The 532,456-nt window shown below is 33.3% G+C and overlaps 1 protein-coding gene across 3 annotated transcripts; it reads right to left on the bottom strand.

The window, feature by feature from the left end:
• Positions 1-45,543: 45,543 nt before the first annotated feature.
• LOC118195372 (proteasome activator complex subunit 4-like) lies at positions 45,544-289,358 on the bottom strand. Of its 3 annotated transcripts, XM_085822048.1 has the most exons (46): positions 289,024-289,356; positions 279,041-279,181; positions 255,430-255,546; positions 255,289-255,333; positions 231,482-231,631; positions 226,511-226,574; positions 223,760-223,837; positions 204,575-204,649; positions 204,238-204,357; positions 203,999-204,088; positions 202,829-202,887; positions 191,868-192,074; positions 189,734-189,920; positions 187,100-187,189; positions 185,071-185,135; positions 184,770-184,923; positions 181,671-181,769; positions 181,449-181,586; positions 177,616-177,837; positions 177,150-177,307; positions 176,738-176,830; positions 167,081-167,136; positions 165,477-165,539; positions 164,283-164,338; positions 162,202-162,300; positions 159,832-159,894; positions 159,644-159,739; positions 157,609-157,737; positions 155,685-155,876; positions 152,630-152,766; positions 148,969-149,022; positions 148,748-148,877; positions 133,796-134,046; positions 128,974-129,043; positions 114,314-114,439; positions 112,434-112,586; positions 107,563-107,667; positions 105,835-105,926; positions 104,206-104,337; positions 102,010-102,212; positions 98,642-98,718; positions 63,642-63,770; positions 49,321-49,476; positions 49,171-49,245; positions 48,111-48,326; positions 45,544-46,715 (listed from the first exon to the last, which is right to left on the bottom strand). In XM_085822048.1, the coding sequence occupies exons 1-46, from the start codon at positions 289,212-289,214 to the stop codon at positions 46,581-46,583; spliced, it is 5,538 nt and encodes a 1,845-aa protein (XP_085678174.1). In that variant the 5' UTR covers positions 289,215-289,356; the 3' UTR covers positions 45,544-46,580. The 3 variants fall into 3 exon arrangements, with proteins under 3 accessions (XP_085678174.1, XP_085678179.1, XP_085678182.1); XM_085822053.1 differs by lacking the exon at positions 49,171-49,245 and having other exon boundaries at positions 289,024-289,358; XM_085822056.1 differs by lacking the exon at positions 223,760-223,837 and having other exon boundaries at positions 289,024-289,355.
• Positions 289,359-532,456: the final 243,098 nt, after the last annotated feature.

Genomic DNA, 532,456 nt, shown 5'->3' with positions numbered 1-532,456 from the left:
ACTGATTAGCCAGTTGAAATTATCATTTCACATCTGCAATAAGGTGTCATTTGAATTTTTTAAATATTAATAATGGAACATTATTATTGCAGACTCTGATGCGAGGTCCACAAAAATAAACTTCATAAACTTGAATAAGTTTCTACGACTCACTGATATTACAATATATCATCTATATCATTCTATATACCAAAATGGATATAGTTTACAGATGCTTAGTATTCAATTAATTTAGACATTCTTTTTTTTTTCTTTTAAAAATATTTAAACTCTTTATACACCACATACTACTACATTAATTTGTATTGCTTAAATTAATTAGATTGATTTATACTGCTTAAATATTAAAAAGATATGTGATATTTCATAACAAAATTCATAAACATATTAATTTAAATAAAAGTTTGATTTACATTTATGATTTTACATGCAATTCTATTGAAGCAAAAGCCATTTTTTTTTCTCATAAAAACATTTCAACATTTAATCCAATATCTTAAAGTACTTTTTAATTATAAACATACAAGTGAACATTTTGGGAAATATATGACAAAAAAAGTTTTATTTTAAAGATGTTTTAAAGCATGAACATTATCCGAGAAATCTTGTAGCATATCCAAAAATATATTATAAAATTCCCTGAAAACAAAGTGAGATCATAACTATGCAATCTACCCCAATGAGCACCATATCATGCTATAAAAAATTCTTATGAAAGAACATCTGATTAAATATACACTGTAAATTTATTTAATAATAGACAAATAGTAAAAAATGCATGTAGTATGAAAGCAATGAAAAATCCAGCATATCATTACAATGTTATAAGATATTAATTATTAAGTTAAACGTCATTAATTCACATCAACAAAAAGTTTGCCATTCAAATTTTTGAAATATGAATGCCAAAACAGGCTTATCATTGTAGCCCCTGATTTGAGGTCTACAAAAATAAACATGATTTAGCTAGTTGATTTGGCTTACTTCAAAGGATTTCGATTAATGTGCCTTGAACTACTACTTTGTTTTGTTTTTTTAATCCAATCTATTAATGCTTGACAGTCTGAATCTGATTTAAATCCAGGTGGTTGTTCATATAAATTGGTTTATTCAAGTATCCATTTAAATATGCAGTTTTTACATCAAAAATCTTATTTTGTAGTTTTCGTAAACATCGTAATTTTCTTATTGATAGATCTTTCAACTAATTTCCAGACTTCATGAGCCTCCATTGAACTTAGTTCTTCTATCATTTTATACATCATACTACATAATCTTTTTTCGGTTGATCTTTACAATATGGTAACTGGTAGTTTGGCGACATTTTGGAGGCGATAAAGGTTACTACCTGGGACTTTGGTAATAATGTGAGCAGTACTCAGTTCCGATTACGCATTATTTTGCGTGAGGGAAATGAGAGATCATGGGATATGTCATGTGATATTAATGGACGGTTGCGGTATGAATTCGTTGGTGACGTTTATAATATAATAGATGATTTAGAGGTAAAAGTTTTTGGATATTTTATTTATTTTATATGTGGAAATGTTCATATTTGGAAAGGGTAAATACTTTTCCGCGATCAGGTAATTTCATATATGTTCTTTTTACCGGGTTTAAAGATTGAGAAAATTGTCATGTATTTTCGTGAAATTTTTCTAATTTATGAGAAAAAAGTAGTGTACATGGATATAGTGAAGAGTGTGCGCAATGCCATTTTTGTGCAATTCTGGGATGTTTTTTTAAGTAAAAATAAGTCGGCGTGTACATGGTTTATGTGTATGTGTTATTTTGAAAAACGCGTAAGGAGTATTGTATTGTGCACTTTTTCCCAATTTTGCAGTGAATATTTGTCATGATTAAGCAGTTTTGTTTGATAAAATTTCTAGCATAAGTGTAATTCGGCTAGTAGATTGTTGGAAGAAGTGTTCAGTAGATAAAAAGAAAAGAAACATGTCTTTACTTCGTGAAGACAAAATGGCGGCGGGGGAAAAAAAACAGAGGGTTGCTGTAGGAGAGTTGGTTGCCAAATTTTCGCCAAAAAATCACCAAGTTACCATAATGTAAAGATCAACCCTTTTTTCATTGTTCTCGCTCGTCTTTTCTTCTGCTTTAGTTTTGGTAAAAATTGCTTTTAAATCATGATCTACAATTTGTTTATCTTAAAGCTTGTATAATTGAAGCTATATCTTTCTCTTTATTACTTTTGATAATTTTAACAACAATCAACTTTAACGTCCTTCTAGTATGAGGTAAATTAATTTTTTATCTCTTATTTCATCCCAACTTGAATGCTTTTACTTTTCAGAATTACAGCTGTATTCATGTAAGCATCTACAGATTCGTTTTGACTCATTTTCAGTTGACCTAATTCTTTCTACATTTGATATGAATATCTTCTGTTCTTGCCGCCATTTCATTTTTTATTTTCTCCCATCATTTCTTTGTATTCTGTTCATTCACATATTTTAACGCTTATGGAGCTGTCACAGTCCAATTCATTAGATTTCTTGCTATCGCATTATCATCCCATATTTCCCAAGTTTTTATTTCACTTTTAAAATTAACATCTTCCTTTTTGTTGGTTCATCAGCTTCTATCACACTTGTCAATATTTTCAAACTTAATTAACTTTTGATTCTATTTGATCATATAAGGTAATTATCAATTCTATTTGCCCGTATAAGGTAATTATCAGCCAGCCCGTTCGCCGAGATTGGAACTCCAGACCAAACTATCAGTTTTCAGCTATTTTACCACTCAGCCACTAATAGGCAGCAGCAAGTTTCTATGGCTCAGTTATGCACAGTTTGCAAATACTAATTATTTAACTTTAAAATTACATAAAAAATTCACCTAAATTCCAGAATTATTTACTTAATTTACCCATTTTTCTTTTTTGGTCATTGGTTTCCTTTAAATTGTTATTTTTAACAGTAAATATTCTGCAATATATTGGAAATGCGTGTGACACAACTTTTCAACAAATCATGCAATGATTTGCCACATTCACAAATACTATCATTCCAAATAATCCTGTTTTCAACTTTTTTAATGTGATGAGACTTATTAATATAGAATGTTGATTTTTTGATGAAATATATAATTTCTCATACATTTCAGATATTAGGATTGAAAATATTTTAAATGCAGAGGAATGAAAAGCACGAATTCTGTTGGTCAAAATAAACCACCTCGATCAATAGCAGCTAAGTACGCAAAATCTTCCCAATGTTCAATTATCATTTCTTCGTCAAGAATTAATTTTTTCCTGGAGAGATTACGATTTATATGCTTCAATACAGATCTACAAACATATCCAGAAATGTAAATTAGACACATTGTATCTTTTTCTGTAACATTAACATCGTTGGATTGATGCAAAACATCACCAAATTCCTTATCAATAAGTTGATCATCATTAAAATCTTCAATATCATTACAAGAAAAATGTTGTAAAATAAATGAACCTTTCTCAGAAATTGCATTTTAAGCAAACTAATTAATTTTAGTTTTCTTTCCGACTTTATAATCTGCTTTAAGGATACATTATAATTACAGCCACTCATTTGTTGAAATTGACCAAAACGTACCTCAAGGTTATCTGTCTGAAATTTTCCTGAAGGAATAAAAGGTAATTTAAATTCTTTTAACAAATACTTTGAAAGTTCATTCAATGTTGCTGTTGTATGGAGAAGAGCAACTTGGGCTTCTTTTGATAGTTTCCCCAATTTGTGACTTACAATTTTTTGTTGTTGGGCAAAAATCGTTCCATGATATAAGCCACGAACAAAACTGTGATAAACATTCTAAGCTTTTATCTTCTGTTGTCCTTATAAGCTGCATAAATACATCTCGAAACTGTAAGGCCTTTTTAGAGTGTTTAACATTCACAATTTTCCACCACTTTAAAATTACATCAATAAAATGTTTAGTTCTTAAGACATCTTTTCCATACCGAATTCTATTATTCTGCGATTCAATTTGCAGAGCAGCTAAAGTCTTTTCATCAAAAAGTTTAATAGCAGTACTTACATTCTGTTCCTCTATAGAAGACGGAAATAAAACTTTCCTTGATAAAGTTGGAGCCATTTTAATATTATCGTTTTTTTCTATTTTATATAATTTTTTTAAATGTAGAACACTGGAATTGTAAACAATATTTGAGTTTTCAAATGACGGTATAAAAAATGTTTGGTTTGAATCGTTCTGATTGAACCAGTTGTTTCGTATAGATTTCGATAAATGAACTGGCTTTAGTGTAGAATTGGGTGCCCCTTCGATTGGCGACATTTTAAAAAAAATTTTGGAGATGAAACCTCACTTCTGGTTACCACAATAGTTTTAAATTTGTTTTAGCTTCCCGATTTTATTTAAATGAAAATAGATTGATGTGTACATGGACATATTTAAGGCGCAATGCCTAGTTTGTGCAATTCTAGGATGTTTTTTTAAGTAAAAACAGATTGATGTGTACATGGACACAGATCTTATGCAATTCTTCGACTTCTTATTTTGGTTTTGTGTAGCGGCCATCTTGAAATTGTGACTTCCTGGCGCCGATCTTGGCGTCAAGAAAGAATCGCCAATGAACGAGGGGCACCCAATTGTAAACTTTTACCAATGAACTGTATCAAATAATGTAAATATAGGAAGATTATGCATGGTAAGGTTTATAAATGAGGATTTTAATGCACCACCACAAAGCATTTTGAACATATTTCTGTTAATTCTATTGTTGTCTTATATTAGAGTTATGATTCGATAACCACAAGACTGTACATGGTCAATTACTTGTTTTGTAAATATTAATAATTGATGTGATGATAAGTTTTTTACGGGAAACATTGCTACAATATTTCTGTTTTTTGCTAATATAGCTTATCATAAATGTTTGCAGAGTTGTGGCCTCCATCTGCGAATTATCCGAAAAACTTAAACACGACCACTTTTATACGAAACTTGTGGTTTTATATATATCACATCTAATAACAAATTGACAATTTTTTCAAAATCATTTAAAATTTCACATTTTTTTTTTTTTTTTTTCAAATACATCCAGTGACTTGTTTGTAATCCAGAATCTGCTCGGCCAATTTTCAGAGATAACTTTCTTAAGTATGACGGATGAGGCAATATAAAATACTTACTGTTACGTATAATATTGTAGCTGTTTGGATTACAATAAAATATATAACAAGACCAGGCAAAGAATTCTGCACTATACGAATGCTGTTTCATTTGCATTAATTGAATCTGTTCATACAAAAACTTAAATTTCTCAGAATGTGGATTATTTTCTGTTTCTGCACATTTCAACAGTAGTTCTGATATTTTATCTAAATTTAAATTGCAGTCATCATGAATATCAGAAGCAGAAAAACCATCCAAATGGCTAATCACTGTCTCAAGTTTAAACCATTTATCACATAGTTTTTCTTCTCCAAATATCCATTTGAACTTTTCAATGGGAATTTCATTTTCATTGAAAAAAACTCTTACATTTAAATCGTCCAATATTTTTAAAGATACAAGCACTTTTGAACAGTTTAAAAATTCTAATTTCGATAGCCAAAAGATCTTACCTTTGGTTATGAATATCCATGAAGAGGGAAGATCCATTTTTCTTGCAAAACCATTACTAATGCCGTTCCATCATCACGAACAGCTTTATCTTCTCGAACGACAAATTTTTTCTTCAAAATGCTTAATGCATATACTACTGTGTTTGCCAGCTACAAAATCTTTGCAATTAATATTTTTTATCCATTTCTGAGAGAGTACAGGATACGAAGGAAATTTGAAAGTCGACACATGTTCATTACTGCTATCGTAATTTGATCGGCATTTAGGTACACTACACGTTCTTGGCATTCTAAAACACATTTTTTCTTATAAATTCGAACTCACAATATAATATTTTACTTTCCGGTAAAATACAAAATTTTTCAGAAGAAAAAACACATGTAAACAATTATCTCACTAGCACTAGTCCTACGGCGAAGCAATGTCAACTTACAAAATTGAAGGACTAAGATTATGATGTCAGATCATGTGATCATCAGATTGGAGCAGGCCTGTAGATATCTAGTTGGCCTTGGTCAAAATGACCCCTTACTACCATTACAGTAGGTAAGATTTTCCCGCCGTTTTAGTGTTAAGTATCAACATTCACCACCTTTTAGTTTGGGCGCCACTGTAGAGGCATTAGGTTATTTTTAAAGCAGAAGACATGAAAAATGAACAATGCCTTTCCGTTATTCGACCTGGACCCAGAACTGTTGAATACGCGCCAAGTGTACTAACGTTACACCACGATGGCATGAATAAATGAGGGAGAAAATACCTGGTAATGTAATGTAATCATTTAATCTGCAGATATTTCGTTACTGGCTCGGTATATTGAAATATTTTCAAATATATGCGAGAAGACAAAACTATTCTAAAAATTGATATTTTTCCTAGAATAGATTTTGCCTTTTGTCATATCCAGGAATTTTGTATATTATTGCAAGCAATGCTTTTGAGTGCAAGTATTAATTCTAATCTCTTATTCTTCCATTAACAAAAATCGTTTCGTTAGAGCTGTCGAAATAAAGTAAACAAATGCAGCACAATAATCTGTTTGGCTCTTTATAGAAACTCAACCATTTTCTATTACTTCCGTTAGGATAATAGAACACTAGATGAGGAAGAAAAGGCAAATATTTTGAAGGTGAAGGTTACCAGGGATGTTTGCTAATAAAATCCTGTCGATCTTGAGCTGCTGTTGGTCATGCAAAATAAGAAGCCAACAAAATATTTAAAAGACGATGAAGATGTGCCTGTTGTTGCCACAGTAATATTTTGTAAATTTATTGTGTCCATCGTTAGCAGCATCAAATTGTCCTCACATTTGTTTAATATTTCAGCTTCAAATGTTTTTGAAATGGTGACCTCTTCTTGTGCTCGCACAGTAATTGTCGTGAGAGAAGGTGCTGGTTTTGAAAATCTAGGGAAAACGATCCGTGATTTCTGAGCAATGTTTTGTAGAATCCTTCATAACTGTTTGTCCCTTTTCTTGAAGTTTTTTGCACCTCCTTTGAGTTTTTGTTTATTCGCTCTACGTAAAGCATAATGAGAAATAATTCAACTACAATTTTTTGTTATCATCTACTTGCATTATTCAGTGACACAGTATAATTCGCTAGAGTCTTTTTTAATTATAGTTATAATGCAATATTTTCAATTTCACTATTAAATTAGAATGCGACTGTACTGTATTTTCATAAATCTACTTTACGACTGTTGACGCTAGTGACTATAGGCTCTACTCTACAGCTACCGTATTGAGTGCAGTATGCGGCGCACGCAGGGCTGTCTTGCCGAGTCATGTGTGTTGCTTCGATCGTTCGATCAGCCCGAAATTGCTCCGGCCCTATCCGCCACAGCTTACCTACTACAGAAGAACATGTTGTCGAATATTTCCAAAGTTATGGAATCTTACCGGCCTCAAAAAACTGTGTTAATGGCTACGAAATGACAATTTATATAAAAACTGAGAAGCAATAAAAAAATAATAATAATAAAAATTTTTAATGAAAAATTAAATACGAGGGTTGGAACTTTAATAGTGGCAACTATTTATTTTCAAGGAATACGAAAGTGATTCATGTCACCATGTTTTACAGTCCTTCAATATAGTCACCAGCATTGTGTACAACCCGTTTTCAACGATGTGGAAGTCGCAGAATACCTGTAGCAGCGCCTGTTTTGTTGAGAGTTTGAATGGACCGGTCTACTGCCGCAAGAATCTCAGGAACAGTTTGGAAGCGAGTGCCACGAAGTGGTTCCTTCATCTTAGGAATTAAGTCATAGTCACAAGGGCTTAGATCTGGGGAGTATGGTGGATGGTAAAGCACTTCCCAGCCCCATCGCTTGAACAAATCAGTCACAACTTGCGCTGCATGCGGCCGAGCATTGTCATGCAAAATAAGAGGAGCATTCTGCAGAAAGGGTCGCCGTTTTTTTCTCAAAGCTGGTCGGAGATTGTGCTCCAAAAATGAGCAGTAATACTGCGCAGTGACGGTCTGCTGTGGGGAGGGGGAGCGGTATGCGTTAGGATGACAGCATCACAGTCGTACACGAGAATCACCATAACTTTCACATTGCTGGGGTTCTGACGAAATTTCGAACGTCGTGGTGACCTGTGATGACGCCATTCGTTTGATTGGCGTTTCAGTTCTGGTTGGTACGATCGGGCCCAAGTCTCATCCAGCGTAATGATACGGCGTAAAAAATCATCTCCTTCGCGTTCATAGCACTCCAGGTGGGTTCGGGCAGCATTGTATCGTAGCCATTTCTGCATTTCCGTCAATTGATGTGGAACCCATCGTGAAGCAATTTTTCTCGTGGACAGGCGTTCCTCCAGAATGTGCAGCACAGTCGTATGCGCTAATCCTGTTTGTCCTGCCAGCTGACGAATCGTTTGGCGGCGATCACTGTCCATTAGTGCGGCAACAGCTTGCACGTCTGCATTGCTGACACTCGGACGACCTGGCCGCAGCATGTCTGCCACGTTTTGGCGTCCTTCATTGAATGCTTTCACCCATCTTGCTGGTTCTGTAAGGCAATGCAGATTCCCCGCAAGCTTCTTGAAGCCCTGATGACACTGTCGTGCTGCACGACCTCTGGCACATTCAAATTTTATCCAACATCGTTGTTCTTGTTTTGAAAACATCCTGACAACACTTACTTTAGACCTCGAGCTAATACAAGGATTCGTTCTTCGCGTCATTCCGCCAAAGAATCTCTAAGGATCCTTAGAGATTCTTTGATTCCGCATGCGCGTGACGTAGGCAGGACGAGTCTTTTTGCTGAGAGGTAAGATAGGTATGTAGTTTACGTGTGGTATACACGCAAGGTTCTTTAATATACTAAGGTTAGGACAGGAACGGAAAAAGCGTGCCATTGGTTGCTGGTAGTGACGTCACCCGGGAGACAAGACGCATCGGCCGACGCGTCTGCTACATGATTTTGGTAATGGAAAAAATGTAAACTAAAGCAAAATGATCATTTTATATGTGATAGATACACCAGAAATACCGGGTATATACTTTCCGATTAAGTATTTTGTTAAAGAAAATGTTTATTTTATGCACAGAATTCGTACGAATGCTGAAAATAATTGTAAACATTAAATTCTTTTCGTAAAGGAAAGCATTAGAAAATGAAAAACGATATTTAAGTTAATTAAGGGAAATAAATATTGTAAAACAAGGTATTTTTCAATATTTTTTCGTAGTATTGTTTGCACTAAATAAATCTTGTTGAAAACAGAACACATGATGGCATAACTGCTAAGACCATGGTAAAAACATAATCAAAAAGTATTATTCTATTTATTTTCATTGCTCATGCACTTTTTTTAACACAAATGAACTTTGACATTCCATGAGAAATATATGATCGTGATTTTAAGTTTACATATCTAAAGCAAAAATATATATAAAAAGATTTGACTTAACAAATTCATATTTAAATACCATAAAATTCTACAAATTTCTTAATATCCGTCATTATACTTTTAAATAGTATACTTATCACATTCTTTTTAAAGCGAAAAGTCACTTCATACTGATTCACTTCAGATTTTAGCAGAAGTGCATATATTTTCAGTATAATCTCAAAGTACTCTTATAATCCCTTACACTCCCAAGATTTCTATATAACATTTATCCTGACGTGATTATTTGCTATAGTAAATAATCTTCGATATTGGCATCCTATTCTTCCTTCCATACATTAAAAATGGAACAATTAAAATACATTTTCTTACACATATACGCACAATAATAATAATAATAAATTTGCCCTACATCTTAGTTTCGGCCCACCAGCGGCTGAGCGGTAAAGTCGCTGAACACTGGTAGTTCGGTTCGAATCCCGCGAACGGACTGGCTGCATGGGCGTTTTCGTGGTTTTCCTCATGTGTAACGTGTATACGAGCCAGTTTCCCTGAGAAAGTCCTCCACGAAGGCATCACACCTATTGCGCAGATAGCCCTAGTGTGCTTTGCCATAATTAAATACACCACCACATCTTAATTTCAATTCAGCCTGTACACAAATTAAATATTTTTAATTACTAATGTATTTTTATCAGGTTGTTTCTTAAAATACTTTTGTTATACTCGAAGTATGTGTTCAATATTGAATTATTTTTCTTTCTCTTATAATTAAAAACAAGTTATATGAAATCAAAATTAAAACATATGCAGCAGTTAAATAACACTGAACAGAATATCTTACTTACACTTTCGCTATTTTTTCGCTAGCATTATACACAGATTTGTTTTCCTTCAGATTCAAGCATGTGTAAGTTATATCAATTAAATTACATCACACATACCTGTATGCATCAGTTAAATAACACTGAAGGAAATATGTCACTCACTCATTCGATGTTTGCATCATAGTGTGGTCGAGAAATTGTTCTTTCCTCACGGTGAGGCATGTATCAGTTTACTTAGTTCGCAAAGCTTAACCCAGACGCTGCTTCAATACATAGAATTACGTTTGGGATGTAAAGAAAGTAACCAAAACATGTGAATGAAGTTGGATACTCGAATTTATTAACTAATCATTCAGGTACTCAGTATTGGTAAACATGACACTGAGTTTAAATATCTCACTACGATGTCTCATACACAAAATGAAGATTATGATAAAAAATTATTTAAAATGAGAAATTTTTCAATTTAAAGGTAAAATAGCAGTAAAATGAAAAATAAATGTAAAATTACATCACAGTTATGCATGAAAACTACATAAATTCATTAAAAAAATAGTTATTTTATCTGGTTGTAAAGAGTGTTTTCCGCCAAGAAACGTATTAACGTGTATAATTCTGACACAACGCTATAGCACAATTTGACACTTCCGCCTAGGTATAATAGCAAATTAACAACACAAATCAAATCAAACTGTTGATGCAACGAAAGTAAACAAACGCCAAGAACTAACGCTGTCACCCACATGACGTCATGCGTATGTGGCATAACTTTCTCCCTGCACTGCGCATCGCTCTTGCCCCCCCCCTGGTATACACGATATTCTTTGGTTTTGTTGCGTAGCGTTTTTTCAGCTGTGTTGCCACTATTAAAGTTTCAACCTTCGTATAAATAAATGATAATATAATAAATTTGGAAGAAAAATAAGAATAGAAAATTTTTTCTTGTATTTAGTAAATGTTTTTTTTTTTTTTTTTTTGTTGTTTGTTTGTTTGTTTGGTGCGACTGGCACCGTCTCTTGTGGTTGACGGGATTTTCCGTAACAACAAACAGTACTCTTCTGTTATTGGGACCAGATTCAGAAATGCATGTACATATGCATGTATAAGGAACATTGTAACCCAGAAATGTCAGGGGTAAGTGGTAGCAGAGGTAGAAGATGGGAAAAGAAGCAAGAGTGATTAATTTGAAACATTTATTGGACATGAATACAAATGGTGTACAACAGCTTGAAGGTGTACAAAAACAGATGCTCAAAGTTTGCACTATCAGACCCCAAACATGCCTGACACGATGCACCATTTAAATGCTGTGAATTATTTTATCTTTCTGGAACAGGTTCCTCCCTATTTGCTTAACGATGTTCCACCAAATGTTACGCTCCTGCTCTTTTTGGACTGGATGTTCATAGCCATTTCAACAGATAATTTCCACATCGATGGATTGGGCGTGGTGGACTAGTTCCCTGGCCCCCATGCTCATTGGATTTATCGAGCCTTGATTTTTTTTTTTGTGGGAAGCCATCAAAAGTGTCGTGTATCACGATCCTATTGTGTGTAAAATGAATCTCATGGCAAGACTCGCCTGCACCGCTGCTACAATCAAAGAAACTCCCGGTATGTTTGAACATGTGAGGCAATAAATGGTCCGTCGGTGTTAGCCATGTTTGGCGTCTGATGGTGTAAACTTCGAGCATCTGTTGTAGCATTCAAGCTGTTGTACACCATTTGTATTCATGTCCAATAAATGTTTCAAATTAATCAATCTTGTTTCTTTCCCCATCTTCTACCTTTGTCATCACTTACCCTTGACATTTCTGGGCATGGGTTCCTATGAAATTCTTAATCCTTAAAATGTGCCCTACCTCCCCTTGAAGTTTTTCGCAACATTTACGGTTCACCCTGTATATGTGTATGTATACTGCGAAAAAAAATGGGACAGTTCTATATTTCCGGTTCTACTGGGTCAATTGACGAAATTCAACTTATGTTCTCCATGTCTCGAAAGCGTGTCTTAGTATGTATACAGTACAAAGTCCGAAATCCGGATTCATCAGGACTTCGATGATTCCGGATATTAAATCATCAGTTTAAATCTAGTAAGATGACATGTAGAGATTATAAAATTAAAATTATGAAATCGTGATGATCTAAAGGGTATCAAAATTTACAAAAAAAAAAAAAAAAAAAAAAAAAAAAAAAAAGCTTAATGTTTATTTGTTTACTTTATTAACATTTCTTTCAACGTGAGTTGTTTAAATTGCTTCGTTTTTTGTGCTAATACTTTCTCTTTAATTCTGGAGACAGACATAATCTCTTGTTGAGTTACATTGTTGAAAACCTATAACTGCTGTTTCGAGAATTCCGACTAACTTGGCAATCGAAATTTTCTCGTTTTCAATAACTTCTCTGTCACTTTCTGCACTATCGGTAGTGGTATTTTCTGGATCTAGAACCATACTTCAGATTTCGGCATTCATTAATTGATTGACGATGGAGAAGCATTGTCATCACAATGAAAAACTTCTTTTACATCATCTTCATTTATTACCACTTCTCCCACATGTCTTTACAAAATTCGTTAATTGGAAAATTTCACCTTTCATTTGTTTTGCAATATCCGAATCAAAATTCATTTGTTTTGCAATATCCGAAAACCTTTAAAATTAGCGGCTATTGTTGCGCCTGCGCGCGCATTTCATTACTAGCGTCGGCGCATGCGTCTTGAGCTCTTGGAGTTTGTCACATGAGATTGTGAGCTAAGAGCGTGTGAGAGAATTCGTGGCTTCGAGTGGCCATGAACTATGTAAATTAATGAGAATTAAAGTGAAATATAATACAGTCCATTGTTCCTGAGTTTATTGAATTATAGTGTAGTGCCTGTGCAAAACAACGTGGTCCGTCATGGGCCAGAGATCTATGGATTATGAGTTATATACAAGTAACAAGTAAGTCAGCAGTTTCGATTTAAGAATAAAGTGCCATTTTGTTATTTTGAGATACTGTGTAAGAGTTTTGAGAAAATTTATAGTATTTATATACTGTGTTACTGTGTTTAAGTAATTGAGAAGAATTACTTATTATCTTGTGTTATTTCATTAAGAGTATAATGTTGATAATAGGTGCACTTAAAGAGGATTTAAAGCTATTGGCTTTAGAACTGAATATAGAGTTAAGTGAAAAGATAACTGTTACAGATTTAAATTTAGCGATTAAAAGTAGTGAAGCTTTTAAATCCGATCCAAATTCGGTAATAGAGTTGGGTAATTCCATAGTAGAGCATCGTAAATCTGAAGAAGCTAAAGTATTACAGTTAGAACAAATTAAATTAGAGAGATCTAAAACAGAACTGGAAATTGCTCGATTGCGAGCTGAAACCAAAAGTGTTAATAACGATCAAAACGAAAATAAAGGAGAAAGTTCCGATTCCTTAGATTCTCTTATTAAAAGTATAAGAACACTAACATTGAAAGTTCCGAGTAAACCTGAAAACTGGAGTTATTTTTTCTCGTCTTTAGAAAGAGCTTTCGCGACAAAAAATGTGTCTGAGAAATCTAAAGCGGAAATATTGTTAAACTTGTTAGGGGAACGGGCTTCGAACATTATCGTGTATATTAGAGATGAGGAGCTAAGTGACTATGAAAAAGTAAAAGCTATTATTTTAAAAGAATTCGAACCTACACCACAAATTGTTTTAGAAAATTTTAAAAAGGCTCAACGCCTAAATGAGTCCCATGTGCAGTTCGTGTCGCGATTAACCACAAATTTCGAATATTACTTAAAATTGAGGAAAGTGTCTGATTTTGAAACTCTGAAGCAGTTAATAATATCAGACAAATTGTTTGAAACATTAGATCTAGAAACGTCAGCCCATATTTCTATAAGGCAAGCTGAAAGTTGGTTTCCGCCTCAGCAAATGGCTAAGGAAGCAGATTTATTTTTCACATCTCGCGGAAGGTCCCTTGCCGCAAGTGTGGACAGTTTTCAAAAATCTCGCAACAATTACAAAACGTCGAAAAATGTTTCAAAGGTATTCCTTGCCAATGCAAAAGGTTTAAAGTGTGTTCTTTGTGAGAAAAATCATTTTTTGGCAAAATGCCCAAATTTCTTGAGACAACCGGTGAATGATCGGGTTGAAATCATCAAAAGTCATAAATTATGCTTTAATTGCCTAGCATTAAACCATTCCGTCAAAAACTGCAAATCAAAGTTTTCGTGTTCCGTTTGTGGGAAAAGACACCACATGACATTGCATTTTCCAGTAGAAAATAAATCATCGAAAGAGAAGGAAAAAAATAAAAACGAAACAGCGAGTAGTTCCAGTGTGCTTTCCCCCCCCTAGCGCCAGACTTTCTGCCTAACAGCGGTAATACTCTACTTACAGCGACTAGTGTAAACAGATCCAAAAAAAGTGTTCTTCTGAGCACGGCTATTTGCTTTATTAGTGATGGTATGGATAAGCTACATCCAGTCAAAACATTACTTGATGGCGGCAGTACTTAATCGTTTATAAGCAGAGACTGCGCGAATAAATTCAACTTTGATTATGAGAAGGTAAACATTGCGATTTCCGGATTAAATGATTCCTTGTTTACAATTCGAAAAAGAGTTTCGGCATGCATTAGCAATAAAGATAAAAGTTACATGAGACATTTAGACTTATTAGTAGTACCAAAAATCACGCAAGATTTGATTCCTTCGAGGAAAATTGATATTAAAATGCAGGATTTTTGTAACATAAAATTAGCTGATGAGAATTTTAATGTTCCAGAATGTATAGAGATGCTTTTAGGAGCTGAGGTTTTCTTTGAGATATTAAAATCTGAACAAATTCGCTATGAAAACACGGGTCTTATTTTACAAAACAGCGTGTTCGGGTTTATAGTGTCGGGAAGCGTTACATCAGAAGAACAGAGCCGCATACATTGTGGGTTAATGAAAACGTCTAATGACTTAGAACAAACAATGAGAAAATTTTGGGAAATAGAGAATGTTGAAATAGCCATTCCAAAAAATAAAGAAACAGCAATATGTGAAGAACATTATGTGCAAACTCATAAGCGGGATGAAAAAGGGAGATACATTGTAACAATGCCATTAAAGGAAGATCCTATTTGCTTAGGAAATTCAAAGGATGTTGCCCTTGAGAGATTAAATTCCCTATGGAAAAGATTAGTTAAAGACCCTGAATATTTGAGTCTGTATCAGGATTTTTTAAAGGAATATGAAGAGCTAGGGCATATGACTGAGGTTGAAGAGAAAAATGAGCCTAGGGTAGTGTACTATATGCCACATCATGGGATATACCGACCTCAAAAAACAACAACTAAATTGAGAACAGTGTTTAATGCATCGTGTTTAACATCAAATGGAATTTCGCTAAATTCTTTACAACGTAATGGAGGGGTTATTCAAGATGATCTCTTTTCAATCATGCTTAGATTTAGAAAGTACCCATTCGCATTTACGGCGGATATTAGAAGAATGTATAGAATGATTAAAATTAACCCTGAACAGAGATGCTTGCAGCGAATCCTGTGGAAAAAAGAAAATGATGCACCTGTGAAAATCTACGAGCTTAATACTGTGACTTACGGTACAGTTAGTGCGCCATACTTAGCTATGAGAACTCTTAAACAATTGTCGATTGATGAAGGTCCAAAATTTCCATTAGCTGCGCCAGTCTTACTTAAAAATTTTTATATGGATGATGTGCTTAGTGGAGCGGAATCTTTGAGTACAGCTAAGGAAGTTAAATCTCAGTTAACTGCAATACTGAAGAGTGCAGGAATGACACTGCACAAGTGGTGCAGTAATCATGCTGAACTTGCGGAAGAAGATCACTCCTATTCCTTTCCTAATGAAGCAGAATCTACAACACTTGGAGTGTCTTGGAGGTCTAGAAGAGACTGTTTCTGTTTTAGAGTGAAACTCGATAATGACATAGTTGTTACCAAACGACAAATATTGTCCACAATTGCAAGATTGTTTGACCCGATTGGTTTACTAGGGCCAATCATAAGTAAAGCCAAAATATTCCTCCAACGGTTGTGGTTGTTAAAGCTGAATTGGGATGAACCACTACCAAAAAGGGAAGCTGATGAGTGGAAGAAGTTCTCTACTGAACTGGAAGTTTTAAGTAAAATAGAAATTGAAAGGTTTATTCTTATTGCAGAAGTAGACTATGTGGAACTTCATGGATTTGCAGATGTCTCTGAGGTAGCATACGGAACAACCATATATTGCAAGTGCCGTTCGAGAGATGGAGAAGTGAAGACAAGGCTAGTGACGAGTAAATCCAGAGTCTCGCCTATTAAACGAGTTACTATTCCGAGACTGGAGCTTTGTGCGGCAGTCCTACTTGCAAGGTTGATGGTTAGAGTAATATCTGCATTAGAGATTCCTGTGAACAACGTTTATCTGTGGAGTGACTCCATGATCGTGCTTTCATGGATACAAAAGGAGCCTTACCAGTTGAAGACATTTGTTGCAAATCGAGTGGCAACAATTCAAGAGTTGACTAATGGTCATCAATGGCGTCATGTGTCATCAAAGGAGAATCCGAGTGACCTTATATCCCGAGGTTTGGATCCCAGTAAACTTCTACAAAATGATATGTGGTGGAAAGGCCCTCTGTTCCTGAGATACGACGACTACCCAAATAGAGAGATTCCGGTGGAAGTCATTGTGAAGGGCTTTCCAGACGAACTTAAAATCCTTAGTGACTCTAATATTTTTCTTAATGTGAAAGCTAACCCTTTCATTGAGGATTTCTTAAATTTAAGTAACAATTACACTAAAATTATTCGTGTTTTAAGTTTTATTTTTAGGTTTGTAAATAACTGCAAGGAGAAGGACAAGGTTTCAGGTCCTCTTCAGAGCTCAAAATTAAAATTAGCTGAACTTAAACTGATTAAGCTAATTCAAGATAGTGAATTTAAAAAAGAAATTTCAAGCCTTGAAAAGGAGGGTAAGGTACCTCCAGATAGCAAGGTAAGAAGTGTTTTTCCATTTTTAGATCAATATGGAATTTTAAGAGTTTGAGGCAGATTAGCTAATTGTAAGTTGAATTTTGATAGAAAATTTCCTATAATCTTACCAAAGAATCATAAGTTGACTAATCTAATTATTGTGATGTTTCATAAGAAATACATGCATATTGGTCCACAAGGCTTACTGTTTATTGTTAGACAAGGGTTTTGGCCCTTAAACGGGCGCAACACTTGTAGAAAAATAGTACATGAGTGTGTCGTATGTTTCAAAGCAAAACCAGTGCCCTGTCAACAACTTATGGGTCAACTCCCTCAAGAAAGAGTCAGCCCGAATTTTCCATTCAATTGTGTTGGAGTTGATATTTTTGGTCCTTATTTTATAAAATACCCACATCAGAGAAAAGGTCGCCTTAACAAGGTGTATGTGTGCATTTTCGTTTGTTTTGTTACCAAAGCTTGTCATCTTGAGTTGGTAACAGACCTGTCTAGTCAAGCATTTATTGCAACCTTAAAGCGTTTTTTCAGCAGGAGAGGCAAGTGTGCACGCATATTTTCAGATAACGCAACCAATTTTGTTGGTAGTAATGCAGAATTAAAGAAATTGAATAGGCTAGTCAGCAAACCAGATGATGAATTAGGTAATTATTTATCGAGTGAGAGTATTGATTGGTCGTTCATTCCCCCTAGAGCTCCCAATCATGGAGGTCTTTGGGAGGCAGGTGTCAAATCTGTTAAGTTTCATTTGAAACGCGTAGTAGGCAATTCGAAACTAACCTATGAGGAGTTTCTTACAGTAATTACTCAAATTGAAGGCATTTTGAATTCTAGGCCCTTGCAACCTTTATCATCCGAACCAGAGGATTTTGATATCTTGACACCAGGCCACTTCCTGATAGGCAGACCTATCACGGCTATTGCAGAACCTAATATTTTAAACGTTAACGATAATAGATTAAAGAGCTGGCAAAAATTGACTAAAATAGTGCAAACAATTTGGAAGTATTGGAGAAATAACTATTTGAGTGCAATGCAAGAAAGAACTAAATGGTTCTTTGAAAAAGACAATGTCAAGGTTGGAACTATGGTAATTTTAAAGACTGATAATGTTCCTGTATGTAACTGGCCTCTTGGCAGAATCGTACAGATATTCTTAGGTAAAGACAATAAGGTTAGAGTAGTTTCAGTGAAAACGAAAGGAGGTATTTTTAAGAGATCAATTAATAAAATTTGTCTTTTACCTATGCCAAATTAAACAAAAGGTATGTTTGTAATTAATTATTGTATTTTCTTATTATAGTAGTTTGATTTTTTTTATGTTATTATTTGATATTTACAATTATTTACCTGTATTTCGTATTGTCACTCTGTGTAATTTTTTATTGTAAGATTTAATTTTGAATGATTACATCATGTCAAGGCGGGCGGTATGTTGCGCCTGCGCGCGCATTTCATTACTAGCGTCGGCGCATGCGTCTTGAGCTCTTGGAGTTTGTGACATGAGATTGTGAGCTAAGAGCGTGTGAGAGAATTCGTGGCTTCGAGTGGCCATGAACTATGTAAATTAATGAGAATTAAAGTGAAATATAATACAGTCCATTGTTCCTGAGTTTATTGAATTATAGTGTAGTGCCTGTGCAAAACAGCTATCATCATCAAATTTAACTATCGTTCACTATACTATTTAGCTATGCAATCATGAGTTTGGCGACTAACGACAAGTTGTTTCATTAAATTGTATGTTGCTTCTATCGTGCACTGAGTTAAGCCTGAATTGTATTACTTTAGTTATTTATTATACTTATGTCTATTTCTTGCACATGCTTAAGGCTTATCAGAGTCCTAAATAAATAAATTCCCACATATACTTTAGCCTTATTGAGGGCTGATATTCTACTGCCTGATGCAGTTTTTGTGGGTCCTAAATTCTGCGACTCGGTGCAGCCATACGAGCCCTGGCGCTGGTTTTGGGTTTATGTGAATAACAAATCGGTTATTCTTAATTTAAATAGCCCTAAACGTAATCTTTGGGTCTATGAGTATCATCAACAAAATCTATTTTTAGCATATGGAAAGAAATTTTTTGTACGTTCTTCCTCAACATTTTTAGCGCATTTAACTTAAATCTGTAATCATGGCCAAGCGTAATGTCAACATAAAAGGTTACCATACTCCTCTATTATTCAAATACTAACGTTTAAAAAAAAAAAAAAAAAAAAAAAAAAAAAGGTTTAGGTATCGCTACATGAGGCATTACATAAAAGGCATATATATACAAATATCCTGAGATGAATGTTTAAAAATAAAAAATTTCTAAACAGTCACACATAATAGAGCAAAATATATTTAACACATATTACAGCAAAACACATATTATAGCTTGGCTGTGTGATTTAGTAGATCTGCATGAAAGAATCATATGTGCTGTCAATACCATTGATAGTACCATACTGAATAGTCTGGCAAGAATTAGACTATCACATCTATATGTTTGCCGTGTGACCAAGGGTTCATGCATAAAACACCTTCAGAGCTGTAAATAAAACTTGAATTGCTTCTGTATTTAGTGCAATGTTATTTTTTGCTATATTCGTATTAGATTTTTACTTCCTTGTACGAAGTAAAAAGGAAGTATTGTAAACGCGAAAAGCTTCAGGCAGCATATTTCAACGAAAATATCCACTTTGACCGCTTTCGAAAGCAATTTAACGATGCTTTTGCGTGATATCTGTAAGTAAGGACAGAATAAAAGACTCTTTTCCTCCTAAAAACTGCTTTAAAATGAATTCTGAAGAGAATTTTTCGTGGCGTCTGTACGAAGGTATGTACGTACATATCTCGCATAACTCAAAAACGAATAGCCTCAGAACGTTGAAATTTTGTATATTGGGCTACTATAACATGTAGATGTGCACCTCGTATTTTAGTTTCAATCGGCCGCACCAAACGTATATAAATATATATATAAATATATCCACTCTGTTACCCGGCTCAGTGATCTCAGTTTCTTTACTCTTATATGTAATTTGTGCCTTTTTTGCTTTAAAAATGATTGAATTATGTTGTTTTCATCTTCCTGTTAAGGGTTTTATGCCTTTAGTAAATCTGTATGCAATATTTGTAGAATTATCAACAATTTTAAAATTGTTTAAGTGCCGCTAAGCCTAATTTGATGGTGGCCATTGCTCTTGTTTACATTTGAAACAGCTGAGTAGCGCATTTGTTGCCAATCTAGAGAAACTTAGCTTCGCAACAACAAAGATAGCGCCTTGATTTATTATTTAAATCACGCTTAATCCTTTCTGGAATTTTTTCGAGGAAATAAGCGTTTAAGATTTACTTCGTAATTTTTAATACAGATATTTTGAGTTTTTATGTATTTTTGCCTTGTCGCGAAGTGAAAACTGAATTAATTGAATGAGAAATACTCAATCGTCTGTGGAAAACTGTTTCTTTTTTGTTTTGTTTGCTTAATTTCTTTTATACATAGTTCTAGCTTTATTATAGTATTTGAATAGAACATGTGGCAACGATTAGATAATTCTTTAAATGATATAAATTTTGTGCATTCTGAGTTATAATATGAACGAAATATAATACTGTTAAGTAAACCTAGCGCCAGAGTGTCGCTATGGTAAACAAAGTGAATTTTAAAGAATGCATTTATTCTATTGTGATTTATGCGCTGTCGGCGAAGTAATCTAATAATCTAATAAGTTTAAATAAAATGCAAGAAAAAATGCGTATAATTTAATATTCCGTACAAGGAAGTCATGTGGTGTACACATCAGATTTTTACTATAGCCTTCTGAAACCCTGAAGGGAATTACGAATAACAGTGTTATTAGGTTGGAGTACATAGATCGCATAAACTGAAATTGTCAGTTGAAAAAGCTGCAACATTGTGTACCACCATTAAATCAGAAGTTTGTCAGATCCAGCAGTAAGAAGGATATAGCGATTTATATGGATATGTGAAATCAGTAGTCCAGAGAGTATGTAACGCATAAAGAACGTTTTATTTTTCAAAACAAATATTTTATTTATATTTTTATGTATTTAGTTATTTTATCTAAATACAAAATGCTACGAAAAAAGTAAACTTATTTCTTTTAATAATAGAATATGTATAAATAAAAATTTAAAAAAAAAAGTACTTTCTGATTATCTGCCCCCTATAAAAAGTTGCAAAAAAATATTGATAAGGCATGCTGCGGAAAGTATTTATGTGGCAAACCCATGATGTTGCTGAAAATGATTTTTGTGGTAAGCCAGGTATGCATATAGCATTCCCAAGATGGCTTTCCAATTCTCTGGGCACTTTTGCCAGTGTGACTGTAAATTGATTCCTCCTACTGAAATTTCACTGTTTTAACATAGTCATGGACCACATGCTGAGATTTTCATTATCTTTGACAAAATCTCAGACTTAGTTTTCAGCGTGCATAGGGCTTAATGTGATTAACTTAAAGGCATCATCACCTCTTTTTACTTTTCCATTTTAGGATTTTAGAGCTGAGTTTATAGAATTCTCTGATGTTTTCTTTAGCGAAAAGAGATCACTTATACTGACGGAAGAACAATAGCAAAAAAAACCGAGAGAGATGCGTGTTGTATGAAAAAAGGAAAGAAATTGTAAAAATAATAAATTTTGGGGGGTATCTTTGTCTGTTTCAGTGGATATATACTGAACTGAATCTGTGAACTGATATATAACTGAAATAAAGACCCAAACAGATGCTTTTCTTCAAAGTTGGCAACAGTTTATGACCTTGTTGGTCAAGATGCATGTAATCAAAAAGAAGTACAATAATCCCCCACCATATTCAATACATGCATGTCAGAGCTCCAATAGCTGCTGGATTTCAAAAGAAGAAGAAAATAACTTTTCTAACTGCTGATGCACTGCCTGTGCTGAACTACTCGCCAATGAAAGCTTTTTTGAAGAATCTAATTACATGCTGAAATGATACACACAACTCCTTAGCACTGCCTTTTCTTTCTGTAGTGAATATCTGCAAAATTCTAATATTCAGTGTCCAAAAGATATTCTAATCTGCTTTTAGTACATCTTAATAAGTCAGCAGCCACGTTTCTTCTCGTATATTGATGCCATATTTCCCATTATCTTGACAAGTTTTACACCTTAATTGTACATAAACTGGAGGCATTATATTACGGTTATATATATAGTATATATATTACTCTTTCTGGTGTCCATTATCTGTATCTTAATTGGTGAGCTCAAAATTTTCATCTTGAACCTGTAAATACTTTTGTTATTGTCATATAATTTCGAAACTATTGGAATGTTTCTTGCAAATGTATAGCATTAAAAATTGTTTATATTTACCAATATTTATAAGATATATATGATACATAACACACCTTAAATAACCTTAGTGACAGATATCTAAAGGTATAAGATCCACCAACATGAGAAGGGGCAGCATTTAATAGTACTGGTTCAAATGATTACAATCAATTATGGTAGGGACTTCAAAGTCATTCCTCTTTCGGCTTACTTTATAACTATGCTAATGACTACTACAGGAATTGGTCAAGTTCTCTAATTTGCTATAATCTTCTACATCCAGTGACATTACGATCATAAATGAGGGGATCATTACGATCTTGAAATGCCTGTCTTAAAGAAACAAACTATAATGTACAGTATGCTAACAAATCACCTTAAATCCCTGTGGTGCAAAATTCTTAACTCACTTTATATATGCATATTTATTAATTATATGCAAGCATTCAAAAGCTATTTAATTAGAAAAGATAAGGAAAGTTAAGGTTTCTAAGGTTAGGTAAGGTTATTTAATTACGGCAAAGCCTCGAGGGCTATTTGCCTAAGGGAAGGGATGCCTTCTTGGAGGATTTTCTAAGGGAAACTGGCTCGTAAACACGTTACACATGGGGAAAACCACGAAAACACCCATGCAGCCAGCCCGTTCGGGCTGAATCTTAAGTTAGATATTGAAAAAGGTATCCAAAGGCCAACTGACTTTATAGGTATCCAAAGGACAACTGACAACTATATATCCAAAGGCCAACTGACTTTACCTTTGGATCCAAACTATGATTCTTTTGCAATTGAGCTATTTAGCTTGTAAATTTCATAGGAAAATTTTATTAATTTTTAGTCCAAAAGGGCTTTTTGTCTCTGAAGGACTATTGTTTCGTTTTGTGATTTTGCGTTGAATCACTATAAGTGTCCGTTTCACTTTTCAAACTGTTGCCACGAAATGTTCGAGTCCTGCATTATATTTGAAGAAATTAAATAATGAAAAATTTGCATAAATGTATGTATATTTCTTGCATTGTGATAAGATAATGGTACATAGAGCCATCGAATTTTGAATGACATAATCCTCCTACGAATATGGGCATGTGGAAGACCAAATTTGACATTTATTTTATTATCGATTTCATATTTTGTAAAACGAATTTTTGAATAACAAACTCAACGATTTAAAAGCGAGCTATGGCAACACTCTACACGGGGAAAAACTTTTTATTTCCAGCACCCGGAACTGCGTATCGGAAATTCTAAAGATATGCTCATTTTAAAATTATTTTGCGACATTGCTATTAAACTGAATTTTTATGGTTTAAGTGCAAACATGATATTTAATAAATAAGGCAACACACACACACACACACACACACACACAAAAAAAAAAAAAAAAAAAAAAAAAAAAAAAAAAAAACCTCTTTGGACGTAATTTAAAATCAGAAAACTTTCATATTTTTTAAAAAATATTTTCATTGATTACATAGAGAATAATTAACCTTTTTAATAGTCCTATAGCTTAATGGGGAAAATAATTAAGTTTTATATTTTAATATTGATATTTTTCCATTATGCACCTGCCATACATTGCATGCTTAATTGACATCATTAAATTATTCTTAAAACTAATCTGTTTGAAATTTCTTATCATAATATTAGGTCAATAATCTGTTACCTTAAAATAGGAATTTCAGGAGCATTTTTTGTCACTTGGCTTGCTTCATAAACCATGGGAATGACAGTTGCAGCAGACAATTCATATTGCCAAATTTTGTTCCCTCAATTTCCATATAGCTTGTTTTCCTTCATGAAAAGTGTGTAAATAAAGGCTGACTTGAACTACTGTCTCAAATGGTTGAAGAAAATAAGTGCTATGCAGTGATGATGATACATGTTACTATCACAAATGGGAAGGTCTAGCAACAGCCTTAAGTGCCTATATATATTAATAATATAGGCAGTTGGATGGATTGGCATTTTGTGTACCATACATAGAGAATAATTAACCTTTTTAATAGTCCTATAGCTTAATGGGGAAAATAATTAAGTTTTATATTTTAATATTGATATTTTTCCATTATGCACCTGCCATACAATGCATGCTTAATTGACATCATTAAATTATTCTTAAAACTAATCTGTTTGAAATTTCTTATCATAATATTAGGTCAATAATCTGTTACCTTAAAATAGGAATTTCAGGAGCATTTTTTGTCACTTGGCTTGCTTCATAAACCATGGGAATGACAGTTGCAGCAGACAATTCATATTGCCAAATTTTGTTCCCTCAATTTCCATATAGCTTGTTTTCCTTCATGAAAAGTGTGTAAATAAAGGCTGACTTGAACTACTGTCTCAAATGGTTGAAGAAAATAAGTGTTATGCAGTGATGATGATACATGTTACTATCACAAATGGGAAGGTCTAGCAACAGCCTTAAGTGCCTATATATATTAATAATATAGGCAGTTGGATGGATTGGCATTTTGTGTACCATACGTACAGACAAATTTTCCTCAGGAAGTCTGTCCTTAATTCTGCTATATTTGACAAATCCAATCCAGTCCAATCTCCTTATGTACAAGACAAGCAAGCCAATGTAAAATTAAGCACCACAACAACAGCAACCACCAACAACAAAACAAACAAAACAAAAAAACAAAAAAAAAAAAAAAAAAAAAACCCTCTTTGGACGTAATTTAAAATCAGAAACCTTTCATATTTTTTAAAAAATATTTTCATTGATTACATAGAGAATAATTAACCTTTTTAATAGTCCTATAGCTTAATGGGGAAAATAATTAAGTTTTATATTTTAATATTGATATTTTTCCATTATGCACTGCCATACAATGCATGCTTAATTGACATCATTAAATTATTCTTAAAACTAATCTGTTTGAAATTTCTTATCATAATATTAGGTCAATAATCTGTTACCTTAAAATAGGAATTTCAGGAGCATTTTTTGTCACTTGGCTTGCTTCATAAACCATGGGAATGACAGTTGCAGCAGACAATTCATATTGCCAAATTTTGTTCCCTCAATTTCCATATAGCTTGTTTTCCTTCATGAAAAGTGTGTAAATAAAGGCTGACTTGAACTACTGTCTCAAATGGTTGAAGAAAATAAGTGCTATGCAGTGATGATGATACATGTTACTATCACAAATGGGAAGGTCTAGCAACAGCCTTAAGTGCCTATATATATTAATAATATAGGCAGTTGGATGGATTGGCATTTTGTGTACCATACGTACAGACAAATTTTCCTCAGGAAGTCTGTCCTTAATTCTGCTATATTTGACAAATCCAATCCAGTCCAATCTCCTTATGTACAAGACAAGCAAGCCAATGTAAAATTAAGCACCACAACAACAGCAACCACCAACAACAAAACAAAGAGAAAAAAAAAAAAACTGCATATTGGCATAATTTTATAATAAAAGTTGTCCTAATTCAGAACTGCTTTTTTTCTTAAATCTAGTTTTACATTTTCTACCAAGCATTACTGAATGCGACTTCGAGGAAATAGTCAAAAGTCGTTAATTCGGACACCCATAATCCGGAATGATCTATAATCCGGACCTCAAAGCTACAAACTTTCTGCGCATGCGTCGCGTTGACGCATTCGCGTAAGACCTTTATGTCTGCGAATATGCGTGTGCGCAAAATACGTTTAGGAATGCGCGTTTAATGTATAACGGACGGTATAAGCTAAGCTAAAATTATCTAATTCAGTTAATGTTGCAGATTGCGTTGTTCCTTAATCTTCGAATTGGATTCGGCTTATTATTTTTTGCAGACTGTTAGAGCAATTTTATAAAAGTAAGCTTGAACTTTCGATTATGTCAAATAGAATTTCTGATATATATTTACTAATATGTAAAGGATCTACAAAGCGAAAGTATGTTTCGATGTCCATTAAACAAAAAGTGGAATTGCTGCAAAAAATGGATAAAGGCATATATTTTGTTTATCTAAACTTTAACGTTTGTTTATCTAAACTTTGTTTATCTTTAACGCGGCGGCGGCGTGCAATGAATTCACTATCCTTATCTTAAGGGCAGATGTTTTTATTTTATTTGGCTTATAATTGCTTACTCAATGTAGTATTTCATGTCGATGTACTCCGTCTTTGATATGATTTAAACCAAATTCCTCGTCATTATAATTCGCTTCCGATAGCGAAGAAAGTGACAGAGGCTATTGAAGACGAAATAATTTCCATTGACAAATTAGTCGGTATTCTCGACACAGCAATTATAGGACTTGAACAGCGGAACTTTGTAACTGAACAAGAAATTATGTCTGTTTATAGAATTAAAGAGAATGTATTATCACATAAAAAACAAAGCAACTTATTACATTGAAAGAAATGTTTAATAAAGTAAATAAATAAATATTAAGCTTTTTTTTTTTTTTTTTTGGTAAATTTTGATACCCTTTAGATCATAATTGTTCTTTATTTCATAAATTACGGTTTCATATTTTTAATTTTATAATTTCTGCATGCCATCTTACCAGATTTAAACTGATGATCTGTAATCTGGAAAAATCGATAATCCGGAATCGCTGAAGTCCGGATTAACGACTTTTGACTGTATATACAAGATGCGTCTTTAATGTTCAATACATGTTACTAAAGAGATTTTCCATCAAACATTTTTAAAGCATATGATTAAATTTCATTCCGTTGGATTCACTGAGGTGCACTAAAAAAACTATACTTATTATGAATTCTGGATTTTTAATACAAAACGTGTAAAAAATGCACCTATTCTCTCTATTTATACTATATGTGTAGAATATCTGAACTGACATCGAATATGTGAATTTAAAAATACTATGCGATACTCATTTTTTCAGACGGAAAAAAAAAAAAAAAAAAAAAAAAAAAAAAACCCTCATATTCATCTCCTCTCCTTCCTTTAACTCATATTCATTTGTTTTACACTCTATAAAGAATAAACTAAAGGACACCAGACAGCATACGTTAAAAAAAACTGTTATCAAGAAATAAAAATTATTTTAAAATAAGGTGTCAACTTTTCGACGCTTTTATGTAAAAAATAGTTACAGGGTTCGTACACCTTTCCTTACATGAAAATTAAGGACTTTTAAGGACCATCAAAGAAAAAATTAAGGACCTATCAGCAAACAAACAAAACAAACAAACAAAAAAACGAATATATTAAAGCAATTATCCATTTAAAAAACTAACAGAAGTGTGTATTATGCACTACTATTAAATTTAATTTAATACTTAACATAAAACAATTTTGAAAATTAAACTAACACTTAACATAAAACAATTTTGAAAATTAAACTAACTCCCTATAAGTTATGAAGTAGATAACATTAAATTAAGAACATAATTTCTTGAAAAACTTGTATAAGTGTATTTCACACTAATAACAGCCACAGATATTTTAGATATTTACATGATTATTATTTAACTTTTTTGATATTTATTTAAACACAGTCAACTACTATTATAATTACAATGTAAAAATATTTTGCAGATTAAAATAACAGATTTGTAAACATACAATTTATTTCTTTGGTTTTTTGAAAGATACTAGAATAATAAACTATGCAATAAAAGATACGAAACATTTATGCTTTTTTAAAATCTGAAATTTTTTCAGATATTTTAACATCTAATTTATTTATGTCTATTTCCTTTTCTTTAACTATTCTTCTAAGTTCATTTGTTTTGATAAACAAATCAATGTCCCTGCTGGTCTCGGCTTCATCTGTTAAAAGCATCTATCGAAGCTGCTGCTGATCTTATTTCTTTATTAATTTCGATATTAAGAATACCTCCAGAAAATTTTATGTAATCAAATACTGTGCGTTGAGAAATGTATGATGAGTCACTTAAATTTTCAATTTCAACTGCTTTATTTACAGAGAAGCCCCTTTCCACAAAGGCCTGTCCATGTGACAAGATAAGAATCATTTTCACTATTTTCCATACTTTAGAATAGTGAAAATCATGAAAATAAGAAGTGAGAAATGTGTCAAGAGAAAGATTTTGAGGATCAAAAGTAGAAAACTCATGTAAATTTGTCTTAACTACTTTGTCTAGAATCTCTCCAAACTGCAGCAGAATTGCATCACAATTATCTTGTAAAACATGTTTATTCCGCTTTAATACGGTTAGAACTATTTTCATTTTGTTCTGGGCTTTTTCTGGACTTTTAGCCATCAACTGTGGGTCTATACAAGATTCATTTCGAATAAGAGAATAATTTATTGGATATTTAGCCATTAAGTGTTGTACCATTGTTAAGACACATTGTTAACCTTCTTGTTTCAATACAAAACTTGCAGCTTGTGAAATGTCCTTCTTGCGGCATTTATCATTCATTAACTGCTCAGCAATGAATCCCAAATAAACTTTACTTTTATCATTATAACAATTTGGATCATTAAAATTAAATTTATAAAGATTTTCGGTACTATTCGGTTTCGAGGGCCGTAAAAAAATTGCACGCGCAAAAGCGCCAAATCTAGCAAACGCGCCCATTTAACAGCACGCCAAATCGCGCTGATTTCAGATTGCGCAAGTTTATATAGTTCTATATTTCTTAAGACGCCATTGAAATACTAGTTTAATTTTTAAATTATTTTTTGATTTTAAATCCTTTTTTGATATCCTATGGATTTGTGGTGATAGCGATAAGGAGCGTGCCTTGCGCCCTCCGATAAGTGTGGCAACCCTAGAGGAGAAGTTTCTTACGAGTAGCGAGCAGAGCGAAACAACCACCAATCCTCGGATTCCATATCACAGATTATGTTCTTACTGCATTAATATAAATATTAACAAGACATACTGCACAATAAAAATTAAGCTTTATTTCGGAACTTCGCGCACACTCCCCGACAGCCGGCCTGTTTCGCTCTGCTCGCTACTCCTAAGAAACTTCTCCTCTAGGGGTTGGGCCCACCAGCGGCCGAGCGGTAAAGTCACTGAACACTGGTAGTTCGGTCCGAGGTTCGAATCCCACGAACGGGCTGGCTGCATGGGTGTTTTCGTGGTTTTCCCCATGTGTAACGTGTATACGAGCCAGTTTCCCTTAGAAAGTCCTCCACGAAGGCATCCCTCCCCTTAGGCAGATAGCCCTAGTGAGCTTTGCCATAATTAAATACACCACCACCCCTAGGGGTTGCCACACTTATCGGAGGGCGCAAGGCGCGCTCCTTATCGCTGGAATTGCCATGACGAAAAGTTGGCAATAGAATTTTGGGTAAAGTGCAGAATCACCCACTGCTTGACGCGTTTTTAAGAATTGCAAATACTCGGTATCCATATGCACATCGATCTATTTTTACTTTAAAAAAATCCTAGAATTGCACAAAAATGGCACTGCGCACACCCTTGACTTTATCTATGTACACATCGACCTAATTTCACTTAAAAAGTAAAAAGAAAATTGACAAAAATCTAATTGTTTTTAACCCTTGTAAAAAGCGGCAAACAAATAAGTGAGCGATTCTGCACTTTACCAAGAATATTTTCAAAGGAAAGGCATCATTCATTATAGAAAATTACTTTTGAACAACCAACGAGATGAAATTATGCTTTAGCGATAAGTTGGTAACGAAATAGCGATGCAGGCATCCATTCAGTTATGTTTAGCAATTTTTATATAAATTATAATAATGATCTGAAATAGTTATTTACTCTTATGCTTCCATTCAGTCATGTTTAGCCTTTTTCATATAAATTATAATAATAAAAAGTATTATATGAAATTAACCTTTCATCTAAATTAAAACATCAATCTTAAATAGCCATTTACTATTATAGTACTTCCTTTCTTGCGGCAATTATTAGGGTTGCTGCAATTATTTTTGGCAGCATTGGCATCAACAATAGTTTGGCGATATTTTACGGCCCTCGAAACCGAATAGTACCAGATTTTCTGCTTTAGTTATTTTTGAATATTCTAGTTTCAAAATTTTAAAGTGCTAAAAGCAATCATTTACAAGTTTTAAGATATCTTCAGCAAAAAAGGGGATAAGTGGTTTATCGCTTTGATAATATTCAAGGAAAGGCAATAATATTTTCGACAGAGAAAGAAAAAATTTAATTTTATAAGAAATGTTTTATCCTTAGTTGCTTCCAAAATATTTGAGAAGGATTTCAATGAATTTTTTTTAAACTGCCCCATTTCAACTTTTTTAACATATAGTAGCAAGTCATCCCATATTTCAATGGCTCTTTCAACTGCTGGGACATTTTGCAACCATCGGTAACAGCAGAAAATTTGAATTAAAACATTATTTCTTTATCTATCAGATGATGGAGCAAAGATAAAAATTCTGCAATAATTGGTTTTATTGTTAAACAAAAATGTATGAATTTTTCTTACGCATTATATTTTAACACTTAAAAAATGTACTATATCGATAAAAAAATTGCGACATCGCGAAATATTCTAGGCAAGCATTCCTGCAGAGATTCCGTTACATCGCTAAAATTGCCATAAGAATGCTATATTGGCAATACCATGAACACGTTTCCTCCGTGTAGCGGTGGCTTGGCAAATGCGGTCAAGAGCAGGAGACTGACGTTAATTACGGAAGGGGAAAGTAAACGGCTGTGTCAGGGATCATAAGGGGAGATATATTTTTTTTTAAAAAAGTGTTTTTTGGCTAGTTTATACATTCAAAGGAAAATACAAGTTACTCACTGAACTTCGCACATTAGTCTGAATAACCTTTAAACTCGATGAACAGTACATTTGTGTGACAAAGCGAGCTTTCTGACTGTTTTACATTCTGACTGACAATCTGTTTTACATTTAGCGAGCTTGTGCCGAATAAGTTTATTCGCTATTTTATGTAATTTCTGCAATATTTTGTAATTCTTTTTCATTTAAATTTTATTTTTTTAAAGATAATTTCTTTTTATTCACAAATATTTATATTTTCTATTTTTCTAATAAGTGAAACATTTAATTAGATTCTGATATTTTGTTTTCATAAGATAAAGTACGAAACCTTTGTTAAAATTTTCATAGCTCAGTGACCGTATTTTTAATGTGCCATTTTATTCGCGAGTCCATTCATCCGATTTGAAACTTAGAAATGAATTAACAAATCGATCTTTCCATTCAATTGGTCCTATCGACTTGAATACAGTGAGCCTGAGTAAACGGGAAGTATGTTTCGTAAATATAAAAACCATTATAAGCGCATTTCTAAATAATAATTTTAAAATATAATTTTCACAGCTGTTTGACGCTGCTTTCATTTCTTAATTATAAATATAAATATATGTACTGAAAATCACGAAGAGAATAACACATAGGTATCTGTTATTACGAGACTAAGTATTGCTAATGTATGCAATAGGGCTTGAAAACTCATTTTGATTCACCTTTCTTTTCTTTATGAATGACGAATATCTGTTTGCCATACACGTGATCAAATAGGGAATAAGTGTTTAATCCGTAAGATTATAAGTATTGATTAACATTTCATATAACTACTTCTAATTGAGGCTTTCTAAGAGCAACCCCCTGAATGTTGACTCGCAGCTTTTAATTTTAGACTAGGATATGAGCATAGAATCTACCTTTAAACAATGGGATTTTTTTTTAAACACTGTGGCATGACAGTGCCTAGTAATAATAGTTTTAGCGTCACTAAGAATCATTTTCTGGATTCTCATATTGATTTTTTTCCAAAAGATATTAAAAGCTGCAATTGACGAGTATGAGCAATGCATAATACATACATATATAACGTAAGCATACCCATAAAGAAAAATGAACCCCAACAAAAGCTGATCGACTGCTATTAAACTCTAAAGAGGGGTTTATCGGAGGGAAAATGGTAATTAAAATCAATTAAAATTCCATTTATTTTAATTATTTATTTACTGTATCGATTTATTACTAATTGTAATGGATTGGAATATTTGAATATGAATTAGCTGAATATTTAAGAAAAATATTATGATTGCGAGAATAGGAAAAAAAAACATTTTTTGAATATTTACTTTCTTATAGAATGCAGATGAATTCATTTTTACTCAATGAAAATCAAAATTTAGTAGCTAATTAATCTGTCCTGTATCGAGCACTTTAGTACTGTGATCCGTATTAATGTGCGCTTTTTAAAAAAAAATTTAAATGCTTCAAGAATAATTAGAAAAGGGCATAACTCTCTTCTTACCCTTAAATTCTTCAATAAAAAAACTGCATTTTCAGCTATAATCAAGTGAAATAATTTTCTAAATATAATTCAAAGCATGAAAAATAAGGTACATAAACAGCTTGGAAATGGAACTAGCATTGAGATTCTCTTTAAGAAATATGGTGAAGCTTAACAAAAAGTCTACGAAGTGAAGTAATTCCGTAGAATATTTTCTAACTCTTTATGATTAAATTGCAATCAATTATAGTTTATAAACGACATGTATATACTATTTAATGTATATGTGTGTGTGTGTGGCTCACTAGCGGCTAAGCTGTAAAGTCGTTGAACTCTGGCAGGTCGATCCGGGGTTCGAATCCGGATCGATGGGGATGGCTGTTTTCGAGGTTTTCCCCACGTGTAACGTGCATAAGAGTCAGTTTTGCTTCGAAAGTTCTCCACGAGGCACCCTTACCCTTAGGCAAATAACCGTCGAATGCTTTGCTATAATCAAACAAACAAGACCAAACAATAGATATATAAATAAGTAGCTTAAAAAACTGCTATATTTTATGTATACTTATCAAGTAGTATTTAAATATATATAATGATTAAAAGAAAGGAAAAGTCGGATCCTAACTGATTGTATATAATGTAATCCCTATGACGGCCCTAACAATTCTTTCTCACTTAAAGTCGTAACCCAAAAAGAGAACAAGTAAAATTAAACTTCAGATACGTATACAATACTGAATCTAATACAAAAAATACAAAATATAAAAATAAATTATATATGTACGAAACCTAACTAACTATTTATATTGATATTACGTAAATATAGGTATGGTAATGAACACTGTATAATAAAGATATTTTATACCTTGTTCTATATTTGGTTCCATTTATATAGTATACCTATACATAGATATATATAATTTAAGGAATATAGTAGTAGTTAATACTACTACATAAAAAACCCAAAAAAGTGCATCAATAATGTATTTTTCAGTATTATTAAACTTCATTCTTAAGAATTTTCTGCAGTCTAGTTTGCGTTATTTTATTCATAAGTCTCAAATAAAAACAATTATTGGTTATACGTCATTAGAAAATTAACCAAAAAGCAGCGACCACAATGTAATTGAGAAACAGTCCTTTATCAGGTTCAATGTTCCTTCTAACCTTCTTCGGGAACACACAAGGACCTGACTCGGAACAGAGAGCTTACTAAAGCTATGTTCACTAATTGTGGTAAGTAGACAGGATACAGACGAAGGGTATACAAAACCCTTTATTTTTCTCTATATACAATAACTTCCGTACTTCGGAATACAATGACCCGCCACTCGGGGTCTAACGTAAAAGTATAAAAATAAAACTAAACTCTAATTTAACTTTAGAATAATACACGTGGAAGATTGGCCTTATAATAACAGGAAGCGTATGTAGCACAGAGACTGTGAACACTACAATACGTTTAATTTATCAAGAGGATTAAAACCTCTGGCCTGGAAGGCAAACAGCAACTGCGTAACTTCTAAGGTAAGCGGCCTGCGTTGACTCACTGCTTCCTCTCTCTCGCTTGGCAAAAAGGCCACACTTAAATACTTGGCGTTCGCCAGACAAACTTTGCATAAAATCCTTAACGCTTATAATTCTGGCCGGAAGTAGAAAATAAGAAGTGATAGTAAAGATTCAAAATAAAAATAAACGTTAGTAAAACTTAAGATCCTTACATACTTCCCGCCAGAGTTAATTAGTTTGAAACTGAGGTCTAAAACGACCTTGTTGAAAACTTTTAGCTCTAGAATCTAACGCGAGGCCAATCTTTTACAAACATAACTTCGCTAGAAACTAAAAATTTAAAAGAAAGAAATTTGTTACAATAGCAGCTCCCAGGATATACAACAATCTTTTTTTCATCTGTACTGCATCTAAACAGGAGCTTTTATTCAATTCTGGTTCCTTCCAGAGATCTGGAAGGAAAACTAGTTTAATGAAATGTTACACAATGACATGGCAAGTAACATATACAATTATACTGCTCTTTAACATTCTTATTTCATTCATGACTATTTTAATTATCTCTCCCCGTGCTCTCTGACATGTGTTGTAAAAGAACACCAAACACGAATGTGTTTCTGTCTACGTGTGCCACTCCTACAATCAAAACACTAACGTGTTAAAATTCAACATAACGAGACCTCTTAACACACCCTAATTTCAACTCTAAACCCTGAGGTACTATTCTAAAAGTGGCTAACTCTAAAGTGTAGCGTCAGAGAGCCTAACTACATCATCCAACCTTTAACACATATTCGCCATGATTTAGTCTTTACAGTCACACGAATAATAAATTTTTAACATTACTTTCACTTTTACCATATCACGGTATTTCTTAACATTTAAAATAACAGTTCACATTGTATATAAGAACATATCAACATGCTGTTAATTTTTACACATTTGAAAACATACATTAGTAGTACATTGTTAACTTCTATTCTTTTCAAAGCAAGTGCCAATTCTTTCTACATTGAAATACTACATTTCAAAAAAAGTCTTTCAGACTAAAACTTCTCTCTTGCTAGAATGTTTTAAATAAAATTTATACAATAACTTTTTACAATATTTAAGTCTTTACACAACGCTATTATACATCAACTTTAGTTTTACGCGCGAGTAATTGAAAACATAATAAGAAAATCGGTCACAACTCATTTCTCGCCCTTTTGGCGATAAAGGTAGACCTCGCATGAGGTAAAACTTCTTGAAATCTGCCACTTGCAGTAAGAATGAAAGATTAACTTAAGTTTGCAAAGTAACATAAAATTTTACTTACCTTTGTAATATTCGGACATCCTTTTCTGGGCCCAGTCTTTAAAGGTACTGCAGATAGTAGCTTGATTTATCCTCCTTCTTGTACGGGCTCGCCCTTCAGTGCTTTCCTCTGGAAGCTTCCGTTTTTCACCAGTTCGGCCACCCTTGAACACCTTCCTTTTCTCCTCTGCTTGTGGTCTTGGCGGAACCGGGAAACTTCTTTCGTGTGCCTGCTTGGACCTCGTTGCTGGCCGTTCAAATTTTCCTTGTAACTTTTCCTCCGCCGTTGATGGCCCTTCCGCAGTTCGGCAACATTTGCTGCGGAGAGTCCTGTCGGATGAGTAGATCTTCCGTTTTAGAGTCGGGTTATAGTTGCCGTCATTTCTCCTGGTTCTCTTCACATACGTCGTCCTTCTCCCTTCTTCATTCTGGGGGTGTTCGTGAACTCTCTTTTCTGGACAGTGAAACGGCTTCTTTTTCTTGTTACCTTCAATTTTTTCGCGGGGCAATTTTCTTTTCACTTGCTTCTGTCTCTCATTGGCTTGCCCTTGTACTTGTTGTTTTTCCACCTCTGGAGCTTGTGCCTGCGGTGTCTGCCGTGCCGGATCCTGCAAAAGATCTGAAAATATTTGTATTTTATTATGATCAAAGTAGGGTTTGATTTGATCAATGTTTGCGGAGCAGGTTTCACCATTTCTGGCTTTTAACACTACAACAGCGTGAGTTATTTTTTCTATAACATATGGTCCTTCAAATCGTGGAAAAAATTTGGCAGTTTTATCTTCTGGTGCTGAAGAAAGTGAATGCTTAATTTTTAAAACTTCATCCCCTACTTTATAAGTTACTCCCCGTCGTTTCAAATCATAATATAGCTTCTGTTTTCTTTGTCCTACTTCCGTATTCTTTTTTGCTTCTTTTATTAGTTTTTCTATATCACCCATTTTAAATTCTGGGGCTCTTTGTTGCACATAAAATAATTTATCTAACGGTGTTATAATCTTTCTGCCTAGAAATAACTCAGCAGGAGTTTTGCCCGTTGTATCATGTTTTGCGGTCCTAAGGGCGAAAGCAAATTCATTGACATAGTTATCCCAGCTTTTATGAAAATTTTTAACATAACTACGGATAATTTTCACTATATTTCTGTTGACCCGTTCCGCTATATTTGATTGCGGCCGATACGGGACCATTTTTAAATGACGTATGCCCAGTTTTTGGCACATGTCTTCAAATATATTACTTACAAATTGAGGACCATTATCCGATATAACTTTTAGGGGCGCCCCGTATTTTAAAATATATTTATTTAAAATAGAATCAGTAACTAATTTCGCGGAGGCTCGTTTTAAGGGAACAATTTCGGTCCATTTACTAAAATGATCAACCATAACAAGGAGATAGCGACTTTTATTTAACTGACTTTTTGGGAAAGGGCCCAATAAATCGATGCCAATTATTTCATTTGGAAATTCGGATTTAATACTATTTAGAAACCCGGCCGGGCGGAAATTAATATAATTAACTGCTTGACATGTTGGGCAGGACTGGACATACGCCCTTGTTAACTTTTGCAGTTCAGGAAAGTAGACTGCCTCGCGTACGCGTTGGATAGTTTTTCGAATACCAGCATGAGAAGCTAAAGGGCTGTCATGGAGCTCCTGCAGGATATTTAATCTAAGACTAGCTGGGATAACAGGTCGAAATTCGTTGTTGGAATTCGTAGTTTTTGTATAGAATAATAGACCATCTATTAGTTCGTAATGGGCCGCCCTATTTCTTATCGCCACAATATCTTGGTGGCTAAAATTTTCAGGATCCTTCAAATACTCATAAATACTTCCAAACTCAGGATCCTTACCCAGTTCGGTTATTACAGTTTCTCGGGAATTTATTGTACACGCTGTAAGCATTGCCATCTTTACGGTATTGCCTTGTTCTTCTATTTTAATCCTTGATAGGGCATCTGCTACGATATTTTCCTTTCCAGGGGTATGCTTGATTACCAGATTATATTCTTGCAGCTTGAGTGCCCATCTTATTAACCTTGGGGATAAATTTTTCCCTGAGTACAATCTAGTTACCGCCGCATGATCAGAGTATACTGTTATCGGCGCCTTTCCAAAATAGACTCGGAACTTTTGCACTGCTAACAGAACTGCAAGTGCCTCTCTCTCAGTCGCAGAATAGTTTCTTTGTGTTTGATTTAAAGTTCGGCTAAAAAATGCCACGGGCTGCTGATTTTGCGAAAGTACCGCTCCTACCGCATAATCCGAAGCATCCGCTGAAATTTCTAAATTTTCATCCTTTTCAGGAAATTTCAACACAGGGGCTTGCATTAATGCTAGTTTTAATTTTTCGAAAGCACTATTGGCTTCGGCCGTCCACGAGAATCTTGCCTTTTTCCTTTTTAATTTTAACAATGGCTCAGCGATAGCCGCAAAATCTTTTATAAAGGACCTATAATATGAACAAAGTCCTAGAAAAGAAGAGAGCTTCTTTGCCGTGTTTGGAGTCGGATACTTTTGTACAGCGAATATTTTTGATTCATCTGTCTCGATCCCTTTTTGAGATATTTTGTAACCTAAATATTTTAATTCAGGGGCTGCAAATTTGCACTTTTCGACATTAACTTTTAGACCGGCCTCATTTAATAAAGAAAACACATGTCTTAAATCCTGTACATGTTGGTCTAGATTATCACTAGTAATAATGATATCGTCTAAATAGATAAATGTGGACTTTCCAAGAATAGGTCTTAACACAATGTCCATGCATCGCTGAAATGTTGCTGGGGCCCCTGAAAGGCCAAACGGCATACGCAAAAATGCATAAGTGCCAGACTTGGTTATAAAAGCAGTCTTAGGCACGTCCTCAGGCCTCACCCCTATTTGAAAATAACCAGTCGTTAAGTCTAAAGTCGTCATAAATTTGGTTGATTTTATGTTCCTTAAAATTTCTTCTATGATCGGTAACGGATATACCGGATATTTCGTTATGGAATTTAATTTACGGTAATCAATAGCGAATCTCCACCTTTTTGGATGCTCCAAAGGATAGTCATTATTTTTCTTACATAAAACCACCGGGCTAGCATAACTACTTGAGATGGGCGTTATGATCTTTTTACGTAGCATATCGGTAATATGCCATTCTATAATTTTTTCCTTATTCTTATCATACCGGTATGGTTTTTGACGAACTGGCAATGCATCTCCGGTGTCAATACTATGGTTAGTAACCTGAGTAAATCCTGGAATATCACTAAATAACGAAGCGAATTCACTTACCACTTGTCGGATTCTATCTTGCTCGTCATTAGGCAGGTGGTCAAGATTTAACCTTGGCGGTTCAGCCTTTTCTACACGCACTGGTTTCATTGTCAGCTTAAGGGACGCTTCATTAAAATCCAGTGTAGCTTGTGCGTCTGAAAGAAAATCTATCCCCAAGATTAAATGTGCTTGCAGATTCTTTACTATAAAAAACATCACCTTTATTTGTTCGTCCTTGATACGGATATACAAAGGTACTTTACCTACGCACTTACATTTTTCTCCTTGCGCCGCTAATACTGTCGTATTATCCGCATTATATATGCGGTATTTGCGAAAATACTTCCTAAAAAACTGTTCTGCCACACAGGAACACTGCGCGCCGGTATCCAGGAGTGCGGTGGCTGGGATATTATTCACCAAGACTTCAATCTTCGGAAGAGTCAAATTTTTTACCATTACTGTATTTAACTTGTAGGAAGAGGGGTTTTCGTGGCCTTCGGATTTCCGCACCCTCTCGTCCGCAGAAATCCGTTTTAGTTTAAATTATTTTTCCTTTCCGTGCTTTCCTTCTTTTTCTACTGGCCTTGAGACTTTTTTCCTGGGTTGCTATTGAACTGTCGACGTTCGCCGGCTGTTTTTGAATGCTCGGGTTTCCTTGCCCACTGATTCGCTTTTTCTCCGTAGCCATGTGCTTGAGTTTGTTGTAGTCTTGGCGTACCAAATTGGTTTCGCTGTTGATATTGGCGTCTTCTTTCGACGTCCGCCGTTCTTCTACTTTCAAACTGGATTGCTAGCTCAAATAACTTTTCCAGTGTAGTCGGATTTCTTAATTCAATAAAGTCTTGCACTTGGGGCAGTAACCTCGGCAAAATCACTTGAATTATTTCAGGATCCGGACGGTTTCCATACAAGAGCTTGAAAACGTGAATTTTTCTTAAAATAAAGCTCGAGAGGTTTTCGATTCTTTGTTGATATATGCTGAAAAGTTCCGTTTCTAATTTTGCACGATCCCTTACAACAGGGAAGGCTTTTAGTAGGGCAATCTTGAAATTTTCGTAAGTATAGGTGGGACTTCCTGCTTGACCCAAGAGACTTCTGCCTATACATTTGAACCAGTTAAGCGCTTGGCCCCTCAAAGCGCTGGTAGCTAAGGTAACTTTTTGAAACTCGTGCACGGGGTAGAGCATGAAGTGGTCATCCAATTTTTCCAAAAAACTGGTTACCGGTGAGTTTCCGTTAAACGTTGCTTCTGGTTTCATCGAAGCGCGCATGGTCTGGACGATGTAACCGAATCCTTCCAGGGCGGCAGCTGGCATTTCTGGATTCTGAGCCGTTTCTGCAGGCAGCACAGGTTCTTCTTGAAACTCGGCCACGGTTATTCTTCTTCGTTGGGCGCCACTATCAGGGTCTATGTTCCTTCTAACCTTCTTCGGGAACACACAAGGACCTGACTCGGAACATTGAGCTTACTAAAGCTATGTTCACTAATTGTGGTAAGTAGACAGGATGCAGACGAAGGGTATACAAAACCCTTTATTTTTCTCTATATACAATAACTTCCGTACTTCGGAATACAATGACCCGCCACTCGGGGTCTAACGTAAAAGTATAAAAATAAAACTAAACTCTAATTTAACTTTAGAATAATACACGTGGAAGATTGGCCTTATAATAACAGGAAGTGTATGTAGCACAGAGACTGTGAACACTACAATACGTTTAATTTATCAAGAGGATTAAAACCTCTGGCCTGGAAGGCAAACAGCAACTGCGTAACTTCTAAGGTAAGCGGCCTGCGTTGACTCACTGCTTCCTCTCTCTCGCTTGGCAAAAAGGCCACACTTAAATACTTGGCGTTCGCCAGACAAACTTTGCATAAAATCCTTAACGCTTATAATTCTGCCCGGAAGTAGAAAATAAGAAGTGATAGTAAAGATTCAAAATAAAAATAAACGTTAGTAAAACTTAAGATCCTTACACCTTAGCCGTGAAAAGGTTGAAAGCCATTCGGTCATGACTATTATCTCACATACTCAGTTACTTCGCATACATGGAACATAGCATTCGAAATGAAAAACTCAATATTTACAACAAATTCATTCGTGTAACAAATATCTGTCTTTCTACACCTATGGCTTTAAAAAAAGATGTTACATTTTATCGTCAAGTAATACATTTTCATTGTACAAAATTGCATTCATTCGAAGAATTCAATTTGTATTTTCCTCTGTATAAAACTGAATGTAGAGAAGTTAGATGTTTAAACAACCCCTACATTTTCAAAAGATCTGGAGCAAGATTGTCCCCTCCTTGTCAGCTCTCCTCCTGAAAAAAGGGATTGTAAATTTATGACCTGACCACATATGGGGGTATTTCCGTGTAGCAACCATTCCGCTTATAGGTCATTTTTCTTTTAATTTATTAATTCTTCCGTTTCTTTTATTTTTTCCTTATCATTTCAACAGACTTTTTATTCAGGATTTAGCCTTTATTTTAATTTCTAGTTATAAATAGGTGAAATTAGCTTAATAACAAAAGATAATTTCAATCATTATCACAATGAAATTTTATATCGACCAACTATTTGAATAAATGATGCGATATCAAAATTCAATAACATTCTTCTGAAAGCAGTATTCCTTTTATAAAAATACTTAATAAATTTCTAGTATACGGTGCAGCCTTGGTGCAATTTTGAAAATTATCGCCAACACCAAAATGACCCGTTTAACTGCTCATCGTGTATGTCCCGTTTACTGCTCATCATAAAGTTGCCAAATCCCTTATGCAACGGATACCTTGTGCATAGGATTAAACCAAATACTTAATTGTCTATTGAAGCTTCAAAACGTATTTCCGAACTTCACTTTTTTTTGGCTAGCGTTACCGAATTTGCCTTTGGCAACCTAAAATCGAAATGGACCCAATAGATTTCCCGCGAAATCGATAACAGACCCTCTGCAGAAATAAACTCATAATCCCGATATCCCATACATATATGTTCAAAAGAGAATAAACTCCGTAGAAGGTGATCAAAAATTAATTTATGGCTTAATTCAAACAAACACAGAAATTAAGGTAAGCAAAACCGTGTAAAAACAAATTGAAATGATAAAACGAAACTTAGCTTTCATGTGAATTTTCAGCGCTGACTCTCCCATTCTAGAAATTTCAATTTGTTTCACAAAGACCACATTTAGATTTATAAGGATTGTCATCCATCAATATCCAGTCTTTGTAGTCAGCTTGATGAAGCCACGGTTTATTGAAAATGCACTTTCCAGGCATCTCGTTCCTATTGGCGTCGGAGGGGCTGCGGCCTTCCAGGTTGGAATTGTTCTAATTTTGGCAAATACTTTAAGAATCCCCCTCTTTTTTTTCCTCGAGCACCTTCATCATCACTTTCGCCTTTAAAGAACTTCCGGCTTCACGCTTTCATCACAATCTGCATAAATTTATAATTAACACCTGTTTTGAAAGATTGGGTGAATAGCCAATCAGACACCCGATACTTTCGTCCTAGGGTAGCTAATTGTTTTTTTTATCGTTTGCAACGCAAATCCGCCAACAGATTGGTTAAGAGCCGTGTAATTTTAATTCCATATTCATGAGAAATCGCTTTTCACACTTATAATGGCAATCATTAGAAATGATAAGAAATGTCAAATGAGCAAAATTAAGGACCGTTTATTCATTTTGACCAAAATTAAGGACTTTTAAGGACAAAAATCATTTTTGAAAAATTTAAGGACCGTAGTAGTAGCTTAACTTTTTTCTTCATTGTTAACATGAAGGCAAACATAGTGATACTAAACCTAGCCTTAAATATCTGAATTGCTTTATTAAAAGGAAAATAATAATCAATTATATACATTATAACTGCCAACCTTGAAAACTTAATATAACTAATATTTAATTGCATATTCTAAATTTTTTGTTCTTTGACTCATTTCATTTTTTGATTTTCTTACACTTTTATACCACGAAAATCACACACAATTTTATACCAAGAAAGCTTGCTTTTATTTATCAAAGCATTTTTAGATACGATGAAAATAAAATTAATAATCAATGTGGATAAATTTAGTTATATACCATATCAGCAAAATTAAATACAAGTATTAACTAATTAAACACTGATTGAATTTTCATATAAAAATCTAAAAATGGCTGCAGTAAATTAAGATAACTTAGATCAAATGAAATTTAATAAAACAAAAGTCAATAAAGTGTAATAAGAAAAAAAAATACAATTGAGATGAAATAAAATTTAATAATAAGAATTTCTTTGAAAGTCATTAGATATGAGAGTACCGAGTTTGCCTAATTTACGTTTCACTGAAAAATTTTATTTAATCCTGAGAAACATTTTTCTTAGGAAAGGCTAAAAATTAAAAACCGAGAGATGTGATGAAAAAGTGGGAGTCTTTCAGTGAAACTGGGGAAGTTGGCAGCTATGATATATATTCTACGGATGGGATATTCAGATGCTGTAAATCTTAAGAAAGCTTTATTCCAAATCTTGAATCTTGGCACTTTTTCACCATACTAATTTTTCACTATCTTATTTCACTGCTACACTTTCTTGAATCCCCAGTAACTCTGAACATAAACAACCCACCATTATATGTCAAATCATGCTGGGGTTTATCTGAGCCAATGGAGTCTGTCCATGTTTTCACTAGCTTCCGTTACACGTGAAGTCCTGATTTTTCAACTGAACAACAACTTTTGAGCGTTCCCCGTTCCGTGAACCAAATCACACTATGGGTCCACCCTCCTCTTTGGCACGACGTGGAGGTTCAACGTCCACTATTACCCTTCCAAAGGGTGGCGCACCACCTGAAAATATTGATCTCCAGGCAGCACTGGTCATCAATTGCTACCTGCCAGTCGCATGGGTGAGCCCATTGCAGAAGGCCGTCGGGAAACAAGCCCCCCAGCTGCGGATCCAACCGCTCACAACATGCCAGACCCTGAGGCCGGGCAATAAGTGACCTTTCTCAGGGCCTTCAGAACCACCAAGTTCATAAATTTTATACCTCCATGGCCGAGACTGCCTAGGTACAGATCCTAGCCAGTAGCTTCGCAGAGTTCTCTACGTTGGACCCCAAGGGGAAACTGAACAAAAACTGATTAGTTAATGCTCATCTCTTATTCATTTCATTTTGATGATGTGGAGGTTATTGTAATGTTTCACAAAGGTAGTCGTTAATCAATAAGCTTTGATCCTTGGAGCAATGTTGGGTGTGCAGATGTTTCTGTTAGCTGCGATAAACCTCAGTGCAAATGGTCTTTAAAATTTCTGGCTATTCCTAGCAAATTATGCCATGATATATAAATACATCATGCAAAACTCTCATTGTCTTCCACTTGAACTATTCAGGACATGGCTACTGAATTTTGAGCTTTTAATTTAAATTTGAACTCTTATACAAATATGCTGCAATTAATTTCATTAAACGAAATTTCAAATTTTGCTTTCTTTATAAACTTTTAATGTTTCAAGTAATCTTCATTTTTCCTTTTTATTTGAAAGATTTGGTTATCATTAAGATTCAGGTCTGAGAAAATTTATGACCTACTTCTAGTCCACCCCCCCCCCAATACAAGTTAAAAACTATATATCCATCGTTTGTTTAGATTTGATATATCAATAGCACATCTTAATGGTTATGGACAAGTAAACCATCACAAAGTTGGTGATGCAATCAAATTTAAATCTGCATCCAATATCAACTTCATCTCCAAAACAATGATGAGAACACTTAAAATAAAGTTTCAAGAGCAAAGTATAACTGAATGGTAGAATTAATGGGATGATGAGCCATGCAAGAAATATTCACATCTATATTCCTACCAAACTTTGTTACAGATTATGTATTTTAATCATGGACATCTTCTAACATATTATGGAAGAATGAATATATATTGTACGAAGATATATTGTACTGTCGATGTTATACATATCAGATGCTGATGTTAGTTATATTACACTTGAATTCATTCTGTTCAAAGGACATGAAGAAATTATCTTTATGTGTTAATATCATCTAAAGGTCACAACAAGTGTTCAAGTACAGACTACTCAAGAACTATACTAGTATGATTAAACATGTCAGTAATACTAGTATAATACTAGTATTACTAAATAACTGTTATTCTTGAATGTTACATATAAGTTGAAGAATGAATATATTTACTGTTAATAATATGCATAATACATGCAATTTGTTTTCCCTCTTATACAGTATCATAAGTTATGTCACAGCTTTTAATTATAGACTTTATAAGGTATTTCTCCCGCTTCTTAGCGAGCCTTCGTGGTGTAGTGGTCTGCACGCTCAACATGTAGTTGAGAGGTCCGCAATTCGATTCCCGACGAAGGCGTTGCTAATTTTTCATCTTGCCTGCTTTTTCCCCTAAAAAAATACCTAATGTCTTTACAACTTGAATTCTGCTGAACCCCACTAGGTTCAGGTATGATGATGCCATCACAAAGACCTCCAATCAGTTTTGATAGATACATTTTATATTTTCTACAAGAAGTCCCATATTAACCCTTGGTGATCTTTAACAACTGGATAAGATGTATGCAAGTGTACTCTTGAATTCTCTCGAATACAGCACTTTTAATTAATGGCAATGAGCATTTAAAATAGAATCTGCAGATGTCTGGCTTACCATTGATTGTAGATAATAAAACAATTATACTTCAAATTGATACAAACCACGAAAATAATTTTTGAAAAAAGTTTAATATCAAAATTGAAGATCAGATATAACATTATTTACATAAGAAACAGATGATCAGAATGAAAAGTCAGCCAGTTATACATAAATGAACATTAGCCATGCTTTACAATATCGCATACAGTTTACTACATGTAAATTTCATCATGAACAATCACCTACCCATGTTTGCAATATCGTATAAAGGAATTTAAATATTTAACAACAAACTGTGAAATGAACGTAAACAGTCACAGGATATAAAATTTAAAATTATAGAATTTTATGAAAATTAAGTGTTAAATTTAAAAAAAAAAAAAAAAAAAAAAAAAAAAAAAAAAAAAAACTATAAGCAAAAATAACAAAATGAAAAAATATTACACATGCATGTTTCAAAACTTTCTTACACAACCATTTTATATTGTCCATTATTATTTGAATTTCCCATATGTGAAGTGGATTTTATGCAATTCCGAACTTTGAAGTGATTTTATAATTCTTCCATTTTCTGTGCTACATGAAAAGGTGTACTGTATTGTAATATGATCACATCAGTTGAATCCATAAATTGTATGACATTAAAAAAATTATTTCCTAACAATAATTCTTCAGATGATGTTATCTTCAGATTATATTAACATAAAATAGTTAAAAATTCCATCTCACTTTTTATTTATATCAATGAAGCATTACAATATAATAAGGATTATTTGTTTTATAATCCTACATGATTTACCCCTTTCATATGTATTGAGAATATTAAAGTGTAACTTAAAACCACAATAGAAAAGAATATAAAAGTTTGATTCTACAGTTATTTTCATACTCAGAAATAATCTTATAAAACATATTTCTATGAAAAATTAAAACATATCATGCATAATGAAATGTTTAAAAAAACACACTTGAACTATAAAATTTTTACTTCTAAAGTGCTTGTATAAATAAATATAAACATAAAAAACTCTCCTTTTTTTTATTTGATTGGATTGGAATAATGGGTATGATGATGATGATGGTGAAGATGAAGCAATTAAAAAAATCTCATGCATAATAGCTTGGAGAAACTAATAAATCAGTTATCACAGCTAGTTGATCATCGGTAAATTTAAGCTTATGATCTCTCCAGTTATCATGATGTGTCCGCCGGAAGCTGGAGAGAGTCTTCTTGATTGTAGCCTGGGAAAAAAATAAATAAAAATTTAAGAAAAAAAATGCATGAAACAAGTATTAGCTTTCTAACGTAAAAAAAAAAAAAAAAAAAAAAAAAAAAAACTTTATTTTAAAACTTAGGTTTATTAGCTTTTAGCTGGATTTTGCTTAAGCTTTGAAGATAAAAATAGAAGCATTTGGAATACATATGAAGCTATTCAATAAATTGATACAGGATTTTATTTGCTACCATTAAAGTATGAAATCAGTTATTTCATAAAATACCAGTTATTTTATGAAATAACTGAGTCTTAAAATGTGTAATAAATTATAATTCCTCACTTAAATTAGTTATTTCCCAGAACAGTACCCTACATCACATTAAAGTGTAAAATAACAAACATGATTCACCCTGCTTTTTAGTATCTCTTACTGAATTTAATATATACAGATTACAGTAACTGAATATTTTTTCTCTTTAGACTTTTAGAATAATCATTAATCATATCAGAACATAATAATAAGGTGCAAAGAGTTGTTTCTAATTGTAAAATACTATATTGAAGTCTTCAGACCGTATTAGACTGACAAGCAAGTTGCACTTTAACTGCCTACCATTAATTGATATAATAACTCGTAATGTGTGGAATTATTATTTTATTACATTTTAACTCGACAAGTTATTTCATGAAATGGCTAGGTATTCTATGAAATAACTGAATTATATACTTACATATACATAATGTAATATTTTTGTTAAGAAATCCTACTGATTTAAGACAGTTCAAGCTGCCTCTTGTATACATGAGAAAATATTTTTGCAGAATATGATAGTTTCAGCACAGTACTGTAGATGCAATAACAGCAGGATCAGAATTTTTTATCTTGACTACTAGGTATCTTTCCTTGACAGCAACTATTTCTCCATTGTAGAGTCATTAGTTTCAACGCATGAAACATGAGAAGGCCACAGTATTTTTACGGGATTCCAATTTCTAGTGCTAGTCAGACATGCTTCCCATGAAGGCATAGGGTGGGTAAGAAAGAAAAAAATCCTTACATGTTTTAAAATATTTTCAACGAGTTATTTTAGAACTCATTTTGCTAGGAATGCATATTTATATTCTTCTAAAGTAAAATATCAACTACTTCTCCAATTATCTATTATTTACATGAATAGAAACTTAAAACTCAAGGAATACATGTGTAACTCTTTAAGCTTAATAATGTAATTCATATTTTATTTTCAATTTATATTTAAAACATTTTTTGAAGAATAGAAATATATATTCAAAATATTTTACCCAGCTCTGGATAAAGCTAAAATTTACCTCACTGTTTGGTTACAAATTATATAAGGAAACAGGCACACATAAAATTCACTATGCTTAAAGAAACAAGATGAATAATAATAATATGTACTTCAATTGGCTGAGGATCATGCAGGTGATCTCCAAGTAGAACTAAAATGTCTGGAAGAAATTCAGGAACATCATATGGAAAAGCACTGACACAAGCACACAGTCCTAAAATACCAGCATGTCGTTCTCTTAATTCTTCAGGTTCTATCATATTTAGTCCATTTGCAGCAAGTCTCTTACGCTTAATCTTCTTCTGGCATTTACTTTTAAAAGTACCCTGAGCAAAAACATAAAAATAAATCAGATTAATATACATGAACATTAATATAAAAGTGCCATTTTTAATTGAGAAATTATGCAAAGGCCATTTATGAATATATTGGTTTAGCAGATTAGCTGAATACCTGTAAGAACACTTAAATTTCAGTAACTTATTATGGTGCTTTCTGATTATCCACAACCCCAATGAAAAGCCTCAAACTTGTGGTCAACTTAAGAGAGAAAAGTTTTTTTTGAGTATATTTACATTTATTTCAAACACTACCCTATTTTTTCAGTTTCTTTTTTTTTGGGGGGGGGCACACAAGACATTTCTTTTTCTTTTGTGCTGTTCTTTTTTAAATATATAGTGATCTGTTTCTAGTAAAATAATAATAAAGAAAAATAAACAGATAATTGCACAAATCTGACAATGCACACAACCTGAGCACCCAAATCTTAAAATGAGAATGGAAAAAAAAAAAAAAAAAAGAGACACATGATACCTTTCAGTTAAGACACAATGTGCTGTATGTATGCAGAAAGCAAGTATGAGATTTTGCCAAGATGAAGAAAATTACAGTATGTCGTCCACTGCCATTGTAAAACACCAAAAGTCTCACAGAAAGGCTCATAATCAGCAGTCACACTTCCAAAGGTGTCAGAAGTGAAAAGCTGTGTGAGGGCATGAAACATGCCTATCTGGGTTGCCACATAAATACCTTTTGGTGACATTGCGAGTTGCCACATAAAGATTTTATAGCAACACATATTTTTTTGAAACAGTGCACTGCGTCATCAATCGTTTTTTGTGGCTTTTTCAATGGAGATGCTGATAATCAGAAAGCATTCTTATTACTTACTACTAGAGCATCTGTTATTTTGAAGTATTCACAATGTAGAAATCCACATAAAGTTTCTGCTGCAGATTCTCGTACCTAAAAAATTACATAAAGCTTACAGAAAATATTTGAGGGAATGTGTAAATTAAAAATAATAAAATCTACACCTACCTCAACTCTTTCATCTTGTAAAAGAGTTAACACTATCTCATTAATTTCATTAGTCCACTGTTCATTCTGCATGATTGTAAAAAGATTTGAAAATACCATTGTTTGTAAATAAGCAGCTGCAGATGCACGTGAATGCCAAGAACTTCCAGATGCAATCTGTTATATATATAATGAGCTCAGCTTAGCAGAAAAACAAACAACTACAATTTATATTTAAATATTTTACTAGAATAAGAAAATTTCCACTTCTAAAAGAATAAAAACTGCAGCAGTATGTATTAAAAGTTTGTATAAGTTAATACATACACACAATACTGCAAATGGGACTAGATTGCGCAGTATATAATAATAGACTCTCCTACATGCAGATTGACAAAAGTCAACCATAAATGTACTACAACCGTTCAGAATTTTTTTATGTCTATCATACCCACAGGCTTCCTTATCCAGACCAAAAAATTAAAAAATTTACTACATTCTTACTTTTTCAATACCTATCATACCTGGACTCATACTCATCTAGATTAATTAAGCCTAATTTAAAATTTACCACGCTCTTAATTTTTCATGATGTTTGTGACCTCCTGATTATCCGACAACCTTACTCAACTCAATATACCTCCGGCAAGTATGTGAACATTTTGTTGGTTAATGCACATGCATATATTTTTGAAACACCATGCTTTTCTTTGGTGCGTAACAATTTAAAACAGTGTTGTAGTTTTCATGTGTTAAAATGCTGACAAACCATGCAGCAAAATTTGTGTTTTGCAGCAAGAATAAACAATGGCATGTTTATGCGTCTTTTTAACTCGAAAATTTTTAGTTTACGTAATTTACATAAATTTCCTTCGCTTTAGCACCTTTTCTAAGGTTATTTGCTTCAATAAACAAATCAATGTTCCTACTAGTCTCTGCTGTATGTTTTAATTTGTTGATATTTCAACAATGTACCTTTGAAGAATAATTTTTTCTTCATTTTAGAATTTTCAGAGTTAATTAAGTATTTTTATTATTTTAAAGAAGTGCCTGCACTTAGAATCTAGAGAACAAACTGCGAATTTTTTTTTTTTTTTTGATAATATGAGTATTAAAAATAAAATATGGTCAAGACTGGTGCCGAAGCTAGTGTTGCAGAATTTTTAGAATTTAGTGAAGGATCAAGCAACAAAATTTAGGACAGGCACTAGGGTATGTATGATGCAATGAGATATATACACTGATCACCAAAATTAAAGGATAATGAGAAAAAATATGCTTACTAAGTTAATGTTGTAGACAATGCCCAATGCTCTAATTATTTATGTTAATTAAATACAACTGAATAAAAAATTGCACTTCTGCACATATGTTCGTGCCGGAAATATGCGAATTCAGTGATCGACAATGGAAGCATGTTCGAATTCCGGTCTGTAGTGTTGTTTAAAGTGAATGTGGTTTCTGAGAGTAATCAGTATTCAGTAGTTATGGCTCAAAGGCATCATTTAAAGTCAGGGGTAGTCAACGTTTTTATACTCACTGTCCACTTTGTAGGTAGTAAAGTTCCCTTAACACCCACTGGTTTCGCAGTAACTTAGTTTAGCATAAATACAAATTTTCGAGTGGAGGCTTAGTAAAAATATATATAGTTAAATTTATCCATTTATTTACAATTTGCTTATATTTATATGAGACGGGATCTCGGAAAAATATCTCGTAGTCTAATGCTTTGATAAGACGTGATAATTCCATTATGTGCATTCTATTTACACAACAACAATAAGAGAAGTGGCAAATAAGAGAAGTGGCAATAAAGATATAGAAACAGGAGAGAGCTGAGTGCAGAACAATGGGCTTTCATCATCAGTGGTAGAATCAAGGGAGATCAACCATAAAATAAAGGTCGCCCAAGATTTGAATATCCATCAAAGTGTCATATCAAGAGTTTTGAGCTGCTTTTTAAGCACTATATCAGTTGATACACAGCCTGGTCAAGCGCAAACGAGAGCGGCAACTGCATCAGAAGACAATTTTCTGTCATTGTTGGCATGAAGAAACTATAAGAGATTGGTTTTAGACCTCGAGGCTGACACATGAACTCAAATTAGCCATTCTATTGCTTCACGAAGGCTTAACAAGGATGGACTGTATGCGAGAATAAGAGATGGTTTGTGTCCCACTCACTCTAGCTTCCACAGGGGCTAAATTAAACTGGTGCTGTCACCATGTTCAATGTAGCCAAGATGGCTGAGCCTAAGTATTGTTTACTGATGAGTGCAGATATAGTATGACAGGAAGGAACATGCAACTGTAGACAGGAAGGAACATGCAACTTGCCTTCCCTTGCCCATAAAATATACCATTTTTGGGACTGAGCTTTAATGGTTTGGGAAGCAATCATGAAAATGGCCGCACCGATCTGCATATCTTTCGAGGAGGCTCTGTAACTGTTCAAAGGTTGGGAACCAGTTATTGGAACCCAAAGTTAGACTGTTTAATAATGCTGTTGGCCCAAAATTTTTGCTAATGGATGACAATGTTCAGTCTCATTGAGGACATATGGTGTCAGAATATTCGCAAACAAATGGATTGGCCATCTTACTCAGCCGATATGAACTCGATTCAGCATTTGTGAGATGTTTAAAGGTCGCTGAATTTCAGCATACCTAATTCCTTCCTGGACCATCCAGGAGCTAAAAAGTGCACTTTTAGAAGAGTGGTATGCAATTCACAAGACGTGACCAACAGTTTGGAAATTAAGATGAGATGTATGCATATCTGTCTGATGTGATCACACACCATATTGAAGAAAACATTTTCCCACAAGAGGCAACTTAATTTTTCCGTCATTTTCCAATCTCCATAAATTTCATTTTAATTTTAATATTTTGAAAATAACCAACTGCTAAACATTGTAATTTATGCTGACTAATGCTTTTGTACAAATTTCTATTAATTCTTCATAAGTATGAGTTATGTTTTATTTCCATCATTAGTCTTTAATTTTGATGAATCTTTTAACTCACTGTCTGTTTTCAATTTCTTTGCTTCCTCTGACTGATTTGATGCTTGCATCTAGCAGAAAGATAAGAAAATAAAGGGGAGATAACCATCTTAAGAGAAAGATATTACAAATTTCCTATAAAACACATCCATTATGTGTTAATAACCATGAAAACTACTTTCGTCACATTTTACTGAAAATTGTAGGTCTATAAGTCTTGCCTTCAAAATATTAATCTATAAATTTTGCCTTTAGACCTTCCGAGGTGCAAGGTCTAAAATGAGAAAGAAAAATTATCCCTACCACATTCCATAAGAGCAAAAAAGGAGAAAATTTTTAGGGGGGGGGGAATCAAAAACTTCAGAGAAGTGTTGATTGAATTTTCACCGAAAAACTGATAGACATTCAAATATTCAGAAACTATCACATGGGAAAAAATTCTTATGATGAAAAAATGTAAAAGAAGACAAAATAAATTATATTTTAAAGAATTACAGTAGCATTTTTGTTTCTTCTAAGAAGTGTTCTGAAAACTTAACTTTATGGCATTTATCATCTTGTTTATTTTTCAGAATGAATACATTCCTAAGTCATCAAAATGGAAAGTAATGTCACTTTAAAATATGGCAAGAGAAAATAAAAATGTTTTATTTTAATGAGAGGAGAAAATAAAAATGTTTCTTAAATATAATTTAAATTTATTATCATTACTTTTATAATATTTGTCAGTGCTGTTACGTTCGTAAAAAAAAAAAAAAAAAAAAAAAAGGCAAAGTGAGATCTCTGAATAAACTGATTTTAAACCACCATAATGTTGCTAAGTCACCAAATTATCCATACACATTCTATTATTAATCCATATCTCAAAAAAGGAAAAAGTTGTTTTTGATGTAATATTTTATGAGTTCTTCACTCACACACGTGCACCCCCCCAAAAAAAAAACTATTTTGAAATATTTGTTTTAATTGAAGCAGGTCTTTATGAGTGATCTATTTTTAGTCAAGGTCACTGTTTATCAGAACATTACATCAGTCAGATGTTTATATTTGTGTTGGGAAGGGATGGAAAACAGGCGTTGCTTTGATGCAACTTCAGCAGGAAACGAGTATACTTTTTCACTCATTCCTTTCGGGTATCTTGCATTAGAAGAAGCCCTTCAAAGATGTTTTGATGAAGAAACAGATGATGATGATGTTAATAATGACCAGAAGGAAACTGATATTGTTGTTGTTCCCCCAGAAATTGCAGAGTCTAGTGATGAAGAAGAAAGGAATGGCAATGTTTTAAATAATGATAATGATATTTTACGAAATGATACTGCTGAGGAAGTTGAAATTCACGTAAAAAGTAAGTTTCAGCCTTCTAAAAGCAGTTATAGTTATACTAAAAATTTTAAAAAGCAGAAGACTGAGATCTTGAAGTGGATAAAAAAGGAACTGTTAGTTATGTCTCAGGAAGAACATGAAGAAAGAGATAGAAGAGAAATTATAAAAGACAAAACACAAGGTAAAACTAGTGCACAGATTTTCGATTTTCTTTTTGGTTTAGACATTTACTCTCTTCTCACTGAACAGACAAATATATACGCTCAGTAAAAAAAAAAAAAAAAAAAAAACAGAATTTATTGCATTTGAAGCTTATATGAGAAGATTTATTGGAATATTATTGCTTACAGGATATCATTCTTTACCTCAAGAAAAAATGTCTTTGTCTTTTGATAAGAACATTTCTGTTCCTGTTGTACGAGAATTGATATCACGTTTGCAGTACAGGAATATGAAGCAGAATTTGCATTTGACAATAGTCAAATTGACAATACTGATAAATTATATGAGGTGAGACCGCATCTAAACTTACTAAATATCACCACTTTTTACTACTGGAAATATAAAGTCTCTTTTAGATTTCAGATGTGAGAACGCATTATTTCTTTTGCAAACTCCTATTGAGAATGTAGAATTAGCCAGAAATAGATCAGCAACAGGAAGACCTAGTAAATTCAGCATTCAAAAACCATTGCATGGAGATGTCAGACATTTTATCGTAAAGTCTGTTGATAACAAAAGACTTTGTTGTAAAGAGTACCATAGCCAGACTGTTTATAGATGCAAAGTATGTAATGTAGCTTTGCATCATGATTGTGATCAAGCTTTTCATGCTTGAATCTTTCAAATGAAATAATCTGTATTTGTAAAAGAAAAATACAATGTATATTTTCATATTAAATTAATTACAAGTAAAGTGATTTGCAGATTTATAAAATGTTATAGAGCTAAAAAGTAATCCTGCGCTCCACTCAAAAGAAAAGAAACATCACACGAATACAATCCTACTCACTAAACATCCATAGTCTTATTCCGCTGACGTTGCGCAAACGCAACACTTGCTTTTTCCACAGGTAAGAGCATTTTTTTTTATTTTCAATGTAAATTTATGTTATAAATGCTTAATTTAATATTTGTTATTATTTTCATGAGAAAAGAAAATGTTTCTTCTTTTCTACTTTTCATTAGAAAAGTAGAAAAGAAGTAACATTTTCAAAAAAACCTAACGACTTTCAAGTACTTTTAAGGACTGCACGAAATGAGATCAAAGTAGGCTTTAGAGTGAATGATATGGTCTTCAGCAGAGACAACCAATTGCCTAGAAATATGTGGAAATGGTATAAATGCATACTGGACATGGCGGCAGGATACTATTGTGAAATGTGAAACTTCAATCTGATATAGTGGAAAGACCAATACAGCTTTTGTAGCTAATAGAACTTTCAGAATAGACTATATGCTGATAAAGTAAGACAATCTGAGCTTGAAAATTTCATTTAGAATTTCATATATTATTCTTATTAATTATTATTGTTAATCATAGTATTGTATATTAATCATTATCATTAATAAGTAATTATTGTATGATATTGATTAACTACATTTAACTGATGAACTTGCAGTTCATGGGGGGGGGGCAGGATGTTAGGAATAGCTCCCGCCATTAGATGGCGTTCTGAATGTCCTGTCTCCGAAGTTATTCCGTAATTTTAACTTTAGTTTTGGATAAATGAAAGTGTTAAAAAGCTAACAATACTGAAGGTATGTACCTAATAATTATGCTTGTAACCATTGTATTATATGTAAATAAATTTATGTGTGTTAAATAAGAGCAGAATTATCACATGCCTCTGCATCTCATTTTCAAATAGAAATAAAATGAAGGTTATTAAAATAGTTCACACTCTCAAAGCTAATAGATATTTAAAATTAAAAAGACTGACTGACTGCTTTCAGAAGTAATTCTTATTTTGGATAATTCAGTATCTCATCCTGATATTGAAACAATGAAGAATAGTGACATTACTATTCAATTTTAGTCTTTAAATGAACCTATCACTTTGCAACCACTACATCAAAGTGCAATTTAAACATTCATAACATACTATTGTATGTTTATAATTCAGTTAACTTTTGGGAACTGACTCCTATGCTCTGAAAACTTTTAAATCGATTAAAATAAGTGAATAAGTCTGCAATATTTTGATTTGCTAAAGCATGGGATGAAAAGTAAAAGCTCTACACTAAAACTGTTAGAACAGATTTGAAAAGTATTACATGAAATGTTGTCTATGAAACTGCTGAAGTAAAAACCGCAGTACGAGTAAACAGTGATGCAAGTCAAAGATAAAAAAAAAATGTTAAAACTTGTAATTAAAGAGGGAAGAGAATCTGTTCAAGAGAAACACATTTCTTCATATAAAGTAATTTCAAGCATTAGAAGAAAATGTTTAATTTTTACTAAACGCTTCCAAAATTTGTAACTCATTAAATACATTTTTATTTTACTTAATATTTTGTTAAAGTTACCTTAAAATTCATCAAGTGGCCAGCCTCAACCCCTGCTTATGTATAAATGATACGACAAATGTATGATATGGCTGTTAGTCACATCACATCCGTATTAAGAGAACAAAACAATTTTATTATTAAAAGAGAACAAAATGCCTTAAGATTTAAAAAAGAGAGAGAAACCTACTCAAATAGCCTTTTTGAAAAAATAATAATAATAATAATAATAATAATAATAATAATAAATAAATAAATAAATATAGTGTATCATGTTATACTCAATGCCATTGACTGTATTTAAACTCTGTACATAATTCAGTATTAATACCTTCTAATTTGATTACTTGTTTATCAACTGCCCATATGTTTAAATGATATGTTCTGCAGTAGTTTGTGGCCAGCAGCAATTTAACTTTGTATATGCAACATCGTTACAGTTTTGCCTCTCCCTCATTGCTCAAAGTGATTCGTGTGCTCAAAACTAACATTCATGAAACTACACTGAGAAAAAAAAGTGTACTTTCATTGTTTAGTAAATTCCAAGCTACATTTGGTCAGTTGATCAGTACCCATCTCGCTGTCATAACCCTAGTATGCTTCCGATGGCATATACAGTCATTGTTAGCCATAAGCTAACATCGCAGTTGGAGGAAAACTCGAGTGGCGACCAGTGTATCGTATTAAATTCAACAAAGATGAGACAGACAGCATTTCTAAAAATTCTAAAAAAAGACATCACCGTAGACTTTAAAGATAGTTACTCTAAGCAAGAATACATTTTCAATAAAATTTGCTCTGAAAATGATCATTATTGAGTCATTACAAGGAAGTAGGAAATAAAGCATAAATTAAGTATTATTAATAAATAAGCATATTATTAAGTCACTACAAGGAAGCAGAAAATAAAGCATATATATATATATTTTTCTAATGAAAAACAAATTTCCATCATATGTTCTTACGATGAGCTATTTTCAGGAAAAACAGTAAAAATGATCATCCTAATGCTACAACTACTCTAATGTTTAAAAATTATGCAAAAGGAGAGAAGGATGAACTAATAATAATGAATTAATTAGTTTATGAATAAGAAAACACAAATGGATCACAACACTGAATGAAATCTAAAAACTGGAATAATTAATCAGGTTCCATAACTTTTCAAACCAAATTTTAATGCAAGTTCTTAGCAAGACTTAGCAAGACTGATGACATTATACTTTGGAATTTTCAGAAATGACCATAGATTATTCTTTTTATTCAGAATACTTAAATAACGTATTTGACGGCATATAAGGCACACCCTTATTTAGAAGGCCACACACAAGGGAAAAATTTTCGATAGTCCGCGCAACAGCACAATACCACAATAACTTAAAATGTGGTTTCTTTTAGTTCTCACGTTTCGTAAAAGCCAAATACACAATCATTGAATGCAATTACCAAACATATATTTATTAAGGAAAATTAACAAACAGCAAGCTATTTTGAACATATATAAATTTCAATGATGAATAAATGAATGAACAGCAAGCAATCAAACATAATACAAAATAAATCAGAAACAACAAAAAACACAGATTCAAGGAAAACGTTGCCTATCATGAAATTAGTCTTTAATCACTTTCAAACCCATAAAAATCCTTTTCACTATCATCATCATCGAAAACGAGAATATCGTCATTTCTACTGTTTCTGTCATCGCTAGTATCACCTTCTTCGAATAATGCGTCGTCTTCTGTTCCATCAAGAGCAGTACTGATTCCGCACTTCTTAAAGATCTTAACAATTACTTCAGCTAATTCAGAAGTCAAACAACAAAAATCAGGGTTAATTTTTAAAATTTTGCACAGGACTAGTTTCGATGGTTTTACCGAACCACCATACTCAGGTGCAAAACTGCAAATGAACAAGATAGGAAATAATGATTAGGTAAGATAAGAAAGTCTGGACAAGAATAAGCAAGTGGCACCATCTGTTGGTGAAACCAGAACTAAAATATAATTTCTTTAAAGGACAAAGGCAAAGATGGATTGGAATAAGATCATTAACAAGAACAGAAAGATTTTTTTGAATGTGAAATGCCTCTAGAAAATCCAGTTCTCCAATGGAAGATGTTTTTTGAATAATTTTGGGAGGAGAAAAATTGAAAGTGTGATTTTCGGACCAACAATATTGAGCAAAAGAAGACTTCTGTGTTTCCATTTTTCTAACATATGCCTCATGTTCCTTGACGTGAAATTTTAAGGCTCTCTTAGTTTGGCCAATGTAAATTAAACCACACTGGCAAGGAATCCTATAAATAACCCAAGAATTCATAACCGGAATGGGGTCCTTGAGTATGAAACTCGGAATTTTATTGATGGAAGAATAAACAACCCGAAAGATAAATTTCTGGAAAATATGTGCAAATTTATAGCTAATTGATGGAAAGAAGGGAATGACAACAGAATTTTTATAATCTCCTAAAATAAGAGCGTGCCTTTTAGTGTGTTGAGAATTTTTTAACTGCTTGATTAATAATGTTGGGCAAAAAGCCCCTGTCAATAGCTACTGCTTTTAAATAATTTAGTTCTTCATCAAGGGCTAGCTTGGAGAAGCAAACTTGAAGAGCACGGAAAACATAGGAATAAAATGAAGCTAACTTTTGTTTAGTCGGATGACATGATTTAAAGTGTGGTGGAAGGTAAACCGTAGTACTGAAGTTGGATGTGTTACGTGTAACCAGAATGTCGAGAAACAGAAGAGAATTGCAAGTCTCAAGTTCAAAAGTGAACTGAATAGCAGGATCAATAGAATTCATTGTTGAAAGAACTTTTTTTAAATCATCTTTATTACCTTCAAACTGGGTAAAAGTATCATCTATGTAGCGGAACTGTGCCGGGAAGTTTAAAGTTTCAAACACTTTTCATTCATAATAATGCATGTAGATATCAACCAGGATGGGTCTGAGGGGGCTTCCCATGGCTAATCCCTCAGTTTGCTTGTAATATTTATTTTGGAGAACAAAATGTGTTTGTTTCAAACAGAGTTGAGTGAGAGGAATTAGCTCATCAATTTCGATGCAAGAGAAATGAAATTCGCGAAGTCTGGTTTCTAGACTTTTTTGCAATTTTGAAGTTCTGTTTATGTTTCGTATATTTAGATATTGTGCTTTGCTTGTCTGATTTCATGTATTTTAGTTACAAACATTTTGTTTTTTATTTGTTACAGTGAGGGATTTTTCTGCTGTTTTGTGTGTGCTTTATTATTGCTTAGTTAAATTAGTTTGATTTTCTGCATTGTTTATCATGCTTTCATCCATTAATCGTTTCACTAAATTACGCCTGAAACGACAAAAATTCCTAAATCATCTTGACTTTTTACTTAAATGTAAATGTAAAAAATTGATCCCAATTTTATTCAAATCAAATCTAATCAAAAACCTTCCAGTCGCGTTTCAAGAATTCTGTTAAATTGCAAGCTTGCCTTACTTCAGTCCATCATAAGGAATACACGCCAACAATTGTCCAAAATTGAACATGAACTCTATAAGCTTCATCTGGAACTCGCTAATTCATATCCAAAATTCACTGCCCTTGAAGAAAAGTCTTGGTCTAGACCGAGAATGCAGTTAATCGTCATAAAAACATCCTTGCAGGTAAATTCGAAAAACTTCTTTTACTGTCTTCCAGTTCAAGTAGTTCAAAAAATCTTCCCACTGTAAACATCAAACCAATAGTTAATATTTCTAATGTTAGTCTTTCAGAACAACAAGAGAGAATTCTAAAATATAATTTTAACTTCTCACAAAATTGTAAACCCTCGATTCCAAAGATCCTATCAAAAAAGCTTTCAAGTTCAGTAAAGTTTCCGATTCACAGAAAGAAATGATTAGGCATCTTATCGCTCATAATGTGAAATCCGATGAAAAACCTTTGAAACCAAATCTAACCGCAAGAGAAAAAGCTACAATGCGCGAAATGCATTCTAACCTGGATATTATCATTTCAAAGGCCGACAAAGGTGGCCAGATAGTCGTCATGGATAAGAACACTTACATCGATGGTGTCACTAAACTCTTAACCGAAGGACCATATAATCCGATTTCTAAAGATCCTTCATCTTCGGACTTGCCAAAAATAAAAACTGCGATCAAATCTTCACAAACCATTTCAAGGAACTTAAAACATTCGCTTATCCCATCTTTTGCGAATTGTGCCAGATTATATGCTCTTCCGAAAATTCATAAAAGTGGTATTCCTTTCTGCCCTACTGTATCAAATTTAGATACTGCCTCGTATCCCTTAGCTAAATATTTAGTTTCTTGGCTAGAATAAAGATTTAGTTTCTTGATTTTCAACTCTATTAGACAATAACATTTATACTATAAAAAATTCAATAGAGTTTGTAAAAGAGGTTAAAAAATTTCTCCTAGAAATTTACTCATGGTTTCTTTTGACGTAAAATCATTATTCGCAAATGTTCGAGTCCGAGGGTGCATTAAGATGTCTAGAAACCAGACTTCGCGAATTTCATTTCTCTTGCATCGAAATTGATGAGCTAATTTCTCTCACTCAACTCTGTTTGAAACAAACTCATTTTGTTTCCCAAAACAAATATTACAAGCACTCTGAGGGATTAGCCATGGGAAGCCCTCTCAGTCCCATCCTGGCTGATATCTACATGCATTATTATGAATCAAAATTGTTTGAAACTTTAAACTTCCCGGCACGGTTCTGCTACGTAGACGATACTTTTACCCTGTTTGAAGGTAATAAAGATGTTGTAAATAGAGTTCTTTCAACAACGAATTCTATTGATCCTGTTATTCAGTTCACTTTTGAACTTGAGACTTGCAATTCTCTTCTGTTTCTCGACATTCTGGTTACACGTAACACATCCAACTTCAGTACTACGGTTTACCATAAACCTTCATCGGTTTGCCTTCCACCACACTTTAAATCATGTCATCCGACTAAACAAAAGTTAGCTTCATTTTATTCCTATGTTTTCCGTGCTCTTCAATTTTGCTCCTCCAAGCTAGCCCTTGATGAAGAACTAAATTATTTAAAAGCAATAGCTATTGACAGGGGCTTTTCACCCAACATTATTAATCAAGCAGTTAAAAAATTCTCATCTCAACATACTAAAATGCACACTCTTGTTTTAGGAGATTATAAAAATTCTGTTGTCATTCCCTTCTTTCCATCAATTAGCTATAAAATTGCACATATTTTGCAGAAATTTAACTTTCGGGTTGTTTATTCTTCCATCAATAAAATTCCGAGTTCCATGCTCAAGGACCCCATTCCGGATATGAATTCTTGGGGTATTTATAGGATTCCTTGCCAGTGTAGTTTTATTTACATTGGCCAAACTGGGAGAGCCTTAAAATTTCACGTCAAAGAACATGAGGCATATGTTAGAAAAAAGGAAACGCAGAAGTCTTCTGTTGCTCAACATTGTTGGTCCGAAAATCACACTTTCAATTTTTCTGCTGCCAAAATTTTTCAAAAAACATCTTTCATTGGAGAACTGGATTTTCTAGAGGCATTTCACACTCAAAAAAATCTTTCTGTTCTTGTTAACGATCCTAATTCCAATCCATCTTTGCCTTTGGCCTTTAAAGAAATTATGTTTTAGTTCTCGTTTCACCAACTGATGGCGCCACTTGCTTATTGTTTTCCAGGCTTTCTTATCTAATCATTATTTCCTATCTTGTTCATTTGCGGTTTTGCAGCTAAAGATGGTGGTTTGGTAAAACCATCTAAACTAGTCCTGTGAAAATTTAAAAAATTAACGCTGATTTTTGTTGTTTGACTTCTGAATTAGTATTTATTTGGCATGTTATTGTGTCTTAATTACTTCAGCCTTTATGTCCTCCCAAGATCTTTTTACCCACTCGAACACTTTTGAAATAGAGGTCCGCTTCATTCTACCTGAGGGTGTGGCTCTCCTATCCACTTGTTCCATCTTTCTTGCACTTTTTCCTGAATTTCTTATTCACCGATACATCTAAAGGCTGCAATTGGCTAGTCAGTCCACTAGGAATGACAGCTATCTGGGTTTTTAATTCTCTCGCCTTACTCTTTATGGTTTCAGTTCTATGGGCGCGAAACTGATCCAAAACCAAAGGAGAGGGTTTTCTTAAGAGTCCACCAGGTCGCCTCGTCCCTACGTTCTGTAACCACAGTTTCATTCCAACTTCGTCCATCCAGGCTTTCGGATGAACATGAACAATTACACCCGTTGGAAGTTTTTCTTTCGGATGAGTTTTTCTTTTGAATATGGAAAATGGCGGTAGTTTTGTGCCATCAGCCCAACATGTTAGAACTACCGTATATTGGGTTTTTTCATTACCTGTGGTTTTAATGGTTATTGATTTACACCCTTTAATACTCACAGTCTTGTTGGATGGTACATCAAATGTGAGTGGAATTTCATCCATATTTCCTATTTGACCGAGCTCAAAAGAAGTCTTCTTGCGTGCATTTATAACAAACCTATGAAATGCTAGTATTTTTTCTTCATAATCTGCTGGCATTTTCTGTGCAATAGTTGATTTTGAGCAATAGACACTGAAAAGTTCCGATTCCCATGTTTTTCTGCAAATCGTTTGCCCTCATTGATTATTATTTTGGTTGAAACACTTATCCCAGATTTCCTCTTATCTATCACCCACATTTTTACAGCATTTTCAAGTTCAGGCCAAGATGGAGCTGGGCATCGAAGGTTATGTTTTTGTATTTTAGCAGTCTTCAGTTGATCTTCCTGCAGTCGCCAAGTACATACAATTTTTTCAGTAGGTGGTGGACCGAAATGCCTTGCGGCTGCTCTGTTTCCATGCACTTTGGTGTAGTTTAACACTCCTAGTTTATACTGAATTGTATAGCTTAATCTCTTATTTCCTGTAGTCATAATTTCTAGGGTAGTTTTTTAAAACAAATAGCTTTAAGCACCAATACCGACACCTTATACAGAGTAGCACCGATACCGACAGTGTCGGCTGAGTCAAAGAAAGTCTACGTAAAGAAGGAAAGGCTCCACAGACGTAATGTGACCATCGAACCTGTTCGAACTTCGACATCAGCTTCGAGCTTTGGCGCTTTTTGGCGACAGATATTTCACGCATGTGCAAAATAATTATGGCAGATGTAGAAAAGACGTTGTCATATGTATGTCTAGACCTTTATCCGGGCTAAAAATAGCATTCAGTATTGAAGTTAACCCGTATCCTTCACGTATAAGATGCAGGTAACTTTTTTAAGACCAAATGTAGGAAAAAAAAGTGCGTCTTATATGCCGTCAAAAACGGTATTGCTTAATAAATGTGTTTGGGTATTAAAAAAATGACCCCAAAAAATCATTATTTTTTTTAATGTAATGATAAAAAAGATTTATATATATATATTATAGTTTAGTACAAAGAGAAACTCGTGTTTAAAGCAACAGTACACAGCACCCTTATTTTATGGAGTATTTTGAAATACAAAATATAAAAATGTTCACCATATCATACATTTTTAAGTGTTGCAATCACAGCCTCGATGCTTGCAGGAATTAGCAATGTCTGTCCTAAAATTGCTATTGTCACAGCACATTCCTGCCAGAAGCTCTCATCTGTTGTATCATGCTGCATGTGACATAACTGAAATAAAATGAAGTTTTAGTTTTATCCTATAAATTTTTAAAGATACATATTACAAATAAATAAAGTAGCATGTAGCAAATTTTTTTTAAAAAAATTAATAATGATTCACATCAGACACTAAAGCAGAGGAGATTTTTTACAGTCAGAAGATTATAATATAGAATAAAAGAAACAAAATGTAATTATAATAAAAACTTGACAATAACATTCAGTATTGAAGTTAACCCGTTCAATACTGAATACTGAATACCGTTCAGTACTGAATACTGAATGCTACCATGGATATAATTGGATAATAGCTATAATCATCATGAATAATGGTCTTAACAGTGCCCATCATAATCAAGTTTGATTACATTTCAATTCCAAATACTTGAATTGCTGATATCATTGATTTATCAATTCATTATGTTTTATACTTGAATATTTAAACATAAACTTCACTGCTGACCCACACTGCTTTAAATTGGTTAGCATATTATTGGCAAATTCTCTAACACTAGGAAAACTGCAATATAGATGGCATCCCAAGCCACTAGTTTCTGCTCTTTTTGAAGTCAGATTTTTCAAAATTGCAAATTTTGTGAGATATTGGTTATACCATAACTAATTTGTATTCTAGAACTGAAAATAAGATGTACCTGACAATGGGAATTAAACCGAGGGAAAAAAAAAGCCTTGTTTACAAATTACATTTTAAAACAATGCTCTTTTTAATACCTTTCTGTTTTTCCAGGCAGGGATCACAAAATTAGATATAGAATTCAATACCATTAGATGTAATGTTTTTGTATTTAGGTTAAAAGTTCTTTCAACATTCTGTCCTGCATCCAACAGCCAAATGAGTTTCATTGAGTATGTGAAATGCGATTCAGCAATCAATAGTCCCGTGGTTTCTTCTCAGTAGGCATTTTGATTTTTAGATCATTCTCACCTTTTTACAAATTCTGGCAAGTAATTTTGATTAAGAACAAACTGTTTCTTTGCAACATTGGCTGGAGCTTAGACAGTTCATCTTCCAATCATCATTGCATGTCTACTGACTATGACAAACTTCTCCAACACTATAACCAGCACAGTATATAACTAATTTTTTGCTGAACAAATTCAAGAAAAAGAGTATTTTGACACTCCCCCCAAAAAAAAGAGCATAACACAAACGGAAAATTCTGAACTGGAGCAAAGGAATAAAAATTCCATGCCTTGCATCACAACATTTGAAACAAATCGGAGATGTATTTCAGACTTTGCTGGTTTGTCATTTGACCTTCTATCAGGGTTACACACTTGCCAACCTATGACACTCAAAACTCATTTCCTCAATGACAAAGTGATTTTTTAAATGATTAAAAAAAATTTTAATAATGAATTAACTTTAAACAATTAAGTTCAATTACTAATTCATAAATGCAAACAGTACAAAAAAATTACATGTAATTTATTTATTTATTTATTTATATCTTTTAAGAAAAATATAAGACTTTAACCAGTTTTCGTACACATGCGTTTCATATCTTAAATGCATTTTGTATCATTCGTATAAATATGTAGCATTTGTATAAATGAGTTTCGTATCTTAGTTTTCACATCTTAAAAGAAAAATGAGACCTGACTTGTAATGTAAAATATGAGAAATTCAGTACTTATTAAGACAGAATTAGCATTACTAAACCACGGAAAACATTTACTATTATTTTTAAATAACAGTTCAATTCACAGAACTAATTTACAATAAGAAAAAAAAAAAAAAAAAAAACTATGCGAAACTAAACTATATTACAATATTTCATTATGAAATTTCAGTTAAAAATAGAGAAAATAAATAATAATAGCCATATTTACTATATTTATACAAAGTACTTAACAGCATAAGAAAATAAACAAGAATAAGGATTTATGCTTATTAATGAATAATATTTTTATTTTTTATTTTTCTTTGGTATCTTTTCATTAATGTCTGAATCCAGTTTTCTTAACAAAGTTTGATTTTCACAAATAGTTTTTAATATTTCATTAGATTTACTTAAAAAATTAAAGTCTTGTAAATTCAGTCTTTTCAGAAATACATTTGCTTTATTTTCAAGCACTTCTTTTTCTAAGAGAGTTTTTTTTCTTTAACACTAGAATTACGGTGGTCTTCGTACACCTAAAAGTACAGTGGATGTCATTTTGACCCCTTGATAAGATATCTGCATATTTCTCTATATGATACAATATATTTGTGAAAAAGAAATTAAAATAATGCAAATTATGACAACTACAGTTTATTTTAAAGAATATAGACACTTTGCATGTATGTAGTCAAATAATGAACAAGCATTTAAATATTTCCATCGGAAAATGTAATTTTTTTTTCATTTTCGATAGCTTACATTTCAGAAACACAGAAAATAAAATGCATAAATTAAAAAAAAGGTATAAAAATTGTATAAAATAGTATAATTAAAGTATAAAAATTGTATAATTTGTATAAAATGTATAAAAAAGTGGTTTTTAATTAAATTATTAAAGTTTTTTAAAACAAACTTTTTGCTATAAAGAGTACATAGAAATAGAAATATATAGCAATATTTTATTTACAGTAATATATTAGTCAGTGCAGCAATTAGCACACACACTTATCTTTCTGATTTTTTGTGTACAATATTCGCATACATATTTATTACAGTTGTCGCAAATATTAGAAGTTTTGCTACCTTTGCATTTCCTTACTTGACATTTCTTCCTTTTTTTTTTTTTTTTTTTTTTTTTTGATTCTATTGAATCTTGTCCATCCACAAAGCCACTTGAAGAGAGAACAAATTTGTTTTTACTAGATATATATTCTTCTCTTAGTTCTTCTGCCAAACGCAACAGAAAATCACTTCTGCTGATATTTTCTTTTGTAACTTCCTTATACAGAATCCCCGCATTATGCCTGCTAAGTCCAAAATATTGTAGAATACATGTACTGGCCAACGTCGTGATGGTGCTTTCACGGAGTACTTTCTTGCCATTTGATCCAAAATATCTACCCCAAAATTTGTAGAATTGTAAAACTGTATTACATCAGGAACCTTCTTTTCATTAGATTCAAATTCAACTGATGAATAGAGTGTACTTAACAAAATTACGTTTTTGTTCCTTTTACCTTGATATGATGTAAGTGTTATATAGTCGTATTTCATCACAACTGAAGAAAAAAGTTCGTTTCTTACATTTTTGAAACTAGAGAAAATTTCTCTTTTTGCCTGATTTACTGTTCCAACATGACTCAATCCTTTAGGGATTTTGCAAGCTTTACTGACGTAAAGAAACTGTCTGTAGTTATATTTGGCCAGTATTTTTGTAAGGATCAACTAAACGATTTACTACGTTCTCTCCTAAACTTTGATCACTTGGTCTCATTTCATCTTTTCCTAAATATGGAAATTCGTTTAATAAGTATTTTGTCCTAACGTCTACTGCTAGCCAAAATTTTATTCTGAATTTATCGGGCTTGTTAGGCGTATACTGCAAAAAACAGCATTTTGCTTTTGTAGGGAATAACTGTTCATCAATTGTAATGTTTTCATTTGATTTGTAGCAAAGCTTACAGTTTTCTATATAAGTATTCCATACCTCGGATATTAGTGCAAATTTATCACACTGCAAACGTGATGACCTTGTTAGTTTATTATCAAAACGAAGAAATTTCATAATTTCCAGAAATCTATCTCTACTCATAGTTTCATGAAAAAAACTTTGGTCCGCAAGTCTTGGTCCACAAACTAAGAACTGGTAAGCCCTAATGCCCCCCTTACGTACAACAACTCTATAAATGCTTATAGTTCTGCTAATAAAATAGTGAAAGAGTCATTATGAAGTTTACGCTTGGATTTCAACATCAGTACACTATTTTATGACGCGTAAAATTTCTCCATTTATTATTAACTTCCATGCACTAACAGCTTTACCAGAACAAATGTGACATTTAGCATAGAATGTCGGTCTTGCATTTTCTCGCAAGATATTTTGCAAGGGTCGCCGACCAGAAGTATTTTCTACTTTCCATACAGTTCCATCGCTAGCAATATCTTTACAAGTGTTAGTCTGAATTACATTGAATTTCATATTCCCTTTTGAGCGTCTACTAGTTCCCGCTTTAGCATTCTTAGGTACGGCAGAATTTGAACTCTTAGAAACAAATCCATTTGTACTTTCACTTAAGCTAGAGGATGATATTGCCTAATTACTCTCGATAATAAATTCAGAATCACAAGGTGTTTCCCCTCCATCTTTATCTGTAGAATTGTTTTCGATTTCAGAACTGGAATCGGCATCAGATAGTCCTTGCATCAGTTTCCCGATTTCTTCATGCGTTAGTCCTTTTCTACGCGCCATTAGTACGTCAATATAATAAATTCATGTAAATAGTATTCCACTAAAACTTTTTATGAATAATAAGCAAATTATCTATGAAAAATCTACAAACGTTCAGCTCGTAATAATTTCTTTTATCTATTTTCTTTCCACAAAGAAAAGTACTGCACATATTTTAAATCATGTGACTGGCAGATGTGAAACTACGCAGACCCACCATATTCTTTTCCTTTGTTTGTATTTTGTTCAGCACGTGCAAATAAAAATAGCTTACAGGAGTAACAGTGCTCAGATAATACAATGGAATGTATTCACATTTCTTTTTCCTCAAAGGGGTCAAAATGACACCTGCCGTATTTCTAGGTATAATCATTTGTAAGGGCTAAAATAAAAATACGATTTTCTTGAAATCTTTATTATTTCGATTTAGGAAAAGTCGAGAAAAGGTTAAGATATCTGTGAAAAAAAGAAGAGCTCTCAGAGATAAAAGTTCGCTAGGTGTCAAAATAACCCGTTCCGTAATTCTAGTGTTAAGAGAAAGCAATTCATTAAGTTGATTCTGCTTTTCTTTTTTTATCTTGAATAATTTCATTTTTTTTACCCCCCTGCTCTTCCAAATATAACCGATAATGTGAATGAGCTCATGAAGCTGTCGCTCTCATCTCTTTCAGAACTGATACATTGTAGATCCCACCAACACGTTTCACATAATCACAAACTACATGCTGAGCATTGCATGAATTTTACCCCAGATTTTCTGTTTTTATATTTTTATTGATACTAAATCCTTGTTCAACAGAGGCTTGCCCATGGGGAAGAATAAAGATCACTTTAAATGTTTTCCATAACTTGAAATATTTTTCATAAATGAATGTGTGCAAAAAAAGTATTTAATTTCATTTTTTTTTTCACATCATAGGTTTTGAATTCTGTAACACATAGCTGCACAGCATTTTCGATGAAATCAGGATATCCCATAAGAAGGTTATCGCATTCTTTTTCTGCAGCATGATTTTTCTGGGAAAAATACACCAATATAATCTTCATTTTCTCATATGCTTTTTTGCGCCATATACTTTGGATTCAGAGAAACAGCTTTTCTAATAAGTAAATAATTAACTGGACTTTTGTCCATGAGCTTTTCAAGTAGCTGTAAAATAAACGTTTGTGAGACACATTTAAGAGAAAGGTAAACTTTATCCATGATTTCTTTTTCAGCATATAGTTCTTGGAAGAGATTATCAGCCCTAAATCATGAACTAATTTTGCTTATTTCATAAACAATACCCTTCTCAGAAAAATAAAAGTTACACAAATATTTCAGTGATGAACTGATTTTTAGCATGTGCTCTTCTTTTATAACTTTGAAATGCTGCAAAAGTTGCTTTACTAATTTGTGTTAATAAAAAAAAAAAAAAAAAAAAAAAAAAAAAGGTGGTTCATTACTTTGGTACAGTTCTAAAAAGGCTTTGACCAATTTAGCCACACAAATCGGGGAAAGGGGGAATTCTACAGGATTATTTTATCTTTAATTGCATCTCTTATTATTTCATATGATTTCCAAGTTCCTCCCCTGCTTTTTTTCTATTCTCAATTAGCTTGACATAACCTTTTATACCTTGCCAAATTTTAAAAGCACACAAACAGACTTCTACATTCTCTAGCCATCCACGGTTACGAAATTTCAATGGCAAAGTCTTATGCACACTCGCTGTTAAAATACCTTCTCGACATGCTAGAGAATCTTTAAATAGATGGTACAGTGCTCCTAAAATAGAAGGTATATCCCAACTTGTAGTGGATGCTCCTATATGGAAAGCCATGTTCAAAACATGCAGACTGCAACTAGCAATAGATATACATCCAATTTTACATTACTTTTTCAATTCATGTTGGAGGGTTTCATAAAATTTCCAATTTGCGACTGGCCCATCCATACTTATTTATAAAAGCTTTTGTATATCTAGTTTTTTAGCTGTCATTTGAAAACTTTCAAAAATAATAACAGCTGTTCCATGTGCTATGAAAACAGATGTCAAAAATCAAATTAGAACTTTATTTTGCCAATATCTCACATGCAAACCCAATTGTTTTTTTTTATTTGTTTTATCAAAGTCTTCTTAAATAACAAGGTAAAGTAGTATAGCTTCTTAAATTTGTCATACATAAGACTGAAAATAAGATGTCAATCCAAAATAGCAGACATAAGCCAGCTTTCTCTCACTAAAAAAAGCATCTTGCTATAACACCGTCAAGGAACATACTTGAAAAAACGTTTGTCCATGTCACTGCTAGGTCTATAAGAGTAATGACTTGTCACTACTTTCAAACATCCCAAAATTTCACCATCCAAAACATCTTTTGAAGTCTGTGTACACGCACTAGGTATTAAACAGAATGTGGAATGTAGTGGAAGTTTTTAACCCATTCACAATTCTTTGACCAATAAAACGACGTGCACCGGTCTCTACTTGTGCAGATCAAAGGTTACGCCAATAAAAAGAAAGGGGAGAAAAGCTATTTCCTGAAGTATGATTCACCATCTGATTCTCCACACAAGGAAGAACAAGTTTTTTATTTAGTTTAATCTTTGATATGGGGGGGGGGAATGCACATTTGTTTAAAAAAAAGCACTAAAAAACAAAAACTAAGTGCTTTAGAGAAAAAGTAAGCACCTATAAGGGTGGGTCTTTATAATTTATTTTCAAATATAAGGACTTATAAGCATTTGCAAGGACAGCTATAAACCTTGTCTATAGAATGCTGGGGCAAAGAGTGAAATGTTTGATCATTTCATGCAATGCCAGCCAATTTTCGGCAAACTACAAAATGCCTGGGTTTTCTATCGAATGCTGGATTTCATACTTTGTCAGTACCATATACATGTAAAAAATCCCCCTAACCCTAAAATGACTGAAAACAGGTAAAAGCAAAACATTCACTACAGCTTTTCAGTCTTCACTATAGCACTTTAAACATACTTACACTTACACTTTTTACATACTTATACCATAGCTGAAATCACTTTTAACAATGGAAGCACTGGTTTTGTCAGCTGCTTCTCAGAATTTAAAAGCTGGGTCAGGGTCAAGCATATATAATATGGAACTGTTACTTTTCAGATGCAGAAAATTCAAAGTTCTTACAGTTCTATGAATAAGTGTATTATAATAGTGCAAATGCAGCTCTCAATGACCAATTTCTGGATCTTATTTGCCTACTATCAGCTGAGTAGTATGTACTATTGACCACTAGCAGTTTGACTTGGGTTCTATAGCAAAAAGGCTAGCTACATGGAAGTTTTTATGGTTTTCCTTATGTGTAATGTGAATACAAAACACTTTTAAAAAGCCTGCTTTAAAGACATGCCAACTTTTAACTTTCCTTCTAAGTTAGAACCAAAATAACTCAATCCTGGATCTCATTCCAGAACTTTTACAAAACCCTGCTGGTCAGCAAATGCATACCATTTTATTAAAAATGCAGTTTATGGTGTGAGTTACAAGTTGAGCACTTTTAGAACCAAATATTTTAATTATTCAAATTATTCATTGTTTTGTTGGTTCTATTTTTTTCTCATGATTGTGTCTAAAATTAACAAAGTTCCAAAGCACCTGTTTCATTAATATAACCTATAAAATTTTTACCATCATCTTAAAGTAGGTGTATTTTTAAGCATATCTGCAAAAAATTAGACTTTTTTATTCAAAATTTTCTAAGATATACACGAATTTACATATTTTCACGTTTTGAAATTTGGCATCTTTTTTTTAGCGATAATAACGCCAAATGTGGTTTATGGATTTTTGTTACAGTGAATTGCCACAGCTATTTTTAACCTTAAATTTCAAGTAAAATTTTACGGAGAATTAATTATATGAAATTTTCCCCTCAATGATGCGTAATAAATATTTATTAATACTATATGAAAAGCTATTTTTTTTAAAATTACAGATGATAATATTCAAATTTTTAACTATTTTTTTTTTATTTCTCTCTTTCTTCCTTATTTTTAAAAAAATAAGAGTAAATTTTTAACTTCAGCGTTTTATTGCCTGCTGCTTTAATTTAACTTTGTTTAAATCGAATTGTCTATAACTGGGAGTTTTCGCTTGATGTTTATTTGAATTATATGAAAATATTTTATGACATTAACTGCATAATTTATTTCTAAAGAAACTGTTGCTTATGAAGTAGCTGAAAGAGCGGCTGATACTATCATCCATATTTTTAAAGCACAGTATATTTTTATAGAAGCCAAATTATGATATAAACATACAACCCTCTAGAGACTGAATTAACCCCTTAACTGCCGCGAGCGTATATATACGCCTTGCTCAGCCGATGCGTTAACTGCCCCGGGCATATATATACGCCCTTCCAAACTACTATCATTTGCTTTGCACTGCTACCCGTATCGCAAAGCATTTTAGGGATCTTTTTTATTATACTTAAATTTTTTTCATTATACTTTTACTCAAAACATTAAATTTTGTGCATTTATTTTTTTTATTCTTTATTTTGTGAACGTAAAACTTGCACTTATTTTCCTCCTAATACATCGTATAACTACGCGTGCCTGTGTGAAAAACCGTGGCACTGGGAAATGAATCTTGTACGTTTTCAGCGGCAGTTAAGGGGTTAATGGAAGTTCAATGGTTATGTAGAAATGATCTGCGATCTGCAGCTAATTAATGGCTGGATAAGTCAGCAGGTTCTGTGGACAAGTAAGAATAATTATATAAACGACACCCAACATTCTAGATTCAATTAACAACGAGGATACAATGTTTATTAAATGAATTTAAGAAGTTTTAAAACATAAAAAATAAACTAATTTTTTAACCTAAAATGTATTTTTGTGAGTAGCGTATTTTCATTATATCCTTAAAATTCTAATTTAGAATGTAATTGTCAAGAAATGAATCCTAATCATCAGTAATATAATAAGTAATTATTACGGTTATTAAGAAATCCTTCTTATAAAGTAATTGCAAATATTTCAAAAAATTTTCTGTTTGAATAAAAATATTTTTAATTTTATATTAATCAAGATTGCACACGATATTATTTATTTACACTTTGATTCTTACCGTCAGCTCTAGTACAAGTTACAAATCAATTATATTTAATTAAGGATTGGATTGGATTGGATTGTTTAATTATGGCAAAGCACACGAGGGTTACCTGCCTAAAGGGAAGGATTCCTTCGTGGAGGACTTTCTAAGGGAAACTGGCTCGTATACACGTTCCACATGGGCAAAACCACAAAAACGCCCATGCACCCAGCCCGTTCGCGGGATTCGAAACTCAGACTGAACTACCAGTGTTCAGCGTCTTTACCACTTGGCCGCTGGTGGGCTATTTAATTAAGGAATGACCATTTAAGTTTAGAAACAGCGTACCATAACAGCAATTCAATTATTGGCACCGTATCTTTCATGTTACTCCCGATTGGCAAGCTACATGATTTTTAATGAGTATTCGGGTTTTGCTAGTAACTTCACTTGGAAATCGTGCTTAAATTAGGTTAGTTGGTTATTTAAACATAGAAAGAACATGGGAGCTATTTGATTAAGATGCTTTCATAGAGAACCTAGAAAACTATGAAAAACCATGCAGCCTGTGTTAGACTTCGCAACAATTAGTATTTAACAATCTTCAAATGCTAGGCAACTGGTGAGGCTCCAATTAAATATCCAATATATTTTATTTGTAAATATTTAAAATATTGTTGTATTCTTAGACACAAAAAGCAGAATTTAAGTTTTGTTAACTCGTTAGTAAAATACGAAGCCGTAGTGCAAATGAATATTCAATTTCTTTGGCAATAATTGTATTCACTTAATATTCTTGGAATATGAGCTAAAGAAGGAACATTCTCGGAAGATTAAAGAAGTGTTTAAATCCAGTGATATTAAGTTTTTCTTACAAGCTCAGGATCAAAACGATTCTGCAATTGCCTGAGCAGTTGACTTGTAAATGTCTGTGAATTAAGCAGATGACTTTTAATCTTACGTTTTCAGTCAGAAAACGTATTCCAAATGTTTTGTATTGCATGACAATGCATGTTTTCATTATTCAATAACCAGTCGAAGAACTGCTTGTGTTCCGAAAATAAGTATATGTATTCGATCGTCCTGCACGTTCTTCAAATTTGTCTTCTTGTGATTTTTTTTCTTTTCCAAAAACTAAAGTTGCCTCTCAAAGGAAAGTTTTTTGACATTGAAGAGACAAAAGGAGTATGACATCTACTTTTAGAGGCATGTCAAAAACAGATCTCTACAAGCATTCTCTTCCATTACATGTTGTGCAGTCAGAAAAAAAGTAGCATCAGCGTAAATTCTATAATCTATTTTTATTATACTCTGATTACTTTATTATCATACTGTGAATATATACTAAATCTTTTACTTCAGCTTAAGTAATTCAGAATTGTTGTCGCAGCTAGGACTTAGAAGATAAGTCAAATTAAATATTTCGGTAAGCCAATAAATTCAAGGTCGAAGTTTCAATATTTGATTTTCGGAGGGGGGGATTTTTTCAGTTTTGGTCCATTATCCTAAGTATATTTGCTTTGATTCTTTATTTTTCCATAAAAGCAAAAAATTTACGCATGGTATACATATAATGCATAGCTTCAAATTAAAATTTAATAATATACAGAGTGGTTATAATTAAAGTTCCACATTGAAACGGTCATAAAAGGAAAACTACTGGATCAAATGTTAACAAACTTGGTAATCGTGTAAAGGAGGTCATCGGAATTTATTTTACGCAAGAAAAGTTCGAAACCTCACCACCAGGGGGGAAATGGCGCTGTATGCAATATTGTTAAACGAAATATGGGTCGGAATCTAACTTAACCTTTTGTTACACAGGTTTAATACGTTGTATACCCTTAAGAAACTTTGAAGTAAGCAAATTACCATTTAAAGGCGTTAAATTCAATAAAAGTCGAGTGCGCCATCCGTGTAAGTGAGAAATTCGTCTGTGAAAACAATGAATTAGCGATTAGAAAATGTGAGATCGCAAATCACTCGCACAAGTGCCTACAATCTGGAAAACGTTTTCTTACAGATCGCCAATTTGTAATTTTTTAAGCCTGAATTCGGCCCTAAAACATGAACATACTGATTGAAAATTCTTTTAATCGATTTGGGCCAAAGAAATCCCTCATGTTATCTGTCTAGTTCCATTGCATTCTCCTACTGCATTCGATTGCATAGCAGTCATTCCACACCGTTTGGTGTTGAATAACAGTTAGTTTTATAACTGAACCATTTTTCTCTGAAGAGCAGTCGACGGCTGGACCACTGTGATTGCAGCTCACTTAGAGTCAATATTAAAATGTTTCGTTATACATGAACTGCAGTAACGTGGCATTCTAGATACTACGATTTTTATGCAGGGCTGCGCCCCACCTCACGTGTGTCGCACAGTTACTTAGGCAACATTTCACGAATGAACGTGTTATAGGCTGACAATTCCCCTCTTCTCAACAGACCTCAATCTCTGTGACTTTTGGCTATGGGATTATCTGAAAAGCACTGTTTATGGTGATAATCTAAACAATTTGGCAGAAATGAAAAATGTGATACACTGACATGTCAGTAACATTCCTCCTGATATGCTAAGAGCTGCTGTTGAGAATGCAGTAACAGGATTTAACTTGCTTTCGGAAAATGCTGGACGCTACATTGAACATGCTTTGTAACACGTTTCGGAAACTATTAAACACATTTTAAACAAATGTTTTCATGTCTTATTTCATTTACCAATATTGTATACAGCACCATTTTTCCACTGGTGGTGAGTTTCTAAACTCGTTTTTTTCCACGGAAAATAAATTCCCATAACCTCCTTTATACAATTTCCAAGTTTGATAATATTTGGTCCGGTAGTTTTCCTTTTATGACCACTTCAAATTGGAACTTTAATTATAACCACCATGTAAATTAAACTTTAAAAGTCTGACAGTTTGGTTCAAGTCCCAGCTTTTAAAAAAATATATTTAAATATAATATTTTATATTAATCTTCTTAGAAAGAATGTTTTAAGTAGCTAATTTTTCTCTCATGTTATAGATAGTATAAAAAAAACATGATCTTTAACATGATTTAGATTGCTTCAGCCGATATAAGATTCGGGTCACTCAGTGGTACAAAATAAACCCTGCTGGACTGTTTTATTTCTTTTTCATTTAGCAAAAAATCTTTTAATAAAAATATTTATATTAATATCCTTTGGACTTCTCTTTAAACTTTATTTATAGTTAAAATGACTAGAAAATGAAAAGCTGTCTTCAGCTGAAATGCAATTTATGTAATTGATATTTTAAAAAAATTGACAAGAATGCAAAATTTATGGACGTCTGGCAATCGAAAAATCTTAATTTTCTTGCATGAGCACTGAAAATAACTGTAGAAGGAAAGAAGAAAATTAGGGAGAAAAGTAAGCAGGGAAATTTGGCTGTGTAACAGCTTTACATATTGTAAGGATCTTAAGTTTTAATAACGTTTATTTTATTTTAAATCTTTACTATCACTTCTTATTTTCTACTTCCGGCCAGAATTATAAGCGTTAAGGTTTTTATGCAAAGTTTGTCTGGCGAACGCCAAGTATTTAAGTTGTGGTTTTTTGCCAAGCGAGAGAGAGGAAGCAGTGAGTCGAAGCAGGCCGCTTACCTTAGAAGTTACGCAGTTGCTTGTTGCCTTCCAGGCCAGAGGTTTTAATCCTCTTGATAAATTTTAAATGTATTGTAGTGTTCACAGTTCTCTGTACTACATACGCTTCCTGTTATTATAAGGCCAATCTTCCACGTTTATTATTTTAAAGTTAAATTAGAGTTTAGTTCTATTTTTATATTTTTACGTTAGACCCCAAGTAGTTGGTCTCTGTATTCCGAAGTACGGAAATTATTGTAAAGAGTGAAAAATAAAGGGTTTCGTATACCCTTCTTGTGTATCCTGTCTAATTCCCACAGTTATTGAACATAGCTTTAGTAAGCTCTCTGTTCCGAGTCAGGTCCTTGCATGTTCCCGAAGAAGGTAAGAAGGAACATTGACCCTGATAGTGGCGCCCAACGAAGAAGAATAACCATGGCCGAGTTTCAAGAAGAACCTGTGCTGCCTGCAGAAACGGCTCAGAATCCAGAAATGCCAGCTGCCGCCCTGGAAGGATTTGGTTACATCGTCCAGACCATGCGCGCTTCGATGAAACCAGAAGCAACATTTAATGGAAACTCACCGGTAACCAGTTTTTTGGAAAAATTGGATGACCACTTCATGCTCTACCCCGTGCACGAACTTCAAAAAGTTACCTTAGCTACCAGCGCTTTGAGAGGCCAAGCGCTTAACTGGTTCAAATGTATAGGCAGAAGTCTCTTGGGTCAAGCAGGAAGTCCCACCTATACTTACGAGAATTTCAAGACTGCCCTACTAAAAGCCTTCCCTGTTGTAAGGGATCGTGCGAAATTAGAAACGGAACTTTTCAGTATATATCAGCAAAGAATCGAAAATCTCTCAAGCTTTATTTTAAGAAAAATTCACGTCTTCAAACTCTCGTATGGAAACCGTCCGGATCCTGAAATAATTCAAGTGATTTTGCAGCGGTTACTGCCCCAAGTGCAAGACTTTATTGAATTAAGAAATCCGACTACACTGGAAAAGTTATTTGAGCTAGCAATCCAGTTTGAAAGTAGAAGAACGGCAGACGTCGAAAGAAGACGCCAATATCAACAGCGAAACCAATTTGGTGCGCCTAGACTACAGCAAACTCAAGCACACGGCTACGGAAGCAAAGCGAATCAGTGGGCAAGGAAACCCGAGCATTCAAAAACAGCCGGCGAACGTCGACAGTTCAATAGCAATCCAGGAAAAAAGTCTCAAGGCCAGGGAAAAAAGAAGGAAAGCACGGAAATGAAAAATAATTTAAACTAAAATGGATTTCTGCTGACGGGAGGGTGCGGAAATCCGAAGGCCACGAAAACCCCTTGTTGTGTAATTTGAAGAAAAAGGCTAGAGGGCGCTGTTGCTCGCTTAGTTGTAAGAGAATAAAGTTTGTTCATGTTGAAGACGGCGGCCTAAGAATACGCTCTGTATATAGTAATTAAAATATTGTTTAAAATGTAAAAGTGTTAAAATTAGTAAACCCACTGAACCACCATCATCTGATTTGGAGATGCACAAAATTATTAGATGGTGCATCGGCGTAAGGAATTAAGGCTTTGTGAAGATTTTAGGTGTTCGATCCAAGTGTTTCGATTTCAATGGATATTTCATACTCGAGGGACAATGGAATTCCAAATAAAGGTAGGGAAATCTTAAATTAATTATTTAGTGATTATTTGTAGTACATTAGTAAGTATTTATTATTGCTGTCGTGGGTGTATTTAAATTAAATAAAATGGAAGAGAAGTTAGATAGATTGAAACGTAAACGTTCCACATTGAGATTGTCTGTTACTAGGTTAATTAAAGTGATTGAAGATAAATTAAAAATTGAAGGAGAGGAAAATTTGATTAAAGAATTACGAGAATTCTTTGAATTATTAACCGAAAAGAAAAATAATTTGAGAACGCTTGATGATGAAATACAAGAGTTAATTGATGTTAACTTAATTGAAGAAGATTGTAATATAAGCGAAGAATACAATGACAAATGTATAATTGCTTGTAGTCAAATTAAGCAGTTTCTAGGTGCAGTTACCGCAGTACCGCCAGCGAGGAATCCCCAAAGTTTTGATTTAAACCAGTCTAGTGGTAATGGAATTTTGCATGTAAGTTACAGTTCTAGTGGGAGTAGTACGTTGAAATTACCAAAATTAATGATTGATAAATTTTGGGGAGACCCCAAACAATGGAATGAATTTTGGAATAGTTTCGAAAATTCGATACATAAAAACGAAACGCTTTCAAAAATACAAAAATTTGTATACTTAAAAACATTCTTAACGGGACAAGCTTCGAATGTTGTGTCAGGCTTTGAGTTAACAGAAAGTAATTATGATAGACGTGTAGCATTACTAAAGGACAGATATGGTCGAAAAGACCTGATCATTAATTCATTCATGAATAAAATTCTCAATTTAGAAGCTGTTAAAAATTCTGCTAACGTAAAGGCTTTACGTAAATTATATGACGAATTAGAAGTTTCGATTCGTAATTTGGAAACTTTAGAAGTAACTTCTGGCTGATATGGACATTTATTAATTCCAATATTATTAAAATTAATTCCGGACGATTTAGTTTTGGAATTTAATCGGCAAAGACGATCGAAAGATAAAGTTGAAGTTTCGGAATTAACACAATTTTTTAAAATGGAAATAGAATGCAGGGAAGTTTCAAATCTAGTATTAAGCGAAAGGAAAAATCCTGTGCCTCCGCGAGTCGATCAATCAAAATATGAAACTAGAAAATATGTAAAAAATACACCCACGGCTGCATTTCATACTGCAGTTAACCGAAAATGCATCTTTTGTGATAATTTGCACGAGTCATTTAAATGCGAAGTGAATGTTTCTGATAAATTAAAGAAACTAAGATCCGAAAACCACTGCTTTTCTTGTTTTAAAAAATTCCATAGATCAGAAAGGTGCAGAAATAAAACTAAATGTAATAAATGTGGCGGTATGTATCACAATGAATCGATTTGTACTAATAAATCCCTTGTAAACAAAAATTCGGAACAAGGTTATTCCGAAAATGCAACTGAATCTCTGACTTTGAATTCTGAGGAAAGAAATAAAGTTCAAAACTTAAAATTGATTGCTTCTGTTCCTCAAGGTGATAATAATAATGACTGTAATGCCAGGGAAATATTATTACAAACTTGTACAGTTTATGCTTTATGCTTGTTCTAAGTATAAATCAAAATTAACTAGATTAATTCTTGATCAAGGCAGTCACAGATCCTTTATAACGAAAAAGTTGGCCGACCATTTAAAACTTACTCCAATCCGTTATGAAAGACTTTCTGTTTATTCATTTGGTGCGACGAAGGCAATGAATCATTCCTATCCGGTCGTTGAAATCGAAATTCAGAATTGGAAACAAAATAATAAAATAAAAATTGAATGTTTGATCTCGGATGTTATTTCCTCGGCGTCCATCAGTGTGCCTAGTAAACAAATTGCAGACTTCATGGAGCATATGAGGTTGCAGATCGCCGATTGCGCAAGAAAAAATAACATAGATGTTGAGATATTAATTGGAGGGGATGAATTCTGGAATGTAGTTTATTCTGAAAGAATTAAAATATCTGAAGGGTTGTATGTAGTCAGTTCTGTGTTTGGTTGGGTTGCCGCAGGAATCGAGAAAAATAAAACAAACAAAAATTGTTCTGAAAATTTAGCGGTAATGACAAACACTGTTGTGTTGAAAGATTTAAAAGGTTTTTGGGAATTAGAACATATGGGAATTAATGATTCTGATGATTATTCCGATATTGACTGCGAAATAGTAGACCAGTTTGAAAGAAATTTGCAGTTTAAAAACGGAAGATATGAGGCAAATTTAATCTGGAAATACAGTCCGAATAATTTAGGAAATAATTTTGAGGTAGCTAAGAAACGATTCGCAAACCTTCACAATAAACTAAGTAAAACTCCGGAGATTTTTCAGGAATATAAAAATATAATTGAGAACCAGATATTAGAAGGAATTGTGGAGGAATGTCCAAATAATGATACAAATTTGGGATATTTTATGCCTCACCGAGCAGTGACACGACCTAGTGAAACTACTAAGGTAAGAATTGTGTACGATGCTAGCTCAAGGACAGAGGACACGAATTCGTTAAATGACTGCCTTGAATCGGGACCTAATCTAAATCCAAATATACTAGACATTATGTTAAATTTTCGTAAGTTTAAGATAGCGTTTTGTGGAGACGTTGAAAAAGCCTTTTTGATGATAGGAATTGCTGAAGGTGATAGAAAATTTCTAAAATTTCTTTGGTTTAATGAAAATAATGACTCCTTTAAGATTATGCAAATGTGTCGCGTAGCTTTCGGTTTGACTATATCTCCTTTCATTTTGGCCGCCACTATAAAATATCACATTCGAAAATATAAAGATAAAATGCCGGACAGTTTCCAAATGTTAAATTCTTCTGTCTATGTCGATGACCTATATTTTGGAGCAGGAACGGTTGAAGATGCATATCGGTTATCTGTAGATGCGGTTAATATATTTAAGGATGCTGGGATGAATTTCAGAAAATTAAGAACTAATTCTAAAGCATTAAACGATTTATGGGTCTCAGATGGGATTAAGGAATCAGACAACAAATTAACTAGTGAATCGAATTTCTTAGGCATGATTTGGAATTCCATTGAAGACGATATAAAGTTAAATTTAAAAAAAATTAATTGACTTTTCTACTGGAAACGATTTTGCTACAAAAAGGAAACTTTTGCAAAGCATTGCCCAAATATACGATCCATTTGGATTTATTGCACCCTTTGTTATTCGGGCAAAAATTATTATGCAAGAAATCTGGTGTTCCGGTTCTGACTGGGATGAGGTCCTTCCTGCAAAGATTAAGGACAAATTCAACATTTGGCGGGAGGAACTTAATGATTTAACTGAAATATCGATACAGAGAAATTTCTTTGATGACGATCCAATGAATATAAGCCTTCACCTATTTTCGGACGCTAGTCCTAAAGCATATGGAGCCATCGCATATTTCAGATATTGTACGAGTGATTCTAAAATTAAAACTTCCTTTATCATGTCGAAATGCAGAGTTGCACCTTTAAGAGCAATCACGCTTCCTCGTTTAGAGTTAATGGGAGCACTCATGGCTGCTCGAATGTATAAATATTTGAAAAAATTGTTTGGTGATTTAATTGAGGATGTTTATTTTTGGAGTGATTCCGAAATCGCCATTACTTGGATTAAAGGTTCGCCAAATAATTGGAAACCATTTATCGCCAATCGTGTTACAGAAATACACAGTATATGCAACAAAAATTTGTGGAACCATTGCGAAGGGAAACAAAATCCTTCCGATTTACTAACTCGAGGAATTAGTGCTCAGTCACTAATTAAGAATGATTTGTGGTGGCATGGGCCACACTGGTTACGTTTTCCTATTGAAAACTTTCCAAAACAAAAGAAATTAAAACCAAATTCAGAATCGTTGGAGTTAAGAAAAAGTATTATTTTGACTACACCTGTAATTAACAATGAATCCCCAATTTTGCATATAGAAAAATTCAGTTCTTTAGGAAAATTACTTCGAATTACTGCCTATGTATTTAGATTTATTGGGAGGCTTCAGAAAAGGTCTACAGGGAATGGACCTTTAAGTGCTTTTGAGATTAAAGCAGCTGAACATTATTGGCTAAAAAATTACGCAACGAGAATCGTATCAAGCAGAAATAATTAAGTTATCAAATAAAAAATCAATTCTTGATTCTTCCATCTACTCCCTTAATCCAAGGCTTGATGAGGAGGGAATTCTTCGGTTGAAAGGTCGCATTCAATTCGCAGACTGTCACGAGAATTTAAAACATCCTATTCTATTACCCTCAAAATGCAAGTTTACCGAATTGATCATCACGGACTCGCATGAAAGGGTATTCCATGCTGGAGTTAATTCGACAGTAACTCAGATCAGAGACAAATATTGGATCATTAAGGGAAGACAGCGTGTTAAGACTATCATCAGCAAATGTGTGATATGCAAACGATATAGTGCTCGTCCTGGGGTACAGGACATCGCTCCACTTCCTCCAGACAGAATCCAAGAGTCGCCTCCATTTGCTGTGACCGGGTTGGACTTCGCCGGTCCATTTTTTACGAAAGACAGGCAAGGTAAAGTTTACATGCTGTTGTTAACGTGTGCGGTCACTCGTGCCTTACATATAGAGATAGTAACTGATCTCAGCACTGAAAGTTTTTTGCTAGCTTTCCGAAGATTTTTAGCTCGCCGAGGACTGTGTACCACCGTGTACTCCGATAATGCCAAGACTTTTAAAAGAGCTGATAAAGAACTAAAACATATTTTTAAAACTTTGAGTGATTCATCTGTGAAAGAATTATTTTCTGCTAGAGGCATAAATTGGAAATTTATTATTGAGAGGGGTCCATGGTGAGGAGGGTTTTGGGAGCGTATGGTACGAACCATAAAATCCAGCTTATGCAAAATTATTGGTCGAGCATCCCTTACTGTGAAAGAGCTTGAAATCCAGGCAATGATTAATTGTAGACCAATTACCTACGTGTTTACCGATCCCAATGAACCTTCTTCACTAACGCCCTCTTAATTTCTGGTTGGTAGACGATTACTATCTCTGCCCTGCTAATCAATTAACATCCCAGAAATCTCTGGACAATAGGGCAAATTTTGGAATTAATGCCAGGCAGAGATGGTAAAATAAGATCTTGCATAATTAAAACACCTACTGGTACCTTAAAAAGGCCTATACAATTGTTATATAATATGGAACTTAACTAATGTTTGTATTTTGTATTTTTAGGTTTGATTCTCCTGACCTTGCTGATAGGTATTATTTAATGTTTTGTAAAATTCTATGTGCTTATAATTATGTATGCATGTTTGTTATATTTAACCATTTCTCCAGGATTTATTGTTGAAATATTAATTGTATATTCTAGAATATATTATTGAAAGATGAACTCTCCACCGAGTTCAGGTGGGGAGTGTTGTGTAATTTGAAGAAAAAGGCTAGAGGGCGCTGTTGCTCGCTTAGTTGTAAGAGAATAAAGTTTGTTCATGTTGAAGGCGGCGGCCTAAGAATACGCTCTGTATATAGTAATTAAAATATTGTTTAAAATGTAAAAGTGTTAAAATTAGTAAACCCACTGAACCACCATCATCTGATTTGGAGATGCACAAAATTATTAGACCCCTCTTCCTACAAGTTAAATACAGTAATGGTGAAAAATATGACTCTTCCGAAGATTGAAGTCTTGGTGAATAATATCCCAGCCACCGCACTCCTGGATACCGGCGCGCAGTGTTCCTGTGTGGCAGAAGATTTTTTTAGGAAGTATTTTCGGAAATACCACATATATAATTCGGATAATACGACAGTGTTAGCGGCACAAGGAGAACTATGTAAGTGTATAGGTAAAGTACCGCTATATGTCCGTATCAAGGACGAACAAGTAAAGGTGATGTTTTTTATAGTAAAGAATCTGCAAGCACATATAATCTTGGGAATATATTTTCTTTCAGACGCACAAGCAACGCTTGATTTTAATGAAGCGTCCCTTAAGCTGACAATGAAACCAGTTCGTGCAGAAAAGGCTGAACCGCCGATGTTAAAACTTGACCACCTGCCTAATGACGAGCAAGGAAGAATTCGACAAGTGGTAAGTGAATTTGCTTTCTTATTTAGTGATATTCCAGGATTTACTCAGGTTACTAACCATAGTATTGACATCGGACATGCAATGCCAGTTCGTCAAAAACCATACAGGTATGATAAGAATAAGCAAAAAATTATAGAATGGCATATTACCGATATGCTACGTAAAAAGATCATAACGCCCATCTCAAGTAGTTATGCTAGCCCGGTGGTTTTATGTAAGAAAAATAATGACTATCCTTTGACGCATCCAAAAAGGTGGAGATTCGCTATTGATTACCGTAAATTAAACTCCATAACTAAATATCCGGTATATCCGTTACCGATCATAGAAGAAATTTTAAGGAACATAAAATCAACCAAATTTATGACGACTTTAGACTTAATGACTGGTTATTTTCAAATAGGGGTGAGGCCTGAGGATGTGCCTAAGACTGCTTTTATAACCAAGTCTGGCACTTATGCATTTTTGCATATGCCGTTTGGCCTTTCAGGGGCCCCGGCAACATTTCAGCGATGCATGGACATTGTGTTAAGACCTGTTCTTGGAAAGTCCACATTTATCTATTTAGACGATATCATTATTACTAGTGATAATCTCGACCAACATGTACAGGATTTAAGACAGGTATTTTCTTTATTAAATGAGGCCGGTCTAAAAGTTAATGTCGAAAAGTGCAAATTTGCAGCCCCTGAATTGAAATATTTAGGTTACAAGATATCTCAGAAAGGAATAGAGACAGATGAATCAAAAATAATCGCTGTACAAAAGTATCGGACTCCAAACACGGCAAAGAAGCTCTCTTCTTTTCTAGGACTTTGTTCATATTATAGGTCCTTTATAAAAGATTTTGCAGCTATCGCTGAGCCATTGTTAAAATTAAAAAGGAAAAAGGCAAGATTCTCGTGGACAGCCGAAGCCAATAGTGCTTTCGAAAAATTAACACAAGCATTAACGCAAGCCCCTGTGTTGAAATTTCCTGAAAAGGATGAGAATTTAGAAATTTCAGCGGATGCTTCGGATTATGCGGTAGGAGCGGTACTTTCGCAAAATCAGCAGTCCGTGGCATTTTTTAGCCGAACTTTAAATCAAACACAAAGAAACTATTCTGCGACTGAGAGAGAGGCACTTGCAGTTCTATTAGCAGTGCAAAAGTTCCGAGTCTATTTTGGAAAGGCGCCAATAACAGTGTACTCTGATCATGCAGCGGTAACTAGATAGTACTCAGGGAAAAATTTATCCCCAAGGTTAATAAGATGGGCACTCAAGCTGCAAGAATATAATCTGGTAATCAAGCATACCCCCGGAAAGGAAAATATCGTACCAGATGCCCTATCAAGAATTAAAATAGATGAACAAGGTAATACCGTAAAGGTGGCAATGCTCACAGCATGTACAATAAATTCCCGAAAAACTGTAATAACCGAACTGGGTAAGGATCCTGAGTTTGGAAGCATTTATGAGTATTTAAAGGATCCTGAAAATTTTAGCCACCAAGATATTGTGGCGATAAGAAATAGGGCGGCCCATTACGAACTAATAGATGGTCTATTATTCTATACAAAAACTACGAATTCCAACAACGAATTTCGACCTGTTATCCCAGCTAGTCTTAGATTAAATATCCTGCAGGAGCTCCATGACAGCCCTTTAGCTTCTCATGCTGGTATACGAAAAACTATCCAACGCGTACGCGAGGCAGTCTACTTTCCTGAACTGCAAAAAAAAACAAGGGCGTATGTCCAGTCCTGCCCAACATGTCAAGCAGTTAATTATATTAATTTCCGCCCGGCCGGGTTTCTAAATAGTATTAAATCCGAATTTCCAAATGAAAAAATTGGCATCGATTTATTGGGCCCTTTCCCAAAAAGTCAGTTAAATAAAAGTCGCTATCTCCTTGTTATGGCTGATCATTTTAGTAAATGGACCGACCCTCCGCGAAATTAGTTACTGATTCTATTTTAAATAAATATATTTTAAAATACGGGGCGCCCCTAAAAGTTATATCGGATAATGGTCCTCAATTTGTAAGTAATATATTTGAAGACATGTGCCAAAAACTGGGCATACGTCATTTAAAAATGGTCCCGTATCGGCCGCAATCAAATATAGCGGAACGGGTCAACAGAAATATAGTGAAAATTATCCGTAGTTATGTTAAAAATTTTCATAAAAGCTGGGATAACTATGTCAATGAATTTGCTTTCGCCCTTAGGACCGCAAAACATGATACAACGGGCAAAACTCCTGCTGAGTTATTTCTAGGCAGAAAGATTATAACACCGTTAGATAAATTATTTTATGTGCAACAAAGAGCCCCAGAATTTAAAATGGGTGATATAGAAAAACTAATAAAAGAAGCAAAAAAGAATACGGAAGTAGGACAAAGAAAACAGAAGCTATATTATGATTTGAAACGACGGGGAGTAACTTATAAAGTAGGGGATGAAGTTTTAAAAATTAAGCATTCACTTTCTTCAGCACCAGAAGATAAAACTGCCAAATTTTTTCCACGATTTGAAGGACCATATGTTATAGAAAAAATAACTCACGCTGTTGTAGTGTTAAAAGCCAGAAATGGTGAAACCTGCTCCGCAAACATTGATCAAATCAAACCCTACTTTGATCATAATAAAATACAAATATTTTCAGATCTTTTGCAGGATCCGGCACGGCAGACACCGCAGGCACAAGCTCCAGAGGTGGAAAAACAACAAGTACAAGGGCAAGCCAATGAGAGACAGAAGCAAGTGAAAAGAAAATTGCCCCGCGAAAAAATTGAAGGTAACAAGAAAAAGAAGCCGTTTCACTGTCCAGAAAAGAGAGTTCACGAACACCCCCAGAATGAAGAAGGGAGAAGGACGACGTATGTGAAGAGAACCAGGAGAAATGACGGCAACTATAACCCGACTCTAAAACGGAAGATCTACTCATCCGACAGGACTCTCCGCAGCAAATGTTGCCGAACTGCGGAAGGGCCATCAACGGCGGAGGAAAAGTTACAAGGAAAATTTGAACGGCCAGCAACGAGGTCCAAGCAGGCACACGAAAGAAGTTTCCCGGTTCCGCCAAGACCACAAGCAGAGGAGAAAAAGAAGGTATTCAAGGGTGACCGAACTGGTGAAAAAAGGAAGCTTCCAGAGGAAGGCACTGAAGGGCGAGCCCATACAAGAAGGAGGATAAATCAAACAACTATCTGCAATACCTTTAAGGACTGGGCCCAGAAAAGGATGTCCGAATATCACAAAGATAAGTAAAATTTTATGTTACTTTGCAAACATTAAGTTAATCTTTCATTCTTACTGCAAGTGGCAGATTTCAAGAAGTTTTACCTCATGCGAGGTCTACCTTTATCGCCAAAAGGGCGAGAAATGAGTTGTTACCGATTGTGGTATTATGTTTTTCAATTACTCGCGCGTAAAACTAAAGTTGATGTATAATAGCGTTGTGTAAAGACTTAAATATTGTAAAAAGTTATTGTATAAATTTTATTTAAAACATTCTAGCAAGAAAGAAGTTTTAGTCTGAAAGACTTTTTGAAATGTATTATTTCAATGTAGAAAGAATTGGCACTTGCTTTGAAAAGAATAGAAGTTAACAATGTACTACTAATGTATGTTTTCAAATGTGTAAAATTAACAGCATGTTGATATGTTCTTATATACATGTGAACTGTTATTTTAAATGTTAAGAAATAACCGTGATATGGTAAAAGTGAATGTTAAAATTTTTTTTATTCGTGTGACTGTAAAAAGACTAAAGCATGGCGAATATGTGTTAAACGTTGAATGATGTAGTTAGGCTCTCTGACGCTACACTTTAGAGTTAGAAACTTTTAGAATAGTTCCTCAGGGTTTAGAGTTGAAATTAGGGTGTGTTAAGAGGTCTTGTTATGTTGAATTTTAACACGTTAGTGTTTTGATTGTAGGAGGCAGTGTGGAACAGGTAGACAGAAACACATTCGTGTTTGGTGTTCTTTTACAACACATGTCAGAGAGCACGGGGAGAGATAATTAAAATAGTCATGAATGAAATAAGAATGTTAAGAGAAGTATAATTATACATGTTACTTGCCATTTCATTGTGTAACATTTCATTAAACTAGTTCTCCTTCCAGATCTCTGGAAGGAACCAGATTTGAATAAGAGCTCCTGTTTGGATGCAGTACAGATGAAAAAAATTTGTGTATCCTGGGAGCTGCTGTTGTAAAAACAAATTTCTTTCTTTTAAATTTCTAGTTTCTAGCAAAAAAATATTTGTAAAAGATTGGCCTCGCGTTAGATTCTAGAGCTAAAAGTTTTCAACAAGGTCGTTTTAGACCTCAGTTTCAAACTAATTAACTCTGGCGGGAAGTATGTAAGGATCTTAAGTTTTACTAACGTTTATTTTATTTTGAATCTTTACTATCACTTCTTATTTTCTACTTCCGGCCAGAATTATAAGCGTTAAGGTTTTTATGCAAAGTTTGTCTGGTGAACGCCATGTATTTAAGTGTGGTTTTTTGTCAAGCGAGAGAGAGGAAGCAGTGAGTCGAAGCAGGCCGCTTACCTTAGAAGTTACGCAGTTGCTTGTTGCCTTCCAGGCCAGAGGTTTTAATCCTCTTGATAAATTTTAAACGTATTGTAGTGTTCACAGTTCTCTGTACTACATACGCTTCCTGTTATTATAAGGCCAATCTTCCACGTTTATTATTTTAAAGTTAAATTAGAGTTTAGTTCTATTTTTATATTTTTACGTTAGACCCCAAGTAGCAGGTCGGTGTATTCAGAAGTACGGAAGTTTTTGGAAATAGAGAAAAATAAAGCGTTTGTATACCCTTCTTGTGTATCCTGTCTACTTCCCACAGTTTTGAACATAGCTTTAGTAAGCTCTCTGTTCCGAGTCAGGTCCTTGCATGTTCCCGAAGAAGGTAAGAAGGAACATTGACCCTGATAATATTATTAAAATCTTGTAGTTTAAATAATTTAAATAGTTGAACATTAAGGTATTTGTGAATGGCAATTTTTGAAACCAGACTCGAGTGCCACGTGCGACTCTCGCACGAAGAATGTAATTTATTTTTAAATGTTAGAATATGTTTTTTTTTTGTTTGTATGTCACCATTTTTTTGAGTGTTAAATAAAAGTTATTGCTGTGTTCCATCATTGGAGTTGCTTCATATCGCCAAAGAAGTATCACAGTCTTAATTATTTTGGAGGCACCGACCGAGATCGAATAATTGTGCGTATTTTTATTTTATTAGTTTATCACTGAACATAATATTAGTGATACCAGATTATTACTTCCTGTTCATATAGAATTGCTTTATTTTATTAGTTCATCACTGAACGCAATATTAGTGATACCAGATTATTACTTCCTGTTAATAATAAATTGTCCTATTTTATTACCGTATTTGATATTATATTTAATATTCATTTTAGTTGTCCAGACGGTAGATATATATATTGCTCTATGTTATTATTCTTATTTTAATCACAATTAATGTGGTAGAGAGAATGAACTTCATATAATTTAAATGTTTCATTTTTGAGGTATACGTACTTAAGAAAGTGCATTTAATTTCGTGATTCCTGACTGCATTAATTAATTAAAGTAATTGAATTGAGCTATTTTGAGAAAATATAAAGAACACAGTGTTTGTTAATTTTAAACATAGAAACAATGTCCTACTTAGAAAGAGCACCTAAGGAAGATTTGCAAAATCTCGCGGCTGAACTGGGAGTTCATGTAACTGCAGATTTGAAAATAGTCGATTTAAAACAGAAAATTGTTGAAAGTAGAGATTACAATGAAGTCTTCGTCAAAGGAGTCTTAGACACAATAATAGAAGAACGGAAAGAGAGGGAGAAAAGAGAAGAACGGAAAGAGATGGAGGAAAGGGAAAGAGAAGAACGTAGGAGACGGGAAGAAGCAGAAGAACGGAGAAGGAACGAACAGTATGAATTAGAGAGATTAAGACTTGAAGCACAGACAAAGTCTCAAAATACCGGACAGATCCGACCGAAAATGGAGCTGCCTCACCTTATGCAGAAATTCGATGACAAGAAAGGAGATATCAGTCTATACTTGCTATTGTTTGAAAGGCAAGCAGAATGGGCTAAAATTGATAAAGAAGAATTTGTATCTCATTTACTAGGACTACTTCCTTACGAAGTAACACAGTTAATAGCTAGAGAACCCTCCGATAAAGCTAAAGACTATGAGCACGTGAAGAATTTATTGTTAAGACGGTTTAAACTAAGCCCGGAAAAGTTTAGGCAGAAATTTATGAAACATCAAAAGAGTACCGAATCCACATGGGTGGATTTCAATTATGAAATAGAAAATTATTGCAAAGAATGGGTGACTGGTCTAGGAGTTAAGACTTTAGATCAGTTGCTAGATTTGATGGTGATTGACCAACTTAAACGTCGAGTTCCTCCTGAAATTCGAGATCTTTTTCTTGATGAGTGGGTAGAGATGATTTCATCTAAAAAGTTAGCTGAAAAACTTGATGCCTATGAAAACGTTTCCGGAAACTTTCAAAAAAGACCTGTAGTGGATAGGCAGAAAGAAAGATACAATGCACTAACTCAAGGTAAATTGAGTTTAGATAATAAAAATAAAACTGAAAAAAAATTGTCATCAGGATTTAATTCGCAAAGCTGGTTTCATAGACCTAGAAGTCCACGTCTGGATGATAAATATGAAAAACGCCACAATGCTATCAGTGTGGGTCCTATCAACATTTAAGACCCCAATGTCCAAAACTTAAGAATAGTACTGAATCTCCTGCTAATCTTAACAGAATTAGTGCAAAACCAGAGGATAAATTTCTATTACTTTATACTAGTATGGGTTACGTAAATGGTCATAAAATTCCTATATTAAGGGATTCAGGTGCTAGTATTGATATAGTTTGTCGCAAATACATCACGTTGGAAATGCTGACAGGTGAAAATGTGTGGGTGCAACAACCATTAGATTTGAATCCAACCTGTTTACCATTGGCTGAGATCGAACTAAATTGCGATCTTGGGCGAGTAATAACTAAGGCTGCCTTTATTAGAAATGAACTCGACAAAGGAAGGTATTTATTAGGCAATCAAACTTTTGCACTGTTGAATAAACAAGGAAAGGAACCTGATAGTTGTCCTCACCAGGTTAATGCTGTCTCTACTAGAGCTCAAAAGAAAAGAGAAATAGCTGAAGAGAAGATCTTAGAACCGATGAAGGAAGAAAATAAAGCATCCAGAGATGTTTTTGAAGAAGAAGATAATTTACCGGAGCTAAATTTGGAAGATAAAACTCTCATGAAACTGGTTAACATTGACTCAGAAGAAATTGCACAACTTCATCTTGCTGATGAGGAACTGTCTAAAATCATCCAAGAAGTTAAAGAAGGTACATGCAAAAATGAGAACTATAGTCTGACAAGAAAAGAGCTTTTAGTTAAAAAAACGATGGATAAAATGGGCTTTGAAAGACAGCTTGTTGTTATACCAGAAAAACTCAAGCCGTCAATTATAAAGATGTGCCACGAAGGAACTTCTGGTCATTTGGGTGTCAAAAAGACCAAAGACAGACTTGCTAGATATTTTTACTGGACGAGGTGTTACAAAGAAACTGAAGATTTTGTAAGAACCTGTGATGCTTGTCAGCGAGCTGGAAAAGAAAATGACAAAAAGAATGCTCCAATGACATTAGTACCAGTAATTTCCGAAATATTCACTAAAATAAATGTCGATGCCGTTGGTCCGCTACCTACTTCAAAGACTGGAAAAAAATATATTATTACAGCTCTGTGTATGTCGTCCAAATATCCAGATGCTGTTGCGGTGACAGACATTTCTTCGCCATCTGTGATTGATGCTTTCTTACAGATTTTCAGTCGTATGGGTTTCCCAAAAGTGATCCAAACAGATCAGGGGACCTCTTTCGTCAGTGCTTTGACAGAGGAATCTTTGGAGCGTTTCGGCATTAAACATGTAAGAAGCTCTGTGTATCATCCGCAGAGTAATCCCGTTGAGCGATTCCATAGAACGCTAAAAAGGGTGTTAAGAGTCGTATGTATAGGAGCGACTTCGGATTGGGAGAATTATCTACCATCAGTTCTTTTTGCTCTCAGAACAGTCATACACGAAAGCACTGGTTTTACACCAGCAGAATTAGTTCATGGCAAAAACCTATGAACGCCAGTCACTTTACTTTATGAGCAGTGGCTAGAACCAATTGAAGAAAGTAATAATGTTGTCAGTTACGTTTTCGAAATTATTAATCGAATGAAGAAATGCCAAGAACTTGCCGTGGAAAACATGAAAGAAGCTCAACAACGGAGGAAAACATGGTACGATCGAAACAAAGTGAAAAGAGAATTTGCTAGAGGAGATTTAGTTCTTGTTTAATCAATGAATCGTCAAAATAAACTAGAAGTACAGTGGAAAGGACCTGGAAAAATAGAGCAAAAAATTTCAGAGACCAATTATATTGTAAGTTTCGAGGAACAAAATGAGCCAAATCAAGTATATCACATTAACATGCTTAAACCATATTACAAAAGACCAGAAATGATTAATATGATAACTGAACTGGAAGGAGACTTAGAAATGGACATTCTTCATTTACCTTCCAATCCAAGTATATTAAATTTCTCGGACATCATAGAGGAGAATGAACTCATGAAAAGGTTGAAATCCTAGCAAACAGAAGATTTACGAAAGATTTTATGGAAATATTCTGGTTGTTTTTCAAATAATCCTGGACTAACAAACTTAGTTTGTCACGATATTGAGCTATTAAATAACGAACCAATACAAATGAAGCCATACAGACTGTCACCCCGACAGACTGAAATTCTCAAAAGGGAAATCCAGAAAATGCTCGATCTTAAAATTATAGAGCCGGGAGAATCGGAATATACATCTTCCATGATTTTGATAGAATCTTCATCAAAGGATCCTCGGCCTTGTATTGATTATTGTAAACTCAATGCTGTTACTAAAACTGAATACTATCCTTTGCCTAATATTGAACAACGTATCGAAACTGTAGCAAAAGCAAAATATATTACCGTATTAGATTTAACTAGAGGCTACTGGTCAATTCCGTTAATAGAAAGAGCACAAAGATATGCAACATTTGTAACTAGTTTTGGAAGTTACAGGCCTCTACATTTACCCTTTGGATTAAAAAAATTCCCCATATTTTTTTAGCAAAGTTATCACTAAAGTCCTGGCTGGATGCGAAGGCTTCGCTGTACCATACCCGGATGACATTGCCATTTACTCAGAAAACTGGGAAGAGCACCTTAAAAACTTAACTTCTGTTCTAGAGAGAATACAGAAAGCAAATTTACGACTAAAACCATCAAAATGTAAATTTGCACAAGATCAAGTGAGATACCTAGGCCATGTTCTGGGACACGGACAACGAACCCCGGATGAAGTAAAGATCCTGGCTGTAAAGGAGTATCCTACACCTAAAACCAAAACAGAAGTACGTGCTTTCTTAGGACTGGTAGGGTATTATCGCCAGTACATACCGAGATTTTTGGAAATTGCTTCGACCTTCACGGACGCTTTGAAGGGAATAACAAAAAAAAAAAAAAAAAAAAGGAAATACAATGGTCTGAAATATGTGACAAAGCTTTTAAAAATTTAAAAGAGTTGCTATGCAAGAAACCAATTCTGTATGCTCCCGACTTTGATAAAAGGTTTATTATACAAACCGATGCCTCAGACAATGGCATGGGTATAGTACTATGCCAATTAGATGATGAACAACGTAAACATCCTATCTTGTATATAAGCAACAAATTTACTAAGTTTGAAAAGAATTGTTGTACTACTGTAAAGGAGTGCGCTGCTATCATCTACGCTATCAAGAAAGTGCATTTTTATCTGGATGGTCAGCAAGAATTCTTGATTCAAACTGATCATAATCCTTTGGTCTGGCTACAATCCAACGCCAAATGTAACTCTAGATTGATGCGCTGGGCACTCTCATTACAACCTTATAATTTTAAGGTCATTCATCGCAAAGGATCTTTGCACAAGAACGTAGATGTTCTGAGTAGAATTAAGTAATGTAATAACTCTTAGTGTATGTAACCACGTTCAGAATTTATTTTATTACTTAATGTATGCTCAACTGATGTATTTGAACGCTTTCCATTTTTTCTTTCTATTTAAATATGGTGTAAAAGTATTTGTTTAAAACTTAAAATTTTTGCCCTGAAATTTGAAAATTTATAAGAGAAATTACCTTTTCTCTTTAAGCATTTGAGCAAGCTGAGCTTATAAACTTTCGAATTTTACAGAACTTTTCCCTTTGGTGAAAGTCTCTACGTTGGGGGAGAAGTTGTAACAGCTTTACATATTATTAAAATCTTGTAGTTTATATAATTTAAATAGTTGAACATTAAGGTATTTGTGAATGGCAATGTTTGAGACCAGACTCGAGTGCCACGTGCGAGTCTCGCACGAAGAATGTAATTTATTTTTAAATGTTAGAATATGTTTTTTTTTTTCTTGTTTGTATGTCGCCATTTTTTTGAGTGTCAAATAAAAGTTATTGCTGTGTTCCATCATTGGAGTTGCTTCATATCGCCAAAGAAGTATCACAGCTGTCAGACATACCAAGATGTTTAAAAAAGTTGGACACTTTTGAATATATTTTCAGGCTACTTCAAAGAATTTAGATGTTTAAAGAGAAAACACTTGGACGTGTACACCAGCAAATACCATCAATTGAGCTTGTGTTAACATAAAAGACAAAAACGATATCATTACAGATTAAAGTGAAGAGCGACTGGTTTTAGACTATATGATTGTATAAATTTAATTACGTTATAAAACATCATATCGTATCATACATGGAGAATCCCATGATTTTCTCAGTCGAATTATTTGAAGATTCAGGAGTTTATCCAGTGATGTAGTGGATGTCACCTAAAGATGTTTCCCCCCCTGATGAAACAGCGGCCGAGCGGTAAATCGCTGACCACTGGTAGTTCGGTCCGAGGTTTGAATCCCGCGAACGGGCTGGCTGCATGGGCGTTTTCGTGGTTTTCCCCATGTGCAACGTGTATGCGAGCCAGTTTCCCTTAGAAAGTCCTCCACGAAGGCATCCCTCCCCTTAGGCAGATAGCCCTAGTGTGCTTTATCATAATTAAATAAACCAAAACCTCCTAATCAAATCTGTCTTTACTTTCATCTCATACCTTCAAAATGTTTAGCCTCTAAAGACCGATAAAGGCTCTGACCAAATACTTTTGTGAAGAACTTTCTAAGGAAAACCAGCTGGCATACACGGTACACATGAAAAAATCCACTATAACGCCCATGCAACCAGCCCGTTTACCGGGATTCGAACCCCAGAGTGAACGACCAGTGTTCAGTGACTTTACCGCTCGGACATTCGTGGGCTTTTATGGAATAGAAGGCAATAACTTTATTTAAAATGATTGTCAGAAATACCAAGACATTTCGAAAAGTTGGATGGTTTTTAATATAATTGTAGAATGCCTAAAGAAAAAGAGCAAGCATAAAGTGGACTGCCTGAAGAAAAAGAGAAGAAAACATAAATTTTTGCGTAAAATTTAGTATTTTATTTTTTTTAATTTAAAACCTTTTAATCTTATGATATTTGATTCTTGCGATTTCAAAAATAAAATATTTGACTAAAATATTAGTAACATTTTAAGAAACCAAATGTAGGATAAAATTGTATAAAGCAATGGGCACAATGATAAAATTGTTTAAAGCAGTGTAAGTAAGTCATCCTAAGTTAAAATGTTGGTTATACATCTCTCTTATTTATATATATATCTTTTCTGAACAGAACATTGAAAGACGTGTTAACTGTGCTTTACTGTACTTTTTCTTTTAATATATGCAGTTTTCAAATGCATCGTAGTCTGAGTTACAAAGTATTCTTCTGAAAGAAACGCAATTCAAATATATAAAATCAAATTCTGGAAAATTTATATTAATAAATATATTTAAAATGCTCAGTTCAAAGGAATAAATATAAAATTTTAAAACAATTATCTGAAGAGACAATGCAACACAAACAATTAAAATAAAAGTATAAAAATTTAAAAATTACCTAAAATAATAACTATGACGAAAAATATATATAAAGAAAACTATTTGAAAAAAAATAAATGCTGCAGCTTTACTTACGCAGTTCGAATAGGTAAATAGAAATTTTTAAAACAGTTATTCGGGAAAAAAAAAAAAAAAAAAAAAAAAAAAAAACATGCAACTTAAACAATTAAAATGAAATTCGAAAAAGAAAAAATTACTTAAAAGTAATAACAGTTGTAATTCAAAATATAATATAAAGAATATTATTTGGAAAAAAGGAACGATGCTGACTTTTTCCCCTCTCACGGGAAAGGAAACTAGGTTGCCATATATTAAGAAGTTCGCCAAGTGAACTATTCTTGGCGCAAACTGAAAAAAAAAGTGCCGACATAAATTTGTGAATTTCTCCATAAATTTCGCTCCAAATTTTACAAAATTTCATATGGAGGCGTAATTTGAGTTGAAGAATCGAAATATGTACAAAAATTGGTATGTTATTTCAGAAAAAGTCCGATTTTGTGTCAAAATAACTATGTTAGAATAGTGCTATATATAAATCTAATATATATCATAAGTTGTGCTTTCGAGACATGAAGAACGCAATTTGAATTTTGTCAATCGGCCCAGTAAAACGGGAGATATAGCACTGTCCCATTTCTTTTTTTTTCTTTTTTCTTTTTTTTTTTTTAGCAGTGTACCTAACCAATATGAAGACTAATTACCTTATATTCGACAATATTTCTATGTTCTACAAATTTCAACAATGTTTCTAGTTACTTAATTTTGAATAGTTGTTGATATTCCTTTTGGCAAAGAAGTAGTTCAGAGAAACATATTTTTCATTATTATTTGCCAATCCAAGTGTTCATTCAAATGGCACAATAAAAGACATTATGAAACGGTGCAACACCAAGGAGATTCGTACTTAAGTGAATTTATGTGACATTGAAAGAAAGGACATTTTTGCTATTGTTTTGTATTTTAGTATGTATTTCTAATGGCCAGAATAACTGGTGCAAATTTTAATGAATTTTTTAGCCAGATAATCTCAGAAGTTTGAGCTTGTAGTAATTTAGGTTTTAGTTGTGTTTTTTTAGTTGTATCTGTTGATTATCTAGTTACAGCAAGATTGATCTAAATAAAATAAAGAGCAAGAATCTAAATAAAGAGCAAGCTGTTTCTTCAAATTTCTACCAGAATCACTGTTGCAGCTTTGGCTAGCTCTGAATATCACCACATTGTTTGAATGCCATCATCACATCTTCAAAAATTCATATTTTGAAACATTTTAATGCAATCTTTCAAGCATAAAAACACTTCTGAGTTTTCTCACATGTAATAATGCAGACCTCTGCTTCGCAGAGGTCTGCATTATTATATGGCAGCCCATATGACATCAAGCTAGTATTCAGTTTCTTGCTGTGCTTGTTCTAAAAACTTGTACCAACTGTTTCAATTACTTTAGATTTCATGCATATTAATTATTACATGTGTTTAATACATTAGGTTTTTAACATCTTAGATTTTGTGGTTTATTTTGAATGGTGCAACTGGTTGCCCCCTTTCATATTTCATTTTGAAGTTCTGCTGCAGCTGGATATCTGATTTTGTTCTGCCTTGCCATGCAAGGCAAAGTTCATTTTCATAAATGCCAACTGATTTGATAGACTAATAATTATATTAAACAAAATTTTCTTTTATATAAAAATTAATTTATGATAAGATTTTAAATATGAAGTTATGTAAAATGTTCGAATTTTGTAAAATTTATGACATCAAACCATAAAATTTTCTAGATGATATAAAAAAATATTTAAGTTGCACCCAAACTGCTCATATATATATTTCTGTACAACTGAAAAAATAAAATTTACATAAATTAATTTATACATCAAAATTGAGCAAACTATCATTCAGAGTACACACTTTAAAATATGTATTGCTAAAACCTGCTTTTAGTTGCACTTTAAATTTAGCACTAGTGAAGCAGGATTCAAATTATTAACTAGTCTAACAACATTTAATGATTTACACATACTACACAGAGAAGTATGGCAAATTAACTTTTCTATTAAAATGCTTGTTAACATATAAAAATAAAATTCACGAACCAAAGGCAAAAGCTGAAAGATATCTGCAGGAGCTGTGTGTAGAGTTCTCGATCCATTAAGTGAAAGCCAACGACAAACTGCAAGGGAAAACATTTTAACTTACTACACTGAAAATAGAAACAGTCTTTTGACAGAATGGAACTGGCCCATATGTATATTATAACAGGGAAAGGTGTAAAAATCCAAACAAAACGAGTGTCATTATCTAACTGTAGGTGCTTTTTGTAACTCAAGACATAAAATCATTGGTGATCGAACTAGCCGTGTAAAGCAGTTATCATAAAAAAGAAAATATATATAGGGTGGGCCAAATAAGACCTACCAATGTTAAACACCCATAACTTTTGATACAATTATTTTTTTCTTTTTGCAGGTTATAACTGAATTCTTGGAAATTTATTATGGAACCATACAGTACAATGCAATGCATTAAAATCAAATTTTTCTATTCTTGTCAACGATCAATTGTTATGACACAGCGTAAATATCAGCAATATTTTAATTCAAGTTTACTGTTTGGTGCGATGTTATGGCCAATAGAGTTATCGGCCCATTGGAAAGCCGGAAACGATTTCTGGAGTTTCTTACAGAACAATGATTGAAAGCTTTTTGCGCCCAATGGTGGAGCAGAATCCCTTTTTATGGGGATATTTAAAAGACAAAGTGTATGTAATTAAACCAGAGACTATTACATGGATAAAACAGAATATCCGAGACAAAATACTGAGCCTCAAACCAGAAACATTACGTGGTGTAATGGAAAATGTACACCACATGTATGGCTGCATTTTTCTCAATACAGCCAATCTCTGAATTGAGAAAAATGGTGGGCATTTGTTTGATGTCATATTTCATACATAATTTCCATAAAATACATTTAATGTATTGAAAAATTAATCAAAATAAATTATTATTACAAGAGTTATCTGTGTTTAACATTAGTAGATGTTATTTGGCCCACCCTATATAAAGATTTTAATGAGTCCAACTAACACAGTTTCATGTGTTCAACTAATAATTAATAATAACAGAAATAAAGAGCAGTGTTTATTGCTTTTAAATCGCTTAATTTACTAGTCAATAACACATTAAATTTCGAAGAAGAATTAAATACCTTATGCTTCGCCAAATGGCAACACATTAATGCATGAAAAATAAACATTTTATTTCAGGCAACACTTCTTTTAAACTGCAAAGTTTCTTGATTAAATTTCAAATACAAATATCTTATTCTTTGCCGAGTGGCAACACACTGCTTTCAAATCTCTGAATTTGTTAATCAAAATTCATTAAAATCAAACAAAACATAAAATAAATAAATAAATTCAAAATTTAAGCTTCAAGATGGACAAGTTCAGGTGAAGATTAATGTGTTCAAAATTTGGTGGCTCTAAGATGGCAATGTTTTTTCATAATACAATGAACATACACATATATGTGAAGATGATTCATTATTTAATAGAGATGTAAGAGCATTATACTTCAGATATTTAATGATTTTTCTGCTTTACAAATATCCTTAAATTGTATGTATATGTTTTAATAACTTTCACAATGATCTCATATCATCAAAATTTTTATGATTTGGTAAAGGGTTACAAATCATGACCATGATTAAATTACTTAAATTTCACAAATTTAATTTTTTCCCCTTTAGTCTTGTTCAGAATTGTACAACGTGATCATAAACTTAACAGAAACCAGATCAAAGGTTTTTAATATTGCATATATCTTTTCTGTAGTATTTAATATTTAACAATCAACCATTTTTCAACAATGCTGCCAAACTAAGCAATTAATCACAAATAATGGATAACAATGACATCATAACACACTCATAAGAACTTCACTCAGGTTTAATGTTATCCAATTTCAGTGAGTCAGGTTAGGTTTTATAAGTTAGTTGTTATTGCTTTGTTTTGCTCTTGCATTTTCGGGGGGTGGGGATAAAATGTAAGATTTGCCTTTTACAGAACAGCAAGCAATGGAGTATTTTCAAAGGTATGGAAATGGTTACACTAATTTGCATGCTTAAAACAAAGACACCCAAGTGTTCACCCAAATGGCACAATAAAAGATATTGTGGAACAGCGCAACACCACCCAGATCCGTACTTAAGTGAATTAATGTGATGCTGAGTTTGTAACGAAAGGACATTTATGCTATTGTTTCGTACGAGTTTCTGATGGTCAGAATTACTGGTACTCATTTTAATGATTTGATTAGTCAGATAATCTCAGAAGTTTGAGCTTGTAGTAATTAAGTTTTTATATGCCATATTTTTTAGTTCTATTTGTTGATTATCTAGTTAACACAAGAAATAAATAAGCCATGTATATATCTTTTTTTTTTAACCCATTTGTATGTGTTCTCAAAATAAACATGTAATTTGATTTAGTTTGGAAATATTTTTTTAGTATCTCTTCTGTATACTTTTGAGAGTGTATTCTATAAATTTTATATGGAATTTTGATTACACCTAAAGTTCAATATTTATTCCTCCACCATTTACATACATTACCAGGCCTTTTTTCCCCCCTTTCCTTTTTTGTGTATGTAAGCCCGTTTTCCCAATTTTTTAAATATTTTTTGGGGTTACGGTTTATGTTAAGATTTAAATATTTCATGGTTTTTGCTTATTATTTACTCATTATTACTCATGTACCGCTTAGAGGCTTTGTTTTGTTCATGTAAAATATACACACACACACACTTAGAACTTTAACAAATCACTTATCACTAAATTTATAAGAAACTTTTTTAATACAACAAAGAGGCAGTTTGTTTAATTTTTCCTTTTATATTTTAATATATATATATAATTCCGTTTTGTTTGCTTTAGGAGGATGGAATAATTTAATGATCTTTTGTAATTTAATAAAAGCCATAACCGCACACCTAAAAAACAATTGAAACATAGCAGTTTCTAAATATAATGCTTGGGAGGGGGTAAGAATATGGTAATCAGTTAGTTGAAAAATCTGTCACAGAAATATATTAAGATCTCTTCATGACCTAGCAGCATCTACCTATACTACAGACAAAAATAATTTTTCTGTAGTAAAGTAGTTCTGTAAAAATTATTTTCTGTAGTATATTAATTACTTGTAAAAATAAACTATTTATTACAATGCTAGAATATTAAATGTTTCAAGAAGTTAAAAAAAACTGTCAAATATAAGCTACAAAGGAGAATATGTAATGAATAGATCAAGGTTTTTATAGCTTAGTGGCTAAGGTGCATCAACACAGGCAACAACAAAATATAAATATTTGCAAGGTCTTTAAAATCAGCAGCAATATTAACTGTATTATAAAAGCTAACAAAATTTATAGACTATACTGAAAAATTAGAGAGACATACTTACTGGTTCTAAACAAATTTTTAGCACTCTTCTTCTCAGCAGACTCTTCAATACAATTGTTCGTTTCGTTTTTATTGTCCTCTTCTTTCAACTTGAGAATTTCCAATTTGGGTAATATGGAAGTTAGAAAAGGCACTCGTTTTGGAACATAAGCCAAAGTTTTGACATTCATTGGAATGTCATACATAAAAATATATACTAACAAACTGAAAAATAAAAAAGAAGTTTTTTTCATTTAGAAAAAATTTGTAAGTTAATTTCACAAGATAAAAAAAATCTCAATACACTATTGCATTTCATATACCAATAAAATTATAAAGACAGAAAATGCACATTACTCTGCTTTGCTTTACCTTTAAATTCATAAGTTTACACAATTTGAATAAACTAGGAATCATTACATGTATCTTAAGGCAACGCAATCTAAATTTCAAAATTTTAAATTTGAATTTTATGTATTCTCTCTAAAAACCTTTTTTTTTTTTTTTTTTCTTTTTAAATACATGAGATTTACCACTTAGGAGATTTGTCCATATATAATATGGGCATCTGTTTTTCCAAGCTTGCATTTTTTATAAACATATTTGTTTATTCTAGCTTGCTTTTTGACTCACAGATGTTGTTAATCAATTACAGAATGAACTTCTTTGTGATTTTTTAAGAAATTTTCCAAATACTTTTATTTATTTGTTATTGAATGCAAATACAGACTTGAGTTCTATTAACGTTCATAAATTTAATTCTGAACATTAGAAATAGATGATTCACACAGTCACTGTGAGATTTGACTTCAGTGTGCATGAAAATTCACTTAAAATAGAAAGCTCTAAGATTTTTACATACTTTCTCATTAGCAAATTAGATGAGATGATAATTTACAGAAGACTTGCATTTTTGGCAAAAGTTATGTAAAATAAAAGTATTTCACAAAGGTTTCCATTTCTTGGAACTCCATCCATGCACATGAATGCTGATATTGTGAGAATTCTTGAAGCATTTTTAATGACAAAATTAGAAATACTGTAGTGTAAGAAACTAATTGTGATACTGAACAATCACATTAATAAAATGGCTTGCACATGTTTTTATGAAGAAAATATTACAGGGCCTCAACACGAAATAAAATTGCTTATTTTGCACACTGGCCGTGCTTTAAGACATTGAAAAAAATTTGAGTTTTATTGTTAAGAAGAAAATAATTATGAAGAGTTTTACTGCAGAGAAATATTAGTCATTTACTGAAAGTATCTGCTTAGGCATTTTTATAGAATCAAAGTAAAAACAGTACATTTTTTTACTGAATTAAAATGTCTGTAATGGAAAAAAAAGTTATATGTTAAAATGATGTAGAAAATTGTTTGTATACAGAATTTGAATTTATGTTCTTTTTTTGTAGGCATCGTTTGAAAATAGAAGACTGAGTTATAAGTCGCTCTACTTTTGAAAAACATAATAGTCCTCCTTAATAATGAAAGGTTTAGTAAAATGTTTTGAAATATTTAGTTCTGCTCATTCCTTATGTACCAGTAAATCTGCATATGCATACCTCTTCACAGGAGTTGAAATATTTTTAGTGGTTTAATACCATGAAAGTAATTTTTAATATTAAAATAATGCTGTATATTAAAATTTTCTCTTTAAGAGATTAATACAAAAGAGGGGTTTTTTTTTTAACCATAAGATTAAAAAAGTGTGATTAAATGATTGTCACAGTTTTATACACAAAAACTTCGATGGTTCTAGTCTTCAATCCAGTGGCCTTCTAAGCTATGAGCTCTACTGGCTTAACACAATCTCATTATGTCAATTATAAGTTAAATGAAGGATTCTCTTTAGTCTCACAGCTTAAATAGTTTTTCCCTGACTGCCAAGAAATCTCTAGTACTTTTGGAATATACTGGAAGGCATATGGAGACCAGATATGGTTACAGCTACATACAGCATCAATTACAATGCCCATTACAGTTACACAGAGACTGGACCAAAGACTTTTGGCCTCAAAAATTAATTGCCAAAACTGTCATCAAGTAAACAAGACAGCCATTTACTCATCAGTCTTAAGTAAACTTGCTCTTGTATTTTTAAGGCAAGCTTCGCTTCTTTAAACTTTCATGTTAAATTATATTTAAAAAAAAATACAATTATACATACAATTTCCCTAAAATTTACATATGTATGAAATTCGTAACAATATATTACCTTCCCATTTTCTCTCTCACATTCTGGTATGAGTGATCTAACTTAGGTTCAATATAAGCTAAAGCCCTATGCAATAATTCACAAACTCTCCATTCTTGTTGAGCTATGAGTCCAATAAGAATGTACAGCCAACTGAAACAAAAACAGGAATTTAGAATTTAAAACAATTCATAATAAAAAAATATAATAAAATGTCTGTGAATACACTTCACATTAGGGCACTTATATTTAGTGGATACCATCTCTGATAAAAGACAAATATTGGATCAATGCAGACAAATCCCTAAGTGACCAGACATTTTACCCCCAGTAAGACAGTACCCACATTCCAATATATTGCCCATTTCAAGATATCTCAAAAATATGTTCCAGATTTAGTACATATAGTTGACAAATTCTCTGTTGACACTCCATACGTTTGTGAAGTTGTTTTAATTGAATCATAAGCTTATTCAATAATCAAATAATTGCACATCCTACATGCAAATTTTAGAACTTGTGAGATCCACAAAAGGACTGGTTTGCAAAAGAATGTCTATTCTAACTATGTTTCATAATTGGAGAATGGAAAGTAAAATAAATCTGAAGAATCTTAAACTAGATCACCTTTTGAATATACTGCAGAACATAAACATGTAAGGGAACCTTTTGACTCCCAAAAAGGTAATATTTTGATAAAAGTATAAAAAATCCAGAAAATAAAATAATTGTTTGATTAAAAAACTGAAACAGAATGAAATTTTTTTCCGGCATTAGAAAAAATTGTGTTTCTTCCAAATGTACAACTAAGGTTACTAAGAACAATTGTAGCAAAAGAAAGCATAATTAAATAATGAGTACAATGACTCCTCCCATGGATCACCTCTTTAACTACACAGTATTTTGACAGCACATAGAAACAGTTGTAATGAAAATCACCAGCAGTCATATGCTCTAAGGTGACCTTCACAGAAGGTAGAAATCTTTGCAATTATAGGATGAGTTCATTGGTAATTCCTGAACAATTGAAAAACAAAGAAATCTTTCTTTGAAATAATAAAATTAAGTTTTAAATCCCCACCATTTAAAAGCTACCAAAATTAACTTATTTTGCATTAACTTTCAATATCTGATCACTTCAATGTACTCACATACAACACAACAAACATCATAGTCTTAAATAAAAAAAAACATGCACATGAGCAGTTTAGTTTACACATACATTTCAGAAAACTTTGTCATAAAAATTTCACTTTCACCGCACAGGAAGGTTTGCGAAACATAGGCATAAAATTTGTTAAATAAATTTTTCAAATTAATATCTATGTTTTTAATAAATTTATTTATGAACAAAATATTTTTTAAAATTTAATAACTATATTATTTTGGATTGAATGCTTTATTAAGGAAATTGTGGATAAATTGCTGTTTTCAAACTTTTCAGATTATCATTCAATTTTTACAATTCTTTAATTTTATTTAAAAATATTTTAAGCTTTTTATAAGCAGTTTGTTCCTTTTCATGCATTAATGGGCAACATATTGTGTTGCTTGACTTGGAAAAATTTTCTCGTATTCCTGTTGTGATGCTTCTTCATAGGTAAACCAAATTGCAAAGCTTTACAATGGTTTTGCAGATTTATTTCTTACCTTGATTCAATGAAAGATCCATTTTCTACACTTCTAGGTTCTCTCATTAGGAGCTCAAAAACCCAATAATATTTATTAGGATCTCTACTTTCCTAAAATAAATAAAAAATTAAAAAATTCTAAAAATGATGTTTAAAGAATTTCCTTCATATATAATCTAGTATCTGTTTGCAATCAGGGTTAAAATTAATGATCAAGTTAGTTATCAATTATCATTATGAGTACAGTGATATAAATTAAAATGAAAAAAGCATTGCTTAAGAGCTGCTTGGAAAATGTTTCTCTGTATAGGTTTTCTAAAAAGAATGTTTCATATTTACACACAAAGGGTAAAAAAAAAAAAAAAAAAAAAAGAGAGAGAGGGGCAGCAGTACATTAAATCATTTCACTACTAATTGCATTTATATGAAATTACTCACTTCTGTGCACAAACATCTATCTGGCCACTAGTTACTTTAATTAAATATGTAAATATAGTAACTTAATTACTTTAATTAAATATGTAAATATAGGCAAAACAGGTTCCTCCCTTTTCAAAATGTTTATTCTGGGTATAACATATAGTCCAATTGCAATTAATTAAATACAGTCAAAAGTCGTTAATTCGGACACCCATAATCCGGACCTCAAAGCTACAAACTTTCTGCGCATGCGTCGTGTTCACGCATGCGCACAGGCGTTTACGAGAGCGCGTAAGACCCTTACGGCTGCGAATATGTTTGTGCGCATGCGCGTTTAAATTGTAACGGAGTTATACGCTAAGCTAAAGTTATCTAATTCAGTTAATGTTGCCGATTGCATTGTTCCTTAATCTTCGAATTGGATCCGGCTTATTATTTTTTGCAGACTGTCAGAGCAATTTTATAAAAGTAAGCTTGAATGTTCGATTATGTCAAATAGAATTTCCGATATATATTTACTACAAAGCGAAAGTATGTTTTGAAATCCGAAATCTGTTTATCAATTTCACGCTGCTCTGCAGCAGGGGGGGGGCAGAAACGTCATTATTAGATTATGATAGATTAGAAAGATTATGTCAAATAGAATTTCCGATATATATTTACTAATATGTAATTTGTATCTACAAAGCAAAAGTATGTTTTGAGATCCGAAATCTGTTTATCAATTTCACACCCCGGATTGGGAGTTGATCTGTCAACACTATCCTTATCTTCAGGGCAGATGTTTTTATTTTATTTGGTTTATAATTCCATACTAAGTGTAGTATTTCATTCTGTCTTTGATATGATTTAAATCAAGTTCCTCGTCATTATAATTCGCTTCCGATAGTGAAGAAAGTGACCCAGAGGTTATTGAAAACGAAAACATTTCGATTGACAAATTAGTCCGTATTCTCAACACAGCAATTATAGGACTTGAACAGCGGAACTTTGTAACTAAACAAGAAATTATGTCTGTTTAATAGAATTAAAGAGAAAGTATTATCACATGAAACGAAGCAACTTACATTGAAGGAAATGTTAAATAAAGTAAACAAATAAATATTAAGCTTTTTTTTTTTTTTTTTTTGGTAAATTTTGATACCCTTTAGATCATAATTGTTCTTTATTTCATAAATTACGGTTTCATATTTTTAATTTTGTAATTTCTGCATGCCATCTTACCAGATTTAAACTGATGATCTATAATCCGGAAAAATCGATAATCCGGAATCGCTGAAGTCCCGACGAGTCCGGATTAACGACTTTTGACTGTACTATTACTTACTGAAACAGATGCAAAACATGTTGCCCAATCATTCAGTGTTTCAGGTGTGATACTATTGATGGCATTTTCTAAAACTGGTGTTAAGCTTTCCTTTAAATTATGCATCTGGAAAAAAAGTAAAACTGATAATATTCATAAAGATAATCTTTCAAAAGCCAAATATTAAATGTTTTCAAAACATGATGAAATTATATAATACAGCATTTAGTAAAAGTAGGAATTATGTAATTCAGACAGTATGAAAGATTTTAAAAAAATTTCAAGCATGGTATGAAAATTATAATTTTCACATAAAATAAATTATTTACAAGAAGGAGAATGAGGAAAAATTTATTTTTTATATATCATAGTTATTTGCATATTTTGGATCTCACACTTTTCTCCTTAGTTTTTACACAATATTATTTACAAGTTTACTTTCAGTAAAATGACTTGTATAACCAAAAAAAAGTTTACACAAATAGAACAGTGCACAAGCAAAAAAGGTCATTATTAAAATTAATACATCTTTAAAATAGACTACATAATAGTACACTTATTCACATCCTTCTTAGATGTGATGTTTCTTTATTTTTGCCTTGGAAATGAAGGGCACCACATAATTTTCCTCTTTTAATTTTCAGGAGGTAAAATTGGTGAAAATAGGGAGAAAATACATCAGTAAATATGCTACATATAAAAAACAAAATAAAGAAAGCCAATGAGTTAAAGAAACAACCAAAAAGTTAACCTAAACTCAAGCAATGCATTACAAAATTGACAATTTACATAAAAACAACTAATTTACTAACCATCACCAATCTAAAGACAAATAACACTATAAATAAACTTTTAAAACACCAGAAAATATTTTAAATCTCATCAATTATGGGAAATAGTAAAATTTAGAAACTTTACATTAGAAACGTACATTTAGAAACTTTTAGTAATTTTTTTATCAAAAGAATTAAGGCAATGCCATTGAGTATTACTTCCTATCTGTGGTAACTGATATTGATGCCTCAGTACTAATATAACATTCAAAAAGTAATCTCACAAATCAAAGGCAAACATTGGATTGAATTTCAGCTCAATATAGATGCAGAATTAGATTTTTTTAATATCATTTCTTTCTTTCTTTATTTTTTTTAAGTACTTTTATTTGCAACACTAGTACCATAATACTGCCTTTCCTTCACAACTTCTTATCAATCTTCGGATTTCCCATGAAGCAAAATAAATTTTGAGTTATAGTACATATCCCCAATTCCATAAAATGCCTCAAAGTACAGTCAAAAGTCGTTAATCCGGACTCGTCGGGACTTCGGCGATTCTGGATTATAGATCATCAGTTTAAATGTGGTAAGATGGCATTCAGAAATTATAAAATTAAAAATATCAAACCGTAATTTATGAAATAAAGAACAATTATGATCTAAAGGGTATCAAAATTTGCAAAAAGAAAAAGCTTAATATTTATTTGTTTACTTTATTAAACATTTCTTTCAATGTAAGTTGTTTAAGTTGCTTCGTTTTTTATGTGATAATACATTCTCTTTAATTCCATAAACAGACATAATTTCTTGTTCAGTTACGAAGTTCCGCTGTTCAAGTCCTATAATTGCTGTGTCGAGAATACCGACTAATTTGTCAATCGAAATTTTTTCGTTTTCAATAACCTCTGTCACTTTCTTCGCTATCGGAAGCGAATTATAATGACGAGGCATTTGATTTAAATCATATCAAAGATGGAGTACATCAAGAGGAAATACCACATTTAGTAAGCAATTATAAGCCAAATAAAATAAAAACATCTGCCCTTAAGATAAGGATAGTGTTGACAGATCAACTTCCAATTTATTGCGCTCCGCACGTTAAAGATAAACAAAGTTTAGATAAACTAATGTTAAAGTTTAGATAAAAAAAGGATATGCCTTTATCCATTTTTTGCAGCAATTCCACTTTTTGTTTAATTGACTTCGAAAGATACTTTTGCTTTGTATATCCTTTACATATTAGTAAATATATATCGGAAATTCTATTTGAAATAATCGAAAGTTCAAGCTTACTTTTGTAAAATTGCTCTAACAGTCTGCAAAAAATAATAAGCCGGTTCCAATTCGAAGATTAAGGAACAACGCAATCTGCAACATTAACTGAAATAGATAATTTTAGCTTAGTTTATCCCGTCCGTTATACAATAAATGCGCATTCGTAAACGTAATTTGTGCACATGCAAATTCGCAGCTGTAAAGGTCCTGTGCGTCAATGCGACGCATGCGCAGAAAGTTTGTAGCTTTGAGGTCCGGATTATAGATCATTCCAGATTATGGGTGTCCGAATTAACGACTTTTGACTGTATAAACATTTCTCCAATAAGCATTTACTTTTTAAAATAATAATATTTGAATAAAATATATCTTTTCACGCAATTTCTAACATGCACAGTGTTGCCTGCTTTTGACAAACCTGTGCTATTCTAATTTATGTCTCTGATTTTGTGATTATTCCATCATTTCCTTACGTTGCTTATTTTTTTTTAAAAAAAAAATTCAAAATTTGTATACATTTATATATTACAATTAATTCATAATTAAAAATAATAATTTATTTAGGTATAAATAAAAGTTAGTAACTAGCAATCCTATGACTGTAACCCATGATTGAAAGTACACTCAATACCAGCATTAGTAAAAGTTATTTTCATGTGTTCCATAGATTACTTTGATATTCTGGTGACTTATTTTAAGTCAGATTATAACTACAATGTGATTATGATGTGAATTACGAGTAACATGAAACTACAATGTAAATTATGAGCAACATGAAAAATTGAGCACTATCTTTCAAAATGCTTTGATTAAAATACCCATGCTTGAAAATTGGCAAGAAAAAATGAAAGACAAGACAAAAGCTTACTGTAAGTTATGTAAATGTGAACTAAGGCCACATCCCTACATCATATTTTTTTAATGAAAAATTTATCAGTGTTCGTACACATTTTTGCACTTCGAAATAAGTACTTTTAAGAGCTTAATTCATAATCTGAGTTTTTTTTACAGTGCTGTAGGATGGTGCTTTATCGCTGTATAAAGAATTTAAGTTCACCGAAGCACTCTTGATAATCCATGTCGAAAGTTACGAAACATAATCGCACAAAAATGTTCATGAGTCAATTCCATTTTTTGAGCCGAGATGAATTTTTCAATTTACTGTAAACAACACAAACCAAGCTAAAATGGAAAAACATTCTGAAGAAGCTGTGGTTAAAAATATCAAACTTTTGATTAGAATCATCTGCGATCGCCTATCACCACTTACTGTTTGCCAAGGCCAGAAATATAAGTAGCAACCTTTGCATAAAGTTTACCTTACCAAATGATGCCCAGGGTTTACTTTCTAATGAAAACTTTGTTCCACGAACTACACATAAAACAAATAACTGATCACGAGAAATACAGGAAATTATTTTTCACAAATAAATTTGAGATTCAATTTCTAAATAGGTTTCTTACCCAGTTAACTAGAAATCCATAATGAATTCTCTAATGTTTCAAAATGTGCTTAATCTGGATACGTGATCCACACAGGGAAAATCTTAAGGTTAAAAACGCACAGGAATCAAGAATACTTGATTCTTAGTTCTCTTACTCTGAAGAGCGATTTCTAAAGAGCAAAATATCACAAACATAAAATGGCTAACCAAATCTTCATTAATGAACCCTACTCAACATGACTTGACAGTATGATAGAGTGCACCTTCTCCATCTTTATCCAGAGGCCCCTGTGAGCTTGAACAAACCTTGAAAGAGAATTCAATTCCTTAAATGAAGGTGACATCAAAGCTATTGCCATAGCAGTTAAAAGATCGACATTTGTAAAAAGAACAAAAGTGTAATTAATAGCTTATGATAACTAGACATTATGAATAGAAATGTCATACATCAATTTGCATATCTGCTTATATGGCACTTTTTGAATGCAAAGTACTAACTATCCATTTTCAGAGATTTTCGGAAATATCTGCTATATATATATATATCAGAGCCAATCTGATTGGTACAGTGATCTGATTGGTGATGCTGACTGCCATATCATTGAGCCTGGCCTCAAATCCTAGAGAACTGCTACTGAACTTAGATGTTTAACTGCTTTAGTGGTATGGGGGCACTTAAAATACTGAAGCCAAAAGTTCTCTTAAATAGGTTGGTGATAGGGAAAGAGGGGCAAGGAGACTCTTAGACCCAGCTTCTAGGATTTTTTCCATCGAAAATGAGGCACAGTTGCACCTGGGGACCCATCCATTTCTACCTGTACTTGTAAACAGAGATATACAAGTTGTTTTGGCAATTAAAACTTAAATTACATTTATGAGTATGTGCCACAGTATCCAATTTTTTTTAATATTTAGCAAGTCATTTTTCTACCACAATGCTTATAATTTCAAGCAAAAGCATTATGTAAATACATCTAATCTCAAAATAGTCATATAGAGTAAAAATAAAACCACTGAACAGACCCTATTTCAACTGATTTCATATTTGAGAAACAAAGTACACTTTCCATTAGTACTTTCCTTATTTCAGAGCCAAAAGCATGCGAGTTAGGATTTCTAAAAAGCATTAAATATTTTTTTAAAATAAACTGAAGCCTGTAAATAACCATCTACTTTCATACCTAATAGCTAACAGTACTTTTCTTCAGCTTATTAAGAAAAGTCTTATTAAAGCTTATTGTTAATACTTTAAAGTATGCAATATACACAAATACAGACATCTATCTGTAAAAAAGACATAATTTGTATATTTCTTACATTACTATAAACAATGAAAACCTGTTTACAGTAATACAGAATTATACAGATTACATATAACAAACAAACAAAAACTTACCTTATTAAAGTCCCAATGTTTGGAACCACTGAGTATACCAGAAATTATTTCAGATGCACAACGTTGTACACTTTCTTGTTTGTCAGCCACCATAGTTTGTATATGGCCAAGGAAATTAGATAAGAAAGTATCACCATAGTTACAAAATATTCCCTAAAACCAGAAATTATAAAAAAAGAGATTATAGCAATTCTTTATATTAGATCCGTCAAAAATATTTTACACTTCTGTCGAAATTCATTAGTGCATTCAAAACACAAATAAACCACAAAGAATAAATTAGCCTAGCCAACTAGATCAACTAGCCTTTATATTACTAGTTTAAAATATTTAATGACATATTTTAGCGCAATACAAATATAATTTAACAGAAGAACTTATTATTTTCCCTTCTGCAAAGATATAATAACAAGAAAATTCAAAATTTCTCATATATACAAAGGTTTAAATAGAAACACAAAGTTTATAGAAAGTGTTTCAAGAATTAAAAATATCCCCACTGGGAGGGAGGAGGAAGAGTTTACAGGAATAAGTTTTTTTTTTTTTAAATTTGTATCCCCAAAACTTCTTATTTGCTTCCAAATATAATTTACCAACCAATTGGAGCAATCATCTCGTTTTGATAAAGTTCGACAACTATTTGAATATTATGATCGTTCTGTATATTGAAATGTTAGCCAAGTAGTATCTTCCTACAAGGTAAATCTAGCGAGGAGTGTAAATGAGAATGTCAAGATACTCTACTATTTCTCCCAATCTCCATCAAATGAGAAAGAGAGCTAGAGAATAAATTCCTAAGATAATATATTTTAATTTTAAAGCACATCATAAAATATTTGCATGTTCACCAGCAATCTTTTCTAAATAATAAGTTTAATTCCTCAAAGCAACAAATTCTATTTTTACTTTTCCTCATTTGTGCAGTTTCAGAGACCCTTGTGCTATGCTTCCTTCCCACATCAGGAATCACTTGATGGTCTTTACCATCAAATGATTCTAAATAATATCATAAGACTGCTCAAATTGTATAATTAAAAATAAATAAATGAAATCTGAAAGCTTTCAGATTTTATATTACATCCAAATGGCTGCATTTTTCACTTATAGAAACAAACACGTTTTGAGAAGATTTGGACTAATGCCACTTTGGGCTCAAAACATTTAAAAACAACTTATCTTTAGAATTTCTGATACACAATCTCATGCATATTTTATTCCCTACAGTACTGCCCCCGCTCGTTTTGAAATCGTATCATTTTTCACAATGCAAGAAACATACAGATATTCATGCAGATCCTTCATTATTTAATTTCTTTAAATATAATAGATGGGATAATATTTGGCAACAACAATATGAAAAGTGGTACAGCTGTTTATAGTCATTCAATGCAAAATGCTGTTTCGAGAATAGCCCTTCTGGGCTAAAGCCCCTTTCGGCTTTTAAAAACATAAAAAAACTAAAATTTTAAAAACATAAAATAACTAAAAAAACTAAATTTTTAAATTTGAGGTAGCGAGTGAAATAGAATAAGTGCATCAGTATGAATAATAAATCATTGCCTCCAATAACATAATTCTGGAGAGCGTATCCCACTTTATATATTGGAAACAGCCCAAATAAGCTCTTTATTAGTATGGGCTGTTCTTAATTACTTGAATTCTATAAATTATGACTCAATTCCCAAATTATATTTTTTGTTACTTTGCATCACATTAAAGTTTCAAACTTTTTATATTTAAAAATATGGCCCTGTTAATAATGTAAAGGAGATGTGTATTCATTAACATAAGATGATAATTTTTAAAACTTCACAGTCTTATATTACAACTTAGAAGTACAAATGCAAGAAAAGAATCAAAAGAATATATATTATGCATACTTTGAAAAGGCAAAATTTCTTGCAATCAAATTTATCATGACCCTTTCTTTCTTCAAGTGAAAAATAGGAAACAACACTATCAACAAATTTTTGTTGGCAAAATGCATCATAAATTGGCTTTTCTTCCTAAAGATATAAATCATAGTACCATTAAAGCAACAAAAAATACATTAAAATTTTGTAATAATTCCATACATATAAAATAATTAAAATTTTAAAGCAGATTTAAAAAGTCCTGCATTATGTAACGAAAACAAATTGATGAATCTTTATAAATCTCCCTCCTAAAGACCAATACACCTTTCTACAAAATTGTCACCACTCATTGATTTCAGCATTTAAACCTATCAAAAACTTTAGTTAGACTGCTAAAAAATGAATTATATAGTTATGTTATTCTTTTTAACAGTTTACCACCATATTTTAATAATCCTCTTGCACTATACAGTATGTTATTTTCATTTCAGTTAACTAAACATTATAGCAGTAATGCTGAAAAATTGTGTCACTATATTATGATTTAGAAACCTTTTAAAAATATTAAAGTTTATCCTACGTATGTTTTAATTAATGATCAAATAAATGAGGTCCAGCACAAAAATGCATATATATATATATATATGGGGGGATTTTACACGATGAACAAATTAATTAACGAAAGACATTTTAATTACACAAACGATTATTACATAAATTTAAGAGAATTAAACAAGTAATGATTCGTCAAAGTTCTTTTTGAACAGAAGCAGCGTCTCTGCTCCCACGTCAATCGTCTATCATTTCAAAACGGTAATTCCCCTAATTTTGCTTGGCGCTTTCGCAGCTCGTAGTATGAATGAGAGAATGACGTCATGGCATCTGTTTCACGGTGTGGTTTTCTGCACAGTTCCAAGCGATCGGCACTACATTTTCGGCCATCCGAGGGTGGACTGGCCCTCCAGGACACTGCAAAATACAAAAAAGCCCAAAGCAACAAGCAAGGATATACAGTATCAGAAATACGTGTTTGTGAAAAATTTTAAGGCGCCGTCCATTTCTTGAGAAATTCGGCACATGTGGTGGTGCATATGGGCCCCTCATGGCACCCTTCCTTTACTATGTCATAGGTGTTGCCACCCTCAACTTTCGTGATCTTATAAGGTCCGAAATACTTCACTCTTAATTTTAAGTGTGGTCCGAACTGAGTCCTTTTGATTGCCACTAAGTCACCAACTTTGTACGGCTGTGCTTGTCTTCTTTTGGCATTATATGTCTTTTTATTTTCCTGTTGGACTTGGAAAATTTGCCTCTTGGCTTGCTTTCGTAATTCTTCTCTTTGAGACTCGAACTGAGATTGAAACTCACTTTCTATCAGTTCTTTGAGCTGATCAGTGCCCTTACTGTTCATTTTAGTACCGAAGAGTAATTCGAACGGAGTGGTGTTAATGCTTCTTTGATATGTTGAGTTCAGCGTTCTCCGAACTTCCTGTGTATGTTTATACGATTCGGTTGGTTTTTTTAAGAACAGTTTTGCTAATACTGATATAATGACTTGGTTGATTCGTTCGACTCGTCCATTTGCTCTCGGCAAGACTGTGGTGATTAGATGATGTTTAATATCTTCTTTAGCACAGTAGTCAGAAAACTCACTGGATGTTAAAGCCGTTCCTCTATCAGAAATAATCTGACAAGGGCTTCTAAAAATGGCCTTTTGATTCTCTAACTTCGCTATCACCTTGGCTGAGGTTGTAGATTTTGTTGGATAAATCCAAGTAAATTTAGTAAAGGCGTCGACCACTACTAATATGTGCTCGTAGTTTTTATGGGTACTTTCCAGAGGACCCAAGGGATCTATATGATAGGTATGCAACAGAATGTCCTCCTTGAATTGCGGATGTTAAAATCCTTCCTTTTTCCCTGCTTTGCGATTTATTAAGATGCAATGAACGCAATTGGCGATAATGTTTTCTATCTTCTGCCGAAGTTTGGGAATGAAATAGTATTGATTCAGGTGTTTCTCTGTATGTTTGATACCGGTGTGCCTTTTCTCGTGAGCATCTTTTATGATTTCAGTCGGCATACTTTCCGGTACGACTATCAATTCTTTACCGTCAATAAACTTGTATAGTACGTCATTTCTATTACAATAATTTTCATAACTTGAGGTTTTCAATAAATCCTTAATGGTTTTTATTTCAGTGTCATTTTCTTCGGCAAGTTTTAATTTAGGTAAGATATTTTCAACAGAAATACATAAGACGTTTACAGGAGCTCTACTTAGAGCATCTACATGTGGCATTCTAACACCTTTACGATGCTCTATAACATAATCAATTTCCTGTAACAACAAAGCCCAACGAGCAACATGCATCGCTAAATCTCTTTTTTCCATCGTCCGTTGAAAAGTTGAACAGTCCATCACTATCTTAAATGAAATTCCCAAAAGGTAACCACAGAACCTTTTCAGTGCTTCTACGATCGCGAGGATGTCCAACTCGTAACTTGAGTACTTTTTCTCTGCATCAGAGGTTTTCCTACTCATAAAATAAGTGGGGTGAAAACTGCTATCACCTGGGGGTTTCTGCATTAGAATCGCCCCATATCCTTCTATGCTGGCATCTGTGTGTAGTTTGGTTTCATAATGAGGGTTATAAATTGCAAGTAAAGGCTTCTCAGCTAGCGCTGATTTCAAACGATTGAATGCGATCTTTTGTTCTTCACCGAATTCGAACTTATTACCCTTTTTTAGCAGGTCGCTAAGTGGCTTGGCAATTCTAGAGTATTTATGAACAAATTTTCTGAAATATCCTGCCAGCCCAAGAAAACTTTGGATCTGTTTTAAATTAGATGGTTCGGGGAAATTTATAACAGCTTGCGTCTTCAAGGTGGATGGGAAAATTTTACCCTCTTCTATGACATGGCCTAAAAAGTCAATTCATTTCTTTAAGAATTGGGATTTTTTAAATTTATTTCCAACTTGTATTCACTCGCTAGATTTAAAACTTGACTCAGCCTCTCAATTCCCACTTCGTATGAGGCGGACAAAATGATGATATCGTCCATGTACAGCAAAACGATGCCATCGTTAACTAACGGTCGGAAAATGGTATTTATGAATCTCTGGAATACAGCTGGTGAGTTACAGAGTCCAAACGACACCTTCAAAAACTGGTACTGTCCTTCATGCGTAACAAATGATGTATATTTCTGACTTTCCTTTTCGACATCCACATGAAGAAAGCCATTTTTGAGATCAATAGTGCTGAAAACACGTGCTTCTTGAAGGCGGTCTAGGATATCCTCGATCAGGGGAAGAGGAAATCTATCCTTTACGACAACTTTGTTTATACGACGATAATCAACGCAGCCTCTTGTTGTCTCGTCTTTCTTTTTAACGATGACCAATGGGCTGGAATATTCCAAAGAACTCTGTTCTATAATTCCTGACTTTAGCCATTCGGATATTTGGGTTTCAACAATTTTCTTTTCCGCAAACGGTAATCTACGCGGTTGATGCGATACTGGTTAATGCAAATTTTTAACTGTATGTCCGTAGATTTGGTCTTACGTGGCATATAGTTCGAAACTAACTGTTGAACAGTCTCTTTAAAGTAGTTTGGAATACTAGGTGCAATGTTTATTTTGTCTTTGTTACTAGCTAGGCCAACAGGGAAAATAGATACAATATTTACTTCCTCTACACTCTGTGACTTAATTTTTATGGTAACCCCATTTTCGTTTATTAATATTTCACCTTTTAATATTATGCTTAAGCCTAAAATGGCTTCATGTGTCATCACATTGTTGTCTACAACACAAATATCTGCAGTACACTGGAAATTATTAATTTTAATATTACCTTTAAAGAAACCTAGAGGTTTTACTTGACATTTACCGAACCCACTCAGCGTTGAACTTACGAGCACGAGGCCTTCGATATTGAGTTTATCAAAAGTCGATCTACGTAACAAAGTAGTTTGACTTCCTGTGTCTATTAACGCGGTTATACATACATCATTAATTTTTACTTCTTTGGTCAACTTCGAGGCTACATCAATATTCACGGTTGATACTTCTGGTTTCGAATCCGTATTTGAGCATCAATTGACTCCCTTATCTTTATGAACACATTGTTTGGAAATATGACAGCTTTCACCGCAGTTGAAACAGGTTGTATTACGTTTAATTTCAGGAATTGTTCCTCAACTATTGGTTACGTTATGCTTTGTTTGGTTAACGGAATTTTTTGAGTCATATTTATGTCTAGATTCAATTTTTTGTTTACTTTCAGATTTTGTTTTTGACGTTCGCGACTTTTCTTCATCATCACATACCTGTTAACAAAGCTTCAATTTGTTCTTAAAATCAGTTAATATTTGTGACCCACACAAGCAAGATTTTTTAAATGCGGAGCCTGGTATACCATCTATAACATATCGTATTAAAGCAACATCTTCAATTTGATCATTTTTAGCAATTCTTTTCATATTTAAAAAAACTCATCAAATGTTTCATTGCTTTGCATTTTTTGTTTTGATAATAACTCATGCAGTTCGGCCGAATTGCAGCTGGACCGGAATTCGTCAACAATTCTTAAAAATTTGCCATGAGTTCAACTTTGGTTCACTAAGAACAAATAGTTTTGCTTTGCCTGTCATCAGGCATTTAGCAAAAATCAATTTTTGTAAAACATTTAATTGAAGAATGGTAGCTGCATTTTCAAAACTTTCGACCCAACTACTGACATTTTCGTGGCTTTGGCCATCAAATTGAGCAACAAAAGATTGGATGTCTTCAATAGTAACATTTATACTACAGTTATGAAATACATTCGACTTGTTTTCAATTGTATTCAGAATATTATCATTAGCACATTGGGAAGGAAGTTGTCTCACTGTGGCACCAGAATTGTTTCTTAGTTTCGTTTCATCTTGAACATTATCATCTAATTCATTTTTATCCCCAGCATCCACACCCTCTAAATAACTTTCGTTTTCACTTTCTTCTAAAATTACATTATTTTTAAGCAATTCTAAATTATTCAGATAATAAACAATTTGGCTTGCTAAGTCATCTTGTGTGCCAGAGCTATCAATGCATAAAACATTGGCAATGGAAATTAATTCATAAGCCTGAAAATCTTGTTTGATTTTTTCTAGTTTTTCATTAAGTTCTTTACTATTCTCTGCTAAAGAGAAACCACTAAATTGTCTTAAACTTTTTCGAGTATTTCTGTCGCCCACATCGTTAAATATTATTTTGTGTAATAATTTTATATTATGTGCTTTTTCACTTTTCAGGACATCTTCTATTCCCGGCACATCAGTTAGAAACATAGTTAATATAATTGAGAAAATCACTCACTTCATATAATGGTAATTCACGATGTTCCTGGCTCTATAATCGGGAAACAGAAACGAAACAAAGTACTTCCATACCATCCAATAGATCATGAATGTTGTCGGTTAGTCCAATGGATTTTTGGCCACAATTCACGTCTTGACACATGACATCCAGTATTATTGAAATTTATTCCACAGTCTTTAATAGAACTGCACACTATTTACTCACTATTATGCAGTTTAAGTTCAGGTAAATCAGCATACATTCCTATAAGTTTGACGAGGGTTTTGTTCGAATGTAAAACAGTCCAGCACATCAACAGTAAATCTTCAAAACCAGTAGTAATCCAGGAAAGCAGGTAAAATTACAGTTCATTCGAGGGCTGAAGTGTTATCCCACTTCTGAGAAAATTTTTGTGGGGATTTTAAACGATGAACAAATTAATTAACGAAAGACATTTTAATTACACAAATGATTATTACATAAATTTAACATTTAAGAGAATTAAACAAGTAATGATTCGTCAAAGTTCTTTTTGAACAGAAGCAGCGTCTCTGCTCCCACGTCAATCGCCTATCATCTCAAAACGGTAATTCCCCTAATTTTGCTTGGCGCTTTCGGAGCTGGTAGTATGAATGAGAGAATGACGTCATGGCATCTGTTTCATGGTCTGGTTTTCTTCACAGCTCCAAGTGATCAGCACTACATATATATATTTTTATCTTTTTAATATGGTACAACTCTTCCATATTTAAACAAGATTAAAGGTACCTTTAGTTATTTCACCGAAAATATACATTAGACACCAAAAAGATGAAAAAAATCATTTCATTTCCTATCCATACTCAAACTTGAGTAATTATGACTTCCTAGACTGCCATAATTTTTCAGTACTGCATTTTAATAATCAGGTTAAATTCCTTCAATAAACATCAATTTCCTATATTATTCTCAACCTCAGACTACTCTTCTGAAATTTCCAAAGTCATGATCTCGAACTCCACAACTGAACTAGGATACAGATTTTCATTATTTAAGTTTCATACTTCTTTCTTATCATTATCTAAAGCTTTATACATCCAAACCAATTTCACTGGAAGATTTTACCTGCAATGCATGTTTAGCAAAATCTTGCTTTTAAGGCTGGAATAATTTTAAAGCTACTTCAAAGACTGGAATAATCACTATCTACAGTCAGTACTCTACAAATCTTGTTATCTGACAAAACATATAAAATCATAATCACATAGTATTTTATATAAAGAATGCTTTTATTTTGTTTACTGCTTGATAGTTTTTTTATATTGATCTAATTCATGATTTCCGTTACGCAGTCTTCCGATTAAGTGACTAAAAAACCTGAAATGTATGTTTCTTTTTTTTTTTCTTTTTTTCTTTTTTTAAATTTGATTTCTTATATTTTCTGAGCAAAAATCATAATTTCTTAAAACACTCATCTTTTGCATCGAGTGATTAACAGAAGCCATGTTTGAGTGGCGGGTTCATGCAGAAGATGGATTGAATCTATTATCAAGAAGTGTTCAAAACCATTTATGCCATAATATATTGCTCTTTTACACAGCAACCTATATGGTAATGTGTTGCAGCCATATCTAGCTATCTACATGTTGTGTGGCCTACTGTCTCCTATTAAAATACTTTTATGATTATGGGCAGTATTACATTTTGTGTTCAAATCTCTTATCTTTTAAAATCTTCATAAGGAAAAATAAGTTGCACTTCTGTTTTATTATAATCTTTATCTCTTTATTAATTATTTAAGATCCTGTAAACCAGTGTTAATATCTTAAAAGGCTCCTTGTACTGTTTTCCGATTTGCAACATACATACATACATCACAAAAATCCAGAAATTCAGAATTTGGTCTAACATTATAATTTTAGAATTTTTCAAACCTTTTGCATATTTCTGAATTTTGCAATATCTAAAAGAAAAAGTGCTGCGATTTTTCATTCTTATAATGCATGTAAAGTTAAGGGGTATCAGAAACCCCTATACCGACAATGTTAAATTGGCCATTTTCAATGTACCTTTTCTCAAAGTCTGCTGTAGATACAAGCTTGAAATTGTTTCTGTAATTAAAGTATACCTATCTGATTATACTGAAATGAGCTTTTGAAACATTTTGAATTTTAGAGTAAATTACAGGATATTTTGTTAGGATATTAAAATTTAGCACTTTTCTCACACAAAAAAAATTAAAAAAAAACATTTTTTATAAGTTTATTACAAAAAGCTCATTTCAGTAAATATTAGGGAACCTAATAAATAAGCCATAAAAAGTTTAGATACCTGTGAGCAGTAGTTCCGGAGAAAAGGTACAATGCTAAAAATAAAATAAAATAAAATAAAAAGAGGACAGTGCTATATCTCTCGTTCTACTGGGCCGATTGACAAAATTCAAATTGCGTTCTTCATGTCTCGAAAGCACAACTTAGGATATATATTAAATTTATAAATAGCACTATTCTAACATAGCTATTTTGACCCCAAATCAGACTTTTTCTGAAATAATGTACCAATTTCTTTACATATTTCGATTCTACAACTCAAATTACGCCTAAAAATGAAATCTTGTAAAATTTGGAGCGAAATTTACGGAGAAATTCACAAATTTATCTTCGCATCTTTTTTTCAGTTTGCGCCAAGAATAGTTCACTTGGCGAACTTCTTTCCCATGAGAGGAAAAAAAGTCACCATCGTTTCTTTTTTCAAAATAAATTATTTTAAGTAATTTTTTCTTTTTCGAATTTCATTTTAATTGCTAAAGTTGCATGTTTTTTTTTTTTTTTTTTTTTTTTTTTCGAATAACTGTTTTAAAAATTTCTATTTACCTATTCGAACTGCGTAAGTAAAGGTGCAGCATTTATTTTTTTTCAAATAGTTTTCTTTATATATATTTTTTGTCAGTTATTATTTTAGGTAATTTTTAAATTTTTATACTTTTATTTTAATTGTTTGTGTTGCATTGTCTCTTCAGATAATTGTTTTAAAATTTTCTATTTATTCCTTCGAACTCAGCATTTAAAATACATTTATTAATATAAATTTTTCAGAATTTGATTTCATTTATTTGAATTGCGTTTCTTTCGGAAGAATACTTTGTAACCCAGGCTACGATGCGTTTGAAAACTGCATATATTAAAAGAGAAAATACACTAAAGCACAGTTAACACGCTTTTCAATGTTTCATTCAGAAAAGATATATATAAATAAGAGAGATGTATAACCGAAATTTTAACTTAGGATGACTTGCATACACTGCTTTAAACAGTTTTATCATTCTGCCCATTGCTTTACACAATTTTATACTACATTTGATTTCTTACGATGCTATTCATATTTTAGTCAAATATTTTATTTTTTAAATCGCAAGAATCAAATATCATAAAAGGTTTTAAATTAAAAAAAAAAATACAAATACTAAATTTTACAGAAAAATGTATTTTTTCTTCTCTTTTTCTTCAGGCATTCTGCTTCATTCTTCCTCTTTTTCTTTAAGCATTCTGCAAGTATATTAAAAAGCATCCAACTTTTCGAAATATCTTGATAATTCTGACAATCATTTTAAATAAAGTTATCGCCTCCATTTCATAAAGGCCCACAAACGGCCGAGCGGTAAAGTCGCTGAACAGTGGTAATTAACTCCGGGGTTCGAATCCCGGTAAACGGGCTGGTTGCATGGGAGTTTTCGTGGATTTTCTCATGTGTACTGTGTATGCATAAATTTTGCATTCTTGTCAATTTTTTAAAATATCAATTACATGAATTGTGTTTCAGCTGAAGACAGCTTTTCATTTTCTAGTCATTTTAAATAAAGTTTAAAGAGAAGTCCAAAGGATAAATATTTTAATTAAAGGATTTTTTGCTAAATGACAAAGAAATAAAACAGTCCAGCAGGGTTTATTCTCTACCACCAAGTGACCCGATTCTTATATTGGCTGAAACTATCTAAATCATATTAAGGTTCATGTTTTTTTATACAATCTATAACGTGAGAGAAGAATTAAGAGGTTTAATATAAAAGATTATATTTATATATATATTTTTAAAGCTGGGACATGAACCAAACTGTCAAACTTTTAAATTTACATGGTGGTTATAATTAAAGTTCCAATTTGAAATGGTCATAAAAGGAAAACTACCGGACTACATGTTATCAAACTTGGGAATCGTGTAAAGGAGGTTATGTGAATTTATTTTCCGCGGGGAAAAAAAAAAAAAAAAAAAAGAGTTAAAAAAACTCACCACCAGGGGAAAAGAGCCGCTGTATACAATATTGTTAAATGAAATAAAACACGAAAACATCTGTTTAAAATGTGTTTAATATTTTCTGAAACGTGTTACAAAGCATGTTCAATGTAGCGTCCAGCATTTTTCAAAAGCGAGTTAAATCCTGTTACTGCATTCTACACAGTAGCTCTTAGCATATCAGGAGGAATGTTACGGACATGTCAGTGTATCACATTTTTCATTTTTGCCAAATTGTTTAGATTATCACCATAAACAGTGCTTTTCAGATAACCCCATAGCTAAAAGTAACAGAGGTTGAGGTCTAGTGGGAAGAGGGGAAGTGTTGGCCTATAACACATTCATTCGTGAAATGTTGCCTAAGTAACTGTGCGACACACATGAGGTTAGGCCCAGTCCTGCATAAAAATTGTAGTATCTAAAATACCACGTTACTGCAGTTCATCATGCATCCCGAAACATTTTAACATTGACTCTAAGTGAGCTGCAATCACAGTCGTCCAGCTCTCGACTGCTCTTCAGAGAAAAATGGTTCAGTTATAAAACTAGCTGTCATATTCAACACTAAACAGTGTGAAATTACTGCTATGCAATCGAATGCAGTAGGAGAATGCAATGGAATTAGGTAGATAACATGAGGGATTTCTTTGGCCCAAATCGATTAAAAGCATTTTGAATCAGTATGTTCATGTTTTAGGGCCGAATTCAGGTTTAAAAAATTACAAATTAGCGATCTGTCAGAAAACGATTTCCAGATTGTACGTACTTGTGTGAGTGATATGTGATCTCACATTTTCTAATCGCTAATTCGTGTTTTTCACGGACGAATTTCTCACTTACACGGATGGCGCGCTTGACATTTATCGAATTTAATGCCTTTAAAGGGTATACTGTTTACTTCAAAGTTTCTTAAGGGTATACAATATATTAAATTTGTGTAACAAAAGGTTAAGTTAGATTCCAACCCATATTTCCTTTAACAATATTGCATACAGCGCCATTTCCCCCAGGTGATGAGGTTTCGAACTTCGTTTTTTCCACGGAAAATAAATTCCCATGACCTCCTTTACATGATTACCAAATTTGATAATATTTGATCCAGTAGTTTTCCTTTTATGACCGTTTCAATGTGGAACTTTTATTATAACCACTCTGTGTATTATTAAATTTTAATTTGAAGCTATGCGTTATATGTATACCATACGTAAATTTCTCGCTTGTATGGAAAAATAGAGAATCAAAGCAAATATACTTAGAATAATGGACCAAAACTGAAAAGATTTCCCCTCCCTCCGAAAATAAAATATTGAAACATCGACCTTGAATTTATTGGGTTATCGAAAGATTTAATTTGACCTATCTTCTAAGTCCTAGTTCCGACAACAATTCCATCAAAAATTCCGAATTACTTAAGCTGAAGTAAAAGATTTAGTATATATTCACTTTATGTTAACAAAGTAATCAGAGTGTAATAAAAACAGATTATAGAATTTACGCTGATGCAACTTTTTGTCTGCCTGCACAACATGTAATGGAAGAGAAGGCTTGTAGAGATCTGTTTTTGAAATGCCTCTAAAAGTAGATGTCATACTCCTTTTGTCTCTTCAATGTCAAAAAACTTTCCTTTGAGAGGCAACTTCAGTTTTTAGGAAAGAAAAAAAATCACAAGAAGACAAATTTGAAGAACATGCAGGACGATTGAGTACACATACTTATTTTCGGAACAGAAGCGGTTTTTCAACTGGTTACTGAATAATGAAAAGATGCATTGATATGCAAAACAAAACATTTGGAATACGTTTTCTGACTGAGAACGTAAAAGTCATCTGCTTAATTCACAGCCATTTACAAGTCAACTACTCAGGCAATAGCAGAATCGTTTTAATCCTGAGCTTGTAAGACAAACCTAATATCACTGGATTTAATCACTTCTTTAATCTTCCGAGAACGTTCCTTCTTTAGCTCATATTCCAAGAATATTAAGTGAATACAATTATTGCAAAAGAAATTGAATATTCATTTGCACTACAGCTTGCTAGTTTACTAACGAGTTAACAAAACATAAATTCTGCTTTTTGTGTCTAAGAATACAACAATATTTTAAATATTTACAAATAAAATATTAAATTGGAGATTTAACTGGAGCCTCATTAGTTGCCTAGCATTTGAAGATAGTTAAATACTAATTGTTTTTTGCAAAGTCTAACACAGGCTGCATAGTTGGTTTTCGTAGTTTTCTAGGTTTTCTTTACATAGGTTCTCTATGAAAGCATCTTAATCAAATAGCTCCCATGTTCTTTCTATGTTCAAATAATCAACTAACCTAGTTCAAGCGCGATTTCCAAATGAAGTTACTAGCAAAACCCGAATACTCATTAAAAATCATGTAGCTTGCCAATCGGGAAGAACATGAAAGATACGGCGCTAATAAATGAATTGCTGTTACGGTACGCTGTTTCTAAACTTAGATGGTCATTCCTTAATTAAATAACCCACCAGCGGCCGAGCGGTAAAGACGCTGAACACTGGTAGTTCGGCCTGAGGTTCGAATCTTGAGAACGGGCTGGCTGCATGGGCATTTTTGTGGTTTTTCCCATGTGTAACATGTATACGAGCCAGTTTCCCTTAGAAAGTCCTCTACGAAGGCATCCCTTCCTTTTGGCAGATAGCCTTCGTGTGCTTTGCCATAATTAAATAATCCAGTCCAATTCTTAATTAAATATAATTGGTTTGTAACTTCTACTAGAGCTGACGGCAAGAATTGAAGGGCAAATAAATAATATCGTGTGCAATCTTGATTAATATAAAATTAAAAATATTTGCATTCAGACAAAGTTTTTTGAAATATTTGCAATTACTTTATAACAAGGATTTATTAATAACTGTAATAATTACTTATTATATTACTGATGATTAGGATTCAGTTCTTGACAATTACATTCTAAATTAGAATTTTAAGGATGCAATGAAAATACACTACCCACAAAAATACATTTTAGGATAAAAAATGAGTTGATTTTTTATGTTTTAAAACTTCTTAAATTTATTTAATAAACATCGTATCCTCGTTGTTAATTGAATCCAGAATGTTGGGTGTCGTTTATATAATTATTCTTACTTGTCCACAGAACCTGCTGACTTATCCAGCCATTAAGTAGCTGCAGATCATTTCTACATAACCATTGAACTTCTATTAATTCAGTCTCTAGAGGGTTGTATGTTTATATCATAATTTGACTTTTATAAAAATGATTATTCTAAATCTTATGTTTCTATAAAAATATACTGTGCTTTAAAAATATGGATGATAGTATCAGCTGCTCTTTCAGCCACTTCATAGGCAACAGTTTCTTTAGAAGTAAACTATGCAGTTAATGTCAAAAAATATTTTCATAAAATTCAAATAAACATCAAACGAAAATTCTCAGTTATAGACAATTCGATTTAAACTAAGTTAAGGTAAATAAGCAGACGATAAAATGCTGAAGGTAAAAATTTACTCTTATTTTTTTTAAAAAAAAAGGAAGAAAGAGAGAAATTAAAAAAAAAATAGTTAAAAATTTGAATATTATCATCTGTAATTTTTTAAAAAATAGCTTTTCATATAGTATTAATAAATATTTATTACACATCATTGAGGGAAAAAATTTCATATAATTAATTCTCCGTAAAATTTTACTTGAAATTTAAGGTTAAAAATAGCTGTGGCAATTCACTGTAACAAAAATCCATAAACCACATTTGGCGTTATTATCGCTAAAAAAAAAAGATGCCAAATTTCAAAATGCGAAAATTTGTAAATTCGTGTATATCTTAGAAAATTTCGAACAAAAAAGTATAATTTTTTGCAGATATGCTTTAAAACACACCTACTTTAAAGATGATGGTAAAAATTTTATAGGTTATAATTCAAAATTTTTTTTGAAAAATTTATAAAAATTATTTAAAAATAGAAATTTAAAAAATAAAACACAAGAAATGGGTAAATTTTATTTGGAATGAAACTAAATTTCGAAATGTGAAATAAAAAATAATAAAAGTTTAATAAAAAAAAGAGATATTAATAAATATTTACCAAATTCAATTAACATTGAGGAGCTAAAATTTTGAGAGCTAATATTTTAAAAACTACTCGTACGATTTTTACAAACTTGGTATTCTGGCATAATTTGAGTCGTAGAACCAAAATATGGAAAAATATTGATATGTTATTTCAGAAAAAGTCTGATTTCGTGTCAAAATATCTATGTTAGAATAGTGCTTTATATAAATCTAATATATATCCTAAGTCGCGCTTTCGAGACATGAAAAACGCAGTTTGAATTTTGTCAATCGGCCCAGTAGAATGGGAGATATAGCACTGTCCCATTTTTTTTTGGGGGGGGGAAGCAGTGTACATCGAGTATAAAAAAATCATGTTTGGAGAAAAACGCGTTTTTATGTAAAAATCCTCATTGATCAAAGCAGTAGATGACAAATTAAAACTAGATTTTTTTACAGTTCTAATTTTCATAGAGATTAAAGAATGGTATTTTTAGAAAGATAAAAGTGTAGAGCATTTGAAAATGCAAAAATCCGAAATCACAATTTTTTGAAGATTTTGGGGTTCCAACTCCCCTTAAAGAGAGTTAATAAAAGATATGTGCATTCTAAAATTAATCTTTCAATACAATGATTACAGAGAAGCATTTATCAAAAGAAATTAAAAAAATACTGACAATTAAAAAATTAGCGATGAATAATTCAGTGCATTTGTACATTAAGTTAAAAAAACTACAAACAAAATGCTGGAAGTATTAAAAAAACAGGAATAATCAAAATAAGGATATAAATGGCAATTGTGAGCATTACATTTACTTTAGGGATCAAGATGTTCTTGGTATGCATTTTACATTTATAAATTAACACCTTTTTAAAAACTACATTTTATTTAGAATAAAAGCTAATAATAATAATAAATTTAGAATAAAAGATGCATTTAGCATGAATTTGCATCCTTATTTATTTAGCACATAAATATCAAACATTCAAAGATCATTATTAGGAATACTAAAAATAGTTTATACCTCAGATAGCTCATCATGTTCTCTGTCTAATTTAGGTTGTTCTGAATCAGGTGCATAGACTTCAAAATGCCTTTAAATAACAGAAATATATTAGCAATTATGCAACTGTACTATAACAAAATAAACATTTTCCCCTTCATCGGAACATTCATTCATGTACTAGAAAAACTCATACTAGCAGCTTGTGCAACCAGTCAAATAACACGGAAAAAAAAAAATTAATGAGTACAACTAGTGTTTTGGGGTCCAGCTAGTACTTATATTAATAAAGATAAAAAAATTTTGTTCAATAATTTTAAATTAGTTTGTTCATCAGTAATAAAAAGATTCAATTTTAAGCAAAAATTATTTTGTGCCTTTTCAGAATGTCAGCACACCAGTGTATGGAAGAAATCATGAAATGTTTTTACTTCAGGAAGTGGCAGCACATTTCTGTTAAATAGCTCAACTTTCTGTTTAAATTTGAAACAGAGGTTCGAATCCCGCGAACGGGCTGGCTGCATGGGCGTTTTCGTGGTTTTCCCCATATGTAACGTGTATACGAGTCGGTTTTCCTTAGAAAGTCTCCCCGTAGGCATCCCTCCCGTTAGGCAGATAGCTCTAGTGTGCTTTGCCATAATTAAATATGCCACACACCACACCAAATTTTAAACACAAATATGTTACGCTTTGTGGAGTGGCAAAGCGTAACAAATTGAATACAGAACCCAGCAGGTTGTTTGTTGTTTTACTAGCAAAAGCTGTGCATTTTATCAAAGCTATTAATATGTTATAATTAATATATTAAAATGTTCTGCCTGTAAGCTATTAATATGAAAACAGATCTAACTAACTGAGGTTCCAGCTGTTTAGAGCAAAAAATATTTATATGTAGGGATAATTATAAGTTCTGGGACTTGAGCTCTAGTCCAATTTATAGAACTTAATGCAATATTAATGGCTCAGACAGTCTTGACATAATGCTTTATCTGATTCAGTTGATTGATACAGGTGCATTTCTGTAGCACTGGTTTTCCAAACTATGGAAGATGCAAAGAACAATCATTCTCTTTGAGTGGAAAGAGGGTATGGAAACTGCAGAAACTGTTCAAGATCAGCAAATATTCTGTTCCCATATTTGATGTTGAAAAACTGCATAGTAATACTGAAGGAAATTGATGAAATAAAAAACAATTCTACCTAAATTCGTTAAAAGTTAAAAACATCCTACACATATATGTCAACTAAAATATAATTTATGGTGAGAGCAAAATGCACTTCAAAAATAAGTAATTGTCTCGGCTTTTCTGAGACACAGAAACATGAGCAATCATTTTATCGTTATTAAAAGGAAAGAAATCTAGAAAAGCAAATCAATATAATTTTGCTTACCTAAAAGCATCAATTAAAAATTATCACTTATAAAACTGTTAATTAAAAGAGTTTATTTGTCCTCAAATCAAATGATCAGTTTTCTAAGAAGGACAAAGCTATTTTGCATGACTGAAACTCATGTTTCTTTCGTTCTCTTAAAATTTTCCAAATATAATCTGAACCTACTACTAGAATTTTATTACACGTACTAATATATGCTAATTCTATTCCCTTATCAAAGACAGCCTTTTGTATTCACTGAGAAAGAACATGCCCCAGTGTTATTAATCAATGACTAATACATTCATTTTTATCCTTTTGTTGGGATTGTTTATATTCTGCAATACTATTTCTATAATATTAGCAAATGCCACTACAAATATAAGGAAATGACCTTTCTATTACACCATTATTTTGACAGGATAAACAATTTTACATGAGAATTCACATCCAGAATTTTTTTCAAACAGAAGAAAACTTCATAGTTTATAAAATAATTCAAATAAAAATGAGCAGACCTAAAAGATTTTACAGTTTCACTGCTTTCAAGATTGAATTTTTTTGGATTAAAAATACAAACTATTAATTAACTGTTCTTTTCATTCAAGCATATACATCTTTCTTCAGGAAATGTTATTTATGATAATTATGCACACTTAAAATCAGACTTTTATCAACAATAACATTAAATTAATATCATTATTCAAATTTTCTCAATAAAAATTTAATAGAAAACATATATCTATGGTCTGAATATTCAATAATGTTTAGAAATACAAAACTCTCAAAAACACATGTTACTTAAACTCGACATTTAGAATAAACACACAAGAGCATACAAGTTATCAATAGACACATAAATATATATAAGGCACAAAACAAAAGCAAGCTCCCAGTGAACTTCACAAGCCATTCACCAAATGCATATGAAATGCAATTCTCAATTCTGATTATTAAGATAATAATTTACAAGCATAAATAAATGTTATTTCAGTTTCACAGTTGATAAATTTACACTAGCACTTAAAATACAATTCAAATCAGAAATTTAAATTTGCACCTCCAAACTATAAATTTTTAAGAATATCTAGATTAGTTAATAAAATATGAAAAATAATTTCTCAAAATTTCATTATTTACCTATGATAAGTTACTTATATTTTGCATAAAGCTGCTAAATATCTTGTATGATCTTACTAAAAATGAACAGAAGTCAATGACATTCCATAAAGTACAAATATATCAAATACCAGTACAACAAAAAATTACTAACTAATTATTGCTCTGCTAAGTGAATACAAATAAGTAAGTAATACTGTATTGGAGTTGAATGCAATCTCAAAGCATACATGCATGGTATGATAAAAATAGACTGAAACTTCCAGTATTAAATCTACCACATTATAATGAATTACTATTTATGGTAAAATAAATAGAAGATTTATTTTACTACAATAAAGTCCAAAATCCGGATGTCCATCATCCAGAATGATCTAAAATCCAGACCTCAAAACCACCAACAATGTTTTTCTGGTAGGCTTTATGCATGTGCATTTGATTCCCCCCTCCAAGAATAATAAAAGATCTGGAGAGTCCCGATTCTTAATTTCACTTCGACACTAAATAAAATACCTTGTTATTGAAGAAACAATCATTTTAGCATAAATTTGTACAATCAGTAATTTGGTTCCGTTGCTGCATTATCTGCTTGGCGCACATCTCAAACTGAAATATTCCACACAGATACATCGTTGATCTGACACCAACCTGGCGAATCATTATTATATTTTCCTTCTTGAGTAATGACTCATTTAGCGATGCCTAAACAATTTTTTTTTATGTTAGTAATTGAATAATAAAGGAGTATGGTAATCTTTTATATTGACATTACTCTTGGCGATAATTACAGATTTAAGTTGAATGCGCTAAAAAATGGTCACGAGGGAAAATTTGTTGACTTTAGTTTTATGCAAATTTTGATCAGAGGTCAATCAGTGGAAAGCTAACATGGTTGCCGCTGATTGGCCGATGACGTCAAGATCGGCAGGTTGGCCGAGTATGTATATATGTTGGCGAACGTGTATGTTCTGAGTTAGCATTATACTAGTTTTCTTTCCCTCAAATGGTTTAAACGTAAAGGCTATAGTGTTAGCTTATTTTATTTTAATTCATGGAATAAAGCATGAATTTTATTTAGATTAATCTTAGCTTTATTTAAGGGAAACACTCTCAAGAAAATTTCTTTCCATATGCTAAAAATAGATTTTGTTATTGATACTCATAAACCCAATGATTACATTTAGGGCTACTTGAATTAAGAATAACTGATTTGTTATTCACATACACACAGAACTAGCATCAGGGCTCATATGGCCACACTGAGTCCAGAATTTAAGACCAACAGAGACTGCATCAGGCAGTAAGATAGCTAGCGTCGGTCCTCAGTAAGGTTTAAGTATATGAGGGAATTTATTTATTCAGAAGTCTGATAAGCCTAAAGTATTTGCAAGAAATAGACATAAGTAAAATAAATACCTAAGCTAATACAATTCAGGCTTAATTGTCTCAGTGCACGATAGAAGCGAGATAAAATTTAATGGAACAACTTATCATTAGTCGCCAAGTTCATTATGCAGAACCAAATATGTATAGTGAAGGATAGCTAAATTTGATGATGACAGCCGCTAATTTTAAAGGTTTTTGGATATCGCAAAACAGAGGTGAAATTTTCCAACTAACGGATTTTGTAAAGAAATTTGGAGAAGTGGTAATAAATGAAGATGATATAAAAGAGGTTTTTTATTGTGATGACAATGCTTCTCAATCACCAATCAATTAATAAATGGCGAAATTTGTAGTATGTTTCTAGATCCAGAAAATACCGCTACCTATAGTGAAAGTGACAGAGAAGTTACTGAAAACGAGAAAATTTCGATTGACAAGTTAGTCGGAATTCTCGAAATAGCAGTTACAGGACTTTGACAGTGTAACTAAACAAGAGATTATGTCTGTCTACAGAATTAAAGAGAAAGTATTAGCACAAAAAACGAAACAACTAAGTTACATTGGACGAAATAAATATTAAGTTTTTTTTTTGGAAATTTTTATACCCTTTAGATCATAAATACTTCATTATTTCATAAATTGCGATTTCATATTTTTAATTTTATAATTTCTACATGCCATCTTACTGGATTGAAATTGATGATCTAATATCCGGAAAAATCCCAAATCCAGAATCGCCAAAGTCCTGACGAGTCTGAATTTCGGACTTTGTACTGTACTTACTACAATGAGGGGAAAAGTTCATTTGATATTGAAAATGCCTACAAGCATTTATTGCTCCTATCATTTATTTTGAATATGATTATTGTTAAGAGGGGTTAAATTTTGGATGAATGATCCAGGACGAAAATAAATAAAATTGAATTTTTAATCAATCTAGAAGAAGAGGAGAAATTTAACATACTTTGGCCATGTATAAAATCCCAAATGAGTTTTATGGACAAAGTGTCTTGAATTCCAATCTTCCTGTGTATTTGGGGGAAGAAGACTGTTGTACTGTAACCAGTAATTATCAGGTGTTTCTTTTACTTCTAACTGTGCCAACAATGGATGTAACACACGTGAATTACTATTTTGCATAGTTGGATCAATTGTAATTTTAGGATGACGTCTTTTCTGCTGTTTCAATATACATGTCACAGCTTGCATTGCAATCTACAAAAACAATACATGCAGAATATAACACAAAAGCAGGTAGATTTAATTCAATATGTACATTCATAAAACACTGCACTATATTAAATTATTAATACAAGAGATATAAAAAACTAACATTACATAAAATAATCTATAAACTAATATTAGATAGTACATGATGAAATATCAAAACAAAGAATGATATGTTATGACGACTGTTTGGTTTATATGATTACGGTAAAGCTTCGAGGGCTATCTGCCTTAGGGGAAGGCTGCCTTCGTAGAGGATTTTCTAAGGGAAACTGGCTCATATACATGTTACACATGTGAAAAACTATGAAAAAAACCTCATGCAGCTAGCCTGTTTCTGAGATTCGAATCTTAGACCGAATTACCAGTGTTCTGCGACTTTTCCACTCGGCTGCTGGTGGGCTGTAAGTTATGATGAAATGTTGAAAGGAATTTAATTAAAGCAAGAAATCATTCTCCATAAATTTTTTTCCAAAATCCAATTTATAATAACATAAAACAAAAATTAAATATGAGATTTTAGCTGATAATGCATAAAAATTTCAGTAAATAATGTTAAGAAAATGTCATCCTTATATATTACCTGTAATTTTTATATAACCTCAATAACACTTTAATCTTTCATGAAGAAGGATATAAGTTAACTGCTATTAATTTGTTGTTCCCTTATATTTTGAAAAAACGGATCCGACTTGGAACATGCTGTGGAATATTTACAAAAATCACAGGTTGTTGGCATCAATAAAAGCATGCATTTACGAGCTTGATATGTGACTTTGTTTAAAACAGATGCATAATCATGATGCAACAAGAAAAATTATGACAAGCAATTAAAGTTTTCCATATGCTACATTCATAATTTGCATTTCTTGATTATCAAATGATTGATGCAAGTTTGCCCACATGTCCACCAACTTTTGTGATGGACAGGATTTTATGACTGAACAAAATATTTTACTTTTAAAATTTTATAGACCTATGGAAATAACTCAGCTTTTATGCCTGAAGGTTAGGTTATTTAATTACGACAAAGCCTCGAGGGCTATCTGCCTAAGGGGAGGGATGCCTTCGTGGAGGACTTTCTAAGAGAAACTGGCTCGTATACACTTTCATGCCTGAAACTGACTTTTTTTTTTTTAAATCTTACATTAAATGCAGGCTTTTGATAGTCAAGATGATAAATAAAATGACTGTTTTTATAATTTTAGACAGTAAATAATTTCTTTCATTCATTTGGCATTTTATGATAAACTACATATTTTTCTGTGCTCAACTATCCAGAATTTTCCAATAATCCAACATCTACTACATCTCAATAACTGAACTTTTACTCTACTTGGATAAAATGAATGCTTTTATTTCAATAACTATTATAAAAAATCTAAAATAATTATGAAAAATTCATACTGCTGAGAGAGAATAAAAGAATGCTTTATGAAATTAGGATATATGGTTGTGTTCCAGCAAGTTCCTAATTGGAAGGTCTGAAAATAATTACTCAACCTTGCAGAAACTCAACCTCACTCTAAGCCAATTCTCAATATTAAACTGAAATTTATGGCCAGATAGTTTCTTAAGTTATTAGCTCTAATAAAAATATGTATCAATTTTCCTATTTTTATTGAAAAACAGCTCTACCCAGTAAAAACAGAATTATTTAATTTTCATATGTATTTTACTAAGTTGTTTTTAAATGCCGTACATTAAAAATATTGATGATTATTTATTCTTGTTATTTTGTTATTAATTTTAACTGCAATTTTTTCTGACGTTTTTAAAAATTTACTTAGTCATGGAAAAGATTTTTTTTTACAATGGATTAGCATTTTTTAGAATATTTGCTAAATTCCAAATAACATATATTTTTTTATAAAAAATGTATAAATTACATGTATAACTACAGATTACAAACCCTACTATAAATATAGGTAAAATTAGATTTTTTTTAAATTACGGAAAATAATTTTTTTTAATTAGGGTGTAGAGACATTAAGTATTTTTTTTTGGAAGCACGAAAGATGAAAAATTAGCAACTGCCTTCGCCGGGAATTGAACCACGAACCTCTGGAATACCGGCCCAGTGTGCAGAACCACTACACCATGAAGGCACGCTAGGAAAGCAGGAGAAATACCTTATATTACTCCCCTTTTTAAAGGGGGGACTTTTTTTTTTTTTTTTTTTTTTTTTTTTTTTTTTTTAAAGGGGAAATAATTGCTAAATCCTGGGTGTGGATATACCTCATCCAACACCCTTTTAGTTTTGGCGGCACTGTAGAGATATAGGATTTTTTGGGAGAGCCGGAGAGATGAAAAATTAGCAACCGCTTTCGCTGAAAATCGAACCACGGACCTCTGAAATACCGGCCCAGCGTGCAGAACCACACCACGAAGGCACGCTAGGAAAGCGGGAGAAATACCTTATAAGGGGGAAAAACTTTTTCCCTAATTACAGGTCGGAAAATGTTTTTCAATTGCACGACCTGTTATTGATTTTGAATTACAGTCGTGCAATAATTTCGCAGTAAAAATAATTCTCTGGTGACTATCCAAGATTCTAGAAACTTTGGTCTTATATAGAGATGGTCATCTTATAGAAATAATGCTTAATATCAATATTTATTTATAATCTCAGAACTATTGGTCACTTTCAGAACTGGTCGTTTGAGAGGCGATATTCTATATATTTATTTACTGATACTCTCAGATTCCAAAATTTGTTTATATTCTCAGAAATATTGGATGGAAGGTGGTCATCCCATACATGCAAAATTTTACATTTCATTAAAAATGAATTCGGCATTATTTAACTATTTCCCTATTAATTAATTAATTAGATAAAGAAAAAATTAGGAAATAGTACTGTTTATTACGGAATAATGTAGGAAGTTCTACGGAACTATATTCTTTCGCGTCATTGCACATTGTATCCGGCAAACTACTAGTTTCTCGTATTCTTCCGCAAATCCGTAAACATCTGTCTGATTTGAAACGAAATCCAAAATGGCTGCGCCATGAGGTTAACTTGTATGGATATTTTTTGTTGCATGAAAGGTAAGTTCAGTTGCAATACTTGTATGTTTACTTTTTTTGCTTTTTGAATTTATGTTATTTATGTCATTTTGACAGTTAAATGTTTCACAGCTTTATGAATTGTTCCCATTCTGTCATGAATTACGTGTATCTCAATGGCTGGCTGTCTTTTCAAATATCTAATTTGCCCTGCTATCCAAATGTTTATGACTGAATTTTTTTTAGTCTAGTTTATGCATTCAGTTTCAAAATAATATGTGTGATCAGATTGTTTATTATTTTATTGCAGCAATAAATTTATGTTAAATAGTTTGAACAATTGTATAAAAATAAGAGTTTGCATTGTTTTGTCCAAAATATGTATGGTTGAAACATTATCTTAATCTAGTTTGTAATTCAAGTTTTTTTGGGGGTACTGTTCTGTTATTGGGACCAGAATCGGAAATGTATGAACCTGTGTTCGTAAGTATGTGCATAGATGTGTATATGTAGACACACAAATATACAAGCATACATAAATACAATTCTGAACCCAGTCCTGATAACAGAACAGTACCTTTTTTTAATCTTTTTTGAATATTTTATAAAAGGATTAAGCATTTTTCAAACTGCATATCATTTTAAGATTCGACTTGCAGGAAGACAAAATATGGTCATTCAATCAAATGTTTATGATTGCTTTTAACATTTTCTCATAAATATTGTTTGCATTTTTATTGTATTTTAGATACTTTAGTTATGTAAAGTGAACATGAGAATATTAGGAAAGCTGAAGAATATGAATAGCTACCATAATACATGTATTTTTTCATCGAGCCCATTGTTTTAGAAACCAATGCACCATTATTATATGCTGGCTTATTTTATAGTTATATGCAGTTTAATTTTATGTTAATGTTACTGTAGTATTGTCATTATAATAAAAGTATTGATAATTTTTGTTGAATCTTGCAAGTTGCCTAACATTCAGAATTATTACTACCGAATTTTACTGATAGGTTTTTTTGAGTTGACATAATCTGTCTGATAAATAAAATAAACTGGTGTTTAAATTATATGCATTTCTCTTAATGTTTCATTGAAAGTGAGATGGAAATATAAATGCTATCCAGAAAAGTGAATTCTTCTTGCCTGAAATAACAAACAGTACTAAATGATTAATGTTTATATCATTTTAGAAATGTCAATATTAAAGTTTCTCCCCCTTCTCTTCTTTGATTTTGAAATAATTTATAATAAAATAATATATGCATAAGTGTAATTAATGTAAAGTGTCATTCAATAATATAATTTATTTTTACTGATATTTTTATATTTCTTATCTGTGTTTTCTTTTGGTGTTAGAAGGAGGAAAAGACTGTAATGTTTTAATTAAGGAAATAATTAAAACATTACAGTCTTTTAAAAAACACAGTTACAGTAATGTTTATTGAAGCAATCAGTACTGTGTGATTGCCAGTGATTGAATAATGTTAAAATGCATTGTTCATAAGGAAATTTGCTTAGCTTTGTGTTATAGATTTTATTTTGACACAAGCTGAAATTTGAATTATTGGAAGCACTTTGAAAACCTGAATTATTTCCTGAATCATTAATCAGGCCAATATATAACATACAAATTTTCATACAAAATTATTTCTTTGAGCATATTATAAAGAGCTCATTTAATTTTATTATTTGTACAAATTTTAGACAAAAGTAGCATGTAACAGTTAAAGATTTATTGAAGCCTACTTGTTACTTGTGGTAACAAAGAAGTGTGAAAGATATTGCCACATTAGCGAACATGACGATCATTGATGCTTAGTTTAGTAATTTAATAATATATTGAGAAATGCTGGGAACTTTCAGAAGTAGACATTTCGGAAATGATGGGCTTGATAAGAAATTTACATGGTTTTATTATTTATTCTTTAGTTAAGAATGGATTTTAGATGTTCATGTGAAAGAATTCTGTTTAATTATATGTGAAAGAATTGTTAAAGTTTGGCATTTAAAAAAATGAATTAATAATATGCAATTATCTTTTTATTATACATATATTACTATATATTTCTAATGCGCTATGTAAATGTCAGTGCTAAACAAATGAGATACTATTTTCAGGGCAATCTTTTCTTATACATGAAAAATTCTGATACTTTCTTATCATCTGCCCTCACAGCTTCAACTTATGCTAAAACAGCAAGAGTATGCACACGATAATAGCAAACTATGAATATGCATACCACACACATGTATTTACATGCTTTATATTTAATCTTTATTTCTGAATAGTATTCCATTGGATGAAAAATATGTGAATATTTTTGTGTGTGTGCATCCTAAAATTTCTTGTTTCTTATAAAGTGCTTATTTGAATTACTACTTGTGAACAAAGCAGTAGATATGAACCATAAACTAACCATTTTGCCAATTTTCACAGCTTTGCAGATAGTCAGAAAGCACCAAAATTTGTAATAATGTTAAGTTTAAATGATGTTCTATACTTTTGTGTTAATTTTTCTATTCTATTAATTCTATTATTGTGTTATCAAACTTTCTGCAGGAATTTCAACTGGTTAAGATGTTATTACCATGTGGAGAAGAATTTGGTTTTCAAGCTAGAAAAAATTGCAGCTGAAGGATTTTGTAGAAGGTCAGTCAAACTGGTTTTAGTTAATTATAATTTAATTTTGGGTGAAGAATTCTCAAATTTATTTATCATAAGTGTCTAAAGGTCTTCTAAATTAAATTCTGCTTGTTATTGAAATTTTTCATGACATTCATTCTTTGATTATTATTATTATTATTATTTAATTTACTAACTTATATCCAGGCACATAATGTTGCATTTAATGCCATACCTTAAATATTGTAAAATGTTAAATTAATACATTTCACTTAAAAATGTGGTTGTGACAGTAAATTTTCTGTTACATTTAATCATATCTATAAACATTGGTATACATCATTTTTCAATAATCTGTATATTATTTTGTGCATTTCTTTTACATCCAAGATCTGGCATATGACTTGCTTTTCAAACTGATAACATGGTGTAATAATGTAATCTAATGGTTAAAGTTTACAATGAATGGGCCAAATTTAATAAATTATTCTTTTGATAGAAATTTATTCATGTGTTCAGTGTGTCTCATCTCTTTAAATTGCTAAAGTAAATTTTATGTACTTGCATTTAGGAATTTTGACTGTATCAGAGTAATTTTGTTTCAGTTATTATAACATGCAAGGGAAAAAATTCATTCATAGCTCCGTATTTAAAATTAGTTAATTAAAGTCCTTAATAAAGAGGGACGTTTTGTTGTTTTTAATGTTGATAGAATTTAATTAAAAAATATGCCACATTAAGGGTTACTTTTTAACCTAATTTAAAATTTTCATTACTTTAACATGTCCAATAATTGTTATTTTAACTCCGATATTGTAATAATATCAAAATTCCTTACTTTTTGATAGGTAATCCAAATGTAAAACAAGAAAAGAAAAAATTAAAATCTAAGTATATTTATTTCATACCTCTAACAAATAAAAACAACACAAGCACTTTTTACTGTCTATCTGCATAGTGTGGCATGTCCCGTAAGACTGAGATTTGTATGATCAAATCCATGTTTCAGTTAAAGGAAAATGCATGCACAGTCTTCTGATTTTCCCTTCGATTAAGGATTCTGTATATACTAGCATAAGAAATATATTAGTTAATGCAGTGTTATACATCAATATTTATAAACAATTATTGTGGCTATATTTATTATAATTTTGTTCACTGTAATGGCTGGAGTGCCTAAACCATCATGCTGTGTAAACAAAACTCAAATCTTCATCTCTACATACTGCTCCACTAGTGTTTAAACCACTGAAATGGTGATTATGGTAGAACATCTTTGGTAAAAATTTACTCTACTGTAACGCTTGGCGAATCGTTTCTTTTTTTTATATCAAGATCGTCACCTGAGAGGATCGGCACCAATTTCAAGGTGGCCGCTACACAAAACCAAAATAAGAAGTCAAAGACATACACAAACTCTGTGTCCATGTACACATCGACGTATTAAAACAGAGAACTGCACAAACTGGACATTGTGCACTGCCTTAACTTTGTCCATGTACACATTGATCTATTTTCACTTTAAGAAAATCAGAAAGTTAAAAATATCATAGTTACCAGAAAAAATTCACCACTGTCTTAACACACAAACAACCAAAAATACACAAACAGAGAGGAATAAGTTACCAAAAATAGTTTAATGTTTTCCTAACATAAAAACATTAAACAACAAATCTTCTAACAAAAATTAACACACAGAGACAAAAAAATAAATGAAACGTCATTTTTTTAACATACCTTTTTTTTTCACATGCATATGTTTAGGCTTCCCACCACCATCCTCCAGGTAAGCAATTCAATTAAATTTTTCGTCTCTTAGTCACCTCAGACATACTCAAACGATAGTACCCACACCAAAATAATAAATAGCATGTTCAAAATACAAGACCATACCACTTCCGTGCAACCAAACACAGCAATTGAAAAGAATGGTAAGAACCAAAAACCTGGGACCGTACAAAAGGTTTACTATTAAAAAAAGTAGCCCAAAACTAAATTTATCACAGCACGTTGACAATATTTGCAGAAATAACTCCTTTTTATTGACAAAAAAAAAAAAAAAAAAAAAAGTCCCCCCCCCTGCAAAGGCTACTTTCGCCAACATTATCAACATTAGGGTTACCGAAAAGCTTATTTGACGCAATGGGCTTCCACATTTCACAAACAACCAATACCACTTTGCGATTTTTTTTTCAGACAGAAACCAAGGTGTACCATACAGTAAAGATTAGCCACATCTTCATTTACTACTGTTACAAGTACTTCTTTGGTAAATTTCTGCTGTTAAATTCAAAAGTTTAAAATTGCATTTACATGATCAGATTCAGAGTCATAGCTAGGGTTTTCAGCACTCAGGGACAACTGAAGATTTCGCACCCCCTACTGCTTACCAAGGATGGAAAACATTTAATTCTAAAATGTTCTAACATCAGTTTGGCGCCCCTTGGATTCTACACCCGGGGACAGATGCCCCCCCTCTAGCTACGCCCCTGATCAGATTTTATTTTCTGCACGTAGCTAACAATTACTTATGTGTTGTCAGATAAATGTTACCAGATGCAGTTAATTATTTTTTACTTGCAAATCTCATGAGAAGTTTTTTTTTTTTTTTTTTTTTTTTTTTTTTTTTTTTTTTGCTCCTGCAAGAGTTTACTTTGTGTTGCAAAATAAATTCATTCTCACTCTTTTTGGACTTGCCTACACATTAAATTTAAAATAGTTTTATGAATAGGTAAGATGTGGTTATCATAATTTTGTTTCTCTCTTTATCTTGGCAACTTTATATGTTGATTCAGTATCCAGGTTACCTACCAGTGGCTGATTGATAAAACTGCTCATATGTTCAGCTGGTGGTTTGAGTTTATTTTCTGACATAAAAAATTTTAAAAGGCATCCCCCATGTTTATTTTACTATAATTGAATAATCAACCAATTGCTACTCTGTTTATAGGTACTAAATGTTAAAATATTTTAAATGCTTCCTTTAATTTGCATTCTAATAGTCATTTGTTTAAATTTAATTCTGAATTATATTCACATATAGTAATTAATTGTGAGTGGTTTTTTTTTTTTTTTTTTTTATATATATATATATTTTTCGTGCTGTGAAAGGCAATGGCAGAGGTCCAGTTTATCAAGAGTTCTTATATGCATAAGAATACATATTCCTCTTTTACATGGATATAAGATTATTTTTCAGGAATTTAAAGAAAATGTGATAAATTGGATTAATAAAAACTGTTTTGAAAAGTGTTTTTCTATGTTAATCATAATATAGTGCCATAAATTTCTGAATGTGTTTATTTTTCATCCAAATAAATAGGTTTACAAAATTTGTCATATTAATAGTTATTGCAGGATTTAGCATTATCATAAATATTTATTATAACAGATTTAGCTGAACTACTTTTTTAGTCTCTCTGCAGATGAAGTCACAAAGGTAAGCGGTTATATATTTTTTCTGTATTCCCCATTAAGCAATTTTATCTTGTAAATTACTATTACTTATATCTAAAGGAGAAAGAATAAGTGTTCCTTGAAAATACAAAAATTGTTTAGATATTTTAAAAAATTGGTATACGTAAAAAATTCGAAAACTGCCACATATACAAAACTGAAACTGTTACATATGAAATATTTCAGAAATATAAATATTTTCACTATTTGTTAACTATAATTCACTGTATTTGTTATATATAATCACAGATTAAAGTAGCAGTGCTTTTCTCACTGTGGTTTCTAATGTATTTTGATTCATAAGTACACATATTTATAACATGTACATAAATCCACGTATTTTGATTCCTCTTTTGAGACCAAATAAAAAATGAACTAAACATTCTTGTTGACATTGAGAGTTGAATAACAGCTTACCTCAAAATAAAATGAATTAATAAATTTATGGAAAATTTTACACAGCATATATTAAGCAGAAAAAGGAAACTGAATATACTTAGAAGTATTAACAATTGGTAGAGTTGATTGCAGAATAAAATGCCTTAATTACATGGTAAGCAGTAGATCTTCTTTTGGAGTTTTTCTGTGTTGTGTAAAATGCAGATTTAAATTTTTGATATTGATTGTCATATAAATGTCAGTTACTGTGTTATTTTGCTCTGAAATGAATGGTTAGTAATGAAATTTTGGATGAGATAACCTTTAACATGTGCTAGAATTTGCAAAGCTTAATTTGGTGCTGATTTCAACTGGTAAATTTCATTTTATTGAATTTTGCATAAACTAATACCAATGAACCAGTGCAAATTATTTTCAAACTTTTTTTTTTTTTTTTAAATCTAAAAGGGCTATTAGTCTTGAAACGTAACTTCATATCGTCAAACGTAAACTTGTTTCGCTTTTCATTCAAGTCTTGCCATTTGGCAAAATTTAACATATTTACCTTTAAAATCTAATCTCTTATCGATTAATAAGCCAAGCTATTTAAAAGCAATACACACAGTTCTTAACAATGTATTTTTTTACTTTTTAATCCGATTTGATTTAAAATGCATTTAATTCATGATATATCTAATTGAAAACATTTAATATTTTTATACAATTACATGATATATTTCTTTTCAAATATATAGAAGATATATAACTTTCTGGAATCAGTATTTTATAAAATGTTTTGCTATTTCCACTGCCCTATCTGTATTGGTAATCTATGCACTCATAAACTTTGAGCCCTTTTAAGTGACTGCTAAAATCTGAGGCCTTTCAGTTTTTTTTTTTTTTTTTTTTAATTGTTTGAGCAGAAAGATAGAATTTTAGAAGAGCTTCTAGAGTTACCTTTTGAATGATGTAAAGAATTGTTAACAATGTCAAGAACATAATTTTTACAACTAAATATTAAATATATAAACAAAGCCTGCAGCATTTTCATGTTACGAAAACATGTTTATTTATTCTGTGGCTAGGAATTTAGTTTTAAAAATACAATTTATTCCTTTTAACAATTTTTCAGTCACAAAGCACTAAAAATTCTTTACAAGTTTTAAAGAAAGATTATTAAATGGCTAATTCTATTATTGAATTTTTAATACAATTTTAACTGAAATTAGAAACTGATTTTGTAAAATAATTTAATTATGAATACTTCAATTTGGCAGCTATTGGATGTTTAAAAATGATCAAAAGATTTTTAATATCTTAAAAATAAAAGCAAAATTTTCTTTTACAATATTTTGTATTTATTAATTCATTTTAATTTCCTTGCTCAGTTTTAATACATTCACAAATTCAGTTTTAAAAACAAAATAAGTTGTATAAATATTCTCAACATTTCTGATTTTTCCATAGTAACCATAGGAGAAGGATTCGAGACTATTTGTGTAAAATAAGTAGGTTTTAGACAATCACAGCACCTTCAGTGGAAGTTTCTTTGTATATATACTGGGTATTAAGCAGTTGAGAGTATATATTTAAGAGGTTAAAGGGATATTGTAACTAGTATTTCAAATCCTGATAACATCTCATACGCTGTCAGTGGGACCTAGATAGGATGTCCTAAGGATATACTGGGATGTGACATTAAAATCCAAAGAAAACTCATTATTTTTTTTATCCCAAAGAAAACTCATTATTTTTTAAAGCTATCATCAAAAAACTTTTTTGGTACCTTCTTGATCATCTATTTATCACATGGTAAAATCTAATTGAACACTCCCTAACAATTTTTTCAAATGTTGGAACAGAAGAATACTCCTCACTGATGTTGAAGAAATTCTGAAGTTTTCACACTCTTTTTCACACACACACACACACAAAGGAAAAAAAAAAAAAAAAAGAAAAAAAGAAAACTATTGCTCCTTGCATCTTCCATGGTTGCAAAAACAGCACCACAAAAATACTTCTATATCAATTAAACAATTGAAACAGATGAAATGACATTGCATGGAACAGCTGTATAAACATGTCAAGACCTGTCTCTGGCCAATAGTGTTGAATATAAATTCTAGGAATTTAACTAGAATTCAATTTCTAGAACTCTGGAAACACAGTACATAAATAATAAAATTGCTGTGTCCAAATTTCCAACACTCAGCCAATACTACTCTCATTTATATATCTGAGCTGTTCTTATTCTCCACATCTGGGTTATAAAAAGCTTCAATGAATAATCAGAAACAGGATTAATGATTGTGTCTGTGGTTTGTCAAAGGCCTTGAGTATCAATGATGACAGAATGATTTTATGCATGGCTTCCCTGTCCTACTTTAAATGAGAACAACCAGAGGACGGGATCTTAAGATCTCATATGTTCTCCCACCACCAGTCTCTCTAGAAAATATCCTTATCAATGGATTTTAAGTTTCTACATTTTCACAGAAACACAATATAATTCAACATCATGCTTAACCTTTTCACGATGGCGCACCTTTGTTTAAGACGCTCGTGCAGGACGAGAGAGAATCAAAGGCAGTCACCGTACAAGACGGAGGTTTTGCATCGCTAAGCCTAATTTTATAACAAAAACCAGAAAAACAAAAGTTTCGCTTCCAGCATCGTAATTTTGGGTATCATTTTAGATTATTACTTGAGTTCTTATATATGTTAAAATTAGCCCTTAAAACATTTTTTTCTTTATTTTACATGAAAATATACTTAAAAAATTACTTATCTTATAACATAATTTTCGGAAGCGCTATTCAAATTATTCCAAAGTTTTAATTGATAAAATCAATCCATCAATAAAGTTTAAAATTAATAAAAAGAACACAATAAAGACTATTTACAGTAATAAGTAACAAAATTTTAAATGAAAACAAGTGTGGTATATCTCGAAGCACAGAGAAGTATCACTTTGTAACTCTTAGAAAAAGTATCACTTTTTAACTCCTTAGAAAATGAATCAGTACTCTCATTTGCATTAGTAAATGGTTCACTAACCACACTAGGGTATTCTTCCTCTGATAAATAGCACCTTCCCGCCATAGAAGACTGGAGGTGAGGCTTTCCGAAATAAAAAGAGAAGAAACGGAAATATATCTGAAGGCAATGCAAAACGTAACAATACTCCACATACTAACCCTAAAAGACCGTGCATAGTAAAGGAAAAAATAAAATAAAAAAAAAAGGAATTGGATATAAATCAGATACGAGAATGTTTACATTAGCACGCAGCGATTTAAAAAGCCCACCTCTGTTTACGCTTTCCCTCAGCCCCCCCCCAACTCTCGAACAGCTGATGAGTAAAATACCAATCAAGTCAAGCAGAATATATCAAACTCAAGGCCAGGAACCTAAAACTGTGTTCATTTCAAAAGTAATGGGCACAGGATGCCATCTAGTGGCCTTCAGAAAAACGTTCCACCTTAAAATGCATATACGCATCACCCGTCTTCTGAATGCGATCTTTACTGATGCATGGATGGGATGCCCGGCTGTAAGAGATGTTCTTAGGGAATGCGTATATCGGCCGCCCGTCCTGAAAGGGTTAATAGAGATCTGAATACGAGGCCGTATGTTTGACAGCTAATTTTAATAACTAATATAATATCTATGCAAGTTACATAAAAGTAAACATGATATTTAACTTGGAATCGCAGCTTATACCAGGTTAAGTTAATATTAGGTAGTCCAGAAAATAATGCAGGTTTTTAACCTAAATCTTTAAAGTATCATAACTCAACTCAAAAGCAATTTTATTAATCAAAATAAGCACCAGCTGAATGAATGCATTTTGACAATGAAATATTAGTTTATTTATGCTGGTAGAATAAAATTCTGGAGCTCTGGACGCAATAAAGTTGTCAAAGGCGTTTTTGATCTCCTCTTGGTTTCTGAAGCATTTCTTCTGAATAATGTTATCAAGATGTTTGAAAAAGTGGTAATCGGTCGGCGAGAGGTCAAGCGAATATGGAGGAAGAGGGGAATCTCATATCGCAATTCATTCAATTTCTATAGGGTCAGTTGCCCAACGTGCGGCCGAGCATCGTCATGGAGAAGAACTGGCAGCTTTCTGTTGACCAATGCCGAGCCCATGCATAGCAAGTTTTGGTTCATTTCGTTGATTTGCTGACAGTACTTATCTGCCATAATCGTTTCGCCCAGACTTAAGAAGCTGTGATGGATGAGACCGGGCGCAGGCCAGCAAATAGTCACCATAATTTTCTTTTGGTACAAATTTGGCTTTGGAAAGTGTTGTGGTGTCGCGGTCCAACCACAAAGCTGAATGTCACCAGTTGTTAGAGAGAATCTACTTTTCATCGCACGTAACAATTCAATCAAGAAAAGGATCGGTTTTGTTGCGAAGAAGAGAAGACGACTATTCAAAATAGCGATTTTTTATTTTTTATTTTGGCTCAATTTGTGAGGCACTCACTTATCGAGCTTCTTTGACTTTTCTATTCGATTTAAATGATTAGAAATCGTTGTTTTGCTTGTGCCAAGCTCCTCCGTAAGCTCTCGAACAGTTGTGCAAAGGGTTTGTTTCAACAGTATTCAAATCGTCGTCATCAATAGCTGAAGAGTGTCCACTACGCTCTTGATCTTCCAGATCAAATTCCCCACGACGAAACTTTTGGTATCTTCGTTAAACTGTAGATTCATTAACACATTTCTTGCCCCATACTTTGTTGACATTTTCGAGCTGTTTGTGCTGCGCTGCGGCCTAGTTTGTACTCATAAATGTAAATTTGCTGAAAATCCCGTTTTGACATCAAAACAAAAATACCTAGTAAATATTTTTTTTAAATAATTTGGGAACAAAATGATTATTATAGAAATATAGAGCGACAATAGAGCTTCGAAATGATATATAAACCAGTGCAATTCAAAATACATTGTTGCTAAAAATGTACAGGAAAGATAAACAATTGCAGAAACCTGCATTATTTTCCAGACAACCTGATAAAACCATAACAAATTAAATTAAAAATTAGATTTTTCATAAAATAATTAAGCATTTAAACTACATGTATAATGGCTTCAGAACAAAAGATTTCACACTCATAATACTATGTTTAAAAATAATTTCAAATGTTGTCATACATAAAATGGATCAAGCATGATCTTAAAACATATGTTATTAAACTAATCCATTACCTTTCTAACTGCAAGAGTATCATGAATAAGATGAGCTACAAACAATTCAACTCCTTCCTTAGGGAAACGAATATCATGCCTAACTAAAATGGCTAGCATCGATAAAGCCAAATGGTAATGCCTCCAATGCCTAAACATTAAAACAATACCGATTATAAAAAGTGTACGCAGTAATAAAGTAAATCTTCCTTTGCATTACAAATAAATGATATAGTACTTACAAATTGCCATTTTTCAAAAGATCTGTTAAATTATGGATCGATTTGAAATAATTGCTAGAAATAAAAAAGAAAATTATAAATCCAAACAGTATTTTAACATATTTCACTTTAAAAAGCAGTAACTCAACTGCAGAATGTTTTTCTGGATAGACTTGAAATTATTAACAGATAACTTTAATGAAACAATTTTGTATTTTGGAAGGCTATGAAAGAGAAAAATATTATGGGAAAAATTAACAGAAATGGTTTTATTTAAGATAAAAACTGCACACAAGAATAATAAAAAATAATAAAAACTATTTTTTGGAGTGGGATATTTATTTATGTGCTTAATGTCTATGTTATGTTTTTGGTCCAAATATTCAACAGAGAGCATAAATTAGAGTCCAACACATTTTTACCGTGATATCTGCCTGTCTATGTGACTTTTTTCATCCACCATAACTTTTGCAACTTCCAAAAATTTCTATTTTTTGAATTTAAGCAGTTTGCATTCATATACAGAATTAATTAGATTTTGAGTAACACTGGACAAGCAGAGGTGACAGCTGAAAATAGATAATCTGAAGTAGTCATAGATCTATAACAGTTTTGCAGTAATCAACAAAATATATTGTTGCTTATATAAATCATAACATAATGCTGCAGTTTAATAATTATTGTTTATTTGATGCCTGAATATCAAGGGGATTCATGTGCAGATCAAAATCAATTTAGATCTATCAATCCAATGAAAATTACACACAAAATTAAATTATGGCATTTGTTTCAAAGAGTTTATTTCAAATATATCATAAACATGTACTAATTTTCTTTAATTAAGATGTAACTAAATTAATTAGATGCTATTTACTTACCTAATAAAAGACAATTTTTAATTAAAAAAAAAGAGTAGACATTTGATTTTGTATTGGTATAAAATCAGAAAAACCTGTTTTTATATGTGGCCAATTATACTCAATAAAACATAATCAAAAATTTTGCATTACAGATATCTGTTATCTTTCTTATTGGAACAAATATGCTTAATTTGTGTTGCTATTTAAAACATGGAATTGGCAGAAGGTCATCTGCTGGCCACGAGATATATATTTTTTTAAAATTATTTACCAACCAGACATTTTTTTACATTCATATACCAAATTTTTTAAGCATCTAAGTTTATACAACATTTGCCTTTCTCCTCTTCTTGTTTGCATCTTGTATTTCCTGTCAAAATATCGGTACATGCATTTTGAATTATTCTCTTTTTTATTTTATTCATTATGAAAAAATTCAACAATACATCAATTATCATACTTTTTTTTTTCTCATTTTATTTTAGACTCCAGTTTACTACATATTTTTATAGCTGCGGATATACAGTGGTGGCCAAAATTGTGGATACTTTTAGAAATTTTTATGTTTTTGGACTTTGTATGCTTATAGAAAATGTTACGTTTCACAAAATGGAAACTTGTATATATCATTTTAAAGAGAACTTATTACAGAATTCAATACAAAACACAAAATTCAATTATTTGCAATACAAAAAAGTTAAACAACAATAGTTATTGATATACATTAGATAGTGATGATTGCAGCGAGTTATCAGTACTTAGTAGGGTACCCTTTATTTTTGATTACAGCTTCATATCGACGTTTCATTGAGCTGACAAGAGTTTTAAGCTCTTCTTTCGTTATTACATGATGCCAGAAAACAATTATAGCCTCACTTAGTTCCCTTTTATTTGATGGGCACCTCATTCGAACAAGAGTTTTCAAATGGTGCTCCAAATTTTAGATAGCATTGAGGGCAGGACTGTTTCCTGGCCATGACAACAATTTAATGCTCTTTGTACGAAACCACTCTTTCGATATTTTGGCCGTGTGGCAAGGAGCAAAATCCTGCTGAAAAATAAACGAAGCATTGTTGGGAAAGAGATCTCTGATGGAAGGTAGAAGTTTTGGTTCTAGAATAGTGTCAATGTATTTTCTGGCATTCAGTGTCCCATCGTTGACATGAAGGCGACCAATACCATCTGCTGACATGCATGACCAAATCATAACACTAACTGGGGTTCTTCACAGTTGCTTGAATGCAGTCAGGATGTAGCTCTTCTCCTATTCTACATCTTACATATTTTCGCCCATCACTACCGAATAACGATATCTTAGTTTCATCACTCCATATAACTTGTGACCACTGACCATCTGTACAATTAATGTGTTCCTTTGCCCATTGTAGTCTTTGTTTTCGTTGCAGAAAATTAAGGCTTTTTTCGTGGAATTCTACCTCTCAGTGCAACATCTGTTAATCTTGTCCTGATTGTTCTTGAACTGAGAGAAACACCAGCATCATCCAAATCACTTCTGATGGCCGCTGATGACATTTTTCTATCTTGGAGACATAGTCCTTTTATTCTTCCGTCATCAATAGATGTGGTGCAACTTTTTCAGCCTTTTCCTTCTTTGTTTTTTATTGAATTTGTCTCCTGATATCATAAACAAAACTTTCGGACTCCAGATGTAGTCACTGAACCACTCACCTGTCTTGCAATTTCAGCATAGGAAAGACCACTTTCTCGTAACACAATAATATTACATCTCTTTCTAGGTGTCCAATCTTTTCTCTTATTTGATGTCATTGCTTCTTGACTAAATATTAAAAATTTTTACAAAAATTCCTACTTGTAATTGCAGTGTATAAGAAACAGGTCCTCCTTCTACAGAACAAAGCAAAATAATGAACTGTTTCAAGTGTAAACATGATGTCAGCTTCTACTGGCAGTTACTAACATTTGATTGGTTCTCAGAACAAGAACAGTGATTGGCCAGGAAAGCTAGACATTACAAACCACTTCATAACTGTGTTTTTTATTTATATTAAAGTACATATAACTTTTTTTATATTGCAAATAATTGAATTTTGTGTTTTGTATTGAATTCAGTAATAAATTCGCTTTAAAATGATATATACAAATTTGCATTTTGCAAAATGTAATATTTTCTATAAGCATATAAAGTTCAAAAACTTAAAAATTTCCAAAAGTGTCCACAATTTTGGCCACCACTGTCTGTGTCATTACCATAAATTTTGTGTGTACAATTTGAACTGTTCAAATGCAAAAATGCCCCTAGTCCTAAGTTTGTTATTTTTACAGGAATATATTACTAGAGTTATTTCCTCAAGTGTTATTTTCAGACAATTAAAAACTTCAAGTTATAGCATTGCATTAAAAAGATAGCGTAATATGCCTTGCTTATTCAATTTTTGTGTTACATGAATCTAATTTAACACACAAAAATAAGACTTCTCAACCACCCTAAAAAGGGGGTTAAGAAGAGCACATGGTTAGTTAAATAACTTCACAAAATAATTCTGATAAATTTTGCTTTTAAAATTAAATATCCAATAATACAATAAATTACACTTCTGGAACATTTTTACACAGAAAAGTACTGGTATTCAAGCTGCAAATTATTTATTGATTTATCTTTTAACTGAGGTTACTGATCTGAGAAACTAAACCACACATAATCCATTCATATGTTAGACAGCATTCCAGATAAATTAAATTACCATTTTTTAAAAAAATAAATTAAAAAAAAAAAAAGCAATTCTATGCATACGCAAAACATTATACACAAGTTTTTATGAAAAGTTTTAATATCAACATACCATTCATTTTTTTCACCTCGTATGGCTAATTCTACAGATGCTTGACGAATTTCTTCTTCTGAAAGGTATGGGGCAGTTGGATAAGGTACAGTACTATTCCAAAAACACTTGACTAGTTCAATGCAACTGCTAGGTACCTATAAGAAATAATAATTTTTATCACTATTGACAACATAATTTCATATTTGTAATTTTCTCCAAGTAAAATGCACTTTCCTTATATAAAAGCGGTTACACATAATACATTACTTTTTATATACAGTGGATTTAAAATAATTATTACAACATATTTCTTGGGATTCTTATCAACTATAAAACTGAACACCATCTGACATAAAAATAGCTACATCCAACAAGAAACATTAGTGTATGGTAATAGTTTACCACAAATCAGATCTTAAACTGTGCAGAACTTTTACAGAACGTATTAGCAGATATGCAATACACAGGTGAGATCCAAAAACTATTGAATGAAATAATATGTTAAATTGTGTGATATTAGATAATGAAGCCACATCACACAACTGTTTGCTGATTCTAAGAGTATTCTGATCATTTGTGAAAGAAATGAATGGATCACAGCTTCAGGTACAACCAGAATTTAAATATGCTTGTGAATATGATTAAAACAACAAAGACCTGATTTGCATACGGTTAGATAGGACACTTGCTCCAAGCTTTCATTTTCATGAGAGCTTCCAAGTCCTCCTACAGCACTGTTTCCCGACATCAGCAATGTTGCTCATCAGTGAGCACCAAGGAGAACTGGGGGGAGTGGAAAGCAAGAGGGTAATGAGAGCATGCTTGGAAAATTTGTTAGCTTTCTGTATGCATTTTTTAAAAATTTGTAAAAATTGTTTTTAAAAATTTAAAAAGTAATGTATTCTGCATTTAAACAGCCATTTGATTATAAAAAAATTAAAGTCCTGCCCCTTAACAAGAATTACGTTCTTTATATCAGTGAATCCCTCCTCTATATATGATGGTTGTTGCATACAGGTTAATTCTTTTTTTTTTTTTTTTTAATCCAAGGGAACAAAGTTATAAAGTATTAATCTAATATTTTAAAAACATAACCACAAATGTGATATCCAATGATATCCACTGCATACAAGTAACCATGTTCTCCAAATATGTACCGCTGTGCATGCTGCGATAGGAATGTTTGTTAGATCTATGAATGCTCTCAGATGCTTAATCATTACTTTGTTTCCAAACTGCACAATGGATTTTTAGTTCACAATTTGATGAAGAGCAAATACAAAAAATACCTGAAAATTTTTAAGCATTTTCATTTACTACTGCTACAGACTATATTCATAAAGCTCCTAACACATCACTGTTAGAAGGGGAGAGGTATGTTGAACAAACACAGAGTCGACAATCAGCAGAAAAAAAGTCTCTATTTTTGTTTTGGGAAATGAACCAAAAAAGATAAAGGAACTATGCATTTGACAAAACCATAGGTACTGGTTAGTAAGTGAGAATTAAACTGAGATATTATTATAAATTTCAAAAATTTTAAATCATTTCATTGCATGGATATTATACTGTTGTTTAAACATGTCTTTGCATTCCTTTACTATTGATCTCCTCATCCTCCTCCTAACAATATTAACTTGTAAGATATACAGTAGGCCTTAAGGGGATCCATCAAAGCCAGACTGATTCCAAAAAGAGCTCCCTGAGCCAAAAAATTTAGGAACCCTTGTTCTATAGTATTTAAAATATGTAAAATTTTATATACTTTTTCACTTCCTAGGTTTTATAGAACTAGAAGTAGCACAGAATTTTTTAAGTTTACTTCTTTCTAATTTCTATCAAAAAAATGAGTAGAGATCAATTAACCTAACTTCCAAAGAAAAAATAGAGATGTGCTTTAAGTGCATGAACTTATGCTTTATGTAACAACAAACAATGAAGCATGAAAACCACACACATAAAGAGGTAAGAGTTTAAAAAATAAATAAATATAACTTTAAATGAAAAAGTATTAAATTATTTGATCATTTAATGTAACAGCAGCGATATCTGTCATACTGGGGGGAAAATAATCAGAGAGGAAGGAGCCTTCCATAACATAATTGTCTTAGCTTCCAGTTTCTGTTAATTGGTCTCTGAAGACAGTTGTCTTTCAATGAACAAATAAGTATAAAGAAATCCCATTGCCAACAAATGTTGAAAAAAAGCCAACATCAATATAGAAGTCAGCTAATGATAAAAATTCTTTGCAAAAACAAGCCCTACTTTACACTCCAAATGGTACTTAAAAATCCGGTTTTTTTTAAAGTATACAGAGTACAGTTTGGAGAAACAGTTAACACTAGTAAGATACAAGTCGTATTGAAACTCTAATGCAAAATAAAAGTTTAAAATTTTCTCCAGGCACAAAGTGAGGCACATCACCAAAACAGGAATGAATGACTAATTCCAGTCACAGAACAAGCCAGGTAATAAAAGATTTGAGGAAATGGAATGAAAGAGCCCACAAGCCTTCTTGGAAACAGAATCAGTTCTTTCATTTCCAGGGATATAACAATAAGTTAGAATTTGGTAATGTTTTAAAAAACCAATAAAGAATTTTGTACCCTGAAAGGATAACATTACTACCCAATGATTTCATTTCCAGAAAAGTTGTTTTCATTTATAAGAACAAAAAACCAGAATTGGTATTTGGCAATCATGAAAAACACCTCTTTGGCTTTGAAGTATGGATTGCAAAAATAATGTCCTCAATTTCCATTAGCACTGAAAAATGAAATGCTTTCATAACTTCAATATGCTCTTTTCTGACTTCCAACATTCTTTTCATGTTAAACACACTTTTGTAAAGATAGGCATAACCAGCAGAAGATAAAATGAAAGTAACACTTTTTACAACAGCAGACACAAAAAAGCCTAAAGCAGTCTATATTGCATGGTAGTTGAAGAAACAGAATTTTTTTTTTTTTAATTAAACTGTTCTACAGTTATTTCATTCAACATTTAATGCAGTTTATAAAGTTTCAAGTACATATTTTATATTACAGATTTAAAACAATCCAAATCTACATACTTTAAGTTTTATTTGTGCAGTTGGAAAGTATTTTTGTATACTAGCAGAAATAGAATCTAGAAGTTTAATGATAGATGGTTTCTCTGAGTGTTTTGACGCAACAATTGCTGGCCATAACTGACTCAGTCTTTCCCAATTACAGACAGTCAAAAGAGAATTCTGTTTCTGTCCAAGGATTACATATAACACACCCTAAAAAGAAAAATCACACATTAAATAAAACAAAAACTGAGTAAAAAAGTTAAAAAAGCAATTACGTAAACATGAGTAAAAGCAATTTATTAAATTTAGTATATTTTTCTAGAATTAGTTCCTGAATATTTATTAACCCAAATTTTATTCGATTATTCTATTAATGTACAATTATCTGCTTTTCATCTGTTATTTTGCCAATAGTGAAATAATTAAATACATCATATGAAACTTTTTTCAAGACATACATTGTTTCCAATGAGCAGATATGATGTTCTGACGAAAGGTGTTGTCACTTCACAGGAATATATTCATTGCAAGACTCTCACAGAAGAGATCCACTGGAATATATGCACAACTATGTCTCGAATAATTAAATTTCCTTATTAAAGAAATGCACTAGTCTTCACATGGCATTAAATAGCAATCAAATATAACATTAAATCAAATACTAAATGCTATTAAATGTTTTCCCTACCATTTGTTTCGTTATTTTGAAGAGTTCATAAAGATTTTATTTATTTATTTTTTTTTAATTTCTGGAAGATGAATTTGTAACATGCATATCATAGATGCTTAGCTTAAAACTGCTTCAGATGTGAAACTGGAATCAGCATATATGTTTCAAATTTCTTTTTAATCTCATTCTCTATATATGTAATAGATTCTGCAGTAGAACGCAGGTGGTTCAATCTGTAACGAACAGAGAGAATTTTGATGTCGTAGAATGCTAAAATGACAAACCACAATGAATAAGAAATTTAGCATTCAAGGTATATTTAATTCAACTTTTATTTCAATAAACATGTTGTGGCTACAATCAAGTTAGCGCATTAATTGTGCCTATTTAAAAAAGATTACATTTTAGATAAATTTGCACTATGATAGAAGGAGCAGACAGACTGCAGTCCAGCTAGGCCAAAGCGTAAAAAAGCAAGTACATTATGTTCATGGTGAAATCTTAATTCAGACTGAGTTAGTTTTGGTTCTCAATGCATTTTGATTGGATAATTAATACTGCTGTAAAATTACTATTGGCTGTTTGAATTTCTGTTCCATTTACATCATCAGAATTATGTAAGAGTCATATGACATGGATTAATCTTGAAATGACACAGCACAGAGAGATTACCATTTTTAGAATAGGGAAGGAAAATTAATTTACACTGCTAATTTAATCTTTTACATATTCTTTATTTTTCTTACATATATATACTTGTATATATCTTCTTGAAACTCTTCAAGATGTTAGATTGTACTCTATTTTCAGATTACAATTCTCCCCCACTTACTACTTAATTTTATTTTGTGACAGTACTACAGAAAGAACAATAATTCCAACACTGAAATTGCTACAAACAAATGGGTTGAATAATATTAATTTTTTCTTTGGGGGGGGGGTGGAAGTTACTCCACTTTTTATGAAAAGAGACTACATTTAATTTCATTTGTCCATCTCTACTAGATATTGTCAATTAATCTGAATGAAAAAAAAAAAAAAAACTGTTAAGTTTAAAAGAATTTTAATTCTATTTTTAAAGGGGAAATTTTTCCCCATGTGAAGTTTAAGACAAACTGGAAGAAAAATATGAAGGGCATACTTAAACAAAGAAAAAGGAAAATAAACACATGAAATCATCAATATCACTCAAGAAATTAAAGAAATAACACACAAAATTTATACACACTTCAAAATATATAAAAAAAATTAAATAAATTAAATATAACAAACCTTAAACTCTTCATGACAAACCGTTGGGTCTTTCTGTAGCAAATCTAAAACATCTGAGAAAATAACACTACACGAAGAATGAAAACAAGTCAAACAATTTTGCAAAGCAGTTTGAGCACGACTGCGTACCTAAAACAAGAAAACATGAATCAGAAACAAGGAATACATTTTCCTTAACAAATATCATAAGATTCATTAATACATACTAATTTAATGAATCTACATCAGGGCTTCCTAAACTTTTTTCAGTCGCGTCTCCTTTTTATCACTGAGATTTTTTTCACAAGCCCAGGACCCCAAATTTATGAAAATTTTGTGGGACACTTAAGCATTGCGCAAATCCGACACACGCTTGAGTAAAACCATTAATTTTTTTCACTTGTACTGTAATATACTATTGCAGTTTTAGGTCATTAACCTTAATTTCTAATTTTAAGACATAGAACAATGTGAAAATTTTAAATAAGTAACAGACGAAATGACAACACCACATGCAAAGCAAGTAAAATGAACATTTATATCATAAAAAGAATGCGCCGAAGTGGTTTTTTTTTTTTTTTTTTTTTTTTTTTTTTTTTTGTCTATATTGTCTTATTTTTATCTATTTTCCTATACATTGTGTAAAAATATTTGGTAATTGTAAAATTATTATTATAATTCAAAGAAATATCAAAATTGCTAAAATTTTTGCCGACCCCCTGCTGCAGTTCCCATGACCCTCATGAAGGTCGCGACCCACAGTTTAAGGTTAGGTTATTTAATTACGGCAAAGCCTCGAGGCCTAACTGCTTAAGGGGAGGGATGCCTTCACGGAGGACTAAGGGAAACTGGCTCGTATACACGTTACACATGGGGAAAACCACGAAAACACCCATGCAGCCAGTCCCCATTCGTGGGATTCAAACCTCGGACCGAACTACCAGTGTTCAGCGACTTTACCGCTCGGCCGCTGGTGGGCTCCACAGTTTAAGAAACTCTGATCTAAATAATCATATATTAACTAGTGAAAGAAAAATGAAATTCATAAAAGTCTGTAGCTTCCAATAAATTTACAAAATTCCTGCACACACATATTAAATTTTAAAAAATCATTATAAAAGGTTCTGCAGATGTTTTCCAAAATTCTCCCTAAATATCATTAGGATTACATTATTTATTTATAGATGCCTAGCTTTTGACATTCAGTTCCTTGTTTCTCAAAAGTTCTGAGTTACAGAACAAGTAAATATACAGCATGTGTTTAAATGTTGCATTGTTGTTAACGTGACTTATCTCACTTGTCTGACAGTACCATCAGATCAAGTCCATAAATTTTATCACGCAGAGGAGCACAGGAATGTATTTGTCATTGGTATGAGCCTTAAGTATCTTGTAAATAACAGTTATGCTTTGCCCAGTTTCATCCCAATTTTGATCTATGGGAAAATGAATCCAAGGATCTCCTATCCCTCTTTCCTTACCACCAAACTAGACTTTCCACTTGCTGTGTGCCCCATGTCATAAAGATGATATATACTTAATAAAATTCAAGTCTTTTTTTTAGGATTTGAACCCAGGTCCAACCATATGACAGCCAGCAGTGCTAACCACTATACCAATCATTGTGGCATGGTTAAATGTTCTTTGCCTGTGGATTGTTCACAATCACAAAGAATTCTGAAAACATTAACTTACATACTCAATCAAAGTTCTTTTCCAGATTAAATTATTTAAAAATGGAACAAACTGTTAATAGCATGTTTCTGTTAATTATAATATGGGTTGCCCCTTCCCGTGTTTCTTTAACTCCTTTCAGATCACTTTTTTTTTAGTTAACCATAATGATATAGTACTAGTATTATGGCTAATTGGGAATCTACTTTATTTATCAACTTGCAAAGGGAGAAAAAAAAAATCAATGTAGAATGTCATATAAATGATATGAATAAAAATAATATAACACATACACTTTTGATTATAATATAATTAAATCACATATATTTAATACTTAAAAATTTTTTTGTTTTTCAGAGATAGGAAAAAAATCAAAACACACTTCACTGTAATGGCTGGTGGAAAGTTGTAGCAAGTCTCTCATTATCATCTTATGAGTTTCAGTAAAATATATTTTGTACCTTTCTGTGATTCGTAGCTGTAAAATAAAACATGACATTGCAATTACATTCAATTCAGATAAAGAAGAAATAAAACATTTCATTAAAATGATAATAATGAAAAACTTACCTCGTGTTGTAAATGAGTTCGATCAATTAGCAAAGAGCGAATATGTTTCTTTTCTCCAAATAACTAAGGAATGAAACATTTACATTAATCAATAAAAACTACATAAAACATAAACATTAATCAACAAAAGCTTTTTAATATCCCAGAGTTTAAAATCTACATACAACTAACTGTCTTATAAAAAGAATAAATATTCCAATTACTAAACCAGATAACAAAAAATGTAATTCAAAATGAATACATTTAAATAATATTATAATTTTATTTTAAATTCCTATTCTTTCAAAAGATTTAAATTTTTAGTTCTTTAAACAGAAAATGATTATTCATCACTCACTTATATTCTAATTGGCCCACTGTAATCGATGTTCAGAGAAGAACATGTGAAAATGACACAATGCCATTTAATGTGACTACATTTGGTGGTGATGGCTGTGTTCATAACATTGAATGATGTGAAAAAATATCTTACAAAATAGCAATGGAATTTAACTAATTTGACAGAAATACAACTAGAAGGTACTTTTATAGCATTTTAATTAGGAAAAAAGTTTATTTATGAACTGTCCCTGAAGATTCTAGAATTTATTTAACTGATGCTGTGCCACTAATCTTAATACTCCGAAGGCATCCTTGACTGGAAGAGAACATGTAAAATTTAAAATTAGGCAAAAAAGTTACTTTAATTTGATGTAGATGTTTTCAGAGGAAAAAATATTGTACAAAAAAATTTTTTGCCACTGTAGACGAGAGTCAAATGCCTGATCATCCTCTAAATTGATAGAGGTAAAAATCTACGTCAAACAGAGTTTTTAGTCCAAAGGGCATTGGCCCAGAAGGGTTATTAATTTCGTTCTGGCATTTTGTGTCGGTTTACTATAAAAGGCATTTCACTTTTCAAATTATTGCCGCTAAATATTAGAGCCACTGCATCATATTTAAAGAAATTAAATAATGAAGTAATAATTGTATGTATGTTTCCTGCACTGTGAAAAAAAAACAATGGCACTTAAGAACAGACATCAAGAATAATGTAGTCCTCTACTTGAATATAGGCAAATGGAAGCCCAAATTTGGAATTTGTTTTATTATCTATTTAATATTTTTTTTCTAAAACTTTAATGAATTTTTGATGAACAAACTCAATGATTTCAAAGCGAGCAATGGCAACACTGTACAGGGAAAGAAAATTTTTTATCTCCAGCTCACGATACTGTGAATCGGAAATTCTAAAGATATGCTTTTTTTAAGTTATCTTGTGATATTGTTGTTGAACTGAATTTTATGGTTTTCAAAGAACACAATATTTAATAAATAAAGGTAACATAACACACAAAACATTTAAAAAAAAAGGCCGCTTTGGGTGTAATATAAAATAGGAAAGCTTTCAGACTTTTTATTTATTGTCTTATTTTAAAATGGTTAACTAAAATATATTGAATTATAATAACAATAATATGATTACTGAATTATTATAACTAAAATATGTTATTTAATATTAATATATTAAATTTATTATTAGACACTTTTTATTGACTTTACTTCAGTTAAAAAAAATGTATAACATTTTGATCAAATTAACTGAATAGTCAATCATATATTTTTTCCATGTCTTCATATACAAACGAGTGGTACTTTCTATACCAGATAATAGATAGTAAACTTTATTTGTTGTTCCATTTCCTTCTTTACCAGACATGAGAATATCATTTCACCATCATCATTTTCTTTTTTAAGATGCTACATTTCAAATAATAAACAAAACTGAAAAGTTGCATTTTAATATGCTATAAACATTAGTATGAATTTAAGACTCATTATAAATAATAAATATTATTTATATGTTTACCAATGTATTGATTATATTATGATATTTAAAGATAACAGGCATAACTAAAACATTTTTATTAATTTCACCGCACTTAACATAATACGTAAGTTTTGTTTTCAAACCTTCCGGATTCTCATGATTTTATCAATACCTTAGCTGATCAATACCTTAGCTTACCTTAGCCATTAACTTTTTCACACAAAAATTATAAATATAAGGTTTAAAAAGATTCCACCTTAAGACCATGAAAAGTATCCCTTGGATGGAGGAATCTCTCAGTGACTGATAATCACTGAGATAGTACATGTCTCGCATCATATTAAAATTTTCATCACTATGTCAAAAATAACTATTTCTGTACATTCATTTCCTGCCTTCAAAACATTTAAAGATACAAGCATGTACCTTAAGCTTTGAGTGTGTGTGTGCATATATATAAACAGTTTAAAATAATATTCAATGTATCCCCCCCAAAAAAAATACTGTAAATTATTACTGAATACATCTGCAAAGAAAACTTTAAAGTAAAAGGTTCTTACTTTATTTTCAAGAGCATTTTTAACAACTCGAAAAGCTTTCCTCCTGGTGTCGAGTTCATCTTTTTCTATTCCCCAGTTGAACATCAAGGTATTGAACAACTAGAAATAAAAATAAAACATAAACAGATGCTTAAGACATTTCACCTAAACATATTCAGATATACACATTCATAAGATTACAATAACTTAAATAAAGGCCTTCAGTATTCAACTCATTCCAAAGAAATCTGAATACATATTTGACTTTTTTTAACAATACCGAGATATAATTCTATAACAAAATAATTTTGCCTCAGAAAAAACTGCAATATGAAAGAAATCTGCATTGAAATATACTGCTGACAAAATTTCTCTAGTAGTTTACCGACACAGTTCAGCTGATAGGTAAAAGTTCTCAAAATACAGAATGGGCTCAAATTTATGAGAGATCGCTCTTAGTAATTATGTTAACAGATTTTGTTGCTGTGTTGTGATTTATCTCACTAGTCTGACATCAGATAACATATAAGTAACATCAGATATGCAATGATTTGCAATGGATGCTTGGGTTAGTTCCGACCAAAAACACAGGTTTATGCCTTTTACTGGATTAGATATTGGGCACCTTACAGGTGATAACACAAAATTGTTCAACTTTGTGGCAATACTGAAGGAGAATCCCTCAAGAGACAGATCTGAGGGTCTCCCACCCTTCTTCTCTTTCTATCAACGCTGAAGAGGACTTCTGGCTCGACAGTATTTCAAGTATCCTATGCTACAAAAATAATATACACTTACAAATATCCATGCCTTCCATTATAATTTTAAGATGACTTTTGGCTTGATAGTATTTCAAGTGTTCCATTCCACAAAAACACTACAATCTTACAAACATCCATGTTTTCTATTAACTCCTTGAAAGAACATTTGGTTTGACCCATTCCACTACTGCACTTACAAACAATCATGCCTTCTCCAGAAACGGAATTTAAGGCTATTCACAGTCTGTTTCCTTACCTTCATGCCATCAGGGCAGCAAATTTTTGCTGTAATCCCATAAATATGTAAAACATTTTGTAACCACCTTTCTTCTCAATGTTTCAAACTACATAAACTAAAAATCCAGGAATTAAAGATGGAAAAAAATCATAACTGTACAACGAACAGAAACAGATTAACTTTATTCTGAGACACAGATTTTGATTATCTTGTCATGTATGGTGTTGCCACTCAGTTACAAAATGCAAACCAAAGAATAAGATATCTAACCACAAATTACATACTCCATTAGTTGAAAACATTCATGAAGAAATTTAAGAAATGGCATGAGCAACGCTGACATGTGTCATGATGAATGTCATTCTTTAGATACAGAAGAAAGAAATTCCACTTATGTAATATACATAATATCAGGAACTAGATCCATATCACAATCATATGCCAAATTTAAACTATACTAAAACTCCTTTATAACTTTAATGTCGGCCCATAACTTTTTCATTAAACAGCAATATGTACCAATTTTCTCTGAAAAGATATATGCACAACTTCATACTTTAAAAAAAAAAAAAAAAAAAAAAACATACTTTTGTTACCGGTTCATTTTGATTGTGGTAGAAGTTTTTTAAACATAAGAAATAATTCTTGTATGTTAGTTATTTGAATAAAGAGAGCTCATTTAAAAAACAATTTACTGAAAGATCCTTACTTTGAAAACTAGAATGCTGTTACAACAGACAAATTAACAGCGCTATTATAAGAGAATAGCATATTTGATTTAATGACAGCCAATAAGCAATGTTTGTGATATTTGTTTATTGTATGTTATACAGCAAGGAAAATTTTATAGATTATTTTGAAAAATATTAAGTTATAATTTTTTTTGCATTTAAAATTCCTTTAAAAATGATCAAAATAGGCATGGGAAGCTGGTAATTAAAAAAAAAAAAAAAAAAACTTCGAAATTTTGGAAAAGAAAGGGAAAATGTGCATGATCAAAATGTATGATAATGTACAGCTTTGATACTTCATAACTGAGAAATATGTTCCTCTTTTCTGCATGCATACTATATATAACAATAAGAGAGGAAAAAATTACTTACTTTAATAACTAAAAATAAAGCTTTAGTATCATCTTCACAACATTCTGTTATATGCCCTGCAAAAGTTAAATAATATAATAAATCATATTAATGAATGGGCAAAATAACAGAAATTCAAAAACACAAAAAAAATTAAGCAATATTTCTCTTAAGATTTTAAGAGTAAAAAAAAGGTCAACTTTCACAGAAGGATAACAGATACACTAATTATTACTTTGCTCATAATTCTTTTTATACATTGAATTCAATATACTTAAAACAAAATTGATCTTATAAAACATTTTAAACCTTTTCAGGAAATAAATCTTTATTATCAGAAGCTTCAAGATAGTGATTACACATATATTTAATATCAACAATAAATTATATAAAAGTAGAAATTTACATATTTCTTGTTTACAGGTTTCAAAACTATCTTTTCCAGTATAAAACTGTTCGACATATTTCAAGAAAGAAACCTTCCTCCAGAAGTACCATAAATAAAATATGCAATGTTAACAAAAATATTATAATTATTTGAAGATTGCAAAAGTTAGTGTCATTTTAAAAAACTGCATATCTGTATCTTAAATAAATCATGTTTCTTCATCTATCATATAGTCACCATCATTTCTCACAATTTCTTTTCATGTTATAAACTGGCAAATTTATCTATAATAATTTATATTTGGGGGAGAGGCCTCCCCAAAAATACTACTTCTCTCCAATACTGATATCTGAAAGAAGATGTGATTAAAAGACTTCATTCCAAGCTTATTATAATACAAAGCTATGAAATTAACTTTTTTGCCATTCAAACTATTCTGCAGTGAATACAACAGACGAAAATCTGTGAAAGGTAGGAGTAGAAAATATAATGGATACCATATCTATATATGTAATGGATTTCCCATTTTAAATACTTAAAATATTATGCAGCAAATTTAATGTATGTATGCATTTTTGCTGCAATTAACTACATATATACTATGCAAAGTAAAAATAATTACTCTGCTGTGAAATATATCACTCTTTAAGCCAATAAAAATTAGGATTAGGGTACCCACACTTGAAACAAAAGCTTACATTACTAACACAACAAATTAAATTTTTTAAGAATTACAGTCCCAAAATTTTAAAATTTAACTTTTTACCAACATTACAACTTTTGAAATTATTTAAGAAAACCTGAAAAATGTTTCGTATTAAACATACCTAGAACCTGCCTAGTAACATCACATATATACTGACGTATGTTCTTCTCTCCAATACTGATATCTGAAACAAAAAGTGATTAAAAAACTTCATTCCTAGCTTATTATAATACAAATACCTAAATTAACAATTTTCAACAGAAACATTAACTTTAATACCCCCAAAAATATGTTATCATACGAAGAAAATTATGAAAATAACACTTTTTTAGGCTGTTAAATGATCAGGTGCTTTTTGCATTCTATCAAATAAAAAAAAAGGAATAAAATATTTTATAAAAATTAATATCAAGGATATGGCCATGTCACACACAATGCCCTTGACAATGATATTTTTTAAAATCAATATACAATGATCTAAAGTTAAATTGCAATCAAAATAATATTTATTTTAATTAAAAAAAAAGATAATGCTCAGCCTCAAATGGTTAGGTTATTCAAATCTGCCTAAAGAGAGGGATGTCTTTCTAGACGACTTTCTAACAGAAACTGGCTCTTATTCAAGCTACACGAAACCATATGGAAACCACTCATACAGCCAGCCTGTTTGCTTGGGATCATTCAATGATCTTATGACTGTGTGGCACTCAGGCACTCAGCCTCAAATGGAAAGCAAATGGAAAAGAAAAAAAAAAAAAAAAAAAAAAAAACCTCTCTATTCATTTTTTGTTTTTCACATGTTTAAATATGACAACATTCAAATTACAATAAAAAAGAAAAATGCAAATCCTACTAACTGGCATCATTAATATGATCAAATTAACCAAATAACATTTAACTTGAAGCAGCAATGCATATCTTAGGGAAGGGAAGAACAACAGAATAATTTTTTTTTTTTTAAATCTCTTGAAAATTAAGTTGCCAATTTACCATTGGTGAGTATAATAAAAGGAAATACGAATTATGGAGTTTTCAGAATAATGCACATAAGCATTAACCTCTTAACCATATATTTCAGAATGCAATAACTACAATACAAGTTGAGGCACAATACATGCTTTAAGGTCCCAACTGTTGCACCCACTTGTGTTGGTCACCTTCCCTCTGCCCCTCCAAGGTTTATATTTTGATCCCCGACTTTTCAGGTTTATTACACATATCCTAAAGCAAAAACAAACTCAGTTCAGGCTTCACAAAATAGAAACACTAATTTTTCTTCTGCCCGAAATCAATTTGAGCTTTACAAATTCTACACATAGCAGTTGCCCAAACTGGACTAGAGCGACACTGGCATGAGGTTAAACTCTGCCTAAGCTTTTTACAAGGAAGTGAATCTTCATAACGAAATATTTATCCACACACTTCCTACAGTTTAAAAAGCGCCTACAGAAAATGATTTGATATAATTATTTAATAAGATGGCAATTTTATCTGCAAGATAATTTAATATTTAAACTAAGCAAATACACAAAAGATGAGAAATCTATTGATAACCAAAAAATGCAGAAAAACAATAATATTAATTAAAAAAACAAGAAACTTTCATGCAAAAATAAGGAACCTTCTTTAATTCTATGGTTAAAATCTATACAATTTTGTTTATTTTATAAACTTTAATACAAAGAATTGAGTGCAGTTTAAAATGAAAAGTTTATTTGAAACTACCTGTTGATCCACAATTTAGAAATAATGATTGGTACACAGGAAGTGAAGATTCTCTTCTGAAAATGAAATTTGTAAAATTTAGTTCCCTGTAAAAATAACCAAAACTAAAATACTAAAGCACTACAACATCAACATATACACAGGGTTGCTACGCAACAGGAGAATGAAATTCCCCGACTTTTCAGAGTTTCGCCATGTGTTTCAAGAAAATCCAGGCTATCTGTATAGTGTGCATTGGCTGTGTTGAGGGTAAATTAATTATGGTACCACTTACAAACACAAAAATTTTCCAATTATATATGACTAGATATATATATCCCCAAAGCATTACTTTTATAACTATATCAGAAGTTGTTTTCTCCACTGATGATTGAGAACAAAATCTGCCCAATCGGAATTTAAAAAAAGTCTTTTCTGCAGCTAAAGGAAGAAAGAAATGTATTTAATGATATTTTTTAATTAATTTAACTAATAAGATCATCATAAGTAAAAAATATGTGCACTAAATTTCATGATGGCATATCATCATACTGCTAAAATTAGTTTCACAAGTAAGCAAGAAAAAATTGCCTGAAATTTGAAAGTATTATTAACTAATAAAGGTAAATTTTGAAGGAAGAGGAGACATTAAATGATATGAATAACATTAAAATAAAGTTAATTACTTAAGGATTAAAAACTGAATTACAAAAATCAACGGTATTTTATTTTGGAGAATTATTATATTATTATTTTATTAATATTATTATTTTATTTTGGAGAATATAGGAAGAGGAGACATTAAATGATATGAATAACATTAAAATAAAGTTAATTACTTAAGGATTAAAAACTGAATTACAAAAATCAACGGTATTTTATTTTGGAGAATATAGATATACGTTGTAGGATTCAAAAGTTCCCGAATCTACAGCGTAAAACTTTTTTGCAGTAGTGTGACTATAAGAACATTTTTGTGTTACTACATTCTCCCCCTTTTCTAAAAGTGGTTTATCCCAAATCATGTGTTCGAAAGCTTGTGGTGACAGCATTTTTTGTAGGCAGGTGCATTTAGTAACCGGCGATAGTCTAATTACACATAAAAAACTATTATACACAACTATCTAATTACATTATACACAACTGCATGATCTTAAAAGAAAAATTAAACTTGTAATTTAAAATATGAGAAATTCGGTATTAATTAAGAAAGAATGAGCATTACTCAACCATGCAAAACAATTACATTCCTCTTTTTTAAATTTTAAATAACAGTTTAATTCACAGAACTAGTTTACAATGAGAGAAAAAAAATTACGCAGAACTAAATCATATTACAAGATTTAATGACGAAATTTCTGTTCAAAATAGAGAAAATAAATAAAAATAAACCATATTTATTATAATTGTTTGGCACTTAAAATAAATACAATTTATTTTTCCAATATTATTAATATTTAAATAACTTAAATCAAAATTCTGAACATTTTCTAAATTTTCATTGTATAACAGTTTTCCTTTAACAGATATTGCAGGCAAAGTAATTTAAGCAAAAATAGGTAAAAAAAAAAAAAAAAAAAGGAGCTTTTCTGAAATCAGAAGATGGAAAATTTCTTCATGCAGCCATCCTTTAACAGTAAAAGCTTAACTAACCGGCATACTCGGAAATTTCCGCATATCTGAAAATTCCGAGTAGTCGAGCATAACTGGTAAAAGTGGAAAGGGGGTTGGTTGTAGCCATTCTTTAAAGATTTTTCAGCTAAATAATGCTCTTGACATTTCGATATGTGCATCGTATAAAAAATAGTCCAATGAAACTGAAAATTAATCTGCTTAGTAACTCTTTTATCTCTGTGAAATATCGCAAATGTTATTGCGCAATATGTGCGCCTTAATTCTTCCGCACGTGATATTACGCAATTGGAATCAACAGCTGCCGGTATTCGGAGAATAAATAACTAAATAAAGGAAAACGCCCCTTTGCTTCGTCCGGTTTTCACCATCATGCGCCCATGTGGCATATTTATTATTGAGCAGGACACGTTGCGCTGGCTCATATTGATTAATAAAGAGATTTACCAATCTTGGGTGTTTGTCATTCTAATTTTGAACAGACTGCGTTAAATTTCCAGAATAGAATCATTCTTCGCTTGGAATGGTACACTACAGAACTTTGTCCTATTCAATCCAGATGGGAAAGTGACCCAAAAAAAAAAAAAAAAAAAAGTCCATTGTTTGCTTTGCTGCAAACTGTAACGGTTTCAATATTCGAGATTTTGCAGAAAAAGGGGATAACCCCAACTTCTGTACTGTATAATGCATTGGGGAAAAAAAAAAAAAAATTACTATTTGATTACTTTCACTTTATTTATGCCATTCCGAATATTATTCCTTTGAAAACTAATTTGTGCTAAAACACACTTACCCATTTTTGAAGTTTATACTTCAGCAGTTACTGCAAATATAATATTATAAATATTCATACATATGTTCATAACTAAAACGCCCGGCTGACATACGAAATGACCGCTGTACTAGATAGTATAAATTGTAATTAAAATGATTTGTGCAAAAGTGTCTGGTAATTTAAATTGAATTACCCAGGGCAGGCGGCGAGGATGCCCTTTTGCTTACTGCCCCCACAGGGTTTCCCCCTTCTACTTGCTTAAAGTAGAGTGCATTGAAGGAAACCACTGGCGGTATATTTCTTAAGAGCCACTGCTAGCTCATTCAATAAAGGTGATTTAAATAATGAAATGTTAATTCACATGTCAAAGATCTCTTTGTACACAACATTTCTTGTGTAGATCTTTCCATCATTTTTAAACTTGCCTTGCAGAAGACCATCCATTATTTTTAATTTTACGTCCGTTCTTTCATGAACTCTTGAACAGGCAACATAAAGTTGACTGTGTTCAAATGCAGGCTCAGATAAAAAAATGCCAACACGCTTAAGCGTTTGGCCCTGAGACTTATGGATGGTCATAGCAAAGGCAAGTTTTACAGGAAATTGTCTATGCCTTAATTGAAACGGCAAACCTGTGCTGTGGCAACTTCACCCCATTGGCTAGTACAGTTACGCAAGCAACCAATAAACTATCGGTGACAAACAGACACTTAAGCTGCATATATATATATATATGGGGTGAAGTAACATCATCTCCTCTGAAACGGCTGGCTCCCGGGCTTAGTGAAGTACACCGTTGGATTCCGCAGGTCCGTGGCACGCCATTTTAAGAATTCCCGTCTTCTTGGGACATTAATTCGCTGAGATATTAATTAAAAACTAATTTTCCCCTACGTTTTCCACTTTCTTTCTTGGGTTTTTCCTATTACAGGGATTTGGCTACGTACCCAATTCTTTTTTCTCGAATATCTATGGAAAGGCGCCGAGTTGAAATTAGACACGCATATCCTCGGATTCCAAAAAATTCTCCGAATCCATCAATACCGTTCTGATCTTCGTATGACTTTAATCGGCCGAGACATTAATTAAAAACTGCGTAAACGTTAATTTCCGAGCTCATTATTCCGAATGGCAACAATAAACTATTGGCGAAACACACTTATATATATAAAGATATAAGCATACTGATCATAATAAACGCGAATATGAACTTACCACGCGGAACGAGAATGTAAATTATTAAAATCTTGATAGAAATTCAAACGTGTGTGGTATTGGGTGGGAGCAAAAGAATACGGAATGTAATTCTTTGACCAATAGAGTTACATGCATGTTATGTTAATGCAGAGAAAGGGGCGGAAAGCTATTTCTGGGATTATCATTCACCATCTGACGTTCCATATAAGTAAGAAAAGTTGTTTATTCGCTGTTTCAGCTTTGGTACGGAGAAAAAATGTACGTTCGTTAAAAAAAAATAACACTAAAAGCAAAAAATAAGCACTAAAAACAAAAAATAAGTGCTTTAAAGAAAAAATAAGCACCTATAAGGGCTTTTATACTTTATTTTCAAACATAAGAACTTATAAGCACTTGCAAAGACCGCTACGAACCCTGTAAGGATCTTAACATGCATAGGGTGTGTCAACACATCATTCCTTACATGTTAAATGTAGACCAAAAGCGAATTCGAATGGAAATGGCACGAGACTTAATCTTGGCCGTTGACAAAGATCCTTCCTTACTTGGCAGAATTCTTACTGGAGACGAGAAATGGTGTTTTTTATACGACCCGCAAACCAAGAGAGCATCGGCAACATGGAAATCACCACAATTTCCACAGAAGCGGAAATTCCATCAAGATCACCCTAAAAGAAAGGTCATTCTAGAAGTATTCTTCGATATGCAGGGCATTGTGCATTTGGAATTTATCCTGTGAACAAAGAAGCGGAAATTCCGTCAAGATCGCTCTAAAAGAAAGGTCATTCTAGAAGTATTCTTCGATATGCAGGGCATTGTGCATTTGGAATTTATCCCTGAAGGATGCACTGTGAACAAAGAACTCTATGTCGAAATCCTGCATCATTTACATGAGACAATCCGGAACAGACCAAAAATGCGAGCAATCATAGGTGCTCTTACATGACAACGATCCTGCTCACCGATCCCTACTCATCAATGACTTTCTTAAAAAACAAAAACTGCTTTGTCTCGTCCTCCTTACTTGCATGATCTTGCACCATAGGTTTCTTCCTAATTCCTGAAATTGCAGGATGCTTGCAGGGTCATTGATTTCAATTTTCAGATGAAATTAACTGGCATCACAGGCTGAATTAAAGGACATGGCCAAAAATGGATTCCAGACATGCTTTGATGAAATTTACAGATGCTGGCAAAAGTGTGTTGTTGTACAAGGGTTTTATTTCGAAGGAGGATGTGTTTCTGCAATTTAATTCATAATATTTTTTTTTACATTATAGACTCAGTCCGAGAACTTTTGAATACCTCATAATATTTACCTCATATTAAATGATACTCATAATATTTACCTCATATTAAATGGTTAGCCTAGACGACATTATTTTTTTTTTAAATTTGTTTATTTTACCGCAAAATGAGAATGGGGGGAATTTACTTAAACACCTATCATGACGTTTTCTGCAGCTAATGGTACTCCTATTCCAGTTTACGGACAAAAATCTCCAAGTATTGACCTTGGATTTTGTCGCAATTTCAATTTTACCTTTTATGAGTCAACAAATATTACTGAATCAGATTTTTTGCATGACTTTGATTTATTACCTGATTTAAGGAACAAAAAGCTTGTTGACTTAAAAACACATTTAAAAATTAATTGCAGTGTAATTAACTCACATTTGTATTCTGTTAAAATAATTATTACAAATTGTGTTTATGATAAATTACTGTCTAAGCTTCCTGATCTTAATAAGACTGTTAAGTATAATACTATGCATTTCATTGAAACTATTGGTCCTCACATTTCATGTAAGCCAAGGAGACTAACTCCAGATAGATTAAAAATTGCTATGCATGAAATTCAAAAAATTATCAATTTAGGTCACATGCGACCCTCCAAAAGCAATTACACCTCTCCTCTTCACATGGTGTCAAAGAAAGGCACTAACGAATGGAGACCTGTGGAAGATTTTCGGAGGTTAAACACTGAGACAGTGAAGAATAAGTATCCTATTCCCAACATTTGTGATTTTGAGCAGAATTGCATGGAGCAAAGGTGTTTTCTCGATTAGGCTTGGTAAAAGCCTATCATCAAATACCAAGTAATCCCTCTGATATCAATAAAATGGCTATTGCCACTTCTTTCGGACTTTTTGAGAGTACAAGGGGTTATGCAAAACAGCTGCAACCTTTCAACGCTTTATTGATGAAGTAACTCGTGAGCTGCCAGGAGTATTTGCTTTTGTCGACGATATATTGATTGCGTCAAGGGACGAAACTGAGCACTTGATACACTTGAAAGCTCTTTTGGAAAGATTAAGTAATTATGGGTTAAGAATTAATATATCTAAATGCAGTTTTGGTTTAACTTCTTTGGAATTTTTGGGTTTTCATGTATCGGAACAGGGTTTAAAACCTTTACTCCGACAGGGTAGAAGCCACTCAAAAATTTCCAAAACCAAACACATTAACTCAGTTAAGAAAATTTCTTTTCATATATCATTTTTACAGACATTTTGTCCCAAGAGCTTCTCGTTTTAGCTTCCTTGAATAGGTTATTGGAAGGCCGCATTAATAAAACTTTACAATCAAGCAAAAGATAACCTCTCGAACGGTACTACAAAGATCAGAAAGCATTCGGAAAAAAAAAATTGCTGAGGCAACCCTTCTTAGACACCCGATTCCTGGTGAAACTTTGTACTGATGCATCGGACGTTATAACTGGTAGCTCATTAATGCAATTGCATAATTCAGTTTGGGAACCCATTGCGTTTCTATCCGTTAAACTCAGCAAAAGTCAAAAGAAATGGTCCACTTATGATCGAGAACTATTGGGTATTTATTTGTATATTAGGAAGTTTCGCCACATGCTTAAAGGCAGGGCTTTTACAATCTACACTGACTAAAAGCCCTTAATATATGCTTTTAAGCAGAAGCCCAAAAAATGTTCTTTACGACAACTTCGTCGTCTTGATTTTATAGACCAATTTTCCACTAACATACTATACAGTGGTGGCCAAAATTGTGGACACTTTTGGAAATATTTATGTTTTTGAACTTTGTATGCTTATAGAAAACGTTTCGTTTCACAAAATGCAAACTTGTATATATCATTTTAAAGAGAATTTATTACTGAATTCAATACAAAACACAAAATTCAATTATTTGCAATACAAAAAAGTTAAACGATAATAGTTATCGATATACATTAGATAGTAATGATTGCAGCGAGTTATCAGTAATTAGTAGGGTACCCTTTATTTTTGATTACAGCTACATATCGACGTTTCATTGAGCTGAGAAGAGTTTTAAGCTCTTCTTTCGTTATTACACTATGCCAGAAAACAATTATAGCCTCAATTAGTTCCCTTTTATTTGATGGGCGCCTCATTCGGACAAGAGTTTTTAAACGGTGCCCCAAATTTTAGATAGCATTGAGGGCAGGACTGTTTCCTGGCCATGACAACAATTTAATGCTCTTTGTACGAAACCACTCTTTCGATATTTTGGCCGTGTGGCAAGGAGCAAAATCCTGCTGAAAAATAAACAAAGCATTGTTGGGAAAGAGATCTCTGATGGAAGGTAGAAGTTTTGGTTCTAGAATAGTGTCAATGTATTTTCTGGCATTCAGTGTCCCATCGTTGACATGAAGGCGACCAATACCATCTGCTGACATGCATGACCAAATCATAACACTAACTGGGGTTCTTCACAGTTGCTTGAATGCAGTCAGGATGTAGCTCTTCTCCTATTCTACATCTTACATATTTTCGCCCATCACTACCGAATAACGATATCTTAGTTTCATCACTCCATATAACTTGTGACCACTGATCATCTGTACAATTAATGTGTTCCTTTGCCCATTGTAGTCTTTGTTTTCGTTGCGGAAAATTAAGGCTTTTTTCGTGGAATTCTACCTCTCAGTGCAACATCTGTTAATCTTGTCCTGATTGTTCTTGAACTGAGAGAAACACCAGCATCATCCAAATCACTTCTGATGGCCGCTGATGACATTTTTCTATCTTGGAGACATAGTCCTTTTATTCTTCCGTCATCAATAGATGTGGTGCAACTTTTTCAGCCTTTTCCTTCTTTGTTTTTTTATTGAATTTGTCTCCTGATATCATAAACAAAACTTTCGGACTCCAGATGTAGTCACTGAACCACTCACCTGTCTTGCAATTTCAGCATAGGAAAGACCACTTTCTCGTAACACAATAATATTACATCTCTTTCTAGGTGTCCAATCTTTTCTTTTATTTGATGTCATTGCTTCTTGACTAAATATTAAAAATTTTTACAAAAATTCCTACTTGTAATTGCAGTGTATAAGAAACAGGTCCTCCTTCTACAGAACAAAGCAAAATAATGAACTGTTTCAAGTGTAAACATGATGTCAGCTTCTACTGGCAGTTACTAACATTTGATTGGTTCTCAGAACAAGAACAGTGATTGGCCAGGAAAGCTAGACATTACAAACCACTTCATAACTGTGTTTTTTATTTATATTAAAGTACATATAACTTTTTTATATTGCAAATAATTGAATTTTGTGTTTTGTATTGAATTCAGTAATAAATTCGCTTTAAAATGATATATACAAGTTTGCATTTTGCAAAACGTAACATTTTCTATAAGCATACAAAATTTCAAAAACATAAAAACTTCTAAAAGTGTCCACAATTTTGGCCACCACTATACATCAAAGGCCATGACAATATTGTTCCTAATGCCTTATTTAGGGTTGAAATAAATGCAGTATATGTTCTCATGTGTTCACTTCTCATGTATTCTCTCATGTGTCAGCACTTCAAACCTGTTCTGTATTTCTGCGTATCAACTCTGTTAAACTGCCTCTAACTCCACCTTTAACTGGTTCTCATACCGTGGTTAAACGAATGGACAAAAATTTTATTATTGAGGTAAATAACAAAAAGATTACAGTCTCAATCAATTGTTTGAAACCAGCATGTATGTTGTCAGAACGCATAGATTCATCTGTAATCCCTCAGTTTCCACAGGAAGTCTGTGAAGACTAAAAAATTGTTCCAAAACAAGTAGTTACCCGCAGCGGATGTTGTGTTCATTTTTATGAAGAACTAATCACTGTAATATGATTAAAGTTTTTCACTGTGGTTTGTTGCAAAAAGTCATAGTGTATAAATACTTGATTTTTTTTTCATATGTATTATGAGTTTCTTATTAACTTTTCATTATTTCTGTTTAACTAAATTATGCATTGTATGGTATATATTTCAATCAGAATTTAAGTGTATTATTACTATTCATATATTTTGTATTTTTTTTTTTTTTTTTTTTTTTTGGTACGTGCATATCTTAAATTGGAATTTTACAGCCAACTCCTTTTGTGTCGTGACTGTGTCACTGGGGGGATACCGTGTGGCAGTCTGATGTTTGGCTGCGTGCGCTGCTAGACCAAGTAATGTTGTGTTTGTAAAAACTGCCTGTGTGGCAGTGAACTTGCCGACTTCGCCCTTAGCTCGAGCATAGGATGTACAAATTTTAGTTTAATAGTTTTCTGTTCTGTTATGATAGTTGTGATTAAAATTATAATGCGAATGAATAAAGTTATGTTTAATGAAATGGAGTCATGTTTTTTAAGGATATACCTTTTAAGGATACCAAGCCATAACCACCACGCATCATATCTGTATTCTCGAGATTACTAGAAACCAAAGACGCTAGAACCTTGCTTTGCCTTTCTAAAAGACAATCTGATTGCTGCTGCAAAATTAGCTAAGACAATCTGATTGCTGCTGCAAAATTAGCTCTAAATGTTGCTTCCACGATACATGATTCACAAAGAAAGTGATCGCTTCCAATGGTGCGAAAATCGCTTTTTTTGAATCGCAGTAAAAAATTCTGATTTTCCTAGATTTTGACTAAAATATTTAAATTTCCTGAATTTTCGATCAATTTTTGAATTTCCTGACTTTTCCTGGTTTTTCAGGTTTTCCAGGTAGCGTGGCAACATTGTATACACATACATTTAAAAAAAACTAAGGAATTGTTTTATGTAATATAGTTAATGTTCCTTATTCAACAAGTCTTACAACAGCAGCTGCTCTCCAGGCCACATGGGGAGTGACACAGAAGCACCAAGTAGACTGTGTAATACAATGTTCAGTGATCGATGAACAATATCTCTGGAACGGAGAAAAAAGTACATATTACAACCCAATAAGCTAATTGAAATTGATTTGAAAAACAAATTGCAGTTAGAAAAGGATATTTATTATATATTACTGATTTGAGAAAAAAAAACATTTTACAAAACAATTATTTTTCAACTCAGTATTTAAAACACATCAAGAAATTATTCCATCAAGATAATTTTCATTACCTGTATAAGCAAAAGCTTTAACTTATTTTTCAGCAACTTTGAAAAACGAAATCTGAACACTATGCATTGTTAAATTCAATTAAAATTATCGAGAGTTTAAAATACAAATGAAACAAACATACCTTGATAATACAATTTTCTTTGAAGCCCATTCTTGCAATTTTATAAGTTCTGGAATTAAAAACTTTTCAAGGAGTGATCTGGCAGCAGCTAATTCTTCATTTGACGGAATATGACACTTCATATCTAAATTATTTATATCTCCTGGAACGCCCCAATCCTAAGAAATTAAAACTCATTAAAACAATTTTGCAAAATCATAGGTTGGATATTGATTAATTATTATTATTTGGATAACTAGCAGAGAAAACCAAATCGAAAACAGTTTGAGCAATATTTCCTCAGTTTCTAATTAATTAAAAGAATATAGTTACACAAATAAATAAACAGTTACAAATCGTATTCAATTCATACATTTTCATTTTAGAAGGTAAAAATATGTTTACAAACTCAGGTATGCTTATTGCAAAGTATTTTTTCTATTTGTCAACATTAAAAAATAAATGATGTATATAATTAATATCTCACATCTAAATAACGATGAAGCTCTTCAGAACCATAGCGTGACCATGGATTTGAAATACTGCAAGTTTCTAGAGGGTAACACTGCACATAAGTCTTTAATGTCCAATTTAATATACAACAAGCCAAACGATATCCATCCTTGCACTTAAGATGCAATGTCCTTTCTAGCAACCTTTCAATATTGCTTTGATATTTAAGCAGGTAACGACCATCGCAGCGTATGACCTGAAATTGGATGTTTCAGAATAAAAGATACTTCAAATTTATAATAAAATTATACACACATCTAAAAAGAAACAAACAATACAACTGAATCACTCAATTCTGAGAAAGTTCATTACAAAAGAAAACCATTGGGTCAAATATACTATATATATTCTTTAAATAATATCACAAACATGCTCAAAAATACATGCACGATAAAAATATACAAATCAAAATTCTAATTTAATTAGTCTCTGAACTCTCCATTTTAATTTAGCTATTGTTCATTGAATCCCTTTTGTTCAAAAAATAGTAACAGCTTTATAATAAATCTCTCAAAACTGTATAATTTCAAAATTAATTCCTGTATATGTTTAATGTTAAGTGAGCTACATTAGACTCTTACGTATGCAGAAATCCAAGCCCAAGATTTTGGTGACCACAATGATAAAAACTACAGCACACAATTCACCATATGCTAAAACAATGTAATTCACATAACAGTGATCATAATCTGCAGTAATACTATCTGTAGAAGTGGAAAGCTGTCTCAGAGGGATGCTATACACATACCTGGATTGCCCCATTGGTGACATCATGGGTTCCTACATATATACTTTTGGCGACGTCAGTTGTCTCATCAATACTTTTCTGCAACTTTTTAGTAAAGGAGCAAATAATCAGAAAGTACAAGTTTTTTATTACATTTAATGCATGTACCTATATGTGTTTATATACAGTATATTCTGGCATGTGCATATGTAATCTCAAACCACCTTTTTTTTAATTTATAGGTAAATTCGCCATTTAAGACGCACCTTTTTCTTTATGAAGAAACCTGAAAGATACATGTGTGATGCTGTTATCTTCTGAAGTCATTCAATCGAAGATTTTTTTCCACAGGCTTTTGAACAATGGCACACTGAATTGACAAACTATAAGAGAAATAATATGTATGTAGACTAAATCTGCAAAAAGGGTTAGTTGTATTCTACGCATATGCATACAAGAAAGTTATTCTAAGGTTTCAAGAAAAGCGGGACATAATTTGGGATACGAATGTACTTCCAACCTGAATGAATTCACAGAATAGGGAGTCAGAATTTTTCTCTTCATGTAGTTATTTGAAGCCATGATTTTGAAGAACATAGTGCTGGTTTCAAATGCAAAGTCATTCAGTTGGCGAAAGAAAATGGAAATCGTGTTGGAGCAAGGATGTTTGACATTGGTAAAAAGCTGCATTCGTGAGTGGAAGAAAAATGATATCACAATTAATATGCCAAACAATGAATATGATTTGCCGAAAAATATAATGAAATTCTTTCCTTAAATAAAGACCAAGTGGGTCCTAGAAAATCACCAAAATAGCTACTAACAGCATTTAGATACATGTAGGAATAAAATTTTTTTATGCTCATCTTTTCTTTATTTTTAAACCTACCATTTTTATATCCGACGTATAATGCGCATCCGTAAATTTCGATGTCATTTTTTTTGTATTAGAAGTGCGCGTTATACACCGGAATATATGGTAATTATACAAAATTGTTTAGAAACTGAACAAGAGGAAAATGTATATTTGGGGATCAAATTTTTAAATCACAGCTATAAATCTTTACCCCAGAACTTTTGCTTTCTCAAATTTCATGCAGAAAAATCTTTCAAAATAAAAGTAAACTTTGCAACAAATTAAGAGTTTTTTTCACTTCATATATGAAAGAGTAAAAAAAAAAAAAAAAATTATGATCACAAATAACTGGAAAAAGCTAAGCGAATTTATATTGAAGCACAATAGGTAAATAATATAACAGATATTATTAACCTTTTCGCGATGGCGCACCTTTGTTTAAGACGCTCGTGCGGGACGGAAAGGAATCGACCGTACAGGACGGAGATTTTGCACCACTAAGCCTAATTTTCAGAGGGAAAAAAAAAAGAAAAAAAAAAAAAAAGTTTTGCTTCTAGCATTGTAATTTTTGGTATCATTTTCGATTATTACTTGAGCTCTTATATACATAAAATTTAGCACTTAATAAAGTTTTTTTCTTTATTTTACATGAAAATATACTTAAAAAATTGCTTATCTTGTAAAATAATTTTCGGAAGTGCTATTCAAATTACGCCAAAGTTTTAATTGATAAAATCCATCAATAAAGTTTAAAATTAATAAAACAACACAATAAAGACCATTTACAGTAAGAAGTAACAAAATTTAAAATGAAGACTGAGTGTGGCAAATCTCGAAGCATGGAGAAGTATCACTTCTAACTCTTAGAAAAAGTATCACTTTCTAACTCTTTAAAAAATGAATCATCACCCTCATGTGTGTTAATAAATGGTTCATTGACCATACGAGGGTATTCTTCCTCTAAAAAATGGCACCTTCCCACCGTAATAGACTGGAGGTGAGGCTTTCCGATATAAAAAGAGAAGAAACGGAAATATATCTGAGGGCAATGCAAAAAAACTTAACAATACTCCACATACTAACCCTAAAAGACCTTGCATAGTAAAGGAAAAAATAAAATAAAAAAAGGAATTGAATATAAATCAGACATGCGAATGTTTTCATTAGCACGCAGCGATTTAATGAGCTCCCCTCTGTTTACGCTTTCCCTCCCACCCCCACCCTCGCAAGAGCTGATGAGTAAAATACCAAATTCAAGCAGAATATATCTAACTCAAGGTCAGGAACATAAAACTGTGTTCATTTCAAAAGTAATGGACATAGGATGCCATCCAGTGGCCTTCCGAAAAACGTTCCAGCTTAAAATGCGTATACGCATCACCCGTCCTCTAAATGCGACCTCTAGCAATGAGTGGATGGGACACCCAGCTGTAAGAGACGTTCTTAGGGAATGCATATATGGGACGCCTGAAAGGGTTAAAGAAAGGGCTATATATGTTTTCAAGAATGCATAAAAAGTATACTGGCTTTTATTTACGACTGACTAAATCACACAAACATTATTTTGACCTATATATGTTTTCAAGAATGCATAAAAAGTATACTGGCTTTTATTTATGACTGACTAAATCACACAAACATTATTTTGACATTTTTACTATTAAACATTACTATCTTGCTTTTAGATCTGATTTTTAGAGTTTTCTAAAAAGTCCAAAAATGAAACAGAAAATTGTTTAGCCACTAATTTGATACTTCCATAGAGAAAACATACTTTCATCATCAACTCATTTCACCTGTCGTAAAATTTTTACAAGAAATATATTTAAAAAAAAAAAAAAAAAGAATGCAATAGAATGAACATGCTTTAAAAACTGTTTATTTTGAAAACAAGAACCCTTTAATAAGATATAAGAATAATGTATTTAACTTCAGCCAACAAGCAATATCTTTCTATAGGAAACTTTTTGGCACAGTCCTCTTATGCAAAAAACCCTGATCTTTTCTTCTTTTCCAATTTTAACTAGTACTTTTTAATGAATTAAATTTTACCCATTAACTAGTTAGGTTATTAATAACAACTTTAAAATCTTTCCATATATGTAAATTAAAACGGGCTTCATGAACATAACCAAGTACAGCTTCTATCAGAAAGTTTTAAGAGTTTCCATGCAGTTATTCATAGCAGATTACTAAAAAATACAACAAAAAAACGTAAATATACCTCCGACAATATTAATAAACTGAATAACAATTCATCATCAAGTTTTTCTTCATTGACAAGATCCTCACTTTCTGTTAAAGCTAGTACTAATTTTGAGAAATGAGGCACAAATGCTTGGAGACCCAACTCAGGATTAACCTGCAAATAATTATAATGCAAATTAAAATAAAAAGGTTAATATACATTTTTTTTTAAGTGAAGCAAATTATAAATTTACCTTACCCTAGAAGCAACGCGACACATGTTAGCAGCATATTTCCCAGATACATTTATTTCCAATATATGACTAGTTACAAATGTCTGTAGCTTGCTTAGGGCAACCTGCAATAGATAAATATAAAATATTAGCCATAAATATGCATGAAACTTCGATACTGCACAGATTTTTATGAAAATATTTTGGATTTACTAATTATAATTAAAGACAGCTGAGCAAATATAAGAAAACTACTGGATTGACGCACAAGTTCTTTGTCAATTATTTCACTGTTTGTAATTCTGTGTTCATAAAACACAGTGCTCTAAGTTAAACATTTCTGGCACATTCTGCTTTTTGAGTTTAGCTAAGTGTATATTAAGTCCTGAAGTAGCTGCTTTTAAAAGTCAGCTAACTGATTTCTTCAATTCAAAAAATATAGAGGAAGTGTTACTCTCCTTCCCTAGCATTGGAAGATGAATACTAACAATGGAAGCAACTACACCATTTACAGAGGAATATTGCTATGAAAGTGAACTATTAAACTACAGTAAAAACATTCAAATTATCACTCACATACTTGTGTTTATTAATTACCACATTCTTGCTAATGTAATTAATAAAAATTTGTAATGTTTTATAAAATTATGGACTTAAGCACCAATCTAAGAGATACAAAAAAGCAATACCACATCTTGCACATTGAAGATGTCACATTATCACATGGTTATCACAAGGCATAGAAATATCTTTTTAGTATCACTGTTGGAACTATATTTTCATAATTCATTAATACATACCCCAAAAATAATAAAAATTAGCCATTAATTACTTGAAATATCACATAAACCATATTATCAAAAAACACCAAACTCCTATGGTCTCATCCATAACAGATATACAGATGACCAAAACTAGCTGCATTATGGAAAATAAATAAAACAATTGTAGCCACTCTACTCTACCACAAGCTCTGTTATTCAGCATGGGCTGGGTTAGGCAATAAGAATATGGCAAATCACATGAGAGCTATATGCCTATGTTTGAATGTGGATCGAACTTCTAGTATTCAGTAGTCTCACTCAGTCAATTAACATGGGACTTCAGGACAACTGAATGATTCCTGGTATATTACAATAGATAACTATAAAATGCAAATATCATGAAAGCATCAAACCCAACCACTGGAATGACAGCCAGAAAAAACTAATGAAGATCAGATAATTAACCCTTTGCACTTGAAGAGTCGTGATAACTTGAGAGGTGATTCTCAATCACCACTTGATTTAATGCAATAATTCGGGCAGTAATGATATTTATTTAGGTTTGGTTTGGGCAATATCGCTTCATGAATGTATTCAACAATACATGCGTATAAAACAACTGTCAATCTTTACTCTTAAATAGGTTTTTTAGGTTTATTGTTATACATACGTCTTCGACGTTGGTTCGAACTCGAAAGTCGTGGCAATAGGAAAATTATTTTCAAAGTTACAGAGCCCAATAAGCATGGAATATGATGAAGAAATCATTTTAAGTGAACATGAATTCGCTTTTTCATTGATGAAGAACGAAATTACCTATATGCACAGACGACTTGATAATAGAGAGTAAGTAAGCAGTGATGAAGTAAAAAGTGTAAGAAGGCAAAAATTCGATGTAATATAATAGTGAAAATGAAATGACAGTGATTCAGAAGAAAAGAGAGAAAATTCAGAATGGATAACGTGCACAGAAATCGAAGAAATACCATTTGTATCCTGCGAAATAAAAAGATCACAAGTATATTCAGACATAAAAGAACCATCATATTTCTCTCAATTGTGTGTGAAATAACTTTAAATCAGCTGTAAGAAATTCCCGAAACATGTGGAAAATCATCTTGAGTCACTCATTCACCCAAGCGAAAAAGACCTTGAGTGCAAAGGGTTAAGATCAGATATGTTTGAAATATGCCATCTAATAAAATTGTCAAAAGGTTTGGTTTAATTTACTGCAAATTAAATTAAAATGGGGATAGAAATCTTAAGTCTTGAATATCATGGGTCCATAATGATATTCAAGATAATAATGTGCGTCTCATGCGTGGCAGTTACTTATATTAGATCATTTCTTATTTCAAGATGATGAGGTATAATATTCAAATATGACAACGGCTGCTGCTTTACAAAGCACTACCAAGACATGATGCTGCGTGCTCTTGGATAAGTACATTTAACTCTTGCATATATTAGGATTTTTTCAATCACATCTGGCAATTTCAAAAGTGATGAGTGAAAAACAGGTGCCTCAGAGTGTGAAACAAGGCAAGGTGATCAAATTTCTAGTTCGAGACTAGGTAATGACATCAGAAATTGGGCAGACTCCAAGAACAGTACTGGTAGACTGTCTCTCTGGGACCCAGATGTTTGACTGGCTTCAGAAAAAGACGAGAAAACATAGAAAATGAACCATGTTTATAATTTAGCACATCAGTATCCCGAGTGATTTAGCAGTTAACTGAGATCTCCTATGTAAAAGGCACGAAAATGCTTCCAGAACATTGGTAAAAATACACTGACTTTGGTGAGAAGTACAGTGAAGGGTGACACATTCAACTCAGTTACATTTCATTCACAACGAGTGTTTCAGTTATTTACAAAAAAAGTCAGTCCTGGTCATTTTTTAAGAACCTTGTACTTGTTTGCTAAGCAATATTTCAAGCTCTGTGATTCAAAGACCTGCACAAGGAACAGTTTACTGACTTTATTTTGAAATACAGAGAAATCTCTATCTTCACAATGAAACAGAATAATGGTTGTTAAATCAAGCATATTTGATAAATAGCTCTGAAGTCTGTAAGACTGAGGAAAGGGAATAAATTTACAATTTATTCTGCTGTTTATGAATGTAAAGGATGATTTATCTTAAAGAAGAATAAATACAATAACAACAAATGGTGATCTAATTTATTGTAATAACACAACTGTAGTTTTATGAACCATCAACAAAAGGTGTCTACTGACTTTTCAGCCATACATATTTCATAAAAATTACACGTTAGACATTGTATTTAAAAATATGTAACATTAATAAACAGTATTTATGATACAAGATTTTAATTTATTATAATTTAGTGTACTTACTTCATATATAGCTGGTGAGCTCTGAGTGATAATAATGCCAAATGTACTGTATAAGCCCACTTCCAGGAAATTTTCTTCAGGGTTGGTTCGCTCGGAATCTCGATCTAACCTACTTGGATTATCTAAGCAGCTATTTTCAATGAGCACAAAGCACCTGACAATGGAGTAAAATACACATTTTTTCACATTTCATTTAATACTAAGCAATTAAATTCATAATTATACACAAAACATGATAGAAAGATTAGGTATGCATTTTCAAGCTTTAACGGACAAATTTACAAATTGTGAAAAAACATACCTGTCCATAAACTGAAGTACAAAATCTTCAAATGCAGCAGTTGCTAAGCATACTTCTTGAACTTGCTGAAAATAGAAATTTTTTATTTTTCTATAAATGGGAAAAGCAAATATTTAATGAATTAATTAAAAAATAAGATAAAGTGAATAAAGAGTTTTGACCACATAGCTAAAAAATTTTAGAAGACAGTAATACTTTTAAGTTTTCTATTCTGTATCTTAAATTTAGATAAAATTTTTCAACAAGTTATTTAACTAAATTCTGAAGTAATTTTTATCCTACCAAGATTCACGAGAACTTCCGAATACCAATATAATGTAAGTTTGCAAAAAAACTAAAGGATCAAGTGCAGGGTTCTGGTACCATAACAATAATATGATGAGATGGGAGTAAAACTAATCACCTTAAAAATTACATCAGAAAGTTGATCTCCATTTATCTTGTATTCAAGTACTGAAAGTTTTAAAATACTGAAAGCATAAAGATTTAACATAGCACATGCATGTGAAAAATATCAAAAACTTGATGTTGCACCATACATAGCAAAGGTAAGCAGAAATGGTTTTTCAATCAACAAGAAGAAGGGCTACTATTTTGTGATTAGTTTCCACTGCTCATTGGTGACAGACTTAAACTGAATGTGGATATATCAAATCAAAAGTGTATGCTACTCAGCACTGTCGTATTCATTAGATTACATGTGAAGTTAGTCATACTAATGTTATGATGCAGTGTGTAGTGAATGTTTTTTTTTTTTTTTTTTTTTTTTTTTTTTATGCCCAAACGCAAAGTTGCATTAACTTTAACAAATACCATCTTCATAATGTAACTTTTAAGGTGCATGTATGTATGTCTCAATAAAATGTAATATATCATCTTCCTATTTTTGATGGTGATTACATATATTCTGGCCGACAGAATGGGACCAAAATATATTTAATTATCATACAATCTATAAAAAAAACGTCAGATTTTACGTTCCCCAACTTATAGATATCAAATTCTTTGCCATTTTAACGATTTCTTTTAATTTGTTTCATCTTTCCAATTGATTACTTTTTATTATTATTAATTATTATGCTAAAATATACGTGACTTTAAAAACTGTCTGTAAAATCAGAGGTTCTGTAGGTACACTGACAAAAATATCAGAAACATTCCTACCATGAACTTTTGTGGTGCAGTGACCAGAATATCAACTCAAGATTTGGTTTTAATTTTTAATATTGTTAGTTTTAAAAAAATAAGAGTTCTCCAATAATGGACAATAATTCATCCCTAGCTCGAAATGATAAAGCAATGGAAGCTGCCTATTAATATATGATATTAAAACATTCTTCTAATGTGGTCTGGTGGACAATGCATCAGTGAATTAGATAAAAGGCCCTAGGACAATTCCTAGATGGACACTATAAATTTATGAAATAATATTTTCTCCAAAGATCTTTGCCTCAACAGATTGCTTTTGATTCTGCTATCCTCATATCCTCAAAATATCTTCCTCATCCGAATCAGTGTCCCTTCGGATACACTCATTCGGATTACACAGTTACAGTTTTATAAGTTCATAGGTTATATCATTAATGGAATCACATTCTTGAGCAAAAATACACAAAGTTGAAAAAGTTCATAACAAATGTCTTACATCGAACTGCTTGATAGATGGTTTTCAACCTTTTTTTTTTGTTCCATACACCCCTTTCACCACTTCTATGAGATCATCTTACCCCCCTGCTTTCCAAAACTTAATAAATACATATAGAGTACAAAGTCTGATATTGGAACGTGTCAGGACTTTGTTAATTCTGATTTTTTCCAGATATTCATTTATGACTTTAAAGGAACCAAAATTTTTTTTAAAAAGTGGGAGGGCTCGATATTCTTTTACTTTGCACAAGGAAGTAAAAATGCAGACTATCAGGTCACTATTAGAGGAAGGTTTCAGGTGTCCTTGAATAGGAAGATTTAGATACAAAACTATAGCAATTAAAGCACAACACCTATAAATTCTATAATATAAACAACTCACTTCTGGAAGTTCTGTAGTTGTGCTGACAGCACTTGAACAATCAACTAATAACACAAGGCTGATAAGAGTAGATATAAATTGAAATGTTACCTAATAAGAAAAAGAAGGGAAGATGAACAAAAAATAATAAATTAAACAATGTGAACACTTTCAACAACAAAATTTTACACTTATTTATATCTATCTAATATCTACACTAATAAAGGATACAAATAACTAAAATTTATTGATATAGGTTAGAAATGTAATTTCCAATAGTAAAAATTTTTGTTCCATATAACTCTTTTTATTCTAGAGACAAGCCAAAAAATATATGTATATATGTTCATTTATAGTCCACTCATCAAGTGAATAGCTGTGAACAGGCCAGATTATTGTATTTTATCATATTTTTACATTTTTTCAAAAAATGTAAATTTTTGATTTGCACAGAAGTGAGGAAGATGTTATACCATTCTTCCCAGAAAATCACATTTACCTCACATTTAAGTAAGCAAAAATCTCATGAAATAAAATGATATATCAATGAAAATATCTGGAAGGGCAACATGAAAAGTTGTAAGTGTAACTGAACTGTAGTTTATTTGCTACTCGGCAGAGGCAATGATATTGAATTAAAACCTGGTGATATAATCTTGATACCATTTAAATAGTGGGAGATATAACCACAAGGAAATCTCGAACTCTTTACAACATTTTTTACAAACTTACATTTTTTTTTTTTTTTTTTAATTGTGAAAGTCAGAATGATTAACATATACAGCACAAAGTCCGTAATCCGGACTCGTCGGGACTTCAGCGATTATCGATTAGGGATTTTTCTGGATTATAGATCATCAATTTAAATCTGGTAAGATGGCATGCAGAAATTATACAACTAAAAATATGAAACCATAATTTATGAAATAAAGAGCAATTATGATCTAAAGGGTATCAAATTTCACAAAAAAAGCTTAATATTTATTTGTTTACTTTATTAAACATTTCTTTCAGCGCATGCATGCATAAAGCATACATCATGCGCATTCTTTATGCACATGCGTAATGTATGCACATTATTTACGTGCATGCATAAAGTTTGTGGCTTTGAGGTCTGGCTTATAGATAATTCCAGATAATGTACGTCCAGATTACGGACTTTGAACTGTAATATAATTTCAAAAAGATTTTTCCTTACTTATAAAAGAATATTTTTATATTGATGGTACTATACATTTAGATATATGTATATACATAAAAAAAAAGATGAAGATGCAGCATGATTAAAAACATCTTTACAGGGAGAATAATACTGATAACTCTTTGGCATCGAAGTCGTCCCAAACGTCCAAACATTCAGACATCGGCTGGACGCCCGAAACGCCTGAATAATTTCCTACCCAGTGCTTTCCCCCATCACGTTACTGCATTACTCATTGCTTTCAGGTGTTGTTAAATCACATGTCAATCATTCTTTTGAAGCTACTAAAAGTAGCTTCCTTGTTTCCTTTGTTCCTTCCTTTCCTTTGTTTACTGTCAGTGTTTAGCTTTTGATGCCCGAAGTTGCAATCTCGTCCCAAGGGGGAACTTCACACAGTGTCAAAGCGTCGAAGAAAGAAGTTCTCGCTTTACTTAAGTAAGGCTATTGTTAGCACTGTAGTATTCAACTTGCCACGGGGAAAGGAAAAGCATTCCAGGAGAAATTCTTAGATACGGGCGTTTTCGATGTTTGGGGAATTGAGATTTTGCCCTCTCTCGATTCGAAAGAGTTAAAAGACCTAGAACGATTCACCACAACTCATGCTGGTGGTAGTATATCTGCACATATGTAAATAGAAATTTTCCTTCTACTTTTCTCATGACAAAGCAGGAAATGGACTTTGAGTGACTTTATAAAGCAGGTTAAGGACATTACTTATCAACTATTATTTACTTCATTTATTTAATCATCATTATTATTCAATGTTTTAGTGTATCTGTAAAAAATTACTGCCAAAGTTTGAGAGTGAACATTCACCATTAGCCAAATCACACTATGTGACTTTACTTACATTCATTTCCTATACATCAGCCTCCAATATGTGACTTCAATCATAAAAATTATTTTTCAAGATTATTTCTTCATTTACGCAAATTAGGAAAGTGAAAACTTTCCCATTAGCTGGTTCACGTTACGTGATCAAGAAACTGCAAGTTTCAATATTCTGCATATCTAAAAGACTGTCTAAATAGTGTATATATGAATTAGAGACTGAATTTCAAGACTTTAAGGCCACAGTGCTTAATTTCCTCGATGATTAAAACTTTGCAAATTCACAAAGTTTTGAACTCTTGACTTTGCCAAAATAACAGCATCACCTCCAGGTATAAGGTGTGATAGGACCATAATTTTTTTTTTTTTTTTTTTTTTTTTTTTTTAAATTCTGTGATTGGCCTTATGGCAGTAAACTAAATTGACTAGTAAAAAATTACAATAGCTGAATGTAGTAGAAAGTGATGATCCATGATACAGAGAGAAAAATATTCTGGTTTAAGCAATTAAGAACTTTATTTGAAAAATCTAAAGACAAATACTGAAGATATAATTCTTACAATTTAAAAGCATTAAGGAAAAGTGCCGACATAGAGAAAGAAAATAAGTAAAATTCATCTTACCATACACTTTTTGATGTCATTTGGATCAATCCCTGGTAATGCACCCATTAACAATGGTATGACATGACTAGGACCGTCAGGAAAATACTTATTACTTTGAACTAGGAAACGTGAAACAGGAACCAGACAATGCATTGCAGCCGTTAAACGATGAGGCTCAGTCAAGGTTTCAAGAGAAGAATACAATCTAAAAATGTGGTACAGAACATTTCTCACAATATACAACTTTTATTTGTTACATTTAAAACTTTTCTGCTTTAGAAATGCCACAAATCTCTTAGCACAGATGTTAATAATCGTAACTTTTAAACCTCAGAATAGCACGGGTTTTTGGATCTACTCATTATAACTTGTATTAAAAGTGCATGAAATAGCTAAATTTGTATAATTATTTATTTTAGTCTTTTCCTTTTCATGAACTTCTATTCATTTAGATGAGTATTTACATAGTTAAAGATACTAAGAAAGCAAAATATTTTAAATTATAAACTAATATATAAAGAGATAAAAAAAATTTCACAACCGGATAAAAGTGGTCATGGCACTGAGGGAATTAAAGAGAATTCAAACTGTAATACAACAAATCAAGAATTGGTATAATAACAGCTTCAATAAGAGAAGTAAAATCCACATTTCTAAAACTATTATTTAATTACCATCCTTAGCTGGTGAATTCTCCAAAAATAACCTCTCCTATTTTTTCTAAAGGCAATTTTTTATTTTTTCGACTGTAATAGAAGTTGGATTTTTAGTCTTAAAATTTTTATTTTATGCTCAGCGAGTGCCCGGTATTTTACAAATAAAATACAAATAAACGAAATATTTTACAGTAAAGCAATATGGGAAAATGGAAACTTCTGCAAGCAAAATACTGAAGATCATGATCTAAAAATAAGGCTGGTGGACTTATACGGTACCTCAAACTATATTACTTATCACTACCAGATCTGTGATTAATACATATAATCATATAATGGCAATAAAATGCTTTAAGCTTTAATGCCTTATTGCTAACCAATCTGCTACTAATAATCTTTGTTATGCAAAAATATTCTTACAGATTTGGTATTCAAATAGCTACCCGTAAGTTGAATCCGTTAAGTTTTCGAACTCTAAACTTAAAGTCGTTCATTACGACAGGTTAGCTCATTACTATGGCCATAGTACGTAGTGTAAATAATTATAAATAGTGCAAGACCATGGTCTTTTTTGTTTCTAAATGTGTATTTGATTTGATTTGCATTTAGTATTTGATAACATTTGATTTGTTTAAGTTAGTTATTGCATTTATTGTTCATGTTGTTTGTTATTGTAATGTAATGTTTATTATTGCATTTCTGCCATAGTTGTAAGTTTGGCTTCCTGTCCAGGGATTGTACTGCCCAGGACGTGCAGTCCATGGGAAGGGGGCAGTGTTATGGATTTGGTATTTAAATAGCTAATGTTCCTAGAATTGTAAATAAAACTGTTTTATTCCCCGTGCTCACAGCACGGGGTGGATATTAAAAAAAAGCTAAGCCGGAAAATTAAAAATACAAGAATATGTACATTTAATATTTAATAAATACATATCTCTTTTTGATTTTGAAAATACCAGAAAATTCACACACATTTAAAAAGCTTATATAAGCGGCATGACAACCTCTCAATTTGTTAGTTAATTGGTTATTGTTTTTAAGAGTTTGTTTAGAGAACTGCTCTTGTTGACTGTAGCAAATTCACGGATTAGCTTTCTTTAGCTGTTATGAATTAAGTTCTGTTGAACGTTTGAGTAGTTAAAGGATAACTACTGTGAGATATTGTAATTCTGTATGAATATCTGAGGAAATTTAGGCATTTTTATTTGTTGTGATAATAATAAATTTTGCTCATTTTTTCATTGGACTTGTGCGTTCAATTCATAACGAACCCGCACGCATGCGCACAATAATATACAGCTGTTAGTCAGAAAAACAAACAAAAAATTCTGAGTCAGATTTTTTAATTTACACACATTTAAATATATTTCAGTTTCTAAAATACTGTCTGATAAAATTATCACTTTTACTATATTTAATTATTTCTTTGCATTTTAAATTCAGAATTTTAAATATTAATTAATAAGACACGTACATAAAATGAAACTTATGCATACCTTTCCAATAAAGGAGGAATAACAATTTCTGGACGCAAAGCACCTAAATTCTGAAGGGCTATAGCTGAATCTAAACACCCACGTTTGCTAAACATGGAAAGTAGAGCAGCTGGAACAATACTTTTAACAAATTCTGTAATATCGTCATTTGATAATTTATATTCTTGTGGGATTGGTGTCAGCCATGAGGATTTGCAATATCTTTCCCTATAAAAAAAGGGGGGAAAGGAACAATATTCAAGAAAGACACATTAAGCACAAAAATTTTTAATTCTGTACAAAAAATAATAAACAAACAAAATATTATTAAATACACCAAATTTGCATACAGCAAAAACAATTATTAGTCTATGAAATAAGTAAACTTTAAAAAGGGGGAATGTAGAAGCATTAGCTAAAAAAAATTTTTTAACAAATTCATTTCATTCATATATTTAAAAAAAATTCTTTCCAAATATTGGACTAAAATTCTCTTTCCACAGTTACAGATCTAGCTTATAGATTTCCCATAAGTTCTGTTATTAGAACACAATACAAATGTTTCTGAATTTCTGACTATAATTAAATGGATGTTAAATTCAAAACTTTAAACAAAATAGAAACAAATTAACAATTAATAACTTTAAACAATTCTTTGTATATGAGCCCAGAAGGGACTATTAACCCTGCACTGCTTGCGGGGGGTCCAACAGACACCAGGGATGTTTCTTTTTTAATTGCTTTAAAAACGGATGTGCGAGCAAGCTTATGCTGCTGTCTACCTTTCTGTCAACTATACACAAATAAGTAGAAATCATCGAAACAACGCTATTTTCTTTAGTGCCGAGAGGAAGAGGTTATAAGCCGATGAGCACTGATGGAGTCTAGAAGACGCCACGCGACCGTTTTTGATTCTAAAAGTAAGTATTTTAAAATTTATGTATTCTAGTATTTTTAATTTATATTATCAACAGCTGTCCCTAGTAGTGTTTTTTTTTTAAATTTAGTGATAAGTGAAAGAAATTGTTTGTGAATACATTTAATTTTAAATGTAAAAAGAATGTATTTCTTTTGTTATTTATAATTTTTACGGGTAACATTTGTTTTTATTATTTATTTCTTACCTTTAGAGTCAGGATGACTTCTCAGAAAAAATTCAGTATGGCATATGAACGTGACAGAAAAATAGTACTACGTATGCTGATGGAAGAATATGAATCAGATGATGAGTTTGATGATTATAGTGATGCAGAAAAAAATTTTAAACAAGAGAAGAAAACAGACACCGAACAAGAAAGACTCCAATGATAGCAATAATGATGATTATATTGCCGATAATTATTTCCTAGGCCGGAATAAATCATCAAAATTATCAAAAGTTTGCCCACCTAAAAATAAAAAATATACAAACTCGGCGACTTAACATTACCACACATTTGCCAAGGGTGAAATGTGTCGCAAAAAATGCTCGAAAGCCGGAGCAATGTTGGGCATGATTTTTCGACAATGGTATGCTATCTAATATAGTTAAGTTCACAAATGAAAAGATGTCCACAGGACAGGAAAATTATTCTCGGGAAAGGGATGCCCATTTGACTGACATAATTGAAATAAAAGCGCTTCTAGACGTATTACACATTTGTGCTTCTAGAAAGGACAATCATGCAAATACCACGTAGATATGGTCCTCTGACAAAATGGGTATTGAGTTATGCCAGGTAATAATGTCTGAAAAACGATTTAGGTTCCTTTCATATTGTTTGAGTTTCGACAATAGCGATTTTTTGCTTCAAAATAATATTACTTTGGTTGGGACTATGAAAAATGTAAGAGTGAAATTCCTCCAGAGTTTACACATACAAACAATCTGAAAGTAGGAACATCATTGTTTGGGTTTCAGAATCACATTAATGTCTTACGTAACTAAGGAAAACAAAGTGGTTCTGATTCTTTCCACTATGTTCATGATGATGTAATTGATGAATCATGTGAAGAAAAACAAGCCATAGATGATAACCATTTATAACGCAACTAAATCAGGAGTTGATACTGTTGACCAGTTATGTAGCACTTACAATATCGCCAGGTAAAGGAACAGATGTTCTATGGTCATATTTTATACTATGATGAATTTACACTATGATGAATGTAGCAGTTATAAATGCTCAAATAATATATTATGCAAATAACTTATCAATCAGCACCAGGCGCAGTGAGTTTTTAAAACTTTTGGGTAGCTTATGATTCCTTGCGTAGAAGTTCTCAATGTTCATCATTACCTAAAAACCTCAAGCAGGATATTCAGAGCATTTTCCTAGATGAGGATACAGTTCAACTTACAGTAGAGGCTTGAACTACTAAAAGGCAGAGATGTCATGAATGTGGCCGCTCCAAGAACACGTACACCAAGTATAAATACCGCAGTTGTAAACATTTTTATGTTTAGAAAACACTCAGCAAATATGCGTTGATTGCTACTTTGTGCAACTAACTAAATGAGACAGTTTCACTTGTATTTTTTATTTGTATTTGAGTTAAGTTGAATAAAATTATGTCTTACTGTAAACTGAAGTTTTGTTATTTGATTTTGTAATAGGATACCACAAATATATGTATGTTATTTCAATAATCCTTTTTCATTCATAAATTTGAGTTGAATAACCTAAATATATATTAGTACAGCAAAAATATACCTGGCGTCTTTTAGACGGCGCGCGACCTTTATCGTAACAATATGGCACGCGACCACTGCAGGGTTAATCACGAAATTTAATTTTGTGTCAAATCACTATAAATCTGCCATTTTGATTTTGATTAGGATCTGTTGCCATTCTACAAAATGTAAGATATTTATCTTTCAAATTGAATCTTTATAATAGGGGTTATCAAATTAAGCTTTCTGAAAGCAATAGGATGCAGTTCTTTCATTTTCATTTTTTACTTTTGAATTGAATTGATTTAAATAATAAAAATGCATTTAATTCATTATCTACCTAATAAAAAATATTCAATATTTTCATAGAATGGCATTATACTTTTTATTATTTATTTCTTACTTTGTAAAAATTTAATGAATTTTTTATTAACAAACTCAATGATTTAAAAGTGAGCAGTGGCAACATTTTATCTCCTATGAGTGAGACCATCTATCAGAAATTCTAAAGATATGCTGTTTTTAAATATTTTATGATTTTGCTGAATTGAATTTGATGCAGTGTAAGAGTATAATTTATTTATTATTATTGTTTTGTGTGTTAACATATTTAATAAAGTTAACACATAAAACAATAATAATAAAAAGACAAAAAGAAAGTTCTGTAACTGCACAATGGTAACAAATCAGGAGATTTTTCACAAAATGATAAAAATATAGTTTTTAATTATGAATTAACTTTAAATAGTTACTAATTCTTGAATGCAACCAACACAATACCTTACACATAAAAAACATTTTTATTACTTGCATCATTTAAGAAAACAAAACCCAAGAAAAAAGACACTTTAATCAGTTTTTGTACAAATCTTATGAGCAGTTGCAGATTTTGTATTCGTATTCAGAATGTTATGAAGAGTGGCAGATTCGTGTTCGTGCTTAGCTAAACTTACAGTAATCAGAAAATGTTTCATGTCTTGAGCAATTTTTTTTTATTTTGAGAGAAATTTGTATCAATTTATGCTTATATTTTGCAGTATTATTTTGAGAACTGCCAGTTGAATTGCTGAATGGTGCAGAAATTATTTTTCTCAAACCTATTTTTAACAAGTAGTAACTACACCTCCACTTACTTTAGGTATTTTATAACTTTCAATAGTGCCTTTTATCTTAACTCTTGAAGTATTTACTTCTTCTTTAAAAATAGCAAAAAGGTTCCATTGATCGAGGATTCTAGATAAACATTTCTTTAAAGACAGCCAGCGTGTACACACATATTTCAAAATTTTTCTCATTTCAGTATTATGCAGCTGTTGGAACTGTTTCAATTTTTCCTTCCTTTTAGAACTCCTTTCAAGATAGTAATAAATATCAACAATGTGTTCATCCACATTTATTGGTAAAGAAGCTGCCCTTTTTCAGCTGCTAAATTTAAGAGGTGACAGGTGCACCTCATAATCTGCAAATCTGAATTTTCTGTTCTTAAGATGCCTACAACAACAGTCTTCAAGCCTACCATTACTTGTGCATTATCGGCACCAAGTGCTAAGTAAATTATCCAGAGGGACTGCATTTTTTTAAAAAATTTTAATAATTAGCTGTGCTATATTAAAGCTGTCGAATATCCTTCTAAAGTGGGGACAGAAAGTAAACTTCACTCAATTTCTGAAGACTCTGAATTAAAAAAAAAAAAGAAACAACAATTCGATACAGTTTTGAATTGGTATTATTGCTTCCATCCATAGAGAGGCAGAACGGAGCTGTTTTAATGCAATCAATAACTGAAGATTTACTTTCAAACCCATTTCTTTAACAATTGCACCTGTTTTGGTCCTTGTAATTGAGTATTTCTTAGTGATTTCTCTATAGGGAAACATTTTTCTAAATAAAGCTGCAGCGAGATCCTATGCATTCAGTGGCAGGTTGTGCTCCAGTAAAAAGGCAGAGAACAGACATTATGCATTAATAACTTTTTGGTCCTTTGTTTCCAAAGAAAAATAATTTTTCGTTTTTTTCAAAACAACTCACGTCCTTGTGTTTTTGTGTACAGACATGATTGAGAACATCCGCCCTTCCACCATGCAAAATCGAAAAATTGCAATGACAGATGGTACACATCGCAAATTTATTACATTTCCTTGAGGAAATAATGGAAGGCAAGTCAACTGTGTACACGTACAGGAGTAGTTCACCTTTCTCGCAGACATAACAAAAAAAGATAATTTCTAAAACTATTTCCTGAAGGCACGTGTACTCACACAACTCAGAACAAGATGAACAAAATAACTACATCCAAATAACAGCCTTGAGCTTGCTTTGTGCTTATTGGCTAATATATGCCAGATGCCACACAGCGGAACTCAATGCCCATTGAAGAACGACATTTCTGGATACGTATGCTCTCGCTCACAAAGCAGAAATTCTCATCTGATTTGTAAGGTTTTGTTTTAGATATAATCTAGAGAAAATTCAATTGCTTTCAGACCTCCAAAACCACTTTTTTTTTTTTTTTTTTTTTTGGTTCATATAACAAAGTATTAAGCCAAGTTCCATAAAAATGGTAAGAAATTTTAATAAGAAAAGCCAGGAAAAATATACTGTAAATCGGGTTGGCGGGAGAGCGGTCGAAAATCGGGAGTCTCCTGCCTAAATCGGGAGAGTTGGCAACTCTGCATTCACAATCTTCATTTTGGTTTTACTCTGATCTTCGGTAAGTCAGGTCTTGTTTTGTAAGCAAATTAACTGTTATGTCTTTTCCTTTTATTGGAAAAAGGATTAATATTTGAGATCTGCCTTCTAAAGATATATGGAATATTTTCAAAAGCTGGAAGTCTAATTACACTCATGCACACACTCAAAATAATAAAAGATTACAGAGTTCGTCCAAACAGAGAATACGAGAAATTATGCAACAGAGCAACTTCTGATACCCAGAAAGAAATGCACTTCAACGTTACCCGAACAGAGCAATTGCCAACATATATGCCCAAATTGGCATGAGGAATGTTGGATACAAACCTCATAGACGACTAGCACTTCTAATTACACTAAAGATCAATGGCTCCAATGTAAAATTCAAGAACAGTTAGTGAAGATTTCCTCAATTTCGAGTCTTTGTATTGAGATTAATGCAAACACCAAAATTCAGTGGGAAGGTATAGCAGTGTCCCGCAAAAACGAGGAAGAAGTAAAAAAACTTCACGAATCTCTAGACTAAATTCAAGACATTCACGAAAAATTTAATATGAAAATTCCCCAGAGAAGAACACCAAAGTGCGTATTTAGTAACATCCCTCACAGGACAACTGCAGAGGAAATGCATAATATTATAACAGCAAACTTTTCCATAACAAACAATGAGTAATATTTAAAGTAAACGATAAATGAAACAATGCAATAAAATGGATCATAGAATGCTCCTCATTAATATTCAAGTTGATAATGGAAAGAAAACAAATGTTCAGTGGCTACAGAGCGCACCAAATTCAGACTTAGCACTGTACCTTCTGTGGGGGACAGCATGATATTAAAAATTGTAAAGTAGAGATACTAACTTGAATTAAGTGCAAACTTTTCAATAATGTGAATGACAGCGATTTCACAAATAATAATCGATATAAATCATGCTGCATTTGCTTCAACCTGCCCGATGTACCATCGTGAAATACAAAAGATCAAGGAAAGAATGGACTACAGTACATCCAACCAAGGAAGGAAAAAATAGCGAGTTAGCAAATCAATGACTCCTCTCCCTTCAACCCCACTAATAAAATGAAACAACACACCTAAAATCAAGATTCTCCAAATTAATTTGCAAAGAGCCCAAGCATCATCATCTGCAAAGTTTGAACTTTTCTTGGCAGAACACCATTATGATATAGTGCTCGTTCAAGAGCCTTATTGCATAAGATGAAAAGTTGACGGTATCCCGTCAAGCTGGAATTTAAACAAACATCAAGACAAAAACGGAAATCAAATGAAATCAGCTATCATATGCTACAACAAGAATTGGTCCTCATCAACAATGTTTACCTCTAAAGATTTAGTAACAATAGCCTTAAACACTTCAAAGGAACAACTGCTCATCATCTCCTTCTATAGTTCTCCAGCAGAGGAACTATTTACAAACCTCAACCAACTAGGTAACATCATCAGCAGATTCCCAAATTCCCTCCACATCATTGGAGGGGATTTTAATGCCCATAACCAATTATGGGGATACTCTCATACTAACCAAAGATGAATGGAAGTTGAAGATTTTATTAATAGTTACAATCTAGCATTAATAAATGGAGACTCTGCCCCACCGACATTCGAAACAAATCCTGGAAAAGGGTGGCCTGACCTAACACTTGTAAATAATGCTCTGGCCCGCTGGATCATGAACTGGACGGTCATGCAGGATGAAGTAATTTCAGACCACAAATTAATATCATATGAATTTGATGCGCAGACTGTAGCAATAACAACAAAGTGCTTCAAAACCACAATTAACAGGATCAAAAGATTTGTACATTCAATCTGAATGGAAGTTCCTTTAATAATAAATGAACTCAAAAATTAAACTAATGAAGTCCAGTTAGATGACTTAACTATGAAATGGCCAAATTCAAGCCCACTGTGAAAAATCCTTTGATATTAAAAATCCTAGTGATATCAAGAAAGTTAATTGGTGGATAACCTAACTTCGATCTAAATGCAATAAAAAAACCAGAGTTTTAAAGAGAAGAATGAAGTAGGCAAAAACAGAAGCAGTTAGAACAGCAGCATACATAATCTTCACCAAACAGAGAGCTTTCTATAAAAAAGAAATTCGATCAGCAAAAATAAACTGCTGGAAAATATACATATCAAACAGTAAAGACCCCTATGGTCCGATTTACAAAATCTGCGCAAAGTTTTCAAACCTTCCCAAATAATAATTATCCATTCAGTTTCACATACCTCAGGATCAGAGGATGCTACCACAACTGCAATAGAAAAAAAATTATGGACACTGTATTTCTAAAAAGATGATGCTGAAGGTGGTACAACAGCACAAAGATTGAGAAGAGAAAATACCCGGCCTCCTTGCACACAAGAGGCCGATCGGTAAAGTCGCTGAACACTGGTAGTTCGGTCCAAGGTTCGAATCCCGCGAATGGGCTGGCTGCATGGGCGTTTTCGTGGTTTTCCCCATGTGTAACGTGTATACGAGCCAGTTTCCCTTAGAAAGTCCTCCACGAAGGCATTCCCCCCTTAGGCAGATAGCCCTCGAGTAATTAAATAACCTAACCTAACCTTGCACACAAGATGACACTCCCTTCACAGAATTCGAATTATTATTAAAAATCTGCCAAAGAAAAAAGCTTCAGGCCCAGATGGAATAGATAATGTAATAATAAAAATAATAAACAAACACTTCTCTTCTTTTATCTTGGTACTAATAAACAAAAATGCCTACAATACAGTATTTTCCCCTCCTGCTTTAAGATAGGACAGATAATACTGTTCAATAAGAAAGGTCACGATGCATCCCATCCAAGCTCATATAGGCCATTAAGCCTTCTTCCAGCGCTGGGAAAAGTTTTTGAAAGGGCCCTTGCAAATCGCCTCAGACAAAACATGAGAAAAATCAAATAGCATCAGTAACTTGCAATTTGGATTCACACCCAACATAAGCACAATACATGCAATCAACAAAATAATAATCCAAATTTCTAACAACAAAGGCCAAAATCTACATTCCACTCTACTATGCCTAGACCTTAAAAAGGCCTTCGACTCACTCTAGTGGCGTGAGGTATTAAGCACACTTAAAGAAATCAAATACTTGAAGAACCTATTTAAAGTATTCAAGGACTATTTCTCCAACAGAAAGAACATAATAATAACCAACAGCAGAACCATCGAGAGAGACCAAAAAAGAGGCTGTCCACAAGGGTCTCGTCTTAGAGCTGATTTCTGGAATCTAGCATTTAATAAAATAGTGCAACATCAATGGCCAGACACACAAATGGCATTGCATTTGCTGATGATGCAGCCTTTGTAATCAGTGGACACTCTAGAGAAGTATTGGAGGCCAATGTTAATACCACTCTGGAAAAATTTAACAAACTTTGCAAGCATCAAAAACCAACAATATCACATAAAAAATCCTAAGCCATGATATTTCATAAGCCATATATATATATATATATATATATATATATATATATATATATATAAAAACAGATAACCGAAAATCCACGTTGACAACAACAAAATCAAAATAGTCAAATCCTTAAGATATCTTGGGATTACAACAGATAATAAACTTAACTTTATTGAGCACCTACAGCAAATTTAGAAGAAAACCTCCAGTACAGCTAATAAACTGAAAAGAATGCGAGGTGTCAGATGGGGCTTGAACTCCCACATACGAAAGCTGTTATAAAACACTGTTATAGAAAAGATAGCACTGTATGGTGCAGCGATATGGGAGTCACCAATGATAGTATGAAAACAAAAGCAACTCCAATCCCTCCAAAGGACCTTCTTTTTAAATTATTCTTGAGCTTACAGAACAACCTCAAATGCTATTCTGTTTCAGCTCACCAGCAGCCTCCCTCTGTTCTTAGTTGCAGAGCAGGAACATGCAAAGGCTTCAGTTCTTCAGCTAAGAAAAGACTGCAAAATAAAAAATAAGATAGTAGCTGCCAGCTCCTACACCTCACCGACCCATCCATACAAGAGAGACCCAGCTAGTCGAAATAATATCACAACTTTGCATGAGGCAGAATAGATACCAAACATTATTTCCGAAGATCTACACTGATGGTTCTGGCATAAACAAAGGAAAATGATGTGCTATAAAAATCTACCTCAATAGTCATGACACAAAAGATTTCAAGTTCCAACTTGACAAAGAGAATAGCATTTTTCATCAGAAATGTTTGTGATTCTGCAGGCAATCAACGTAAGCATACATCATCATTTTCTACACTTTTTTCCTTCTGTTTTCAAACTTATTTATTTATGCCCTTTTTATTATTACTTTATATTCTAATTTTGACTGCTGATTGTAAATAATGATGTAAACAAGTCATGACTGTAGACATGATCTATAAACTAGAAATAAGTTGCTTCTAGCCACCACAATTTATAATGTCATGACCAATCTTTACATGTACATAGCAATGTACTGCTAGATAATAATGCAATTTCTGAAAATCAGTTATCACAAAAACATATGTTACAGCACATAATGAATCATCAAAATTTAGCTGCTAAAGTTTCAGCACAACTTTACAACAGTACTTAAATGTAAGCTTTGTAAACAATTTTTTTTATCTCTTACTTAATTCTGATAGTAAACACTGATGTAAACAGATCATGTTTACAAAAATCTGTAACGTGGGAACATCCTGCCTGTTTCTACTGCAATATATAATGTCCTGAAACATGTTGCCCGTACCCACTGCAATAGATAACATCTTAAAATAGGCACCTGCACAACATTATATGTACATCGCAATGTATAATATGTAACAATCATTTTACTTGAGCTAATTTAACGCTGAAAGGAACGAGTGCCGAATATTAGGTGGCCTCCTCACTTCTACATAACATAACAGAGCAACTTGCGTGCACAAAATAGGTGACAATTTTGCTGCTATTTTATACTGCATTAGGAAATTTTGACCATCGGAATGAAGGGTACTTACCAGTTATAACGATTTTCTTTGTTGGATAATTTCAAAGTTTCAGCTTATAATTATTTAAAATTTTATATGCCATATTTGTAACTTGCATCCATTAATTATCTAAATACATAGTGATCTAACTAAATAAAGAATTATTACTGCAGTAATCTAATAAAATAAAGAGCAATCTGCTCTTCAAACTTCCATCAGAATTGTTGATGCAGTTTTGGACAGATTTGTCAACTTTCACAGTCGATGGGAAAATATGTAAGTACCAAAAAATCAAAACAAAATATGTATCCAAATTAGAATTAAATCCAAAATAAAGATTTTTAAGACATTAATCAGCTTTAAAATAATAACGTAAGCAATAGCTTAACATAAAATCAGTGACCTACACTAGTTTTATAATCTATTCAAATCCTTTTTTTAAACTTCAAACTAAAATCAAATTTTTAGGAAATTTGAAGACATTTTTATTTAGCTTCCTACTGTCTTTAAGCTGAAGAAAAAGCTAATATAATGAAAATTTTGTAAAGGGAAAAGTAATTCTCAATTGCTTCTTATATAAATTAATATATTACTATTACAAAAAAAATTAAATTCTTTCATTATATTTAAAAGCTAAAACTAATAATATTTTAAGAATTTAAAAAGGATAATACCTGTGTAAACGTTTAATCACAGCAAGTGGAAGCTTATGTAGAAGTTTCTGCAATTTTGGCTGAAAGATTCCACAATTTGGTATTATAAAACAAAATATTTTTACATGCATAAGGGTTAAAAAACTATAAGAAATAAATAAACATAAATAAACATGTCTGTTACTGTAATTTTAAACAAAGTAAATTAAACTTTTTTATAGCACATTAGCCAATTGTATCACAAGCCTTCGATTTGGTATGCAGAACTCTTAAATTACACAGTAAAGAAAAATGAGATTAATAAAATGAGCACTAAATGAAAAAATTTAGCCTAAAAGTTTAAAAAAAAAAAATACTTATAAAAGGCAAAGGTCCTATTGTAGTAAGACTAATTTCCTTGCAAGAATGGGGGGGGGAGAGAATGAATAAATAAATAAAATCAGTATTTAAAGGAGAACAATTAGTATGAGCAAAATGACACACGGGAAAAAAGTGTGACATATGACAATGTCAAAACTAGCCTCAAATAAAATATCAATTTTGTGATCACTTGATCAATGAACATCATAAAGAATGGAAATGTCTGCTGCTCAAAGCTGTACTCCAGCATATTATTAAAAAATTCTAGAAGACTGTTTAATTAATATTTTACAATTGTTTTAAAAGAATAATATCGTTATAATATATGGAAATCTCAAGATGATATGAAACCTACATTTTACAAGATGCAACAATTTAAATCTAATAGATGTATTATAATTACATTTCCCACCAAGAAACAGCTATTTTAGAAAAATTACCAAATATTAGTAAATTAAAAGATTCAAAATAAATTTAATTTGAAAGTTGCCCCCCCCTGCTCTGCCAGATACTGCAAATTTCAACATTCTAGAAGTATTACTCATTTGAGCAAAAAATTCTGAATTTTTTTTTTTTTTTTTTTTTTTTTTTTTTTTTGGTTCATAAAATGAAGATACATGATTTGATTTGGTTGCTCATGAAGCGAAGATAAAAAATTTAACTCATCCCCCAAAAAATTAAATTAAAAACAAAAATCTAAATTTGGAAAAATCATTTTGAAGGTATTGAAGTATGTACTAATTTTTACACATCTCTGTCTCTACGCTATGTGATGAATTCACAGACTCATTTTACAATAATAAAAATAAATCTAAAACACATAATGCTTACCAGCCACCTGCCAAGATTAGAAGGATGAAAAAATGATTCCAATGTTTTGAAAAGTCGACCAATATATATCTGACAACTGCTTCCTCCTCCCTGCATGAATGTAAGATACGTAGATACAGTCTTCATCAAAAATAAATTTATTAAACTAAATTTTCTATCAGATTAAGAATGGAAATTTCACCCTAAAAATATCAGAAAGAAATGCGACAGATAAAGCATTGAATTAGCACTTCTCTTACCAACATAGATGCTATTAAGTTGACTACAGCTGTGGTATGAAAGGAGGAACCATATCGATACACTTGAACTTGGTTAGACCGTCCTGGCAGATTAAAGCTACGTAGAAGCCTAGTAAATATCTAGCAAAATCAACAGCAGATTAATATAGTTTTAACATACATAAAAAAGAAGAAAGCAATATAAAACTTTAAATAAATAAAACTAGGAAAGAGAAAATTAAAAACAGATTTTACAAGAAAATATTATTTTATTGTTGAGACTAAAATTTATACAAAACAACTAGTTACAATATATCAAATTGTGGAGAATTATAATGAGCAGGAGATATATATTTACTGTTGGTATGTAAGGATTCCAATTAATGTATCCAATATTGTCCTTAGCCACACGAGAAAATAACCACAAAATCGCCTATAAAGTAAAAATAAATTCACATATTTCAAAATTAAACTATAATCAATATCAAAAGATAAAAAATAAAAACTATTTTAGAGGAGTTTGTAATACACTAATTGTAATGCCATATAATTAGAAAGAGATAGCCTTAACATCATAAATTAAGACCCTTTTTTAAATTCATGTGATTCATTAAAAACACTCAAACCTTACATATATAAACCATAAATAAAAAAAATATTAGAAAATCTAAAGAATGTAAACAGTTTAGAACTTTACACTCAGAAAAGTAATATATTTGCTCTTAATTTCCTTATTTGAGAGTAAAAAAATAAACATTATTGACAATTAAACAAACCTAAGATAACATAGTAACTTAATTATTTAATTGCTGATTCAAATAAATTGATAAATAAAATTCAAATACAAATGATACAAGCACGCACAGTTGCCACCATTTTCAGTACTTGCTTTTAATATATGTGCAAGTAACTACCTTGAAGTCTGCCGTCACATAATTTCTTTTTATTTGAACTTGAAGACAACATATTATATAGAATACAGTGCAGATTCCTATTAGCTATATTCATTCTACATTTATGTTATACCATAGGCAAATACTAGAAAACTGGCGTAAGATATTCAAGATAGATGGAAACAAAATCTATACAAAAACTTATTCAGAATACTTGCAGCTTGTGCTTCATCATGCCATTGTAATAATTCACAATGAAGATGGTCACTTATCAAGATAAAAACAATGAAGAGGTTCGATAACAGTTGATAAAGTAACAGATCATTCCACTACTTTCATTCATAGCCATTTAAAATGCATGTTATGATTATATCACAATATTAGTGATAACATCAAGAAGCTAACTAGCATGCTGTAAGTAGGATTCAGTGCAGGAGTCACATCTTATATCAACATTCTGGAGCATATAACTCCCCTCCCTTCATGGAGCACACAGCCCTTTCAATATCTAGAGCAGAGTCGTAGCTAGGGTTTTCAGCGCCCAGGGACAACTGAAGATTTCACGCCCCCTACTGCTTGCCAAGAATAGAAAACATTTAATTCTAAAATGTCGTATCATCAGTTTGGCACCCCTTGGATCCTGCGCCCGGGGACAGATGCCCCCTCTAGCTACGCCCCTGATCTAGAGGCTGTCCGCACATTTTTTAGACGATTTTGGTAAGCAGTAAAAAAAAATTTTTTGCTGCAAAAGAAGTATTTGCAATTGTACTATGTTTTTAAAAGACAAAATTATTGTCTGTGGCTTGAAAGTTTTGTTGTTATTCAAAATGGTGAATTTAACAAAGCAGTGGTTCGAAGGGTACATTTACGCTCTTTCCGAAGAGAAATATGCATACTCCGTTATCTGAAAACGATGTGAGAGTCATGGTTTTGTGATATCTAAAGCGTCGATAGGTAATATCATCAACAAGAAAGGAAAAATACGTCAAATTGGAGCCTCAAATGGGACAAAAATTGCAAACAAGTATACAAGGAAAAAAACGGACATCTTCGAATATTGCAAAGATACGTTGTTTAATGTTAAAAGAAAATCCCCCCTCCCCCAGTCAAAGGACAGTTGCAAAATCATTAAAATGCTCGGTGTCCACTGTAAACAAAATGATAAACGTTGATTTAAATCTTAAGAAATCGAAAAAACGCAATGTGCATCGTCTTCTTCCAAAGCATATCGCTCAACGCAGGACACGCTGCAGAATTCTATATGAGAAACACTTATCCGTCACAATAGATGAAGTATGGGTGTATTTAAATGATTGTAACAAAAAAAAAAGCCATTTATTATCATAAAAGGGGAGAAAAAAAATTAAGTACATGGTTCAAAGAATCAAAAGAAAGTTTTTCTAAGGGATTCATGATTGTTGCTGGTTTTTCTTATAATGGCAAGTTAAAAATAAAGAGAGTGCAAAAAAATGTCAAGATTAACTCCAAATACTATCAGGAACATACTTTATCGCCGACTTTTCTGAATAAAATACCATCGCCTTTATCTCACATCAATCTGTGAGACTCCATCAGGACAAAGCTAGCAGTCACACATCAAAATCCACTGTAAATTTCCTAAAAGAAATGGAACAAAAAACTGGTATCAAGGCCATACACTTCACTGATATCCCTATTAAATCTCCCGATGTGTCACCTATGGATTTTTGTGCTTTCGGACTTTTAAAAACTGCATTATCCAAATGTTGTCCCAAAACCCTAACAGGACTTCGGAAAGCTGTTCGGGAGGAATGGGATAGAATATCTCTTCTGCCACTTCAAAAGGCATTATTATCCTGGAAATTGCAGTGTCGAAAGATAGTTCAGAATAAGGGATGTCAAATAAAACATTTAAAACACAAGAATTTTATGTAATTTAGTTTTATTCATACAATATACATCGTCTAAAAAATGGTAAGAACAGCCTCTGAATTCTTCATGGATATTTTAAGAATTTCTTAAAACTTGCACCTGTCACTTCTGCTTCACGTTAATGGTTAATCTAGTAACAGAGAGTTCTAGCAACAGAAACTTGAAAAGTAGGTTTTTTCTGTGTGGGGTAATATGTCTGCATCAACTTTAAGCACTGCATATGCTGACGATCTGCAATCATTTTACATTGCGATACTGAAGAGGTATAAATGAGAGCTACAGAGACTGCAAGATATTCTCGTAGATGTTTCATATGACAGACACCCAAAAAAAAAAATAAATAAATAAATTATGGAAGCTCAGATTAACTGAAGCCAGTGGGCCTTCTGAAGGTTAACAAGAAGAAGATTCAGACTTGAGTGAACAAGATAATAATGAATATTATCTTGGCAAAGATGGAACTAAATGGATAAAGACCTCCTTTGAAAAATATGTGTCATGTAATACTATGTCTCGTTTACCTGGTGTAAAGCCCAATTACAAATCTCTTAAAAGTGTGGAAGAAACTTTTTTTAATCACTTCAGATGATACTGTAAACGTTACTGTCGAATGCACAAATGTTGATGTTGAATCCATTAAAGCCAAAATTAATGATTAAAAAAGTGCACTGACAACCTACAAAGCAGAAATTAAAGCTCTGTTTGGTTTACTTTATTATGCTGGCATTATAAGAGCTGCACACTTAAATGTGAAAGATCTTTAGTCAGTAGATGAAACAACAATGCAAATGTTTTCAGCTGCAGTGTCTTTCATACTTCAAGCATAGGTTTCACATTAAAGGCTAAAAACAATTTAATTATATGAAAACCTATACATCTTTCTGACTACATCTGGTAAGAAATTACATCCCTAATTCAGAAGTCAAACAACAAAAATCAGCGTTAATTTGCAAAATTTTCACAGGACTAGTTTTGATGGTTTTACCGAACCATCATCTTCAGCTGCAAAACCGCAAAATGCGTTTTGCGGTTTTGCAGCTGAAGATGATGGTTCGGTAAAACCATCGAAACTAGTCCTGTGAAAATTTTGCAAATTAACGCTGATTTTTGTTGTTTGACTTCTGAATTAGTATTTATTCGGCGTGTTATTGTGTCTTAAATTACATCCCGTTGCTATATTCTAAAGATCTGAAACGAAACAGTTCATCACATGATCAGTTGGTCTTTGACTCGTGCAGGCTGACGTGTGAAATGACACTATTAGCAACATATCCTTCCCCCCCTTTGGAGTTACTGGATAACCATTAAAACAGTCACTTAAAATTCAGTCTCTTCGGTTTCTTGACAGCACGACTAGATCGAGACACAATCTTTGGAAATTTTCTGGAATCATCATCTGGATCTGGCAACTGTGCTGATCAGTCATATGAAGAAGAAACTTCTCTTGGAACAGGCTCCATGGGCAAGTCTTGACAGCAAATCTCTAGAGCAAAAATTCTTTGAATTGGACAAACTAATATGTGTAATAAGACAAATTAATATTTTTAGTTTCATAGTTACCAACATTAATTCATAGTTCACTTCATCATCTTTACTTGGAAATAATTCAATGATTCTGGCCAAAGGCCAGTTTAAACACTTTTTTAAATCATCTTCCACTAGTACGATGTCATTGACTTGAATACAATTTATTTGAGGATTTTGTCAATGCCTTTGGATAAGTTGGAATAAAGATTCCTTTCTAACTTCGATTAACTCAGAACAATACTTTATTCTTTTCCTCAAAATGTTATCATCAGCCTTGTCAATATCTTCAACTTCTGAATTCAATCTGTCAATTAAAAGAACATGGCTAGAGTTAATGGAATCAGATCTATGTCTTCTGATAAATATTTTAAAGGCTGAGAATTTGACTCTTTCACAATCGCATATTACTGTCACTAGAGACCTTTGTAGGTTATAACAGCTTTTCTGAAAGATCTTTTACAGAGCACTTTAACAACTCTAAAAAGTCTATGCCACCAAACTGCTGTGACAAAAAGAAATTTCCAAATAATATGTTGACCCTAACTAATAGATTTATTTTCCCCCAAACTATTTCTTCTAGGTAATGGTAGGCACATGTAAAATTTGTACTGTTGACGCAAACATGATTCTAGGTCATCCTCATCTAACTATAAAGCCTTTAAACGAAAAGTAGGAATGCCTCTGTAAACAGGGATGAAACTACCAGGTGTACACCTCCGTATAAGGCACATGTAAACAAAACAAGCCATACTTTGTCATCATGCTTTACATATAAGGGTCCTGCTTATTTCGTTCACGACGGGCATCTCTGTTACAAAAGCGTTGTCTTGGGATGGTGCGTTAACCGGATGCGTGTCTTGTGGGGACGGGCAATTCGCGCTGCTAAGCCTAACTTTGGAAAAAAATTCATATAAATTACATTTTTCATCCAATTGTTCCAATTTTTGGTACATTATGAGAAGAATACTCAGGTAATTGTCAGAATAAATTTTAAAGCTTTATTATTATATTTTCCAAATTTCATATTTGAAAATTTCATAAAATACACATTCTAGAATAATACAGTCAAAAGTCTTTAATCCGGACGTCCATAATCCGGAGGGCCCACCAGCGGCCGAGCGGTAACGTCGCTGAACACTGGCAGTTCGGTCCGAGATTGGAATCCCGCAAACGGGCTCGCTGCATGGGTGTTTACGTGACTTTCCCCATGTGTAACGTGTATATCGCAGAATAGGCTGCATCAGTCGATGCTGTGTTTACTTCTCTTATGCTTGGACACGCCTTTTTATGACGTAATATTGGTTACGCCTCTTCTTAAAAACAAGTTGTAAGTATGCTGTAGTTTCGTATTTAAAGAAAACTTAAATTATATTTTAACTGAGTTGAAATGGTAGGTTTATAATGTTCTGCGCGAGATTTTTTTAATTATAAATCTACTTTTGTGTGGTAGTGTTAGCATTTAACGCAACGAATTATCTCTGACAAATGTATTATTAAGATACCAAACGATTGAAAATATTGAATGCATGAGTTAAAAATTATAACTGTAACTTCTGAAAATACAGAAAAGAATTCTTTTGCTTAAAGAATGTTTTGATTATTGATGAGTATGTCAAAATCGGTGCTTACTGCAGAATGGATGAGTATCTGAATCTGGATTTTTTTAATCAGTTGGAGCGAAGAGGCAAAAAGAGCGTTATTGAGTGGTGTATGGAGAAAAGTTTGATTGCAATATCGTATAAGTGTCCAATTTGTGGAACAAATATGAAACTAGCAGAGAGACGGTTTTGAGATGTATAGACGATTTTAAGTGCTGCGCAATGCCGAGTTTGTGCAACTCTGAGATGTTTTTTTAAGTGAAAATTGATCGATGTGCACATGGGCAAAGCCAATGCTGTGCGCGATGCCGAGTTTGTGCAATTCTGGGATATTTTTTTTGAGTGAAAATAGATCGATGTGCACATGGGCAAAGCCAGTGTGGAGCACAATGCCGAGTTTGTGCAATTCTGGGATTTTTTAAGTGAAAATAGATCGATGTGTACATGGGCAAAGCCAATGTGGTGCACATTGCCGAGGTTGTGCGCGATGCCGAGTTTGTGCAATTCTGAGATTTTTTTAAGTGAAAATAGATCGATGTGTACATGGGCAAAGCCAATGTGGTGCGTAATGCCGAGTTTGAGCAATTCTCCGATTTTCCTTTTAAGTGAAAATACATGGATGAGCACATGGACACCGAGTTTGTGGAATTCTTTGATGTTTTTCGAGCGAATACTGATCGTTGTGTAGAAGAGAAAACGAGGTTGTGTGTGATGCCGAGCAGTAATGTAACTTTATTTACGTGCAATGTTTAACATATCGTTAGTGTATTTTAAATTTGTATTGTTGTTTTAATTGTGAATTATATTTAAGACATCATTTTTCATTTAAATTGTATTTTAAATTTTTTGGCTTTGATATGCTTATAACGCTTTCCGACTTACGACATATATCGATAGCCCAACGATCTACTCAACAGTGGCAAAACTGTAAACTTTAACCCTTTAAGTAACGTTTTACCTCATATTTTAATATGTAGTGTTTGGTATCGTAATTCCACTTGATAATATGAGCTCATTGATAATATGTGTGCGTGTGCTTATGTGAAGTATTGCTTAGTGTTCCAAGTTTGTAGTATTTATTTTATTATATTATTTTCTTTCATTCTGAGAAATTAGATTTTTTTATTTATTAATGTGTAGAATTCTAGTATGCCTACACAGAACATGGCGTGATTTAGGAATTTTAGTAACCGATATGAAAGCTGTGTAATGATGTTCATATGCAATAAAAATATTCTTCTTTTTTAATTAATACAAAGTTTAAAATTTTTAGAAAATAATGAAAATTGTCTAATTATTGGTATTTCAGGAATTATGTCGTTGAAATGTTCCACAATATGAATTGAAATTATTTTTTTATTTGTATAAATGCTTTAACAAAAATCTCTGAAAATATTGAAGCTCTACAAGTATTAGAGACTGCGACGTTGTTTATCATTTTAATAATTGGTAGAATTCACTCACTGTATCATGGTAATTTTAAATATAAACAATTTATTATACTTATTATCAGTAACGCCTAAGCTTAAATGTTATAAATGTAAATTAAAAGTAATGAATTTGATATTAATTTACAATAATAAACAATTTATTATTATTGTTTTTAAGAAAAAATAGAAAGTAGGCGTAGTGTAAATGCGAGACTTACATTGTGACGTCATAAGCTTAGTCCCACCCATTTATGGACGTCACACAGCTCCTCATACTAAACTTTGTTGATTTGACAGCCTATTATGCGCTTTTACCATTAAAAGTATTCCAGAGAATGGAGAACATGTTCATTTGTTTATATAAAATGATTCAGTAAGAGCCATTACATTACTCAACACTAACAAATTAGCATTTGTGTATATTTTCCGTTTAGATACTGCTTTCGTTTGCCATTAAAAAAAAAAAAAAAATGTTTCGCTGACGATAAAAAATGTTCATCTCAAAGGCCGAAAAATCTAAAAAAAAATAAAAAAAAAGGAAAATCTAAGAGTAATAAAAAAAATCTCTAATGATACAACGTGTATCCCACTATATAGAAAATAAAAAAATAAAAATAAAAAGTACCTCAAATGCAGGGAGAACACCTGCATTTGTTTATATCAAATGACGCAATTAAAGAGACATTACATTGCTGAACACCCACCCACGAATCTCACTCTCGTTCCGAAACAAAATACCAAAAATAAAAAACATTGGGTAGGAATGGAGGTAAACATATGTAACTTTTGATATATTTCACCATAACAGACATGCAGCTACATCTAGTGGCAATAAAAAATACTAATTAAATGCTCTATTTAAAAAGTCAAATTTGTAACGTCATAGAGTTAACAAAATGGCGATTCATATATGACACACCCGGCCGTGAGGTAACATTTGCTGCTGATGCATATACTATGACACGCCCATACTAAACGGGTTAATATATTCCCACAATCTCAAATTTGCAATTGCAATTCTGTCTGCAGGCAATGCAGCTATCACCATTATGGTGATTTCCTATATGTTTTACCACCAATCCTTGAATTCCATATCACAGATTATGTTCTTACTGCATTAATATAAATATTAACAAGACATAGTGCACAATAAAAATTAAAGCTTCATTTCGGAACATCGCGCACACTCCCCGACAGTCGGCCGTTTCGCTCTGCTCGCTACTCGTAAGAAACTTCTCCTCTAGGGTTGCCACACTTATCGGAGGGCGCAAGGCGCGTTCTTTATCGCCATCACCACAGATCTGCCATTAATGATTTAGACTTAAATCTTTTACACTTGATACAATATTTCAAAACATTTTAAACTGTTCTTGGATGATAATTTTGAGTTCTTGGATGACAATTCTCACAGTGAAAATGCTCAATAAGTCTTCATGTGGATACAGAATTCTTTTGATTCTTAGGATTGGGAATATAAACTCTGGTTTATTAGTTCCTTTTGTTATATGAGTTTTAAATAAATAATTCCTTCTCATCTTTGAATGTACATATGTGTGCTGCGATGACCTTACGGATGAATAAGGCACCATAAGGAAAACGACACAAACATTTATTAAAAATTAACGTTCAAAGAATAGTGGTAAAAAAAATTAACGTTCAAAGAATAATGGTAAATTCGGAGCACTACCTCGCTCCTACAACATAGTTAATCTACCACCTGCCTCCTCTGAGGCTAACATGCAACTGTCCTCTCTCCCACTTACTGGGCTCTGCCAGGCAGCTGATTGGCTCACCGCTGCCAGATACATGACACCCCCCTGGTAAGATTGTGCTACACCAAAGCGAAGCAGAATCTGAAAACTGAACCAGCAAATACAAACTTAAATTGTATACTCCACATACCAAATTAATTCAAAATATATGGAACATGTATACATGATGTAATAACATACTTTGAAATAAATGCAATAAACATTCATCTCACAACAGATGAACAGACGCTTTGATACAATACCGGAGTTCTGTAATAAAACGTATATGCAATACTATTTCAAAACACACTATTATAATGCAATATTAAATGGAAACCAGTAATTTGATTTTCAAAACAGATGGAAAGTAGCTCTCGTACAATTCCGGAACAAAAGAAAGATAACTAATGCAAAGTTTTAAAACATATTAGTTCATACTTAGTCCACACCTATTTCATTCATCAACTAGTCTTGAAAGACTATCTGCATTTTTTAATTGTGCACCAGGGCAATGAGAAATATGAATATTATAGCACTGAAGTGCCATTGCCCACATCTGTAATTTGGCTGAATGCGGTGCCAACTTATACAAATATAATAATGGATTATGGTCTGTGATCAGCTCGATATTCGATCCAAACACCCAACACTCGAACTTTTTTAATGACCACACCACGGCATAAGCCTCGCGTTCAATTGTTGATCAGTTCTGCCGAGTCTTCGAAAGTTTTTGACTGACAAAGCTGATAGGATGCAAACTGCCTTTGCTGTCTCGTTGTGACAAGCAAGCACCAACACCATATGAACCAGCATCACACTGTATGGGGTAAGGTTTTTCTGGTTCTGGAGTGTACAGTTTTGGTGCTTCACACAGTCGACGTTTCAGTTCTTGAAATGCTGATTCCTCAACATCGCGCAACAACGCAAGGCGCGCTCCTTATTGCCATCACCACAGATCTGCCGTTAATGATTTAGACTTAAATCTTTGACACTTGATACAATATTTCAAAACATTTTAAACTGTTCTTGGATGATAATTTTGAGTTCTTGGATGACAATTCTCACAGTGAAAATGCTCAATAAATCTTCATGTGGATACAGAATTCTTTTGATTCTTAGGACTGGGGATATAAACTCTGGTTTATTAGTTCCTTTTGTTATACGAGTTTTAAATAAATAATTCCTTCTCATCTTTGAATGTACATATGTGTGCAATTTCTCTTTCTAGAGGAAAACATTTCTTCTACACTTCTCATATTATTACAACCTCTGCATCCTTAACCTTTTATAATGCTAAATCTCCCTTTCTTCTGTTCTTCTGATTTGATATTACCAAAAAAAAAAAAAAAAAAAATCTTGATATCCAAACTATTAATCTCAAAATCGAATGAAAATTGGAAAACTTTTCTGCATGCCATACATCTGATCTTTTGATAAATTTACCTGACAAAGTTTGACTTTTTCCCTTTCAAAAGGTATTTCAAGAGTTTAATTACTTATTATTTCAGCCAATGGCCAATACTCAGATGATTCTCTCGGCCAAGACAGTCTCCCCTCCCCCCCAGTGTGAATCAAATGTTTAGGAGAACATCCGCAAGAAATCAAATCAATGGGATTCATTTGTCCTGGCTTGTGATGCAGAAAATAGGGTGTGAATTTCTTTCACTCTATTTAAAACAAAAAATGACCATTCTCCACACTTATCTAAGTAGTACAGGTCTGCCACAGAGCCGATCCAAAATATAGTTTTTTATATCAATAATGCTACATGCTTCTTGTACAAAATATGTCAACTTGGACTAAAGTGACCACACGTCCCAATTTTGGCAGGACAGTCCTGCTTTTTGGAGGACTGTCCCGTGTCCCGCCAATTTTTAAAAATGTCCCCTTTTTAGAAAACATCTTCATTTCTTATTTTAAATGTACTGTAAACATATATTACCTATTATTTATTAATTATTATAGTAAATATAAAGAAATAAAAATGCATAAAAAAAAAACACATAAAATGCATGCAGAGTAAACTGTAACGAGTTAGATATATTTGGTGGTATTCGATTATTGCCGTTACGTTTCATCAAGGAATATGTATTGTTAACGGAGAATCAGCTAGCATTAGCTGAAAGGTTATTTGCTTTCCACACCATAAACCACAATCAAAGTTTCAGATCAATTGATTGTACATTGCAAATGATCAAACGTACAGCAAAAAATTTGCACGTGCAAGGACAAAAACCAAAGCAATTATTTGTAATGTTTTTCACTATATTCGTTTTCACAATTGCAGAAAGAATTAGATAAATGCACATTTATATCCATATATTACGATGCTTCCAACCACAAATATTTAAAATTATCTCTCACAATTGTTAAGACTTTTTGATCCAGAAACAGGAATTAAAATTAGAATATTAGATTTTATTTCATTGCCGGGTGAAACTTCATAAATAATTTTTGATTCAATAAGTACTATTTAAAAAAATAATTTGAACAATAAAATTATTGCCTATTGTGAGGCTAACACTAATGAAAATTTTGGTGGAAAAGTTAGAAGAGGCATCAATAACGTTTTTACGAAACTTACCGAACATTTGAACGAAAAAGTATTGGAGTAGGTTGTGCAGTGCACATTCTATACAAAGCTATTCAAACAGCATCAGACTTACTTGCAGTGGATCTTGAAAATATTATTGCAAAAATTTATTAGTATTTTTATATACATACTGGACGTGTTGAAAGTTTGAAAGATTTATGTGAAAGTGCAGAAATCAAATATAAAAGAATAGGGTGACATTAAAAAAGGAGATTTTATGGGAATATCTGGAAAAATCTTTTTAATATATTAGTAACCATTTTCTGAAAAATAATATTTGCGAAAATGTTCTTTTTGATAAGGTGTCATTGATAAAAATATATGTTACTGAAGAAAAAGTTAAATGTTGGTTGTCTGCAAATATGGAAGGAGACAAAAAAATGGATGGAGTTATTCCTCCATTTTAAACAGAATATTCCTTATGAAAACATTTTTGAAAATTGTAGAACTCGCTCTCTCCCTTCAAGGAACAAATGCAGCGACAAGACGGGTTTCTTCTAGTATCAATAAAATATGGACAATTGAAAAACGCAGTTGAACATTAAAAGCAAAAATCTGTATTAAGGGTAAAATATAATTTGATCAATTCATGTGAGAAATTTCATGACAGTTTAATAAATGATCTGAATCTATTGCAAAGTATTCACTCGAATAAAAAATATAAATGTGAAAAAATCATAATTTTTTTTAATAAAATTTTCAATTAATTAAAAAGCATAATATTCAAATTATAGTTTTTTTACAAATATTTTTATAGTTTATATTTTATATTTTTACAGTTAATAATATTGTTTAATAATAAATATATTTTTGTATATTTATAGACAAGTATATGAATGTATACAATAAAATACAGTCAAAAGTCGTTAATTCGGACACCCATAATCCGGAATGATCTATAATCCGGACCTCAAAGCTACAAACTTTCTGCGCATGCGTCGCGTTCACGCATGCGCACAGGCGTTTACGAGAGCGCATAAGACCCTTACAGCTGCGAATATGTTTGTGCGCATGCGCGTTTAATGTGTAACGGAGTTATACGCTAAGCTAAAGTTATCTAATTCAGTTAATGTTACAGGCTGCGTAGTTCCTTAATCTTCGAACTGGATCCGGCTTATTATTTTTTGCAGACTGTTAGAGCAATTTTATAAAAGTAAGCTTGAACTTTCGATTATGTCAAATAGAATTTCCGATATATATTTACTACAAAGCGAAAGTATGTTTTGAAATCCGAAATCTGTTTATCAATTTCACTCTGCTTTGCCGCAGAGGGGGGGGGGGGCAGAAACGTCATTATTAGATTATGATAGATTAGAAAGATTATGTCAAATAGAATTTCCGATATATATTTACTAATATGTAATTTGTATCAACAAAGCGAAAGTACGTTTTGAAATCCGAAATCTGTTTATCAATTTCAGGCTGCGGAGTTGATCTGTCAGCACTATCCTTATCTTCAGAGCAGATGTTTTTATTTTATTTGGTTTATAATTCTGTACTAAGTGTAGTATTTCATCTCGATATACTCTCTTTGATATGATTTAAATCAAGTTCCTCCTCATTATAATTCGCTTCCGATAGTGAAGAAAGTGACCCAGAGGTTATTGAAAACGAAAACATTTTGATTGAGAAATTAGTTGGTATTCTCAACACAGCATTTATAGGACTTGAACAGCGGAACTTTGTAACTAAACAAGTAATTATGTCTGTTTAATAGAATTAAAGAGAAAGTATTATCACATGAAACGAAGCAACTTACATTGAAGGAAATGTTTAATAAAGTAAACAAATATTAAGCTTTTTCTTTTTGTAAATTTTGATACCCTTTAGATCATAATTGTTCTTTATTTCATAAATTACGGTTTCATATTTTTAATTTTGTAATTTCTGCATGCCATCTTACCAGATTTAAACTGATGATCTATAATCCGGAAAAATCGATAAGCCGGAATCGCCGAAGTCCCGATGAGTCCGGATTAACGACTTTTGACTGTATATTCTTTTTTGAATTAGTTGTCTGCTTTCATAACTAAATTACAATTCTCATTTCATTCCATTTGTCCCGCTTTGTCTCAATGAAAATGTGGTCACTTTAACCTGGACCCAATAGTACATCCCATCAATTCAGGTTTAGTTATAGACATTTGCTTTATAGGAGCAACTCTTGGTTTTGCTATAACTGACTGACTTCTTATTTCATAATTTGTGACCATCCTAATATACATGCAGCATACGCCTCTCTGCATGCATTTACAGAAACAAGCATTTCATTAGATTCATTTAGGTCTATAAAACACAGTATTTCAGCATCCTCTATTACAGATATTTTATTAAGCCGAGCTTTGAAAGCCTTTACAAGGTTTATCCACCAAAAGAGCATCCCAACTTTGTTTTAACTTCCAAGGTTCCTGTTAAATATTAGGGGCTGTTCCCACATTTTTCATTGTACTTACAGAACTATTTTATCTAAAATTTTTGTGTTCTAAATGCTCCATTTGATAACCCTTATTCTTCACTGTAATTTCCAAGACAAAGCTTTTTTTCAGTAGCGAAGAGGTATTTTACCCTATTCCTCTTGAACAGCTTTCAAGTCCAAGAAACAGTCCAAGAAAGGTTGTAGATCGACGTCTGGATAATCCGCTTTTTAAAAGTCCAAAAGCGCAAAAATCTGTGGATTGATACAGCAGGAGATTTAGTAGGGATATGAGTGAAGAATATGGCCTTGATACCCGTTTTTTGTTCTATTTTTTGACACAGCAGATTTTACCGTGTCATTCCTTGCTCTGTCTTGACTGATCACACTGTATGCACAGAGAAGGCATTTCATACTTGAAAATTTGGTATAAAATGTGTTTTTTCATAATACGTGGAGTTGATCTTAACATTTTTCTCCACTGTCTTTATTTTTAATTTCCCCTTACATGAAAAATCATCAACAATCATAAAACCCTTAGAAAAATTTCTTCAGATTCTTTGAAGCATGTTTTAAGAATTTTTTCTCCGCTTTGATGATAATAAATGCATCTCTTTTCATTGCAGTAACTCAAATACACCCAAGATCTGTCTATTGTGACAACATTTTTCCATTTTTGTCCACATAAATGTTTCTCCGTGATATGTCATGGAGAAAGATGATGCACAATATGTTTTTTCACCTTTTTACGATTCAAATCCGAATTACTCACTTTGTTTGCAGTTGACATTGAGCATTTGAATGATTTTGCAACTGTACTTGGCATACTTTCTTTTAATGTTGAAGATCTTACTTTTGCAACATTCATAACATTCCATTTTTTCTTGGCTATGAGTTTTGAAAAATTTCTCTCCATGAAGCCAAACTTCGATGGGTTTGTTTTCTCTTTCTTTTTGACAACACTACCTATCGTTGCTTTAGATATAAAAAATTATGACCTTCAAAGCATTTTTTAATAACTAAATATCAATAATTTTCTTCGGAAAGACCATAAACATAGCCTTTAGTCAACTACATTTTTAAAAGTGCCATTTTGCATGAAAACAAAATTATCAAATAGCAGATTATAATTTACTTTCAAAACTATAGTATAAAAAATTATGGCCTTCAAAGCAATTTTTAATAACTAAATATCAATAATTTTCTTCGGAAAGACCACAAACATAGCCTTTAGTCAACTACTTTTTTAAAAGTGCCATTTTGCATGAAAACAAAATTATCAAATAGCAGATGATAATTTACTTTCAAAACTATAGTTGCAATTAAAAACATTTTTTCCAAGCCAGTGATTTTTTATATAGCAAAGATGTCTAAAAAATGTGAGAAAAACCTCTGTAATTTTTTGGAAGCAAAGTCACACTCAAAAAACCAATGGGATAAAATATCGTCTAAATCAAAAATAGTATAATTCTTTTTGTAAATATTTGCCCATCACTAAAGTTTCCATCTACCTAGTAATTTTGTCACACCTTTATTTTTAGATACAAATTTACAATTCCACACTGCTTTCCCAGCTTCTTAAATTAAAACACCCTTGAGACATAATCTGCTGAGCCTTTTCAATAAATATTTCTTGTTCTCCCACACCTGAAACACCTCTGACATAACTGTGACACACAACATCATGAATGAGCTCCATTAAATTAGGCCTTTTATATAAAAGAGCAAGAAAATTTTCCCACTCTGTCTAGCAGATGCACCAAATATGATTTTAATTTTTTTTATTATGCTATCACTTTTAATGACAGGCAATGAAATAAAAAATGACCACTTTTGGTATAATATGTAACCCTTTTGATTATACAGAATTTCTCCCACTGCTGAAACATGTTTATATTCATCCAAAAGTAGTTTACCTTTTGTGCACTGGTATATTCTCTGGTGATGCTTCCAAGTTATTTCTTTATTAGAAGATAATTTCCGATTTAAAAGGGAAGCACATTTCATATATACCATCTGGTAGGACTTTTAGACTATGTTTACCACATAGTCGAATACCACAGCACACTCCATGGTCTGCTTTTTATTTTCAACAGGGTCAGAATTCCCAATAGTTTCTAACCTCCATAATTCATTAACTAATAAATTGTTCACTTGCAAAGCTACAGCATTACAAAACAGGCCTCTACTTTTCTCACTTTGAGATGTATTGCATTTTCCTATCAAAAATTTCTATAGTGTTTTTTTACATTTAGCAAATACAAGCCACAGTTCAATTTCATAGACTGTTTCTGTAGCAACAAGTCAATTTCTGCCTAAAGGAGTCTCAGACCTGATAAACTCCTTCCTCTTTCAATTCATTCAAGTGACCCTGCAAACGGCGTTGTAAATTTTTTGTTCTGAAAACGCTTCTATTTGAAAGCAGGATAATTCTTCATTTAAAAAGCACATCAAAAAATTATAAGCACCATGTTCTGTTTGTTTCATTTCCCTCCTCCCAAACAAGTTATGCAACATCTTGACTTTTCTCTGTGGCTATAAGTTAAAGTATCTTTTGCAAATTTGCTAACATAAGAATGTTGAGATCTGATATCAAGAATGCCCCTTAAACTTCCTTTTCTATTACTTGATTTAGCTTCAACATTAAAAATATTAAATGTTAAAAAGTAAATTAAACACTTAATGACATTAAAGTTATTAAATATAAAATTTCATTTTTACAGTTATTAGTTAATGCATTAGTCTAAATTGATTCACACTTTTCTTCACTTTCAAGCACTTCTGGCTCATTTTTTCCATATTATATTTATGGTGAATAAGACATTATATTTATGGTAACACATAAGACTGTTACAAGTTTTGAAGTTATAATAGGAACAAATATTTTTCACTTTCAAAACTTTGCTAAATAGCCTACATGAAAACATATAAAGCAAGCCTTTTCTTGCATCAAAATTTTCCTTTTAGCATCTGAATTCATAATTCTAGGAGTACAATAATCTTTAGTAGGATGTATTTTCTCACAAAAAAGACAGCTGAAATTTCGCTTACCTGAACTATTTAAGAAGTGCTTACCAAAGCTGCTGCAATAAACGGTTTATCAACATGCATTGTTTTTTTACTAACTAAATTAACAGGAAAACTTGAATGTGCAAGTTAAATCATTTCTACGTTTTTAATTTCTTGTCTCATGAAATACAAAATTTTTAAATTTTTTTTTAATGTTCTTTGAATTCACTTCTTTCACTTAAATTTCTTCTCATTTCCCAAGCAATCAGAATTTCTTTGGGCAAGCATCATTCTACTAGAGGGGTTAAAAAATCACGACATTTTCTCTACGTTCTTCCCAGACTGTCTAGCACTCGTTTTTTTTGTCTTCTAATTCATCATACAACGCTGACAGGTCTACTTTTAAACATACAGAAACAGCATTCTTCATGACCATACTCAAAAGATCTCGCACGTAAATTTGAACAAATAAATCTCCTTGTCCAAAACCTTCCCAGAGCTTACTTATCATTTTTGGATAATTCATGGCCACAGCTGGGAAGCTTTTGACCACTCTTGCTGCTTATGAAATTAGTATTACTGCTTTTTAAGTACTGCTTTAAGCAAAGACTGGAAGTTATCCTCTTTAAGAATACTCTCATTTTCATTGATCTTGGAATATTGACTCTAAAACGTCAAACATTCTTTCACATCATCTTATATTTTTCTAGACATTCTTTGGTAACTTGAATTTCCTTTTTTAGAAATAATTTCTCTGGGTGATTTAACAGTTGACATGGCTTCTTGCTTGATAATTGCTCAATTCTGGAACACTATTCTGAAAATTTATCACAATATGTTTCAGCAGATTAAAAATCTTCAAATTTTTTTCATTATCTTTGCCTTTTAAAATAGATGCAGAAGATCTTTTTGGCATTCTTCTATTAACGTGTAGACTTAACTTTTGGCTGAGACTCCCAAAGTGCTTTCAAATTGAGAGCTTTTTGAAGTAATGCCAATTTTCTTCACACATGTTGTAAACAACAGTTTCTGCTGGGTTTTAAAATATGGTATATTTATTATCTCCAATTAATTTCTATCACTAGTTACCAAGATTGTTTCATCCTAAATTATTTATGTTGCACATCTTGCAATGAAGGCTAACTCTGAAACAGTAATGCAATAATATCTGCCCAATGTTCAGCAACTCCTAAAATGAAGAGATAGTATGACACATAACAAAACACTATTTAATTAAATGAAAACTTACATTGAACATAACAAAATTTTTTCTGATTATATCTGGTTGCTATGGAAATTACATCTTATTGGTATATTCTAAAGACTTCAAACACAACAGTTCACGCGACAATAGTCTTTGACTCATGCAAGTTGGTGAGTCAAATCGTGCCATTCGCTACAATCTCAATCAACCATTTCATTTCCTCCTTTGATGTTTGAAATTCGATGAAATACACATATGCAATCATCAAGCAAGAAAATTATCTGATAACTAGTCTCAATAAGAAACGTTTTTGAAGAAAGAATGATTTTCAAAAAGTGTATTGCATTTTTGAGTGTTGTGCTATTAATCAGGAACTAGAAACACCTCATGAAAGATACCCGTTTTGCCAATACATTAAGAGGAAACCAGCGAAATATGGTTAAAAATTTTTTGCACAGTAAGATGACAGAAATTATTATACACATAATCTGGATTTTTATATTGGACAGAATCCTAATGGACCTTTCAAAGTAAGCAATAAACCAAGTGATGTCATAAAGAGGGCTATTACTCCAATTATTCAAACTGGTTGCAAATATAATTATGAATAACTAGCTTCATGAACTTCCCTTTATTATTAGAATTGCTGGAGAAAAACAAACTTACAGCTCATGATACAAGTAGAAAGAACAAAAAAGAAGTTCTTAAAAAATTTTTACCTTGTATGTCAAGGACTGCACATTTTGGATTTTATGTGGAGAAATAATGAAAAATGTGATACGAAATTATGAAAGCTCCTAAAAGAGGAAAATCTGTTCTAGTGTTATCTTCAATTTTATTTTGGACGATTTTATCGTCCAAAATCAGACTATGGGTCTGATTTCGATCACACTATCGATCAGACTATGCATGATTTATGTAAAACTGAAATCATTGTATTTTACAACTTGATCAAAGGAGGAGTAGATATAGTGGATGAGATGTGTAAAACGTATTCGGTGTCAAGAAAAAGTTGATCTTTAACAATTTTTTTAAACAAATATCACAGGCATAAACTCTTATATTATATACAAATTCAGCAATGAAACAAATCATTTGTCACGATGAAATTATTTGAAGGAACTCGCCGTTGACTTAGTGAAGGAGCATCTTCTTGATAGATCACAGAACACAAATATACCACAGAACTAACTCTAAAAGAATCCTAAATTTACCAGATGAGACAGCCGCAAAACTTCTGAAGAAAACTCCAGTTCTTCGTCGATGAGATGATTGTCCTGATCTGGCTTCATCTGTTTGTGAAGAATGCGATAAATCATTGTGTAAAACCCATTCATTCATTACATATTCGAATTGTTTTACATAAAAAATTGATAAAAATTACTTCTGTGAATAAACAAAAATATTTTGAGCATAACCAAGAATACTAAATAAATTTGCCAACTGAATATGAACACTCAGTACTGAAAGTTTAAGTCTTTTTCACTCAAAAATTTTCAATAAAAACATGATTCAAAATATTCATTTTATTGCTATTTAAACACACTTTTGCAGGGAAAATATTCATTGTATGTATTAAATGTTTAAATGCTTCAAAATGGCCATGGTAACATCATAGAAAAAAAGGCATCTGCTGAAGGTTTAATTTCAACATCATGAACACTCAATTCTGAGTTCCTTATTTCATACTTCAAAATTTACTAAAATTGATTTCACCTCAGAATTGCATAAAATTCCTTTCAGTTTATAAGAAATGGATTTAACATGCTCACAAAGTTTGAATATTCACATGTTGATCGCCATGTCACCCATGTCTGGCTGACGGGTATGTTTCCGTGGAGATGATGCCTGTCACCCAAGTATGGATGATGCTCTTGTTCAAATTAAATATGATTTTCAGTTGGATTTTTAAAAGGAATTTAATGGAATAAGCACTGAAATATAAATACAGGATATACAACATAAAAATATTAAAAACATACACATTATAATACACTTTTTATTAATTTATATTTAGGATAAAATATCACAACATACTGTGTCGCATGGTATTCATTAAAACAGTCTAAACACATTTGAGGTGATTTTGGACAATCTGAATAATAGGTCATAGTTTTTTTCACATTTTCTTTACTTCTTGGCATTCGGCATTTTGCCTCTTCTTCTGGTAATATAGGGAGCACATCCTTCTTATAGACTTGTCCTGTTGATTCTTAAGAATCTCTAAACAGTGAGACACTTTCTTCATTTTCTTATTATTATTGTCAGGCATAGTATTTTCTAGGGACAACAATTCGGTACCAAGAAGTTCTGAATTTTTCTTTTTTTAAATTTGTGGTCTCTGGTACATGACTTGAGCCTTTATTATAGTTACTCCTAAGAGTAAATATAGTGCTAATTTCTGATACTACTTAATGCTTTTCTGCATTGTTGTGGCATATGATATATCGATGTCATATGATATATATGCCATTATTGCCAAAGATTTCTGTTTCAGAGGATGAAAGCAATAGTAAAATCTGAGCTTGAATTCATAATGGTTGCATGCATTGATAAGATTCTAACATTGCGAACATCCCTCCATTTTAGCACCACAATACTGCTGTCATCTTCTCGTGAAATCATTTCGTCCGTCTTGAATGGGCATTACGAATGTCTTGAATGGGCATTATGAATGTCTTGAATGAAGTGAATGTCATTACAAAACTTGGCATACATTTTTTGCTGTTTCATACAGTCAAATTTAAAATTCTGACTGCTAATTCATAGCTCGTGTAAAAGCTTGTCCTTCGTTTAGTAATTTATCTACAAAGTCAATGAAGACGTCTTCGACTATGCCAACTTGCTCTCGCTTGCTGGTATCTTGTCCAAAATATATTTTCACAAACCATGTGTATCCTTTGCAGGAGCACAGTTTGAACAGTTTTATACCATATTTATGTAATTTTGTTGGCATGTATTACGTAAATCTTAGTCATTCCCTCCAAGGAACGGACAGTGGGATTTTGACCTCGCGAGAAACTCAACTGAATCATACTGGGCAAAGAATATGTTAAAAGGAAGGAAAAATCAACTCCTCATATGCTGTACAGAATCTTTACATTTACAGGTTCATCATGGTAACATACAGTGAGTGCTGAACATAGTATGACTTCTGTATTGAAAATAAAATATTCCTCCTCCTCCCAAAAAGGTAGAGAAACTAAACTTCTGCTATCAAAAGATATGTTTTTGATGCTAATGCAGCCTCTACCTCGTCACTCTGAGCAGAATTTTATTTCTTTACACTTTTCTGTCTTCTGCTGCTTCAAATTTGTTTGACTATGACTCAAAGAATATCTACGGCTTGAATTTTTCATTCATTTACTTATTTTCCCCCCCTAATGTCCATTTATCACTCCATTTCACTTCAAATTTTTAGAGATTGATTTACAATCCTAATATCCTTTCTCTTTGGATTTACCATCATTTTCTGATATGTTGGTCTAAGTCACAGATGACTGTTCTATGATTTAATGTTATTCAGAGGAAACTTCCCTGCTTGTTCATTAAACTTTACTACTCTTTATTAACAGTATTAGTAATTTAACAGTAACAGTCTGTGTCAAATGCACTTTTCTGGAAGATGTACAGCTCATTATGTTCTTGTAAAAAAAAGGTAATGATTTTGAGTGTCTGTATTATTTTACAAATATTTAATTATAATTCAGATGTTTCGGTCAAGCCTAGAAGCATATTACTAGTTTAAGATTCTTTTCAGATATTTATTACCAGACTTAATAATGATTTAAATTAGTTAACTGATTGCATTTTATGTAATTGATGTGTACTTCTAAATTATGACACAGTAGTTAATAATTTAAGAATTTTGTAATCATATTAAAGAAATCTCAAATATATGTAGACCTTGTTCTAACACATTTCATAATTATAAAAAGTAAGATTAAAATTTATACTTTACTCACATTTTCCCATGTTGGTACACTATGCCAATTTTGCCAAATTTCCATGAATTCATCAAACCACAATCTAAAATAAATTCATATTACAATGCTTAAAAAATTTTAAAAAGTATAAAATTTGATTGCATATCAATAATTTAAAACCAATACATGCATACCTCATACAACACAGCATTTTAACATAAAAGATTTATTAATGAAACCCTACTTACACATTTTAATTTCTCAGATTCAATAATAATATTATTCAGCAAAATTAATTTCCATTTCAGAAATTTGAAATAAGCTAGATTATAATAATATTAGTTTATTAATCTTCAATATATAATTTGTGAATCTACAGTCTTAATATCAGCAATGATTTTCTATTTATATTATAAACTGCCTATGATGTTTGAATTCAAATGAAGGTTTCAAATTTAGCAAATATGTATGTTTGTGTACATATGTGTGATAAATTTGTGTACATATGTGTGTAACATATGTGTGATAAAAAATATGCAAATTAAAGCAATAGCCTCTTAATCCCCCTATCTATTCTAAAAATAGTGATGTCTTTAACTGCACTGCGTCATTTCTAGATCAATCCATATCATATGACTTGTGTAATGCTGATGATGTAGCAAATTCGGAGCTTAAACCAAAGCTTTCTCTAAATAAGCTGCCATACTGGATAACTGCGCATTTCGGCTTCTACCTCTTAATGGGAGTTAAGATACTGCCTTGCTGCTCTCTTCCTATTGCAACAGCATCAAAAATTAATTATTCTTGAATAGGCACGATTAGAGTGGCAAGAGAATTGTGGCCTCAAATGTCAATTGAAATATGAATATTTAATCAGCCTTGACTGCCAAGTTTGCTTTTCAAAATGGATCAACATTCTACACCACCAATATTGTAAAGTCTTTTTCATGACATATAGATGTGCGCGTGTCAGCAAAACATAAAAATATGAAGAAAAATTTATTACCAAATTAAATTTGGAAGAAATTGACAACATACCTTTAAATTACTAATTTGTAATTTAAATGCAACCCCTTCGAGGCATTTGCGCTTTCTTGCAGCATCAGCATTGCTGTAAACTTTTGCCAAGTTATAGAGCTTGTTTTAGTTCTGGATAGCAATCTAGAACTAAAAAAAGACTTTCCAAGATTTATAAAAGTAATGCAACCAACTACGCATCCTCTTCCACTTCGCTTGCCTGGTGGCAACGCGTCACTTAGCACCTGCTAGCTATTCTTTGCTATTTGAGATATAATTACATATCAAAAATTTCACAGGCATTTAGCACCCCTAGTATTTTTCTAAATAAAAAGAAAATGTACTAAGAAATTTGTCATCTAGAAGTAAATGATTTTTAACTATCATATGGTAATAAATATATTAAAATTGTAAATAAGTCAACTAGAATAATATCTCAAACAGTCAACTGTTTGGATGACACACATGCATATACTCCATTACAAAATTCAGGCTTTCAGCATTCAGCACTCATTCTTTGAACTATTTAAGCTATGTTTTTAAGTTGCTTATAAATACTAAATTACTTTTTAATATTTAATATTTTCTACAACCATATTTTTAAACCCCTTTTATCAAAAAAATCTGAATACCTGGCTGAACAATGATATTGCTGAATCTTTATTTAGTCAAATTAAAAGAGAAGAACACCAGTGCAAATTTAAAATTAATATAATAAAACAACCACCTTAATTAAAAAATTAATGTAATTAAAACAACAACCTTACTTTTGCATAGATTCTGAATAAAACTTTGTAAATTATTCAAAAACAGACACAGATCCCTTTTCTTCAAGAGGAAAGGAAAAAAAGATGATTAAAAAAAAAAAAAAACCCTCCAAAAAATGGAATTTTTTTTCTATGGTACTCCATTAGCAAATTCTGGTTTTTTTTTTCCTCCCCCCCCCCCCCCCTGCTGCTGAAGAAAAGGGGCCTGTGTATGATTGCACTTGAAATTTCTAAGAATTTTATTCAAAATCTATGCCAAAATAAATTTTCTGTTTTGCCCAATTTTAAACTGTTATTTTTTTAATCTCAGTAAAGTTTATGATTATTTTTATTATGAAAGCGTAAACTACTGAATTCAGGCATTCCAAAGCTAAGACATTTGGCTTGCTCAGATAACATGAAAAGCAAGAAACATACCCCCCACTCAAAAAATGCTTCAAATAAACATCAGCTTAATTCTGATGAAAAGTAACACCGAAATTATACATTATTTTCGGCATCCAGATATGGCTTTCTGTGCCTGAAATGCCAGCAAAGTGGTGATACTCCACTCAGCCATTCCTTGTATTGCTAGTCCCAACTATCACAAAAAGGACTTTTGTGCAATTCAGAAACATTTGGAAGGAATCTTTTAGGTGAATCAGGAACAGGAAGTCATATTTTATGACTATCTGTTTTCAGAATCAAAGCATCCTCTTAAAAGTTGAAAAAGCTATTAAAAAAAAAACCTATGATTTAAAATGCTAACATAATTTCCTTACATCTTTTTGTCTCTTAAAAGTCTAACTTAGGTGAAATTTACAGTATCATGCAGTTCAGGATGGACATCTTTGATGACATTGATTTAGGCAGATAACAAGAGCAATAAGAAGCCTTTTGGTGCCTCTGTGGGATAAATAAGTTCAGTGTCAATCTAGACTTCAGTAAGAGACTCCCCTCAACCTTCAAAGACTATCTCATCCCTATAAGATTAACAAAATTTCCTTACTATTATATGAAATGCATGATTTGCAAGTATGACATTCAGCTGTGATGAATTTTAATTGTATTCACATCAAAATTTTCATTAGGCACACATAGTTGTTTATTAAATTATTGGTGAAAATTTATTGTTTGGTTTAAACTCCTCTTATTTTAATTTGAGAAAATGTTTGTCTCAATTTGTCTTCGATATAAAAATAAATTAGACGTTTTAAAAAATTCTTTAAATTTTAAAAATAAAGCTATTTTTATAAATCGTAATATTTTTCAGTATTGAAATAAAAACCAAATACATCTAAGTATACATTACAATACGATTCATTCTTAAGGAAATTTAAAAACCCTTTCATTTATAATCAATGTGATTTATTCGAAAGGTAACTTTTCTCTTAAAATATTAGCAGGTGAATTCGAATAAAGAAAAATTATGCAGTTTTTGAATCAAGTTTGTTTAATATTAGGGACCATATAAAAAAATAATATTCTATGCATACTAATATTCTTTGTGTAGTGACATATATACTATGATACATTATGCTGAAAATGTAATCTAATTTAGTAATAGTCAATAACAGATTATTAAAGTTACCATCAAAGGACTAGATTTTTTGTAATTAGTTCCTAGAATACAAACTAGAAACACTATTACTTTACAAAAAACTTATTTAAATTCAGTACTAATCGTCAGATTTGGAATCATTGGGTCTGCAGTGGTTCTGAATTTTAGATCATCAGTTTAACATTAGTAAGAAATGTACACATGGCAACTTTGGGACTTCACTTACTGTTTAGATCAGAGAAAAAAATCCTAACCCCTCTCCAACTATTCTAGTGCCAAAGTGTGAGTAAATAATCTGTGGCCAACATCCTGTCAACTTTCACTGGCCACAGTGCAATACCCTAACCTGCAGGTGTTTGAAAGTGGCAAGCAGATTTCCACTAGTAGTAAAAAAAAAAAAAAAAAAAAAAAACATTTACAACAAACCTGCTTCCTTTTGTTGAGTATTTTATCCTTTATCACTAGATTTTCTAAGGGAAGGGAAGATATTTTATTTATTTTCTTGCTAGTGGTTCAGAGATCCGGCTATTAGATCATTCTGGATATTGAACATCCAGATTTTAAACTTCGTATTGCATCAATGATTATCCTTAATTTGTGATAATATAATTATTTTAATAAAATAATTCTGCATGTCATTTAAAAAGAAAACTGGTATTTGGTGAAACTTTTTATCAAGGGCTTAAAGTTTAATTCTGTTTTTCAAATATTAATTTTCTCATATTATAAACCTCAGATTATCTGGTAATGTTAAATAAATTAATATGATAGATTTGGATTTTTAATAAATTTCATAGTAGAAAAAAAAATTTTTCTCATAGGTATAATCCACCTATCAGTCTTAAGACTCTGGTTGAAAGTAAATAAGAAAAACCCCATTCTAATTTTAGGGCAGAGAGGAATGTTCGTTAGATTTCCCCACCTATGTAAACATTGACATTCTTTACATAATATTTATGAGGAACATTCTGAGCCCTCCCTTTTGTGCTTTCTAGATGGATGTGTCACATGCAGTTTCCCTGAACTCTTAACCGCAGCTCAGACAGTTAACACTTCATGTTGCATTTGAATGGGTTGTTATAAAATCCAGTTTTCGGAGAGAACACTTGTAAATTTCAAAATTTGAGCTTTTCAATGTAATCTGTTAATGTTATGGAGTTTACAACCTTAAAAAAAATAATTAAATTAAATTGTACAAAACAGGAAAAAATACTCTCGAAAAGTTCTAAAATATCTATTTCTGCAATATAAATCAAAGTGAACAGAGCTCTTTAATGCAATCTGCATACATTACGATGTTCACAATCTTTCTTCGCGAAAAATGATAAAATTGAAGAAAACTGAGTAAAATTCTTTTGAAAAGTTGTACAAGTGTCCCTTATTTCAGCAATACAAATCATTAAATGAACTGAAATGGAATAATATGAAGGCTGTAATTAATAAATTGGCAGGCAAAGCAATGAACAGCAGGCCAACAATAAGCCAGCATTGATTTAACTTATCAAAATAACTGTAACAAATTTTAGAGATTTATTTATTTATTGTATTACTTAGAATCAACTGAAAGAGAGGGGGAAAAGACATTACACATGTATGCATTTTTACACAAGATGTACAAAAGTGACAAGCTATAAAACCAAAAATCAAAAATAAAACAAATATTTAAAATATATAACAGAAACTCACTTAAATCCTCTGTGATGCTCGCTAGGTGGCAATGTAGTACATAAAAACAGTTCAAAATAATTCATAGCTTTTGCCATTTCACTATCAAATGGACACATGTAAGGCCTTAACTCATCAAGGATTTCCTGAGTTGATTCCAGAGAAAAATATCTAAATTTTAAAAAGTAGAAACCTTAAAAAAAGAAAACACATCCTTTTTCTCATGAATTTAAATATTACAATTTCCTTTTACAAAATTTTTCTAATACACATCAATTTTAATTTATCAGACAATTTTGTTACCTATACTTATATCAAATAATAGAATCTTGAACAGATACAGAATCTCTTACGTTTTAGAAATTAAAAATACTTTAAACTCCCCCTTAACACAATTTTTAACATTATAAGATAAATAAAATATTCTTCCTTTATTTATATATGCATAGCTACCAGTGTGAAAAACTGGTAGTTTCCAGATGTTTGCAGTAAATGGTAACATCATTTTAAAAGAACTACAAACTGACTTAAAATTGCAAGATTCTTGTTTCTGAACTATATACAACATGATTCTGCTGTCAATGTATTAAATTATATATCCTAAATGTTATTTTTTTAATCATTTCATTTTATAATTTTCTTACAATTTTACCCTGAGAAAATCACGAGTAGGAAAGAAAACATGAGGAAATGCTCCAGATTTGTGTTTTAATTTTCCTATGTACAGATTGGAAGTGGAGCTGTGGTTTTAGGAACTCCAGTTTCTATTCAGTTTGCATCCTCTTTAGATAGCAGACTAAGTTTTTTGGACTGGGTAATAGAGTTAAATTAATAGTGCAATGTCTAAGAGAAAGAAGTTTTTAATAAAAGAGGATATTTGAATTATAAGGCCCATGAGCGACTATTTTGACAATGAAAACTCTAGATTTAAGCGAGAAAGGTGATTTTGATACCGAAATTTTCTGACACTGAATTAGAAGTTTGTTTTACTTTCACCTCACAATCCAGCAGAACAGTGGGTAATTCATCATGAACTTGATCTGTTAATTAATTGAAGACTTATGAATTTAAGGGAATTACAGACGTAAACTTAATTCAAAGTTATGAAAATGATTTTTTTTTAATCTATCTTCAACCAAAATTAACATACTCCATTAATGTGTCTAAAATTAGAGGAATCCTAGGATTAATTATTCTGCTGGGATAGAAAAATTAAAAAGTCTGACCTGAAAATGTGTTTAATAACTAATGAAAGATAGAAACTACATTATCACGCACTATTTTTAATCTCCTTCTAAGAATTATTTATGCTATAATATTTAATCACATATTTTATTATATTTTATGTATTTTTAGATAAAGATTTAAGTAAGATTTTACAACATTTTATCAAGATGAGTCAAATATTTTATTTTTTATTAAGATTTTAATTAAATTTTTTTTTTCAGAATCCCTTGGTATTCTGTATTTATGATTATATTAGTGTTAGATACCATTACAGAAAAAAATCAAAACAATTGATAAAAAATACTTTTAATGATTTTTTAAAAAAAAGTTAGGCTTAGCAACGTGAATAATCCCATCTTGTGACATCATACTACTGCAACAATACACCGTCTCCAAGGTAAGTTGAGCTAAGCGGCATGCCTCTCATAAGAGGATTAACTGTTGATTCATATATGATACACCCATCTGAAGGAGTTAATAAGAAAAATTATGCTGAAAATCACTAAGGATGGGGGAACAGACTTCATTTAAATAATTCAACAAATTTAATTTGTTGTGAGGAAGCATTTTTCATGGCAGTTTTTCTTATTAGCAAAGCCTAAAACAATTAAAAGGCTGGCAATTCAGTAATCTATTGGGCTATATGTTGAAAAGTGGAAGAATCTGAAGTTATGTATAATAATAACGTCAATAAATTGATTTTTATAATAATTTTATTTTGCATTAAAATGTTTGGCAATGCATAAAACTGTAAGAAATTCAATTTTCCTCTTTCACAATCAAAATTTTGTTCCCAATTATCCAGCCATTGAATTTGTCGATAATTCCTCACTTATACAAATTCATGACAAATCAAAAGTCAAGTAACAAAATCATCGGAATTTTCAAATGTCTTCCTTTAAGAAAATCAGCTTACCATATATCATAATCATAAGGGCACAACCCCGGTCCTCCTAGCCAGCACAAGCCAGATATATGATGAAAAAGTGGGACTGGTCAGAAAGAAAATATATATATATATAAGAAAAAATGTATAAATTCTAAAATCTGAGTCTCAGTGATGAATTCTAATTTTATCTTTGTTCCTATTTATAATCTTCATTTTTGTCTCTGCAAAATTTTTCAAATTTGAATAGTTCCTTCCAAAATCGTCCTTAAAATTCTTTCTATATTTCTCTCTTGCACTCCGAGTAAGCGTACATTCATCGAAGAAGTGCCTGGTGTCCCCAAACTTATCACATATTAAGCATTTATCATTAATTATTCTGTAGATGGAACCGATGAAATAAGCCGGAAAATGCCTATTAGTCAGTATCTGATTTATATCAACAGTATTTATAATATTCATCTTCTTGTTTAGCTTTATATTTTTCATTAACTCCTTTTTTTTTTTTTTTTTTAATTCTTGCCTTTAATTTATTCCTTTTACAATTGAAACTTTGTTATTCATGATTTAATTCCAGTCCCCGTTAAAACATTTTTAACAATTAACTTTCAAGTTACTTCAAAACATCTTTCAAAATATAACTTACTAGTATGGATTTACTCTTTTAAGATAATCCTACGATAATTAAACTTAGGAGATAATATAATCAATTAACCAATATTATTTAATAAATAATATATATATATATATATGTATTAATAAAATTCCATAGTCAAGAACACACTTAAAATTCTAACTGTATGTTCTTTTCATTTTTTAATGGCGACGGTCTCTTATTTGAAAGTACGTGGAATTAAATCCACAGCCCCGTAGTCAAGTTGTTTTTCCGGCCTTTTCTACACGTACAGTTATAGAATGTTCTGGAAATATTTAAAGCGAACTGGATTGGCTAACGTCATTTCTTCGAAGTTCTGCCTTTCCAGAGGCTATAAAAGGACTCCAAAGGAATATAGAGGGCTTTTCTTAAATGTCACGATGCAGTAAACTTCATACAAAAAGTTATTAGTAATTATTTTTATTTACTCCGGATATCTGATTTTGTAACTGCTATTTCTCCTGAATAATAATAAATGGTTCCTGTTTTTTAAACTTATTGTCTGATAATTTAAGCTACGACTACATTTATGATTCTTCACCAATCTATTTATTCCGGACAAAAGCTGGTACATCACAAGGAGTCGGCAGGATAGGTGTACCCAAAGATCCAATGGAAGAGAAAGAACTTTTTAAGTGCAAGTTGTGTCTGTTTTTTTTTTTTTACAACTGAAGAACTGTGAATTGTGATACAGCTTTACCTTTGCATTTTGAGCGCGTCTCATAGTTAGAACCGCATGATTTGGATATCGTCTGCTGAAAAGAAGCTGAAGAATTTCAATCATTTAATCTGTGTCTTTTTTTTTTTTTTAACAGCACACAAACGAGCAGGATTAAATAGTGTACTCAACAGCCAAGCAAGAACATATTTTAAGAAATTATTTTTTCTCAGTGTGTGAACTAAGTTGCTACGACAATAGTTTGTTTTAAATATATTATGTTAAAGTAATTACGAGTTTATTTAAATTTCAAGTCTTATTCTAATTAGTATTCTAAGTAAGATTTGATATTATCCTGAAATGTGTAGTGATAATCATAAAATTTTGAGAATACAAAATTTAAGTCTATTATTCTATGAAGTGTTGATAATACTCTGAAGAATTTTTGGTTTAAAAAAATATTTTAACTATTGTAAAAATATTTTGAGAAAAGTGCACATTTTTTGTTCTCAAGAAAATTTTAAAGTTTAAGTTACAATGTCAACAAATCAGGAACCCGTTAATCTTGACGATTCACTGAACATGAATCAAGATACAATAGATTTAAATATTATTCCATTTGAAGATTCTAAGGACAGTGACATAATTTCTTGGTTAGGTTATTTTAACAAAGTCTGCCAAAATAAGGACGAAAATTGGAAACTTCAAAATATTTCTCGTTACATTAAGGGAAAAGCACTCTGGCTCTATATTAAAAATTGCCATGAGCTAAAAACTTACTCAGAATTTGAACAAACATTAAAAGAAAACTTTATAGATCACACCTTAACTACTTTCGGCGACTTCACTAATTTAAAATATAACACCAGAGAAGACATCACAAATTACTTTCGAAAGAAAATTGAAGTGGGTAAGCGGCTTAATTTGGATAAATCAATTATTTTAGAAGGTTTGACAGATGGTTTGCCAACGAATTTAAAGTCTTTGATGATTGTTCAAAGTCCCGCTGATCTGATAACTTGGCTAGAACAAGCCCACAAACTTTGACAAATTCATGAATTTAAAGATGAAAATTCACAAAATTATAACAGAGATAGGAATAGTCAACAATTCAGACAAGCTAATTTCCGAAATAATAATCGTCAGTTTGTTAATAATCGACCCAATGCATCTAATTACAAACCTCAAAGTTTTGAACAAGTTGGAAATAAATCTAACAGCATTATCAACAATGGAAAGAAAGTTGTAAGCCACCATACCAATAGTAATTTTGACTGTATAGCGCCATCACCTTGTAGGATATGTACCAAAAAAGGGATACCAAATTGTTATCACTGGGCTCAAATCTGACCATTCCGAAATGAGAACAACAAAACTGAAACTAATTCTAATGTGGAAAACAAAAATTTGGGGTCTGATTCTTCAGGAATTTGACAACTAAGAATTAACCCCTTAACTGCCGTGGGCGTATATATACGCCTTGCTCAGCCGATGCGTTAACTGCCCCGGGCGTATATATACGCCCTTACAAAATACTATCAGTTGCTTTGCGCTGCTACCCGTTAAACTATTTGCAAACTTTTGGAATGCAACACCAGAATGACCTTGACGAAGTATGTGAAGGAGGATATTATTTCAGAGAAGTGTGGGGAGAAATTGGAGAGAGGGACGTGTCTAAAGTGCTGAAAGTAATGACTGCGTGGTATTGGCTAGTGTTGTTTGAGTAAAACGTATTTTTTTTTTTTTTTTTTTTTTTTATTCTGTGTCCTCCGTTTTCGTTTATTTTTTGTAGTAGGTTCCAGGAATAAAGAAAGATATAATGGATGTTTCAAACCCATTTATCTTTCTTGAATTATTTTTTGATGAACTGCTCGTGCTTTATATTACTACTGAAACTAACCGTTTTGTAGACGAGTACATGAACCAACAACACCTTGCAAACGAAAAATCAAGAACAATATCGTGGCATTCAACCAATTCAGAACAAATATATATTTTTATAGGCATACTGATTTCACAAGGTATATAACACTGAAACATGATATTACACTTTACTGGTCTAAAAATGAATTGATCAAAACCCCATTATAGGGACCTTTTTTATTATAAAAACATCATTTTTATTATACTTACATCTTTTTATTATATTTTTACTCAAAATATTAAATTTTGTGCATGCATTTTTTTTTACTGTTTATTTTGTGAAACTAAACAATTTTTAGAAAGTAAAACTTGCTCTTATTTTCCCCCTAATAAATCGCATAACTACGCGCGGATATGTGAAAAACCGTGGCACTGGGGAATGAATCTTGTACGTTTTCTGCGGCAGTTAAGGGGTTAAGGGATTTTTATCCCATGGCAGATCAGTCAACTGTGTCATGGACACTGGCACGACATTGTCTATCATCTCAGAAAAATCTGCAAACAATTTACAGTTCAAAAGGTAAAAGGTATTAAAATTAGGCAAACTAAAGGGAATTTTTCTATTGATAAAATGTGTAGATTACAAATGAAAATTGGAAATATCATTAAACTAATTAACTTGTTAGTGTTAGATACTACTTTAGATTATGTTCTTTTGGGTTTAAATGAATGTAAATTATTTGAATTAAAAAATGATTGTACAGTCAAAAGTCGTTAATCCGGACTCGTCGGGACTTCGGCGATTCCGGATTATCGATTTTTCCGGATTATAGATCATCAGTTTAAATCTCGTAAGATGGCATGCAGAAATTCTAAAATTAAAAATATGAAACCGTAATTTATGAAATAAAGAACAATTATGATCTAAAGGGTATCAAAATTTGCAAAAAGAAAAAGCTTAATATTTATTTGTTTACTTTATTAAACATTTCTTTCAATGTAAGTTGTTTAAGTTTTGCTTCGTTTCATGTGATAATACTTTCTCTTTAATTCTATTAAACAGACATAATTTCTTGTTCAGTTACAAAGTTACGCTGTTCAAGTCCTATAATTGCTGTGTCGAGAACACCGACTAATTTGTCAATCGAAATTTTTTCGTTTTCAATAACCTCTGTTACTTTCTTCGCTATCGAAAGCGAATTATAATGACGAGGAACTTGTTTTAAATCATATCAAAGACGGAGCATATCGAGATGAAATACTACATTTGGTAAGGAATTATAAGCCAAATAAAATAAAAACATCTGCGCTGAAGATAAAGATAGTGTTGACAGATCAACTTCCAATTCATTACGCGCCCGCCGCGCGGCGATCCCCCCGCCGAGCAGCGTGAAATTGATAAACAGATTTCGGATTTCAAAACATACTTTCGTTTTAGATCCTTTACATATTAACAAATATATATCGGAAATTCTATTTGATATAATCGAAAGTTTAAGCTTACTTTTATAAAATTGCTCTTACAGTCTGCAAAAAATAATAAGCCGGATCCAATTCGAAAATTAAGGAACAACGCAATCATCAACATTAACTGAAATAGATAATTAGATAATTTTAGCTTATACGTCCATTATAATAAAACGCGCACGCGAAAACGTATTCTGCACTTGCGCACACTCATATGCGCAGTCGTAAAGGGTCTTACGCGCACGCGTAAACGCCTATGCGCATGTGTCAACGCGGCGCATGCGCAGAAAGTTTTTAGTTTTGAGGTCCGGATTATAGATTATTCCGAATTATGGGTGTCCGAATTAACGACTTTTGACTGTAGTAATTTAGTGGTAACTCAAAGAAATGAAAACATTTCAAATTCTGTGAATGTAAGTAACAGAGTTTCTTTGCATGTACAACTTGATCAAGTACTTGAAGAATACAGTAAGGTAATGCCATCAGTTAAGATAAAACCTAGAAGTAATATCTGTGAAGTAATAAGTGTTGATGAAAATAATATATCTAAAATATATCTAATGAAAATAGTGCGTTTAACGGTATAATAGTTTTTGAAGATTATTATGAAGTTTAATGATGATAAGATGTCTAAGGTAACAAGAGTTAATGTAAATAATGAAAGTAATGTAAAACTAAAAATTCAAAAAAGTGATGTGAAAAAAAAAAGTAGTGAAATAACAACAGATTCAGAGAGTATGGGGGAAGAAAACCATGAATTAATTAAATTGTTAAATAAATATAAGAATGTGTTTTCCAAAAATAAATATAATGTAGGTCAAATTAACATTGAACCACAACGAACTGATTTGCCTGTCACTTTAAGACCTTATCGAACTTCCCCTAAGGAAGAAGAAGAAATTAGACGACAAATTGATCAATTATTAAAAAATGGAATTATTAGAGAAAGTAGTAGTCTTATGCATCCCCAGTAACTTTAGTATTAAAACGCGATGAGGGCAAAAAAACCAGAATGTGTATTGATTATTGTAAGTTGAATGCTTTAGCAAAGACTGATGCTCATCCCCTGTCCCAGATAGACTTTTTATTAGACAAATTAAGTAATGCAAATGTTTTTTTCTATAATAGATCTAAGATCAGGGTTTTGGCACATTCCTATTCACCCTGATGACACCGAAAAATTGGCTTTTATTACAAATTTTGGACTGTATGAATGGCTAAGACTCCCTTTTGGCTTCAAAAATGCATCGGCTATCTTTAACAGAGTTATTAAATGCATCCTTACTAAAAATAAAATCCAATTTGCTTGTAGTTATTTTGATGACATAATTGTTTACTCTTCTTCCAAAGAACAACATCTAAAGCATTTGAGTGAATTATTTGAAATATTTATTCACGAAGGTATTAAATTGAACCAGAGTAAATGTGTCTTTGCCAAAGATAAAATCAATTTTCTAGGTTATGAACTTAGAAAGGGTAAAGTTACCCCAGATAACCAAAATATTGAAAGTATTAAAAATTTGAAATATCCAAGTAATGTAAAAGAACTACAAAGAGTGTTAGGTAGTGTAAATGTTTATCATAGATTCATACCTAATTATGCTAAATTAAGATCTCCTCTAAATAAATTATTAAAAAAAGATGTACCATGGCATTGGGATGATCAATGTCAAACTGCTTTTGACGAACTGAAAAATATTCTTATTTCAAAACCAGTCTTACAAGTATATGATCCAAATAAACCTTGTCATGTTTTTGTTGATGCATCACAGATCGCTGTGGGAGCTGTTTTGAAGCAGCCAGATGAAAGTAATGTATTACACCCAGTTTCCTACCATTCTAGAGCTTTAAAAGATTACGAAAAAAATTATGCAATTACAGAACTTGAATGTTTAGCTATTGTTGATGCATTAGATAAATTTTATTACTATCTTCACGGTCAAAAATTTATAATCCATACCGATCATGCAGCCCTTGTTTGGCTTAAAAATGTTAAGAATTTACGAAGCAGATTATTCCGTTGGTCACTCCGACTCAGTATGTTTGATTACGAAGTTAAATATCAAAAAGGCCCTACAAACGTTGAAGCTGATATGCTTTCTAGACAACCTGTTTCTCACCAGCTCCAACATTCTGTGTATTTACTTAATCGTGATGAAATTATACAACAGCAAAAACGTGACAATGTGTGTGATAAAAAATATGTAGAACTAAATGATTTGATGGTAATTAAGAAGAAAAAAAGGTTATAAAATTGTGGTACCAAAATCTTTAAGATTAAAATTATTAACTGAAACTCTTGAAAAATTCGGACACTCAGGTATTCATGCTATGTTAAATTTAATCACCCCACAATATTATTGGCCCTACATTAGTTAAAGATATTGGAAATTTCGTGAAACATTGCCATGTTTGTCAAATTAATAAAAAGAAAAAAAAAACCAAAAAATTTGGACCTATGCAAAAAGTACCCCCCAACTGATAAACCTTTTGAATGTCTTTCTATTGATACAGTCGGCAGTTTTAATTATTATAATTCTACAAAAAAATATTTACATCTTGTGATCGATCATGCTACAAGATATGTCTGGGCCTTTCCATCTAAAAGTGCAACTACAGAAACTTATGCTAATATTTTGAAACAAATTTTCCAAATTCAAGTCCCTGAAAAAATCCTTAGTGATCGCAATACCGCATTCACCTGCAATAGATTAAAAAAAATTCTTAGAAATTATAATGTAAAACAACTTCTAACTACTGCCCATCACCCCCAGACAAATGGTAAAGTAGAGCATGTGAACCAAACCCTAGTAACCCATTTAAGATGTAAAGTAAATTCTACATCATCGAAAATTCCTTGGACAAAAATTTTGGATCAAGTTATTAGTGAATATAATAATTCCCCTCATTCGGTAACTAAACTCACCCCTGCATATCTTTTACTCGGAAAACTTCCTTTCGATTCTCTCCTAGATCAAAATACTTACCCTCCGGTTGACATAGCAAGAAAATTAGCTAAAGAGAGAACTATTGAATATAATAAAAGGAATAAAAGTCGTTATGACACAAAATTTGCAGATGTAGATTTTCAACCTGGTAATCTAGTTTTATTTGATGAATTTGTCAAAAAATTATCTGAGGTTAATTATGAAATTGATAAAAAGAATTACCACACAAAGAAACCTACTGATATTGTCCATGTTTCCAGACTACGACACTACCAAGACCCAGAAAATTTTTAACTACATCCCCAATAGGTAGACACACCTTCCTTTTGATAAATGCTCAACTGGGGTTGCTACTAAAGGTAATTAGAGCATCTCTAATTATTTAATATCTAATTTTCTGTGTTGTAAATTTTTGATGTGTTGTTTTGTATCTTTGTATTTATTTTGTATTTATGTGTCAATTTTTTGGCAACGACATTAATGGTAATTATAAAATACTATTGAAGTTGAAAGTTGTGTTGAACGACAATGCAGTATATGACATAATTGGCAATGTTGATAGTAAAAGGTAAAATACGAGTAAAATTATTATGTAAAATGATTATTATCAAAATAAGTGTTTTATATGAATAAGTAGTCAAAATAAAATACTGTAAACAAACTAAAAGTCAAAAGGAAATGTTAAGAAATTAGTCAAGTATTGCAATTGTCAATGATATGAAGAAAAAAATACAGGAATACCTCACCTCAAATAGAAATTTTTAATATTAAAGCCATGGCGAACTGGAAATGAAAGATTTGTAAAATAAGAACTGCTCTAATGTTTTGCAGCAATCTCTAAAGACCTGGATCCTGAAACTGTTCTCGAGAAATATTTTCCCAATACTGCATGCATAATGTTATTTTTCTTTATTTTCTATAAATGTCAATATATTATTTACAATTTATATATTGATATTATTATTGACTGTGTTATAGTGAGAGTGTCTATTTAAGATTAATATTATTGTAACTCGAATTCTGGATGCAAGTTCTTCAAACAAATTAAGCAATTATTTTAAAATAATTTTCTAGCTGTTGTCGCATTTTTTTTTCCCCCACTATCTGGAATGTCTTGTGGTTGAGGCGCCCGGCTTCAAGCCTTTTCAGATGGAGGGGGGGGGAATATTTTGTAATAATAAAATTCCATAGTCAAGAACACACTTAAAATTCTAACTGTATGTTCTTTTCATTTTTTAATGGCGACGGTCTCTTATTTGAAAGTACATGGAATTAAATCCACAGCCCCATAGTCAAGTTGTTTTTCCCGCCTTTTCTACACATACAGTTAGAGAATGTTCTGGAAATATTTAAAGCGAACTGGATTGGCTGACGAGGCTGACACCATTTCTTTGAAGCTCCGCCTTTCCAGAGGCTATAAAAGGACTCGCAAAGGAATATCAAGGGCTTTTCTTAAATATCACGATGCAGTAAACTTCATACAAAAAGTTATTAGTAATTCTTTTTATTTACTCCGGATATCTGATTTTGTAACTGCTATTTCTTTTCAATAATAATAAATGGATCCTGGTTTTTAAACTTATCGTCTGATAATTTAGGCTACGACTACATTTATGATTCTTCACTAATCTATTTATTCTGGACAAAAGCTGGTACTTCACATATATATATATATATTAGAAATTCACCCAGAAAAAATTCAATTCTGTATAAATGCAGTTTTCCGTTTCGGCAATGGTCTTTTTTCTTGAATCTTGGATATCAAAATTATTGGTCCCATCCCCAAGTGCTGCAATTTAGCAAAGGGCATCCACCCTTTCAATTCTGACAATTCCACTGCGTGCTTTTACCCAGTGTAATTTAACAATATGTCTTTATATAATATAAAGTCTTTTATTTGATTAATCAGTTGATTTTTATGATCTGGTTGGGAAAGTGCCTGGAGCACAGATAGAGCATCAGTATAAATATTCATAAAAAAATCAAACTGTTAATTTTGTATTAATCCAATTCAAAGCCTCTGTCAATGCATATAGTTCTGCTTGATAAACCAAATTCAGTGGTTTAAGTTTTATTCTCACACTATCTCTACTCCATGAAAATAAATTACCACGGCACTACCCACTCTCCCATCAATTCCAGAACCGAACCATCTATTTCGCCACCAGAAGGAAAATCAAATTCATAAAATAATCCAAATCATGTTATTGGGTGAATAATATCCTCATTCTCTAGTTGAAAGGCATTACTCGTGAGTATTTTTTGTCCAATTTCAGTATCTATAATAATTTTATTAGCTAATAGAAACTTTTTGTAGTATAATTTGTATAAAATCGAGAGGGGCGGAACAGCCAAAAGGACGCAGCCAACTTCAGTCGAAACGGTTCTGAAGGCTCTTGTAATGCAAGCATCCAGTCTCTCTGCAGGGTGTCCATTTTCATTCTAATCCTAAGTACCCTCCTCTGCCCGCCAGCCCCAAGCTCCAACTCCATATAATATTTTTGGGATGACCACATTTACAAATATCTCTCTCAGGGTGGGACTCTTTCTATTCAAAGTATCAACATTAAAATTATACTTATAATATTTTAAAATGTTATCTGTGATCCTATGTGTATGCTTAAAACGTTGCACAAAATTTAATTTGCTATCAATAATAATTCCTACATATTTTATATTTTCACCAAATCTGATAAGATTACCCTTAAATTTCTATTGTGTAGGGGTCTAGTCTTTCTCCCAGCCCGAAGGAAAAAACATCCACAAGCTTCTTCATTCTTAAAATATATTTTCTCACTGTCACTCCATTTTTTCAAATCATTTTCTACTTTTTTAAAAACTCTCTATTTTTTCAAGAGAGTCTCCCTCCACCATGGCAAATATATCATCGGCACAACAGATAATTTCGCAATTCGAAATATTGACTTACTGCAGTAAATGATTAACAATGAGACTCCAGAACAGAGGAGTGCTACAAGAGCCTTGGGGGCATCCTTTGTAAATGTCAAAAACCAGGTTCACATTATCAGATGGACCCTTAAAAACCATCTTTCGCCTTTTAATGTAATCTTTTATAATTTCATACATATTCTTAGTAATTTCAATATTCTTCAAGTGTCACATGAAGGAGCGCCACCTTACATTGTCGAAGGCACCCTTGGCGTCAAATAAAACCAGAGCTTACCACATATATACATTTTTAGTAATTTCCTCACTGTAATGTTAATAAATAATCATTTGTCTAAGACTACCAAGAAACCATTATCAGACTGACAATCCTTGAAAACACTGTAAAAATAAAAACTATAAACCTGTTAATCTATATTTACAATTTAAATTATTTACATTATAGCAAAATAGTTGAGGGCTACCTGTCTAAGGAGACAATGTCTTCTTAGAAAACATTTGATGGAAAGTGGCTCATATTCATATAACAAATGGGGAAAGCTAAGAGAACAATCAGGCAGCCAGTCTGTTTGTCATGCTTTGAATCCAAATTGAACAACCTATACTTTATGGTATATAAATTAAGTAAAATTTGAAACTTTGCATTATTAACCTTACCTTTCTTCCCCATCATAATTTAAAATTAACAATATAGCTCTAATGCGATACACATAATATCTGCATTAAAAGCTCTGCTTATCTGGTTTTAGTGACCATATGCAGCATTATTTATATAGTTGCCTTCTAAAATCTAATTTTTGGTTCATGAACAGATATATAATCACATGGTTTAACCCTCTCAGTATTATAGACGGAAAATTCTGTATAGAAGGCTGGTTCTCGTATTGATTACACATGAAAATTTCTGCCAGCTTTTAATGTATCCGATTTCGGGCTGGATATTCATTGGAAGAAAAGAAATCAAAGTATAAAGTAAGAAAGTCGTTTTTTAATTATAATAAAAAAAACAGCATTCATTAATGACATTTTAGGAATTTTGAAATTCCAGGGCTAAACCCGTAATGCTCGGAGGGTTTTTAAAATAATTCAGAATCTTTATTTTCAGAAAAAAGGCTCTATTTTTCTTAAACATCTGAACCTGGGATCGCTCCCCCCCTTTTTTTTTTCCTATCAGATATATTAAAATAATATTCACTTTTCAAAAGTCTATTTCTACTTCTGAAAAGTCTTTCTCTAAGTCTACGTTCAAAAGTCTATCTCTAAGCCTCAATTTCTTCATAATTTCATTACCAGGTATGAGATTCTGAAACCATTAATAATTTATTCTTGTTAAGCACATAAAGCTAAAAAATCAAAAGATTAATATAAAAGCCCATATCTCATTCATGTACCATACAAGTGCTTAATTTGTATCATCAGCACCATATTTTTTTTTTTTTTTTTTTTTTTTTTTTCCTCACAAAATTTAGCATATTTATTTGTGTTCTCGTTCACTAATTCACAGTATTTCTCCAACATAACAATTTAAAATAATTTTAAGCAGATATCCAGAAAAACAAGACAAGGACCACATGAAAGTAGTGGTATATTTCCTGACACAGAATTTAAAAAGTCATATGCACTAAACATATGGTATATATATCCCCTCTTGAGTGCAGTATAAAACATCTGAAACAGCTAAAATAACATGAAGACGACAATTTATTAATGATATGATAAAATCTGAAAAAATATAGCTAAAACAAACCAATAAAATTTGAATACATATAAATATTTAAAATCATTTCAGATTAAACAATAAAATAATGCTATTCTTCAAATATTTACAAAACAAATAAAAATTCACAACTTTCTCAATTAAGTAGTCAAGATTTACATCAGGACCATTAAAATGACTTCACACAAAGACTACTAAAATAATGACACTCAACCAAAATATGTCGCACTGACAATGCAGCATTATAATTAGAACATGCAGGTCCACTCTTAGCTTTTAACAAGTAATTGTTCATTACTCAAGAAAGACCAATTCTTTGGTGAATTAACAGGACCTCCTCCTTCCGATTTTTATTTGTCTCAAAATACGCCCCCCCCCCAATTTTTTATTTGCATGTCCCAGATTCATTACCACTTGCTCAGAACTTTACCTTTAATATCACTCAAAGGAAAAAGGTAAATAGAAACTGTGGACTTTACTGTAATGTCTGTCAACTCATTCCCTTTTATTTCAACATTTCCAGGAACCCTACAGTAAAGAATTTGGAAACCATAACTTCTCAAGTATAGATGTAATCACAAAACTTCTCTAACTACAGGATTCTGGGTATCAGAAGAGCTTCCTAAAGCTTTTAGTCTACTAAAAGAATCAATATATCATATTTTCTGGCATAGCTAGATATAAATTTAAGAGTAAATCTGCAGGGCCTGATGGTAAACAGGATCTACTTTTAATAAAACAGAAGATTATGCAGATACATATGGAACATAACATAGTCCAATTAAGAGTGGATGAGCGCCGTATAAAGATAAAGCAACTGTCCACACTCGACACCCCATAAATTGTTCACCAAGACGTTGAGATTAAGAGTTTTGAAATATTTCTTTCTCAATTTTAAGACACATGGAGGATAGTCAGCTTTTGTTCAAAAATCACTCCTTCACTTCAGATGGTATCAATGTCTTTTCAAGGCTCAGGATGGAGATTTTGCTTTCAGCGAAAGTGCATACAAACAGTCTTCTGTTTCAAAAACAACAAATCCATGTCTGGATCATATTAAAAGTGATCATCTCTCCATCTACCTTATATTTGACACTTTGACAACTAATCTGCACATCATCAACATACAATGAACCCAAAACAGGAGTTTACTTTTTAAGCTGAATAAAGTAACACTTAAAACGTAACCTTGAGGCATAACCTTTTCTTGTTCCAAATTATCTGACAAAGCAATGTCAAACCTTACTTGAAAAGCTCTAGTCTTAAAAAATTTATGAATAAAAACTGGTAGGTTGCCATGCAAGCCATTGGTCTGATGATCCTGTAAAATGTAGTATCTCCATGTCTTATTGCAAACCTTTTAAACCAAGAAAACAGACACCATGTGGTTTCTTTTGATAAAGGCATTATGGATGGAAGCTTCCATGAGCAACATATTATCAATGGTTGATCTACATTTACAGAAACCACTCTGATATGGAGAGATTATTTTGTTCTTTTCTAGGTAATAGACTGAGAGATTACCACTTTTTCAAACACTTACAAATACAACTAGTTAGCATGATGGGCCAATAAGAGGGATTCTTTGGATCTTTGGTTGACTTAACTAAGGGAATCACAATAACTTTTTTCTTAAGTTAAGAAAAATATGCTTCTTCCATACTCTACTGTAAAGAGAGAGAAGAGCAGCCAAAGACTTACAGGAAAGATGCTTCAGCATTTCATAACTCACACCATCTGAACCCAAATAGACCTATTTTGTCAGCAACAAAGCTCTCTTTACCTCAAGCATAATCAAATCACTGTTACTCAGAACTACTGTTATTCGCTCAGAGTATAGCCTGGCAAAAAGAAATGCTGGTGGGTAATTGCTTCTGAAAGAAATGTCAGCAAATGTCTCACCAATGGTGTTCAAAATTTCTTCTGTGGTGCTTGCTAATCACCCAGTCATCTTTTTTCATAAAGAAACCTAAACAGTTTTTGTACATTAAGCACGCTTTTTTAACATTTTCTAAACTCTTCATTTATATTCTAAACTTTTCATTCTTCTAACATTTTCTAAAACTTCTTTTAACTTAATAATTTACTTGGTGTGGTATGTGGTATTCCATGACATTCATGAATCCCTCTGGCTCTGGCATCTTACTTTTCTTGCATTTGCTTTGGCTTTTTTGAAGGTTATAAGGTGTAAGTGGGTTATGACAAAAGGCTTCCCAAACTTTTCTTTGTTCTTTCAGCTTTTCTTGGTATTCATGGTTCCACTATGGTATGGAATATTTTGGCTTTGTAGATGTTAGAGAGTATAGAGAGGGCAGCTGTCTAAATAAAAATATCAAAAATGGTTTTCACTGCATTATCAATATGCACATCTTTTCCCATTTCTTCTGCGAGCTCCGCAAAAGATGAGTAGAATTCCCAATCTGAATTATCATATAGGAAACAAGGGGATCTTAACGTGGGATTCATACCTTCTCTTGCGAGACAAACAAAAATGGGAAAATGATAGCTATTATGAAGATCATTCCCAACCCTAAATGTATAAAAAGGCAAAAGAGATCTTCAGTCATTTGTTCAATTTGTCTGCATCAAGAATTTGTTTTCTTACAACCCAAAGTGGACTATGTCCGTTAAAATCCCCTGTGATGATATAGGGTTCAGGCAGCTGCTCAATATGGTTATCTAAATATTGTTGATTGATGTGATGCTTCAAAGGCAAGTAAAAGGAACAAACAGAAACTAAAATGTGTATTAATGTGAAACTAAACTTCAAACAGAAACTAAAATGGGAAACTAAAATTTGTAAGGCGACATTTTCAGGGTTCGTACACATTTCCTTACATGAAAATTAAGGACTTTTAAGAAGCATCAAAGAAAAAATTAAGGACCTATCAACAAACAAAAAAACGAATAGAATAAAGCCATACAACCGACTTCATGCTTGTATATGAGTTGTATGAATATATCCATACAACCGACTTCATGCTTGTAATTTCACTTTAAGAAACTAACAGAAGTTTGTATTATGCACTATTATTAAATTCAATTTAATACTTACCATAAAACAATTTTGAAAATTAAACTAACTCCCTACAAGTTATGAAGTAGATAACATTAAATTAGGAACATAATTTCCTGAAAAACATGTATAAGTGTATTTTACACTAATAACAGTCACTATTTTAGAGATTTAATGATTATTATTTAACTTATTTGATATTTATTTAAACACAGTCAACTATTATTATAATCACAATGTAAGAATATTTTGCAGATTAAAATAACTGATTTGTAAACATACAATTTATTTCCTTGGTTTTTTGAAAGATTCTAGAATAATAAACTGTACAATAAAAGATACAAAACATTTGTACTTTTTTTAAATCTGAAATCTTTTCAGCTATTTTAACATCTAATTTATTTATGTCTATTTCTTTAACTATTCTTCTAAGTTCAGTTGCTTTGATAAACAAATCAATGTTCCTGCTGGTCTCAGCTTCATCTGCTAAAGCATCTACTTTTTCATTAATATCTTTAATGTCCCTTTGAAGAAATTTTTTCTTCTGCTTCATATAATCAATTTCTTCCTCAATGATATTTCTTTTCCTCTTTGAATTTGCAGATTTAGTTATAAAGATTTTTGTTCTTCTAAATACTGCATATATTTAGACCTTGCAGAAGCTGCTGCTGATCTCATTTCTTTATTAATTTCGATATTAAGAACACCTCCAGAAAATTTTATGTAATCAAATATTGTGCGTTAAAAAATGTATGATGAGTCACTTAAAATTTCAATTTTAATTGGTTTATTTACAGAGAAGCCCCTTTCCACAGAGGCCTATCCATGTGACAAGATAAGAATCATTTTCACTATTTTCCATACTTTTGAATAGTGAAAATCATGAAAATAAGAAGTGAGAAATGTGTCAAGAGAAAGATTTTGAGGATCAAAAGTAGAAAACTCATGTAAATTTGTCTTAACTACTTTGTCTAGAAACTCTCCAAACTGCAGCAGAATTTCATCACAAACAACTTGTAAAACACGTTTATTCCGCATTAATACCGTTAGAACTATTTTCATTTTGTTCTGGGCTTTTTCTGGACTTTTAACCATCAATCGCGGGGCTATACATGATGCATTTCGAATAAGAGAATAATTTATTGGACATTAAGTGTTGTACCATTGTTAAGACACATTGTTAACCTTCTTGTTTCAATACAAAACTTGCAGCTTGTGAAATGTCCTTCTTGCGGCATTTATCATTCATTAACTGCTCAGCAATGAATCCCAAATAAACTTTACTTTTATCATTATAACAATTTGGATCATTAAAATTAAATTTATAAAGATTTTCTGCTTTAGTTATTTTTGAATATTCTAGTTTCAAAATTTTAAAGTGCTGAAGGCAATCATTTACAAGTTTTAAGATATCTTCAGCAAAAAAGGGAATAAGTGGTTAATCACTTTGATAATATTCAAGGAAAGGCAATAATATTTTCGATAGAGAGAGAAAAAAATTTAATTTTATAAGAAATGTTTTATCTTTAGTTGCCTCCAAAATATTTGAGAAGGATTTCGATGAATTTTTTTTAAACTTCCCCATTTCAACTTTTTAATGTACAGTAGCAAGTCATCCCATCCCATATTTCAATGGCTCTTTCAACTGCTGGGACATTTTGCAACCATCGGTAAAAGCAGAACTTCACAGGTAGCTTTTTTAAGCCAGATATACTTAAAAAATCTTCACGTCTTGCAGGAGAATCTTTAAAAATCCAATATAAGAAGGATAAGAATGCTGGAATGTCCCAGCCAGTGGATGACATCCCATGCTTGAAAGCATTGTTAAGAATGTGTAAACCGCATGTCCCTAATGTCAAGCATTGAATGTTATATTCCTTTGTCAAGTCCTGTTGCAGTAAATCATAAAATTTCAGGTTTACTGCAGGACCATCTATGGATATTTGTAAGAGTTATGACAAGTCTAGTTTTTCAACACATTCATAATATTTGGATAAAATAATTTCACTTGTTGCATGCCCTATAAATGCAGAAGTAAGGTACTGAGTTCTGACCTTATTTTCGTGATGCCAGTACCTCACATGAATATCTAGTTGCTTCTTTTGATTTGTCAGATTAAGAGTCTCATCAAATAGTAATGTAAAAAACTCAGCATTTTTACAATGCTTTAGTAATAAAGTTTTAAAATAAGGGCCAAGGCCAAAATAACAGATATAAGCACATTTCTTTTCACCACATGAAAACTGTTTTGCAATGGAATTATCCGGGAAAATTTTAGTGAATTACGGCCCAATATCATCGCACGATTTAAAAGAATAGTGGCTTTTGATGCACTTAAAAGCCCACAATATTTCTGCATCTGTAACTTCAGATTTGAAAAGACACTTATTGATGTTGAATTAGCAGTTACATCTTTTCCTAAAGTAGATGGTTCTTCTAACTTGACAAAATTCATGATACTGTTAGAAAAAACTCTGCAGTTGAGAAGGGAAAGATGTTTTGCACCTAAAAGGGGCATTACATGCAAGGCATTAGTAAAATTAAGTATCGCATATATATGTATATAATGTATGTATGTATGTAATATCTGAAATGATCTAAAATCCGGACCTCAAAGCCACCACCAACCAATTTTTTAGGGCTTTTTTTGGAGGGAAGGGGTATGCTTTACGCATGCGCATTAGATTTTTTTCCTCATCATAAAAAAACATGCCGGAAATCCCGATTCTTAATCTCAGTTTGGCGCTAAATAAAATATCTCATTATTGAAGAAATAATTATTTTAGCGCAAATTTGTGTGATTAGTAACTTGACTCCATAGCTGCATATCTGCTTGGCATAATCTCAAACTGAAACATTTGTTAATTTTACACCAACTAATATTTTATATCCTTGATGCCGAAATCGCGAATCATTATTTATTGTATTTTGCTTTCATCACCGCATGTTTATCAACGGATGACAACTTGAGTGATGACTCATGCAGCATCGCCAAATAACAGAGTATTACCCGATTACAGATTTAAGTTTAATGCGCTAAAATATTGACAAGGGGAGATTTAACAGAAATTTCTTTCCTTATGCTAAAAATAGATTTTGTTAATGATACTCATAGGACAAACGATTATATTTAGTGCTATTAGAGTTAAGAATAACTGATTTGTTATTCGGAGAATTTAGGGAAGTTAAACAGAAGTTTTTCATTGCGATGACAATGCCCCAATCATCAATCAATTAACAGAGGGCAAAATCTGTAGTATGGTTCTAAATCCAGAAAATACAGCTACCGATAGTGAAGAAAGTAACAGAGAGGTCACTGAACGAGAAAAAATTTTGATTGATAAGTTATTTGGAATTCTCGACACAGCAATTACAGGACTTGAACAATGGAACTTAATAACTGAACAAGAAATTATATGTCTATAGTATTAGTCTAAAGTATTAGCACAGAAAACAAATCAAACAACTCACATTGAAAGAAATGTTTAATAAAGTAAACATATAAATATTAAGCTCTTTTCTTTTGTAAATTTTGATACCCTTTAAATCATAAATGCTTCATTATTTCATAAATCCACATTTCATATTTTCAATTTTATAATTTCTACGTGCCATCTTAGTAGATTTAAAATGATCTAATACCCGGAAAAATCTCAAATCTGGGATCGCTGAAGTCCCGACGAGTCCAGACCTCGGACTTTGTACTGTATGTATATATATATATATATATATTTCGTATTATATATATATATATTATATGGAATGTATATTTTCAGTTAAACTTCTACCCAATAACTTTAGTAATTCATGAAAGTTAATTTTGCATCTAGTTAATTCAGGAAAATTAATTTTAATTAGTTGTTTTCAGCTTTAAAAATATTAAAAAATTTTTAATTAGTTAGTTGTTTTCAACTAATAATTGTATCGCCATTAGCAAAAATAATGCATTACTATTAACAGCATAGGATTAAACCAAATACTTAATTGTCTATTGAAGCTTCAAAACGTATTTCCGAACTTCACTTTTTCTCGGCTAGCGTTACCGAATTTGCCCTTGGCGACCTAAAATCGAAATGGAGCCAACAGATTTCCCGCGAAATCGATAACAGACCATCTGCAGAAATAAACTCATAATCCCGATATCCCATACATATAGTATGTGCAAAAGAGAATAAACTCCGTAGAAGGTGATAAAAATTAATTTATGGCTTAATTGAAACAAACACAGAAATTAAGCTAAGCAAAACCGTGTAAAAACAAATTGAAATGATAAAACGAAACTTAATTTTCATGTGAATTTTCAGCGCTGACTATCCCATTCTAAAAATTGCAATTTGTTTCAGACAAAGACCACATTTAGCTTTATAAGGATTGTCATCCATCAATATCCAGTCTTTGTAGTCAGCTTGATGAGGCCACAGTTTATTGAAAATGCACTTTCCAGGCATCTCGTTCCTATTGGCGTCGTAAGGGTTGTGGCCTTCCAGGTTGGGACTGCTCTAATTTTGGCAAATATTTTCAGAATCCCCTCCCTTTTTTTTTCTCGAGCACCTTCGTCATCACTTTCGCCTCTTAAAGAACTTCTCGTCACAATCTGCTAAATTTATGGATAACACCTGTTTCGAAAGATTGGGTGAATAGCCAATCAGACACCGATACTTTCGTTCGGGTAGCTAATTTTTTTTTTTTTTTTTTTTTTTTTTTTTATCGTTTTTAATGCAAATCCGCCAACAGATTGGTTAAGAGCCATGTAATTTTAATTCCATATTCATGAGAAATCGCAATTCACACTGAGAATGGCAATCATTAGAAATGATAAGAAATGTCAAATGAGCAAAATTAAGGACCGTTTATTCATTATTTCCAAAATTAAGGACTTTTAAGGACCAAAAATCATTTTTGAAAAAATTAAGGACTTTTAAGGACCGTACGAACCCTGCATTTTTTATAAATCACCTGTTGAATTATTAATAATGAAAATCAAGTCCCCTCCCCATTTGCATTTGCATTTGTTTTTATCTTTTTTTGATTGACGAAGGATTTTCAGTAGAGCTAGGTAAATTTAAATTTTCCTTTTGAGAAGAAAAGCTATATTTGGAGTCCATTTATCAAAGTCCAACAAGGAAATACACATTCCTACACCAAATGAAACATATATATGCCCTACAGTTGGCTTTCCTGAAGGCTTATCCTCAAAATACTAGAAAAAAAAAAAAAAAAAAAGGATATAACAGCATTTCAGTTTGAGCCCCAAACTCCAAAAAGGAATGCTCCAAGGGTGGGGAAAATGGAAAAAGAATAGCTAAGGACAGTTGAAAAAGAAAGGAGAAAAGATACTACCAGGAAATGTGATCCCCCCCCCAAATCTTACCAAGACAGTGATCCCTTGAAGGGCTACGGTATCTTGAGATTGCCACACACTTACTCATAAAGAGTGAGCTCCTGACGGGCACATAATGATGAAAAAGTTCTAAACTTCATATTTTCATTGTTAACAGTCATGCTGTTTTCATAATTCAAAGATTCTCCATCATATTGATACTGTAAATTCCAAATTTTCTTATATTTCAAAAATAATTTTTCAGAAGGAAAGCTAAGCTTACATTCATTCTGATTATCAGTCAACTCTTTACTTTTTGTTTTAATCACTTTAGTCATATTGGTCTGTCTTATCAAATAATACAGTATTTATTTTTTCTCGAGTCAAATTCTCACCATGCCATTTAAATACTTCCCAACTGTATAACAAAACAGCAGCAAGACTTTTACACTGAAAAGAGGTAAAATAGTCATTTAGGTGAAGTTTACAAATTGGAAGCTCTCTAACTCAACAAAAGTCAGAAAATGGACCACTTAGGCACTCAAGCAGCTTGACATAACTGACAACTCATTCAGAAACTCCCTAAACCAATTGGCCATGTATTAACACAATAAGTGATCGAGTTGTACATTTAGGCATCTTCCTGGTGTTTGCTCGTATAAGCATCTTAACACTTTCCGTTATGAAAGACTCAATGCTTATGTTAAAGTTCATTCATAAGAAGAAATCATATGCAGAGATCTAGAGCTAAAACTCAGACTGCGAAACTATATAATTAAATTTTTTCAAAAAGTTTGAATTTTTAAAAAATCTGTTTGGCTTGAGCAAAAAAATTTTCAAAAAGTTTAAATTTTTTTTAAAAAAATCTGTCTTGAATGAAGAAATTTAAAAAATGAATTAAATGAATCTTAATCACAGCAAGATTTTCAAGTGCTTAATAAAAATGTTAATGTGAGCACTGATATATATAACTTTTTTATTTTACCACATGTAATATAATTTGTTAACATCCCAAGTAATCTTTCATAATTAGAGTTGGATGTCCATTCACTTTCTATTTAAACTTCATAATAGCATAACAAGAAATTTTACTATGATGATTTTTGTAAAATTTAAACAAAAACTAGATTTTGCGAAAAATCTTAGAATGAAAATATAACTTACGGTCTGCAGGCTCGAATGACTGCTTTCAGATGATTTTCTAAATTACTGGAGAGGAAAAAATAGGAAATATTTCAATCAGAAGCTCACATATTATGAATTATATTAAAAAATATTAAAACATGCAAGTTAAAACTTACTTACCAAGGAATTAAAAGCATTCCAAGTGATTCATAAGGAGAAAAGAATGTTCTCTCATATAATTCATATAATGGACGCCATGGCAGTACAAGATCATCACGGGAGATCAATTCTACTTTCCTACAGAATATGTATAATTAGTATATCTTTTCCTTTATTATATTTTATCAAAATACACATATATAGCTGCCAACCTTAAAATATGAAAAAACATGCAATTTTTTGCATGAAAACTGGAAGGAAAAAGTGAAAGTATGAAATGTGGGAGCTTTTTCATGCTGTTACAACCAGGGCTGTGGAGTCGGTAGGAAAAATGACAGACTCCGACTCCTGTAATTTTAGTCACTCCGACTCCCTTATATACATATATATATGTAAACCTATACACATGGGTTACAGCTTATTGTTTTAATATAATAGAAGTAATAGATGCTACAGGAAAAAAATTGATGGCATAGCAGATTATTTATATTAATTAGCATTTATTATGAAATGGAAAAACTGGCATTAGTTATTTCTAAGAAACAGTATAGCTTCGACAAGATTTTCTTTGTTGGATGGCCATAGATCCGATTTGATAAACTTCAGAGCTGAGAAGAGTCTTTCCACACTAACTTGAGTAGGAGGAAGAGCTGTTACTGTTACGGCTACTTCTTTTAACTTTTAAGGATAGATTTTTAGAAGTTCTAAAAGAAGTGTCTTGCAAGTGCAATCATATTTCTCTATTTTTTCAAAGGCTGTGTAGAAATCTTGTTTGTATTTTTTCATTTTTATACCTAAAGGCACTTTTTTTTTTATTTTTTTTTATTTTTTTTTATTTTCATTCGCTTTGCCTTATCAATATTATCCAAAAATATTTCTCAAAATCTAATTCAACAATGGAAAAGGATGATGGAGACTCAACTGCAATGTCTACAGTTTGACTGTCCTGATTCGAATTCTGAGAATAACTTTATTCTTAATGAAAGTTCATAAATGACTTTCTTTGCCTTTTAATTTGTTCGCCATCCAAGAAAATTCTGTGTTTCGGATCTCCATATATTGAATCCAGCAAGATATCATTGTCTAGAAAACTAGTTTCTCTTTTTCCTCATTGAAGAAATGATTCCATCTGCAATAAACCCTCCTTTTCAGAAAAAACAAACATCCCATTCCCGCCTCCTGTCAATTCTTCAGATTGCAGCTTTTTTGTCGCTATATACAGTATAGAAAGAAAAGTTTCCAATTTTGCAAGATCAAGTCTTTCTCTTAGTGAAACATTAGGGTTATCTACATCTCCTAAAAAATTCTTAATTCTAAAAACCATCAAATATGTACATATCATAAAATATGTACTTCCTTACCGCATTATTTGATTAATAATTGCTCCTTTTCCTGCTCGCTTCCTAAGAATGGCATCAAATTTGGAGTTCTTGCTGCTATTGCTGCTTACTTAAATTTATCAGCGAGATTTGTAACTAAATGAAACAGTTTAATCACTAAGGGCAAATATCACATTCATCCTCCTCCCTTATATTTATTTATTAATAGGTCAATAAAATAAAAATATCTATTTATTAATGTATACGGTTCATAGATAAAAATAATAACTCAGCTTGTCAATTTTTTCAATTCATTTTAATTTCATTTCAAATTCATACTGTCCAATGAAAACTGAAAAAAAATTCATACTGTTCAAACTAGTCAGAGTTGACCTATTTTTAGTGACTCCAGCTCTGACTCCTTTTACCCCAAAATCTGCCCGACTCCAATTCCGACTCCACAGCCCTGGTTACGAAACCATTACAAAAGAATTCCAAAAGTACTGAAATTCATTTTTAAATGCATAATTCGGGTTATTGAACTATTAATAGTACGATTCTGATTGTTAAGTATATTAACATAAATCAGATATTCTAAATTTTATGCTCTCTGAAAAATTTCAATTTTTAATATTCTTATACTTTTATGCCAAGAAAATCCTGAATAGGGAAGGAAAGCCTTTACTTATCAAAGCACTTTTAAAATAATGACAATAAAATTAATAATTAATGTAACTATACTATTGTGGATAAACTTTACAATGTATCACAAATTAATAGGGAAAATTATTCTGAAATTCACTAGTGGTGCGGGAATGCAATTTGAACAGTTTCAGGTTTCATTAATTCTGGGAAAACATTTTACTTCATAGCTTTCTTTAGTAAAAGCTAAAAAATTAAAAACTGGAAGATTTGATGAACTACCAGGAGATGTGTTGAAAAACCAGGAAGAGTTAGCAAGCTATGCCTATACCACAAGAACATTAAATACCTTCAATGATACATATTTGCAGTTTAACAACAACTAGAAATATAATTAAGTTAAGGTTTGTAACAATCAAAACCATAAACAGGATTTTAGTTGAATGCCGAATAGTCAAGCCGAAAGCCTAACTAATCGGCATTCAACTAATTGAAAAATCAAGGAACCAGAATAATTTTGAATTTTATAAAACATTCTCCCTCAAAAATTAAGTTAATGCGAGATTTGTAATGCCATTACAGAAATTTTTACACTATTAGTATGCATACATTGATGCAAAACATTGTGATTTAGCATCAATAATGGATACACGACATCATGATACAATCATACGAACTTTGCCTTGGGTTTATGTAAACCTGATTAATTTTCAATATTGCCAGTGTAGGTTTTTTAAAAAAGTATACAAGTTCTGTTTTCTCCCTCGTATTTTGAAAAAATAATTAATCTTTGAGAACCTGCCTTCTATGAAACATCATGCAGTGAAGTAATTTTAAAGTTACAGAATCCAAGCATGAAACAAAAAGAACAATGTGTGATTTGATTTGGAAATGGATAAACAGTGATGACGTAGTGTAAAAAATTATGAAAAGCAATTTTAGTTTTTCTATGCTATGTCTTTAATTTGTATCTATTTATTATCCTAACTAAATATAACAAACAATCTGTTCCTTTAAACTTCTGGTAGAATGACAGATACAAATTTGGCGACATCTCCCCAAAATTCTATGTCTTGAATGCCTGACCTAATAACACTTGATAAGCATTCCTTGCCTCTGATGAAGGTAATCTTTACTTGCAGTTGTAACAGAAACTTTTGATGCAAAATCAGTTTCCTCTCACCTGTCCTCAAAAATGATGAAAGGCACTTTCTCGGTCACAATCCCATTGTACCTAAACAACATATTTTTGACATGGAAGTGTTAACAGGGTTCATACACATTTCTGCAGATGGAAATTAAGTACTTTTAATGACCTCTAAAGAGAATCACTGAAACAAATTAAGGACCTATCAAGCAAACAGAAACTGAATGAACTACAGCAATTATCTACATTTGAACTTCAGTTTTGTAATATCACTTTTGTTATTTTAAGAATAAAATAAATCTGAAAAAGATGCATTATTATTAACCATAATCTAATATTTAACTTAATTGTAATACAACTTCAATAATAAAATAAAATTTTTTCAAGTACACTACTGGCCATTAAAATTGATATTCCATGAAGGAAAGTAAATACACTGCTGACAACCGTAAATGCAACACCCTGAAGGAAGCATGCAAATAACATGAAATTTATAACATGCATGAGCGGCGGCGAGATTTGCAAATGATTAGAATTTCAGCTCAGACGCATGTTACGTGCGCCTGTGGTTCGACTTCAAAGCACTGTTTAAGTCTTGGAGTTTTTGACGATTTCAAGTTCGGCAATTGTGGTTTTTCTTGTGGTTTTTTTCAAAAAAAAAAAAAAAAGATCAACTATGCCTCGTAGTAAACAGCAATCATTGTTTGATCAAGTATCCCAGTTCGACAGAGGAAGGATAGTGGCCTACCAAGAGTGTGGATTATTTTTCAGGGAAATCGGTAGTCGTGTTGGACGAAACCAAACAACTGTAATGCAGGTATGTGACCGTTGGATGCAGGAGGGTACAACGGACCGGCGTGTTTGATCGCATCCACCTCAGTGCACCACTTCATGTGATGACAGGAACATTGTGCGCATGGCAGTGACGGATCGCTCAGTCACATCACGAACTAAAGCACAGCACATTCAGTCTCTAACGCATCATCCAGTGTCTGCACATACCGTTCGATGCCGTTTACAGCAGAGTGGTCTGTCCACAAGACGTCCATTGCTTCATCTACGCTTGACGCAGAACCACAGACATCTCCGTGCACAGACATCCACAGACATCCACAGACTCAACCAATGGTGCGATGAAAGAAGGATGTGGAAGGCAGAATGGAATGAAATTGTCTTTACTAATGAGTCACGCTTTCCTCTGCAACACCACAATGGTCGAATTCGAGTCTGGAGACACCATGGAGAGAGGATGCTGAACAGCTGCGTTATGCACTCCCACACTGGTCCTGCACCGGGTATTATGGTATGGGACGGTATTGGATATCACTTTCGCACTCATCTAATATGCATTGCCGGTAACTTTAAACAACCAGTGCTACATCTCCGAGGTGTTGCAGCCAGTTGTCCTTCACGGCTTGCCCACAGCCATATTTCAACAGGATAATGTGTGACCACATGTGACACGCATTGTCCAAGGGTTCTTCGTCAATCGCCAGATTTAATTGCTTCCCTGGCTGTCTCGCTCTCCAGATCTTTTGCCAATAGAAAACATGTGGTCCATGGTTGCTGAACGATTGACCCAGATTACATCCTAAGCTGCCACAGCAGATCAACTTTGGCAGCGTGTGGAAGCTGCTTTGTCGGCTGTACCCCAAGAACACATACAAAGTCTCTCTGAATCAAAGCCGAGGCACGTGAGAGTGGTGCTGCTCAGTCGTTCTCGGAACTTCACGTAATCTCGAGACTCTCCACGCTACAACTCAAGATGCACAAAAGTAAAGCTCTTGACTCAGCACAGTCTAAGACAAAACTCGAAGATGTACTATCTCGCGATACACTAAAAGACTCTCTCGATGCACTCGACGACCAACTTGGCGCTAGACTTCAAGACACTCGTTCAATGAATGACTATCAGCTCGCTAGATGAGGCACACACTCAATACTAAGTAACTCTCCGTGTGCCAGCACGGTTTCTATCAGCTCGCTAGATGAGGCACACACTCAATAATAAGTAACTCTCCGTGTACCAGCACGGTTTCTATAGCTTTTGGCTGGTGTTCAAGAACATTCTGGACTAAACCGGTAAGAATTCGTTAAAGAAGGTTCTCCATCCGTCCATCGCATATCGCCAATTTTGTCGCCAATTGGGCAATTTCTTGCCAAATGTGGCAACCCTGCCTTTCCTTGCCACTTTATGATAACCCTAAAACTGCTTTGCAGGGAAGCTAATTTTAACGCCCGGATATTTCGTAACGATATTTATTAAATGTAAATAGTATGGCATGAAAACAAAATGATTAAATTTGTAAGTAGTTTGGGGGTTTAAGAGGATGTGAAATTACAGTCAAAAGTCGTTAATCCGGACTCGTCGGGACTTCAGCGATTTCGGATTATCGCTTTTTCTGGATTATAGATAATCAGTTTAAATCTGGTAAGATGGCATGCAGAAATTATAAAATTAATATGAAACCGTAATTTATGAAATAAAGAACAATTATGATCTAAAGGGTATCAAAATTTACAAAAAAAAAAAAAGCCTAATATTTAGTTTACTTTATTAAACATTTCTTTCAATGTAAGTTGTTTAAGTTGCTTCGTTTTTTATGTGATAATACGTTCTCTTTAATTCTATTAAACAGACATAATTTCTTGTTCATTTACAAAGTTCCGCTGTTCAAGTCCTATAATTGCTGTGTCGAGAATACCAACTAATTTGTCAATCGAAATTTTTTCGTTTTCAATAACCTCTGTCACTTTTTTCGCTATCGGAAGCGAATTATAATGACGAGGAATTTGATGTAAATCATATCAAAGACGGAGTACATCGAGATGAAATACTACATTTAGTAAGGAATTATAAGCCAAATAAAATAAAAACATCTGCCCTGAAGATAAGGATAGTGCTGACTGATCAACTTGATGACAGCGCGGCTCGGCGTTAAAGATAAACAAAGTTTAGATAAACAAAGGATATGCCTTCATCCATTTTTTGCAGCAATTCCACTTTTTGCTTAATGGACTTCGAAACATACTTTCGCTTTGTAGATCCTTTACATATTAGTAAATATATATCAGAAATTCTATTTGACCTAATCGAAATTTCAAGCTTACTTTTATAAAATTGCTCTGTCTGCAAAAAATAATAAGCCGAATCCAATTCGAAGATTAAGGAAAAACGCAATCTGCAACATTAACTGAATTTGATTATTTTAACTTAGTTTATACCATCCGTTATACATTAAACGTGCATTCGTAAACATATTTTGCGCACGTGCACACGCATATTCGCAGCCGTAAATGTCTTATGCGCTGACACATGCACAGAAATTTTGTAGCTTTGAGGTCCGGATTATAGATCATTCTGGATTATGGGTGTCCGAATTAACGACTTTTGAGTGTAGTAGAAACAGCTGCCACCTCTGGCACATAAAACGGCCATTACATGGTTAGGCATGGAGTCGAATGGAGTTTGGATCACAGAAATGGGCAATTCATTCCATGCTGCTTCTATGCCCCACTTCATCAACCACATTAGCTGGAGACTCTGAGTCTCCCAGCAACCCATGACCAGATGTTTTCAATGGTTGACAGATCTGGAGACCATGCAGGCAAGAGCAGCAATTGAATACCCTGTGTATCAAGGAAGGTCAGAACACGACACACAACATGTGATCTTGCATTATCTCATTGAAGATGGCATTTGCCAGGGCTCGAATATAGGGCACAACCGCTGCATGTAAAATGTCAGAAATGTACCGATCTGCATTCAAATTAGCGTTGATCCAAACTAGATATGTGCATGTCGTGTACCCATTGGCTGCCCAAACCAACACACCAGGTGCAGGGCCTCCTAGGCAAAGATCGAATGCAAAGAGGCAATGTGCAGTCCAATCAGAGCCTCCAGACATGTATACGGACAGCCATCAGAATACTACACGCAGAACCGGGATTCGTCTGAAAACACGATATTGTGCCACTCATGTATTCAACTTTGTCACTGAGCACACCAGAGTCGCCGTCTCTCATTGTGTTGCATTGTCAAAGGAAGCCGAAGAAATGGTCACCTTGCTGACAATCCACGCTGCTACATGCAAATATGCCCATTTCCTGATAAATGGTCAGTGATATGATAGTGTGGTTTTGCAGGGCTGACCTCACACTACGTCTGTCCTCTCAAGCATTAGTCACAGAGGGTATTGAGACCTTGCATGCAGCTCTGTATGACCCTCAGCAATCCATCGATTCCATATTCACATGACAGTGGTTGGATGTCGAGCAGTGCGACAGGCAATATCATGGAACGATAATCCACTCTCAATAGACAACCATTCTGCCTCTATCAAATTCCAACAGTAAGCATTTCTATTAATTATTTGAAACATAACACAATATTCTGAGCAAACTCCAACCTCACAAAGTGCTTTCCGAATGAGAAATTTACTACACAACTTTTCTTTTATGCAGTGCTTCAGATATCATTTCTTTCCCCTGCATCGTCTAAACATGCTGAAATTCTAAACATTTGCATGTCCCAAACTTTACTTCCTTTCATGTGATTTTAACATTCATAAGATCATTCCTTCCTGGTGTTGCAATTTTAATGGGCAGCAGTGTAATTAGCATTAAATTAGAATTTCTTGAAACATTTATATTTTAAGCTTAAAATAGTCCTACATATTTTAAAGAAGGTTTGTGACTTTTTATTTAAATTTTACTAATAGTTAGTTTTATAATGACTCTTTTATGCCTCATTTCTTCATGTATTCACTCAGTCCAGAGTTCTGTGGAAATTTTATGTTAAATGGAATATCTACAATAAAGATTAAGGAAAGGCAATAAGTCATCTTAACATGTAGAAATAATTTCTAAAGGTGACCAGTTAGTTACATATAAATTACGTAATTAATCAATAGGTATCAGTAACATTGATTAATTACATGGTATCAGTAATTTTTTTTTATTCTAAAAAATATCCATTGCAGAACAACTAAGAACATTTTACAGCAGTTATTATATTGCAACAACAAATAAAATATTTATGCACCTTTTTTATTTGAAAATTTTCTAGATATTTTAGCTAATTTACATCAATTTCCTCCTTTTTAGAATTTTTTCTACATCTATTTATTTCAATAAACAAATTGCAATGTCCCACTAGTTTCTGCATCATCTCCTAATTTATAAATGTTTTTATAATATACCTTTGACGAATAATTTTTCTCTCTCTTTATCTGTTATCAGGATCGTGTCCAGAAACGTATGCATGTATGGATGAATGGATGTATTCATGTATGTATATATATATATATATATAAATACACATGTAGCTGTGTGTGTGTATATATATACATACACATATATACATACAGATGTGCATAAACTTCTGAATACGGTCCTGATAACAGAAAAGTACCGAATGTAAAGAAGAAACTGCTAATCTTATTTTTTTAATACTATGATTATTGAAAATAAATATAAAATGCTACTTGGTCAGAGCTGGAGCTAGACCCAGGGTGACAAAATTTTTAAAATTTAGTGAAGCCCAAAGCAATACAACTTAGAGATGGCAAAATTTTTAGAATTTAAGGCAGGCATATAACTCTTTGAAATCCAGACCCTACACTAACTTATACCCTCAAAATACCGAACCGCTCGAAATAGTTTTCCAGTTTCACAGTTATTTCCTCCCCTCCCCCTCCATTAACTCAGAAAATAGGTGTGAAGATTTCCAATGACATCCTTTGTACTTTCTAACAAAGATTCCATTAGCCTTTGACCCTGTTCTTTATAAAACTATTCTTAAGGTCAGACCAACAAGCCTTTCTGGCTTTGTTTATGATCACGACTGAGATTTTGTTTTTTATTTCCGTTATTTTTATGGGAAGGAATAAATTGTTTAAAAATAAATAAAATTCCTTAAATTTTTAAACTGCTCTTTTATTGCTGTTTAAAGCTTAAAAGCACACTGTACCACAAAAGAATCAACAACAAAATGCCACGGTCAATCAAAAGATAAGAAACATCTTAGGACAAGCTGTCTACAGTAAACTGATACAATGCATTTGGGAAAACTGCACCTGCTACTGCATATCTTAGAAGGAGGGAAGAAAACAAGTTTACAATCTCGGCCGTTTTCAGGCAGTTCTGGTTGTTTCAATGTAGGGCCGTGTCGGGCGGATTGGATGTGAAAGAGTTAATGCTTACAAGACAGATGACCGAAATAAAAGAAAAACGCTGCAGAGTCTCAAAAAGACGACTGTGATCTACGGGTGACGCCAACCAACGAGATATATAGAGGGCGCTGACACTCAATCTGAAAGACGTTGAAAGTTTAGTTTCCAGGAAAGAGATCGGCAGAGGTCAGGACAGAGAAGGCTCATGAGAGCCATTAATGAAATGGTATCAACTCTGTATTAACTAATGTACATATTTTTGTTACTAGTAGTGTGTATTTTTGTACAGTTAATAAATGTTTAAAATACCAAGATGGGTGGTTCATTTCCCTATGAGGCACATGAACATGGATGACATTATGACGACTGTGGCCGAAATTTTAGCCAGAGAATTTTTCCCATCCACTTGTATACCATGTGACCTTTGCATCTCCCAACTGTGAGGTTTCTTAAATTCCCTTTCATTTCCCTTTGGTAGTATAATCTTGGCTCGGGGAAGGGGATATTTCAGTTGTCTCAAAGAATATCTATTCTTGATACATGTTCTTTGGTAGCGTTTCATATGTTTCACTTGCTCTCTAAAATTCTATACTTACACTTGGCTGTACTTTATTGTCACTATGTACAGAAGAAAAAATGCTTAAGAAGAAATTGAGAAATTCTTCAAAATCTTGATAATGAAGCTTTTGATGACAGCAATTCCGAATGTGAAACTCGTAATGATCAAGGAAAAGAGGTGTGATCGAAAGAAAAAATAAAAAAATTTGCATATCTCCAACTAAAAAATGTTTAATATGAACCGATCTTGAAATAGACAAAATGTCGATAAGTCGCCAAATTTAGCAGTGCATAATAAAAGATTCCATTAACCCAAAAAGGAATAATAATTACAAAATTGTTTGTAATATTTTATGAAATCTTTATTCGCAAAAAAGAACTTATTTCAAAACGTTTATGTGTTAATTGAACCAGAGGTTTGTGTCTAATACAGTACAAAGTCCGTAATCCGGACTCATCGGGACTTTGGGGATTTTGGATTAGGGGTTTTCCCAGATTATAGATCATCAATTTAAATTTGGTAAGATGGCATGCAGAAATTATACAATTAAAAATATGAAATCGTAATTTATGAAATAAAGAACAATTATGATCTAAAGGTTATCAAAATTTACAAAAACAAGCTCAATATTTATTTGTTTACTTTATTAAACATTTCTTTCAATGTAAGTTGCTCAAGATGCTTCCACAAAAAATTCAAAAAGTTCCTTTTTCTTGTGTCATATATAGTAGACTTTCCAATGCCATACTTCTCGCATAATTTTGAGACGGATAAGCCTTTATATATTTTTTGCAGCAATTCCACTTACATGAGGTTTAGTTTAATGGACACTGAACATGCTTTCACTTTGTAGATCCTTTGGCAGCTCCAGAATTGGAATCTCTTTTTGACATAATCAAAAGTACAAGCTTAATTTTTATAAAATTGTTCTAATAGTCTGCAAAAAATAATAAGCTGAAACAAATTAGAAGATTAAGGTACAGTGCAATCTGCAACATTAACTGAAATGCCTTAGATAATATTAGCCTAGCTTATACCGTCTGTTATACATTAAACGCATTACGGGTATGCGTAAACGCATTTGTTGAAAATATGACCTATTGTTACCCTTTATCTGCATCATCTCTCCTCCTTGAAATAATTCTAATTTTTACATGATGTTTAGTTTTTATTTTAAAGGGATATAGCAATTAATTACTTCTACTTCTTTTTCACTGCCACTGTTTGTATTAAGAACGGACTGTTCCAGCCTAATTAAGATGCAAAAACGAAACTCGAGGTTATGTCATCTGGAAAGCCGAGTCATGCCGACAGCTAATGGGCTGCCATGAGATGACGTCATGTCTACTTCATGTATAAGTATCTTGCTTCGCTCTGGCTTAGTCCTTCTTGCTTCTGTTTCCATTGCTCCTGGTGTGTTGTTCCAGCGCTCATTGGAATACGTTATTGCGATGCGTGTCGTCCAGTGATAAGTTCCGTGGTTCTGCGCCATATTGGCTTTTCCATGGTTCAGCGGCGTTAAATCTCAAGTTGTGGCTCCCGGTGATCAACTACCGTGGGCAGCATCCTGTTCAATGGTTAAGCAGCGTCAAATCTCAAGTTGTGGTTGTTGTGAAATAGATGATCCTCTAGTTTCATAGGATATGCTTGAAACAATTTTTCCAGCCAGATTATCGAGCTAGACATATGTCCTTGTTTTCAAAGTTCTTAAATTGCAAAATTAAGCCAAATGAAAGCATTAGTCTCTTTTCATCCAGATTAAAATGCCTTACTGAACAATTGGCTGATATTAATCAAGCTATAAGAGATGTCTATATATGTTTTCAATTTCTTAGGTTTCTTCCAGAAAAATATGATCAGGTAGTTCAGAACGTTTTGAGGTGGCCAGATGAAAAATTCATATTTAAAAATGTTGAGCTCAAAATTATTGCAGAGGAAACATGTCTTAATTTAAGGGATGTAGATGGGGAAAATTCTAACAAGACTATAGAAAATCAAAGTACTCACTTTGAACCTAAATTTAAGCAGAATAAAGGGTTCAAGTGTTATAAATGTGGCCGTCCAGGTCATATTCAAAAGTACTGTAGAATGACAGGTAATTTTTCCAGATCACCCTCCTCCGCTTCTTCTGTTTCCTCAGCTGTATCTAGTAGTAATAAAGCATCCCCTAAACGCAAGTCTAAACGCATCCCCCTAAACGCAAGGCGGCAGTACTTCATCGTTTATAAGCAGAGACTGTGCGAATAAATTCAACTTTGATTATGAGAAGGTAAACATTGCGATTTCCGGATTAAATGATTCCTTGTTTACAATTCGAAAAAGAGTTTCGGCATGCATTAGCAATAAAGATAAAAGTTACATGAGACATTTAGACTTATTAGTAGTACCAAAAATCACGCAAGATTTGATTCCTTCAAAGAAAATTGATATTAAAATGCAGGATATTTGTAACATAAAATTAGCTGATGAGAATTTTAATGTTCCAGAACGTATAGAGATGCTTTTAGGAGCTGAGGTTTTCTTTGAGATATTAAAATCTGAACAAATTCGATATGAAAACTCGAGTCTTATTTTACAAAACAGCGTGTTCGGGTTTATAGTGTCGGGAAGCGTTACATCAGAAGAACAGAGCCGCGTACATTGTGGGTTAATGAAACCATCTAATGACTTAGAACAAACAATGAGAAAATTTTGGGAAATAGAGAATGTTGAAATAGCCATTCCAAAAAATAAAGAAACAGCAATATGTGAAGAACATTATGTGCAAACATAATCTTCCTTTAGTGGCATTGTAACAATGCCACTAAAGGAAGATCCTATTGCTTAGGAAATTCAAAGGATGTTGCCCTTGAGAGATTAAATTCCCTATGGAAAAGATTAGTTAAAGACCCTAAATGTTTGAGTCTGTATCAGGATTTTTTAAAGGAATATGAAGAGCTAGGGCATATGACTGAGGTTGAAGAGAAAAATGAGCCTAGGGTAGTGTACTACATGCCACATCATGGGATATACCGACCTCAAAAAACAACAACTAAATTGAGAACAGTGTTTAATGCATCGTGTTTAACATCAAATGGAATTTCGCTAAATTCTTTACAACGTAATGGAGGGGTTATTCAAGATGATCTCTTTTCAATCATGCTTAGATTTAGAAAATACCAATTCGCATTTACGGCGGATATTAGAAGAATGTATAGAATGATTAAAATTAACCCTGAACGGAGATGCTTGCAGCGAATGCTGTGGAAAAAAGAAAATGATGCACCTGTGAAAATCTACGAGCTTAATACTGTGACTTACGGTACAGTTAGTGCGCCATACTTAGCTATGAGAACTCTTAAACAATTGTCGATTGATGAAGGTCCAAAATTTCCATTAGCTGCGCCAGTCTTACTTAAAAATTTTTATATGGATTTTTATATGGCTTAGTGGAGCGGAATCTTTGAGTACAGCTAAGGAGCTTAAATCTCAGTTAACTGCAATACTGAAGAGTGCAGGAATGACACTGCACAAGTGGTGCAGTAATCATGCTGAACTTGCGGAAGAAGATCACTCCTATTCCTTTCCTAATGAAGTAGAATCTACAACACTTGGAGTGTCTTGGAGATCTAGAAGAGACTGTTTCCGTTTTAGAGTGAAACTCGATAATGACATAGTTGTTACCAAACAACAAATATTGTCCACAATTGCAAGATTGTTTGACCCGATTGGTTACTAGGGCCAATCATAAGTAAAGCCAAAATATTCCTCCAACGGTTGTGGTTGTTAAAGCTGAATTGGGATGAACCACTACCAAAAAAGGAAGCTGATGAGTGGAAGAAGTTCTCTACTGAACTGGAAGTTTTAAGTAAAATAGAAATTGAAAGGTTTATTCTTATTGCAGAAGTAGACTATGTGGAACTTCATGGATTTGCAGATGCCTCTGAGGTAGCATACGGAGTAACCATATATAGCAAGTGCCGTTCGAGAGATGGAGAAGTGAAGACAAGGCTACTGACGAGTAAATCCAGAGTATCGCCTATTAAACGAGTTACTATTCCGAGACTGGAGCTTTGTGCGGCAGTCCTACTTGCAAGGTTGATGGTTAGAGTAATATTTGCATTAGAAATTCCTGTGAACAAAGTTTATCTGTGGAGTGACTCCATGATCGTGCTTTCATGGATACAAAAGGAGCCTTACCAGTTGAAGACATTTGTTGCAAATCGAGTGGCAACAATTCAAGAGTTGACTAATGGTCATCAATGGCGTCATGTGTCATCAAAGGAGAATCCGAGTGACCTTATATCCCGAGGTTTGGATCCCAGTAAACTTCTACAAAATGATATGTGGTGGAAAGGCCCTCTGTTCCTGAGATACGACAACTACCCAAATAGAGAGATTCCAGTGGAAGTCATTGTGAAGGACTTTCCAGACGAACTTAAAATCCTTAGTGACTCTAATATTTTTCTTAATGTGAAAGCTAACCCTTTCATTGAGGATTTCTTAAATTTAAATAACAATTACACTAAAATTATTCGTGTTTTAAGTTTTATTTTTAGGTTTGTAAACAACTGCAAGGGGAAGGATAAGGTTTCAGGTCCTCTTCAGAGCTCAGAATTAAAATTAGCTGAACTTAAACTGATTAAGCTAATTCAAGATAGTGAATTTAAAAAAGAAATCTCAAGCCTTGAAAAGGAGGGTAAGGTACCTCCAGATAGCAAGGTAAGAAGTGTTTTTCCATTTTTAGATCAATATGGAATTTTAAGAGTTGGAGGCTGATTAGCTAATTGTAAATTGAATTTTGATAGAAAATTTCCTATAATCTTACCAAAGAATCATAAGTTGACTAATCTAATTATTGTGATGTTTCATAAGAAATACATGCATATTGGTCCACAATGCTTACTGTCTATTGTTAGACAAGGGTTTTGGCCCTTAAACGGGCGCAACACTTGTAGAAAAATAGTACATGAGTGTGTCGTATGTTTCAAAGCAAAACCAGTGCCCTGTCAACTTATGGGTCAACTCCCACAAGAAAGAGTCAGCCCGAATTTTCCATTCAATTGTCTTGGAGTTGATTTTTTTGGTCCTTATTTTATAAAATACCCACATCAGAGAAAAGGTCACCTTAACAAGGTGTATGTGTGCATTTTCGTTTGTTTTGTTACCAAAGCTTGCCATCTTGAGTTGGTAACAGACCTGTCTAGTCAAGCATTTATTGCAACCTTAAAGCGTTTTTTCAGCAGGAGAGGCAAGTGTGCACGCATATTTTCAGATAACGCAACCAATTTTGTTGGTAGTAACGCAGAATTAAAGAAATTGAATAGGCTAGTCAGCAAACCAGATGATGAATTAGGTAATTATTTATCGAGTGAGAGTATTGATTGGTCGTTCATTCCCCCTAGAGCTCCCAATCATGGAGGTCTTTGGGAGGCAGGTGTCAAATCTGTTAAGTTTCATTTGAAACACGTAGTAGGCAATTTGAAACTAACCTATGAGGTGTTTCTTACAGTAATTGCTCAAATTGAAGGCATTTTGAATTCTAGGCCCTTGCAACCTTTATCATGTGAACCAGAGGATTTTGATATCTTGACACCAGGCCACTTCCTGATAGGCAGACCTATCACGGCTATTGCAGAACCTAATATTTTAAACGTTAACGGTAATAGATTAAAGAGCTGGCAAAAATTGACTAAAATAGTACAAACAATTTGGAAGTATTGGAGAAATAACTATTTGAGTGCAATGCAAGGAAGAACTAAATGGTTCTTTGAAAAAGACAATGTCAAGGTTGGAACTATGGTAATTTTAAAGACTGATAATGTTCCTGTATATAGCTGGCCTCTTGGCAGAATCGTAGAGATATTCTTAGATAAAGACAATAAGGTTAGAGTAGTTTCAGTGAAAACGAAAGGAGGTAGTTTTAAGAGATCAATTAATAAAATTTGTCTTTTACCTATGCCAAATTAAACAAAAAGTATGTTTGTAATTAATTATTGTATTTTCTTATTATAGTAGCTTGATTTGTTGATGTTATTATTTGATGTTTACAATTATTTACCTATATTTCGTATTGTCACTCTGTGTAATTTTTTATTGTAAGATTTAATTTTGAATGATTACATCATGTCAAGGCGGGCGGTATGTTGCGCCTGCGCGTGCATTTCATTACTAGCGTCGGCGCATGCTCCTTGAGCTCTTAGAGTTTATGACATGAGATTGTGAGCTAAGAGCGTGTGAGAGAATTCGTGGCAACGAGTGGCCATGAACTATGTAAATTAATGAGAATTAAAGTGAGATATAATACAGTCCATTGTTCCTGAGTTTACTGAATTATAGTGTAGTGCCTGTGCAAACAACTATAGTGGTGAAATCAACCCAACCGGCACTACTTCCACGTCATATACCCAAGACAGCTGACTAGAGGTTTCAATTCCGAACACTTATAACCAAGCAATGAAATCCACAGAAAAGGATAAACGGATAGAGACAATGGAAGAGGAAATGACCAACATGCGAAAGCATAAAGTATGGCATCTTGTTCTAATTCCTAAAGGAACTTACTTCCTTGTTCCACTAGGTTGCAGGCGGATCTTCAACATTAAACGTGACAAATTTGGAAACATTGTTCGTTTTAAAGCTCATGTGGTGGCTCAGGGTTATCGGCAAATTCAATACGATACCTATGATGAAATCTCTCCTGTAGCCAACTTTTCAGTAATAAGGCTCTTTTTTCTCTCTCCTTGCACACCTTGGATGGGCAAATATAAAGTGTGACATAAAAAGTCCTATCTCTATGCTCATTTATCTGAGGAAATTTACATGTCCCAACCTCAGGGTTTTGTAGAGCAAGATAAAGAAACTTTTGTGTGTCGTTTAGATAGGGCCTTGTATGGTCCAGTACATCACAGTGGGTGAGTATAGTACTACGAGTTAGATAGAACACTATGTAACCAAGGGTTTACCAAGTATGATTGGTGTAATTGGGTCTATCGTTTTAAAGATTTTGTCATTGTGTTGGTTTATGTTAATGGCATTGTTGTGTTCGGAAAAAGTGAAGTTCAGGCTAAAAGGATATTAAAAGTTCCGAGTTCACATTTTGATTTGAAAATTTTGGGTAAAACAAGAAAGCTCTTGGGTGTAGAATTTGAATATGAGAACAATAGTGTCCTAATTCATCAGTAATTATATATAGAAGACATAGCTAATCGGTTCAGTAGTCTTTTAAAATACAAATTATCTCCCTTCCAATAGTTATAGGTGTGAAATACTCAAAGTCCCAGTACACAAGAAGAAACGACCGAGATGACAAATTATCCTTACAGAACTGTTTTAGGATGCCTCTTGTTTCTTTGCAATCGTACTCATCCAGATTTAGTCTATGCTGTTAATATATTTTCTCAGTTTCAAAGCAATCCTGGTAAGTTTCACTGGGAAGGATTACCGTATTTGACGGCATACAAGACGCACTTACATATAAGACGCACCCTTATTTAGAAGGCCACACACAAGGGAAAAATGTATCAATAGTCCCACAATAACTTAAAATGTGGTTTCTTTTAGTTCTCCCGTTTTTCGTGAAAGCCAAATAAAAAATCATTGAATGCAATTATCAAACATATTTTTATTAAGGGAAATTAACAAACAGCAAGCTATTTCGAACATGATATGTAAATTTCAATAATGAATAAATGAATGAACAGCAAGCAATCAAACATAATACCAAATAAAGCAGAAACAACAAAAAACACAGATTCAAGGAAAACGTTGCCTATCACGAAATTAGACTTTAATCACTTTCAAAACCATAAGAATCCTTTTCACTATCATCATCATCGAAAACGAGACTATCGTCATCACTACTGTTTCCGTCATCGCTAGTATCACCTTCTTCTAATAATGCATCATCTTCTGTTCCGTCAAGAGCATTACTGATTCTGTATTTCTTAAAGGACTTAACAATTACTTCAGTCTTTACGTCCTCCCAAGATCTTTTTACCCATTTGCACACTTGTGAAATAGAAGGTCGCTTCATTGTACCTGAGGGTGTGAGGGCGTGATGTGGCTCTCCTATCCACTTGTTCCATCGTTCTCGCACTTTTTCCTTAAATGGCTTATTCACCGATACATCTAAAGGCTGCAATTGGCTAGTCAGTCCAACAGGAATGACAGATATCTGGGTTTTTAATTCTCTCGCTTTATTCTTCATGGTTTCATTTTTATGGGTGCTAAACTGATCCAAAACCAAAAGAGAGGGTTTCCTTAAGAGTCAACCAGGTTGCCTCGCCCATACGTTCTGTAACCACAGTTTCATTCCAGCTTCGTCCACCCAGCCTTTCAGATGAACATGAACAATTACACCTGTTGGAAGTTTTTCTTTCAGATGAGTTTTTCTTTTGAATATGAAAAATGGCGGCAGTTTTGTGCCATCAGCACGACATGATAGAACTACCGTATATCGGGTTTTTTCATGACCTGTGGTTTTTATGGTTATTGATTTAGACCCTTTAATACTCACAGTCTTGTTGGATGGTAAATCAAATGCGAGTGGAATTTCATCCATATTTCCTATTTGACCGAGCTCAAAAGAAGTTTTCTTGCGTGCATTTATAACAAACCTATGAAATGCTGGTATTTTTTCTTCATAATCTGCTGGCATTTTCTGTGCAATAGTTGTTTTTGTGCGCATTGATAAGCCTTGCCTTTTCATGAACCTGTAGCACCAGCCCTCAGACCCTGAAAAGTTCCGATTCCCATGTTTTTCTTCAAATCCTTTAGCCTCATTGATTATCATTTTGGTTGAAACACTTATCCCAGATTTCCTTTTATCTAGTATCCACATTTTTATGGCATTTTCAAGTTCAGGCCAAGATGGAGCTGGCCATCGAAGGTTATGTTTTTGTTTTTTAGCAGTCTTCAGTTGATCTTCCTGCAGTCGCCAAGTATGTATCATTTTGTCGGCAGGTGGTGGACTGAAATGCCTTCTGCTGCTCTGTTTCCATGCACTTTGGCATAGTTTAACACTCCTAGTTTATACTGAATTGTATAGCTTAATCTCTTGTTTCCTGTAGTCATATTTTCGAGGGTATTTTTTTTAAAAAAATAGTTATAAGCACCGATACCAACACGTTTATACAGAGTAGCACCGATACCTACACGTGTACCGGCTGAGTCAAAGAAAGTCTATGTAAAGAAGGAAAGGCTCCATAGACGTAAAGTGACCATCGAACTTGTTTGAACTTTGACATCAGTTTCGAGCATTGGCGCTTTTGACGCATGCACAAAATAATTATGGCAGATGTAGAAAAAAGTTATGTGTGTCTAGACTTTATCTGGGCTAAAAATAGCATTCAGTATTGAAAGTTAACCTCTGTCCTTCATGTATAAGATGCAGGTAACTTTTTTGAGACCACATTTAGGAAAAAAAGTGCATCTTATATGCCGTCAAATACGGTACTTAAACTTTTAGGATACGTTTCAAATACCAGGCACTACAAACTTAAACTGATATGCAAGGAACTGAAGCTCATTATATATTCAGATTCGGATTTTGCTTCAAGCAGAGACAATATAGTGTCTATTGGCGAACAAATAGCTATTTGGGGAGAATCACCTGGATCTTGGCGTACATTTAAAGAAAGGGGAGTGAGTTTGTCTACTATGGAGGCTGAATTTATTTCCATGACTGAATCAGCAGAATTGGTTTGGCTTAAAAACATTTTGGATGAATGCATTCAGTTTAAAATTGCAAGTAACTATGTTTCAAAACCTGTACTGTTTGCAGATAACATGGCTGCTTTAAGTTTTACAAAAATCACCTATTGAAAACTCGAGGATGAAACATATAAATGTAGAGCTATTCTTCATTTGTGATCTAGTGAACAGAGAAATTTTTGATCTAAAATTTGTTTCAAGAAAAGATAATCTGGCTGATCCCATGACAAAACCGCTGACTAAATATAACTTGATAAGATTTTGTGGAACAATTTTCTTATGAAATTTCTTTTTGTGTGTATTTAAATTTAAATTAAGAGTTTTGTTTAGATGTTTCAATTCTTGATTCTTTTGGACTATACCATTGGAAAAAAAAAATAATATGTTGTAAGTCATATTATGATGAGTATTAGACAATGTAAAATTGTATAGAATAAATGTCGTGTGACTGACCAGGACCCTGGGTGAATGTATTGAATGTATGATCATACTGTCTTTGCATTGTTTTGTAGAGGGACTTTTGTATAATGGTAAAACTTTGAAAAATGGGATAAGATGCGCACATCGTCCCCAAAGATTTCTTGAATTTTTTTTTTTTTTTAATTGAATGGAGTTGTGTATTGCTACATTTATATTTATTTATTCTTGTTTTGAATTTTATAAAAATACTGGCGTTCAGTTTTTTTTTATTTCAGGTCAGAGGTGATGTGGGGGGCATTTGTCAAAAATATGGCCTATTTTAACCTTTTTTTCTGCGTCATCTCTCCTCCTTGAAATAATTCTAATTTTTACATGAGGTTTAGTTTTTATTTTAAAGGGATATAGCAATTAATTACTTCTACTTCTTTTTCACTGCCACTGTTTGTATTAAGAACGGACTGTACCAGCCTAATTAAGATGCAAAAAAAAAGCTCGAGGTTATGTCATCTGGAAAGCTGAGTTGTGCCGACAGCTGATTGGCTGGCGTGAGATGTCATGTCTACTTCATGTATAAGTAAGTATCTTGCATCGCTCTGGCTTCAGCATTAATGTGTTTGGCATCAGCATTAATGCATGCACATAAAGTTTGTAGCTTTGAGGTCCAGATTATAGATCATTTCGGATTATGGATGCCCAGATTAGAGACTTTGTACTGTACTCAAGTGTCTATTGTTTACATTAAATAGTAGTTAAATGTTTACTCATCAAATACATGCTTGTCAATGCATCACTAAAAAATATTACTCTTAAATGTTAATTCACACTCAAATAGCAGTAGTAAAAAAAACAGACAGAAATGTCAGATAAGTAAAATTAAAAACTTTTTGCCAATTTTGGTCAAAATTAAGGTCTTTAAGTACCAAATCTCATTTCTAAAAAATTAAGGCCTAAGGACTGTACAAACCGTAGTTAAGATATGTTGGTAAACTCCTTTATAACCCAGCAGGACCATCATAATGTAAATGAAAAGTCACTAAGGGCATATAACAGTGAAGAGGCTTGAAAGTGATATTTACTACTGAAAGCAGGTAAGGTGTAAGACTGCTGTCTCAAGAGCAAAGGTTAAGAATGGCAAGTAGTTCTCCAACGGGATAACACAGCAAAAACGGCACAATGGATTCCAAATTGTTAGGACTTATTGGGTGATGAGAACATCTTTACGAGAGATCAGTATTTGGTTTTGCTTCATTACAATAAATTCTTTTTTAATCAATTCAACAGCTCTGAAGCCGACTTTTAATTTTACAGCAGGGTTCATGCTTGTTTGCAGTTCTAAAAGTTTCAAAACGTTCTAGTAAATCACTTTAAAGTTCCAATTCTAAAGGGCTTTCAGCAAGTCCAATAGAATTTTTTCAATGTTCTCAGGAGTACTTACAGGACTTTCTTTTGTTTTGTTTGTTTCATCTAAGGCCTTTGCCTAGATAGTGTTTCCTTTTTTACCATAACAGCAAAAGTTTAACTGTACACTGGATATTATTTTGGAAGACCAGAACATCTAACCACATGGGCTTAAAAAGAAGTATTAGTTCATTACTTGAATAAAAATACAAATCATTGCATTAGGGTGTTATCACCAAATTTAGGAATTTATAATAAAATAATCCATACCCCCAAAAGGACAAAATTGTTTGTAATATTTTATGAAATCTTTATCCGCAAAAAAGAACTTAAGAGTGGTGGCCAAAATTGTGGACACTTTTGGAAATTTTTATGTTTTTGAACTTTGTACGCTTATAGAAAACGTTACGTTTCACAAAATGCAAACTTGTATACACCATTTTAAAGAGAATTTATTACTGAATTCAATACAAAACACAAAATTCAATTATTTGCAATACAAAAAAGTTAAACAATAATAGTTATTGATATACATTAGATAGTGATGATTGCAGTGAGTTGTCAGTACTTAGTAGGATACCCTTTATTTTTTATTACAGTTTCACATCGACGTTTCATTGAGCTGACAAGAGTTTTAAGCCCTTCTTTCGTTATTACATGATGCCAGGAAACAATTATAGCCTCAATTATTTCCCTTTTATTTGATGGGTGCCTCATTCGGACAAGAGTTTTCAAACGGTGCCACAAATTTTCGATAGGATTGAGGTCAGGACTGTTTCCTGGCCATGACAACAATTTAATGCTCTTTGTACGAAACCAATTTTACGATACTTTGGCCGTGTGGCAAGAAGCAGAATCCTGCTGAAAAATAAACGAAGCATTGTTGGGAAAGAGATCTCTGATGGAAGGTAGAATAGTGTCAATGTATTTTTTGGCATTCAGTGTCCCATCGATGACATGAAGGCGACCAATACCATCTGCTGACATGCATTACCAAATCATAACACTAACTGGGTTCTTCACAGTTGCTTGAATGCAGTCAGGATGTAGCTCTTCTCCTATTCTACGTCTTACATATTTTCGCCCATCACTACCGAATAACGATATCTTAGTTTCATCACTCCATATAACTTGTGACCACTGATCATCTATCCAATTAATGTGTTCCTTTGCCCGCTATAGTCTTTTTTTTTTTTTTTTTCATTGCTGAAAATTAAGCTAAGGCTTTTTTCGTGGAATTTTACCTCTCAGTCCAACATCTGTTAATCTTCTCTTGATTGTTCTTGAACTGACAGAAACATCAGCATCATTCAGATCACTTCTGATGGCTGCTGATGACATTTTTCTATCTTGGAGACATAGTCTTTTTATTCTTCTGTCATCAATAGATGTGGTGCACCTTTTTCGGCCTTTTCCTTCTTTGTTTTTTATTGATTTTGTCTCCTGATATCGTAAACAAAACTTTCGGACTCCAGATGTAGTCACTGAACCACCCACCTGTCTTGCAATTTCAGCATAGGAAAGACCACTTTCTCGTAACACAATAATATTACATCTCTTTCTAGATGTCCAATCTACTCTTTTATTTGATGTCTTGACATTGCTTCTTGACTAAATATTAAAAATTTTTACAAAAATTCCTACTTGTAATTGCAGTGTATAAGAAACAGGTCCTCCTTCTACAGAACAAAGTAAAATAATGAATTGTTTCAAGTGTAAACATGATATCAGCTTCTACTGGCACTTACTAACATTTGATTGGTTCTCAGAACAAGAACAGTGACTGGCCAGGAAACCTAGACATTATAAACCACTTCATAACTGTGTTTTTTATTTATATTAAAGTACATATAACTTTTTTATATTGCAAATAACTGAACTTTGTGTTTTCTATTGAATTCAGTAATAAATTTGCTTTAAAATGATATACACAAGTTTGCATTTTGCAAAACGTAACATTTTCTATAAGCATACAAAGTTCAAAAACTTAAAAATTTCCAAAAGTGTCCACAATTTTGGCCACCACTGTATTTCAAAGTGCTTATGTTTTAACCGAGGCAGTGCTTTGTGTGTAAATATGAATTTTTATTTTTTTTTTCCAAAAGTAAAAATTATTCACTCTGATGTATAGCCATTTAATTAAAAACCTAAATTTTTAAATTTTGAATAAGTAAACAATTTTTGCATATAATCACTTGAATATATTTACAGAATTTTAACAATTCTTTGTAATGTATAGCAGCATGAATTATACATTTTCTACAGAAAACATCATACTTACTTGAGCAATGTATTTAACATGATAGCTACTTTATTGACAAAGCTCAACTCAATTCCTGGAGCAACTAAAAGTTCAAATAATACTTTGATAAAGTTAATATGATCTTCTCTCGAAAACTTTCGACCATACAATCTTATATATCTAAGAAGAAAAGAAAATCCAAATGAATAAATACAAGATAAAATATTAAATATTGACAATACACATTTCAAATATATTGACCAGCAATTTGTCTATAACTGTTCAAGCACAAGAAATGTCTTTATTACTCAATCAAATTCTATTTTTATTAATAGTATTTACTGCATACCTAAATATATCTTATATCAATATTAAATTCATTACTTGGTCTCTGAGTATTTCTTTGAATTACATTTGATGAAAGATTATATTTAATGATTAAATAAATAATATACCTCAGGAAATTATTATAACAGAATAAAAACTGTACGTTTTTGGCATTCAACAGATTATTTCAACATGCAGATGATGAATCAAGTTCAGCCTTTTTAATGAAGATTTTCATCTGGCCTCAAATATTGTTGCTTTTCTCATTTAAGAAAAATTCATGTTTTTCCTCAAAGTATTTTTGGTACTTACGAACTATCACAACCATCTTGCAGCAATTTGGCGATTTTTTACAGAAGAAAATGTAAAAGTTACTCAGCACGTGCAAGTTGGTAGTTGCACTTCTTGTTTAGAAAGATTCCCACACTAACGATATTTACAGCAAGTTTGGTAACAATATCAACATAGAAAAAGAAAATATAATTTAGCAACTTAAAATACAAATTTGAATTATTAAATAAGCATTTTCCAAATCTGCATAATTCTCTAAAACAGGTCGATGCATACGTGGAAGAAAATTAGGGAGAAAAAAGTTATTATATTATAGATGTTTCTTTTGGTTTAGATCCAGTTATTTTGTTGCTGCTCTATGTAATTTTTTGTGCCCCACTATTTTTAAAAATGCTATAGTTTAACACATCTGAGGTTGCCATAAAATTAGTCACCAATACTTGGTGACTTTGCAGAAGGGTCTGGTGGACATTCCAAAAATATCGAAAATTTAATGAGTGCATTTTTTGATGGGACTGAAAACATAAAAAAATTTGTAGTACTTTCTGATTAAATGCACTTTGTGAAAACATTCAAGAGTTACTACAGCATCATGTCAAAACAGGCAACCCCTGGCACAGTCAGAATCCAAATACACTGGTCATCAAAATTAAAGGATAATGACAGAAAAAAAATGTAATTGATAAGTAATAAAAAATTAATAGAAATTTGTACAAAAGCATTAGTTAACATAAATTACAATGTTTGACAGTTGATTATTCGAATAATTCAAAATATTAAAATTAATATAAAATTTATGGAAATTGGAAAATGATGGAAAAGGTATGTTACCTCTCATTAGTGATGGGCGACTTCGGTACTTTCTTGTACCCGGTACAAAATACCCGTTACTTTGAAAAGTACCGAAAACCGATTTCAAATACCGAGTACCCAAGTAACGATTTGGAGTACCGAAGTAACGGTTTGCTGTACCGGAGTACCCTAGTAACGGTTTGCTGTACCGGAGTACCTTAGTAACGATTTGGAGTACCGAAGTGCCCTACTAACGATTTGGAGTACCAAAATACGCAGCTAACGATTTTGCGCACTGAAGGAACTCTGCCACGTCACCACGTGTTAGATTTTATCCGTACGGAGTAAGATTTTGAATATCGGAAAACATGTCAACTAAATAACTGTCTGAGGAGCAGGCCATTCATGGACACAAGGAGCACATATCACCATTTCCCAAATACAACCAGATACTACTGTCCTCGTACCAAAACTGAAGTGAGCTGAACCCTCATCGATCCTCCAGTAACGAATACCGAAATACCGAGAAGAGACGCATATTTTCGTTACAAAGTAGCGAATACCGAAAAGTACCCGTTTCGGTACAGAAGTAACGAATACGGAAAAGTACCCGTTTCAGTACAAAAGTAACGAATACCGTTTCGGTACAGAAGTAACGAATACCGAAAAGTACCGATTTCGGTACTGAAGTAACGGGTACTTGGATGTACCGATTTTCAGTAGCTGTTACAACTAAGTACCCGTTACAAAATACCCGGTTCGGTAGTACCGACTCATCACTACCTCTCATGGAAAAAATTTTTCTTTAGTATTGGGTATGCTCACCTTGGACAGATATGCATATCTCATATCTTTATTTCATAGACTTTACCAAAGTATTGATCAAGTCTTCTGGAATTGCCTGCAATTTTTCTAAAAGTGCACTTTTCAGCTCCTGGAGGGTATGAGGAGAAATTTGGCGTGCTGCATTTTGGCACATTAAGGCACCCCACATATGCTGAATCGAGTTCAAGTAGGGTGAGTAAGAGGGCAAATCCATTCGAATGATATACAGTCAAAAGTCGTTAATCCGGACGTCCATAATCCGGAATGATCTATAATCCGGACCTCAAAACTACAAACTTTCTGCATATGTGTAAACGAAAACGCATGCGCATATGCATTTACACATGCACATAATACTTTTATGCATGCGCATATGCATTTACGCATGTGCGTTTAATGTATAACGAACGGTATAAGCTAAGCTAAAATTATCTTTTTCAGTTCACGTTGCCGATTGCGTAGTTTTTTAATCTTTGAATTGGATCCGGCTTATTATTTTTTGCAGACTGTTAGAGCAATTTTATAAAAGTAAGCTTGAACTTTCGATCATGTCAAAAAGAATTTCCGATTCTGGAGCTGCCAAAGGATCTAGAAAGCGAAAGCATGTTTCGATGTCCATCAAACAAAAAGTGGAATTGCTGCAAAAAATGGATAAAGGCATATCCTTTTTTTTTCTAACCATTCCGAAATCTGTTTATCAATTTTACGCTGTTCTGCAGGGGTGGGGGGAAACGTCACGGCACGCAATGAAGTGGAAGTTGATCTGTCAGCACTATCCTTATCTTCAGGGCAGATTTTATTCTATTCGGCTTATAATTCTTTACTAAATGTAGTATTTTATCTCGATGTGCTCCATCTTTGATACGATTTAAATCAAATTCCTCGTCATTATAAATATCACGAATACACATCAAATAGTTTTCTGGTTGCAATTTTCTAATTTCGACTATGCATAATGTATGCTTTATGCATGTGCGCCTTGATGGAAATGTTTAATAAAGTAAACAAATAAATATTAAGCTTTTTTTTTTTTTTTTGTAAATTTTGATACCCTTTAGATCATAATTGCTCTTTATTTCATAAATTACGGTTTCATATTTTTAATTTTATAATTTCTGCATGCCATTTTACCAGATTTAAATTGATGATCTATAATCCAGAATCGCCGAAGTCCCGATGAGTCCAGATTAAAGACTTTTGACTGTATTTTTTTTTTGCAAATATTGACACCACATATGCTCGATGAGACCGAGCGTTGTCATCCATTAGCTAAAATTCTGGGCCATCAGCACTCTTAAGCAGTCTAAACTGGGGTTCCAATAACTCACTTACATACCTCCAAGCAGTTACAGAACCTCTTTGAAAGATATGCAACTCAGTGCAGCTATTTGCCATAATGCTCTACCATGCTCAGTGCCCCATCATGGTCACAGAAAAGGAATGTTTCATGGATGAGCGAAGGCAAATTGTGTGCTCCTTCCTCTCTCCAGATCAGAAAACATCTGGATCACTGTTCAGACTGTATCTGAACTCATCAGTAAACAATACTTGGGCCCAGTTGTCTTGACTCCATTGAATATGACGACGGCACCAGTTTTAATGAGCCCCTGTGGACGCTGGAGTAAGTCGGACAGAAACCATTGTTTTTCTCGCATACAGTCCAGTCTCGTTAAGCCTTTGTGCAGTAGTAGAACTGCTAATCCGAGTTCCTGTTGCAGATGAAAGTTTGAAACCAAATCTCATGTAGCTGCTTTGCGATTTCTTTGAGACAACAGTGACAGAAAACGATCTTCTGATGCAGTTGCTGCTCTTAGTCAGCCTTGGGCAATCTGTCTATTACCTGATCCAGTGCTTAAAAAGTGATTTAAAACCCTTGACACAACACTTTAAGAGATATACTAATCTTGGGCAACCTCAGTCCAAAGGAACAATTTGAGCAGAAGGACTAGGAATTTTGTTTTGACATTTTGCGTTGAAATGTGGGTTCGGTTTTCAAATTGTTGGCACCCAATATTAGAGCACTGTGTTATATTTAAAGAACTTAAATAATGAAGAATCTGCATAAATGTATATGTTTCTCGCATTGTGATAAAACAACGATAATCTAGAGACATCAAATTTTGAATAATGCACATTTCCACCCGAATCTGGGCATCTGGAAGCCCAAATTTGGAATGTGTTTTATTATCTATTTCATATTTTATAAAACTTTAACAAATTTTTGATTAACAAAGTTCAAAGTTAACACAAAGTTCCAAAAACTCAACGATTTCAAAGCGAGCAAAAACAAACCTATTTATCTCTAGCGCACGAGACTGCATATCGGAAATTCTACAGGTATGCTCATTTAAAAATTATTTTGTGATATTGCCGTTAAACTGAATTTTATGGTTTAACCCTTTGCGGCTCAGTGTTCCACTACATGGAACACCCAAATTGAATCGCTTCTGAAACCTTTAAATTCAACCGTAAATAGATAAAAATGCCTTTATCATATACTTTGAACTTTTCTTTTTAAACAGTAGATAGCAGCATATCACAAGGATACACAGAATTTTCATTTATTATGTGTTATTAAAATCCACTTTTTTTTCAAGTAATTTTCTCTATTTTTTAATGATATAAAAAAATTTTATTTGGAAAAAAATTAGGCATAATTTTGCTGGCTGTACTCCAAACTATTTGTTCTATATTTTTTTTTAATCTTTCATACAAAAACCATACGCAGAATCACTGAATGAAACCAGGTGTTCTATTAGCGGGAACACTGCGCCTTTAATGCTGTTACAAATCAGAACATCTGTGCTTAGGAGAGAACATCCGTTGTTTTTGGGGGGATGAATTCAAACAAAGCGGTATTGAGGGGTGAGGTGTGTTTTGTGTTATGAAAGCCATAATATTGGCATCTCGAATTTTTTGGGAGTAGTTTTTAAGTGGGAATTTTATTAGTAGCTTGACTCATCTTTTCTTAGACCTGCGCTAATTTTTTGCTGTCGCATTTTAGTCTCATTTCTATTTATTTTCAATAATTTTGTAGATATTTTTCGTGTATGTATATATTATAGGCTTATTTTTCTTTATTGTTAACATTAATTGTAGTTAATTTTTTATTATTAATTTTCCATAAATGGTGCGAAGTGGTCTAACTCTTTCCGAAGCGCTCCTTCCGAAAATTTGTAAATAATTTTGTATACAGGACTTGTGTATATAGATATTTATCTCATTTATCCGTATATATTCAAGAATATTGTGTATATCCAGGAAACCATGTATACAGCCATAATACAGAGTTTTTTCTTTCTTATACAAACGCTTCTACTCATTTTCGTGCTTCACTGCAATGCTCGCTTAGTCGCACTTTTAAAAGCTCTGGCGGCGCAGTGTTCCACCTCATGGAACACCCACAGAATTAAAACGGTAACTGCAATTTTTACAAAATTTTACCTGTATACTCCTTTAGGACTAAATAGACTGCATACAACTTTTTTTGTTGAAATTCCGACGTTAGCGTATAGTGCGCTGCAAAGGGTTAAGTGTGAAGAACATATTTAATAAAAAAAAGGTAACACAAAAAGTGCTAAAAAACACCCCTTTGGGCTTAATTTTTTTTAAAGCAAAAACAGAATGTTGTGTACTTGGGAAAACAGTATGTACAATTCTCTGTTTTAAAGCTAAAACAGACTGATGTATATGTAGGGAGAATTGACAGTACTCAAAGTTCCAAATTGACATGGTGCCGATTTTCTCCACTTTTCTGATGTTTCTGAATCTAAAAATAGAGCATCGTATGCATGGGGAAAACAGTGCAAAATAATATGCATTTTATTATGCAGGTATCTTGCATTTTTTATCTCATTAATTTTTATTTATTTTATGCAATTCTTAATACGCTGTATTTTTAAAAATGGCTATTGACTTCCACATCTTAGCTTAGCGAAAAATTGTTGGCGACCTTTCAGGAGAGGGGGATGCAGATAATCACAGAGTATTTTTCGAATTGCTCATATTTTGCTTAATGGAAAAAACAGAAATTACATCACAGAATATAAAATCTGCATGAATGATCAAACCACATTAATTGTTATACTTAGTGCCCCCATACCAGAGACTTCCAAACTACATTGAATTCCCTAACGGTGCATTACGGAATTTGACGTAGTTTGGATTTGATCTTGTTTAGGAGACATGAAAGTTTTTTAGCATTTTGCTGTTGTTTCTGTATTATCATATATTACTACTGCCAATAATATTATGCTTGTATTCATATATCAGACAACACTGTAATAATACAATGCTACATAACAGTTATTTTGCTATAACTTCAAATTTAATTAAGGCATTGTGGAAGATTTCTCATTACAAAAGAAGAACACAGAATTAGAAAATTAGAACTCCTGATCAGGACAATGGTTTTAACTTGAAATGCTCAAGATTTTATAGTTACAGCAAATTTAATCAGTTTTACCAATACTAGGCATTTCTATTTTCCATCTTCTCTCGAGTCAAACATTTATAATATCAGTTTTTCTGTTTCTATATAATAAAAGTTACTAAATGTATCTAGAATTTAGTGCTTATATGGTTAAAGACATTTCAACTTATATAATATATGAATGATATATTTTTCCTGAAACAAAATTAGAGAAAGACAGAGATTCACAATTTGAGAAAGATAGTGATTCATAAATCCAGAACTGGCTATATCAGACCACAATCACACTTGTACTAAATTTTCTTTTTAAGATAGCGCATGAGAAAGAGTACTAGGGTAGTCTATATTTTAGGATATCCTTTGGATTATCACCAAGTTGTCATTCTATTAATGGTAACCTGATTATTTTATGTTGAATGTTTTGGAAACCCTATTATGATGTGATCGGTTCTAATGTATGATTGTGGTGGTTTTGATTGTTGGGAAAATATTTCTGGGGGAACATTATTTCTACATTGGCTGTCAGTTAGGAAGCACGTTGCTTATTTTGTGCTTCACAATGTGAAATGGCTGTTGGTGGTAAGATTAACCTGAAGTTTCTGTACAATTTGGAACAAGCAGGAAAGAAAACATTGATTGACTGGCATGTAAATGAAGATTTGGTGAATCTTCGGATTATGGTAACTTAGCGTTTTTTTGGTGAAAATTTGGGGACCAACCCTGCTACAGCAACCTGCTAGTTTTTTTTTTTTTCCTTTGGACGCCATTTTGTTTTCACGAAGTAAAAGCTTTTTTTTTTTTTTTAACTCAACATTTTTTCCAACAATCTGCTGGCCGAATTCCGCTTATGCCAGAACTTTTATGGAACAAAAGTGCTTAATCAAGACGAAGATTAGGTGCAAAATTAAGAGAAAATGCAGCATCACCCACTGTTTCGTGCGTTTTTAAGAACTGCACATACACGGTATCCATGTACACGTCGACCTATTTTCACTTTTAAAAAATATCCCAGAAATGAACAAAAATGGCACTGTGCACACGCTTGACTTTATCCATGTACACATTGACCTATTTTCACTTAAAAAGTCAAAGAAAATTGACAAAAATCCAGTTGTTCTTACTCTTGTAAAAAGCGCCAAACAAATAAGTGGGCGATTCTGCACTTTAGCAGCGAAATTGTTTCCAAGTGCTTATTAGCTAAAATCATGATTGGAGTTTTCCGGAAAATGTCACATGACATGTCTAATGATCTCTCATTTCTCCGAGACAAAATAATCTCTGATTTGAACTGTGTACTTCTCAGGTTATTGCTAAAGTCCTACCAAGTAACCTTTATCGCCTTACCAAAATGTCGCTAAACTACCTGTTACCATATTCCAAAGATTTAAATGGCTTTGTTTATCTCTCGGTAAATTACGCAATGACATTTAAGGATTCAGAAATTGGAGCTCCTATAAACTCTGTGGAAGGTATGCGAGGTGTAAAAAGGGTTTTTTGAAAGAAAGGCCAATGGCAGTACGGAAGATATTTTTTATTTTTATATTTGTGAATTTATGTGGCAATGGCAGTATAACGATTCTAGTTCTTATAATTTTTAACAGTTTTTCGGATTCTGTTAAGGAATTCTGTGTGCCACATACTGAAGACACAGAAATTTCTAAATAAGGTAAGTCGCTATTTCCTTTTTGTAGTGCGCAGATTAGATAATACGTATTTCCATTTTTATGTTATTTCCTTCTTTTATTTTGAGTTAAAATGCATTTGATTGAGATTCTAATTTTTTTATTTATTACATATTTGGACACTGCTGGGAGAGCATTGCATGTAAACAGGAATGGCAATGAAAAATAGCTAATTTTTGCCAAGGGATACCCTGAAACATATTTTGGCTCTAGTGCAGAATTGGGTGCCCCTTTAATTAGCAACATTTTTTTTTAATTTTGGCGATGAAACCTCATATCTGGTTACCTTGATAGTTTTAACTTTTAGCTTCCTGATTTTTTGTAAATGAAAATAGATTGATGTGTACATAAACAAATTTAAGGCAATGCCTAGTTTGTGCAATTCTGGGATGTATTTTTAAGTGAAAACAGATCGATGTGTAAATGGACAGAGTTTATGCAATTCTTCAACTTCTTATTTTGTTTTTGTGTAGCGGTCATCTTGAAAGACCGCTACACAAAGAGCCTTCCTGGAAAACAAAGAGCCTTCCTGGACACAAAGAGCCTTCCTTGAGGCCTTCCTGGAAGAAGAATTTGATTTTTATCAATTTTTTTAAGTGAAAATAGGTCGATGTGTACACAGATAAAGTCAAGTGAGTGGGCAGTTCCATTTTTGTGCAATTCTGGGATTTTTTTTTAAAATGAAAATAGGTCGATGTGTACATAGATACCGAGTATGTGCAATTCTTAAAAACATGCCAAGCAGTGGGTGATTCTGCACTTTCCCCGCCTTTTTACCCAATAATATAAAAATCAATGCATCAAAATTTATAAACTGGTTTTCTTATAAACTAGTATCATGAATTCTTAAAATTTTTTACATAATTTGTAGACCAGATGATGCCAGTTGTCTATGTGCCTCAAATCACTTCTTAAAAAATGTTACGCTGAAACCTAAAGAAGAGGTTTCACAAACTTCTGAAAATTCGTTTTCACTATTTATAATTTTATTATAACATTACACTTTTTACACAGGTGGTAATATTTTAAGTGCACACAATTACATAAATCATCAGAATTATAAATTATCAGTGGTATTACGTAAATTATCTGAGGACATTTTATTAAACATCAGCATTTACTATAAACAACATCTTTCAGAATAGACAATGCATATGAATTTCTTCAAGTTACGAACAGAGCATCATGTTAGACTACCGAAATGCATTAAAATTACAGGTTTGAAAAGAAACTGTTTACATCATATGTGTTGAAACTCAATACTTCCATTAAGCAGTGCCAATATTAAAGTATTTAATTTAAAACAGAAGTTCTCAGCTTTTTTTTTATTGCATCTGCTCTCTTTCACTTTGTGTAAAAACGTAATTCTTCTAAGAACATTTCATTCAAACTTCGAAATAAATAAATACTGAGCATACACTCTGCAGTTTTTTAAAGTATAATTAACTAACACAACTTATTTTAAGGCTTAATACTACTGATACGTAATATTTTCAAAACGAATCCTTCAAACAATTAATACAGAAGTCGGGACATGTCAAGATGTTCATGCTCCTCGGTATGCTATAGCAATCCACGAAGTTTTGAAAAAAAAAAAAAAATTAAATAAAAAAAATAATCAATATTTTCCAGAATGGAAAAAAAATTTTTTTTTCACTTCACGTAATACTTACACAGCCAACTGGCTTGTCCAGAAAGAAATATCACTTAGGTTCTGATGTAATATAGATTTGCCTAAGTTAGTTTTGATGCTAGCTAGATAGGTTTGAGATTCCTCATCAAGAAAATCAGTATAATGTAGTAACTTATTATATACTAGCTCTTTTTGAGGAATATAACCCAGTCTTTCGGCTCGTCCTTCCATATTTAAGCAATAACCGGTAAATGGGACACAACTTTGACGAATAACATTTATATTATTCAACAAAGTACAATGATTCAAGTTTTCAGGTGAGCATCAAATTTAGTTTTCATTTGATTACGTCAAAGTTTACAAAAAGTTGAGAGTGACGCAGCATGAGGCAGCAGTTTCGAAACAATGGAAAAACAACTCGGCGTATTTAAATTTGAATTTTCTTCTTCACCTTTAAGAGCAATTAATATAAAAAATTTCAATGTCAAATTTTAGGCTATTTAATGCAATACAAGAAATAATCTTTCACGCTAAAGATTGTTCAGGTACTTTAGAGAAAAAGTTATTTAATTATTTAATGTGAAAATCGAGTGAAATCTCTCACAGAAAAATCCCCGCAAAACAGAGAAATTATAATCCATTTCTTTTACTTCTTTGCAAAGATTATTTGCTCCTTAGCTTGCGATGTCTCATTTTTCCAAATACGAATAAATATTTTCATATAGAATTAATCAAAAAAGAATTATATTAGTAAGAAAAAATTATATTAGTAAGAGAAGATGGTTGCTATTGTCCGCTAGTTAAGTATTTATTTATTTCTATACAACCACGTTAACTTTACGTAAATACAAATTTATTAATGTAATTTGTGAGTTACGGCAGTATTTTATTCAGCTTATCGTTGTTCTAGAAAGAATATTCTTTTAAATTTATTTGTTACAATGTAAGATTCTGTCAACTTGCTTGCTAATATTACATGCTGTAAATAAAAACATCTTTACTTAAAATATGCGATGTGTACTGTTTCTACCTTTGCAGAGATGGGGCTCAAAATTCAACAACTTTTAGGATTGGATCCAAGGAGTACAAACGAACGAGATATATACTGGTAAGAGAGCTTATTGCAACCTCCAACCGGTTGCAACATTAGTGTCACGTGACTGCTGGTCGAATTCCGAAAGTCCGGAAATACTTTACATTCATTTCTATGGGACGAAAGACGCCTGCTCTGCTTGGTCACATAAAATTTAAGAAAAAATGGTTATCCGCTGCAGCGCCTATGGATGTAAAGAAAGTTTTGTAAAAGGGGGACCTGAAACCTTTCATAGCTAAGTTAAAACTGCATGATTTATTATTTTATTTCCAGTATTTTTGTCATTTTACTATCTCTGTTGAATTGGTTGGAAAGTTTCAGCTATATTGTATAAGAAAATTGCCGCTGTATATGACATTTTTAGCATGTATTAATAGCATCAAAATGTAATTAATACTATGACATTATTTACTGGAATCACCTTTTACAAATAATTGTATTTTATGTTCTTTTTCCGTGTACTCCGTTGAAATAGAAAGCTGCGCCAATTGGCGCTAACCTTTTTTCGCCAAGTCGTAAGCGTTCTGCTTTCGTAAACAAGTACTGCCTGAGATAAAAAAAGAAAAGAAAATGCTATTATTATTAAATTATTGAGATAAGATCGTGCGATATGTTTACTTTGTTAAAAAAAAAAAAAAAAAAAAAAAAAAAAAACTAATTCAAAATCTATAAATGAGCTAAAAATGTGTATACTAGTGTATCTTAGCTAATAATGCTTGAATAAATCCTAATTTTTTTTTAATTTAAGCTAATGCGTAAGAATGATCTGGTAAAGCAGGAATAAAGTAGCTGTGAATTCGAACTTACGAAACATTATAAGTATAAGGAATAAAATGGTATTAACAAGCAATGTCAACGGTTTGCCTATACTTAAAAGTGCAACCTATTTATAACTTAATCACCTCAATATTTGATTGAAGAGTTTTTGCTTTCATAGTAATATTTGTTTAATTTAAGATTTTTTAAAAACCTTTTCCTTTAAAACCATTTTTTAGCAACATAAATATATCATAACTATAGAATTTTCTTTAATTTATAATGAGGATTAAGTGTGTATTAAGATTTTTAGTAGGAATTATATTTAAAAAAAAAATCATTGAAAACAGGCCTTAACTTTTTGTTGCATACAAGCAGTATATATATATATATAGTTTGTCAAAAAAAAAGAACCCCATCAAAACTATATCTGAGTGAACTTTTGCAGGTTTGAATGAGGCTTTCATCATTATATCTTTACTATTATATTAGTATTATATCTTTACATCATATATTTTCACTTTCTATTCATAAAAGCTTTTTTTTTTTTTTTTTTTTTTTTTTCTCTTTTCTGTGAAACAGTCAGTTTTATTTAAGACCTGTATTTGTTAAATTAGAAGTATGTATTTTTAATTTGTAGTTTGTATTTTATTCACACTGTTTTATGTATTGACTTTTTAAAAGTAAATATCATATTCTTTATATATGTATGAAGATTTCCATGGTTTTACAAGCTAACTTTTTTTTTAATTTATATTATCTCCCAAAAAAAAAGTGCATAAGTCAAATTTCCCATATCAGAGCCTTATATAGGGTATTGTATTTCATAAAGTTATTCATGTAGTGTATAATAATGTGTAGTTTCTATATTTCGACCACATTGTGTGTTTTTGTTTTAAAAAGCTCATTACTTATTCACAGATCAAAAATAGGAAATTTGGAATATACTTGACTACCAGTTTGAGTAGGTGATTTTTGGTACTTGTTCCTGATATACTTTAGAAAAAATAATTTTAATTTAAATAAATAAAAAATAGCATTAATCCACTTACTTTACAGTAAATACTATATTTAAATGCACATTTTCGTAATGTGTTTATTTAATTGGGATACAGGAATAAAATAGAATATGTATTGTCATGTTTGAATTTATAATTCAGAAAGAAAATTTTATTTTGGAAATGTACATTTTACAGTTGATGTGCAAAATATGAAATCTTACTAAATTTAATGTATAGCAGCATACAGTTAAGGCAGTAGCTTCCAAAATTGCATGAAATTATTTTCTGGGCAATGCTAAGTTTACAAGCACTTTAATATGCAAGTAACTGAAAAAAAATGGGCATTTACAATCAGTGAAAGATCTTTTTAAAAATAAAAATTTTATTTACTGTCGTAAATTTCCAAAATGCAAGTACTATTGGTAACACTGAAAGGTCAAAGGTAAATGAAATTGTTCCAAAAACTATTTCTGACTTTAAATAAGTAAAATTATGTTTACTTAAATATAAGGAAGTAAAATATTTTTCTGTAATAAGATTTCAGTATAATTTATCTTTTTGTATCATAAACTGTATTATAAGTTTGGACAGCAATAGTTTATAGTTCCAGCTGAAAGCCAACAGTCTGTAAGTATATATTTCATGAATTGCATAAATACATATATTACAATGTGATTTTCTTTTTCTCTTTAGGATGCAATGCATTAAAAATAAACGAGATTTTTTTACCTTCTCAAATATTATAACAGTAGTGCAATTAATTTTTAAACGTTATTCAAAATTAAAGTTTCCCTCTCAATTTTTTTTATTTATTTTAGATTTTCTTTCTAAAATTATTTAACCTAAACATCTTGTGTGTGCTCTATCAGCGTAATATCACGAAATACATGAGCATCACGCAGAGCATTCATTAATATTTTAATGAAGATAATCACATGTATATATGCTAATTAACCGAAGACTACTGCTAAGCATCCAACAACTACTTTTTGTAAAATTTAAACAAGTTATGGCGCAAATAATTTAAAGCCATTATTAAAATATAGATAAAATATTCAGGAAAAAAGGGGTTAAGTTATATCTTAAAATAATTGTAAACAATCGAATAACCTAATTCGAGGCTGTTGTCTGCCGACTGCCAGCAAACGGAAACAAAAAACACCACCTGCCATATCAAAAGCGCGCCAAACTGGCGATGAACAGCCTAAGCTATCACTCACCAAGAGCATAAGTCACGTGGTATATGTTGGAGACACCCTAGCAGTCGAATTCTCTGTGGGTGAGCAGTCTACCTGTTATATGAAGTCGTTGGTACAAACCATGATCCCACCTAAGGTTGATTTTTCGCAAGTCCGTGCAAAAAGACTTAGCGGGTGCAAAACAAGACATCTGTCAACTGTGTATCTGTCAGAGCAGACGGCACAGAAGAAGGAAAATCGAGCAGCAGCAGTTTATGTACGAGAATAACATGCGCTTTTTGTTTAGTGCAATGCGTATTATTTAGCATGAAATATGAAAAGTAGGGTAAAATCTTAGTTTAGACCAGTTTACTATTCATCATAAATGTCGCGTTTACTGCTGATGATAAAGTAGCCAAATCCCTTGTGTACCGTATACTAGGAGAAATTTTAAATAAGTAAGTTGAGATACTTAAAGACTCCAGAACGTCATGTTATGGTATTGTAGATGTTATGGTATGATAGAACTACACAAAAAAGTCGTATTCGTTGGAAATACATTCCTAACTTTTAATGAAGTTCTCCATGAAAAGTTTTATCACTAAATGTGTGTGCTCTATCAGCGTAATATCACGAAATACATGAGCATCACGCAGAGCATTCATTAATATTTTAATGAAGATAATCACATGTATATATGCTAATTAACCGAAAACTACTGCTAAGCATCCAACAACTACTTTTTGTAAAATTTAAACAAGCTATTTTTCGATCCACTCAGAACACATCATCATGAGACATGTAGCAAGGCCATTTCATGTTTAAATGTTTGATGAAGCAACTTCATGTGTAGCATCCCTATAACAAGTCGCTTAGTGAGAGGAATGTTTTATAAGAGTGCAAGCAAAATCTCACAACAGAGAAACCTTTTGTATAAAGTATCTCACAAGTCATTTAGACTAAAATAGAATTTAAACATGCAGACAATTATTCACACTGGGGACAAATCTTATATGTGTCAAATGTGTAATAAATTATTTCGACGGAAAATTGATTTAGATAAGCATATGCTTATTCACACGGGAAAGAAACCTCATCCATGTTATGTATATAAGAAGTCATTTACATTAAAAGGTGATCTAAACAAGCATATGCTTATTCACATAGAAGAGAGACCTCATGTGTGTGAGAGTATAATGTGTGAGAGAGTAAAAGAGTACTTTAAATATGCATATACTTGTACACACTGGAATCAAATCTTACATGTGTGAGGTATGTAACAAATCATTTAGAGTGAAGTGTAATTTAAACAAGCATATGCTTATTCACACAAGAGGAAAACCTTATGTGTGTCATATATGTAACAAATCACTTAAACTAAAGTGTGATTTAGAAATACATATGCTTATTCACACAGGAGAACAGTCTCATTTTTGTGAGATATGTAGTAAGGCATTTAGATTAAAGGTCAATTTAAAGAAGCATATGCTTCTTCACACTGGAGAGAAAACTCATATGTGTGAGGTATGTAACCGTTCATTTAGTCAAAACACTAATTTGATCAGGCATAAGCGTATTCACACAGGAGAGAAAAATTATGTGTGTGAGTTATGTAACAAGTCATTTAGACAAAAGCCTCATTTAACAAAGCACTTGCTAATTCATACAGAAGAGAAGCCTCATGTGTGTAAAGTATGTGAAAAGGCATTTAGACTGAAAGATGTATTAAATAGGCATATAATTATTTCCACAAGAAACAACCGATACTTGTAACAAATTATTCAAATGAGAGAATTTAAAGAAACTTATGTTTCTTTATGTAAGTGAGATGCCTCGTGTCTTGACAAAAAGGTATATTAAGTAAGGATCTGTCCATGCAGCAAAGAAGCCTCATTATATGAGGTATGTAACTTACGTTCGATTTAAATTCTTAAAATAACATTCTTTTCCCCACAAGTGTTTTCTTAGCAGCCCAGATGTGCGAGATGTAGCTTTGTTATGTCTCTTAAGCATTGCACTTTAACATGTTTGACATTCTCATCATAAGTAAACCTCCTGCATAATTACCTCTTAAATGTTGAGATTACTCAGAAGTCTGATATTATTTTTTATAGGTTTTGTATGCAGTAGTCTAAGTATAGAAGATGAATTTGAAACTATTGCTAATGCTACAGCTGTAGTATGTTTCGTATGCAGTAACTTCTGGAAGTGCTTTGTTAGAAGTTCTCCCGTAGAGAACCTGGTAAATGAAAACACTGCCAAAAATAGTAATAGTAATCCCATAACCTAGGGGAGTCTGGTATGGTGAGGTAGCAAAACTATTCCTGTTACGTTGTTTTTGGTTTTTTACATTGCGTTGGTAATTTTGCATGTTGTAGCATCATACTTATCGTCTTTACACATGTAATTTATTCTTCGCTTATTTACTATAATTTTGTCTGATTTCCATGCTTTCTTAATTTTTTTCTAACAATGAGTAGATGGAATTATTTTCATTAAATTAAGGAAGTTGTCTTAGGTAGATGATTGTCTTCATTGATGCATCTAGGAAGTATTAATGCCTTCATCAAAAACATTTTCGCCGCAAACAACGGATCAGCGGATATTTTGATACCGCTAAGTAAAAAGCACGGGGCAAAGGGAACAACTGTTATAATTGATGAATGATAGACGTGTCCATTCTTAATCAGGCATGGGTGTTATGTGCATCAGACTGTTAATCATTCTACTTTTTTTTTTTAATCTGGCAGGTGGTGCACATACATTGTGCAAAAAGTTGAACAGGCGGTATCTGAAAATGAAATTACATTAAAAAAAATCTTCATTGGGAAAATCTAGCTGTTTTCCCAATGAAGATTTCTTTATGTTCACCTTTCTTTTGATCACATGTTTAAATAAATATTTTAGTGTGAAGTTAAACATAATGGCAAGTTCCAGTCACGAAAATTTTAAACACAATTAATGTTTACATCTTTTCAGGGTAATAAGATTCCGGTAATTTATTTAATGGCCATGATTTTTGGAAAAAAGGAGAGCCATGAAAGTTTGAAAATTAGAATGATATATTACTAGATATAAGTATACAAGTTTTTAAAATTCTTATAAATAAGAATTAATTAGAAATCTATTTCAATAATAATATTGAAATTTACTTTTTTATGCTAATGTTTACTAGCATATATATAAATTCATCCTTTTCCACCAACCTCAAATGTTACATATAGGGTTGGGAGCAAATTGGTAATTATTATAACTTTCCTTTAGAAAAGATCACAGTACTTTTTGATTATGTGCACCCTCAATAAAATATCACAGATAAGTTTTCATAAGGCAATGTAGTATACAGTCAAAAGTCTTTAATCCGGACTCGTCGGGACTTCGACGATTCCGGATTATCGATTTTTCCGGATTATAGATCATCAGTTTAAATTTGGTAAGATGACATGCAGAAATTATAAAATTAAAAATATGAAACCGTAATTTATGAAATAAAGAACAGTTATGATCTAAAGGGTATCAAAATTTACAAAAAAATAGCTTAATATTTATTTGTTTACTTTATTAAACATTTCTTTCAACGCGCGCATGCGTAAAGCATACATTGCGCATAGTTGAAATTAGAAAATTGCAACCAGAAAACTATTTCATGTGTATTCGTGATATTTATAATGAATTTGATTTAAATCATATCAGAGTACATCGAGATGAAATACTACATTTAGTAATGAACTATAAGCCGAATAGAAAAAAAATCTGCCCTGAAGATAAGGATAGTGCTGACAGATCAACTTCCAGTTCATTGCGCGCCGCGACGTTCCCCTCCCGCAGAGCAGCGTGAAATTGATAAACAGATTTCCGAATGGTTAGAGAAACAAAGGATATGCCTTTATCCATTTTTTGCAGCAATTTCACTTTTTGTTTGATGGACATCAAAACATGCTTCCGCTTTGTAGATCCTTTGACAGTATCCAGCATTGGAAATTCTATTTGACATAATCGAAAGTTCAAGCTTACTTTTATAAAGTTGCTCTAACAGTCTGCAAAAAATAACAAGCCGGATCCAATTCGAAGATTAAGGAACAACGCAATCTGTAATATTAACTGAAATAGATAATTAGATAATTTTAGCTTAGCTTATACCATCCGTTATACATTAAACGCGCATGCGTAAAGGTATTACGAGCATGCGTAAACGCATATGCACATGCGCAGAAAATTTGTAGCTTTGAGGTCCGTATTATAGATCATTCCGGATTATGGGCGTCCGGACTGTATCACCAAAATAGTAATGTGCCAATTCATGATGTCATCAAAAATCATTGTGCATTGTGCATCACATGTCTGGTTTGGCCGGTGCAGTTGTTGAGTTTGTGCAAAACTCTCTCTCTTTTTTTTTAAAGCAAAAATAGATTGCTCTGTACATGGGAAAAGCATCAATCTAAAAATGAAAGCTTTCTTGAGAAAAGTTACTGTTTTATTATCAATGTTTCTTGCTTTTTAAATTTTACTAATTGATTGCTTTCGTATGAAAATTTTAGTGCGCTACCATTTTAAAAATGGCTGTTGCCTTTTGTGTATTAGCTTGTCAAAAAGATTTGCAACTTTGGTGGTGGAAGGATGCTGATAATCAAAAAGTACAAAGATCACCTAATTATTAGTATTTAATACCATGTCAACAAATACTGGCAACATATAAACAGAAAACACAGTTTATAAATGATATTTATTAAATAAGGTTTATATGATACATTAAACGGTTATTCTATATTTTAGGGTGTCCCTTGGATTATCGCCAGGTTGTTTCATTTATGGTAACCTGAGTAGTTGAATGTTATGGAAACCCTATTATGATTTGATTTGTTCTGTGATTGTGGTGATTTTCACCATTGGGAAAGTATTTATAAGGGCTTGTCTCTGCGTTGGATGTCAGTTAGGAAGTATGTTGCCTTCTTTATTTTGTGCTGTTCACCATAAAATGGCTATATGTGATGAGATTAATCTGAAGTTTCTGTATGTTTTGAAACGAAAGGAAAAAAAAAAAAAAACATTAATTGATTTGGTGTGTAAATGAAGGTTTACTTAGTAGTCTTTATAAGTGTCCTGTTTGTACGAAGGAAATGCGTATGGTCAAACATAAAGATCGTTCAGATGGCTTTCATTGGGTTTGTCGCAAGAAAGGTTCATGCAAGAAATGCTGCCAACCCTCCGGCACTATGGAGGATATTTTTGTGAATTTATGTGGTGAGGGAAGTATGCATATTCTAGTTCAGAAGATAATTTTAAAAAGTTTTTGGATGCCATTAAGGAATTTTGCGTGCCACAGACTGAAGACACAGAAATTTCTAAACATATTAAGTCGATATTTTCTTTTTGTAGTGGTTACATGCGATAACATGTATTTATGTTACTTCATTGTTTGATTTAAAATGCAGTTTATTGGGCTTTGATTGGCTACAAATTTTGTTCATTTTTGTTCATCAATTTTGGTGATGGTGTGTATTTAATTATGGCAAAGCACACGAGGGCTATCTCGCCTGAGGGGATGGATGCCTTCGTGGAGGACTTTCTAAGGGAAATTGGCTCGTATACACGTTACACATGGGGAAAACCACGAAAACGCCCATGTAGCCAGCCCGTTCGCGGGATTCGAAACTCGGACCGATCTACCAGTGTTCAGCGACTTTACCGCTCGGCCGCTGGTGGGCCAATTTTGGTGATGAGTAGCTTTGTTTTAACATTATATGATGTCATCATTCTTCAGATTTTAAGTAAAAATAGATCGATGTGTACATGGACAAAGGGACAGTGCCGAATTTATACAATTCTCTGATGTTTTAAGTGAAAATAGATCCATGTGTGCATGGACACTGAGTTTGCAATTCTTTGAATTGTTACTTTGCTTTTGTGTAGCGGCCATCTTGAAATTGTGCCTTGCTGGCTAATCGCCAATTTTCGCCAAGGGACACCCTGAAATATATTCTTACCCATTAAACATATATATGTATATGTGGGGTGGTTTTTTGTCTTGGGCAAGTCTACGTAATATGTGCACTTAATAAGATTGTTTTTGTCTCGTCGCCTATATTGATAACGCTAAGCGATGAGAAAAAAATATCATTCAAAATAGCAGTGAAAATTAACCAATTTAATTATAAATAAAATATGACTAGAAACATAAATAGGCATTTTCACAGCATTTTAATTCGGGAAATGCAAAAGTTTGCTTATGAGCAGTTCATAAAGTTTCTGGAAATTATTTGACCGATGCTAGGGGGCATGCTTCATTGGAAGACAACTCCCCAATATAAAATTTCAAATTAGGCAACCTTTATTGGTTGTACCTATTTTCGGGGAATTTCTGTTGAGGGATGAAAAATTCTGCAAACTTGTTTTTTTCTGCCCCTGAAGGAGAGGGACATATGTTTGATCTCCCTCCAAATTGCTCGAGTAATTGAAAATCTGCATAAAACTAAAGCTGACTAAAATGAAACTGAGATATCCGGTAACAATCTCTTACGTGGCAATTTTCATAATGTGTTTTAAATTTATTTGGTAATTTTGGTTTTAAGAATTTATTCTGAATATTTTGATAAATCAACTGTTGTTGATCATGATAAGTGATATATTTTTCCATATTTTTATATAGAAAAGAATGGGACTTCAGTAACAGTATCCAATTGATATTAAGTGTGATCGCATTACATTAAGTGGCACCTACTATATATTTATATGATATGTTACTGTTGTTCTTCCTATGTATATAGTTATCTGTTTTTGTGTTAAAAAAATCAGAAATGTGCAAATTTAACATTGTGCTCATTAAACATCATATATCTGTAATATATAATGCATTACTGTAGTTCTCTCCATGTAGACAGTAACATGTTTTCGCTTGCAAAATTATCAGAGAATTGCACAAACTAACACACCTTCCTAACACATAATATTTCTTGATGGCATTTAAACATTTTGGATGTTGGGAAACATTTTCAAAATGGTACCTCACTAGCAGTTTCCTGAAGGAACGACAAATTGATGAAGTTTCAAAAACAAGAAGCAGGATGTAAAATTTACATTTGGATTGTTTTTTAATCTGCTTTTCATGGTTTCTGAATAGTTTTAATATACTCTGAAAACAAAGGTTAAAAGCTTTCTGTGTTGTTTTTTCTTCCTGCTTCAATGAAATAGACATGAAATAAATTTAAAACTTGCTGTTACAATGCTTTAGGATGAACAAATTTTCTATCATACTTTAAAGAAATTATCCTTATTGCATTCAAGGGCATTTCTCATAACTCAGTTTTTCAAATGAGTAAAAGAATCTCAAATGTTATTAACTGTGTATGCTGAATTTTCAAATACTAGTGCAACTGCCACAAAATTTTTCCCTTTTATGAAAGACTTTCACTTAGACCCTTTTCTTAGTTAACAAAGCTCTGAGGTATTTTTACTTTTATATACTATTTATCAAATGAGCAGTGGCGTAGCGAGAAGGGGGCAAGGGGATGTATGATGCCCCAGTCTCCAAACAAGATTTTCATCAAATGGTCCCCAAACAAGATTTTTATCATATAATTTTTTTTTTTTTTTCGGGGAAGGGGGACGCCAAAAAGGTATTTTGTCCCAGGCGCCAGTTATGCTCGCTACTCCACTGCAAATGAATAATCAAATATTTATTCAAAAATTATTCTTCATTTGTTTCCTGCAGTGGTAGAAAAAGCAGATTTCATTTTTAAATCATGAGGTTATTAGCTTACTGTGTATATACCTGAATACTGTGTACTTACCTGAATACTGTGTACTTACCTGAATATGCATGATCTGAAGGAAAATCTCAAATTTAACTTAAATCTCATGCCTTCAGAGCAAATTACGATGAGAATGGGAAGCATGAAAAAAGTTTGAACTGGGCAGTAAATATGGGTGTGACTCAAGTGTCTCCATAATGACGCCATGTTGCAAATAAATAAAAGCACATTGTCCCTTTTGTTGTATCATAAATTATAATACGACGTTTAGCTTAAGAGAGCTTCTCCTGACGCATGCGCCGTTCTCGTTTATCCGCGCGGTGATGAATGATGACGTAACTGTTTATTACGTATGTATGTATATGTATACCATTCTTACTTTTTCGCCCTTTTTTCTCTGCTGTACGCAACTATGTTTAAGTTAATCTCTGTCATTAAAAATGTTCATTGATATTACAATCTATTTAGGCCCATTTATTTCTTCAATGGTTATGGGCCCAGGAACGTTTCAACTGTCCTTAATTAGCAAAATACTTATTTTAAAATGAACATTTTGAAGTTTTTGAGCATTGAACTCTTAAGCCTAATTCAGTGCAAGAACTGTTACGTCTAATCAACGGTAAGAACTGATCAGCGTTCAGTTAAGCCTATTTTTATATTGTTCAATCTTGGTTTTTGGCTGTGAGAGACTGTATTACATTATGTCGCATTTGACTATTACAGAAAAGCTCGGAAAAGATAATTTTGACAGTTGGAAATTACAAATAGAAGCAGTATTGATTAAAAACGACCATTGGGATTATGCAACCGGTAAAGTGCTAAAACCTGCTGAAGGAATCGAAGACGAAAATAAATGGCTCCAAGCTGATCAAAAAGCTCGCGCAGATATAATTCTTGCTATTAATTCTAGTGAACTGTGTCATATAAAGCATTGTGTGACATCAAAAGCTGTGTGGAATAAACTCAAAGCCGTATATGAATCGAAAGGACCTGCGAAGAAGGCTACATTATTAAAACAGCTTTTATTTAGAAAAATGGCGGAAAGCGAAACGATGTCTGAACATGTGAATAATTTCTTCGAACTAGTTGATAAGCTTAAACAAATGGAAATTGACATAGCTGATGATTTATTATCCATTCTTCTGCTCTACAGTATTCCAGAAAATTTTGAAAATTTTAGATGCGCCATCGAATCAAGAGATCAGTTACCTAGTCCCGAATCTTTGAAAATCAAAATGTTAGAAGAATGGGAAGCAAGAAAAGGGAAAACGTCTCAAGATTCACAGAATGCATACTATACTGATTATAAAAGAAGAAATCAAGAACAGAAGAAAAATGAAAAATGGAAGGTAAATTCAAACAAAAATTTTCCAGCTGAAAGAAATTTTCGAAACTTGAAGTGTAATTACTGCTCGAAAATTGGGCACAAGGCATCTGAATGCAGAAAGAAAATAGCTGATAGAAAATATGCGCAATCAAATAAGGGAAATCAAGGTTCTATGATGGCTTCTAATTATGAAGAGCAGATTAGTTTAGCAGTAAACAATGCTTATCAGAAGACATCCTTATGGTGCTTAGATAGTGGCTGTACATCTCACATGTGCAATGACAGAAGGTTATTTTCAGAATTTTACCCTCGAACGAATTCAACCATAAAGTTAGCAGTTGACAAAACAGCAAAAATTACAGGAATTGGAACTGTCCTTATTACAGTACCTAACGGAAATAAGACAATTAAACTTACGCTCAAAAATGTGTTATGTGTTCCGGAATTAAAATGTAATTTGCTGTCAACATCTAAAGCTACTGCAAATAATCGTTCAGTGATTTTTACAGAACGACATGCTAGAATAATAGAACCAAATGGATCTATACTAGTGCAGGCTATTCGTCATGGTGACCTTTATTATATACATCCAAGCACTGAAACAGCTGCAATAGCACAGGTAAGTGATTTTGTAAAGTGGCATCTTAAATTAGGTCATTTAAATGAGTCTGATTTGAAAAGACTTAAGTCTGATAACATGGTTAGAAATTTAAATTTTAATAACACTGAATCTCTAAAAGACTGCAAAGTCTGTATCCGAGGTAAACAAACTGTGCAACCTTTTCAAAAAGAATCAAAATTTCAAAGTGATGAATTACTGAACTTGATTCACTCAGATTTGTGTGGACCTATGAGAGTCCCATCCCATGCTGGTTCGCGTTATTTTGTTACTTTCATAGACGACAAATCGCGTTATGTCGAAGTGTCAGTTTTCTTAAAACTAAAGATGAAGTGAAAAATGCATTCATTAAATACAAAGCTGCGGTCGAAAATCGTCTAGGAAAGAAAATAAAAATCCTTCGGACTGATAACGGTCTCGAATATCACGGAGAAGAATTTAATAAATATATTCAAGAATGTGGGATTAAACGAGAATTCTCTGCACCAATGACTCCTCAACAGAATTCGAGAGCTGAACGCATGAACCGCACTTTAACTGAAATGGCCAGATGTTTGTTACTAGAAAGTGATCTTCCCCAATCCTTTTGGGCTGAAGCCTTGAACTGTGCTGTTTATATTCGTAATCGTTGCCCGAATCGAAGCCTGGGAGTAAACAAAACACCTTATGAGTTATTTTTTGGCATCAAGCCAACTGTATCTCACTTCAAAGTATTCGGACAAAAATGTTTTGTACTTAATAAAAGGTCTAAAGGGAAATTCGATCCTCGATCAGAAGAACACGTATTTGTAGGATACTCAAATGAATCGAAAGCATACAGGCTGTGGAATAAAATTTCCAGAAAAATCGTTTTAAGCCGAGATGTTAGATTCATTGATGAATTTGAAAACTGTACTAATTATGATAAAGATTTAGAAGTTTTATTTCTCGAAAATATTCCTGATAAAAAGAAGGAAGAACCTCTGAATGTAAATCAAATATCGGCTGATGAAATAACAGAAGACCCCTCAAATATGGCAGAAGCATCTGCTGAATCATCTGATAATGAAGATTCTGATTCCGAAGTACTACCTGAAATGCAGATTAAAAGGGGGGCAGGTCGTCCAAAGAAAGTCAAGACTGGGAAGCCAGGAAGACCAAAAAAGGAGTACAACAATATAAACATAGAAAAGGAAGAAGCACAAATTGCTGAAGAAGATACAAATCCGACATTAGAAGAAGCATTAAATGGAAGTTATGCTGAAGAATGGCATAAGGCTATGCAAAGTGAGTATGAAGCACTTGTTAAAAATGGTGCATGGAAATTAGTAAAGCGACCACAGAACAAAAAGGTAATAGGATGTCGCTGGGTTCTTAGAACGAAATATAATGCAGATGGAACAGTTCAAAAGAGAAAAGCTCGATTGGTTGCTAGAGGATTTGCACAGGAACCTGGAATTGATTTTAATGAAACCTTTGCTCCAGTAGCCAGAGCAAGTTCTATAAGAACTGTGATTGCATACAGTGCTGAACAAGACCTTATGTTATATCAACTAGATTTTGTTACGGCTTATGTTAACGGAGATTTAAAAGAAGAAATTTTCATGGAACAAGCTAAAGGTTTTGAAGACCAAAATAATCCTGATTATGTTTATGCTTTGCAAAAGTCTCTTTATGGTTTGAAACAAAGTGGAAGACAGTGGTATGAAAAATTAGACAAAAAACTCAAAAACTTTGGATTACAACCATTACAATCAGATTAGTGTGTATACAGGATGAAAACATCTGAAGGTGAGTTAATTCTAATTTTATATGTTGATGACTTAATAATAGCAACAAATAGCTATGATTTATATGCTGAACTTAAAGGTTATCTTTCTAAAGAATTTCATGTTAAAGATTTAGGCAAACTTCATTATTGTCTTGGAATAGAATTTAATCAAGATGTAAATAATAATTCTGTTAGTTTATCTCAGCAGAAATATGTTGATAATATTCTACGAAGGTTTAATATGCAAGATGCAAAACCAGTAGCAACTCCTTTAGATCCTAGTATAAAATTAAGTAAAGAAATGTGTCCTTCTGAAACTGAAAAGGAAGAAATGAACAATGTACCTTATCGCCGTCTAATTGGTTCGCTTATGTATCTTTCTGTGTTTACTAGGCCGGATATTACATATGCCGTCAGTCACCTGAGCCAATTTAATAACAATCCTGGAAAATTACACTGGTTGGCTGCAAAGCGCGTTCTTCGATACTTAAAAGGAACTAAAAATTATTGTTTAAAATTTCGAAAGACTGGAAAAGCACTTATTGGATATACCGATGCCGACTGGGCGTCTGATGTTAATACTAGAAAATCGTATACAGGTTACCTATTCAAGTTTGCTGGAAATCCAATAACATGGGAATCACGAAAGCAACAAATTGTCGCATTATCAAGTACTGAAGCAGAGTACATCAGTCTTTCAGAAAGTGCCAAAGAAGCAGTTTATTTACGTCGTTTCCTTAAAGAATTAAATTTTACTGCTGATTATCCAACCATTATATATTGTGATAATCAAGGTGCACAAAAGCTTATGAAAAATGCTGTTTATCACTCACGCACTAAACACATAGATATTAGACATCATTTCATTCGTGAAATTTATGAAAGAAATGAAATAGACGTTAAATATGTGCCAACAGCGAAAATGCCTGCTGATGTACTGACAAAAACATTGACTGCTTCGAAACATTCTAAGTGCTGTAAATTATTTGGAATAACAGTAAATGATTAATGTTTATTTTTTTTTCAGCCGCCAAACGTCGAAAGGGGGATTGTTGTATCATAAATTATAATACGACGTTTAGCTTAAGAGAGCTTCTCCTGACGCATGCGCCGTTCGCGTTTATCCGCGCGGTGATGAATGATGACGTAACTGTTTATTACGTATGTATGTATATGTATACCATTCTTACTTTTTCGCCCTTTTTTCTCTGCTGTACGCAACTATGTTTAAGTTAATCTCTGTCATTAAAAATGTTCATTGATATTACAATCTATTTAGGCCCATTTATTTCTTCACCTTTATTGCCATTTTATTATTTTAAATTCAACTACACTATTTGATAATTCTAATGCATGATGTGTGCAATTTATGTATGTAATGAGGAATTTGGAAAAATGAATCACTTGGAAAACATTTTTTTTTCATGCAGGTAAGAATGTGTAGTAGATGTTTACATTTTTTTTAATACATTGGGAAAAGACCAATGATTATTAACACACTTGCTATATAAGCATGAAGAATTAGCACCCCCAAAAATCTCGTATAAAACTTCCAACTTATGCTCAGCTTTAGAACACGTGCAAATTAACATTATGCCCAACATATGTTTGCAAAACAGAACTTAAAGAAATACTTAAATTTCTAGATTATTTTAAAATTTTACTTCTGGTATTTGTTAAAGGAATATTGCATGGCCTCTAGTCAACTTCTTTTATTTAACAAATTTCTGTATTTTTTTTTTTTAATTATAACCTTAAAAGTTTTGTTATAAACTACTTTAGCCTCCCACTTTCTTGTCACATCTTTCTCCTACTAGATAAAAAAATTTTCCAGTTCTTAGCTTTTAGCCTTTACTAAGGAAAGCGTTTTCCAACAGTAAATTATATGTACTGAATTAATGAAACTTATACTGAGCAGATTTTTATGCTTCCAACCTTAATGATTTTATGGATTATTTTCCTTTCTAAATCTTATGTGATTTGAAATATCTTCCAACGCATGTCCGTCTCATCTTCTTCAGCCCTTGAACTTCTTTCATGATTGCTAGATCATTCCCTGTTTTTCTTACGATTTAAAGATACCTGACTTTAAAGAAACAGGCACGAAAAGAGATGTCTTATCAACGATAGGTCGCCTCTTTGATCCGTTAGGTTTAATTGGACCTGTTACGACAAAAGCTAAAATATTTCTACAAAACCTTTGGCTTCTAAAATTAAATTGGAATACACCTCTTCCTAAAAATTACTTTGAAGAATGGAAGAAATTTCTGCATAGTCTCAAAATAGTCAACGATTATCGCATCCCTAGATTTGTTCTAACCAATAGATTACAACAAATAGAAATTATAGGATTCTGTGATGCTAGTCAGAAAGCCTATGGTGCTGCAATTTATGTGAAATGTATGTCATCTTCAAATGAATGTTCATCAAGACTTCTGTGCAGCAAGTCTCATGTGTCAACTCTGAAGTCAATTACCATTCCTCGTTTGGAATTTTGTGGTGCAGTTCTGTTGGTAAAACTAATGAAAAGAATACTAGAGGCCATTCAGCTGCCTATAGTGAAGGTGTATTACTTCACTGATTCGTCAATAATGTTAGCATGGATTAAGAAGTAACCTTATCAACTAAAGACATTTGTTGCTAATAGAGTATCTGTTATTCGAAGCATGAGTGCGGTTCATGAGTGGTACCATGTTAGCACTCACAATAATCCAACTGATTTGATATCACGTGGAGCTGGACCTAAAGATCTTCTTCATAATGATTTATGGTGGTGTGGACCAACTTTCTTGACTAAGGAGAGGTTTTTGACTAATCCTTGTGAATTAATTTCATCTGATATGGATAATGTGGAATACGTCAAAGAACTCAAACTTAAGGATAATGACATAGTTAACCTAAATGTGAACTCTAATTCCCTTGTTTTAGATCATATTCTTAACATTAGTAATAACTATATTCGTATAATTCGTGTGTTAAGTTTTGTTTGTAGATTTATAGCCAATTGTAAGGGAAAAAATTTAATAGGTTCTCTAACAGTTAAAGAATTGGATGATGCTGAGAAAATCATGATCAGGTATGTACAGTTACAACATTTTAGCAAGGATATTTTATCTTTAAAAAATAAGAATTGTGTTTCTTCCAAAAGTAAGTTAACATTTTTATGTCCATTCTAGATAATGATTCTCTTTTGAGAGTAGGAGTCAGACTTGCCAACAGTAATCTTAATTACAACCAAAAGTTTCCTTATGTAATGCCAAAAGATCATGTATTTACTAGATTAATTTTTCAGTATTATCATGTTAAATATTTACATCTTGGTGCTCAAGCACTATTGCATCAGGTTCGTAGTAAATTTTGGGTTATTAATGGTCGAGATATAGCTCGAAAGGTTGTACATGAATGTGTAACATGTTTTAAGGTTAAACCAATTGTATGTGAACAACTTATGGGAAATTTACCTGGTGAAAGAGTTAACCCAGGGTTTGTATTTAATACTTGTGGACTCGATTTTTCTGGTCCATTTCTCATTAAGTATAAAAATCAGAGAAAGGGTAATTATGCAAACGTGTACGTTACTATATTCATATGTTTAGCTACTAAAGCAATACGTTTAGAGGTAGTAACTGATTTAACCACAGATTCATTACTTGCTACTATTAAAAGATTTATTGCTAGACGTGGAAAATGTAATACCATAATGTCAGATAACGGTACTAATATGGTTGGTGCAAAATCAGAACTGAAAAAGTTGCATAGCTTAGTCCTTAAATCTAATTCTGATATAGCAGATTTCTTAACATCTGAAGGTATAAATTGGAAACTAATTCCACCTAGAACACCAAATTTCGGTGGTTTATGGGAAGCAGGTATTAAGTCATTCAAATATCATCTTCAACGTACAATCGGCAGTTATAAATTAACTTTAGAAGAATTTTGGACTGTTGTCACACAGATTGAAGGTATTCTCAATTCTCGTCCAATTTTACCTTTATCAGCAGATGCGAATGACTTTGAAGCCTTAACGCCGAGTCATTTTTTAATTGGACGTTCCATTACTTCATATCCTGAACCAGATTTGTCTCATCTTACAGATAATAGACTTTCTAAATGGCAAGTTATTACCAAGTTCATTCAAGTTATTTGGAAACGTTGGCAAACTGATTATTTAAATCATCTACAACAACGCACCAAATGGTTTATTAATAAAGAAAATTTAAAGGTAGGTATGTTAGTTGTATTAAAGGAAGATAATCTTCCCCCATTTAAATGGTCTTTAGCTAGAATTCTAGAAGTTTTACCTGGTAAAGATTATAAGGCCAGAGTTGTTAAAGTGAAAACATCAAATGGTGTGTATATTCGATGTATTAGTAAAATTTGTTTATTACCTATCCAGGATAATAATGCTTAGCTTACATTATTATGTTCTTATTGAAAATTGTGCTTTATATTAAAATGTAACTGTTTAAGAATAAGTTCAATTTAGCATAGTGAATGTTTATGTTTTTAAAATGTTGCATTATTTTATATTATATTCATGATGAAATTATCTATCATCTTTCATATTGTAGCGTAGAATTACTTTTTCTTGGATTGTTAAATTGTATGTTTGTTTGTAATTTGCATGTTGAAATTTGTAATTTCAACGGGCGGCGGCATGTTAAGTTAGAATACAGCGCCACCTATTGGATAGGGAGAGAAACTCTCACTTTGCCATCTGGGATTCCGCTAAGCAACATGCCAGAGCATGTATTAGATCTGAATAGTTAATTACTGTAAATAAATTAGTTAGTTCTTTTGCTATACAGTCCACTTATTAGTTTAGAATCATAGTACAATACTCATCTATAATTTTAAAAAAGCAGCACAAATTAGAATTTTAAACAAAACTTTCAAAAATTCGTTTTAAATATTTTAATATTTTTTATTTATTTACACCAATAAAAAGCATAAAAATTGCAAGAGAAAATTGCTTGTTTGAAATTTTCTATTAGTTCATATTTAAAATATTATTTTCTAAAAGAAGTATTTACAAATTTTCTTACAGCATAGGAAAAGCTAAAAAAAAAATATCCAGCCCTGAAATCATGCACTAGCTTTATAATTATTTGGAACGTTAATTATGCTTGATAAATATGCTAAATTTTTAAAAATCAATCTCAATTTCAAAAATGAAAATATGTAGAAATTCTAATTTGTGAAATGAGGCGCTACAACTAGCTTTATCTTGACAATTATACACACTGCAATAGGCAACCAATGTTAAATTCTGCAAGTCGTCCCTACTCCTCCGGATGTGATCAAGGTGACAGCCGGCAACGCCCAGGACTTAGAAGAGAAGGGCTAGCTCATAGATCTTTTCCCCCTGAAGCAGAAAGTGAGAAGTGATGACGTAGCCATGATGACACTGAGCGCGCCAATATAATTCACAGCTTGAAAATTAGCGTTTTTGAACCAGCGTTTAAAATGAGTTGTGTGTGAAAAATAGCTATAATTTGGAAGAGGCAATGTTACTGCTTTATGCATTTTAGACTGAACCATTAAAAAATTTAATAATGCTTACTCAATTTTAAAATAATAGATAAAATGTGCTACTCTTTTAACATAAAGTTCCGTGGGTTTTTTTTTTTTTATTTGCAGGTTTTTTTTATTTAATGCACGTTTATTTCTAATCATTTCTTTATTTGCATGCTAACTTGCTTTCTTTATTTGCATGCTTTTTTATTTAATCCACGTTTATTTCTAATCATTTCTTTATTTGCATGCTAACTGAGAGAATTTTTATACTGCTTCTAAGATAACTATAATAGCAGCTATTTAAATTTACTCAAAAAACAACTTTACATTGACATAGGTTTAAACATATATGGCAACATTTCTGCTAACCTACGTTTGATTTTTTGCCTAATTGTAAATTTTACATTGTTATAATTCTCTTCCGATTCAATATAATAGATATTTTTTAAATAATTTTGTAATTTATACTTATATTTATATTACAATTAAATAAATGTATATAAGATTGTTACCTTAATTTTGACAAAATAGCTTTATTCAGAGTACCTAAAACAGTTATTTAATTTTTCAAAAGTGTGAGTAAAGGAAGCAGGTCTTTTTATGCCAATTACTTTGATGTTTTATACTATTATATTTTATCTAGAGTGCTAATCTAGCACTCTAGATAAAATCTAATCAATAATTAGTTACAAAGGATACAATAAGAATAACTTTAACAAGTACTTAACAAAATTAGTTTGTTAAATACTTGTTATTCTCGTTGGTACTATCTTGGTACTATTCATAATACCGAAGATATTATCGATTAACTCATAGAAGTCAGATGCTTTCTGATTTCCTTCGGGGTAGAGTATACCTTTTGGGGTACTTTTTGAAAATAATGTTTTCTCTGGAGCGACTTTTTGTCTCTCGTTTCAATTGACCATTAAATAATTTGGTTTTAGTTTGTGACACAATTTGATTTCTTCCCAATCTCTGTTTAAAACCTCTTTAATAATATCAAAATTTAAAACAGTTACATCTTCTAAAACAAATCCTCTATCTAAAACGCGGTTTCTCAGTAATTTGAGGCAGAGCGCGAAATGAGACCTCTGATTAAAATAAACTGCACATTTTGAAAAGAACCAACTTAGTCCAGTTTAGAGTCATAGCAGAGTTTTCAATCTATATGCATTTCGTCGAAACTGAGAACACATATTTTTTTCTACAGAATACAAATATTCGCCTCTTTCCTTCTTTAGAGTAAGAACATTACTTTGAATTCTTGGACCACACTAAAAAATAAAATAAACACCATTTCTTTAATTTGATAATACTAGGTAAAGATATTCCAATTTTTTTCTTATTTTTTTTTTCTTTCCAAAAATCATAGCTTTAAGATGACAGAGCTCTTATGACGATGCAACGTGAAATATTTTTATTAGTCCACCTGATTTTTTTCTTCTTTTTCAGTAATGCATTAATCTGCGTCTTTATAAAAATAGGCTTTAGACATTTTTCCAAATTCTCCGATTGGTGCTCCCCCCCCCTAATTTCGCTATTTGAGATTTTAATTTCTGATACCAATTTCTGTCTAGATGTCGTTCACCTTCTTTGTCGCTGAACAAACATTCTAAAATTTTTCTTTTCTCTATTTTTCAATACTTTAATACAATTTTCTAAGGATATTATTTTGTTCTTCAAATTATCAATGCATTCTTGTTTATCCTTAAACATTCAGGATGATCTACATTTTCATTTGTGAGTTTTATTTCAAAATCATTAAAATTTGATTTATTATTGTCATCATCAATTTCGATTTATTATTGTCATCATAATTTACTTTCGGCACAGCATTCCATTTCAACAGTTTCTTTTTGTGGCTATCCAAACAAGCGATTTTTCCTATCATCTTCATAAACACTGCATAGAAAATGTTCGCTGCAGATTTTTCCGTTCTTCACATTAATAGAATCTTCTCTTTGACATTTGTGTATCCATTCTTTCGTCAAAAGCAAACTCTCATTTGGATCCTTTGGTCCCATGAAATAAAATATCTCATCCTTTCATACTTCTGTAAGTGCTACGGCACGTTACTGCAGCGCAAAAAGCCATATTACGTAAACGATACTTTACAATATAGAATTTAAAATAAAAACTGACTAAAATTACATATATATAAATTATTTTAAATATATACATTATTAGAAAACAGATATATATATATTATTAAAATTAATTTGGGATATGTAACCTCTAGAAAATCGTCTCGCAGCTCAATGAAACTACTGTTTTAAACGCGGGAAATCAGGACAGGTGGCATCACAGTGACGTCAGATTATTGCCTGTTACGTCCCCCCATTAGGCTCGCGTCGGCGAGGAGTCGAACAAAGAAATGAGCTAGCCCTTCTATTTATTCCTGGTCAACGCCTCAGACGAGGGAGAAAACCCGTTTGGGTTAGTCTATTTCTTATAAGGTCCATGAACGTAACCTGTTTACGTTTTAATTTGCCTTTGTTTCGCAGTTATAAATGTTTGGCGTAATAGCAGAAAATCTCATAGTGCTTTTGTTTAATGAGTTTAATTAATCGCCGACATTTCACTTTCGCGATTTTTATCACGCATTGATATTTGGATTGATGTTCACGGCATCTTATCGCCCTTTACATCGAGAAAATGACTCAAGCTACAATTAGCCTCGAACATTATGCATTTAATAACAAGAAAATTCAAGTGTATAGTTTTATTTTTATTGAGCTGAAAGGGACTGGAAGCATTACAATGAATCCAGTGTTTTCTTCTTTTAGTGCTTGCATTCTTTTGATTTTGAAAGTGTAAGATTCAGAATTCATGTCGTGTATGATTTGATTATATCCATTGTTAACATTAAAAGCTATATGTAAATAAATTGAATGCATTCGTTGTGAATAAGCTAAATTCATAAATTCATTCTGTTTGATGAGTATTTCTTGTGTAGACAGCACATTCAGTGGTGTAGCTAGGGTGGGGCAAGGTGAAGCATCCAGGAGGCGCTAAATTGATGGTACGAAACTTTAGAATGAAGTGCTTCCATTCGTGGCACACAGAACGGGGCTCAAAAACTTCAGTTTTCCCCGGGCGCCGAAAACCCTAGCTACGCCTCAGTACATTTAAGAGCGAGCAGTTAGTAAATGTGAAATTGAACACACTAAACGAATACAAATTAGTAAAGTTCACTTTGAATAATATTCTGCATTGGCTATTATTATAGAACATCTTTTTCATATAGACTGCAATAAAAAGTGCTGACTTCTATTTACATATGTAATTGGTGTAAATATTTTTCTCATATGCATAGTTTTATGTAAAGATAGCATTTGGACTCAGATGTTTATTATATACAGTCAAAAGTCGTTAATTCGGACACCCATAATTCGGAATGATCTATAATCAGGACATCAAAACTAAAAACTTTCTGCGCATGCGCCGCGTTGACACATGCGCAGAGGCGTTCACGCGTGCGCGTAAGACCTTTTACGACTGCGCATATGAGTGTGCGCAAGTGCAGAATACGTTTTAGCGTGCGCATTTTATGTATAATGGACGTATAAGCTAAAATTATCTAATTATCTATTTCAGTTAATGTTGATGATTGCGTTGTTCCTTAATTTTCGAATTGCATCCGGCTTATTATTTTTTGCAGACTGTAAGAGCAATTTTATAAAGGTAAGCTTAAACTTTCGATTATATCAAATAGAATTTCCGATATATATTTGTTAATATGTAAAGGATATAAAGCGAAAGTATGTTTTGAAATCCGAAATCTGTTTATCAATTTCACGCTGCTCGGCGGCGGGCGCGTAATGAATTGGAAGTTGATTTGTCAGCACTATCCTTATCTTCAGCGCAGATGTTTTTATTTTATTTGGCTTATAATTCCTTACCAAATGTAGTATTTCATCTCGATATGCTCCGTCTTTGATATGATTTAAAACAAGTTCCTCGTCATTATAATTCGCTTCCGATAGCGAAGAAACGTGACAGAGTTTATTGAAAACAAAAAAATTTCGATTGACAAATTAGTCGGTGTTCTTGACACAGCAATTATAGGACTTGAACGGCGGAACTTTGTAACTGAACAAGAAATTATGTCTGTTTAATAGAATTAAAGAGAAAGTATTATCACATGAAACGAAGCAAAACTTAAACAACTTACATTGAAAGAAATGTTTAATAAAGTAAACAAATAAATATTAAGCTTTTTCTTTTTGCAAATTTTGATACCCTTTAGATCATAATTGTTCTTTATTTCATAAATTACGGTTTCATATTTTTAATTTTAGAATTTCTGCATGCCATCTTACGAGATTTAAACTGATGATCTATAATCCGGAAAAATCGATAATCCGGAATCGCCGAAGTCCCGACGAGTCCGGATTAACGACTTTTGACTGTATTTCTTTCTTCATCTTATTAAGTAATATTTCACATGGATATTTTTGCGGAGTATCCAACATGTGTGAGTATTTATTTCAAATTCTTTCAACCAGGTAATGAAATCTTCACAACTGTGCTTATATTTGATCTTGTATATTTTATACCTCCGAATGTCACGAGATGCAACGATTAATATGATTTTCTTTTCTTTATTAGCTTGTGTTCTCCTCTCAGAGCGTTAAATGACGTAATCTATGTTTTGGGGCAGTCTGCCAACTTTAAGCTCTGAACTTCAGTTATAGAGTCGTAGTAATGTTGATGGCTGCTCAATTGTGAATGCTTAACCCTTTAACGGATTTTCTCGTTCTTTTATGCAGGTCTCTTAACGGTTCGTTACGGATTTTTGTTAGTTTAAATGTACCCTCGAAAAAGGACAGTCTCTTGTTTTTTGTATTATCGAAAAAAAAGCGCCAAAAACGACTAGCCCGTATTTTTGTATGTCTTCCAACCCCCAATGCATCAGGGGACAAGGGTCCATGCAATCTTGACGACAATGGGTAATGGCTCTCATTAGCGTGGGGAGAAATCTTCTTGATGTTTTGGGATAAAGGCCTTACTCTGACTCTAAAGAAACAAATTTATTACCAGTTACAAAGTGGATGCATACATAAAGGGATTTAAGAATTTCCGTTTTAGAGCAGTTATTGAATAAAAAATAGAATTTTTTACAAAATGAACGTTTACCTATAAGAGCATTAATGAATTAAAACGAGAAAAATAAAAAAATAATAAATGCAAACATAAAAATCTGAAAATGCAAATCTTTCTGATTTTACATTACGCCCAAAGGGGCGTTTTTTTAACGGTTTGTGGGTTACCTTTATTTTTAAATATCATGTTCTTCGCACTTAAACTATAAAACTTCAGTTAAACAGCAATACCGCAAAATAAATTTTAAATTAGCATATCTTTAGAATTTCCGATACACAGTCTCGCCCGTTGGAGATATTTTTTTTATATTATTATTTTGCATACAATGTTGCCTTTGAAATCGTTGAGTTTCTTAATAAAAAATTCATTGAAGTTTTACGAAATATGAAACAGATAATAAAACAAATTCCAAATCTCGGCTTCGAGATGCCCATATTCGGGTGGAAATGTACGTTATTCAAAATTGGATGGGTCTAGGTACCGTTGTTTTATCACAATGCGAGAAACATACATATATTTATGCAGATTATTCTTTATTTAATTTTAAGGCAGATAGCCCTCGAGTGCTTTGCCGTAATCTAATAAACCAAAACCATTATTTAATTTCTTTAAATATAATACAGGGCTGTAATATTTAGTAGCAACAGTTTGAAAAGTGAACTGACATAGTTTTGAACGCAAAATGCCAAAATGAAGTTAATAGACCTTCTCGGCTAACGCCCTTTGTTTCAAAAGTAATGTATCGTGTAATTTAATGGGAATACGAGATTAAATAATTCTCTCTAAAAAATTCTTCTACAAATTTATATCACAAATAATAAAAACGTGAGGCTCTCTTGATAAATTTATAAATCTTATACGTCTGACAATGCGATTCAATTATTTAATTTCGTAATTTAAGAACCGATGATTCTTCTTATAAAACTATTATTATTATTATTATTACTTTTGGTTCAGTCTTTTACTTCCAAGTAGCCTTTTACCTCAAATAATCGCAAAGATATATAAATTTAAAACAAAATTTGCCCCGAAATCAGAAATTAGGTTACGAATTTCATGCAAATTTTATTTCAAAAGCTATTTTACGCTCTGTAAAATGATGCAAACTTAAAAATTTTGAGATTTTTAGTTTATTCTTTAAATGGAAATATGTGCAAAAAATTTCTTCGACATTAAATTTTAAAAACTCTAAATCGAATTATTATCATCCGTAAACGGTGTGTGTACAAAATTTGAATTCAATAGCTTATCGAGAAGTAGTTCAAAAATCGACGACGAGCTTTTGATTAAACACCGTGAATGAACTAAATACAATTTTTGGAACAGTATTTTTAAGCACTTTGGAAAGATCGGTAAGTTGTTGATATAGCATAACCGTTATTTTTATAACATTCTTATCATTATGAAACGTGTAAGTGACATTCATAAGCGATTCCCGACAGTTCTGGTCATTTGTCAAAATGGCTGCTTTTGAAAATATTGTAAAGCTCATTCAATGTGCTCCACTATCTATAATACTCATTATCGATATTTAATTATGTTTTATTTCTATGCAGAAATACTGGTAAAATTAAGAGGTCAAATATTTAATTATTTGAGTTATATAACTACTTATACTGTCTCAAGAAATTTTGAGTCATTTTGTAAAAATAATCTTTTCTTTAAAATTCCCTTTTCCCCCCTACCCCCTATGCTTCATGACTTTATTACTATTCTGATGAATGGAAGGTTTGTAGAGACATTACATTTTTTTTTTTAACAGCAAGAAACATGAAAATGAGCAATGCCCTTCCCGGAACACGAACCACGGTCTTCTCGAATACGCGCCGAGCGTACTGACACCACGGAGGCATGCTAAAAGGGCGGGAGAAAATACCGTATATACTCCCCCTTTTAAAGGGCGACTGGGGATTAGGGGACCGAATCGCCAAATCATTGCGGCAGAGAATCATCATCCACCACCTTTTTTGGTTTGGGCGCCGCTATAGAAACATTAGGTTATTTCGAAGCAGGACATGTGAAATAGGAGCAATGCTTTCGCCGGGACTCGAACCACGGACCTCTCGAATACACGCCGAGCGTGCTGACCATTACACCACAAAGGTATGCTAAGAAGGCGGGAAAAAATACCTTATAGTTATGAAAACCAAAAGTTGAGTAGGCAGTTACAAATCTAACTAATAAATGCTCAACAAATACAACTTTTAATATTTTAGCAGAATTTTTTGGAAACGTATTTATATAGATTGTTGCGCTTCTTGCGCATGCCAAAATTGCATTTTAATCAAAATATAGTTTTTTTTTTTTTCGTATGTTGTATCTGGGCATTATTTTTACCAGATAGAAAACCGAACAATTTTTTTTTTTCTTTTTTTTCTTTTTTTTTTTTTTTCGGGGGGGAGGAGGGTTAACGAAAAGAAATAAAATTTAGATTCTATTCGAATAATTTTAATAGTAGTAAATTAAGTAATAAAAAACGTATTTCTTTACAAGAATGTGAAAGGTTCTTTATTCGTGTAAATAAGACAGTTATCTGGAAAAAAGAACTAAACGATATTCCTTTAATTTGACCTCTAAGACAAATAAGACGGGAAAGAACACCCTGCGGAGAAGCTGTATTCAGTATTCAAAATTTATTTAAAATAGGTTGTTAGCTTTTAGTAGGGCTATTGCATAAACAAACAGTTTAGTTTTCCATTGCAACTATTATCCGACCCAGCATACATATATAAATGCACATATGATATTCTCATTTAATTCTTTAAATGCGGATTGGATCATCTGATATGTTTTGCTTCTTGCAATTACAACTAAACATAGACGTAGAGCCATTCAATAACATTTTTAGCTATATCATTATAATTGCTTGGTGCTAATATGTTTGTATTTTATAAAGTCTTTAATCTATTCCGAAAACAGTACCGCCACGGCCGGAAAGTGCAGAAATGACGCTCTTTGAAAGTGTTTAAAATGTCCATACATATAACTTAAAATGTAAAACAGTTTTAAGTTTGTATCGTTTCACGATTTCTGTTTCATTTGGAATAATACGAGTATTTCATAAATGAAACTGGCATTTGCTCGACCTAAGCCATATTTAACGAACCAAAGAGCCGTAGTTTGATAAAACCGTATCATAATAAAAACATTCGGATACGTAGCCTAGTAATTATAAATTGCCTTTTTCTCCACAGAAGTATGATTAACATACTAATATCCTTATTACAACATATCAGTTTGTAATGTCCTGAAAAGTTTTATCAATATGTTATTTTTCAATTCATATACAAATCATAAATTCAATAGCTAGATTCCATTTTCATATAAATAGATGCATAAAGCATAAAATGAAACCACTGATCTCGTTGTTTATCTTTCTTCAAAACTTAATTCCTCTAGATATAATTTGTTAAAGGTAAACAATATTCTGCTAAGTTATATTAGGATATATAAAAGAGTACAATTGAAAAACTCATTTAATCATATTCAATCAAAACATTTTATATATAATTCTGGGAAAAGAAATAGAAATTTGGTGACATATTTCATTAATAACAGTGAACTGAATTAGTAAAACATTTTTATTATCTCGTTCATATAAACTACACTGAAAAAGTTACATAGTTTTAGTTAAATACTTAAAGTAAAAAATAATTTCTAGATAATAAAATACTGTCGATTATATGATTAAAAATAAAAAAAAGGGACAGGTATTCAGTATTTATTTTTGTTTATTTATTTAATTACAAATGTTTGGCTTTTGGTATTTAAGCCACTAGCCTTTTCATATTATCACTTCTATTATTCCACGAAATTATGTTGAGGTCCTAATACAATTTGTATATGGTAATCTCAAGGTTAAATAAAACTGTAAGGCTGCAAATAATGGAAAATTTTAAATGAAAATTGGCAAACAGGAATTTATTTAAATTGACAATAACCATTTTTATATTCTATGTCATTTCAGTACCCTAATTTCAATTGTTCTTTGAGATACTTTAATGTCATGATGTAATTTGTAAGTTGGAGTTCTACAATATCAAACTTAGTCACGTACGAGCAGAAATATTAGAAAAGTTTAAAAAAAAGTTGCAATTCATTTAACTGTGAGAATCAAAAAGGATTCTATATTTTATTACATATATTAAATTTGTAAAATGCGGAAAAGCGAGAAAATCCTGTCTTTGAACCCTAAAAAATAGTTCTTTCTAGGCTAGCGTAAGAAGACATCAAATTCACTTAAATTTCTGTTTGATTTAGAAATGCATTCTCTCAGGTCAATAAAATTTTGATTTAAAACTCCATATTGCTAGAAAATGCACAATAGCTTAACTTACTGAATTTTTTTAGAAAACCGCCAAAATTCGAGAAATTTCTTTAAAATTCTGAAAAATGTTCACTAGGAAAATCATTCTTTGATCAATCCTATGATCAAAAGATCAATCATTACGAGGATTAGTTCGATTTCTGAAAAACAAAATTCAGTTCTAAATATAAATATGTATAATAAATTTTGGAAACATTCCTCAGGAATATTGTATTATTGGAATATTGTATTATTATTCCAAATATATATATAGACTTAAAATATCAAGAAAACATGTTCGGTGAAAAAGGGGTTAACATTTAATTTCCCAAAATAAACTGGTCTACCAGTAACCAAAAAGAGAAATAAAACTAAATAGTGAAAAAAGTAAACACGTAAAACATGTCGAATAATCAAGAATTTACAAGAATGCAAGCTATAATGCATCAGAATGTTCCGAGATTCAAAAACTAACAAGTAGTGAACAAGTTGTCATTCATTAGTGGGGACGTCATTTTATGACCTCTCCATCACTCCCATGGAGGTAAGAAAGGTTCGACCTCCATGATCACTCCACCACTTACTTCCTACCTCCATGATCACTCCAAAGGGGAGGCGAACATAACGCTCTAGGCAATGGCCCATCTTAGAGCGTTTCCTGAAAGGCGAAGCAGACGTTTTTGGAGGGATTTGTTAGACAACAAGACAGCCGTTTTCGAAGCATTTCGTTCTGAAGGACCGGCTGCGTACCCTACCCGTAACCATCGAGTCTCGATGGTTACGCTCCATCTTACTTCCTACCTCCATGGTGGGCATCAATTAGAGACAGGGATAAGTGGCGTAACTAGAACTCTTGGGCCCCTATGCAAAAAATTTTCCTGGGCCCCTTTCCCAATAAATTTAATGTCCTTTTAAAAAAAAAAAAACCCACAAAAAGTAAAAAAAAAAAAAAAAAAAAAAGAAAGAAAGAAAATCAAGGATTCCAGGAGGCAATGTTTTCATGATGATTTTTATCACATCTGGATTAATTGTTAAAAAATAAAAGCACGTTCTTAGGGAACCAGTTGAAAGGTACGTAACACGAAGAAAGAATAAAAAGGAAAATTTCCCTTGACCAACTGGTGAAGTGAAAATTTGCTTTTTTCTGGATATTTGACGTCAGATGTTTTTAATTCAGTTAGTTAAAACTTTTTGTGTGAGTGCGAGAGACAGATTTTTCTCTCCTTTCACTGAGATGCATACTGATAATAAATGAATAAGTCTATATAAAAAAAGGAACAGGTCGACGTATAGCATTAAGAAAGGGAAGAAAGCCTAGATTTGCGGAGATTTTTATATAAAATCCAAGAAGTTTTACATGCTAATGTTTTAAATTTTTATATAAAATCTGCGCCTAAGTTTTTTTCGCTTAAGTTAGCAAACTTATAAATAATTAGTTATAAACTGACAGACAATATAATTTATAAAAGAATTAAATTAACGTATAGTAATTAACGTATAGAAAAGCTATTACATTAACGTATAGTGAAATACTCAGCTTACGAACATAATTTATGCAATAATATACAAGTAATAAATAAGAACTCTTATAATGTAAATGATACATTTGTTAAATATAAAACATATTTATCATAAACTTCATAAACTATTTGAACATACAATTTTTGTAGAAAATATGTATGTTAAAGGTTTTTTCTGTCTTTTTAAAAAACCTTTTGGTACACTAAACTACTTGAATACATGATTTTTATAAAATATGCTAAAAAAATGATAAAGTTTTTTTACTGTTTCCTTTTAATTTTCCTCAGTCCATACTGCTCTTCTTCTTTAATTTTTTCCTCCCTCAATAAGTGTAATGATAATATTGGTGGCCAAAATTCATCATAAAGAAAAAAATCCTTCTTTTAAAATTTGCGTCTCCTAACCTTCATGTCCGCAAAATTATTTATCAGTAATTGGACGTCCATTTTCTCAGCCACTCAGCTTCAACGCTCAATAGTGAAAGCTTTGACAACCGATCTTGTGCCATGCTGTTTCTTATATATGTTTCTTAAATATGTTTTTATTAGTTTCAGTAGTGAAAATGACCCCTCACTCGTGGCTGTGGTTACAGGTAATGATAAATACAATATAAGTAAATTGCACACTCCCGAATAACTACTTGTCATGTCATAATATTTTACCATTGCTAATTTAACTACATCCTTAAAGGATTTCAAATTTTGGACTTCTGTTCTCAAAGTATTTATGAATAATAAAAGTTGTACTTCCAGTGCAAGTCTTCTTTATATGTTTTCTGTATTTTTGAAACATTATTAATAATTTCTGTATTTGTTAACAATGACAGTGTTTTAGGTTCTTTATTTCTCTTTTATTTTTCAAATTAATTTTCTATGCCCCATTTATTTGCAATAAACTCAGCTTCTTTCATAATGTCTTTCAACTTGTTTCTCATATCTTGCACATTAACAGAAATGCTTTTTAGATGTTGATGAGCTCCATTCAAGTCGACTGATTTTCGATTGTCGAACCGATTGATTGGTTGAACGATCCTGCACTATAGCGCAAGACGTGTTTAAAAAATTTTGTTTTTAATTTTGGCCCGTTATGATGTTTCTTAATGTATGGAAACATACATTATATTTATATTTCATATTTATCATAAGAATATTTCATGTTAATATAACAATACGTTATTAATATTAGTAGACATTTGCATTTTTAATGGAGATAATTTTGGATTTTTCAGATAAATGGATTAAACTTTTAGCTGAATTGAAGTTTTAGCAAGTTTTAAATTATAAGAATTTAGTTTATGATTAATTTAGATATTACAAATCAATAACTTACCTTTATAATGAAGAATTATATTTGAGATCACTTTGAAATTTAATTATAAAGAAAAACTTCTGTTTGTTCTCGCCATAGACTAGAGAAATGGCATTAGAATAAGAGCAAGTTTAAGTTCAGTTTGCTGTTCTGAGTCATCAGCCAATTTACAAGAACGTATACTTGAGGGAGTAGCGTTTCACACTTCAATACAGCTGTTTAACGAAGAAAGGGACCCCGCCTCCACTATAAATTTCCAGTGTCTCCCCAAGTTGAGTCATAGGAAAACTTTCATCCAAAACTTTACTGTAAAGATGCCCATTTCCCTTTTAAAAAACGCTGAAACATCTGTTTTTTTTTTTTTTTTTTTTTTTTTTTTCTTTCAGTCAAATTGTACTATTATTATTGTCATATTCCAATGATACATAATACATCACCTGCAATATCTTTCTACATTTCCTTTGTACTATAAATGCATTTCAGTTAATGTATAATTATTAAATATTTAACAGTAAAAATTATGAATATTCGAATATTTTTAGGAAATTCTTCGCAAGCTTACGATGAAATCATAAACAGGTAGAAACAAATTTTATTGATATGTATCCAAAGAGCTTTGAAAATGAGTGTGTAATACGAAATGGAAATTTTAAAATTAATCTAAATTTAAATACCCACTGTAGCAAAATATGATGATTCCCTTCCAAGTTTCAAGGTCCCACAAATGTTTAATAATTTGGAGTTAAGCTTATTGATACTAACGTATATTTGAAGATGAGTACTCGCACTCTGTTGCATGGATTCTAAAAGTAGTACACATAAATATTTGTTTAGAAAACAAGTAGAAAGTTTCTTCATAATTAGTAAAAATAAAATTGTATGAAACAAGTTTTGCGTACTTCGTAGAGAAATGCGCAAAACTTCATTTATGAAAATAGGTTTGTTTTACCCCAGGTGGATCAGTTAGGAAAGGCGGATTTATTTTAGGAGCATTAATATTTATGATTATTGTTATGTTTTATTTGCGTCTTAGAAAGCTATTTATGTCTCATAAATTAATGACCTCAGATTTCCAGTCTACATTGCTTATAAATTAAGCAGTATCAATTTTTTATCTTAATTATTAATTTATTAATGACAAAAATACAAAAAACAAATATAATGCATGGGAACGTATGTTAACGGAAGCTATTTATGTCTTAGAAAAGTTATGCAGTGATGACGAAATGAAAGAGAATGAAATGAAAAAGAGACGAAAGAGAGATGAAAGAAAAGAGAAATGAAAGAGAGACGAAATGAATGTATAAAGGGATTTTATGAGTGAAAATCGCATCATTTACTATTAAAACGTGTTAATTAAATTTTTTAATTTGCAAAAATTATTGAAATATTGCAATAACGGGAGAGCATTCTTTTCTGAAATATTCCATTCGTTTGTGTAGTGAAAATAGCAATGAAATTCGCGTTCTTTCAGATGTTAAAATGCAACTTGTAGGGTTTATTTATTTTAACTAACATTTATTTTAAGTTTAAACTATCTTTCCTGTCAAGCATTACTTTCCCCTGGAACTGCCAATGCCAGAGTATGTAAATTTTAGTAGAACGCGCAAGGATTCAAATTATCAGCGGAAGTATTCTGAGTTAAATAGAAAGGAAACGAGTTCCAAAGGGTGCTTTGTTGCTTCACGAGTGTGGAGGTGGCTAGTTAGAAATTGAAGAACCACGCGTTTCGGCCTGTGTGCTTGCCTCGGCAAATTGTTAATCTTTCAACGTAATATTCAGAGTTTGCTGAATTATCAGCGGTATTTTAGAACGCGGTGAGGTTAGTCACGTTTAGAGAGCCTCGTAGTTAGTCACTTGTTATTATCTCTTTTCAGTTTCTTATTTTTATTTTACCGCCGGGTCGGCGTAGTTTGTGAGCGTCAAGAGCACGCATTTGTAATTTCTAAAGTTGAATAAAAAGGGAATTAAACCCTTCTCAAGACTTTGGTCTATTTCCAGTTCTCAGCAGTCACCACTTTGTTGCGTGCAGGTTGGAAGCGCGCAACTTTACAAACTTAAAACTATTAGGGCAACGCTACCATTGATATGTTTAATATTTTCAGTAATTAATTTATCGAAATTTACGAAGTAGTATATACTTTTAGTTGTGTGATGCCATTTTTATTTTCATTATTGTATTATTATTGATGATTTCACGTACTGAATGCTGTGGAAAGTAAATTAAAAGCAAAAGTAAAGTAAATCGTAAAATTTCATTTCAAATAACGATTAGAAAGTACTCCATGAAGGAGTTCTTCCTCCTGGGCAAATAATCGAGTGCTTTATTATTATATAATAATTCAATTCCGTTTAAATAACGTACAAATTATTGCGCATTACTCAATTATACGCTTAAATGTTTCAAGTTGTTAAAAAAAATGTAATTTATGATTTTTTTTTTTCAAACGAAGAGAGATTAATATATTACGTTCAAAACAAATTTAATCTCTTCAGAATTATCTTTTACAGATAAGTGTGAATTTTTGGTAGATCAGTAATTTACACGTTAAGAAACACTACAGCTCTTCTCTTTTCTAAAGCAAATCAAGTGAATCCTCAAACGAGTTCTGTGCTTTCAGATTTAATTCTCGATTAGGGATTTGAAAGAATTGCTAACCTGTATTTTATCTGCAACGTGCGAATATTTCGAGAATTTTGATATGAAAAATTGGATAAATATTTATTTACTCATTATTTCAAGTAAAAATATTCATCGATTCCCTACCGCCATGAGTGAAAAAGTAATGAATTTCGATATGTTCATTAAATTTACGCCGGAAATTACCGTATTTGATGGCATATAAGACGCACCCTTATTTAGACGGCCACACACAAGGAAAAAAAGTTTCAATAGCGTGGTTTCCTTTAGTTCTCACGTTTCGTAAAAGCCAAATAAACAATTATTGAATGAAATTACCTTCACGTATAAGACACAGGTAACATTTTTGAGACCAAATTTAGGAAAAAAAAGTGCGTCTTATACGCCGTCAAATACGGTAACTGAAATATTTTGTCGCTTAATATTTGAGCATCTGTGTGTTCGTAGCTGTCGTAAAACTTCCCCCCTTTTTCTCGGACCTTGAATTCATTGAAAGATTCCTAAGCCGAATGGGAAATCTCTTCTTTCCAAATGTGGTGTCATAAATTCTTAGCGTTTCCTTAGAACAGCATTTCAACATGGGGGTGGGGCAAAGTCCTTTCATACCGCAACTGCTCAACTTACGTTAATAATTTTAAGTCCTTAAGAAAGAAAAGCATGTATTCTGTAGTTATCAATTGATACTTACGAATGATTCTCCCCTCCAGCTTATTAATGTAAAAAACAGTGGAAAAAAAAATCGATCAGCCTTTAACTTTGCCATTTTGTAATGTCAGTCGTGCTTCTAAATCCAAAATGTTTCTGCCCTTACCTTGCCCTTTGGTGCGACTGTACACATTGCAAGTACCATCGTTTTTTACATTACGAGAACTATACATTCAAACTTGCAGATTCTTCCTTATTTAATTTCTTTAAAAATAATACGGGGTGAGGTTATTTGGTGGCAACAATTTGAAAAGTTATACGCTGTTTATAGCGAACCAACGAAATACATGTTATATTAAATTCTAAGAATCATTCACATTAATAAATACAATTTCAAATTGAATATTAGGACTGATTTTTGGACTTGCGTTTATTGGAAAAGCTAGTAAGAGATTCAATATATGAACAAAATTAAACGCTACCGGAATGACATATTATGAAAATTACGAACTGCAAATAATATACCACAATTTCTCTTAACTTGCAAAGTTCATTCCAAAGTACCAGAATCCTGCCTAGTTACTTCTTTGATTTATACTTAGAAAATATGTCTACTTATTATTCGACCATAATGCGAATTATACAGAAACAAATTAATATACTTTATAGTAAATAGTTACAATTAATTTCCACTTCCACCGCTTTTTGATTTGGGATTGCAAAAGGAGAAACCTTTCCTTTAGGGGGTCGCTTTTAATAATTTTCAGGTTTGAGACTAAGGAATACAAAGAAACTTTTCCTATTTTCCTCTCACTGCTATCCCTAAACTGGGGTAGGTCATGAAGTTATTATTTCATAGTCGAATGCTGGAATTTTAACTTTTGCAAACACTTGAATTTAGCTATTTCAGGTGCTTCCAAGGGCCTCCTATCTGCGTCATACAGAGAATTGCGTTACTGCATCATATAGGTAGAGGGGCCCTTAAAAACTTAAAAGAAAACGAATTCTATTATCTACATATACTTAAAGATTAAGTTAAAAGTAAATTGGAGTCAAATCAAGGCTATTCCTCAACTATATTAATATTAAAAATCGTATAAAAGGGGTTTAACACAAAATCAAAACATATCAAAATTAAAATAAGAATTTATAGTAGTACAAATTCTAAAAATAAAAATAAAAAGCAAACGGGGAAAAAAATACAAGATAAAAAATATAAAAATAATGATTAATCTTCTTTTATAGAAATTATAATTCCAAACTCATCAAGGGAAAATGAATTAATATATATGTAATGGAATCTGTCTTAAAGTTTAAACACGTAAATGTAGTTCAGCAGGACATTTAAAGGGCCCCTATGCGACGGCATTCCTTGCATACCCTTATTTTCGCCACTGACAGGGATATATCTAAATTACAAATTACACAGAACAAGCTGCTACGCACCTTCACGAATGCGCATTATTTTGTATCAAATAAGACATTACACAAGGATTTGAAAATTGAAACTGTCATAGAGCATCTTCATCGTTTAAACTCCAGCCTTTTCCAGAAAGCAGTTACATGCCCTCACATGATAAAATTAAAAGTATTTGATAAGAAGATAAAGAGTTACGTCCGCTTGCAGCCCACCTTGCTAGAGATCTGAACTTTCCTACATAAAGTAGAATCTTCTTGTATATAGTTGTATGTATTTTACATAGCATTTATGAATACTTTTCTCATTATTTTATCGAAACTTCTTTAATTATATCTGATTTTACAAATTGCATTTTTGTCACTCTAACTTTATATTAATAAACGTATGCTTCTGAGAGTTTGTATTCTTACAAACTCGTCATGTCATGTTTATATTAATAAGCGTATGCTTCTGAGAGTTTGTATTCTTACAAATTCGTCATGTCATGTTTCATGGCATGTTTATATTAATAAACGTACAAACTCGTCATGTCATGTTATGTTTTCGCGTCTTCTTGTCTGGCCTAATTCCTAGGCTTGCAGCATCTTGCTCGCCCCCCTTCTGCCATCACCTCATTCTCACAACTCCACCACGTCAGACTTACTACTATCATGTGCCTTCAGGCATCTGTTCAAGAGCTGGAAATAGCTACCCCAGCAATAATTAATTGTTCGGATCGGATCGGATTATGGAGTACAGCGGTTATGTTTTAATCCTTTAAAAAAATCAGTTAAGAAGTCAGAGGTGATTTTTATGTACAACTGAATTAATTCATATGTTAAAATATATTTTTTCTTTATGCAATACACACTTGAGAAATACCGGATCATTACAAAGGAAGGAAAATGGGTCATTTGCTTGAGAGGGTTATATCCATATTCTATTTTGCTAATGGAATGTTGGAAAATGATATTTAACATAGTTTATTAATATTTTATCGTGATACAACTACATTTTTAAGAACAAGATTACAAAGCTTACAATTATACACCTAAATTTATCTCAGTTTCTCCCCGAGATGGAATCCCAGGAAAAATATTGTTAATGATGGACTAGATCAAAGTAGTGATATAGAGAAAGCACACGTGGGATCTTTTCCTTTACTGAATAACATTTGCCAGTCAATTGACAGCAAAATATATATGCCTATTGTCCATTAAATTAAATATAACCTTTGAATCGCTCTTAATATTATTCTTGTTTTAAAAGTAACTGTTGTCAGTTAATTCTATCAGTAACCTTTAGTATGCATAAGGTAGTAAGGAATATTCTTTTAGATACATAAACATTCCTTGGATTATCCTAAATTTTTATTTATATTTTAAAATACACAGCGTCATTTCCATTATCTATTTCTACATCATTACCTTTTTTTCCCCTAAAGATGGGGATGATCTAGTGTGACAAATTGCATTTTGAATGTATTTTAAATTTACCATTAATATTTTAAACTACATTTTGCACCAATATTTATGTTTGCTTTCCCATTAAGGGAAACATAGAAATAAGTTTTTGTGTTTAAATATAAGTTATTAAATTAAAATTCCTATATTTAAATTAAAATTCCTGTGTTTAATTCCATCTTTAACAACAGCCATAAAATATATGGAATTTACATTCTTACCACAGATGTGGTAAGTCATGAACTCATTGGCACTGAAAAGTCATGAACTCATTGGCAACTTTGAAGAGCATTTGCAAACTTGTTGGTGAGTTAGGAGAGGGATGTTTGTTTGCATATCTTTAAATTTATTTCAATGATGCACCCACCACCACTTATTGTTTTACATTCTTCAATACAACACACGCACAATTCTAGGCTTTTTTTTCACCGTTGTTCTCCCGATAAATCTTTTTAATAAAACAAAAATAAAAAAAATCAGAAAAATTGCAAAATTTTGGCACCAGAATCCTAAAATGAGAAAAGAAAGAGAGGCATGTGATGCTTTTTATGTTGTATGCATGCAGAAAGCTACGTTGCCAAAGATTTTACCAGAGACAACAGAAACTGCAGTATGTGGTCCACTCCAATGCTGAAGTACTGAATGCCATAGGAGGGATCATAATCTGCAACCACACTGGTGAAAATATCTGGAGACGTGCTGTCTGGGAGAATGCTATGTGTATACTTGGGTTGCCACATAAATGATTTTTAGTGACATGTGTAGCCACATTAATTTTTCTTCGCAACATGGTTTAGACCATCAATACTTTTTCACAGCATTCTGGTGAGATTCAGAAAATTAGAAAGTACCAAAATTCATCATTTTAGAATTATTTTGAGTACGTTATACACTTTGTGAACTGTGATGAACAAAAATTAATAAGCTGTGCTTCCCTCAAACCAATTTCCTTTCTTCCACATAATGATTTATTTGCATATATCAGAGCTTTACTTTTGCAATATGCTTTTGGAATGATTATTATTTCATTCTATGAGATTTTTACTATCCCATGACATAGCAGACTGAAACTAGAAAAAACGAACAGTTTTCTGTTTTCATTATTTTTAGCAAATCAAAAAACCCATATTTATAACATGAGAACATGGCTAACAAACATGAAATGTAAAATTACATACACAATTATCAGAAGTCTGATATGATTATACATGACTGTTACAGTTAAATACTATTTATTGGAACTTTACCGCCAAAGAAAACGCACAGACATCATTGCTGGGAAATAGCTACCTCTAAAAATCTGAGATATAGTAAATAATCAATAGGTACCTTTGTCACAATTTGAATTATCATTTTGAAAGCACATTGATACTTAATTATATTAAAAGAAAGAAAAAGCACTATCCTACTTGATCTGGTTTCCCTAAAGCTGGTGAATGCTTAAGCAATGAACTCACTAGTTTGACTCATTAAGATAACATAATATGGTTGTTACAGTTATATTATTCTTCAGTTCAGAACTAAGTAGATGCTACATAAAAAAAGTTAAAGTAGTTTTTTTAAAAGTGACCATTGTTTCAGCTAACTCTGGTAGAAAAAATAAGCAGCCCTTAGGTGCTTTGCCATATTCAAATAACCTAACCAAACTCTCGATAGAACATTATAAGTGACTACAGCTATAGTTGTGCATAGAACTTTGCAAATAGAAGGATAAGTATTATAAATTCATTTTTTCCAGATGAATCTTAATACATCAACTCCATCAAGAATCACATCCATGGTCTGCATCAACAAAATGCCACATTATATCATGCATTATGCATCCCCATACAGGTCTGAAACCAAGTGTAATCGTATTACATTCCAGTTGCCTTTACGTTTAAGGCTCATCGGTGGCCAGGGCAACCTGTATGAGTGCAATGGGCAGCAAGACATAGGAGTGTCAAAATTTTTAGAATTTTGGCAGGAACTGGAAGGCATAATTTGCAAGCAGCAGTTATTCTATTAGGTGATAAAATGTCTAGATCTGGCTTCGCTAGCAGCCAAGCAGTAAAGTAGTTGAATACAGATAATTCGACCTGGGTTCACATTCTGGCGAACGGGTTGGCTGCACAAGTGTTTTCATAGTTTTCCACATATATGAAATATGTACAGTCAAAAGTCGTTAATTCGGACACCCATCATCCGGACCTCAAAGCTAAAAACTTTCTGCGTATGTGCCGCGTTGACACATGCGCACGCGTAAACACATAGGTGTGTGCGCGTAAGACCTTTAAGACTACGCATATGCGTGTGCGCAAGCGCAGAATACATTTTTGCGTGCGCGTTTAATGTGTAACGGACGGTATAAGCTAAAATTATCTAATTCAGTTAATGTTGATGATTGCGTTGTTCCTTAATCTTCGAAGTGGACCTGGCTTATTATTTTTTGCAGACTGTAAGAGCAATTTTAGAAAAGTAAACTTTAACTTTCGATTATGTCAAATAGAATTTCCGATGCAGGAGCTCCTAAAGGATCTACAAAATGAAAGTACGTTTCAATGTCCATCAAACAAAAAGTGAATTGCTGCAAAAATGGATAAAGACATGAAGAAGGTGACAGAGAGGTTAGCGAAAACGAAAAAATTTCGATTGACAAGTTAGTCGGTATTCTCGGCATAGCAATTACGGGACTTGAACAGCGGAACTTTGTAACTGAACAAGAAATTATGTCTGTTTATAGAATTAAAGAGAAAGTATTATCACATAAAACGAAGCAACTTAAACAACTTACATTTAAAGAAATGTTTAATAAAGTACACAAATAAATATTAAGCTTTTATTTTTGTAAATTTTGACACCCTTTAGATCATAACTGTTCTTTATTTCATAAATTATGGTTTCATATTTTTAATTTTGCAATTTCTGCATGCCATCTTACCAGATTTAAACTGATGATCTATAATCCGGAAAAATCGATAATCTGGAATCGCCAAAGTCCCGACGAGTCCGGATTAACGACTTTTGATTGTATACGCTAATTTCTCTTTGAAAGTACTCCATGAAAGTATCTCTACCCTAAGCCAAGTTACTATACAGTAATCAAATAAATTAAACTACCCACCCCAAAAAAAACAACCTCCATTTTTAATGTTCAGTTGAACAGGTGCCATTGTTTAGGGCATTTGTTCAACTGAACATTAAACATGGAGGTTGTAAATGATTTATCAGATTTAAAAATTCTAACATTGAAAATATTATGCATATACACTCATGTCCATAAATTAAGGATAATTCGGAGTCACGTGGAAATCGAACTCTAAAATAAATATATCACCTGTAAAATCACTACACACATCTTCAAGAATAATATGCAAATTTCAGGAAGTAACCAGATGACACCGATGGTATGTCAGAATGACGAGAGTGTAAGAGAGTGATATATAAGAAATACAGGCAAAGAAGTAAAATTGTTCGCAGGTGCTTTATAAGCATTTCAGTGCAATAATCGAATAGTTATGACATAAAGGGATGCATTTGGATGATTTTTTAGGTGGTAGAATTATCGGCCGTCTGGAATGTGGGCGTACCCAACTGGAAGTATCAGACGAACTTGGAATTGCCCAGAGTGTCATCTCCAGGCTTTGTCAACAATTCTAAGATGATGGTAATGTGAGTAGACGTTACAGCACAGGTCACCCCAGAGTTACAATGCCTAATGAGGTCCGGTATTTGGCAGTTACTGCCAGAAGAAACAGGCGGAGCACAGCCTCAGACCTGTCTCATCAGCTCTCTTCAGCCACTGGTACGGCAATTTCAAGGCAGACCGTGTACAAAGGCTTAGGCAGATTGGTCTATATGCTCGTAGACCTGTCAGATGCGTTCCACTTACTGCAACTCACTGTCGCCTGCGGTTAACCTGGAGTAGAAAGCATGCATTGTGAACACCGCAACAGTGGGCTTGTGTGATGTTTTCCGACGAGTCCAGGTTTAGCTTGCAGTCTGATTCTCGTCGGACTTTCATATAGAGAGCTCCGGATACCCGTTACCACCAAGAAAACATCATTGAATGACACTGTTACGGTGGTGCAGGAGTGCTCATTTGGGGTGCAATTATTCTTGAGTTCCAGAACTGACCTGCATGTTCAAATTGGAACCATGACAAGCCAAATCTATCGTGACGTCATTCTGGAACAACATGTACGTTTGTTTCGGGGCACCATGGGCGCACAATTTGTGTTTATGGATGACAACGCCTGTCCTCACCGTGCAAACATCGTAAGCGAATGCCTTCAGTCGGAGGATATCACCCATACGGACTGGCCAGCATTCTCACCGGAATTGAATCCAGTCGAGCACGTGTGGGGCATGGTTGGCTGACGAGTTGCAGCCCGTCAACCTCCTCCTACATGTCTACCAGAACTTCAGAGAGCACTGCTTTTTGAGTGGTGTAATATCCCCCAAGATCAGATCGATAATTTGATACTCAGCATGCCTAGGCATTGTACGGACTGTATTGCATTGTCTGGGAGACATACAATGTATTAACAATCATACCAACCATGTAATATTGGTTTTTTTGTAAATAGGGTTTTTTTTTTTTTTTTTTTTTTGTAATTTGCTCCAGAGAGAAAAAAATCGCTAATTTTTTTAATAATATCAAACATATAGCATCTTTTTTTGCTCTTTACCTTTTGTTTAATAAATAAGCTTTACAAATAAGTCAAATTTGTTTTGCTTCTAACTCTTCCTTTGCCTGATCTTGCATTATCCTTAATTTATGGACATGAGTGTAATATTGATTGAATCCAAGAAAAGAAGGAGAAATTATCCAAATTTTCTTTACGTACAACAAATGTTTTGCTGTGTATGCTATGTGAGCACCAGGTACATTATGTACAAAAATACTATGTGAGCACCAGGTACATTTTGTACATAATGTATTACCAGTACATCATGTACAAAGATGCACTCCTTAATGTTTGCCCAATGGAAGACTTCAACTGTGATAGATGATGCAGTATGGAAACTCGGGGTACAAAAAATGTGAAATGAATAGCCATTTGGAAGTGTGCTATGTGATCAACGTTCATAAAATGTCTAATGCGAGGTAATTTTTTAGCTTCTAGTTCATTTCCCTAAATTGATTATTGTATATATATTACTTATGAAAAGGTAGTGTTTTTAAAATCTGATGAATCATTTATTATTACACTGAGGTTTTCGAAGCTCACTGCTGTCTATCTTTAGAGGTTGTCTAGAACTAGTGATCAACAAGGAATGTCTGGCACATAACAGAAAACAACTCCTAAATTCCCACCATTTTTTTTATTGATCTATTTATCCCTTGATCTATGATATCATCAGATTTGTTATCTACTGAATATAACAGGCCTATGATTATAAAAAAACTAACGCACCACAGTCTACCCATGGCTACATCAGCTGAACTCTGGTAATAATTGAAATCTCATTTTCTCACATATTCTAGGTGCACGTCCAATATCCGTTTATCTTCATGCAATGGCTGTACGAGATAGTATATTCTAATTTTAACTGTTTTTTAAACCATGTACTTTAAGTCTAACTGATTTGCTTACACATGAAAAGTTAAACCATGTATTAAAAGTAATTTGTACAGTCAAAAGTCTTTAATTTGGACACTTCGGGACTTCAGCGATTCCGGATTATAGATCATCAGTTTAAATCTAGTAGGATGGCATGCAGAAATTATAAAATTAAAAATATGAAATGGTAATTTATGAAATAATGAGCAATTATGATCCAAAGGGTATCAAAATTTACCAAAAAAAAAGGGCTTAATATTTATTTGTTTACTTTATTAAACATTTCTTTCAACGCGCGCATGCGTAAAGCATACATTACGCATAATCAAAATTAGAAAATTGCAACCAGAAAACTATTTGATGTGTATTGGTGATATTTATATTGACGAGAAATTTGATTTAAATCATATCAGAGTACATCGAGATGAAATACTACATTTAGTAAGGAATTATAAGCCGAATAAAATAAAAACATCTGCCCTGAAGATAAGGATAGTGCTGACAGATCAACTTCCAGTTCATTGCGCGCTGCATTGTCCCCCCCCCACCAGAGCAGCATGAAATTGATAAACATATTTCAGAATGATTAGAGAATCAAACGACATGCCTTTATCCACTTTTTGTTTGATGGACATCAAAACATGCTTTCGCTTTGTAGATCCTTTGGTAGCTCCAGAATCGGAAATTCTTTTTGACATAATCAAAAGTTCAAGCTTACTTTTATAAAATTTCTCTAACAGTTTGCAAAAAATAATAAGCCGGATCCAATTAGAAGATTAAGGAACAACACAATTTGCAACAATAACTGAAATAGATAATTTTAGCTTAGCTTATACTGTCCGTTATACATTAAACGTGCATGCGTAAAGGTATTATGCGCATGTGTTGACGCATACGCAGAAAGTTTGTCGCTTTGAGGTCTGGATTATGGATGACCGGATTAATGACTTTTGACTGTATATAAAATCATCATGAAAAATATTTCATACAACAATGAAAATAGATGCATGCTATTGCTGTAGCATTAGCAAAATTTGGAAACTGATCTAAACCTAAAACAACATAGAATGGTACTATTCCGTTTTGAGGACTGTAAAAAAATTGCAGCGAATATGTATACGCAAAAGCACCAAATCTAGCAAACCTGCCCATTTAACAACGTGCCAAATCTAGCATATGTGCTGATTTCGGATTGCGTAAGTTTATATAGTTCTATTAAGATGCCACTGAAATATCAGTTTAATTTTCAAATCTTTTTTTGGGTTAGAGATGACTTTAAGGTAACCCTTGTATTATCACGAAGTTGTTGTTTCATTTATTGCCAAGTTGTTGTATCGTTTTTCGTAACCTTATTAGGACTTGTGTTTCTCTTGATTTGCTTTGGGAATATGGTGTGCCCTGAATAAGAACAGGGAGCTTACTCACGCTATGTTCAAGATTTGTGTATAACAGATGACACAAGCAGGAAGGGTATACGAAACCCTTTATTTTCAATACTTTGCAGGTACTTCCGAACTTCGGAATACAGAGACCAACCACTTGTGGTCTGAACGTAAGAATATAAAACTACTAAATAAAAGCTAACTTTGAATTAGTATACAAATGCCTAGCACTAAGACTGGCCTTTATTTAAAAGGGTACGTATGTAATATGCCAAGCTGCTGAAACTACAATACGTTCTCAAATATCACAAGGGCTAAACCTCTGGCCTTAAAGGCAACTAGCAACCGAGTGAAAACTCGTAAAACTGCAGTGGCAAGCGGCTTGCTTCCTAAAAAGATCCTTCTCTCTCCCTCACTCTTGGCAAAAAGCCACAACTTAAATACTTGGGCATTAGCAAGACAATTTGCATAAACAAGTTAAAGCATTTAATTCTGGCCGGAAGTAGAAAATAAGATGTGATAGTACAGTTTTAAAATAAAATCAATGTTAGTAAAACTTAGGATCCTTACAACCTGAGTAGTTGAATGTTATGGAAACCTTATTATGACATAACCGTTTGCATTATTCTGGGAAATTTTAAATCATGGGATATTTTGCAAAGGCTTTTGTGGTGTGTGTGTCTTAGGAACTACATTGCTTGTTTCATTGTTTGGATGGTACAATGGCTGAATGTAGTAGGATTAATTTGAAGTTTCTGTACAATTTGGAACGAAAGCGGAAAAGTGCATTAATTGAGTGAATTAATTGTGTAAATGAAGGTTTACTTAGTAGCCATAGTCTGGAACTACGTAGTATATTTTTGACTCTTATTTTTGTAAATTTCTGTGGTGACGCGGATATACGAATTGTAGTTCAGATAATTTTAGAAAGTTTTTGGATGCTGTTAAGGAATTTTGTGTGCCACAGACTGAAGATGAACGAATTTCTAAATAAGGTAAGGGGATTTTTGCTTTGTGTAGTGCTAAAATACATTACAGGTTTTTCCTTTTTCATGTTATTTATTGCTTGGTTTAAAATGTAGCTTATTGAGGTTATGTACTTTTCGTTTGCCTCTAGAATTGGGTGCTCCTTTGACTTTTTACATGAAAATATATCGATGTGTACATGGACAAACTCAAAGGAGTGCGTAAAGCATAGTTTGTGCAATTCGGGGATTTTTTTTTTAAGTGAAAATAGGTCGATGTGTACATGGATAAAGTCAAGAGAGTGCACAATGCCATTTTTGTGCAATTCGGGGATTTTTTTCTTTTTAAGTGAAAATAGGAGGATGTGCACATGGATACTGAGTTTGTGCAATTCTTGTTATTTTGGCTTGAGTAGCAGCAATTTTTTTTGCCGAAAATTGCTGCTACACATGCCAAAATAACAAGTCAAAGCATTGCACAAACTCGGTATCCATGTACCGCCAAAAATCGCCAAGTGGTACCCTAAAATATACTTTTACCCCTTTTTTTGATATCCTATGGATTTAACAATTTGGGAATTGCCCATGACGAAAAGTCTGCAACAGAATTTTGGGTAAAGTGCAGAATCACCCACTGCTTGATGCATTTTTAATTGCACATACTTGGTATCCATGTACACATCGACCTATTTTCACTTTTAAAAAAAATCCCAGAATTGCACAATAATGGCACTGCGCACACCCTTGACTTTATCTATGTAGACATCGACCTATTTTCACTTAAAAAGGCAAAGAAAATCGACAAAAATACAATTGTTTTTACCCCTGTAAAATGTGCCAAACAAATAACTGGCCGATTCTGCACTTTACAGAGAATTTTTTCAAAGAAAAGGCATCATTCGTTATAGAAAATTATGTTTAAACAACCAACGAGATAAAACTATGCTTTAGCGATAAATTGGTAGCGAAATAGAGCTGCAGACATTCATTCAGTTATGTTTAGCAAATTTTATATAAATTATAATAGTTATTTACTCTTATGCTTCCATTCAGTCATGTTTAGCTTTTTTTATATAAATTAAAATAATAAAAAAGTATATGAAATTAACTTTTCTCTAAATTAAAACATCAATCTTTTAGGTAGTTATTTATTATTATACTTCCTTTCTTGCGTTAGGATTGCCGCAATTATTTTTGGCAGCACTGCCATCAACAATAGTTTGGCGATTTTTTTGCGGCCCTCAAAACCGAATAATACCCATAGAACTGTATACATAACCTAGAAAAATTAGTATCAGATTCCTGGCCATTCTCAACATTTAAGAAGTAATTATGTGGAAGATTCTCTTCTGATGAGAAAGGCAAACATCTGAAAGTGCAATGGTTAAAGGACTGACAAAAAGCAAGACATCTGGGCTATTTACAAAACTGTTGTAAGGAGAGGAATGGTTTATTAGGAATTTAATAATTTAATGACACATTACATACTTCAGATAGCGAGGCTTCTGTGCTGCAAGGACAGATCCTTACTACATAGATAAAGAAAGGTTCTTAATGAAGCTTTTCATCGAGACATGAGGCTTCTCACCTACATACATAAACATAAGTTTTTTCAAATCCTTTTCTCATTTGAATGATTTGATAAAAATATTAAATAATAACACTTCTTTCCTGAGTGAATAAATTTCTGCTTATTTAAAGAGCACTTTTTGTCTAAATGACAGTTTATGTATTATATACATCAACGTTGTTTCTTGTGTGAATAATCATATGCCTATTTAATTTATCCTTTTGACTAAATGCCTTTCCACATACCTTGCACACATGAGGTTTCTCTCCTGTGTGAATTCGCAAGTGCTTTGTTAAATGAGGTTTTTGTCTAAATGACTTGTTACATAACTCACACACATAATTTTTCTCTCCTGTGTGAATACGCTTATGCCTGATCAAATTAGTGTTTTGACTAAATGAACGGTTACATACCTCACACACATGAGGTTTCTCTCCAGTGTGAAGAAGCATATGCTTCTTTAAATTAACCTTTAACCTAAATGCCTTACTACATATCTCACAAAGATGGGATTGTTCTCCAGTGTGTATAAGCATATGTATTTTTAAATCACACTTTAGTTTAAGTGATTTGTTACATACATGACAAACGTAAGGTTTTTCTCCTGTGTGAATGCGCATATGCTTGTTTAAATTACACTTTACTCTAAATGACTTGTTACAAACTTCACATACATAAGATTTGATCCCAGTGTGTACAAGCATGTGCATATTTAAATTACTCTTTTCTCTAAATGACTGGTTACATACATCACACATATGAGGTTTTGTTCCTATGTGAATAAGCACATGCTTGTTTAAATCACCCTTTAATCTAAATGACTTATTACATAAATAACACAGGTGAGGTTTCACTCCTGTGTGAATAAGCACATGCTTGTTTAAATCACCTTTTAATCTAAATGACCTGTTGCATACATAACATGGATGAGGTTTCTCTCCTGTGTGAATAAGCTTATGCTTGTCTAAATCACTTTTTCGTCGAAATAATTTATTACACACTTCACAAAAGTACGGTTTGTCGCCAGTGGGAATAATCGTTTGCATGTTTAAATCCTGTTTTGGTTCAAATGACTCGTTAGATACCTTACACAAAAGGCTGCACTACTACGAGATTTTACACGCACTCCTTTAAAATATTCCCTTTCATCCTGTGTGACTTGATAAATAGCTAGTACATACGAAGTTGCTTCATCACACAGTTAAGCATGAAATGTGCTACAATCTCATGATGCTGTGCTCTGAATGGATGGAAAATGGCTTGTTTAACAGAAATTTTACAAAAAGTACTTGCTGGATGCTTTGCAGTAGTCTTTGGTATCTTAGCACAAACACATGTGACTATCTTTAGAAAAATATTAATGGATACTCTGCGTTAGGTTATGTATTTCGTGAAATTACGCTGATACCATAACACATCAAGGAATATTTCATTAAAAGTTTGGTATGTACTTCCAACAAATGCGACTTTTTTACGCAGTTATATAACATATACTACAATATCATATGGAGTTGTTAGGAGTCTTTAAAAATCTCAACTTATTTAAAAGTTCTAAACAGATTTCCAGTTTTCATACTTCACTCGTTATGCATCACACTTAACGAGAAACAGAATTCGTTGTTGACAGGTTATCTTCACGAGAAAAAAAGGGGGGAAAATGGGAGGAGTTACGAGATTCTCAGGGTTGCATGAAGATCTACTAATAACTTTCTCGCCAAGTAATTTCGCGTCATCGGCTCATTCTTATTTCTGGATCTGTGGTTGAAGAGCGGTATGTTTTTGATCCGTAAGTATGCTAAAATTCTACCATAAATTTTTAATACCTTGTTTCCCAAATTTACACATTTTGCTTGATTAATTTGAAGTTGTTTGTTTTTAGATGTGCGCAATGGCAAATTTCAGGTTATTCGTCAAATAACCAAGGTTTCTATTTCTCTGGTAAGTGTTTGCTTTATATTTTGTATTTATTATTAAATATGAAAAGTAATTTTTGCACGTGTATATTTTTTCATGCTCATTTTCTGTTTTATGTGCTGGTAGATTTCTAGCCGATTACCGTGCTTTTAGATAAGTGCGTCATTTTCATTTAGGTCATGTAGAGATTACTGTTTCCATTTTTTTTAAGTAACCACGAAAATTCTAACACATGTAAAAGCTTTACTAGTAAACTTTTGATTGAGGATATTTCAAGTAAATGTGCCATTTTTACTGAATTTGTGTAGAAGTTGCTCTTCGTTATGCCTTTTTTGAGCCAATATGTTAATTAATTGTATTAATTTAATGTGTTGTTTTGCAGATTAATGCAGTTTATTTGACAGATGTGTAATGCTGTTTGTTGAAAAATGCATTAGAACCAATGATGGTAAGATCTTGGCCTAGCAAATTGGTAAAATATTACCTGCTCTTAATTACTGAATCATATTGTAAGATAAAATCTGCTGTTTATGTATGAAAATTTGTACTTTATCTTTTATTATGTGGTATGCCCAGAATTTCATTATTAATGATCGATTCAATAAAATGACTATTTTTAATTGTCTGCTTTGTTTTGTGTTGCTGCTGCTGCTGCTCATTTTGCATTTTTTTTTTAGTAGATATAAAAATTAATTCTTGTTTTTTCTTTTTTTTTCCCTCCATGTCTCTTTTTATTGTGCTGCTAAATTTCTGACTGAACTCATTTCAAGTTGAATGCGATATTTTCTTTAGGTCATGTAGAGATTCGTCAAATTTTTGCTGGTAAATTTTTGAGAAAATCTCAAGTAAATGTGCCGTTTTTACTTAGTTTGCGTAAAAATTGTTCTTCTTTATGCCTCTTTTGAATAAATATGTCAATTCATGTTTGTATTATTTAATATCTTGTTTTGCATATTAACACAGTTTATTTCACAGATTGAGATGCGATTTGTTGAGAACATTCATTAAAACTAATGCGGGTAAGTTCTTGGCCTAACAGATTGGTTAAAGATTTTCTGATCTTAATTACTGAATTTTTTTTATAGTCTAGGATAAAAGTCTGCTTTTTACGTGTGAAAATTTTTATTTTATCTGATTATGTGCCAAATTTAATGATTCAAGAAAAATGCCATTTCTGTATGTAGTTAGTTCGTTTAAATATGTATCAGTTTGAAAATTTATTCTTACATGTGTATTTTTCTCATCCATTTTTGCTGTGCACTTTTCCTGTGAATATTATTTTTATTTAATCTATATAGAATTTGCTCTTTGTACCTTTTTTGAATAAGTATGTTAATTAGTTCTTGTTTGTGTTATTTTAATGCCCAACAATTCACTTTTGAATGTTTGTTAATTATAGAAACTAATTTTACTTTTTGCTTGCAGTTTTTAACTCTGTACCTTTTATCCAGACATAAATAACATCTGCCTTTTCATTTCTAAACTTAAAATATTGCAATCGGGAAAAGGTTTCAATTTGAAAGGTAGTGGCTTTTCTAATTGAAAGAATTTCTCTTCAGAATTATAATTAACATAAGCTGTGCATTCTCTGCTGAGTATTTCATTTCTCGAAAAGTCTAGTAGACCTTTTTAAGCGCAATTTTAATCTTTAATTTTTTGGCTATAATTAAGAACGAATTCATTTGGAAGCAATTTAAAAAATAAAGGCATTAAAATATTTCTGTATAAATCAGTATATATTTAATGTTGCCACGCAGCGTAAGCATCTCTACTTTCTCCCAGAAGTCTTGCTATTTTTCAGATTTCAAGGTTGACTTCTGTGCCTTGTTTTGCAGGTTAATATGCTTTATTTGATTGCATAGTAGTTAACTTTTCATAAAAAGGGCCTTAATTATAGTATCATTATTGGTAAATTCAAGGCTTAAACAGATTGGTGAAATGTTTGACCTTAACTACTGAATTCTGCTAATTATATGGGATATGTCCATAATTTAAATTTTCTCCTAGTAAATCGATCAATTGAAACAAAATGTGAAATGAATTTATTAAAGAGTACGTCATTTGCTGTATTCATAAATTTCCAGCCATGCATATCATTTAATAATTATTTGTTTTTAGGATTAAAAAAAAGTAGAAGCAGATGGTCCTACCAATTTGAATAAATATGGAATTTAGTTTTTAATAGTTTTATTTATTTCATGTAATTTATGATATTAAAGTATAAAGGCTATGCTCGTGGATTTTCTAGTAAAAGCAAGTTTCCAGTCAATAGCAGTTTTTATTTGAGTATGGTGGTTGAGCTATTTATCCAGCATTTTTTTAGTATGAAGACTAATCATACTAAAAAAGTTTGAGCAATTTTAGCATTTCTTTCAAGTAAAAATCGGTGTGTTAATTCTGCATAATGACAAAAGTTCATTAAATATGTTAGTGACATTTAAGTGTTTGGTTTTGATTATCATGCAATACTGAAACTAAATTCAGAATTTCATTATTGACCCAAAAAAAAATTTTTTTTTAAATTCTGGGTATGAATATTAACTACCCAAAAATGAAAATTTCCAAGTGTGACTATAGAGAGTATGCTCAAGTTCATAAAATAACTTAGTTTTTCTTTATCATCACCTTTCTGTTCGAGAAGCTTTTCTGCAGCATACAGTGACCACCCTTTTTCTGTTATAAGAATACAGTCAAAAGTCTTTAATCTGGACGTCCATAATTCGAAGTGATCTATAATCTAGACCTCAAAGCTACAAACTTTCTGCGCATACGCATATGCGTTTACGCATGCGCGTTTAATGTATAACGGACGGTATACATTAAATACACGTAGCTAATCTAAAGTTATCTAATTATCTATTTCAGTTAATGTTGCAGATTGCATTGTTCCTTAATCTTCCAATTGGATCCGGCTTATTATTTTTTGTGGACTGTTAGAGCAATTTTTTAAAAGTAAGCTTGAACTTTAGATTATGTTAAAAAGAATTTCCGATTCTGGAGCTGCCAAAGGATCTACAAAGCGAAAGCATGTTTTGATGTCCATCAAACAAAACGTGGAATTGCTGCAAAAAATGTATAAAGACATATCCTTTGTTTCTCTAACCATTCCGAAATCTGTTTGTCAACTTTACACCTTTCTGCGGGGGGGGGGGGGGAGGAACATCACAGCACGCAATGAACTGGAAGTTGATCTGTCAGCACTATCCTTATATTCAGGGGCAGGTGTTTTTATTTTATTTGGTTTATAATTCTTTACTAAATGTAGTATTTCATCTCGATGTACTCGGTCTTTGATATAATTTAAATGAAATTTCTGATCATTATATTACAGATACACATCAAATAGTTTTCTGATTGCAATTTTCTAATTTCGACTATGCGTAATGTATTCTTTACGCATGTGCGCGTTGAAAGAAATGTTTAATAAAGTAAACAAATTTTTTTTTTTAATGTTTTTATGCCGTCTTACCAGATTTAAATTGATGATCTCTAATCCAGAATTGCCGAAGTCCCGACGAGTCCGGATTAAAGACTTTTGAGTGTAGTAATTTTAGAAATTTATCTGAATGTCTCTTGTGGACTTTCATTTAATAGATAACTATATATGGATAACTATAAGCCAATATGGACATTAGGACATTTTGATATTGGAAGAATAATTCATTGCTGCCTACTCTCCTTTTTTTAATTTTTAGTCTTAACAAAGGAAAATGTTTCTCAGAAATAAATGGAATGTATTTAATTAATTAAACTTAAATTAGGCAAATTCCATTTCCTCAATCTCTAATAATTTTCAGAATTTTTAAATTCTATTTCATTTGAATTGTACTTTTTTCTTGTTACATTTTATTGATGTTATTAAATTTCATTTGGTCAGAGTTGTCTTAATCTGTAGTATATCTGTAGTAATTTTTATATGAAGATTTAAAAAATGGAATTAGCCAAAGAATATAAGAATTAAATATTAATATATTTTACAACAGAATTGAATTTCAAATAGTTCAATAATCTAATCCATGTAAATTTGAACTAAATTTTAATTTGATTTTTCTATTAATTCATTACATTTATTTAGGCGCCTAGAATGTGAACATGGTAAATAAAATGGCAAGTAACCATTCCTCAGTATATTTTGGTGGGAAAAAACTTCTGAAATTTATGTTCAGTTTGTAGTAATATTATTCAGTTAACTTCATATTTGTTTAGGAATTTCACAGGGTGGGTGATCTTCTGTGCAAGATACTGAGAAAATTTTGATATTCTTTATGCTAAGAATAGTTTCAAGAATTAATAAATTTCAGTTTTTTTATATGATATACTGATTATTCAAAGTAATATACACCAAGGTCACCTTGGATGATCAAAAGCTTGTATCATATATGCATATTAACTGTTATAGGATAGCTATGGACTTCGGTCCTTCAAATTGTTTTATTAATATATGTACAGTATTCAAAGAACTACAAAAGGGTGGAATGTAGTTGCTTCTGATAGAAGTGTACAACTGACTGAAAAATGTAACAGCCATCATTAAAATTCAACATCATTTGAGAGATCTTTCTTAAGTATAGTACATACTTTTAAAAAATGAAATTGTATATATGATTTTTTTTAATAATGTAACATATTAAAAGAAGATAAATTATGTATTGAAGTGAATTATGCATTCAGTATTCCAATAAATTTTCCATTTTATATATTCTTAAATCAATATAAGAATTATCAGTATTTTTGAAATCATTAGTGTAGGTGTTTTAGGAAAACTTTGGTTTAAATTCAGGCTTAGATACTAAGAGTTCTGTTTTATGAAGCATAAGTATCTAATATTTGTTTTGCAATTAAGTTGAGCTCAAATCATTAATTGGGAATGACATAATAGAAAAAAAATCAGAGTTATTTTAATGACTGTAATGATGATATGTTATCTCTTATCACAGGAAATTACTTGCTATTTTATTTCAAGAAAAAAAAAAAAAAAACCAGCTGGGATGTTCTGTGGAGCAAGGTTTTTAAATTTTTAAATCCTGTTCCTAGAGCAGACTTGCTAGTTCTTGGTTATAGGTAAAGTTCAAATGGTATTTTAAGAACCTCAGGCTTAAAAAAAGGGGGGAATAAATAAAGGTTTATTTTTTATAGAAAAATTCATTTATATTTCAGTAGTAGTTATTACATTTTGTGGCTATTCAATTTCTTCACTAAAACATTCTGCAGTATTTACATATTATCTCATCGACTGTGAAAGTTAGGGAGATGCTACCAAATTTCTGGTTGTTGTTCCTGTGGAACTCTGAAAACCTGACACATTTTTATTTAACACAAAATCAGTGTTCAACTTGCTTTGTAAAAAAGCTTTCATCAATTTCTATTACTTTGTTTTGCCTTCCTGATTTTACTTGAAGCTCTGTTTAGAATGCTATGAGTGCAGACTTTCTGCAAGTAGTTTACTGTTTTGTTGAACATATTGTATAGATTAATCTACACTTTTTTATGTCAGATTTCATAACTTTGAAAGCAATCTGCTGCTTGCTGTTCTGTAGAAGTGTTTCCTAATTTAAATTTTATTAGCTTAAAATCTTACTGCATACTGTCAGGATCAGATTTATGTATAAGCTACACGAGCTATAGCTGAGGGCCCCCACTTTCTTGAGGGGTGGCAAAAATTAAGATATAGTATAAATAATATTAAAATATATTACAGTACAAAGTTCGTAATCCGGACTGATCTATAATCCGGACCTCAAAGCCACAAACTTACGCATGCACTTAAAGCCAGTAAAGCGTTTACCCACGCGCACTTCCGATAGCGAAAAAAGTAATAGAGAACGTTATTGAAAACAAAAAAATTTCGATTGACAAGTTAGTCCGTATTCTCGACACAGCAATTACAGGACTTGAACAGTGGAACTTTGTAACTGAACAAGAAATTATGTCTGTTTATGGAATTAAAGAGAAAGTATTAGCACAAAAAACGAAGCAACTTAAACAACTTACATTGAAAGAAATGTTTACTAAAGTAAACAAATAAATATTAAGCTTTTTCTTTTTGCAAATTTTGATACATATTAGATCACAATTGCTCTTTATTCCATAAATTACGGTTTCATATTTTTAATTGTATAATTTCTGCATGCCATCATACCAGATTTAAATTGATGATCTATAATCCGGAATCGCCAAAGTCCCGACAAGTCCGGATTACGGACTTTGTACCGTATAACAGACTTATAAAGGGCCCCATATCTCAAATAGCTTAGGACCTTATTAAGTCTAAATATGGTTCTGCATACTGTTAAGCACGAAGTTGGAAGAAAAATGGTTTGTATATTTCTCGCTGCTCCTGGAATGAAAAATTTACCTTTGTAGGGTTTTTTTTTTTTTTTTTTTTTAAATTTTAAACTTTCCTGTATTTTCTTGTTTCCCACCTACAACTCCCTACCAAAATGAATTTTCAAAATCCCGTTTTATATAAACGAGGTGGAACTAGTATTTAATAAGAAGTCTCAGGGAAAATTAATGACCACGTCATTTTTTTTTTCTTTTACGGAAGTTACTTCCGTGGAAGAGCTTAGTAATGCATGTCTTCTTTCTGGCCACGTCATTGCTTTAAACGAAATCTTACTACGTACAGCCGTATTGTTACGTGCCTGTTAGTATTCGCCAGTGAGGTTTAATTAAGGGCCAATGAATAGTCGCTACACAATTCTCAAGTATTCTAGATGCCAAAGGCAGCCAATTTTACTAGAATCTTGTATCATTTATAGTGGAAAATTATATAGATCAGTATATAACTATTATGAAAATTTGAAAGCATCTGCAAGAAAATTGGAATGCAAAATACATTCATGTTTTATCAGGATAATGATTCTAAACATGCAGCCCTAAACGTTCACATGTGGTTTTCATACAACTGTCCGGAAGTTATCACAACTTCTTCCTTCATTTAGTCTTCAGACTTAAATCAAACTGAACATGTATTGAGTGAGTTGGAGAAAAGAATAAGTAAATGTAACATTTCTTCAAAAGTTCTATTTAAAGCTATTCTTATGAAGGAATGGAACAACAGTTACTCAAAAAATATAGATAAATGCATGTGAAAAGTGTAACTTTAGCTAAAAGATATCTAACCATTATGAGTATTGAATGTCCCGTTATTTTATTAATTTATTTTATTTATTTATTTTTTTATTGACTCTTTCTTCAAAGTATTCGAATACTTATATGAGTTCATTTTCAAAACATTTTGAATATCTTTTTTTAACCAATAACCTACTTTTTTTTTTTTTCTTTTTTTTAAAATAATGAACAATAGTACATGTGAAAGGAAAGTCATTTTACTGATTATTATTAACTGATATTTGGAAATAAAATCAAAGAATGCAAGTGTTACAAAATTAATTTCATAGGTTTATAATTTCATGAGTTAAAACTGATATTTTAAATTTAAAAATACAAAAACATGAATATTTGTCTTATTCAAAACATGTTTGTAAGTGCAAGTATATATGTTTAAATGGCTGGCAGTTACATAAGGCATAAGAATTTTTAAAGACATACGATATGTTAGACTTCATATCGTAAAATAATTTATATTAATGTCATAGTAGAAAGACAATTTGACTGCACTATATGTGATTTCTTTAGGGTAATTAAAGAAAATTACACCACATGTGCTCTTTCCCACCTTTCCATCTTATTTTGCAAATAAATTGAGCAGAATTTTTTTGGCCATATGATACCTTCGGTATGACATACCAGGGTCTATCTAGTAATGCTGAAGTGGCACTTGTAGTAGTTCATTCAGGAGAAGGAAAATCTCGTAGAAGATTGAAGGGGCAAAATTGATCGCAGTCAAGCATACTGGTGGTCCTGGTACGTACGATGAGACAACAGTTCAGTGATTCTTAACACAAATTGATTTTTATGTTATAATGTAACCTGCTTATAAACAATATTTTTCTGGAGCACAAAATAAATATAACAGCACAGAAGGGCTATTAAGTCCCAGAAGTATGCTGATAAGTATGTTTTTCATTCAATCTTAGCCATTTGGTTAGGTGAACGGATCAACAGATTATCATGGAGAGAGAAGAGGCTTTCAGAAGGACCGAGCAATGGTGTTTAAATCATACTATAGAATTACATCCATCTAATCTTATGCTTACTATGCAAAAATTAGAGGAAGAATATTACTCACTTAGAGATGTTCCCAATGAGTCCGATGAATAATTAGCTTATCTTAATGATTCAAAAATCAAATCGCAGCACTAAGCCAGTACGTTATTGAACTCAAACTGAGGATGAACCCACTAATTACTCCCAGCTACTATGGAAACTAATAAATCTACCGAATCTACTAACGCTAAAATTAAGCGTAAGAAAAGCATGACGGATAAAAAAGGTTTTACTACACCTCGCATAACACATAAACGCACTCTTTCAAACGCAGAGGTTAATGAGCCAGCACAGAAAAACAAATTTCAGGAATTAAATCTCGAAGACAATATGGATTCTACTAATGAGCAGGGTGATTTTATAGCCCCAACAAAAACGGCAGGGCATATCCCCCTCCCACTGTCCTAGCGACTTTGCAGCAACGACTTCATATAACAGGTAGACGACTCACCCACAGAGAATTCGTCTGCTAGGATGTCTCCAACATATACCACGTGACTTAAGCTCTTGGCGCTCTTGGGGAGTGATAGCTTAGGCTGTTTATCGCCAGTTTTGTGCGCTTCTGATATGGCTAGTAGTGCTTTTTATTTCCGTTTGCTGGCAGTCGGCAGACAACGGCCTCGAATTAGGTTATTCGATTTTTTACAATTATTTTTACATATAACTTAACCCCTTTTTTCCTGAATATTTTATCTATATTTTTAATAATCGCTTTAAATTATTTGTGCCATTATTTAAGATGTTTAGGTTAAATAATTTTAGGAAGAAAATCTAAAATAAATAATAAAAAATTGAGAGGAAACTTTAATTTTGAATAATGTTTAAAAATTAATTGAACTACTGTTATAATATTTGAGAAGGTAAAAAAATCTCGTTTATTTTTAATGCATTGCATCCTAAAGAGAAAAGAAAATCACATTGTATGTATTTATGCTATTCATGAAATATATCCTTACAGACTGTTAACTTTCAGCTGGAACTATAAACTATTACTATCCAAAGTTATAATATAGTTTATGATACAAAAAGATAAATTATACTGAAATCTTATCACAGAAAAATATTTTACTTTCTTATATTTAAGTAAACATAATTTTACTTAATTTAAAGTCAGAAATAGTTTTCGGAACAATATCATTTACCTTTGACCTTTCAGTGTTACCAATAGTACTTGCATTTTGGAAATTTACGATAGTAAATAAAATGTTTAGTTTTAAAAAAATCTTTCACTGATTGTAAATGCCTTTTTTTTTTTTTTTTTTTTTTTTTTTCCCAGTTACTTGCATATTGAAGTGCTTATAAACTTAGCAATGTCTAGAAAATAATTTCATGCAAACTTGGAAGCTACTGCCTTAACTGTATGCTGCTATACATTAAATCTAGTAAGATTTCATGTTTTGCACATCAGCTGTAAAATGTACATTTCCAAAATAAAATTTTATTACAGAATTATAAATTCAAACATGACAATACATATTATATTTTATTCCTCTAACCCAATTAAATAAACAGATTACGAAAATGTGCATTTAAATATAGTATTTACTATAAATATATCGGGAACAAATACCAAAAATCACCTACTCAAACTGGTAGTCAAGTATATTCCAAATTTTCTATTTTTGATACGTGAATAAGTAATGAGCTTTTTAAAACAAAAACACACAATTTGGCTGAAATATAGAAACTACACATTATTATATACTACATGAAGAACTTTATGAAATACAATACCCTATATAAGGCTCTGATATGAGAAATTTGACCTTTTTTTTTTTTTTTTTTTTTTTTTTTTTTTTTTTTTTTTTTTTTGAGATAATATAAATTTTTTTAAAAAAAGTTAGCTTGTAAAACCATGGAAATCTTTATAGATATATAAATTATATAGATATATAGAGATACATAAAACAGTGTAAATAAAATACAAACTACAAATTAAAAATACATGCTTTTATTTTAACAAATACAGGGCTTTAATAAACTGACTGTTTCACAAAAAAGGAAAAAAAAAAGCTTTTATGAATAGAAAGTAAAAACTAGTAAAGATATAATGATGAAAGCCTCATTCAAACCTGCAAAAGTTCACTCGGATATAGTTTTGATGGTTTTTTTTTTTTTTTTTTTTTGACAAACTATATATATATATACTGTTTGTATGCAACAAAAAGTTAAGGCCTGTTTTCAAGATTTTTTTTTTTTAATTTTTTTTTTTTTTTAATTTAACTCCTACTAAATATCTTAATACACACGTAATCCTCATCATAAATTAAAGAAAATTCTATAGTTATGATATATTTATGTTGCTAAAAAATAGTTTTAAAGGAAAAGGTTTTTAAAAAATCTTAAATTAAACAAATATTACTATGAAAGCAAAAACTCTGCAATCAAATATTGAAGTGATTAATTTTTAAATAGGTGGCACTTTTAAGTATACGCAATCTGTTGACATTAACGAGTTAATACCATTTTATTCCTTATAATGTTTAGTAAGTTCGAATTCACTGCCACTTTATTCCTGCTTTACCAGATCATTCTTATGCATTAGCTAAATTAAAAAAATTTAGGATTTATTCATGCATTATTAGCTAAGATATACTAGTATACAAATTTTCAGCTCATTTATAGATTTTGAATTAGCTTTTCTTTTTTTTCAACAAAGTAAACATATCGCACAATTTTATCTCAATAATTTAATAATAATAGCATTTTTCTTTCTTTCTTTCTTTTTTTTTTAATTGCAGGCAGTACTTGTTTATGAAACCAAATCGCGTACGATTTGGCGAAAAAAGGTTAGCGCCAATTGGCGCAGCTTTTTATTTCAACGGAGTACACGGAAAAAGAACATAAAATGCAATTATTTGTAAAAGGTGATTCCAGTAAATAATATCACAGTATTTATTACATTTTGATGCTATTAATACATGCTGAAAATGTCATATACAGCGGCAATTTTCTTATACAATATGGCTGAAACATTCCAACCAATTCAACAGAGATAGTAAAATGACAAAAATATTGGAAATAAAATAATAAATCATGCAGTTTTAACTTAGCTATGAAAGGTTACAGGTCCCCCTTTTACAAAACTTTCTTTACATCCATAGGCGCTGCAGCGGGTAACCATTTTTTATTAAATTTTATGTGACCAAGCAGAGCAGGCGTCTATCGTCCCATAGAAATGAATGTAAAGTATTTCCGGACTTTCGGAATTCGACCAGCAGTCACGTGACACTAATGTTGGAACCAGTCGGAGGTTGCTATAAGCTCTCTACCAGTATATATCTTGTTGCTTTGCAGGCGACTGGGACAAATTAAAAGATGCTATTGAAGAAAAGTTACAAATCAAAAAATTCCGCGGAAATTTATCCGGTGGAACTCTTTCCATCAGAGTTTACGACTCTGAACATTACAGAATGCTCACTGATTTTTTAGATAAACTTGAACTCCCATACCATACTTTTAAAATGAACATCGAGAAACCCATTAAAGCTATAATCGAGAAACTGCCAAAGACTGCTAGTATTGAACGTATCAAATCTGAAATAAAAGAAATGGAAATACCCATCCAAAAAAACCGTCAAATCACTCATGTTATTGAGGGGAAAATTATCCATTTACCTGTATACTTAGCTGAATGCACCCGCAATAAAGAAGGTAAAGCTGTATATGACATAAAGAAATTAAGAGGACTCGACGTGTTCGTGGAAACCTTACAAATCTCGCCCTGGCCCCATGCAATGCCATAAGTGCCAGCGGTACGGGCATACACGGGATCGCCGCAAATACAAAGCATGCTGTTTAAAATGTGCAAAACCTCACGAGACCTATACTTGCTCCCAAACAAAATATGATAAAGATAAATCTCCAGTCTGTGCCCTCTGCGGAGCAGATCACATTTCTTCTTTTAAAGGTTGCCCTAAGCACCCATTTAATATACAGAAACAGATTGAAGAAATTAAAGCCAAAATAGAAGCGACGAAGAATCAATTCCATTACGACAAAAATGAATTCCCGGCGCTCAATCCGAATTATATCCCTAAACGTAGTCCTGCTTGGCAACAGCCATCCAAAGATGAAAACCTAGGATTTTATGAGAGGTTAAAGTTACAAATTAAAGATTTCTTCTAAAAATTTAAAAATGCTAAAGAAATATTTGAAAAACTAGAGGTCGGCATGGCCGTTTTAGATTATCTGTCAAATACTGATTATGAATTTTAAGCCGATTCATAATATTCCTAATCTTATTTCAGCTACCAAAAGCTTTTAAAAAATTAATTTCTTCAATGCTAACGGTATCCGTAAGCAACAACCTCAGCTTATCTCTTACCTCCAAAAATAACTTTTACAGGTCCTTAGGGGATGGATAAACATGAAGTGGTAAAGGCCTTTGGGTTGAACACCACTTAACGAATGATGATCTCCGACCTCCAAAAACATAACATTGATGTCATGTTAGTCAATGAAACACATCTTCGAGCTTGTGACAGATTCAGAATTCATTGCTATCAGAGAGGATAGACCCCACAACAGAGGAGGCGAAAATGCTATTATAATTAAAAGCCATAATAAAGCCACTAAATTATCATAAAGCGTAAAGCCAAGGCTTTGATAATATCTCAAATGAAGGGCTACAAGCACTGCCTAACAGATGTATAGTACTTATCACCAATATTTTCAACGCATGCATTCGTCACTGCTATTTTCCCTCTCAGTGGAAGCATTCAATAATTATTAACATCTTGAAACCTGGAAAAGACCTTAAATATGCCAAAAATTATAGACCCATCAGCCTGTTACCGGCTCTCTGCAAAGTTTTTGAACGTGGCATCAGTACAAGACTTACCAAATTGGCATTGATAGGAACCAATTTGGTTTCCGAAAGGGACACTGTACTACTCATCAGATACTCCACCTGGTAGAATTTATCGCCCAAGAATTTAGAAAAAAGAATGGAGTAGCAGCATGCTTTCTCGATTTTGTGAAGGCATTTGCCGAGTCTGGCATGCTTGGCTTACTCCACAAATTGTCAAATTTCCTTCTGCCTAATAGCTTCATTAAACTTACCTACTCTTATCTCTGCTGTCGCACTTTCTCTCTTATCACTCTTATCACTGCTGTCGCACTCGCTTTGTTCAAGTAAAGATGTGTAGAAATTCTCTCATCAAGAAAGAGATTTTCCGAGGCGTAACTCAAGGGTCTGTTTTAGGACCGAAATATTTTAATATTTTTATAAATGACATGCCTGTTCCACTACACTCAAGTATTTATAAATATGCGGACAATACAGTTATCTTAACCAGCTCTAGAAATCCACAAAATGGTCTTGACAAACTCCAAATGCAAGCTAATCTAATCAACAAATACTGTGAAATTTTGAAAATTAAACTTAACGCAGATAAATGTTGTGTTGTTTTATATCGCAGATACAGAAAAAATTTTCCAGTTAATTCCAATATTAAAATAGATAATTCATCTGTTCCAGTAGCAAGCTCATATAAATACCTAGGAGTGTACGTCGACAAAGCTTTAAATTTCAAGGACCATATCCAGTGTACCAATAATAAAGCTAATGCAGCATTTATGTCTCTTTACTCCCTGCTTGGAAGGAAATCTAAATTAAATATGAATACTAAGAGAAATCTTCATATAACTCTCATCAGACCAATTTTACTCTATGCAGTTTCTGCATGGGCAACTGCCGGATAAACTGACCGCTAGAAAAAAAACCGTCTTACCTAATAAGATTCTCCGTAGCATAACAAATGCACCTTGGTTTGTGCGAAACGCTCAAATCCATAAGGATTTAAAGATTCTCCCGATTCATGATCAAATACTAACTACAGCACACAACTTCTTTGAAAAACTGACAATACCTAGCCATTAAAGAACCCACAGATAAAAGACCGCGAACTATACATCATAATGCATTATGGTGGTAGTGTACGGTGTATATTTTTTATTTCTACTTATTTTACCTATCTTATTACTCTTTATTACTCAAGATCAGTTTACGTTATGCACAAAGCTTATGGACTTTGATTACAACTTACTATATTTCTTACTTATTATTTTCATTTAACCAAGAATTTATTTAGTACTGTGTAGTGTTTTAAAGCAAAGACTTTGCTTTCAGTGAAAATTTTAGTTCGAGGTCTTATGACTCCTTCACTCGCTATTGGCCACCTCGCATCACGTGGTGTTTACTGTGCAACTTTAAAGAAATTAATTTTCTAACATGATTATTTAATTTTACTGTACCCAAATTGTGTTTCTGAAGAATAAGGACATTATTAAATCTTCAAATTCACCTTTTTTTTTTTAACTCTACAGACTTATTTGGGCTACAATGAACCTCTGGTTGAGGCGATACCCCCATTTTAATGGATAATAAAGAGCGAAATAATGATATATTTCATTGGGGACTCGCATGCCATGGCTTCAGCCATGGCAGCGGTATTATAAATATAACAAACTTGCTAATACTTCACGGACATAATTGATGTTTTCTAAAATCAAAGTTTTTTAGGGTACTTAAAAAGAATCTTTATTTAACACGTGGGTGTGTAATCTTTATTTACCACAGTGCCACAGCAAAATCTGGTAAAATAGTCTGTCGGATCATTTTTTTAAATTCTAGTGGTTTCGTGTCTCCTTTATCCTAAAAATCAGTTCAGTACCTAATCTGAATATAATTTTATGAATATTTAATAAATAGATAAACAGATAACAGGTTTTAAACAATAAATTTATTACATTTCAGTTCATTGTAAATTAACACAAGATTTCTATGTCTCAATAGGAAAAATTGGTAAAATTAGACAAATACTGTATTACAATACAAATAATAAAACATAATACATAACCAAAAATAAATAACTTAGTGAATGTGTAAACATCTTAAAAAATATCGTTAGTCTTGTATTCTTTCAATAAACAACACAATCCCATTTAATTATAACTTCGTGTTTTACTTCATAAATAATGATTACTTGTTGCAGCAAAATCTATATTAAAATCAGATAATAATCTATGAAAAAAAGCTTCCAGAAGCCGAAACCAAGAATACGAACAACTTTCTGAATGTAGAAATAATTTTAACCATATAAATTGATCCATTTGTGAAGCACCGATGACTCACACAGCTTTAAACAATACAAAATTTGAGTCACACTCGATGAGCATGGCTCCGAAAATTAAGGCCGCTATGAATCATCGATGATGTACATGGCAGTCAATGTGTTAAAGTGCATGCAAAAACTCAATTACTCAAATAAAATAATTTTTTAGCTAATCGTGCATAGTTCAATATCTGTACAGCTTAAAAAGAACTGCGTAAACTGTTTCATTTGACTTATGAATAATTTAGTGGGCAGTTTTTTTTATTACGCACATCGGTGCTACATAAACTGCCATAAAAAATCAACAAGAATAAGTTAATGTTTGGTCTTCATGACAGCTGCACGTGCTAGTCATGAGAACAGGCAAAGGCCAAATGCGATAATTCTTTATATCATGACCTGCATTCTCAAATATAATTTTTTAAAACTGTTTTCGATAATTCGAATAATGTTATATACCAAGTTCGCAATGCCAAAAATGAAAAAAGGGGCAAGCATATTAAAAAAATGTGTTTAAATTATAGCGATTTAAAAATCTGGTTAACTGATAAATGTACGAATTATTTAAAATTTATAAAAAGTATTGTCAGTCTGTTATTGAATAGTTACATTGTTTATTATATTTGTGAGACGAAAATGCATAGTTTCTAGAGATTCTTAGATTCAATAACGGTAACTGTTAAAAGTTAGCTTTTAAAAAAAATGTGGATATTGTCTTTAAATATGATTAAAAAAATGGCATAACATTTGCATCATATTCAAATATCACACGAAATAATTTTAAAAATGTTTCCCTTTATTTAATTAACAGGGCATAACATGAAATCATTCACAAATATTCAAACGTGATGAAATCGTTCATCACCTTATTTGTGACGGAATAAAACAAAATGCAGTAAACTCTCTAGTTGCGTCCATCTCTGAAAAGAACAAAATATTTCTAAGACTAATAACGGTACTGAAAATCACTTTCGCACAAGATCGAAATCATATGGAACCTTGAGAAGTAGAGAGGATCACTTCTAAAACAGGTAAGATCTTGAATACTGTTAATTTTTAAAAAAGTTGAAATAACTTAATTTTTTAGAACTATCCTGAAAGCGAAACTAACGATATATTATTTCAGTTAGGTGCTGCGTTGTTTAGAATAAAGACATAAATATAGGAGAACGTCATTAATGTTTCTTAAACTTTCTACTTACACAGGAGTTCATCTGTCAAATTTATTGTAAATCACTTAAAATCGCTGAATATGAATATTTTAAAATTACACTATGAATATACATTTATAACAGAGAAAGGAATGTGACATTCCAAGTCATTTTATGTCTCATGATTATCAATAAAGCTCTAAATAAACATCGGTAAAATAAATTAACATCTTTCTAAGATCTAATATGAGGTATGGTCTTTTCTACAGCCAGACAGGTCGTGTATCGTGACGGCATACTAGACAGGACGCAGATGAAGAGCCCCTACGGCAGTCGGTCTCGTTCCTGCAACAAGACAGTTTTCAACTCCAGGATGGTTCTTGGAGGGGGGGAAATTGCCCTCTTAAGAGCGTCCCAGACATGCTTTATAGGGATATATTATTTCAGTTAGGTGTTGCGTTGTTTAGCCAGGTGGCAAATATCTTCACTTTCCAGGTTACTGTTGACCAGCTGAGCCCTATGTGGACGAGCTTTGTCATCCATTTAACAGGAACACCGGACCAACTGCGCTCCTGAAACATACGATCTAAGATTGCCTCTCTATACCTCATAGAAATCAGAAAGCCTTTGTCAAACACATGAAGTGGGGTGTGGGGCCGTTCAGCATAATACCTACCCAACTATTACACCTCCACCACCGTAATGATCTGATGCTTTCTCATGATGAGGGAGGGATGGTATCGTGTTCCAGGCTCTTTCCAGATGCAGAAACTATAAGAATCAATGGCCAGGCATATCTCGGCTCGTGTAAAAAGCACGCACTGAAGTCTGTGTATTGAAGTGAGCGGAACGCAAACAGCAGGTCTTTTGGCATACAGCCCTATGTCATGAAGCCTTCAGACAACTGTAAACCGTGAAACTGGGATTTCAGCGGCAGCATACAGCTCAGGTGAGAGTTGTGAATCTGTAGCAGTTCTGTGTCGCAGCGCTGAAAGAGGCAAATAGTGAGCTTCAATCGTCGTTGTGGATTTTGGTCGGCTTTGGACCTTGGTTGTGGATCTTGGTCGAACTTTTCAAAGTCCTGAAACTGTTTCCATAAATTGCTGACGACCCTGGGTGTCACATTGAGCTTTTTAACTACCTCCGCTTCTGATTGATCTGGCGACAATCTACCGTTAATCGCCGAGCGTGGCTTTGAAACAGGCATGTAACTAACTGGTTTTTACCCGAATCTGGAAGAACTCTTCTAGGCCATTGGCTTTATACATACACACCGTAATCGGCGAAACTCTATAGCAAATTACTGTGGCTACCATTGCATTTAACTCTTTGATTCCATCGCAGAAGTGGACGCTAGTCCGAACTGGTGATAAAAAATTTTCCAACATGCAGATAGGTGATTTAGTGTAAAGCGGTGCCAACTAGTGGTTATAGAACACATGAAATGGAGGGATGAAAAAATCCTCGAAGTCTCTGATATACAGCAAAGGGGCGATGAAATAAGAATACAAATGAAGTGTAATATAATTTAGATATTAAAAAAGGAGATATCAAATATACACAAATATATACAGGTGCAATCACAATGCAGATTAATATCCAGTATTGTAATGAATTGTTGAAAATCCCTCGTGTGCTGACATTCTTTTCATGATCGGAGCTCCGCAGATACTCACATGTACGACTACGTATTCGACTCTGAATATTTGCATAATTAGTACCTTAGATTCAAAACTTTTCTTAAAAATAAACATAATTTGCAAATTCTCTTAATTTTGCCCACGAGTGACTTAATGAAAAGTTCATTGAATTAAATTCAGTAATTTTTTTAATTCCCTGTGCTATAGTCATTAAGTTTGTCAATTAAGGATGCAAAAATATCATTTCAAACAATTAATAGTAATCAAAGTGTGACATAATTCATGAAATTGTTCATTAAATCAGCATATTGTCAAGTCGAGGTTATTTTTACTTAATCATATTTTAGAAAAATGCTAAAACTTTAGTGTATGTTTCCAAACTGCCCAGGTCTTCTATGCATGCAAATAAAAATACTGTTTTTCTTTTTTTATTTTAATATAAGATAAAATTTCCCGATTTCATGCACTTCAGATCAAATTAATAAAATAAATTGTTAATTCAAAGTTGAAAACAGCATTCAAAGTCTGGAGCTTAATGAAATGACAATTCTCTTTCAGTATTGTCAGTGTATGGTGTCTAAAACACAGGACTAGTCACCTGGTGAATTACAGGTGACATAATTTTTAGAATACAGGAAGTTACTTGATGGCAAAATCTTGAAGATATATAGATTACATTGGGAAGCCAGTCAGAACGTTCTCTTCCTTTTCTAAACCTCTTGCTACTGAACAAGGACCAAAATTCTTATGCATATATGACATGTTCTTGTATTGCCTTCTTTATAGATCTTAATAAATTTTAAAATAAATTGCAGTTATATTCCTTTGAAGAATTCTATCTCTTAATTATTATAAAAATCAAAATTAAATAAAGATATAAAAAAGGATGCTCATTATTTTTGAAGTTTTAATGTGAAAGATAAAATAAATATTACACTACACTGAATTATAACTTCTGAAAACTGGCAATTACAGTCAAAAGTCGTTAATTCGGAGCTCAAAGCTTAAAATTTTCTGCGCATGCGTCGCGTTCACACATGCGCATAGGAGTTTACGCGTCCGCTTAAGACCTTTACGGCTGCGAATATACATGTGCGCATGCGCATAATACGTTTACGCATGCGCGTTTAATGTATAAAGGACGGTATAAGCTAAAATTATCTAATTATCTATTTCAGTTAATGTTGCAGATTGCGTTGTTCTTTAATCTTCGAATTGGATCCGGCTTATTATTTTTTGCAGACTGTTAGAGCAATTTTATAAAAGTAAGCTTGAACTTCCGATTATGTAACATAGAATTTCCGATATATATTTACTAATATGTAAAGGATCTACAAAGCGAAAGTATGTTTCGAAGTCCATTAAACAGAAAGTGGAATTGCTGCAAAAAATGGATAAAGGCATATCTTTTGATTATCTAATCATTCCGAAATATGTCTATCAATTTCACGCTGCTCTGCGGAAGGGAAACGACACGGCGCGCAATGAATTAGAAGTTGATCTGTCAGCACTATCCTTATCTTCAGGGCAGATGTTTTTATTTTATTTGGCTTATAATTCTTTACTAAATGTAGTATTTCATCTCGATGTACTCGGTCTTTGATATGATTTAAATCAAGTTCCTAGTCATTATAATTCACTTCCGATAGTGAAGAAAGTGACTCAGAGGTTATTGAAAACGAAAAAATTTCGATTGACAAATTAGTCGGTATTCTCGACTCAGCAATTGTAGGACTTGAGCAGCGGAACTTTGTAACTAAACAAGAAATTATGTCTGTTTAATAGAATTAAAGAGAAAGTGTTATCACATGAAACGAAGCAAATTAAACAATTTACCTTGAAAGAAATGTTTAATAAAATAAAAAAAATAAATATTTAGCTTTTTCTTTTTGTAAATTTTGATACCCTTTAGATTTATTTCATAAATTACGGTTTCATATTTTTAATTTTATAATTTTTGCATGCCATCTTACCAGATTTAAACTGATGATCTATAATCCGGAATCGCCGAAGTCCCGACGAGTCCGGATTAACGATTTTTGACTGTATTATGCAGCAAGGATGATAAATACTTCAATAGAATAACAAAATGTTGCCCAATGAAGATTCAAGTAAAAGATTAAGAAATGCTCATGTTTTTTATTACATTGTTCCTTAAGCTAAAAAAAATTTAGAACTACCGCGAGTGATTTGTTTTCTCATAAGCTCAAGATTTGATTATCTCTGAAAACAATCATCTTGCAGAGGTAAAATGGCAGTATCGAATAAAAATTCTAGTGAATCTAAAGTAAAATGAAATAAGTTTTGTGCACACACTGCAGTTAAAAAAAAAAGTTGTGGTTGGATAAAAATGCACTTGAGTTACACATGCGGCATTAAACTGACATTTCAAGTTTAATAATTAAACGCAAAAACAAATTTAGAAGGAAAAATCAAAATTTTATGCATGCACACGCACATACAGGGGGGGAGGGTAAAGATGAAACTTATTTGTTTATTTTTATTAACATGAATTTATTTTTGCACTGTAATACATAAGAATTATAACTATCTCTGCCATATTCACTAAATGGAAAAAATTAATAAAAGTTTAGATTAGGATATTTGAATACAGCAAAGAACAGGAGGGCTATCTGCCTCCCCTAAGGAAAAATGGCTCACATTTACGTTACACACAGGAAAAACCATACAGCCAGTATTTTCACCTATGATCAAACTTCCAGCATTCAGAAGTCTTAGCTACTCAGCTACGTGTGGGACTAAGTCAATAATCAGAATTAATATTTAGATATTCTATGACTTGAACCTAAGTATAATATATAGTGTTCATTAAAATGTTTTAGGTAAATCTAATATATATATAAAAAATTAAAAAAAAAAAAAAAACTTAAATGTTTCATTTACTGATATTTTATGTATGAAATATATGTCTTCTAGAAAAATTTTAATTGCTTAGATAAGGAGAAGTCTTTTGAGTAAAAAAAATCAGTATGTTGGGGTTCTCCATCCACATATTAGTAGTTCAAAGCACATTGAAATAATTAGAAATGGGCTAGCCGTAAAGGTGGTTTTGTGGTTTTTCTGGATCCTAAGTAGAATACCAGCCATAAAGGTAATTTTTATCTTTAGATAGTTAAGTCATTGTGTTCTTTTTCATAATCATTAAATGCTATGTTACAGAAATTTAGGCCAGTTATCTAATTTGTGATTATATTGCTCAAATGTGTAAAGCTTAGTTAAAATTTTGATGTAAGCACAATATCAAGATACCACACTATCTTGAACTTTTAATTATATCAGTCTGTGGAAGTTTTAAGGTATTTAATTTTTTAAATGTGTGAGTAGTAAACTAATACATATCCATGTCATAATACATTTTAAGCTAATAATGAAATGCAAGATCATCACAAAGAAATTGGATTATTTTTATAATTTAACTCAGAAACATTAAATCATTATTTAGCATTTTAATGTACATTTTTGAATAAGAAACTTGATTATACACATATCTAATGCTTTTTTAGAATGAATTATAAATAATTAAGGACATCAGCATCTCCTCAGCTGGAAATGGAACCAAAATTAACGAAACCACAGCACTAACAATTCTGTTATTAAATCAGCTATTAAATAACAAATATAATTACTAATTTTTCAATAATTTAAAGTGATTATAAAAATATTTCACATTATAATATAAATGTTTCTCCCTACAAAATGGTAAAAGCATTAAAATTATTGACTAGCTTTTGAACAATTAAGTACTATGTGACGTCATTAGATTATTTTGAAGCAGGAGGTGTGAAAAATATGCAATGTTCTCACAGGAACCCTGGAACTCTCGAATATGCATCGAGTCTGTTTTCAATTACACCATGAAGACATGTGGAAGGACAGGAGAAAATACTTTATAACTATCTTACAAGTAAATGATCAACAAACATTTTGAAAGGAACAGAATACATCTACAAACTATCAGGACAAACTGGTAATATTTGAGTTGATCTTCATTACTAAAATAACCTTAAAATACAAGTTCTAGTAACCCAGTAGAAACATTAAATCATTATTTACCACCTTAATGTACATTTTTTAAAAAGAAAATTAACTATACAGAGATCTAATGTTACCTTAGAATGAATTATAAATAGCTAAGGATGTCAGCATTTTTTCGCCTAGCACAGGAACCCATAAATTCAAGAAATCAGTGTTACCTACTCTGCTATTAAATCAGTTGCACGTTAAAGTTTTAATCTTTAATTTGCACAGATTTAATCAATATATATACTAATTTTTCAATAACTGGAATAAAATCTTTAAATCTGTTTATTTTTATGGAGTCAATCAACAGTTTATTTTTGTATTTCTTATATCAAGTGCCCAGAAAATATCCAGTATGATCATTATGTATTAGTTTCTATACTATATTAACTTACCAATTGTATTTTGCTGTTTAACTTGAAGAGAAAAATTAAAATCAATGATAATTAGCTTTTAGTTGCCTTTCATTTTTTAATTAATCTCAAATCAAACATAGCTCAGTTTGCTTTATAAATAAAGCTAGCTATTCAACAGAAAATTCTTCAGCAAAGCATGTGAGTGCTATTTGTCAAAAGGGAGGAGTGCTTTTGTGGAAGACTTTCTAGAGGAAATTGGTTGGTATCCAAGTTACACATTGGAAATTTGCAAAAATGCTCATGTAGCCAAGCCTTTCGATTGGAATCCAACTCAGGTCAAACTATTAGTATTCAGTAACTTTACTGCTTGGCCACTGATGGGATCCAAATCAAACATATGTTTAATTATTAAAATGAGCTATTGAACAGAAAATTCTAAAAGAAACGATAATTACTTATCCAAAACAAAAGTAACTTATTTGGTGGTCGTGTGTGCTTAATGCATGATATAATTAAAGAAAATAAGAGTAGACAATCTCCTATAACAAAAGAATATATTAAATACTAAATTACAATTTAAATTACATTGCAGAGATCAACACAGAGCTCGGAACACAGTTCATGCTACCTTCGCGTACCGTTGTGTGACGAGAAGTCTGAGTGAGTAAAGATGTCGCTTTGCTGCTCCGATTAAGAACTGGATTTTACACGTGGCGCCATCTCATGAATAGAAGTTGAAGTATCTGTCGGAACGCCACAGTACTCCCCCCCAAGTACCATCGGTACGTTATAAGTACTTTGGGTTAAATTTAACCTTTCTTCCAGATCTGGTAGTTTTAGGTTGCTCTTTAACAGGATGTAAGCTTTCTTCCGGGAGTGATGTTGATGAGGAAGTTGTTGGATCTTGCATTAGAAATGCTGGTTTGAGACGATCGATTCCAATCACTGATTGTTTGCCATTGCAGATGATGGTGAAATGTTTCGGTGTTCGTTTGACAACTTTGAATGGACCATCATATGAAGGTGTTAAAGTTGGCTTAATTGCATCGTTGCGCACGAATACGTGCGAAGATATCTTAAGCGCAGGATGTACAAAATAGCTTGGCTGGTTATGCGAAGATGCTGGGGTTGGCGAGATATTGCTCATGGTCTCACGTAAACGTTGAAGGAATGTTGGAGGGTCGATAACTGGAGTAGATTCTGGGTGAAAGAATTCACCTGGCAGACGGAGGGTTGCACCATATAACATTTCGGCACAAGTGCTACCAATGTCTTCTTTGAATGCTGTGCGAAGACCAAGCAAGACTAGGGGTAAGGCTTCTGTCCAGTGTGTGCTACTGTGGCACTTCAGACCTTGTTTGAGAGATCGGTGAAAGCGTTCCACCATCCCATTTCCAGATGGATGGTATGGTGTTGTGCGAATATGGCGAATGCCAAGAAGAGAGGTGAGGGATGCGAACAAGTGACATTGAAATTGTCGGCCTTGGTCAGTAGTGATGGTGGTAGGCATGCCAAATCTTGAAAGCCACTGGGAGATGAATGCTCGAGCTACAGTTTCAGCGGATATATTTTCAATAGGAATGGCTTCAGGCCATCTTGTGTACCGATCAATACAAGTGAGGAGGTAAGTGTAACCATTTGAAGGAGGCAATGGGCCAACCAAGTCTAAGTGTACATGATCAAAGCGTCTTGCTGGAAGGTTAAATTGTTGAATGGGACTGTGAGTGTGACGGGATACTTTACACCGTTGACATCTAATACATGAACGAGTCCATTATGTGATGTCTTGATTCATCGCTGGCCAGACAAATCTGTCTGCGATCAGCTTTTTGGTGGCACGGATTCCAGGATGTGCCAAATTGTGCAAGGCATTAAACACTTCACGTCTAAAATTGACAGGAATATAGGGACGTATTCTATTGTTCTCTATGTCACAGTAAAATTTAAGCGTTGGATCAATGTGCAGCGGTTGTAACTGAAGGGAGGTTTGTGGGTTTGAGATTAGGTTCTTGAGTTCCTCATCATGCAATTGAGCTTGCAATTTCAGAGAAATCTGGGGTAGTGAGGTTGATATTGTTTACCCGAGACAAGGCATCAGCGACACAATTATCAGTACCAGAGACATATCTGATATCTGTACTAAACTGGGCGATGAAATCCAGATGTCGAAGCTTAAAAGCGAAGGTTAATGGTCCAGTGCCGCCCTAACCACAGGGCTAAATGGGCTATAGCCCCAGGGCGCAAGCCTTTTGAGGCGGCAATTTTTTATTTGCGATATAGTAAAAATTTATTTTTCATTTTATTAGTTTTTACTTATTTTTAAATTAAAACACTTCTTAAAATATTAAACTGATTTTTATTTCTTCCAAATGTGCTGAAAAACGATAGATAGAGAAGGGCAACGCGAAATAGGAGTAACACCCTACCGATCGTACTTTTGTTTCAGTCGCATTTGAACTGTCGGAGCTGTACTGGAGTTAATATAAGACCACCTACGTATACTCACCGCGTCGCCAGGGCATATTCATTTATCTAAACGTAAATTGTATTATTTTAACAATCCTGATAAAAGATAGGAACATAAAGGGGTCACTGATGCGTACCTTAATATAGATTGCACGACAAAAGTAAAATTGATATAATTTTAGTATTTGTCGACTGAATAAGGTGAAAATTGAAAATTAAGTGGAAATTATTAAATTATATTATTATCTTCCTAAGGTAAGTGCTTTTCCTTTTACATACACTAGTGGACAAAAAAAAAAAAAAAAAAAAAAAAAAAAAAAAAAAAAAAGCATAATAAAAAAATGGCATTTAGCAAGATAATATTTATTAATTTTAAAAGGTTAAAAAATAAATTGGTTTTTTTTTCTCATTTTATATTTAAAAATATATTTACTTTAAGGTATAAAGAAATTAGGTAGTATATTGAATGGTTTATAAAAATCAAAGTGGACAAAAAAATGCATATTGAAAAAATTGCCTTTTCCCGCCAAAAAACATAAAAAAATTCTATGATTCAGTGCATCCATATCAAAGCAATTATCAATTGAAGACAAGGCTCAAATTGGTGTGGTGGTGTATTTAATTATGGCAAAGCACACTAGGGCTATCTGCCTAAGGGGAGGGATGCCTTTCGTGGAGGACTTTCTAAGGGAAACTGGCTCGTATACACGTTACACATGGGGAAAACCAAACTCCATTTGGCTCATTCCAGACTCGTGGAAAGCTTCAATTTGAGCCTTTCCACGAGTCTGGAATGAGCCAAATGGAGTTAGCAAAAAAAAAAAAAAAAAAAAAAAAAAACTCCGTAAATCAATCAACAATTTCCAGAATTGTTAAAAAAAATATATTATAAGAGGGTCTTCATCTCGAAAACCGGGATCTGGCCGAAAGTTGTCACTCTAATCAGGTGATTTAACTTTTTTGAAGCAAAATATCTCAAAAGATCCTAAATTAGGATCAAATAAATTGAAAAATATATTAAATGACAGAAAAAGAAAAATGTGTTTCATCTAGAACAATTCGTCGTGGATTGTGTTCTATAGGTTTGCCTGGCAGAGTTGCCTGTTCTAAACCATATTTAAGTCCTGAAAATGTTTTAAGCAGATATGAGCATGCTAAGAAATGGGTTTATTACACTCAAGAGCATTGGAATAGCATAATCTGGTCAGATGAGACCAAGATAAACTTGTTTGGATCAGATGGACGAAGATATGTGCGTCGTAAGGTAAGGGGAAAGATATAATTTGAAAAATTTAAAGCCTACTGTTAAACATGGCGGAGGGCATATTATGGTTTGGGGTTGTTTTAGCTCTAATGGCACTGGAATGTTAACGATCATTGAGGGAAATATGGATTCCCTTAAATATACTAGGATAATCGACTCTTGTCTTGCATTGTCAGCTTCAAAAATGGGTCTTAATGGATATGAATTCCAACAAGATAACGATCCAAAGCATCGTTCAATGCATTCAAGAGAATATTTCAGAGATAAGAAGATTATTGTGCTAAGCTGGCCATCCCAATCACCAGATATGAATCCAATAGAACATCTCTGGACTCACCTGAAAACAAGAATAAGGGAAAGACAGCCAAAAAACATTGATGAGTTAAAAAGGATAATGCATGAAGAATGGGACAGGATTGATCCGGATTTCTGCAAAAAGTTGGTCGAAAGTATGCCAGATCGAGCTGAAGCACTTTATAAAGCAAAGGGTGGGCATACAAGGTATTAATTAAACAATATGCATTTTTTTTGTCCACTTTGATTTTTATAAACCGTTCAATATACTACCTAATTTCTTTATACCTTAAAGTAAATATATTTTTAAATATAAAATGAGAAAAAAACCAATTTATTTTTTAACCTTTTAAAATTAATAAATATTATCTTGCTAGATGCCATTTTTTTGATTATGCGTTTTTTTTTGTCCACTAGTGTATATGTTAGCTAAAAATTAATTAATAATGATATATACATATTTAACAATTTTATAACAATTTTTTATTCCATTATGTAGGAAGACTAACCATGGAACATAAACGAAAAAAAATTATCTGTTCCGCCAACCGTAAATTAAAAGAAGAGAAAGAGGCGAGGCAAAAAGCTCTCTTGGAAAAAATGCCTACATTAACAAATTTCTTTAAAAAAGGCGAAACACTTTCTATGGATATTACAGAGGATGAGCAACACAAAGAGGGAAAAGAAAAAAATTAACAACAGTATGACAATAATGCCCAGCAATCAAATGTGAAAGAAAAAGAAGAGGACCAGAAACAACAAACATGGAACAGCCACAGCCAGAAGATCAAGAAAGAGAATATTTAGATGAAGATGAACTTAGTAATATGTTGAGTGTTAATTATACTGATCCAGCATTATGGGGAAGATTAAGCGAAGATAAAATTATAGATATAATGAAGAACATATCTAACGTAGAGGTAGATATTCAAGAACTAGACTTTTCTGCATCTAAAGTGGTCTACAAATCACAGAGCAAATATGCTACAAAAATGATATTTTATAGACGTTTACAAAATGGAAAACAACAAAAAAGAAACTAGCTTTTATATTCAAATACTTCAGGAAAAGTATATTGCATCCCTTGCAAACTGTTTGGTAGTGCCAATAATCCATTTAGTGCAGGTTTTAACGATTGGAAACACAGTGAAAAAATTTCGGACCATGAAAATTCAGCCCTTCATAAAGAAAACACCCGTATAATTGTGAACAGATCTACAGAAAAATGGGAATATTTCAAAAATTATTCTATTATATCAATGGAAAAAAATACGAATTACTGGAAAAATATTTTAGAACGTATCATCGAAGTCATAAAATTTTTAAGTTCAAGGGGTTTGGCTTTTAGGAGAGAAAATCAAACTATTGGTGATAAACATAACGGGAATTATTTAGGGTGCTTAGAACTTTTAGCAAAATTTAACCCTATTTTGCAACAACATATATTTAATTTTGCAAATAAAGGTACTGGGAATATTTCTTATTTATCTGCAAATATTTGTGATGAATTTCTAAAAATATTGGGCAGAAATGTTAGATGTTTTATTATCACGGAACTAAAAGAGGCTAAATATTACTCTATTATAGTAGATTCGATGCCCGATATTTCCCATATGGATCAATTAACCATTGTCGTAAGATATGTCAATAAAAATGGAACACCCATTGAAAGGTTTTTAAAATTTTTGGAGAATACTGGCCATAAGAGCTCAGAAATGCAAGACTGTATTTTAAAGCTATTATCTGATTTAGATATTAGTTTAGAAGATTGTAGAGGACAATCTTATGATAATGCCTCTAATATGTCGGGTATATATAACGGCCTCCAAGCACGCATTAAATCTAGAAATAATCTTGCCATTTACGTGCCCTGTGCGGCACATTCTTTAAATTTAATTGGACAATCGGCAGCTGAATGCTGCATACAAGCAACTAAATTGTGTTTGTTTCTACAAAACTTATACAATTTCTTTGCCGCATCAAGATCAAGATGGGAAATTTTAAAAAATACGCTAACAGCAAAAAATAAAGTTCCCAAAAAATTAAGCGACACTCGTTGGTCAGCAAGAGCTGATTCAGTGAAAGTAGTGGTTTCGGGCTATGAAAATTTTAAAAATGCTTTAACTAAACTTTATGAAGATAATTTTCAAAAGCCTGCAACAAAAGTTGAAGCCCAGGGATTGTTAAATGAGTTCAACTCATTGGAAACTGCTATTATGATAGCATTTTGGAGTGAAATATTAAAAACCATCGATAAAACTAATATATCGCTTCAAAAAGTTGATATTACAATTGAATGCATTGTTTCATTATATGCTTCTTTAGAAAAATTTGTACAATCGAAACGAAATATAGATTCGTTTAACCTTTACAAATCAGAAGGTATAAAATTATCTGGCTTTTATGAATACAAACGGTTACGGAAAAGAAAAAGACAGTTCGACGAAAATACGTCGGAAGAAGTGCAACTTGATGCAAATGACGAATTCCGCATAAAAACATATTATGCTATTATTGATAAAATTTTAGCAGATGTACAAAAGAGAAAATGTGCATATGTTGACATTTATTCAACATCTGGGTTTCTAGTTAATTTAAAAAATATAAATGAAGACATAATTAGAAATAATGCTGTAAAGTTATGCGAAATATATCAGAATGATTTAGAAAACAACTTTATTGAAGAATGCCTACATTTTAAACATGTGAATTTATTGGAAAATACCGAAAATATATATATCGCAGAACTAAGTTTAAAGACAATAATCGAGTTAAGAATTGAATCTACATTTCCAAACGTAATCACAGCACTGCGCACATTTTTAAGTATCGCCACAACAAACTGCAGTGGCGAAAGATCATTTTCAGCAATCAAAAGAATAAAAAATTACTTACGATCTTCTTTGGGACAGAGTAAACTCAATGAGTATTCTCAATAGTATTTTGTCTATTGAAAGAGATTTATTTGAAAATTTAAGTACTACTGATATTATTGATCAGTTCGCCAAAGAAAAAGCTAGGAAAGTAAATATATAAGTTACATTTGTTTAGATTAAGGTGTGTTTTTGTTCTTAAATGGTTTTTTTATTTAATTAAATTTTATTTTTGTTTATGTTATGCACTGATGGAGAATCATATAATAGTTCCGATCAAGTTCTAAGGATTAGACTAAAAACTGATCGGAACTGTCATTATTGAGATAATCTTCTCAAATCTGGGTAACATTTATACCCATCCTTTAAATAAGTGACTTTAAAGAAAAGTTACAATAAAGATAATAGTTTATTATAAAAGTAATAAATAGTTTTTTTTTTCTAGTTCTGACACTTTTGTTTAGTATAACTTTTCCGACTCCCATTTGCCATTCTGTGTATTTTCTTAGGAAAAAGGGCGCATTATTTTTAGTAGCCCATGGGCGCCGAATTCCTTAAGACGGCCCTCTGGTCGATGATCGGTGAAAATGATGAAGTCGTGTCCTTCCAAGTTGTGCCGGAAGTATTTAACAGAACAGTACACAGCAAGTAGCTCTCTGTCATATGTGCTGTATTTCCTTTCTGCAGTAGTAAGTTTTCTGGAAAAGAATGCCATTGGGGAAAGTCCTTTAGTGGTATGGGCTTGAAGCACTGCTCCTATGGCCGTGTCAGATGCATCTACCATTATAGAGAGCTGATCACTAGGTGAGTGAAAAGAAAGTGTGGCTGCATTTGCCAGATCGTGTTTGCATTGCACGAATGCTGCAGATGCAGATTCAGTCCAAGGGACAGCTCGTTGATCGTTTTTTTTGCTATTCTTCAGAAACTCATGTAGGCAGGCTTGTGTTTTTGCGGCATTTGGCAGAAAGCGTCGGTAGAAATTTAACATTGCTAGAAAACGCTTCAGTTCAGAGATGGTTTTGGGCTGGGGTAGGTCGTTAATTGCTTTGACTCTTTCCGGTAAAGGTTTGACTCCATTCTGGGTAATAAGACATTCAAGAAAGGAAACTGAGGGTTGACCAAGTACACATTTGGAAGGATTTAGTTTTAATCCATCATCCTTAAGGCGAGTGAAAATCTGACGCAGATGTTGAAAATGTTCTTCCGCATCTGTAGATGCAACCAGGATAGCATCAAAATATGGGATGCAGAAATCAAGACCAGACAGTACTTGGTTTATGAAACGCTGAAATGTTTGGCCAGCATTGCGAAGGCCAAATGGCATATATAAGTACTCAAAGAGACCAAATGGTGTAGTCACTGCAGTCTTAGGCACATCTTCAGCATGCACTGGGATCTGATGATATGCTCTGGCAAGATCGAGGGTAGAAAATATGTTTGTTCCATGAAAAAGATGGGTACAGTCTTGGATATGTGGGACTGGATATCTGTCAGGGACTGTGATGGCATTAAGTCGACGATAATCTCCACAAGGCCGCCAGTCACCATTAGACTTTTTAACCATGTGAAGTGGACTGGCCCATGGACTTTTAGATGGGCGAATAGTTCCCTGTGCTAGCATGAATTCAAATTCTTTGCGAGCAGCTTTTAGCATCTCTGGAGAAAGACGACGAGGCTTGGAAAATACAGGTGGGCCATGTGTTTCAATGTGATGATACACTTCTGGCTGATGAGTATGCTGCCCTGATTTGGATGGGTTTAAAATGTCAGGGAATTCTGCTAATAACCGATGAAACCGTGTGCTGCCCGATAAAACACTTATGTTGGTAGGTACGTTTGATATGTGACAAGCTTGGCCCTGTGATGTCAGCTGAGTTGTAGCATCAATTAAGCAATTATTCTTGGCATCCACTAGAAGGTGGAAATGTGTCAAGAAGTCGACACCAATAATTGCTTGTGTTACATCAGCAATAATAAAAGGCCAGTTGAAAGTCCGGCGCAAGTTTAAATCAAGTGTCAATAGTTTGGTGCCGTAGGTTGCAATTTGGGTACCATTGGCTGCATACAGTACAAGTTTATTAAGTTGGTGAGCATTTGTTTTAGTTCTCGGGAGCACCGATATGTCAGCTCCAGTATCTACTAGAAAACATAACTGAGTTGAACGATCAGCCAGTACTATTCTGTCGATGTGGCGGACATTCTGTTGGCCAGCAGAAGACCGCCCATTTAGTTTCCCGCTTGTACAAAAGTGCATGGAGGGGCACACTTGCAAGCCGAAATGCATATGATAAAAACATATGCCACTTGTGGGTTCTTTGTACTGCGTTCGAGTATTAAGACGAGATGGACTCCTGCTTCAGGCACGAAATTTATTACGTGGGCCCTGATTTGATCGATTGTATCTCCGTGAAGCGTGAAGACTTGTAGAGAGTTCAGATACTTTTTTGGTCAATTCAGCCACTTGTTGTTCGAGGGATGAACTGGAAGGTGCAGCATTAGCAGCACTGACATAAGCTGGAGTAACAAGTTCATTAATTTTGTCAGCCATTGCTGCTAAACGGGTTAGATCTTCATTGGAAGCAGCAAGAATTATTTGTATGTTATTAGGGAGACGCGAAAGCCATAGTGACTTCAACAAGTCGTCACTAAAATGGCTTCCTGCCAGATCACGCATTCGTGACAGCAAGTATGAAGGTCGCTGATCTCCAAGTTCAAGTCCTTGTAGTAAAGTACGTATTTTTGAAGATTCACTTTCTGAATAGATTTCAATGAGCCGCTGTTTCAGTTTGGAGTATTTATCACAATCAGGTGGTTTGAGAATTAAGTCATGCGCTGAATTCAGAATATCAGACTCAATTGCTGCAACTACATGGTTGAATTTTGTAGAATCCTCACTAATGCGAGCGATAGAAAATTGTGCTTCGATCTGAGCGAACCACAATGATGGATTATTTTTCCAGAAAGGCGGTGGCTTCACCGCAACACGTGTGATTTGTGGCTCTGGTGGAATATCGTCGGGCATACTGATAGATAATTTTCACTTTAATTAATAAACACTTAACAGCACAAATATTGTAGCAAGAGGATACACTATTGATATTTTGCCGTGATAACAATAAATATTTTAGCCAGGCAGAAAAAATTACGTAACGATACACACACAAATAATACAGGGTCAGCAATTACACACACAAATAATATTTTACCGAAATGTATTTGAAAAGAAACCCTTATTTGAGAAAAAAAATGATGCGTTAATTTTGTATTGCGCACGCACAAAATCACCACTTCACACTGCTAAGGCACTTTCGGAGGAAAAAAGGAAATCACTCCTGTAGCACATGGGAAAACAATTCACTACTTTCGAACACTGAGAAAAGAATTTTGCCGTAGCACGTTGTACAAAAGTTACTGATGTGGCACATTTAGCGAAAATCACTATTGTATTACATTTGTCACAAAAGTTGAATGATCGAAGAATTATTGCACGACTGGCGAAGTCAGCGGAACGGAACAGATCACATTGATGATTTGCTGAAGCTCCTTGCGATGATATGCACGACTTTGAAAAAAACACAAGCAATATATATCAATACATCTAGAAATAATTGAAGGGGTACGTTGTAGCATACGTTTAAGGTCCATATTCGTTGTTATTTTTAGTCAGTTCTTCAGAATGCCTTGGATGCACGTGGCTTAGGGTCGTTGAAAATCAATTGTCAGTAGCGTGCTCAGTCAAAAGGTCACCACTTTTGGTGGTCGTGTGTGCTTAATGCATGATATAATTAAAGAAAATAAGAGTAGACAATCTCCTATAACAAAAGAATATATTAAATACTAAATTACAATTTAAATTACATTGCAGAGATCAACACAGAGCTCGGAACACAGTTCATGCTACCTTCGCGTACCGTTGTGTGACGAGAAGTCTGAGTGAGTAAAGATGTCGCTTTGCTGCTCCGATTAAGAACTGGATTTTACACGTGGCGCCATGTCATGAATAGAAGTTGAAGTATCTGTCGGAACGCCACACTTATTTGTTAAGAGTAAGTTTTGAGAATTACGAATGCTGCCTTTTGACAATAGATGGCGCTGACCGTTGCCCTGGATTTCTGACGTCAGAATTATGTGTTGCTATCTTTGGCGAAGTGTTCGCTCATGTTAAAATACAAACTCTTGGCACCATATTTTTATTATGAATTTGTGCAATGTAACAAAATATTTGCAAGTAAAACAAACGTGACAGTATAAGAAACGCATTCTGGTAAGTAAGGATTCTTTTTATTCGGGGTTAGTATTTTTATATTGTCCATATTACGTACTTTTCATCAAAATTTTTTAATCATATTAATTCGAATAAATAAAACTTTTATGGTGAGTAAAGATCGTTTGGCCTAGCATGTGTGTTCAATGCAATTAGTAGTGAAAGTGCTCACGCTATACTGATATTTAGACGTGTTATTTAATTTTTGGTTGAAACATTTTCAGTTACCGAATATTTTGAAATTAGGAAATTACATAATTTCATATAGGAGGAGACATTAAACAAGATTTGCTTCTTAAGGGGACAAACGACATAAAAATTTTCGAATTTTCAATTTTGCTCTAGAAAAATAAAGTAGACTCAGACGATTCCAAAAATATATAATTTATGCATGTTTCGAAATTTTAAAAGGGCGAAATCTCTCGTTTAAAATGTAAACAAGCACTGGCACGCCCACAAGTTTAAAGGGACAGATGTTTTATCGTTGTTTATTATCACTTGCACATACAGATGTTTTAGCAGTTTTTATTACTTCCTTGGTCAGAATATGATTCTTTGAAAGACATTTGGCAACACGTTTTTAAATTGGCTTATTCACTAAGCTGTGTAGTGGATAATTGTCGAATTTCGTATTTACAACTTGGCTTTGTTTAATTTGTGTTTCGCTATTCTTTTCATTCTTTTTCATTTAAATTCGTGCTTTCTGTGTTTATTTTTGATTGTTTTATTGTGTTATCGTAGTGAATAAAAGTTTTAAATAAGTAAATGCCGAGAAAAAAATCATTCGGGAAGAGAAAATATATCGGAAATCAACATACATATGTGAAAGATGTTACCCATAATGTAAGTAAGTCTTCCCTAAATATGAGTGCATCTGAGTACAAAATCGGCATAGTTAATGGCGAAGATGAGTTTTAGAGTCTCAGAAGAGTAGAAACTTTATAATTGAAACAGAAACATTATTGCATTTATTGAAGGCATTTGCAAAATGTAAGAACTGTGGGAAATGTGATTCTTTTGATGTGATAGACCAAAGTAATTCCCGCAGAGGACTTGCAGTAAGTTTACTGTATTTGTGTACTGCATGTGGATATTCTACGAGTAGTGTGACATCTAAAAAATCTAAAAGATGCTACGATGTTAATTTACGCCTTACTTATGCAATGCGTTGCATTGGTAAAGGGAAGAAAGCTGCAGAGACATTCTGCGCTGTTAGGAACTTACCCCCTCCGCCAAGTGACTTTCAGAAGTATAACAAAATTTTGTTACCTGTATTATCAGAAATTGCTGAAGAATCCATGTTGAAAGCTGTAAAAGAAACAGTTGCAGATAACAGTGGAAATGCTGACATAAAAGTGGAAATGCTGTGTTTAGAAGTCTGTCTGACAAAAAACTGCTGTCAAAGTGCTTACACGGACGAACTCAAAACCCCAATGAAAGTTTTAATAATTGCATCTGGATACGCATACCAAAAACTGTTTTTGTGAGTATTATCACCTTAAAATTGGGTTTGTTCGATGCCATAATATGTTTTAATGATGGTGTACAAAGCCGGAGTAAAGTAATGGAATTATTAGGAATGCAACCAGGGTTTTATATGGTAAAGAGTCTGAGAAAAATAGATTGTCTTAGAATTCGTGAGGGACAGCTCGCTTACTAAAAGCTTTCTAAAATGGCCAGAAAGAAAAATAAATTTATAAAACAAAAACAGTTTGATGTAGAAATGTCAATTCAAGATGATTATGGTACAGGAAAATATTAAAATGATATTTTTTTATAAATTATTAGTTTTTAAATGTTTTTTTTTCGTTTTTCTCAAAATGTGTTTTTCTTAACTTTCGGTACATTTTTCTTGAAAACTATTCGACCTGGAAGGTGCCAATTTTCCATAGTTGTTTATCATTACTATTTCTTTGAAACTATGCAGGATATAAAATTTACGAGCATTAGTATTGGATATATTAATAATTTAATACTAATTTTTTTGTGATTTTTCAAAGCATTTTACTAATTTATTTTTAATATTTTTTCTTTTTAAGTAAAATGTAAAATACTGCTTATTATTCTTAAATGATATATTTTTAACTACCATGCACGATTTGAGGACGATTGGTGCAGTACCTTTTAAGAAAAGTGTACCGAACTAGCACATTGTCCGATGAGATTCGTCAAAGGTAAGTGAAATTAAACAACTTGTTTTTAAAAATATTAGGCATTTAATATATATTTTATGTGTTTTCTGTAATCTGTAATCTATGCATTTTAAATGAAAAAAATGAATCATGTGTATAAGTTTATTTTGAGAAAAGTTATATCTTAATAACTTTCGTCTCGAAATAGTTGCATTTTGCCAGTCGACATGTCACATGTCCCCTTAACATGCAAGAAGTTAATGCTATCTGTTGAATATTTAAGTTTTATCATTATAGCATTTAAGAATTATCTTGTCTCCAGCAGTTTTCGTAAACTAGCAGTTTGTTTTACAAAAATGCTATTTAAAAGCGATGTAAATGTAAAAGCTAGTTATTCATAAACTGTTTGTTAACTGGACAATATTTCTTTCTATTTGTTAATTCTTTGTTATGTAGTGATTGCTTGTAATCAGTATTATTTGATAATCAGATTAATTTTTACTTGTTATGTGTAGTTTTTTAATTTTCTGTTCATTTACAGTTAAAAATTAGGTAAACTGATGCGATATTTTTAAAGCACTTAATAACATAGTTTATTTGACCTTTATCAATTAGAGAGATCATGATTTTTTTTATGTGTTCTTTTGTTAACTTTTATTTCTTATAAAATGTGTTTATTCTATGCACACAATGTACGTTTGTTTTCAGAAATAGCATTTAAAATTAAAATGAAAGCTATCATTAATCAGCACTGTCAGTTTAGTAATTTTTACATAATATGAAAGCATTCTATATGTTATGAATTTGCTTCATATATAGCAGGGGTCTCCAAACTTCTTTAGCCTGCAGGACATATTACCTTTTTTACTGTCTTTTGACGGCCAATACGTAGTTAATTCATCACTCCGTGGTGATGTAATATAATGAATTTGAATCTATATTACTATGATAATCCGAAGAAATGGGGTTTTTAGAATTTCATGTTGTTTCACCTAACATGAATTTCTTAAAATTGTTTAAACGTTTGCAAAAACAATCTTGTCGCAGCATATCAAAGATTTCTTTGGTTTGCGATGTAATTTTACTTATAAGTGGATTTCCTTGCTTGTTGTAACAATTTAGCATCACATTTTGATCAGATGAAAACTCTCTCATAGGCATTTCATATTTGTGGGGGGCTCAAAATGCAATGATAAATTTTAACATATACATTAAAAAAATTTTTTTTGAATATTTAAACAAAATTGTTGGTAAAAATTTTTATGAACAAATCTAGAATTCTACTATGAAAGTGGGTATGGAACCTTTTTTCTCATAAAAAAAATATGACAAATTTTATAATAGAGTGTTGGCTGTATTTTACTCATTGTAAATTTAGAAACAGTAGTATAATATTTATAATATGCTTTAGAAAGAACATGCATGACTGTAAATATATTTATCGATTATTTGTTATATAAAATAGTTATTGTGTATGGTATCTTGCTTCTTTTAAATTTTATAAAACTATTTACAAATTGGTTGGCTGAATTGATAAGGCTCGTGGGCCAAATTTGGACCACGGGCTGTAGTTTGGAGACCCCTGATATAGAGGGTAATGTTTTATTTTATTACTGCTGTGTAGGTTTGCAATGTACTAACTCAGTCTGTTGTTCAGCAGTTGTTTTTAATCTAGATTGCAGAAATCTATATTTGATTGAAATTTGATATTGCATAATTAAATTAGGTTAGGTATACTTACATTAGAGTAACGCACACCACATTGTACACCCTCCATCAATATAATATAAGAAATTTTTCTTTCATCATCTGTAAAGCTAAACTATAATTTAAATGATTTTATTATGCTTTTGTTCTAGTATTTATTATTTTAAATTTGCTTCCTGATAGATAATTAATGTTTGATTTAATAATAATAATTTAGGAAATAAATAAAAATGAAAAGACTGAATATTAGCCAGTTTCGACACGTATTTGCAATTTTCTGTCAAATGTAAATAAGTAAATGAATATTTTGAATTCTGCATATTAATTTTTTCTCATTCTGTTATGCTTCTCAGAAATAAAATTGAATGTTTCCTTTTCAAGCAGAGTTATAAACAAGAAATGAATGCTGAAAGTTAAGAAGACAAACATTTTTGTGTGTTTTTTCAGTGTATCTACATTAATTATATATTTTGGAATATTTATGACTGGATATACAGACAGCTTGCATATTTTAAGTTAGGTAAATGCTATTTACCGTGTAGTATTTTTTTTCCAATATTGCTATGATTCACTTATTTGTAACATGTTTGATGATCAACTATTTCTCTAAACCACAGTATGACTATTTATGATAAGCAGATCTTTCTGTTGGTAATGACTGTTCTGATAAGATTTAACATTTGATGATAATTTTAAAGCATCTCTTAAAAAATCTTTAAAATGTATTTTACAAGGAATTCACATATAAATTAAATATTAGCAAAAAAAAAAGAGTTCTGAATTGTATAAAGAAAAGTGCAGAGGAAATGCCTGTATTTATTTCGGTTGATCTTTACATTATGGTAACTTGGCGTTTTTTTGGCAACCAACTCTTTTACAGCAACCCTCTTTTTTTTTCCTGCCGCCATTTTGTCTTCATGAAGTAAAGACATGTTTCTTTTCTTTTTATCTACTGAACACTTCTTCCAACAATCTACTAGCCGAATTACACTTATGCTAGAAATTTTATCTAACAAAACTGCTTAATCATGACAAATATTCACTGCAAAATTGGGGAAAAGTGCACAATACCATACTCCTTACGCGTTTTTCAAAATAACACATACACATAAACCATGTACACGCCGACTTATTTTTACTTAAAAAAACATTCCAGAATTGCACAAAAATGGCATTGCTCACACTCTTCACTATATCCATGTACACTGCTTTTTTCTCATAAATTAGAAAAATTTCACGAAAATACATGACAATTTTCTCAATCTTTAAACCCGGTAAAAAGAACATATATGAAATTACCTGATCGCGAAAAAGTATTTACCCTTTCCAAATATGAACATTTCCACATATAAAATAAATAAAATATCCAAAAACCTCTAAATCATCTATTACATTATACATGTCACCAACGAATTCATACCGCAAGCATTACAAATACTTAGTATCAAAAATTTAAATTATTTCCATGCATGTTTACTTCAACTTAAACGTGTACCAAATTCCTACAAACATAAAATTCACAAAATAACTATCATTTAATTAAAATATCACTAAACCATGTACACATCGACTTATTTTTACTAAAAAAACATCCCAGAATTGCACAAAAATGGCATTGCGCACACTCTTCACTATATCCATGTACACTGCTTTTTTCTCATAAATTAGAAAAATTTCACTAAAATACATGACAATTTTCTCAATCTTACACCCGGTAAAAAGAACATATATGAAATTACCTGATCGTGAAAAAGTATTTACCCTTTCCAAATATGAACATTTCCACATATAAAATAAATAAAATATCCAAAAACTTTTACCTCTAAATCATCTATTACATTATACACATCACCAACGAATTCATACCACAACCATTACAAATACTTAGTGTCAGATATTTAAATTATTTCCATGCACGTTTACTTCAACTAAAACGTATACCAAATTCCTGCAAACATAAAATTCACAAAATAACTATCATTTAATTAAAATATAATTAAATTCAAAAACACTACTTAAAATATAAATGAGCACATACATTAAATTAATACATACATAAATACCCATTTCGAATTCACTTTAGTTACGGCCATGGGATCCAAAAATTCACGAACACTGTTTCACACAACACAGAATAAAGCCAAATACAAAACTTCCAGATTTTTTCCCGATTTCCCCCCTTTTCCGATTAAAGAACCGTAATTCGTCCATTAATATCACATGACATATCCCATGATCTCTCATTTCCCTCACACAAAATAATGCTTAATCGGAACTGAGTACTGCTCACATTATTACCAAAGTCCCAGGTAGTAACCTTTATCGCCTCCAAAATGTCGCCAAACTACCAGTTACCATATTGTAAAGATCAACCTTTATTTCTAATGATGTTTCAAGGTTGAATCATTTTCAAATTTGCTAAATCAAGTTTAGTTTTGTGTGACCTAGAATGAAAGGCACCAATAATAAACTTGTTTTGGCAATGATGCTTATAAAATACCTCCTCCAAAAAAAGTGTTAAAAATTTACTTGTACTGTACCCTTGGCAATTTTTTAAAAAAACTTGCCAAATCCAAGATGGCATCAAAATGCTGTCTTAACAGATAGAGAGGAATAAATAACCAAAAATATAAATTTTGAATGATAATAAAATAACAATTTTAATTTTTGTAACATAAATTTTCTGGGCCGTTCCTGATGGGCAGCTGGACTCTAAAATTTTATTAAGTATTGAGCACTTTTTTAATTTGAGGGGCGACAATCTTAGGAAAGTACACAGGCAGCCAATGGCCTAGGAACAGCGCTGTAAATTTCGTTTCGATAACTCAAACAACATATTTCCTTTCACACAATTTCATATCATGCTACACATAGGACATTCATATCTCTCAGCAATTAAACCAGCTTTCATGCAAAAATAAAATGTCTTTCATCCATCATCTAACCTATACAAAAATCTCAAATTTACAATTTCATCATACTATAACCCGTCAACATTCATCCTTGTACTTACTTCAGCCATACTTAACGTTAGCACACATACTCAAATGATGGTACCCAGAACAAATTAACACAGCATTATCAACATTAGGGCTTCCAAAAATATGTTTGGTACAGCAAAGCTTCCAGATTTGGTAAAAAACCAAACCCTTGGCGATTTTTTAAGAAAAACCAGGGAGTGCCGTACAATAAAGATTAGCCAAAAAAGTTGTCACTGTTATGAAAGAATGAATGAATAAATAATTGTCAGTATTATATAATATTGTAATAACAATTGATGTATTTTATGTATTTTGCTTATATATATTAAATTTTGCATAAGATTCTCATTTTCTTTAATTCCTCAGAGATAATTTTCTTTAATCTTATTTTTAATCTTTATAAATATGTTATTTAGTTAATTTGCAGCATTAGTGCAAATTATGAATTTTGTGTCTGATTTGAACATTTTGAATTACTTATATATATTCTATATACACACACACATACACAGCGGCCATTAAGATTGCTGCACCATGAAGGTTGCATGTACCAATGAGAGATTTGCATGAAAAATACTGTATGCTGGGAGGTGCAAATGATAAGCATTCCAGCGCATGTACATAAAGTAGGTATGAGTAATCTACATTGTGTGTATGTGAATAGAAAGACTTGTGTGGGAATTATGTATGAATAGAAAGACTGCATGGTGAGTTTCTCATTCAGAAATTTCATTTTAATGTTGGTGGTTGGTTTGTGTTAAGGTTATGTTATGCCTCACGTAAAAAGAAGAAACTTCTATCAGCATCTGTTAAATTTTGACTGCCACAGAATTGTGGTTTATTGTTCCATGATAGTACTGGTTGAGATGCTATGATTATTAAGCTAATATGGAATTGATGGGTCCAGGAGGGCTAGACTAAATGTCATGCAGGATTTCAGTGGCTCCAATCCACTAGCACCCATGAGAACAGATATATCATCTCAGCATTTCAGGATTGTACAGCAACATCATGTTTCCTAGGAAAAGAATGTGGTTTCTATGTAGGATGACAAGTGTTCACGCTGAAATCTGAAGCATCAGGGACTGTCAGCACAGCAACCATTGCTGTTGCTTACCTTGATGCTTACAGCAGACACAGGTTCATCTGCAATGGTATGATGAATGACAACGCTGGATACAGGAGTTGTACCACATCGTCTTGTCAGATAAATCACAGTTATGCATACAGCATCATGATGGTACATGGAAGCACTGAGGAGAATGAACGTAGATAGCTTGCATTTGTCATATGGGCCCAGCATCTGGTTTGCTAGTATAGAATGCCATTGGATACATATCTCAGTGATGTACTGTTCGCATGACCAATAATGTGGATAGCCACCATTACTATTTTTGTGTGTAAGGCGATGTTTAAGCTCTATCTTCAAAGCCATCACCATGGCTTCGAAGATAGAGCTTTGGTGCTTGAATAGGAAACAAGTCAGTAAGTTTACAACTGCTTTTCCCATTTTAATCGATTTCATCAACAAGCTCTTCATCAAATAAATTGAGATATTTTATTGGCTTGTCAATAAAAAGAAGATTTTGTTTATTCATTTTTCGTTTCAAAAAATGCAAAAATTGTGTAAAATGTGTATCAAACATAACAAGTTCTGCAGATATGAAAATTGTGCCAAAGCTCTCAAAACGTTGTGATTAGTGCCATCTTGTAGAAATTTTATGAAAACAATATTAGAGACTGATATGCAAAGGTTATAAATAAGTCACAAGAATGGTTGCAGCAATTAAAAAAATTATTGGGTAGAGGGTGAGATATCTTGTCTCTAGTGCACAACGGATAATCTTGGAAGATGAAACATCTCATCCATCATGGCAAAAGTGTTAAAAGAAGAAACATTTTATTTTGCATGTTCTAATATGCTAGTAGTTTTCAAGCCATTGGCTTTTAGAATTTAGAAAACAAGACAGTTGCAATAGCATATTTCTATTATGTGCAGGTTGAGTACTAGAAGCAAGAATGGAAGAGTCTAAAAAAAGTATGAGTCATCAAATAAAGATAAGTTAAGTACTTTCTTTCTCTTGAATGAATACATATAACTGAAATTGCCTACTAACATATTTATGTTTTTTTTTGGGGGGGGGGAATGTTAATACAAAGGTTTCCTGTAAACTGAGAATGCAGGTACAGTTTGGCAGTGAACATGTTAATTTCCTATATTTTAGCTACATCAGTCCAAAAAATTATGCGGATGTATGGGAAGACAGTAGTGTACATGTCTGAAGTTCTGTACTTCAGCTATGGTATGAATTGTTACTCTGATAACATTTTGAAACTTGTAATTTATGAAACCATTTAGTAATCCCCTCCCCCCCAGTCATACTGAATCTGTGGATATGAAGCTATCACCATGTAAGTAAAATTCATACATAAGATGAATAAATGTAAAATGAAATTTTATTATTATTTGATTAATTTTTCCTCTTAATGAAGATTTTTACAATATTGAATTCTTGCCAAAAAAAAAAAAAAAAATGTGCAATTAGAATTGTGAGAAATTTAATAGTCTCTTTAATGTATAACTTATTTGGAGAAAAGTTACTGTTAAATAAATAAAAGGTAAAATAACTTATGAAATTGAATATAATTTTCCTTTTCTATTATGAAAATTGCATGCTGATTAAGTTTAAAATTTTATTATGCCTATTTTTCACGTAAGCTTATGAAGTTAATACCCAACATTTAAAAATTCACATTTCCTATGCCTCACTGAATATGCTAATGTTTTCACAATATTTCACTATAGGAATTTTAGTATCAGCCTTTGTTAGTGTAGATTAAAAAATGCCTCTATAATTTGAAAACTGCAACTCTGGAAAAAATGACATGTTAAGTAAAAATTTAGCATTAATTTTTTTTTTACCTATGTCAAGTGGTCTTTTATTTGTATAGTTACATGAACTCCCTGAGGCAAGACCAGGATACTTTCTGTTGCTGAATTCTAGGAAAGAACAATCAAAGTAGGACATTTCTTTATTAGAAAGTGGATGTTTATATTTACAATGTTCTCTAAAGTTAGATATCAGAAAAGCTAAAGGATAGCATGATGAAATATTCTCAACACTTCAAAATGTTTCAGTAGAAGACTGAAAGTTGAATGAAATCTTCAGTTTAATTTCAGTAATGAATTTAGATTTTAATAATATGAATTTTTTAATATGAAATTAGATTTTAATTATTTTAATAATGTTGTATGCAATTTATTCCATTATTAAAACAGTATTTATAAGACATGCATTATTCATCTGGCATATATGAAACCCAGTATCCTTAGTAACCCAGTTCATCTGGCATATATGAAACCCAGTATCCTTAGTAACTACATTAGTTGTAAAATGGGCTGGAACTAGGCATTTTGCTGCCAGTTTTAAATTCTGTTGCCCGATGCAATCCTAAATTCTGCAGCCCATTGTCTCCTCCTGAAAATTTTGCTACTTAGTGCTTCTCAAAATTCTAAAAATATTGCTGCCCAAGGCAGATATTTCTAGAATAGCTGTTATAATATTGAGGTTATAAAGATGAATCACACCTTTTGTATGGTGAATATAAAGTGAACTACATTCACATGATGTTTCGCAATTACTTTGAATAGTAAATTCTGATATTTTCTTAAACTATCAGTTTTATTTATAGTTTTTAAACTCAAGCAATTTGCTACTCTTTCTCAGTACTTATTAGTTTATGGAAAAATTGAAGATAACCATGCATATTAATGAGTAAAAAGTACATTTCAGTCACTTATAAACTGATTTCAGATAATTGAAATGATAACAAGAACATTATTCAATACATAATTCAGAAAGACTTATAGTTATTCATATAAAAAAATAGAATATTATCCAAAAATATTCACTCAAAGTCAGATAACTCAGTTAGATGATTAGAGATGGCATACAAAAATAAAACTTCATTATTTTAAAATTTCTTTGCTGCTACTATCAAAGATTTAACCACTACTTTTAGAATTTCAATATTACATAATATACTTCCATATACTATCAAGCAAATGGAAAAAATATATATATAATTTATAATCATTGAAACTACTTTAAACAAATGCTACATAAAAATAAAACAAACTAATGACATAAAAATAACAAAACAAACTTGGGACATAGAGATAGAAACATTAATGTTAACTTTTCACCATGATGCATATATAATTATCTACCATACTTGTGAATTAATAGGATATCACATATTATCACCCATTAAAATAATTGCATACAAAAAGCAAAATCATACAAATGTCAGTAATTATATGTAGAAACTATAAAGACTAGGGTACATTTAAAGTTTAATTTCCAATCTGTAGCCTCCCTTTTAAATTATAAATGATCATTATAAGGATCAGTAATCAAGCAATCACAAGTAGCTGGCTCATGAATGGTTTTTTTTTTTTTTTTTTTTTTCAATTTTATGGTTTCAGAATTAATGGGATTTGAACTTTCATCTTTTTTGTTTGGTTTTGTATCATAACTGAAAAAAAGCATTTTTGCTTAGTTAAAAGTTTATTTGCAGGTTCTAAATTGTTCTTATTTGAAGTTTCATCCTGTGTATTTGGGAGTTGGCCAATCTGCAATAAATATTCAATGGCATTTAGGTGTTCCATCATTTTTTGAGCTGACATACTATTAACATGTGCAGAATTTAATTTTGAATATACTGTTGATTGAATATATATTGAGTTGTACTCATCAATCACTTTATCGAAAGAAACTGATTATTTACTTCTAATGGAATACGTGTTGCAGAAGTATTAAAATGTGTCAGTGTAATTACACTGCTGATTTTCTGAGATGACAGCAGCATGTATGTCTGCACATGCTATTGGAAACTGTGTAATCGAAACAAGTACAATTATATGCAAAGAAACAACATATTCTACATGCAATTATGCATTTCTCATTACAAGAGAGATTTTTTTTTTTTTTTAAGTTTATAAATGATTGTGTCATTGCAAGAGTGATTTTTATGATGTTTAATTCCGATACTATTTCGAATTACACCTTTTTTTTTTATAATACCATATATATGAATAATACGTTTCTGAAGCTGATTTTTATTTTTATTTATTTTTTTTTCAAAAATATGGCAAATTATTCTATCGTGGTCCATTGTTTCGCCCGTTTCAGCTGTAAAATGGCCTCGGCTCACTTTTTTCGCACGCAAAAATGCCGCCGGAAATTCGGTTCGTCCCTGCATGACATCACAAGAGCTTGGGCAAAGAATATCCACGTACACAATACATATTCTTTGGCTGGGGCCAGGTGCTTGGAATTTTTTGCCAAAGAGAGTTGAAGCTAATGACTCGGGTAACCATAGCAACACCGCATAAGATTTAAATAACGCAACGCCTGAAGCAATGAATACTACTTCCCAGGCCTGTCCTCTCATTTACCCATCATTGCCTCTCTCCTTGGAGAACCATTTCCAGAAAACACTATTAGTCATGCGCCCCAGGGCACTACATCAACTGAGCTGGGCCAAAGAATATGTATGGATGTTCTTTGGCTGGACAACGTCGCACAAATAGTGTGATATTCCAGCAAAAATAGCGGAACTTGAACCTACGAATACCGGTCTATAGGCTTTTTTCAAAGTAGAAAGAAAATAATTTCGGGGATAGTCACAGAAAATATTACTACTTGTGTAATGTTAAGCGCTATAATGAATTAATTAATACCTTCTGCTCTTCATTGCCTTCTGTAAATTTAATAACTTTCATTTGCAATACTTCGCTTTTCCATAGGATTAAAAACTCCAGGATAACAATTATTAATTATCAAAGCTTTTTTTTTCTTTTTTTTGGGGGGGGGGAGGAGGTCCCTTTAGAAAGCAAATGTGTTGTACTGGTAATATTCTAATTTTTGTCTTATTTAGGAATTTTGATTTGTTAATTAAGCATCGAATATTATAAAATTTTACCAAATTAAAAGTAGTAAGAGAGGTAAAATAAAAATGTAGCTGAATCGTATTACTCAAACTTTTTGTTACTAAACCTTTTGTTTTTGTTTATTACTTTAAAAAAACCATTTCTGAAAATGACCAGTCTTTCTAAAAATATACATGAAACATTGGTATTGAATATCATTTCTTTTTAGGCTATCGTCTTCATAGAAAACGAAATCTTTTGGAATTGTAGAAGATTGTCTTAGAAAATCTATATTCTATTCTGTAAATTTATTCAATTTAAATGAAAAATCAGAGATTGAAGATGATATATATGTCATATCTGAGCAATGACATAACTAGAACATTCATCGCCCGGGGCTGGTTCTGAGTTTGTTTGCCTGGGCAGCCTCTGAACTTCTCACTCCTCTCGGTATAATCAAATGACATTAAAGAATGTAAAAATGACAGAGGAAAATAAATTTAAAAAATCTTCCTTTATTTCTGGAGAAAAATTTTAACTCCATCCTTTTAAAATATCATTATTATTATATTTGATTTCAAAACTACCTATTACAGAACACTATGCTGATAATACAGAACTATTTCTTAAATGCAAAATTAAACATTTGATGAACCCATCAGCGAATGAGCAGTAAAATCGCTGAACATTGGTAGTACAGTCCGATGTTTGAATCTCGCTAACGTGCTAACTGCATGAATGTTTTCGTGGTTTTCCCCGGTGTGTAACGTGTACACGATCCAGTTTCCCTTAAAAAGCCCTCCACGAAAGCATACCATCCCTTAGGCAGATAGCCCTCAAGGCTTTGCCATAATCACATACACCCATAAACATCTGATGATGTTTGATTAAAGCTAGTTTGATGATTGAAAACTAGTTTTTATTAAATTCAGTGACCATTTAACTCGTGAAACAAATTTAAATCATCTTTAAAAAATGAATTAAGAATATTTTTATCTTCCGTGCAGCCAGTGCAGAATTCCGAGCCATTTTCCTTTAGAAAGTCCTCCACATGGACATCTCTCCTACTAAACAGGGCTCACCAGCGGGCCGAGCTTTAAAGTCGCTGAACACTGGTAGTTCGGTCCGAGGTTCGAATCCCGAGAACGGGCTGGCTGCATGGGGTTTTGCGGTTTTCCCCATGTGGGGGTAACGTGTATATGAGCCAGTTTCCCTTAGAAAATCCTCCACGAAAGCATCCCTCCTCTTAAAGCAGATAGTCCTGAAGGCTTTGCCATAATCCCACACACTCCAAGTAGACAGATAACTCTTGCGTGTGTTTTTCCTTATGTGTGTAACCTAACCTGAAAACTAGCAAAAAAGAGAGTAAAGTATGATATCGTCTGTTTCACAAATTTCTTATTCTTTTCTAATCGTTCGTAAGTACCATGCAAAATATTCTGCTCAATGAAATTATTAGAATGTAATTTTTTAATACTAATAAAACTGATGGCTAAAAACCATACGGCATTTCGAAAGGGAGCACTTTCGAAAGTAACATTTTTCCTAAACAGCAGTTGATTTTTAATCCTGTGTCAAATCAAAAACTTCAAACTTCCTGTGTCAAAAGGAAAAAAATTGAAATTTTTTTTTTTTACTGAACAAAGCAAACCACATAAGGGCTATTTTCTCAATGCAGGAATAGCATTGCTGAGCACCTTCTAAGAGAGAGAAGCTAATATCGGAAAATACCACATCATTACATGGGAAAAATAGTACATTATGTCAAAGAATTCGAAATGCTATAAGTATACTGTTATTATTTCAGTTCGACGCAATTTTTGCGGATTTATGTATAAATTCTGCCTTAAATTTGTTTTATCTCAGAATTTTAACCTTTTCATCTTTAGGCAGTTTGAAAATAAACTTCCACATATAATTTATTCCCAGTTTTTCTCTTAACAAATTTTATCGATTTTCCCTCAATCAATCGACTATTGGCCCACTAGCGCTGAACACTGGTAGTTTGATCTGAGGTTCAAATCTCTTGAAAGGGTGCATGGGCTGCATGGGCATCTCTTGGCTGCATGGGCGTTTTCGTGGTTTTGCTCAAGTGTAACGTGTATAAGAGCCAGTTTCCCTTAGAAAGTCTTCCACGCAGGCATCCCTTCCCTGAGGCAGATTTCCCTTGAGTGCAGTACCATAATTAAATAAAACCAAACCAAACCAATCAGCTATTTTCAGTAATTAAATATTCAGTCGTTATATATAGTATCTTTCTATTGTAAACTCTCTTTTTTCATTTTAACTACCCAAAGAAATACAAAAATATATATCAATATTTATTGAGCTGTATTAAATTATCCATCTGTTCTGTAATTAAAAACTGAAAATAGTAGAGACAGATTTATACTTTTCATACATTTACAAGATGTTATTCTGTTTTTTTTTTTTTTTTTTTTTTTTTTTTGCTAATTTTTTGACTCAGTAAAATTTTGAAATAAATTTTTGACTTGCTTTGCTATTTGACTCGCTTAGCAGGATCTGATTCCGTGGTGACAGTACAATATTTCATCAAATAGGAGTTTTCAAATTTTATATTCTTGTTCTGAGGTAATGATATTAGATGTAAACGGAACTAAAATCATAAAATATGAGATATATTAAAACACAAGGCATTAAAATATAAGATGAAACATCAAAATAAAATCAAATTATGCGAAAAAGACCTATCTCCTTTCAGGTAGTGAAACAAATTCATGCTGGCCTCGTTCCCGTTTTCACGGTCAAGAGACAAGTTACAGCCTTTGAAACACTCGAAGTTCGTTAAAATATGAACATTCTACTAAAAATTGACGTACGGGTAGGGAAATTCTGGTATTAACATGTTAATCAGATTACACAGAGAAATAATTCATAATTTATTGATAGGAATATAAATTCTATGTTTTTTGGAAAAAGTTACACCAAGGTATCAATCATAGAAATCGAGTTAATTTCGTTGCATATCTTTTCTTTGTAAAATTATTTGTAAAGAGATATGCTAATGTAAAAGAGAATTTTTTTGCAGTAGTTTTAATGAATAAATTTAAAACTGAAATTTTACAATGGCCTTTTTCCACAGTAAATACGTACAGCGAAAGAAAGAGCATCCTTTGGTATCTCTGAAATTGAAACTATAAATACATAAAAATAAACATATATACACATATAAATGCAAAATATACATATATAATATATACACTAATATATATATATATATATATTCTATATAAATATACATATATACACTAATGTCTAGATGCTGTCTGCGACTAAAGCGGAAAAAACAGTTTCAGAGAACAAAAATCGTTCATTCCCAGCATGAGAGCTTAGTTGAAGTATTTTCACAGCATTATTTTTTTTTTAATTTCTAATTTTTTTTATAAATCAAATATAATTTTGGGTTTTCTAATTCGTTTAGATTGGGATGTATTGGTTTGACTTTCAGATGCATCTGTAGAGACAACTCTTCTGTTCTTAGTCTTCTTATGTTTGAGTTTAGTTTCAGTTTTTTCTGTATTTAGCTTTCTCGATTTCAGTCCTTTTTTACTATTTACTTTTTCTATTATATAATATGGTTCCCTAAGTGTCATATTCCTTGTAGCCCGGGGATCTAAAATTTCGGGTAACACACAGTCAAAGAAAAATGAATTGAGTTTGGGAAGAATATTTTTTCAAAATTTCTCGTTTTTCTCTATTCTAACAGTTAATGTGTCTCCTTGGCACCAATAAAAAAGATCGCACCAACTTCGGTTAGTAATATTCAACTGACCTTGAATTTGAAAGTAATATTTGTGAGTATCTGGAAGGTAAAATGAACCATTTGCATTCCATTTTAATCCCTGCTGTTTGTTCTGTTTAAAGAATTCCTTAAGATTAGTGGAATCTCTAGCTGAGTACGGGTATTTTACCTCCACTAATCCGATGTCTCCAATAAGACCGTCAGGGGAAGTGCACATTAAAGGGTTTGCGGGATCTATAAATAATCCGCATCTATGAACATATAATTGTTTGTCATGTTCATATTGCGCCAGAACTTTAGCTTCATTAGCTAAACCATATTGCATTGCCTCGCATGCTGTCGTGTTTTCATACACAATTCTTTTCACTAGGTTGGCAGTTCGCGTTGTATGTCGTCTGGTTACAATTTCTTTGAAATAAGAAGAAGATATTCTTTTGGATCTTTCCTGTCTCCACTTTTCTGATAGGATTTGCCCTCTAGTTCCTAATTCTAATTCGTCTTTACGCAGAACTTGAATAGACGACATGTAGTTCTTTTTAAGAATATTTAGTGCTTCTGTAGATATGTCTGGTTTCTCAGCAGAAATACCATATTGATTATCTCCTCCACTTTTAAGGTGAAAAAGTCTCCTCTGAACTCTTTTCTTTTTTTCAAGATCAAATAATCTGCGCCTTTTCATTCTTTCAAAATGTCGTTTTTTTCGGGAATTTAAAAATCTGTGTAAAGGCGTTTGAGGACTTCTGCTCGATACTGCCTTATAAATACGACTCTGCCATTGTTGTGCAGGACTTTGAAAGGCCATAAGAGCTATGTTTGCTCTTCTATTTATGCTTCCTGCTTTTGCAAAATCGATTCTTTTGCCTCCCGAAGTCTTGCACAACTGGCTCATAAAATTTTCTGCAGGGTTATTTGTTGCATTCCAGATTAGTGTGTTAGAACATGCTACTAAAACACGTCCAATTTCTACTTCTATTGCTTGCAGCATACCCGAAGACTCCATTGTCTCAAAAACAGATTCATCAGGGTCAGCAAACTTCCGTTTGCAGAAAGACCCACAAGCATCGTGTTTTCCGAAGACGTGGTTTGGTGAATTTTGTAACTCCTGTACTAATGCGTCTACTATCTCTTGAGTTGGTTCCTTATGGTTCGAAATTGCATGATTTTTTATAGTATATTTAACGCTCGAGAATACATATTTCCCACCAAATTTGCAACTATATGTGTGCTCTTCTACCTTTCTGGCTTGATTTATGACAAGAGCTATATTACAGATAAAGCGGCCTGATGGCAAGTCCTGACTTTTACGTTCTTCATGAAATTCAGTGAGCAAAGGTGGTAAAATTTCCTCCGTTATTTGATCCTGATGTGATTCATATTTAGAACTTACACTTTGAACTACAATATCATCAACTGATTGAAGATCATTTCTGCTGTCCTCATTAACCTGCAGTGTGTCCACTGGCTTTAGATTTGAAGATCTATGGGAGAGAAAAATAAATTCAGATATGTTAATGATAACTGAATAATAAAAGCAAAATTACAACTTAAAAAATAAAACATCTCCGGCTTTATTATTGCTAATAACTTTCAGAAAATCCTAACAGGCATGAAATTTTCCATATTACTTGATGTATCAGTTTTATACATTTCAGTGTTCCAAATATTTTCAGTCAGTTACCTAATGCGAGGCGTAGGCAAATTTAACGACAAAAGAAGCTAGATAAGAAGAGCTGCAATTAGATTTCCCAAAAGAAACAACTAGATAATTACATAGTTTTAAAAATTAGAGGAATAATTTTTTAATAGAAGAAACTTTTAAAATTAATTAAGAGTTTAGTAACTTAACGTAGTTTTAATTATACTGGTTTCTCTATCTGGTTGCTGCTGTAAATGTTGAAATTAATGCTTGACCACTTCTACTGTTTCTTCTCGAAATTTTGCACACATACCTATTAGCATTTGCAATTTAATCTTTTTAACATAAAATTGTAATTACTTAAAATAAATCGTTCTGAACTGCGTCATTTCAAAATTAATTGCAGTCATATAATTCTCATATAAAACTAATGACGCAGGACACTTATACAAGACTTTAATAAATGATGATTTCAAACTTGGCCAAAACTTATAGCAGCAAATAGAGATAAAACTAAATTATATTTAAATCATTCTGGATCAAGGTTTCATCTTAGAGAAGTCGAATATCTCTCTTTTTCTGCTGTTATTATCTTTATGCGTCATTTTCTAAACTATGTAACATTGTAAACCGAATACTTTTGCATTGAGATTCAAAAGCTGAATTAAGCATCAAAAAACCATTCAATAAAGAAGTAAAAAAAAAATCACAAACTTCCTTTATGTTAAAAATAAAATGAAGAAGCAATGTGAAAATGAAAGAAAATGGATTATGAAGAAATTAATATATTAAATAACGTGCTTCTATTTAGCTATTTAGCCCAAATTTTCACGGAGCAAATACAGCTGACGAAACTAAATCCAATCGATATTAAATCGAATTTATATACTAAAGCTAGTCATGAAATATACGCAAGATCAATGCTTCAGGTTTCGGAACCGGCCTGTGAATAAATAAAATGGCACTTTTGAGAAGATTTTAAGTGTCTCTCTCATTTTTTTAAAATATATTACAAGAGATTAATGGTAGATGAAGCAAGGAAATTATAATTGAAAAACAAATCTATTAACTTTTATGGGACTTCTTTAAAATATTTGATTCAACACATATGGCGATTTTTTTGTGACAAGTCATAACTATACGGCAATTTTTATTATTAAGCTTGGTTTTGAAGCTATCATTCTCCGATTCCAGCATCAACAAAAAATTTTAAACAAAACTCTTTACTTTTCCATTATGCACATGCCAGGTATTTTTGCGGCTTTTTTATTGAAATAATTATTAATCATAAGAATAGCGTATTAGATGGCAAAAACACACGCATACTGCATCACAGGTGATGCCCCGCCACGCTAGTACCAAAAAGCGTGGTTGGTTGCATAGCAGCAAAATACCCCTAAAACGAAAATCAAGTTAAAATATTTTAAACAGTGCGATAAATTAGAAAATATTAAACAATTAGATTAGTTAATAATGGTTTTGAGCTTTTTAAGTTACATGTTGTTGCAGGCACCTTTAGAACCACATATTTCATCATATATTTCAATACCATCTTTTAAATAATATTTTAAAAAATACTTCCGAAATTGTACAGTATTGTTTTTGTAAATCTTGGCTTTCAGTTTCTGGAAAGGATACTAACATTGTCACTATGTCACTGTTATTTATTTTTTATTGTTCAAAACTTTAAGTGCATACTGCATCCAAAAGCAGATACAGTACATTGATTTCATATATGTGTTTGTTAGAAAACTGAGAGTATTTTCACTTTGTTTATTTTTAAGTTCATTATTCTGTAGGAAACTTTTCAGATGCATCAAACTATTTCTATTTATGTATTAATATGTTTTGTCTTTCTTGAAACTGTTATTCTGAGGAGGTTTGACAGGTGCATAACAAAGTGTGAAAATAAAATACACTGTATGAATTAATCGACCATGTTTTGAATATCATTTCTGCGTTCTTTTAAATTTGTATGGATGAACATCTCTTGAAAATAGTACTATATTTTTCTTCCGTATATGTCACGCTTCTGTTGAAAGATTATTTAGAGTTTTCCATCAATATCTGGTCGAATCTTCTAAATCTACTTTCATTATTCATGTTTAGAATCTTCATGTTTAGAATGGTGCCGGACTGGAGCGGATGTGGATGACAGAATGGCGAAACGTCGTGTTCTTAGATGAGTCACGCTTCTGTTTATCCAATGACAGTCGCCGCATACGTGTGTGGCGTCGACGTGGAGACAGATCTCATCCGGCAGTAACTGTGAAACGCCCCACCGCTCGACAACGTGGCATAATGGTTTGGGGCGCTATTGCCTACGATTACAGGTCACCTCTAGTTCGTATTCAGGGCACTATGACGGCCCAATGATACTTGGATAATATACTGCGGCCGGTGGCAATCCCTTACCTTCAGGGTCTGCCTAATGCAATTTTTCAGCAGCATAACGCCCGACCACACAGTGCTCGCATCAGCCAACATGCTGTGCAAGGTATACAGATGCTTCCCTGGCCACCGTACTCTCCTGACCTGTCACCATGTGTGGGATGTGATTGGACGCCGTTTGCAGACTCTGACCCTGCCTCGGTCAGAAGACGAACTGTGGTAAATAGTTGAAAGGGAATGGAGAGCCATCCCTCAGAACACCATTCCTCTTATTGACTGTATGCCTAGACGTGTTTCTTCGTGCATCGCTGTCCGCGGCGGTCCTACATTACTTTATGCAATTATGTTCAGTCTCTTCTGAAAGCACATTGCAGCATGAAAGTGCAAAGACGTTTATGTATACAAAAATTGTGACTCGGTAACACTTTAAGATTTTTTTAAATAAATGTCCCCGGATTGCTCGCTGCGTTCCCTGGCTTGCGTAATGGAATTCTGTTTCCGCTGTATGGGCATTATTCTGATAGGTATAACCTTAGGTCAGAAGCCCCTACAGTGGTGATCTAACCTATTGAGCCGACGCCGTTCTCGCTCTGTATTCTGACTATCATTTTGAAATAAAGATCACTTATGGCTGCTTGCTGTCTCTGTCTTTTTTCCAAATTTCATCACTTTCTGACCACTCCTTCTTGGTGTTGCATTTTCAATGTCGAGCAGTGTATTACACGCAAGCAAAATAGTAAATAAAAGATTAAAAAAGAAAATGGGAAAGAAATGCGATTTCGATGTTACATATAGCTATATATGTATGCTCATAAAAAATGCGTATATGTATTCAGTTAGATCTAATCTGAATGCAATAAAGTTAAACTTCAAAATCATTTTTTCAGCTTTTTCGTTTTCTATTGATATAACGTATTTATAACAAAGGCAATTAAACTGTTATATGTACTTTATATTATACATATTAAGAAAATACATATTAAGAAAAAAAATTCTGTTTTATAAACTGGTGATCGCTTCCAGGAGAACGAGCTGGCTGCGTAGAATTTCTTGGGGTTTCTGCAATGTGTGACGGGAATATGAGCCAGATTCCCTAAAAATGTTCCAAGGAATTCTCAACAACTTGTCGATAAATTATGATTAAGAAGATAAAATTACTCAGCAAAAATTAAGATAATTCGTTGATTTAGTCAATGCTAGAGTAAAAAAATGTTCCCTTGGAAATGTGAAATTACAATAAAAGCTATAGAACAAAGAGTATTATAGAAGGGCTAATTCAGAGTATTTCTCTTGACATTCGATGTCGTACCAAATAATTTTCACGATCTATCCATTTCAGTTCCTCTTAGCTGCTAAGTACCTACTTCTTAAGTAATCTGAGCACTTTTATCACCAAAGGAACTAAAGTTCGTGAACTTATTTTCAGCCTCTATTTTGGATTATTTCAGTGCGATAAAAAAGCTGTATGCGATATCAGCTGAATGAATGCTTTTACACATACGAGTATCTGCGTATCGTAGAAAGGTGAAATCACAGGCTCAGTAAGCCTACGCAAAGCCTTCAGCTGAACTTCAGCTAGCTCATGAAAACACTCAAAGGAAATTAAAAATACAATGACTACCAAATAGATTGTATGGATCTAAAGTTTTAAGAAAAAAAATTGACAAAAAGAGTACATTTTGGTAGATAAGAAAATCGAAATTAAATTAGTGACAACAAACAATATGAAAAAGATTATAAATGTTCTTAAAACTGAGCATTGATATCAAAATTGGAATATAGCTAAAAATATATACAGTGCAAAGCTGCAGATTATAATTTTATGATTTCAATGGGGTTTAGGGAAATTTATTAGAGTAATATTTTGAACATAAGAGCCTCTTGATTTCATAAAGAAAAACTGAGCGATGAAAAGGACATTGACAAATTTTAACACGACAGCTAGCACTAAAAAGACTATACAAAAGATGAGGAGCAATTACAAATGCTTGTAAAACGCACTTAAATTATTTATCATTCTTTATAAAAGCTTTAACTATACATAATATAAACATACTGTTAAAATCTACGTTTTCGCATTCTGTTTAAACCAAAACTTTTCTAATAATCTAATAAACATAAAAACTTTTCTAATGAAAGCAAATAATCTAGTTCATCATTCAGGTTTATTAAAAGATAATCAAGAAAGATAATTTGGGGGTTAAGTTATATAAATTACATTTAAATTATACAAATTTCTATTACTCATCCTTCAGTGAATAATTTTGTACTGAAATATTCGGTATTAAACGAGTAAAGACCTATCAATTGAAAAACTATTTTGGTCACAAGAAATATTAGGGTGCAATACATAAAATATTTTATTTTCTTTTACTGAAAGGTAGCCAGTATGAAAATGCGCATCTATATATAATACTCATTTATATATAGTTTAACAGCCAGAATTTTGACAAAGAAAACAATATATATATATGAAACATTTTGGAATATTGCAAAGCACACAAATCTAATAGACTGGCTCGTATTTACACGAAAACTTTACAACAGCGAACCTATTTTACATATTATTTTTTAAATGAGTATTTACACGAAAACTTTACAACAGCGAACCTATTTTACATATTATTTTTTAAATGAGTATTTACACGAAAACTTTACAACAGCGAACCTATTTTACATATTATTTTTTAAATGAGTATTTACACGAAAACTTTACAACAGCGAACCTATTTTACATATTATTTTTTAAATGAGTATTTACACGAAAACTTTACAACAGCGAACCTATTTTACATATTATTTTTTAAATGAGTAAATATTATTAACTTTTTTAATGTTCAGTGTAAAATGCAATTATTGTAACAGCAATAACATCATCTCTTCCAAAGTATAACTATTTTTTACATAAGTTCATTTTAAGTACTGGTGCCACGGGCGTAGCTAGGGGGGACATCTGTCCCCGGGCGCAGCGCCCAGGGGGTGCCAAATTGATGTTAAGGAATTTTATAATGAAATGTTTCCACTGTTGACAAAGAGGAGGGGGGCGCAAAATCTTCAGTTGTCCCCGGACGCTGGAAACCCTAGCTACAGCACTGACTGGTGCTTAAAATTAAAAATGTAATTCCTATGTTGTGAATTGCATCTCCGCCGACAATGTCACCGTGACTATGTATCGCTTCTCACTTCCTGTTTCAAGGGGAAAAGCTCTATGAGCTAGCCCTTTCTACTAAGTCCTGATAAGGCATGGAAAATTAGGAGTCCCCTCACCGGGACTCGAACCCGAGATCTATCGAATACTCGCCAAGAATGCTATCGTTACACTACGAAGGCATGCCGAGGTAAGGGAGAAAATATCTTATATAATCTCCCTTTCTGGGGCGAAGAATCATCATTCACTACCCTTTTTAGTTCGGCCGCCAGTGTAGAGATATTCGGTTATTTTTGGAAGCAGGAGGCATGAAAAATGAGCAGTGCCTTTGCCGGGACTCGAACACAAGACATCTCGAATACGCGCCGAGTATGCTACCTTTATACCACGAAGGCATGCTGAGAGAAGGGAGAAAATACCTTATATTTTAATTAAATCTCGACTGATTTTGAGGGCAACCAGGTACAGTTCCCTTTTCATTAAGAACAAAGAAGGACCTGTACCTGTACGCCTTTCCGAAATCGATAAAGGTTTTTTAAAGCCTACATCAAATATGAGCTTATATCAAATATAAGCTCAGAGTATCCTAAGATACTGTATTTGCCCAATCTATGAAATTCAAAGATATAGTATTGCATATAAATTTAATAATTCAGATTATATTTCAAAGCCTACCAATCGAGATTTTCAAATTGTAATTACAAAATAGAATTTAGTGTTTTGACGTCCTGCAGTAAAACAATTTCAACTCCCAACGTTTGAGCCACCAGTGGCCGAGCGGTAAAGTCGCTGAACACTGGTAGTTCGGTTCGAGTCCCGCGAACGGGCTGGCTGCATGAGGTTTTCGTGGTTTCCTCATGTGTAACGTGTATACGAGCCAGTTTCCCTTAGAAAGTCCTCCACGAAGGCATCCCTCCCGTTAGGCAGATAGCCCTCGAGGCTTTGCCATAATTACACACACCCACGAATTTGTGACTGTCTCCCATTAAAATATTAAACACCTCTGCGAATTCTGCAAAAAATTTCTATTTTTTTGTATTTGCTTGAATACGAAAAATTTGTCTTTTAATTGAGAATATTATTTAGCCAGAGCCACCTAATAATATTATTTTTTAAATATTTCTTATAAAATTATCTATCTTATTTTCAGAAACTTTTATAACTTTGAAAACACATTTTACGTGATGATAAGCATGATAAATCTTTTAGAAAATAGAGTTTCGAGTAGCCTCTCGAATACCCTTTGTTACCTAAGTTTAATCAGGATTGAAGCTGTTATATCCAAACACTATAATTTTCAGGTTAACCTCATACGGATATATTTATTTATAAACGAATCGTGAATACCAGTGGCGTAGCTAGGGTTTTCAGCGCCCGGGAACAACTGAAGAATTTGCGCCCCTTTCTGTGTGCCAAGAATGGAAAACATACCATTAAAAATTTTCGTAGCATCAATTTGGAGCCCCCTGGATGCTGCGCCCGAGGACAGATGTCCCCTCTTGCCCCACCCTAGCTACGCCACTGGTGAATACTGTTGGCTATCTGTATGTACATCTGTGGAATTTAATTCACTTAAGTAATAAGATGAATGCATTATTCACTGATTATATTTTAAAATTTCAAATAACAAATTTTTTTGGCACAAAAGTGGAACTGCTATAAAGAGCTAATATTGAAGAATGTTGCTTTAGTTTCGTCTCTGTTAACGTTAAAAATCAGTACATGACAAATACGCCAACAATCATCAATAATTAATAAATGTTAAAGAGATGCATTAAAAAAACCTTCTATTTAAAAAAGAGGAAAAGGGTACATAAAACATACTGTTCTATAAGATCTACATTCATCGGTGACTGAGACGCTGTTCTTTCTTTCAGACGGCGCAGTCTTTGAGTTTTTGAAGCTAATGAATGCAGTGGATGAACTCTCCGACGACTACTTTCACCTATACGCCTACCCATTTTGGAAGTATAGAAGCAAAGTAATAATAATACAGTATCCAAAATATAAAGGCTAAGAATGAAACAAGAATGCAAAATCTGATCACGAAAATGTGAAGAAATAGGATCACGTATATTCTATGGAGTATTTTCAGTTCATGAAGTAGCTTCTGATTGGAGCATTATAAATTGAAAACAGGAATCGCGCATTTCTCTACAAGTTCTATTTGTTCGTAATTGCCCCTTCTCCGCCTCAGGATACCTGCATGGCATTTAGAGATAAGCAAAAAGTCTTTTCGCTTACCGAAAAAGTTGTTTTGTTGCCCTCTGCTCCTCTCCCAAAGGAAGTAATATACTTTTTACTGTTATGTATAAAGTATCTAAAAGGTAGAGAGGAAAATATTTTCTTGCATGAACTAAGAACTAACCTACAAAAGGAGCTTGTACAATTCTTTTCATTCTGCGCGCATGCTAGAAGAGAAGGAAACAGTAAAATAACACTTAAATCTATTACATTTTGTATAATTTTTTTTTGTACTTGGTTTAGCTAATTTGCATTTGCTTTTCAATTCAAGGTTTAAAGTTTATCTCCATCTTATTTTCCTTCTTTCCGCTCTTTTCTGCGTAATGTCGTTGTATGGTTAAATTAACTTTCAATTATTAATTTAAAGTTAAATTTAGAACAAGCGATAAGTATGCAAGTGACAAGTAAAGAAAGACGGGCACACCTGATGGCTAAAATATATAAACAGGTATTGGCCCAACGCCATCCACTGCGGAGCCTATGATTTGAAGTCTGAATTTCTCGCACTCTCTTCATTATCGAATCGTTTCTGGTGATAAGCCCTGGGGTGTGTTTTGTGCAACTTACCAAGGTTAGTAAAATGAACTGTAAGGACCTTGGAACTTACAATGTCCCAGATCTGCCGCTTTGGCCCACTTTGAACGTTTGGCCGAATATGATTGATTATCTTAGTACCTTCATTCATTCATTCATTACAATTTATGCCGAAATATTGCATTTGATGCAACGTGTCCGGCTCATGACAAGTATGCCCGAGGGGCACATGACATAAAAGTGTCTGGACCGAGTGATAGGAGGCAATAGGAAATGAGATAAAGAGGGGGTGACCACAGGACGCCACAAGCAGAGAATCGAACTTAAAGCCCAAGACCAGGAGAGGCAGCAAGGTGTGGAGTGTCAGAGTTAAAGTTGTTCATGATAGGTATGCTAAGAAAAAACATGATATATTAGCAAATACAATTTTATTACATAAAATAAATACAATAAATGAGCATATACAATACAAAATACAAAAGAGTTCGAGTTGCAATACGAAAATTTATGTACAATATATACAGAAAAGATGATGTTGCATGAAAAGACTGATTAAGTAGGAAAATTAGTGTCCCTGGTGAGGAAGGCCGCTAAAGGTCTGATTTTGACATTTTCAGGAAACACGGTATAGTCGGAAACTTTAAAGTATTTCATGTGCGAGCAGTTTCTCGCCTTATCAAAAAATTTCCGATTTGCATTATTGAGGAAATTCTCGATATTCTCTATTTTTAAATCTCTATGAAGAGTTTCATTAGAAACATAAAAATGAGCATTCGTGATCTGTCTTAAAAATTTGTTTTGTGTGATCTGTAATTTCTTGAGGTCATTTTTCGAATAAGTCGCCCAGGCTGGAGACGCTTAAGAAAAGATAGGCCGAATAATGGCAGTATAAATATGCCTCTTTCTTCGTAAGTCGAGTTTTGAATTTTTTCCAATTAATGGAATAAGATCTCTGATAGCCGCAACTGCTTTGCCTCTGACTTTTTGGATATGATCTTTCCATGTGAATTTATTGTTTAACACAACACCAAGGTAGGTAGCTTTGTTCACAAGCGGAACTTCGACATTAAAGATTTTAAGTTTATTTACAAAAGGACTTCTAGAGTGCCCTTTTCCTATGATTATAAGCTGGGATTTTTGTGCATTGATGGCTATGCGCCATTTTGTGCACCATTGCTCAATTTCTGGAATTTTATCCTGCAATTTAGAAATGGCAAGTTCTTGGTTGTGAGACGTATATGCAAGCGCCGTGTCATCGGCGTAACATCCTAAGTAAAAATTTGGGTCAGTGCATATTTTAGGGAAATCAGCAACATAAAATATAAAAAGAATAGGTCCTAAAATTGATCCTTGTGCTACACCAGCGTTGAGTCTTCTGGGATCAGAGTTGTCGTTACCAATATTGACAAAGAATTTTCTGTTTTTAATAAAAGAATAAATAAGTAAGATCAGGTCTCTGTCAAAATCCAAGGAAATAAGCTTGAGAATAAGCCCCTCATGCCAGACGCGGTCGAAAGCTTTCGCCACGTCTAGCATGAGTAAGGCGACACTCTGATGTTTGAAAAGTGCAGAACCGATGTATTCACACAGTCGGACAAGCTGCTTGGTCGTAGACAAATTCTTGCGGAAGCCAAACTGTTCAGGAGGTATCTTAAGGCTCGATTCTCTTATAGATAACTCGTTCGTAGATTTTGCCCAGACCGGGCAGTAAACTAATTGGTCTGTAACCCTCCGGGGAGATAGCATTTTTACCAGGCTTGGGTAATAAAATAACTTTAGCATTTTTCCATTTATCGGGGAAATAATTTCTCTCAAGACAGGCATTTAAAATGCTGACATATTTCGTGATAACATTAATAGGCATGTTTTTGATAGCGACGTTGGTGATGTTATCAAAACCGGGAGCTTTTCTATTCTTCATTCTTTTGATAATCTCCTTAACTTCATTAGGTGAAGTATAATTAGTCTTGTTTTTGGGTCCCGGGCCGTTAATCCAGTCTTGAATAAAATACCTTGTGTCATAAGAAAATAAAGGGTCGCTCGGATCTTGGTTAGGAACAAGTTGCTTTTCTAAATAATCAACCATTACATTGGCTTTGTCTTTATTGGTGACGGCTATAGTATTATCCCCGTAAATTGGTTTATTGTTCGGCTTTTTGCCGCGAAGATTCCTTGCAAAAGACCAGAATTCATTATTCGGCTCATTGAATGTTTCAATTTTTGCGTTCCACGACTCATCTCTATGTTTATAAATACTTTTCTTTATTTCTCTGTTGAGTTTATTTAACTCTTTTTTGATTCTAGGATCCCAGGCAATATGCCATCTTTTGCGTAGTTTGTTTCTTTGTGATATCAGGTTTCTAATGTTATTAGGCAATCTAGCACTGTACTTATCAGCGGGAATTTTCTTAGTAGCCCTGTTATATGCACTAAGTATGCTATTATCGAGAACATCAATTGCGTAATCAATATCAAATTTTGTTTTAAGGTGCTTAATAGCCGGAGGATTTTCAATGAGGTAATTATGATATTTATTCCAGTTTGTAGAGATTTTAAACCTTTCATCAGTGTTTTTATTCGTACCAAGCGTAGCTAAAACAGGCACGTGATCCGAAGTTAATTCAACTTTCACATCGAGATAAATCGGGATAGAAGTGGTGGTAAGAATAACATCCAGGATGTCTCCTTTTCTAGGGTCATCAGGAAGATAGGAATAGTCAGCTGGAGCATAAAAATATATAGGATAATTATTAATGAATTCAAGTAAAAGTTCTCCATTTCTGTTGGTGCGTCTGCATCCCCATTCTACATTCTTCGCGTTGAGATCGCCAGCTAAGATGATATGTTTCGAATTGGGCAGTAACTGTGCGAGTTTATGCTCATCTATAGGAGTGTGTGGAGGTTTATACAATGCAACAAAATAAATTATGCCATAATTTGGTAACAAAACCGAAGCTGTAACAGCTTCGTAGCCGTTTCCTCTATCTTCGCTAATCAGGCATGATTGCAAGGAGTGCTTTACGTAGATAGCGCCCCCCCCCACCACGGTGACTCAGTCTGTCACACCTGTAACAGTTGTAATTTGCGATCTTAATATTCAAACATGGTGTCGCAAACGTTTCGGTGACTAGAGCAACATCAATATCATAGGTCAATAAGAAATTATGAAATTCCTGGATTTTATTTAAGATGCTATGAGCATTCCAAATCATGATTTGGGTAGGAGCTCTATTAATTCTGTGCGGGCCCATTATCAGTATTGTTGGGTTGATTGCTTTCTTGATGATTTCTGTTCAAGTCCTTAACTTGTTGTGTGAGCTGGAAAAAAACCAGCGGATTTTATTGCTGAAACCAGTTCAGCGAGATCAGTGAAGACTTTTTTGGCCTCAGTAATTGTATCTGTGTAGATACATGTTGAAAGAGCAGCTGCGAAAGATTTACCTTCAACTATTCTGTTAGAAAAAGTTTTAGGCTTTACTGTTTTATTTTTCGGAAATTTTTCACATCCTTTGAAACTAGATGTGTGGTTGCCACCGCAATTTACACAGACTACGGGAACATCTTTCTTATTTTTGTCCGGACGGTCTTTTACATAATGATTTTTACTACACCTGACACATTTCGGTTCATAATTACAACAAGCCTGAGTGTGGCCAAAACCCTGGCATCGAAAACATTGTAATGGTCCCTGTCGGCCTCTACTACGATTTTGACTCTGAGGTCGCATAAATAGCGTTCATGATATATTTGTTTAGAGTTTTCATTTTTAGGTAGGGTAACCAGGAAAAGTGGAAGTTTCTGAACTTCACCGCCTCTGCGTCGTGACATTTGTTTTATTTCAATTATCTGATAATTTAATTCTGTTAAATTATCCTTAATTTCCTCAATTTCAGTCGTGAGAAGTAGTCCATTAATTACTACCTTGAGATTCTTATCCTCTGGCAAAATGTACGAATGATGCTCCACTTTCATCTCTTTTAAGATCCTAACAATTCCCTTATAACTCTCAGAATCAGTAGTAATAATTTTAACACCATCCTTAATATTCTGTCCTATGAACTTATATTTGTGTTGATGGAATAACCCTGTTAACGCTTTATATTTGAATTTAGTTTCTTTGAGAATTATCGGAGGTAGTTTGTTCTTTTTAGGTGTTTTAACCTGTGCGTTGTTATCATTTGTGATATTTTGCTGATCTTCAGCATTAGTGGTGTCCATTTCATTGTTATCAGAGGTAGTGTGTTGTTCAGGAATGACAGATTCCTGACTAGTACTCTGTGAATTTTCCTGCGGTACATTAGTACCATTGTTATCTTTATGAGTTATAACTGGTGAAATGATTTGTGTGAAATTGTCTAATTTGATCTTCTTAATACCCTGTCTGGGATTTCTTGTTCGGACTGTTTTGTCTCCAAAACGTTGTGGATAGTCGTCCTCAGAGCTAGAATCTTTATCAAGTGTTTTTTCATCATCAGTTACAATTGTGCTATCATGTATACTAATTGGGCTACGTGCCCTCTCATTTTCCTCATAATTTTTACTTGTGGTTGGAATTTGAGGTTGTGTTTTATCATGATTTAAAACTGAGTCAGTTTTACTTTGAATAAGTAGTGCATTGACAATTTCTAGTGAGTTTAACAAAAAATTTAAGAATTTCGTTTCAATTTCTGTTAGTTCACCTTTATCCGATTTGAGTTGTTCCAACTTATGTATTTGTAATTTGTAACTTTCTACGAGCCTCTCCATGGTCGCGCTAAGCCAAAGCAAAACGCAGAGAAATCCAGAAATCCAACGCCCATAAGGCAGTAGTCCTACACCCCGGAATGGAGCCCTGGCTCGACAGCCTTCTCCACAGACGGATGTGTAGGCGGAGAACACACGAGGCTCCTTACAGTCACCTGAAGTGAAAGCTTGGGGGTAACTACGTGTGTTATAAAATCCAAAAAAGTCGTGCAGAACAGAGAAAAATTTATCTGATTATTTTAAATCGCGCAGTAAAGCGTAATATAACATAAAATGGCAGAAAACAAGTAACCAGCAATTAGGCTATTTGGCGAGACACGCGGTATTAAATTTCATAATAAAACTCAAAAGGCCAAAAAATAATCGAAAATAAAAAATTAGTGAAAGCGTTTCAGCATTTCACAAATCATACAAACCACAAAATAGCATTAAAAAATGCTGATGCAGTCAGATAAGCAAGGCACGTGTTCGCACAGGCAAACCACGTTGAACGGACGTACTCGCAGAGACAGATCGGAAGCAGGCACAATCTCAGACGGTGAACCTTCACCCACCAAGTCCCCGCTCAGGATGATCTTAGTACCTAATTTGCTAGTTTTAAATTGAATAATTCACCTGAACACGTGATGTATGATTCCGGACAGCATATAAGCCTTTCCGTACCGCGCCACACGCATGGGAAAAATCCGTACTTATGATTAGGTATATTTTCCAATGACATCATTTTCTCTTGCCGTAATGAGATTTAGGTTCTTATGGTTTTGTTTTGTTGAATGAAGCGCATGAGTGACACGGAAGAGTGAAATTTATCCTTTGTGTTCTTTGAATAATAATGCCAGACGAAAACATTTGCATGGAGCTTTATGCTGATGGCTTTCCTGTTTCATGAAATAATAAAATTATAAAATCCTGCAAAGACGCTGTTATATCAGAAGCAATTTTAAGTGCTTAGATTATATAAATAGCTGAATTCATGAATTTAGTACAAAAACCGAAACAAGTTAAATTACAAGACGATCTCGACCCAAATGTAAAGCTTTTCTCTGTTCATTATCATTGATATTTTATAGCATATTTTGATTTTTTACACATTGCAGAAAATACTTCCTTTGCAAATTTATACGTTATTTCCATATTAATGTTCCATGTCTAATATTTTGTGTTTCTCTAAGGAAAAAATGCATTCAGTGTTATCGCTGAATTTAATACAAGTGTGTAAGAAATGAAACTTCGTTCTCTGATAAACACTAATTGCATACAAATGTACAAAACATGTTACACATGAAAAAACGGGCAATATTCACAAAGTAATATTATTCAATTTAAAGATAACGTATCTCCATTTCTCTCTTCTAAATCTATAGTTATCTAACTTCAAAAGTAAATTTTACTTTTTCAGACTGGTTACAAATATCGAGAATTAACTGTGCATTATGTTACCTCCTAAACGTTTTTGCTATTTGCGAAAGCTGATTTGTCTCACCTTCGAAGACTGCATCTGCAGAGAAAGGATATGTAATGAACATGGTGGTGGTGTATGTGATTATGGCAAATCCTCGAGGGATATCTGCATAAGGGGAGTTATGCCTTCGTGGAGGACTTTCTAAGGGAAACTGGCTCATATACACGTTACATATAAGGAAAACCTCATGCAGCCAGTCCGTTCGCGGAATTCGAACCTCGGACCGAACTACCAGTGTTCAGCGACTTTACCGCTCGGCTGTTGGTAGACCTGTAATGAACATGAAATAATGAATTAATTATTACAACACCTTTAATATGAATGGTTTTAAATAAAGAATACATTTATTAAAAACATTTATACATATTTACGAAGTTAGCGAACTGGAAAAAATAATTCTCTCTCCAGGAAAAAAAATTCACTACATTTTTGTATATAAATTAAATCTTATGGTAACAAAAATACAACGCACATCATTAACTGTAATAATGTTTTCGGTACTCCTATAAAAGTGCAAACGGTAAGGAAGTGTACTCTCGAGCCTAAGCAAAGTCAAGGCGCTCCTAAAAGTGTATAAGGCCCCACCAGCCGCCGAGAGGTAAAGTCGCTGAATACTGGTAGTTCGGTCCGAGGCTCGAATCCCGCGAATGGGCTGGCTACATGGGGCTTTCGTGGTTTTTCCCATGTGTAACGTGTATACGGGCCAGTTTCCCTTAGAAAGTCCTCCACGAAGGCATTCCTCTCCTTAGGCAGATAGCCCTTGAGGCTTTGCCGTAAGCACATACACCAATACCTAAAACTTTATAGGAAATGAATTCAGCTGACAGCCTTTCCAAGCATTGAGAACAGATTTTTAACCTATGCGCATGGGCACGGTACGGAATGCTTATGCCTCTGAACAAGGCACGACCGCTGCTTGTCTGGACGAGTGTTCTGCAATAAATGATTTTTATTTCACTGTTAAAAAGTATTGGAGAGTTCGTCGCCTAATGACCTGATGGTAAAAGGCCTGGCATTTGTTTAGTAATTAAAATAATTCTTGAGACTCATTAGCCGTTAAACGGTAAAATAGCTGAAAATTGCTAAATCGACTAGTGTTCAGATCCTCAGAGAAGTTCTTGCAGGGGAGTTTTCGTGAATTTTCTCAGACGGGAATGTGGATACGAGCCAGTTGCATTTTTAGAAAACCTCCGGAGGAGGAGTACTTTATTCTGTACGTACGGGTGGCAAAAGTCACCCCAAAAAATAGTCAAAATTATTAATTTCTTTTACTTCGTACATAATTTAATAATAGTAAATTTTAATAATAGTAATTTTTAATAATAGTAATATTTCTTTTACTTCGTACAAGGAAATAAAAAAGGTAAATGCATATTTAATAACAAAGAACATAATAAATTTATTCATTTAACGTAAAGGCTCTTTTCACTTATTATTGCGCAATATTGACCTATTCAGTATAATTTTTTACAAAAAGCTTATTATCCCTGGTATTATCAAGATTTTTCCAAGAACTTGTACAGAAAAAGTTTGATGTACACAAAATATTTATTAATTAAGGTTTTGGATTTCGATAGCCAGAAGGCGAAAAAAATTTCTTTGTCCATTTAAAGGTTTAAGGTGAAAATTCTGCAACTAGCAGAAATAGACATCATAATTTATTTTTTAATATTGCTTAAAATTTTATATCTTACTAAAATTATTGATAACATATGAAAATATTATCCACACGTATTTTCATCTATTGCAGCGATGGGCAAACCACGGCTCGAGGGCCAACTCCGGCTCGCCGGAAGGTCCTATATCCCGCCGGCAATAGAATTTAAAGGTGGCAAATAAAAAGAAATATATATTGATATATTAAATATCCATCTCCTTTTCTAATTTGTTTAAATATTATTATTTTTTATTAAAGGACTGATGAATACTTTCTCCGTTTTTGTTCTGCAAAACATAAATCGAAAGAATTATGAAGATGGCTTGAAATAACTGCGTTTTGAGTTCGAAAGCAGATTTAAAGACTTCAGTATCATTCAAACAGAATTGGATATTTTTACCATGCCTTTGAAGTAAACTGTGAAGCAGTGAGGTCAGATTTTCAGCTGGAATAAATTGAGTTACAGTCTAACAATCATCTCGAGCGGTTGTTTCTAACTGAGCCAAAGTTGCCAAAATTAGAGTTTTGCATATCGAAAATAAGTTTCCAAAATCTATTATCTCATCCCCAGAAAATCAGTGCTAGGTTTTTCTTCATCTTATACATGTGAACAAGTGTTTTCGACTGTGAAATTAGAAAGAATTATTTCAGAAGCAGACTGACCGACGAACATTTTAGCCTCGTTCCTTAGAATTAGTACATCTCCTTTCGAACCTCAATATGAGGAACTTTTAAACATGAAATGGCAATTTCATTCATCTCATGAACATATTTAAGTTGTAGTACTTTGTATATTGTTTTTAAAATTTTAGAAAAATTTATCTTGGCCCTTCAAATTTTTTTTTTTTTTTTCTTTTTCGATCTTTGGCCCGCGACCGAAAAAGTTTACCCATCCCTGATCTAATATGTACAGTGAGAAGTTTAAATGGTCATTGAAATTTAGGTACGTATACTTACCCAGATAAAGATCTTTCATCTGCTTTAACATTAATTAATATTCGATGATTCAAAGAATGCCTCTAAAGTAAAGTTATTACTCATTGTTTGAATTCTTCCACAAGACCTACTTTATTACAGCAGGAATTTCTGCAAAATTTAAGGATTTTTAGTAATTTTACACCATTAAAAAAAAATCACGAATTTTCTGTAGATTTCTATGGAAATTTCGAAAGGCTTTTAATATTTGCTGACATTTTGAAGAATCCATTTTCGAATTTAACCATGTTACATAACAGCAGACTAGCTCACCGACGGCCGAGCGGTACCGGTGAGGAGCTGCTACCATTGAACACTAGTAGTTCGAAGGGCTCGAATAGCAACGAACGGGCTGGTTGAATGGATTGTTTCGTGATTCTAGCATGGGTACAAGCCAGTTTCACTTAAAAAGTCCTTAACTAAGGTTTGGTTTGGTTTACGTAATTACGTCAAAGCTTCGAGAGTTATCTGCCTAAGGGAAGCGATGCCTTCGTGGAGGACTTTCAAAGGGAAACTGGCTCGTGTACAAGTTACACTTGGGAAAACCATGAAAACGCTCGTGCAGCCGCTTTGTTCGTGGGATTCGAACCTCGGACCGAGCTACCAGTGTTCAGTGACTTTACCGCTCTGCCGTTCGTAGCGGTTCTCAAGGAAGGCATCTTTCCATTTACGCAATAGCTCTTGTGTGCTTTGCTATAATTAAATAAATAAACCAAATCAACCATGATAACCGATATCAAATAAAAAGGTGACGTAACTTATTGATGTGACGTAAACTTATTAAATTGTGCTATCAGCTTAAATCAAGATCTTGATCGCTTATAACGGTTCTGTTAGTACTGACAAAGCTTGGCTGTTTGAAAATAAATTTAACATGATGCGTCATTATCTGACAAGTTCTTTGGAAGTGTAAGTGAAATTCGTCGGCTGCGAAATATTCGCAGAATTTTGCGATTTATCCTTAGAAATTTCCATTAATTTTCCATCCTTTTAAATTTCCATCAAATTATGCCATCCTTTCCGCAATGAGATAACTTGTACTATGTGATGCACGAAATAATACTGAAATATTCAACAAGAAGCGCCATATTATAAGAATTATTGAAGAGGCAAAATTTAGCGTATATCACACTATCCCTAATATCTGGAGACTATTTTAAAAGCGTTTCAGTTATGCTTAATTTCAACGTATTCAGTGTGAAGTGCTGACCTAATATATGATGAAATTATTCGGAAAATATACGTATAATTTGAAGGCCTCCAGTTTCTATGATTAAGTTCTATAAATTACCCGAAAATAAATATCAGTTCAGCATTCAAGTTTTTATGTAGAATGATTTCAACTTGGTAACTGAGTTTTAAAGGTAATCTTAACGCTTCATAAAAAAATATCGAATGATTTTTCGACGTTCTCTCATAACCCTGAGATGATATTTATTTATTAATGGTATTAGTAAAATAATTTATTATTTGAATTATATTTAGCAGACAAACATTGCGCTTGAGAAATTTTTCGTTCAATGAGTGACTCGTTAGCTGAAGGACCTAGGAAGTAAACATTTCCACTGATTCTGCAAATGGCTACTGAAAGCATTCAATGTTTCGTCCTAAATTGCTTGGGGAAGAGGGCAAAAATAGAGAGTACATGAGTGAAACCTGTTCAGCTCTGCAGACGCAAAGCTGGAGACGATCGACAACAAATGGCGTGAAAAAGTTCGCCAAGTTTCCTGCTTGGCGAAAGATGCAATTACGTTTTAGGTTTGCTAAGTTTTAGACAAAATTGATGTACATGCATATTTTTCTGCGCAAGAATGACATTTTAATGAATGAATTGTATGATGGTGAATGTTACTTCGTTCCCTGAAGTAAAAAATTATATTTTAATGCAGAAAAAATTAAATGTTCCCCAAAATAGAAATTGACAATCAGTCCGTATGGAGTAGTGGTGCCCTCTATTTTTCAATATTGATACTAATCGAAAAAAACGTTAAAAAAACAAAAGTGATATTCGGCAAATATTTATTAATAATAGGATAAAGCATGCCCTTTTTTTTACTGTAGCAGAATTTTGAAGATGTATTCTATGTAGCAGCAGACTTTTTCATTACTTCACTGAGCTTTTTTCATGTGATACTGTGTTTCTAAATTTGCTAATGTTAAAAGAATATGAAGACATTTGTCAACAATCCCCCTTAAGAATTTAAATTTGTTTAAATATAAATCTATCCAAACCATTTTAATTTGCTAATTAAAGGATATTTAAACAGTTTATTTATAATTTGAAACTATGCAATATGATTTCTTAATTTTTTACAAGGTTTAACCATATTCATATACAACATGATACACCATTTACTTATTATTAACTAATTGTATGAGGTGCATAGAAATTTGATGAAAATCTCAATTATAAAGTATAATTTACATATCACAATGACAAGTTTACATAAGTAAGTTGAATCAAGGATATTTTGTTGTTGCATATCTGTTACAATATAAAAACAGGATCAAATTAAATTAAGATAAATTAAAATTATTAAACATTTATTATTATACTTGTTTGTGTTATAAAAACCTGCTGAAATCGGTGTAGAGTAATAGCTATTCTGATCATTCACAATTTACGAATTTTATTTGAGAAAAGATAACGTAAGTTCAAAATTATAAAAGAAATATCTGTAACTATGAGATAATAGAAAATGAAATTAGGACTAATATTTTGAAACTACATTTGTTCAAAGATTAATAAACCATGCTTCATATCGAAAGACATTTGATGATCCTGATAAAAACTTAATTCAGGAAATACTGAAAAATTATTTCAGTGATACGAATTATTGTTATAGTATTAAGTGATTAAAAAATATTTCAAAGTATACTGTAAATGCTTCTCCTTATAAAATAACATTTAATACGTTAAAGCATTAAAATTAGTGATTAGCTTATGGAAAATTTCTGTCTGCATACGAACAACAAAGAAGAAAAAATTTGAGTAAAGAACAAAGAAAATGCGCGAAGATCCCAAAATCACGACAAATTGGCGACATTTCAGTTGCTCTTCATTACTATGACAAACATAAAGTTCTTCTTCTAGTAACCCGGAGCCAAAACTTTTCATCTGAACGTCATGCGTGATTGACATTCATTATAACCATTGCGAGGGTGCCATTTAGTGGGAGGAGCGAGAAGAGGTCCGGTTAATAACGTGTCCCACGAGAAACGCGGTCGCCGCTTTTTCGGATGGCCCAGACTGTCCTTTTCCCATCGATGATGAATAGCTGATAGCTTTGCGCTTTGTAATCGATTACGAAACTTCGATACTTTGTTTACGTTTTATGTGGAATTGTGGTAAGATTGTATATGGAAAATCTTGCGGAATTGATAAGGACAGCTCTTCATATTTAATTTTTTTTTCTTGCTGTATACGAGAGTGGACGCAATATGAATAAATCTCTATGCTACAGTCAATTATTTCCATTATTCGAATTAATTCATCTTGAGAACTTTAAAAGTCTTAATAAACAGAAACTTACTCATATTGCTGATACAAAAGTATTGATATGCTTTGTTCAATTCTCTTGTTAATAAAAAACAGCAATTGTGCATGTAATGACAGTGAAAAATAGTGAAAATTTATATATGTCTGTATTGTTGCCTAAGTAGTAATAATGCATGATTATAAAATAAATATTAGAATCTACTGAAGTAATAATTACATATGTTAGAACACAAGAAAAGAATCTGAATTTTTATTTATTTTAGTGACCCGTATTTTTTTTTTTTTTTTTTAATTATGTTCACAGAGTTCTTTTTTAAGTTTACCCCAAACAGCAGAGATGCGTGACCTAAATTTTGTACTGAACAACACAAAATTATGTTCAAAGAAAAATTAATAAAGTCTGCATTGCCTACGATTGCTAGTTAAAAAAAATCATGTTTTCCATTTCTCCACATCGAAAAATTATACTGGGGGGGGGAGACACCACTTCATTTGGCATTTGATGTTTTATATCAGTAAAAATCCCATGGTTTTAACCATTGATTCTAATTTTAATCCTTCTTCATTGTTAGCTTTTAAGGAAATTTGCTTCTTATTTGCATTTTAGTCTCTTTCTGTCAATAGTGGTATTAAGGATTTGGTTTTTATCATTTAACCATACTCTCCAGTTTCTTTCTGTTGCTCCTCTTTCCTTACACCCAGTGTGCATGCCGTGCTGAATGCATTATTTCAGATTTAAAATGTGTAGACAGAAAACTGGACCAGGATGACAAAAGTGGTAATTTAACAACATTGGCATCAATTATCCCCTCCCTAAGACAACCACTTCCGTAGAAATATTTGTATAGCAGCTGTGTCTGGCTGTCTTACATATGGTTCACTGTATTTTGTGATTTAAAATTTATTAGCTCGTTATAATACTGATGCAATTTAAAGTTTTTTCTTAGTTAGTTCAAACATCCTATGTTATGGATCAAAAAGTAGTATCTTGTGATTATTAGTCATATTATTAAAAATTTCAAAATGGCTTTTGGAAATTTTCTTCCTTACACAATGATTTGCAGTTTGGCAAAAAAACTTTCACAAGTTGGTCTTACTATGGGCAAGTATTGAATTTTGTTTCCGAAACGATAACCAGTAATTTTGTTTAGAGTTAAAAATCATTTTTATGGTATATGTAAATCTTTTTAGTTTTTAATATATTTCAAAAGTTCCTTTTCTTATGCCATAAGGCATGTGTAAAATAAGCTTATTTCTTTGTATTATTATTATTAAACCATTCAGAAGAAGCCTTTTTGATAATTAATCACTGAAACTTACGCCGTACCTTTCTGTTAATTAGAAAATAATTTTGGATAATAAAATAAATGTATTAGAAAAGTATTATATTATTAAAATATTTTTAAAAATATATTAAATTAATGTATTAGAAATCTCTGTAATTTAAAGCAAGCTTTCGTTCTTCAACTACATGTCCATTTCCGATACCCAAAGGCTAATTCCATCATAATAACTTATCTTTTACCTGGTCATTATTTAGTGAAACCTTTCTATTTGAAAATTCTGTGATTCAGATATTCAAATTAAATACATTAGGCAATTTGTGTTTATTATCTACATTTGTTTCAATAATAATGTTTTTGTTGGCATTAATTTCTCCAAGTAATTTAAACATGAGGTTGTTTAAGGCCGTTTTTTATCTATTCATTTATTGAAAAATTTACATTTATTACTTCCCCACATTAGATAATCCAAGAATTTTATATACTCATAATTTATGGTATAGGCTTGTATATATGCAATATGAATTTTTTTTTAAAATTTTCCAGAAGAAAAAAATTCTTATCTTCTACTTGTTATCTCATTATCGGATTGTTTTATAAGGTATTTCTCCTGCCTTCGTAGCATGCCTCAGCACATATTCGGGAGGTCCATGGTTCTAGTCGCGGAGAGGGCATTGCTCGTTTTTCACGTCTCTCAGCTTCCAAAAAAGTCCTAATGTCTCTACAATGTCTTCTTCAAAATAAACAAATAATCTGATGGAATGAAAATATTTTGGTCATTAAAACTTTTTAATCACTGCTGTTTACATCTACATTTCTTTTTTCACATAATTTGAAGTTTTCGAGTAGTTTGGAGGTTTTCAAACTAAGTTTCAGAGAAATTTTAGATACTGGGGCATCTTCAAGTTAAAATCAAAATTTAAAACTATTTTTAATATCACTGGACATGCAATAGAATAAAAATATTTCTTTTAAGTTTTTGTTACAAAAAATATTACATAAAATGCACAGATTTTGTATTTCAATTCTTTTTTAACATTTATTTTTTTGAGGATGGAAATGCTTCTCTCTAAAAATTTACAATTTTAGAGTTTTTTTCTGAATTTACAGATTTGAAGACAGTTGGATAGAAAAGCCACAATTTTTTAAATGGAGGAATAAATACAGCCCTGGCTTTTGTTATGTTTTATGCATTTAATAAATTTCCGCCCGACTGTTTATTAATTCTACCTAACACAATTAATCGATACTTGTTTCTAATATAGAATTTTAGCATCAATTCTACATAATAACATGAGTAATCTTTTTTTAATTGAATTTTATCAATATTAACAAAATACTTTGGCACTATGAACTGAGAATTTTTTTCCTTGACTTTTATCTTTCAATGCTTTAGGAACTGGTCATTGATAAACTTCAGCTCCTTTGTTGCATGAATAATGTTAAACTCCCTGTTAAGTATTTTTTTAGCATGTTCTATGTAACAGTATAGACTCCATGATTATTCCTTAAAATTGGAAGTATCAGAAATAGATGTAAATATGTATTGTCTTCTGCATTAACTTACAAAAATAAAAGTGTGAATATCTGAATGGAATTATATAGAAAGAGCTACAGGACGCTACGTTGTCATGATGGTCATTCCACTATACAGGAAATATCAAATCAAACAATAAGTGCAGGAAAAGATTCAGTAAGAGTATATACTCTCTTCTGAAACAATACATTTGGCTGTAGTTGTTCCATATGATATTCCTATACAACATCCCAAAATCTTGGTAAATAACTTTCTAAACCAAGATTACAGTGTAAAAAAAGTAGTGGAAAAATGTTATAGTCATGTAACTGGGCTACCATACATAAAAATTAAGCAGTGTTACAAGTGTTTTTATCTTAACTGCCTGTTACAACCAAATAACAAGCTATGAGAAAGAGCATGTAGTGTCAGTACAGCTGGATGATCCCTTTTACAGAGTTGCTAATTTGACAACAAGTTAACCTGTAAAACTACCCTTCATACTGGTTTGCTTTAGATTCATTTGGTAACAAATATGCCATTAGTCTGTACCAATCAATCAATAAACCTTGCTACAAGTAAGTTTTGTTTGCAGGATGCTGTTCATAATTGTCTTTCTTTTGGTGGTATAGCAACAGCGAAGGGAGAAAGATTCCGGGTAATTTAAATTCAACTAACATAGCAAATTCCATTCTTCTGTAACTTTATAATTTGATACAGCTTTATTTTTCAGAATTTTATTCACACCACTATTTCATCCATTGCAGACAAATTCCACAAGTGCATATTTTAAAATTAATTTCACATTTAAAAAAGTATGATTTGTTTATAAATGATTTGTTATAAAAATAAAAATGAGTTATAAAAATCATTGTAACTTGGATAAATACACACACACACACAAAAAAAAAAAAAAAAAAAAACATACAAAAATGGTGATGCTGCTTATTAAAAACTGAAGAATTGTTATATGCGCATACACATGGTTGACACAGTTTGGTGCATCCTGTGAAATTTGTTATGGTAATATGGTAGCAAAAATTTTTTTTTGTTATTTTGTATTAAAATTATTAAGGTTTTGACGGCTATGCTAAGTTACACAAAACAAGGTAACTACAGTAAGAGCTATGTACCTTAGGTAAAGGATGCCTTTGAGAAGGTATTTCTTTGAGAAATTGACTTGTATTTACATAAGGAAAAACAGGAAAATCAGCTATCCCATTCACCAGTATTTGTACCTGGATCAAACATCCAATGTTCAGCTATCTTATCTGCTAGCCTACTGGTACCAGTCAAAGTAGACAGTAATGTAATATTATACAAGCTAAGTAGCATTGACTTATACATCACTAAAGAAATAAATACACTTCAGAAAACCTGTTTTAATTATAAGATTATTTTGAAAAACGTTGCTCGTTATAAAACTGAAGAATGGATTTTCTTTACACACTGACTGTTAAATTATTATATTTCAAATCAACAGACTGCATTTATACAATAAGACCGGATGAAAAATACAGTAGTCATTGAGGCAATTGTTGAGTTTCTGAAGAAACAATAAAAATTTTCAAATCTATCATAGTTTAATGTTTAATATAGTATGGAAGGTTTTGTAAAGCATCAGCTATTTAAAAAAAAAAAAAAAAAAGCATGCAATAGCTGTCAATGAAACCAAATAAAAATCAAACAGAGTTCTATTACACGTTATGCAACAAAATTAATGAATATGAACGTCTATAAACATTTTTTTCTTTTTTTAACTTGGACCAGATCTGGAAACATCAACCAGATCTTAGGCAATAAAATTAATAAAAATTTATGTTGATAAATACTTAAGAACAAAATGGCCAAACTTTCAACTAGATAACCAAATAAAGTGTTTGCGTTCTAGAGGATTTTATTTACTTCACATACATACATACATTATCTTTACATTTACTTTCATAACTCGTATGATATATAACATACTCTTATCATCGAATGGTTCTATAATAATAAGCAAATTTTTTTAACAGTTTCTACTTCGTGTCTGCAAAGTATTCCTTTAAATTGCAAGGTTTCGCGATATTAATTTTCCTTCTGACAAAGTTTATACACGAATCCAAACATTAAAACCTTCGTAATCGATAAACAACGGCCATTTCATTATCGGTGGCAAAAAGCTGCCTATCGATAGTAAAAGGCCAGTTTGGGCCATCCGAAAAAGCGGCGACCGAGAAACGCATCCCAATCTTCATCACCTCTTTGCACAGCTTGGCCAAAGAACGTACTACCAAGGAGGTTAGAATAGATGGAGTAAGCCTTCCCCGTATGTTCCCATGCAATGAAAATGAAGCCATGATACGTCACGATGCGTGACGTCACGACTGATATGTGTGAGTCGTCAGCCATGTTTTTGCGACCCTTTAGGGTTGCAATTTCGGTTGGGGGTCAATCTTTGGCTCTTTAGCCGTATTAGTTAAAACTTTAATTATTTAACATTTTAGAGGACCTTTTAGAGAATCTTAAGTTCCGATTTTTCGCACTCATATAGAGATGTGTGACTTCTCTCTCGTAGTTTTTTAAAATGACGAATTTCTCATATGATTCATGATGCGTTTTTAAAACATTTTCACATATACTTCAAATTCATATATAAGTTACAAACACTTTTTTGTCAACTTACTTCTGAATTTTCAGTTTATACTTTTACATACATGCATAATGTTAGACAACTCAAAATGTACTTTTTGACAAGAGATTTCCCGCAGCTGTATTCTTAATTTCCATGAGGTTATAATGGGTTTGAAATCACGTTTTCATATTTATGTAACTACTTTTCTTTTATAATTCAAGGTAGTTTCATGTATTATATAAAAATTATAAGCCTTTCAATACAGTACTTGTATGATAATTCTTAATATCTTAACTATACCATTTCAGTACTGATGGAGTTAAGCATATTACTTTTAGTTACATTACATGTTAAATTATTTAGAGAACATTAAAGCTGTGGCTACAAATTTGTATGAAGAAAACTTAAGTACTTTTTAAGTTTCTAAAGCTTTTCTGAATCAAAAGTTACTTTTCTAGAATTGTAAGCAAATTTTATATGATAAGTGGATAAATACATGCTGATGCTTTAATATATCTAGCAAGTTCGCATTTTAAACTTCTGAAAAATTTAATAGCTTGTCTGCATAATAATTCTTGTTTTTCATTTTTAATCTACGTCTTGTTTATCATTTTTAATATGCAGTTTGAAGTTTGCTCACATGGAATCGAATGTCTATTATTGCAACAATTTGGTTAAAAATGTTATTTTGTGTGCATATCCAGAAAAAGGTAGCTAAAAGCTTTATGATTTTAAATACTGATTTGAGATATACACCTTTAAATTTTGATGTTTTAGCAGAATGCTATAAAAACTATTTCAATGCTCTAATGGCTGTGGGAATCTATATTTTAAAAATATATTTTTATATAAATTTAGCAATGTAAAAATTCCATATCAAAAATACTATTTTTGTTCTTTATTTAGCTAAAAAGGAAATTTTAAAAATTAATAAATACACACATAAATAAATAAATAAAAAATAAAAAGAATACCTTTCCACACAAAATTTAGACACTATTTACCGATACATTTGCTATTGAGAAAATACTTTATGCAGTACATAGAAAAACTGGTAAATTTATGAATTAAACAAGTGAAAAAAACATACATAAAATTTAAAATTTTAATTTTATATTTGCTTTATATGAGTAGAGAATTTTATATTTGCTTTATAGAAATAGTGAATATTTGTTAAATTCAAATTTCATTCCTTGAAGCAATGGCACAAGAAAATTATTAAAATTAATTAAATTTTACTATTTTCTCATGAAACAATGTTGTTAATATGTTATTACACATATCTGAGTATTTAATGATAATTCAGTACTCTTCTGTTATCAGGATGGAAATCAAAAATGTATGTATACACACATGCATGGTTCATATATACATACATTCAATATACATCCATATAGAGATTTCTGAATCCGGTCCCGATAACAGAAGAGTACCAATAATTCTATAATTAGTTAATATCCTTATTAATTAATTTGCATAAATAAAAACAAAAGTATTATTTAGCTTTAAATCTACATCTTTTGATAACAAACATATGCAAAATACTTGTACTTATAGTGAAAATAAAACAAAAATTGTTATTTTTCACTCTTTTTTTCTAACACAGTGCAAGTCATTCCATTATAATCAAATTTTATTAAAACACAGTAACTGGATTTTTTCCATTAAAGTCAACACCTTTATATAGAATATACATAAAGTCAACAGCTTTGTATAGAATGATATAATGCTAGACCTACTTTAACTGAAATTTTATTTATATGAATTTATGGGGAAATGCCAGAATAAATGCAAAAAAACCATCTGAATAAATCTTAGCCGACACTGTTATGATAGTATTTTTGTTTTCAATAAAATGTTTTTAAGGTATACCATTTTCGTTCAGTTTTCCCCCCTATTAAAGGAGCTACCCTAAGAGACATATTTTATTTACATATATCTCATTAATATGTTAAAAATATAGCTTAAGTGAGTTTTATGTGCATACTGTAAGGAAGGGGAAAGCCTTAATTCAAAACCTGTTTTAAAGCAGTAAGTAAATAAATAAAATACATTGCTTTTTTTAGCATCTCAAAAAATAGTGTTTTGGCTTCTAAAAACAAATCCTAAGCATCACATCATGATAGATAATAATCTTACGTAAGAAGAAATATCTGATTAGGAATACATTCTTTATATTTATTTGATAAGATCAAAACGTATATGCAACATCACATTATGAAAAATCCTGCGAATCATTACAACACTGTAAGACATTGATTAGTAAGGTAAACATCAGTTGATCATTCTTTCACAGTAGCAATAAATTTTTCATTCAAATTCTTAAAAATATGCCAAAACAAATTTACGATTGGTGCTTAAGATTTAAGGTCACACAAAAGTAAATTTGATTTAGCAGAGCTTGATATCTTCCATAACATAAAAGTAACTGCTACATGATGGAAGCTTTTGTGAACAAAATACAAACATTTTATAAATACTTAACCTTAATGACTAACTTCAAATTAATCCAATAATGATGGAAACAATAATGTAATTGAGTACTGCAAATTTACTTTGTATGATATTTCTATGTAAAATCTGAAATTTATAATAGGTGAAGGACTTTACATTATTTAAACAATGAAGCCCCACTTCTGAAAGCGAGGACTTAGACAAGACATATAGGACATTAAAACATACATTACCATATTATTATATTACTCAAAATTATTACTTTCAATAATACTGTTCTTTTGCTTACTTAATGCATATTCCTATATATATGTAAAATTTAAAATTAAGCAAAAAAGTTATTTTAGTTTAATCCTGATTTTGAACAAACCTCTGTAGACTTTGAAGGCAATCAAATACAGGTTTCTCTTTTTTCGGGGCAAATCTGAAGAAATGAGATCTGTGTCTGATAGGCCTCGAAATCAGTAATTTTAATCAAAAACTATATCAAATTGAGGTTGCTTTTATGCCTCATTTTAAATATGATTATTATAATAAAATACACATTTAATTATATATATATAACAGCAAAATTTAAACAGTATTATGAATTATTATCTATTAAAAATTTCAATTTTTAATCTATTCTTAAGCACTGAAATTAAAGCTTAAATCATATAATGCCTGAATTTCAATATTTTGATTTATTTATAAAACAAATTGGTCCATTTTTAATATGAAACATTTCTTATGAAAACTATAAAACTTAAAAAAACATACATTTTAAAAACTGGATATCATTGAATGGTAGTTTGGTAAACCCAATGCCTTTTACATGCTGTGGAGTCAACAGTTGTGTTGGATTAGGCACATTAAACAAGGCTTTAGTTTTTTAAACCCATCTTTCCTAGAACATTCAAACTGGTTTTCTTCAAAATGCACCTTCAAATTTAACAAAAGCATGTATGAAGTTTAACATTAAAATCAAAAACACTAGTATTTAATTACAGTTGCATGTACTAAATGAATTTAATCACACTATTAAGAATGAAATTTTGTGAAAAATTTTAACTTTTATATGAAAATAGGACAAAATTAAGAATAAATAATTAAGTTTATGAAGCTTCCTGAAGGACACAGAATATATTTACCTCACTATACAGAATAACCTAAACAATTTATAATTTATGTTATACTTACCAATTTTTAAGACTGGCGCCAACTGATATATTTGGCGACAATACATCAGAATCAAAATACAGCATAGACCTTTAATACACTATTCGTACAGTAAAATTTAAATAAAAAAACGCCTATTACAATCCCAACCGAGACAAAGCTTACATGAAATATAGAATACAATTTTACAAACAGTATAAACTATTAGCAACAGTAAAAAACAGTATTGGCGATATTTTGCTGCACAAATGCACACACATTCCACAATTGATTTTATATTTGTAATATCATTTCAGCGTTAATAAGTGACAGCTAAATGAAAGTACACATTTTGAAAAAAAAATAATAAGGGAATTTTTCTCATATGCTATGAAAAAATACGAAGCTGCACTTACTTCACAAAAACACGCTCCTGCGACCGAAATCCGTTGATCTCGAACAGAGAGAATTACTTCTTCTTCGTCTTTTTCCATTTTTTGCTAAACAAAACATCCTAAAGTTATTTCTAGAATGATTTGACAATTTGGTGCAGCACATCTATCCATATTTCTCAAAATCAGGTCGAAACGATCAACAAAGCAATGCTGAACTAATAGCGAGTAGCAATAAAGTCAGAATAACAGAAATACTAAAATACCTGTTTATGGCATTTACTTATGAAATTAGCTACGTAGCAGCGGGAATGATTGACATCCTTCACTACATTCACCAATTTTATCTGGCTGAGCAGTTTTAATACAATTATAAACAAAGCTTTCGTCTTATCCCTACGCTACACGGCAGCCATGCTGGCTCATCAGTCGTGACGTCACGCTGTCCATCCTTCCTCGGCTTCAATTTTGTGACGTCATGCTTACTCCATCTATTCTAACCTCCTTGCGTACTACCGTCCAAAGTAGAGCTGGAGCAAACCGCATGTGTTCGTTACTGAGTAACGGGTACATCGGTTGACTCGAAGTACCGATTCGGTACTCACAAATTCATTTCGTTACTTGTATCTGTTCGTTACTCGCATCTGTCGTACGATGCGGTTTGTTCGAGTACGAATGATGCGGTTGCTATACGAATACGAATGATGCGGTTTCTATGCGAATACGAATGATGCGGTTTCTATGCGAATACAAATGATGCGGTAGCTGTTCGAATACGAATGATACGGTTGCGTCCCAATGCGCTCATATTTTTCAGAGATAATTTTGAATTTTTTTGGGCATCGGGAAAACTCTTGTTTACATTATGTGTTTTAGTTGAAATACTATTTAGTTGTTGATATTTAAGAAAATGAGCAATTTTGATAGCGTGAAGCGTTATTTTGTATTTGCTTTTTACTATTGCTATTTATGTTTGTAATTTGAAAATTTAGATGATTCATCTTTTTTTTTTTTTTTTTTTTCCTTGAGCGTGCCATAGTCAGATTTTATTGATTTGAAATATTTATATACTGCACTTAGGTATTGTTTATATAAGAATATGTAGGTTAATATAGGTTCCTTACTTCCTTGTATCAAATAAAATGGTAGTAATTATTGTAATCGAGAAAACTTTTGGGTATCATATTTTAACGGAAATATCCGGTTTTGACGATTAAGGAATCCACGTGAATTACTTTTTGGGCTGACGCCTGTCGTAACCATCGAGACTCAAGGCCTCCGCACTCCCTCCCCTGAAAGCTCGTGACGTCACAGAGCTCGATCTAACCGCCGAGACTCCAAACATGTTTTCGCGCGGCGTTAACTTGCTTCATTTGTATTCGGGCGCTTTGGTTCGGTTGTTATTTTGTTCCAGGACTGGTAATTAATTAAAAATAGTATATAAGCTAAGCTTCCAAACAGGAATGAAGAATGCCTCATCCTTGTTGCGTTCCCGGGTATAAAGGAAATTATAAAAGTGGCCCAAAAGTTCAAAATACAAAGATGTCATTCATATATTGCCGACCAATAAAATAAATGCTGAAATAATACATGAAATTGTAAAAAAAATTATTATTGGTTTAGAAGAAATTGGTTTTTTTGTAATATGTGTCGTAACGGATAATAATTCTATTAACAGAAAATGTATGTCATTCTTTGTTTCACCTCCCCAAATACGAATCGTATATCCTCACCCCTGTGGCAATTCTAGACCTCTTTTTTATTTAGTTGATACTGTTCACTTATTGAAATGTGTTCGTAACAACTGGGTCAATCAAAAAGGTGAAAAATGTATGTATTTCCCATCATTTAATGATATTAATCAAACCTCTTTGAAAACAGCATCATGGAATGCACTTAAAAAAATGCATAAACTTGAATTTAACTCCTTGGTAAAATATGGTTTTAATTTATCATATAAAGCATTAAATCCCTCTCCTCACCTAAAAGGTGTTATCTTGAGAAACAAAATGTTAAACTTGTGTTACAAGTTTTCAGTGATTATGTAAAGAATGGCCTTTTAGAAATAGGTAAACAAAATAATATTGCACATTTCCAAGACACATCTGATTTTATTAAAATATTTGTAATATGGTGGAATATAGTTAACGTTAAATCGCCTAACAAAGGCATGCGTTTAAACAATGTATATAAAAACCCGCTAACAAATTCGGAAAATGATGAGAAAAAAATATTTTTACATTATTTTTCAGATTGGTTAGAGCGTTGGGAAAAATTCAATTGTGATACGGGCATCTTCAGTAAAGAAACTCATTCTGCATTAAAATTAAGTACCTATTCATTGCTTGAAGTAACATCATATTGTACTTCTGAACTAAATCTTAATTACATATTGCCTGGCAAATTTCAGACTGATAATTTGGAGTCTCGATTTGGTTTGTATAGGCAATTATCAGGAAGTCAGTATAATATAAGCATTAGACAGCTGTTCGTATGTAATTTTTGCGAAAAAAAAATGTTAAGAGACAAAACAATTGAACATGCATACTTTGATTACTTCAAAAATCTAGATAGGGGTAGACTTTATTGTCCCAATGACAGTGCTTTAAATATTGTCTTAGTTAATTATATTGTTATTAAAAAACTGTGTAGTGAATATGAATGCCTTTTCTTAAATTCATCAAATCAGCGTAATGTTGTTATTTCAATTACAAGCAATATCATATTAAATGAAGAACTATTTGAAGAAACAAACTGTGAATTGGGACACTCTAACAACAAAATAATAAATATGATCCTTTGGTCTTCAACAAATATATTGTTAAATAATTACTGTAAAGTGAAAAATGACACACATTTGCAAAATTTAAATGATAAAAGAAATTGCAGTAAAAGAAGAAAATTATTCACATTAACATGATGCATATTTCAGATTATGAAAAATAAAATGCACTAGTGTATTTCTTTCTTTTTTTTTTTCCTTTACAACTCATTCATCTCCTTTATGTTATACTTAGATATGAGCCACTCACTTTCTAAATCAATTAACTTTACAAAATAGAATAAGATGAAATATAATTGGTTTATTTTTTTATTCAGTGGACAAAAAAAAAAAAAAAAAAAAAAAAAAAAAAAAAAAAAAAATTAATTTTGTTAAAGTACAATATTATTAATATTTATTTTGAATGTAAAAATTGCAGTGGATTTTTTTATCTTTTTACAAATTGTTCATAATGTAATTTATCCACATACATTATTTTAAATGTAAGACAATATTGAGTATTTTGATTCTACAAACTGAATATTGATTCTATTGTAATGCATATGAATATTGCTATTTCATTTTGAGAATTTAATAGTAAGGAAATTCTTAAACCTAGGAAAAATTCTGTATATTTTCGCCTTTGTTATTTTTTTCCTCAAATATTTATTCAAGTAATTTTTCTGTTCATTTTTATAAATAATATGCATAACCTAAACAACATGAGTGAATTTTATTTATGATTAATTATCTGTGTATATGATTTGTATTTAATCTATTTAAAATAAAAAGGGAATTTTGAATAAAGTCTTTTTTGAATGAAATTTGTTTAATTGTTTATTTCTGTTTAAACCTTTACTTTTCCCTTTATGTTTGCTTAAGGTAATTCTCATGTTATTTTTCAATTTTCTTTGGAAATCATAAAATATAAAAATATTTATTGCAATTGAAATATCACTGCTAATTTATTCTTTGACTAGCATCGGAATGAAACGTATATATAAAAACAAAGTTTAGGGAAATACGGGAGGGAGCACAGTTCTTATCGGGCGATGTTCGCTTTTAGAGGATCGACGACTGTGACGTCATAAAGTAGTGCGGAGGCCTTGAGTCTCGATGGTTACGCGCCTGTACAGTCGGTCACAAAAGTATTCGAACACCGGTACCCTATCAGAAAATGACAAGATGGCGTTTTTTTTCTCTTTCTCTCTGTGTGTCGTGTTATTCCATCCTAGGTTTTCTTCTCCCCCCCATCTTGGAAAAAACTGGAAAAAAATTGGTTACGATCTCTTTTTGAATGGGGAGATGCCATTTTGAGAAAAAGCTCAAATTTTGTAAATCTTACAACCTAATAATAGCTGTATATGAATAACCTTCACTGAGTATTATTATTTTTATTAATAGTATGTTGACATAACAGTCGACTTTTTATTTTAAATTTTATGCAAATTTTCTACATTACTTAAACATTTTATCTAACAGAAATCTGAATTTTTTGTAATAAAAACTCTATAATAAAAGTAAGAGTACAATTTATATATAAAAATTTGACTACATGGCAAGCACTTAGGTACTGATTTCAATGTCTTTAAATGTTATTATTATAAAGTTTAGATATATTCTTATTAAGTTAAGATATACTTTTATTCTCTTATAATGTTTAGATGTACAGTTAGTCTAGTGCAGTTAGTATTTAGTCTAGATCGGATTTTGTTGACAATCCGCCATTTTTTTCCGATCTTGAAAGCCGGTATACATTGGCGACCGAAGTTTGTCGCCAAATCAAAAAATCGCCAGAAGGACCAATACTAAAGCTGTTCCCTGTACTTCTTTTTAAGTTATACATATGCTCACAACAATAAAAAATAAAACGTTTAATTACTTTTCGATCACAACACGCTTCACAAACTAGTAGCATTATCAAACGTAAATACCGAGCTTTAATGTTTCCACCTTTTAGCCACTAGATGGCGTATCAGAGCGCTGGAATCGCGGATTCTCTTAATAATACTTTCATAAATAAAACTCAAAAATAATACTCTTTAAAATTTCCCAAAACAATATTAAAACCAAAATACATCCTTTAAATACCAAATTTAAAATACATTTACACCAAAATAATACTTTTTAAAATTTTCAAAATAAAAACACTATTATTAAATCAGTAATTATAATTCAATAGTAATAATATCATTTGCATCGCCAATCTTTTTACTAATTGTTTCTGTTTGACTTATTGTGACGAGAATACGAGTGATGAAATCGACACGAAAATACACATTTTTGTGCACTCTTGATTAGATTTTCGCAAAACACGATCAATCACCACACAAGCACAAAGCTCTCGAGAGTAATACAGAACGGCGTAGACGTAGGGAAAGATTTCCAGCCTCAAAAGTAGGTCAAAGGTAAGAGCACATTTGATGAACGACGAACTTTCGATGGAAACACAAATCACGCATCACAGGGGGCAGAAGGATGCTTCTCTGGACGTAAAATAATCTGAAGAATAACAGAATACAGGTAACAGAAGGATGATTCTCTTGAAGCAAGAACGCCTAGAGAAAAATGTAGAAACATAGAAGTCGCACAGCGGCAAATTCATCTTAAGTGCGTAACATTTTATAAGTATAATCCTTGGGGTATCTTTTTTTTTAGATAATCCCTTTGAAGGTGGGATCCTATCGGCTTTCTGAAATGTAATTTCTCATACATTATTTGTTTTGTGCAGCCGGGGTAACAGGAATGAAACAAATTTTGGAATATAAAGTGGTAGGTTTATTTTAGCATCCATCTCACAAGCGTTTCTTTCGTACCTTGAGCAGAAGCCCTATTTATACCTATGTGTGCGTCAAGAGGCTCCTCCAATCAGCGATATTAATTGAAATCACGAGATGACGCTATCTTCTCATCAGGAGTGTTCTAAAGGACTTAATATATGTAATATGACAGATTTATGAGTTTGGCGATTTGGCGGGCGCCAACAGGTTAATATATTTTATACTAAAGAAAGGATTTCGCCAAAATTTAGGAACAGGGATGCAATTTAGGTAGAGAATCGCCAAAACATTATTAAGAAATATTATTAGAATTTAATTTAATCAATTGATTTAAAAATATCATTACGTATATATATATGTGTGTGTATGTGTGTACTTTACATTTAATTATAAGGACATATATATATGTACTTTACATTTAATTATAATTTATTTGATATATATATACATATTTACGTTTGGTAGTATTACCGATTGCAATAAAAAGGGAGGTGTACATCTAGATGATATAACGGACCCATATACAAAATTTCAACGTTCTATAACTAACCGTTTTTGAGTTATGCAAAATGCATACATACGTACTTACACATCACGAAAAAAATCCCTTTCAAGTATCAACTTAGAGTCATAATCATTAGTCATAAGTATGAGCTTAGAGTAAATGGGATTACATTTAACAATAAGTTTTTTTTTAAAAAAAAGAGAGAGAGAGAGAGAGAGTCCTTCATTGTGTTCGTACGTACAGTCGGTCACAAAAGTATTCGAACACCGGTACCCTATCAGAAAATGACAAGATGGCGTTTTTTTTTCTCTTTCTCTCTGTGTGTCGTGTTATTCCATCCTAGGTTTTCTTCTCCCCCCCATCTTGGAAAAAACTGGAAAAAAATTGGTTACGATCTCTTTTTGAATGGGGAGATGCCATTTTGAGAAAAAGCTGACGACCCTATCTTGGAGAATGAACATGACTGCTCTACACACCCTTTCACTCTCTCTCTCTCTCTTTGAATAGGGAAGCCATTTTGGGAAAAAGCAGACGACCCTATCTTGGAGAATGGAAATGAACGCCTCTCCCTCTCTCTTTGAAATGGGAAGCCATTTTGGGACCCTCTATTCTTGGGGAGGGAGAAAAACTGAAGTCTGCATTTCGCTGTCTCTGAATACGGAAAGGCCTTTTGGGAAAAGCGGACCCTCTTCTTTTGATCTTGGAGAACTGGAAATGAACGCTCTACACGATCTCTCTTTGAATTCAGAAGGTATTTTGGGACCTTCTAATGTTGGAAAACTAAAATGAACGCTCTACACCTTCTCTCTCTCTCTTTCTCTGAAATGGTTAGCCATTTGAAAACTCCCTAACTTTGGAAAAAAACAGAAATGAACGCTCTACACCATCTCTCTTTGAAAATGGGGGGGGGGTGTCATTTTGAGATCTCCCTCCCCTAAACTTGAAAAAAAAACTGAAATGAATGCTCTACACTTTCTCTCTTTGGACATGGGTAACCCTTTGGGGACCCTCTCCTCTTGGTAGAAAAAAAAACAGAACTGAAGTGAAGGCTCTACACAATCTCTCTTGGAATGGGATCCATATTTCGGGAAACGTGGATCACCTCATGCTGGAAAACTGAAGTGAACCACCAAGATTGGACTCTATATAATATTTTTTTTAATTGACATCATGACCCTCCTCCCATTTGTTATTAAAAAATTGTTTTTTTGTTTTGGTTTTTATCCCATTTCCGATGTGATTTCAGAAATGCAATTTCATAACAGTTCAATTTCATTCGAGGTTAAATGATCTAAACAGTCTTTGACCCACCCATCCGTATGATTATTTTCTTCTCCTTCCTGTTGCACCAAATTTTGTATGTCCATATAATCATTCCATACGGGAAGGGCTGTATCCTCACAAGGCTGTCTTGAAACACTTGGAGTCTCTTTGGGATGAGTGGAGGGATCTAGGATGTCTGGACCCGGCTGCGATTCTACCTCCATGATTTCTGGACCCGTTGCAACTTGTTTACCCGGCTGAAATTCTACCTCCATGATTTCTGGACCCGTTGGAACTTGTGAACCCGGCTGTGATTCTGCCTCCATGATTTCTGGACCCGTTGGAACTTGTGAACCCGGCTGACATTCTACCTCTACGATGTCGGGACTTTTTGAAGCTTGTGGACCCGTCTGACATTCTACCTCTACGATGTCGGGACAGGTTAGAGAAGAAGAAGAAGAGGATACTGGAAGAGGTTCTGTCTGTGAGGAGTCCGAAAGAGGTTGCCTGTTTGAACAAGTCGGGGAAGAAGAAGAAGAAGAAGAAGCTTCTGGATTCTGAAGCGGATCTTGCACGCCAGGTAGGTTCCGGTAAGTCGACCGTTTTTTAAGAGGTAATTTTTTTTCTTCCTCCTCATCTTCAATTGTGATGACTTCAATTTCATTCCGTTGCCGGGTCGATTTTGTTTCGGGCCATGACGACGGTTTGGTCCAGCTCCTCTTATCATCTAAGGAAGGGATGGGTAAAGGTGGCGGAGGGTTTTCTTCTTCTTTTTCTTGAAACATCATCGGCGATTGGAAAGAAATCTCCTCTTTCAATTGTTTCCAAAGCGAGTACGAGCACCGATCGACGAGAAAGAGACTCTTCTGGGTTGTGACGATGAGATATTGCGTTTTCGGGGGAACGACATAGTTTTGAAAAGGTCTTAGAATATATTTCTTATATTTCATCCTGTCGCTGACTTTAAAACTTCTTTCCTTCAGATTGAGGGACGATGATTCGTAATAGGCGAGAGGAGCGGCTGTGGTTTGAACAATATGAACTTCGTCCTCAGCCGTCGTTCTCACTCCAAACGTAAAATATCGTTTCGTGAGAAAAATATTCTTCCACCGAAAACTCGTGCGCGGATCTGTATATCGCCGGTCTGTTTGAATGGGCCGTCTCAAAGCTCGATCCATCCGATTTCAAGAGAAGGGAGATTCCTCTTTCGTTTGTTGCGATTCGAATAAATTTCTGTATATATTCTGAACGAGCAGGTTGGAGGATTCGACATCTTGGTTGAAAAAAACGATCGCTTGATGAGGTGGTAAATGCGGAATAAATGTCGCACAATGACACGCCAAAAAAATTTTCAAGTTGGAGATTTGCTTTAGCGTCTTCAAATCCTCCCCGTTCGAAATCCGTTGAGTTGGAAAAACGTCTAATAGCGACATGGCTCCCAATGGAAAAGAAATGATCTCGCCCAGTACTCTCGTCTTTTTATATATCTATATAGACACACACAGACACACATAGAGGATCTATGACGTCCGTTTTATTTGTTTTTTTTTGTTTCTCTCTCTCTTCTTTCCAAGAAATCTTATCTCCATGACCTCTTTTTCTTTTCTTAAAAAGATGAATGTGTGTGGGAATGAGGAAGTGAAAGTAATAATTTAATAAACAAAAAATTATCCAACCATGACCTTCTTCTTTTTTTTTTTTTTCAAAGTCACCCTTTCCAATCCAAGGACGTCCAGAGATAGAGGAAGCAGGGAGAGAGGAGTAGGAGGGAAGGGAAGGTCACACTCTCTTTCTCTCTATAAATAAAAGGGGAGAGCCCCAAAGTCGTATTTTTGTCCAAGTGGATCATGAGGAGGCATCCCCAGCTCACTACGTGTATTCCTTTCAAATATAAATATGTTTATCTTTCCTTTTATATCATCCAAGGAGTCGTTTACCTGAAAGCCTCCGATTTTTCAAAATGTGCGGGTTATTATACCGTGGGGAGTTATCAAAAGATGCGGGACGAATTTTTGTCCGACGAAAACGTGTTGATGGCTCGGGACATTCCACCTTTGGATGCACAAATTTTGTTAATGAAACGAGCCAGATATTTTTATACGTCCCACTTTCTAACCGTCTCGCAAATGAATAGGATTATGGATCGTCTTGAGAAGACAAAAGGGATTCTCGTTCATTTTAGTGAATGGTTGCACAAATGTTTGCACGAACCTCTCTCGATCGAGAAGACTGGGAAGAATACCTATTATATTCTTCTCGAGGACTCTCCTCCTTCGTCTCATCATAGAGAGGCCACGACTTTTGAAAAAATCCTCGAGCAAGAAAAAATAGAATGGTGGAACAAATACCCCATTTCTCTCCCCGAGCATCAAGAGGAGCCTGTTCAGAAGAAAAAGAAAAAACCTTTCCAAAAGCCTATCCTCATCCTCCTCGATAATGATGGGGATGAGGAGAAGCCTGTTCAGATTCCTCTCAGTTTGTCAAAACCCGTCGAGGATGAAAAACCTCTCCCTTCCTGAAAACCCCTTGAGGAAGAGAGACCGCTCGAGAAGGAGAGATCTCTCCCATTGTCAAACCTCCTCGAAGATGAAAAACCTCTCCCTTTCTCAAGACCCATCGAAGATGAAAAACCTCTCCATTTATCAAGACCCGTCGAAAATGAGGGACCTCTCGATTTGTCAAAACCCCTCGAGGATAAGGGAACCAAAACTTCTCTCTCTTTCGAAGAGGAGGGACCTCTCAATTTGTCAAGACCCCTCGAGAATAAGGGAACCGAAAATCCTCTCCCTTTCTCAAGACTTCTCGAGTAAGAGGAGGAGGAGAGACCGCTTCATGTCTCAAGACAGGACCCCCCTCTATCTCTTGAGGATCCGAGGGAAACGATTCCTATTGAAAAACCATATATTGACGATCCCCAGAAAAGGTCTTCGGAGGAGATTAGACTTCCATGTAGAAAACGAATCTGCCACAATCATCATCATCATCATCATAATAATAATATACCCCTTCTCAACAACAGAATCCTACAACATTTGCAGATAAATGCATTCAAACCAATCCCTTTATAGAAACCCTTTTGATTGGAGAACCCGTGAATTAGCCTCGAAAAAAAATGAGATTCTAGACTGTTTCTATGACCAGAATGTTAAGCCAATAGATAGGTCTAGCTCAGAATTTTTCTTTTAAAAGAAAATAATTAAATAATCCAAAGACTATTCGTAAATATAAATGGTAAAGTTTCGAGTCGGCTGGAAAAAAATTTTCAGAGCTGAGAAAAATTCTCCAACTCAAAAAAAAAAAAAAACTTTTTGTTAAGTTTTATCATGTCTTAGACATGATAAAAATTAACGACCCTCTTCCCTTTTCGTCTGGGAATGTTGTCTCACTCTTTTGAAAAACAAATCGTGATTCATTCATGGAATGATTGCCATTAGAGAAAGGATGAGTCATGGTCTATTTTTAGAAAGGGTGAGACATCCTTCCCGGACAAAAAGGGAGGGTCATTAATTTTTATCATGTCTAAAGACATGATAAAAATTAACCAAAAGTTTTTTTTTTTTTTTTCAGCTCTGAGAAATTTTTTTTCTCCCAGCCGATTCGAGACTTTACCATTTTTTTTAAGAAGGATTTCTCCCTGATCTATTATTTCAAAATTCCAAGTTTCGCTTCAGAACCATCTGTGCTGTTGAAGAAGTAACGTGATATACGAGTATGTATTTTTTTTAATGAGTTCTGTCAAGATTGAATTGTATAGGATCGACCTTGCGAATTTCTTCTCTGTGTCTTTAAATAATAATGATACCGAACCGCTTTTTGTAGAGCGCAATGGAAAAAACCTTTTGTATGGTTAGGACAATTCATGTGTTCGATCCCATTGTATTTGAGAATCTCTTGCGTCGATTCCGAAATGTAATAAATGGATCTTTGCAACCATTTCTCTAAAAACCGCCGTTTCATTTCTCCTCGCACCCAAATCATGGAAAAAGGTTCCATCAACATCGTTAACACCCATGGAAAATAACTGTACGGAATTTCTCCTTCGTACCACGACAAGCCGTGATAATAATCACTTGCCCACACAGCGGTTCGTTTTTCTTTCTCGGTGAGCATTTGCCATGGAAACGGGGGTTTAAAAACAAATACCCCTCGAGAAGTACCGTCCAATGTGACGTAAGCCAATTCTTTCACAATAAAGGCTCCTTGAGAATCGTAGAAACCTTCAAAGTCGAGCACGAGTTCCATGTTTTTTATTTCTTTTTCTTTCCAAGGTGACCTTTATTATTATGATGATGGATGTGTATTGAGATACGCACGATATTATTCAAAAAACAAATATATATACGAATGTGACCTTTCCCAGAATTCATACGACCTGTCACGTGCAACCTTCTCTCTCTCTCTATATATATAAAAGAGGAGACGGCGAGAGAACGCTATCCATTTTTTCCTTCAGGACACACAGCGAGAGAGAGAGAATTTTGTTTTCTTTTTTTCCTCAATTGAAGAAGATGGACATTTTGAGTGCCAAACCTCTCAAAGATTCCTACATTGTTCTGGACATGGAATACTTTCACTGTTATGATCCAAAGACGGGAGATATATGTTTCATCTTGAAAGAACTGGGCTACATCACTTGCGATTTAACCTTATGCGGATCCATGATTTTTCTCCCTCCTGTCCATTACGATGACTTATCGTCCCGCAATCAAGCTGTGGTCAACCAGACTACAAATAACCGACACGGCCTGCAATGGACCGAGGATCGTCTTTCCTACGAGCATCTTCCTACGATCCTGAAAATACTGACCGAAAATGTGGAGGTGATCTACGTCAATGGATACGATAAAGCCGAATTTTTCAGAAAGCTCTGCCAGCGATCCGTTTACGACTTTTACATCCCAGGGAAAACCGAGTGGCGGAACAAGTCGAAATGCACGCGACACCAATATTTCCAAAAGATGATTCATTGTGCCGAGAACAAGGTGAGAAATTTTCGATACCATTTGATGGAGGGTAGATACGTTTTCCGGAAATTACATTGTTACCCCTCCGAGAGCAAAGCTGTCGAAGACGAAGAGGAGGCGGAAGAATCTCCCCAGGAGAACTCGTGCGACGATGAGGAGGAGGAGGAGGAGGAGGATGAACTTTCTAATAATAATAATAAATGTCTAAGTTGGGATGCTTTAGAGACCCAAGAATATTGGTCTCAACCCTTATCTCACCTAGACCTGAAAGAGGATCCTCAAGTGTACTCTTTGTGGTCCTCTTCTAAAATTTGGTCTTGAAGAGAACCCTTGAATGTTCATGAATGAAATGGTATGTAAATCCCTAGAGAAAAAAAATAGAAAAAAAAAAGTTCTTTTTTTTTGTAATATGTTGATTTCTTTCCAATCCCATTTCTTTTCCATAACTCCAGCCCAATCGACGAGAAGAAGAAGAATTTTCCAAGTTACACAAGACGAATCTTCCAAGTTACACAAGACGTAGAAAGATTTCACAAGGATTTATAAATCACACGCTCCCACATGATATATGTATAGAGAGAAAAAGACCCTCTGTTCTCTAGCCAATACGTCAAGACTTCCCTAAACTAAGAGAGACCATGAGTACCAAGGAAACCTTAGCAGAGCAAGTGGAAAGACTTTCAAAGAGATTAGAAGAGTTAAGACGGGATAGATTTACAGTTCCGCCGACTAAAGAGGAAACTATCATCGATTTCAACAAACCGCTGTACTTTCATCCTCTACCCCAAAGAATGAGACGAATGGACTCGCCGTTGAACAGTTCCAATGAGAAACAAAATGCCACTTACTTGAATAGTCAATTTCAACACATGAATATTTCATAAGTATTGTTTTGTTTTTTTTCCCTAAAGCGTAGGGAGATCGGATCAGTAGTTTTTCCCTTTTCATCGTCGAAAAAGATTGGGAGGAAAAATCTTTCTCAGCTCTCTCAAAAAAATTTTTCAGCCTTAAAAAAAAAAAAAAAAAAAAAAAAAAACTTTTTGTTAATTTTTATCATGTCTTAGACATGATAAAAATTAACTCTACCCCCTTTTTGTCTGGGAATGTTGTCTCACACTTTCTAAAAATAGACTATCACTCCTCCTTTCCTAAAGAATAGAATTCCAAGAATGGGATCTGGTCTATTTTTAGAAACGGTGAGACCCTATTCCCAGACAAAAGGCGGGTAGAGTTAATTTTTATCATGTTTAAAGTTCAGGGTCCATCCATCTTCTTATGTGAAACGGTGACCCTGACGAGATCGAGATAAACAAGTCCTGTGAGTTGTTTTGTAATCTTGACGCGATCCAAGAAAGACTTTTTTTTTTGAAATATGCGGGGGGTGGGGAGAGAAAATATTCTCACGACCCTCAGATATCTTTTCATAAATATATTTTTTATCAAAGTGTTTCTTTCATTCCGATCCTTTTAAGAGGTTGGAATGACCCTGACATTTAGATGGGGTCGCGATCCCGACAGATGTCGCGCGAGTATAAAAGTGTGTGTCCTCCACGAGATTTCTTCAGAGAACAGAAGAAGACGTGAACTGAGCTGGTAAGTCTCTTTGATCCTATGAATATGGTTATCTATAAACTCGATTTGATTCTTTGTTTCTTTTTTTAATAATCATAATAATCATAACTTCATTTAAAAAGAACTCTCTTCTTAAACCTTTGAAAAGAAAAATGTCTCTTTCAAGACGACGACTCTAAAACGTTTTATTGTTTTTTTCCCCCCTTTCTAGATCTTCCCTGTTATACATATATACCTTTTCGATTCTTTTTTTTGCTCCTGTTTGTGGAAGACATCACCGTATTCATCGCCATGGCGTGTTCAGAAAACTTTATCGTGCTCGATCTAGAGGGTTTCCAGTCCTACAACCACAAGAAGGGTGAATTTACCTACGTTTTAAAAGAATTGGGCTATGCGACAAAAGATTTTTTGACCGTGGGATCGTTGACTTTTGCTCCTCCTCACCCCTTCCACCAACTGAGTGAAAAAAACCAAAAGACGAATGCCTGGCTGACGAGAAACCGGCACGGACTTCGTTGGAACGAGGGTCATATTCCCTACAACCATTTAGGACGCATTCTCCAATCGCTCACTCACAGCTTCTCCACGATTTATGTGGTGGGATGCCAGAAAGCTAAATTCTTTGCTAAAGCTTTGGATTATCAAAAACCCGTGACGGAAATTTATGTGCCAAATGGAATCATTTGGAAGTATCGGGAAAAATGTGCCCGACATCATCAAAGGATGAAATATTTCCATTGTGCCGAAAACAAAGTGCGCAACTATCGATGGCATATTACGGAAGGAGATTTTCATATCAATCACGTCTATCCAGACGGAACGGAGAAAGAGGAGAGGATTCAGGAGGAAGCAGACAATCCTCTGCAAGCTTTTGATAAGGCCTACGATCAGTTAGAGAAGCATCCGTCCCCAAAAGCGTACGATAACCTCATCCAGAAATGGGATAATCTGTCCTGTTTCCAAGTGATGGAACATCCGGATGAGCATACGCCTTTAAACTTGATGGGCTCTTCTACTTCGTCAACTTCCTCCAATAACTCGAGGAAGACGGAGGGCTGGGGAGACATACCTAAAAATATTCCCCATTACGATCCAGCAGCCTGTTGGGACGAACCTTCCAAAGAATCTCATGAGACCCCCAAAATATCTTCAGAGGATCCAAAGACAAAATCCACTGAGTGTTGGGACAATGAACGGACGACTCATGATCCAAAATCCTCTAAGACTATGTCCACTGAGTGTTGGGACAATGAACAGACGACTCATGCTCCAAAATCTACTGAGACTATGTCCACTGAATGTTGGGACAATGAACGGACGACCCATGCTCCAAAATCGACTGAGACTATGTCCACTGAGTGTTGGGACGATGAAACCGAAAAGACGACAGAGAATTGGGATGACCGTTCTCAAAAGTATTTGAATTGATATATACATAAACTCAGGAGAAAAAAAAATAAAGAAAAGATTTTTAGAAATAAGTAGAGAAAGGTTCTCCGCTTTCCCTATATTTATGGAAATGGACTGAGGAGAGAGAAAGAGAGACGAATCAGGAGACCAAAAAAAAAATGGGTCTTGGAAGGAATGAGTGCAAATGCATTCGATTCCTTCCGAGACCCATTTTTTTTTGGGTCCCTCTCTCATCCAATCTTGGAAAAGAACTTTGTCCTATTTTTCTAGGTCCATTCAAAAAGAAATGAATCTATCCATAAATTTTCTTAAAAGAAAGAAAAAAACAAAAAGATCCTTTACCTCTTGACGGTCCAAAGTCGAGAATCTTGGAAAAAGTTATCCACTCTCTCCATCCAGTCAAGCTTCTCTGTAGAAAATCTAGTAGGTGCATCTGCATTCTTGAACACCCGGCAGTTATTATTGGACGCGAAACGTCGAATGCTGAAATATTTAACAGTCAGCCCATTCTTAAAGAAACGGGGATGTTTTATTCATCCAGTCGAGTGCGGAAAAATTTCTGAGAGCCGGAGAAAAATTTCTCTGACTGAAAAAAAAAAAAAAAAAAAAAAAAAAAAAAAAAAATTACCCCCTTTTAGTCTGAAAATTGATGTCTTCAATTTTTCCAAAATTGAAGACATCAATTTTCAAATTTTCAGACAAAAAAGGGGGGTAATTTATTTTTCAGAAACTTTTCCCAGCCGACTCGATGTGAATAAAACTTTACTGTTTGTTAAGAATGTTATTTAATGGATCGATTTCAACCTATCGAGTTTCGCTTGAGTTCCGGCCGTGCTGTGGGCCCACCTGGATACAAGTTTTCCCCTTTTGGAATAGAATAAAACTTTGCTGTTTTTTAAGAATGTTATTTAATGGATCGATTTCAACCTATCGAGTTTCGCTTGAGTTTTAGATGTGAATAAAACTTTACTGTTTTTTTAAGAATGTTATTTAATGGATCGATTTCAACCTATCGAATTTCGCTTGAGTTCCGGCCGTGCTGTGGGCAAACCTGGATACAAGTTTTCCCCTTTTGGAATAGAATTTCCGTCAAGGTAGGCTACTTTTCCTCTTTTTGCATTTTTCATGTCATTTCATTTGTATTACAATATACTGAAAACGGGCGTTCGAACTGATTTCTAGGCTATTTCTATACAAATGGAGCTCGATCCAAGAAAGAAATGATGTCTTTTTTTTATTTTGTGGACTGCCAATTTGTATTGGAATATACTGAAAACGGGTGTTTGAGTCGATTTTCAGTATATTTCAATACAAATAGAGCTCGGTCCAAGAAAGAAATGATGTCTTTTTTTTTATTTTGTGGACTGCCAATTTGTATTGGAATATACTGAAAACGGGTGTTTGAGTCGGTTTTCAGTATATTTCAATACAAATAGAGCTCGATCCAAGAAAGAAATGATGTCTTTTTTTTTAATTTTGTGGACTGCCAATTTGTATTGGAATATACTGAAAACCGGTGTTTGAGTCGGTTTTCAGTATATTTCAATACAAATAGAGCTCGATCCAAGAAAGAAATGATGTCTTTTTGTTATTTTGTGGACTGCCAATTTGTATTGGAATATACTGAAAACGGGTGTTTGAGTCGGTTTTCAGTATATTTCAATACAAATAGAGCTCGATCCAACAAAGAAATGATGTCTTTTTTTTATTTTGTGGACTGCCAATTTGTATTGGAATATACTGAAAACGGGCGTTCACGTCGGTTTTCAGTATATTTCAATACAAATGGAGCTGGATCCAAGAAAAAAATGATGTCTTTTTTTTATGTTGTGGACAGCCAATTTTGTATTGGAATATACTGAAAACGGGCATTCACGTCGGTTTTCAGTATATTTCATTACAAATGGAGCTGGATCCAAGAAAAAAAATGATGTGTTTTTTTTATGTTGTGGACAGCCAATTTTGTATTGGAATATACTGAAAACGGGCGTTCACGTTGGTTTTCAGTATGTTACAATACAAGTGGAGCTGGATCCAAGAAAAAAATGATGTCTTTTTTTTATTTTGTGTACAGCCAATTTTGTATTGGAATATACTGAAAACGGGCGTTCACGTTGGTTTTCAGTATATTCCAATACAAATGGAGCTGGATCCAAGAAAAAAATGATGTCTTTTTTTTTATTTTTTGTGGACAGCCAATTTTGTATTGGAATATACTGAAAACGGGCATTCACGTTGTTTTCAGTATATTTCAATACAAGTGGAGCTCGATCCAAGAAAAAAATGATGTCTTTTTTTTATTTTGTGGACAGCCAATTTTGTATTGGAATATACTGAAAACGGGCGTTCACGTTGGTTTTCAGTATATTTCAATACAAATGGAGCTCCATCCAAGAAAAAAATGATGTCTTTTTTTATTTTGTGGACAGCCAATTTTGTATTGGAACATACTGAAAACGGGCGTTCACGTTGGTTTTCAGTATATTCCAATACAAATATAAACGGATCGCCAGCGAGCTCTTGTTCATATCAGACGAGTGTTTCGCCTTGAGAACGGAAAAAAAAATACAAAAGCCATGCTGCTCAAACTGGAATATAACGATGACTATTACGTGCACGCGTATGTGGATCTAGGATTCCTGTACTGGAATGCCAAAGATATCTTGACTCTCTTGCCTACGAACGTCTCGCATACGACGAGTGTTCTCCAAGTCTTTTTTCCTAATCGACACCATTTTCTTCGACTAGGCGATTTGGACAACTACTCCAAAGAATGGGGTCAACCGAACCAGATTGTCCTCACTTCGAATGAAGCGGCCTTCGTCGCTTCGAAATCCCTGCATAACAAGTCGCTCTTCCCTTGGATGTGTAAAATATTCATGAGACCTCTGACGAAAATTGAGGAGAACGGGGAAACGTATATCACCCTCCGAGAGACTGTGCAAGACGAACAAGAAAGGAAAAAGAGTCCTCTCTTTTTCATCACTCAATTCGGGATCCATCATCTCCCCAAAATCATCCAGAGACATCAAGCCTTCGTTGAAAAGTATCAGAAAGAGGACGATGGTGATGGTGATGATGATGATGATGATGCGATATGGTCTCCAGTCGCTTAAAGAAGGGGAAACGTTCTCCGCTTTCCCTATTCCATAGACTGGAGAGTTGAATCAGGAGACCAAAAAAATGGGTCTTGGAAGGAATGAGTGCATTTCAAAATGCATTCGATTCCTTCCAAGACCCATTTTTTTGGGCCACTCTCTCCTCCAATATTGGGAGAGAGAGAGAGAGAAAAGAAATTTATCATCTCCTGTCCACCCAAAAAGAAATTATGTATCTTTGTTTTTCTGGATGCGGCCGAATTTGTAGATGAATCGTCCAAAAACCGGCCCTCAAGCCCATTTTCAGACTATTTCTATACATATTTGGTCATCAAGATGGTCCGGGGACGACTTTGTTTGGACATCATCTCTATATAGATGGTGAAATTTGTATAGCCATTTCTAAAGAATCTCAGAGAAAACTAAAAGCGAGATTGCAAAAAAAGAAATAGCCTCCAGTGAACACAATTCCAACGACAGTGGATAGGAAAAGTGAAGAGTTGAAAGTGAAAGTCGAAAAACGAAATGGGATCGGCTAGGAAAAATTTCTCAGAGCTCAGAAAAAAATTCTGAGATGTAAAAAAAAAAAAAAAAAAAACTTTTTGTTAATTTTTATCATGTCTTCTAGACATGATAAAAATTAACTCACCCCCCTTTTGTCTGGGAATGTTGTCTCCCACTTTCTAAAAATAGACCATGACTCATCCTTTTAAATTCCAAGAAAAGACTGGGTTCTGGTCCATTTTTAGAAACGGTGAGAGAACATACCCAGACAAAAGGGGGATGAGTTAATTTTTATCATGTCTAGAAGACATGAAAAAAATTAACAAAAAGTATTTATAATATATATTATATAATATATATTATATAATATATATATTATATAATATATATATTATATATTTTTTCTTTTTTTTTCTGACTCAGAATTTTTTCTCGGCTCTCAGAAATTTTTCCCAGCCGATCCCATTTTGCTTTTTGACTTTCACTTTCAATTCTTCTCTTTTCTATAAAAGTATTCCACGTTTTTGTTCAGAATAATACGGGCTGTTGAAAAGGCAATATGTCTGGTCATCAAGATGGTCCGGGGACGACTTTGTTTGGACTCCGCCCCCCCCTCCAAGCCCATTTTAAGTATATTTCTATACAAATTCGGTATAAAATTGTCCGGGGACGACTTTGTCCGGAGACGACTCTATCCGAGGACGACTCTGTTTGGACTCAACCATGACGTCATTTTAATATAGTGGAATGTGTATAGAAATAGTCGGAAAAAGGACTCGAACGCCCGTTTTCAGTATATTCCAATTCAAAATTGATTGTCCACAACATAAAAAAAGACATCATTTTTTTCTTGGATGGAGCTCCATTTGTATTAGAATATACTGAAAACCGACTCGAACGCCCGTTTTCAGTATATTCCAATACAAAATTGCCTGACCACAACATAAAAAAAAGACATCATTTTTTTTCTTGGATGGAGCTCCATTTGTATTGGAATATACTGAAAACCAACGTGAACGTCCGTTTTCAGTATGTTCCAATACAAAATTGGCTGTCCACAAAATAAAAGAAAATACATCATTTTTTTCTTGGATGGAGCTCCATTTGTATTGAAATATACTGAAAACCAACGTGAACGCCCGTTTTCAGTATATTCCAATACAAAATTGGCTGTCCACAAAATAAAAAAAAAGACATCATTTTTTTCTTGGATCGAGCTCCACTTGTATTGAAATATACTGAAAACAACGTGAATGCCCGTTTTCAGTATATTCCAATACAAAATTGGCTGTCCACAAAAAATAAAAAAAAGACATCATTTTTTTCTTGGATCCAGCTCCATTTGTATTGGAATGTACTGAAAACCAACGTGAACGCCCGTTTTCAGTATATTCCAATACAAAATTGGCTGTCCACAACATAAAAAAGAGACATTATTTTTTTTCTTGGATCCAGCTCCATTTGTATTGAAATATACTGAAAACCGACGTGAATGCCCGTTTTCAGTATATTCCAATACAAAATTGGCTGTCCACAACATAAAAAAAAGACATCATTTTTTTTCTTGGATCCAGCTCCATTTGTATTGAAATATACTGAAAACCGACTCAAACACCCGTTTTCAGTATATTCCAATACAAATTGGCAGTCCACAAAATAAAAAAAAAGACATCATTTCTTTCTTGGATCGAGCTCTATTTGTATTGAAATATACTGAAAACCGACTCAAACACCCGTTTTCAGTATATTCCAATACAAATTGGCAGTCCACAAAATTAAAAAAAAAGACATCATTTCTTTCTTGGATCGAGCTCTATTTGTATTGAAATATACTGAAAACCGACTCAAACACCCGTTTTCAGTATATTCCAATACAAATTGGCAGTCCACAAAATAAAAAAAAAAAAGACATCATTTCTTTCTTGGACCGAGCTCTATTTGTATTGAAATATACTGAAAATCGACTCAAACACCCGTTTTCAGTATATTCCAATACAAATTGGCAGTCCACAAAATAAAAAAAAGACATCATTTCTTTCTTGGATCGAGCTCCATTTGTATAGAAATAGCCTAGAAATCAGTTCGAACGCCCGTTTTCAGTATATTGTAATACAAATGAAATGACATGAAAAATGCAAAAAGAGGAAAAGTAGCCTACCTTGACGGAAATTCTATTCCAAAAGGGGAAAACTTGTATCCAGGTTTGCCCACAGCACGGCCGGAACTCAAGCGAAACTCGATAGGTTGAAATCGATCCATTAAATAACATTCTTAAAAAAACAGTAAAGTTTTATTCTATTCCAAAAGGCGAAAACTTGTATCCAGGTGGGCCCACAGCACGGCCGGAACTCAAGCGAAACTCGATAGGTTGAAATCGATCCATTAAATAACATTCTTAACAAACAGTAATGTTTTATTCACATCGAGTCGGCTGGGAAAAGTTTCTGAAAAATAAATTACCCCCCTTTTTTAGTCTGAAAATTTGAAAATTGATGTCTTCAATTTTCGAAAAATTGAAGACATCAATTTTCAGACTAAAAGGGGGTATTTTTTTTTTTTTTTTTTTTTTTTTTTTTTTTTTTTTCAGTCAGAGAAATTTTTCTCCGGCTCTCAGAAATTTTTCCGCACTCGACTGGATGAATAAAACATCCCCGTTTCTTTAAGAATGGGCTGACTGTTAACTATTTCAGCATTCGACGTTTCGCGTCCAATAATAACTGCCGGGTGTTCAAGAATGCAGATGCACCTACTAGATTTTCTACAGAGAAGCTTGACTGGATGGAGAGAGTGGATAACTTTTTCCAAGATTCTCGACTTTGGACCGTCAAGAGGTAAAGGATCTTTTTGTTTTTTTCTTTCTTTTAAGAAAATTTATGGATAGATTCATTTCTTTTTGAATGGACCTAGAAAAATAGGACAAAGTTCTTTTTTAAGATTGGATGAGAGAGGGACCCAAAAAAAATGGGTCTCGGAAGGAATCGAATGCATTTGCACTCATTCCTTCCAAGACCCATTTTTTTTGGTCTCCTGATTCGTCTCTTTTTCTCTCTCCTCAGTCCATTTCCATAAATATAGGGAAAGCGGAGAACCTTTCTCTACTTATTTCTAAAAATCTTTTCTTTATTTTTTTTTCTCCTGAGTTTATGTATATATCAATTCAAATACTTTTGAGAACGGTCATCCCAATTCTCTGTCGTCTTTTCGGTTTCATCGTCCCAACACTCAGTGGACATAGTCTCAGTCGATTTTGGAGCATGGGTCGTCCGTTCATTGTCCCAACATTCAGTGGACATAGTCTCAGTAGATTTTGGAGCATGGGTCGTCTGTTCATTGTCCCAACACTCAGTGGACATAGTCTTAGTGGATTTTGGATCATTAGTCGTCCGTTCATTGTCCCAACACTCAGTGGATTTTGTCTTTGGATCCTCTGAAGATATTTTGGGGGTCTCATGAGATTCTTTGGAAGGTTCGTCCCAACAGGCTGCTGGATCGTAATCGGGAATATTTTCAGGTATGTCTCCCCAGCCTTCCGTCTTCCTCGAGTTATTGGAGGAAGTTGACGAAGTAGAAGAGCCCATCAAGTTTAAAGGCGTATGCTCATCCGGATGTTCCATCACTTGGAAACAGGACAGATTATCCCATTTCTGGATGAGGTTATCCAACGCTTTTGGGGACGGATCCTTCTCTAACTGATCGTAGGCCTTATCAAAAGCTTGCAGAGGATTGTCTGCTTCCTCCTGAATCCTCTCCTCTTTCTCCGTTCCGTCTGGATAGACGTGATTGATATGAAAATCTCCTTCCGTAATATGCCATCGATAGTTGCGCACTTTGTTTTCGGCACAATGGAAATATTTCATCCTTTGATGATGTCGGGCACATTTTTCCCGATACTTCCAAATGATTCCATCTGGCACATAAATTTCCGTCACGGGTTTTTGATAATCCAAGGCTTTAGCAAAGAATTTAGCTTTCTGGCATCCCACCACATAAATCGTGGAGAAGCTGTGAGTGAGCGATTGGAGAATGCGTCCTAAATGGTTGTAGGGAATATGACCCTCGTTCCAACGAAGTCCGTGCCGGTTTCTCGTCAGCCAGGCATTCGTCTTTTGGTTTTTTTCACTCAGTTGGTGGAAGGGGTGAGGAGGAGCAAACGTCAACGATCCCACGGTCAAAAATCTTTTGTCGCATAGCCCAATTCTTTTAAAACGTAGGTAAATTCACCCTTCTTGTGGTTGTAGGACTGGAAACCCTCTAGATCGAGCACGATAAAGTTTTCTGAACACGCCATGGCGATGAATACGGTGATGTCTTCCACAAACAGGAGCAAAAAAAAAAGAATCGAAAAGGTATATATGTATAACAGGGAAGATCTAGAAAGGGGGAAAAAAAACAATAAAACGTTTTAGAGTCGTCGTCTTGAAAGAGACATTTTTCTTTTCAAAGGGTTAAGAAGAGAGTTCTTTTTAAATGAAGTTATGATTATTATGATTATTAAAAAAAGAAACAAAGAATCAAATCGAGTTTATAGATAACCATATTCATAGGATCAAAGGGACTTACCAGCTCAGTTCACGTCTTCTTCTCTTCTCTGAAGAAATCTCGTGGAGGACACACACTTTTATACTCGCGCGACATCTGTCGGGATCGCGACCCCATCTAAATGTCAGGGTCATTCCAACCTCTTAAAAGGATCGGAATGAAAGAAACACTTTGATAAAAAATATATTTATGAAAAGATATCTGAGGGTCGTGAGAATATTTTCTCTCCCCACCCCCCGCATATTTCAAAAAAAAAAAAAAGTCTTTCTTGGATCGCGTCAAGATTACAAAACAACTCACAGGACTTGTTTATCTCGATCTCGTCAGGGTCACCGTTTCACATAAGAAGATGGATGGACCCTGAACTTTAGACATGAGAAAAATTAACTCTACCCGCCTTTTGTCTGGGAATAGGGTCTCACCGTTTCTAAAAATAGACCAGATCCCATTCTTGGAATTCTATTCTTTAGGAAAGGAGGAGTGATGGTCTATTTTTAGAAAGTGTGAGACAACATTCCCAGACAAAAAGGGGGTAGAGTTAATTTTTATCATGTCTAAGACATGATAAAAATTAACAAAAAGTTTTTTTTTTTTTTTTTTTTTTTTTTTTAAGGCTGAATAATTTTTCTGAGAGAGCTGAGAAAGATTTTTCCTCCCAATCTTTTTCGACGATGAAAAGGGAAAAACTACTGATCCGATCTCCCTACGCTTTAGGGAAAAAGAACAAAACAATACTTATGAAATATTCATGTGTTGAAATTGACTATTCAAGTAAGTGGCATTTTGTTTCTCATTGGAACTGTTCAACGGCGAGTCCATTCGTCTCATTCTTTGGGGTAGAGGATGAAAGTACAGCGGTTTGTTGAAATCGATGATAGTTTCCTCTTTAGTCGGCGGAACTGTAAATCTATCCCGTCTTAACTCTTCTAATCTCTTTGAAAGTCTTTCCACTTGCTCTGCTAAGGTTTCCTCGGTACTCATGGTCTCTCTTAGTTTAGGGAAGTCTTGACGTATTGGCTAGAGAACAGAGGGTCTTTTTCTCTCTATACATATATCATGTGGGAGCGTGTGATTTATAAATCCTTGTGAAATCTTTCTACGTCTTGTGTAACTTGGAAGATTCGTCTTGTTAAACATGGAAAATTCTTCTTCTTCTCGTCGATTGGGCTGGAGTTATGGAAAAGAAATGGGATTGGAAAGAAATCAACATATTACAAAAAAAAAGAACTTGTTTTTTCTATTTTTTTTCTCTAGGGATTTACATACCATTTCATTCATGAACATTCAAGGGTTCTCTCCAAGACCAAATTTTAGAAGAGGACCACAAAGAGTACACTTGAGGATCCTCTTTCAGGTCTAGGTGAGATAAGGGTTGAGACCAATATTCTTGGGTCTCTAAAGCATCCCAACTTAGACATTTATTATTATTATTATTATTAGAAAGTTCATCCTCCTCCTCCTCCTCCTCATCGTCGCACGAGTTCTCCTGGGGAGATTCTTCCGCCTCCTCTTCGTCTTCGACAGCTTTGCTCTCGGAGGGGTAACAATGTAATTTCCGGAAAACGTAACTACCCTCCATCAAATGGTATCGAAAATTTCTCACCTTGTTCTCGGCACAATGAATCATCTTTTGGAAATATTGGTGTCGCGTGCATATCGACTTGTTCCGCCACTCGGTTTTCCCTGGGATGTAAAACTCGTAAACGGATCGCTGGCAGAGCTTGCTGAAAAATTCGGCTTTATCGTATCCATTGACGTAGATCACCTCCACATTTTCGGTCAGTATTTTCAGGATCGTAGGAAAGACGACCCTCGGTCCATTGCAGGCCGTGTCGGTTATTTGTAATCTGGTTGACCACAGCTTGATTGCGGGACGATAAGTCATCGTAATGGACAGGAGGGAGAAAAATCATGGATCCGCGTAAGGTTAAATCGCAAGTGATGTAGCCCAGTTCTTTCAAGATGAAACATATATCTCCCGTCTTTGGATCATAACAGTGAAAGTATTCCATGTCCAGAACAATGTAGGAATCTTTGAGAGGTTTGGCACTCAAAATGTCCATCTTCTTCAATTGAGGAAAAAAAGAAAACAAAATTCTCTCTCTCTGTGTGTCCTGAAGGAAAAAATGGATAGCGTTCTCTCGCCGTCTCCTCTTTTATATATATATAGAGAGAGAGAAGGTTGCACGTGACAGATCGTATGAATTCTGGGAAAGGTCACATTCGTATATATATTTGTTTTTTGAATAATATCGTGCGTATCTCAATACACATCCATCATCATAATAATAAAGGTCACCTTGGAAAGAAAAAGAAATAAAAAACATGGAACTCGTGCTCGACTTTGAAGGTTTCTACGATTCTCAAGGAGTCTTTATTGTGAAAGAATTGGCTTACGTCACATTGGACGGTACTTCTCGAAGGGTATTTGTTTTTAAACCCCCGTTTCCATGGCAAATGCTCACCGAGAAAGAAAAACGAACCGCTGTGTGGGCAAGTGATTATTATCACGGCTTGTCATGGTACGAAGGAGAAATTCCGTACAGTTATTTTCCATGGGTGTTAACGATGTTGACGGAACCCTTTTCCATGATTTGGGTGCGAGGAGAAATGAAACGGCAGTTTTTAGAGAAATGGTTGCAAAGATCCATTTATTGCATTTCGGGATCGGCGCAAGAGATTCTCAAATACAATGGGATCGAACACATGAATTGTCCTAAACATACAAAAGGTTTTTTCCATTGCGCTCTACAAAAAGCGGTTCGGTATCATTATTATTTAAAGACACAGAGAAGAAATTCGCAAGGTCGATCCTGCACAATTCAATCTTGACAGAACTCATTAAAAAAAAATACATATATCATGTTACTTCTTCAACAGCACAGATGGTTCTGAAGCGAAACTTGGAATTTTGAAATAATAGATCAGGGAGAAATCATTCTTAAAAAAAATGGTAAAGTCTCGAATCGGCTGGGAGAAAAAAAATTTCTCAGACCTGAGATAAAAATTCTCTAATGAAAAAAAAAAAAAAAAAACTTTTGGTTAATTTTTATCATGTCTTAGACATGATAAAAATTAATGACCCTCCCTTTTTGTCTGAGAAGGATGTCTCACCCTTTCTAAAAATAGACCATGACTCATCCTTTCTCTAATGGCAATCATTCCATGAATGAATCACGATTTGTTTTTCAAAAGAGTGAGACAACATTCCCAGACGAAAAGGGAAGGGGTTCGTTAATTTTTATCATGTCTAAGGCATGATAAAAATTAACAAAAAGTTTTTTTTTTTTTTTTGAGTTGTAGAATTTTTCTCAGCTCTTAAAATTTTTTTCCAGCCGACTCAAGACTTTACCATTTATATTTACGAATAGTCTTTGGATTATTTATTTATTTTCCTTTAAAAAGAAAAATTCTGAGCTAGACCTATCTATTGGCTTAACATTCTGGTCATAGAAACAGTCTAGAATCTCATTTTATTTTTCGAGGCTAGTGCACGGGTTCTCCAATCAAAAGGGTTACTATAAAGGGATTGGTTTGAATGCATTTATCTGCAAATGTTGTAGGATTCTGTTGTTGAGAAGGGGGTATATTATTATTATTATTATTATTATTATGATTGTGGCAGATTCGTTTTCTACATGGAAGTCTAATCTCCTCCGAAGACCTTTTCTGGGGATCGTCGATAGATGGTTTTTCAATAGGAATCGTTTCCCTCGGATCCTCAAGAGATAGAGGGGGGTCCTGTCTTGAGACATGGAGCGGTCTCTCCTCCTCCTCCTCGAGAAGTCTTGAGAAAGGGAGAGGGTTTTCGGTTGCCTTATTCTTGAGGGGTCTTGACAAATTGAGAGGTCCCTCCTCTTCGAAAGAGAGAGAAGTTTTGGTTCCCTTATCCTCGAGGGGTTTTGACAAATCGAGAGGTCCCTCATTTTCGAGGGGTCTTGATAAATGGAGAGGTTTTTCATCTTCGAGGGTGTTTGATAAAGGAAGAGGTCCCTCCTTCTCGAGGGGTCTTGATAAATGGAGAGGTTTTTCATCTTCGAGGAGGTTTGACAATGGGAGAGATTTCTCCTTCTCGAGGGGTCTCTCTTCCTCAAGGGGTTTTGAGGAAGGGAGAGGTTTTTCATCCTCGACGGGTTTTGACAAACTGAGAGGAATCTGAACAGGCTTCTCCTCATCCCCATCATTATCGAGGAGGATGAGGATAGGCTTTTGGAAAGGTTTTTTCTTTTTCTTCTGAACAGGCTCCTCTTGATGCTCGGGGAGAGGGATGGGGTAGTTGTTCCACCATTCTATTTTTTCTTGCTCGAGGATTTTTTCAAAAGTCGTGGCCTCTCTATGATGAGACGAAGGAGGAGAGTCCTCGAGAAGAATATAATAGGTATTCTTCCCAGTCTTCTCGATCGAGAGAGGTTCGTGCAAACATTTGTGCAACCATTCACTAAAATGAACGAGAATCCCTTTTGTCTTCTTAAGACGATCCATAATCCTATTCATTTGCGAGACGGTTAGAAAGTGGGACGTGTAAAAATATTTGGCTCGTTTCATTAACAAAATTTGTGCATCCAAAGGTGGAATGTCACGAGCCATCAACACGTTTTGGTCGGATAAAAATTCGTCCCTCATCTTTTGATAACTCCCCACGGTATAATAACCCGCACATTTTGAAAAATCGGAGGCTTTCAAGTAAACGACTCCTTGGATGATATAAAAGGAAAGATAAACATATTTATATTTGAAAGGAATACACGTAGTGAGCTGGGGATGCCTCCTCATGATCCACTTGGACAAAAATACGACTTTGGGGCTCTCCCCTTTTATTTATAGAGAGAAAGAGAGTGTGACCTTCCCTTCCCTCCTCCTCCTCTCTCCCTGCTTCCTCTATCTCTGGACGTCCTTGGATTGGAAAGGTTGACTTTGAAAAAAAAAAGAAAAAGAAAAAGAAGGTCATGGTTGGATAATATTTTGTTTATTAAATTATTACTTTCACTTCCTCATTCCCACACACATTCATCTTTTTAAGAAAAGAAAAAGAGGTCATGGAGATAAGATTTCTTGGAAAGAAGAGAGAGAGAAACAAAAAAAAACAAATAAAACGGACGTCATAGAGCCTCTATGTGTGTCTGTGTGTGTCTATATAGATATATAAAAAGACGAGAGTACTGGGCGAGATCATTTCTTTTCCATTGGGAGCCATGTCGCTATTAGACGTTTTTCCAACTCAACGGATTTCGAACGGGGAGGATTTGAAGACGCTAAAGCAAATCTCCAACTTGAAAATTTTTTTGGCGTGTCATTGTGCGACATTTATTCCGCATTTACCACCTCATCAAGCGATCGTTTCTTTCAACCAAGATGTCGAATCCTCCAACCTGCTCGTTCAGAATATATACAGAAATTTATTCGAATCGCAACAAACGAAAGAGGAATCTCCCTTCTCTTGGAATCGGATGGATCGAGCTTTGAGACGGCCCATTCAAACAGACCGGCGATATACAGATCCGCGCACGAGTTTTCGGTGGAAGAATATTTTTCTCACGAAACGATATTTTACGTTTGGAGTGAGAACGACGGCTGAGGACGAAGTTCATATTGTTCAAACCACAGCCGCTCCTCTCGCCTATTACGAATCATCGTCCCTCAATCTGAAGGAAAGAAGTTTTAAAGTCAGCGACAGGATGAAATATAAGAAATATATTCTAAGACCTTTTCAAAACTATGTCGTTCCCCCGAAAACGCAATATCTCATCGTCACAACCCAGAAGAGTCTCTTTCTCGTCGATCGGTGCTCGTACTCGCTTTGGAAACAATTGAAAGAGGAGATTTCTTTCCAATTGCCGATGATGTTTCAAGAAAAAGAAGAAGAAAACCCTCCGCCACCTTTACCCATCCCTTCCTTAGATGATAAGAGGAGCTGGACCAAACCGTCGTCATGGCCCGAAACAAAATCGACCCGGCAACGGAATGAAATTGAAGTCATCACAATTGAAGATGAGGAGGAAGAAAAAAAATTACCTCTTAAAAAATGGTCGACTTACCGGAACCTACCTGGCGTGCAAGATCCGCTTCAGAATCCAGAAGCTTCTTCTTCTTCTTCTTCTTCCCCGACTTGTTCAAACAGCAACCTCTTTCGGACTCCTCACAGACAGAACCTCTTCCAGTATCCTCTTCTTCTTCTTCTCTAACCTGTCCCGACATCGTAGAGGTAGAATGTCAGACGGGTCCACAAGCTTCAAAAAGTCCCGACATCGTAGAGGTAGAATGTCAGCCGGGTTCACAAGTTCCAACGGGTCCAGAAATCATGGAGGCAGAATCACAGCCGGGTTCACAAGTTCCAACGGGTCCAGAAATCATGGAGGTAGAATTTCAGCCGGGTAAACAAGTTGCAACGGGTCCAGAAATCATGGAGGTAGAATCGCAGCCGGGTCCAGACATCCTAGATCCCTCCACTCATCCCAAAGAGACTCCAAGTGTTTCAAGACAGCCTTGTGAGGATACAGCCCTTCCCGTATGGAATGATTATATGGACATACAAAATTTGGTGCAACAGGAAGGAGAAGAAAATAATCATACGGATGGGTGGGTCAAAGACTGTTTAGATCATTTAACCTCGAATGAAATTGAACTGTTATGAAATTGCATTTCTGAAATCACATCGGAAATGGGATAAAAACCAAAACAAAAACAACAATTTTTTTTAATAACAAATGGGAGGAGGGTCATGATGTCAATTAAAAAAAATATTATATAGAGTCCAATCTTGGTGGTTCACTTCAGTTTTCCAGCATGAGGTGATCCACGTTTCCCGAAATATGGATCCCATTCCAAGAGAGATTGTGTAGAGCCTTCACTTCAGTTCTGTTTTTTTTTCTACCAAGAGGAGAGGGTCCCCAACGGGTTACCCATGTCCAAAGAGAGAAAGTGTAGAGCATTCATTTCATTTTTTTCTCAAGTTTAGGGGAGGGAGGTCTCAAAATGACACCCCCCCCATTTTCAAAGAGAGATGGTGTAGAGCGTTCATTTCTGTTTTTTTCCAAAGTTAGGGAGTTTTCAAATGGCTACCCATTTCAGAGAAAGAGAGAGAGAGAAGGTGTAGAGCGTTCATTTCAGTTTTCCAACATTAGAAGGTCCCAAAATACCTTCTGAATTCAAAGAGAGATCGTGTAGAGCGTTCATTTCCAGTTCTCCAAGATCAAAAGAAGAGGGTCCGCTTTTCCCAAAAGGGCTTTCCGTATTCAGAGACAGCGAAATGTAGACTTCAGTTTTTCTCCCTCCCCAAGAATAGAGGGTCCCAAAATGGCTTCCCATTTCAAAGAGAGAGGGAGAGGCGTTCATTTCCATTCTCCAAGATAGGGTCGTCTGCTTTTTCCCAAAATGGCTTCCCAATTCAAAGAGAGAGAGAGAGAGTGAAAGGGTGTGTAGAGCAGTCATGTTCATTCTCCAAGATAGGGTGGTCAGCTTTTTCTCAAAATGGCATCTCCCATTCAAAAAGAGATCGTAACCAATTTTTTTCCAGTTTTTTCCAAGATGGGGGGGGGAGAAGAAAACCTAGGATGGAATAACACGACACACAGAGAGAAAGAGAAAAAAAAACGCCATCTTGTCATTTTCTGATAGGGTACCGGTGTTCGAATACTTTTGTGACCGACTGTCTGATTATACTGGGAGAACCATAAAATCGGAAAAGCGATGGGTTTCACAGTTAACGAGGCAATCGAAGACAGACTGGGAAAGAGAGATCCTTTTTTTTTAGCTGAGAAGCAGATTGCCCTGGAAATCCGTGACTCTGACCATATAATTTCTCCATAGACTCTTTGAACGGTATTCAGGAGACATCCTCCATGAGGGAAAAAAATCTCCCCTTCCCCTTCTAAATCGACTGGAAAGAGAATGAGGTGGAAGAGATCCATCCACGAGAGATCATACTCTTGAACGTCAGACAAATATGAAGTCGAATATCTTAAACAAAAAGTGCTTGAAAAGTCATCGAGTCTCGAAAATCTAGGCCTCTCTCTCTCTCTGAAGGAAATGAGAAAATGGGAATCTGCGTTTTTCTTCCTCAACGGCTGACATTCATCTGAAGTGACACTCGAAATGCTTAAATAGATAAACGAGAATCCATTCTTAAAAAAATGGCGCTGTGTCGTCAATTGGAGAATCGAGTCGGCTGGGAAAATATTTTGAGAGCCAGGAAAAAAAAATTTCTAACTCTGAAAAAAAAAAAAACTTTTTGTTAATTTTTATCATGTCTTTAGACATGATAAAAATTAACTACCTTCCCCTTTTGTCTGGGAATGTTGTCTCACCGTTTCTAAAAATAGACCATCACTCATCCTTTCTAAAAAGAATAAAATTCCAAGAATGGGTTCTGGTCTATTTTTAGAAACGGAGAGACAACATTCCCAGACAAAAGGAGGGTAGAGTTAATTTTTATCATGTCTAGAAGACATGATAAAAATTAACCAATTTTTTTTTTTTTTTTTTTTTTTTTTTTTTTTTTTTTTTAGAGTTAGAGAATTTTTTTTCCCGGCTCTCAAAATTTTTTCCCAGCCGACTCGATTCTCCATTGAAAAGACAGCGCCATTTTTTTAAAGAATAAACTCTCGCTTATCTATTTAAGCATTCCCAGTTTGGCTTTAGATGAGTGTCAGCCGTTGAAGAAGAAGCATCCTGTCACTTGGGAGAGACATATTTTGAGGAGTCAACATGTTGTGTGGACCGTTGAGATCGATTTTTCTCTTCCCTTTGTGTGGACATTGTTGAGCGTTTTGTGAAGCTTTGAAAGAATGGAGGGGTTTTGATGGAGAATATTTCTTTTTATTGAATTTTTAAAAAAAGATTTAAGATTCACATTTTATAACAGGTTTTACATGGAAAGAAGGTTTTTCTTCTAGTTTGACGACTTCTTTTTCTTGGGAGATGTTTCTATTGGAAAGATGGAAGGAAAGACGATTCCCACATTGAAGAAGGTTCATGAGAAACTTGTACGGATCTTGGTTCTCTTCTCGAGCCGATATATCATACGGAATCCGAGACATGTTTTGCAATCGCTCCAGTTCCTCCTCGTATTTTTGCTTTCTCGCCAATTTCATGCGGGGACGAAACTGGTCCAGAATATACAATCCCTGAAGTTGAGTCACTCGAGAAAAAGCGACATATTGCTGAAATCGATTAAAAGGTCCGTGCATGTAAATTGCGATCGACGGAAAGGTGGCTCCTTGGGCTTTATGAGCCGTAATCGCTTCGGCTAACATCAAAGGAAACTGTTCGCGATAAAATGCGAGTGTTTTTGTCGAACAGGTGTCGATACGAATGGAGACGCGATCGATAGGAGCTAGACTATTCGAAAATTGCAGCCAGACACGCGTCACAACTCCGTCTTCATCCTGGTCTATTTGGTGTAGTGTTCCAATCGCTCCATTCATCTATCCTTTGGATCTGTCGAGCGTTTTAGTCAATTGATATCGCGCTCCTCTTTGTAAATGGAGGACGGATTCGAGATTCGCCATCTGAGATCGATGTAAATGTTGACTCCGTTTCATCATCCTCTTCCGCAATTTTTCGCTCTCGGAATAAATCACCTCTCGAGCCAGACACGAACAGTACGTCCCTCGGGATTGGAGACGTTTCATATTATATTTCTCTGCATCCTTGCTCGAAAAACAGAGAATAATAGCTTCGCGAGGAATTTCGTCGAAACTGCAAACGCGGGACTGGAAAAATGCCACATCGTCCGGTTCTAAAAAGTGATTTCTCGTTAAACGATCGAGTCTCTCCTCGTAATCCAGAGAGAATCGCATACATTCGACTAGTTCATAGTAGAGCGTGAATTGAGGCGTCCACCACCCTTCAGAATAAAAAATGGGCGTGTCGCGAATCGGTTGGAGCTGCTGCAAATCTCCGAATTTAATCATATGCACATTCCCAAACGGTTTATCCGGCACATGACACAATTGTCGAAGTTGCTGGTCGAGGCGCGAAAATAAATTGGATCCGATTGTGGAAACGTCATCCAAAATCACCATCCGTAAAGGAGCATACAGGGGTCTGTAATAGTCTAAAGTCTCTTGGGTCAGAGGTCGAACAAAAGTCCCGTTCATTTGAAGACGCAGGGCATGATGCAAAGTATCTCCCGTAATGTAGACCGCTCCTTGAGCACTAAGTGCGAGTTTGAGAACCGAGCACGCTTCGCTAAAAAGAGGCGTTCGAATCAGAGTTTGGTATAAAGCTTGGATCAGGAAAGATTTACCCGTTCCGGCAGATCCTTGCACAATAATATCCAGAGGAGGGGGACGTTTTGATTCAGGTAACGCGTAATAGGTGTACAAACGGACGAGAACGTAGATCAGAAAATTGTATTGCTCTTTATTACATTGTCGAATGCATTTTTGATAGGCTTCTTCGGACCACATATCCTTATACTGCAAATTCGTATAGCTTTCCCACTGCTTGGGAGGAAGATGTTTCTTTCGCGGTCGGGAGTTTTTTTTAAGAACAGCATAACGTTCCTTTTGAAGTATTCGTTCTCGCTCTCGATTAGCTGAATTGCTTCGCCAGCGTCGTTTCTGTTCACGCATTCTTTCCCTAAGACGTTCTCTACTGGATAGGCTCATCGTGACACCACTCAAAAAAGGTGAAGTGTGTGTATAGAAAATCACTTCCTTTAATTTATATACATATACTTTTTGAGGAGGGGGGGATGTGAAATGACCTCGTCTCGAAACGAACCAATAGCACTTCGAGAAGACTTGGAACGAGATAGGTTTCTTAGAAAGAGAGAGAGGGACACAAAAAAAATGTATAAAAAATCAGAATGATTTATCCGTCGACCTCTGGGCTAAAAGTAAATAAACAAAATTTGAAAAGGTCAAGGTGAACTCACTGAATTCATCTTAGAAATCAGATAGGAAAAAAAATGAGGGTACACATGTTTCCTCTTCAACAACATAGACTCATCTAAAACGAAACTCGGAATGCTTACACAAATAAACAAGAATCCATTCTTAAATAAAAAATGGGGACGTCTTATCGATCGAGTCGGCTGTAAAAAATTTCTGTTACTCAAAAAAAAAAAAAAAAAAAAACTTTTGGTTAATTTTTATCATGTCTTCTAGACATGATAAAAATTAATGAACCCCCCTTTTTGTCTGGGAAGGATGTCTCACTCTTTCTAAAAATAGACCATCACTCACCCTTTCTAATAGCAACAATTCCAAGAATGAGTCATGGTTTGTTTTTTCGAATGGGTGAGACATCCTTCCCAGACAAAAAGAGGGGACAGTTAATTTTTATCATGTCTATAAGACATGATAAAAATTAACCAAAAGGTTTTTTTTTTTTTTTTTTTTTTTTAACTCTGAGAATTTTTTTCAGAGCTCTGAGAATTTTTTTCCCAGTCAACTTGGCTGGACAAGACATCTCCGGATTCTTTCTGGAATGGACTCTATGATCTATTTAAACATTTCGAGTTCCGAGTTTCGCTTCAGTTGAGTGTGAGCCGTTCAAGAAGAAGAAACCATCCTGTGAGTGGAGAGAGAGAACTATTCCTTTTTCCATTCACCCATTGTGTTAAACCGTTCAGATATTTGCTTTTATTAATATTTTTTTTCCTAACCCACCCGTCTTTAAACAATAGAATAGTTTGAAAGGGTCAACCCATTTTATAGATATCAACCTCATACCCTCATCTCAACGGGTCTCGAGTGGGAGGAAGGAAGGAGCAGGCGACGAGAACTAAGCATGTCTGTTTATCGAGTAGACGCATCGGGGAAAGAACGATACCCGACCGACCCCCAACATCCTCATTACGAATTATACGTTACGGATCCTGAAGGAAATCCTATCTTGGCTCGAGACGAAAATGGTCATGAGTATTACGCGGTAGATTTAAACGGAAACCAATACATTTTAGCTCCTCGACGGTATGCCCGAACGGCTTTTGGACGAGAATACTACCCGAAATTTCAAAATGGGGACGAGTATTCGCTTTATACGTCTGTTTTATTCCCTTATGCCAAAGACGAATCGGGGCATGAAATGTATCCTAAAAAGGCGGATGGAGTCGAATATTGTTTAACGGCCGGCGATCGAATTCGTTATGCTCGCGATGCTTGGGGAAACGAGTTTTATCCTCGAAGAGCGGATCAGCAAACGGAATACCTCTGTGAAGAAGTGGGGTATGCGAAAAGAGCGGACGGATCCGAAACGTATCCTAAATTTTATATCTACACTTCTGGTTAAGATCTCTCTCTCTCTCTCTCAAAAGAGAAGAAAATAATAAAGAGTGTGTTACTGCAATGGAGCATTCTGACGCGGAACCTGTTTCGTATTCCATTTGGTGTGTGAAATGCCGAACCAAGACCGATACGGTCGACGTCCACTATCGCATGTCGAAAAATCGACGGCCGATGGTCACGGGAAAATGTCAGGCGTGTGGAACCAAGAAACAACAGTTTATTACAAATGCTTCCGTTCCACCTGGAATTCAGTTCCTGGATGAGGAGGAAGAAAAAGGAAAATGTTCCGAGTAAGAAGAAACAAGTATATTCAAATCAAAAATTGGAAAAAGATGGATCTTACTATTATATGCTCTCCTAAAGCGGGTGGTTCACCTTTACAGTTTGGCATACAGACGGATTCGCATAATCCGATTCCAAGACTCGTGAATTTTCCTCAACCGGCAACTCCACCCTTAGATACTTCTTCTTTGAATGAGTTTTCTAGCATTCTGAAAGAATATCTAAACGTCGTGAGAGAATTGATTCTTTCCCTGCAACGAAATGTTGAAGAAAAGAGCTCTGAATGTGGAAGCAAGGACACGGATCCAAAGCCAAATTCGGAGGGTTGAAAGGGATAGGTGAAAGTCCATTATTAAAAAAAAAGAAACAATGGTCATGTCATGTCTTGTCGATCGAGTCGGCTAGAAAAAATTCTCTAGATGAGATTGAAAAAAAAAAAACTTTTGGTTAATTATTATCATGTCTTACAGACATGATAAAAATTAACTCTCTCTTCTTTTTTGTCTGGGAAGGATGTCTTACCTTTCTAAAAATAGACCAGCACTCACCCTTTTTCAAGGCAATTATTCCAAGAATGAGTCATGATCTATTTTTAGAAACGGTGAGACAACCTTCCTAGACAAAAAGGAGGGACAGTTAATTTTTATCATGTCTAGAAGACATGATAAAAATTAACCAAAAATTTTTTTTTTTTCATCACTTAAAAAATATTTTCCAGAGCTCTGAGAATTTTTTTTCCCAGTCGACTCGATGATCCAAACAACAAGACATCCAAAATTGTTTCTAGAAGAAACTCTCGCTTCTCTATTTAAACCCCTCGCGTTTCCAACTTCAGATCCGTGTGTGCTGTGCACTCAACCTAGAATTGCGCTTCTCCTCCCTCCTGGAAAGAGCTTTTTTTTCCTGAGCTCTTAGCATTTTTTCTCAGCTTCATTTCCATTCTCCAGGTTTCTGTCTCCTCCTTTCCGTTAACACTGCAAAATTTCTAAATTTCTCATCACTCGGAGCTTGGAAATCTGTCATCAAAAAAAAAAAAAAAAAAAAAAAAAAAAAAAAAAACATGACATAGCTCTGCTTTCAAGGAGTCGGTTTAGATTCGTCAGGATCATGGCTGATTTTCCATGACGGCTCTCCAACCTCAATATTAGAGTTTGAAAGGAATAAGGTAAAAAAGTTCGTCCTAGATATCCAACGAAACGTAAAAAGAGCGACGAGGATCTAAAAAAGCTACGACTCTTTCCAGAAGGGGGAGGGAGCAATGGATATTCAGGTGAGTCCACAGCATGGACTGCACGAAAATGAAACGACTTCCGCAGATAACAGAATGTTCGAGATGTCTCTCGTCGATCAAGTCAGCTGGTAAAATTTTTCTAAGAGCTGAGAAAAATGTTCGCATACCTTCACAGAAATTCTTTCCAAAAGGGAGAAGTATGTATCCAGGTCGAATTCACAGCACAGACTGAACTAAAGTTGGAAACACGAGTGGTTTAAATAGAGAAGGGAGAGTTCCTTCTAGAAACAATTTGGATCTGTCTTGTTTGGATCATCGAGTCGGCTGGGAAAAAATTCTCAGAGCTTTGGAAAAATAAGTGATAAAAAAAAAAAAAAAACTTTTGGTTAATTTTTATCATGTCTTCTAGACATGATAAAAATTAACTCTCTCTTCTTTTTGTCTGGGAAGGATGTCTCACCGTTTCGAAAAACAAACCGTGACTCATTCTTGGAATAATTGCCATGAGAAGGATGAGTTTTGGTTTCGTTTTCGAAACGGTGAGACATTCTTCCTTGACAAAAAGAGGGGACAGTTCATTTTTATCATGTCTATAAGACATGATAAAAATTAACAAAAAGTTTTTTTTTTTATTGCTTAGAAATTTTTTCTCCCCCTCCAACCAACTCAATGGACTAGACGATGAGTTTTTAAGAATGGACGTTTTGTTATTTATGCAGATATTCCGAGTTTCGCGTCAGGTAAATGCGCGCTCACCTTAGATTGAATTCCCTTCAGACAGGTCTAGAGATTGGATAACCCATCAAGAATTCTTCAACAGGTTTTTGGAAAAAAGAATTCGTCAAGAAGTGAGTATTGATTTTGATATTTTCTTTTCAACCTTGGGTCAGTTTCTAGTACATTCCTATACTAATTCCATTGTATTTAAAAAAAAATAATGTCAGCACGGACTGATCTGACCCGAAACGCTTGCCCATCCAGTTGGCTGCTGGAGGGAGGGAAAAAAAAAGAAATTTGTTTTGAAGGATATGTCAATTCTTTTCTAAAAATAGATTTCTAAGAAAAGAATGAACCTTTGTTGGAAATCTATTTTTAGAAACATGTCTAGACAACATGTTGACAAGAAAAAAATTCGTTTTTTTTTCCTGAGAGTGAAATGATTTTTTTCTTTCCACCCACTTTTCTTATTGTTTGGGAGGAAGGAAGAACTTCCCTTCCCCCCCCGCCTTTTTTCCTCTAGTATTTATATAGATCCGAGTTTTTCTGCCTACAGGGTTCATTCTCGTTCTTCCTTCTCAACCGAGCAAAACTAAAATGTCGACCGATGCTGTTGCAGTTCTACCTACCCTGGTGGAAATCACGCCCGTCTGTCATCTCGAAGTAGCTGATCAATGGGAACCTCTCTCCCGTTTCGAAGAATGGTTTCGGGACCCGGAGCGTATGGAACAAATCGTCCAAGAAACCATGAGCTATTTATCCTGTTACGATGGAAAAATCCTGCATTATTTTTCGTCCATCGAAGTTTTCAAGCACTTTGCTTTCCAATCGATGATGGAGGCAGGAACCTTTCGCTTACACGCTTATCTGCGATGGGAAAATGTGATCGCCGTCGATGCTGGAACTTTTTTTAAACTGTTTTACGTTTCACCCGAGTGGGTTCATATTCTTCAAACCGGAGAAGCTTCTATCCGTCTTTATGGATGGGAAATGGAATCAGAAGCCGACGGGTATCGTATGATTCCCTATCGACTGCGAGCTCGCTCCGTGTATATTATTCACGGACCTCTTTACTACCAACTCCAATTTCATGACAAGACGGTGTTTGCCGTAGACGCCCTCTCCAGGAAGAAAATGGAGTCTTTACGAGCGTTGCATCCTGAACATTCCCTGCATTTTCAATTCTGCATTTTCAATTCCGCATTTTCATTCTGCATTTTCAATTCCCTACTCGCGAGGAAGAGAGGAGAAGGAAAAGATCCAGAAGGAGGAGACACCTAAAGAGGTACTAAAAAAGAAGTCGGAAGGTAGAAGCATATTTGTTTTTCATTAACGGAAAAAAAACAGTGGATCATTCTTTGTATATTTCTTGGGAAAAAAAAAGAAAAAGACTAATAATCATAATAGAGGGAGTTAGGAGGGACCCTATCTTTATATAGCTCTCTATATAAATTGGAAGCGTCAACAGGACGGTCCACCGAAAACAATCTATCCTATCTTTCTCAGAGCAGAGTGGAAGAAAGGCCAAGATGCGTGGACTCATTGGAAGCAAAAAAATTCGAGTGGTTTAAATAGATAAGTGAGAAAAGATTTTGAGAGGTGTTGTTTTATGGATGGAGCTGGCTGGGAAAAAAATTGGCAAAGCTCAGAGAAAAATTTCTGAATAAAAAAAAAAAAAAAACTTTTTGTTAATTTTTATCATGTCTTATAGACATGATAAAAATTAACTCTCTCTTCTTTTTGTCTGGGAATGATGTCTCACCGTTTCAAAAAATAGACCATCACTCATCATCCTTTCTAAAATAATAGAATTTCAAGAATGGGATATGTTCTATTTTTCGAAACGGTGATACATCATTCCCAGACAAAAAGAAGAGAGAGTTAATTTTTATCATGTCTATAAGACATGATAAGAATTAACCAAAAGTGTTTTTTTTTACTCAAAATTTTTTTCCACAGCCCTGAGAAATTTTTCCCAGTCGACTTACTCATCCAAACAAGACATCTAAAATTGTTTCTAGAAGGATCTCTCATTTTTTTCTATTTAAGGAACTCGAGTTTCGGCTTCCCATCAGTCTGTACTGTGCATTCAACCTGGATACCCATTTTTTGGAGATAGAGGGGAAACTTTCGCAGTTTTTTTTTCTGAAACTCTCTATGGATCAGAGAATCTCACACATATCCTCCTCCGTGGATCGAAATGGACTGACCGCCACATCTGTTTTAGATAATAATTTTGAATTTTCCACCTCCTCCACAAGATTGGACTATCTCAATATTTTTTTTAAAGAAAAACAAAATTATTTTTTATGATTATTCTACAATTTTTAGGTTTTCTTTCCCCCCACTCCTCTTTAAGAAGAATAAAAACATAAAGCACATTGAAACAGTTCCGATAAATTTTGAAACTGAAAGTCCATCACCTTGTTCTCCACGGGACTAAAATAAGTTTCCCCGGTCTGAGAATCTTCTTGGATTTGAAGAGGTTCTCTCATCACACTCTGAAGCCAGGTCGAAAAGAGGAGAGCGTCTGGACCCAAATCGTTGAGGAGTCTTTCCAGGGAATTGAAGGTGGTAAAAGGGGTATAGCGGAGAATCCGGCTAGGGCGGTCCGACGTATCAATCCAGAGATCCGTCGTTAAGGATCGGTAAGGGCGAAAAGGGGCTCGAGAGATCCATTGCTGAATAGTCCGTTGACTTTTCGAACTCATCCAAGTCCCTTGCTGGGAAAGGCAAGTCACGAGTTCCGATCCTCGAAAATAGAGCGTGCCCGACCCCAAGTAAAACGTGAGGGGAATTGTCTTGGCGAAACGGAAACGAATCGCGAGGGAAAAAGACTTTCGCCGTAACCACTCCATGGCATTTGGTTTTCTCTCTCTCTCTCCTGAGGACGAGATGGAAAAAAAAAAGACAACTTTTCTCTCGGTTTCTTTTATATATAGGAAGAGAGAGGGGAAGGAGTGTTCTCGAAAAGACTCATGGGAAATTTCTTCTTCTTCTTCTTTTTGGGGTAGGTGGGAGGAACTCGTTTTTTTTTTGGTGGAGAGAATGCGTCGGATGACATCCCGAGACATTTAAAAAAGAATAGATAGGATGGATTCTTCAAATGGGAAATGCGGGGTGGCTAAGGGATCTTATTCCATTTTTTTTACTTTTCTAAATAACAAATAGAATCGGGTGGATTCCATTTATCTCCTTCTAAAAATATAGCAACTCTTGATCCTTCCCGTCCTTTTTCATTTCCTGTTGACGTGTTAGATACTTTAGAGCCTCTTCGATTTTAATTAAGTAACCCCGATAGACCATCCGATCATCAATACTCCCGATATTGCGTTCGAGAGCCATTCTATAAGCAGCTTGAGATTGGAAAGGAGAATAATTATCAAAGTAGGTATTACGGCGTAAATGTTTAGGATGTTCGACTATAAAAAAATATTGTGTATAAATGCATTGATCTAATCCCGTAAATTCTAGTTTGATTAAGGGATACTGAGCCACGTCCGAGGGTTGGTAGGCGAATCGGTAGCCGGACTCTTCTTCAAATTCCTGATACGCGACTCTGAACCATTTGAATCGAGGGTCGTCGTCTTTCTTGAAGCGTCTTTTATCCATTTGTCCATGCGGAAAATCCCATTCATATTCATAAGCTAATTTAGCCTTGTACCGATCATAATCGTCTTGTAAATTGGGATGGAGAGTCGGATAAATATGGTTTTCAAATTCATCTTGAAGCACCGATATTTTTTCCAAATCGAAGGGTGGTTCGATACGTTTATTTTTTAAAAGCTGAATTAAATAATTTTGAAAACAGTATGGCATTTTTCGATGAATCATCACCACCTGTCCTGATGAGGTCTTTACCACTAAACCATATGAAGTAGAGTATTTGTTTCTCTGGATCATCTGAAAAAAGGAAAAAGAGAGAAAAATTCCTTGATTACCTATCCACTCAATGAATACATTTATGAACAGCAAATTTCACTAATTGTTGGAGCGCTAGCATGGCCATAAATCGATGACAAGATTTCGATCGACAAGATGGACATTGCTGTGGCTGACGATGTTGAGGTTTGTAAATAACAGTCCATAAAAACTTGAGATGTACCTTTTGATGAATTTTTTCTCGAGTGGGTTCATTCGCCACGTACAGTTTTTCAATATGAAGTCGTTCCAGATCCGCATTCAATTGCTGAATAAATTCCTTTGTATGTGTTTTCAGGTCTCTGGCTATAAACCGGACGCAGTTCGTAAGAGTATATCCATCAGAGGTGACAGCCAACACACAGACAATTTTTTGGTGGAGCTTGGTCTGTGAGGACTTCTTCTTTCTAGAGCACTGATGAGTGGATGACGAGGGAGGAGAAGACAGTATTTCCAAAGAATGAGTTGGAGAAGGAGAAGACTTTTTCGGTACTCTAAAAACGGGTGAAAATGGTCCATAAAAAGTGGGTTCCGTATCTGGAATATCCTCAAAGGGATCTTCTTCACATGAAATGACTAAGTTATCCGTTGCCATGTGTTCGCTATCTTTTTACGAAACAGAATGAACCCCGATTTCTTTTTCAACCATTTATATACTAAGAGAGGGGGGGAATAAAATAGGTAGAGGTATCGAGATATCGTTGAAAAATATTTTTAAGAATTAGGAGAAAAAAATTCTTCAGTAAAAAAAAAAACTTTTTGTTAATTTTTATCATGTCTTTTAGACATGATAAAAATTAACTCTACCCTCCTTTTCGTTTTGAATGATGTCAACATGTTGTCTACACATGTTTGTAAACAATAGACTTCCAAGAAAAACATGATCATTGTTAGAAATCTATTTTTAAGAAAGGTGAGACATCATTCAAAACAAAAAGGAGGGTAGAGTTAATTTTTATCATGTCTAAAGACATGATAAAAATTAACAAAAAGTTTTTTTTTTTTTTTTTCACCCGATTCGATTGACAAGAAATCCCAGTTTTTTTTTTAAGAATGGAATTTCTCTTCTATATATTTCAGCATTTCAATTTTTGATTCAGATCCCTCTGTGCTGTTGAAAAAGCCTGCACTTCAACTCTTCTGGAAACAGTTTAAGCCATGTCTTCTCTCAAGATTCTCTTTAGATCCAGCAAAGATGTGGATTGAGTCTCGTGAAAACAGTTCATTGTTCAAGAAATTCATAGAAGGATGGGGAGGTCTTTTTAAATGTATTATTTCTTTTTATTAACTCTTTTCTTATGTTTACGACCTTGACAACTTGTTGCTTTCTCAACTTCAGGTTTTTTGGTCGGCTGTCTAAAATCAGCTCTTACCTCAGTGGACGATGCATCAAATTCCATTGTACTGAATTCTCCATTTCCCGAAAAGACTCCTTTCAACATGTGGATGGCTTCTTTGGTCAATTCTAATGTTTTATCTATCGTCTTATTCTTTTCATTTTCTCTACGTTGGAGGATAGCGGGAGTTAAAAAAGGATTTTGACAACAGGGTTCAAATTCTTTCGTTTTGTCTTTGCGATTATGACGATGTATTTCTATAATCTTGTCATCCGTATCATCGGGGTTTATCCATATTTCCAAATCTAACTCTTTACCTTCAGAATTTTTGGGAGATAGATGAATAAGTACAGGATCCATCGCCATGGTTAAATTATTGCTTCTTCCTTTTTTATTCCTCTTCTCCCTCTTCATTTTTTTTCAAAGTTTTTTTTATATAATCCACTCTTCAAGTCCCATATTCAACGAATATATTTCTGGCTTTCTTTAAAAGCTTGCAATAGCCACTGAAATCGGTATCGTATCAAGTAGGCCAGAGCTCCAAAGTAAAATAATAGAATTAAACAGACGACATAATAATGAATCTTCAATACGTTGCCCAGTAAAGCGAAAAGAATCGTAGGACCTGCCGTTACCAGTAGTAAATGAATGGCGAACGTTTGTCTCTTCGACCATCCTTCCTCTTTGGCGCTTTCGTCTTCCTTTTCAAACCGACTCAATTCTTGGTCCGTTTGAAAATTTTTCTCGATTCGTTTGAAATGAGATGTCATTCTTGACCTCTCGAAATTTTAGGAACACTTGTTCCATGTACAATGACATAATCGTACGCTGTGTTGCCTCGCAAGACCCGTTTTGTGAACCGTAAAACCGACTGATTCTCTGGACAATAAATCGGTCGGAATTCAACAGATTGGTCGGTCATACATTCTCGTTTTCCCGTTAACCTATGCGTTTCGTCTATGTATGTATATTCCAAAACACAGGGGGAAGATAGATCGCCCAGAACTCGATGCACGTAGGGTCCACATTCACAGACGTGTCGTTCGGCGTCCCATCCTAGTCCGGGCACGTTCCACAAATCTCGAACGCAGTAATCGACAGAACAGACCCACGGAGATGTTTGAATCATTCGATTACCTCGTCGATCTAAAGAATGGCATTGACATTGGTATCGGAACGATCCATCTTCTAACGTTTCGTAATAATCGGCTACTTCTTGAGCGGGTTGTTGGGTTCGACGATCTATTAAAACATTGAGAGAAGGATCACGGGCTTCTGGATGTTGACAGGGATGGGTGAAAGAGGAATGAGGAGCACAGAGCCATCCCGAGGCCGAAAAAATAGGAATTTCCGAGGAAGAAAGACAAGCGGTCCGAATTCCTTGGGGAATACAATAAGTACCCGGTTCGAGATGATTCCATGTTTTATCAGAAAGAGTGAGTTTTTCGTAAAACGTGGGATTTGTTTCACAGAGCTGAGAACAATCGCAATGGCTATCGGGACACTGAAAGATTTGGGAAGGGCAATACGTCTCGGTTGAAATTTCTGGTAAGGCTAATGATGATGAGGGAGGAATAGAAGGCATCCGGAGATTGGGTTTATAAAAAAGATTCAAGAGAGTCACTAGAAATAGCATAGAATGATCGCGCTCGGGTGTATCATTTTTCTTTCTTTACTTCTTTATAAATTAGAACCGGTTCCGATCCCTACGAGTTCTCATTATACTGTGATTCGACACTTTTCCAAGGACAAGTCGCTTCTGCAACTGTTTCCTCAAGACGTTTACGTGTTCGTCGATCAAGGTATTTGTTATTTGTACGAGAAAACCAGCGAAGAAAAAACCTATATTTCAGCTATCCGGCTCGATACGCTGAAGCGGCACGATCTTTTACATTATAAATACATGCTAAAATGGCCTCATACGATTGAAATCGTGTCGTATCCGAATCATCTCACCCATCCGATGGATATTTTAAATTACAGAGCTTAAGGTTCGGTTTTGATGAAAGGAGCCGTATTCTTCACGGCAATATCGTTTTTATTCTCCGTAGTATACCAATGAGCATCGACCTCCCAAATATTTTGAATAGCCTTGCGTTGTGTTTCATAGACGGGATCGTCGAGCGATTTGAGAGGTAATAACGCGTTCGGTTGTAACCGTTGTTCGGCATTGAAACCTTGGTGAACGATCCGTTTCAACATAAACGTAAGAAACAAGCGACTTTTTCCAAAGAAAACCAGCGACTCTTCTGTATGGGTATCCATAGCCGGATGAAAAATGTGAAATGGCGTACTTTTTGGGGATCCATCACGTATTGGATGACGATATGATGATACCAATCGCGTTGCCGCATTTGCGAGAGGAAGTGAAGCCGTTGCAATTGACGAAAATAACGTCGGGTTAGACGATACGAATCCATTCTGACTTACTTTTTTATCGCCCCAAGATCTTTCTTTTCTGTTGACAGGATAAACATTCACGATACAGAGCCGGCATTTCATCCAACGCGCGATCTTGTTTTAAAAAATGTCGATAATTCGGTTTGGAACAACACGCTGCTGCGTCCTTTTTCGGAATTTTTTGCTCTTTCCATAATTGGCACATCTCGTTTATGAATAAAGGCTGGATGCTCGCCATACTTTTATTCGTTTTGGGTTTATGCTGCTACTTGTATTTCTATAATTTTTCGGTCCCGTCCCCGAAAGTTCCTTCTTCTCCTCCGACGACAACGACGCGTTTCCAATTTCAGATCGAGACCTCAAACGACAACGAGGTTTCATTTCACACCTCCACGGGAAAAACATGGACGTTTCCTCTCCCACTCGAATATTATTTCGCGGAAGGACGGATTTGGGAAAAAGATGAATGTTTTGGACAGCCCGATGATACTCAGCTCCCCGCAACGGGGAAAAACCTCTACCTGTTTTTATTACGATCGCAGAGTTTTGTACCCCGCGAAAAGTCCATGATGTATTATTATTATCGATGTCGGCACGGTCGTGTTCTAGACGTGCTCATGTGTCAAGAAGAACATTCTCCTTCTACCTGCATTCCTGTAAATCCCTGCATCGATCAGCATGACGGATCGCTTTTACCCGATCCAACCAATCGACGTTTTTATTACGAATGCCAGAACGAACAACCGATTCGAATCGCCTGTCCGCCCAAGACATTTTTCTACTACGACGCTTGCACTTCGCGAAAACATTTCGTATCTTACTGTGAAGACGGTCAACATTTTCCGATTGACGAGGTGACGTATATCGAGTGTCGTGGCCATCGACCGAAAATGATTCGATGTTCGCCCGGAGAAAAATATTCGACACATTATCGGCGATGCGTGTCTGATCTCTGCGACGGATTTCCGGATAATACGCAACGACCTCTCCCCATCGTCCAAAAAGGATCTTTTCTGTACTCTCCGGGTTACGCGGTTTGTGAAAACGGAATGGTTCGCGACACTATATCCTGTCCTCTTTCCTGGGATACATGGACCGGCGATGCCTTATTCCATTTACCGATGGTGTACGACGAAACGTCCCAAACATGTCAACCGCCTCTTTTCTGTGAAAATGTTCAACCGAGCTCAAAAGAAACTGTTGTTCCCGCTCACGAGTATACGAAACATCTCCCGTCCTATCCATTTTCAACATCCTTGGATCGAGCTGTAGCTTACACGTGTGATCCAACCCGAAAACGTACGGTTCTAGAACCAGGCTATCGAGTGTCGGATCAATATACGGTTAAATGGGCTTGTGAGGATAAGTCGTCATCGTCGAAACTCGCGATAGGCGATACGAGCGATCAATATTTTGATTGCGCTCGGACGGAAATTCAAACGTGTCCTCCTCAAACATTTTTTGACGGAAATGAATGTCGACCGCGCATCCCCGGCGCATTTCAGTATCGGCATCTCGATGTGTTTAAATTCGATCATTTATCGATCGTTGCGAATTGGATTCGGCCCTGGACGACTCTTGATCATGAACCTCGTACCTCTTGTGACGAAACCAACGAAGAAGTTTATATTCCCGGCTATAATATTTGTTCTCATCTCGACTGCACGCCGTACCCATTCCTCAAACAATTGAAAACAGCTATTTATTTACCCACTTCTCCTCACATGTGTCTTTTCGAAAAGGGAAAAATTCGAAAGAAACGCGTTCGACGGCAAGGTTTGAAATTTTGGTCGCAGCGATTCGTGAAACAGGCTTCGACTTATAGTGTTCCCGAAACGTGTCGTGAAGGCCATCGCATACGATCGGGACGATTTATTCCCGATTCCGTATTATACGCCACTTGTAATTGGCGTCAACCTTTTGTCTTTTGTCCTTCTTCCTCCACAGAAGGAATTCGAGCCACTCCGTACGGGTATCACGTATGCGTACCCAAAGAAGAAGCCTATGAAGGGATTTTACCGGCTGGATTAACCCTTCGACTTGAAGTTTAAAAGAGCTGAGTCGTATTATACCGGAACATGGAGCGCGATATAAAATAGATGGACGAGAAGCTGTTTTTGATGCGACGCAGCATCCCGAAGGTATTCCCCTCCTTACCTCAGTCTATGAAATTTGGACCGAGCGCGACATGAAATTGTTTTTTAGAATTCTCGTCACGCATCCTCGTTCAGCTTACTGGGAAGACCGAAAATTAAAAGCCCTCCCCGATCCTGACATGACGTTGTTGTACACAGGTGAAATGACCGAAAAGCCCGTCACGACCGATGACTATCCGGTCTCGGCCGACTCGTTGATTCAAATGGAATAAAGTAGAAAAAAAATGGATCGTTATTTAGGTCAAGGCATATTGTTTTACTCTACGGTTTATATCAGCATCATCCTAGTCGCAGTCACCCTCTTAACGAACCGGCTCACCTTTTTATTTTTATTAGTCCTCACGTTTGGTCTAGCTGCTTACATGGCTTATTTGACCGTTCATAATTCCGAACATCTCAAAACGACGGGCCAATCGATTGAAGACTGGATTCGAAAGATGTATCAAAAGATAACTGGATAATCGGAGGTAACTCATGTAAATATCAAGATCGGTAAAGGAAAAAAACATGGTTTCGGTTTACACCATAGATGAATTTGGAAAAGAACGATATCCAAAAGATCCTAAAAAACCTAAACAGGAGCTGTATTATTTCGATAATGACAATCGACCTATTTTTGTCAAAGACGAGCATGGAAATGAATATTACGCTGTGGAATATCGGGGTCATGAATATATAGCGCTTCCTCGTCGGTACGCCAAATCCAATTCCGGAGACGAATTTTATCCTAAATTAAACAATGGAGGAGAATACCCGTTAAATTCATTGGATGTAAATGTGAAAACGTATGCTGTCAATGCGAGGGGAGGAGAGATTTATCCTAAATCCAGCATTGGAAAAGAATATTATATACAGGATAGAATTCGGGAAAAGCCAGAGACGAATTACATCCGATATGCACGAGACGAAAATGGAAATGAGTATTACCCGAAAGATCATAAAAACGAGGAATTTCTCTATATCTATCTAAGTTATGCTAAAAAAGCGAATGGTGATGAATTTTATCCGAGAAAGTGGTATTATTGAAAGATCTTCAGGAGAACAGTATCCGCAGCACGGACTCATCTGAAACGAAACTTGGAAAGCTTAAATAGGTAAACGAGAGTCCATTATTAAAAAATGGTATCTTGTCCATCGAGTCGGCTGGGAAAAAATTTTTCACAGCTGAAAAAAAAAAAAAAAAAAAAAAAAAAACTTTTTGTTAATTTTTATTATGTCTTATAGACATGATAAAAATTAACTGTCCCCTCTGTTTGTCTGGGAAGGATGTCTCACCCATTCGAAAAAACAAACCAGGACTCATTCTTGGAATTCTATTCTTTAGAAAGGAGTGATGGTCTATTTTTAGAAAGTGTGAGACAACATTCCCAGACAAAAGGGGGAGGTAGTTAATTTTTATCATGTCTAAAGACATGATAAAAATTAACAAAAAGTTTTTTTTTTTTTTTTTTTTTTTTTTAATCATTTAGAAATTTTTTTCAGCTCTTACAGTTTTTCCCCAGCCGACTTGATCCACAAAACCAGACATGTCAAAATTGTTTCTGGAAGGGATTCTTGCTTATCTATTTAAACTCCAAGTTTCACTTCAGATCACTCTGTGCTGTGAAAGAAGAAACATCTTGTAATTTGTAAGTACTAACTGATTTTTTAGTTTATTCACTGGTTAGTTACTCTCCCTCCAAGTCATTCGTTTTTTTCCCCTCCAAAAATCTTTAGCTTTCATTTAGAATGACGATAAAAATAAAACACAAATAGGAAAAAGATGGTCACGCATAAGTAATGCATGTAGGGTTGAAATAGGAAGGTGAATCCTGTTAACAAATAAACAATTATCGTGAAATAAATCCAATTTTTCGAAGCTCTTTCGTCTGTTCGTGATTTTTGGAGAAATGACATTCGCGTTTGGGGTCGATCGGTCATGGGTACTTTATGGATAGCATCTAAATATTCTTGCACTTTCTCGGCAAAGAAGAGGTATCGATCGCTCGCATCTTCTTCTAACACGTCCCATAGAAGATCGGGTGTGATTTCTAGAACATGGTCCGTTTCCGATTGATAAAACTGAATGTCTAATCGCCAGTCGATATCGTAAAGAGTTCGAGCGGTCAGCACTTTATTGAAATGAAACGGATCCAATATATCGAGTACGGCGGACAGAATACTTATACCCGTCAGCACATTGGAAGTAACCGAGAATCCTGTCGCGGCGATTCTGGAAAGTGTTGCGAGCGTACTTAATTGGGTCCGAACGACAGCTTGAAGGATGGCCGATTGAATGGGAAGAGACTGCATACTCTATTTGGTTAAGAGTTTAGGCATCCGTTTTTCAAGGATTTTTTGCGCGGCTTCTAATCCGATATCGATCCCTACATCAATCGCCAATTCATGAACCAAGGACCGTTTCACATGTTTCTTGGGCCAGTTTTGTACAAAGTCGGGAAGATGAGGAGGATATGGTGGTAACGTATGATTTTTTTGCAGAGTGGAAATAGATCGATAGATACTGCTTCCCAAGAAAAATTCGCCAATATCTTGCCCCGTCGTCGTCACACAATCAGACCCGTTGAAAACAAGACCGTACGCTTCACAATAAGGCTGGTTGAGTCGTAAATGACCCTCGACGAGATTGAGGCCGGCATGATGACGAGGAAGAGAAGGATGATTTGATTGAAAGAAAACTTGTTCGGGCAAGAGAGCTAATAATTTCTTGGCGAGATTTACGGCTACACATTTTCCATTTCGATATTCCGTGTCCATACTCTGCTGCGTGTTGGAATATAAACGATCGCAGGCGGGTTGGCAAGCTAAACTGAAACCCGTTCCGAGTCGAATCCATCGCGGTTCATCTTCCGGGAAACACGATTCTAAATTTTCTTGGAAAGGGAAGCACGCAATCATGTCACATCCCGTTTGCGTAAAAACAAATTTTTCGACGACGTGACATTGTTCCGGATCGAGGGTTTTAGGTATGTAGTAATCCCGTTTGGAGTCGGCTTTTCTTATTTGGAAGGTGGTATGTTTAAAAATAAAAGCGTACCGACTTTGAAGAGCTTGTTCGTAAATATAGAGTTGAGTCGCTTCTTGAGCATACCGAATAGCGTGATCGAGATCGTAAGAAGTGACAGTATATTCATTTCTATTTTGAAACGAATCCCATTTCATCTTGGAGGAGGGCTTTGTTCCTATATATTGAAAAGAAGTTCGATGTTGTTGCTTTTTTAACAACAAAAATAAAAGGATTCTTTTTTTATATAGTAACAAGTATAAAATGAGATTCAATTCAGTATTTACAGTTGCGTATGGAACATATACAAAAACCAGTTCCAAAAAAAATTTTTTTTAATTAAAAAATAAATTGTCTCAACTATAAAATCCTATAAATTTTAGTTTTTACAGTTGCGTATGGAATATCGATAAAAACCAGTTCTCAAAAAAATTTTTTAATGAACTATCTTATCTATAAAATCTTGTCAAAATCAGTTTTTACAGTTGAGGATGGAACCTGATGAAAAAATATTTTGGAAAGGATGCTATCCGAAAAACATTTTATCATGGTTAGTAGTTCTTCTTGTAAAGGACAAAAACAAGTTCATTTCGTCTAATATTTGTGCATCTAAAGTATTTAAATCTATTCCAAAAAAATATATATATAGTCTCCCACATACCTTCAATGTATTATTGGACTGTCCACTCTTTATATTCCATTAAAGAGCCATGGAAAAAATGTTCCGAGTCTCTAGGGGTTCATTTTGCCTTGTTCACTACTTGTAGTTTCTACATTTTCGTCTTCACACTCTAGTCTTTCGAAGGAAGCTTCTACAGGATCTTCTCCTTCCCTTTCCGATGGAGGTGAACTCTCGGGAGAAATAGGATCTTCTTCCCCCTTTTCCGATGGAGGTGGACTCTTGGGAGAAGGATAACGAACAGGTTGTAAATCGACAATTGAAGGGTCGAAATAATCACTCGAAGCTAAAGTAGGGTCCGACATATTATTTCTGTTTTTCTTCTTGATTTTAGGATCCTCTCTCACATTCTTTCTCTTTTGAGAATTATTTTCTTGTTGATTCTTTTTCGCCTGGTATTGTTCCAATTCTTTCGTCTTCCAGACTTTAATTTCGTAAAATATATTTGAAAATAGATCCTCTCCAAGATACTTTAAATACAATGCACCCCATTCGCTTACTTCATCAATGGTAGAAGGTGTAGTGTTTATTATTTCTTCTATAGTACGTCGAATCACATCCACGTAGAGAAGAGATTCCGATCGTTTGGAAACTTCGTGATATAAACAACGGACGATTCGAGCATGAACTGCTTTAAAATCTAGAGCTTCTTGTTCGTTTAAAGGTGTTTTTTCATCTTCTCCGTACTGTAGATTAAAAACATACTTTTGCAGATCCTCGCCCAGCAATCCGTCTACGGCAAATAATTTATACACTTCTATCTTAGGTATTTCCTGTCGTTTGAATAAGATGTTGGAAAGTCTTATTAGATCGGTCGATCTAGAATAGTCTTTAGATAAAACTTTCTCGATCATATTTCATTCATCTGGCGTGGAGATGGTTTTATTTTGTACCAACTGCTGTTGCACATCCATCCATAAACGCCAAATGGTATTTAAACAGTATCGATGCACGGGTACAAGAGGTTTCAAATCTTGAATCAAGGTCCACGGAAACATCATCATATTAGCTATTCTTTTTAAAACTCTCAACTGAACGGTGGTTTTAGTCGTAAACAAATTAGATTGATTAAATTCTTCCAGCACGACTTCATCCAACACGTACTTGAGACGATCCTTCAAGGGTAATGTCAAAGGCTCCAGGGTTACAGTGTTTTCCTGATCCATCTTGTCCTCAGTATGAAATGAGAAAATCGTCTCAGCTCCAGCTGTTTATATACTGTGAAACGAAAGGGGGGGGAGGTAGAAAGGAGAAGCAAAAGTTGGGTAGTAAAAAAAAAAAAAAAAAAAAAACTTTTTGTTAATTTTTATCATGTCTTTAGACATGATAAAAATTAACTCTCTCTTCTTTTTGTCTGGGAATGATGTCTCATCTTTTCGAACATATTTCTAAAAATAAATTTCCAAGAAAGAAATGAGTCATGTTCTATTTTTAGAAACATATCGAGACAACAGATTAACATCATTTGAACAAAAGGGGGGTAGTTAATTTTAATCATGTCTGAAGACATGATTAAAATTAACAAAAAGTTTTTTTTTTTTTTTTTTTTTTTTTAATACAGCTTTGGAAATTTTTCCCAGTTGGTTCGATCGATAAAACCAGAAAAAGGATTTCCACTTAACTATTTAAATTACTCGAGTTTTGGTTTCAGATCAGTCTGTGCTTTGGATACCAGCCTCGAAAGAGCTTCAGTTAAAGTCTATTATACACACATTTTGGTAAGTGAACTTTATTATTTTGTTGAATTGCTTGGATATTGTTTCTTTTTCAACTCGTTGTGTTTAAGCTCTTTTCTTTCTCAATACAATACGAGCTTGTCGTGGCAATCGATCTCGAGCTGTTGGATGCCGTCGTGAGCAATGACTTAATAGATATCGACAAGCTTTATTGGGAATTTTCTTATTTCGTATGTGGGCCCCACCTTCGGTCACAAACGTAATGGAATGGTTACCATATTTATGAAGCAATCGATTAGGACCCACACGAACGGTTCGAGATCCAAGAACGTATCCTCGACGTTTTCTCATAGGTCTTCTACGAATGGGTCTTTGTGTTCCTCTACGATTGATATTGGAAGGAGAGGAAGAAGAAGATGCAGACGATGAAAAGGAAGCCGAACGACTTCTTCTTACAGGACTTCTTCTAGAATGACGTATTTCTAAACTACGACTACGATTTCTCTGACTTTTTCTTCTTCTTGGACTTGGACTTCTGCTCCTGCTTAGACTTGGACTTCTGCTCCTTCTTGGACTCGGACTGCGTTTTCTTGGACTTCTTCTTGAACTTGGACTCGAACTTCGAGAAGAAGGAGAAACGGACGGTCGAATAATGTAAGGGCTAGTGGTTACATCGGATTTGGCATACGTGTGGAGAGGAAATTGAAGTTCGAAATCGTCGGGAAGGTCGACTTGGTTTTGAATTTGTGAAGGTAGAATATCGTCATAATAAATAACTTCGGGTGTTCCAAGAGGTGGAATTTCCTTCGAAACATCATCCTCGTTAGGATCATTCATTCTGACTTTATTTCAATCGAAACACGGATCCGACGACAGGATCTAAGTTATATCGCATAGAAGCTCGATACGCATCTTGAACCGATGTGCAAAGAATATATTCCAAAGGTCCGAATCGTTTCTTTTCTAAAATAATGGGAAGATCGACCGTCCCTGCTCGATAAAAAGGCGTGAGGGAGAGAATTTCATTCAATTGTAACACGTTCCCGTGCTGGAATTCCCTACAACAAAGATAATCGATCCATTTCTGAACGAGTTTCTTATAAGCACGAGCTTCCGCGGACGTTTTAAAACACAATTGCCAGCCTTCAATGCGATCGATATGATTCAGCATGTAATCAAAAGCTGTCCAAAAATGAAATAACAGTGACGACGTATTCCGGAAGGACGTGAGATCGATTAAAATCCATGACATGTTTTCTAAGGGAGTCGGATCGGGATTCTCGGGACTGATCCATCGATCCAGGGTAGGACTAGGACCGATCGAAAGAGCTTTCTTGGACTCTTTAACTTCGGGTAGATCCGTTTTGTAAAGGAACGTCTGTTCCAAATCCATCAGCTGTTTGGTTTTTCCCATATACCTTTCTAAACTTCCCGGGAAATGAAAATAGGATAAATAGGAACACGTATGGTATCGATCGATAAAAATCATGTGGCTCGTTAAAATGACGAGGTGTTGAGCCGTTTTAATGTCGTGGTGTAAAACGGCATGCGGAAAAGGTTCAATGTAGAATAATAAATCACACGTGTTCGTGCTCAATTCTTCCGGTTTAATCACACGTACATGAGGGGAAGACGGGTACGTATAAAAGGGACAAATGACAAAAATGGTGAGGTGGGATAAATGTTTGGAAATGTAATCGTTGATCACATAGGGTAATCGACACAGGTTCCCAAACACAATTGTTTTCTTGTGTTGGAGAAGGTACTGAAACAATTCGTCTAAATGATTCATTCTTTGCTCTTCTTTTTCTTTTTCTGAAATAAATGAAAAAAAAAATATTTAAAAATAAGGAACCATGAATTCAGAAACGATTATGAAACAAACTGTAGCTTGCATTTCTTGGTTTTTGAATGAAACGTTCGGTCCCTCGATTGCCGATCGGTTCAACCAAGAAATTCAATGTTGGCCCGAGACGTGGAACCGGTTACGCGAATGGTTAGTTCATACGCCGATGCAGAATCCCAAAGATTGTATTTTATCGTTTGCTCAAACTCTGCCTCAGTACGAAACGTTCCAGGCCTCTTTAGAAAATTCGCTCGCTATTCACGAAGAATTTTGGAATAAAGTATTTACTAACTTGAGAGTTGCCCAGTCGCTTTTAGGATCCCCATGAATATTTCGAAGCTAGAACCGTTCGGTATCTTTGCTTTAGCGGGCGGATTACTCTATTCCATTTGCGTGTTGATTGTGCATGAGGAAGAAACTCACTTTAAATTTCATTTCACGGTCTTAACGCTCGTCATTTTTCTAGCGCTCATGGCCATCACATCTTTCAAATATTTAAAATACCGCTATCAATGTGAGAGAATGGAAGATATAATGTCCGCTTTGAAAATTCAATAATAATAATAAGAAGAAAAAAGCACTTCCATCATGAATTTTGTCGAACAGTTATACGAAATGACGTTGGATGAAATGGCCACTTATTTAAGTGAGAAAGATCCTATTTTCCGGAAATTGTTCACTGAATATGTGGAGTATGCCAATTTATTACCCGAAGAACAAACTCAAGCCGAAACGCTTTACCGACAATATTTTCCAGAATCGGAGGATACTCTCGACGCGTTTATTGACAATTGGCGACGGTTTAAATTACAGTATCGTTCCGACAATGGCCGACAGGTCGAAGAAGATGTCGAACCGGACGAGGTGGAAGTTCGTTCTCAAAAAGGTGGACCTTGTCCGGGTTTCGTCTTTGATCCGAAGGGGAAACGACTTTACAGTCCGAGAGTCCTGAAACCGTTCAAATCCGATCGCCGGCCAAATGAATTTGATGTGTTCAAGTTTCTCATGGACAAAGAACGCAATCATGAAGTGTATCACCTAAATATTGAACCGAACGCCAATGAGCTGTATTTAGATATGTCTTATGAAGATAGACGCAACATGGACACTCGAGCAGATCAAGCGCTACGGAAAATGGCGAAAATGGTGACCATCTTAAATCAAAATTGCCATTATAAAATATTGGATCTCTATAGCGAAAGACGAATTACATAAACTAAACGCGAAAAGCCAAAGAAACAAAAAAATATTATTAACATACCTGAACAGAAGCTTGTATTCAGGTCATAGCACAGACTGATTTGAAGTGAAACTGGGATGGTTTAAATAAATAATTGAAAGTTCATTGTTGTAAAAAAATGGTGATGGCTGGTCAATCGAGTTGGCTGGGAAAATTTCTGAGAGCTGAGAAAAATATTCTCCAGTAGTAAAAAAAAAAAAAAAAAAAAAAAAACTTTTTGTTAATTTTTATCATGTCTTTATGTCTTTAGACATGATAAAAATTAACTCTACCCTCCTTTTCGTTTTGAATGATGTCAACATGTGTCTAAAAATAGATTTTCAAGAAAAGTATGATTCATTCTTAGAGATCTATTTTTAGAGACATGTTGACATCATTCAAAACGAAAAGGAGGATAGAATGAATTTTTATCATGTCTAGAAGACATGATAAAAATTAACAAAAAGTTTTTTTTTTTTTTTTTTTTTTTTTTTTTTTTTCAGCTTTTGGGAAATTTTTCTAGCTGACTCTGATCATTCTTGTTCTTCCTTCTTGAGTGGGCAAGATGTCAATAAAAGCAGTTGTTGGTATATTTCTTCTTGGATTGAAGTTACGCCCGTCCATCATCTTGAACGTGTTTATGAATATGAGTGACTCATCGTTATCTATGAAAGTTTTTCCTTCCTCGGTTTCGGTTTCATTAATATATAACTGAATAACCTCTTTGGGTCCTCCTGGCTCTTCACAATAATACATGGACATTTCGTAACGGTCCAATCGACGAATTGGATTTTCCAAGATACGATTGAGAATCGAGACCCATCGTTCAAATATGAAATGGAATTTTTTAAAATCGATCGTGGCCCAATCATCCATGATTTTAAAGCATGCCGTACAAGCATCTCGCCAAGTATTAATTTTAGACTGAAGAGCCGTTCGACGACAAGATCGACGTTCTTCGTGTTGATCAACTCGTCTTTCCATATCCTTATCTTTTGTTTTTTTTTCCAAAGAAAAAAAAAGATGGCTGAAATGTATATATTCTTGATGATGTTTGGTCTCTTTCTATTTTTCTTTCGTACTTCTGTCATAGAATCGGATTCCATCCCCACGAACGAATCTATACCGCTTAAAGATTGTCGACGAGAAAAAGTCTGGTGTGTGGATACATGTGATTTTCTTTGCACAAACGGGGAAGAAATGCAATGTGTTCGAGGACTCTGTATGCCCAAACTGAATCCTTACCCGTGTGAAACTGAAAAAGGGGGTATGATTATTCTTACCGAAAAAAATGGATTCTATCAGTGGTCGTGTTACTGTACGGATCCAGCTTTTTACAATGGACCGGATTGTGGAGAATTGGCGAAAGACGTTTGTCAAAATGGTACATTTATCTATAGGGGGTTCAATCAGCATGAATGCATGTGTCAATTTCCACAAGTAAAGGCTATGATTCAAGGAAAACCTCAGTGTGTGCATAGGAATATAGCTCGGTTTTATCGGGATCCGTAATGAACTGGATCATTAAAAAATGTACGTCTGAAAATGTCTCAAATTTTTTGAAAAAACAAACCGTGACTCTATCTTACATTGGGTGCAATTAGAAATTACCCCTCTTTTCGTCCGAAAATGATGTCTCACAATTTCGAAAAATTGAAGACATCAATTTCGGACGAAAAGAGAGATTTTTTTTTTCTACCAATTCAATCGATTTGATCCTTATGGTTTTTTAATTATCCAGACTCTCACTTATCTATTTAAACAATCCGACATTCCCTACAGATCAGTCTGTACTGCTGAAGAGGTAACATCTTTCAACGCAGCTTCTACGTTACGACAAATGCTTCAATAAAGGTAAGAGATTTTTCCTTCTTAATTATTTTTCGTTTTACTAGAAAGAAATGATTATCCTATTTTTTTTTGAACCTATCTAAGTGTTTTGAGTTCTACTTCAGATTACGAAGTGCTTTTGAAGATCCAATCTGGTTATCTTTTTCAATCCATAAAAGCAATGATCCCTATATTTTTTGAAAGTTTTTTAAAGAATAGACTCTTGTGTTACTGATTCCATCTCTTTTTTAGCTTCTTCTCGTATATATTTACGATATTTTGCAATTTTCATGGAACGTTTAATGATGGTATAGGAAGGATTAAAGGGTCGATACGGAAAATACTTTCGAAAGAATCGTTTTAATTTTCTTAAGCAACCATCTAATGATCGAGGGAAAAGTGGGCCGGCAATAACCCAAGCCAAAAATTCATACAAAAACCGATTACGTTGATCCCATATATTGGACGATGCCAATTTCTTTTCTGCATAATGTCGTCGAAGATCTGTTTCGTTCAGAAGTTTTAAAATTTCGTTTGCTTTTAAGTCAGTTTCAAGAATGACAAGAATAAATAAAGCCATCTCTTCATATTCATAGCGATCTATAACTATTTTTCTAAGTTTTTTGAGATCATTTAATGTAAGAAGAGGACCTTGACATCTTTTAATATGAATTTGGTTCGAGCGCTCCCTTTTTTCACCGAGCAAACGGTATAAAAATACGATTTTATTTTTTATTTTATTATACGATTTCCTCTTTTCCTCAGTCAGATACTTTTCATATATCTCTAGTGCTCTTTTATAATGATATTTTATACCGTCACCATGTTTTTGATACCAATCATAGAATTCATTAAAATAAAATTCATACTTAGCTCGTGTTCCTTCCGAAATATTCATACGTTTAATAATATTTTGACATTCCTCCATCGACGGACATTGTTTGAATACTGTATTGTCAGGCTTATGTCTATGTTTAGGAAGAGCGTTATCCCAACATTTCCATCGTCTCATACGTTGGTATTCTTTTTCTTTGAATCGAACGTTTGGATCTTTTCGCCTTTCTCGTTTTCTCCATCGATTTGCTTCTTTTACTCGTTCCAGTGACCAATAATGTTTCAAATATGCTTTTCTTTTTCTTTTCCTTTCAGATAAAGTTGTAGGTTCCTCAGTATCCATCTTGATTCCTACCCTTCATTATTAATTATTATCTATTATTTTTCACTTCGTCTTATATTTTTTAATCTAATCCTTTTTTGGTACCTAAAAAGTAAATTGATTAAAAAAAATATAAGGATTCCATAAAACTTTTAAATTTTCCTTGACCGTAAAATAACAAAGATCCTAAAATCCTTACCTTTTAAATGTAGTGTGTCCCATAGTCCCAAACCGGTTTGTCCTATGGGACACACTAGATTTAAAAGGTAAGGATTTTAGGATCTTTTTTATTTTACTAAAAATTTGATAAAAAGGTTTATACTAGAAGGTTTCAAAATTTTATTAATGATATTAAATTATTATTAATGATTTTTTTGAATGGGTGCCAGGATCTGACGCTATTGATAAAGAAATAACTTAATCCATAATATATATGTCTGAAAAACAAATACCATGAAGGGGGAACATAGTTTTCCTAATATTTATCTTGCTGTGTTTCATAAATCATGTAGATGGTCAGACAAATTACTAATGTAATGACAAATAAACAGTAAAGCTGAATAGTATGAATAAAAGGCATAAATGTCTTATAATTAGATCCAAAAACGGATCGGAGAAATGATTCATAACTCATTTTATCTTGTTCATTCCTTTCTCTCTAATTACATACAAGTTCTATCAATATCCTTAATGGATCCAAGATTCTACTTCAACTATAAAATTGACTCATCGTAAGATTTTTTACTTGCAGATACTCAAGGCAGTTTGGTCTGTTTATTAGAATTCCAAATACATTTCCCGCATCTGTTCTAACCAATGGATTCTGGATTTACAACGAGCGGTTTTTATCAGAAGCATAAAAGATTTTCCCCATCTATTCTCTAGCCATGGATTTTAGATTTTATTAGACCCCTTAGCGAATGTCAGTTCGGATACTACGCCAACTATAAAATCGGCTCATCGTAAGCTTTTCCACTTGCGGATACTTTCTCAGATGTCTATTTTCTTCTTTTTTTAATCCGACCCTCTCAAAAACAAAGGATAATGAATATTCATAAATACGCTACACTTTACAGCCAATTTCATGGCTTGCATTTAGGAGGATTCAATGTGATTCAAGATACGATTTTTTTTCCCTTAGCCCATATGCGGCTTCAACCTTCTGTGATTCGAAAACTCGCTCATTTCGATAAAGTCGTCCCGAGTCAGAAACCACTCGTTCTCGCCCTAGCCGCCTATTGTAAAATGTCGGATTTGTCGTGTACCGTTTTTCTTCAACGCAATGCATCATGGATCCTTCTTTTAGAAAACGAACGGGTCATTTTCCCCACGATCCCGAATTCATCGGAATCCTCCCACAATCTTTTCAAACTTTTCGCCACACCATTTTTTGTGAAAGATCCTAAAACGATCGAACGGTATTTACAAAATCCCGTGTTCGAAAACGTGTACCGCTCCCAAAATAATCATACAATTCTATATTTAGACGAATGGGATATACCGTATCCAGGAGGACATTACTTTGATGATGATAACGGGCCCAGATTACATTTACCAGAAGATGACGGAGGGAAAAGGTATCGTCTTTGTTTTTTGTCCAACCAGGTCCATCACGAGAACGACCTCGTCCATAATTTCATCAACGAATGGAAAGATCTACCGGACGTTTATTACGATCCTCTGAAAACGCGAACGGCTTTTCCGTCTTCCTTTATTGAATTTTTACCGTCCGTGAATCCTGAGAAACCCATCCCGTTTCCCATTGAGTACAATAAGAGTACGGCGCTCATTCAAAAACAATGGACGTATCAGCACCATCCTCAATATATTGTCCAAGATATTTTGAATACGTACGATCAGAGAAATTCGCTTGAGAAGGTCGGACTCTTGATCGAATACCCGTTTCAAATCGGGTTCGAAAATGCTACTCGATCGAATCCTAACGGGAAATGCATTGGACTCGTCGTCAACGGTTCTGAACCGGAAACGATTTTATATGTTCGATCACCGTATCAGCGGTACATGGAATATCAAGCCATCCCCACGACCGTGCACTGGATTCCAATTCTTTACGAACCAGAAACCACGTATCCACTTCAACCGGTCGTACTCTGTTCGACGGTCATCGGGTTTGAATACAAAAAGGCTTTCTTATGTTTAAGTTATGTCATGCTCGAATCTCATCCGAAACAACCTGCTAATAGAAACACGGCGTGTCTGTTCCATCCCGTCACAGATGTGAGCGAATTGACGTTTCTCGAGAGTTACGAATACGATTGTCAGTATGCGCTTCACCGAGTTCGATATGCTTCCATTCCTCATGATTTATGGTGTCTGACCAAAATCGAAGAAGAAAAACCAGTTCCACTTGCTAAACCCTATGCTCATCTACCTTACCTGGTTCAATCATGGCTGGAGTTTTATCATCAGAATCGTTCCACGGATCCAGAAATCAGGTACGGCAATCTGAAACTCTTTCAATTGGCTCTAACTTTGGCTCGACATAAAATATGCTTTTCGGCCGAAACGGTCGAAACCGAAGAAGAAGAAGGTATCATTGTACCAAGAAATTCATCGTCCCCGATCGTCATTCGCCTAAGTCGGGAAGCTCGAAAATTTCTCGATATTGTCCGGTTAAGAATTGAATTTATGGAACGACCAGTTTCCTCTCCATGTGTTCTGTTGTAAAGAGAAAAAAAAACGAAACAAATATCTGTAGATTGAGAAATGGTGATTCCCTTAGCTCAGCTAGGAACTCAACTCACAAGAAGTGCGAAAGTTATCCACTGATATACACAATTCTTGAAACGATGATGTCATCTTGAAATGTCTTGTGAATCGAGTCGGCTGGAAAAAATTTCTGAGAGCTTAATAAAAAAATAAATAAATAAATAAAAAAAAAACTTTTTGTTAATTTTTATCATGTCTTTAAGACATGATAAAAATTAACTCTCTCTTCTTTTTGGCTGGGAAGGATGTCTCACCGTTTCGAAAAACAAACCGTGACTCATTCTTGCAATGATTGCCATGAGAAAGGATGAGTTATGATTTGTTTTTTCAAACGGTGAGACATCCTTCCCAGACAAAAAGAAGAGAGAGTTAATTTTTATCATGTCTTAAGACATGATAAAAATTAACAAAAAGTTTTTTTTTTTTTTTTTTTTAAATCTACAGAAGTTTTTCTGGGCTCTCAGAAATTTTTCCTAGCCGACTCGATTGGCAAGACATCTCAAAATTCTTTCTAGAATGGACTCTCGCTTATCTATTTAAACATTTCAAGTTTTACTTCAGATCGCTCAGGAGGGTTGAAGAAGAAGCATTTCGTCACTTGGAGATCATATTGTATTCTTTTCCATTTCGGAATTGGTCAAGATTCGATTAGGAGCAGCAATCAAGTAATCATACATCTGATTACATCGTAGCAAATAATCGACCGTGATCCAATTGAGTTGAATATTCACAATCAACACTAAAAAATAGAGTATTTCAACGCGAGTTATTTCGTACGTCATATCTCCCCGGTGAGCGAACTGGTCGGATATCTGATCTATTTCCGTAATGATAGTAAAAAAGTTCAATGGATCCACGACCAATTCTGTATTCCATTGAATTGTAAATGGAAGTACGAGGTTTTGTTCACTCAAAAAATACAAATAGCCGTATTTCTCTTTTTCTCGAAACAGCGTTTGAATATAGTCTCGCACCGCTTCCCGTACTTCTGGATCGCGCACCAGTTCGAGCGTGACGAGGCTCGTGAAGGGCGGAAATTTATGAAATTTGATATATTGAGGTACCACGGTATTCAGTCGAGGACGATATTTATGATGAAGAAGGTGATCGATAGGAGTCTTTAAGGATTGAAGTGTAACGATATCCATCTTTTCTTATACGAATTTCCAAATAATAAGGCCGATGATGACAAGAACGATTCCCAACAAGATTGGTTTTAGGTACGGTATATTACCCAAAACATCCAAAATACCACTCGTGATGGAACCCGTCACGTCTTGACTGAAATGCGTTAAAGCTTCTCCGATCGTGGGTCGACGGCATTTCAATTCTTGCGTCGGTGTACAATCGTGATATTGACAATCACATAATCGACAACACGTATCCTCTTTCTCGTTGTCGTACCCTTCACACGCATTCCATTGCTGAATAGGAAATCCCGTGCACGATTCGATCCCGTGAACAGGTTCGGGTTGACAACAACTCAATTCTTTAAGTTTACAAACCATGTCCCCTCCGTTGTAGAGAAAACAGCCCGAATTGTCCCGAATGTATTGGTTGACATATTGAGAACCGAGCGCGACGGCCGTCACCCCTCCTGCGGTCAGAAGAGCTTTCTTACTAAACACTTTATTAAAAGCTTTTTGAAGGGGTTTATTCTTCGCGACGACTTTAGCGACCTCCCCTGCTCGTTTGACAGGAATGTCGAATTGTTTAAATTGTTTAGCGACTTTGCCTCCAGACTTGTTAAAAAATCGCATGTCTCTTGACCCTTGCCGGATTTTCAGAAACCAAGACAATGAACGAATCCAATTGTATTTTTAGTAATCGAAAAATTCCTTGTGGGTCGGACAATATTTCGGCGTTTCGGAATATTCTCTGCCTGAACCATCTTCGAAATCCTTATGGATTGCAAATTTATTATCATCGAATGGAATCGGAATCGCATACCAAGGTCGTTGGACCTTTCCTGATTGTGAAGGAAAATTTCTCGTTTCCGAAAAATACTGTCATTTTACCGACGCGCGAGTTCCTGGATAAACATTTCCGACCCGATTTACACGACGTCCAGTTGGACGATCTCACATTTAAACTCAACCCGTGCATCGAGCACTATATCAACCACCTGTATTCTCAAGACCCGACCGACTTGAAACGCAATAACGCCATGGATGTGTTTGATGGGCGTTTCCATTACGAACTGCTACGGAATTTAAGTGTTGGCAACACGAACGAAATTGGTTTAGGCGTGAACAATACCACGAAGATGCAAGAAGAAATGATGGTGCATTTCAAGAGCACGCTTCAGCAACGTCTTTGCGGTTTATATCACTATATTAATAATTCAAATGTAGCGACGCTCTTCGACAAGATAAAGGTATGTGACATGGCGAATGGAGGTCTCTTTGTCGACCCTAAAACGGAATTCTCTCCTTTTTACAATTTCCTGCTGGCGCATTGTTTATTCGATTTTCATAAACTACCCAATTTAGACCTCGTTCCCGAAACCGTCATTTCGAATGTCGCGTACAAGAAAGGGGTTGGGTTTTATACGTTAGAAGATATTTGTCACCCTGAACCGATTGTTGTGATGGGAGAAGAAACAGGATCTTCGTATCTCTATCAATCCAAATGCATCACGTATCCCAAAGAAACGGCTTTAAATAAACAATTGACGAGAAAGGATTTGCCCGATAATCTCATTATGAAAAATGCCATGCAGTTTTCTGATACGCGGTTCCTAACTTGCTAAATGCGAAAAGATTTGGAGAAATAAATTGATTTGGTTGGGGGGGTTAAAAAGTCAGTACAGAAAAATATCTATTATGTAAAAAGGAAAAAAAAACAAAATGGTAATATACCTTGACACAGAATCTGTTTTCATCATGTAGAAGCTTGTACACAAACCACAGCATTAAACGATCTGAAATGAAACTTGAATGGCTTAAATAGATAAGTGAGAACCCATTCTTGAAAAAAAATGATGGTCTTGTTGATCGAGTCGGCTGGAAAAAATTTTTGAGATCTATAAAAAAAAAAAAAAAAAAAAAAACTTTTTGTTAATTTTTATCATGTCTTTAGACATGATAAAAATTAACAACTCCCTTCCCTTTTTGTCTGGGAATGTTGTCTCACACTTTCTAAAAATAGACCATAACTCATGCTTTCTAATGGCAATCATTCCAAGAATGAGTCACGGTTTATTTTTCGAAAAAGTGAGACAACATTCCCAGACAAAAAGGGTAGTTAATTTTTATCATGTCTAAAGACATGATAAAAATTAACAAAAAGTTTTTTTTTTTTTTTTTTTTTAAACTTCTAATCCAGATCATCCAGATCACGACGAGACCTGAGAGCGTACGGTTTATACGCAAATTTACTAAACTTGTTCTTCATAGAACTGGCAGAAACCTCACCTAAATAGACTGGATCCTCATTGCCTTTTACATCCTCAGCCTCCTTCTTAGGCTTCTCTTTCTTGAATGGTTTGCACAGATCTGGATTGATCTTGCTTTTGATGGGAACCTGGTCTGGATCCACCTTTTCAGTTTTGATTTTCTCTTTATCGAAGGTAGTGGAAATGGTTTCGTTAATAATATTTCTCGAAGAAGGTTCTAAAATATTTAACTGAAACACGGGTTTTTCGATCATATTCAGAGCATCTTCTTGAAAGAGAATCTCTACAAATGCCTCCTACTCTACAATACAAAGCGTCCGTTTCGTAAAAGTACCGCGAATTAATTTTAATATTTAAAATACCAATAAACATATCGTTATTCACAAATTCTTGGTCCAGGGTTTCTTGAAACACGTTTAAAAGGGTCGTTCCATCAAACACTTTGGTTTTGCGTAAACACCATTGATTTTGAGACATCTGAGAATTCAGATCATTTCGTTGACTCATTTGCCGACACGCTTTACAGAGAGAAGGTCTACATTTTTCAATGAAGAACCGACATTGTTCTGAAATCAGCATTTGGGAATGATCGGCGGCCACGGCTTTGGTAATGTCCACCAGAGGAGGACAGAGTTTACATATGAAAGAATGGGCATTCAGATTCCTCTTATAATTAGTAGCGCAGAGAACCCAATACCCCGCTACGAGAATATTATAATGATGATTGAAATCTTTAATATTTTCAATCTGAATATAACCTTTTTCTACGGGATGCTGGAACGGGATCGCTTTAGCTTGAAACTCTTGAAACTGAGGATTGTTGGCTAATATATTTTTCCATTCGCGGCTCACGAGGTTTAACGTTCTCGGGTTATTTTCAACCATTTCGTCAATCCCCGCTTTTAAAATCGGGTGCGCAAGAATACGATCGATTAACTCTGAATATTCCATAGTTGCCCTTTATTATTATTTTATGGACTTCTAAACATCTCGGTCTGTTTCCTCAATTCTTTCGCGTACCGGTCAATGATTTCAATCGTTTGATTCATGCAATAGGTTAAGAATTCATCTTTAATGTAGGCTGTATGCGACCCCTGCCAATCTAACCCTCCTGTCAGAGTTTGTACGTCCCATTTGATGTATTGCAATAAAACATCGGTCCATTCTTTCACAGTCATATTGGATCGAATGCTTCGATCCACGAAATCCAATTTATTCAGCACGGATCTAATATATTCCTCCGACGAAAAAACGGTTTTTCCGTACACGACATCAAATCGTAATCGAAAATAGGACACGTATAATTGATAAAACAGGTCGCTGAGCATTTTGAAATCGGACGATACGGAGGGAGAAGGGGTTGGTTCGGTTTTAATGTGTTCCAATTCCTTTTGCAAGTGGGCTTTTTCGTCCAGACATCGATCTAAAGCGTGTTTGGCCTCTTGTAAATCCAATGACAGACCTCTAACATAGTCTTCGTCGACCGTCGATACGTGCTTTCGTTTATATTTCGAAGTATCGGACATTTCTACATCCTGCGGAGCTACGAGAACTTTAGCCAGTTGGTTTTCTAAAGTTTGGTTTCGAGACCGAGACACTTCCAGTTGGTTTTGTAAATCTTTCACTTCCCGCTGTAATTCCTCCACTTGATCCGTAGGATACGTAATGGCCGGTACAGTAGTGGGTTCTTTCACTTCGGTGATGTGAGGACGTTCCTCCAACTGCCGTCGATATAGGTCTCGTTCCTGCTCGAAATATAAAATCACCGAATTCGCCAATTCTTCAATGGGATCCGGTATGTTCGGAAACTGGGCTCGAAGCGTGACAATTTGTTTATAAACGAGATCTTGAAATTGTCGATGCTCGTGAATGACGTTTTGGAGTTGATGGACAACAGCTTGCGGCCAATCTTCTCTTTGATCACTAGGGTCATTCTGAAGGATCGTTTTTAGGAACGTGGTTAATTTCGTTTTGGCGTAGAGAAGGTACTCATTACATTTCGTATAATTACTTTCGACTTGATCGAGTTTCTGTTTGAATTCAAAAAGTTGTTCTTTGGTTTTACGGAGCTCGACTTCACAATCGTTGCGATTCTCGACCTGTCGAGCCCATTCGATCATGCTCGACGCCAAATTATCGAATTGAACGACCGGTATTTCGGGAAAATGACCTTTCAGTTGCGCCAATTGCGTTTCGAGGGTCCTCTCTAGATTTTCTTTGAAATGGAATACTTTTTCGAGTTCCGCGAGAATCTGATCGTAATCCGTGGCCCCAAAATACTCATTCCATTTAGTCCGTATCAGAGTTACCAAATTCGTTTTCAGGACCTCCAGTTTCTTTTCCAAAGCGACGCGTTGCCGTTTTTCATGTTCTAGACTCTGCTGTAATTTTTTATGTTCTTGGCTACGATCCCGATGGAGTTGAGCTTGGATTTGTTGTAGGACCTCCTTCGCTTCGTTCTGGTTCTCAATCGATTGTTGAAGATCGTGCAATCGTTGCAAGAGGGTCGTGTCTTCCATCATGCTTTTAGAGGAAGAAGGGAGACTGTGAAGAATGGTATGAGCTAAATTGTCGGGCGTTAGCGATTGATTTAAAGCATTCCCGAGAAGTGTTAATTGGTTCAAAAGCTGGGTTTACCAATTTTGTAAATACTGGATATACGTTTGAATTTGCTGGAAGAAAAACGTTTTCCAATCTTGGTTCGCACCTAAAGGTTTCCAAAATGAGGGGGGAAGGATCGTCTGTAAAAACGTCATAAACTGCGTTTCGTGGAACTCCTTCATTTGTTTAGCCATTTCGTCTCGAAGAATCGTCTCGATATGAGGATTTTTCTTTTGCAGCGTGTCAAGAACGCGTTGAATACCTTCCTGGAAATGTGTTTCGGACTCGATTTTCCATTTTTGCAGGAGGTCGGTTCGTTCTTTCTGACCCTGCTCCAACTGCTTTTCCAATATCCGTTTTTCGTTTTGACAAAGGGTCAATTGTCCTTTCAGTTCCTCGTTCAATTGCTGGACGTGCTGTTTTTGTTCCGATTGATACGATGTTAAAAACTGGTCGAGGGTTTCTTGTAATTGCTCTAATTTAGATTGCGACGACTCGATCATGAGCTGCTGAGAAGGAGGCGATTCGAGCGGTAAAGTTTCAATGACCGTAGTCGTAGAAGAAGGAGGAAGTTTCAGTTGCTCGATCGTTTCTTGTAAAGCCATTTGCAAAGGGCGGATTAAACTTTCCGTTCGTTGCATCCATTCTTCAAGTCCTGTTTCGTAGCGTTGGTGGAGCATTTGCCATTCGTTCATCAAACGGTTTGGAAACTCGATATTATTATTATTATTATTCAATTGTTGTTGTTGTTGTTGTTGTTGTTCTACTATTTGCCTCTGCCATTGTATTTTTTCAGACTCGTGCGTTCGAATTTGTGTCTGTAAGGTTTCGTGATCTCGTTTCAATTGCTCCCACTGAGTTTGTAAGGTTTCGTGATTCCGTTTCAGCTGCTCCAACTCAGTCTGCAGGGTTTCTTTCTCCCATGTAAGGCGTTCCAATTGTCGTTGCAAATCCACGACTGAATGTTCTTTTCCGAATCGAGCGGTATTCACATATTGTTCTTTTTCCGCTAGAAAATAACGCATTTCGTTCCTGTGCTCTTGTTGGAGCGTCTCGATTTGTTTCTCAAAAGCTTTCCGATCCGCCTCCAATTGAGTTTCCAAAGAAGCGATTTTGTTTTTTCTTTCGAGATGATAAAAAAAAAATTTGGAGGAGGAGCAAATTGTTTTTGGGTGGTGGTGGTTGTTTTTTTTAGAAGGTGATAACTTTAGTGACATTTAAAGAGACCACCAGAGGATCCGTTTGAGTCTCGACGACCTTTTCTTGACGGGGGTCTGTCTGGCAATAAGCGCTGGCATATTGTTTAGGGTAAGTAGAAGAGTCCGTCATGCCTGGATGAGGCGGTATGTAGCGCACTCCCAGATTAAAGAGGGTGATGAAGGGAAATCTCTCCCCCGGATAGAGCAGTCGGTAAACGGGTTGATTGGGTACGACTCGAACCAGCGGCTGAGTTAAAATGCTATACACCCAGGCCAGAAGCTGATTATTTTTAGGATTATTTTCGGCCAGATGTAACATTTCTTCGCTGGAGAGGACATATCCCTCTTGAGAACTGCCGAGACTCTCAAGATCTTTTATTTTCCTGAAGACGTGGTGTTCGTCGAAAAACACGGAGAGAATGTCCCAGGTTCTTTTACTGGAAGTATGAATCAGAGGCAAAATGTCCGTAGCGTTCCAAAACAATCTTCCGTCATCCACATAACAGCGAATGCTCACAATATCATTATATAAGACGCGGATCATCATCTTGAGTAGAAATATGGATACGCACAGCAGTCTCTCTCTCTGGGAAATAGAGTCTGTCTTCCACTCGACTCTCTATATATACGAGAAGACCACGTGATGGGCGACGTGACGGTTGACTTCTAGAAAAAAAAATCAACTTTGTCTATCTCTCTCTCTCTATAACCTTCTATTTTTTTCCTAAAGGACACCCCGTCACCTTTTCAAAGGTCATGGGATTGAGAGGAACGAAAGAAAAAAAAAACAACCATCCTTTGTATACTACCTATGATCTTCTCCTAGAGACCCCTGTCATTTTCTTCTCGAGAGCTACGTGATGACAGCTTTTTTTTTTATTCTAGAGTTTATCAACTTTGTAGACACATGACCCCGTCACCTTCTCAAAGGCCATGTCGTATGGAATGGGGCCCTTTTGGTTTTTTCTTTTGAGAAAATAAAAAATAAAACAACTCTATAATCATCTCTCTATGACCTTCACAAACACTCATGTTTTATCATTTTTTTTTATTTTAGAATTCATCAACCTTGTTCCTCCCTCTCTCTCTCCCTCTCTCTCTGAGGAGTCTATATAAACGGATCGCCAGCGAGCTCTTGTTCATATCAGACGAGTGTTTCGCCTTGAGAACGGAAAAAAAAATACGAAAGCCATGCTGCTCAAACTGGAATATAACGATGACTATTACGTGCACGCGTATGTGGATCTAGGATTCCTGTACTGGAATGCCAAAGATATCTTGACTCTCTTGCCTACGAACGTCTCGCATACGACGAGTGTTCTCCAAGTGATTTTTCCTAATCGACACCATTTTCTTCGACTAGGCGATTTGGACAGCTACTCCAAAGAATGGGGTCAACCGAACCAGATTGTCCTCACTTCGAATGAAGCGGCCTTCGTCGCTTCGAAATCCCTGCATAACAAGTCGCTCTTCCCTTGGATGTGTAAAATATTCATGAGACCTCTGACGAAAATTGAGGAGGACGGGGAAACGTATATCACCCTCCGAGAGACTGTGCAAGACGAACAAGAAAGGAAAAAGAGTCCTCTCTTTTTCATCACTCAATTCGGGATCCATCATCTCCCCAAAATCATCCAGAGACATCAAGCCTTCGTTGAAAAGTATCAGAAAGAGGATGATGGTGATGATGATGATGATGATGATGATGATGCGATATGGTCTCCAGTCGCTTAAAGAAGGGGAAACGTTCTCCGCTTTCCCTATTCCATAGACTGGAGAGTTGAATCAGGAGACCAAAAAAATGGGTCTTGGAAGGAATGAGTGCATTTCAAAATGCATTCGATTCCTTCCAAGACCCATTTTCTTGGGCCACTCTCTCCTCCAATATTGGGAGAGAGAGAGAGAGAAAAGAAATTTATCATCTCCTGTCCACCCAAAAAGAAATTATGTATTTTTGTTTTTCTGGATGCGGCCGAATTTGTAGATGAATCGTCCAGAAACCGGCCCTCAAGCCCATTTTCAGACTATTTCTATACATATTCGGTCATCAAGATGGTCCGGGGACGACTTTGTTTGGACATCATCTCTATATAGATGGTGAAATTTGTATAGCCATTTCTAAAGAATCTCAGAGAAAACTAAAAGCGAGATTGCAAAAAAAGAAATAGCCTCCAGTGAACACAATTCCAACGACAGTGGATAGGAAAAGTGAAGAGTTGAAAGTGAAAGTCGAAAAACGAAATGGGATCGGCTAGGAAAAATTTCTCAGAGCTCAGAAAAAAATTCTGAGATGTAAAAAAAAAAAAAAAAAAAACTTTTTGTTAATTTTTATCATGTCTTCTAGACATGATAAAAATTAACTCACCCCCCTTTTGTCTGGGAATGTTGTCTCCCACTTTCTAAAAATAGACCATGACTCATCCTTTTAAATTCCAAGAAAAGACTGGGTTCTGGTCCATTTTTAGAAACGGTGAGAGAACATACCCAGACAAAAGGGGGATGAGTTAATTTTTACCATGTCTAGAAGACATGATAAAAATTAACAAAAAGTATTTATAATATATATTATATAATATATATTATATAATATATATATTATATAATATATATATTATATATTTTTTCTTTTTTTTTCTGACTCAGAATTTTTTCTCGGCTCTCAGAAATTTTTCCCAGCCGATCCCATTTTGCTTTTTGACTTTCACTTTCAATTCTTCTCTTTTCTATAAAAGTATTCCACGTTTTTGTTCAGAATAATACGGGCTGTTGAAAAGGCAATATGTCTGGTCATCAAGATGGTCCGGGGACGACTTTGTTTGGACTCCGCCCCCCCTCCAAGCCCATTTTAAGTATATTTCTATACAAATTCGGTATAAAATTGTCCAGGGACGACTTTGTCCGGAGACGACTCTATCCGAGGACGACTCTGTTTGGACTTAACCATGACGTCATTTTAATATAGTGGAATGTGTATAGAAATAGTCGGAAAAAGGACTCGAACGCCCGTTTTCAGTATATTCCAATTCAAAATTGATTGTCCACAACATAAAAAAAGACATCATTTTTTTCTTGGATGGAGCTCCATTTGTATTAGAATATACTGAAAACCGACTCGAACGCCCGTTTTCAGTATATTCCAATACAAAATTGCCTGACCACAACATAAAAAAAAGACATCATTTTTTTTCTTGGATGGAGCTCCATTTGTATTGGAATATACTGAAAACCAACGTGAACGCCCGTTTTCAGTATGTTCCAATACAAAATTGGCTGTCCACAAAATAAAAAAAAATACATCATTTTTTTCTTGGATGGAGCTCCATTTGTATTGAAATATACTGAAAACCAACGTGAACGCCCGTTTTCAGTATATTCCAATACAAAATTGGCTGTCCACAAAATAAAAAAAAAAGACATCATTTTTTTCTTGGATCGAGCTCCACTTGTATTGAAATATACTGAAAACAACGTGAATGCCCGTTTTCAGTATATTCCAATACAAAATTGGCTGTCCACAAAAAATAAAAAAAAGACATCATTTTTTTCTTGGATCCAGCTCCATTTGTATTGGAATATACTGAAAACCAACGTGAACGCCCGTTTTCAGTATATTCCAATACAAAATTGGCTGTCCACAACATAAAAAAAAGACATCATTTTTTTCTTGGATCCAGCTCCATTTGTATTGAAATATACTGAAAACCGACGTGAATGCCCGTTTTCAGTATATTCCAATACAAAATTGGCTGTCCACAACATAAAAAAAAGACATCATTTTTTTCTTGGATCCAGCTCCATTTGTATTGAAATATACTGAAAACCGACTCAAACACCCGTTTTCAGTATATTCCAATACAAATTGGCAGTCCACAAAATAAAAAAAAAGACATCATTTCTTTCTTGGATCGAGCTCCATTTGTATAGAAATAGCCTAGAAATCAGTTTGAACGCCCGTTTTCAGTATATTGTAATACAAATGAAATGACATGAAAAATGCAAAAAGAGGAAAAGTAGCCTACCTTGACGGAAATTCTATTCCAAAAGGGGAAAACTTGTATCCAGGTTTGCCCACAGCACGGCCGGAACTCAAGCGAAACTCGATAGGTTGAAATCGATCCATTAAATAACATTCTTAAAAAAACAGTAAAGTTTTATTCACATCTAAAACTCAAGCGAAACTCGATAGGTTGAAATCGATCCATTAAATAACATTCTTAACAAACAGTAAAGTTTTATTCACATCGAGTCGGCTGGGAAAAGTTTCTGAAAAATAAATTACCCCCCTTTTTAGTCTGAAAATTTGAAAATTGATGTCTTCAATTTTCGAAAAATTGAAGACATCAATTTTCAGACTAAAAGGGGGTATTTTTTTTTTTTTTTTTTTTTTTCAGTCAGAGAAATTTTTCTCCGGCTCTCAGAAATTTTTCCGCACTCGACTGGATGAATAAAACATCCCCGTTTCTTTAAGAATGGGCTCACTGTTAACTATTTCAGCATTCGACGTTTCGCGTCCAATAATAACTGCCGGGTGTTCAAGAATGCAGATGCACCTACTAGATTTTCTATAGAGAAGCTTGACTGGATGGAGAGAGTGGATAACTTTTTCCAAGATTCTCGACTTTGGACCGTCAAGAGGTAAAGGATCTTTTTGTTTTTTTCTTTCTTTTAAGAAAATTTATGGATAGATTCATTTCTTTTTGAATGGACCTAGAAAAATAGGACAAAGTTCTTTTTTAAGATTGGATGAGAGAGGGACCCAAAAAAAATGGGTCTCGGAAGGAATCGAATGCATTTGCACTCATTCCTTCCAAGACCCATTTTTTTTGGTCTCCTGATTCGTCTCTCTTTCTCTCTCCTCAGTCCATTTCCATAAATATAGGGAAAGCGGAGAACCTTTCTCTACTTATTTCTAAAAATCTTTTCTTTATTTTTTTTTCTCCTGAGTTTATGTATATATCAATTCAAATACTTTTGAGAACGGTCATCCCAATTCTCTGTCGTCTTTTCGGTTTCATCGTCCCAACACTCAGTGGACATAGTCTCAGTCGATTTTGGAGCATGGGTCGTCCGTTCATTGTCCCAACATTCAGTGGACATAGTCTCAGTAGATTTTGGAGCATGGGTCGTCTGTTCATTGTCCCAACACTCAGTGGACATAGTCTTAGTGGATTTTGGATCATGAGTCGTCCGTTCATTGTCCCAACACTCAGTGGATTTTGTCTTTGGATCCTCTGAAGATATTTTGGGGGTCTCAAGAGATTCTTTGGAAGGTTCGTCCCAACAGGCTGCTGGATCGTAATCGGGAATATTTTCAGGTATGTCTCCCCAGCCCTCCGTCTTCCTCGAGTTATTGGAGGAAGTTGACGAAGTAGAAGAGCCCATCAAGTTTAAAGGCGTATGCTCATCCGGATGTTCCATCACTTGGAAACAGGACAGATTATCCCATTTCTGGATGAGGTTATCGTACGCTTTTGGGGACGGATCCTTCTCTAACTGATCGTAGGCCTTATCAAAAGCTTGCAGAGGATTGTCTGCTTCCTCCTGAATCCTCTCCTCTTTCTCCGTTCCGTCTGGATAGACGTGATTGATATGAAAATCTCCTTCCGTAATATGCCATCGATAGTTGCGCACTTTGTTTTCGGCACAATGGAAATATTTCATCCTTTGATGATGTCGGGCACATTTTCCCCGATACTTCCAAATGATTCCATCTGGCACATAAATTTCCGTCACGGGTTTTTGATAATCCAAGGCTTTAGCAAAGAATTTAGCTTTCTGGCATCCCACCACATAAATCGTGGAGAAGCTGTGAGTGAGCGATTGGAGAATGCGTCCTAAATGGTTGTAGGGAATATGACCCTCGTTCCAACGAAGTCCGTGCCGGTTTCTCGTCAGCCAGGCATTCGTCTTTTGGTTTTTTTCACTCAGTTGGTGGAAGGGGTGAGGAGGAGCAAACGTCAACGATCCCACGGTCAAAAAATCTTTTGTCGCATAGCCCAATTCTTTTAAAACGTAGGTAAATTCACCCTTCTTGTGGTTGTAGGACTGGAAACCCTCTAGATCGAGCACGATAAAGTTTTCTGAACACGCCATGGCGATGAATACGGTGATGTCTTCCACAAACAGGAGCAAAAAAAAAGAATCGAAAAGGTATATATGTATAACAGGGAAGATCTAGAAAGGGGGAAAAACAATAAAACGTTTTAGAGTCGTCGTCTTGAAAGAGACATTTTTCTTTTCAAAGGGTTAAGAAGAGAGTTCTTTTTAAATGAAGTTATGATTATTATGATTATTAAAAAAAGAAACAAAGAATCAAATCGAGATTATAGATAACCATATTCATAGGATCAAAGGGACTTACCAGCTCAGTTCACGTCTTCTTCTGTTCTCTGAAGAAATCTCGTGGAGGACACACACTTTTATACTCGCGCGACATCTGTTGGGATCGCGACCCCATCTAAATGTCAGGGTCATTCCAACCTCTTAAAAGGATCGGAATGAAAGAAACACTTTGATAAAAAATATATTTATGAAAAGATATCTGAGGGTCGTGAGAATATTTTCTCTCCCCACCCCCCGCCTATTTCAAAAAAAAAAAGTCTTTCTTGGATCGCGTCAAGATTACAAAACAACTCACAGGACTTGTTTATCTCGATCTCGTCAGGGTCACCTTTTCACATAAGAAGATGAATGGACCCTGAACTTTAAACATGATAAAAATTAACTCTACCCGCCTTTTGTCTGGGAATAGGGTCTCACCGTTTCTAAAAATAGACCAGATCCCATTCTTGGAATTCTATTCTTTAGGAAAGGAGGAGTGATGGTCTATTTTTAGAAAGTGTGAGACAACATTCCCAGACAAAAAGGGGGTAGAGTTAATTTTTATCATGTCTAAGACATGATAAAAATTAACAAAAAGTTTTTTTTTTTTTTTTTTTTTTTTTTTTTTTAAGGCTGAAAAATTTTTCTGAGAGAGCTGAGAAAGATTTTTCCTCCCAATCTTTTTCGACGATGAAAAGGGAAAAACTACTGATCCGATCTCCCTACGCTTTAGGGAAAAAAAACAAAACAATACTTATGAAATATTCATGTGTTGAAATTGACTATTCAAGTAAGTGGCATTTTGTTTCTCATTGGAACTGTTCAACGGCGAGTCCATTCGTCTCATTCTTTGGGGTAGAGGATGAAAGTACAGCGGTTTGTTGAAATCGATGATAGTTTCCTCTTTAGTCGGCGGAACTGTAAATCTATCCCGTCTTAACTCTTCTAATCTCTTTGAAAGTCTTTCCACTTGCTCTGCTAAGGTTTCCTCGGTACTCATGGTCTCTCTTAGTTTAGGGAAGTCTTGACGTATTGGCTAGAGAACAGAGGGTCTTTTTCTCTCTATACATATATCATGTGGGAGCGTGTGATTTATAAATCCTTGTGAAATCTTTCTACGTCTTGTGTAACTTGGAAGATTCGTCTTGTGTAACATGGAAAATTCTTCTTCTTCTCGCCGATTGGGCTGGAGTTATGGAAAAGAAATGGGATTGGAAAGAAATCAACATATTACAAAAAAAAAGAACTTGTTTTTTCTATTTTTTTTCTCTAGGGATTTACATACCATTTCATTCATGAACATTCAAGGGTTCTCTCCAAGACCAAATTTTAGAAGAGGACCACAAAGAGTACACTTGAGGATCCTCTTTCAGGTCTAGGTGAGATAAGGGTTGAGACCAATATTCTTGGGTCTCTAAAGCATCCCAACTTAGACATTTATTATTATTATTATTATTAGAAAGTTCATCCTCCTCCTCCTCCTCCTCATCGTCGCACGAGTTCTCCTGGGGAGAATCTTCCGCCTCCTCTTCGTCTTCGACAGCTTTGCTCTCGGAGGGGTAACAATGTAATTTCCGGAAAACGTAACTACCCTCCATCAAATGGTATCGAAAATTTCTCACCTTGTTCTCGGCACAATGAATCATCTTTTGGAAATATTGGTGTCGCGTGCATTTCGACTTGTTCCGCCACTCGGTTTTCCCTGGGATGTAAAACTCGTAAACGGATCGCTGGCAGAGCTTTCTGAAAAATTCGGCTTTATCGTATCCATTGACGTAGATCACCTCCACATTTTCGGTCAGTATTTTCAGGATCGTAGGAAGATGCTCGTAGGAAAGACGACCCTCGGTCCATTGCAGGCCGTGTCGGTTATTTGTAGTCTGGTTGACCACAGCTTGATTGCGGGACGATAAGTCATCGTAATGGACAGGAGGGAGAAAAATCATGGATCCGCATAAGGTTAAATCGCAAGTGATGTAGCCCAGTTCTTTCAAGATGAAACATATATCTCCCGTCTTTGGATCATAACAGTGAAAGTATTCCATGTCCAGAACAATGTAGGAATCTTTGAGAGGTTTGGCACTCAAAATGTCCATCTTCTTCAATTGAGGAAAAAAAGAAAACAAAATTCTCTCTCTCTCGCTGTGTGTCCTGAAGGAAAAAATGGATAGCGTTCTCTCGCCGTCTCCTCTTTTATATATATATATAGAGAGAGAAGGTTGCACGTGACAGGTCGTATGAATTCTGGGAAAGGTCACATTCGTATATATATTTGTTTTTTGAATAATATCGTGCGTATCTCAATACACATCCATCATCATAATAATAAAGGTCACCTTGGAAAGAAAAAGAAATAAAAAACATGGAACTCGTGCTCGACTTTGTAGGTTTCTACGATTCTCAAGGAGCCTTTATTGTGAAAGAATTGGCTTACGTCACATTGGACGGTACTTCTCGAGGGGTATTTGTTTTTAAACCCCCGTTTCCATGGCAAATGCTCACCGAGAAAGAAAAACGAACCGCTGTGTGGGCAAGTGATTATTATCACGGCTTGTCGTGGTACGAAGGAGAAATTCCGTACAGTTATTTTCCATGGGTGTTAACGATGTTGATGGAACCTTTTTCCATGATTTGGGTGCGAGGAGAAATGAAACGGCGGTTTTTAGAGAAATGGTTGCAAAGATCCATTTATTACATTTCGGAATCGACGCAAGAGATTCTCAAATACAATGGGATCGAACACATGAATTGTCCTAACCATACAAAAGGTTTTTTCCATTGCGCTCTACAAAAAGCGGTTCGGTATCATTATTATTTAAAGACACAGAGAAGAAATTCGCAAGGTCGATCCTGCACAATTCAATCTTGACAGAACTCATTAAAAAAATACATATATCACGTTACTTCTTCAACAGCATAGATGGTTCTGAAGCGAAACTTGGAATTTTGAAATAATAGATCAGGGAGAAATCCTTCTTAAAAAAATGGTAAAGTCTCGAATCGGCTGGGAGAAAAAAAAATTTCTCAAAGCTGAGATAAAAAAAAAAAAAAAAAAAAAAAAAAAAAAAAAAAAAAAAAACTTTTGGTTAATTTTTATCATGTCTTTAGACATGATAAAAATTAATGACCCTCCCTTTTTGTCTGGGAAGGATGTCTCACCCTTTCTAAAAATAGACCATGACTCATCCTTTCTCTAATGGCAATCATTCCATGAATGAATCACGATTTGTTTTTCAAAAGAGTGAGACAACATTCCCAGACGAAAAGGGAAGAGGGTCGTTAATTTTTATCATGTCTAAGAGATGATAAAAATTAACAAAAAGGTGTTTTTTTTTGTTTTTTTTTTGAGTTGGAGAATTTTTCTCAGCTCTGAAAATTTTTTTCCAGCCGACTCGAAACTTTACCATTTATATTTACGAATAGTCTTTGGATTATTTATTTATTTTCTTTTAAAAGAAAAATTCTGAGCTAGACCTATCTATTGGCTTAACATTCTGGTCATAGAAACAGTCTAGAATCTCATTTTTTTTTCGAGGCTAATGCACGGGTTCTCCAATCAAAAGGGTTACTATAAAGGGATTGGTTTGAATGCATTTATCTGCAAATGTTGTAGGATTCTGTTGTTGAGAAGGGGGTATATTATTATTATTATTATGATGATGATGATTGTGGCAGATTCGTTTTCTACATGGAAGTCTAATCTCCTCCGAAGACCTTTTCTGGGGATCGTCGATAGATGGTTTTTCAATAGGAATCGTTTCCCTCGGATCCTCAAGAGATAGAGGGGGGTCCTGTCTTGAGACATAAAGCGGTCTCTCCTCCTCCTACTACTCGAGAAGGGAGAGGATTTTCGGTTCCCTTATTCTCGAGGGGTCTTGACAAATTGAGAGGTCCCTCCTCTTCGAAAGAGAGAGAAGTTTTGGTTCCCTTATCCTCGAGGGGTTTTGACAAATCGAGAGGTCCCTCATTTTCGAGGGGTCTTGATAAATGGAGAGGTTTTTCATCTTCGATGGGTCTTGAGAAAGGGAGAGGTTTTTCATCTTCGAGGAGGTTTGACAATGGGAGAGATCTCTCCTTCTCGAGGGGTCTCTCTTCCTCAAGGGGTTTTGAGGAAGGGAGAGGTTTTTCATCCTCGACGGGTTTTGACAAACTGAGAGGAATCTGAACAGTCTTCTCCTCATCCCCATCATTATCGAGGAGGATGAGGATAGGCTTTTGGAAAGGTTTTTTCTTTTTCTTTTGAACAGGCTCCTCTTGATGCTCGGGGAGAGGGATGGGGTAGTTGTTCCACCATTCTATTTTTTCTTGCTCGAGGATTTTTTCAAAAGTCGTGGCCTCTCTATGATGAGACGAAGGAGGAGAGTCCTCGAGAAGAATATAATAGGTATTCTTCCCAGTCTTCTCGATCGAGAGAGGTTCGTGCAAACATTTGCGCAACCATTCACTAAAATGAACGAGAATCCCTTTTGTCTTCTCAAGACGATCCATAATCCTATTCATTTGCGAGACGGTTAGAAAGTGGGACGTGTAAAAATATTTGGCTTGTTTCATTAACAAAATTTGTGCATCCAAAGGTGGAATGTCACGAGCCATCAACACGTTTTCGTCGGACAAAAATTCGTCCCGCATCTTTTGATAACTCCCCACGGTATAATAACCCGCACATTTTGAAAAATCGGAGGCTTTCAGGTAAACGACTCCTTGGATGATATAAAAGGAAAGATCAACATATTTATATTTGAAAGGAATACACGTAGTGAGCTGGGGATGCCTCCTCATGATCCACTTGGACAAAAATACGACTTTGGGGCTCTCCCCTTTTATTTATAGAGAGAAAGAGAGTGTGACCTTCCCTTCCCTCCTCCTCCTCTCTCCCTGCTTCCTCTATCTCTGGACGTCCTTGGATTGGAAAGGGTGACTTTGAAAAAAAAAAGAAGAAGGTCATGGTTGGATAATTTTTTGTTTATTAAATTATTACTTTCACTTCCTCATTCCCACACACATTCATCTTTTTAAGAAAAGAAAAAGAGGTCATGGAGATAAGATTTCTTGGAAAGAAGAGAGAGAGAAACAAAAAAAAACAAATAAAACGGACGTCATAGATCCTCTATGTGTGTCTGTGTGTGTCTATATAGATATATAAAAAGACGAGAGTACTGGGCGAGATCATTTCTTTTCCATTGGGAGCCATGTCGCTATTAGACGTTTTTCCAACTCAACGGATTTCGAACGGGGAGGATTTGAAGACGCTAAAGCAAATCTCCAACTTGAAAATTTTTTTGGCGTGTCATTGTGCGACATTTATTCCGCATTTACCACCTCATCAAGCGATCGTTTCTTTCAACCAAGATGTCGAATCCTCCAACCTGCTCGTTCAGAATATATACAGAAATTTATTCGAATCGCAACAAACGAAAGAGGAATCTCCCTTCTCTTGGAATCGGATGGATCGAGCTTTGAGACGGCCCATTCAAACAGACCGGCGATATACAGATCCGCGCACGAGTTTTCGGTGGAAGAATATTTTTCTCACGAAACGATATTTTACGTTTGGAGTGAGAACGACGGCTGAGGACGAAGTTCATATTGTTCAAACCACAGCCGCTCCTCTCGCCTATTACGAATCATCGTCCCTCAATCTGAAGGAAAGAAGTTTTAAAGTCAGCGACAGGATGAAATATAAGAAATATATTCTAAGACCTTTTCAAAACTATGTCGTTCCCCCGAAAACGCAATATCTCATCGTCACAACCCAGAAGAGTCTCTTTCTCGTCGATCGGTGCTCGTACTCGCTTTGGAAACAATTGAAAGAGGAGATTTCTTTCCAATCGCCGATGATGTTTCAAGAAAAAGAAGAAGAAAACCCTCCGCCACCTTTACCCATCCCTTCCTTAGATGATAAGAGGAGCTGGACCAAACCGTCGTCATGGCCCGAAACAAAATCGACCCGGCAACGGAATGAAATTGAAGTCATCACAATTGAAGATGAGGAGGAAGAAAAAAAATTACCTCTTAAAAAACGGTCGACTTACCGGAACCTACCTGGCGTGCAAGATCCGCTTCAGAATCCAGAAGCTTCTTCTTCTTCTTCTTCTTCCCCGACTTGTTCAAACAGGCAACCTCTTTCGGACTCCTCACAGACAGAACCTCTTCCAGTATCCTCTTCTTCTTCTTCTCTAACCTGTCCCGACATCGTAGAGGTAGAATGTCAGACGGGTCCACAAGCTTCAAAAAGTCCCGACATCGTAGAGGTAGAATGTCAGCCGGGTTCACAAGTTCCAACGGGTCCAGAAATCATGGAGGCAGAATCACAGCCGGGTTCACAAGTTCCAACGGGTCCAGAAATCATGGAGGTAGAATTTCAGCCGGGTAAACAAGTTCCAACGGGTCCAGAAATCATGGAGGTAGAATCGCAGCCGGGTCCAGACATCCTAGATCCCTCCACTCATCCCAAAGAGACTCCAAGTGTTTCAAGACAGCCTTGCGAGGATACAGCCCTTCCCGTATGGAATGATTATATGGACATACAAAATTTGGTGCAACAGGAAGGAGAAGGAAATAATCATACGGATGGGTGGGTCAAAGACTGTTTAGATCATTTAACCTCGAATGAAATTGAACTGTTATGGAATTGCATTTCTGAAATCACATCGGAAATGGGATAAAAACCAAAACAAAAAAAACAATTTTTTTAATAACAAATGGGAGGAGGGTCATGATGTCAATTAAAAAAAAATATTATATAGAGTCCAATCTTGGTGGTTCACTTCAGTTTTCCAGCATGAGGTGATCCACGTTTCCCGAAATATGGATCCCATTCCAAGAGAGATTGTGTAGAGCCTTCACTTCAGTTCTGTTTTTTTTTCTACCAAGCGGAGAGGGTCCCCAAAGGGTTACCCATGTCCAAAGAGAGAAAGTGTAGAGCATTCATTTCAGTTTTTTTTTCAAGTTTAGGGGAGGGAGGTCTCAAAATGACACCCCCCCATTTTCAAAGAGAGATGGTGTAGAGCGTTCATTTCTGTTTTTTTCCAAAGTTAGGGAGTTTTCAAATGGCTACCCATTTCAGAGAAAGAGAGAGAGAGAACGTGTAGAGCGTTCATTTTAGTTTTCCAACATTAGAAGGTCCCAAAATACCTTCTGAATTCAAAGAGAGATCGTGTAGAGCGTTCATTTCCAGTTCTCCAAGATCAAAAGAAGAGGGTCCGCTTTTCCCAAAAGGCCTTTCCGTATTCAGAGACAGCGAAATGCAGACTTCAGTTTTTCTCCTTCCCCAAGAATAGAGGGTCCCAAAATGGCTTCCCATTTCAAAGAGAGAGGGAGAGGCGTTCATTTCCATTCTCCAAGATAGGGTCGTCTGCTTTTTCCCAAAATGGCTTCCCAATTCAAAGAGAGAGAGAGAGAGTGAAAGGGTGTGTAGAGCAGTCATGTTCATTCTCCAAGATAGGGTCGTCAGCTTTTTCTCAAAATGGCATCTCCCCATTCAAAAAGAGATCGTAACCAATTTTTTTCCAGTTTTTTCCAAGATGGGGGGGGGAGAAGAAAACCTAGGATGGAATAACACGACACACAGAGAGAAAGAGAAAAAAAAACGCCATCTTGTCATTTTCTAATAGGGTACCGGTGTTCGAATACTTTTGTGACCGACTGTACGTACGAACACAATGAAGGACTCTCTCTCTCTCTCTTTTTTTTTTAAAAAAAAAACTTATTGTTAAATGTAATCCCATTTACTCTAAGCTCATACTTATGACTAATGATTATGACTCTAAGTTGATACTTGAAAGGGATTTTTTTCGTGATGTGTAAGTACGTATGTATGCATTTTGCATAACTCAAAAACGGTTAGTTATAGAACGTTGAAATTTTGTATATGGGTCCGTTATATCATCTAGATGTACACCTCCCTTTTTATTGCAATCGGTAATACTACCAAACGTAAATATGTATATATATATCAAATAAATTATAATTAAATGTAAAGTACATATATATATGTCCTTATAATTAAATGTAAAGTACACACACACACACATATATATACGTAATGATATTTTTAAATCAATTGATTAAATTAAATTCTAATAATATTTCTTAATAATGTGTTGGCGATTCTCTACCTAAATTGCATCCCTGTTCCTAAATTTTGGCGAAATCCTTTCTTTAGTATAAAATATATTAACCTGTTGGCGCCCGCCAAATCGCCAAACTCATAAATCTGTCATATTACATATATTAAGTCCTTTAGAACACTCCTGATGAGAAGATAGCGTCATCTCGTGATTTCAATTAATATCGCTGATTGGAGGAGCCTCTTGACGCACACATAGGTATAAATAGGGCTTCTGCTCAAGGTACGAAAGAAACGCTTGTGAGATGGATGCTAAAATAAACCTACCACTTTATATTCCAAAATTTGTTTCATTCCTGTTGCCCCGGCTGCACAAAACAAATAATGTATGAGAAATTACATTTCAGAAAGCCGATAGGATCCCACCTTCAAAGGGATTATCTAAAAAAAAAGATACCCCAAGGATTATACTTATAAAATGTTACGCACTTAAGATGAATTTGCCGCTGTGCGACTTCTATGTTTCTACATTTTTCTCTAGGCGTTCTTGCTTCAAGAGAATCATCCTTCTGTTACCTGTATTCTGTTATTCTTCAGATTATTTTACGTCCAGAGAAGCATCCTTCTGCCCCCTGTGATGCGTGATTTGTGTTTCCATCGAAAGTTCGTCGTTCATCAAATGTGCTCTTACCTTTGACCTACTTTTGAGGCTGGAAATCTTTCCCTACGTCTACGCCGTTCTGTATTACTCTCGAGAGCTTTGTGCTTGTGTGGTGATTGATCGTGTTTTGCGAAAATCTAATCAAGAGTGCACAAAAATGTGTATTTTCGTGTCGATTTCATCACTCGTATTCTCGTCACAATAAGTCAAACAGAAACAATTAGTAAAAAGATTGGCGATGCAAATGATATTATTACTATTGAATTATAATTACTGATTTAATAATAGTGTTTTTATTTTGAAAATTTTAAAAAGTATTATTTTGGTGTAAATGTATTTTAAATTTGGTATTTAAAGGATGTATTTTGGTTTTAATATTGTTTTGGGAAAATTTAAAGAGTATTATTTTTGAGTTTTATTTATGAAAGTATTATTAAGAGAATCCGCGATTCCAGCGCTCTGATACGCCATCTAGTGGCTAAAAGGTGGAAACATTAAAGCTCGGTATTTACGTTTGATAATGCTACTAGTTTGTGAAGCGTGTTGTGATCGAAAAGTAATTAAACGTTTTATTTTTTATTGTTGTGAGCATATGTATAACTTAAAAAGAAGTACAGGGAACAGCTTTAGTATTGGTCCTTCTGGCGATTTTTTGATTTGGCGACAAACTTCGGTCGCCAATGTATACCGGCTTTCAAGATCGGAAAAAAATGGCGGATTGTCAACAAAATCCGATCTAGACTAAATACTAACTGCACTAGACTAACTGTACATCTAAACATTATAAGAGAATAAAAGTATATCTTAACTTAATAAGAATATATCTAAACTTTATAATAATAACATTTAAAGACATTGAAATCAGTACCTAAGTGCTTGCCATGTAGTCAAATTTTTATATATAAATTGTACTCTTACTTTTATTATAGAGTTTTTATTACAAAAAATTCAGATTTCTGTTAGATAAAATGTTTAAGTAATGTAGAAAATTTGCATAAAATTTAAAATAAAAAGTCGACTGTTATGTCAACATACTATTAATAAAAATAATAATACTCAGTGAAGGTTATTCATATACAGCTATTATTAGGTTGTAAGATTTACAAAATTTGAGAACTGTAAATTATAAGCAATATATTCCATAATCTAAGCAACATTATATTTTTTATAGTCAGTCAAGTTATAAAATTGTTATAAAAGCAATAATTTTTGTCCTGATTTGAACCTATGAATTCATGCAATTACACATCCCTATAGTTCTAATATGAGGCAAAAAAGTATTTTTAGACCATGGTAATTTTGATCTCCTTAGCAAAGGAAACACAAAGAGTTTACCTTATGCTACTCAAAATGTGGTTTTTTTCCCCTTGGGGAATGGAGTTTATAATAATATGCAGAGTTGACATATGAAAAAATGTCAAGACTCATGTGATGTAATATTAAAAGCATCAGTTTTAACTATCAAATTTTAGCTTTTTTAAAATATTTTAAATGTTGTGCTTTCCTAACACAAACGTTACTTTAAGATAAACATGCAATTTATCCCTCCTGCCATCAAAGCTCTGTACCTACCAAATTCAATAAAGTTACGTGAACAGAAATGGCGGCATGTTTTTGAGCTCAGTATTTAGGGTTACCAAGGTTATCATAATTTTACGTTTATTGTTACGTTTATTGATACTACCAAATTCAATAAAGTTACGTGAACAGAAATGGCGGCATGTTTTTGAGCTCAGTATTTAGGGTTACCAAGGTTATCATAATTTTACGTTTATTGCTCCACAATGTCGCCAAACAAATTTCTCGCCAAAAAGGACTAATACTAAAGTTGTGCCAAGTACAGACTGCAACAAGCGCCTAGATATTGGGTTCTCATCTATCCCAGAGTTCCACACTCTCTTCGCTCGCAGTATGTCATTTCCGGTTGTGGGGAGGGGTCTCAAATGATAGAATAGCTAGTGAACGGAAATCCTCGTATTGCAATTTTCGTAGTCGAGTGTTTACAAGCTAATTTGATCAAACATCTCTGATCATTTTAAAACATAACGGTCCTTTTCAGGACCAAATGATCACTTTAATAAAGGGCCTTTTTTAGAGCCAAATGTTCAATCTGATGAAAATAATCAAACTAATTCGGATATTTCTACGGATATGATTACATCAAACAAGTTTCCATGCGGACGTGGGAAATTCTTTTTTTCCAAATTTAATTTGAAAAGGCATGTAATAAAATGCCATCCAACGGATGAACACATATTGCAGTCTCTAAATTTAAAAGTATGTGAAACATCCAAACTCAAAATATGTGACTCTAGTTGTAATGGTGATCACATTTCAACTAAGAGACAGTATAAATGTTCTTTGTGTAAAGGGGATTTTGAAAATGAGTTGATAAATGAACACTTTTTACAAGTTCATGATGTAAAACTTGAAACATCAGAATTAAAATTTGAATCCTATGAAAGTTTTCATGAATGGAAAGATGATTTAGAAAATAAAGTCGAAATTTATAATACATGTATCTGAAAACCAAATGCCACTGGTACAGTTACATATTTTACATGTCACCGTTCAGGGCATTTTCATTCACAGAGTTATGGAAAGCGACACATAAAGCTACTGGGCAGTAAAAAAATTAATGCTTATTGTCCTGCGAAAATAAAATTGGACAAATCAAAACGAGAGGAATACTATGCATATTTCCAGAAAACACATGTAGGCCATGAAAATGACATGAGTCATCTTTTCCTTTCAAGTAAGAATAGAACTTTTATTGCATCAAAAATAGCTGCTAAAGTACCATTTGATGCAATTTTGGATGAAATTCACGATTCCATATCTGATTCTGGCCTCGAACGATTGCATCTAATAACAAAAAAAAGATCTGCAAAACATTGAACGAAGTTTTGAATTAGCTTCCAGTGCAGTAAAGCATAATAATGGTGTTGGTGTATTTAATTATGGCGAAGCACACGAGGGCTATCTGCCTAAGGGAAGGGAGGACTTTCTAAGGGAAACTGGCTCGTATACACATTACACATGGGGAAAACCACGAAAACGCCCATGCAGCCAGCTCATTCGCGGGATTCGAACCTCGGACCGAACTACCAGTGTTCAGCGATTTTACTGCTCGACCGCTGGTCTGCTAAAGCATAGTAATGACTATGTGAGGGTTGACATGTGGGTGAATGAAATGCTTAGTTCACGATTTCATGCATGTTATATTATAAGGCACAAGGTGTAATATCCCCAACACATACATTCCTTAACGATGAAGATTTTATTCTCATCATAATGACAAATATGATGACAATAATCACAAAGTGAAATGCTAAAAAAATTTAGTTCAGACTGCATACAGTTAGCTACAAAAGTCTGTGTACAAACTAAATTTTAAATTAAAAAAAACACTTAAAGCATAGAAAAATGTTTTTTAATCATTGCATATTTTTCTTCTATTAGCTAAAATTGTAAGCTTAAATAAAAAGTAAATAATATCAGTGTAATACTTTTTAAATTTTTTTCAAAAAACTCAGAAATTCCATCCAATAAGTCTGCGTGCACTTTCAAAAAAAAAAAAAAAAAAAAGTAAAATATAAGTTTTCTACATTACTTCAATACTTTGTAGGATATCCTTTATTCTTCAAAACAGCCTGCAGATGTCTGGGCATTGACTGAACTAGTTTTTAAGTGTCATCCGACATAAATTTCGCCCATTCTTTCTGCAATTTACTAATTAGCTCATTTCGCGATGTAATATTGTGCTTTCGAATTCGTTTCTCTAATTTTGCCCACAAATGTTCGATTGGATTGAGGTCTGGTGACTGTGGAGGAGTACACAATTGTCTTGGAGTGTGATAGAGGAGATATTCCTTCACGATTTTAACTCTATGTTTCGGGTCGTTGTCTTGTTGGAAAATAAAGGTATTAGAAAGGTTTAAATTTCGGGCACTGTCTCGTAGATTTTTCTTCAGAATATCCAGATAAACATACTTATCCATGACTTTATCAATAATGTGAAAATTTCCATCTCCTTTCGACGACATACACCCCCATACCATTACACCGCCAGCTCCATGTTTGACAGTTGGATTTTAATTTCTCAGATTCAGTTCTGTTCCTGGTTTTCTCCATACAATAGGGTGGCCATTAACTTTAAATATTGTAAATTTACTTTCATCTGACCAAATTACATTGTTCTAGAAGTCCTGCGAAGAGTTTAAATATGTTTTGGCAAAAGCAATTCTTTTCTTTTTATTTGTCTCGGAAATGTATGGCTTAGATATAGGTTTGCGTCCATGATAATCAGCCTTTCGCAGCACTTTTCGTACAGTTTCAGGAGAAATTTCCTTGTTGCTAGTTAAAAAAATGTCTTTTGCAATGCTTGCAGCAGAAAGTTTAGGATTTTGTTTAATTCGTAAAAGAATTTTTCTTTTTTCCCTCTGCATTAGCTTCTTCGGTCTCCCACATCTTGGTTTTAAAGCAAGACTATCAGTGTCAAGATAGTTTTGAATAATTCTTTGCCCACTAGAAAATGGTTTTCCAATGGTTTTACCAATATAACGAAGAGTTTTATCTTCATCTCTCAATTTGCTAATTAGTTGTCTCGTAACTAAAGGAATTTCTTTATTGGTTGTCATTTTCGTCAAAGAAAATAGAAATAACAACTTCCAATCAACGTGAAATTTGCTTTGGAAGTCAATGACCTTGAAAGTGTAACCTTCTTTGCATTCTCAAGTTTGAAGTTTAAAAGTTAGATAAGAAATACCCCGCCTCCTTCGCGTTGTACGCAAACTTTATTGGCTTTGATTTCTGACCACTTATCTTTTAAAATTTAGTGTGCATAAATTATTAGATATGAAAATATTACAGTTAAATAATTTCAAAGTCTCTTATTGAAACTAAATATTAAAAAAAAAAAAAAACTTTAAGAAACTACTCTTTTCGCACCATAAATTTGGATTTGATATTACTTTTCTTGATGTACGCAGACTTCATTGACTAACTGTATGTATAGATGGCACTCATGGCATGAATGCATATGGCTTTGAGCTTATAGTTTTATTAACTGTCAACAATTTAACAGAAGGATTTCCTTGTGCATTCGAATCGAAGTGACCAACCAGTTTTGTCTATATTCTTCTCAATAATCAAGCAAATCATTGGCACATTACAACCAAAAGTTTTCATGTCAGATATGGCTGATTCTTTTTTTAATGTATAGGTTTCAGAGATGGGCACACGTGAAAAACGCCTCTTTTGTGCATGGCATGTTGACCGTGCATGGCGAAAGAATTTAAAAAAAATCAGTGGTAGAGAAAAACAAGCCCAAGAGTATCAGGTTCTCCGCACTTCTTTACAAGAATGTGTATACAGAGTTTTAATACTGCAGCAGAAGCTGTGTTAAATTACTTGAAAACTGATCCCGATACACTTGATTTTGCTAATTATTTTTCAAGACATTATTTAAAAGATGCAACTACTTGGGCTTATTGTCACAGAGTTCATTGTGGATTAAATACGAATATACATATTGAAAGAATGCATCGAACATTAAAGTACATATATTTATTTACATGGAAAAAATGTTAAAAGATTTGATAAGGCTGTGCATGCAATTATGAAATTTATTAGGGATAAAATGTTTGATAGAATCATTACATCAAATAAAGGAAAATTGACAAGTAAAATTAGACTTAAAAAACAGATAAAAAACCAGCTTAACACTGTCATCACAAATTATACAAAATGAAAGTGGCTGGATTATTTCATCAGAAAACAATTTAGACTTGTATACCATACAAAAAGTGATCAGTGAGGGTAACTGTGAATTGAAGTGTACTGAATGTAATGTATGCATAAACACATATATGTGCACATGTATAGATTCTTCAATTAAGTGGAATATGTGTAAGCATATTCATTATTTATGCCAGATGCAGAAAAACAGTCCAGCAGATACAGTTCATGATTCCTGTAATGATCCTTCATTGATAATAGACGACACAAATGATATAGTAATAGTAAATGAATTAATGCAAAGTACATCACAAACTTTGACATTAGCAGAAAGAAAAATAGCACTGCTGAATAAATTTACAAGCTTACTAAACTCAATAACAACACCTAATGAAGTAACTAAAATGGAGAAAATTTATAAATCTGCAATAAATACGAGTATACCACACTTTGAACCTCCAACTGTAAACATACCAGCTAATAAAAAAATTGTACAGCAAAGAACCTTTAAACAAACAAAAAGAAGAAAAATAATGAAAAATTTAATTCGGACATCAGTACAAAATATTCCTCTCACAGTTATGATAAATAACAAGACAAATATTCAGGGGCAACATTCTTCTTAAAATTTTCATTGTTTAAAAATTACATTATATTGAAAATTCATTTGATGACCTATGTCTTAGTAAAATTAACTTATATTAATTTTACTATTACTTTACATGTACAGGACTCTGGTATTTTTTTCTCTATAGAACTCATATTCAGTAAATTTCCAGCTATATACATTTTAAACAATTTTAGAGATTTTAAATGTTCTCATTCTGCGGGTAACTGTTTACACAATATGAATGAATTAACTACACAAACATCAAGGAAATGAAAAAAAATTCTGTGGCACCATTTGACACTTTTTCTCTCAGTCTGATATAGACATTTTTAAGTGGTCAAATTAATCAACATATCTCAAATGATTATTATAGTTTGTGATATCTTAGAAATAACCATAAACCTACCAAAAAAATTTCAGAATATTGTTGCGTGCGTACGGGTTCGTTATGAAATGAATGCACAAGTCCGATGAAAAATGAACAAAAATTTATTATTATCACAACAAAAATGCTTAAATTTTCTCAAATTATCATGCAGTATTACAATATCTCACAGTAGTTTTCTTTTAACTACTCAAATGTCAATAGAACGTAATTCAAAACAGCTAAAGAACGCTAATCCGCGAATTCGCTACAATCAACAACAGTAGTTTTCTAAACAACAACAAACTAAGCAACTACTACAAACTGAGATGTTTTCCTCCTTTTATAAGCTTTTAAAATCACGCGCTAGAATTTTCCAGTACTTTCTCGAAATCAAAAAGAGATATTTATTTATTTAACGCACGCGCTCTTGTATTTTTAATTTTTCCGGCTTAGCTTTCTTTTAATATTCGTCACGCGCTGCACTGCGCGAGAAATAAAACCATTTAATTTATAATTGAACTAACATTAGCTTTTTAAATACCAAATTCGTAACACTGCCCCCTTCCCAAGGACTGCACGTCCCGGGCAGTACAATCCCTGGACAGGAAGCTAAACTTACAACTGTGGCATAAATGCATTAATAAGCATTACATTACTATAATAAACAACATGAACAATAAATGCAATACATAAAACAAATCAAATGCTATCAAATACTAAATACAAAACAAATACTAAATACAAATCAAATACTAAATACACATTTATAAACAAAAAGGAACATGGTCTGATACTATTTACAATTATTTACATTACGTACTATGGCCATAGTAATGAGCTAACCTGTCGTAAGAGTTCGAAGACTCACGGATCCGAACCATGACGTCATTTAGCCTGTTTAGGATTGTGTGCGAACCATCCCAAGGTGACTGTAAATCAGGCCTGACTCCTTTTCGTCGAATCGGGTTCCACAACCACACCTTGTCTCCTTCGTTGGATCTATGTCCAGCAGCTCTCGTGTTGTATCTGGTCTTCACTTTCTCCGTCGCCAAGTTCACTCGCTTTCGTGCGGAACGGTGCATCACTTCAAAACGGGCCTTGACATCTTGGATGTGTTCCTCAGGCGATGAAGGCGCATCCGTACGGCGATGAAACAGGCGGTCACAAGGCAGACGAAGGTCTCGACCGAAGAGCATCTGAGATGGAGAATAGCTGGTAGTCTGGTGTTTCTTTTCGACCCTAGCATGATTTCGACTGTTTCTCGAGCTGGTTCTTTCGGACAAAGCGTCGGCATTTCCAGGTGAGGATCCCTTCTTAGGATGGATAGTCATGTCTTCAGATCCTGAAAGCAGTTTGTTGTTTTTCAAGTCTAAGGAAAAATTGTATTTCCTTAAAAAGTCCAATCCGAGTATGCATGGATCTGTAATATCCGCCACATATGCCGTGTGATGGTAGGCGGCACTTCCAAACGTGATGTTTACGTTTAACTTCCCAGGTATGTCGATCTTGTCACCAGACGCAGTCTGAAGGGTAACACAGGATGGCGTCCAAATAAGTTTATCTTTAAACTGTTCAGCTAAATCTTTCCTAATGATGGTAACATTAGCTCCTGTGTCAATGATCATACTGCAAGGAACTCCATCGATATTCCCATTGATGGACAGTCCGTTATTGTTGCCACTCACTGTATAAATTTTAAGAGCTTTAAAACAAGGTTTTTCACTATCTGGCAACCTCCGTTCCTCGATATGGTCACTAATTTGTTTACTGCATTGTTGCTGGGAAATGGTCTTATTTTCCGTACCTCGGGGTCTGCACTTTCTTCGTATGTGGCCTTCAACTCCGCAGTTCCAGCACTTTAGAATTAGTTTCTTTTCACTTCTGTTCCGTCTCAAGCCACTGACTTGTCTGGTAAAATCATCTGCTTTATATTCCGTACCCTGGGGTGTTCTGCAATTCCGTCTTAGGTGACCTTCACTACCACATCTCCAACACCTTAGAGCCACTTTCTTCTCGCTCCTACTCCGTATCAAATCTTCGACTTGTCTGGCTAAATCATCTAAACGAGCCATCAGTTGATCCACTGGCTCATGGACTCGCACAGCTCTAACTGGGTAGCGGTCTCGACGAGTGGCTTGCTGGGCTGCCTCAAATTTCATGGCGTACACTAGAGCACTTTTTAAATCTTTTACATCCGCCATTCGTAGAGCTTTCTGTATTTCAGTATCTCGGATGCCGTCGATAAAGTATTGCAAGGACAGGATTTCCCTTGTTTCTGTCGGGCATTCCGAAAAGGCGAGATGGGACAGCCTTTCAACATCCGCGGCGAGCTCCTGAAGTGTTTCGGTAGGCTTCTGTTGACGAGATTTTAATTGGAGCCTGCTGTAGTCTTTTAAACACTTCTCCCCAAAGCGCAACTCCAAGGCGCCGGACAGAGCTTCGAAATCTAACCTTTTGTTTTCGGGAAGAGTCTGAAGGATATCCGCTGCGTCGGCTCTTAGAGAAGCGGCGAGATGACAGGCCTTAGCTTGGGAATCCCATCCATTCGCATCCGCCACGATAGAAAATTGTGTCTTATACACCTGCCAGGAGGTCTTCCCATCATATGTGGATAGCTTCAGAGGTGGACGAGCAGGCATTGGTAAGAATTTAAAATCATCACTCCTGCTCCCTGCCGACGCTACGAATTTCTTTAAAGTATCCATTTCTTTGGCAACTGCAGAAACTCTCTCATCAATTTGTTCTTTTACCGAAAAAACTCTTTCTTCTATTTCTTCTTTCACCGAAGAAACTCTTTCTTCAATATGTCCAACTTTATTTTCAACTGCGTCAATTCTGCCTTCCATAGCTTCAAATTTATTTTCTATTATGCAAGTAATTTCTCTTTTCATTTCTTCTTGACCAGCTTGAACGGCTTTCATTTCGTCCTTAACGGATTCCTGGCCCAATTTCATTTCTTCCTTAACGGATTCCTGGCCCAATTTCATTTCTTCCTTAAATGATGCTTGGCCAGCTTCCATCTTTTCTTGGAATGCAGCAAAAGCACTAATGAGCTGTCTCAATTGTTCTTCCATCGCTCTTGTTATTGGCATTCAAACCCCACTCCTGACACCAAAAATTGTTGCGTGCGTACGGGTTCGTTATGAAATGAATGCACAAGTCCGATGAAAAATGAACAAAAATTTATTATTATCACAACAAAAATGCTTAAATTTTCTCAAATTATCATGCAGTATTACAATATCTCACAGTAGTTTTCTTTTAACTACTCAAATGTCAATAGAACGTAATTCAAAACAGCTAAAGAACGCTAATCCGCGAATTCGCTACAATCAACAACAGTAGTTTTCTAAACAACAACAAACTAAGCAACTACTACAAACTGAGATGTTTTCCTCCTTTTATAAGCTTTTAAAATCACGCGCTAGAATTTTCCAGTACTTTCTCGAAATCAAAAAGAGATATTTATTTATTTAACGCACGCGCTCTTGTATTTTTAATTTTCCCGGCTTAGCTTTCTTTTAATATTCGTCACGCGCTGCACTGCGCGAGAAATAAAACCATTTAATTTATAATTGAACTAACATTAGCTTTTTAAATACCAAATTCGTAACAATATTAAACCGAAAGTACAAAATCACAATGGAACAAATGTTCGGAAAACATTTTCAATAGTCCTGTCCCCTAGTAGCAGTATTTCCTACATGAGTGATGGGACAAATTTGTCCCACCTTTTCATTTCAACCATTTTTAATTAATATATATATATGAATTCAAATAATACTTTTTATCTGCAAGAAAAAAAATACAGTCAAAAGTCGTTTATCCGGACTCGTCGGGACTTCGGCGATTCCGGATTATCGATTTTTCCAGATTATAGATTATCAGTTTAAATCTCCTAAGATGGCATGCAGAAATTCTAAAATTAAAAACATGAAACCGTAATTTATGAAATAAAGAACAATTATGATCTAAAGGGTATCAAAATTTACAAAAAAAAAAAAAGCTTAATATTTATTTGTTTACTTTATTAAACATTTCTTTCAATGTAAGTTGTTTAAGTTGCTTCGTTTTATGTGATAATACTTTCTCTTTAATTCTATAAACAGACATAATTTCTTGTTCAGTTACAAAGTTCCGCTGTTCAAGTCCCGTTAATTGCTGTGCCGAGAATACCGACTAACTTGCAATCGAAATTTTTTCGTTTTCACTAACCTCTCTGTCACATTCTTCATGTCTTTATCCATTTTTTGCAGCAATTCCACGTTTTGTTTGATTGACATCGAAACATACTTTCGTTTTGTATGATCCTTTGGGAGCTCCAGAATCGGAAATTCTATTTGACATAATCGAAAGTTCAAGTTTACTTTTATAGTATTGCTCTTACAGGCTGCAAAAAATAATAAGCCGGATCCAATTCGAAAATTAAGGAACAACTCAATCATCAACATTAACTGAAATAGATAATTAGATAATTTTAGCTTATACCATCCGTTATACATAAAACGCTCACGCGAAAACGTATTCTGCACTTGCGCACACGCATATGCGCAGACATAAAAAGTCTTACGCGCAAGCATAAACGCCTATGCGCATGTGTCAACGCGGCGCATGGGCAGAAAGTTTTTAGCTTTGAGGTCCGGATTATAGATCATTCCGGATTATGGGTGTCCGAATTAACGACTTTTGACTGTATTCATTCTAATACCAAAAGTTGTCCAAATGATTTAAATTGCATAAGAAATTAAAACGAGAAATGCTTCAAAATTAGACCTGCAAAGAATTTTTTCATACATGATTTCTATGAATTACTAGTGCCACCATCTGTTATATATTTAGGAAACTGAAAGGTATTATTGTATGTATTTTAAACAGAATTTTGCAGCTATCATCTTGGAGATAAAAACTGATAAAAAAAGCCGTCTCGCCGCCCATCAAAGGGTTAAAGGCTTTATGGACCTCTTTTTTTTACCTTTTTTATATTTTAATTTTAAAATTTTGATTCCAATGCTGTGTCCAAAAAATCAAACAGTAGCAAAAAAAAAAAAAAAAAAAAAAAAAAAGGAGTATGTGTGTATTGTAGAAAAAAAGAAATAGGTGGCACTAGATGCATTATTAAAATAGACACAAAAGTACTCAAATAAACATCTCTCTCCAAAGTTAGCAACAAATTTATAATTTTTGGTGGTGGTGGGGTGTGATAATTAGAAATTACCTAAAAAAATAAATGTATAAAATGCTCCTTCTCAGGAAGGTTATTGTTGACGAACTTAGCAGCATGAATGCCAGAGTGATGACTAGGTTCTGTCAAAATTTCTTCTCTCAGTTTCATTTCTTTCTTTGCTTTGCCTTATGTGCTATACTGCCAAGCTTAAGAAAGAGCTTTTAATGATAGGGAAAATGAACAATTTTTCAAAAGAATTTGGAATAGACACTTTTATTGATACATAAGCACCAGAAAAACCACTTAGTGCTCAAAAATTTTATTTTGTAGCATAGCAAAAACATACAATTAAGAGGAAGTGTAATGCCAATGAAACAACAAAACATTTACTGGTGTTTACAGCTGCATGTCATGTCATAAGTAGTTCATGAATGATTTGAATTGAATGACATTTTGGAAAGTTAAAAGTCCATCTGCAAAATGATATTTTGAAAGTGATAAATTCCCTAGAAATCTATTTTAAGAAGAACATATTGACATACTGCTTACATTGGTGCAGTTTAGGATATCCAAAGTGTGATTTTGGACAGCAATTTATTTTCATGAATGAATGCTGTGGTAAAATTCATATGTAACATTGCAACTAAAACCTTACACCCTAAAATATCAGATATATTCCTTCTGATAGCAGATGTAGAAAGAAACCAACAGTTTCGGTATATCTCAAGTTTCATCAATAGAATTTATTTCGTCTTAATAGAAGTAAACATGACTATGCCATTTTTTTCCTGAATGATGAGATGTATAAAAAAGGTGAGGCATTTACAGGGGCGTTTCTCAAAATACTGTATCTAAAATGCACACCCTGTACAGCTTGCCGAAAAGTTTCATGAATTGTTCGCAGACAGTTCCAAACTTATTTCTAATGTAAAAAGGATGTTTTTAGAATTACCTGCTAGAGCAAAAGTCTTTAGAGAGATTGCAGTTGATATATTGTTGCCTGTAAATCCAGTTTTGAAAAAGTGAGGAATATGGTAGCGTGAGCTTGCTATTTTGGCGAGTAGTAGCGTTTTTAAGAGGTGGAGGTAGGGTGATTGCACAGAATGCCAAATACTGAAGTCTTTTTATAGATTTCTTTGTGAAATGTTCTATCTTTATTCATTTATTTCTGGTTTCAGTGAAGGGTGATTAAGAGATTTTTACTTTCTGTATGCTTTCGTGGGTAGAAAATACAGTAAGGTTGGCCCTAATGACTAGTATTTTGTCAAAACCACAGATGCTGTCAATATTTTTTATGTTCTTCGATTAAAATGCTTAGGCGTTATTTAAATAGGCATCTCTAAATAAGAGTCTCACATTTATAGCTTCATATTTCTCTCAAATACAAGCTTCCCTGGAGAAACAGAATCTAAATTTAGTAGCCTCTTTGTATGCATTTGATGTGATGAAAAATGTGTCTCAATATTTACGTTGAAAAAGGTGTAGGTTCAAGCATTGTGAAAACATGTTTGATATCGTTACGAATCCTGTGAATCTCTATGTTTTAAATATGCACCTGTCCCATCAGCAGATGATTGTTTTTCTGCCTCAGGGGCATTTTAACAGATACAACTTGTTAATGGAGAATCTGAAGAAAATGCCTATGATATTGACACAAGTGAACAATGTGTTACATGGTGATATTCCTTTCTTATGTATCAAGGTAGGGAATCTTTTTTTTTTTTTTTTTTTTTTTTTTGCTGTTTGTTTAGGTAATTCTTGACCATGGTATTTATTATTCATTAGCATATTTTCTCTGGAATTCATGAAAAATACTAATATTTTAATGATATGTAGGAATATGTTTTTATGTACTTTGTTTATCGATATTAAGAAAACTTTATCTTTATCAGTGCTAGTTATAGTACATGAAGTGCGTTAATGAATTCACAACTTAACACAGTTAACATATTCATTTTTCCCAAACTATATTTTAAAGACATTTTTCTTTATCTATTTACGTACCGCTTTCAGCATTTTAGTTTGACACAACTGCTGTCCTTATTCATAACATCCTTAACAATACTACAGATTTTAAATAGCATTTAAATTCCTTAGAACATCATTATAAATAAAATAGAAAAATTATACATTTTGTTATTTTTATGCAGTTTGAAGTCATTTGAATTTAGATTACACCACACCAGTTTGTTAATTTTGGTGACTCTGGGAGTGCATAAAACTTCTCAGTCATCTCACAGAGCCAATAAAATGATAATAATCTTTATTTTACTGAAATCATTTATTGGATGTAACACCTAACATCTTCCGAAATGTAATTTTAAAAAATAAAATATCATTCGAAATATATTATTTCATTATAATATTACTCATAAAAACTTATCTGCTTAATATTATAGGTAACATTATAACAACAGAAGTAAAAAACCATCATTAACCATTTAAAAATGTATATTTTGAGGGGACACGATATTTAAGAGCTGCATGGAATAATACGGATCTGAGAAAGACGACAACCACTTTATCTTTGGTTCAACCCCCCCTCCCAACTTATTTACATCTTCTCAAACGGAAATGACGTCTGGCGAGCAGCCGAGAGTGGGGAGCTCTGGGATAGATGAGAACCCAATGTCTAGGCGCTTGTGCCACAAGCAGCTAAATTAGAACCTTACTACACAACACAGATTTTGTTTCGAAAAAGCTTTACCGTGTTTTATTAACATTGTGAACAATATCTCGCAAGTGTTGTAGTAGTTTAATATACAGTTTCTATTCTGTACAGCAAAATATTTTGCATATTGTCATATTGTGTACGATCGAATGTGGCTTTTAAATAATATCATCAGAATGTTAAGCGCTGCCTAAGAACTCTTGAAAAATCAAAACATCATGTAATCGTAATTTAGGACTATGGCGTAATATCGCAAATTCATCATTATAGGTGTGTGCACCATACTTTATCCGAAATATGCGAAATTAGTTTTTATGAAGTGTTATTGAAAATCCTGGCATGCTTATACGAAACATAACATCAGCCTCATGTACAGTTGCATTCATATTTTTATGAAGTTAATCACATGAGTATTCGCGCAAAATACTGAAAGCAGTTTAATCCTAGTATACAGTACAGTAGGGATTTGACGACATTATGATGAGCAGTAAACCCGGCATTTTGGTGTTGGTGACAGTTTTCAAAGTCTCGAAAAGGCCGTACCGTATACTAGGATTTTACGGAAAAAAATGAATAATTTAAAAGAATACATTGATATCTACACAGGAGAGAATATTTACTCAGCACTGAGATCTCATGTGTGTGAGGTATGTCACAAGTCATTTAAGAGAAGGAATGATTTAAACAGGCATATACGTGTTCACACAGGAGAGAAACCTTATGCATGTAACACATGCAACAAGTCATTTCGACTTAAAGGTACTTTAAGCCAGCATATGCTTATTCATACGGGAGAGAAACCTTATATATGTGAGGTATGTAATATGGCAGTTAGACAAAAGGATCTGTTAAAACAACATATGCTTATTCACACAGGAGAGAAACCACATGTGTGTGAGAATTGTAATAAATCTTTTGAACTAAAGCATCAATTAATTAAGCATATGCATATTCATACTGGAGGAAAACTTTATACTTGTGAGATGTGTAATAGATCATTCAGACAAAAGATTTGTTTAAAGAGGCATATGCTTATTCATATAGAACAGAAACGTCATGTTTGTGAGGTATGTAACAAGTCATTTAGGAAAAGGAATGATTTAATCGGGCATATACGTATTCATACAGGAGAGAAACCTTATGTGTGTGACGTATGCAACAAGTCTTATCGACTTAAAGGTACTTTACGCAAGCATATGCTTATTCACACAGGAGAGAAACCTTATATATGTGAGGTATGTAATATGGCAGTTAGATACAAGAGTCAGTTAAAACAACATATGCTTATTCACACAGGAGAGAAACCACATGTGTGTGAGGTTTGTAATAAATCATTAGAACTAAAGCATCAATTAATTAAGCACATGCTGATTCATACTGGAGTAAAATCTCATACTTGTGAGGTATGCAACAGATCATTCAGACAAAAGATTTGTTTAAAGAGGCATATGCTTATTCATACAGAAGAGAAACCTCATGTTTGTGAGGTATGTAACAGATCATTCAGACTAAAGCGTGCTTTAAATGATCATGTGCTTATTCACACGGGAGAAAAACCTCATGTGTGTGAGGTATGTAAAAGCTCATTTAGATCAAGAAGTTATTTTAGGTGTCATATTCGTATTCACACTGGAGAGAAACCTTATGTATGCGAGGTATGTAATGTATCATTTATGCAGAAGCCTAAGTTAAACGAGCATATGCTTATGCATACAGGAGAGAAACCTCATGTGTGTGAGGTATGTAAGAAATCATTTAGACGAAAGACTGGTTTAAATAAGCACTTGCTTATTCATATAGGAGAGAAAACTCATGTATGTGAGGTATGTAAAAAGCCATTTAGTCTTAAAGGTTATTTAAACAGGCATATGCTTATTCACGCAAGAGAATAACATCATATATGCCATTAAGCAAAAGTGTTATTTAAAGAAGCATATGCTTATTCATATAATAGTGAAATCTGACGTGTGGTGTGAGGAATGTGATAATCTCATGCACGTCATGAATTATGTAAAGTATCGTTTGGTGGGAAGAAGAAATATTTATCTGCACCGAAGAAAAGCCTCATGTCTTTGAGTAAAAGTTAATAGAACAGTCAATGTATAGAGTTTATACTAGTCCCCCAGCATTTTATGCATTAATACTTTTAAATATATTTGTACCTAATCTTTAAATTGTTAAAAGAACATTATTTTTTACTGTTCTGTTATTGAGAATAGATTCAGAAATGTATGTATACACATACATATATATGTAAATACGTAAAAAATAAATTTAAAGCTAAAATTAAAAAAAGTGCAAATATATAAAAGATTTAATTTTCGAACTAATCTACAATATCATTTAAATTCAGATAGCTTAAGTAAATCCAGTGCAAAACCAAACCATGAAAATAAATTTACCAATTTAGCAAATTAAAATTAATCTATTTTTTTTTAAAAAAATGCATAAGTGAATGATTGTTGAGCAGGCAGGAGACAGACTTATCAAGGGGAAGTTGCCTCCAAACCTAACTCTTCAATCATTCAATTCGTGTTTCATTATTCGTGCAGGCAAGGGTAAAAGTCAAAACCAAATGTAAATACATAGTGAAGAATGTTCAAAAGAAATACCAATAAAGTGGTACCTTGAGAAATTAGCAATTAAAAATTAAAGGTCTAAAAGGAAAATTACCATTAATGAAGTATTTTGAGAAATAAGCAATGTAAAGTCTAGTATTAAATTGAATTTTTTTAAAAAAATTAAATTTTCCAGAAAAATTTAGAAATTAATGCATTTTATAAACCCTTGTCTACAGAAACCTCCCCGACATGAATATGCATATAAATCAAAAAGAAACTTAAAAGGAACAAGACATAATTTATAAAAACCAATAAGAAACTAAATAAAAAGAACTAATTCATAATTTATAAAAAACAAATATATACTTAAAAAATAATTACATATCTAGAAAATACTTAAATACTACATAAAAAAAACTTAAAAGCAAGTAAATAGTAAGTTTTAATTCTAACTTACCTGCCATATTAGTGTTGGGGTCTGCAAAAGTATTTCCTAAGTGATGTGTGTTCTGCAAATAATATAGATGGTACTAATAATGTAAGTAAAGTTGAGTGACAAGCTGCTATTTGTTTTATTAAAATTTGGGTTTTCATCCGCAGAGAACCCGTTGGCGCCGTTGCAATTTTTACTCACCAAGGGATGAGCCGAGCCGTAAACGTGATTTTTAGTGCATGTAAATTCAAATTAGCAGACAAAACAAAATATTAAGCATATGGTAGTAAAAATTTACATATAATGAGCATATAGATGTAAAACTAACCTGTAAACGTGATATACGAAAATAAAGCTGTATTTTTCATAACATATTTCACAATACAAATAACCTTCAACAGTAATTTATGATTACTGTTAACAAATCTTCAACAGTAATTTATGATTATAATTTAAAAGCTAAAATTAAATTATCATAATGAGTAAATTTTGTACCAATGGTAATAATACAACAATCATCGTAAATGATGATTTCTGTGAAAAATTCAAACAGTCATTGGAATCCACTAGTGGTGGAGTGATAGCCACTGAACAGTGGTAGTTCAGGCTGGCTATATGAGAGTTTTAGTAGTTTTCCGTAGATGTAATGTGAATCTGAGCCAGTTTGTCTTAAAAAGTATTTATGAAGGCATCCTTCTTCTGCTAGCCAGCATATGTATTTATTTTCTATTCATAATTCTCTCTTATTTTCTTATTTCTTAATTCTAAATCTTACTTCTGAAGAGAAGAAGTGTTGCATCTATAGGTCGAAAAATATGGTCAATATGTTTGCAAAATCCTGTCAGTTTTGGAAAGCATTTAAATAAACTAAATAATTTGTATGCGATGAAAAAAAAAAAAAAGCATTACACTATTTCATATACTGAATAATTAATCAGGGAACAAAGTATATTGTAACGTTCCTTTATTTTGTAACCAGAGTTATTTTATGCTTGGGATCTTTACTGTCAATTTCCTCCATCCGTTTTCTCACCAGAATCCAAATGACGTTTTTATTTTGTAAAACAAACCGTGTTTTGCCTTTTGAGGCCACATTAATAGGTTGCTAGATAAGAAAAGATTTGTAGTCTTCAGCCTTGCATTATAATTGCTGATAGTTGAATTCCCTGCCAGTTAAGTTTTTAACCAACTTTGCATTAAATTGATTTGTGCAGCCTTTGGGCTACAAATTTATTTGAATTTAAATTTTACATTTGAACTTAATTGTTATCATAAGTTATCTTGCCACAAGTGGTTGACCGAATCGTAAGTACAAAGTGTGCCTTCTGTTCTGTACATCTAAACTTTATAATAGAATAAAAGTATATCTTAATTTAATAAGAATATATCTAAACTTTATGATAATAACATTTAAAGACATTGAAATCAGTATCTAAGTGCTTGCCATGTAGTCAAATTTTTATATATAAATTGTACTCTTACTTTTATTATAGAGTTTTTATTACAAAAAATTCAGATTTCTGTTAGATAAAATGTTTAAGTAATGTAGAAAATTTGCATAAAATTTAAAATAAAAAGTCGACTGTTATGTCAACATACTATTAATGAAAGTAATAATACTCAGTGAAGGTTATTCATATACAGCTGTTAGGTTGTAAGATTTACAAAATTTGAGAACTCTAAATTATAAGTAATATATTCCATAATCTAAGCAACATTATATTTTTTATAGTCAGACAAATTATGAAAATGTTATAAAAGCAATAATGAAACCTGATTTGAACCTATGAATTCATGCAATTACACATCCGTATAGTTCTAATATGAGGTATACAAGTATTTTTAGACCATAGTAATTTTGATCTCCTTAGCAAAGGAAACACCAAGAGTTTACCTCATGCTACTGAAAATGTGTTTTTTTTTTTCCTTGGGGAGGGGGGGGGCGTTTATAATAATATGCAGAATTGACATATGAAAAAATGTCAAGACTCATGTGATGTAATATTAAAAGCACCAGTTTTAACTATCAAAAATTTGGCTTTTTAAAAAATATTTTAAATGTTGTGCTTTCCTAACACAAAAGTAACTTTAAGAAAAACACACAATTTATCCCTCCTGCCATCAAAGCTCTGATACCTATCCAATTCGTTAAAGTTACGTGGACAGAAATGGCGGCATGTTTGAAGCTCAGTATTTAGGGTTACCAAGGTTATCATAATTTTTCATTTATCGCTCCAAAATGTCGCCAAACAAATTTCTCGCCAAAAAGGACTAATACTAAAGCTGTGCCGAAAGTTTTAATAAACTTGATTCCAACTGGTATATCAAAACTACTAAATACTGGCTAAAGTATGGAAAATTAGAAGAAGATTAAAATCTTCACTCAATTCGGGCTATAATTGAGACTTTTGAAAAGAGTTGGCCCTTTATTAGTAAAAGGAAAGAATCCAGTATTGATTAAATATACATATTTACAAATTCATTTACAATAAAAATATACAAGGTAATTCCTTTACTCCATTATATCCTCCATTACCCTCCAGCTAAGGTTTAAGGTAATGTTATCATACCATAAAGAGCTAAAAAATTATAAAGTAAAGTTAATGCCTGCCTTTTTAATATATAAATTAATAAATTTTGCTGGTACTTGTTTATCAACTTGAACATTAATTAGCTTTATTATTTCTTCCTTTAAATATTATATTTCAGTATATATATTTTTTATTCTGATTATTTGGCTATGAAATGTGTTTTCTATTACTTTTCTAGAGATTAAAGTTCCAATTAATTAGCTTAATAGCAGGAAAATTGAAATTCCTTCTTTTATCATATAATTTAATTTTGCTGTGTTTAATAATTAGCAGGTCTAGGTATTCAATAATATCTTGATTCGTATCCGTTTTATTAAGTGTTAAACTATTTGGGTAAATTTTGAATTGCTCAAAAGCAGAATTATTATTGAAAGTTATAATATCATCTATGTATCTAAATGTATGTGCAAATAGCTTTAATTCATTCTTATTTAAATATATATGCACATGGGGCATTCATAAACACAGGCATACATACATACATTTCTGAATACTGCCCTAATTACAGAAAAGTACCCATTATTTTACCTCAAATTGTGTGCCAAGTGTAATGGGTGTTTACTTGGATGGAAAAAACTTTTTCATCTCTTCCCATACCTAACATAGTCATGGTGTTAATTACTTACTGTAGGTCATAAGAAATTTGAAGTTTCCTCTAATACTTTTAAGGGAAATTGCTTGTGTTATATTTTAGTTCACCCTTATGAAAGCGTTCTTATGCTATGTAAAGGAACTGAGACAAAATTTCTGGATGCAATAACTGTAGTTTATGCTATAGAAAGGGAAATGCTATGAAAAATTAATTGGTCTTCACACAAGTGATTATTATAGAGTCTGTTCAGTAATAATGGGCATATCTTTCGTCAATGTCTCAATTCTGTCGTTTGAAATGCTTGTGTATCATTTTTTTTTAATACAGTACAAAGTCCGAGATCTGGTCTCGTCGTGACCGCAATTCCGGATTTGGGAATTTTCTGGATATAAGATCACCAGTTTAAATCTAATAAGATGGCATGTAGAAGTAATATGAAATAATGAACCATTTATGATCTAAAGGTTATCAAAATTTATATAAAAAAAAAAGCTTAATATTTATTTGCCTACTTTATTAAACATTTTTTTCAAATTGTTTAAGTTGCTTTGTTTTTTGTGCTAATACTTTTTCTTTAATTCTATAGACAGACATAGCTCTTATTCAGTTACAAAGTTCCATTGTTGAAGTCTGTAATTGCTGTGTCAAGAATTCTGACTAACTTGTTAATCGAAATTTTTTCCCTTTCCAATAACCTCTCTGCCACTGTCTTCACTATTGGTAGTGGTATTTTCTGGATCTAGAACCATACTACAGATTTCATCATCCATTAATTGATTGATGATTCAGTAGCATTGTCATCAGAATGAAAAATTTCTTTTATATTATCTTCATTTATTACCACTTCTCCACATTTTTTTACAAAATCCGTTAATTACAAAATTGCATTTTTTGTTTGTGATATCCAAAAACCTTCCGATTCACGGCTATCATCATAAAATTTAGCTATCGTTTACTATACATATTTGGCTCTGTATCATGAAATTGGCAACTGAAGACAAGTTGTTCCGCTAAATTTTATCGTGCTTTTATCACACACTGAGACTATTTTAAGCCTGAATTGTATTAGTTATTTATTATAATTACGCCTATTCCTTGCACATGCTTAAGGCTTACCTGAATCCTGAGTAAATAAATTCTCACATATACTTAAGGCTTTTTGAGTGCCAGCGCTAGAAATCTTATCGCCTGCAGTCTCTGCGGGTTCTAAATTCAGCTACTAAGTGCCTTCCTTGGTCTTCCCTAAATTTCGCCGCTCGGCACGATCATACGAGCTTAGGCACTGGTTCCAGGTTTATGTGAATAACAAATCAGTTGTTCTTAATTCAAATAGCATTAAATGTAATATTTTGGTTTATGTGTATCATTAACAAAATTTATTTTTAGCATATGGAAAGAAATTTTTTTTAGTTTTTCTTGTGAACATTTCTTAGCATATTTAGCATAAATCTGTAATCATCGCCAAGCATAATGTCAACATAAAAGGTTACCATACTCTTTATTATTTAATTATTAATATAAAAATTTTGTTTTGGCCTGCTACATCAGTCATTACTCAAGTTGTGATGTGTTGATAAACATGCGGTGATGAAAGTAAAATATAATAAATAATGATTTGCCAGTTTGGCGTCAGGGGTATAAAATATTAGTAGGCGTGTAATAAAGCAGATATGCAGCTACAAAGCCAAATTATTGATCATGCAAATTTATGCTAAAATGATTGTTTCTTTAATAAAGAGGTACTTATTTAGTGCCGAAGTGAAATTAAGAAACGGGACTCTCCACATGCGCAGGGGGAATCAAATGTGCATGCGTAAAGTACACACACGCAAAAAAAAAAAAAAAAAAAAAAAGAAGTTTGTGGTGGCTTTGAAGTCCGGATTTTAGATAATTCCGGATATTGGACGTCCGAATCTCAAACTCTGTACTGTAATATGTTTTAAACAAAATAAAAAATAATAATAGCAAAAAGTAGATCATATATGTTCACATTTGTATGAGCATGAAATACTTTGTCTGTTATTTCAAAGTCAAATATTATGTGATTTTAAAATTATTAAAGATTGGGAAACTAAGAAGTAAACAGTTTTGCTTGCCTTGTGTTCTTTTTAACATAAAATGCTTTAAATAAATTATTTATTTTTATAGCGGCTATCACATTATCAGCCCAACCTTGAAAAGAGTCATCAGGAAAATAGCTATACAGCCAAAGTAGGCGACACATAATTTGACAAAAATTTATATATCTGGCAATCCACTGAGGTTCCACATGCGTTGTAAGCATCTAATCTTGCCATCTATCTGGATAATAGTCATAGTAATTTGTGCGTGTTTGAAGTTGGAGCGTCTTGTTCGTGTTTTCTGTTTGTTGTGGTTAATGTTTGGAGTTTTTTTCTTGTAATGACTTGTAATGCCACTGTGCACCTGCTAATGAAAAAAATAGCATTTTTCTAAAAATATAGTGTTTTGTTTACTAGTAGAAGGTGTAGAGTGCATATTTCATGAAATTCATTTGTGCAATTCTGTAACATTTTCTCAAGTTAATACAGGTAGATGTGTACATGGAGAACAGTATCAGCTTTGCTCTGCAATACTGAGAATTCTACAGTTCTCTGACGTTTTTGTAAGTTAAAACAGATTGCTTTGCACACAGACAGTAGGTTGGGAAAACAGAAAGTTAAGTGTTTTATTATGGATGTTTGTTGCATTTTTAATTTAGTTAATTTGTTATTGTTTTAGAAAATTTTAAGTGTTTCAGTATAAATGTTTGTTTTATGTAATTTTTACTATTTCATTAAAGAGGTTTTTAGTATCAATAATTTGTTGCCATTTTATAATTTTCAGTGTGCTGCCATTTTTCTGAAAATGACTACAGTTTTCCTCACGTTAAGTTCATGGAAAAGCAGCCGCTAAAGACTGGCAGTTTTGCAAAGTAATGACATTGATAATGTAAAAGTACGGAACATTTAATTATTACTGTATGATCACTCATTCATAACTCTAAAAACTACAGGACTATTTCAAAGAACTAGCACACTTCGTCTGCACATTTTAGGGCAAAAATCTAATCTTAATTCATTATCATTTAGGCAGAAATTTGTTATTTGAGCAGTGCTTGTTGATGACCATCGGAAGTTTAGAGCAGCATATTCCTAGGCTGACTGAAAAAGTTTAGCTTGAATCTTTTATTTAGAATCAGATAACTTTATAGCTCCTGCAGTCTCTCTACATCGCAAAATCAAATGCTCCATGCTGAATAGTGATTTTTGAAGCTTTTTGTAAACTTAATAAAAAAAATTGAAGCATACTCTTTTAAGACATCATTTTTTAGCATTGCAGGTGTACATTTTTCACTTCCTCTTCTGAATAGGAACATTTAAATTATTTAGAAAGTCCAGGTATCTTTCAGTGAAAAATATATATGCTGTGTTTTAGGTTTAAAGGATCAATTTCAGATAGTGCTGCCAGTGACACAAGTAAAATATGTTGTATTTTTCGTTGAACAAAACCAAAGATTCATGGATTAATATTATTTTTTTTTTTTTTTTTCCCTGGTAACTCCATGTAAAGATGTTCTTGTATCATTACTAAACTTGATTTTGGCAAAAAAGCAAGCTTATTAAGTATAGTCCTTAAATATACAAGTTTTAGAACTAACTAACTTGGCATTTTTACCCACATACCACATTAATCAGAATGACATGTACAAAATTTTTATGGCTGGTCATATGAGATACAGATGTAGTTTAATAAGAATAATGTATACATGAAATAAAATTACTGAATTTCACAAAGCAATATTATCACTGTTAAACACACATGCACATGATTGCAATTTAAAGTCTTGATACATTAAGTACATGCAGCTAGTTGACAGAAATCCATGTATACCATTCCTATTCCACATTAGGCCCACCAGCGGCCGAGCGGTAAAGACGCTAAACACTGGTAGTTCGGTCCGAGGTTCGAATCCCGCGAACGGACTAGCTGCATGGGTGTTTTCGTGGTTTTTCCCATGTGTAACGTGTATACGAGCCAGTTTCCCTTAGAAAGTTCTCCACGAAAGGCATCCCTCCCCTTAGGCAGATAGCCCTAGTGTGCTTTGCCATAATTAAATACACCACACCACCACCACACCTATTCCACATTAATCAGAATAGAGTTGCACACATAAATAAAAATAAATAAAAAAATTATTTTTATTTATGTGTTTAATAAATAAGCATTTAACATTATAATATTAAATGCATATTATACATTTAATTTAAATGTATATTTATAATATTAATAAATATACATTCAAATAAAATTTTCAGATGCACAAACATTTTAGAATTAAATAAGCAGAATGTGGAATTTTAGAACTAAGCACAATGAGGTATATATACAATTTTAAACGGTACTTTTCTGTTTCGCCGGTGCAAATCTCGCCAAGCAGACTTTATTGGCGACAGTATACACATAAAAAATGTTAACAAATGTTAGTTGAATTTTTTATTTTGAAGGCATAAACATTTTTATATGGTTTAAAATTTTGTAAAAAGCTAGTAAACAAAGACAATAAATTTGTAAAAATGCATTAATTTAAAATTTACTATGCTTTCATGGTTCAACATCATGATTCGCCGGTTCATATCATGTGACCGCAAGTGATCTTATCTCACGTAAACTACGCTACAAAAAACTAATTCTCTCAGTAATTATCTACATTAATTTCAAGTTAAATCTTAATTTGGAATATAAGTTTAAATGCAAGAATTATTTCAATTCGTACGAAAACTTACTCAGAAATTATGTGAAACCGCATTGCTTTACTTCGCTACTGCATTCTCATTAGAATGGATGAATTTAACCCTTGATTTTGCCTTTCCTATATTTTCGCCTTTGGCTGAGCGGCATGATTGCATCCTAATTGACTTAATTACCGCGAATGGTCTTAGGGCATAAAATTTAACGATGTTGTAAAAATTGTATGTAGTTGTATGCCAACATTGAAAGAAACAATCAATCTGATAAGAAATGGCTGCGATTTGTTTTGAAAATGAAGCGTGAAATGTTACCAGCGAAGATATTCCGTTTGGCAACAGTTGTACCATTATTGGCGGCTTTATCGTTTGTGCCGGCAAAACGGAAAAGTACCTTTTAAACATATATGCATGAAATGTAGATTCTCATACATTATTGGTGTTGTGCAGTCGGGACAACAGGAATGAGTCAAATTTTGGAATATAAAGTGATACGATTATTTTAGCATCCATCTCCCAAGCGTTCCTTCTGTACATCGAGAAGCCCTATTTATAGGTATGTGTGCATCATGATGCTTATGCAATCAGCAGTATTAATTGAGACCACGAGGTGACGCTATCTTCTCATCAGAGTGCTCTATAAGGACTTTATGTAATATGATAGATTTATGAGTTTGGCGGGCGCCAAGAGGTTAATATAGTTTATAAGATCGAAAGGACTTCGACAAAAAATTATGAACAGGCTTGCAATTTAGATAGAGAATCGCCAACACATTATTAAGGAATATGATTAGAATTTAATTGATTGAATTAAAAATATCATTACATGCATATAAAGTTAGGCAAAAGAGCAAGCTTATTAAGTATACCCCTTAATTACACAGCAGCTAGGCATTTTTATCCACATGCTACATTAATCAGAATCACATGCACAAAATTTTATGGCTGGTCGTGTGAGATACTGATGTAGTTCATTATCAAGAATAATGTGTATATGAAATAAAATTACTGAATTTCATAAAGCAATATTAAACACATATAGACATGAGTGCCATCTAAAGCATTGATACATTAAGTACTTGCAGCTAGTTGACAGAAATACATGAATACCGTTCCCATTCCAGATTAATCAGAATAGAGTTGCATACAAGGTTTTGAAAATAACAGTTTCAGATGCACAAACATTTTAGAATCAATGTTACTACAATAATTTCATTTAACTAAAGTACATTAAAACACAGATTTTAATTTTAATAAGTACATTAATACAATTAATTTCATTTAAAGAGATTATTATAAGTATTACTCAACATGTACAGGCATGCGTTTTAAATCTTTGACAG

Source organism: Stegodyphus dumicola, chromosome 1, assembly GCF_044657685.1.
Source record: "Stegodyphus dumicola isolate Sdum_Otavi_A_Nest chromosome 1, ASM4465768v1".
Taxonomy (NCBI): Eukaryota; Metazoa; Arthropoda; class Arachnida; order Araneae; family Eresidae; genus Stegodyphus; species Stegodyphus dumicola.
This window is presented reverse-complemented; position numbering and strand designations above follow the sequence as displayed.

Excerpts from the sequence above, each read along its gene's own strand:
- LOC118195372 (XM_085822048.1), bottom strand. The coding sequence starts at position 289,214 with ATGGAAGGACGAGCCGAAAGACTGGGTTATATTCCTCAAAAAGAGCTA. Across the intron at positions 184,924-185,070 it reads GTACTTCAGTTTATGGACAG|GTGCTTTGTGCTCATTGAAA; the intron begins GTATGTTTTTTC and ends CTCCATTGTCAG. Across the intron at positions 181,770-184,769 it reads GCTCACCAGCTATATATGAA|GTTGCCCTAAGCAAGCTACA; the intron begins GTAAGTACACTA and ends TATCTATTGCAG.